The sequence below is a fragment of the Notolepis coatsorum genome (genome assembly GCF_963971535.1).
Source record: "Notolepis coatsorum genome assembly, chromosome: 4".
NCBI lineage: Eukaryota > Metazoa > Chordata > Actinopteri > Aulopiformes > Paralepididae > Notolepis > Notolepis coatsorum.
The window spans coordinates 75,990,769-76,567,484 of record NC_140168.1 but is presented as its reverse complement, the minus strand read 5'-3'; the positions used below and the strand labels follow the sequence as shown (position 1 = coordinate 76,567,484).

General features: G+C 44.7%; 5 protein-coding genes across 6 annotated transcripts; 3 read left to right on the top strand and 2 right to left on the bottom strand.

Moving 5' to 3' along the window:
- Positions 1-13,224: 13,224 nt before the first annotated feature.
- On the top strand, positions 13,225-97,699 carry LOC311226569 (sodium-dependent neutral amino acid transporter B(0)AT1-like; the record flags this gene model as incomplete). Its single annotated transcript, XM_084311989.1, has 12 exons — positions 13,225-13,372; positions 17,650-17,790; positions 19,947-20,084; positions 20,852-21,033; positions 26,283-26,393; positions 30,112-30,224; positions 31,209-31,337; positions 38,356-38,512; positions 41,926-42,130; positions 72,417-72,576; positions 77,567-77,729; positions 97,508-97,699. The coding sequence occupies 12 exons, from the start codon at positions 13,225-13,227 to the stop codon at positions 97,697-97,699; spliced, it is 1,839 nt and encodes a 612-aa protein (XP_084168115.1).
- A 40,910-nt stretch (positions 97,700-138,609) lies between these two features.
- LOC311227049 (catenin beta-1-like) lies at positions 138,610-188,591 on the bottom strand. The gene is made up of 17 exons (XM_084312566.1): positions 188,463-188,591; positions 186,561-186,609; positions 182,730-182,936; positions 181,756-182,006; positions 171,190-171,428; positions 170,447-170,648; positions 161,027-161,171; positions 157,262-157,365; positions 156,048-156,182; positions 149,298-149,501; positions 147,187-147,345; positions 145,895-146,014; positions 144,712-144,862; positions 143,811-143,932; positions 143,484-143,544; positions 141,878-142,073; positions 138,610-139,671 (listed from the first exon to the last, which is right to left on the bottom strand). Exons 2-16 carry the CDS (start codon positions 186,571-186,573, stop codon positions 141,883-141,885), a joined length of 2,304 nt encoding a protein of 767 aa, XP_084168692.1. The 5' UTR covers positions 186,574-186,609; positions 188,463-188,591; the 3' UTR covers positions 138,610-139,671; positions 141,878-141,882.
- Positions 188,592-192,137: 3,546 nt separating this feature from the next.
- dync1li1 (dynein, cytoplasmic 1, light intermediate chain 1) lies at positions 192,138-222,211 on the bottom strand. 2 transcript variants are annotated; one of them, XM_084312722.1, is made up of 13 exons: positions 222,087-222,211; positions 221,752-221,825; positions 219,133-219,249; positions 218,565-218,795; positions 217,709-217,860; positions 217,482-217,575; positions 216,501-216,636; positions 207,344-207,455; positions 207,090-207,149; positions 203,433-203,477; positions 203,044-203,131; positions 199,641-199,766; positions 192,138-193,747 (listed from the first exon to the last, which is right to left on the bottom strand). In XM_084312722.1, exons 1-13 carry the CDS (start codon positions 222,191-222,193, stop codon positions 193,623-193,625), a joined length of 1,467 nt encoding a protein of 488 aa, XP_084168848.1. In that variant the 5' UTR covers positions 222,194-222,211; the 3' UTR covers positions 192,138-193,622. The 2 variants fall into 2 exon arrangements, with proteins under 2 accessions (XP_084168848.1, XP_084168849.1); XM_084312723.1 differs by having other exon boundaries at positions 199,641-199,763.
- A 17,041-nt stretch (positions 222,212-239,252) lies between these two features.
- cpne4b (copine IVb) lies at positions 239,253-501,375 on the top strand. Its single transcript, XM_084312573.1, has 16 exons — positions 239,253-239,401; positions 298,200-298,406; positions 368,251-368,430; positions 385,922-385,993; positions 387,123-387,197; positions 403,788-403,871; positions 404,975-405,064; positions 453,295-453,393; positions 455,502-455,582; positions 459,514-459,573; positions 460,833-460,966; positions 485,154-485,208; positions 486,643-486,694; positions 489,804-489,937; positions 491,494-491,730; positions 500,429-501,375. The coding sequence occupies exons 2-16, from the start codon at positions 298,236-298,238 to the stop codon at positions 500,558-500,560; spliced, it is 1,656 nt and encodes a 551-aa protein (XP_084168699.1). The 5' UTR covers positions 239,253-239,401; positions 298,200-298,235; the 3' UTR covers positions 500,561-501,375.
- Positions 501,376-511,220: 9,845 nt separating this feature from the next.
- Positions 511,221-556,066, top strand: mrpl3 (mitochondrial ribosomal protein L3). The gene is made up of 10 exons (XM_084313508.1): positions 511,221-511,427; positions 522,292-522,473; positions 523,044-523,135; positions 527,432-527,530; positions 537,407-537,506; positions 537,982-538,042; positions 541,493-541,604; positions 542,368-542,445; positions 547,849-547,926; positions 554,811-556,066. The coding sequence occupies exons 1-10, from the start codon at positions 511,351-511,353 to the stop codon at positions 554,952-554,954; spliced, it is 1,023 nt and encodes a 340-aa protein (XP_084169634.1). The 5' UTR covers positions 511,221-511,350; the 3' UTR covers positions 554,955-556,066.
- The last annotated feature ends 20,650 nt before the right edge of the window (positions 556,067-576,716 follow it).

Sequence of the window (576,716 nt, the reverse complement as noted above, 5' to 3'; positions counted from 1 at the left end):
TAATTCGCTCGGGGCCGGGGATAACGGGTAATTGTATATTGTACATTATAATGGACTCTGCATTATGTAAAATGGTTGTATTAGGTATATTGTACATTCTGTGGGTTGTAAACAATGTTCTGGGAGTGGGTTTGGTGGTGTTACTACAAATTATATAGGTGTAAGCATGTGGTGGGATGATTTAAAATACATGCCCTTAACTTACTTGTAATAAATGGGCAGTAAATATGTTACACAGGGGGAGTCTTTTCCAAGGCATATCGCTTGCGTCATATTTTGATTAAAGCGTCTACATTATAGTCACATGTCATCTGTATACAGTGGTAGGCGTTCCCAGAATATCCTGTTTACAGTTATCAGACATAGCATGGTGGGAACTTAACTGATAAATAATGTGCTTTTTAGGATGTACAAATGTGATTTGATTATTTTAAGATGTTTGTATGAGGGAAATCTTTAGTACACTGTTATTATGTGGACACAGGTCTCAGATTTATGGGAGATTATAATTTGTTGGTGGGGCCTTGTTGTCTGTGTAAGAAAGCAGTTTTGTTAGTACATTGGCGATTTAATACAAGTGCACGGGCTAAGACACATAACATTGTTAGTGGTTGGTTTACGTACGCACATTTTGATACAGGAATATTTTTATCCAAGGGGGGAGAGGTGATGGTACAGCTCAATACACACAATTGTTAAGGGGATGCAGACCCAAGGAAGACTTTTGTCTTGTTTACATCAGGGTCCCCCATTTTCAATTCATCAGATAGTCAGTCACCCGTGTTAAGATACATCATAACTTTTATTGCATACATGATATAAACGGTAGTTTGAGAGTAGTTATAGGAAAATGGCTCTACACTAGAGTTACACAAGGCTTGCAGTAAAATCAATTTATCACATGTGTATGAAGAAAGGAGCATTTAGGACTAACCACTACAGAAGTTATGCTGAGATGGAGGATGCCTACATGTATGATAATTAGAGTTGATGGACATTTCCAGTTTTTTAAATTTGTGTAACATGTACAATTGTATGCTTGGAATAATGATGCTTTGTTTTATGTAGCTTGTATTAAGATGCTTGTATGGAATGCATTGATGTTGAAATGTCAGAGGTTGATACTTGTTATAGCTTTAATAACACTGGAGATTTAAATAGGATAATGTTTATATTATTTACTAAATGTTTTTGTAGTGGAATTTGATACAAGCCCGGTTGTGGAGCAGGATAATTTACTGATGCTTGTTATGCCTTGCACTATATAGTATTGTATATTAGTACACTGCACAGTATTGTATATTGTATGGTAACTACGTTTGGTTTATATGCTATTTTGATGACTGTATGATGGTGTACTACGTTTAGACTCTAGGGGACAGCTGCCCCTGGGGAATGAAAAGTGTGATTAACCGTTTAATGTTTACAGATGAAGGGTTGTATTACCCAGGGGGGTAGGAATCCTTTTGAGGCGGGCCAATAGGCCCAAGGGGGGTCAGGATGTACAGCGGTTGTTTACAATGGCTGTTTGTTCTTTTATGACAGGATGGAGTGAGATTAGATGCAGCAGGAGAGGGTCAGAGGTGAAGAGGAAGGAGACAGTTGTAGAGTGAGAGAACAGTTGGCAGTTATTTTTATGACGGGGGAAATGTTGAGACAGGAAGCGTGCTGATACAGGACACAGCTGGGTTAAGTGAGTGAGACAATCAAGAAAGTGGCATTCATTTGGGGTTATGACTTATGAAAGTTAACTGGTTGATAAGGGAATAATTTGAAACTGTCTGTGCACTGGACGGCAGGGATGGTTCTAAATTTAAGATGGGTCCAGTCCATCTTTGAAGTGAGGGTAGGAGTGTAGAAATTAAGTGTGAATTGTATTAGCCAGGGATGAGTGTAGCCAGATGAGAGAGTAGAAGAGATGAGCGCAGGGGAACTAACCCATTGTCGGTCTGTGGTTGATTAACGAGTGTATGAGAGAGATATATGTTTATAATATGAATGTTTTTATTTAAATTAAATTTTTGTATGTATGTGTGAGATTGAGATGTCCTTTAGTGAATGATTGAGCGGGGGATGGGGGCAAGGAGGCTTTGTCGACCCATTCACACACAGGCACACACACACACACCCATTCACATTCACACACACACACACACACACACACACAGACACGCACACACACACACACACACACACACACACAGACACACACACACACACACAGACACACACAGACACACATTCACACAATTTGGTCACACATGCATGCACACACGCCACTTAGCTTTCACTTAAGGTGGGACTAGTCTTAAAAATAACAAGATGTGTTTAGGTAAGGAGTGTATCGAACCACTTGGGTTATACCATTATCATTTGTTTCATATCATTTGTTTTACTGCATTTGATTTGATTTCTGTTGAATGTTTTGTAGGGATGAGGTATTGAATTTAAATTTTTAGATTTCTTTTCTATTTTTATCTATGATTGTGTGGCCTGAATGGGTGTGAATGGAGCCTGTAGAGGGTGACTGTGCTGGCTTGAAAGGTGTCAAGATCACAATGACAGATGTGATGAGGTTTGGATGTAGAGTTTTAGATTTCTTTTTCTTTTCTTTTTTAATAACCATTGAGGTGGTCTACATGTGACATCTGTTGGAATGTTTTTTTTGATTATTTGCGTTTTGTTTGTTGTTTCTCTATGATCTGGGGAGAGGACGGTTGGAGCGTGAGATACATTGGATCAGATCGATGGCAGTTAAGTGGTCCCATTACGTTTTGCATAATGATTAGCCATTTGGCGTCTCTTGAGAAATATTTGACATATTGTATAAGGAAAATTTGTTCTGTGTTTTTGTTCCCTTGCAGTTCGGTCGGAGAGGGGGGATGGACCATCACAAGTGGGGGACATCATGGGGAAAAGGTGTAGGAATACATTTCATTAGATTATGACACGATGGTGTGACCCGTTCAGTCAGTTCCTGTGGGAGATTGTTGGATTATGAAGAGAGGTCGCTTGGGACTCTACCCCTCCTTCAATATAAGCCCCGAATACAAAGGCCGGAGGTTGAGACATACCTCCAGACTGACGGAGTCGTTCGTCTGTAGATCCGTGGAAATACAGTCATGGGACAGAAAATGACGAGGTCCAGGCCTAAAAACAGTGGCTTCAGCTGAGGCTGGCCGACATGGGGTGGAGGGGGGGGGGGGGCGAAGACGGTCGGAGACTGTGCAACCAAAGCGTTGAACAAGGGCCTCTGTGTGATTGATTGGTGTGTTGGACGGGAAGTGACTGAACGGTAACGACTGATATAGATTATGACACAACGCAAGAGTACTAAACTAAACACATACACATAGATAGGGTAAAAAGTGAGGTGTAGGTTATGGCCGATATGGTGGAATTTTTTTTTCCCTTGCGTGATGCTCCTCCCTCCCTGTCCGTCTGGGCACAGAGGTGGTAAGGTTTATGTCCATAGGGATGTTCATAAAAGGGGGGAGAGGTGAGAAGACCAACTGAGTTGATTGTGCAAAATGTGATTGGGCGGACTTGGAAAAGGAATTAACAGGAGAGGAGAAGCAAAATGTATGAAAGAATGAAGAATAATCTCTGTGTCTCCACAGATCATGTCAACGGATACCATAATTTTAAAAAATTGTGTTTTACTTTAATGTGTAATGTTTAGATTACATTGTTTTAATTGTTTTCAACAAATAAGCCTCTGGCTGTGAGCCCAGAGGAACAGAGCCTGATGATAGTAGGTGGTAAACACTGTTTCATTAAAGGCAGAATAGTTTAATTGGGGATCTGGATGAAGGGGTCACCAGGATTCCCCGGGAGGGGGCCATAGTCAGGGGAATGTGGGGGAGAAAAGAAGAAGACAAGAAGAAACTAATTGATGATATGTACCAAAGAATAATGAAAAAGAAAAAATATGAGAAAAAAGAAAAATTGAGAAATTCGAAGAAAAAATGATTTTTATTATTATATTGTATGGTTAGTATGTATAGAAAATCAAGTCAATATACAGTATGAGACAATGAGAATTGTCAAAGTGGGGAAATGTGGTAATATTGCCTTGGAATTTCATAATTAATATGTGTGAATAAATTGGAGAACCATAAATATAAAGCCAGATGTACCTTTCAATAGCAGAGTGGACTTAGTGGCTAAACAGTCTCAACTGTCAGTTGAGACAGCTGCATCAGATAACAGCTGCAACAGTTACTTCAACCCCCACTCAAGCAATGACTAAATTAGAGAACTAACGACACCTTCTCGAACTGACTGTATGTAAATGCTGATCAGAGAGAGCTGGGTTGACCACAAGGCAGACCAGTTTAGACTTGTTGAAGCATGGACACTAACTCACAGACAAAGTAATCTATTAATCAACTGTTTAGTATCAAAAGGTATAATATGATGTCTGGTATCAGTCTTAGAAAGCACTGACTGTACTTGGATGATATTAGACATCTATAGCCATATAGAAGGAATGTTAAAGTTATATATTATTCATTTAAGAGGAGATTTCTGTAGGGACAGACCCAATCAGGAAGACACTGACGGGGGCCACTAGCGTCCCCCTCTGGGTATTGAGTCAAGATCCACACGGGAGATCAAAGGGGGGGGGCAGCCAGCCTCCCCCCAGAGAAACCCAGAGGGAGGGGCTGCCAGCGCCCACCGGACACCCCCACAAGAAGACGCCGCTGGATTGGACCAGCCATATGTATTATTGGCTAGAAATGATAGTATATAGGGCCCTACATAGGGTTATTCAGGAGCTCTCGGACCCAACCAGGGGTCTGGGGGCTCCCCCACCGCTTCGAAACCACCCAGAAACCACCGTGAGCTGATGCATTCTACGTGAGTAAAATCATGGGAAACACCAAATGGTTGTTTATAGATTAGAGTAATGTTGTACAGATCCCTGATCTGTAAACCAGATTTACTCATGTATAATGTGTACAGTAAACCATGTATGTTCAAATTATGTTAACCAAGTGACTGTTTGATGTGCAGTATTTAGGTTTGGGATGCAAACCTGATTGTGATATTTCTGTACAACAGACAGCTGTTAAGGTTATCTGATCATCTTTTGTATGTAGAAGTCAACCTTCTATTCACCTTGGACTCCTGGCTCTGATCAAATAAATCAGCTGAGTTGAACTACAATTCTGGTTTGTCTGGCGTACACGTTTTATTCTTCATCTGCATTAAGCCAGATGAGGAGACCAACCATTCTATCAAGTATGAATCTTTCCTCCTCCGTCCAGATAATCAATCTCATTGTATTGTACTACAATAACCACAAATTATTGTAGGAAGTCTGTGGGATTTTACTACAACCTCTTTGAGGAAGGGGGTGGGAATAGCATCCAATGAGCAGGATGATGACATTTGCGACATTTGCTACTCAACACTGTAGCACTCAAGTCTGAACACTTTGATGAACATTGTTACTCAGCTAATAGAGTTGTACCCTTCCTACTGACTTGTCGTACAAAACTTGTAAGTCGTTTTGGATAAAAGTGTCAGACAAAATGTAAATGTAAATGAAAGGGTGAATGTGAGGCATAAATTGTAAAGTGCATTGGATAAAAACGCTATATAGATGCAGTCCATTCACCATTGATACTGGTTAGTTTACCACAAACACTGAACTTTGCCTCTCAGGACTGATGGAACATTCCATATTTTTGGCTAACTCTGAAACAACTCTCTCTGTGCCGTTTGCGTTTGGGGTCGGTTTCAAACCTTAACACCAAGACTATAGCGATCTGTGTATTTAGAACAGAAGCAGCTGAAAAACAGCCTTAGACTCTGTATAGTAATATGGACATTTTCTGATTATGGATCACTATCTTAGACTAAAGAAATACAAATTCCTTCCATTGTATACCCTATATACTTATTAAGTACATATAATAACAATCACACTTCATCCATCACTGCCCTCTTCAGATATTGGCCACTTTAATGAGGGGATCACTGTTTACAACTACAAAATAGACATTAGTGATTCACAAGGACCTATGCGGTGAAGTGCAAACTTGGTTTCTCAGGCTTCATTAGAACATGAATGTTTATTATGCTTGATTTACTCTCAAAATACAGTATATAGTTTTGAAAATGATGCACACTATAGCTACACCCGATCTAATGTCATCAATTTAAATGTGTTTGTGTATTGATATAAGTCTATCGCAAAGAATTGTGGAATTAATTTGAAATGTATTTCATTTGTATTTTTGTAAATTTATTTCTATTGATATGTCATATACCAAAAGTCGCTGTTGTGGATTAACATTACACACTTTGATTAAAGATAACATTTGGTAGCTGCGTTACCTCATTATGTTTAGAATCTACAATTAAGCTATAGCGTTAGACACTTTGCATTGTGGGGTATAGACATGGGGCAGACATCTGCAGTTGCCAGTTACTAATTAGATAACGGTAACGTTATACAATATTTCAAATTCAAAGAAGAAAATGTTTCAATGTTAAATTATATGCATTGGGGATATCACATTTGAGATAAAAATCTAGTTTGAGTGAACCTTAGCCTGATATCAGTTGAACCAAAATCTGTGTGTTACTATGGTTTGGCCCACATTCCAGTGATTTTCACCCCATCTAAACTTCATTGTCTCAGATAAAATGTGTTGAATGATGAAGCTATTGGGGCTACATTTAGTTAACATGAGGGCAGGTGTGAATTACACATTTGCATTTAAAACTAGAGTATTGCTGTACAGGCCGTGCCCACATTCCAATGATTTTCACCTTGATCTAAACGTCATTGCCTCTGGTAAAATGGGCTGAATGATGAATCTATGACATTGAGTTCGGCAAGGACGGTATTTCACGGGACTATAACATTTGGAATCATAGCTTGACCTCATCCATATCCTCTGATAGGCTACTTGTTTTTGCAGAATGCGATAATGCCATTAAACTCCCTTGCAATATAATGCAATAGAGGCAGAAACAACTCTTCAAATTCAATTGGTTTAGCCAACATGTCTATTTTTTGCTGCGACTATCATCCGTCTGTCCTTCCCAAACTCCAGAGTTTTTGCACCACAGTCACTGGTAATACCTCAAATTGAGCAGTCTCATCAGGAATGATGTGCATAATTTTGTAAAAAGCATTATTAGACTTTTTCTCCCATACTGAAAAAAGATATGCAGTTATTTCATTGTAAAGCACTTCGAGTTATGCTTTCATTACATTCTCAGTAATACAGCCATCCATCTGTCAACATCATTCATAAATATATGATGTAATGTAATACAACAGTATATCATTACTACCGAAGAAACTAAGTAAAATGAAGCAGTTATTCTCCAGTGTTTCAGGTAAAAAATCTGTAAAAAGAAATCAAATAATTTTTTTTTTATTTCACTGTATTATTTTAGAGATTACGTTTGTTTTTCTACTTTAAGTATGTAAATACCATACAAATGCAGTACATTACCTTTTATCAAAATATTAACCATTATCAAAATATTGTAATCTGTAAATGTATTAGATTTTACTGTAATTTAACAGTAAGTATTTGGCAACCGTTGCTGCCAGACATTTACAGTTTTTTTGTACAGACTTCTTTTTCACAGTGTATAGGATTGCAATCATTAAAATTTCCGAGGAATGGATTGTTCATCATAATATATACAGTATATAAGAAAGGAAGATGTTTGTAAACTGTGTCTCAACAAATACAACTTCCAACTTATTGATTTTGAAGCAATATATGAAAAAAATAATAACTGTAGGCATTCAGGGATGTGTTTGATTTGAACAAGCATGTTTAGGAGCCTTTTGATAAAAGGTAATTTACTGTATTTGTATAGCATTTACATTTAAGTAGAAAAACAAAAGTAATCTGTAAAATAATACAGTTAATTTCCTGTGAAAAAACATTTATTTTTTACAGTGTAAGCATTCAGGGATGTGTTTGATTTGAACAAGCATGTTTAGGAGCCTGTATTTTCCCAATATATTAAACTAAGTATATTAGCAAAGATTAGCACCATCCATTGGTCCAGGAGTGGGCTGTTATCACAGCCATTGACCCCACCCACCTCATCCAGATGAAAAGGCCCTCATCAACCTGGAATGCACACCTTGTAATGTTCTATTGTTCTGGCAGGACTTATATCCAGAGGTCTGGGACTCCATCAGTCCAGGTCCACAGCTCCACTGAGTGAGGTTCTGATGCACTGTGTGACTTGACTCTACAACCAACAAGAAGCTGAACATGGCTGAGAACTTTGGAGCTCCCCTGCCTCTCCATGTGACATCCAACAGCACCCGGAAAATGATGTTTGAGAATTGTAGCACCTACACTGTAAACTTTTTCACCGTAAAGTTACAATAGCTTACAGGCAATATTTTGCATGACTTTTACAGTAAAATTCACAATAATTTACTGTGAATGGCTTCACAGCAATGTGTTGTAATTTCACAGTAATGGTAGTACAATACATTGTTGTAATTTCACAACTTCTTACTGTAAGAAATTACTGTGATATCACATTATTTTGTTGTATATATATTACAGCAATGTATTGTGACTTCACAACATCATATTGTACGAAATTACTGTGATATTACAATACGTACTGGCAATGTGTTGCATGACTTTTACAGTAAGATTCACAATAATTTACTGTGAATGGCTTCACAGCAATGTGTTGTAATTTCACAGTAATGGTAGTACAATACATTGTTGTAATTTCACAACTCCTTACAGTAAGAAATTACTGTGATATCACATTATTTTGTTGTATATATATTACAACAATGTATTGTGACTTCACAACATCAAATTGTAAGACATTTACTGTAATATCACATTATTTTGTTGTATATATATTACAGCAATGTATTGTGACCTCACAACATCATATTGTAAGAAATTACTGTGATATTACAATATTTTGTTGTATATATATTACAACAATGTATTGTGACTTCACAACATCAAATTGTAAGAAATTACTGTGATATCACATTATTTTGTTGTATATATATTACAACAATGTATTGTGTATTTACAATAGCCTACGTGTATTTTTGTAGTCCAGCTCCAGTACACTTCCTGAAGGTCACACTTTGGTTTCCTGTCGTGATTAATCACGTCATCCTATTGTATCTTGACATGAAACTATTGTATGAGCTTCCTCCAGAAGTATACTGGAGCTGGGGACTATAGAGTTATGCATGTCTATCATTGTAAATTGACTGTTATTTTGCCAAATTATATAATATAATAATTATTATTTTTCAATTATTTTGTTGGCAAGTCTTTTGCATTACTTTTCAGACTTGCCAACAAAATAATTGAATAATTATATTATATTATATAATTATAAATAATTTGGCAAAATAACTGTCAATTTACAATGGTATGCATAACTGTTTTTGGCCTGCCAAGTGGGAAGCTTCATCACCGGATTCCAAAAAAGTCTCAACTTTAAAGCCACACCTAATCCATGGAATAGGCTAATATATATTTGTGACAACACATTTGTACCGCATGCCTAAAACAGCATGGTATTGGCCCAAAACGGCAACACACTACCATAAATCAGCTGTGGAGTGGTTCAATTGAGCCTGTTTTCATTCATAATTATATCTTGAGGTGAGAGGTCAATGGTGTATGGAAGGTACATTACTGAGCCTGATACACATGTATTATACTTATACAGGATAATAATATTTTACAATATGTTATTAAATCAATTAAGTAATTCTGTAAAACTATTTTAATAGTTAGTTTTTCGTGATTATTCATACTTTTTGCACAATACTGCACAATTGTACAGCCCATATTCTATTGTACTTTTATTCTAATTTAGTTTATATATGACTGATGATTCTACTTTAATTGTCTGTTAATGTTGCAACAACCAATACAAATTTCTTGTATGTGTGCAAACTTACTTGGCAATAAAGATCTTTCTGATTCTGATTATGTTCAGTTATAAATTCTTCATCTCAGATCTGTATGCATACAAATAAATGATAGCAGTAAGTAACAATGTTTGTTTTTGTGTTTTATTGAAAAAGGTGCCAAGATAAGTAAGCAAATATAATGTACAAATAAGTGCAGAAGTGGCATGTACAAAAAAAACATTTTACATTTACATTTACATTTTACAATAACGTTTAACATCACAGGGATATGTTGGTAGAGGATAATTGACATAACCGTTCTGACGGCTGGTAAAATAAGGAGCAACACTGGGTCTTGTGTAGATCAGGGTTGAGGGCTCAGCACACATACGAATCCTCTTGACTGGCCTGTTTCCAGAACCACTGAGTCCATGGTCCACACTGCCCCCTGCTGGGTAGATGGCATAACTTCTACCTGCCGGTTGAAGAATGTGCATCTCCACTGGTGGAGCGTCCCAGCTGAACTTCCTCTTTGTTCCAACTCCTTTCTCTGAGCACCAAGGCTGCTGTTCTACTCTGACTGGCAGGCTGGAAATGCCCAACAGAGGAGAGGGTTTGGAGCCCAGGCCAGAGGGACTGTCTTTCTTCAGGAGGGATTCGATGGAGAAAGGACTGCTGAACTTCACCTCACATTTAATCTGAACATCTTTAGGCTGCAGGTTCAGGGGAGTGGAGAGTAGTGTAGTGCTCTGGTGGTCTGACTGCCTCCATAACTTTGGAGACCAACTCAGGGAACCAGTCCAGAATTCCCTTGAAGTGACGACGCACCATCTTCCCTGTAATTTGACTGTGGTCAAGCTTCCAGTAGTTTTTCTTACTGTTTGGTTTATCTGGATTTGATGGAATCTGGAAACAATTGAACACACAAGTTAGAATTAATCTTTAAGTAAGTCTACCCATGCAAGGTATTAATCGAACTTTAAAATAACAAAATGAAAAAAGGCATTCATTTGCCAGCGGTTATTAATAATGACACCAACGCCAAACAACAGTCTTTATTTAACATTTGTGCTTCACAGGCAGCAATCGTCCTCAGGGAGTCATTGAATTCGGACATCACCGTGCACAGGTCTGTCAGCTTGTCAGTTGTGTTGTGTCCTGTTGATTTGCCAGACCAGCTTCGGTCAAGACCCTTAATTGGCTCCCGGTTTCCCCCGAAGAGGGTTTGCTGGATGCGCCCTGCTCCTCCTGGGTGTCCACGGGACTGGGCAACTCAGCAGAGTTGTCTGTGGAATAGGCAATTTAAGTCGTATTATTTAATTATTTGCATATATATTATTTTAAACCATATGGTTAAATATTGTTTAAAGGTCCCCTATTGTAAAAATGGCATTTTCCAGTGTTTTGCATTGTTTTCAAGCAATGTGGGGTTGTACCAACACTGAGAAAATGTGAAATCTGTACTAAGTGCAGTTTATGCTGTTCAGCTGTGACAAGAACTCTCCCTACTGAAATAAGCCATTCAGAATTGACTGGATCTGTGACGTGTAAGGGGGGCTGACCAATCACTGTTAAGCTAATATCTGCATACCCCAGCCCCTACCGTGGTTGTAACCACCGTCCACAATCAACCAAGTGCAGGTGCAAGCAAGTGCAATTGAAGTTCAACAGTGATTCGAGTAAGTTAGCATAACGTTAAAATTATGAGCAAAACGGGTAAGACATGTGCTGTTCCTGGCTGCCAAGCAGCGAATACGTCCTTGCACTCATTTCCTAATGATATCGTGCTCCGCAAGCAATGGGCCAAGTTTGTTTTTGGAGACCCCCCAACTGCTGTCCCAACTTCTCATAGTCGGGTGTGTACCACACATTTTTGCAAAGACGACGACTTTATAATGCTGGGTGATTTCCAGGCTGTTGTTAAAGAAGGGAGCTGTACCAAGTCTTCGGGACCCGAAAGAAAGTATCGAATCAGTACAGGGAGAACACTAAAGGGCCAAGAATGGAGCATTGTGGGATACCAGAACAGATGTCGTGTTTGTCAGAATCATAATCCGCTAGATTGACAGAGTAGCTTCTGCCTGTTAAGTAGGAATAAAACCAGGACAAGGCCATGCCTGACAGACCTATCCAGTACTCGAGAAATTGTGTGATCAATTGTGTCAAACGCAGCCGTTAAATCTAGGAGTAGGAGAACTGATACCTCTTTATTGTCCGCAGACACCCTAAGGTCATTGATTACCTTTACAAGTGCTGTCTCAGTGCTATGGCCCCTCCTGAAGCCAGATTGGAATTTGTTATGGACCTTATTTTTCTGTAAAAACACAGTTGATGAAAGATAGTTTTTTCTAAGACCTTGCCCAGAAAAGGGAGATTAGAGATAGGTCTATAATTACTCAACACAGTAATCAATGATCAAGGTTGTGTTTCTTTAGTAAGGGCATAGAAACTACAGCCGTTTTTAGTGAGTCTGGAAAGACGCCTGGAGAGAGCTGTTTACAATTTTAAGGATATCTTCAATCGCACTGTCTAAAACCTCTTTGAGGAAGGGGGTGGGAATAGCATCCAATGAACAGGATGATGACATTTGCGACATTTGCTACTCAACACTGTAGCACTCAAGTCTGAACACTTTGATGAACATTGTTACTCAGCTAATAGAGTTGTACCCTTCCTACTGACTTGTCGTACAAAACTTGTAAGTCGTTTTGGATAAAAGTGTCAGACAAAATGTAAATGTAAATGAAAGGGTGAATGTGAGGCATAAATTGTAAAGTGCATTGGATAAAAACGCTATATAGATGCAGTCCATTCACCATTGATACTGGTTAGTTTACCACAAACACTGAACTTTGCCTCTCAGGACTGATGGAACATTCCATATAAAAAGCTCCTTTTATGATTCATAAAAAGAGACACTGCCTCTTTTAGCATCAAGTTAACCATTAATGCAAGGCTTGGCCCATGCAGTGCCATTCCAAACAAACTAAAATCATCACGCCTAATATATTCGACACTCCCTTCCCCCTGTGTGCCGTCTCCTTGCTAAACCTATAAAGAGACAGAGAGATGCCCTGGCCATCAAGTTATTCACTTGTTTTTCTCAACACAGGGGAAGCAGAGACCAAACCTAAACAGAGACAACCAGATTATAATCTAATCCCTAATTGACTCCCACGGAAGTATAGTTTATAGTATGTGGTAGATTTAGTTGAGTTAATTGATCAAATTCTAACGACTGACCTGGAGCCACAAAAAGCTCCATCCATCGGAGTGCGTCTTCCCTGGAACAGTGTGGTCCGTGCCGCTGCCCACGGAGGATGGGGAGGACGGAGGACAGAGACGAGGCGGAGGAAGAGAGGCCCAAATGGGACAACAAGGTCCAGTACCTGCTGACCTGTATTGGCTTTGCGGTAGGACTGGGCAACGTGTGGCGCTTCCCCTACCTCTGCCAGATCCACGGAGGAGGTGAGACGCCGGCGGCTGTGTTTCAGAACACTCGCATTATTACATTGTGACTTGTTGTCAAAAGAGAGGGTTTCAGTTGGAAATGTTAAATATTCTCTGAAAATGTAATTGAGTAAAAGTACAAGTATACAAACCTAATAATACTTGAGTAAAGTACAAATCCCCAAAAATAGTACTTAAGTATTGTAACAAAGTACTTTACACCCCTGATCAAATCCAATTTTACAAGATTACATTATTGCATTTTGAACCCATATATGGTTATTTGGTTTCAGTTCATGTGGCAACTATTCAACTGAAATGTATGCACTTTCATTTAGCAATACAATCTATTAGTTCCTGGTGATACCTCCCCACTACTGTATTTCCCCTCCGTATGTAGATATTATCCCTGATATGGATGACTGTTGTGTGGGTGAGGGAGGTGGTGTTACCCTTGATGCCTGGTTAAACAGTGGTCTCCTCATCCAACTCACCGAACCACAGTGCAGCTCTACTGGGCCAGACCCTCTGGTTCTTTTTTATTTGTTATTATTATTTTCTTTTGTAGTTTTGTGTTTTGTTTTCAAGTCTTCCTTTGGTGTGGCAGGCCTGCACCAATACTACTACTTACTACAGTACTTTTTTGTATTTTTTTTTTTTATTATTATTTTTTAAACAAACACATAAACAAACATGACAACACACGATAAGATATACAAGCATTAGTTGACAGTGCACATCCAATGAAATCACATTTTAGTTAATTGTCTTATATAGGATATACCCTTAATACCTGTTATCTAAAAACCTACACACATATGCTCCAGCTCGTACCCCCCCTCCCGGACCCCCCATTGGATAATCCATCCATTTTCCCTCGCTCCTAACCAGACATTACCATTATATGCTAGCTTTTATTTTCTCCACCACTTCTAACCACAATGTCATTTTGGATTAATTGAGACCCAAAATTCTTGCTGTAGATATTTCTTGATAGATCACATCGAGATATGTAATAATCCAGACCTTTCGGCACATTTTTTCCGGTTGGAACCATCGTGATGCTATCAGCTTTTTAGCCACTGTGATACCCGATAAAACCAATCTCTTTAACTGTGGATGTACTGCATACTCAAAAACATCATTCAGCAGTAATACAGAGGGGTGTACAGGTATATTCCAAGTTAAGAGATTTGATAATTGCTGGGTCACCTCTTTCCAGAATATCTTAACTGGTGGGCAGTCCCAGTACATGTGCATAAATGTCCCCTCGTCCCCATTTGTACATAAGGAGCATTTGGAGTCTTGTATAAGACCCATTTTTTTCAGTCTTATAGGAGTCAAGTATGTCCTGTGAATATAGTTAAGATTGATTTGTTGATGATCCGGGTTCCTTGATGTGAGTCGAACATTTGCCCAGGCTTCTTGCCAATCAAAATAACTTTCCAGGTCTGGTATATCCCTCCTCCAGACGGAGTCTAGGTGGAGGGTTTCATATGAAGACGTTAGTAATTGATGATAAAAATCTGAAACAAAACCTCTTGATGTCTCTCTTTCATAGAAGAATTTGTGGTATCTGTGGTGTTCAATTGGTTTCGTTAATGGAACACCTTGAGTCTTCAAACATAACAATAACTGTAAGTAAAAAAGATGTGTGGACTTGGTGAGATTACTTTTTTTTTGTATTTCTTCATAACTACAGAAACCCTGTTTGTTAAAAACATCCCCTAATGAGTGTATGCCTTGCTTTTCCCATATTTAATATATTTTTTCTTTTTACAGAGTAACATACTTTGAACTAGTTTTTAAAGACACTTTAGATAACCAAATATATTGATCTCCCAAGTACTAAGCTATACTTTCAGAGTAGGTTCCCCAAACCTTGCACCAATCTACTATTAATCATGTAACTTCTATCTACATTATATCAGTTTAAAAAAGGTGAGTTTATGAGGGCTTTTACACTCTACCACATCCCTGGATCAGTTGTGGTGCCAATCTAAAAAAAATATATATATATATATATAAATAACCATACTGTCATGCACTTGTGCTAATATACTAAACTACACTGTAGCACTCAACACTTTGATGAACATTGTTACTCAGCTGATAAAGTTGTGCCCTGCCTGATGACTTGTCGTACAGAACTTGCAAATCGCTTTGGATAAAAGCGTCAGCTAAATGACTAAATGTAAATGTAAATGGTGCCAATCCTGTTTAACAGTTAAAACCCTTGAAACTAACATGATAAACTAACAGTAACAACATATAAAGTTCATATTTTCATTTCTGTCATATATCATATGTACAATCAGTTCATCACATATACAACCATTTCCACCTTCAGATGACCACCACGGGATCCTATTTCAGAGAGAAATATGTACTTTTAGTCGTCAATCTGACATATGTAATTCATGGCACAATTTAAACAGGATAAAAAAATATATTTGTCTCTCTGCGTTGACTACTGTTCATATTTATTCCAGAATAGGGTCCCATGGTGGTCCAGTGGAAAGGGGACTGATTTTTCCTTGCTATTGTTTCAGTTTGTCAGCATTAGCTCAGCATTGTACACAAATAGCTTATCTGTCAAATGTTCTAAATACATTGGAAACTGATCGATCATACGATGGACAGATTGATGTTTTGAAATGTAAATATTAACTTAACATATTGTTTATCATGTTCTTTTCAACGAGGAAGTAGGATTGGAATGGACTTGGCATCACAATGGTAATCATTAAAAGAGTCTGATTCCCAATATGAAGCCTCTTCCTCATAGTCTATCTACATCTTGATCCCCCAGCTTATAAGAGAAAAGCCTGAGTTAACGGCCAATCCCAGGAATGTGAATGGGGTCTTTAATCTTTACCTAGTCACATCATCACTCTGAGGACACATACACAGCAGAGAAATCATTTTTACTGGCATCATAAAAATGGGAGGTCCAGATTACAGTACACAATTGTAAAGATTGGTGTGGTGTGGGGATGGCTGGTTTAAGCAGCCACTCCTGCTCTCAGGTCTAATCAGTGGCTCAGGAGGAAGAACGGTCATCTGGTAATTCGAAGGTTCCCGGTTCGATTATGGCTCCTCTTGGCAATGTGTCAAAGTGTCCTTGAGCAATACAGTTAGCCCCTAACTGCTCCTGCTGAGCAGGTTGGCACCTTGCATGGTTGCCCCCACTGTGAATGGGTGAATGTGAGGCTGAAGTTTTAAATCCCTATACAGTCCATTTAATTAGCTTGACCCAGGGCAACCAGCCATCCCCACACCACCAAATGTATTTCTTTGTTGTCTGACCTGAAGTGTTGTCTACTGGTGAGGACAAATATAAGTCTATGTTCAGTATTATGTAGTGTAGTTGGGAGTATACACATATACACAGGCACATACAACTATTTTTATTGTGGTATGTAATATTTACATCTAGCTGGGGACTCCCAGAAATGCTCAGAGGGACGCTTGCGGGTCTTGGACCCCATTTTGAAACCACCACTAACCCCCTCCATCCCTTCACATTCCCAGGCAGGCACGTGCACACATAGAGCCCAAGGGGTGCTCGAGCACCTGCCCTTTTGTGACTCATAAAAAAGTGCCAATAAAAAAAAAAATAAAAAAAAAATTTGTCAGGATAGAATAAAAATATTAGGTAAAGAGAGAGAGATGCCCCATATTCCATTGCAGTTTGCACGGCCTCCTCAGCGTGCCTCTCCGCGGACGTATATATTTTATGCATAGCATGGGTGGTGATGATGATGATGATGATGATGATGATGATGATGATGATGATGATGATGATGATGATAGAAACCGCTGTGGCGCATACAGTTGAATGCTGGTATTACACTCACTGAGGGACACGAAGAAGTCAAGTCCGATGGGATTTGGAAATCTCAAATACAAATCGGGATTGGAATAAAAAATGCATTTATATGAAACAATACAGAATATACAGCACTTCTTGGGGTCTGTATGGTAAGCACTTATTCCCTCCGCCCTGAACATTTATGGAGATGTATGGGCCTTTTAAGTCAGTGATAAAAGTATCTTTCAAGGATAAGTGAGCTCCTGCACTGATTATTATAATTCAATATTCAATATTTGATCACCAAAAACCCCCCAAAAAGGCAAAAGCATAAAAAGGCCTCCCCCCGCCCAAAAAGGCCCCCCAAAAATTGGACTTGCTCGCGCTACACTCGCTCACTTCGCACGCACACAGTCCTAGTTCCCTTTTCAGCCTTTGAGCACCTGCCCCTCTAAAGTCCTGTGCACGTCCCTGTTCCCAGGTGCGTTCCTCATCCCCTACCTGATAGCGTTGGTGTTCGAGGGGCTGCCTCTGCTCTACCTGGAGCTGGCTATAGGACAGAGGCTACGCAAGGGCAGCATGGGCGTCTGGACCTCCATCTCACCCCTTCTGGGAGGAGTCGGTAGGTTCATAGACATTATGAAATGACTTGTAGAGGATTTGTAGAGGTATTTACCATAAGTAAGGATGTATTCCAGTCAGATGTAGAACATTTATTTAGCTCAAACAGAGTATCAAGTGCAAATAGGTCGAGAGTTATTGCTGGATGACTCCAGGAGTGACAAGGCCTAGTATCCCTCCAAATAGCTCTAGAATCTAGTAAAACGTAGGTCTTTATAGTGGAGAGGAGAGGGGTTGTCTCCAGGTCAAAGGGGTTGATTGGGTTGGGGAAGTGAAGGAGGGAGGAGGGGTGAGTTAGGAGGGGTGTGGTCTGGTCTGCCCAGGTGGGAGTGAGAAGGGGGAGGGATGACGGGATGGAGTTCCGATGACGATGCAGCATCAGCATCGAAACAAACTGTTGTCGATCAGCTCCAGTGATTATTTCCATGGTGGTATGTACAGTATGTTTGTGTGATGTGAACGTATGGATGGCAGTATGTTTAAGTGAGGACTGATCAGTGTCTTGTTTGGAAATACGCCAAAACACTGACTTTTGCGACACATGTACAAAACCAAGTCACTTGCATTTCTAATTTATCATACAAACATTGGGTCTCATTCACCAACGGACTTAAGACAAAATATCTGAACAATTTTGGTCTTAGCGCCACTTAAGACATTTTCTGGACGATTTTGGTTTGTTTATTAGTTGTCACAATAAAATACATGTACGTAATCGCATGGATATATCTATAGTGGAACAGACTGTATTAATATTCCATATTTATATCATCTTGTTGCACGCTCCTGCCTGGCCACCTGTTCAGTGCGCACACACACACGCACGCGCATACTGTATAGTCTACGTGCGTAATGAATGAACAGTAGGCTTATATTATTCTAATTACTTGTTTTATTAGGAGATCACAGATACTGCGCTGCCCTATAGTAGTACAGTATGTACAGTACACATCTTAGTGTGACATCTCCACAGAGTCAGGCGTGAGCGGACCGGACTCTGCGCGGCATGTCCGCAATCGTTTGACGTTTCAGTCAAGCTTACCACCGCATACAAAACGAAAGGCGCAGCCGAGCTGGCACTGAGTAAAAATCGAACGGAGAACACGAAAATCAAAGGGCAACAAAACGGATTACTAACAACACACTTACTTAGCAGAACACAACAACAGGGCAAGGACGACATTGACAGGAACAGGGGTAACGGTGGTAATGACGCCACAAGGAAGTGAGGACAGACCCACACTTAAATACAAAGACTAATTATAATGAGCAACACCTGGCAAGGCCAGGCCAAAACACAGAATCAAATAAACACCAAACTAGACACAAAAAGCAATATCACACACAACAACCAGACAGGAGGACGACATCAAACAAGGGAAGGAAGAGCCCAGGACAACATGAACGAGGAAATCAAATCAATTACATTTAACCACAACAATATAATGTACTGCACCAACTGGCGGTGCCCGCTAGATGGTGGCAGGAGACCACTGTTCATTTTGTCCTCACTGCCCCAGACAGGGCTCAGTCTGGGACCATGACATTAGAATAATATAAGCCTACTGCGTTCATTCATTATGCACGTAGCGCACGCGTGTGTGTGTGCGCGCTGCGGCACGAGCGCCCAACAAGATGGTATACATATGGAATATAATTACAGTCTATTCCACTATAGGTATATAGTGTGCTGTGTGATGACAATACATTTGAATCTAATCTAATTTTGATCCGTCGCAAAGCGCTTCCACTGTTGAATATGGGGCAATTCCGAACCTCTATTTACACACGGCCCTCACATTATAATGAGCTGGACAGGCGTGTCTATATGCAAATGAAGTAAACGGGAACGCGCGTTCAAGTTTGTCAATGAGTGACGTATCTCATTCTGGGCATCGCAGCTGTGATCATTTTGGCGAGTTAAGACAGCCTCTCCACACGTTGGTGAATCCGGGTGTAATTGTCGTCGACTTTCTCTTATGACCTTCCAAGGTGGTTGTCGTAAGAGAAATCGTATGCCAATGTTGGTGAATGAGACCCATCTTCGTAACCTCTGACAAAATATGTGATTTTGGTCACAAATACAGTATACTGTACAAACAATACTTTATGCAACTTCCTGTGAGTGAATGTGTTGACATAATTTCCCGTTTGTAGGCATAGCCTCCATGATGGTGTCTTTCCTGGTGGGCGTGTTCTACAACACCATCATTGGCTGGGTTCTCTGGTACTTCTTCCATTCCTTCCAGAACCCCTTGCCCTGGAGCCAGTGTCCCCTCAATGAGAACCTGACAGGTAACAGAACTGGTCTCCCCTCAATGACAACCTGCCAGGTAACAGAACTGGTCTCCCCTCAATGACAACCTGCCAGGTAACAGAACTGGTCTCCCCTCAATGAGAACCTGACAGGTAACAGAACTGGTCTCCCCTCAATGAGAACCTGACAGGTAACAGAACTGGTCTCCCCTCAATGAGAACCTGACAGGTAACAGAACTGGTCTCCCCTCAATGAGAACCTGACAGCTAATAGAACTGGTCTCCCCTCAATGAGAACCTGACAGGTAACAGAACTGGTCTCCCCTCAATGAGAACCTGACAGGTAACAGAACTGGTCTCCCCTCAATGACAACCTGCCAGGTAACAGAATCAGTGTCAACTCAATGACAACCTGACAGCTACAAAAAAAACAATTTTGGTTTTTCACTGCACAGAAATTATCAAGCTATAATAAAAGTTTCACCATTAGAGATATCTAACATATTATTTCTAAAACTGTGGTTTTGCTTTGATTTCTGCCATCTCTGCCAGAGTCTCTTGACTCTTGGCATTGGATTAGTACTGGCGAAATTCTCTGATACTGATACCAATGTCCCATAGACATGAACTACTGTATAACAGCCATAGAGACAATAGTGGGAGGATTTTGATTGCTGATGACATCAGGTTACTTGTGCGAGTGCACTTTCAGTGTTACTATAATGTTGAATTCCAAACACTGAATACTGAAGAACAAAATGCCTGAAGAACATATATATATATGACATTACACGTCCATTTCACAGGATATAATGAAGAATGTGTGAAGGGCACGCCAGTCAACTACTTCTGGTACCGGCAGACCCTGAACATCACACCAAACATTGAGACCAGTGGCTCCTTGGTGTGGTGGATGGTCGTGTGCTTGGCCACGGCCTGGTGTGTGGTCTACATCTGCTTCATCAGGGGCATCGAGACCATCGGCAAGGTGGGTGGAACCACCAAGGGCTTCCCACTCTCCAGGACGTTTATAACAAGCATTGCAGGGCCAAGACTAAGAGAATAATCAAAGACTCTAGTCACCCAAACTACTGCCTCTTTGAACTGCTGCGGAGCCTCATGGCCAGCACAGAGAGACTCAGAAGGAGCTTCTATCCCCAGGCCATCAGGATGCTCAATGACAATGACAAGTATGTAACAACTAGGGCTGTCAGTTTATCGCGTTAATTAGATTAATTAATTACACAGCAAATTATCACGTTATGAAAATTAACTCAAAATTAATTAAAAAAAAGAAGATATATATTTTTTTTTAATATATGTTTAATCTCATTAATTCCATAAGAACGTAGAATAAACATTTAATTTTTTTTTTAAATGGTCCATTTGCATGTTCTTGGTATCTGATTCTAGGGACATCTATGGATCTCAGGGAATGTATTCCCAGTGTCAGAAATACTGTCTGCTACTAGGCTTGAGTAAATTGTAATGAACCAAATGAGAATATCAATTAATTTTTTTTTGTGACTGTGAATAACACCATGCTAAAATTGACCAGACATGAAAAATCTAAGCAAATGAATAAAGGGAAGATGATTAAACAGAAGGTTGTGTAGATACAGTACTGAATTCTGCCATCCGGACACATGCAATTTGAAATATGATTATAGAGGGGCGGCTGATTGGCGCAGTGGGCAAGGCGCTCACCTCTAACGCAGGAGACGCTGGGTTCGAGCCCAGCTCTCGGCGTTGCTACCGGCTGGTCGTTCATACTAACACAATTGGCAAGTGTTAGAGGGTGGGAAAGCCGGTGGGTGGGGATTTGACGTTGTGGACAGCAACTCCTACAGGTCGGTTTGGTGACGCCGGTGCTACGGAAGCAGGAAGTAGCGGGGGCAGCGTGAGCCTCCCACGCGTAACTCCTCGCCACTGAGAGTTCGAGCTGCTGCGGTGAAAAGATGCGACAGGCTGCCTCCTTGTGTACCGGAGGGGACACGTGATGCAAGGCTTCTGTCCTCACTACAACCGACCTGTGGGAGGCATAGTCTAGCAACGTTCAAGACAGGGGAGGGAAGAATTGGATAATACGAAATTGGGATGGGAGAAAAATTAAAACAGGGAGAAAAAGTTGATAAAAAAAAGAAATATGATTATAGAATATAAAATATCAGGCCTAAAATGGTTATGTGATTAAAATGCGATTAATTACATTAATTAATTACAAATCCTTTTTTTTTAACAAATTTTTTATTTTCTCTTTTTTTTCATGAAACAAGACAAACAATACAGTAACAGTAATAATCAAGAATAACTCACAGGACAATAACAGAAATAATAATAACAATAATGACAGTCCAGTAATTAAATCAGAATGAAAATAGTACCATGGACACTCGCTCGCTCCCCCCCACCCCCCTCAGGACCCCAACGTGGGCTATACATCCACTACTTCATTCAACACCAGAAAACTCCAAATTTATATGCGTTCCTTTATCTTATCCACCACAGCTATCCAGACTGCGATGCTGGCTTCATTAACACCTAAAATCCGCGCAGTAGATATCTCTAGATAAATCACATCGAGATAGGTGAGAATCCATACCTTCGGGCACATTTTATCCGGTTGAATCCAGCGTGACGCTATCAACTTTTTGGCAGCTGTAAGACCCGCCAAAATGAGTCTCTTTACATGTACAGAGGTTGATAACTGAGAAACATCATTCAACAACAGTACAGAAGGCTTGGTATGGTCAGAGATAAAATCTCTGATAATTGAGTGGTAACATTTTCCCAAAAAGTCTCAACAGGAGGGCATTCCCAATACATATGCATATATGTACCAATAGCACTGTTTGAACACAAGGAGCATCGAGAGTCAGGTTTGATTGATTGATTATAAACTTTATTAACAGATTGCAGAATGGGTAAAATACAGTACAGCTCAATACACACAATTGTTAAGGGGATGCAGACCAGAGAAAGACTTTCGTCTTGTTTACATCAGGGTCCCCCATTTTCAATTCATCAGGACATATATGACATACATGACATACAGATAGACAGTACTGCTACATCTATACATTTATGACATACCAGATTTGCAAATACAGTACTGTTTGTGATACAAAAAGAGTCCAGAAAATGGAGTATATACATTTGACGTAAAAACTGTACATTGGAGGAGGTTGGGTGGGGTTGGGTGGGGGGGTTGGGTAGGAGGGGTTGGGGGGTGGGGGGGAAACACTGTACAACTGTACAAGCAAAACTGTATATTGGAATATTGACAACCATACTAGGTCATTTACTGTACATTGGAGGGGGTTGGGGGGGGTAAACACTGTACAAACAAGCAAAACTGTACATTGGAATATTGACAAAACCATACTAGGTAATTTACTGTACATTGGAGGGGGTTGGGTTAGGACATTTACAGGGGCCAGTTTCGAATTGCAGTCTCCTGTAGGTGTTCTTTGAGAGTGGTTTTGAAAGTGGGTAGTGATTTACATTCCTTTACAGCTGTGGGTAGGGCGTTCCACATTGATGTGGCATAATTGCGAAATGTGTTTAGTCCCTTGTTTGAGCCGAATCTGGGTTTAACATGATTTGTGGAGCTCCCTCTGGTGTTGTGATCGTGGTATTCACTGACCTTTGGGAAGTATTTTGACATGTACATGGGTACCTTGGTCGTGTAGTGTATCTTGTAGACCAGGCCCATTGCAAGTTGCTGTACTCTGTCGTCTACTCTAAGCCATCCTAGGTTGTCAAAGTGGGCAGGGGTGAGGTGGGTTCTAGGAGTAAGGTCAAGCAGTAGTCTGACCAGTTTGTTTTGAGATGTTTGTAATTTTGTTTTTAGTGCCTTTGAGGTGCTTTGGTACCATGAGGTGCAAGCATAGTCGTAGTACCCTTGAATGAGTGCTCCTGCCAGAGTCTTCAGGGTATTCTTGTTTACCAGAGAGGAGATCTGGTACAAGAATCAAGTTCGTTGGTTGACTTTTTTTATTACATTGGATGTATGTGTTTACAACGGACTCTCATCAGGATCCTGGCAGCGCTGTTCTGGATGTATTGCAGCTTTTGGATGCTCTTGCCAGGAATCCCCATGAAGAGTCCGTTACAGTTGTCCAGTCTTGAGGAGATAAAGGCATGGACAAGCTTCTCTGCATCTGACAGGGTTAGAGTGGGACGGAGTTTTGATATATTTTTTAGGTGATAGAATGAGGTCTTGCAGAGGTGTTTTATGTGGATGTTGAAGGTCAGGTGGGGGTCAAATCGAACCCCCAGATTTGTGACTGAGGGGGAGAGGGGGATTACCTGGCCGTCAAAGGTGAGATGTGATATGGATGAAGACTGAACCTGGTGAGGGGTGCCAATTAGAAGTGCCTCGGTTTTTTGCTGTTTAGTTGGAGGAAGTTGCTGTTCATCCATGCCTTTATCTCCCCAAGACAGGTGGTGAGGCATGACAGAGCTGCAGAGGGGTTTGGGGCCGTTTTTATGTAGAGTTGTGTGTCATCGGCATAACAGTGGAAGGACATTCCATGTCTGCCGATGACACAACCGAGGGGGAGCATGTAGGTGATGAATAGGTGGGACCATGAACCGACCCCTGCGGAACACCACAGGTGACATCGAGCAGCCTGGACTTGTGTCCTCCCAGTGAGACATATTCAGTCCTGCCTACGAGGTAGGACTGGAACCACTGTATTGCATGGTCCGACAGTCCAACAGTGTTGTGGAGGCGCTCCAGGAGGATGGTGTGGTCCACAGTGTCAAACGCCGCTCTCAGATCGAGGAGGATGAGGAGTGATGGTGATCCTGGTTAGACCTCTACACTACCCAGCCCTGCCAGTGCTTAGACCTCTACACTACCCAGCCCTCCCAGTGCTTAGACCTCTACACTACCCTGCCCTCCCAGTGCTTAGACCTCTACACTACCCAGCCCTGCCAGTGCTTAGACCTCTACACTACCCAGCCCTCCCAGTGCTTAGACCTCTACACTACCCAGCCCTCCCAGTGCTTAGACCTCTACACTACCCAGCCCTCCCAGTGCTTAGACCTCTACACTACCCAGCCCTCCCAGTGCTTAGACCTCTACACTACCCAGCCCTCCCAGTGCTTAGACCTCTACACTACCCAGCCCTCCCAGTGCTTAGACCTCTACACTACCCAGCCCTCCCAGTGCTTAGACCTCTACACTACCCAGCCCTCCCAGTGCTTAGACCTCTACACTACCCAGCCCTCCCAGTGCTTAGACCTCTACACTACCCAGCCCTCCCAGTGCTTAGACCTCTACACTACCCAGCCCTCCCAGTGCTTAGACCTCTACACTACCCAGCCCTCCCAGTGCTTAGATCTCTACACTACCCAGCAGCTCCCAGTGCTTAGACCTCTACACTACCCAGCCCTCCCAGTGCTTAGACCTCTACACTACCCAGCAGCTCCCAGTGCTTAGACCTCTACACTACCCAGCCCTCCCAGTGCTTAGACCTCTACACTACCCAGCCCTCCCAGTGCTTAGACCTCTACACTACCCAGCCCTGCCAGTGCTTAGACCTCTACACTACCCAGCAGCTCCCAGTGCTTAGACCGCTACACTACCCAGCCCTCCCAGTGCTTAGACCTCTACACTACCCAGCCCTCCCAGTGCTTAGACCTCTACACTACCCAGCCCTCCCAGTGCTTAGACCTCTACACTACCCAGCCCTCCCAGTGCTTAGACCTCTACACTACCCAGCAGCTCCCAGTGCTTAGACCTCTACACTACCCAGCCCTCCCAGTGCTTAGACCTCTACACTACCCAGCAGCTCCCAGTGCTTAGACCTCTACACTACCCAGCCCTCCCAGTGCTTAGACCTCTACACTACCCAGCAGCTCCCAGTGCTTAGACCTCTACACTACCCAGCCCTCCCAGTGTTTAGACCTCTACACTACCCAGCCCTCTCAGTGCTTATACCTCTACACTACCCAGCCCTCCCAGTGCTTAGACCTCTACACTACCCAGCAGCTCCCAGTGCTTAGACCTCTACACTACCCAGCCCTCCCAGTGCTTAGACCTCTACACTACCCAGCCCTCCCAGTGCTTAGACCTCTACACTACCCAGCCCTCCCAGTGTTTAGACCTCTACACTACCCAGCCCTCTCAGTGCTTATACCTCTACACTACCCAGCCCTCCCAGTGCTTAGACCTCTACACTACCCAGCAGCTCCGATAAATAACATTTGAATGTTTTCATCTTTCAGGCTGTGTATGTGACCGCTACATTCCCCTACCTGGTGCTGACCATCTTCCTGATTCAAGGTCTGACTCTTCCTGGAGCAGCAGATGGGCTGGTCTACCTGTTTACCCCCAATGTGAGTTGAGACACACTCTAGCAACAAATCCTGAAATAATGTGCATACCTATTAAATATTTATATTAATCAAATGGAATTTAATCAAACATTGGTGAAAATGTACGATTTACATTATCTGGAATACAATACAATCATTGGAAGTAGATGTCGGTAAACACCATATACTCTGTAGGCTGTAAGGTGCTCCTGAATGGGTTAATACTGAATATGTAACATGGAGGAATTCTTCAGGCTGTGTTATGTAGAGTGACAACATATAAGCCGCTTTTCCACTGCATAGTACCTACTCGACCCGACTCTATACTCTACTCTGCCTTTTCGGTTTTCCATTGCAGAAATTTGCGTTTGGTACCTGGTACCGGGTACTTTTTTAGTACCTGCTATAGAGTTAAAAGCCCTTCATTGTTAGTTGATTGAATTGTAAAACCCTTGATAATAGAGCGCAACATTTCAGGGGAAAATACAGGAAGTGGATCCAGGAACAGTCTTGCCGTGGTAGATGCTAGATCACACATAATTTTGTATTTTACCTTTATTTAACCAGGTAAATCTATTAAGAACAAATTCTTATTTACAATGATGGCATGGCAAGAGACAACGCCTCTTGAAGGGAGGAAGGGGGGGGGGGGGGGGGCTGAAAAATTATTCAGATTAAGCATTTCTGACATACAATATATGTTATTACAATATATATACATACAACAAGCAATATAGCAGTGAGAGGGGCACCATGACAGACAGGGGGTTGGGGATGTTACTGGGTTGAGAAACAGTTGCAGGAATCAGTGAGAATGTTCATCAGAGAGTGCTTGAATGGTGACTTAGGCATAAAGGTGACCAGTTTGAGTGATTTATGTCGGTTGTTCCAGTCACTGGCATAAAATCCTTTTATTGGGGGGTTGTCTTTTTGGCCAAGTCGTACCTATGTATCCCTACCTCTAACCTTAACCATCCCCACTACCTACAAATTATAAATGAATGTAAACATTTTATACTGGGCCAAGGGATCTAGCGTCTACCTTTTGCCATAGACGTATTTAAAAATAAATCAAATGTAAGTGTTAGCTTGAAATGCAAACCATTTAAATTCCAAGTTTGTCATTGAGAATTATGAGTTTAAAATGCAGCAAATGTTCTTCTTAAAATATAAAATGGTATAAAATACTTGCCAGTAGTGTAATTGATTCATAGCCATTAGCTGATGTTACACCCAAGTTAGATTTTAATTGTGTTTCAGACCTTCTCGTAACGCTAGAATATAAACCTCATTTGGGTGTAGGAGCTCACTCAAATATTCTATGGCCTCACAAAGTAAGAGCCCCATTCATTGTCTATGGAGCAGTCCCAGATTTGACATAAATCAAATCAAATCAAATGTATTTGTAAGGCCCGACAACACACGTTAATGTCCCCATGGGCCGGACACGTCTTCTTTAAACAAGTCAAGAAGAAACATCACAATAAATCAAGAACAAAACAAAAACACCATAAAGTCCAAGACATTTTTAATTAACATTTAAAATAAATCAAATTAATTTATCCCAGTGACATCGCCGATTGGAGAATTCTCTCTCTGATTTCTAGCTTTAGGAGAGAGTGATGCGTTCACAAATACTGACTGAACTGTCCTGGGACACAGGAAGAACATAATAATTCTTTAAATGGGTGGCGTTCCCCTTTAAAATATACGCTTATGTATACTGTATATGTATTGTAAACATTTGAAATCACTGCACAAAATACCCTCGTCATTCTAAATGACAGGTGTACAACCATGAGTACAACCACCTTGGGATTTCAATTAGCATTTAAAGCTACTTTAGAAAGTAACTACTGGTAATTGTCAGATCCTGGCAGGTTTTTTGCTAATATAAGAATATCCATAAATGTACATTATTTATAAATCTACCATATCTATCCATATCTATCCATCTATAATTCTAAAATTCTAAAATTACGTAAACAGTGTCTACATGTACAGTACTGTTATTTACTGTGGTGAGCTATGTGTGCTCATACAGGGAATTCCATACAACGGCTCCCGTTAGGAGACAAGAGTCTGTGTTCTAAAAATGTTGTAATCCAAACCTAACCTCGTTCCCAGTTTTATCTCCTCCGTGAGATAAAGCCTGATAAAGAACTACGGCCAAAAGTGTGTAGCCTATATGGGGTAGAATTTCCGGTGTACTTCCCCTGGAAGCTGCCTCCGAACGGACCAAACTTTTCCCCGAATCCTGTCGGCAAACAAGCTAGAACTTCCCGGTCATGTAGTAAATTCTTCAGGCGAAGCCGTTGCAGTGGCTTAAACGAGGAAATATTGTGCACTTCAAACGTTTCTATAATTGTTTTGCCGAAACCGGAAAGCCTGTTGCCTGTACTTCCTGTACTTCCGTTTACACACTTTAGGAGGCATATCTTGTCCAGCCTAATCCAACCCTAACTAGCTGACCAATACCGATTCCTTTATTTGGTCTTGTGTCAGCCCTGTATTCTGCGTATATTCTGAAGAAGCATGTTCATTGGCTTAGTGACGACATGAAATAAGCTCAGTCTTTCTGATCCCATGGCTGAATCTAGAATATCTGCCCGTTGCAATGTTAATTTCCTTACGTCTCCTGTCTGTGTCACTTATGCTTGATTCACTTTGGAATAAACCATTGAAAGATGTCTTCTACCTTTCATTATTGGATAGTATTGATAACCTTGACAATTGGGATATTGAATATAGTCAGATATATACGTGTCAATTTGGTGACGTGATTATTTCACAATTTGTTGATGACGTGATTATTTCACATGATGTTACTTTAAATACATCCATCCGTTAAAGCGGGACTGTTCCTGGGTCATCTCTCTCTTCACGGTTTCCTCGAGTGCTCTATACCAGTGTTTCTCAACTGGTGGGTCACCACCCAAAAGTGGGTCGTGGGGCCATTTTGAGTGGATGTGTGTACAAAAAATTTAAAATAAAAAAAAAATTATACTTTTTTTTGCACTACCTATCTTTGTGAAAGTGGCTTCTCAGCTCTGGTCCAGCTGAAGACAAAGCAGAGGAACAGATTGGACATTGAGCATGACCTCAGAGTTGCTTTGTCTACCATCACCCCAGACTTTGAGACTCTTGTCAGGAGCAAACAACATCCCCAGTTATCCCATTAGTTCCCTGGGATGTTAAGCTAAGAAGTCTGCTAAGAAGGATATATTATTTATTATTATTATTTTATTTCATTGGGTTTTTAGCCCTAGCTGCACTTTTGTTGCAACCCCAGTTATCCCATTAGTTCCCCCAAACTTAGGCTTGTTATGTTAAGCTAAGAAATCTGCTAAGAAGCATATATTATTTATTATTATTTTATTTCATTGGGTTTTTAGCCCTAGTTGCACTTTTGTTGCACTTTTTTGTGTTTATTTCATGTTTTTAACAGTGCATGAAAGATTGTGTATTAGCCTACTGCAAAAAAAATATTGAAATAAATCATAGTGGTTAAAAAATTAGGGTCACGACTTAATGACTAAGGAAAATGTTGGGTCCCGAGGCTCGACCAGTTGAGAACCACTGCTCTATACTGTATGATGAGTTGTTGTTTGTCCCTCAGTGGGAGACCCTGAAGAACCACTGCTCTATACTGTATGATGAGTTGTTGTTTGTCCCTCAGTGGGAGACCCTGAAGAACCCCTGCTCTATACTGTATGATGAGTTGTTGTTTGTCCCTCAGTGGGAGACCCTGAAGAACCCCCAGGTGTGGCTGGACGCGTCCACACAGATCTTCTTCTCTCTGTCCTTGGCGTTCGGAGGTCTCATATCCTTCTCCAGCTACAACCCCGAGAAGTGAGCTCACCATCTGCTCTGATCTCTATCATCATCATCGAGCTGAGGCGACAGTGGCTCGGGAGGTAGAGCAGTCGTCTGGCAATACGGAGGTTCCCGGTTCGATTCCCGCTCCTCCCGGGCAGCGTGTCGATGTGTCCTTGACATTTAACCCCCTAATTGCTCCCGATGAGCAGGTCGGCACCTTGCATGGTCGCCTCCGCCGTCGGTGTGTGAATGTGTGAGTGAATGGGTAAAATGTGAGGAACAAATTGTTAAGCGCTTTGGATAAAAGCGCTATATAAAAAAGCAGCCATTTACCATTTGTTCATTAAAGCAGCTTCAAGCTGAGTTTTAACTTAGTGACATTTTACATCTACTGTATAATTGGCCCAAATATAAGACAGTGTTTTTTATAAGTATAGAACATGTCCAAAACGGATGTTAATAAGGTGTTGTAGATTCTCTGTAGATTCTTGTGTCTTCTTTGTCTTATGTTGAATGGTTTGTCGCTCCATCCCAGGGCACATTTCCCCACATGCCATGACCCGACCCCATCTACAGGCATTGTCACTTGTATTGATCCAGATCATTCAGATTTCGTACCACAACCACCTTGGCTTGCTCTGGTGGTCCGTTTAACTTTATAAAACGTTTCCATTTCTTGTCCTGGTTGCTTCAATCTTGCATTACTGTGCAACATTACTGTGCCATCACTGGCACCATATTTTGGTGATTTCTAAAGGATTGTAAAGTATTTCAGGGAGACACTGAACAGGGGAAATACAGTGGCATCCATCTTGGAATCCATCTTCCAATGATACTGTATTCAGGTCACCTCATTTGATAATGATATAGTGATATTGAAATATTCTATACATATAAGCTTTAAGTTATCAGTCAATTACAATGATTTCACTAATGTGTCTATAATGTGCTTATAATACCTCATAATGCACATCTTCCGGTAAAGTGTTACTGTCTAATCTGTTCTGCGTGTATCAGAAATAACTGTGAGAGGGATGCTGTTCTGGTCGGGGTTATAAACAGCGCCACGTCCATCTACGCTGCCATCCCAATATTCTCCATCTTGGGCTTCAAGGCTACCACCAACTTTAACTCCTGTGTTGGGAGGTACGTACAGACAGGCACATGGAGCATTACAATGTATATTCTTTATAAGACAGACCAATAAGAGCATTAGAATTTATATATATCTTTGTTTTGTTTTTGCATGTGTTTTTTTTATTTTTATTTTTATTCAATGTCTAATTTGTCTAAGCTGATTTAATTTTCTCTGTCTTTATTTTGTGTTTGTATCTGTTTTAAATATGCCTGTAAATCTCAACAGCATTGTAAACGAGGGAAACATCACACTGCATCCTTCAAGGATAAATAAAGAATTCAAATGTAATATTCTTTATAAGACAGACAGGCATAATATTAGAATGTATATTCTGTATATTCCAAGACATTTTATTATTCCAGAGGGACATTCTGTGCAGTTTGCATAGGTAGGCCAAAATTATACGTATAAAACAAATGATAAATTATATAAATTATACTCCTCTGCCTATTGCTACCAACCAAACCTGATAAAAACCCTTATCATTTGGGCTAGCCACCAGCCAAATGCTTATAAATAATTGTCTGTGATGTCCCAACCCACAATCCCAATGTAAACGAAAGGGCTCAACACAGGAAACCAACATATGGCATTGAGAAGAAAAAAATAAGTAATAAAAATGTTTAATGACTAAAGGAACACTTCACCGATTTTCAACCTCAATCTTGCTGTTGTGAGGAGGACGTGTGATAATCAGACATGTAACTCACGTGTTCTGTTGTGAGGAGGACATGTGATAATTAGACATGTAACTCACGTGTTCTGTTGTGAGGAGGACATGTGATAATCGGACATGTAACTCACCGACGTGTTTCGAGAGCTCAGCTGCATCTGCATGAGAGGAGAGCAGATCTCTAGTGAACTGTAGTAGAACTGTAGTAGAACTGTAGTAGAACTCAAGGCCAGATTAAGACTTCAGAGGCCCCTGGGCCAGATTCTTGTGGAGGCCCCCCCACACACACATACGCGTGCACGCACGCACAGTGGCGTTTTTATATGTCACTTAAAAGAATATATAGAATATTTAGAAGTGGTGGGCTCTGAGGGCCAAGCTAAAAGGACTTTGATCACCCTTGCCCACTTTGACAACCTAGGATGGCTTAGAGTAGACGACAGAGTACAGCAACTTGCAATGGGCCTGGTCTACAAGATACACTATGCGACCAAGGTACCCATGTACATGTCAAAATACTTCCCAAAGGTCAGTGAATACCACGATCACAACACCAGAGGGAGCTACACAAATCATGTTAAACCCAGATTCGGCTCAAACAAGCGACTAAACACGTTTCGCAATTATGCCACATCAATGTGGAACGCCCTACCCAAAGCTGTAAAGGAATGTGAATCACTACCCACTTTCAAAAACACTCTCAAAGAACACCTGACGGGGTAAAAAAAGTAGAGATAGTTGGTATGCTTTGCCGAAGTAACGCGCTCTTTCTGTCCCTTTCCTGTTTAGATTTTAACTTAGCAACTCCGCTTTCCCACCGTTTAACTTTTTTATCCATGTTTTTTGAGTGTCATATGATCATACAGTACTACTCGAGTCTTAGCCTACTTGATCAACTTGCAAGTGCAATTCTCGCGATCAGTGGTCACCTGACCTGACCTGACAGTGACCCCTGGACCTGGACGTCAGTGTCACATAGACTCAACGTCTCTCATCCCTCATTATAAAACAATCAATCATATTTTTATTTGCAATACAAAAAATGTAATAAAAATAGATAGAGAAGAGATGAGATGATACTAGTAGTCACTATAGATGCTGTGAAAGTAAACGCTGGATGAGGATCTGATTATATATATATTTTTTTCGTATCTCTTTTATTTTTTTTACTAGTGTGTAGTGGAGGCCCCTAGTCGTGTTATTTCTAAACCTAGCCGCATTTCTGGCAAGACTTTCTCTGATTGGCCGATGCCTGTTTCTACACTGGTTAAGCTTAGGCACTCTTTCGAAGTTGGTTAAGGTTAGAGTTTGTCTTAGAGCGTGACGGCAAGTTCTTTCGACGGTTAAGCTTAGGCACTCTTTCGAAGTTGGTTAAGGTTAGAGTTTGTCTTAGAGCATGGCGATAGAACGCCAGGTAATTTGCAGGCTGTTCGACGCGGAAATGTGCAAAGACACAGCTCGTCACGCGATTGGGCAAACATGTCAGTGGCCAATCAGAGAGCGTCAGTCAGTGCCAATCAGAGAGCGTCTGCCAGAAATGCGGCTAGGTTTAGAAATAACGCCCCCTAGTCACTAGGGGGAGCTCGATGATATCCGCTATCAGCACCGGCGGGTCTCTGCTGTCTGTCATGAATAATGATCCCAATCTGCCTTATTCGTGTCGGGCTGTGTCTATTATTTTACCAACGGATTTCCAGTTCCGCGTTCGCGTTCTGTGATCTGATTGGCCACTGACGTTTCTTAGGCGACTCTTTCGAAGTTGGTTAAGGTTAGAGTATGAAATCAGGGCTGGTGTTCTATCGCCCTGCTCTAAGACAAACTCTAACCTTAACCAACTTCGAAAGAGTGCCTAAGCTTAACCGGTGAAAGAAAGAGGCATCACACGATTGGCGCTACCAGAAACGTCAGTGGCCAATCAGAGCGCAGAACGCGAACGCGGAACTAGAAATCCGTTGGTAAAAGTATTCAGGCGTCGGGGCTGGGATGTGGAGATGCAAGTTTTGACTTTTTATTGCTGTTTTTACCTCGAACGGAAAACCTCAAACTCTTATGAAGAGGAGAAAAAATACTCAAGATTAGCCACTTGCAGACGGCAGGGTGTGACGTACTGTATATTTTAGTTGATGAAATATTTTTGTTGATTAAATATTTTAGTTGATGAAATATGTTTTCATTTCAGTGTCACAGTATGCCATCGATCTCCAAAATAAGAAAAAAATAAAAAAATAAAATGTGTGGCCTCTAGTGACGAGGGGCCTCCAAAAAAATAAAAATAAAAGTAAAAAAAATAATAATAATAATTTGGGGCCTCTAGTGACGAGGGGCCTCCAAAAAAAACGGACGGCCCGGTCGTTAATCCGGCCCTGGTAGAACTGTAGTACAACTGTAGTAGAACTCTGTAGTAGAACTGTAGTAGAACTGTAGTAGAGGCCCAACTCGAGGGAAGTCAAAGAAATAGTGTCTGCAGTTCGCTAGAGGTCTGCTCTCCTCTGTGAATATTTCAGGGTGCCGATGCAGCTGAGCTCTGGAGACACAGAAAACGTGAGTTATATGTCTGATTATCACATGTCCTCCTCACAACAGAACATGTGAGTTATATGTCAGATTATCACACGTCCTCCTCACAACAGAACATGTGAGTTACATGTCCGATTATCACATGTCCTCCTCACAACAGAACATGTGAGTTACATGTCCGATTATCACATGTCCTCCTCACAACAGAACACATGAGTTACATGTCTGATTATCACATGTCCTCCTCACAACAGAACACGTGGGTGAGTTATATGTCCAATTATCACATGTCCTCCTCACAACAGAACGAAAGGATTAAAGTTGAAAATTGGCAAAGTGCTCTCGATACAAGGACTGACCGTGTATGAGGGCTAAACATGAAAGTGCACTGCATTTTAAATTGCACTGTAAAAGCCTTGTTGATGTTGATGTGAAATGTTTGCAGTATAGCAGAGTAGAACAGACCTGCATTTTGAATTTTAATGGGATAAAAGAACACGCCAACATTTTGGGAAATTAGCTTATCGTCTTCTCCAGAGAGAGACAAGAAGATACATACCAGTTTCCTCTCTGTGCGTTCAGTAGAAAGCTATCTGGCTGCATGTTAGCCTTAGCACAATGAATGGAAGCGGACATGGCCGGTTAACCTAGGCATTCATTGTCCAACTAACACCTCTGCTGAAGGCTTACCGGCCATGTCCGCTTCCATTCATTGTGCTAAGCTAGGCTAACATGCAGCCAGATAGCTTTCTACTGAACGCACAGAGAGGAAACTGGTATTTATCTTCTTGTCTCTCTCTGGAAAAGACGGTAAGCTAATTTCCCAAAATGTTGGTGTGTTCCTTTAAGAAAATTCTATAAAAGCACATTTTCCATCTACAAGTCAAACCCTTAAAGGAAAACTCCAACATTTTGGGAAATTAGCTTATTTAACATCTTCCCTGGAGTTAGACAAGAAGATACATACCTTTTTTGTCTCTGTGCATGCATTAGGCTTAGGGAACAGCCGCTCCGTTAGCGTAGCTTAGCTTCATCACTGGAAGTGGGTCAGACTTGTACCCTGACGTTCCCTACAGTGCCCTACAGTTTGTTTGTTTGTTTGTTTGTTTATTTACACATATAAAAACAATTACATATATAATACAATATAATCCACAAGGGATGTGTAGGAGAATTGCCTAAAAACCCTCAAGGGGCTTGCATGTGGCATTCACCAGGAAGCAAAATTACATTATATCAAGATAAAATATAAAATCCCCCCCCCCCCCCCCCAAACAAACAAACACACACAAGCAGGCCTACATAGACACCGAAGCAGGCACCCATGCCATACGATTTCTGGTAGAGAAAACAATTAATGACAGGAAGAATATATAATAAAACGAAAATGCAATAACAAAATACAACAAGCCATCAGACCACAGTTTGTAAAGGAAGTCCATATGGGAAGTATTGGTGATCTAGGAGATGAGATTTCAGTGCTCTTTTGAATTTCAGAAAAGAAAATTCCAAAACATGTGGAGGCAAAGAGTTCCACCACTTTGACCCTCGGTAGAGCAAACAAAACTGAGATTGGGAAGTGCGGGAAAAGGGTGGTCTAAGCAAAGAGGAACTACGTGTGGGGTAATTATGAATTTGGTGATTGTGGGCAAACATGTCATGAAAAAAAGGGGGAAGGGCTCTGTTTAAAGAACTATGCACAAATAAACCAGTCTGAAGATGATTCACTTGATAAACACGGAGTATACCTAACTTATGGAATAGACAGAGGCTGAGAAGAATGACTTCGTTGAACACAGCTGATTATTTTTAGAGCTCGTTTCTGCAGATGGTATATGGGCTCAAGTTTGGTCTGATGAGTACTACCCCAAACTAAATTACAGTAATTGATATATGGGTAAACCATAGAGTAATATAACATTGTGGCAACCTCGGTGCTCAGCAAGTGACGTGTTTTTCCAAGAATACCAATACTCTTGGCCATTTTTGTATTTATGGCTGTGATATGAGGTTTCCATGATAGGGATTCATCAAGCAGAACACCAAGGAATCGTGTAGAACACACCCTAGCTATGGGGATGTCATTGATCACTACTTTATGAGGAGTTAAAAATCCCAGATTTGAGACACAAAAAAATGAAATTTGTTTTTTTAATGTTTAGTGATAATTTGTTGCATTTAAACCAAATTGATAGTTTGTTAAGTTCTTCATTTATGACCCTAATGATGGTATCAGGATCTTTATGTGAATAGAATACACTCGTGTCATCTGCAAATAAAATGTTCGACAGCCTGTCTGAGACGTTAGGGAGGTCATTGATATATAACAAAAATAACAAAGGCCCAATAATTGAACCTTGGGGCAGACCGCAAAGTAAAGGAAGAAAAGGAGAATTTATCCCATTATAGGATACAGACTGATGTCTATCTTTAAGGTAACTGGTGAACCATAGCAGTGCATTGTTTCAGTCACGAAATACACTCCAAATACAACTCCAAAACGTTCCTGTAAACATGTTGTGACCTGTGTATTTACCACGTGGAGAAATGAAAAATAATTGAATTAGACAATTACGTTTTCTAAGCAAATATACTCAGAACCATTTTTTTGCCGAACTACTCCTCTCGGGGCGCAGTCAGTGATTTCAACGTGACGCTGCTATAGACGTCGCTCTTTTATTTTGGAACCCCCCGACCGGAAGTTAGCCTAGTTATCTGCTTTAGTGTTCGCCCGGTTCTGTGTTTGTTGGTTAGCTCCGTTAGCTAGCAGTATATCAACACCAGCCATGGGAATACTGTTTTCTAAATTGGGGAGGCTTTTAATTGTCAAGGTAAGAGGATTTTAAGTCATGGTATCCATAAACTTCAATCGGTTCGGATCCTTTGAATGAATGAGAAATGAGAATGTAAACAAACACGGCGTCACGTTGAAATCACTGACTGCGCCCCGAGAGGAGTAGTTAGACAAAAAATAGTTCCGAGCATATTTGCTTAGAAAACGTAATTGTCGAATTCAATTATTTTTTATTTCTCCACGTGGTAAATACACAGGTCACAACATGTTTACAGGAACGTTTTGGAGTTGTATTTGGAGTGTATTTCGTGACTGTAGGGCACTGTAGGGAACGTCAGGGTACAAGTCTGACCCACTTCCAGTGATGAAGCTAAGCTACGCTAACGGAGCGGCTGTTCCCTAAGCCTAATGCATGCACAGAGACAAAAAAGGTATGTATCTTCTTGTCTAACTCCAGGGAAGATGTTAAATAAGCTAATTTCCCAAAATGTTGGAGTTTTCCAACATGTGTACATACAGTATACAGCCATCGTTTAGATGGTCCAAAGATTCTGCATTGGGGCTTTAAATGTAATAAGCTAACCAAACCACTTTTGGAGGTACCTAATCTGTATTAAATTTAATCTTTTCTATTCTAAAACATACTTTGGCAGCTTAAAAATTTGGTAAAGGCCACAATGTGTATGAGGCTCCCCCTTCTAACCTCAAAGGGAATTTGGTTGGAATAAGCAAGATATGTAGTGGTTAGTCTACATGGTCCTCATTACCAGACTGTGTTGAATGAGGACCGTGTAGACTCAACCACTAAAGGTGCTTGTCCAACTAAATCCCCTTTGAGCTTCTCTGATTGGTTATCTGTGATCTGTGACACTTTAGAATGGATTATCTGTGCTCTGCTGCTACACTGGCCAATGAAACTCACAGTAAAATGAGTCAGCATGGCCCTGTTTTGGTGCAGAATTCAAGAAGAATTCTCAAAATGTTACACATTGTAGCTTTAAGTTTCATGGCCTGGCCTGATTATCTTGTGTTCTGTTTGCAGCAACATCTTAGCTCTGACCAACCAGTTTGACATTGCAGACCAGGACATAACAGTGGAGAACTATGACCAGTGGTTTAATTATTATAACACAACGCACTATGAGGAAGTCTCCAAATTGAAGCTGAAATCCTGCATTTTGCAAAACTTCCTTGACAAGGTATGATGTTTTATAATCAGAGAACATAATGCAAAACACTAAACTTTCTGTGTGCCAACTCTGAAAAGCAATGCAACATTTCATTAACTGACCCTTTTCACAGACATGTCATAGCTGGGTATAAACACAGCTTCAGTGAATTGCATTAACACTTTCCGTGCCACGCCTCAGTGTCCTATTCACCCCGTTGAATGCCACCGCTCTATTCAATGACAGAGCACTCGCATTTGTGAACGCATAAACGATATCTTAAATTATGGCTATGTGTCTAATACGACCGGCGCTTATCAATGACTTGTTTGCAGTCAACATTGTTGAAACGGATTGTTTTTTAATCGGTTCATTTCCGTTTTATACCATTTTGAAAAACGCTATTTTTTTTAAAGTTTCAGAATTCTTTTTAGATTCTGCAGGAATCGCGCTTTACTGTAATACACAAAACACATCGTCATTTTTCGGCCTATTTATGAATCGTTTTCAAATAAACGCTAGATTATCGATAGTATATGTGTACTTATGCACGCTATAGAAGCGGGCTGAAAAATCCATTATCTTATTTCCTGATCAGCTACACACACTCACAGCCACATACACACATAGGGGACACATTGATATATAGGTGAAAACAGCTCTGATTATCCCAATACTGGTCAAATAGATTCCTTATCTCAGATCAGATGTTCTCCAAAAAGACGATAGGGGGCGGTATTTTCCCTGTTCGAGCGCAGACAGATCCCCACTGGTAACATGAGGCTAGATTGATGAAAAATGAATGGAAATCGATAATAAAAAAAATGTACAATTAAAAACGAGATTCCTTGTCGGCTGGCACTCAACGGTTGGCATGAACTAACGAGAAATCTCGTCGCTGGCACTCAAAGTGTTAATAATGTCCATAATATAATTTGACTCTCAAACGTCTGTGAAAAGGATTCCATTCCCTGCTGCTCTCTCCTTCATCTGCCCTGCTCTCCTTCAAATCTGATGATTAAAGCTTGTTCCTCAATATTCTCTCCCGTTCCTCTTCCTGGCCAGATTGGACCCATTTACTGCTGTGGCATTTCGTGTTTTATTATTTATTTTCTTGCCTCCTCGTCCTCCTCTGGAGAATTCTTGACCAGGTGCGGAATGACATGTAATAATTTGGAGCATTCGAATTTATATACATCTTCTTTTTGTATCTGTGTTTTTATCCTATTCATTCAATGTCTAAATTGTCTAAGCTGATTTTCTTTATTTTGTATTTATATCTGTTTCTAATAATATGCCTGCATTGTAAATGAGGGAATTGATTGATTGATTGATTGATTGGTTGATTGATTGATTGATTGATTGATTGATTGATTGATTGAAAACTTTATTAACAGATTGCGGAATGGGTACAATACAGTATGGCTCAATACAAACATTGGACATTTACCGGGGCCAGTTTCTAAGGGCCTTTTCTCACTCACCCTATTCGTTTCTATTTCGTTCCGTTCTGCCCGTTCCGAGATCTGATTCGAACTCCCCCCCCCCCCTCTCCCCCCTCTAGTTTGTGTACACACTTCAGTCTGGGTGCGCTCTGGGTTTTGTTTACGGTTTGCGTTTTGAGCTTGTAAGCTTGCCGTAGTCGATGATGTCACGCTCGAAATGTAAACACAGGAAGTGTTAACACGGAGACTGGAGAATGGATGTTGATATAAAGAAACAAATAACTAATAAATATGAAGTTATATTTGAACCTCTGTTGTCAAGCCTTGTCAATATAACCCACCCCCCTTTTCTCACGAATGGAACTCTGTTGTAGAGTCCGCTTTTGATCGTTTTGCAGGGTTAACAATAACGCTAAGCTAACGGCTACGGCTAGTTAGCTTTATAACCTTTTACTAGTAACATTGCTCGCATCGATTATATTGAATGTCATTGATCTACTGGTCGACCGAAAATGTAAACGGGAATGTCTTAACACGACTGCGGACTCTGGATGTTGATATAAAATGAACAAATTGCCAATAAATATGAAGTTATATTTGAACCTCTGTTGTCAAGCCTTGTCAATATAACCCACCCCATTTATCACGAATGGATGGTGTTGTAGAGTCCGCTTTTGAGCGTTTTGAGCGATCTACTGATCGACCACGGCCGACTGGTTGGGCACCACTGGTCTAATAGAAATAAATGCATTCGAACAAGAAAGTATAGTATACAGCAATGGCTAACGGCTAAACGCTAGTTAGCTAGCCTGTTCAGAAGCTAACATTATCCCATCGCTTGTGGCAATTATATTGCATGTCATTGATCTACTGGTCGACCACGGCCGACTGGTTGGGCACCACTGGTCTATAGAAATAAATGCATTGAACAATGTATAGACATAGCAATGGCAAACAAAATTGCCAGGCCTAACCGCCCCCACTCAGCGCGCACCTGAGACCACCTATTTCAGCGGTCCAGGTTCAGCGCCCCCGGGGACGAATCAGCGGGGGGCGGGGACGGGGGACAGCGTTCTCACTCAGACAGACACACAATTTTCTGATGCGAGCCGGCTCTGATTCGACACAGAGCAGTGAGTGTGAAACCACCCTAAGTGCTCTTTGAGAGCGGTTTTGAAGGAGGGTAGGGATTCACATAATTTTACGGCTGTTTGTAGGGCGTTCCACATTGTTGTGGCATAATTGCGAAATGTATAATACGTTTATGGCCCTTAACCGTTGGCACCCAATAACGTATATAAACGTTGTTGGCCGTGAAAGAGTTAACAGCAGCCTTTATCAGGATGCAGTAACATTATCATCTTATAATCATCTGACATAAAATCATAAATACTTGTATAAATCTAAATAAATAAATATTGTTATAAACAAATGTGCACAGGTAATCAAGAACTGAATGAAAAATAAATTACACTGAATAGAAGCATATTTCAGTAGCAGCATCTTCTTAGAACAACAACAAAAAGTAACTACTGCAGGCTGCAGCATGTCACCAAATAACAACGCATAGCGGCTTGGAGGTGAAATGCAGCCTATTCCACAACATTAATTACTCAGTTCTTTAAAAAACTGAAAAGAAAAATATTATTTATTAACAATTTATTTTGGTAACATAAATAATAAAAATGTGTACATTAAAAAAAAAAAAAAAAATATATATATATATATATATATATATATATATATATATATATATATATATATATATATATATATATATATATATATATATATATATATATATATATATATATATATATATATTTTTTTTTAGATACCCCCACAGGTGTTGTTGACTATGGGGGCCCAGACTCTATCTATGGGGGCCAAGCCCCCATTGGCCTCCCCATAACTCGAACTCTGCTCCTCCTCCTCCTCCTGTCAATTACAATGTGTCAATGTTAACATCCTCTCCCCTCTCCCCTCCTCCTCCCCCAGAGTGCCTCAGGTACCGGCCTGGCCTTCGTCGTGTTCACCGAGGCGGTCTTGGAGATGCCGGGCTCTCAGGTTTGGGCCGTGCTGTTCTTCGTCATGCTCTTCAGCTTGGGCCTCTCCTCCATGTTTGGCAACATAGAAGGGATCCTCACACCCCTCAGAGAACTCAAACTGCAGCCTAAGTGGATGGCCAATGAGCTCTTCACAGGTACAGTACCCCAGAACCCCAACGCCACACCAGAGCCCTTTCAAGTGTATAGGGAAGTGTAGTGTTCTCCCTAGGTAGAAAACTCCTTTAAAAAACAGCTAAAAACACGTTCAGACAGGCTTTTGGTCATATATAGGCATTCACTGGGGGCCTACAAATACATTCTTTCATGGGGCCCAGAATCTGGAGCTACACCCCTGTTTGTAAAACGAAAGCCTGCTTAGCCTGGATGCTAACGTTAGCTAACGTTAGCCAGCCGAATTGTTTAGAGACTTGATTAAGGGATTGAAACGTTGTTAACTTGGCTATGTCACATATAAACACAATGTAATGTATCACGTTGGCTGCTGGCTGCTAATGCAGCCTGCAGATAATATTTGCATGTGCACTGTGTTAGTGGTGAATGAATGAATGTTGCAGCTAGCTTGTGGCTAGGCTAGCGTACTTTGCTGATCATGGCGCACGGCTGATCTAGTGCCTCTGTGGCTCTGCTGATTTGTCACGGTGAGATTCATGTGGTGGAACTTTGGTGTGCTCTTATGAATGAGAACTGCTATCTTGTCCGTTGTGTGTGGGTTTGTGTCTGAAACGACCGGTGGCTTGTGTGTGTTGCGTGAGATGCAGAAGTAAACATTGCCAGGCATTGTAGTTCTCGGACCGCTTTCACCCACAGTTAAAGGAGACATGACATGCTGGTTTGATGAAATGTATAGTGTAAATGAAATGAATAGTTTATGTATATTCAATAGTAGTATTGATAGTATATTAGTATGTATATTGTTATTAATATTAATATAAATTAATTGATTGATTGGTGTTGGTATTAATATTAATATATAGTGTATATTAATATTATGTTTTCATCTGTGTCCACTGACCACTGACACACAGTGGGGGATGTTTTAAAAATATAATTTAATATATAATATAATATAATAATTTGTGCTTCACCTAAAAATTTGGTCACCAGCCTCCACTGGTGAGAACGCAGCAGAGCTGGGTCCAGCTGAGTCCCCGACTGTAGGCCAGGAATGTTGAAGTGGAGGTCGAACAGCGGGAGTGGATGGGGCCTAGGATTCACTAACCTAGGGAGGGAGGGTGCGCTGGTCCTTCTTGCCCTCCAGGGCGATCAGCAGTAGCTCCCCACACACCCACACTTCCCCCAATACTTCCTGGGCCCTCCCACACCCGATGGCAGTAAAGATGGATGATATATTCGCTCCCCAAAGCAGTACCATTCCTGAATGATGAGTAGAGACCTTTCCCAATGAACTATAGGCAGGGGGGTGGGGAAAGGGTTAAATTATAATGAACATTAACAGACACGCACACAGTGGTCCCATTAAACTCTCCTGTACTGGAAGTCTGATGCACGTTACAAATAATTACACAAGGATGAAAGTTATTTCCGCACTGGGCACCTAGTGCTCTCGCTCTATAACACAGACTAAAGTTCTTCCCACACTGGGCTAGACACAGTAATAACCCCTTCCCTTTAAGGGTTTATATACTGCTTCGCTTCTCCGTAAGTGGGGAAAGAGGGGAGGAAGTGGGATTTTTGTAAAAGAACACACATTATTATTAGATTCAACCAAAATGACAGTGGGCCCATGTTGCAAATAAAAGTCCTATCTATAGCCGGCTTTTCCCCAAAATAATAAAGGTTGGGCGTCCCTAAACACTGTTACCAGCGTCAGTTCAAAGCACTGCTTCTCTTCGCCCTTAAAGAGCCCGCGCCGCACAGAGAATGTCTACCGATAAAGTTTCAGCACTCGGAGCGCTAGCTGTACTTAACCAAGTGGCGGGCCTGCTCCCACCACCAACCGTCCGTGTGGTGAGATGGCCGTCGAGAGGTCGCGTGAAAGCAGGCAGCGGGGCTGGGTAGATGTTGGGCAGGGGACTGCTGGGGTAACGGCTCGGAGGGGCTGGAGGAGCGTGCAGTGTAGTGACGTCCGCTGCTGGGCTGAAGGGGTGGGGCGACACTCGGGCTAAATTGTGGTGCTAGCCTAACTGAAGCTAAGCTGTGGGTCGTGGTAAACCCCCTGTCATGACGCATATACTTCAGCTAAAACGCAATGTGGGCAATATCTACCACACTCTTCGGCAGTAGCTCGTCTGCTTCTTCGTTCATAATGTCTCTTCCGCATTAACTAAAAGTTAAGCTATCGCATACTCATTACTAACCCGCTTCGTAACTGGGTTTATATCTTGCATGCTTGATGTCCGGAGCTCCAGCTCCGTGCGTCCTCTTCCCTCTCTGGAAAATGATGAAGAGGGTGCTCCGCTGTCTGCACCGCACCTCCAGTCCATCCTTCTTCACCTGGTCTCCTCCCTTGCCCAACATCTCACCAGCTCCCCCTGGCGGCACTCCAGTGCATGCTCCACTATTAACTGTCAATGTTAGAATATGGAGGATCAAGAGGGGTCAGTGGGCACAGTAGAGTAAAAGGAATTAGGTTAGACACACTGAATTATTGTTAGACATATTCAGGTGTCTACATATCCCCCTACTTTAAACTTGCCAAGTCCCATTGCAAGTTACACAACTCCCTGTTTAGTGGAGTTACACCAGTGAAAAAACACATACATGTACACGGTCCTTAGACCCACAACTTTGCACAACTTGTCACGATTAGCAAACACTGTTCACAAAACACACTCTTGAGCACATAGTCGTGACGATACCGGGCAGGTAACTGACCTCTAGTACTCCTCCGTGGCCGGAGTGGTTCGACCCCCCCCTTTCAGACCCCGTGTCCGCCTTCTCGCCCTCCCGGGTAGCAACACGAGGGGACGTAGGAGGGGTGGAGTAACCAAGGGGGGAATCAGGAAAGATGTCCCTAGATACCAAGAACATGTAAATGGACCTTGTAGAAGTGGAGCAATCTTCCATTTACTTAGGTATGTCTTTTTGGCCGGATAAAAAAAAGGCTTAAGAGGTTAAAGGGGACCTGCATTGCTATTCCTAGCACTATTTGGGCAACTTTACACAATTCCTGTGAGTCTATGGAAGACATCTGTAAGTTTTTTTTTTTTTTTTAAATCATTGTTTTATATTTCTAATGGAGTACTCAAAAGCATCATTTTCCAGCCTCAAGATTTCAGCCTGTTATTGGCTGGGCTCCGGCCATAAGCACTTTCAGTGACAGTCATCCACACAGTCTGCGAGTGGCAGAGAGAGAAGAGAGAGAGAGAGAGAGAGAGAGAGAGAGAGAGAGAGAGAGAGAGAGAGAGAGAGAGAGAGAGAGAGAGAGAGAGAGAGAGAGAGAGAGCAGCTGCGAGCGAGATACGCAGGTCCCCTTCTCTTTCTCTCTCTCCCTCTCCCGTTTGAGGAAGTCTTCCACTGTGCCGTGCGCTATGCTCCCAAATCGAGAGAGAGAGAGAGAGAGAGATAGAGAGGGGGAGAGAGAGAGACAGACCGAGAGACGACAGCGTGACGTGCGTGTGTGTATGTGTGCTCTGTCGCGATGGTCTATCTGATTCTCCCTCTCTCTCTTGCTCGCTCTCTGTCAAATCCCGTTTGGTGCGCTACAACCACAGAGCCAATCGGATCACTATCCGCTCCATCCTCGCCACGTGACGTCACCATGCGAGTCAAATCAGAACGACCTGATTAAAATGGACCAGGAAATGAATGACCTGAATGACGGCAATCCGCCAATATGGTATTTAGATACACAAACACATTGATACTAACTCCTATTACTATAATACAATGCTAGACACTGAACAAATACATTTATAATGCATGTCACCTTTAAGCAGAAATAATACCAATGTTTTGGTCAACAAACCTTCAGAATAAGAGGTGCAGGAACAGAACCTTCCGTTCAACATGGGCACAGGTTGTTCCAGACAACAGTGTAGAACTAATTACCCAATATTTTCCTTTCAGGGATAGTAACATTTATTTTTATCACTTGGTGTCCTGTGTCATTTTATCAAAGGAACTAGATATATCAGTGCTTTTGCAACTGAGATATTGGAAGGAGGTCATAGCATTCGATAGTAATGAGACTGTAAATCACATGCAGTGCCTTCCAGATCGCCACATGTCCGAGTTTCACTATGTAATTAGTATACAAGAACTTAAAGGGATATTTAAACATTTAAAATGTTGGTTAGTTATATTTCTTTACCAGACACAATGGAGGAATTATTATTTCTTGAAGGCTTATAGTGAAAAAAAGATGAAATGCCTTTGTCATTGGCAAGTTCTTAGCATGCGCCGTCCCGCATATGGGACTTTTTTAGGACGATTTGCCCACCGGCACTTTGGTGACCCCTAGTGGCTCGCGTGTGCATATTTCGTAATACAATATATATATATCGAATTGAAGGCTTATTTGTTGCCTGTCGATTGGGACAAAATCCGTTCAGCGGTTCTCGAGTTACATGCCGGTATTTGAGGCTTGTGCAAAGTACACGCTATTGCGCAAAATACCACTCCCAACTCTTGGCGCAGTAGTTCCGTCAATTTAGAGCTGATCTCGAAAATTATTGTGGAGCGTTGTAGCCAATGAGTGTGGATTTACCATTTCTTGGTTTCATAGAACCATTTCTATGCCCGGTTCGACAGAGCAAACAGGGACCAAATAGTACAGCCCCTCCCCCCCAGCGGCACAGCCCCCGTCCTGAGCCACCATGAAGTCAGGTGTTGCCTCCGGAATACCAACCCAAGGAAGGCAGCAGGACCTGATGGAGTGGTGGGCCGCATACTGAAGGAGTGTGCGGACCAGTTGACGGAGGTCTTCACAGATATATTTAATCTTTCCCTGCTACTATCATATGTCCCAGCATGCTTCAAAACATCCACAATTATACCAGTACCCAAGCAGTCAGTTGTCACGTGCCTGAATGATTACAGACCCGTGGCACTCACCCCCCTCCCTGCTAAATGTCTAGAGAAACTGGTCAGGAAACACATTACATCCATCATTCCGGCCTCCTTTGACCAATACCAGTTTGCTTACAGGCAGAACAGATCAACTGAAGATGCTATAGCCATTGTGCTTCATACCGCCCTAGAACACCTAGAGAAGAAAAACACCTACGTAAGAATGCTCTTTGTCGACTATAGCTCTGCCTTCAACACCATACTCCCCCGTAAACTCATCAGTAAACTCCAAACCCTGGGTCTGTGTAATACACTGTGTAACTGGGTGCTGGACTTCCTCACAAACCGCACACAAGCCGTCAGACTGGGCAACTACACCTCGTCCACCCTGTCTCTCAGCACCGGCGCCCCGCAGGGTTGCGTACTCAGCCCACTACTGTACACCCTGCTCACACATGACTGTTCCCCCTCCTACCCCTCCAATTACATCATCAAGTTCGCAGACGATACCACAGTTGTGGGTCTCATAACAAACAACAATGAGTCTGCCTACAGGAGGGAGGTGGAGGACCTTATAGTCTGGTGTGATAATAACAACCTGGCGCTCAATATAAAGAAAACAAGAGAGATTATAGTGGATTTTAGAAGATCAAGGCCTGACCACTCCCCTCTGCTCATCAACAACGAAGTAGTGGAGAGGGTCACTGAGTTCAAGTTCCTGGGTCTCAGTGTGAGTGAGACCCTGTCTTGGAGCACCAACACCGCCTCAGTGATCGGAAAAGCTCAGCAACGCCTATACTACCTAAGGAAGCTGAAGCAGGCTGGCCTGCCACGAAATCTCCTTGTCAACTTTTACCATTGTGCGGTTGAGAGTGTGCTGACCTACGGTGTGTCTGTGTGGTTCTCCAGCTGCACAAAGGCAGAGCAAGAGGCTCTACAGAGGGTGGTGAAGGCGGCAGGCAGGATCATCGGGACTCCTCTACCAAACATCACCTCCGTCTTCACCTCCCGCTGCCTCCACCGCTCCAAATGTATCATCAAGGACCAGTCGCACCCAGCACATCACCTCTTTCAGCTCCTTCCCTCAGGGAGGAGATACCGGTCAATACATGCTAAGAGTACACGATTTAAGAACAGCTTTTTCCCCCAAGCAGTTAGACTGTTAAACACTCATTGACTGTCCCCTCACGTGCACCATGCACTTACCACTGCACTTGATAATCTCTGATTACCACCCATTATGCACTTTATTATTTAAAATATTCTGTTATGTACAGTGTTATGTGTTATGTGTTCATGTATGTATTATGTACTACGGTCTGTGGGAGCTCCCCTGAAATTTCGTTGTATACTGTGCAATGACAATTAAAAGTCTATTCTATATTCTATTCTAGGAAGAGAAAAACAGCTGAATGAATTGAAGTCTATGAGAAAACTGAGTTTTTCTTTTGTACACAGTTTACCAAAATCACTCCTAATCACACATTTCTGAATGGATCTTTATGAAATTTGGACATTGGTACTACATAAGGCTTCAGGCTATGGGTCCGTATGGATTTGTAAGCCATACCACCTTCTGGGGAAATATTACCTTTGGACTACTAACTACTACAGAAAAACTTGAGTAACAAGTTTTTCTACAACTCAAGTTCAGACCTATGTTACTCTATTACGTTAGCACTGAAAGTAATTTTTTTCTGGAATCAGAAACTTCAGAATGTCATCTTTCAAAAGAGACCAGGCTCATGCATGTGCTATAAGGATAAAGTATATTGTTTTGGTTTGCAAAAAAAGTATGCAGTCCTCAAAAACGAAAACTAAAATGGCCAGGAGACTCATTGCAGGTTAACCGGTTAAATACAGAACATGGTTAAAAAGTTAACTCTGTTTCGGCGTCTATCCTTCTTCTGGGATTTACAGCCAACGGAGTGGTGAAGCAAACTTAAAGAAAGAAAAGACGAGGAGTAAAACATGTGTAGTCATTTAGTATCATCCTCAACCAGTACTATTGGTCTACAATTAACCCTTCCCTTTAATATCATCTACTGGGGTCTGCTACTGCTATATATATATATACACACACACACACACACATATATATATATATATACATACACCTATATGCATAAACACATATACATACACACATGCATATACACATACACAACCACACACAGATAAAAACTAACTTTACAGGAAATTAGTCATATCTAGATCCTCATTTAGGCCAGGGTAATAGGTAGCTCGCTCTTCGCCATTATGAGATATCTCTTATCTCCTAGCACATAATGTGCTCACGAAACAACAAATGCACTCACAGGCCACGCCCCTGCGTCCCACTATATGCCGCCGGACATGGTCACACTCCACCTTCCTCAGAAAGATTTCCAACACTGAAAACCCATCCAAGGGACCTCAGGGCGCTAAGAGCAAGACTCTCAGCCAGTATTCATATAACTAGGTTATAGGATAACCTTTCGTTATATTATCATACTGGCCAATTGCGTCTCGCTCTTCGCCATTATGAGATATGGGGCAGAGCAGACGTGTGGCCCGACAAGTGTACCCCCTGAGGGCCCGCAAGCCACAACCAGGGAGGAGGGGAGTCCCGTCCACCCGCCCGTCCTAACGAAGGGGGGGAGGCAGTCAACTCAACCAAAGTGCAAAAAAGGGGGAACCAGACACCCCTGAAAACGCACAGCACAGGCGGGACCACGTGTGACACAGCACCCCGTGGCACACACCCACACACCCCTGCTAGCCCACCAAATGGTGGGACGCAGGAGAGGTACCAGACCTCAGAACCGCCTGGGAGACAGAACTCCTGGTCGTGTCCACAAGGTAAAACTTAACAAAGGGACCCGGGGAGGACCAGGAGGCCGCAGCACAGATTGTTGTAACTTAATAGGCCAGGTTAATGATTATGAGTTATATTTCATATATGTTAATATCGATTATTGTTTACCTTTGAAAGAAGAAGTGGAAGTGGAAGAGTGTTTGTTTATTCTAGTCAGAGATACTATTATTTACATTAGTCGCCACGTTAGTAGAAATACAAGTCCCAGGATGCATTGTACCTGCTAACAGTTGCGTCCTTTTAGGTGATTGAGTTGCCGACGGCAGAGAGCGTTTTTATGAATGAAACTGATGAGAACTCAACTGTAATGTAACATGCGCTGAAGGTTCTATATAAAGTACAGCCTATTGGAATCCGACGTATTGGACAATCTATTCTTTTGGAAAGTAGTTATTCTACAATTTTTGGTGCCGAAACCAAGGAACTTTGGATCATTTAGATCATTTGGATATAATAACAATAGAATGGATGAACGAGAAATAGAACGTCGGAGTGAAATAGAGAGACAGAAACGGAAGCGCAGTGCCATCAGAGGTGGTACTACACGTATTTTAAATCAGATTGACGCTGAGATTGGAAAGGAGGCTCCGAGTGTTGAAGACTTGACAACTATGTTGGATGTACTGGCATCGAAGGAGGACAGTTTGCTTGAAATAAATCGGGAAATAGAGCAGCTAACTTTGACTGATGATTTGGACGCGGAGATTGAATCAACAGAGACGTGCAAGGAGCGCATCATTATCCAACGGAGCCGCGCACAACGAGTAATAAGGAACCAAAAGGAACTGACAGCAGAGGCCCGGCGGGTGAGTGATACTGAAGCAAGATCACAGAGACAGTCAGTAAAGCTACCAAGATTGGTCATTGAGAAATATAATGGAGATGTCAGTAAATGGCAGGAATTCTGGAGCCAGTATGAAACTGCTATTCACAATAATGATGCACTGTGTAAAAGAGAGAAGTTTACTTACCTGAAAACCTATCTCACTGGACCAGCTGCAAAGGCAATAGCAGGACTGACATTAACAGATGATAACTATGACAATGCGGTCACTTTATTGCAAAATAGATTTGGAAGGAAAGATCTACTGATCAGTGCTCACATGTCAAAACTACTGAATCTTACTCTTGTGAAGAAAGCCTCTGACGTGAATGCATTGAGGCAGCTATATGATGAATGTGAAATTCAAATGAGGAGCTTGGAGTCACTGGGTGTAGTGTCAGAAACCTACAGAAGCCTGCTATGCCCAATTTTACTGCAGATGATTCCAGATAGCATAGCTCTTGAATATAGTCGTCAGAGGGGAGTAGATGATGAATGGAAAGTTTCTGAAATAGTCACATTCCTACAGAGGGAGGTTCAGAGCAGAGAAAGAGCACTGCAAATGACAACAACATCCAACCATCAGAAAGAAGAGAGCAAGCCATGGAAACAGGCCTACTCATTCAGTGAAGTGAGATCAAAAAGACCCAGCATGCAATCTACTGCTACACTGCATACAGCCAGCCAGGTGTACAACTGTTTGTTCTGTGACAGTGCTGATCACAAAGCAGAACATTGCCCAGACAACAACGTTATTGAACGTAAAGACAGACTAATGAGAATGGGAAGATGTTTTGTGTGTTTAGGACAGAAACACAGCCAAATTCTGTAAAAAGCAGGTCTCCTGTGCAACCTGTGGAAGAAGACATCACATTGCTGTGTGCACTGGCAAGAAAAGCGAGGAGCAGAAACCCCCTGTTTCGGAAGAGGCTGTTGTTTCCTCAGTCATTCCTCATTCAGTGAAGATGAAACCAGATGGACAGAACACTGTGCTGTTACAAACTGCCAAGGCATGGGTGGAAGGCCCAGGAGGCAGGGTAATAGCTCGTTGCTTACTAGATGGAGGGAGTCAGAGGAGCTTCATCCATGAAAACCTTGTGAAGAGCCTGAAGTTACCAGTAATGAGACAAGAGAAACTCACTCTTCACACGTTTGGATCTTCTGTCCCTACAATGTCACAGTACAACACAGTGAAGGTCACCTTGAGGAATGTCTGGGACACCCAGCAAAAAATCAAAATAGAGGCTATAGAGACCCCACAGGTGTGCTCAGCAGTGATGAAGGTGCCTGGTGACCAGGTTCAACATGAGCTCAAGAAAAAGGGTCTGAGACTGGCAGACTTCCCAGGAAATGAAAGTGATCCAGAGCTCTCCATCCTGATAGGAGCAGACTATTATTGGCAAATAGTATCAGGCAAAGTGGAGAGGCTGACAGAGACTTTGGTTGCAGTGGAGAGCACCTTTGGATGGTCTGTGCAGGGGCCGGCGTCCATGTCAAGTGTAGCTGAGGCAGCATGCATGTTCATCCCCATTGATGAAGACACACTTGTCTCCAATCAACTAAAGGCATTCTGGGAAATTGAGTCTCTGGGTATAACAGGTGAGAAAACACAGAACCCAGCAGAAGAAGAAGCTCAACAGATGTTTGAGAGAACAACAACCTTTAAAGATGGGCGATACCAAGTGGAGTTGCCATGGAAGGCAGAAAGAACAGAACTCAGACAATTACAGAATCGCTAAGAAAAGGTTTGATGGTCTGAAGAAAAGACTAAAGAAATATGTTACCTTTTACAGCAGGTATCATGAAGTAGTGGAGGACTATTTACAACAGAACATAGCAGAGGAGTGGAGAGAAGTGAAAACGGATTTAACGAGACCCACAGTGACTTCTACCTTCTCAATGGCTCTGAAAAGAAACATCTACACGTCGGAACGGCGGCTATACACACGCTACTAACAGCGAGCCCGGCACGTAAGAACTTACCCCCGAATGGCAGATTGGACCGTAGGACCATGATCATCCTGGTTCTACTACTTTCGGGAGACATTCATTTAAACCCAGGCCCGGTCTTGACCAGAACTCAGGCGAGAAGACTTGGTCTGGCAGCGCAAGAAGCGAAGGTGGTTTCCATCGCGACCAACAACAACATCAACAACTCGACCCGTGGCAACATCCACTGCGCGGACGGCAACTGTTCCCCAATGACGCCGCAGCAGACGAGCACACGTGAGGCAGAGACGAGAGGAGGTGAACCGAGGGTCGAAACCATGACGACCAACTCGACGCGGGATTTAAACATCTCGACGCCCGATAGCCGGCTAGCTAGCAGAGCTAACAACGGAAACATCCAGGAACGAGTCCTTTGTTGTTCCAACACGGCGCGGGACCCGACACCCCCCTCCCCCCTTCTTTGTTGTTCCAGCACGGAGCGGGACCCGACCACCCCCTCCCCCCTTCCCACCCTCAACAACAAAGCCCCCCAGCCCCACACAGAGGAACAGATCACAAACGAACAATACTTCGAACCTGCCAACATCAATGAAATAACCAACGCCAATGGACTGAACATTTTTCACATTAACATTAACAGCTTAAAAAACAAATTGGATGAAATCAAACAATTATTCATAAATGGTAAGGCAAACATACTGTGCTTCTCAGAAACTAAGCTTGACGATTCTGTAAAAGATCCAGAGATAGAGATTGAGAACTACTCAATAATTAGGAATGATAGGAACAAACATGGAGGTGGTGTCTGTATGTACATACACAAGGACACCAAATTCATCAACAGAAATGACCTGAATCATAAATCAATTGAAACTGTATGGGTGGAAATCCTATTCGAAAGGGCGAAATCCCTACTGGTTGGCACAGTCTACAGGCCGCCAGATCATAGTGACTTTTATGATACACTGGATGGGTGTTTAGCTGGAGTTGAGGATGTAGACAAAATTCTTATTGGAGACTGGAACACGGATATGCAACGAAAAGATGCACCCGTCTTCAGGTCATTCAGTAGGTTTTGTGATCTGCACGGCCTCAGCCAGCTAATCACCCAACCCACACGTGTATGTGAATCAACTCAGACTACCATTGACCTCATTCTGACCTCCGACAAGTCCAAGATCTCCAAGAAAGGGGTTATAGCATGCGGGTTAAGTGATCATTATATGATATTCTGTACCCGCAAAAAACTAAAACAAAAGGCTGGCTGCCACAAAACAGTCACATCTAGAGACCTCAAAACCTACTCTAGCGAGGCCTTTAACCTTGAACTGGAGAGCCTGGACTGGTCAGATGAACTCAATGGTACACTGGTTGAAGAAACATGGCTTGGTTTCAAAACCAAATTCTCAACAATACTAAACGACATGGCCCCCCTAAGAACCACCAGGGTAAAAAATCACGCTGAGCCGTGGATGCACTCCGAAATACTGGCCGCTATGAAAACCAGAGACAAAAAATGCTCTGAGTTTCGTAAAAGTCAGTCAAAGCTTACTAAAAGCACGAGCAGTGAACTCCAAGCCCACATGACTGAACTCAAACTAGAAAGAAACAGACTAAGAAACGACGTAAACTCCATGATCAAAACTGCAAAAAAGAATTTCATCACTGACAAAACTGAGGAAAACAAAAACAAACCACGTGAACTTTGGAAATTACTCAATAATCAACTAGGATGCAGTAAAAAACTTAAAACCAGATTCTCAAACATAAACATAAAAACGGACAACACGCTCATCACAGACAAGCTGGATGTAGCCAATTACTTAAACATTTTCTTCACAAACATAGCCACAACACTGGTAAACAAACTACCCTCCCACTCAGGGCTTTATGGGGTAGAACACATAGTAGCTTACTACAAAAACCTAGGGGTCCGCAAGGACGACTTCAAACTGGAAATGGTAACAACAGATGAGGTACTCAATAAACTGAGCGCCCTCCAACCTAACAAGGCCACTGGCCATGACAACATCCCCTCCAAATTCCTCAGAGACTCAGCAGCCGCCATCACCCCAATCATCACACACATAATAAACCTCTCCATAAAACAGGGACACGTCCCCAAGGACTTCAAAATTGCGAGGGTGACCCCTCTGCACAAAAAGGGCAGCAAATTAGACCCAGGCAACTACCGCCCTGTTTCTATTCTCACCTCCATCTCGAAAGTCATGGAAAAAATAGTCTACGAACAGGTCGAAAAGTACCTAGCGGAAAAAAATCTAATCTACGAATTCCAATCTGGCTTCAGAACATCCCACTCCACTGACACATGCCTTCTCTATTTGAATGACCACATCAAACAAGAGGTGGACGCAGGCAAATACTGCGGCATGGTCATGCTGGACCTACAAAAGGCCTTTGACACGGTCAATCACTCCATTCTGATTGACAAGCTAAAAGCAATTGGTTTTGATAGTCTATCAGTGAGCTGGATGCAATCCTACCTTGAGGGGAGGGAACAGATGGTGGAGGTAAACGGTACCCTATCCCCCCCCCTCACAGTGAGCTGTGGTGTTCCACAAGGAAGCATACTAGGACCGCTACTGTTCCTAATTTATGCAAATGACATGTCGTCAGCTTGTGACTGCAACTTGTTCCTGTTTGCGGACGACTCAGCCCTGCTGGTCTCTGACAAGAACAAGTTACAGGTTGAAAAAACCCTCAGCTCGGAACTAGGCAGAATCTGCATATGGCTCGCTGATAACAAACTATCATTACACATGGGCAAAACAGAGTCCATTCTCTTCGGTTCAAATAACAAACTCAGCAAGACCGACGGCTTCTCAGTTACAGTGGGTGACAATATTGTCACAAGGAAAGATGAAATTACCTACCTGGGTTCCATCCTAGAGGCTAATCTCTCCTGTGACAAAATGGCATCCAATGTAATAAAAAAATTCAACCAACGAACTCGATTCTTGTACCGGATCTCCTCTCTGGTAAACAAGAATACCCTGAAGACTCTGGCAGGAGCACTCATTCAGGGGTACTACGACTATGCTTGCACCTCATGGTACCAAAGCACCTCAAAGGCGCTAAAAACAAAATTACAAACATCTCAAAACAAACTGGTCAGACTACTGCTTGACCTTACTCCTAGAACCCACCTCACCCCTGCCCACTTTGACAACCTAGGATGGCTTAGAGTAGATGACAGAGTACAGCAACTTGCAATGGGCCTGGTCTACAAGATACACTACACGACCAAGGTACCCATGTACATGGCAAAATACTTCCCAAAGGTCAGTGAATACCACGATCACAACACCAGAGGGAGCTCCACAAATCATGTTAAACCCAGATTCGGCTCAAATAAGGGACTAAACACGTTTCGCAATTATGCCACATCAATGTGGAACGCCCTACCCAAAGCTGTAAAGGAATGTGGATCACTACCCACTTTCAAAACCTCTCTCAAGAGACACCTACGGGAGACTGCAATTCAACACTGGCCCCTGTAAATATCCTAACCCAACCCCCTCCAATGTACAGTCATTTACCTAGTATGGTTTTGTCAATAGTCCAATGTACAATTTTGTTTGTTTGTACAGAGTCTCCCCCCCCTCAATGTACAGTTTTGCTTGCTTATACAGTGTGCCCCCCCCCCCCCCCCAACCACCTCCAATGTAAATTACCCAGTATGGTTGTCAATATCCCAGTGTACCCAACCCCCCCCACCCAACCTCCTCCAATGTACAGTTTCTACGTCAAATGTATATACTCCCTTTTCTTGACTCCTTCTGTATCACAAACAGTACTGTATTTGCAAATCTGGTATGTCATAAATGTATAGATGTAGCAGTACTGACTATCTGTATGTCATGTATGTCATATATGTCCTGATGAATTGAAAATGGGGGACCCTGGTGGAAACAAGACGAAAGTCTTTCTCTGGTCTGCATCCCCTTAACAATTGTGTGTATTGAGCTGTACTGTATTGTACCCATTCTGCAATCTGTTAATAAAGTTTTCAATCAATTCAATCAATCAATCAAAGGACGTGCCGAAGGATGATGCAAGGACAGACAGTGTGAAATACTACTTACCTCACCACACAGTACTCAGAGAGGACAAGGTGATGACGAAACTGAGAGTAGTGTTTGATGCTTCATCTCATGAAAATGGCCATCCATCCCTCAATGATTGCTTATTCACAGGACCGAACCTGAACCCAGACCTCCTCAACGTCCTGATTAAGTTCAGGCAACATGCGATCGCCTTTATGGCAGACATCAAGAAGGCCTTCCTGCAAATAGTCCTTCACCGAGGCCCCCCCTAACAAGGCGGCAGAGGCCGCCACTCCACGAGGGGAGTGCGCCCTGACGCCCCCAGGGGGGACCTGTCCAGCCAACGTGTAGCAAAGGGCAATGCCCTCGCACAACCAATGTGACAGGTGCTGCTTGGACAGTGCCTTACCTGCGTGAGGGCCGCCGTAACAAACAAACAGTTGATCGGAAGCCCTGAGATCCTGCATCCGACTGAGGTAAACCCCCAGTGCACGGACAGGACACGACAGATGAAGGCTCGCCTCTAACTCACTAGCGTGAGGAGATGGATGAAACGCCTGAACCACAATATCCCTGGAGCGAAAAGAGCTCTGGATATTCTTTGGCACGAAGACTGGATTAGGCCTCAGAGTCGCACCGCTATTGGCCCGAATAGACAGGCACTCAGGCCGCACGAGAGAGCACACAGCTCACCCACGCGCTTAGCGGAGGTGATGGCCAGAAGGAACGCAGTCTTAAAAGACAGCTGCTCCAATGGCGCTTGCTCAAGAGGCTCAAACAAGGCATCCAACAACCAGCCCAGGACCAGTTGGAGGTCCCAACTCGGAGACAGAGAATGGCCCACAGGCTTGAGACGCCGAGCGCCAAGCAGGAAACGTTTCACAAGAGGGTGGCTGAACATCGTACCGCCCCCAAAACCCACATGACAAGAGGATATAGCTACGGCGTATACCCTCACTGTCGAGGCCAACAGTCTATTCAGGATAGACTGGAGGAAGGAAAGAACAACGTTCAGGGGACAGGACACCGGATCCAGGCCCCCAACCTTACACCACTCTTGAAAAGCACGCCACTTACCCGCGTAAACCGCGATAGTGGACGGAACACGCGCGTTCCGGATGGTGTCGACCCATCCCCTCCAGCCTCACCCTCTCAGCAGCCAAACCTTCAGCGGCTGCCCCAGAACAGGGAACAGACACAGAGATCCGTGTGCCAGAGAGAGGGCCCGCGGCGACCATGGATCAGGACCGGGAACCACACAGCCATGCCCCGGTCCGGCACGATCAGGATCAAATTCCTGCGCTCCCGACGTACCCGCTCCAACAGCTGAGCTATCAGGTGTATGGGGGGAACACGTACATAATCCCGGGCGGCCACGGATACATCGAGAAGGCATCCACCCCCAGGGGAGGATTGTCCCCCCGACTGACCGAGAACCACAAGGGGCACTGGTGAGACTGTCTGCTCGCAAACAGATCCACTGAGGCCTCCCCGAAGCGGTCCCAGACCTGTCTGACTATGTCTGGACGTAGTCCCCACTCGTTGGGATGAGGACCGCCCCGCGACATCACATCTGCGCCCACATTCTCCTTGCCAGGGATGTGGAGCGCCCACAGGCTGTGCAGATTGAGAGACGCCCATTGCCAGAGATATACGATGCTGTCGTCGTGTTGTCCATCCTGATCAACACATGCTCGCCCACCACCAGGTGGCTGAACTGCTTGAGGACCAGAAGGACCGCCTTCAATTCCAACACATTGATATGCAGTGCAGACCGGGCAGCATGGTACGTCCAGCTGCCCCCTACTGCGTTGGTCTGACACGTCCCCCCCCAACCTGTGAGGGAGGCGTCGGTGAAGACCGTGACGTGTGATAGCCTGCTGCCCATGGAGATCCCGCTGGTGAGGGTATCAGTCCTCCCACAGTGGTCGAGATCCCCCAGTCGCTTCCACCTCTCACCAGGTCTATTTTCATACTGGAAAACCACCTCTGTACCCTCCTCATAAATAGGAGGCCAAGAGGGACCACATAGTGAGGAGATGCCATCATACCGAGCAGGCGCATCACGGACAGCGCCGTAACCATCCTGCCAGGATGGAACCCCCTGAGCATGCAGAGAATATCCTCTCGCCGTCGCTCTGAGAGGGTTGCCCTCATGGGCCTTGAGCTTAGAATCAAGCCCAAGTACTCCACCTGTTGACTGGGAAGAGGAGTACTCTTCTTCCAGTTCACAGCAAAACCCAGATTGGTGAGGAATTCCACCACCAGCCTGGTATGAGACCTGGCGACCTCCTCCGACCGGCTGAGGAGCAGAATGTCGTCGAGATAGAAAATAACTTGTATCCCCTGATGACGTAGAGGCTCCAGCGCGGTCTCCACACACTTGGTGAATGTGCGAGGGGCCAGAGAATAGCCAAACGGCAGCCTCTGGTATTCGTACGCTACACCCTGAAAAAGGAAGCAAAGGAATTTCCTGTGAGGAGGGAAGATCGGGATGTGAAAGTACGCATCCTTCAGGTCTATGGAGGTGAACCAGTCTCCCACTCTGACAGAGTTTATCAGGTGTTTGACGTCAACATCCTGAACCGCCTCGCCACAATCAGTCGATGGAACGCAGACAGATCCAGAATAGGTATGACACCTCCCGATTTCTTGGGCACCAGAAAATACCGGGAGTAAACGCCACGCATCGCATCCTCCTTTGGGACCACGACGATGGCTTGCTTCGCCAACAGAGATTGGATCTCGTCGGCCAGAGCTGTCACCGCTGCTGACCCTGACAACAGGGTCTGTACCAAACCTGAAAACGGAGGGTGGGGTTGTGCAAACTGCAACACAAGCCCCCGCCTCAACGTTCTCTCCATCCACCTCGACATATGGCATTGTTGTAGCCATATGTGATGATAATCCCAAAGCGCACCCGCCGCCACTTGGCGCTGGTCCGCCAGGAACCGTAGATAGGAGGCCCGGTCCCACCCGCTGTGCGTTGCCAACCCTGGACTCGCCAACCACGCGAGCAGGGCGTCTCGTGGAGCCGGGATATCGCACCCTGACACTACCAACGAGGCAATCGCACCCAAGGGGGGACCCCGACAGAAAGGGCCAGTTTGATACGGGGGAAGCTGACATCACACTGGGTGACATACGCTCCCCCACTGAACATCTCCCCGGCATGTACTGCTGAGGAAAGCCTGCTCTGCAGCTGGACATGCAAGGCGTGTGGTCCCCACACTGCCCGATAGGGTGGGTTCCTACACACCGTAGCTTTGCAGTGATATTACTACCACCCAAACCACGCATGCCTGACTGACCACCGCCGGTCTTCCGGCCGTGGGAGGCACTAACGTGATACCCTGCCTGGCAAGGGCGGGGCTGGGGAAACTCACGCTGCGACCCCCTGGGCCTCGAGTTCCCCCGCTGACAACCTTCGTCGTTGACAGACACAACACCAGGCTCACCAAACACAGACGCAGAACGTGTGGCGTGGGAGCCGCTTGACAGCACAGCATTCTCATAGGCAGACCCAGGCCTAGCCAGCAACTGGGTGTCAGCCCCTGTCCCCATGAGAAGTGAAACGTGGGGCCGCTTGAGTTTCGCTGAAGGCATGCGGCCCGCAGCCAAAGGGGACAAATCAGAGCCTGTATCCCGCTGGTGTTGGGGGGGGGAGTGACCGGAGAGCGAGCTAGACACAGCTAGACGGCAACGTTTTTTTAGGGCGTGCTCATCTAATGTAGCCAATCCCTCGGCCGCCAAGGCTGTCGGCCTTGTGATCACCTGTTGTCTTTGTGTCCAGGGTACCTCAGGCGGGGGAAACATGGCCGCTGGTCGGGGGCCTCGCCAAAGTCCCTGGCGAGGCCGCGCCCTCACCTCTGGCTGCGTGGTGTGAGGCGGTGTGGGGCCTAGGTCAAATACCGCCCGCGCTCCTGCGGAAAGACCAAAGAGTCCCTCTGCGGAGAGGGGAGCCCTGAGGAGGAGAAGCCTTTTCTCCTCCTCAAAGGAAGACTGCTCCAACCAAAGATGTCTGTGAACAAGTGTTGACAGCATCCTAATCCTCTCTGCGGTTATAGCTTGCGACTGGGTTAAAAGCTGTATAACCTCAAAAACACGTGTGATGTTTTCGACGTCGGCTTGCCCTAAGGCCCCACTACCCGACACCATTGTGGACAGATAAGCAGCCAACTGAGCAATGACACTGGTCGCCGCTAAATTCCGTCCTGCGGCGGTATAAACTTGATCAGCCCATACAGCCACCTGCCGGGCCGACTCGCCCTCTAGCGTCGGCTTCCGGGTGGGACACCATTCAACCATGCCAGGGCAAAGGACCGATGCTACCTGGCCCTCTAGCCACGGCACACCTGCCTTGCGCCCTGTTGTCAGCCCATCCACCCGTATAAAGGGTAAATAAGCCTCAGCAAAACCCCCCACATTAGACACCGATTGACCTTCAGCAATGAAACGGTGAAGAGGAGGGAAGAGTGGCGACATCCTGCCCCTCGCGCCAATACATAACTCGGCTGTCCCACGGGACAATGAGCAGTATCACTCATGCTAGTATCAATGCCTGTTAGCGCAGGCCCTACCTGTGCACAACGTAGCTCGACTGCTAACCGTCGCGCGACGTCCCTCAATCCGCTGTCACGAGACGAGGAAAACCCAGGACAGGCCCGATGCACTGTTAGGATGTGCCGAGAAGATTCCAGGGGCTGGTGAACCTCTGGCGAAAACCCAACATTGTGTAATTTCTCCCTGCGTTTCATAACAACTAGTTCACAGAGTGCACTGCTACTTCCGTGTTGGAAACAAAAAGAGGAAGGTGGAGTGTGACCATGTCCGGCGTCATATAGTGGGACGCAGGGGTTTGGCCTGGTCACGTGCATGTGAGTGCATTTGTTGTTTCGTGAGCACATTATGTGCTAGGAGATAAGAGATATCTCATAATGGCGAAGAGCGAGACGCGATTGGCCAGTATGATAATGATATTATAACTAGGGTTAAAGCTCTTAATACAGGGTATGTATTACTATGTAGATATGGGGTATATATTCAAATACGTTTCAAAGAGTTTGACCTTTTTATGGAACTTTTCAGTCGGTCTGTTTTACTCCTTTGTTCAAATTCAAGTTTGAGTTTATTTTATTACCTCACAACCAGGCCGGTGGAATAGTTTTTTTTAGTACAGGTTTAAAAGAGCTCATTTCAATTCACCGCACATGCAATAGCATAAGTGCAAAAGAGGCCAGAGAAGGACAAGACAGTATGAAAACAGTGCAATGGTCACATACACATTTAAAGTCACAAGACAAAGTGCAAGCAGTGCACAACCTTGAGGCAGTAGTAGTCCAGAAAGAGGGGGGAGGAGGGATATAATTATAATAATGTTTCTAATGTTATCAAAGAGCTCAGTCAATCAAATAGAATGAAGACGAGTGTGAGGTTTTTGTCCTTTGCTCACTTACTCGCTCTGTTCCTTTAAGCCTACTCGCTCTTTTCCATTTGTTTTCTGTTAATCATTTCATTCCCCTATTCACACGCTTCTTCCCAGAGACGTCGTTGATTGGTTCTCCCCCGTCCACACGCTTATCAATCACATCCCTCAGCTGTCACTGCTTGTCAATTAAGCATTCCCGTATTATTTATACCCCGTTTCCCCATTCAAGTTTTGTTGGATCGTTTTGATATTTCAGTTGCATTCGCCGTTCCTGCTGCCTGCTGTTGTTTCCCTGTGCTTTGCCTCCAGGATATTCAAGAAGCATTCCTCTTGGACACCCTTTCCCAGAGGCGACGCGCTCGCTCCATTCTGTTCCAACGCTCTTTACGCTCTTTATGACTGTCTTTGATCCAATTCCGTTTTTCGTGTGTTTATATAACACTGAAGATTTCCAGCTTTTTATCAGACAGTCACTTACCCAGCGTTTAGCCTTTTTTGGATTGTTTCATTGGGATAATATTTTGGCCTAACATCTCCCACTGTGTGTTTACACACCGAAGATATTATCACATTGGATTTGTATTTTTGGGACTTTGCTCACAGTGTTTATTTTGCACCGAAGATATCTATCACTTGGGATTGTGTTTTGAACGTTACTCACAGTGTAGTGTGTATTAACACCGAATATTCAGTCACTTGGATAAACTCTGTTTTCGGGTACAAGTCACCTCTCCTGTTCACCTGCTCTGTTCCACCTGCACTCTGAGTTAACTCGCTCCCTCTCTCTCTCTCGGTCCCGCAACCACCTCGGAGATTCTGCCGAGAGAAGTCTGCAGAGCGGCTCTGACGTCAGCGTCTGCTTCCCCTGACTACCATCCCGGGAGAAGCTGCAGAGCAGCAACATTCATCCTTGCTTGTATTCCAGTCTTTGTTTGAACTCTTCCAAGTCTGTGCTGTTTATTTAGTCTTAATAAACAAGCCCTTGTTTTTGGCAACTCTGAATCCTACTCTCTTGTGTCGTTGCGTTTGGGGTCGGTGTCAAACCATAACATTACGATCCAACCAAAATGACGACCCCAGCCGACACAGAGAGGGTCAGAACCGCACTTGCTATTCAAGTCGAGTTGACCAAGGATCACAGCCACCAACTAGAGAGGGCTGCGGCTGCGGTGCAGGATCTCAGGGAACAGGTCCTGCCTATTCAAGGGTCACTGGCCGCTCTGGCGGGACAGCAATCTGGTATTCTCGTTCAGCTTCACTCGCTGAGCGACACCGTTAATGCTTTACTTCCCTCACATCCTTCAGGAGCATTCCCCGCAGCCCCAGCAGATCCCGCACCTCGGGAACCCCGTCTCTCCGTCCCACGGCTGTTCGACGGCAATCCCGAGGAGTGTGCCACATTCATCATGCAATGTGAGTTGGTTTTCCGTCATCAACCAAGCCGTTTTACTGCTAGAGGGTCCCAAGTGGCCTATATGACGAACTTGCTTTCAGGCCATGCTGCCCAGTGGGTCACTTCCTCCTGGGCAATGGATGCAGATTTTGTTTTCTCCTATCCAGACTTCGTGGCGGAGCTCCGCAGAGTGTTCCACCATCCAGCCCGAGGTCTGGACGCTGGAGCCCGGTTGGGGACCTTCCGACAGGGGAGCGGCAGGGTAATTGACTACGTCCTGGAGTTTCGACTGGCGGCGGTGGAGAGTGGATGGAACGACCCTGCACTTCGCCTAACCTTCTTGAGGGGGCTCAGTGACGCAGTCCGGGACCAGCTCGCTACCCGGGAGGTGCCCGACTCCCTCGAGGACCTGTTTAGCCTCGTCATCCGCATCGACGGACGCCTCCAGGAGAGAAGGCGCGAGAGGACCCGACTGTTACCTCCTGAGGTACCCCGGATTCCCCGGACGCATGACGTCACTCCTGGACGCCCTGTCCTCAACACAACTGGTGGTAGCGGGCCCTCCCGTTCGGTTCGCGAGGAGGAACCCATGCAGCTGGGACGCTCTCATCTGAGCCAGGCGGAGCGTGAGGCAAGGCTCAGGTCCGGTCTCTGCCTCTACTGCGGAAGGGAGGGACACCGAATCGCCGACTGCCCCACCCGGCCAAAAGATCAGGCTCGCCGAGACCCCGGGAAATCCTGGTGAGCCGTTTTTCCCATTCCCAGAGCCGCGCACCACCTGACCATCTGATGAGCGTCACCCTGGCCTGGGGGGACCAACGAGCCACGGTGGAGGCCCTCATCGACTCTGGGGCAGACGAGAATTTCCTCGACTTCGAGTTTGCTACCCGAGCCAACATTCCACTTGAGGACCTTGTGAGGCCCTTGGAGATCTTTTCGTTGGACCAACACCGCCTGGCCGACATCTCTCAACGCACCGGCCCAGTCGTGCTGACCATCGCTGGGAACCACGTCGAGAGAATCCAGTTCCTCATCACCCAATCCCCCCTTGTCCCGGTGGTCCTGGGTAGGCCCTGGCTCGCGCTGCACGAGCCCCACATCGCCTGGTCCTCCGGTACCATCAAGGGCTGGAGCTCCTCCTGTCACGCCCTGTGTCTGCAGGCGGCGTCCTGTCCCCCGCCCCGGAGGCCCGCTGGTGAGTCGCCTCCGGACCTCTCGTCCATACCTCCCGAGTACCACGACCTCTTGGAGGTTTTCAGTAAATCCAGGGCTCAGGCCCTTCCACCTCACCGCCCCTATGACTGCGCCATCGACCTCCGCCAAGGGGCTCCCCTTCCCGGCAGCCGCCTCTACAGTCTGACCGTTCCGGAGAAGAAGGCGATGGATCTCTACATCTCTGAGTCATTGGAAGCAGGACTCATTCGGCCTTCCTCCTCCCCGGTGGCGGCCGGTTTCTTCTTTGTTGGTAAGAAGGATGGGGACCTGCGACCCTGCATCGACTATCGCCAGCTCAACGAGATCACCATCAAGAACAAGTACCCTCTACCTCTCATGAACTCCACCTTCGAGCCACTGACCCAGGCCTCCGTCTTCACCAAGTTGGACCTCCGGAGTGCCTACCATCTTGTCCGTATCCGTGAGGGCGATGAATGGAAGACCGCCTTCAAGACCCCCAGGGGCCACTACGAGTACCTAGTGATGCCGTTCGGCCTCACCAACGCCCCGGCGGTATTCCAGGCACTCATGAACGACGTCCTTCGTGACATGCTGGAGGTGTTCGTGGTGGTGTACCTGGACGACATCCTCATCTTCTCCAGGACCCTCGAGGAACACATCCAGCATGTCCGCCGTGTGCTGGAGCGCCTCCTCCACAATCGGCTCTTCGTCAAGGCGGAGAAGTGCCGTTTCCACTCCGTCGACTACCTGGGCTTCATCGTTGAGAAGGGCTTGACCCGAGCGGATCCTCGCAAGATCCAAGCTGTGGAGGATTGGCCTGAACCCACCACTCGAAAGGAGTTACAGAGTTTCCTCGGGTTCGCCAACTTCTACCGAAGGTTCATCCGGAACTACAGTCAAGTGGCGGAGCCACTTACCAAGCTGACCTCCCCCGCTCTGCCGTTCGACTGGTCCCCAGCGGCATGTGCTGCGTTCCGCTCCCTCAAGAAGAGGTTCACTTCCGCCCCTATCCTGCTCCACCCTGACCCCAAGAGACAGTTCATTGTGGAGGTGGACGCCTCGGATACTGGACTGGGCGCTGTCCTATCCCAACGTTCTCTTTCGGACCAGAAGGTACATCCTTGCGCCTTCTACTCGCGTCGTTTCCTCCCTGCCGAGAGGAACTACGACACCGGCAATCGGGAGCTGCTGGCGATCGTGGCTGCGTTGGAGGAGTGGCGTCATTGGCTAGAGGGGGCCGAGGAGCCTTTTACCATCTGGACGGACCACAAGAACCTGACGTTCATCCGCGCTTCCAGGCGCCTCAACGGTCGGCAGGCGAGATGGGCCAGTTTCCTCAGTCGGTTCGACTTCTCGCTGACCTTCCGCCCCGGTTCCCGCAACACGAAGGCCGACTCCCTGTCCCGGTTACACTCCAAGGGGGCTCCACCCTCTGAGGACCCTACTCCCATCCTCCCGGAGGCCCGAGTGGTTGGAGCCATCACCTTGGGCATCGAGGGAGTGGTTAGACGTGCCCTACGCTTCCAGCGTGCTCCAAGCAACGTTCCTATTCATCGTCTCTTCGTCCCCGACTCTGTCCGGTCCCGGGTACTGCTTTGGGGCCATACCAGCCGGTTCGCCTGCCACTCTGGCGTCCATCGCACGTTCTCCTTCCTGGCTCGTCGTTTCTGGTGGCCCACCATGCGGAACGACGTCAAGGAGTTCGTATTGGCCTGCGCGGTCTGTGCCCGCAGCAAGGCCTCACACCAGGCACCCTCCGGGCTCTTACAGCCACTTCCCGTTCCAAGCCGTCCTTGGTCACATGTGGCGCTAGACTTTGTCACAGGTCTTCCCTCCTCCCAGGGGAACACTTGCCTTCTGACCGTGGTGGATCGATTCAGCAAGGGGGTTCACCTCGTGGCCCTTTCCAAGCTTCCCGCGGCGGCCGAGACGGCGGACCTCCTGACTCACCACGTGTTCCGCCTTCATGGGTTTCCCCAGGACATCGTCTCTGACCGGGGGCCCCAGTTCACCTCCCAGGTATGGCGGGCCTTTTGCAAGGGATTGGGGGCGACGGTCAGTCTTTCCTCTGGTTATCATCCCCAGACTAACGGACAGACGGAGAGGATGAACCAGAGCGTGGAGTCTGCTCTTCGGTATGTGGCAGCCGAGAGACCGGCATCCTGGAGCCGTTTCCTTCCCTGGGTTGAATACTCCATCAATTCAATGGTCAGTTCCGCCACCGGCCTCTCACCATTTGAGGTTTCCCTGGGCTACCAACCCCCTCTTTTCCCCGCACAGGAGGCGGAAGTGGCAGTTCTCTCCGTGCAGGACCACCTCGACCGCTGCCGACGAGTTTGGGAGATCACCAGGACCGCGCTGCTCCAGACATCTGAGCGCGCCTGTCGTGGTGCCGACCGGCGCCGGGTTCCTGCGCCGACTTACCTCCCTGGGCAGAGGGTGTGGCTCTCCGCAAAGGACCTCCCGCTTCGGTCCTTGGCCAAGAAGCTCAACCCCCGTTTCGTCGGACCTTTCGAGGTCCTGAAGGTACTCAGTCCGGCGGCCCTACGCCTGAAACTTCCTGCGTCCATGCACATTCACCCCGTGTTCCATGTCTCCCGGGTTAAGCCCGTCTCCCTCAGTCCCCTTATGCCTCCAGCTCCTGATCCTCCGCCTCCCGTGTTGGTGGATGGTCACCCCCAGTGGCAGGTCCGCCGGTTGATGGGCGTTCGTCGGCGGGGCCGGGGGTTCCAATACCTGGTGGACTGGGAGGGTTACGGCCCTGAGGAGCGTAGCTGGGTCTCCCGGCAGCTCATCGTGGATCCCGGCTTGGTCACTGACTTCCATCGTGCCCATCCTGACGAGCCGGGTCGGCCTGGTCGCCGGGTGGCTCCCGTGGAGGGGGGGTACTGTGAGGTTTTTGTCCTTTGCTCACTTACTCGCTCTGTTCCTTTAAGCCTACTCGCTCTTTTCCATTTGTTTTCTGTTAATCATTTCATTCCCCTATTCACACGCTTCTTCCCAGAGACGTCGTTGATTGGTTCTCCCCCGTCCACACGCTTATCAATCACATCCCTCAGCTGTCACTGCTTGTCAATTAAGCATTCCCGTATTATTTATACCCCGTTTCCCCATTCAAGTTTTGTTGGATCGTTTTGATATTTCAGTTGCATTCGCCGTTCCTGCTGCCTGCTGTTGTTTCCCTGTGCTTTGCCTCCAGGATATTCAAGAAGCATTCCTCTTGGACACCTTTTCCCCGAGGCGACGCGCTCGCTCCATTCTGTTCCAACGCTCTTTACGCACAACGCCTGGGTGAGTTTTTTATGACTGTCTTTGATCCAATTCCGTTTTTCGTGTGTTTATATAACACTGAAGATTTCCAGCTTTTTATCAGACAGTCACTCACCCAGCGTTTAGCCTTTTTTGGATTGTTTCATTGGGATAATATTTTGGCCTAACATCTCCCACTGTGTGTTTACACACCGAAGATATTATCACATTGGATTTTTATTTTTGGGACTTCGCTCACAGTGTTTATTTTGCACCGAAGATATCTATCACTTGGGATTGTGTTTTGAACGTTACTCACAGTGTGTATTTACACCAAAGATTCAGTCACTTGGATAAACTCTGTTTTCGGGTACAAGTCACCTCTCCTGTTCACCTGCTCTGTTCCACCTGCACTCTGAGTTAACTCGCTCCCTCTCTCTCTCTCGGTCCCGCAACCACCTCGGAGATTCTGCCGAGAGAAGTCTGCAGAGCGGCTCTGACGTCAGCGTTTGCTTCCCCTGACTACCATCCCGGAAGAAGCTGCAGAGCAGCAACATTCATCCTTGCTTGTATTCCAGTCTTTGTTTGAACTCTTCCAAGTCTGTGCTGTTTATTTAGTCTTAATAAACAAGCCCTTGTTTTTGGCAACTCTGAATCCTACTCTCTTGTGTCGTTGTGTTTGGGGTCGGTGTCAAACCATAACAACGAGTATCCATTGCTTTTTTTGTGGTGGTGGGGATATGAATGAATGAATGAATGAAAACTTTTTTAACAGATTGCAGAATGGGTACAATACAGTACGGCTCAATACACACAATTGTTAAGGGGATGCAGACCAGAGAAAGACGTTTGTCTTGTTTACATCAGGGTCCCCCATTTTCAATTCATATTGACATTTATGACATACTCAACATACATGACATTTATGGCATAGGGACATACAGGTATTTAGTACTGATACATTTGTGACATATACGGTATTCAAATATACAGTACTGTTACCCATAGATCCTGACAGAGTATATACATATGATGGGGAGGGGACTGTACATCAGGAGGGGGTGGGTGGGTGGGAGAGAAATATACATACGGTGGTGAGGAGACTGTACATTTGGAGGGGGTGGGTGGGTGGGAGAGAAATATACATACGGCGGGGAGAGAATATGTACATGCGGTGGGGAGGAGACTGTCTATTAGGAGGGGGTGGGGGTGGGGGGTTTGGACATTTACGGTGGCCAGTTTCGAATTGCAGCCTCCCGTAGGTGCTCTTTTTTTAAATACTTTATTTCTCAGATTACTAGACAAGAACAGACAAACAAAAAGGAGGAGACAGAACAAAAATAAACAGACATAACAAAACGGAAAAAAAAACGAAAAAGACTGCCAGACAGGAAAATAAAATAACAGTGTGACTTAACTCAAAGCATTAAAGTGTGTTGTATAGCCAGGTGTTACAAGGTGCAGGTCAAACATGATATACAGGGGTGAGTCTCTGCAGAGTGCAGTTATTTGTCCTTCAGATAGTCAATGAATGGGCTCCATATGTCCGAAAACCTGTTGTGCTCTTTGGATCTGTAATAGCGGATCCTCTCCATCTGTATGATTGTGATCATTTCATTGAGCCATTTCTGGAAACACAGGGGTGTAGGTGATTTCCAATCGGTTAGAATCATTTTGTTTGCAGTAGCAAAAACCGTAGGTGCTCTTTAAGAGCGGTTTTGAATGTGGGTAGGGATTCACATTCCTTTACAGCTTTGGGTAGGGCGTTCCACATTGATGTGGCATAATTGCGAAACAAGTTTAGTCCCTTGTTTGAACCGAATCTGGGTTTAACATGATTTGTTGAGCTTCCTCTGGTGTTGTGGTCATGGTATTCACTGACCTTTGGGAAGTATTTTGACATGTACATGGGTACCTTAGTCGTATAGTGTATCTTGTAGACCAGGCCCATTGCAAGTTGCTGTACTCTGTCGTCTACTCTAAGCCATCCTAGGTTGTCAAAGTGGGCAGGGGTGAGGTGGGTTCTAGGGGTAGGGTCAAGTAGTAGTCTGACCAGTTTGTTTTGTGATGTTTGTAATCTTGTTTTTAGCGCCTTTGAGGTGCTTTGGTACCATGAGGTGCAAGCATAGTCGTAGTATCCTTGAATGAGTGCTCCTGCCAGAGTCTTCAGGGTATTCTTGTTTACCAGAGAGGAGATCCGGTACAAGAATCTAATTCATTGGTTGACTTTTTTTATTACATTGGATGCCATTTTGTCACAGGAAAGATTTGCCTCTAGGATGGAACCCAGGTAGGTAATTTCATCTTTCCTTGTGACAATATTGTCACCCACTGTAACTGAGAAGCCGTCGGTCTTGCTGAGTTTGTTATTTGAACCGAAGAGAATGGACTCTGTTTTGCCCATGTGTAATGATAGTTTGTTATCAGCGAGCCATATGCAGATTTTGCCTAGTTCCGAGCTGAGGGTTTTTTCAACCTGCAACTTGTTCTTGTCAGAGACCAGCAGGGCTGAGTCGTCCGCAAACAGGAACAAGTTTCAGTCACAAGCTGATGACATGTAATTTGCATAAATTAGGAACAGTAGCGGTCCTAGTATACTGGAGTGGGATGTTCTGAAGCCAGATTGGAATTCGTAGATTAAAATTTTTTCCGCCAGGTACTTTTCGACCTGTTTGTAGACTATTTTCTCCATGACTTTCGAGATGGAGGTAAGAAGATACACCACTGGATTGCAGATTAGACCTTTAAGGTAGTGTAACCCAGGTTTCAGATTCATAACTATTTAAGTCATAGGAACATAAATAGTTAATGCCATTGAATAAGAACATAAATAGTTAATGCTATTATGTAAGAACATAAGTAGTTTATATTATTGGGTACCAAGTCCTTTGAATTACAGCACTGCCCTTTAATTTACGTCATGACGTGAGATAGATGTCACGACAGCCACGCCTTGCTTTACAGAGGTGAGTCTTGCGCACGCGCAGATGAGACACACATCCACGGAGAGAATCGACACGCAGCTGAACGTTGCTGGATAACGAGATGAAATAGCATGATAAAAACAGTTATCAAACAGTTATAAAAGATTCCCCCAGTTGCAAAATCGAAGAAGCGTTGCAGTTAAAGTAACCTGCGGTTTTGGTGAGTTCGTCAACATTGTGCTGTTCATTGTCGAATACGCAAAATGGTTAGCTCCATGCTACAAGCTAATAATGCTACAAACTAAATAACGTAGCTCATTCTCAAGATGGCGAGCCAACCCACTGAACCTCTGATATAGCTCAAGGCTAATGCCAGCCTGATTCGAATACCCCTGTTGCTCAACTCCTGTTGCCTCAACAGTCCGGTAGGATTGAACTGATTGAACTTGAATCATAAGAACTTCCACGGATTGAACTGACCTATACCCTTTTCATATACACAAACTGATTGAACCAGAATACAAGGACATTCCAAGGGCTTCGACCCTGTTCACCTTTTGTTATTTTGATATTGTATTTTGTATTTGATTTGATTTAATTTGATATATGGGTATTGATATTCTCCTATAAGAAGGGAGACTTAAAGGGTAATTACACCCAGTAAGATACTTGAACCACTGATAAGATACTTGAACCATTGATATTCTCCTATAAGAAGGGAGACTTAAAGGGTAAATACGCCCAGTAAGATACCTGAACTACTGATGTTCTCTTGTAAAGAGGACGAGTTAAAGGGTCAATGTACCCAATAAGATACTTGAATCCCATTGATGACATTGATTATAGTTGAATCACTGATGGTTCTCCTGTAAAGAAAGAAGGTTTAAAGGGTAATTTCACCTAATAAGGTATTTGCATTCCCATAACCTAGAATATTCCATTTGGTACTTTTGTTGTGTTACACCTTCAAAGGAAGAGTATAAAGGAGCATTTCACCTAATAAGGTATTTGCGTTCCCTGCACATTTAAAGGTTTAAATTAATATGTTTAAACATTTACATATTGAAATGATAAACTGATATAGTGTTTACTAATGATAAACTGATATAGAGTTTACTGACGATAAAAGGATACATCCAATATCCAACCTTGAACCTAGCTTTTAGCTAGAGATAACCTCAGAGACGTCTGAACCAAACCTAATGTGTTGATCCAATCAATCTAGGACTTGATATCGAACTAACCCTCCTGAGAGGGGAGGTTACTGAAATAACCTAAAAGGGATACTTCAAACACCTGAACTAGTACTGTATGTCTGTATGTCTAGCTAGCGCGCATTTAATGAATAAACCGTCATTGTTATAATTCTGTCTCTGGTCCACTATTCTTTTAATTGTGCATATTACTCCTCTCCTCATTCGAACCTAGAACTGTGCCCGTGGCGAACAGCTGTTACAGTTAGTGACACAAGTGCTACAGTAGCAGATCAGAACTGTGCCTTTGCTTATTAGAATCAGTCCCCCCCCCTCAGCGCTCGTCTGCTCGCTCTGTTATTATAATCAGTTCTCCCCCCCCCCCCCAGCGCTCGTGTGTTTGCTCTGCTTCCTCGTGGGCCTGGTCTTCACCCTGGGCTCAGGGAACTACTGGCTGGAGATCTTTAACGGCTATGTGGGCTCCATCCCGCTGCTCATCGTCGCCTTCTTTGAGATTGTCGCAGTGATCTACATCTATGGGATGAATAAGTAAGTATCTCCTCGCCTGATCTGGGGTCAGTGACCCGGAGCACTTATCTTTATGTTCCATGTAGCTCAGTGATCTTTATGTGTAGCTCAGTGATCTTTATGTGTAGCTCAGTGATCTTTATCTGTAGCTCAGTGATCTTTATGTGTAGCTCAGTGATCTTTATGTGTAGCTCTGTGATCTTTATCTGTAGCTCAGTGATCTTTATGAGCTCAGTGATCTTTATGTGTAGCTCAGTGATCTTTATATGTAGCTGAGTGATCTTTATGAGCTCAGTGATCTTTATATGTAGCTCAGTGATCTTTATCTGTAGCTCAGTGATCTTTATATGTAGCTCAGTGATCTTTATGAGCTCAGTGCTCTTTATATGTAGCTCAGTGATCTTTATGAGCTCAGTGATCTTTATATGTAGCTCAGTGATCTTTATGAGCTCAGTGATCTTTATGTGTAGCTCAGTGATCTTTATGCTCTTTATAAGCTCAGTGATCTTTATGTGTAGCTAAGTGATCTTTATGTTCCATGTAGCTCAGTGATCTTTATGAGCTCAGTGATCTTTATGAGCTCAGTGATCTTTATGAGCTCAGTGATATTTATGAGCTCAGTGATCTTTATGTTCCATGTAGCTCAGTGATCTTTATGTGTAGCTCAGTGATCTTTATGTGTAGCTCAGTGATCTTTATGAGTAGCTCAGTGATCTTTATGAGCTCAGTGATCTTTATGTTCCATGTAGCTCAGTGATCTTTATGTGTAGCTCAGTGATCTTTATGTGTAGCTCAGTGATCTTTATCTGTAGCTCAGTGATCTTTATGTGTAGCTCAGTGATCTTTATGTGTAGCTCTGTGATCTTTATCTGTAGCTCAGTGATCTTTATGAGCTCAGTGATCTTTATGTGTAGCTCAGTGATCTTTATATGTAGCTGAGTGATCTTTATGAGCTCAGTGATCTTTATATGTAGCTCAGTGATCTTTATCTGTAGCTCAGTGATCTTTATATGTAGCTCAGTGATCTTTATGAGCTCAGTGCTCTTTATATGTAGCTCAGTGATCTTTATGAGCTCAGTGATCTTTATATGTAGCTCAGTGATCTTTATGAGCTCAGTGATCTTTATGTGTAGCTCAGTGATCTTTATGCTCTTTATAAGCTCAGTGATCTTTATGTGTAGCTAAGTGATCTTTATGTTCCATGTAGCTCAGTGATCTTTATGAGCTCAGTGATCTTTATGAGCTCAGTGATCTTTATGAGCTCAGTGATATTTATGAGCTCAGTGATCTTTATGTTCCATGTAGCTCAGTGATCTTTATGTGTAGCTCAGTGATCTTTATGTGTAGCTCAGTGATCTTTATGAGTAGCTCAGTGATCTTTATGAGCTCAGTGATCTTTATGTTCCATGTAGCTCAGTGATCTTTATGTGTAGCTCAGTGATCTTTATGCTCTTTATAAGCTCAGTGATCTTTATGTGTAGCTAAGTGATCTTTATGTTCCATGTAGCTCAGTGATCTTTATGAGCTCAGTGATCTTTATGAGCTCAGTGATCTTTATGAGCTCAGTGATCTTTATGTTCCATGTAGCTCAGTGATCTTTATGTGTAGCTCAGTGATCTTTATGTGTAGCTCAGTGATCTTTATGTGTAGCTCAGTGATCTTTATGAGCGCAGTGATCTTTATGTGTAGCTCAGTGATCTTTATGTGTAGCTCAGTGATCTTTATGTGTAGCTCAGTGATCGTTATGTGTAGCTCAGTGATCTTTATGAGCTCAGTGATCTTTATGAGCTCAGTGATCTTTATGTTCCATGTAGCTCAGTGATCTTTATGAGCTCAGTGATCTTTATGTTCCATGTAGCTCAGTAATCTTTATGTGTAGCTCAGTGATCTTTATGTGTAGCTCAGTGATCTTTATGTTCCATGTAGCTCAGTAATCTTTATGTGTAGCTCAGTGATCTTTATGTGTAGCTCAGTGATCTTTATGAGCTCAGTGATCTTTATGAGCTCAGTGATCTTTATGTGTAGCTCTGTGATCTTTATGAGCTCAGTGATCTTTATGTTCCATGTAGCTCAGTTATATTTATGTTCCATGTAGCTCAGTGATCTTTATGAGCTCAGTTATCTTTATGAGCTCAGTGATCTTTATGTTCCATGTAGCTCAGTGATCTTTATGAGCTCAGTGATCTTTATGAGCTCAGTGATCTTTATGTTCCATGTAGCTCAGTGATCTTTATGAGCTCAGTGATCTTTATGAGCTCAGTGATCTTTATGAGCTCAGTGATCTTTATGTTCCATGTAGCTCAGTGATCTTTATGAGCTCAGTGATCTTTATGTGTAGCTCAGTGATCTTTATGTGTAGCTCAGTGATCTTTATGAGCTCAGTGATCTTTATGAGCTCAGTGATCTTTATGTGTAGCTCAGTGATCTTTATGAGCTCAGTGATCTTTATGTGTAGCTCAGTGATCTTTATGTGTAGCTCAGTGATATTTATGAGCTCAGTGATGTTTATGAGCTCAGTGATCTTTATGTGTAGCTCAGTGATCTTTATGAGCTCAGTGATCTTTATGTGTAGCTCAGTGATCTTTATGAGCTCAGTGATCTTTATGTGTAGCTCAGTGATCTTTATGTGTAGCTCAGTGATCTTTATGAGCTCAGTGATCTTTATGTGTAGCTCAGTGATATTTATGAGCTCAGTGATTTTTATGTGTAGCTCAGTGATCTTTATGAGCTCAGTGATCTTTATGTGTAGCTCAGTGATCTTTATGAGCTCAGTGATCTTTATGTGTAGCTCAGTGATCTTTATGTGTAGCTCAGTGATCTTTATGTGTAGCTCAGTGATCTTTATGAGCTCAGTGATCTGTATGTGTAGGTCAGTGATCTTTATGTGTAGCTCAGTGATCTTTATCTGTAGCTCAGTGATCTTTATGAGCTCAGTGATCTTTATGTGTAGCTCAGTGATCTTTATGAGCTCAGTGATATTTATGTGTAGCTCAGTGATCTTTATGAGCTCAGTGATCTTTGTGTGTAGCTCAGTGATCTTTATGTGTAGCTCAGTGATCTTTATGAGCTCAGTGATCTTTATGTGTAGCTCGGTGATCTTTATGAGCTCAGTGATCTTTATCTGTAGCTCTGTGATCTTTATGAGCTCAGTGATTTTTATGAGCTCAGTGATCTTTATGAGCTCAGTGATCTTTATGTGTAGCTCAGTGATCTTTATGAGCTCAGTGATCTTTATCTGTAGCTCAGTGATCTTTATGAGCTCAGTGATCTTTATGAGCTCAGTGATCTTTATGCTCTTTATGAGCTCAGTGATCTTTATGAGCTCAGTGATCTTTATGTGCTCTGATATTTATGAGCTCAGTGATCTTTATGTGTAGCTCAGTGATCTTTATGAGCTCAGTGATATTTATGAGCTCAGTGATCTTTATATGTAGCTCAGTGATCTTTATGTGTAGCTCAGTGATCTTTATGAGCTCAGTGATCTTTATGTGTAGCTCAGTGATCTTTATGAGCTCAGTGATCTTTATGGTCCCATGTAGCTCAGGCCTTGTCCAAACGACAACGATTTTGGGTGTATCCGCCAAAGCATTTTATCCGCATTCTGGGAGCCTGAATACGCTATTTTCTGAGAACGGGTCCCAGAGTAAACAAATCTGAAGACGCAATAAATCAATCAATCAACGCCACCTTTCCGTTTCCATCTTTACAAGCCAGTACACATCTTTCCTGAACCGATGACACGATATCCCACCTCTCCCTTAACCTGCATGCGCATTATTAACATAGCTACAACACACAGTAACGCTAATACAATTACGTACATGCATCATTGTTTACAATGAACGGGTGGCGCTAGTCTAAAGGACTGGACACAGGGACAAGTTAAACATCAATCAATTAATTTAATACAACAGGTAGTTCGAGCTGCGCTGTCCTGCCTACGACCGCACCATATTATATACGGCTTTGACGCGTTCTCTCTCTCCTGCCGATTAAAATCAGCAGCTCTTCCTCCTCATCATCGATTGCCTGTAGCTGCATTTGCACACGTGAGCCGCGGTGTCTCTCTCCTCTCCTTTGGAAACTAGCGTTAGCTCAAAAGCACAGAACCGGACGACACAAGCGAAAACAACAATAACACTTGATGGCACTGCCAGGGTTAGGGGTTTGATGATTCTCAGTGGGGCCTCACCCCATAAAGCGCTTTGAGTGGTATACTAATACTAGAAATGCAGTCATTCATTCATTCATGTCCGTGTCCAAACTAATTAAAGGAGAATATACCTGAATAGGTATAAACTCTTGCTGCACTATAATTGTATTAATCTTTTATGTGGCAGCCTTTATGTCCAAGACAAATCTCCTAAGGGCAAATAAAGTAATCTTGAACCGCTGACTCTAGATTCTTACTCCCACTTTGAGTAAGAAAATGTTTTTGTGAATATGGACCTGGTCATCCTTATCTTCTAGTAGTAGACAAACATATCACAGATATAGACCTGTTCGCTGTATACGTCAGACCCAGTGTGCGCGCGCATCACCGGAGCAGAAAGGAACGTAATCCTGGTCAGAGCAAAGGGGCAGACTACAATATACTGTATTTACATTTGTTAGCCATGCTAGCGATCTAAACAATCAATCCATGCCAAAGCTAGATATGTAAAAGGTGAAAGACTCACACTCAAAATGGCAAAATGACATCCAGTCGTTTTCGTTTGAAACTACTTTTAGTCAGGGGAGTGTCATTTTTACTCCATAGAGCCCTGTCGTATTATTTTAGCGCAGCAGCTCTTGCAGGTCTGAGGCAACCTAGTCACTAGCCTAGTCACGTATTGCTGATTGGCTCAAACACGGTATGTTTGTAAACAGCGTACAGGTCTACAGTAGGATGATGAGGTACAATGAGACGAAATGTGTCACTTGTTAGCATTCTGCCGACATATGTGAAATTAAAATGAAATAAAAATACTTTTAATTCCCAAGGTTTTACTCCCGGTGTCCTTTCATACAGGTTCGGTGATGACATCATGTTCATGACGGGGAGGAAGCCCAACATCTTCTGGAAGGCCTGCTGGATGGTCATCAGTCCTCTGATGCTGCTGGTGGTGTTCCTGGCCTACGTGGTCATCCAGGCTCAGCAGCACCCCACGTACCCTGCCTGGGACCCTGCGTTGGTAAGTGAACTAAATGTAGTATCCTGCGTCTGTAAGTGAACCAAATGTAGTATCCTGCATCTGTAAGTGAACTAAATGTAGTACCCTGCATCTGTAAGTGAACTAAATGTAGTATCCTGCCTGGGACCCTGCGTCAAAGAAACAGACTAAGAAATGACGTAAACACCATGATCAAAACCGCAAAAAGAAATTTCATCAACGACAAAACTGAGGAAAACAAAAACAAACCCCGCGAACTTTGGAAATTACTCAATAATCAACTAGGCTGCAGTAAAAAACTTAAAACCAGATTCTCAAACATAAACATAAAGACGGACAACACGCTCATCACAGACAAGCTGGATGTAGCCAATTACTTAAACATCTTCTTCACAAACATAGCCACAACACTGGTAAACAAACTACCCTCCCACTCAGGGCATTATGGGGTAGAACACAGTAGCATACTACAAAAACCTAGGGGTCCACAAAGACGACTTCAAACTTGAAATGGTAACAACCGATGAGGTACTCAAAAAATTGAGCGCCCTCCAACCTAACAAGGCCACTGGCCATGACAACATCCCCTCCAAATTCCTCAGAGACGCAGCAGCCGCCATCACCCCAGTCATCACTCACATAATAAACCTCTCTATAAAACAGGGACACGTCCCCAAGGACTTCAAAATTGCGAGAGTGACCCCTCTGCACAAAAAGGGCAGCAAATTAAACCCAGGCAACTACCGCCCTGTTTCTATTCTTACCTCCATCTCGAAAGTCATGGAGAAAATAGTCTTCGAACAGGTCGAAAAGTACCTGGCGGAAAGAAATCTAATCTACGAATTCCAATCTGGCTTCAGAACGTCCCACTCCACTGACACATGCCTCCTCTATTTGAACGACCACATCAAACAAGAGGTGGACGCGGGCAAATACTGCGGCATGGTCATGCTGGACCTACAAAAGGCCTTCGACACTGTCAATCACTCCATTCTGATTGACAAGCTAAAAGCAATTGGTTTTGATAGCTTATCAGTGAGCTGGATGCAATCCTACCTGGAGGGGAGAGAACAGATGGTAGAGGTAAACGGTACTCTATCCCCCCCCCCTCACAGTGAGCTGTGGTGTTCCACAAGGAAGCATACTAGGACCGCTACTCTTCCTAATTTATGCAAATGACATGTCGTCAGCCTGTGACTGCAACTTGTTCCTGTTTGCGGACGACTCAGCCCTGTTGGTCTCTGACAAGAACAAGTTGCAGGTTGAAAAAACCCTCAGCTCGGAACTAGGCAAAATCTGCATATGGCTCGCTGATAACAAACTATCATTACACATGGGCAAAACAGAGTCCATTCTCTTCGGTTCAAATAACAAACTCAGCAAGACCGACGGCTTCTCAGTTGCAGTGGGTGACAATATTGTCACAAGGAAAGACGAAATTACCTACCTGGGTTCCATCCTAGAGGCAAATCTTTCCTGTGACAAAATGGCATCCAATGTAATAAAAAAAAGTCAACCAACGAACTAGATTCTTGTACCGGATCTCCTCCCTGGTAAACAAGAATACCCTGAAGACTCTGGCAGGAGCACTCATTCAAGGGTACTACGACTATGCGTGCACCTCATGGTACCAAAGCACCTCAAAGGCGCTTAAAACAAAATTACAAACATCACAAAACAAACTGGTCAGACTACTACTTGACCTTACCCCCAGAACCCACCTCACCCCTACCCACTTTGACAACCTAGGATGGCTTAGAGTAGACGACAGAGTACAGCAACTTGCAATGGGCCTGGTCTACAAGATACACTATACGACTAAGGTACCCATGTACATGTCAAAATACTTCCCAAAGGTCAGTGAATACCACTACCACTACACCAGAGGAAGCTCAACAAATCATGTTAAACCCAGATTCGGCTCAAACAAGGGACTAAATACGTTTCGCAATTATGCCACATCAATGTGGAACGCCCTACCCAAAGCTGTAAAGGAATGTGAATCCCTACCCACATTCAAAACCGCTCTTAAAGAGCACCTACGGGAGGCTGCAATTCTAAACTGGCCACCGTAAATGCCCAAAACCCCCACCACCTCCTAATAGACAGTCTCCTCCCCACCGCATGTATATATTCCCTCCCCGCCGTATGTATATCTCTCTCCCACCCACCCACCCCCTCCTAATGTACAGTCCCCTCCCCATCATATGTATATACTCTGTCAGGATCTAGGGGTAACAGTACTGTATATTGGAATACCGTTTATGTCACAAATGTATCAGTACTAAATACCTATATGTCCCTATGCCATAAATGTCATGTATGTTGTGTATGTCATAAATGTCTATATGAATTGAAAATGGGGGACCCTGATGGAAACAAGACAAACGTCTTTCTCAGGTCTGCATCCCCTTAACAATTGTGTGTATTGAGCCGTACTGTATTGTACCCATTCTGCAATCTGTTAAATAAAGTTTTCATTCATTCATTCACTGTAAGTGAACTAAATGTAGTATCCTGCATCTGTACGTGAACTAAATGTAGTATCCTGCGTCTGTAAGTGAACTAAATGTAGTATCCTGCCTGGGACCCTGCGTCTGTAAGTGAACTAAATTTAGTATCCTGCATCTATCTGTAAGTGAACTAAATGTAGTATCCTGCATCTATCTGTAAGTGAACTAAATGTAGTATCCTGCATCTGTAAGTGAACTCTTGTCAGTACGCATGTTTGTATTGTATGCTGTCTTGTGTTATGTATTGTATTTTCTTGTGTTTAGGACCCCCTAGAAAACGAGATGGTTCATCTCAAGGGGTTTATCCTTTCAATAAATACATTTCAAATTTCAAATACTAAGTAAAGGCTGTGCTCAGTCATGTGGTATTCGGCTTACTGGATAGAAGCGTTTACCACTTAGAAACTGCTTTCTACCGCACTTCGTCACATTGGATTTAATGCTTCATTTTGACCTTCAAGTATAGTGGCACAATCTGTTATGGTTTGAAACCGACCCCAATAGCACAACACAAGACAGTTATTAGAGTAAGCCAAAACAGGGCAATATTTATTATATAACAAAAAGCGGCACAGTCCCTTTAAGGGAGAACACAAAAAACACTAGAGTCCATGAAATATGAAAACTGCGGCACTGTGCCTTTAACAGGCGAACAGGCTAAGGGACTAGGGGCACTGGAGAGGGGGACAGGGACAGAGGCCCGGAGAGGCGGGCTGGAGACAGGGACAGAGGCCCGGAGAGAGGGGCTGGGGACGGGGACAGGAATCCAATGGCAGAGGCCTGGCACGGGGACCGGGGGCCCGACAGCGGAGGCCGGGCACGGGGATCCTCTTCCGTCCCTACACCGAGTAGGGCTCTGCTGCTCAGAAAGGAATCCTCCTCCTCCTCCTCCTCCTCGGATGCTGCAGACGGGCAGCGCAGAACAAAGGGGGTCCCAGGGGACCGGGGCGAGAACACGCCATCCCCCCGTGGAATAGGGAGCGATGGAGAGCCGGGGTCCGAGGGAGAACACGCCATCCCCCCGTGGAATAGGGAGCGATGGCGAGCCGGGGTCCGAGGGAGAACACGCCATCCCCCCGTGGAATAGGGAGCGATGGCGAGCCGGGTTGACGTCTGGAGTGGGAACACTGGAGTCCTCCCGTAGAGAATTAGAGAGCGAAGGCGGTGTCCCACTCCAGGCACACGGCGACAGGTGGTGATGGCTGGCACGTCGTCTCATGCCGGAGACGCGGCAGGTGATGGTAACAACAAGATGGCACGACGTCTGGAGTGAGAACAAAGGGATCCTCCCGTGGAAGTATAGAGAGCGAAGACGATGTCCCACTGCAGGAAACGGCAGTAGATGGTAACGTACAGAACACAGAACGACCCGACAACGACTGGAGGGGAGTCTGCAACCTAAGTACTCTCCCGAGCTGATCGCAAACTCCCAACAGGTGCGTGAAGGTAGAGGAACAAGAATGTCCAAAGGTGGGGGCTGGTGAAGAGTAGGAGACAGGGAAAAGTCCTCGCAAGGGTGGGGGCTGGTGAAGAGTAGGAGACAGGGAAAAGTCCTCGCAAGGGTGGGGGCTGGTGAAGAGTAGGAGACAGGGAAAAGTCCTCGCAAGGGTGGGGGCTGTTGAGGAGAGTAGACAGGGAAAGAAGGTCCAGGGACAGGCGAATCCTCACACAATCTGGTTGATTGGGGTAATATTTGTTAATATTAGATTTTGCACATCAAATATCGATCATGTCTCAATCTCACAGCAAACACGTATCTTTTTATTAATCATTTGGGATAGATACAAAAAAAGACAAGCATTCCAATTTCATTCATAGACACAATTCAAAACTCACGCAGTTAACCTCAAATAACTTGATTCGACCTTGTGTCACCCATATTGTACAGTAGGTCTGTTTTATCCTTTAGCATAATCAATATTCAAATGAGGCCGTCGTCACTTTGGCGATTGGTCAAGCCATACACTGCCTTTGGCAAATCATCATCTACAGCAGTGGTTCTCAAACTACGGGTCGTGACCCAAATTGGGGTCGCGGGTAGGTGACAGTGCATTGCAAAGTAAAAAAAATTATAATAAAATTCAAAATATTTTATTTAATTTTTATGTTCTGGCAACATATTTTGCCTAAATATGCCTCGTTTTATAAATGTGTATTGATAACATAGTGCTGTAATTAAATGTTCTAATAAATATGCATGATCATGTTCAACGTGTGCTTTTATTTTGATATTCCTTAATTCCACGTTGAAATTATGCGATACATTAAGTGTGGGGTCCCCAAAAAAAATCCTAAATAAAATGGGGTTGTGGTATGAAAAACGTTGAGAACCCCTGACTACAGAGATCAGTCTTCGTCAGTTCCTCTAACCTTATGTAGCAGGGTGGATTATCCCTGCTTCGTGGGAACTGTGGTACACGGTCAATAGGTAGCGAGACACAGTAGAACTCTGGCTAGCTGCACCTCCGGCTTTGGGGTCAGGAGCGTCAACTGGAGGCTGGCAGTGGGGTGTGTGAGGCCCAGGATTTACAAACCTGGTCTGGTACTCTGGTCTTCCTCCCTCTCTCTTGGGCAGTCAGCAGTACTCCCCAACACGCCCTCACTCTCCCCGATTGTCCCCTAGCACCCCCCCACACCTAATGACCGAATGGTAAATAAATAACTTGGTTCCCCCCGCAAGCAGTACCCTCCCTCTGTAACACCAGAAACCATACAATGGGAAAAGGGAAGGTTGACCAGGAAGGGGTTAATAACAGATATATTACCCACATCAAGGATTAGAATCAGACTCAAGAAAAGACACACACACAGTGCTCCCGTTCCGTATGAGTGTTATTGTAACGTGGCCTAGTTACAACATAGCTACGTCTGGTGATTATTGCACCATGGGTATCAACACACAATGATTACACTGGCATAAATCAATTATATAATTACACCTAGGCACCAAGTGCTCTCACGGTACCCGGACTAAGTGCTGCCCACGTCTGGGCTGGACACAGTATCCACCTTCCCTAAGGGATTACATATACTGCTCCAGGTCGGTAATATGGGGAAGGAAGGGGGAACATAAGGGAGGAAAGAGAATTGTTCACCGAATGGGAAATATTAGGAAACACACATTTTATCACGCTCAAAGAAAAGGAACGAAAACAAAAGAGTGAGCCCACAAAATACCAGTCTTATCTTAATGGCGGCATATATTGTTCGGGGTACCCCTATGGAATGGTAGTAGCAACGTTACTTTCGCCCGCAGGCTGCACCACACTGTGTACTGTATAATAAATCGGGAGCATCAATGCTCATTTGTACTCATCCGAAATGGCCGCCTCGCCACTCCACTGTTGTCCGGGAGGCAAGATGTCATCGAACGCTCTCGGCGAGGATGTTAGCAGGCGGAGCTGGGCAGAGAGGCAGCGCCGGCTGAGAGCGTGTGCTGAGCGATGACGACCCCTGCTGGATGGGAGGAACTCCCGTAAGCTGCAGGCAGCCTGGTGCAGGTCTGATTGAAGTCAGCCGGAGCAGGCTGAATGCAGGCAGCCGGGTGCAGGTCTGGTCGAAGTCAGCCGGAGCAGACTGGTTGTTGGCCCACGCTCGTCCTGGTGCGCGCACTCTATACCGCACACAGTAACTACTATAACTCGATGGTTAAGGACTTGGATACTCGGTTAACCGCACGTTACTTATACCGCACACAGTAACTATTATAACCCGATTGCTAGTGCCTGACTCTGCACTAATTGTTCATATACTATCGCTGGTACTGCTAGGATATCGTGTCCACTAGCCAGTACTTGTTATCACCCGTTGCTATCTCACGGGGCCCTCTGGCATAACTTTAGCAACAGGGCTCTCCAGAGCCCCCGTTCGCTGCGACTGTTCGTTGTTCAAGTTCACTGCCGAAGAGAGCGTCTTCCGTTTCTCTCCTCCATTTATCTCCTCCCAACTCTCTCCGCCACTCTCTGCCTGCTACCGCCCCTGCTGGTGCCGCCTGCCAGTCACAAGGGGAAACGCATTGTAGAATATGATCCAGTACTGTCATTTATAATCCATATTCCAGTGCTCTTCGGAAGGGGACGCTTGTGTCATTGTTCGTGTGAATATCAATGATGTCTTTGTGTACAAAGGGAATATAAAACACCAGTCGGCAGTCTCGAATAATATACAATATTTTCAGACTGCTACATTTCCCCCCACTTTGAACTTGCTAAGTCCTCTGCAAGTTAACAACAACAACAAACGCATGAAAACGGTCCTGAGACCAACAGTTTCACACATCGATCGACACTTATGCTAACAGTTTCACACACTCCTGAGCACGTAGTCCTGGCGATACCGAACGGGTAGCCAACCTCTAGTGCTCCTCTGGGGCCGGATTGGTCCGACTCCCCCCTCTCGGATCCCGTGTCCGTCTTCTTGCCCTCCCGGGTAGCAACACGAGAGGAGGTAAGAGGGGTGGAGTCCCCAAGGGGGGGACTATCAGACTCGGAGGAGCTCTGTGCAGGTTTGTGCATCCTCCGGGGGATCCGTGCGTGCTCACGCCCGCCTCGGGCGGTCTCGTAGGTGCATGTTCCGGGGCCCAAGCCTTCGGGACCACGTCTCGAGCCGGGGCACACGGTATACACTGTTGCCTCCAGCCCTTCACCTCGGCCGCCATCTCTGTCCAGTAATAGCCCTGCCCCATTAACCCTAGTGTCCCGCGTTTGCCCAAATGTCCCCCAAGGACATGTTGAATCTCATATACGTGCCGCCGCAGCACCCCTGGCACCACCAACTGGAGTATTTCTTCTCCCCCTCGAGGGTCACTAACACGCCTGAATAGTACCCCATTCTGCAGACGGAACCGTTCCCACTGCCCGTAGAGCTTACGTATAAGCGGGTTCGCCTCTTGCAGTCGCACTCCGGCGGGGCAGCTCCCCTTCATCACCGCCTCTTGTACGGGCCCCACCTCCGGGTCCTCCCCTTGGAACCGCCGTATCTCGTCCCAGCTATAGCCACTGTCTCCCTTCTGAGCCGTTATCTGACTGGCGCCGACCACTGGGACCTCCGACGGATTGGTCTGCTTCTCGGGGCTCCGGCGAGCACGGACGGAGGCCGGCCGACCACGTGCAGCCCGGTGCAAGCGAGCCCAAACTTCTTCCGCCGAGATCGTCACATACCCTCCGCTGTTGACTTCCGGCGGCTCCCGTGGGCTCACCTCTTCGGTTGGCCTCGCGACCAGGGCGGGGCCCCGCGGCGGGCCGTTCTGCGCCTCGGGCCTCCGGCCACCAGCGCGTCCGTCGGGCCGGCCGCGTTGGTGGCGTATCCCGTCACTACACCTCTCTCTCCAGCCCATCGTCTGGCGGTCGCCAGGTCGGACGACCCGCCGGCTGCTGGGTGGGTGACGCCCTGTACTGGCGGGCGAGGAACCTCACCGCCCGGCGCTTCCTTCGGGCATGGTTCTCCCATCGCGCGGGGGCACTCGCGGCCGATATGGCCGGGCTGTTGGCAGGTGTAGCAGATCAGTCTCCCATCCTCGCTCCGGCGGGGTAGTCTGCGCGGGGTAGAGGGCACGTCTTCCCTCCGTCGGCTTCCGGCGAAGCCTCTCTGGGGCGTATCTCGCTCCTGTTGAAGCGCCTGGAATAGCTGCTCCATGCGCGCGCCCAACTGCTCCTGGCCGGCGAAGAGCTGTCGGATGGACTCCTGAAGTGCGGCTAGTTCCGGAGGTGGCTCGCATCTCTCCACGGCGACTCTGGTTACGACGGCGTCGACTGCCCTTCGTGGTCCGGGTCGGTACCCTGACGGGCCCGGAGCTTCGGGGTGGGGAGTAGAGTCGGGGCGTGGCTCGCCGGCCGAGCAGGGGCAGTCCCTGCTGATGTGGCCCGGCTGATTGCAGGCATAGCAGATCAGCCTGCCGTCTTCGTCTCGGCGGGGCTCTCGCGTGTCGGCGGTCGCGTCGTCTCGGCGTCGCCGTCCGGTGGCGCCTCTCTGGGGCGCGGCACGTTCCTGTTGGAAGGTCTGGACTAGTTGCTCCTGGCGCGCACCTAGCCGCTCCATTCCTGCCTGGAGCTGCCTAATTGTCTCCTGCAGCGTGTCGACGTTCGGTGGGGTCTGGTGATTATTGCACCATGGGTATCAACACACAATGATTACACTGGCATAAATCAATTATATAATTACACCTAGGCACCAAGTGCTCTCACGGTACCCGGACTAAGTGCTGCCCACGTCTGGGCTGGACACAGTATCCACCTTCCCTAAGGGATTACATATACTGCTCCAGGTCGGTAATATGGGGAAGGAAGGGGGAACATAAGGGAGGAAAGAGAATTGTTCACCGAATGGGAAATATTAGGAAACACACATTTTATCATGCTCAAAGAAAAGGAACGAAAACAAAAGAGTGAGCCCACAAAATACCAGTAAAGTCCTATCTTAATGCCGGCATATATTGTTCGGGGTACCCCTATGGAATGGTAGTAGCAACGTTACTTTCGCCCGCAGGCTGCACCACACTGTGTACTGTATAATAAATCGGGAGCATCAATGCTCATTTGTACTCATCCGAAATGGCCGCCTCGCCACTCCACTGTTGTCCGGGAGGAAAGATGGCGTCGAACGCTCTCGGCGAGGATGTTAGCAGGCGGAGCTGGGCAGAGAGGCAGCGCCGGCTGAGAGCGTGTGCTGAGCGATGACGACCCCTGCTGGATGGGAGGAACTCCCGTAAGCTGCAGGCAGCCTGGTGCAGGTCTGATTGAAGTCAGCCGGAGCAGGCTGAATGCAGGCAGCCGGGTGCAGGTCTGGTCGAAGTCAGCCGGAGCAGACTGGTTGTTGGCCCACGCTCGTCCTGGTGCGCGCACTCTATACCGCACACAGTAACTACTATAACTCGATGGTTAAGGACTTGGATACTCGGTTAACCGCACGTTACTTATACCGCACACAGTAACTATTATAACCCGATTGCTAGTGCCTGACTCTGCACTAATTGTTTATATACTATCGCTGGTACTGCTAGGATATCGTGTCCACTAGCCAGTACTTGTTATCACCCGTTGCTATCTCACGGGGCCCTCTGGCATAACTTTAGCAACAGGGCTCTCCAGAGCCCCCGTTCGCTGCGACTGTTCGTTGTTCAAGTTCACTGCCGAAGAGAGCGTCTTCCGTTTCTCTCCTCCATTTATCTCCTCCCAACTCTCTCCGCCACTCTCTGCCTGCTACCGCCCCCTGCTGGTCCCGCCTGCCAGTCACAAGGGGAAACGCATTGTAGAATATGATCCAGTACTGTCATTTATAATCCATATTCCAGTGCTCTTCGGAAGGGGACGCTTGTGTCATTGTTCGTGTGAATATCAATGATGTCTTTGTGTACAAAGGGAATATAAAACACCAGTCGGCAGTCTCGAATAATATACAATATTTTCAGACTGCTACACTTAGTTCCCTTTCATTGGTGAAAAGTCTCCCCCGTCTTTTGGAAATAATAGTGAGAGAGGCTCAGGCCCGAGTTTCCTTAACCCCTAATTGCTCCCGAGGTGCAGGTCGGCACCTTGCATGGTCGCCTCCGCCATCGGTGTGTGAATGTGCGAGTGAAGTATCAAGGGGTCTAAGTTCTGTTCTGATATACAGAACCAGCTACTCTGCGTTGTGTTTGTCCGTCCTAATTCCCTTGTACTTTCAAAATACCAGGAAACTGGCCTTGTTCGACGGCAGCTATGCAGGAGAATGAAAGAGGAGAATGTAGTTATTTCAAAAGTAGTGGTTTATTAAAATCCACAAAGTTATACAAAAATGATCTGTTTCAATCACAATGCTATAGTATTGATATACGAGACCCTATGCCGTCTGTAATCAAAACTAGACTAAGAAAGTAGATTAAAGAATGGTAGTTCTTCATTGTCTTTGTTCTCTGCTGACAACAAAGAAAGTCTTTTCTCCCTCCAAAAAGCTTCTTCTCCGTGTTCCTCTGCTCGCCGTCCTCCGTGTGAATCGGGAGGTGTGTCCCTGTGTCGGTTCCGTTTTTTGTGTGTCCTTCAACCTCCCGATTTTATCCATGAGCGAGAAACCCTGGGCGTGACGTCACCAAGTGACCTCACGCATAGGATTTCCACCCAATCGCGAGCATTCACAGTGTATTTGAAAATGAGGTGGCCCTTAAGCCCAACAGTTCTCGTTTCATTGTTTTAAAACTAGGTAAAAATAGTCCTAATATACTGGGGATTTAAGTCTTCAAAACAGTCTTTCTGGCTTAAATTAAATAGCTACAAACAGTTTATATTTAGCGTTCATTAATAATATGTTCCCACATGATTTATCAAGACTCTTTAACCTAGAGACCACATTGTTTCATCTCATTCTTAAACACAAACATATTACCTCTTTAACTAGTATAATCACAGCATATAATCACATCATTCTATTCAGCATCATCAGTCCAACATAGCAGTCATATATGCAGGTATTTCACATTGATGGTAAACATCCTAACTCAGTAAAAACACATTTAAGTTATTTAACTCAACTTTAAACAGTCTAGGTATTTCTTTAACCTCTTTATTATTTTCTATGTGGGATTAATTACTTTGAGACCAAATGGTGTTCTTCTGTGTTTAACTAGGGCTTATCTAAAACCCTTCCTGTCCCACACCCTGAAGAAACCAGGTGGCTCTTTTGTTCTAGAACCCCCGAAGGGCTTACTCAAACAGTTCTTTATCTTTTACAGCCGGCTGTTGAGTAGCCCAACTCACAACCTATTGTGGGTGTCTTGCTTTAGTAAACAACCCTATCTATTTAGAGAGACAGGGAAAAAGGGCAGAGTAATTTAATCGCCTTTTTACAACTCTGTGCAAATTAACAGGTGGTTTCAAACTGTGTCCTCTTCACCTCCCCTCTCCAGGGGGGGTGGAGACACAGCTTGAATCAGAACCTCTGACTATCTCCAGGGCATAATCTAAACAATATTACTTTACTTTTGGTCCACTCTTAGAGCCTATGTGTTGTGAAGGGCCAGATTAAACCGAATATATATATTTATTTGTATATATATATTTGGTTGTATTTGTATATTCTCTAATATTCCCTGATATCCCTTGTATATTCCTTGTACAATATGCATTGAATATCCATTCTAGCCTACTGAACATCCCATAATAGTCTCCATTCTACTATTGGTCGAGACCTTGGTGCCAGGCTGCCATACCCCCCAGACCCAGTTCAAACGTACCGCTCAACATGTACGAACAAGTCCTAGTTCCGCGTAGGAATCTGGCTACCGCACCACTAACGGTACTATTTGTTCATAGTGCGTATATATACTGCGCTACTAAAGTAGGACTTCCTTTTCAGTCCAGTTTCTTACCCTCCAATAGAGTGACAGACGTAAAGCCTCCCCGCGACGCCACGTGTGGGAGTAAGGCCAAGTTCGGCCTACCATCGGTATTGAGACATCGTGTATATTAATATTTGAATAGTCATATTTGGCACTATATCGTCGAGTTGGACGTAGTCTATTAAGCTAATAATAGTCTGTTAATATATAGTGCTTCGTACGGTGAGAATACTATCGTAGTCAGTACCCCATCGTTTCGGGCAGAGAACTGGCTGCTTATCCAGGATGGTCGACCCCATGTGAGACTGCATCCGAGGAGCCCCAGAGCCGACAAGCGAGTGGACCTGTATACCGGATTATTCTACCGACGACAGCCCGCCTTCCCAGGCACGGATTATGCTTTGTGTACAGTGATTATTCCATGGATAAAGACCCCCGACACTGCCGTGTGTTGGAACCCCCCCCCTGGAGAGGACGCAAGGTGAGGAGACGCTCTGCAAGACGAGGTCGCTTCACGTCTCTCCCCCGTGGACCGGAGAGAGCCGGCTCACAGAGAGTCCACCTGCTTTCATCTGTGGTCCAAGGATCGCTGGCGCACCGAGCTGCACTACTGTGGGTTCACCCAGGATACCCTTAGCCGGACGAGGCAGCCAGACTCTACCCCCCCCCCCCTCCTACTCCTGTTGTCTTACAAGCGACCGGATTAACCCCCCTAGTGTATCCAGTCTTATAATCATTAAAGTATCATTGCTGTTATTCCTTAACTATTCCAGGTCGTATATTTACCGCCTGCGCCATCAGAGATTGGACATTCTCTATTGATATACCGACGAATACTCTTTGCCATAAAAGTGCATACTATTTCAATTCATAAATGTAATTAAGTGATTAAGTGCTTGCTCTACACACCATTGCTGTGTAGGAATAAATACATACTTCGACTTCGTACATTTGTGTTGGATCCGTTTCATCTACGTGAGAGTGTTTATCATAATATATTTATGCCGAGTACTGGGTGGCCGAATATAAAGTACAAAGGTAGTGGTAGTAAGTATCATATCTAGTAATACAGTCAGGGAATTGTACCCCTCAGTTACAATTGGTCCTTCGAACCGGATGGTAATTAGTGTAATATTAATATAGTGTTATTAATATTGAAATGGCCTATGATGAACACTCCACGAAACGATCCTCCTAACCAACGCCCGCAGCGCGAACGACGGCTCCCTCAGTACTTAGAGGCTTACGCTGTCAGTCAACAACCTAGTCTTCTACCAACAGTAAACGCGGTAAAACTAGAAAGTAAAAGTATGTCTAACCCCAACGCCCAGACTACCCCGACCATAGAGGCCCCTACGGGTTCTAATGTAACTGACCAAGTTCACGGTGGGGACCAGTGGGAACCAGACATGACTTCACACCCCGCCAGTACTGAAGAAGTAGTCCCCGATGAGTCCCGGGAGGAATACAACGCTACCGAGAGAGAACTCGGCACGGAAGAAGACGGGGAGAGCACCGTGGAGATAGAGCCCCAAGGCTCCGCAAGGAGTACCCCGAGGGAAGGCTCCCCTATACAACCGCCTTCCCCCAGCGAGGCAGAGAGGACCCTACAGCAGGCCTTCCTCATCAGCCTGAACGCCGCTGCTGAACGCGACCGACTGCAGATCCAGCAGCGGAGCGAAGAAGAGCATATACGTCTAGAAATAAGACGCATTCAGAGGGAAGAGAATGTGGCCCGAGACCGAGCAGACAGCCAGCGAGCAGCTGCTGGTGCTCTACGGGACGCAGAGCGCGACAGACAGCAAGCGCAACTAATAGAACAGCTGATCAGACGGACAACACCCTCTCCCTCCGCCAGAGGCTCCAGGAACTCGTCTAGACACACCTCCAGGGCGGCATCCCCTAGCCGAGTAAACAACCCTGAACTTGACCAACAGACGAGGTCTATACCCCCCACAGACCACCTCCCCCCACCGGTCCAAGCGAGACCTAGCAACCGGGAAGGAGCAGCATATCCTGTGGAGAGGCTAAACCAGAGACTACAAGCACTGGATGACCTAACTGAAGACGAAGAGGAAGAGGAGGAGAACCACGCCCGACGACAGCACAGTACTCTACCGGACCAGGAGGTCCGGTACAGCCCAGGCTATACTCCCGCGGAGCTGCGCTACAGACCCCCGACTCTATACCCGGGTGAGCACGACGCACGACCCGCACCGAGGAACAGCACCTGGACAAGCGGGCCATGGTACACTGCCGGTACCAGCCCATACCAAGGAGCGGGAGGAGACTCGCCTAGGAGGCCTCTCCCCCAACGCTCGCCGATGTATCCACAGTCAGCGTCATACATTGGCACGCCTATGGTACCCGACTTCACCCAAGAGAACCGGGCCCAGTATACAGAACTCCGCATGTGTCTGGAGACCATGTTGGTGGATGTATTGGATGAACGCCATAAATACGCCATCCTACTGAAGCACTTAAAGGTACCCCGCGCACATAATATAGCGCTCGCCTACGCGACTTCCACCACCCCATACACAGCAGCGCTGGTAGCATTGGACCAAAGGTATGGGCGCATATGGGATTACGTGATCCAGGAGATCCGACACATCGACCGCTTACCCCCAGCAATAGACAATCGAGCACTGGACGACCTGTCCATCAGAGTGCAGTCCCTGGTAGGGATGTTGGGAGCGCAGAGAGAGAAGGGGAGGCATGAACTTTACGCCAACTCAAATGTGGAAAGGATCTTGGAGAAGCTGCCGCCCGCTCGACAGGAGCGTTTTAGGCGGCAGAGAGACCCCCGAGACCCGAATGGCCCCGAACCGAACCTCCTCGATCTAGCAGACTTCCTGGCGAGAGAAGTCAGCAGCCTACGGCTAGATACATTCGGACGGAGCACCCCTGGCTCCAGAGAAGGAACCAGACGACTAAATGATGGAAGAAGATCGGTGACTGTGATGCACCAATCGGAGTCAGTACCGAGCAGCAGGAGCCACAGTACCCCCTCCAGAACGGAGAAGTGGAAGATAGTGTGCCCCTACTGTGAGAAAGAACACTGGCTAGCGCAATGTGACTCCTTCCCCAAGCTGAACGCGGAGGAAGCAAGTCAATGGATAAAGTCCAACAAGCGCTGTTTTCGCTGTGCGCGCTCACACATGGCAGCCGAATGCCGCTTAAAGAAAAGGTGCACCAAGTGCGATGGAGCCCATCTGGACATACTTCACGACAGTAACAGACGGCGCCCTTCACCCGCACCATCCAGCAGCAAAGCGAGCGTCATGTACATCGATCCCGCCAGCAGCAGTGGAGCCCGAGTACTCCTAAAAGTAGTGCGTGTGACACTAAGCTACCAGAATAAAGTCCTGGACACTTACGCCGTCCTCGATGACGGGTCAGAGAAGACCCTTCTGCTCGCCTCCGCTGCGGCCCAGCTAGGGCTGCGGGGAAGCGAAACCCAAATGACAATTCGGACAATAAGACGAGATTTGAAGACGATAAAGGGCGAGAATGTCTCATTCTCTATCGCAGCAAGCGGCCAGCCTGAGCGACGGTACCAGATTACAGACGCTTTCACCAGCCAAGAAATAGGACTGTCGCGGTACACATACCCCGTCGCCAAGCTGATGGAGAAATATGCACATCTGCGCAAGTTACCGATCCCGCTCATAGACAATGCTATGCCGACCCTGTTGATAGGCTCCGACCATGCAGACCTCATTGTCCCGATAGACCGGGTTCATACCGGACCCCGAGGCTGTCCTGCAGCAGTCGAGACCCGTTTGGGATGGACTCTCCAAGGCCCGCTCGCCAAATCTCTCAACCGAAGTACAGCCACTAGATGTCTCCACTCCCGAGTCACAGAGGGAGAAACCGCACTCCTGCAACACGTAGAGCGGCTATGGACCTTGGAACAAATGCCCTTTAAGAACGGAAAGAAAGACATTCGCTCTAAAGATGACATTTACGCCATTCACCTCCTCGAGACAGGGACCAAGAGAGTCCCGGTCAACGGCGTGTTGAGATACGCCACGCCACTCCTGCGGCGAGAAGGAATGCCTACTTTCCACGCCAAGACAGACGCCACAGAACGGTACCTGCTGAACACGGAGCGGCGCTTAGCCAGGAACCCCGCCCAGGAGAGTGTATGCCGCGCTGAGATTGAGAAGCTCATCACAGCGGGACACGTCACAAGGATGGACATTAAAGAGGCTGACCAGACCACTGAATCGTGGTACGTGCCTCACCACAAGGTCCATCACAACGGTAAATACCGCATAGTATTTAACTGCAGCTACCAGATCGGATCCCAAAATCTGAATAAAGAGTTACTGCCCGGTCCCACACTCGGCCCCTCCCTACTCGGCGTTCTACTCCGCTTCCGCCAGGAAAAGGTGGCCATCAGCGGGGACATTAAAGGAATGTTCCTGCAGGTGAGATTAGTAGAGGAGGACAAGCCCCTGTTACGGTTCCTATGGAGAGAGAAGCCAGGAGATGAGCACCCAGCCATCTACCAATGGGAAGTCCTCCCCTTCGGAACGACGTGCAGCCCCTGCTGTGCTACATTTGCACTACAGAAACATGTAGCAGAGGACCCAGCAGCGGACGAAGAGGTCCGACACAGCGTAAAGAACAGCTTCTACGTAGACAACTGTCTACAAAGCCTTTCAACCCAGGAAGAAGCCGAGGCTCTCCTGATTAAACTCCGCGCCTCAATGATCAAAGGCGGCTTTGATCTCAGGCAGTGGGCCAGCAGCGATCCGCAAGTACTGCGCAGCCTCTCCTCCGAGGACAAGGCAGCCAGCAGCGAGACCTGGATGGCTACAATCCCGGGAGAAGCCCAGGAGATGACCCTGGGATTGGTGTGGCGATTCAAAACAGATTCGCTTCACTACAGACACAAGCCCCTGACTACGGAGCAGGGAAGGCCGGCGGCGGCGCCGACCACCAGACGGAGTGTGTACACAACACTCGCCCGACAATATGACCCGCTAGGATGTATTCTACCGTACACCACCAGGGCAAAAATGATTGTACGAGCATTGTGGGACAAGGACCAGGGCTGGGACGACCCCATTCCCGCACACCTTGCATCCACCTGGAGAGAGTGGGAGATGGAGCTCCACTCACTCCCAGGCGTTAATATGCGCCGAAGCTACTTCCCACCCACGGTGAGGCCAGAGACATGTAAAATGGACTTACACGTCTTCAGTGACGCCTCAGAGGTCGCATACGGATCAGTAGCCTACTTGCGGGCCCAAGAAGAGGGGGGAGAGATCTACACAGCATTTGTCCTCGCCCGCTCGAGAATAGCCCCACGCAAGCAACAATCTATCCCACGTCTAGAGCTCTGCGCAGCCCTAGCCGGAGCGCACCTAGCCACGCTCATCCAACGTGAGCTCACCATACCGGTGTCTAGAACAATCCTGTGGTCAGATTCCACGACAGTACTCGCCTGGATCAAATCGGACTCATGCAAGTACAAAGTCTTCGTGGGAGTCAGAGTCACCGAGATTCAAGACTTAACCGAAGAGTTAACCGGAGAAACAGAGTGGCGCTACGTTGATACAAAACAGAACCCAGCTGACGTCATCACCCGGGGAATGCCCCTAGATGACCTCACCCGTCGCAATGTCTACAGTGACGGCCCAGCATTCCTAAAGCTCCCGGAAGGAGAGTGGCCCACGCCTATCCCGAGGGAAGCCAGTCAGGAGGAGGCTGAGAATAAGAAGCCTGTGTTCTGTGGATTGAGCACTGTTATCTCCGCAGACCCCAACATAGATGATTGCACTACCATAGAGAGTGCACAACAAAGGACATTCCTACTGCACTACCTACCGTCTCTACAGACCCGCCAGAAGTGGGTAAAGGAGAGAGACAATTTGACAGAAGGAACAGTCGTCATGATTATTGATCAATCACTGCCCAGAGCTATGTGGCCGGCCGGCCGCGTAAGCAAAGTGATCACCGGTGCCGACGGCAAGGTCCGAGCAGCTGAAGTGCTTGTCCAGGGTCGCACTTACACCCGTCCCGTGGCGAGGCTCATAGAACTGCCCCGACTCCCAGACACAATCGATGATGACCATGACCCTATAACCCTATGACTTTGTGAAGTTGACTGACCCCTACAGCAAACCCTTATGTGTAAATAGACAACGCGATTAATCTGTCTCTGCTTAACTGATTAGGTCTGGGACCAATCAGGGGGTGGCTGTTGTGAAGGGCCAGATTAAACCGAATATATATATTTATTTGTATATATATATTTGGTTGTATTTGTATATTCTCTAATATTCCCTGATATCCCTTGTATATTCCTTGTACAATATGCATTGAATATCCATTCTAGCCTACTGAACATCCCATAATAGTCTCCATTCTACTATTGGTCGAGACCTTGGTGCCAGGCTGCCATACCCCCCAGACCCAGTTCAAACGTACCGCTCAACATGTACGAACAAGTCCTAGTTCCGCGTAGGAATCTGGCTACCGCACCACTAACGGTACTATTTGTTCATAGTGCGTATATATACTGCGCTACTAAAGTAGGACTTCCTTTTCAGTCCAGTTTCTTACCCTCCAATAGAGTGACAGACGTAAAGCCTCCCCGCGACGCCACGTGTGGGAGTAAGGCCAAGTTCGGCCTACCATCGGTATTGAGACATCGTGTATATTAATATTTGAATAGTCATATTTGGCACTATATCGTCGAGTTGGACGTAGTCTATTAAGCTAATAATAGTCTGTTAATATATAGTGCTTCGTACGGTGAGAATACTATCGTAGTCAGTACCCCATCGTTTCGGGCAGAGAACTGGCTGCTTATCCAGGATGGTCGACCCCATGTGAGACTGCATCCGAGGAGCCCCAGAGCCGACAAGCGAGTGGACCTGTATACCGGATTATTCTACCGACGACAGCCCGCCTTCCCAGGCACGGATTATGCTTTGTGTACAGTGATTATTCCATGGATAAAGACCCCCGACACTGCCGTGTGTTGGAACCCCCCCCCCTGGAGAGGACGCAAGGTGAGGAGACGCTCTGCAAGACGAGGTCGCTTCACGTCTCTCCCCCGTGGACCGGAGAGAGCCGGCTCACAGAGAGTCCACCTGCTTTCATCTGTGGTCCAAGGATCGCTGGCGCACCGAGCTGCACTACTGTGGGTTCACCCAGGATACCCTTAGCCGGACGAGGCAGCCAGACTCTACCCCCCCCCCCCTCCTACTCCTGTTGTCTTACAAGCGACCGGATTAACCCCCCTAGTGTATCCAGTCTTATAATCATTAAAGTATCATTGCTGTTATTCCTTAACTATTCCAGGTCGTATATTTACCGCCTGCGCCATCAGAGATTGGACATTCTCTATTGATATACCGACGAATACTCTTTGCCATAAAAGTGCATACTATTTCAATTCATAAATGTAATTAAGTGATTAAGTGCTTGCTTTACACACCATTGCTGTGTAGGAATAAATACATACTTCGACTTCGTACATTTGTGTTGGATCCGTTTCATCTACGTGAGAGTGTTTATCATAATATATTTATGCCGAGTACTGGGTGGCCGAATATAAAGTACAAAGGTAGTGGTAGTAAGTATCATATCTAGTAATACAGTCAGGGAATTGTACCCCTCAGTTACACTATGTATAAACACACACCTTAAACCTGTTCTTTGGCCGTTCTCAGTAGATCCCAGAAGAATGTAACTTCTCCCCCTAGTGTCCCAACTGCTTTGGCCCTTTGGTTGACTGAATAGGACAGCTGTTATGACTAAAGCTTACGTTTGCTTAAAACCTTTTCTATTAGGAACATTTCACAACATGTTTAGGATTTATGGTTTATCAAATAATACTACACGAGTGAATGGGTAAATGTGAGGAACAAATTGTGGATAAAAGCCGCTATAAATGCAGCCATTTACCAACATTTTCAGTCCACACCTCTGCCTGACCAGTCTCTCGTTCTCCCCAGGACATGTTCCCCGACACGAAGCAGACACCCTACCCAGACTGGGTCGTCGGCGTCATTGTCCTCCTCTCCGTCCTGCCGGTGATCTCCATCCCGCTGGTGGCTCTCTACAGACTCATCCGCTATGGGGTCCCCAGGAGGACCGTCAGTGGCCCCACGCCGTACGTCAACGACGCCTGCGAGGTTGATTTGTGAGAACAGAAGCCAGAGAGAGCGGAAGTGTTTTAACCCTTTCACTGCCACACTACATGGAACGCGTGTTCTTCATTCATCTGTAATTCAACATAATAATCTGCCACAATAGGGAGGTGTGGTTACGCCATTGCCGTTTTTTCGTGTTCCACCCTCTGTCCAATGCAACGTATTTCCCCATTGCCCATTTCTAAATCGTCTCGTTTAAAACAAATAAAGCATGAACATTTGCATGGTGTACCTTTCTGTGTGTATTCATCCACAATCAATAGCTCAACATGAAAATATTCGCAATTAATCATAAAAAAGAAATCGCTGAATTTTATTTCAACCAAAAATGCTTAAACAATAATGTTAGTGATAGAAGGGAACACATTTTAGGGCGGCTAGGTGGTGTAGTGGGCAAGGCACTCGCCACCAGTGTGGAGACGCTAGGATTCGTGTGTTCGAATCCAGCTCTCCACATTGTTTTTCAGTTTGGCTGGTCGTCCGCAGTAATACACATTGGCCGTATTACGGGGAGGGAAAACTGAAGGGTGGGGATCGAACGTTGTGAACAAGCGACTCCTACAAGTCGGTTGGTGCGCCTGCGCAGTAGAATCAGGAAGTGTCGGGGGCAGCGTGAGCCTCCCACGCGTTACTCCTCGACACTGAGAGATCGAGCTGCGCAGGTGAAAAGATGCAACTGCTGTTACCTCAAGTACCGGAGGGGACTTGTGCTATGTATGACTTAGTCCACATTGCAGCCGGCTTGTGGGAGGCAAGAAACAGCGTTCGTGACAGGGGAGGGTTGAATTGGATGATACGAAATTGGGATGGGAGAAAATATGGAAAAATGGGAGAAAAAAGTGGATAAAAAAAAAAGAAGGGAACACATTTTGTGCAAAAATGGAAGGCTTTTCAATTTCCATGCCGCAGAATTGTTACAATAGCCGATAATCTGTATAGCCGAGACTGTCTAGCACAGTCTCTGGAGCGTAACAGTAAGAAGCATTTTGTATGAAAGTATTCTGTACTTCTGTATGACAACTATTAAAGAAACTTGAGAAACTAATCCATTTTCCCAATGATAAATCCCTCGCGGGCGGTCCGCCTGAATACTTTCGACAACAAATGTTTGTTTCCGCGTCTCTGATTGGCCACACGCGTTTCTGGACATGTGCGGCAATCTTGGGACCGCAAGATTCTACACTGGTTAAGTGTAGGCGCTCTTTCGAAGTTGGTTAAGGTTAGAGTTTGTCTTAGAGCATGGCGATAGAGCGCCAGGTAGTTTGCACTGCAGGCTGTTAGACCCGTAAATAGGCGCAGAACTTGCTGTCCCACGATTGGCGCACATGTCACATGACCTGGCCAATCAGAGCGCAAAACTCGAACGCGGAAACAAACATTTGTTGTCGAAAGTATACACGCGATGTCAGACTACACCTCCGTTTGGACACAGATTTTAAGAATTTCCAGCCACTCTTAACCCATTCTCTGCCATCACTTTGATCATCCTAAACCATCCTCTGCCAGCGCTATTTGTCTATGGAGATGTTCACCTTCTTTGCAGGGCTATTGTTAAGGGGATGCAGACCAGAGAAAGACTTTCGTCTTGTTTACATCAGGGTCCCCCATTTTCAATTCATCATAACATATATGACATACATGACATACAGATAGACAGTACTGCTACATCTATACTTTTATGACATATCAGATTTGCAAATACAGTACTGTTTGTGATACAAAAGTGTCCAGAAAAAGAGTGTATATACATTTGACGTAGGGGGGGGGGGTTGGGTGGGTGGGTGGGGGCTGTACATTGGAGGTGGGGGGGGGGGGGGGTTGGGTAGGGGGGGACACACATTGTACACTGTACATTGGAATACTGACAAAGCCATACTTGGTCATTTACTGTACAACTAGGTTAGGACATTTGTAGGGGCCAGTTTTGAATTGCAGTCTCCCGTAGGTGTTTTTTGAGAGTGTTTTTGAAAGTGGGTAGTGATTCACATTCCTTTACAGCTTTGGGTAGGGCGTTCCACATTGATGTGGCATAATTGCGAAACGTGTTTAGTCCCTTGTTTGAGCTGAATCTGGGTTTAACATGATTTGTGGAGCTCCCTCTGGTGTTGTGATCGTGGTATTCACTGACCTTTGGGAAGTATTTTGACATGTACATGAAACATGTACGTGAAACACTGCAGACCACTGATTGGTCAGAAGAGAGAATCGTCACTACGTTATCATTGCGCTACACGGGAGACATCCTGCACAAAACACTAAACCCGCCATCTTTAAATAGCCTTGCTTGAACATGAACATTAGCATTCATTATTTGTTTGCAGCAAGAACAAAGTGCAATAAACAAAAAAGGATACATACAGTGTTCTGCCTTATTTGTTGATGAAACAAAACCAACATCAACACAATTTACCACCAAGAGCGGAGAGTTTAGTCTCACAAAAAGATAGCTGATTTTGTTAGCTTACGTGCTAATGTGATTGGGATTTACCATTATAATAGTTAGCATTGCGGCTAGCGTACATAGTGTACAAAGATCGCTGATTTTGTTGGCTTACGTGTGGTTAGCTGGTGAGCATGGCCGTAGCCAGCTATGAGGTCCGGACCTCGGTAACTATTTGTAAAAAAAAATATCACAATATAAATGTACACTCGGGAGTTGAAAATGTCCGGTAATGTCTTATGTTTGGCAAAGGTACTCCCCCCTGCATTGCTACAGCACTATTTGGTCGCTTCTGCCTAGGCAGGGGACATGCAGGTGGCTTTGCTTTCAAAGCATGCACGAGCAGAACAGCAGTGGGCTGTTTGGTCAACGACCGGCCCACTAGCCTGTCCCAGCGGCCCATTTGTACTGACTGACACTGGGCCGGCCCAATAATCACATCTCTGTTGTCAACGACCGGCCCACTAGCCTGTCCCAGCGGCCCATTATGCTGGCCCGCCTCCCAAGCGGCCCAATCACATCTCTTAATAAGCCCCCCCCCTCTCTCACCTGTTTCTCGTGAACAGATGCAGAAAAGAGAGAAATATGGAGAAACAGAAGAAGCGCAAAGGGTGCAGAGAAATTGCGGGCGAAAAAATTCAGAAATCTAGAGGTGGATGCTGAAAAATGTAATAAAATTACAGACATGGTTGCTGCTTCAACATCATCATCCACAATAATAGTGCAACGTTCAACAGCCTCAGATAGCCACTACCAGCCAGGCAGAGGCAGCAGGGCCGAGGAGGGACAGTGAGTTGGAGGAGGAACCTGAGGTAGTTTGTGTGTGCCATCTCTGCCATGGTGATGTGTGTCGATAATAATATGAATGATAACGTTATTTGGTCAGCATCGCGAGTGACCGTCACCTAAGCTGATCAGCTCAGCACTACTAATGAGACGCTGCCCCCTAGTGGCCGGCGGGTCAAACTACCCAAACAAACAAACATACCATTGATTTTAGATTGAGTTGTGTTTTGCTTTTGTTATTGTTTGTTTGTATTCATTGCATGTTCGAAATAAAGATTTCAAATCAAATCAAGTGGAGAAATATGTTAATACTTCAGTAAAATTATTTTTTACCAACAACAGGTGACTTGTTATTATAGATAATGCATTTTGAATGAATAGGTTGGGTTGTATAACTCATTTTGGTATGCATTTTGCCCATTCACCAAATTATAAATGCATAAGAGACCACAGGGCTTTGGTGCACTCTTTAGGCCACTCACCAGTAAGTGCCCCCACGTCCTGTAAATTACTTTGTGAGTGACTGACCTTAAGTTGATCTCTAGATAATAAAGTTTGTATACAAAAAAATGGACCTCCCTAATTTCTAAACCCTGGCTAGGTGGTGTCCGACCGATTATAGTGGGCCGGTCTGGGCCAAAAAAAATAAATGGACCTCCCTAATTTCTAAACCCTGGCTACGGCCCTGCTGGTGAGGCGCTGGTATCGTGGAATGGAGTGGAAATACTTTAATCATCCCGAGGGAAATTTGACACTACAAATCGGGATGATTGAAGTGTTTCTGTTTTGTGATACCAGTGCCTTGTTGGCTAACTACACGTAAGCTAACAAAGTTAGCGATATTTTTGTGAGACTGAACTCTTTGTTCTGGGTGTTGATGTTGGTTTTGTTTCATCAATAGATGACGCGGAATACACTGTGAAGCAGTGGAGGCTGCTGACCAAATTTTAGGTGAAGCACAAATTATTATATTATATATTAAATTATATTTTTTAAACATCCCCAACGCTGCAACACCCCCATTCCTCCCAGGTGTCAGGCTCCTCATTCGCTTCCATTCATTTTGGGGACCATGTTTAAATATAATCCTTCTGAAGTATAAACAAACTATACTGCTGTGACGATTTCAATAAAACAGACCATTCTGAGTCAATGGTATGCAGTGGCGTTGCGCAATATGTCGGGGCCCCCCCGCAGGGCAGACCACTCAAGCAGACCATGTACAGTATACAGTGGCTCGGCGGCCCGATCAAACCAAGCAGACCATGTACAGTATGGCTGGGGCCCATCAAAAAAATAACACAGTATGCTATGACTGGCCCCTGTAAATGTCCTAACACAACCCCCTCAATGTACAGTAAATGTATGGTTGTCAATATTCCAATGTACAGTTTTGTTTGTACAGTTGTACAGTGTCCCCCACCCACCCACCCCTCCTACCCAACCCATCCCCCCACTCCACCAACCACCTCCAATGTACAGCCCCCCCCCTACCCAACCTCCTCCAATGTACAGTTTCTTTTTTTTGTATTTTATTTTTTTATTATTTTTTAAACAGACACATAAACAAACATGACAACACACGATTAGATATACAAGCATTGTAAAACAGTGTACATCAGTTAACTCACCGTTTGGATAAATGTCTTATACAAGATATACCCCTAATACCTGCTATCTATTCCCCTACACACATATGCTCTTGCTCGCACCCCCTGCCCTGGACCCCCCAATGGATAATCCATCCATTATCCTTCGCTCCTAACCAGACACTACCATTAAATGCTAGCTTTTATTCTCTCCACCACTTCTAACCACATTGTCAATTTGGATTCATTGAGACCCAAAATTCTTGCTGTAGATATTTCTAGATAAATCACATCGAGATATGTAAGAATCCAGACCTTTCGGCACATTTTTTCCGGTTGAAACCATCGTGATGCTATCAGTTTTTTAGCCACTGTAATACCAGATAAAACCAATCTCTTTTGCTGTATAGGTACTGCATATTCAAAAACATCATTCAGCAGTAATATAGAGGGGTGTACAGGTATATTCAGAATTAAGAGATTTGATAATTGCTGGGTCACTTCTTCCCAGAATATCTTAACTGGTGGGCAGTCCCAATACATGTGCATAAATGTCCCCTCGTCCCCATTTGTACATAAGGAGCATTTGGAGCCTTGTTTAAGACCCATTCTGTTCAGTCTTATAGGAGTCAAGTATGTCCTATGAATATAGTTAAGATTGATTTGTTGATGGTCCAGGTTCCTTGATGCAAGTCGAACATTTGCCCAGGCTTCTTGCCAATCAAAATCTTTTTCTAGGTCTGGTATATCCCTCCTCCAAACAGAGTCTAGGTGGAGGGTTTCATACGAAGCCGTTAGTAATTGATGATAAAAATCTGATACAAAACCTCTCGATGTCTCTCTTTCATAGAAAAATGTGTGGTATCTGTGGTGTGCAATTGGTATCCTTAATGGAACACAGTGAGTCTTCAAACATAACAATAATTGTGCGTAAAAAAGATATGTGGAACCGGTGAGATTAAATTTTTTTCTATTTCATCATAGCTACAAATACCCTGTTTGTTGAAAACATCTCCTAATGTATGTATGCCTTGCTTTTCCCATCTAGGGAATCTTATAGGTCGTTTTCTAATCAGGAGTGCATTGTTATTGAATAAGGGAGTATGATTATGCCATTTATGTGGATTAGAATATTTTTTTTGTGTTTCACGCCATATCCGGATCACATGTGTAATTATGGGGCCAAATTTCAGTTCTCATTGCTTAATTGATATTTTGGTGTATACTATGTCCTGCAGTCTCTGTGGTGCTACTATATTTACTTCTAAATTTCTTCAGGACACTGATGCTTGGGGTTCAAACCAGGTTGTCAGTGGTCTTAAAGTGTATGCCTTAAAATAGTGGAACAAATTTGGGATTGCCATCCCTCCGTCGGCTTTGTTTCTCTGTGCGGTGGATCTTTTTATACATGGTGGTTTGTTATTCCAAATAAATGTATATGCGGAAGAGTGTAATTTTTTCCAGTAACCATCTGGAGGGGGTAACGGAAGCATTGAGCTGATGAAGTTGATTCTAGGTAAGACATCCATCTTAACTATTGAAACCCGTGCCTGTACTGAGTTTTTAAGTTTTGACCACCTGTCAAGGTCGTATTTGATTTTATTTTGGATTTCTATGTAATTGTGTTTCAACGTTTGGCTTATGGTAGTGTAGCAGGGTGGATTATCCCTGCTTTGTGGGAACGGCTGCTGACAGTCACAAGGTAGCTGGACACAGTAGAGCTCCGTCTGACTGCACCCTCATCTTTGGGCCTGGAGCGTCGACTGGAGGCTGGTAGTGTGAGTGGATGGGGCCCGGGATTTACCAACCTGGTCTGGTACTCTGGTCTTCCTTCCCTGCAGCAGGGCGGTCAGCAGTACTCCCCAACACGCTCCCCACTTCCCCAATTGCTCCTGAGACCCTCCCACACCTGGTGACTGAATTGTAAATAAATACCCTGGGTCCCCCCGCAAGCAGTACCCTCCCTTACGGACCCTAGAAACCTTACAATGAAAAGGGAAAGGTGGAATAGGAAGGAGTTAATTATGTCAACGTTACCCACACCAAAAGAGTTGTTAAACGGCTCATGGATCGACACGCACACAGAGCTCCCATCCAATACTTTAATGTTCTTTATACTGTCAGTACAATGACTTACTACTAGGGACCAATTGGACTGAAGTCCCACTATAGTTTCGTTGGTAACTCCATACCTCATAAACACGTATATTATACACCCACCTCTGGGTTAATATCAGGGATAATATACTTCAATATGTTTGACTCATCGCCCACGTCTGGGTCTTCACCCTGGATAATACCTTCAAAAAGGCTTTAATTATACGGCAGGAATAGTACCTCCAAAAGGCGTTATCTATACTACACCAGGTCTGTACCTTCCCCACAGGGAAAGGGTTAATGGGATGGGAAAATATTATTAAACACACATGTTATCACACTCAAAGAAAAGGAAAGAAAGCAACAAGTGGGCCCACAAAATACCAAACAGAAGTCCTATCTTAATGCCGGCATATATTGTTTGGGGTTCCCCTATTGAACGGTAGTACTAGCAACGTTAACTTCGCCCGCAGGCTGCACCACACTGTATACTGTATAATAGCTCTGGAGCATCAATGCCCATTTGTACTCATCCAAAATGGCCGCCTGGCCACGCCACTGTCGTCCGGAAGGCAAGATGGCGTCGAACGCTCTCGGTAGGGATACTAGCAGGCGGAGCTGGAGCAGAGAGGCAGTGCTGGCGGAGAGCGTGTGCTGGCCGATGACGACCTCTGCTGGTCGGGAAGAACTCCCGTGTACTGCAGGCAGCCAGGTGCAGGTCTGGTCGTAGGCTGGCGTAGCAGACTGGTTGCAGGCAGCCAGAGCAGACTGGTTGTAGGGCTGGTGCTGGGACGACACGCGGATCTAGCTTGCCTCACTCACACTGCAGCTAAACTCTGGGTCCCAAACAGCCCTTCTGCTAGACGAGATATATCATAACGCAGGGTGCTCCTAAGCACCGTTCCTCTTCGCGCCACGCTGGCGGGGACGCCTCGCTAGAGGGAATAACTTTAACTTAAGCCCAACTCGACTATACCGTTCGTATTCTAGGATAACTCGTGGTATATCACTAGGGATATTCAGGGAGAAACATGCAAGGCTCCACTACGAGTACATTCATAGGATAACCCGTAATATACTCCTGTTCAATACGGGGCTCTCCAGACATGACCGCTCCGGTCCAAGTTCAATGTCGAAGAGGCTGCTTCCTCGCACTTCCGTCCACTTCCTTCTCCGTCTCTCACGTACGCTCTCTGCCTTCCACCGCCCCCTGCTGGTTGCCTACTAGCTCCACAGGGAAAAGGATTGTAGAATAGAATCCAGTAATGCCGTTTATAATCCATATTTCGGCCGGTAGAAGAAGGAGGGACTCGCATCATTGTTCGTGAGAATATCAATGATGTCTTTGTGCACAAAGGGGAAGTAGAAGATTACGTTAGCACTTCTGAATAATAGAAGAATATTCAGGATGCTACAGTAGGGAATACTTCAACTCCCAAGCATCTAAAGTGTTTAACCATTGGTATTTCTTCTGGAAGACTTGTATTCTTTGCAGGGGCGTTCAGTGGAAGGAAAGCCGACTTTGGCCAGTTTATTTTAAATCCCGATAGGTCGCCAAAGTCATTAATCAACTTGAGAAGATGAGGCATTGCGGTGTTAGGGTTTTGCATGAACAGTATTACGTCATCCGCATATAGACTAATTTTGTGTTGTGTGCCCTTGATTACGATTGGTTCTATGAGTTGGGATTGTCTTATATATTGTGCTAAAGGTTCTAGTGATAAATCGAATTGTCCGGGACTAAGAGGGCAACCCTGTCTAGAAGAGCGTGATACCGGAAATATTCCGGAGGTGATTATACCTGTTGTAATCATGGCCGATGGGTCTTTGTATAATACTTTAATCATATCAATGAATCCTTTTCCTAACCCCATCCTTTCTAATACTGCCCATAGATATGACCATTCCAGCCTATCAAAAGCTTTCATTGCATCCAGGGACAGCATCGCCTTGGGTGTGGTGTCGTCCTTGCGGGCATCTAGTACGTATAGTAATCGTCTTATGTTGTCAGTGATCAAACGGTTTCTTATGAAGCCAGTTTGATCCGGATGAACTAAAGACGTCATATGCTTTTGAAGTCTGATGGCTAATACCTTAGAGAACAGTTTGATATCGGTTCCGAGGAGGCTTACGGGTCTATAACTACTGCACTCGGTGGGGTCTTTGTCTTTTTTAAGGAGGACTGTTATGAGTGCAATATTGTCGTTCTTATGAAAGTTCCCCTCCTTGACTGAGTATAAAATCATATTAAGTAATAGGGGTCCAATTATGTCCCAACATGAGAGGTACATTTCTGGTGGGATACCGTCTCTTCCAGGAGCCCTACCATTTTGCATTTCGGATATGGCCTTCCTGAGTTCCTCTAGTGTGATTGGTGTTTCTAACTGTTTAGCATCATCCTCTGAGAGTTTGGGGAGGTTAATTTGATTAAGATATGTGTCCATTTTGTTTTGATCGAAGGTCGTTTCTGATTTATACAAGTTGGAGTAGAATTCTTTGAATGTCGTGTTTATTTCTTTGGTGTCTGTTAGAAGTCCTTGTTGTGCTTTAATGGAGGTTATATCTGCACATTTTGCGTTAACTCTTAATCGCGTAGCTAGTAGGTGACTTGGTTTGGAACCTTGAGAGTAATGCTGTTGTCTTGTGCTACGTATTTGTACTTCAGATTGTTGTCTGTAAATGGCGTTAATCTCTATTTTTAGTAAATTAACTTGAGATTCCAGTCGAGCCGAGTCGTTATATTGTAAAGAAGTAAATAATATAGAGTAGAGCGTTTCTAATTCCGCCAGTTTTGAGCATCGATTCTTGCGTATTTTGGATGAAAAGCTATCCGTGAAATCCTTGATCATTCCCTTTACCGACATCCATAATATTCTAGGGTCCGGCACCGAGTTCACATTCTCTGGTAGGAATACTGAAAGAGCTTCTTTGAGTTGTGTAATGAATTCCTTGTTATTCAGCAGTGTTGTGTTAAAGCGCCATCTTGGGGCTCAGGATGATAGTACACCAAATGATCCTTTTAGGAGTAAATAACAGTGATCTGATAATGCATTGGGTACCATCTCCACTTCATAGTTATCAAATAGTCTCGGTGTTGCGAAAACATAATCTATTCTGGAGAGTGTTTTATGTCTTGCTGATCGACAAGAGTACTTCCGGGTCGTGGGGTTGAGTGATCGCCATAGATCATTTACACCTGTATTCTTTGCCCAATCCTTTAACGCATTAGATGACTTTTTTTGTTCGTTGGATAAGATTTATCCAACCCACGGTCCCAAATGGCATTAAAATACGCACCAATTATAAATGAGTATTCTGGAAGGTTTAACATTTCCCTAGTGAGTGCAGTGTAGAAATTATTTTCGTATAGATTTGGGGCATATACGGGCGGCTACGTGGCGTAGTGGGCAAGGCGCTCGCCACAAAATCTGGAGACGCTGGGCTTGCCTGTTCGAGCCCAGCGCTCCACATTTGCTTTCAGTTTAGCTGGTCGTCCGTACTAATACACATTGGCCGTATTAGGGGGTGGGAAACTGATGGGTGGGGATCGGGCGTTGTGGACAGCGACTCCTACAGGTCGGTTGGTGCGCCTGCGCAGTAGAATCAGGAAGTGTCGGGGGCAGCGTGAGCCTCCCACGCGTTACTCCTCGCCACTGAGAGATCGAGCTGCGCAGGTGAAAAGATGCGACTGCTGTTACCTCAAGTACCGGAGGGGACTTGTGCTATGTATGACTTAGTCCACATTGCAGCCGGCTTGTGGGAGGCAAGAAACAGCGTTCGTGACAGGGGAGGGTTGAATTGGATGATACGAAATTGGGATGGGAGAAAATATAGAAAAAATGGGAGAAAAAGTGGATAAAAAAAAATGGCACAGCCATACCCGTAATTCCAGAACATAGCATTAGCCGCTACAGAATAACTTATAACGTCATTAATTAATAGACAATTGTCATTTCCAACATAAGTTAATGCTTAATAACGTCTGTGTCTAGTTTTATGTCATGTCAAAAAAATAATAAAAAGATTTGTTCACAAAAAAGTTAATGCTTAATAACGTTACACATGGGGAGACTAGCTTGCTGGACACAAACATTGTTGATATAGCAGTCTGGTTAATGTTGTTATATCACTCGCTATTGATCGTTTGTACTAGTAACGTTAACGCTAGTAGAAGATACAAGATACAAGAGTTTTAGAATAGACACAAGAGGTAATCATCATCCATTTTAAACAGGTTATTAGCTAATGTTAACGTTAGTAGAATAGACACGAGAGGTAACGTTAACGCTAGTAGAATAGACACGAGAGGTAATGTTAACGTTAGTAGAATAGACACGAGAGGTAACGTTAACGTTAGCAGAATAGATTGATTGATTTTATTAACAGATTGCAGAATGGGTGCAATACAGTACGGCTCAATACAAACAATTGTTAAGGGGATGCAGACCAGAAAAAAACTTTCGTCTTGTTTACATCAGGGTCCCCCGATATCGCTCGCTATTGATTGTTTACTGATGATGGTGGCCAGGTCTAATATCTGGACGTTGTTACAATCATTTTCATATAACGCTACTTAGCTACCGAACGTTACAAGTAGATGTTATTTGTAACAAACTGATTGTTCATGCGTTGCTGATTAAATATATAAGCTAGCTACCATATTTTAGTTTAACAGCTTAATGTTAGCAACATCTTTGTGGACGTTTCATCAGGCACCTTTCATGTTATATGCTCCATTCCATTCCAACAGCAGCAAACCATTAATCTTTGTCAATAAAAGGAGTCCTTTTAAAAACAATTCAATTATTTTTATTCCTCCAGATCTCCACTTGTGTTTACTCTGGCTTGCTACAAGCCCTCACGGACATAGCTATGCTCACGGAGCTCTCATGCTGTACGCCAGCGGCCCCGCCTCCCCACGCGGAGACAAACTGGGTACTACGGGGTACACTACCTGCAGTGGAAAATGAACGTAGTTTCGAAAGTAATCACGAAAAACAAATTATTAAAATAGTTTTACAGAATTACTTAATTATTTTAATAACATATTGTAAAATAGTATCGGCCAATGTTATTATCCTGTATAAGTATAATACATGTGTATCAGGCTCAGTAATGTACAGTGGCGGCTCGTGGATTTTTCTCTTGGGGGGGGGGGGTCGATCATACCAAAAATGTACATGTACCAAGGCACAATGCCACACTGCACACAAACACGCGCGTGCGCACGCATCGCGAAACCACACACTACTGTGTGCGTCAGAGAGCGTCGGTGAAACCAAAAGCATACGGATATTTAAGTAGGTACAGTTACAGTACAACTATCACCATTGCCATCAGCGAGAGAGAGCGAGAGAGAGAGAGAGAGCGAGAGAGAGAGAGAGAGAGAGAGAGAGAGAGAGAGAGAGAGAGACCGAGAGAGAGAGAGAGAGAGAGAGAGAGACCGAATTAACTCACTGTTTACGTGGTCCACTGTTGTCCCCAGACTGTTGATGTATATCCAGTTATCCACTCTGTCCAGACTGCATCCAGATTAGCTTGTTAGCACAACACAACAGTACTGTGATGAATTCAATGAATGAGTGTCTTTGCCCATTTCCGCGTCGAACAGCCTGCAAACTACCTGGCGTTCTATCACCATGCTCTAAGACAAACTCTAACTGTAAGGGCAACCTAACAAGAAATGCTGCCAGTGAGGGAATACTGGGTGAAGCTCTTTCCTACGCGTGATGCTTGTTGATAATAAAATGATGTCTTCTCCTTGGTTACTGTTGAGAGTTTTTATTACTACTTGCAGTGTGGACAAATATAAGCATACAAAATAAACTCAAAAAGTGACTCAATATAACTGAAAACAAACAAACGGGCACGTTAAAAAGATAGTGTGGCTTCCCTGTGATAATTACCCAATTTCCCTGCCGCTGCACACCTGTGAACACATACATATAGACTGCACCTGAGCGCACATGAGCCCCGCCTCCTGTGCCCACTGCCAGCTAATTGGTCAACACTTTCATGGTGACACGGTGCCTTCATACAATAACATAACGTCAGAAAATCATTAAATTGGCTACAACACACCGGCCCCCAATTGATACTATATAAACATGTAACAATTCAATGCATGCAAGTGATTGTAGCCAAGTGCGTAGTCCGCGTTGATATTTAATTCGTAATGTCCAAAGTTCATGTAGTCCGAAGTAAAACAGATACTAATCTAATTAGCTTCCAAAAGAAGACAGATCTTGGCGATAGTTCAAAGTTCATGTAGTTCATAAAGTAATCCAGTAGGGTAGGTAACCCCAGTAATAGAAAATTGGCTTCAGTCCATTCAGCGTCCAATAGAAGATAGGTCTTTGCGATGGTTTGCTCCAGGACGTTGTACTTGATCCGGACATTCAAACTGCACAAGTCCATGTCTGACAGGATCCACAAGGCGCATTAGAGTCCGCTACCATGGAAACGTCTCCTATGAAAAGTTCATCTTGTTCTTTGGCCACCGTTGTCTTTGTCTTTTCCTCGCTGTCATCCCTCTTGTCCGACAGCTCCTGTTTCCTTTTCTTTTCCTAATTAGAGTCAACTGACATTGTCTTTACGTTCCTTGTGTTCCTTGTGTGTGTGTAGCATCCACAGAGTCTCTTGCCTTTGTTGTGTTTCTCCAGGGAGTCTTTCCTCTCTTTAGCCATGTCAAATATGCCCTTTTTCCTCCTTCTTCTCTTTATGGTCTTTCTCTTTTGTTTTTTCTGTTGGGAAGTGGTTCAGTTCATCCTGACCAGGTGTTGAGTCTTTCCTATGGGAGTCAGAGAGGCCTGGAGAATCACTTAACTTAGCTACACAGCGTTTGTGGGATTTGTATTCCTTGTACTCCTTCACAGGACCGTCCCAACTGTCGTTCCCGTAGAGGCAGGAATCAAAGAAGGGGTCTGAGGCCCACCTGTCGTGGTGGTCATCAGAGGCACTGAGCTTGGTATCTTCCATGTTCAGGAAACAGTTGTTGACGTCGTAACCTTTATGTTTCGGCTCCCCCTTTGGTGCCTTTTCATTTTTAGATTTCTCCTTCTCCTCCCTGGTGTTCTTCTCCTTGTCCATCTGCAGATGTTTCTCCTCGTTCTGTTCACTTTTCCTGTCAGCCTTTGAGGAGGACTTCTCCTTGGACCTTTTCTCCTCTTTGTGAGCCTTAGGTTTCTCCTCCTTGAGCTTGTCTCTCTCTTTGAGGGTCCTTTCCTTCTTGGCTGATTCTTTAACTTTCTTAATTTTCTCCTTCTTCGCCGTTCTCTGCAGCTCTTTCCCAGAAGACCAGTCCTCGTCCTCAGGTTCCATTTTTGAAAGCCGCTCCTTTGACTTATCTTTCTGAGAAATGGAGATGCGGTTGGCTGTGATTGTGGGGCAGCTAATCCCACTCTCATTGCCTCCTCTCAATGGTCCGTTGACAACCCATCCCAAAAGGGTTCTAACAGCGTAAGGTCCTCTACTCCTGCTGTTTATCACCTCCCATGGCTCCATTGCTTCTGGAGTGTTCGTTCCAATTAACAACTCCACATCAGCATTGATAGTAGGAATGTCTACAGTGTTCAAGTACGGCCAAGCCCACAAGTCTTCCTGTCGTGGGATGTTATTGCGAGTTACAGGCATCTTACGTTGTGTGTACACATCAGGCAACTCGATGTAGGCGTCACCATTTAGTGCAGCGACCTCTAGTCCTGAGATGACATGACTGTTGACAAAACTCTCTTTGTTCATTGTTTTCATTAGGAATCTAGTGTTCCTTCCTCTCACATTGAGCTTCCTCATCAGTTGTTCAGAGCAGAAAGTGGATGAACTGCCGGGATCTAAGAATGCATATGTTTCTAAGTGTTGCCTTTCTTTGCCTTGATCTTGACAGGCACAATAGACAAGACGCAATTCTGTGCTCCGGCCCCTATGTGGCCACAAGTTTTGGGAGTGGTGACTTGACTCATTCTGTTTTCATCTCGTGTGTCATCTTGTTGTGATCTTAGTTCTTTCCATTCCCTTTCATGAATATGGAGAATGGTAGGATGTCTTAGGTTACATATTTTACAAAACAGCCTACTATGGCACTGTGAACTTATGTGCCCGACATATAGACATCCAAAGCAAGCGCCCTTTCTTTTTAGAAAGTCTATTTTTTCACCATGCCGCTTCTTCTCCATTTTAGAACATGTTTCCAAACTGTGGCCCTCTTCACATAGCAGGCAGGATTCTCTTATTGGTTTGTCTCTCTCCTCTTGATTGTCAAACTCAACAGGTGCCACAAATGTAGCAAAACTGCTTCCTCTCTCCTGCAGGCGCCATTGTGAAGTTTTGTTTCCAATCTTTAACTTTGACATTGAGACAACAGTGTCTAGAATGTCCCCGTACAGTGGGTCAGATGCAATAGACACTTGTCTTTCAATGAAGGTGACAACTTCACTGAAAACTGCTTGACGATGGTGTCTCTCCTGGTATTCAAAAGCAATGTTTCTCCATCTGTCTCTGAGTTTGTAAGGTAGCTTCATGATTATTGCCTGTAGGTTTGATGGCATGTTCATCTCAGACATGTAGCTGATGTCTTCCATGGCATTACAGCAGATGCATAGAAATAACGAAAATGCTTGTAAGGCCTTGATATCCTCTGATTTTACAGGTACCCATCCAAACGCTCTCTCCATATATGCAGTGGCTATTTTCTGCTCATTTCCAAAACGTTCATGCAGAAGCGTTCTAGCCTTGTGATACCCCCTGTCGGATGGCATATGTTGACAGCTCTTTACCAGCTCTTTAGGTTGCCCTCTAGTGTACTGCTCCACGTAGTACAAGCAGTCCACACTGTTAGCAGCCTTTCCTTCCACGCCATGTTCAAAGGCTCTAATGAATGTGTTGTACTCAAAAGGGTTTCCATCAAAGATTGGTATATCCCTGGGGGGTAGTGATAAGGAAACTTGCTGTTGCACAAGTAATGCTGTAATGTCATTTTGCTTCTGCATGATCGTGAAGATATTGCCTTGATCCTCACTGCTTTGAATGGGTTGCTGCGGTGAATATACAGCATGGGGTAGGTGTTGAGATTGTTGTGGCATGCTTGCAGTGAGAGCACTTGGTTTTGTTTTGGTTCCTTGAGAAATGATTTCCTTGTGCCGGGTGGCTACAGTACTGAGCTGCTTGTATGGCTTTTGGTGTGATTGAGTTGGTCTTGCAGGTTTGCTGCCTCCTGTTGGTGGATAGTTGACATGACAGTCTGACATTGATGGAATGAATTGTACAGCAGAGGGGTTGAGAGCAGCCTTTTCTTTTGACGCATAAGAGTTCATTCCATCTGTAACTCTGCTTTCAATGTCAGACCCTCTGTTCCTGAGAACATTCACCTTAGCTGTCTGAGCAGCAATTTGACTTTGTATTTGAAGCAATTGTCTTTTTTTTCTTATTTGTGCCTCCTGTGCTCTTATTTGTGCCTCCTGGGCTTCCATTTCATGACTTTCCTTTAAAGTAATTTCCAATACCACGAGTGCCGCCACCTCGGCCTGTGCTGGATGGATGCAGAAATGTTTGATGACATTGAGTGTCGGGTAGAACTACCACGTGACACCCTTGATTTACCCGTATTGGAAACACTGTCGTCTGGCCCAATACTATTCACCTCCTCGTTTCCATTTGACACAAAGTTGAAATTTGAACCATCATTATCAAGACCCTCGTTTGTATATGACACAGCATTGTTATTTGAACCGTTGTTATTCAGAACCTCATTTGTACTCGACACAGCATTGTTCTTTGGGTCAACCACAACCTCAGTTGCATTGGGCACACCATTGAATTCATAACCATTGTCATCAACTTGTGTGGGCATGCACTGCTCCCTGTTAGCACACACCCATTTCTCCATTTTGTCAATGATTTGATTAACATTGTGCAGGTGACCTTGAAACCATTCTGTTTGTTTAGACATTTCGTCGTCGGGCAATAGAGGTTTTAGTGATTCATGTACCCGTGTAGTTTCACCAACCAACTTCCACAGTGTGTCGTGCTTAATTTGCATGACGGAAATATTTTCATTTGAGCACATCATTTGATCCAACTCTTTAGCCATTTTACACAATTGTTTCAGTCCAAAGTTCCTTTCTTTATGCAACAACATGATATTTGTTTCCAAAGCTTTAAATGTGGGCTTAGAAAGCCTTTTGCCAAGTTCATTGTCTGTTTCATCTTGATTGACATCCCCTCCAAATTCCTCAGAGACTCAGCAGCCGCCATCACCCCAATCATCACACACATAATAAACCTCTCCATAAAACAGGGACACGTCCCCAAGGACTTCAAAATTGCTAGGGTGACCCCTCTGCACAAAAAGGGCAGCAAATTAGACCCAGGCAACTACCGCCCTGTTTCTATTCTCACCTCCATCTCGAAAGTCATGGAAAAAATAGTCTACGAACAGGTCGAAAAGTACCTAGCGGAAAAAAATCTAATCTACGAATTCCAATCTGGCTTCAGAACATCCCACTCCACTGACACATGCCTTCTCTATTTGAATGACCACATCAAACAAGAGGTGGACGCAGGCAAATACTGCGGCATGGTCATGCTGGACCTACAAAAGGCCTTTGACACGGTCAATCACTCCATTCTGATTGACAAGCTAAAAGCAATTGGTTTTGATAGTCTATCAGTGAGCTGGATGCAATCCTACCTTGAGGGGAGGGAACAGATGGTGGAGGTAAACGGTACCCTATCCCCCCCTCTCACAGTGAGCTGTGGTGTTCCACAAGGAAGCATACTAGGACCGCTACTGTTCCTAATTTATGCAAATGACATGTCGTCAGCTTGTGACTGCAACTTGTTCCTGTTTGCGGACGACTCAGCCCTGCTGGTCTCTGACAAGAACAAGTTACAGGTTGAAAAAACCCTCAGCTCGGAACTAGGCAGAATCTGCATATGGCTCGCTGATAACAAACTATCATTACACATGGGCAAAACAGAGTCCATTCTCTTCGGTTCAAATAACAAACTCAGCAAGACCGACGGCTTCTCAGTTACAGTGGGTGACAATATTGTCACAAGGAAAGATGAAATTACCTACCTGGGTTCCATCCTAGAGGCTAATCTCTCCTGTGACAAAATGGCATCCAATGTAATAAAAAAAGTCAACCAACGAACTCGATTCTTGTACCGGATCTCCTCTCTGGTAAACAAGAATACCCTGAAGACTCTGGCAGGAGCACTCATTCAGGGGTACTACGACTATGCTTGCACCTCATGGTACCAAAGCACCTCAAAGGCGCTAAAAACAAAATTACAAACATCTCAAAACAAACTGGTCAGACTACTGCTTGACCTTACTCCTAGAACCCACCTCACCCCTGCCCACTTTGACAACCTAGGATGGCTTAGAGTAGATGACAGAGTACAGCAACTTGCAATGGGCCTGGTCTACAAGATACACTACACGACCAAGGTACCCATGTACATGGCAAAATACTTCCCAAAGGTCAGTGAATACCACGATCACAACACCAGAGGGAGCTCCACAAATCATGTTAAACCCAGATTCGGCTCAAATAAGGGACTAAACACGTTTCGCAATTATGCCACATCAATGTGGAACGCCCTACCCAAAGCTGTAAAGGAATGTGGATCACTACCCACTTTCAAAACCTCTCTCAAGAGACACCTACGGGAGACTGCAATTCAACACTGGCCCCTGTAAATATCCTAACCCAACCCCCTCCAATGTACAGTAATTTACCTAGTATGGTTTTGTCAATAGTCCAATGTACAATTTTGTTTGTTTGTACAGAGTCTCCCCCCCCTCAATGTACAGTTTTGCTTGTCTATACAGTGTGCCCCCCCCCCCCCCCCCCCAACCACCTCCAATGTAAATTACCCAGTATGGTTGTCAATATCCCAGTGTACCCAACCCCCCCCACCCAACCTCCTCCAATGTACAGTTTCTACGTCAAATGTATATACTCCCTTTTCTTGACTCCTTCTGTATCACAAACAGTACTGTATTTGCAAATCTGGTATGTCATAAATGTATAGATGTAGCAGTACTGACTATCTGTATGTCATGTATGTCATATATGTCCTGATGAATTGAAAATGGGGGACCCTGGTGGAAACAAGACGAAAGTCTTTCTCTGGTCTGCATCCCCTTAACAATTGTGTGTATTGAGCTGTACTGTATTGTACCCATTCTGCAATCTGTTAATAAAGTTTTCAATCAATCAATCAATCAATCCATTTCAACGTTAATTTCCTGATTCCCCACGCTACTCATGTCTACAATGTCAAGCAATAGGCGGAGGTTTTATTTAGAATTCTTGGTAGGATTTGCCTTTATCCATTTGCGCGAGGCCACTCCTTCCACAACTTTATTCCATTCATTCATGAATCCGTCTCACCGTAACTTATTTGATGTGTTGTTCCGCGTTGTGCTGCGTGCATGTTGATATCGTGGTTGAATCGGCAGAAACGTCAATGAAAGGGGCGCTGTTCCTTGACTCCTTCCGTATCTGTCTGTCTTCGAAAACAATCTTGTTTAGAAGCTTATCTTTTTACTTGTGTAAGGGCAACCTAACAAGAAATGCTGCCAGTGAGGGAATACTGGGTGAAGCTCTTTGCTACGCGTGATGCTTGTTGATAATAAAATTATGTCTTCTCCTTGGTTACTGTTGAGAGTTTTTATTACTACTTGCAGTGTGGACAAATATAAGCATACAAAATAAACTCAAAAAGTGACTCAATATAACTGAAAACAAACAAACGAGCACGGTAAAAAGATAGTGTGGCTTCCCTGTGATAATTACCCAATTTCCCTGCCGCTGCACACCTGTGAACACATACATATAGACTGCACCTGAGCGCACATGAGCCCCGCCTCCTGTGCCCACTGCCAGCTAATTGGTCAACACTTTCATGGTGACACGGTGCCTTCATACAATAACATAACGTCAGAAAATCATTAAATTGGCTACAACACTAACCTTAACCAACTTTGAAAGAGTGCCTAAGCTTAACCGTCGAAAGAACTTGCCGTCACGCTCTAAAACAAACTCTAACGTTGCCTAAGTTCGCCTGTGCATCCGACCAAGAACTACCTGGCGCATTCTATCACCCTGCTCTCTAAGCCAACCCGAGAAATGCGGCTACGGAAAAAGTACTGGCATCGCGTCGGCCAATCAAAGAGCGTCTCCGCGAAATGCGGCTACGGAAAAAAACTGACGTCGGCCAATCAGAGAGCGTCTCCGCGAAATGCGGCTACGGAAAAAACTAGATGCTGCTAAGGCTGCTTGCCTAGACCGCTTCGAATCGCGCCCGGCTTCCAACATAATACATCATATTTCAACGCACAGCGCGTTACGCACTGATTGGCTGCGACGGATACAGCGATGACGCACTCAGAGCGCTATTGCGTCTAGCCCGGGCGAGAAATACGGCTAGGGAGAAATGCGGCTATGCGCAGTGAGTCACTTCCTGTTCAGGAAAACGATTATTTTTTATTTGATATATTAACGTTATATTGTGCATTGGAAACACAAACTTAAAACGAGTAAATATTATTCATTTTAAACATGTTTATATTATTTATAGGGCTATAAAACAAAAAACTAAAAAAAAATGTTTCTTCTCTCTCTTTTAACAGGGGGGGGTCGGCGCCCGAGCGCCCCCAGTGGCCAGCCGCCACTGGTAATGTACCTTCCATACACCATTGACCTCTCACCTCAAGATATATGAATGAAAACAGGCTCAATTGAACCACTCCACAGCTGATTTATGGTAGTGTGTTGCCGTTTTGGGCCAACAGCATGCTGTTTTATGCATGCAGTACAAATGTGTTGTTACAAACATATATTAGCCTATTCCATGGATTAGGTGTGGCTTTAAAGTTGACACGTTTTTGGATCCAGTGATGAAGCTTCCCACTTGGCAGGCCAAAAACATCTGATGGTTATTGATGCATGGAGCTGTTGTTTGTCAATCAGTTTTGAATCTGATAATAAATTAGTTAGGGCTATATGCCTTAATCTGGTCAATGTAATGTTGCTTTGTGGTGGAATTTCCCTTTACAAATGGAATTACAGACACAGAATTTTTTCAGTGTAAGATTGTGAACCACTAAAATTAAAACTAAATGAACAAATAGTAGCCAGTAAGTATTATACTTTTACCACATATGATGTTGGTGGCCGACAGCAGGGTTCATCCCCAGAACATTTAAGGCCAGAAAACCAAATTCCACAACATAATCTAGTATTATTAATCAGAGTATTTTTATATATAATATTTACATATATCTACATTGATGCAGTTTACCTATTGAGAGTGAACAACTTGTTTCTATAATACAATACATGATAGCAAAACATAGTTTGGTTTAATATTTTATTGAAAAAAATATCTGCACAAGAAGGCAAGTATATCTATATAACATAGACAGACACTTAACACAGGGACATTTGAGACAGAATAATCGTCCTGGGTTGGAAAAATAAGGAGCAATTCTGAGTCTTCAGATCACATAGATCAGGAATGAGGGATCAGCACACATACGAATCCTCTTGACTGGTTTCCAGAACCACTGAGTACATGGTCCACACTGCCTCCTGCTGGGTAGAACTGGTCACTTCTACCTGCAGGTTGAAGAATGTGAATCTCCACAGATGGAGCGTCCTAGCTGAACTTCCTGTTTGTTCCAACTCCTTTCTCTGAGCACCAAGGCTGCTGTTCTGTCTGTCTGACTGGCAGGCTGGAAATACCCAACAAAGGAGAGGGTTTGGAACCCAGGCCAGAGGGACTGTCTTTCTTCAGGAGGGATTCGATGGAGAAAGGACTGCTGAACTTCACCTCACATTTAATCTGAACATCCAAAATGGAGACCAACTCTGGGAACCAGTCCAGAACTCCCTTGAAGTGACGACGCACCATACATACCGAACCGTGTTTTTTGTGTACCATTACACCCCTAGTTATCGATAATCAGAAAATTTCCATATTAACATGACTGAGCCCCAGTCTGGTACATATTAAGGCAATATAGTGTTGCTATAGAAACATATTTAAATAACGAAAATGGGTCTGTATTTCATCTGTTAAGACATCCAAAATCTCCCATGCATAACAAACTATTGAATGCAGCTCTACAGACTAGTGATATATAAGGAGCAACAGGGAGGCCATGGCATGTTTTCAGGATTCATTGTTTATTCATTGCTTCCTGTACTGACCAAACAGATTTTTTTAAGGTACATTTCACACAAGGTTTGGTTTTAGCAAGTCTATAGGAAAAAAATTACTTACTTACGCCTTTTACCCCATTTGGGGCATAGGCCATCAACAAGGGTTCTCCAAGCATCCCGATCCTGAGCCAACCTCTCAAGCTGGCCCCAGGTGTGTCCCATCTTCTTGGCATCATCTTCCAAGTCTCTGCTCTAGGTGTTTCGTGGTCGGCCTCTTTCTTTTCCTTTGGGGGGGGGGGGTTCCACCTGAGAGATTGTCTTGTGATGCTCAGGGATGGTTTACGGAGTGTATGGCCAATCCATCTCCAACGCTGTTGGAGAATCTCTCTCTCTGCTGGCTGTTGTGTTCGTTGCCACAGGTCTTTGTTGCTGATGGTGTTAGGCCAGCGAATCTGGAGGATTCGGCGCAGGCAGGTGTTTAGGAAAACTTGTAGTTTATTGGTTGTGGTGACAGTACTGTACTGACAGTACTGTACATTGGAATACTGACAAAGCCATACTTGGTCATTTACTGTACAACTGGGTTAGGACATTTGTAGGGGCCAGTTTCGAATTGCAGTTTCCCGTAGGTGTTCTTTGAGAGTGTTTTTGAAAGTGGGTAGTGATTCACATTCCTTTACAGCTTTGGGTAGGGCGTTCCACATTGATGTGGCATAGTTGCGAAACGTGTTTAGTCCCTTGTTTGAGCCGAATCTGGGTTTAACATGATTTGTGGAGCTCCCTCTGGTGTTGGGATCGTGGTATTCACTGACCTTTGGGAAGTATTTTGACATGTACATGGGTACCTTGGTCGCGTAGTGTATCTTGTAGACCAGGCCCATTGCAAGTTGCTGTACTCTGTCGTCTACTCTAAGCCATCCTAGGTAGTCAAAGTGGGCAGGGGTGAGGTGGGTTCTAGGAATAAGGTCAAGCAGTAGTCTGACCAGTTTGTTTTGAGATGTTTGTAATTTTGTTTTTAGCGCCTTTGAGGTGCTTTGGTACCATGAGGTGCACGCATAGTCGTAGTACCCTTGAATGAGTGCTCCTGCCAGAGTCTTCAGGGTATTCTTGTTTACCTGAGAGGAGATTCGGTACAAGAATCAAGTTCGTTGGTTGACTTTTTTTATTACATTGGATGCCATTTTGTCACAAGAAAGATTAGCCTCTAGGATGGAACCCAGGTAGGTAATTTAATCTTTCCTTGTGACAATATTGTTACCCACTGTAACCGAGAAGCCGCCGGTCTTGCTGAGTTTGTTATTTGAACCGAAGAGAATGGACTCTGTTTTGCCCATGTGTAATGATAGTTTGTTGTCGGCGAGCCATATGCAGATTTTGCCTAGTTCTGAGCTGAGGGCTTTTTCAACCTGTAACTTGTTCTTGTCAGAGACCAGCAGGGCTGAGTCTTCCGCAAACAGGAACAGGTTGCAGTCACAAGCTGACGACATGTCATTTGCATAAATTAGGAATAGTAGCAGTCCTAGTATGCTACCTTGTGGAACACCACAGTTCACTGTGAGGGGGGGGGGATAGGGTACCGTTTACCTCCACCATCTGTTCTCTCCCCTCCAGGTAGGATTGTATCCAGCTCACTGATAGACTATCAAAACCAATTGCTTTTAGCTTGTCAATCAGAATGGTGTGATTGACAGTGTCGAAGGCCTTTTGTAGGTCCAGCATGACCATGCCGCAGTATTTGCCCGCGTCCACCTCTTGTTTGATGTGGTCGTTCAAATAGAGAAGGCATGTGTCAGTGGAGTGGGATGTTCTGAAGCCAGATTGGAATTCGTAGATTAGATTTCTTTCCGCGAGGTACTTTTTGATCTGTTCGTATACTATTTTTTCCATGACTTTCGAGATGGATGTAAGGATAGAAACAGGGCGGTAGTTGCCTGGGTCTAATTTGCTGCCCTTTTTGTGCAGGGGTGTTACTCTCGCAATTTTGAAGTCCTTGGGGACGTGTCCCTGTTTTATGGAGAGGTTTATTATGTGTGTGATGACTGGGGTGATGGCGGCTGCTGAGTCTCTGAGGAATTTGGAGGGGATGTTGTCATGGCCAGTGGCCTTGTTCGGTTGGAGGGCGCTCAGTTTTTTTAGTACCTCATCTGTAGTTACCATTTCCAGTTTGAAGTCGTCTTTGTGGACGCCTAGGTTCTTGTAGTATGCTACTATGTGTTCTACCCCATACTGCCCTGAGTGGGAGGGTAGTTTGTTTACCAGTGTTGTGGCTATGTTTGTGAAGAAAGTGTTTAAGTAATTGGCTACATCCAGCTTGTCTGTGATGAGCGTGTTGTCCGTCTTTATGTTTATGTTTTTTTTTCCTCTTTTTCTTTTGATATTTTTATTGGTTTTTTAAAAGATTTTTCACATACAGTTACTTACATTACAAAACACACATTGGGACAGAAGGGGGGGGGGGGGGGGTTCCTCCAGTTCATCTATGCCGTCATGCCAGCAAAAACAGATCCAAAAGAAAAACAAGCAAAAAAAGGAAATCTAACCCAGACAGGCACTGCACAGTACTGCACTTGCCTCGAGCCCATTCACATGTAGGCATACATATATATACATATATTATTTTTTTCTATCCAAAGTCTGTCCATACAATGGGGCATTGGGCCTTTAGAAGGATCTGAGAAATTGTAGCAGGAAAGTAGTCCAATAGTGGGGCCCACACATCCTGAAAGGAAGCGTCGTTGCCTCTATGCATTGCACAGAGTCTTTCATGGGGTAGCACACCGAAGATCTCTCTGTACCACATCTGTATGGATGGAGGCCTATCCTTAATCCAGTTTATCAGAATGCATTTCCGGGCTGAAAGCAGAAGTTTATCAAATAGTTTGAATTGTAAGGGTGTCAAATTATTTTCCTTTGATGGGAGTCCCAGTAAAAAAGCTCCTGGATCCTTCTTTATTTTCACCTTGAAAATGTCGCTCAGCTCACGTGCCACTTGGCCCCAGAACCTGGATATACACTTACATTCCCAAAAGTAGTGATAGTAGGTGCCCAGATCTGTTTGACATTTCGAACATAATGGAGATATTGAACGGTCCATTTTGTTTAGTAACACAGGTGTGATGTGTAATCTGTGAAGAATTTTATATTGTGTTTCTCTTAGTCTGTTACAAGTATAAACCTTTTTAACTGGCCTCCTGCCAGTCGTCTTCAATATATTCACTGTTAAAATCTCTTTCCCATTTGCGGAGGGATGGTAACTCCTGTGAGTCCAGTGAGTACAGCAGTGAGTAAAACACCGAGATGAAATGTGATACCTTACTACAGTTGGATAAGAAGTTCTCTGTTTTACTGTAAAGGGAGCCCATTGGCGTTGGCAGCTGTAGTGAGTTAATAAAATGTCGTATTTGCAAGAAACCAAAAAGAATTTCTCTTGGGAGGTTAAATTGTGTTTGCAGTTGCTGAAACGACATCAACACACCATCCCTAAACAGATCCCCCAATACACGAAGCCCTAGTGAGTGCCAGGTCTTAAAGATGGCCGAACTGCGCCCAGGTCCAAATTCATGGTTGCTAGAGATTGGTATTAGCAATGATCTTAGGTCTCCTCTCCCTGTGTAGATGGTAATCTGTCGCCACACTCTGATAGAGTTATAGATAATTGGATTGCCTCATATCTCCCTATGAATCTTATCTTTATTACCGGTTACCAGTGCCCATAGTGAGTTTGGTGAGCAGCCCCACGAGTCCACACAGTTCTTATTGTGTAGATAGGCTTGTAACCATTCCCAGATGTAACGAGCGTGACAGGCCCAGTTATAGAAGAGTATATTTGGCATGGCAAGGCCCGCTTTACTGGTTGGTAGCTGCAAGATTTAAAATCTTTGCCTGGGTCTCTTTCCATGCCAAATTAACTTAGAAAAAGCCTTCTCCAGATCTTTAATATCATTTTTGGATACCCATATGGGAAGCATTTGTAAGGGATATAGAAGGCGGGGTAGAATGTTCATTTTTATTAGACTCGCCCGTCCCAAGACCGATAGTGGGAGGTCATGCCACCGTTCCAGATCTCTCTTAACCGCTGTGGTGACTGTGGCCAGATTCAGGCGTGCCATATCTTTTAAGTTGGGAGAGACTTTAATGCCAAGATATGTGAATCCTGACGTAGTCCATTTAAAAGGAAAATTATCTGGGATGTCTGATTGGGTCAGGGTTCCTAGTGGCATTGCCTCAGATTTACTTTGGTTAATTTTGTAGCATGAGATAGCGCCGAAGTCTTTAACAATTGACAGGACAGTAGGCACTGACCTCTTCGGGGAGGACAGAAACAGTATAATGTCATCTGCATGTAGAGCTATTTTGTGGGGGGTGCCCCCTGTCGTGAGTGAGACCCCCTCAATTTCATGATGACACCGGATAGCCTCTGCTAGCGGTTCGAGTGCTACGGCAAACAGTAATGGGCTTAGGGGGTCCACTTGCCTTGTGCCTCTTGCCAAGGGGAAAGGCTCAGAGCAGGTACCATTGGTAAGGACACAGGCCACGGGAGAGTGGTAGATGGTTTGAATCCACTTAAGGAAATCCCCTCCAAGTCCATATCTCTCCATGACGTCGAACAGGTACCGCAATTCTACTCTATCAAAAGCTTTCTGCGCGTCTAGTGACACTGCTAGCGCTTTGTGTTTCAGCTGATTAGAGTACTGTATAACATTCAGTAACCGGCATGGCCGCCTAGTTATAGTTGAAAGTGGGGGTGCATATTTTTTTTTTTTTTTTTTTTATTTAATTTAATTTTTTTTTTTTTTTTTTTTGACAGGCAAGGGGTGGTTTGGAGGGGGTCCGGCACGACCCCCTCTATGGCAGATATGTTTTTCATTTAATGAACCTGTACATGCAATTTCCTGCAATATAGAGCCTTCAATCTTGACCAATAAAGCTGCTCTTTTCACTATAAAACTCAGTTTATATTGCAGTATGATAGCCAATTACTATAATAATAATATATTAATATATATATATATATATATATATATATATATATATATATATATATATATATATATATATATATATATATATATATATATATATATATATATACTGTATATATACTGTATATTGATTTTTCGCTCTTTTATTTTTATTAAATCAATCTCCTTTCAAATAGGCCAAGTTTTTAATAAGAAAGAGAGAAAAAATACCAACAAGGAACAATAACAGGGTCTGCTGTAAATATAGCCTATTTTGTGTCTTAATTTGTTATGTTATCCTACACTTTAAGCTGTCTGATATTTCCATTACCTGTAACTCTTGGGTCTCTTTCTCTCCTTCTCTGCCTCCTCCCTGAGTCTGCACAGTCACCATATCATTCTACATTAAGGAGAGCAATACACTTATGAATACACTGAACATCATTATGAAACATTTCTATTGCACCCTTACTTACAATTCATTATGAATTGAAAATGGGGAACCCTGATGTAAACAAGACGAAAGTCTTTCTCTGGTCTGCATCCCCTTAACAATTGTGTGTATTGAGCTGTACTGTACTGTACCCATTCTGCAATCTGTTATTGATTGATTAAAAATGTTATTAACATATTGCAGAATGGGTACAATATAGTACGGCTCAATACACACAATTGTTAACAATTGTTTACATCAGGGTCCCCCATTTACAATTCATAATGAATTGTAAGTAAGGGTGCAATTAACACCGTGCAATCCATTATTTGTGGAGCCCGCCCTTTAAGTCTTTGAGCTATTAGGCTACTAGGGTTCTTACTTTGCGTTTTGGTGTACTGAAAAATGCTCCGATGTCTGTATTCTTTCTTTTTTCTGCCATGTTACCTGGTTGGCTGGACACACACACACACACACATTTTCATTTCAGGTATTGTACCTTAAGATAATTGAACATCTTGATTTACCGTAAATCCTCAAATATAGGACGGGTCTTCTATTTACCTCAGCTGCAAAGAGCACCAGCCAGGCCTTTATTAGAGAGGCTTATATAAGAGGCAGGCCTTAATTTCTAAAAATGACACTCATGGACATAATCCCTTAATTTTCTGACTTTTATTGCATTATTATTATTATATAAAAAAAATTAAAAAAAAAAAATGTGGGGGCCCTCATCACTAAAGGCCCACGGGCCGCGGCCGTCGTTAATCCGGCCCTGCTCGTCTGCCATAGCGAACGTTAAAATTTGCAAACGAAGTCAACGTTATCCAGCTGACGACACCACATATCTAGATATATGACAACGTTAGCTAGCGGCTAGCACTAAAGCTAACGCCAACCAGAGGGAAACTTTGTTATTATTATTATTATTATTATTGGTATGACCAGATGGCATTTCGGGACGTGAAACACTTTTATTGTATTGCGTGGTAGAACTTCTACCACTCAATAGAAGACATGTCTAACATAAATAATCTTAACAATCATAAACAACTTACTGGAAAATCCTGCCTGCCACCAAATGACACACTTCTGTGGCCTTTATTTACACTCAGCCTACCTGCAGCGCCAGCGCCGTGCGCCGTCTGCTCTGCTGGGGGTGGGAGAGGCACTGGATCAAACCATATGGGGGAGCAGGGGGGGGTGTCGCAATCTTTGGAAACTTAAAAACTGTGTCATTGCGTATTATTAATTTGATTGAAATTACGTAGTTATGGTTAGAAATATATATTGGGGGGGGATATATCAAATTTTTCATATGATCAAAAAGTGGTGGAGCAAGAGCATAGCTTTGCTCCCCCAAGTTCAATAGTGGGAGAGCATTTGCTCCGAGTGCTCTTATGGCCAGGCGTCTATGGTAACCGCCTCACGTTTGCAATGGAGTGTCGGCCTTGTACAAAACCTGTCTGGTCTGGGTTTATTATCAGAGGCAGCAGTCCCTGATTATTCGCCACGCTTCCGTGAGTCTGCCTCAGGGCAGCTCTGGCTGCAATTGTAGCTTACCACCACCGGTATGACTGTGTATGAACGAATAATGGACTCTGTGAAGCGCTCTGGGTCTCATGAAGAGCGCTATATAAATCCAAGTCATTATTATTATTATTATTATATCCTCCTTGCTAATAATTTGGAGAGTATTTTACTATCCACCGCTATCAAGCTAATGGGCCTATAAGAGCCACACACGTCGGCTGGTTTATCTTTTTTAAGGATGAGAGATATATTAGCCAAGTTCAGAGTTTGTGGAAGACTGACTCTTTGTAATGAGTCTGCATACATCTCTCTCAGAGGTCCGACTATAACCTTACTAATTTTTTTATAGAATTCTGGGCCATAACCGTCCGGGCCTGGGGCCTTACCCCCTTTAAGGGTTTTTATCGTTTTGAGTATTTCTTCCTCTGTTATATCTTTACAGAGAGACTCTCTGTGTTCTTCAGATAGTGATGGAAATGTTATTTTATCAAGAAAGTTTTTCCTCTGCAAGTCAGAGGTTCCACACTCTGAAGAGTATAACTTTTGATAAAAGGATTTCATAATTCTATTTATATCCTTAGAGGTGTGATGGCTAACTTCGTTGTCATCTTTGAGGGAGGTTATTGTGTTAGAATTCTGTTTACCTTTAGCCAGTCGAGACAAAAGTCGACCTGGTTTGTTTCCCGATTCATAGAACTGGTGCTTTGCAGCGTAGATGGTGGACTTAGCTTGTTTTGTCAGAAGTTGGTCTAGAGCTGAACGGGCGTCATCTAGTTGTTTTGCCAAATTTTTTGCCCAGGAACGTTTACATTCAGATTCCAATTTTAAGATACATTTTTCAAGTTCCAGTTGATTTTTGATGGCCTCTTTTCGTTGAGCCGAATTGTACGAGATAATACAGCCCCGGAGATATGCCTTTGCTGCCTCCCATAATGTGTAATCAAAGAAGGATTCAAACGCCATTGTCTACTGGCAGGGTCCCTATAGGGCATGTGGAGAGTCAGGCTAACTGGACAGTGATCCGAGAGCGTCTGTGTGCCTATTATACACTCCTTAGTCCTATCCAATATCATTCTAGACGTCAGAAAAAAATCGATTCTAGAGTACACCTGGTGAGGTCGAGAGAAAAAAGTGAAGTCTCTTGTTCTTGGGTTGAGTACTCTCCAAACATCAAATAGCTCCAAATCATTACATAGCTCTCCAAGTCTGACACTTTTACGAGACGGGGTAGGTCGTGGGGATGACTGGTCAACATTTGCATTGGGAGCGGAGTTAAAATCTCCCCCGATGATGGTGTAGTTAATTGAGAATGCGGATATTGCAGACAGTAATTTAGAGAAAAAGGAGGCCTCAAATACATTAGGAGCGTATACACAGCCCAGAAGGATATGTTCACCATAAAGGAAACCTGATAGCAAGACATATCTCCCTTCATCGTCAGACACCGCCTTTTCTAGGGTAAATGGGAGATTCTTATGTACAAGAATAGCTACTCCGCGGCTTTTTGTATTGTAAGAGGAGTGATATACCTGGCCTACCCAGTTACGCTGTAATTTCATATGTTCTATGTCAGACAGGTGAGTTTCCTGTAAAAAGGCTATTTGACATTTTTCCTTTTTCAGATAGGACAATATTTTTTGACGCTTGACCACATTATTTATACCCTTCACATTGAGGGTTATAATTTTAAGATCACTCATGTCAAAAACTAATATAATACATAATGTGTTGCATGAGTGCGTACTGGGAGCCTATTAGTGTTGTCACGATACTGGAATTTCGACTTCGATACGATACCTTGAAAAGTATCGATACTTCGATATTATTTCGATATCAAAAAGAAAATATATATATATATACTTTTTTTTTTTTTTTTTTTTTAAACAAATTTAGCTTCAAATTTAGCTTCTCTCTGGTACTATAAGAGAAGATAAATATAACAATTTAAAAACGCTTTGTTTATCTTTAGATCACACATTTAAAAATAACTGTTCATCTCACTTCAATCATTTTTATTGCAAATGCAGAACATGGTATTTTCTCAAGCAGACAGATGTAAACACTGTAATCTGTGTTGCATGTACCTGACAAACTGAACTGTTTGTATTACAGTTAGTAACAGTTTCGATTTTTATTTAAAGATAACGAGAGAGAGAGAGAGAGAGAGAGAGAGAGAGAGAGAGAGAGAGAGAGGAGAGAGAGAGAGAGAGAAAGAGAGAGAGAGAGAGAGAGAGAGAGAGAGAGAGAGAGAGAGAGAGAGAGAGAGAGAGAGAGAGAGAGAGAGAGAGAGGGAGAGGGAGGCTATGCTCGGAGCATTTTAGTAACGTTACATTTTCAACAAGATTGCTGCTATTTAAACACTTGATGGAAACGGGGTAACGTTAACCTTATGTCGACTGTAGTATTGTATGACCTCGACATAACGTTTAAACGTTAACGTTACTCCGTTTCCATGCAGTAGTTATAAAAGTGGCCAGCTAAGCTAACAGAGCTAATGGCTAGCAGTAGAGAGAGAGAGAGGCTATGTTCGGAGCATTTTAGTAACGTTACATTTTCAACAAGATTGCTGCTATTTAAACACTTGATGGAAACGGGGTAACGTTAACCTTATGTCGACTGTAGTATTGTATGACCTCGACATAACGTTTAAACGTTAACGTTACTCCGTTTCCATGCAGTAATTATAAAAGTAGCCAGCTAAGCTAACGGAGCTAGCAGTAGCTAACGTTAGCTGGTAGCTGTAACGTTACAACGAATCAGCTGTTGATATTATGCGCCATCAGTAGACAACGTATCATGTATTAAACTAGAGTTAATGGTTTAATGCTTCAGTCACAGTGACGTTGAAAGAGCAGCTGTCACGAACCTCTTTCATTTCTTTATGGAACTGCTCTAACACCGCTTGCAAATAGCATTGGGGCATTTGTAGCTTGTCCTTCGTTGTTTACTTGAAACCCGAAGTACCTCCAAACAGCACTTCTGCTGTTTTCTTTATCCACAAGCACAAGTTGCGGAGGCTCTGCATTTACCATCTTCAGCTAAAATGTTTACTAACTGAAGACGGCTCTCTGTGACTCTGTGAGGGGGAGGGCTGGACTCGGAGGAGCCGGGGGGGCAAGCGTGCTGAGCGCTCTGAACAGTGCGTCAACAACTTGCGGTAGAACACTCGCCAGCTGGTACCGATACTGCAGAAAGTATCGGTACTTCGGGAAATGAGTATCGAAGCCGTTTTAAATATTCAGTATCGATATGTATCGATACTTCGATATTTTTGACAACACTAGAGCCTATTGAAGCTAATGTGGGCAGGTCTCTAAATGGCTGGAATAAGGAGGAGGTGAACGGAGGGGGGAGGGGGTGAAGTACATAAAACAAAATAACCCTACCGTCTTGTACAGACGGGTTACACATAAAACACACATTTTTGTCCACATATTGTGGCCCTTATGGAGTTAAAGGAAAAATTGCAAATTGGGGGGGGGGGGGGGGGGGGGGGGGGGGATATGATCTCAAACCTACCGAAATCGGCCCATGTCACCCCACTTCTTAGGGACCTGCACTGGCTCCCCATTGCTGCACGTATCCGCTTCAAGGCCCTCAACCTAGCATACCGTGCGGCAAAGGGAACCGCTCCCGCCTACCTCCGGTCAATGGTCTCTAACTACACACCCTCAAGACCCCTACGCTCTGCATCTTCTGGCCGCCTCAGATCTACTCCTATCCAAGCTCCCGGAGGGTCATCAAAGAGAAGCCGCCTATTCTCAGTCCTTGCCCCACAATGGTGGAATGAACTACCCATCCCAGTTAGGACAGCCGAATCCCGTCCAATCTTTCGCTGTCGACTAAAGACTCACTTCTTCAACCATTATCTGAAATGATAAAAAATAAAAAAATTAAAATAAAAACTAACCCCGACTAACCTTACTGTCATGCACTTGTCCTAATAAACTAACCTACACTGTAACACGCAACACTTTGATGAGCATTGTTACTCAGCTGATAGAGTTATACCCTTCTTGCTGTCTTGTCGCACAGAACTTGTAAGTCGCTTTGGATAAAAGCGTCAGCTAAATGACTAAATGAAAATGTAAATGTATATATAATAATAATAATAATAATAATAATAATAATAATAATAATAATAATAATAATAATAATAATAATAATAATAATAATAATAATAATAATAATAATAATAATAATAATAATAATAATAATAATAATAATAATAATAATAATAATAATAATAATAATAATAATAATAATAATAATAATAATAATAATACTATGGGAATGAATCATATTTTTTTGTGTATATATTCAAATTGGAGTTACATTGGTCTGTTTGTTTGTCTGAATTGCATGAATACTGTGTAATAAATAATAATAATAATAATAATAATAATAATAATAATAATAATAATAATAATAATAATAATAATAATAATAATAATAATAATAATAATAATAATAATAATAATAATAATAATAATAATAATAATAATAATAATAATAATAATAATAATAATAATAATAATAATAATAATAAGACAAAGATAGTTGTACCACTGATCTATAATCATGATTTTGAATCCATTGTTTGATATCTGAAGGAGTTAAGAGTATTTAAACCATAAATCACGTGACTAAAGCATATCATGAAGCTGTATAGCCCATATCAGATAAAGTGATACAAATTAAATTAACAGAAAAGAAAAGAAAAAAAGAAGAAAGGCGGGGAGAGCCCGGGAGATTACGGTGACTATAAAAAAAATATCATCATAACCATGAACTACTGTAGCACTCCATAGGTTATAGATATGCTTGCCCTAGTTTTATCCAGACTACTCCATTCCAACTCATTGTGGGGGTTGGGGGAGCCCCAATATTTGTGTGTCTGAAATCAAAGCTGGACATTTCAATCATAAAAACTAGTCTTTTAATACATAATAACCTATACCAGTATAATGTGAAGTGTGCCAGTATAAAAAATGGGGAGGAAAAAAAGAAGAAAAAAAAAAAACAAGCAACAAAACTAGAGAGAGAGAGAGAGAGAGAGAGAGAGAGAGAGAGAGAGAGAGAGAGAGAGAGAGAGAGAGAGAGAGAGAGAGAGAGAGAGAGAGAGACAGAGACAGAGACAGAGACAGAGACAGAGAGAGAGAGAGGAGAGAGAGAGAGAGAGAGAGAGAGAGACCTCAGTCCGTTCTGCATGAGCGCATTCCATCAGTCCGATCCATGTGTTGGGTGGGCAGTACCTTTAATCCACGCCTTTCAGAAAGTCTTCCGCTTCTTGTGGGGTCTTGAAAGAGTGGTCCTCGCCGTTGTGTGTAATAGTTAGTCTCGAAGGGAAGCGCATTTTAAATCGTATCCCTTTTTTGATGAGCTGATCACACAAGTGTTGTATTTACGTCTTTCCATCCTGGTCTGATAGGAGATTGATTGATTGATTGAAAAGTTTATTAACAGATTGCAGTATGGGTACAGTACAGTACAGCTCAATACATACAATTGTTAAGAGGATGCAGACCTGAGAAAGACTTTCGTCTTGTTTCCATCAGGGTCCCCCATTTTCAATTCATCATATGACACACATGACATACAGATAGACAGTACTGCTACATCTATACATTTATGACATACCAGATTTTCAAATACAGTACTGTTTGTGATACTAAAAAAATCCAGAAGAAGAGTATATTTGACATAGAAACTGTGCATTGGGGGAGGTTGGGTAGGTGGGGTGGGGCTGTACATTGGAGGTGGGGGGGGGGGGGGGGGGGTTGGGTAGGGGGGGGCACTGTACATTGGAATACTGACATACATTTGACATGGAAACTGTACATTGGAGGAGGTTGGGTAGGTGGGGTGGGGTTGGGTGGGGCTGTACATTGGAATGCTGACAAAGCCATGCTTGGTCTTTATTGTACAACTGGGTTAGGACATTTGTAGGGGCCAGTTTTGAATTGCAGTCTCCCGTAGGTGTTCTTTGAGAGTGTTTTTGAAGGTGGGTAGTGATTTACATTCCTTTACAGCTTTGGGTAGGGCGTTCCACATTGTTGTGGCATAATTGCAAAATGTGTTTAGTCCCTTGTTTGAGCCGAATCTGGGTTTTACATGATTTGTGGAGTTCCCTCTGGTGTTGTGATCGTGGTATTCACTGACCTTTGGGAAGTATTTTGACATGTACATGGGTACCTTGGTCGTGTAGTGTATCTTGTAGACCAGGCCCATTGCAAGTTGCTGTACTCTGTCGTCTACTCTAAGCCATCCTAGGTTGGCAAAGTGTGCAGGGGTGAGGTGGGTTCTAGGAGTCAGGTCAAGCAGTAGTCTGACTAGTTTGTTTTGAGATGTTTGTAATTTGGTTTTTAGTGCCTTTGAGGTGCTTTGGTACCATGAGGTGCAAGCATAGTCGTAGTACCCTTGAATGAGTGCTCCTGCCAGAGTCTTCAGGGTATTCTTGTTTACCAGGGAGGAGATCCGGTACAAGAATCGAGTTCGTTGATTGACTTTTTTTATTACATTGGATGCCATTTTGTCACAGGAAAGATTAGCCTCTAGGATGGAACCCAGGTAGGTAATTTCATCTTTCCTTGTGACAATATTGTCACCCACTGTAACTGAGAAGCCGTCTGTTTTGCTGAGTTTGTTATTTGAACCGAAGAGAATGGACTCTGTTTTGCCCATGTGTAATGATAGTTTGTTGTCGGCGAGCCATATGCAGATTTTGCCTAGTTCCGAGCTGAGGGTTTTTTCAACCTGTAACTTGTTCTTGTCAGAGACCAGCAGGGCTGAGTCGTCCGCAAACAGAAACAAGTTGCAGTCACAAGCTGACGACATGTCATTTGCATAAATTAGGAACAGTAGTGGTCCTAGTAAGTATGCTTCCTTGTGGAACACCACAGTTCACTGTGAGGGGGGGGGATAGGGTACCGTTTACCTCCACCATCTGTTCTCTCCCCTCCAGGTAGGATTGTATCCAGCTCACTGATAAACTATCAAAACCAATTGCTTTTAGCTTGTCAATCAGAATGGTGTGATTGACAGTGTCGAAGGCCTTTTGTAGGTCTAGCATGACCATGCCGCAGTATTGTCTGGTCTGATCAGAAGTTTATTGCCCTCGTAGTTCAGTACGCCTTTCGCCCGTGCTGCTGTCGTAACTCGTTGTGCATCTCGCATAGTTTGAAATTTTATGACCACAGGTCTGGTTTTATCAGGCTGGATGTCTCCTGCAGCCCTGCGACACCTCTCAATCTTCACACTGCCTTTTTCTGTATCGATATTAAGCAGAGTTGGAAGCCAGGTCTTGAAGAATTTAACAGGTTGTGTGCCCTCTGTCCCCTCTTTCAAACCCATAATACAAACGCTTTCACGTCGGCTTTGATTGTCGGCATCTTCCGCCCGCTGTTGCAGAGTCTAATTGAAAATGGGGGACCCTGATGGAAACAAGACAAACGTCTTTCTCAGGTCTGCATCCCCTTAACAATTGTATGTATTGAGCCGTACTGTATTGTACCCATTCTGCAATCTGTTAAATAAAGTTTTCATTCATTCATTCATTCGTCACTGTTTTTTCCAGCTTTTTCAGTCTGTTTTCTATTATTGATGTGTTGTCCTTTTGAGATGCGGGATTCCGCCTCTGTAATGCGTTTGGTATTGTCTGACAGTCGGCTATTAAAGCCCTCCGGTGTTGCAGTCAGGGCAGTAAGCTTTAGGTCCATCAGGGGCCAGGGCACTTATCTTTTCAGTCACATCGCGAACCACACGGGCAGCGATGTTTTCCCATTGACTTTCCTCGCCGCGACCACCCGCAGCGCCAGGTTCAAGTTCAATTTCGGCGTCGTCCTGTTTGTTTGTCGCTGAGCGAGTTCCAATTGCAGCGCGTCCTTGTCCTTTCTTCTTCTTTTCCTCGTTGGTTGACATTATTAGGGTTACTTCAACTCTACCATGGATTAAAACTTTGTTGACTATAAGTAGTGTAGTGTTTAAACTAACATTTTCTCGGTGGGGTTTGGGGAGAACAGCAGAAGCGTCTCTCTCACACTGACATCATCACCGGATCCAGACTGCAGTCTATGTTTATGTTTGAGAACCTGGTTTTAAGTTTTTTACTGCAGCCTAGTTGATTGTTGAGTAATTTCCAAAGTTCACGTGGTTTATTTTTGTTTTCCTCAGTTTTGTCATTGATGAAATTTCTTTTAGCAGTTTTGATCATGGAGTTTACATCATTTCTTAGTCTGTTTCTTTCTAGTTTGAGTTCAGTCACGTGGTCTTGGAGTTCACTGCTCGTGCTTTTGGTAAGCTTTGACTGACTTTTACGAAACTCAGAGCATTTTTTGTCTCTGGCTTTCATAGTGGTCAGTATTTCAGTGTGCATCCATGGCTCAGCGCGATTTTTTACCCTGGTGGTTCTTAGGGGGGCCATGTTGTTTAGTATTGATGAAAATTTGGTTTTGAAGCCAAGCCAGGTTTCTTCAACCAGTGTACCATTGAGTTCATCTGACCAGTCCAGAATCTTCAGTTCAAGGTTAAAGGCCTCGCTAGAGTAGGTTTTCAGGTCTCTAGATGTGACTGTTTTGTGACAGCCAGCCTTTTGCTTTAGCTTTTTGCGGGTACAGAATATCATATAATGATCACTTAACCCGCATGCTATAACCCCTTTATTGGAGATCTTGGACTTGTCAGAGGTCAGGATGAGGTCAATGGTAGTCTGAGTTGGTTTGATCTGGCGGTCGGTAGATTGTGCCGACTAGAACAGATTTAGCCCTTTCAAGTGGTGACCACTAGAGGGTGGCATGACATCACCGGAAGGAGGTAGAGAATGTCCAGTGCCACCGTTCAGACCATTGAAAGGAGGCAGAGAGTGTCCAGTGTTACCGTTCTCCTTAAACCAGGCCCCACAGGACCTGGGACCGTTACAATAGAGTCTGCTTGTCGACCAACAAATGTTTTGTCAAGGTAAACGGAAAAACCTTTATATGTCAATGATCATGATCACTATTTTAGTTGAACCAACATAGTTTCTGGTAAAGATTCATTCTAACTTGTGTGTTCAATTGTTTCCAGATTCCATCAAATCCAGAAAAACCAAACAGTAAGAAAAACTACTGGAAGCTTGACCACAGTCAAATTACAGGGAAGATGGTGCGTCGTCACTTCAAGGGAATTCTGGACTGGTTCCCTGAGTTGGTCTCCAAAGTTATGGAGGCAGTCAGACCACCAGAGCACTACACTACTCTCCACTCCCCTGAACCTGCAGCCTACAGAGATGTTCAGATTAAATGTGAGGTGAAGTTCAGCAGTCCTTTCTCCATCGAATCCCTCCTGAAGACAGTCCCTCTGGCCTGGGCTCCAAACCCTCTCCTCTGTTGGGCATTTCCAGCCTGCCAGTCAGAGTAGAACAGCAGCCTTGGTGCTCAGAGAAAGGAGTTGGAACAAAGAGGAAGTTCAGCTGGGACGCTCCACCTGTGGAGATGCACATTCTTCAACCGGCAGGTAGAAGTTATGCCATCTACCCAGCAGGGGGCAGTGTGGACCATGGACTCAGTGGTTCTGGAAACAGGCCAGTCAAGAGGATTCGTATGCCCTCAACCCTGATCTACACAAGACCCAGTGTTGCTCCTTATTTTACCAGCCGTCAGAACGGTTATGTCAATTATCCTCTACCAACATATCCCTGTGATGTTAAACGTTATTGCTTGTAAAAAAAAAAAAGTTGTACATGCCTACTTCTGCACTTATTTGTACATTATATTTGCTTACTTATCTTGGCACCTTTTTCAATAAAACACAAAAACAAACATTGTTACTTACTGCTATCATTTATTTGTATACAGATCTGAGATGAAGAATTTATAACTGAACATAATCAGAATCAGAAAGATCTTTATTGCCAAGTAAGTTTGCACATAGGCCTACAAGGAATTTGTTTTGGTTGTTGCAACATTAACAGACAATTAAAGTTGAATCATCAGTCATAAACTAAATTAGAATAAAAGTACAATAGAATATAGGACAGGGATGTACAATTGTGCAGTATTGTGCAAAAAGTATGAATAATCACGAAAAACAAACTATTAAAATAGTTTTACAGAATTACTTAATTATTTTAATAACATATTGTAAAATAGTATCAGCCAATGTTATTATCCTGTATAAGTATAATACATGTGTATCACACTCATTAATGTACCTTCCATACACCATTGACCTCTCACCTCAAGATATATGAATGAAAACAGGCTCAATTGAACCACTCCACAGCTGATTTATGGTAGTGTGTTGCCGTTTTGGGCCAACACTATGCTGTTTTATGCAGTACAAATGTGTTGTTACAAATATATATTAGCCTATTCCATGAATTAGGTGTGGCTTTAAAATAGACTTTTTTGGAATCCGGTGATGAAGCTTCCCACTTGGCAGGCCAAAAACATCTGATTGGTTATTGATGCATGGAGCTGTTGTTTTGGTCAATCAGATTTGAATCTGATAATGAATTGGGGCTATATGCCTTAATCTGGTAAATGTAATGTTGCTCTGTGGTGGAATTTCCCTTTACAAATGGAATTATAGACAGAATTTTGTGAACCACTCAAATTAAAACTAAATTAACAAATAGTAGCCTACATGTAGGTGTAACAGGCTGTTGGGATTGTTATGGACAACAATGTCATCTGTATATTTTGAAGAAGGACATTGTTGCGTGTGTCTTCATTAGTGGAATTAATTTATTAACAATACAATAAATATATCAATAATTTAAATGTCATTATTGAATTTAAAATGTTTCGTTTTCTCATGTATGAATCTCAATCAAACACAAGGTAACAGTCATATTACCAGTATTATACTTTTACCACATTTGATGTTGGTGGCCGACAGCAGGGTTCATCACCGGAACATTTAGGGCCAGAAGACCAAATTCCACAACATAATCTAGTATTATTAATCAGAGTATTATTATATATTATATTTGGTCTACATTGATGCAGTTTACCTATTGAGAGTGAACAACTTGTTAACTATTAACAAGGTATACAATACAAATAAAAAATATACTGGGTGGTAATATTATTTTTTAAATATATATTGCTTCAAAATCAATAAGTTGGAAGTTGTTTACAAACATCTTCCTTTCTTATACATGATGCACCTTGGATTGTAATCGTATATGACCTGAAACACTGGATAATAGCTTCATTTGACTGTTTCTTCTGTAGTAATGATATACTGGTGTATAACATCAACTGCATATGTATTAATGATGTTGACTATATGGACAGATGGATGATTGTATTACTAGTGTAATGAAAGCACGACTCGAAGTGCTTTACAATGAAATAACTGCAATAACTAAAATGTTTCAGTATGGGAGAAAGTCGAATGCTTTTTACAAAAAATAATTGCACATCATTCCTCATGAGACGGATCAATTTGAGGTATTACTTGTGACTGTGGTGCAAAAACTCTGGAGTTTGGGAAGGACACTGATTATAGTAGCAGCTAAAAATAGACAAGTTGGCTAAACCATATTTACGTGTAGAAATTTGAAGAGTTGTTTCTGCCTCGATTGCATTTCATTGCAAGTTAGTTTAATGGCATTATCGCATTCTGCAAAAACAAGTAGCCTATCAGAGACTGTATGAGGTCAAGCTATGGACTCCAAACATTCCAATGATATAGTCCCGTGAAATAGTCATTACAGAACTCAATGGTACCATATTCATCATTCAGCCCATTTTTACAAGAGAGACTGACGTTTAGATCAAGGTGAAAATCATTGGAATGTGCACGGCCTGTGCAGCAATACTCTAGTTTTATTATTTTTGGTAAATTCAAATCCTATCATCTTATGCGATCACATCCATGCACAGAACAAACACGACGGAAACCGAGTGAAATAAAATGCCACTTTTATTGTTCCTCCGTGTCATCGTCTCCAGAACAAGCACTGCAGGACTACAACTCATTCCATCAACCCAGCTCCCGCTGATCACACATAAAACCTGGGTTTTATTAGACCACCGATGAAGCATAATGGACTTTTCTATAAGACATCCAAGGATAGCATACAAAATAGTTGTTAACCTACCAGTGATACTGTATATAAAACACTAGTCATAGATTCACCCCCCCCCCCTCCATTTCACCCCCTTTAGAACATTTTGTGACACTTGACATAATTTTGTTATGCTTTAACAAGCACATATTAAGAATGTATAATTCTCCATTTTTGAGATTATAAAAAAATAAAAAGAATGAAAAGAAAACTACACAATGTTACACTTTTAAAGTCTGAGTACGATTTCAACTGATTATTAGTGTTCTACACATTCGGTCATAAACCAAAAAAAAGAACATTGTATAATACCACTATAACTTAACACTACATAACATACGTATTAAAAAAAGAAAGAAAAAATAAAAATAGGAAAATGGGAAAGGTTACAAATGATTGGCAAATTAAGAGGAAATTAAAGACGGCGAGTGCCAAGGCAAGCTGGGTCAGTACCATAACAGACTAGAGTAATACAAATAAAATTTTTTTAAAAATAAGAGAAATAAAATACAAGAAAAAAAGAAAAAAGAAACAAAATATTATAAGAATACAGGCAAGGCTAAAACATATGTGATTCCATCTTTACCATCCATCGTATGTGCATTCTTCCATTCAGGCAACCCGCTCGAAAAACCTCCACTGTGCGTCTTCCATCCAAGCCTCTCACTGATGGCCCCCCCCACCCCCGCTCCCCATGCTCCGACTTGCTCCAACGTTCCCATGGTAACCATCTCCCCCGTATATCCTTGTGTCAGGCACTTTCCAAGATCCCCCCTCTTCTCTCTCTCTCTCTCTCTCTCTCTCTCTCTCTCAAGACCTTCAGCAACTCTTCCAGGCCAATCACAACGCAGCTTCAGACGATACAGGCCAATCACAATGCGGGTTCTATCGGAATACGGCTGCAGAAGAACAAAGAGAGGGTGGGAACATTATTTTAAAACCAACAACAATTCCTCACATGGTGTCAGTCAGTGTGAACTAAATATTAGTGATGCGTTCTTTCCCACCCTAAAGGTCAAGTTATCCTCACCTATCCTAAAGGTCAAGTTATCCTCACCTATCCTAAAGGTCATGTTATCCTCACCTACCCTAAAGGTCAGGTCATGTCGTCCTCACCTATCCTAAAGGTCATGTTATCCTCACCTATCCTAAAGGTCACGTCATGTCGTCCTCACCTATCCTAAAGGTCATGTTATCCTCACCTATCCTAAAGGTCATGTCATCCCCACCTATCCTAAAGGTCATGTCATCCTCACCTATCCTAAAGGTCATGTCATCCTCACCTATCCTAAAGGTCATGTCATCCTCACCTATCCTAAAGGTCATGTCATCCTCACCTATCCTAAAGGTCATGTCATCCTCACCTATCCTAAAGGTCATGTTATCCTCACCTATCCTAAAGGTCATGTTATCCTCACCTATCCTAAAGGTCAAGTTATCCTCACCTATCCTAAAGGTCATGTCATCCTCACCTATCCTTTTTTTTTTTTTTGAACTTTCTTTTATTTTGTGTCATATTGAACATCACATTGCATTAATCATACAGTATAATATACTTGATTCACATAGTCAATGACATTTGTTACTCAGGCTCTTCCCTCTTATTCAATTTGTTTAAGGTATTCAGCGTAATCAAAATAAGCTGTATAATCCGAGTACGCCTCTTAAACAACCCAGTGGGGAGGGATTTTTACAATATTTTTTTTTTATGATTTTTTGTAGGATAAGAAACGAAAAAATAAATAGAGAAATAAATTTAGCAAAAGGAAAAAAATATATACTTTAACAGAAAAAAAAGAACAACAAAAAAAGAAAAGAAAAAAAAAGAGAGAGGGCGTCAGGCTCATGCTAATGTATCTCCAGGTACAAGGTTACAAGTGACCATCTCTGCATAAACATATCTTTTTTCAGTTGCAATTGTGCAGTCATTTCTTCCATTGTATACATCTGTCTCAGTCTCTTGGTCCATTGTTTGATTGTCGTGGTTGATTTTGTAGCCATGCCATAGTTATCATTTTCCTTGCTATTAACAGTATCACTCTCAAGATATATAACGTATCTCCATAGTATGTGCCTTTCGGTATACATCCCAAGATATAGTACGATGGATTCAGAGGTAAGTCAAGATCTAGAATGGTTTTAATCTCATTTTTGATATTCATCCAAAATGTCTGCACCCTTGGACAGTCCCAGAAAATATGTGTATGATCTCCGATCATTCCACATCCTCTCCAACATAGTGGTGAGGACCCACCAGCAAATCCGGAGAGAACTTGAGGAGTCCTAAAGTACCTGACCTTGACCTTCCAGTCAAACTCCTTCCACATTGGGCTATTTGTGATTTTATGATTGCTTGAATGGCTGTCCTCCCATTCTTCATTTTCTATGATCACATTAGCTTCCAACTCCCATTTTTCTTTAATATAGGTGGTGTCTCCTGGATCGTCTAGTTGTAACATGTTGTAAATATTGGATATCTGCTTTCTTTCCATCAAGTTTTTTTCTATTGTGTTTATAAAGTACCGCTCCACATTTGTTGGTGGTCTCTTAATTGCTTCCCACTCACTGTGAGTCATTACATAGTGTCTTATTTGAAAGTATCTAAACATGTCTTTCGAAGGTAGATCAAAACATTGCTGTAGCTGTGCAAACGATTTAAAACAGTCTCCTTCCATTAATTGATTGATAGTAACCAGGCCCAAATCCGCCCATTTTTTAAAACCCCCATCCTCCATAGCTGGCCGGAATTCTGTATTGTCTGCTATTGGCATGGCCCTAGATATTGATCGTGGACCTCCCCCCTTTTTCCTTACACTTTCCCATACCTTTAATGTATTTGTAATCCATTTGTAATCCATTTGTAATCCATTTGTCCAATCCTCACCTATCCTAATGGTCAAGTTATCCTCACCTATCCTAAAGGTCAAGTTATCCTCACCTATCCTAAAGGTCATGTTATCCTCACCTATCCTAAAGGTCATGTTATCCTCACCTATCCTAAAGGTCATGTTATCCTTACCTATCCTAAAGGTCAAGTTATCCTCACCTACCCTAAAGGTCAGGTCATGTCGTCCTCACCTCTCCTAAAGGTCATGTTATCCTCACCTATCCTAAAGGTCGGTGTCAAACCAGGCCAGCTGGCTGCTGTCCATCAGGTCCTGAGTGTGTCCCAGGTCGGGCAGCGGGTCGGCGTGGTGTCCCAGGTCAGGCAGGGTGTCGGCATGGTAATCAGGCCCCTCCATCATGGGGTCCAGCAGAGAGTCCTGGCCGTAGGCAGATGGGTAGGCCCGGTAGGCTCCGTCTGAGGAGACAGACCAGACCATTTAAACTATGGTAAAATGAAAGACACTGGGAAGGTAAAAAAAGGAGATGTTTCACACTTTTGACTTTTTTTGAAAGAAAAAGCAGGAAAGCAGGGCTCTACAGTGAGACCATTTTACTCGCATTTGCCCCTAAGAATATGCGTGTGCGAAACGGAAAATTCAATTACTCGCACAGTGTGCGAGTGAAGATTACAACCTCAGTCGTGCTTTTTTTCTCACCACTGCTAATCGTTCAAAAACTACAAGTTCCACATTGCACTCAAGCCAACGGTCCAATCACAGTAGAGTGACGTGACTGGTTTCAAGGGAAATAAAAGGAAATGACCAATCGGAAGCTATCATTTGCTTTTTTACTTCCGGAAAGTCCGTCATTGCGCTATGCGAGGCTTTTCCGAGACAGTAACATTAAGTTTTATGTAACTTATTCTAGTCTTACCAATAGCAATAGAACACCTAGATGTATCGATAGCAATAGTAATATAACGTTAATGCAACAAAACGAATGCCATGCTTCGTTAATCATAACGTTGATGCAGTAGCGTATGTCGTTGTGTTGGCTGTAACGGACATGAGAAAAACAACACTGTGTACACATTAAAATTGCGATAATCGATTCTAACATTTTCAAATCGATGCAGTTGAATTTTCCCCTTAGGATCGATGCATTGCGATGCATTGTTACACCCCTACACCAAAGTCACTGGCCCACTGTGCGTGTGTGTATGTGTGTGTGCTAACATGGCTAGCGTTATCAACAGCAGAGATGGGTGCAAGCGGTGTGACGTCAATCGACTGTCAATCAATGGTCTACCTGACACGCAAACTCATAAACAATGTTTCTGTACTGGAGGTGTACAGTATTTCAATAGGCAACCCTGAAAGGATTCTTTTTCTAGAAGAGCAACACTAGCCAAAACATAGGCATTGTATGCATAAAAGGGGCAAAAGCTAAAGTTAAGTGACTGTTACTTTTGTAGCAGTAGTTCAATGTCACTGCCTTTTTTATTAGGCCTAGTTGTTGGCTACAACTTTGCCACAGTAGGCATTAATCACTTAGTAGTTCAAATGTCCCATTCCCGTTTGCACACGCAGATACACACACACAGTGGGCCAGTGACTTTGGTGGTATGTGCTATTGCACAGATGTGTGTCCCGTTCCCACATGCACGCACAGTACAAATATAAATTTTTTTTTTTTTTTTTTTTTTTTTTTTTAATCTTGTTACTTGAAATATTTTCACTGTGCTCCTAAATATTTTTGTGTGCTCCTAAATATTTTTGTGTGCTCCTAAATTTCTTTGTGTGCTCCTAAATTTTCTCATTTAGGAGCACATGTGCTCCTTGGGAAAAAGGTTAGCGTAGAGCCCTGGAAAGGTAGGCACACTCACCATCCTGTCTGTAGGCCAGAGGGTCTCCCTGAGCTCCCATATCCAGACCCAGGTCTCCAGTCTGTCCAAGACAATCAACACATCAGTAACAACAAACTAAATAACATGGGGGGGGGGGGGGGGTCATGCAGTCAGTGAGTATTAAGAGTTAAAGAGTATGAAGTGCCAGCGAGTGAGTTTGAGACAGTGTGACAGAGAGTGATAGTGAGACAGTGACAGACAGAGTGATAGTGAGACAGTGTGACAGACCGAGTGATAGTGAGACAGACAGTGATACAGAGTGACAGACAGAGTGATAGTGAGACAGAGTGATAGAGATGTGTGTACCTCATTCCAGGCCATGGGCTCGGTTCTGAACAAGGAGCTGGTCAGCTCTACTGACAGGCGTTTCTTGTAGTCCTGAGGCTTGTCCTCAGACATACGGAACAGGACGGCTGCTGCATACGTTGCTACAGGGAGGAACATGGAAATGGAAACTTACTTCCGACTTGCCAACTTGTATACCAATAACTTATCATGAGTAGTCTTATTTTAAGACAGGGTTTGATCAAATTGCTCCAATAACACTTAAAAATCAAATAGAATCAGTCATACTGAGCTTTAAAAAAATAAATAAAAGTGACATTTCACAAGCCTCCAACAGAAATAAACATACACCTTCTAGAACAGACTGCGTTAGATTTTCTGTCAGTTGTTGTTGATATTAGCAAACCCTGTGACAGATCAGACATGTGCAAGGATATCCGGTTAACCATTTTTAAATTAACTTATATTATTTACAGTTAATTTGCTTTTTATATATATATATATATATATATATATATATATATATATATATATATATATATATATATATATATATTATTATTTCCCATTAATTGTATAGGGTGTGTGTAAAACCTTTAAATAAAGTGAACACACGAGACAGAGGAAAAAGAAAACAGCTAACCGGGTTTCATCCGGTTAATGACAGCGTATAGCCGGCTATCAAAATAACCGCTACGCACATCCCTAGAGCAGACGTAAAATCAACTAGTGGTCCAAGCTGTTCCCTAGCAACGCAATTGACCCATCTCAATCTCTGCCCTCTTCTTCATTCTCCAGTCACAACCGTCGCTTGAAGAGAGCAGCAGTTGTGACCGGAGGGGGTCAAGAAAAGCAGGCGCTGCCGCTTGAGACGGGTCAATTCCACTGAAATGTCTTCCACGCCGCCACATCTCCTGCTCACCGACGCCCTCGTTGCGGGAGTGCAGCAGCTCTGTGAGCGGGGCGGTGGCCCCCTCTGCCTCGATGGCCTCGGCCGCCTCCTTGTCCTGGGCCAGTTCACACAGGACACCTGCCGCCACGCGCTGGATGTTCTCCACTGGAGAATACAGCAACTGGCGAGAAGAAGAGGACGCAAGATTATTATTATTCACCTCTTAAGCCTGAGCCCTATTTTCTGAAAATCCACCTAAAAATACATACCTAAGTAAATGGAAGACTGCTCCACTTCTACAAGGTCCATTTGCATGGTCTTGGAATCTAGGGACATATATGGACCTCAGGGAATGTATTCCCAGTGTCAGAAATAGTGTGTCTATTACTAGGCTTGCTTAAATTGTGATGAAACAAAGAAGAATATGAATTATGATTTTTCTTTGCATTTTTTACAGTGAATAACACCATGCTAAAAATGACCAGACATGAAAAACTGCCACTGAGCTCGTTCAGTACCTTCTTGAGATCACGTGTGCAAAAAATCTAAGGAAATTAATAAAGGGAAGATGATTAAACAGAAGGTTTTGTAGATAACAGTACTGAATTCTGCCATCCGGTCCCATGCCATTTCAAATGCACACTGTAGAGTCCTGGCTCTGGGCAGAATCACAGTGGTTTAAGAGAATTAATTTATATTTAGAATGAGACTCATTCATTGTGCACTAGTTAGATTAAACGTTGCATGTTATGACTTTGAAGGTCTGCCATTTCCACCGCCAAGACGGCACAGAAGTAACCATACGATGAGTCGGTCATGAATATGCAAAACAACTAAATTTGTTGACGTCAACTCATCGTTGCAGACCTACTACGTAGTTTTGAGAGATAATTGCAGAGCCTGCTGCTATGATGTAATTATTTGAATTATGAGTCTCATTTTAACTCAAATGGAAGCCTAGCAGATGCTTCTTTGAATAGTAAATAATAACAAAATGTCTGGCCCTGCAATTGAAAAGAACAGTAAAATGGTAACTTTTCAGTGTCCCAGGGACCAGGTTTCCCCTTGAGCACAGTTTATTGTAATGTATATTTTCATACATCATAGAATTTTCCCACAACTCTGAGCTGAAAACATATCCCACATAACGACATACCGGATACCAGTTAGACGTTTATATATATAAAATAAATCAAATAGGAATAATTTTTACCTGGACAAAGAGTGGAATGGTGTTGAGTCCCCGGATAACGATCCTGTTGTGGACGTCCCGGGCCAGGATGTGCAGAGCCCCCGTGCAGCCCTCCACAATCTCCTCCATGCGCACACCCTCCTGGAAGACACGGCAGTTCAGCAAACCATCAAACGCAAGTAGCAAATATTCCCACCAGAAAAAGACTGCTCAAAATCAGGGTGGAGTTTCATTACACTCACGTAGCAAGGGCAAGGGGGGTTGTAATCGCTTGTGTCCTCCAATCACAACTATTGCTTCCCTCTGACAAACTTTGTTGTGCCATTGTGATTGGAGGATCAAGAAAAGATGGTGTGGTTTGAGATAGGTCAATAACTATAGTATTTCCTTAGTACTATAGACACCAATTGCAAAAAGTTTTTTTTTCTTCTTTTTTTTTTATATATACAAAGGACCAAGATGGCAACAGAGCAAATTTCTAACAGAGGCGACATCATGGTTGCTGCGATACGTAAATGGTACATTTATATAGAGCTTTTATCCAAAGCGCTTTACAATTTGTTCCTCACATTTTACCCATTCACTCACACACCAATGGCAGAGGCGACCATGCAAGGTGCCAACCTGCTCATCGGGAGCAGTTAGGGGTTAAGTGTCTTGCTCAAGGACACTTCCAACACACTGCCAGGGGAATCGAACCGGGAACCTCCCGAGCCACTCCCAACAACTAGTCTCTTCAGTCTATATAGGGTATTCAACAACTACTCTCTTCAGTCTATAGGGTATTCAACAACAACTACACAACTAGTCTCTTCAGTCTATAGGGTATTCAACAACTACACAACTAGTCTCTTCAGTCTATAGGGTATTCTCCAACAACTACACAACAAGTCTATTCAGTCTATACGGTATTCTCCAACAACTACACAACAAGCCTCTTCAGTCTACATGGTATTCAACAACAAATACACAACAAGCCTCTTCAGTCTATAGGGTATTCAACAACAAATACACAACAAGCCTCTTCAGTCTATAGGGTATTCAACAACAAATACACAAGCCTCTTCAGTCTATAGGGTATTCAACAACAAATACACAAGCCTCTTCAGTCTATAGGGTATTCAACAACAAATACACAACAAGCCTCTTCAGTCTACATGGTATTCAACAACAACAAATACACAACAAGCCTCTTCAGTCTACATGGTATTCAACAACTACACAACATCACAATGAGTCTTCAGTCTACATGGTATTCAACAACAAATACACAACAAGCCTCTTCAGTCTACATCAGTGTTATCAGCCCGTACCACAAACTGTTGCTGGTTGCCTCCCATGCTAGTGCGCCTCTGGGTGTCCTGGTGGGCCCTGACCAGCAGCTGGACCAATCGGGGGATGGCTCCCTGCTCCCGCAGAGCGCTGTGATTGGCTGGGCAAAGGGCCAGGTTGCGGATCAGACCAACTGTAGCCTGGATGGGGGGGGGGTATTAATAGTCAAAATCATTATTTTTGAAGGCTTAAGAAAACAGTATTACGGTATGTCACAACATACTACTACTACTTTTTTTTTTTTTTTTTTATATACATTCAAAGCATGTAAAAAAATTTTATGTATTTTTTGAATGAAGCTTCGAATGTCTGTCGTCATATTTTATGACGTAATCATAAAAAAAAAATTTATATATAAAAAATATAAATAAAATCAATTTGATTTCTCAAAAAAGAAAATCTTCAATTTGAATAAAGTGATTAAATTAGTATATTTTTTTAATTAAATCAACTTATATTATAGCTATGGATCCAATGTCATTGTCAATTGACAGTATAAACCTTCCGTTCAATATCCCATAAAGAAATTTTTTTTCATCAATACGTTCCCGTTTTATACCGTGGTGAATATGAGTTGTTAAATCGGAATGGTCTGGGATCATTCCTGCAAAGCTATTTATGAGGCGCTAAGCTAATAATGTGAAATCGATGGAAATCGAGTCCAGGGTGGAGTTTTGCGAGCATCCCGGTTGCAGTGGTTGCGTGTGGACATAGTAACCGAGGTCATTTCCAGTGTTTACGGCAGAGCTGTCCCAAGTAGCTGCGGCTACCAACTAAGCTCATGTGTTGTCAAGTTATTGTTATAAGGAACCCAGTCCAAACTACAACAGCCTGCATCCCCTTAACAATTGTTTGTATTGAGCCGTATTGTACCCATTCTGTAATCTGTTAAATAACGTTTTCATCCATTCATTCTACTAGCGTTAACATTACTACGCTAGTGTACGCTAGCCGCAATGCTAACTATTATAATGGCAAATCCCAATCACATTAGCATGTAAGCTAACAACATCAGCGCTCTTTTTGTGAGCCTGAACTCTACGCTCTTGGTGGTAAATTGTGTTGATGTTGGTTGTTTCATCAACAAATGAGGCAGAACACAGTGAATGTATCCTTTTTTGTTTATTGCACTTTTTTCTTGCTGCAAACAAAGAATGAATGCTAATGTGCTAAGCGAGCAATTTAAAGATGGCGGGTTTCTGTTTTGTGAAGGACATTCCCTCATGTAACAGTGACGCGTTCAACCCTTCCGATTGGTTGAAATGGCCTGCATGTTTGAACTACATCGCCACCTATTGCTTTGGCATTGTACTACATGTATATTACATCAGTTTAAACCACCCGTGTATACAGAGTTTTTTTTTCTTTTTCTAAATTTTTTTTTTTAAACCCTTGTCAAAAATACCCGGTGATCTTGTGGACTGGGCCCAAGTCTGCAACAAGGATTACTGCATTCTCGAGACAGTGCCAATACCAGGATCTGGCCTGTACTGCACTTTCAGAGTCCCAATATGCCTTTTCCAGCCAAAATACAGCTCTGTGACATGGAATAGGATATTAAAATCGAATAAAAGAAAAAAACGAGTTAAAATCGTACACATGATTGGCCGTCAAGCGTCGGCTCGCAATCACGTATATATACATGATTGGCCGGGAATGTGTTAATGAATATAACTAGTCAGTTTCGTCAACATAAATAATCCAATAAGGGCACGGTTGGTAGGAAAGTGATTGTGACATAGGCTACATCATTTATGATAAATGTTTTATTTACATTTTTATGACGAGTTATACTATAATATTAGTGTAGCCTAATCTTTATCTGTAACTGTGAAGAAAAACCCCATTGGTTTAACAGAATGAATAGACAAATTTTCTTTTTACAATTAAAAATAATAATAAAGAAAATGTTAATGTTGATTTAGAATTCGAATAAAGCTTCGAACTATTCAGTACAGCCCTACTGATTTGTATGACAGATCTTATTGTAGTTACCTACAACTATCACCGTATGTATCAGAGCACACGTTATCTGGGTCATTATTCAGCAAGTATCTACCAGCAGCCAAACTTGGAGCATGCGTGTGTGTACCTTGATAAGGGGCCAGTGGGAGGGGGGGTGGAGCAGCTTGACCACCACAGGCAGACCGTAGTGCAGGCGCACAGCATTCTGGGCCATCTCTGCATCCTGGTGGCGGGAGGTCAGGTGACGCAGGGCGCATACCGCAGGCTCTGTGATGTCCTCCCTGTCGCCGGCCCTGAGCACAGTGCGCACTAGAGCCTCTATACCTCCCACCTGACACACAACAACCAATAGCAATAGTCTTTAGAATACAACCCACCTGATACACAACAACCAATCACAATACAGTCTTTAGACTAGGGCTGCAACGATTAGTCGACATAATCGACGACGTCGATTATAAAAAAATCGTCGACGAGAAATTGTTGCGTCGATTAGTCATTAAATATTAATAAAATTAAAAAATTAAAAAAAATAAAAACTTTATTTAATTTTTTTTTTTTTTTGTGCACTACCTATCTTTGTGAGAGTGGCTTCTCAGGGTTCCAGACAACATCATAACATGATGATCCCATAGCAAATTTTGGACATTGAAAACATTGTTCCCCTGCAGGAGATGATGATCAGACTAGACACACAATACATTACACACGCACTCCTCTCACTCACACACAGCGATCAGAGTAAGACACACACATACACACTCCTCTCACTCACACACAGCGATCAGAGTAAGACACACACACATACACACTCCTCTCACTCACACACAGCGATCAGAGTAAGACACACATACACACTCCTCTCACTCACACACAGCGATCAGAGTAAGGCTGAGGTTAGACTAGTGTATTCCTGGCGTTTTTTTATACGTTTTTGACGACGTATCATGTCCTATCTACACAGAAACGCGTTTTTTGGCGTTTTTTTGTGGATACGGCTGAAACGCAAAATTGTGTTTGCGTTTGGAGATACGCAAAAAAAACGCCAGGAATACAGCGTGTAGTCAGCACGGAGCAGTTGTTGCGAAAACGCCCATGCGCAGTAGATACCATCTGCGTGCCCTTCCGGTGACAACAGTGTGTGTGTTTGGGACAGAGCTCCGTGTCCCAAATAGCTTCAGCTACCATGTGTTGTCAAGTTATTGTTATAAGGACCCCAGTCCAAGCTACAACAGTCTGCATTCCCTTAACAATTGTTTGTATTGAGCCGTATTGTATTGTACCCATATGCAATATGTTAAATAAAGTTTACATCCATTCATTCTGCTAGCATTACCGATTGCATGAGCTGGCTAACGTGAGCTATCAGGATTCAGACCCTGTTAGCTCAGAGTTCCTCTTTCAACTTAACAAGCATTAAACAAAATGGCCCAGTCATCTATTCACCTTTGTTTAATACACACAGCGTTGTCTCTAATGTTATCTAACTACTGATAGCTCGCGATATCATCAGTTTTGTTGCTGGCTAAGTAGCGTGAGCTAACGTTAGCTTCTAGCCACAATGCTATATTGTTATAATGGCATACTCCATTGACGTTAGCATGCAGCTAACAATGCTACCGAGCGTTTTTTAGACTAAAACTATCCGCTCTTGGTGGTCACTTGTGTTGATGTTAGTTTTGTTTCATCAACAAATGACAAGCAGAACACACAGTGAATGTATCCGTTTTGTTTATTGCACTTTTATTAGGCTTTGCTGGAAAATTATTGCTGCATTGAGTAAACAAGATGGTGGCGCGGCATAGGCTGCCTTATTGACATTTCTTTTGGTGGAGCTTCCACCAGGAAGTGTATTGGCACATTCGTTCTGATTGGTTGAAATTGCCTTCATGTTTGCCACCTACTGCCACCTACTGCTTTGGCAGTGTACTACATCAGTGTGCTTGGCTGACAAAAACGAAAAAAAAAACGAAAGTGTGACTCGAGGCGCATGACGTCGCGGCGATACGCGGCGATGCGTATAAGAAAACAATACGAAGATGATACGAAAGGTGTAACCTCAGCCTAAGACACACACACATACACACTCCTCTCACTCACACAGCGATCAGAGTAAGACACACATAGGCCTGCCACGATAACAAATTTTGCTGGGCGATTAATTGCCCCCGAAAATATCGCGATAAGCGATATTATTGCGACCGGTTAGAGAATTTTTTTTTTAGAAATTTATTTCCCAAAACTTTTATTTTGAAGCCCACCGCTCCGTCTTTTCCGGTGTTTTAGACTTTTATTTTGAAGCCCACCGACCGGACCGTAAGTATTGTTGTGATTATCCTAGCTTGCTGATGCTGCTGGTAGATCGACATGCTGCTGGTGGACTGGGGCCAGCTAACGTTAGCTTGCTGATGCTACTACTACTTCGACATGCTGCTAATGGGCTGGGGCCAGCTAACGTTAGCTTGCTGATGCTGCTGGTAGATCGACATGCTGCTAGTGGACTGGGGCCAGCTAACGTTAGCTTGCTGATGCTACTAGTAGATCGACATGAGCTAATGATAAAACAAATGTTGAGATTGTTGGTGAACAACTAACTTTAAGTTAGTTTTAACGTTATCTACTAACGTTAAAACGCTAACGTTACACTACAAATAACGCTACTTGGTTAAAAGGAGCAACACTATTGAGAAATGTAGTTAAGCTATGTGGTGTTGCCCCACGGAGCTCCTGTGCTGTGCTCTCTGCTCTGTAGTAAAGCCAGCGGCCCGCCTCCCAACACGGACAGTGACTGACAAGGGGCACTGGTTCCGCCTCATTAAAACAAACGCGCAAATAGCAATTAATCGCGCCCGTCAAAATCATTGCATTAATTTTAATTATCGCGGCAATTAATCGATTTATTGCTTATCGCGGCAGGCCTAGACACACACATACACACTCCTCTCACTCACACACAGCGATCAGAGTAAGACACACACACATACACACTCCTCTCACTCACACACAGCGATCAGAGTAAGACACACACACATACTCCTCTCACTCACACACAGCGATCAGAGTAAGACACACACACACATTCACACTCCTCTCACTCACACACAGCGATCAGAGTAAGACACACACATACACAAATTACACAGTACACACCTCTCACTCACACAGCGATCAGAGTAAGACACACACACAAATTACACAGTACACACTCCTCTCACTCACACAGCGATCAGAGTAAGACACACACATACACACACGGACTCCTCTCACACACAGCAAACAAAAGTTATTTAAAGTACACTTCCACTTTAATTTGTATCATTTAATTTATTTATCTTGTTATGAGTGATTGCTGTATTGTTCTTCAAATACATTTTCATTTAAAGTGGCTTAAAGATCCAAATTCAAATGTTTCATGAGTCATTATTTTAATTTGCTATGGGATCATCATGTTATGATGTTGTTGTTTGGTCCTGACAAGAGTCTCAAAGTCTGGGGTGATGGTAGACAAGCAACTCTGAGGTCATGCTCAATGTCCAATCTGTTCCTCTGCTCTGTCTTCAGCTGGACCAGAGCTGAGAAGCCACTTTCACAAAGATAGGTAGTTTAAAAAAAAAAAAAATCCTCTTTTTTTTTTTGTTGTTGTTTACATTGGTTTTCGATTAGTCGACTAATCGAAAAAATTATCGGCAGATTAGTCGACTACCAAATTAGTCATTAGTTGCAGCCCTACTTTAGACTAGATCCCACCAGACACAACCAATCACAACAGTATTTAGTAGGCCTGGGCGGTATAATTTTTTTCACACCGTCATACCATGATGACCTAATACCCCGGTATACGGTATATGACGGTATGACTTTCATTTTCATCAGCGGGGGGGGGGGGGGGGGGGGGGCAGTTAACAATATACTCGTTATTATCACCATACATAACGCTTGCTTATATTGAAACACATTGAGATTAGGGCCGTTCTTTCAACCTGAAAGTGCACTTTCTTCAACCTTGAGGTAAACAAATCACAGAAGGGAGCCACTGCCGCCTGCCGGCACCATCCAGGTATTGACGTGAGCTAACGGTAGCTAGTTAGCCCGGCCGGCAGTCCGGCACCATCGTATCAACGTGAGCCAGTTGCATTAAGATTAAAAAATGTCAACACTCACTCACCCCGTTTTATATTACATTCCCAAAGAAGTGCCTCCGTCTCTCGTAGTCTCGTTGTGCTGGATGAAGTCACTGGCGAGTCGACTCGTGGCGCGAGGGTTTTGCTTAAATCCGAACAGACTCCAGTCCTTTAATTGTCCAAATGCGACAGTGTGTGCAAGTTTAGCTCTTGTTTGACAAAACGTTAGCCATCTGTGGTCAGGGAGCTCATCGTGGGCTGGAGTGACGGTGGTTAACTTCGACGCTTCATCGTTCAATGGTAACATATTATTATTATTGCTTAAGCTTTAGCAGCTGCTCAGAGATAGAGGAAATGCATACAGGTTAGTGTATGCTCAGCTCAGCTCTGTGCGGGGAAATACGGACCGCCTCCCCTGCCCTCTGCTAGCCGTGCTGCGTGTCTGTGTGCACGCACTTCAACCAACTCGAAAGTTAACTCCGTTTCACTAATGGAAACCGAAACCCAATGCCGTCCCTGTATAAACTCCGTTTCAGTGGAAATAGAAACTTAAAACCAACTGTGATTTTGACGGTATTGATTTTCAATACCGTTGGTATTTCTAAATACCCCGGTATACCGTAATACCGTCATACCGCCCAAGCCTAGTATTTAGACAACAACCAATCTCAATAGTCTTTAGACTAGATCGCACCTAACAACACCAATCACAACACAGTCTTTAGACTAGATCCCACCTAACACCAATCACAACACAGTCTTTAGACTAGATCCCACTTGACAACACCAATTGTGGAAATTGTAAATCCTTACTTTAAAGTAAGACGTTACTACACAACACTGCCCAGCAGCAGTGGGAGGTGCTATAGTTCCCACCTAACAGCTAGTGGGAGGTGCTATAGTTCCCACCTAACAGCTAGTGGGAGGTGCTGTAGTTCCTACCTAGCAGCAATGGGGGGTGCTATAGTTCCCACCTAGCAGCAGTGGGAGGTGCTATAGTTCCTACCTAGCAGCAGTGGGAGGTGCTATAGTTCCTACCTAGCAGCAGTGGGAGGTGCTATAGTTCCCACCTAACAGCTAGTGGGAGGTGCTGTAGTTCCAACCTAGCAGCTAGTGGGAGGTGCTATAGTTCCCACCTAGCAGCAGTGGGAGGTGCTATAGTTCCTACCTAGCAGCAGTGGGAGGTGCTATAGTTCCTACCTAGCAGCAGTGGGAGGTGCTATAGTTCCTACCTAACAGAAGTGGGAGGTGCTATAGTTCCCACCTAACAGCTAGTGGGCGGTGCTATAGTTCCCACCTAACAGCTAGTGGGCGGTGCTATAGTTCCCACCTAACAGCAGTGGGAGGTGCTATAGTTCCCACCTAACAGAAGTGGGAGGTGCTATAGTTCCCACCTAACAGCTAGTGGGCGGTGCTATAGTTCCCACCTAACAGCTAGTGGGCGGTGCTATAGTTCCCACCTAACAGCAGTGGGAGGTGCTATAGTTCCCACCTAGCAGCAGTGGGAGGTGCTATAGTTCCTACCTAGCAGCAGTGGGAGGTGCTATAGTTCCTACCTAGCAGCAGTGGGCGGTGCTATAGTTCCCACCTAACAGCAGTGGGAGGTGCTATAGTTCCTACCTAGCAGCAGTGGGAGGTGCTATAGTTCCTACCTAGCAGCAGTGGGAGGTGCTATAGTTCCTACCTAGCAGCAGTGGGAGGTGCTATAGTTCCTACCTAGCAGCAGTGGGAGGTGCTATAGTTCCTACCTAGCAGCAGTGGGAGGTGCTATAGTTCCTACCTAGCAGCTAGTGGGGGGTGCTATAGTTCCTACCTAGCAGCAGTGGGAGGTGCTATAGTTCCTACCTAGCAGCTAGTGGGAGGTGCTGTAGTTCCTACCTAGCAGCTAGTGGGAGGTGCTGTAGTTGATTTGATTTTTTTGATTTGAAGTCTTTATTTCGAACATGCAATGAATACAACAAACAATAACAAAAAAGAAAAACAACTCAATCTGCATGTTCGAAAAGGAGTAGGAAGAAGTATACACTTATTTAATCCTACCCCTTTTCCACTACTCAAATGAGTGTACTATTTTAAACATAAAAAAGAAAAGAAAAGAAAAGAAAAAAAAAATATATATATATATATGCAAAACAAAAAACAAAAACTATATATGTATAAAATAAAATAAAATAGAAACAAAATAAAAATGTAAACACCTGTGAATATCAAGTCCCTTCTTCATCCCTGTACCTTGTGAACATAATTTCCTTATACATCAGTTTGAATTGTCTCATGTTTGGACATTGCTTTAACACCACATTAAGACTGTTCCACAGTTTCACTCCACATATTGAGATGCAGTGTTTTCTCATGGTAGTGCGTACGTTTAGCACCTTTAAATTGTGTTCTCCCCTCAGATTATAACCCCCCTCCCTATCAAAGAACAATTCTTGAATGTTTCTTGGAAGTGCATGACTTTTTGCTTTATACATTAATTGTGCCTAGTAGTTCCTACCTAGCAGCTAGTGGGAGGCATATAAAGCACTTTAAAACTCAATACTTTAGTCTCCACTGGTCAGTTTAAATTAGCCAGCCATTTCACCTCAGTCTGTAGTCGTTTTAATTCATTTAGATTGTTTAATTGATCGACTTTTCCTTTTCTATATCGTTTCTGTATTCATTACGTGCCGTGCTTCTTGGCGTCATTGTAAATGAGAGCTTGCTCTCAGTGACACGTCGAGATGAAATAAAGATTGTATGAATGTAGTGCCTACCTGGCAAACCATCAGCTTGTTACTGTAGTTGTTGCAGGTGAGGTTGGACAGGATGCCTGCGGCACACGTCACCACGTTGATGTCATCACTGCCCAGCAGCTGCACCAGGGTTCCCAGAAGACCCTCCATACCCTCCTAGAGAGAGGGGGAGGATAAGAGAACGAGAGTGTAGAGAGAGAGGAGACGGAGAGAGGATAGGAGACATAGTGTAGAGAGAGAGGAGACGGAGAGAGAGCAGACGGAGAGAGGATAGGAGACGGAGTTTAGAGAGAGGAGACAGAGTGGATAGGAGACAGAGTGTAGAGAGGATAGGAGTAGAGAGGAGACGGAGAGAGGATAGGAGACGGAGTTTAGAGAGAGGAGACAGAGAGAGGATAGGAGACAGAGTGTAGAGAGACGAGACAGAGAGAGGATAGGAGACGGAGTTTAGAGAGAGGAGACAGAGAGAGGATAGGAGACAGAGTGTAGAGAGGATAGGAGTAGAGAGGAGACGGAGAGAGGATAGGAGACGGAGTTTAGAGAGAGAGAGGAGACGGACAGGGGATAGGAGACAGAGTTTAGAGAGAGGAGACGGAGAGAGGATAGGAGACGGAGTTTAGAGAGAGGAGACAGAGAGGATAGGAGACGGAGTTTAGAGAGAGGAGACAGAGAGAGGATAAGAGACAGAGTGTAGAGAGGATAGGAGTAGAGAGGAGACAGAGAGGATAGGAGACAAAGTTTAGAGAGGATAGGAGTAGAGAGGAGACGGAGAGAGGATAGGAGACGGAGTTTAGAGAGGATAGGAGTAGAGAGGAGACGGAGAGAGGATAGGAGACGGAGTTTAGAGAGAGGAGACAGAGAGAGGATAGGAGACAGAGTTTAGAGAGAGGAGACAGAGAGAGGATAGGAGACGGAGTGTAGAGAGGATAGGAGTAGAGAGGAGACGGAGAGAGGATAGGAGACGGAGTTTAGAGAGAGAGAGAGGAGACGGAGAGAGGATAGGAGACAGAGTGTAGAGAGAGGATAGGAGTAGAGAGGAGATAGAGAGATAAGAGAAACAGACAGAAACACAATAAGAGAGTGAGGAAGATGGATTGAGAGATGGGGAGAAAGATGGATTGATAAGATATACAGATAGATAGAAAGACAGAGGATGGTAAAAAAAAATAAGGATGAAGGTTGGATGCAGTCTTTCAGGACAGTGTGTGTGTGTGTGTGGGGGGGGGGGGGGTTACCTGTTTGGTGGCAGCGTCAGACAGATTCCTGAGGGTCCAGAGGCAGTTCTGCACCAGCCGCTGGCTGGGGTCTGTCAGGTGGAGCCCCAGAGCCTGCATGCCTCCTACACACACAGTTTAGAGGCAAGAACAGATTTAGCATGAAACACACACTGTCCGTCTGTCTGTGCATGTATGTGACTGAGTGAGTGGGTGAGTAAACACAACAGCCTTGTTACACGTGGCCACTAACATTGAATTATAATACTGTGGAGATTCTCCGACATCCTGTTTAGCCCAAAGAGCTGGAGTGTGGGTGGGGTATATATAGTAGTCAGGTCGATAATATTTGGACGTCACTGTTTTGGCTCTATACACCACCACAATGGATTTGAAATTAAACAATGTTAAAGATGTGCTTTAAGGCGAGACACTGCAGGTGAATAGTCAAATATACTTTTTTTGTTGATTTTGAGATTTTGTTATATTTTGCTTCCTAAACATGTCTTCTATGAAACTAGTGACAATTAAATGTCAATAACACACATTTAGTTGTTTATTTTACATCATTTTGCCTTATTGCATCCATAAATGTGCACATATTTAATGGGGAAGTGACTCATTTGCATATATAAACATACATTTCAGAAAACTTGCAATATATTTTTTCTTAGTTTATATGTACATAACAAATTGGGAAAGTTTCATAGTGATATCTATTCAAATATGTTTTGCCTATTAGGGGGTACTACACTGTACTACACCGTTTGTAGCCTGTGTGTAGTTCTGTTCAGTTCAATAACATCAATATTATTATTATTCAGTTATCAGGCATGTGTTTAGGTTGTCTATTACTAATGGTTTGATTAGGTATTGTGTTTGTAAATATCAGTTTAAAAAAAAAAGGGTTGGCATTTTACAATACAGAACTTTGAAGGCGTTTTCCCAAAAATGAGTTTTAAGAGTTTTAAGAGTTTTTCCTCATACTCTGAGCCAGAAATCTCCACTTCAGTAGCACGCACATACACCAAACCTTCAAGTTCTATTCATATCTATGTTCTGAAGGTATTTACAGAAGGGTTTGTTGATATCGCATTCATACCCTGATTTATATCACATTTTATTCCTAAAAACATGGCGAAATATGGAATTTTACCATAAAAATTGACTGAATGGAGTATTTTCTGATTTATGGAGTGATAAAAAGAGATATCCAAAATCCCCTCTGTAATAACCTTTGGCTCTAATATGTCAACAAAATGAAACTATAATTTTGAAAATGGCTTTATCCAATGTTCAGATTTCTGTCCTGGAATTATATGCAAATTAGTGCATATTTAAGTAGATCATGCCTCATTTGCATATTTAAACATACAATTTCAGAAAACTTGTAATACAAAAAAGTCTTGTCTTAATATAAGTAATCAACTGGGGAAGTTTCATTGTGATATCTATTAGTTAATTTGTTTACCCTATTCACCTGCAGTGTCTCCCCTTAAGTGCAGACTTTCAGCTTTAATTTGAGGGTATTTGGACAATTGGCTGCTCAGCTGTTCCATGGCCAGGTGTGTGTTATTCCTTCATTATTTAATTTACAAGGAGCAGATAAAAGGTCTAGAGTTAATTTCCAAGTGTGGCATTTGCATGTTGCCGCCAACTCTCAATATGATGTCCAAAGAGCCGTTACTATAAATGAAGCAAGCCATCATTAGGCTGAAAAATCTAAACACCAGAGCGATAGCAAAACCATTAGGTGTAGCCAAATCAACTGTTTGGTACATTCTTAAAAAGAAAGAATGCGCCGGTGAGCTCAGAAACACAGAAAGACCCGGAAGACCACGAAAAACAACTGTGGTGGATGGCATATCTGTGTTAAAGTCAACAATAAAGAGTAGACTTCAATACAGAGGGTTCACCACAAGATGTAAACCATTGGTGAGCCTCAAAAACACGAAGACTAGATTAGTTTGCCAAAAAACATCTAAAAAAGCCTGTACAGTTCTGGAACAACATCCTATGGACAGATGAGATAAATATCAATGTACCAGAATGATGGAAGAGAAGAGTATGGAGAAGGAAAGGAACTGCTCATGATCCAAAGCACACCACTTAATCAGTGAAGCATGATGGTGGTAGTGTTATGGCGTGGGCATGTATGGCTGCCAATGGAACTGGTTCCCTTGTATTTATTGATGATGCGACTGCTTACAAAAGCAGCAGGATGAATTCTGAAGTGGTTCAGGCAAAATCATCTGCTCCTATTCAGCCAAATGCTTAAGAATTCATTGGACGAGGCGGTTAGGTGGCCGAGCGGAGATTGCGTTCGTCACCAACCCCGGAGCTGTGAGCTGGATTCGCCTGTTCGAATCCAGCTCACAGCTCCGGGGTTGTCACCAGCTTGGCTGGCCGTCTGCACTAATACAATTGGCAGTATTAGAGGGTGGGAGAAGCTGGCGGGGTGGGTCCGGGTCGTTGTAAACAGCGACTCCTACAGTTCGGTCGGGGCGCCTGCTAAGCGCGGATAGGACTTGAGGGGGATAGTGTGATCCTCCCACCCACACGCTACGCCCTCTCGATGAGAATCCGCGCTGCCAGGTGAAAAGAAGCTGTGATTGGCTGGACGTGTGTCGGAGGAAGCACGTGGTAGCCTCCACTCTCCCAGATGATCTGACTGTGGGGGGTAAGTGCGCAGCGACCAGGAAGGGACTGGGAATTGGCATACGACTAACATTGGGATGGGAGAAAATCGGAGGAAAATGGAGGGGGAAAAATACCAATAAAAAAATAAAAATAAATTCATTGGACGGTGCTTCACATTGCAGATGGACAATGACCCGAATCATCACTTGGGAGCCAAAAAGTGTAGAGCCAAAATTGTGGAAATGGTGTCAATGTCCAAATATTCATGGACCGTCTGTAGGTTAATTTGCTCCCGATGAGCAGGTTGGCACCTTGCATGGTTGCCTCCGCCGTCTGTGTGTGAATGTGAGTGAATGGGTAAAACAAATTGTAAAGCGCTTTGGATAAAAGCACTATATAAATGCAGCCATTTAACATTTAATTTCCCAAGACAATAAGAATCTACAGACTATTTGTTCCCTTGATCATCTATACACTTGTGGATTACATCAGTTTAATTTATGCATGTTAATTTGCAATTCTTCAAATATTTAAGGACCCGACTGTATAAGCAGATACCAGCCTCTACAATGGCCTTGTTACGCATGGCCCCTAACCTCTTAAACACCGGATGGCCCAAATGCGCTCGTCTGCCAGCTCCGGTCTTCAATACATTGTTGGAAAGGTAAACTTCCCATTGTTCGATCGACACCCCTCTCAACCTATTGCGTGCTTTCAGTCTCGAGTTACAAGACAAAACATGCGACGAGCGTCATTTGACAAGCCATTCGGACAAGTGACCACGTCCGGTTGTGAATGGACCAGTCACCTCTGATGGCGAAAATGATTGACCACCTTTGTAAGCTCACATGCCGTCAAGCAACACTGTACTTTCTACATTGCACTACTTTTATTGTATTTTTATACCTATTCTTATGTCTGCACTTTATGCATTGCTTTTATTCTGTCAACTGTATAATAATAATAACTTGATTTGTGTATGTATGCTCATTTTATGCCATTTGCCGTGAAGCACTTTAAGCTGCAATCCATGTATGAAAGGTGCCATATAAATAGTTATTAATGTCTAGACCTTTTATTCTATAAGACCTCGTTTCAGCGAGTGAGCTGGAGTGTGGGTGTATGGGAATAAACATAAACACGTACCAGCCTCTACGATGGCAGGCTTGTTGCTGGAGCAGACTGAGAGCACCTTGAGCACTCTGCTGGTGGTCCACAGCAGCTTCTCGTAGGTGAAGGTCCTCATGATGTTGACCAGGGCCTGAGGACCGCCGCTGGCCAGGATGATCAGCTAACAAACACACACAAGAGGTTTACTTACTTGTAGAGAATGTTAGCAGTTGCGCTGATGTTAATAGTACAAAAATGTAAAACAAACCGCTAGGAACGAGACACATCAATTGAACTCGCAGACCACAATACGAAGATCACACATCAGTGATTCTAGAGTCCTGGGTTATACATTTAAAAACTGAAAACTTGTAGACTACTTGTAGTTTATCCTATTAAGGCGAGACACGGCAGGTGAAAAAGACCTTTTTTCTTTTTGTGTCAATTTTGAGATTTTGTGCTATTTTGCTTCCATAACATGTCTTTTTTCAGACTATTGGAAAGGAAACGTTCAAAATACACATTTAGATGTTTATTTTACTACACTTTGTCATGCTGCGCCTGTTGATTTTGCAGCATTCCGAATTCAGATCACCGGCATTATGAGGTACAGTTGTCGCGCGCGCTGAGGGCTGTCACAAGCACCGAGCTCTCATTGGGCTGGTGCAGATTTCTGATAGCGTGATTGGTTCAGGTGCATCACATGCTCTGACATCCTGTTGTCAGCCGCGGGAGATTCATTCTGTGGTAGATTCATTCCGCGGGAGACCTGATCTGTCAAAATGCCGAAACAGCGAGTGAGGAAACTCAGCCTAAAGAGTTCCCATAAAAGACAACAACAATTGTTGGTAGCAAGAGGGTGTAAACAAAAAGAAACTTCTACTGGAGTAGAAGATGAAATGCCTTCACAAAGCGCATCGATGCGCAAGCTGTCAATTGGAAAGCAGGACAACGGGGGTGATGAACAAACACCAAGCCTCGTCACACAGCAGTGGCTGATAGTTCATGTAGCGCGGTTGAATGAACTGATCGGCGTGTTGATATGTCCTAATTGCGCGGGGACAGGGCTTCAAATTATCATCGAGCCGCAGAATCGGGGGTTCTGTAGCAGTTTGATAATTGAGTGCAGTCTGTGCCAAACAGATCAGTACCGCAAAAGTGTCTATACATCCACACGTATCCACGACTCAACCAGGAACGATGTGGCGTTTGATGTGAATGTGCGCATGGTTCTCTTAGCACACGAATTAGGGTTGGGGTATGCAGCCCTCAGAAAGATCAGCAAAGTGTTGGGGATCCCTGGACTTCACGTCAAAACATACCAGAAACACAATAAAAGAGTGACAGGTATGGAAACAGCCTCTCTGAACTGAAGTCGGAGAGGGAGGGATGCGGAGCGTTTTGCGCGCGCTCCCGACTGCGCGTGTGTGTGTTGGGTGCTCCGTGTCCCTCTCTCTCTTTCTCTCTCTCCCCCTACCACTAAAGTAAAAAGAAAAGTTGATCAGATGTACAGTCCCTATATATTTACAAATATACCCATGGTAATTATATTGATGTGTAATATATTATTTGCATATTTTACAATATATTGTGATATGGTGGGGAAATATAATGTGCTCTAAAATAATGATTGAAAATATTTTTCATTTCTGTTAGGGGTAACTGATATGTTACATTTAAATTTCATTTTAGTGGCAGAAATTGAGAGAGGCCTGGAGTCACTGCACAGGACCAGGGAGCAGGTCAGGCAGGCGTATGCAGATGTTGACCCAGATGTGGCAGAGTTGCTGAGGAAGGATCCAGATGCAGTCATAAACATAAGTGTTTCTTTTGATGGCACCTGGCAAAAAAGAGGCTTTAGATCTGTGAATCGCCACCAGGTGCGGTACATTGAGATGCTATCAGATGGGGATAGTACAGCATTTAGGGAGGTAGTTGCACTGAACCCATACCCTGGGCAGGAAATCATTAAATTGGAGTGTACAAATCATGCCCACAAAAGAATGGGTACAGCACTAAGGAAGTGTAGTACAGAGGGTAAGTTAGGAGGGAAGGGTGTGGGGAAACTGACTGCGAAAAAATGCAAAACCTTGCAAAATTATTATAGGGGGGCAATTTTGGATAACCAGGGTTCAATCGATCAAATAAAGACCGCAATATGGGCAGGTCTCCTCCACTCCATGTCCACTGATGACAACCCTATGCACAAAAGGTGCAGTCTCTCGTGGTGCTGGTATAGGAAAGCAGAGGAGAATGGGAAAACACCGGAGAGCCACAAATGCCATGCTGGAAATTTTTTAACAAAAGAGGTGGGGAGGAAACTAATACCAGTTTATCACCGCATGTCAAGTGACAGTCTGCTGCAGCATGGAGGCACTCAAAATGCAAATGAGTGCCTCAACTCTGTTATATGGACGCGGTGTCCAAAAACAGTCTTTGTGGGGAAAAGCAGGGTTGAGGCAGCAGCCAGTATGGCCATCTCCACTTTCAACGAAGGTGCCTCTGCCATGCTGAGTGTTATGGAGAGGTTGTGGCTTCATAGCACTTATGTTACCGTGGATTCGATGATGGACACTGATATGCTCAGAATCGCAAAAGCTGAGGCCATCACAACCGCCAGTGCAAAACGTAGGCACAAGAGTCTGAGCACAGCCAGAAAAATTCAACGACACCAGCAGGAAACTAGTGAGGGCCCTACATATGGAGCGGGCATGGACATCTAGTCAAGAGTAATAGTAACAGTGTTACTATAGTAGTTACTGGTGGCAGTGTGTGGGTGATGTGTTACTGTGGTTGCCTGGTGTGGACCCAGGAAATGACTGGTTCTGTTTAGTTGAAGGCCTTTTTTATTTATTTTTATTTATTTATAGACAATGTGCATTTACATTCATCATTGTTACATGCAAATATGTTTGCACCAGATTTAGCAGAAGCTAATTTCCATCTGTAGTCTATCCAAAACACATGAAATACAAACAGATACAATATATATACATGTAAAATGCCAGACAAGATACACAGGACATACAGCCTAAAGAGTGCAAAATACATACACATGGAAATGCAAAATAACATGCACATAGCCAAACATAATGATCTATCTAAGAGTATCTTGTGTAATCATATACACAAGGAAGTCAGACAGCACCACCTAGTGTTGGAAACATTGGTGACTCAATAGCAATTTTTTTTGTGGCAGAGCAAAAGTAATCATAGTTTATATTATTTGTTTATGTTATAATTCAGTTATGAATTTTGATGTGTTGATGTATTAGTTTTAGATGATATTATATTGTTGTTGCTAAGTATTTTTATTAGATAGTGTCTGTAAATAGTGGTTTCCAATACAAATGTATGTAATTTTACAATACAAATCTTTAATACAAATCAATACAATATAAATCTGTTTTCTCAAAGTTTTTCCTCCTACTCTGAGCCAGACATCTCCACTTCAGTATGACTCACATACACCAAACCTTCCAGTTTTATGCATATCTATATTCTGAAGGTATTTGCAAAAGGGTTTGTTGATATCTCATTCATAGCCTGATTTATATCACATTTTATTCCTAAAAACATGGCGGAATATGGAATTTTACCATACAAATCTTTAAAGGCCGTTTTCTCAAAATGAGTTTTTCCTCATTGAGCCAGAAATCTCCACTTCAGTAGCACTCACAAACACCAAATCTTCCAGTTCTATTCATATCTATGTCCTGAAGGTATTTACAGAAGGGTTTGTTGATATCGCATTCATACCCTGATTTATATCACATTTTATTCCTAAAAACATGGCGAAATATGGAATTTTACCATAAAATTGGACTGTTGACAGTATTTTCTGATTTAAAAGTGATAAAAAGAGATATCCAAAATCCCCTCTGTAATAACCTTTGGCTCTAATATGTCAACAAAATGAAACTATAATTTTGAAAACGGCTTTATCCAATGTTCAGATTTCTGTCCTGGAATTATATGCAAATTAGCGCATATTTAAGTAGATAATACCTCATTTGCATATTTAAACATACAATTTCAGAAAACTTGTAATACAAAAAAGTGTTGTCTTAATATAAGTAATCAACTGGGGAAGTTTCATTGTGATATCTATTAGTTACATTTTTTACCCTATTCACCTGTAGTGTCTCGCCTTAAGAAAATAGTACTGAAGCCAGCAAAATCAGGTTTCTCCTCTTGAGGAAAGAATAAATAAAATATTTCTGGGAAATGTGAATCTCCTTAGGCAATGATCATTCCAACATCCCAAAACACTTTACCAGAGTGTAAACGTCTCGGTAGCTTTGCTGTGTGCAAAGTGTGGTGTTTCAGTCTGGTTTCTTTGTTGGTAAAGAACCGATAGACTTGCAGTTGTACAGCATTCCATGTCACCAGCTCGTCCAAATGTACAGCCTATAGCAGCAGTTCCCAAAGTGGGGTCGCGCATTGGCAACAAAAAAATAACTCGAGTTTTCCACCCGGCAGCTGTGTGTATTTGCCATGTCTCGCCCTTTCATCAATGGAGGCCGACACACGTATTCCAATACACATCTCACTACACCCTGCGCATTAACAAATTTATAATCGCGGGAGGGGAGGGGGGGGTCTGGTCTTTTGTGTGTAACCTGGACTCGCAATGGATAGGTTTGTTCTCAGAAGCGTTGCTGGTTGGCCGCGATGAAATGGGCTCTGCGCATAATCAGCTGCTATACCACACTGAAGTGAGGTGGCAGTCGCAGAGTATTCGCCTTTGTTAACTCGGAGAAGAAGCACGGATTTTCCTTGCAGACAAAAACACCATTGGCAGAGAAATGTGCTGATAATGAGCTGGAAACTCCGTTAGTGACACTCCAGGATAATCAGCGGAGTTTGGGGGTATTTACTCAGCTTAATAGGGATGGGATGGGCTAATTGGCCGATGCCTGGAACCGTGTGGCTCCCGTGACTTTCGATTCCCTTATCGCTGCCAGGTTTTTCCTACAGTTGCGCAATAAAGTTAGCGTTAGCATGTAGCCATGGCAGACTCCATTTGATTCCTTAAGGGCTCGAAATTGCCTGGGTTTTGGTAATATGCTCCCGAAATGCTCCCGCTGTTTGGCTACTTCTATGTGCAGTGAAAACTACTTGAATGCTTTAGAACCTAGTCATTGATTTAGTTCAGGGTGAGCTAAAATTTGCCGCGGAGCTAACGCTAGCTAACGTGAGCTAACGCTATTTAATCAAGCTCACAAAGAGAGATAAACAGCTGACAGCGGAGAGTACAGGTACAAATACAATAAAACAGCAGGTGGGGGCTGTTGTGTAAACATTGTACTCTTTAGTTCACATATAATAAGAGACAGAGTGTTTGTTTACTAGTCTCTGTAAGGCAGGAAGTACCATGGTGCAACATACAAATGTGTCCGTGTAGCAACACAAGCCAATACCTTATGCAGTGGTTCCCAAAGTCGGGGTCGCGACCCAAAGGTGGGCCGCGAGCAGCCACGGATGGGCCGCGAGATGATTTATTATAAAAAAAAAAAAAAAAAAAAAAAAAAAAAATTTAATTTTTTTTGTCAGGCCACTGAACTTAGAAGCAGGCCAGGACGCGTGAATATTAAAGGCAACCAACTTGTGTTCAGCTTTTCGTTCAGCGTTTCTCTGATTGGCCACACGGCCAATCAATCAATCCACTAGCACGCGGCCTTGCGGCAAGAGAGACAAGAGAGTCGCGGCAGAGAGCCGCGCATGCGCATGAGGCTCCCCCAGGTCCTTGTGTTTGAGACAGCCATATTAGACACATAGCCATAATTTAAGATAATAGTTTCCACAGCTCCAGTTAACCTAATTTATACCGTAATGAATCATTAAAAAATATACCGTTAACTGGAATATGTTGTTTCTTTACACATATGTTGGATTATGTAATTGGGTTGTCATGACAAAACAATAAAAATCGCTACTTTACATCAGGGTGAACGCTGAACCGAGTCAAGCCGCGGGCGGCGCACTGAAGCCGGTGAATGAACAACCGCATTGCCCCGCTGGCTCTAGTTAACCTAATTTATACCGTAATGAATAATTAAAAAATATTCCGTTAACTGGAATATGTTGTTTCTTTACACATATGTTGGATTATGTAATTGGGTTGTCATAACAAAACAATAAAAATCGCTACTTTACATCAGGGTGAACGCTGAACCGAGTCAAGCCGCGGGCGGCGCACTGAAGCCGGTGAATGAACAACCGCATTGCCCCGCTGGCTCTAGTTAACCTAATTTATACCGTAATGAATCATTAAAAAATATACCGTTAACTGGAATATGTTGTTTCTTTACACATATGTTGGATTATGTGATTGGGTTGTCATGACAAAACAATAAAAATCGCTACTTTACATCAGGGTGAACGCTGAACCGAGTCAAGCCGCGGGCGGCGCACTGAAGCCGGTGAATGAACAACCGCATTGCCCCGCTGGCTCTAGTTAACCTAATTTATACCGTAATGAATCATTAAAAAATATTCCGTTAACTGGAATATGTTGTTTCTTTACACATATGTTGGATTATGTAATTGGGTTGTCATGACAAAACAATAAAAATCGCTACTTTACATCAGGGTGAACGCTGAACCGAGTCAAGCCGCGGGCGGCGCACTGAAGCCGGTGAATGAACAACCGCATTGCCCCGCTGGCTCTAGTTAACCTAATTTATACCGTAATGAATCATTAAAAAATATTCCGTTAACTGGAATATGTTGTTTCTTTACACATATGTTGGATTATGTAATTGGGTTGTCATGACAAAACAATAAAAATCGCTACTTTACATCAGGGTGAACGTTGTTACACTGCCACCACCCACTTCAATGACAGAGCTCTCATATTTGCGAATACATAAACTATATCTTAAATTATGGCTATGTGTCTAGTCTAGTCTAGTATATATATAGTCGTAACAGTGTTTATTATTGCGAGTCCTAACAGTGTTTATTATTTCATAACTGTATGGGCTTTGTTTATACATGTACAGTGACGAGTGAATCTACCGTTGGTTGTTAAAAACGCGAAACATAATAATCAGTCAGCAGCGCTCCACGCTCCACTGCTACCACAGCCCAACACAAGTGCGTTGGAACAGCAGCCCAACACTACAGAAGTTGGTTGCCCGCGCTGCCGCGCTGCCGCGCTTGCTCTTTGGATTTCATTTGGGACGTGGGACGGCTGCGCTTGCTTGCGCGTGGGGGCGGGGGGGCGCGGCCAATCAGAGAAAAGCCGAACACAAGTTGGTTGCCTTTAATATTCACGCGGCCAGGACGCGTGTACCGGTTCCGCAACAGTAAGTGACTTCCGGGTAGGCCTGATTGGCCCCGACAGGCACGTGACGCGGCAAACTCAGGACGCGCAACGAGGCTGCTGAGAGCTGTCGCGCGGAAATAGGCTGTCTATTGCCATTCTCTAACACAAACTCTAACCTTAACCAGCTCCTTAACAGCGCCTAAACTTAACCGTTCTAACCTTAACCAACTCCGAAACAATGCCTAACCTTAACCTTAACCATGCCTAACCTTAACCATAGAAAGAATATTGCCATTCTCTAACACAAACTCTAACCTTAACCAGCTCCTTAACAGCGCCTAAACTTAACCGTTCTAACCTTAACCAACTCCGAAACAATGCCTAACCTTAACCATGCCTAACCTTAACCGGCGAAAGAATACACGTTAAAAAAAAAATCACGTTAAAAAAAATAAATTCGATGGGATTCGAACTCGTCAACAACGGACCGCAGGATCGCAGGACCGCTGCTCTGCGAGGTGAGCTAAAGCGCTGAATGAAAGTCATAGCGGATTTGGACGGTTACATCATTCCGCAAGCTCTGCCGCGCGGCAGAGAAAGTTGCGCGTCACGTGCCTGTCGGGGCCAATCAGGCCTACCCCGGAAGTCACTTACTGTTGCGGAACAGTTACACGCGGCCAGGACAGTGTTTCTAGTTGTATTCTAAAATTATTTTCTATTGTATTCTAAAATGTGACTATATGGTTTTATATTAACTTAAATAAATAAATTTTATAAACTTAAACTTAATAAATAAACAAAAACGAAAAATCTACTTATTTCAACGAACATTTCAAACTAAATAACAGATTATGCACATAAAACGCTGAAAACAACCGAAGCAACAATAGTATTTTAATGAGGCTATTATTATTATCATTATTATTTTGCAACAAGTTAGCCCTCTCATAAATAGCACATATAAATGAATAACTAACTTGAACTAACTTAATAGGATTGAAGTGATATTTGGCTTAAAAAACCGGTCGCCTGGCAAAAAAAAAAAAAAAAAAAGCCAGACGATGTGCATTGGGCCGCGGCTCTCTGACGCCTTATTTTCTGGGCCCCGGCCTGAAAAGTTTGGGAACCCCTGCCTTATAGGACAGGGGCCCGGGGAGGGAGCTCTGTGTGTGTGTGTGTGTGAATCACGTCCAATCTTTCGCCGTCGACTAAAGACGCACTTCTTCAACCATTATCTGAATAAAAAAAAATATATCTAACCCTAACTAACCGTACTGTCATGCACTTGTCCTAATAAACTAACCTACACTGTAGCACTCAACACTTTGATGAACATAGTTGCTCAGCTGATAGAGTTGTGCCCTTCCTGATGGCTTGTCGTACAGAACTTGTAAGTCGCTTTGGATAAAAGCGTCAGCTAAATGACTAAATGTAAATGTAGTTCTGTTGCATTTCCAATTTATTTATTTAAATTATAAATTGATCAGGTATCGATAAAGAATCGAATCGATAAGCAGAATCGATAATGGAATCGTATCGATAAAATCCTATCAATTCCCATCCCTACAGCTTAATGGCTTGTTGTAGGAACAGAATGCAGGAGGCGCTCAATGATCTTGTGTGACGAGCTACTGAAAGTAAAGTTCACTGGACCGGCCCTCGCAAAGTTCTGGATATCAGTCCGGAACGAGTACCCAGTGTTGTGTAATGCTGCGCTGATAAAGCGTGTCCCCTTCGCATCAACATATCTCTGTGAGGGCGGATTTTCAGAGTAGAGGCGGATCTCTAACAAAGCGCATTTTCTTTTCATGTTCTGGTAACATATTTTGGCTAAATATGCCTCGTTCTATAAATGTGTATACAGAAAGAATTCCACGTGTGCTTTTATTTTGATATTCCTTATTTCCACGTTGAAATTACGCGATACATTACGTGTGGGGTCGCCAAAAAAGATCCTAAATAAAATGGGGTCGTGGTATAAAAAAAGTTTGAGAACCCCTGGCCTATAGTATACTATCCTAAACTCTGAATGTACACAACACTACCGTCTTCAGATGAGGATGTTTGGAACAATCACTAATCCAGAAAACTAAAAACAGACATACATGGTTCTATTCTATGACTGAGTGCACTGAGAGAGGCACACAGAAAAACATGTGAATTGACGCGGGGTATTCTCCTACCTTGCTCTCCTGATTGCCGTACGCCAGGATCTGTAGGCAGTCGGTGGTGATTGCCAGGAACTTGACATTGGTGTTGGCCAACAGGGCCACCATTTTCTGCAGGCCTCCAGCCAGACGCACCGCCATCTTGGCCCCTTCCTGGTGCAGCAGCAGGTTGTGGAGGGTGGTGATGGCGTAGAACAGCACACTGTCCACTGGAGAGCTGGTAAAGCAGCAGAAAGCATCAAGTTAGAACCAGAGAGCCGCTGGTGCGTTCATTTGGCCTTCAAGTGCTCCTCAGAAAACATCGTATTTTACAGGTTAAATTTCTTACCCTAACCAGCCAAGGGGCGGAACTAACCATAACCAGACTAGTCAGCCAGAGGACTGTTCTAGTTCTATGTTCCGCTAGCTTCTCAGTAGTCATGTAGTTCTATGTTCCGCTAGCTTCCCAGTAGTCATGTAGTTCTATGTTCCGCTAGCTTCTCAGTAGTCATGTAGTTCTATGTTCCGTTAGCTTCCCAGTAGTCATGTAGTTCTATGTTCCGTTAGCTTCTCAGTAGTCATGTAGTTCTATGTTCCGTTAGCTTCCCAGTAGTCGTGTAGTTCTATGTTCCATTAGCTTCCCAGTAGTCATGTAGTTCTATGTTCCGTTAGCTTCCCAGTAGTCATGTAGTTCTATGTTCCGCTAGCTTCTCAGTAGTCGTGTAGTTCTATGTTCCGTTAGCTTCTCAGTAGTCATGTAGCTCTAACCCCCTTCTTACCCCAGCATCTTGACCAGGGCAGGAATGCCCCCAGACTTGAAGATGGCGAGGAGCCCCTCGCGGTGGTGGGAGAGGTTATGCAGCGTGCCGGCAGAGCAGCGAGCCGTCTCCACGTCACCAGTGTTCTGCATGGCGCGCACCACGGCGGACACCATCTGGGGCGAGCGCATCAGGGCGTGGCGAGACGCCTCCTTCTTGGACAGCTGGTGCACCATCACCGCCGCCTTGTTCACCACCACCTGAGAGAGAGAGACGGTTAGCATCAGGCATTTAACCTCTTCCGCCCGTGCAGTCCGGGGCCGGACCGCAAATGACATCACGTTAGGGCTGGGCGATATATCGAGTATACTCGATGTATCGCGGCTTGTTCTACGTGAGATGTAGTAAATTAATATATCGTGAACATCGAGTATATGTTGTCACGTCGCGGCTGATATGAGACTTGCTTTAGTGCAGAGCGTTCCTCTCATTTCATTATAGACAGACCAGCGCGGACCTTAAATGACATGCAATTATAATTTCATTACACAGACCAGCGCGGACCTTCAACGCGAGCAATGGGCTAACGTTAGCTGCTAAGTTAAACCATAAATAGGCTAACTAGCGTTAGCTCTTAGCTGCTAACCCTGGAAGCGCTCAAAGCGGACTCCACGACACTAGTTCCATTTGTGAGAAAAGGGGGTGGGTTATATTGACGACGCTTAAAGGCCAACCTCTAGGTTAAACCCTACTGATCAATTATGGGTAGTTTACATCATTGGTATATAATTTCATTATTTATTTATTTCCATTTGACACCGGAAATGCCACTCTGAAAAAGTTAAAAAGGTCCACGCACGAATAACATGCACGCGCGAATCAAAAAAGCTTATCAAAACGCCGACGTCACAACAGGTGTGGCTTGCATATTAATGAGCCGAATCTAATGTTGCTTTTCCACTAAAATAAAGTACTCAGTTTGTCTCCGTGTGGGGAGGCGGGGCTGCTGGTGATCAGCATGAGAGCTCCAGAAATGACACGTGAAAAACTGCAGACCACTGATTGGTCAGAAGAGAGACGCGTGACGTCACTGTTTGGGGAGTCTGAACGAAAACAGAATGTCCGCGCCGCCATCTTTAATGTCTCGCGTAGGATATCTTTTGTATGTTTGCAGCAAGAAACGAGTGCAATAAAAAAGGATACAGTCACTGTGTATTCTGCCTCATTTATTGATGAAACAAAACCGACATCAACACAATTTGCCACCGAGCGGAGAGTTTAGTCTGACAAAAAGATCGCTGATTAGTTACGCTTGTTGTTGGGGGTTAGGGACGTAACGTTAGTTAGCCTAATGCTAACGTTAGCAGATAGACACGAGAGGCTATCTGTGTAGAATAGACACAATGAGGTAACGTTAGCGTTAGCATAATAGACACAACGAGAGTCTGGTTAATGTTGTTATTGATTGATTGAATGAAAACTGTGTTTTACTCTGGCTTGCCAAGCTCATCATAGCCCCTTTTCGTGACTGATGCACCGAGTGAAGCTTGTGGACTCTACAACAGCGGCGGCCGCAGGGCGCCGGAGCCCGCAGCGCTAGTTAGCTCATAGCTATCGTGTAACACTAGCCTTTGCGGGCTCGGGCGCCCTGCGGCTGCCGCCGCCGTCGCGTCCATGGGCCCCCCGGCAGGGCACCCGTGGGGTCGGGTCGGGGTGTACAGAGAGGAGAGAACCATTTTGGGTCGGCCGTTCATGCCGGCCAGCGAGCCGGATGTCGGGATATGTTGTTAGCACAATAGCTACCAAGCTAAGCTATGTTATCTACTAACGTTATAAACACAATGTGTACAACGACACAATGATTTACATTATTACAAATATGGTAAAGTGGTTAGCTTTAGAGATGGATGGATGGCTATAATCACGGAGCAATAGTGAGGTGAAACAGATACATTTCCATTCGGCTAGTAGTAGCAAGCATATATCTATTGTAGCAAGGCTCTCTGCCTGCCACTAGCTGTGTGACTCTCAGCGCCCCCTGGTGATACCCCTGGTGACCAATACCTGTTGTGACGACATTACACGTGCACGTTATAAACCATTGATTAAAATATGCAAGTGCATGTTGATTGTGTTGGGCAGACAAAATGTTTTGATAAAAACGCTAAAACTGGGTCAATTTCAATACTTTTTTTTCCAATTCTTCATGAAAGTCACTGTTGGCCTAGTCCACATTGTTTATTGAACAAAAATACAACGTGGAGGTTGACCTTTAAGAGGTTTAAAGATAACTTCATATTTATTGGTTATTCGTTTCTTGTATCCAGTTTCAATCTCCGTGTGTTCAACTTCCTGTGTTTACATTCGAGTGCTCTCTCTCTCAATGATTTAAAGTAGCCAAACATTACAGTATAAATACTAACTGGATAGTTGATGATATGATTGATTGAAAACTTTATTAACAGTAGGGATGCACTGAAATTTCGGCCACCGAAAGTTTTCGGCTGAAAATGGCCTTTCGGCCGAAAGAGTTTTTTCACCGAAAATATATCACAGAAACAGCCTGTAACCTAACGCGTGTTGTTGTGATGATGTCATCAAAACACGGATTCAGTCATTACATGCGCAAACGTGAGCTCTTCAGTCCTGCGTTCTGCAGCCTGTGTGATAACTCCTCTTGGGACTCGGGAGGCGCGCTCTTTCTATGTAAACTCTGCGCGCAACGAGTCCAATAAATGCGTCTTTAACATGCTTTATAGTTTATAGCCTTATTTACTATAGTATATGCCCGTCGCGGTTAATCACAGAGTGATCTAATATGCATATTATTTAGAGCGAGAGGGGGAGGGATTGTGTCTCTCACATTGACGCTGTCTGTCGCGCGTCTACTGTGCCAAAGTCAAGAGAGCGCATTCATCTGGGGACTAGAAAGGTGCGCTCAGTAGAGCATGGATGTCTCTCTCTCTCTCTCGCTCTTTGATTGATTGATTGAAAACTTTATTAACAGATTGCAGAATGGGTACAATACAGTACAGCTCAATACACACAATTGTTAAGGGGATGCAGACCAGAGAAAGACTTTAGTCTTGTTTACATCAGGGTCCCCCATTTTCAATTAATCAGGAAATATATGACATACATGACATACAGATAGACAGTACTGCTACATCTATACATTTATGACATTATACATTTTATTCCTGACTTTTTTTTCAGGCCAAGTCATATTCTTATTTTAACCTCCACTGCATTTTAATAGCGTTAGCGTTTTAAGGGAGCCTACTTTTAGAGCTACTGTCCTGACTGTGACTATAGACCCTACTGTTGTGGTTGTTGTGCCAGGCAGGGAGGCTTGAATGCAAGTCTTGTGGCTAGCTTCTGATTGATGGCGAGCTAGCACCCCTTTCCCATTACTTTGAACCATGAACTAAATGGCTTGTTATCATGAACAAGGGACTAAACACATTTCGCAATTATGCCACAACAACAATCGACAGTCTCCTCCCCACCGTTTGTATATATTTCTTTCCACCCACCCACCCCCTCCTAATGTACAGTCTCCTCCTCATCATATGTATATATTTACTGTTAGGATCTCTGGGTAACAGTACTGTATATTTGCATATTGTATATGTGACAAATGTAACAGTACTATATACCTGTAAGTCATGTATGTCCCCATGTCATAAATGTCATGATGTCATGCATGTTGTGTATGTCATAAATGTCACTATTGAAAATTGGGGACCCTGATGATGTAAACAAGACAAACATCTTTCTCTGGTCTGCATCCCCTTAACAATTGTGTGTATTGCTACTGGATTTACCAGATCCAGAGTGAATGAATGAATACTTTATTTAATACACAAGACCCTCTTCTTGGGACCAAGTAAGGTTTCGTCGATAATCCAATGTACAGTTACCCCTCCCCCCCACCTCCAATGTACAGTCTCCCCACCCCACCTACCCAACATCCTCCAATGTACAGTTTCTTCGTCAAATGTATATACTCTCTTTTTTAGACTATTTTTGTATCACAAACAATACTGCATTTGTAAATCTGGTATGTCATAAATGTATCTGTAGCAGTACTGTCTATCTGTATGTCGTGTATGTTATGATGAATTGAAAATGGGGGACCCTGATGTAAACAAGATGAAAGTATTTCTCTGGTATGCATCCCCTTAACAATTGTGTGTATTGAGCTGTACTGTTTGTACCCATTCTGCAATCTGTTAATAAAATGTTCAATCAATCAATCAATATTTAACAGATTGCAGAATGGGTACAATACAGTACAGCTGAATACACACAATTGTTAAGGGGATGCACACCAGAGAAAGACTTTCGTCTTGTTTACATCATCAGGGTCCCCCATTTTCAATTCATAGTAACATTTATGACATTACACAACATTGACATCATGACATTTATGGCATAGTAGGGACATACTACAGGTATATAGTAATGTTACATTTGTGACATACCGGTATATGATATGCAAATATACAGTAATCAATGTTAGCCATAGATCCTAACAGAGATTATATACATTATGATGGGGAGGAGACTGTACATTAGGAGGAGGGGGTGGTAGAAAAAGATACATATGGTGGGGAGAGAATATACGGTGGAGAGGAGACTGACTACACAGATACACCTGTGTGATGTTGCTACGGAGTTAAGCTAATAAAAGGTGACTCACAACCACAACAGGGGACTCACGTATTTGTACTGTGAAGTAACTGTTAACACGACAATGACAAATGTGTTGTTTGTTATTTTTTTTTTTTACATACTTGCGGCACACGGAACAAGTTAACTCACCACTCTACAGCCCGCAGTAGCCTAGCCAGTCTCTTGAAACACCGCTATCTTCAAACTTCCACTCGAAACGTTCTTTTGTTGGGTGGTGCTGCTCATCATTTTCGGCTGAGAAAACCGCAGTGGTTTTTCTTTTTGGTTTTTCTGCTTGGCGCGATAGGAACAAAAAAATGCTATTTGGCGCCTCTGATTGGCTGAATTTTGTTTAAATCTGTATGCATCTACAAATCATATTATACCAAGGTAGCCAATTCCGTCAGACTACAAATCAAATGGACGGATCTCCCCAATCAAATTGACGGAAATCCGTCTGAGACGGAACGCTTTAATGCCTGGATATATGATATAATATATAAGCTAGGGGTGCACCGAAAATTCGGCCACCGAAAGTTTTCGGCCGAAAATGGCCTTTCGGCTTTCGGCCGAGAGTTTTTTCACCGAAAATATATCACCGAAACAGAAGCAACCTAACGCGTGTTGTTGTGATGATGTCATCAAAACGCGGATTCATTACATGCGCGCTGTGAGCTCTTCAGTCCTGCGTGATACTCCTCTTGGGACTCGGGAGCAATGCATCTCCTCGGGAGTCGCGCTGTTTCTACAGTATGTAAACTCTGCGCGCAACGAGTCCAATAAATGCGTCTTTAACATACTTTATCCTTATTTCAGGGTATCTGCAGGTTTAGCCCAGTCAGATTTAATGCTTTTTAAGACTTTTTAATGCCACTCAGAATTAAATTTAATACCAATTTCACAATAACAAAAATCATGCAACGACACCAATTAGTTTAAGTTTAGGTACACATTGGTCCAAAGATGTTTATTAAAACATAACTTGGAAACTTAAAAATCTTGAACTTAAAGGAGTAACTGGATTGGATGAATTTCAACAAAGGGGTGACCAAACATAAATAGCAAATATAGCTATACAAAATATACCAGGGGCCAAGCAGCAAGTGCAACAGCCACTGTCAGAACACATAACTATTACCACCCTCCCCAGGGTATCAAAAAAGTCAACCAACAAACAAGATTCTTGTGCCGGATCTCCTCTCTGGTAAACAAGAATACCCTGAAGACTCTAACAGGAGCACTCATTCAAGGGTACCACGACTATGCTTGCACCTCATGGTACCAAAGCACCTCAAAGGCCCTAAAAACAAGATTACAAACATCACAAAACAAACTGGTCAGACTACTGCTTAACCTCACTCCTAAAACCCACTTTACCCCTGCCCACATTCAAAACCACTCTTAAAGAGCACCTACGGGAGGCTGCAATTAGAAACTGGGCACCGTAAATTTCCAAACCCCCCCCATCCTAATGTACAGTCTCCTCCCCATCATATGTATATATTTTCTGTTAGGATCTCTGGGTAACAGTACTGTATATTTGCATATCGTATATGTCACAATTGTAACACTACAGTACTATATAGTATACCTGTATGTCATGTATGTCCCTATGCCATAAATGTCATGATGTCATGTATGTTGAGTATGTCATAAATGTCATGTCACTATAATTGAAAATGGGGGACCCTGATGTAAACAAGACACACGTCTTTCTCTGGTCTGCATCCCCTTAACAATTGTGTGTATTGAGCCGTACTGTATTGTACCCATTCTGCAATCTGTTAAATAAAGTTTTCATTCATTCATCCAGTTTTGTTTTTGTGGTTTTGGTTGAATGAATGAATACTTTGTTTAACAGATTGCAGAATGGGTACAATACAGTACGGCTCAATACACACAATTGTTAAGGGGATGCAGACCAGAGAAAGACGTTTGTCTTGTTTACATCAGGGTCCCCCATTTTCTATTAATAGTGACATTTATGACATACTCAACATACATGACATTTATGGCATAGGGACATACAGGTATATAGTACTGTACCGTTACATTTGTGACATATACGATATGCAAATATACAGTACTGTTACCCATAGATCCTAACATACATGGGAGGATACTGTACGTCATTAGGAGGGGGTGGGTGGGAGGAAAAAATACATAGTGGGTGAAGCTCTCATTGAACATAAACACAAACGTGTCCTTGTTTACATCCGTGAATAGATTATTTTCAAGTTAAGACCTCAGCTTCAAGCTTTGGCGTGGAGCCGAATGTTATCCGGACTTCTGTTGGTGCAGATGTTATAGTCCTACCTGAGATGGCGCAGCTGGTGTGGAGGGCATAGTAGTTTGCAGGCGGTTTTTGCAGAGCGCTCAGCATGTGCGACGCGACTGCTCTTTTTTTTTGTTGCAGCAGGGCTTGTAATGGTCTTTGACTGGGACCAACCATCGCGCAAACAGTGGATTGTCAAGCCAGTTCTCGTTAAATTGGCACTTTCCCATATTAACGAGTGCAAATGCTAAACTAAACTAAACGTAACGTTAGCGTTATCGCTTCGCCTTGCTTCCCCGGCCAACACATTACACAAGGAGTTGTGTTGGTTCCGCCACATTCCGGTCTGCGTGATTCTACAACACGGTCAATGAAAAGTCCCCTCCAAACTCATAGCCAAGCTCAGGGACCTGGGCTTGAACTATGACCTGTGCCAGTGGGTCCTGGACTTCCTGACGGGCAGACCCCAGGTGGTAAGAGCCGGCAACTGCACCTCCTCATCCATCACGCTCAACATAGGGGCCCCCCAGGGCTGTGTTCTGAGCCCCCTCCTCTACTCCCTGTACACACATGACTGCGTAGCACAGCGGAACAACAACACCATCATCAAATTTGCTGATGACACAGTAGTGGTGGGCCTGATCTCTGCCAACGACGAAAGGGCCTACCTGGAAGAGGTAGAGAACCTGTCACAGTGGTGTCAGGAGAACTGCCTCTCCCTGAACGTCAGCAAAACAAAAGAGATGATTGTGGACTTCAGGAGGTCGGGGGTCAAGGACTACAGCCCCCTCAGCATCGACGGGGCACCAGTTGAGAGAGTGAACAGTTTCAAGTACCTCGGAGCCCACATATCCGAGGACTTGACATGGACCACACACATTGACAGTGTTGTGAAGAAGGCACGACAACGCCTCTACTTCCTCAGGCGCCTAAGGAAGTTCCAAGTCAGTCAGAAGATCCTTAGGAACTTCTACTCATGTACAATAGAGAGCATCCTGACCGGCAACATCACCTCCTGGTTTGGGAATAGCACTGCACAAGACCGTAGCAGACTACAAAGAGTGACACGTTCAGCCGAACGCACAATTAGAGGGGGGCTTCCCACCCTCCAGAACATTTACAACAAGCGGTGCAAGGGGAAGGCTAAGAGAATTATTAAGGACTCGAGCCACCCGAACAACTGCCTCTTTGAACTGCTGCCGTCAGGCAAGCGATACCGGAGTCTTATGGCGAGCACAGAAAGACTCAGAAGGAGCTTCTATCCCCAGGCCATCAGGCTGCTAAACGAACAATAATCGCTAAACGAACAATAATCACTATGCAACAACCATCAAATGCACACAGCACACACACCCACACGCACACACTCACTCAAACAACAACACACTGCAGCACCCACTCTCCACACTTTAGATCACACAAACACACTTACACTTTATATTTATTGATAAAGGATTTGCACTACAACTCGTACACCTACTGTGAATTGTACCTAAACTGCACCTCGTCCATTTATGCCTTGCACTATATAGTATTGTATATTAGTACACTGCACAGTATTGTATATTGTATGGTAACTACGTCTACGAACATTGTACATATGTCTAAACTGAACACTGTGACCTCTTTTTTTTACTTCTAATTTTTACTATGTTTTTATTTCATACTTACCTTGTCATGCACAGTCTCTGGAGCGCAACAGTAAGAAGCATTTTGTACAAAAGTATTCTGTACTTCTGTATGACAACTATTAAAGAAACTTGAAACTTGAAGTCAAACTTTATCTCCCGTTAACGGTTTTCCCCCAGATTTCATAATAAAACATAAGATGACATGGCATTTTATCTTTCCTTTCTATGGCATTTTTAAGACCTCTGAAAATGGATTTAAGACATTTTAAGACAAACTAAGGCCTTAATTATTGATAAACAAATTTAAGACCTTTTAAGACTTTTTAAGGATCCGCGGACACCCTGTTATTTATTATATATACCACTTGAGTGATCTAATATGCATATTATTCAGAGCGAGAGGGGGAGGGATTGTTTCTCTCACATTGACGCTGTCTACTGTGCCAAAGTCATCTGGGGACTAGAAAGGTGTGCTCAGTAGAGCACAGATGTCCGCCTCTCTCTCTCTTTCTCTCTGATTGATTGATTGATTGAAAACTTTATTAACAGATTGCAGAATGGGTACAATACAGTACAGCTCAATACACACAATTGTTAAGGGGATGCAGACCAGAGAAAGACTTTCGTCTTGTTTACATCAGGGTCCCCCATTTTCAATTCATCAGGACATACATGACATACAGATAGACAGTACTGCTACATCTATACATTTATGACATACCAGATTTGCAAATACCGTACTGTTTGTGATACAAAAAGACCCATAATAGTGATTATTTAAGTTAAGTTTAGCCATAATCATATATTTTTCCATAATCAGGTAGCTGAACAACATTGGTAAAAAAAAATTCTATTCTATGAATCATTTTCGGCCTTTCGGCTTTCGGTTTTCGGCCAACTGTTTCCTATTTTCGGTATCGGTTTCGGCCAAGAATTTCCCATTCGGTGCATCCTTAATATAAGCCATTATCCATTTGTGTGTGATTATTATTTTCTCACAGTAGTGTGTATATGTGTGTGGGTTTGGCTAAAGTGGATAGAAAACACAGTACTGTGCAAAAGTCTTAGGCACCCAATAGTTTTTATATAAATTGTCTTAGATCTAAATATTTTTTTTTATTAGTGTGTCAGACTATTCCTAGTACATTTTAATTTAATGATTTTTTAAAGCATCTTCATGGTTTAATAATGCAAACATATTTTGCAGGGACTTATTATAATCATCATATTGGTGTGACTGTATGCATCAAAGGGTTAAATCAAGCATTTTTCCTTTAGAGGAAATGTCAAAATATTGCGATATATATCGTGTATCGTGATATGGCCAAAAAATATCGCGATATCATTTAGAGGCCATATCGCCCAGCCCTACATCACATCATAAATCAAGCTCTCTACACTGTCTGACATAATTATCGTTTTTTTCTCTCCAAACGTATTCAAGAATAAACATCATAACCATGTCACAATAGCAGTTATAATGTATATTTTCATCAATACGTTTGTTTACCAATAGGTTAAAGTGTTATTAGTGCAATTTTAGTTTTTTTTTTAAATGTGTTATCACGGTAATCGGCCATTTTGAATTACCGAGCGTTTATCCACAGTTGCATAATCATTTCACCACTCATTCTACCAGCAGCCAAATATAATTTTAAACCAGAAAAGTGCCTGGTCGTTTACCTGCCAAAGTATATAGTAGAGTAGAGACACGTACCAGCCAGAACTAAAGTATATAGTAGAGTAGAGACATGTACCAGCCAGACATAAACTATATAGTAGAGTAGAGAAATGTACTAGCCAGACATAATAAAGTATATAGTAGAGTAGACGTGTACCAGCCAGACATAATAAAGTATATAGTCGAGTAGAGACGTACTACCAGAATTGACCAGTATTAGGCTGGTATTTGAGGTTAAATTTCCCACCATGATTGACAGCCTGCCGTCAGCACTTTCATCCATTAGAGGCATTTTCAATGTATTGGCTCGTTGGCGAACGTACCTGGTCCTCGTCGTTGAGCAGCTTGGTGAGCTCGGGGATGGCGCGTGTGGCCAGCTCGGCGTCATCCTGGTAGTTGATGAGGTTGACCACGGCGTGCTTGAGCATCTGAGAGGGCTCCGCCAGGCGCTGCACCGCCGTGGGGTGAGCCGCGTCCAGCTGGGTGGGCGGGATCTGGATCCCCTCCTCCAGGGTTTCAGGAAACATGGCGGCGCGCACACGCTGGGCCCGGGTCATGGCATAACCCTCCATATCTGGTAGGAGGTTCATTAGATGGATGGATCCATCGGTAAATGGTTGGATATTTACCAATTTTTCCGAGACTACACTAAAACATGTGCATAGGTAAAAATGTGCCTTCAGTTATCAGGATGTGGCATCATAGGTCTGTTGCCATCTAATTGAATCCGATATAATCTAATTGATGTGCTCACAGCCTGTTGTTGACCAGATACTCAACGTCAGTTTGGTGTGTGTGTTTTCCAGGGTTGGGATCAACTTACTCTCAGAACTACTGAGCAGCTAATGACAACATAGACTACGGAGAAACTAATGACAGAGCTACAGGACTACGGAGAAGCTAACAACAACATAGAGCTACAGGACTACTGAGAAGCTAACAACAACATAGAGCTACAGGACTACTGAGAAGCTAACGACAACATAGAGCTACAGGACTACTGAGAAGCTAACGACAACATAGAGCTACAGGACTACTGAGAAGCTAATGACAACATAGAGCTACAGGACTACTGAGAAGCTAACGACAACATAGAGCTACAGATAAGCTAATGACAACACAGAGCTACAGGACTACTGAGAAGCTAATGACAACATAGAGCTACAAGACTAATGAATGACAGAACATAGAGCTACAGGTCTAATAGAAAAAATATTGAGGAAAATCTATTTCCTGGATTGACTGTAGTTAAAAGTGAACCCCCATTGCTGGTGTGACAACATGTGTGCATGTATACCTGGAGCCTCTGGGGTGAAGGGCTGGTTGAACTCCCAGTCGTAGAGGCCAGGGTCATCCTCCTCTGCATCAGGGTTTCCCTTCCCGCTCAGGGAGGGGGCTGAGGTGGTGACCCCAGACTGGATGCCCGAGTCCAGATAGGACTGCTGCCACTGGCTCACTGCAGCCTTACTGTCGCCGATCGCCATGTCCAGCTCCATCAAATCAGCTGCAGGGAGGGGAGGGGGGGTTGTAGATCAGATTGAAGAAGAGGACATCAGGACTAGGGTTCCTCAAATATCCCACCAAAGAGAGAGATGAGAGGTTGAGACCGGAGATATGAGAGGCAGAGGTTGAGCACAGAGAGATGAGGCAGAGGTTGAGCACAGAGAGATGAGGCAGAGGTTGAGCACAGAGAGATGAGGCAGAGGTTGAGCACAGAGAGATGAGGCAGAGGTTGAGCAGAGGTTGAGCAGAGATGAGAGGCAGAGGTTGAGCACAGAGCGATGAGAGGCAGAGGTTGAGCACAGAGAGATGAGGCAGAGGTTGAGCAGAGGTTGAGCAGAGATGAGAGGCAGAGGTTGAGCACAGAGAGATGAGAGGCAGAGGTTGAGCAGAGAGATGAGAGACAGAGGTTGAGCAGAGATGAGAGGCAGAGGTTGAGCAGAGAGATGAGAGGCAGAGGTTGAGCACAGAGAGATGAGAGGCAGAGGTTGAGCAGAGAGATGAGAGACAGAGGTTGAGCAGAGATGAGAGGCAGAGGTTGAGCAGAGATGAGAGGCAGAGGTTGAGCAGAGAGATGAGAGGCAGAGGTTGAGCAGAGATGAGAGGCAGAGGTTGAGCAGAGAGATGAGAGGCAGAGGTTGAGCAGAGAGATGAGAGGCAGAGGTTGAGCAGAGAGATGAGAGGCAGAGGTTGAGCAGAGAGATGAGAGGCAGAGGTTGAGCAGAGATGAGAGGCAGAGGTTGAGCAGAGAGATGAGAGGCAGAGGTTGAGCAGAGAGATGAGGCAGAGGTTGAGCAGAGAGATGAGAGGCAGAGGTTGAGCAGAGAGATGAGAGGCAGAGGTTGAGCAGAGAGATGAGAGGCAGAGGTTGAGCAGAGAGATGAGAGGCAGAGGTTGAGCAGAGATGAGAGGCAGAGGTTGAGCAGAGAGATGAGAGGCAGAGGTTGAGCAGAGATGAGGCAGAGGTTGAGCAGAGAGATGAGGCAGAGGTTGAGCAGAGAGATGAGAGGCAGAGGTTGAGCAGAGAGATGAGGCAGAGGTTGAGCAGAGATGAGAGGCAGAGGTTGAGCAGAGAGATGAGAGGCAGAGGTTGAGCAGAGATGAGAGGCAGAGGTTGAGCAGAGAGAGATGAGAGGCAGAGGTTGAGCAGAGAGAGATGAGAGGCAGAGGTTGAGCAGAGAGATGAGAGGCAGAGGTTGAGCAGAGAGAGATGAGAGGCAGAGGTTGAGCAGAGAGATGAGAGGCAGAGGTTGAGCAGAGAGAGATGAGAGGCAGAGGTTGAGCAGAGAGATGAGGCAGAGGGTGAGCAGAGAGATGAGGGGCAGAGGTTGAGCAGAGAGATGAGAGGCAGAGGTTGAGCAGAGAGAGATGAGGCAGAGGTTGAGCAGAGAGAGATGAGGCAGAGGTTGAGCAGAGAGAGATGAGGCAGAGGTTGAGCAGAGAGATGAGGCAGAGGTTGAGCAGAGAGATGAGGGGCAGAGGTTGAGCAGAGAGAGATGAGGCTGAGCAGAGATGAGGCAGAGGTTGAGCACAGAGAGATGAGAGGCAGAGCACAGATATAGGTTGAGCAGAGATGAGGCAGAGCACAGATATAGATTGAGCAGAGAGAAAAGCAGAGGTTGAGCACAGAGCAGGGTTTCCGCTATAAATAATTTTTGACCAGCCAACATGGCAGACAAGATTCAAATTTACCAGCAAAATGTAGAGAAATGCATGAATCCGTTTGTTAATTTCCCCCTAAATTAGAACCTAAGGGGGCTTTCTCACTAACCATTCGGGGTCGATTCACAGCCCAATCGCACCCAAATAGGGTGTGATCGTCCTACTGAGAACACTCCCCCCGTCACCGGGGACGCTGATTTGTTCCAAACCTGGACCGCTGGAATAGGTGGTTCCGGGTGTGCGCCAGTGGGAGCATGCTTGTACCAAAACAGTGAAGAGGCTTGCTGCATCAACTTTCGGACACACACGTCATTACTGTAATGCTTTCATGCTTGCTTGAATTTTGGGCAGATAAAAACATACAGCAACAACTGGTCAATACCCACAAAAACTATATTTATGGGCAATTGGACGAGTTCAGACCTCAACCAAACAAGCATGTTGAGCATCACGGCTCAGTGGATTAAAACATGAAGCCACGTTACAAGCACAAGACTTCCCTGGCTCGCATTAGGCCTGGCAATTTTTTTGCCATTGCTATGTCTACTATACATTGGTTTCTTGTTCGAATGCATTTATTTCTATAGACCAGTGGTGCCCAACCAGTCGGCCGTGATCGACCGGTAGATCAATGACATGCAATATAATTGACGCGAGCGATGGGCTAATGTTAGCTGCTAACTAGTAATAAATAGGCTAAGTTAACTAGCGTTAGCCGTTAGCTTAGCGTTAACCCTGGAAAACGCTCAAAGCGGACTCCAGGACACCAGTTCCATTCGTGAGAAAAGGGGGTGGGTTATATTGACGACGCTTGACAACAGAGGTTCAAATATAACTTCATATTTATTGGTTATTTGTTTCTTTATATCAGCATTCAGTTTCCACCACCGTGTGTTAAAACTCTTCCAGTGTTGACGTTAGAGCGTGACATCATCACTACGGCAGCTCACACGCTCAAAACGCAAACAAAACCTGGAGCGCACCAAGACTGCAGTGTGTACACAAACTAGAGGGGGAGAGGTTCGCACCCAAGGACGGAGCGGAGCCGATTCAACCCCGAATGGCAGTGAGAAAGCACCCCAACATAATTGCGCATTTACAGAAACCGCTTTGCGGATGGCAATGCGTCGGTCACTTCCAAAAGTTAGTCCCCTATGAACTTTGTGTGAAAACTGACGCAAATCTGGCAGAGATGGACACAGTGTCAACCCTGTCCATCAAACAGATAATCCTCATTGATGAATAAAAATCAGACAGAGGGAGAGGTTGAGCACAGAGAGTTGAGAAGGGAATGAAGGCATGAAGGTTGGTGGAAAACAGTAAGGAATGTGTGAAATATTGTTGAGTTGGTGCAGACATTGAATCCCATGACACCCAATAAAGCTGTATACCCTTCATGAAAAATCCAAAATGCCCACAATAAGCACAACATTAAATGAGGATGCCGAGGCAGTTACCTCATTCGAAAAACCCTGTTTTGAGCTCTATGGTGTCTGATTCTCAATATTCATTTGATTCATTCATATAAACTATGCCAGGATAAGAAATTAGCCTCTCTTTGAAGAAGTGGCTTCTTTCAGCTCACTGTAAAGTGCATATGAGGCTATTCAATTAGAACCCATAATCTTGTATAAACTGTATAATTAAGTAATCTCACATTAAAGTGTGAATGACAACATTCATTATGTATAGACTGGGTATACCCTTATGTCCCAATTTCAGGGTCCTTTTTTTCAATCCCTAATCCAAAAACCAGGTGTAATTGGATGGCCTTTCAGGCCTGTCATAGTTTCCTCCTCTAGTCTCTTTACACAGGACTACATAAATATGTTCACGAGTGACATCAAAGATGCATTACAAAAAAAACATATTCACTCTTCAAATGCAAAAAGTCACTCAGTGAATGCAAATAGAATGTGTACATTTTATGGCATAGGATTTTCTTTTTTAACTTCTTTATACTTACACTGAGTAGCCATTGTTCTTGCTCGCCTCAGCCCGCACTGCTTCAAAATCTGTGGAGAAAGAAATCGTTATGCAAAGTACAATAGAGACGCCCCTCACTCCAATCCTAACTTCTTGCTTGCAAGGCCAAGCAAGCTAACCCAAACCTAGTGTTATTGTACTTCTTCAGATCAATACGGTTTGACTGGATAATCCTAACGTTGCCTTACTGCCTGCCCCAACTGTATGTTTTTCTTGGTAAACGTTCAAAAGGAACACACACACATGGGAACTGCGCGTATCGTCTTCTCTAGTCAGACAAGAAGGTAGACACAAATGTCCTCTCTTGTGAGGAAGCCATCTAGCCTAGCTTAGCACAAATTAATGGAAGGGGATACGGATCACTAGCCTACCTAATAAGAAAACTTCCAAGAGTCGTTTTTGGCCAACAACAGCTAGGCTAGCTGGTCCGTATCCGCTTCCATTAATTTGTGCCAACTGCCAAGATAGGATAGCTTTCTACTGAACGCGCAGCAGAGGGGGAATCGGTATCTATCGTATTGTCCCGACTCTGAAGAAGAGCATCGATCATATCGGTGTGTACCTTTAAAGGAAAACTCCAACATTTTGGGAAATTAGCTTATTTGCCATCTACCCTGAAGGTAGACAAGAAGATACATACATGTTTTCTTCTCTGTGCATGCAGTAGGAGTAGGAAGACGCGCACAGTTAGCCTAGCTTAGCGTAAGTCACTGGAACGTCTTCCTACTCCTACTGCATGCAGAGAAGAAAAGGGTATGCTTCTTCTTGTCTAACTCCAGGGTAGATGGCAAATAAGCTAATTTCCCAAAATGTTGGGAGTTTTCCTTTAAGGGGAAAATGTCGAGCCTCCACCTCCACCAGTCGACGGAGCGGAGCGGCGGGTATTTCCAGGCCAGCAGCACGAACACAATTCACCATTCAGCGGCAGCCGACATCAAAGGCATATTTGTCCCCCTCTCCCTCCCCCTCCCTCCTCCACGGCCAAGTTCCGACCTCGAGGCTCGGGGTTCCAGGGAGAACACCCCCCCCCTCCCTCCGCCCGCAATCACTTCCACGACTCACCCTCTCTCTCATGTTAGATCGCAATGCTAATCATTCGGTTATTAGAAAAAATATATATATATATTATTAAACATATTTAAAGCATACAAAAAAAAACTCTTGAGACTATACAACGCAATATAAACATTTTCCAAATAAAAATCACGAAACGTGCAATGAAAATAAACAAAACAGAACACGGGGGGGGGATTTCTTATAGAAATGTATATAAGTAAACAGTCGTTTGTCAACCACTAGGCGAGTATAAGAAACAAATAAAAAAACAAAACAAAGAGCTTAGATTTTATTGGGGTTTATAGCGTGGAATATATCGAACCACCGTCACATCACAGGCCACCCGATTGTAAAAACACGACCGAGTGTTGTAGCGTCTGTAGCTCGACATCACAAAGCTAGCGACGTCGTAGCGGTGACGAGCTAGCTATGCTAACTAGCGTAACATAAACAAACACCACTCAGCCTCACATTCACAGTTGGGTTTTTTTAGACGCGTGTGCGGAAACGCTATCCGTATGAAAAAGTTGTTGTAGAAACAAATGAATATACGGACGAAATAAAGTCTTTCAATTCGATTATCGGGTTTTTTTTTAAAAAAATTTACGAGGCTCGTTTAGTTAGCTCGGCTATAGCGAGCTGGCGTGAAAAGTAGTTCCAACCGCCACCGTACAAACCCTGCTCCGCTGCCAACAGTCCCAAATAACACAACACCGGAGCCCCTTCCCCGGCGAAAAGATGCTTATTCTTCGGCGAGACTATCAAGTGTCGCGTTTTAATAAACACGCTGTACTATTCATACAGTTAATGCTATGATGATATTTACCAGAGTCGATGGGCTCCTCCGTATTTCTCGCCAGGTCGATGTTACTCCTTTCTCTCGGTGGAAACGGGAGAAGGACTGCTAGGTGAACCACCCGTAAAAGTCCGTACCACACCCGCCGCTCCGTCGAAGATTATGCCTCCGCCCTTTTTTTTTTTTTTACCTCGATCGAACACCAAGATGGCGAATGGAGAAAAAATATTCTGCCGCACTCAAGACATATAGGGCCGCTGTCGTGAAGTTATTGAAACTGGAATGAGCTATTTATCGTTTTACACAGAATACAACACCGTGGATATTTCCTTGTGAAGAACAGTGGAATTTCAACCCTGAATTGTATTAGTGACGTAAATGAAAAATTATAGTAGTAAGCTTCTTACAGTAGTGGTGGGAAGGGCGAGGTACATTCATTAGATTGGAATGCATGTGTGCCATGGGCTGCTATTTGATAAAGGATGAGCGGATTCGTCAACTCGGTGACATTATTCGTTACCTTGACCACTCAACCCTTAAGGTTAAGGATACGGTGTAAAGCTCTCTCTCTCTCACACAGATATAATCTATCTTTGCTGTCCCTTTGTGTATGTGTGTGGGACATAACAATGTATGCCTGTGTGTGTATATCGGAGGGAGAGCAGATTAATATAGACCAGAGAGGCAGCATCAAATTATTTATTTAAATTTCAAATGTATTTGGCCTCATAATCTGGCCCTCTCAGATGGTCAACCTCCAGGATGACAACAAACTTGCCACATGTGCCATGACCCCATCACAAAAGGTTGGCATAAATCATCCAAGACCTTCAATTTCTCATCACGAGAAAAGCATACACATTTTGCAATCTCTGCGTAATCAGGGAAATGTGATCTCGTTCAAGGCTCAGAACGTGCTTTTCTGGAAAAAAAATAAAAAATTAAAATAGGTGAAATTGACACACGGATGTGGCTATGTCTCCATTGAATCGTTGTTTTGATATTGGCATGGACATTATGAGGACCTTGTGTGTGCAATCCAGCTCTGAGGATGAGAAGGCAGAGCATAGACTTGTGTGTCACACTAACACACACAATGCTAGTAGCCTACCAGAGAGCTCAAACTACAGAGGGTCATTATCTCGAGGTGGAGGATATTACAGCTGGACAAGAGAATAGAGAATTGATTTGTCATTCATTAATACTACTGTGCCATCTTAATTGGATACAACACTGTTGGAGAACATGGCATACCGGTACTAATAAAGCAAATGTAAGTGCTAAAATCACATCTTTCAATAGTGTTTGAAGTTAATCTACTTAAGTCATTTTTAATTGAAAATAATTGATATATTTGTACTACAAGTCACAAAAACGAAGTTGGCTACTAACCGTAATGACGACTTCTGCACCTCAACCAATGGGTACACCACCTATAGGCCCTTTTTCGTCCTCAAGAGGTGAAATAAGCCAGTGTTGTAGTCGAGTCACTAAATCTCGAGTCTCAGTCGAGTCACAAGTCAGTCACCAAGGAAGAGCCAGAGTCGAGTCCCCATTACCCTAGTCTGAGTCAGAGTCCAAGTCATCAAGGTTGAGTCCTCTCCACAGATATCTGTTGAAGTTTGAGGTGGTCCCGGTCTTCTCTTCACTAGTTTGTTTGCATATGGAACATCTAGCAGTGCTCTTTCTGGAATTGAGTGTAAAATCCATGTAAGCAAAGTGATTCGGGGCGTCTCTTTAGGCATCTTAAGTACTGAACATGAGGGTATCAACGTGAATCCGCATTAAGGTGGAACACACGTGTCTGCCCTTGCAAATAAATAAATAAAAGAAATTCACGGTATTAATATAGCCATCAATAACTTATGCCAAATGACTAGGGCCTATTACAAAGAATATATATATTTATCAATTAACAAGTCAGAGTCCTCGTCTGCACCTTCCGAGTCCAAATGCAGTCAATGCTCGAGTCCAAGTCATCAATGCTCAAGTCCAAGTCGAGTCACGAGTCCTGGACTTGAGTACTACAACACTGAAATAAGCATTTTATTTAGTGTCATCTCTACACAGCTCTCATTCTCTGCTGCAGTGAGCATTAGAGCTGGGTCAGGATCGTTGGTGTTTAACCCTTTCACTACCACACTACAGAAGGTTAACCGTCTGTAGTGTGGTAGTGAAAGGGTTAACCTGTAGTGTGGTTGTGAAAGGGTTAACCTTCTGTAGTGTGGCTGTGAAAGGGTTAACCCGTTGTTGTGTGGCAGTGAAAGGGTTAACCTTCTGTATTGTCGCAGTGAAAGGGTTAACCATTAGGTAGTGTGGTAGTGAAAGGGTTAATGCCCTTAATTGTATACCTGGTTCAATTAGTATTGCCCTCAGCTGTCTTTCCGTGGGGGAAGGCTCCAGGGACATTCTTGATGAAAGCATTTTGACTACTAGGCGAAGGTAACCCAACACAGGGACTGGTCATCTGATGTAGCATGGTTTCATCCTGACCATCCCTGGAGAACTCCAGAGCCAAACAGTCAAATGGTCTGCATACCAACACAGACTGTGACCGAAACCATCTCCCACCCCCACCACTACTGTCCCACCTAACCACTCGTGTCTGATCACAATGGCTGGGAGGATAATAATAATAACTTTAATTTTATAGCACCTTTCATACATGGATTGCGGCTCAAAGTGCTTCACAGCAAATAACATACAATTAGCATACAGTTGACATACTATCTCTTGTCATCCCATGTCGTACATCTCCTCACCCCCATCAATTCTCCCCCAAACCCCTTTATTCTCCAGCGACAGTCCCATATGTAACCGTGACAAATGCTCTTCCCCCCAGCCATACCAGCCAGCCACACACAGGAAGAAAAGAGAGAGACAGACAGGGGGGCGAATGGATGGATAGGGCAGCATGCAAACAGACCAGGGAGATGTGCCAACGGGGCTGGGATCAGGGTCAGGCACAAATAGAAGAACACTGATGTCGATGAGGGCAGGGTGTTCTCTTGGGCACGGAGGAATAGAGAGGAGGGACCTTCTGTCATCACAGGAGTCTGATATATTAGTTCAACGTCGTTATAATATATCAGTTTGATATTGTGACCTCTTGCTGAGGACAGGTACAAAAACATTACTTTCTAACTGAGCATACATTTAAACAAATTAATTTGAAACTGTCAAAAATAAATATGAGAATAATAACATGGGTATTGGGTATACACATTTCCTTTAGAAATTGAAAAAAATCAATCAATAAGCCACAATACTGCCGATTTACATTGCCGCAACTATAATTCCTTAATTTAATTCTCAATTTGATCCGTTCTAGCAACGTTCTTTTCAATGTTACAAAAACAAGCCTTGTGGAACACAGTTGTTAAGATGTTTTGAGACGGAGGAAAAAGGCAAATACAACGGTGAAGGAACAGGACGACGAGACGGGTTGTTGAATCCGAATAAATACACCTTTTAATTAACTGATTATACAAACGCCAACACAGAGCTCTGAAATAACAGGACCAATCAGATTAGAGCGAGACAATGACTGTACATTCTTGACATGACCCCCGCACCCCCACCCCAACTATCCTGAGCCCTCCCAGCCGCACCCCCCCCCCCCCCCCCCCCGCAGTAACTATGGAGTTGAATCACTAACGCTCCTATCTGTACAAATAAAGCTCAACTACCCTCCCCCCACCCCCTTTCAGTGCACTGTTATCTACTGGTTTGAGCAGTTATATAGCATAGGGAGATATTGGCCTACTTCAGATCTGGACGCCATGTTTGACCCTGTGTGCCTTGCACGCGTGACTAGTGCTGCTTGTTTGTAAACGTTTAGTTCTGTAGTGTCGTTTGTCAATTCGATTTGGTGATGTACTTTGTGAATGCTACGCAAGAGGTGCAAACATGGCTGCTATATAACAATAGTGTACTATGTATGATGCTTGTAGTGTAAGCGCAATAATGTTTGTTAGTTTTTTGGTTGAAACCGGCCAATATCTCTAGATGTACATTTTTAGATCAAAGTAACTTTCTGGGTTCCTTTCAATCATTCATTCATCCATCCACTCACTCTCTTTCTTTCTCCCTCTTTCTCTCTCTCTCTCTCGCCCTCTCTCACACACATACAGTCACTCACACACACACACACACACACACACACACACACATTAATACTGCTATGTCTGTCATTCCCTTCAGCTAGCAAACAAGACCACAATGTTTTCGTTTCAGGCATATTTGTTTTGTTCATCTCTTTTTCATTTCAAAACTACTGGCCAAGTCTGCCTTGCTCCACATACATACTGTAAATCACTCGCTCGCACACACACACACACACACACACACACACACTCTCTCTCTCTCACACACATCCATACAGTACGAATGTATGTCTATATCCACACACAGCCTTCAGAAGCTCCTACAGTAAAAAGACTAACTGTACCATCATCACAATTGACATATCTCAATCCCGCCCCTTTTTCTTGATCAGGGCTCAAGATACAGTAAGTCAATAGATGGATGGGCAAAATACCTCTCCTCCTTTCCCTCTCTCATTTACCTTCGGTTCCCCCTCCTCTCTCCATCCCTTTTCCAATTCTCTCTCTCCATCATTCTCTATCCGTCTCCCTTTTCGTTTACTTTCTGAATTCATCTCCGTCTTCTTCCTCCCCCTTTCCTTCTTCACCCATCTCTTGTCATCCCATGCCATACGGTCTCCTCACCCCCATCAATTCCCCCCAAAACCCCTTTATGCTCCAGCGACAGTCCCATATGTAACAGTGACAAATTCTCTCGCCCCAGCCATAGCAGCCAGCCACACACAGGAAGAAAAGAGAGAGAGAGAGACAGGGGGACGGATGGATGGATGGGGCAGGAAGACGTGTGGGGGGGGGGGTGCAACGGGTGAGGGGCGAGGTAAAGGAGAAAGGAGGAGAGGGTGTGCTCTCCTCGTCAGGGCTCCAAGGGTGGGAGGTGGGGGAGTGGGGGTGAGAGTGAAGGACAACTGGGGGGCAAAGTAATGTCTTCTCCCTACGTCCCCTCCCCCTGTCGCCGTCTCTCTCTTTCTCTGTGACGGGCGGGAGTGTGGGAGGGAGGAATGGGGAGCACGGGGGGGGGGGGGGGGGGGGGGGGGGGGGGGGTTGAAGAGGAGGAGAGAGGGAGAGCGGGCGAGGTGTGGTCTCTTCATGTGTCCTGGCCGTCGGTGGCGGAGGTCTCACTGGCGTTGGCGTTGGTCGCGTCTGGGTCGGTGTCCCGGCTGGAGATGCGGTCCAGCTCCGCCTGCACGTCGCTCAGGCCCAGCTTTGAGCCTGCAACCCACACAGCACACAACACATCTTCATCACAGAACACCTGCACAGTCAAGGAGCATGCGATAGACCACTGCACTTCCGCATTACATTGAGCTCATGGAGGAGCGCGGGGGGGGGGGACTAATGCATATTGATGAGAGCCTTGACATAAGTGGTTGTAGCTACGGCTGTGGGGGTGCTGGAGACATGATCCAATATACTTTTTTATACGCCCGAGTCTCCTGAACAGTAACACGGATAGCCGCATGCGCAGATTGCCCCGGGAATCTCTCTGGATTGTCCAGAGATCTAGGTTTATCAATCTGCGCATGCAGAGTTTGGAGAGTAGGTGTGGAAAAGTGACTATAGCTCGGCCGAAAAAGTGTTGATCGACTTGGGGTTGGTCTCTCCGTGTTCAGGAGACTTGGGCAGCTGGGCTCATAAAAATGTATATTGGATCATGTCTCTCCAGCACCCCCACAGCCATAGCTACAACCACGACTTACCTCAAGGCTCCCATCAACATTCATTCATTTTCTCCCCTGCGCTCCTCCATGAGCTGAAAATACCGGAAGTGTTGCGGTGGTCTATATATACCCGACTTCCATTCTACTTCAGCAGATGCCGTAAACGGAGCGTTTCGGGGGCACGGAGCGTGGGTTAGGAACACATTACATGAGCATGAAGCAAAGGATGGGAGGGTCGTTCGAGATGACAGATGTGATGAGATGTAAATGCAGCAGCGTGCAAACAGACAGGGCTGGGATCAGGGTCAGGCACAGAGAGAAGAACACAGATGTCGATGAAGGCAGGGTGTTCTCACGGAGGAAGAGAGAGGAGGGACCTTCTGTCATCACAGGAGTCTGATGTATTAGTTCAAGGTCTATATAATATATAGATTATATATAATATAATATCTATACAACATCTGTATAAGGTTTGATGGGCCCAGGCCCTGGACTAATGACAGGGTGTTTGCAGGCTAGTCAAGACAAAGAAAAACTAAAAGTATTTTTAATGCTGGTCAGTAAGGCCAATCTCAGCAAAAATCTAGGTTCAGTAGACAATGGGTGTAGAGTGTTCAGTAGACAATGGGTGTAGAGTGTTCAGTAGACAATGGGTATAGAGTGTTCAATAGACAATGGGTGTATAGTGTTCAGTAGACAATGGGTGTATAGTGTTCAGTAGACAATGGGTGTAGATTGTTCAGTAGACAATGGGTGTATAGTGTTCAGTAGACAATGGGTGTAGAGTGTTCAGTAGACAATGGGTGTAGAGTGTTCAGTAGACAATGGGTGTAGATTGTTCAATAGACAATGGGTGTATAGTGTTCAGTAGACAATGGGTGTAGATTGTTCAGTAGACAATGGGTGTAGATTGTTCAGTAGACAATGGGTGTAGAGTGTTCAGTAGACAATGGGTGTAGAGTGTTCAGTAGACAATGGGTGTAGATTGTTCAGTAGACAATGGGTGTATAGTGTTCAGTAGACAATGGGTATAGAGTGCTCAGTAGACAATGGGTGTATAGTGTTCAGTAGACAATGGGTGTAGATTGTTCAGTAGACAATGGGTGTAGTGTTCAGTAGACAATGGGTGTAGATTGTTCAGTAGACAATGGGTGTAGAGTGTTCAATAGACAATGGGTGTATAGTGTTCAGTAGACAATGGGTATAGATTGTTCAGTAGACAATGGGTGTAGATTGTTCAGTAGACAATGGGTGTAGAGTGTTCAATAGACAATGGGTGTATAGTGTTCAGTAGACAATGGGTGTAGATTGTTCAGTAGACAATGGGTGTAGATTGTTCAGTAGACAATGGGTGTAGATTGTTCAGTAGACAATGGGTGTAGATTGTTCAATAGACAATGGGTGTATAGTGTTCAGTAGACAATGGGTATAGAGTGCTCAGTAGACAATGGGTGTAGATTGTTCAGTAGACAATGGGTGTAGAGTGTTCAGTAGACAATGGGTATAGAGTGCTCAGTAGACAATGGGTGTAGATTGTTCAGTAGACAATGGGTGTAGAGTGTTCAGTAGACAATGGGTGTAGATTGTTCAGTAGACAATGGGTGTAGAGTGTTCAATAGACAATGGGTGTAGAGTGTTCAGTAGACAATGGGTATAGTGCTCAGTAGACAATGGGTGTAGATTGTTCAGTAGACAATGGGTGTAGAGTGTTCAGTAGACAATGGGTGTAGATTGTTCAGTAGACAATGGGTGTAGATTGTTCAGTAGACAATGGGTGTAGAGTGTTCAGTAGACAATGGGTGTAGAGTGTTCAGTAGACAATGGGTGTAGATTGTTCAGTAGACAATGGGTGTAGAGTGTTCAATAGACAATGGGTGTAGAGTGTTCAGTAGACAATGGGTATAGAGTGCTCAGTAGACAATGGGTGTAGAGTGTTCAGTAGACAATGGGTGTAGAGTGTTCAGTAGACAATGGGTGTATAGTGTTCAGTAGACAATGGGTATAGAGTGCTCAGTAGACAATGGGTATAGAGTGCTCAGTAGACAATGGGTGTATAGTGTTCAGTAGACAATGGGTGTAGATTGTTCAGTAGACAATGGGTGTAGATTGTTCAGTAGACAATGGGTGTAGAGTGTTCAGTAGACAATGGGTATAGAGTGTTCAGTAGACAATGGGTGTATAGTGTTCAGTAGACAATGGGTATAGAGTGTTCAGTAGACAATGGGTATAGAGTGTTCCGCACAGAATTGAGGGAATATCACAGTGTCTGGAATTTCTATACTAAAAAAGACCTGTAGACACCCTGAAGAAAACATAATCACCTTACATGCATCATATCCATATAACAGACTCCTGTGATATAAATAAAGACTTTTCCTCGTAGAATGCTGGAGGAAGTAGCGTAAGGTTTAAGGGGTTGAGGATAGGGATGTCCCGACCAGATCGGACTCGAAGCCAGTAGGTTTTAATTGATCGTACTATTGAGCCGTACTGTATTGTACCCATTCTGCAATCTGTTAAATAAAGTTTTCATTCATTCATTCATTCATCGGTATCAGCTAAATTAAGCCAGATCAAATTCCGATCCTTTATTTGTTAAAGAATGAATGCAAATCATTAAAGGGAAAGCTGTGATGGAGGCTATTCTTTTCTTTAAGCAGAGCTATTCAATGACCAAGCATATCCTTCCTAAGCTGGATTGGTTTTTACTAACTTTAATATGCTTTAAGTGTGCAGCTGTATTATCTAGGAAAATACAAATATCGTATCGGGACTCGGTACAGGCAGAAACTTTATACCAAATGACTCGGATCAGAATCGGGGGCAAAAAAAAGTTGGATCGGAACATCCCTAGTTGAGGACGAGGGCTGATTAAAGTAAGAGAATCTCAGTTCAGGGATGAGTTCAAAGGAGGATGATGGGGGATGTTTCCAAGGAGGAATGATGCACGAGCAACGATGCAAACATCCTGTGCACACACCTTAACGTGGCCAGCATCCCCTGACTAGCGCGCACACACACACACACACACATATCATGAATGATGTTAAGAATGAAATTGTACACAGAACAATAGGGGTGTGTGGAGGGGAAACCGATACAGCAATATATTGCGATATTTTGCATGCCGATATTATATAGATACAGTGACCCCAAGTCTCGATTTCTTGACAATCCCATTTTACTGCAATAAAAAATATTGGAATGAGGTGAACAGACTGAAAACGTTATCTTATTAGATAAAACAGATGATGTATATATACACATTGGGGACATCATTAATAGTTAATTAATAATAATCAAAGTTGCAGTCAGTGTGTTTTAAAGAGGCACTATGCAAAAAAAAAACAGGGTTCCCACAGACATTGCAAAATGAAATTCAAGGACTTTAAAGTACTTTTCCAAGCAATATCTTTCATTTTAAAAGAACTTTTAAATGCAGTTTTCTTTATTAAAAAATAATTCTGATCAAATATTTATGGCTTAAAACAAATTTCCGACTATTAATTATACTTTAGATAAAAAAAATTATATTTCTTGATTTAGAACAATTTTATTATGGATGAACAAAACTTTCAATGCGAATGTTTGATTTCCATTTCAATAACTTTTTAAGCACCTTGTTAAAAAAAATTACTTTTTAAGCACCTTGTTAAAAAAAATTGCTATTTTCAAGGAATTCCAGGCCTTGACTTTTTTTGGTAAAAAATCAAGCACTTTAAGCACTTCAAAGACCTTGTGCGAACCCTGATACATAATCCCTGCTTTTTGCCTTTTTATGGGTATCCTTTCTTCTTCAGTTACATGTATTGTATTGTAGATTAAATGTCTTGCAATATATCGATTATCACAGATATCGTGTATCGTGACGTTATCGTTGTTGAGGGCCAAATGCCGCCACAGTATAGTCTTGTGAATTAATCGTTATCGTCCCACCCCTACAGAAGACTATGAGCTACTACTGTACGTTACGAATACACACTTTTCATGGCGGCCATTTTGACGCGTCGTGGCAGCATGTAACTAATACGATGAATTGTGGTTCTGTTCCGTTTAGGTTTGCCAGAGCCGACCCAGTGAGCCCGGCATGTACACTACCAGGACCCTGGCTCTCTGACGCACCTAAATGGAGCAGAACCGTCGTTTTATTAGTTACACCTGTGTTGTTCACCCTTCAAAATGGCTGCTGTAGAAAAGGGCCTACGAATTAGATGGATGTGTCACACACAGTAACAAACAGGCGTGGTATGTGCGAGAGAGAGAGAGAGAGAGAGAGAGAAAGAGAGAGAGAGAGAGAGAGAGAGAGAGAGAGAGAGAGAGACATGCAATCATCCACTGACATGAGTCTCTCGACCATGTGCCACTTTCAGAGGTCTGGAAAAACAGGACGGGTGTAAGAGGTATAGGGAGAGGAGAGGACGGAGGTAAAAATAGAGGGAGGGGAAGAAAGAAAGAACGAAGGAAGGACAGAAAGAACAAAGGAAGAAGAAAGGAGGGAATAAAGGATGAGAGGGGAAAAAGCACAGATGGGAATGACTGAGGAATGATGTGACAGACTAACATTAAACACTTTGATGACTAATGTAATAAATAAATAAATAAATGAATGAATGAATCCTCACACTCTCCCTCACACACACATACCTATCAAACCTATGTAGAACCGCAACACTAAAAGGCCCAATTCATGATTCCAGTATGGCCCACAGCTGGCCTTGTTAACATTAGTGATTTATTGGACTGAAGATACATTTTTCACTCTGAAATGTATTGTCTGTGTCTTTGATACAAGGACCGGCAGCCTGTGGCAGTTAAACGTGAGTTTTGCACGACTTCTCAGATAAACGTGCGTTTTGCACAACTTCTCAGATAAACACGAGTTGTGCACGACTTCTCAGATAAACGTGAGTTGTGCACGACTTCTCATATAAACGTGCGCTTTGCACGACTTCTCAGATAAACATGAGTTTTGCAAAATTTCTCATAAACATGAGTTTTACTTGACTTCTCAGATAAACACGAGTTTTACTAAAAAAAGAAAAAAAACGTCTAAAAATACATTTCCGTCTGCAAGTCAAAATCTTCAAAGACGTATGTGTATAAACCCAAAGTTTACATTTGTCAAATTAATCCCAGGTTGTAGATTTAAACCTACACTAATAGAAGATTGGCACCTTGTACTGTTTGACCTTGATCAAATGAATCCCAGCTTGTAGATTTAAACCTACAGTAATGAAAGACTACATTTGACGCTTTAGAAATGTAGTCTTTCATGGATTCCACGGCACTGGTCCAGCCCGACTAGAAGAGCTCATAAGGGCAGCATTGCTGTTAGGAGGACAACTCTGGTTCAACTCAACCCAACTCAATAATCTAGCTTGTACAACAAGTTGCAGGTCTAACCGTTTAAACAAAGTTGTGTGTGTGTGTGTCCGGCCCCTTACCTGACTTGCGTACTGTCCCTGGGGTGCTGTTGCCCCCGCCTGGCGTCCCGGGACTCCCTGCCCCGGCCTTTTTGGTCAGCAGACTGTTGAAGAAGTTAGCCAGCACCCCCTCACTGGTTTGACCTGCTACATACAGAGACAGGCCGGTTACATGGATTTTAATTGAATCCATGGAATACACCTCACTCACACACATACACACACACACTAGGGCTGGGCATTTATACACACACACAAACACACACACACACTAGGGCTGGGCATTTACACACACACACAAACACACACACTAGGGCTGGGCATTTAATCAACTTTTTTCTTCTTCTTGATTTTGGCTTCCAACAATTATGAAAACAAGCCTTTTGAGGCAGGGGTTAGACAGTGTTTTTGTGCTCGTTTTTATACGTTTTTGAATACGTTTGATGTCCCTATTACACAGAAATGCGTTTTTTGGCGTTTTTTTGGGGATACGGCTGAAACGCTAAATTGTGTTTGCGTTTTGGAGAACCCCTAAAAAACGTGCCGACAACAGCCGTGTAGTCTGCACGGAGCCGTTGTTGCGAAAACGCCCATGCGCAGTAGATACCATCTGCGTGCCCTTCCGGTGACAACAGAGTGTGTGTGTGTGTGTTTGGGACAGAGGCAGAGCTGTCCCAAATAGCTGCAGCAGCTACCATGTGTTGTCAAGTTATTGTTATAAGGACCCCAGTCCAAGCTACAACAGTCTGCATTCCCTTAACAATGGTTTGTATTGAGCCGTATTGTATTGTACCCATATGCAATATGTTAAATAAAGTTTACATCCATTCATTCTGCTAGCATTACCGATTGCATGAGCAGCTGGCTAACGTGAGCTATCAGACCATGTTAGCTCAAAGCTCCTCTTTCAACTTAACAAGCATTAAACAAAATGGCCCAGTCATCTATTCACCTTTGTTTAATACACACAGCGTTGTCTCTAATGTTATCTAACTACTGATAGCTCCCGATATCATCAGTTTGGTGCTGGCTAAGTAGCGTGAGCTAACGTTAGCTTCTAGCCACAATGCTATACTGTTATAATGGCAAATTCCATTGACGTTAGCATGCAGCTAACAATGCTACCGATCTTTTTTAGACTAAACTATCCGCTCTTGGTGGTCACTTGTGTTGATGTTAGTTTTGTTTCATCAACAAATGACAGGCAGAACACACAGTGAATGTATCCGTTTTGTTTATTGCACTTTTATTAGGCTTTGCTGAAAAATAATTGCTGCATTGAGTAAATAGGCAAGATGGTGGCGCGGCATAGGCGCCTGCCTTGTTGACATTTTCTTTGCTGGAGCTTCCAGGAAGTGTATTGGCACATTCAAGTTATGATTGGTTGAAAATGCCTTCATGTTTGCCACCTACTGCCACCTACTGCTTTGGCAGTGTACTACATCAGTGTGCTCAGGTGACAAAAACGAAAGTGTGACTCGAGGCTGCCACGTCGCGGCGAAACGCATATGACAATGAAACGAAAATTAAACGAAAGGTCTAACCACCGCCCGAGTCAGGTCATGTTTTTAAATCGAGTCATGTTTTTAAGTCAGGTCATGTTTTTAAGTCAGGTCATGTTTTTAAATCAGGTCAGGTTTTTAAGTCAGGTCATATTTTTAAATCAGGTCATGTTTTTAAGTCAGGTCATGTTTTTAAATCAGGTCATGTTTTTAAGCCAGGTCATGTTTTTAAATCGAGTCATGTTTTTAAGTCAGGCCATGTTTTTAAGTCAGGTCATGTTTTTAAATCAGGTCAGGTTTTTAAGTCAGGTCATATTTTTAAATCAGGTCAAGTTTTTAAGTCAGGTCATGTTTTTAAATCAGGTCATGTTTTGTTTTTAAGCCAGGTCATGTTTTTAAATCGAGTCATGTTTTTAAGTCAGGTCATGTTTTTAAGTCAGGTCATGTTTTTAAATCAGGTCATGTTTTGTTTTTAAGCCAGGTCATGTTTTTAAATCGAGTCATGTTTTTAAATCGAGTCATGTTTTTAAGTCGGGTCATGTTTTTAAGTCAGGTCATGTTTTTAAGTCGGGTCATGTTTTTAAAATCGGGTCATGTTTTTAAGTTAGGTCATAGAGGTGGGACCAAGTGAGGTTGGTAGTGGTACCTGACTGGGGCATGAGGTTAGAAGTGAGGTTGGTACCTGAGTGTAGCATGAGCATGCAGTATCATTGTACCACGTTGACTGGGGGGACTGGGAGTAGCGTGGATTATGTGTTTTGGACTCTAACGTTGGATCAATGGACGCGATCGATATTTGGAATGGCGATCAGGAATTGGATGAATCTTTTTGCAGAACATCTGATGTGAGGTAAGGACTCTATGTTACCAGTCTTGGGTTAATCAGATGTTTTTTTCATAGCGATCACAACGTGTCTGTGTGTGCGTGTGTGTGCGTGCCGGTGCTGAGCAAGGCACGGATAATAGATTTTTCAGCCCACTTTTGTATTGTGCACATATACTATCGATAATCTAGCGTTTATTTGAAAACGATTCATAAATCAGCCGAAAAATGACAACGTGTTTTGTGTATTCCACTAAAGGGCTATTATCGCGTCTTTCTCTGGAATTACTAGAAATCTCCAAAACTATACTCGTATTCAAAACGTTTCGTACATGTTGACTGCAAGCAAGTCATTGATAAGCGACGGGTGTATTAGACCCATAGCCATAATTTAAGATATATTTTAAGCACTCGCAAATTTCCCGGTCCTCCCATTGATTAAAGCAGTGGCGTGCTAGCCCTAATTTGGTCATATGGGCGTGGCGGTCAATGAGTTAATGATACTAATACTAATCTATACAATCACCTGTTGTTGAATAAATACCATTACTTTCTAGTTATTACTAAAAAACTGTATATACTGTATAAAACAGTAGCTGTAATATATATATATTTTTTTATAATTTATATAATATAATTGTTTTCCCCCTTTTAAAATGTATGCACTGTATCGGATCTGTATCGGTATCGGCCGATATCCAAAGCTTAGGTATCGTAATCAGATCGGGAAGGAATAAATGGTATCGGAACATCTCTAGTTAGAAGTGAGGTTGGTACCTGACGGGCAAGAGGTTAGAAGTGAGGTTGGTACCTGACTGGGGCATGAGGTTAGAAGTGAGGTTGGTACCTGACTGGGGCACAAGGTTGGAAGTGAGGTTGGTACCTGACTGGGGCAAGAGGTTAGAAATGAGGTTGGTACCTGACTGGGGCATGAGGTTAGAAGTGAGGTTGGTACCTGACTGGGGCATGAGGTTAGAAGTGGGGTTGGTACCTGACTGGGGCACAAGGCTGGAAGTGAGGTTGGTACCTGACTGGGGAATGAGGTTAGAAGTGAGGTTGGTACCTGACTGGGGCACAAGGTTGGAAGTGAGGTTGGTACCTGACTGGGGCATGGCGTTGGCTACGTTGACTGCTGCCGACCGATTACTTGTCCTGGGAGAACCACTGGGTGCTCTGCTAGTGGCGTCCTGGAAATGAAATAAAACACATTTAAATACAAAAAGGTTTATGAAATAAAACACATTTAAATACAAAAAGGTTTTATTTATTTAAAACACAAGATACATGTGCATAGATCATATATGTATGAATAGAGATATGAACTGATAAGAGGTATGGATGGACAGAGATGAACTGATAGAGGTATGGATGGACAGAGATGAACTGATAGAGGTATGGATGGACAGAGATGAACTGATAGAGGTATGGATGGACAGAGAGATGAACTGATAGAGGTATGGATGGACAGAGAGATAAATAGATTCTTACCACTGGTCGTCCTGCTGTCACAGGAGGCTGTTTGGCGAGCAATGACTGCAACCAGAGCAAACACACACAGAAATAAGGATATTATACACACCCAAATCTGAACACACAAAAATCACAAGAATGTACCCGACACACCCAGGGTTTCCAATCATCTTTGGCCGACAAGATTATAATTTCCCGGTCAAATGTAAAATTGAACATTCATATAATGTAATACACGTGCAGTCATAGAGAAATGCATGAAAACACAGTTAGTCTGCGGCTACATTGATCCGCCAATGAACGGATCGAAATTTGACGGAAGGTTTTTTAACCCAACATAATCACGCCTTTACAGAAACAACAGCTCTAGTGCGGACGGTAACGTATCAGTCACTTCCAAAAGTTCATCCTCTCTGAACCTTTCTGTTCGTCAAAACGAACACAAATCTGGCGGAGAAGGACACAGCGTCAACCCACTCCTCATTAATAATGAATTAAAAGACTTAGACAGACAACGTCCTTGATGTGGCTAACAGCATCGACTGCAGCGGCTATTCTTCCTCAAACCGGTTCCGACTACCACAGTCGCCATCAGTTGACCGACATCTAACCATGCCCGCTCTACTTCAACTGGATCCGAGCGGTTCTCCTACCCCCTGGGGAATATGACTGATACTTTGAGCTCCGAGCCTGGACTTTTAGCCGTTATCTTATTTTAATACCAGCGCTCGTTTTCCTATGCTTTTTTGTTGTTGTTCTTAGCTCTATTTATTTAAATAATTTTCTTTTATTATGTACCTTAGATACTATTGCTACCATGTATGTATATATATATATGTGTTTCATTACATGTATATATACATACATACATACCAATTATTCACCTGTTCTATTCTCCATCCATCCATCCATTATCTTATCTTATCTTATCTTATATTATCACCGACATCCTGATGGGGGATCCCCTTTGAACGGCCCATCTGAGGTTTCTCTCCTCCACGGTGGTGCTTTTCTTTCCTATTGCTAGGTTTTTAGTGAGTCGTTCCTTATCTTCATTGGGGAAAGTCTGGGAGTGTTGCATATTTGGATTTGATGGTGGTTTTTGTTCTTGCTCTATTGTGATGTCTTCTTGACTTGTACAGCCCATGGGGGCAATTCCATGTGATCTCGGGCTCTACAAATACATTTGATTTGATCAATGTAACGGGAGGTCGACGGGATGGGAAAAGTGCAGAGACACATTTCATCTGTGACTCAGTGCATGTGTGTGTGTGTTCCTGTGCGTCGCCCGTCTCGCATGTGTGTGTTAATCTGCATGACAAATAAAGACTTCTTAACACATCCAGCGCCAAAAACGCTGTACAGCGTTATTGCCTGCCATGCGTTGAACGCCAACAACGCTGCTTAGATCAATATTTCATTTTTTTCGCCATGGCATTCATAATTCATCCACCCAACCTCCGGTGCTGCAGCGGGACCCTGAATGGGACTGCAATGCCTCAATACCGCCGCCTGGTGGATGGTCGGGCGAGGTACACTCTCAAAACCGGATGGTGTGATCGGTGTGTAGAGGAAATTCCTCCGACAGTCACATCTTGTTACGTGGATCCAGACAAACACTATAGTGCATATGGATCGCTGCCATAATGCAATAATCGATATGATTTCGGCGTTTATTGCGCCATACAAACCGGAAATGGATGTAGGAGATCGGCGTCAAATAATTGGGATCTTTCTCATCCAGTCTCATCGGCGCACGGTAAGAGGACAGTAAAGTTATTTTCAACCCGATTGTTTATTCATTTCACTGCAAACCATCTGCTCAACATATCAAGGAATTATAAACGACCCCCCCCCCCCTTTCCTTCACGCATGATGAAGCATAATGTATACCGATCATATACATTTGAATTTTTTAATATAGCGTGTATGGGAAAGAAACGCCAATCGATAATCTATATATGCTTCAGGGCCTATAACTACTGTTTTTGGAATTACAGCAGAAAAGATTAAAAACACTTATATTCTCGACGCTAGTAACACAACAATGTATGAATAAAAAAATATAACGTTCCCACATCCTGAACGATAGATAATCGATGTTGAATGGGCCATAGTAATGTCAATATAGCAATACAATTTAAAAAGTTATAGCCCTGCAAAGAAGGTAAACATCTCCATAGGGTTATAGTGCTGGCAGACTGGCTATATTGATGGATATAACCTATGGCGGGGAATGTGTTAATCAGTAGTGTAGCTCATCCTGTGTACTTGTTGCCTCGCTGAAATTAGTGTGTCTGACTCCCACCTAAACGGACAACGTATAACGTATGACGAATATCACGGCATATGTACCTTATGCATACTGCACCTGTGTATACTGTATACTTACAGCATATATTTTGATTATAATCTATTGTAACTATATTTATTGTAATGCAAATATAACTGCACCTCATCTGCACCTTGATTTACACTGCCTACTTCCTCATATGCGAGTTCATTATATTGTTATATTGTTTACACTGCCTATTTATTTGTACTTTTCTACTGTACTATAATTTTATGACCTGTATTATGTCTTCTACTATTACCATGTACCTGTACCTCCCCTCCCCCCTCGCCCATGCTGCTATGATGCCTGAATTTCCCCAAGGGGATCAATAAAGGAATATCTTATCTTAAATATCGGTTCGTTTTCTTTCTTTGATTTTTTGCTGGTACGTTTTCCATGTGACCCTCTTCATTGTTAATGTTAGTAGTGAAGGAGTTTTGTATAAAGGGACCGCTGTTTACGGTCATCTACTTAACCATAGAACTATAGTTTTTGTTTGTAATCTGCTGCACTTTTCTTTCTTTTATCTTAATTCTTTATTTCTATCTGAACCCTTATACTTATTTGTATTTGCACTATTATGTTTTAGTATATGTACTGTATATGTTTTTTTGCTCCATGCTTTTATCTGTGAAGCACGTTCGTACAGCCACAACTGTTATAAATGTGCTATTTAATTAAGTTGATTATGATTATGTGTGTCGCCAGAAGGTGATGTCACTGCCAGAACTACTATTTTATCACACTTTTTACTTCTTACTGATGCACTGCTCTGTTGTATTAAATACCCTGTTGTATGTCCGTTCTATTTTATAATTTTTTGCCTATTTTTTAAACTGAATCCAACCGCACTTTGTTCTTACTCCGTCTATTCAATTTTTATTATTTGTTTATTACTGAATGAAACTGTAAACAGAAAGGCCTATTGGGATGCTAGATCCTAATGTGAAACACTGATTTACCTTACCTTGCTACCTCCATCTTTTTTTATGCTCGCTTATGCCTGTATTTTTTACTGTTGTGAAACACTTTGAACTGCAACTTCTGTATGAAAAGTGCTATACAAATAAAGTTTATTATTATTATTATTATTATTATTATTATTATTATTATTATTATTAGAACACGCACTCGCCCTCTCTCGTCACAGGACAGGGCAGTAGTCTGCATTCACTCGCCACAGACAATGTAATATATAGATTTTCTTCTTTTTACCGGCCACGGTGGCTGTCGAGATTTATATTAGCTGGCCGATTGAAATTAGAGATGCCCCTTGGCTGGTATTTACCGGCCAACGGGAACGCTGACACACATGGAGAAATACAGACAGTGTGACTCACCAGTAGTTTGACCAGAAACACCTGATCATCTTCAGCCTGGATCTCCTTTTCATGGACAAACTAAGGAGAGAGAGAGAGAGAGAGAGTTTATATTAAACTGGGAAATGGCCATAATATGGCCTCTTTGAAATAATACCATGGTATGATCCAATTTAAACCATGATGCTGGTCGTGACAAAAAAAATGGAAATAGTATGATCCTTTTTTTGGGAATGTTTGACTTGAGCCTGTATTACAGTCTGACCTGTACAGACCTTTCTGACTGGTGGTTTCATTATTACTTCTTCAAAGTTGTCGTCCGCTTTGAGCGTCTGGAAGTTCTCGTGAAGGATGGCGATCTTCTTTTCATTGTCCCATCCTGACGGACTGGCAGAGGAGAGAGAAAGGGAGAGAGAGAGCAAGGGGTTGAAAACAACAAGCTTGCATGTTCCCTGTATCCTAGAACAATCATGGTTCTGAATTAATTAATTATCATTGCATTTATATGGGGGTGGGTGGGTGGGGGGGGGGGGGGCCTGCTGTGGCATTCCCTGTTGGGGACATGGCGGCACGCAGGCTGTTTGTGTTTTCCTTCGGTCATGACATGCTTTATCGGGGGATGTGTCTTGGATGGGGATGTGGTGAGGATTGATGTGTCGGGTGTTTGGGGGGACTGGCTGTTCCGGGGGGAGGGGGGGGGTTCACATGCCTTCAAGCAACACTGTACTTATTTTATGCCTATTCTTATGTCTGCAACTTATGCATTGTTTTTGTTCTGTCAACTGTGTGCTGATTTTATGCCTATGTTCATTTTATACTAGTTGCTGTGGGGCACTTTGGGCTGCGGTCCATGTGTGAAAGGTGCTATATAGATAAGAATTATTCACATTTATCATTATTATATTGTAAACAATGTATGCATTGAAAAGTCTCGACGACATTGAAAATGAGAGTGACCTCAATTGTCCTTTCAAGAATAAATAAAGGTTTGAATGAATAGCGCTTTTCTAGACATTCAAAGTGCTTTACAATATAGGGTGGAAATGCCCTCCTTCACCACCACTGTGTAGCAGCCAACCTTGAGCTATGCAGGCTTTCGTCTCAGGGATAGAAGATATTTTCTTGTTGTTAAGAGATTTGAGTCCAGAATTTCATAGCTGTTGAGAACGTGCTATGATCAGAATAGTCACTATTATATTCTCTCATTGAACTTAACCCTTTCACTACCACACTGCAGAAGGCCCTTTACTATCACACTACAGACGGTTGTGATAGTAAAGGGTTAACCTTCTGTAGTGTGGTAGTGAAAGGGTTAACATGCTGTCGTGTGGCAGTGAAAAGGTTAACCTTTTGTATTGTCACAGTGAAAAGGGTTAACCGTTTCGTAGTGTGGCAGTGAAAGGGTTAACTCCATTCCCTGTTTTTTTTGGAACTCCCTCAAGGACCCTGGAACCCCAGAGAACCAAGCTGTCCTAGAACCAGTGGTTCTCGACCTTTTCAGTTTGTGACCACTGGATATCCCTAAGGGGATTAATACAAGGTACATCTTATCTTATCTTAACAGAGGGATACCTAATATTTGCAACATGATTGATTAATTTTATTCATGGCCCAAAGACACAACAAATCCAAGGGATGACATGCAAAAGTGACAACACTTATTTCCAGCATGGTCCCCGATGTTCGGACCAAAGGACATATACAAATAACATAAAACACATGAAGCAAAAGTCCAATACAACAAATCCATATTCTACATATCTAAAAACAAGTCAATATCATCCTGACCAAATACCATAAAATAGCACATTTCTTATACCATCATTAAAACAACAATACAAGCATGACCTGACAGCTATCCGGCCACTTTACCCCAGAGATATGAGCGAACCTGACCTTTAAATATTCCTCTAGATCCTGACAGTTTTATCCTAAGTGGAAGGCTGTTCCACATTGAGATACCGGTGTAGAAAAATGTGCTCTGAGCCATAGACTTGACACGCAGCACCAAGAGCGAACACTGGCCCTGGTATTGTGTCCATGCTACGTATGGACCATATTGATCCGATACTTCAGATAGCTTGGGGCTGTACCATTTACTATGTTTTTTTTTTGATCCACTTTTTCTCCCATTTTCTATATTTTCTCCCATCCCAATTTCGTATCATCCAATTCAACCCTCCCCTGTCACGAACGCCGTTTCTTGCCTCCCACAAGCCGGCTGCAATGTGGACTAAGTCATACATAGCACAAGTCCCCTCCGGTACTTGAGGTAACAGCAGTCGCATCTTTTCACCTGCGCAGCTCGATCTCTCAGTGGCGAGGAGTAACGCGTGGGAGGCTCACGCTGCCCCCGACACTTCCTGATTCTACTGCGCAGGCGCACCAACCGACCTGTAGGAGTCGCTGTTTACAACGCCCGATCCCCACCCATCAGTTTCCCACCCCCTAATACGGCCAATGTGTATTAGTATGAACGACCAGCTAAACTGAAAGCAATGTGGAGCGCTGGGCTCGAACAGGCAAGCCCAGCGTCTCCGTCATTCGCGGTGAGCGCCTTGCCCACTACGCCACGTAGCCACCCCTACCTTTTACTATGTTGAACATGTGGTTCAGTTTCACCTGTTCAACCCTGAGGTGCACTGGTAGCAGTCCCACCTTTATGAATTCGGCACTTCCTACATGCGTTCTGGGAGGCACACCTAGTATGTACCGAATAGTGTTGTTTTGCATCACCTGAAGTTTGTTTTTTAATTTAGTCGACAGACCACTGAACCATGCTGCGCTCGCATAGTCAAAATGACATTGAAGCAAGGAGGACACTAACAGCAAGTTCAAAAAGCCTGGTATTCCGATACAGGAACTTGAGTTTGCCTGCACACTTGGATAAAATGTTGGCAGCACTATTTTCACATGAGAGAGACTGCTCTAGTGTAAGTCCTAGGTACTTGACACTAGTTTTACCTGTGACTACTGCTCCGTTACAGGAGACTTCCATGCGATCGACTTTGCCCAATCTCCTTGTTGTGCCAAAAAGGATCGACTCAGTCTTGCCTAGGTGTATGGACATCTTATTATCTATGAGCCACTCTCTAGCACTTTCTAGCTCAGAAGTCAGAGCTCTCTCAATCTCCCGGACATCCCTACCTGGCACCATAAGTGCTGAATCAACTGCATACAATAGTAGTTTACATTTCACAGATGCTGGCATGTCATTGACATATATCAGAAATAATAGAGGACCTAAAATTGATCCTTGAGGCACCCCACATACAATGTCCAGAGGTTCTGATCCGACGCCTGAGTGGGCTGCTCTGAACCCTAACTGGTGTTCATACCAGCGTTTCCGTTATTTGACCGGCAAAATATGTTGAAGTCCGAATATTTAAATCTCTCCGGTCATAATGTCCGGTGAAAATAATTCCTCTAAGCACAATTTTATTATTTGAATTGTATTAAAATAGGCTAAAATTAAATAGCCTATGCGATGAACGAAACAATCATTACATTTGTTTCATTGTTGCTTCACTCTGATAAAGCGCGGATGGCGCCGCTCAGATGTGAATCTTTTTTTCTTTCTTTTTTTGAGCCTGTCTGGCCACCATAACGACAAACGGGTATACGAGCGAGAGAGAGAGATGGCCAAACAAGCTAAGTTTAACAAATATTGCATGAAACCAAGCACAAGCAGGTCTAATAATAATGACAACGAAGATGAGTCTTCTGAAGTCACAGAGACCGTTGATGCCGTGGTGGCTCCCGCGGAAAAGAAACAGAAATGTCGAGCGTTCAGGCCCGAGTGGAAAGTTTAATTCTCCTGGCTGAGGTGCGACATTATAGTCTAGTAGTCTAGCCTCTATGATGTACGAGAGATAACATTGATTGAACGTACACAAAGTACACTTTATTGATTGAACCACAAAGAGCATCCCCAGTCTGCTGCTACCGTTGCGAGCCTCGCAGACGTCCACCTGTTCCAATGGGGATATCAAAGTCGAACCAACCAGACGACCCCGCTGTTCTCGCAGGTACAAAACGGATAGGCACAACGAGAGACGGGGTGAGTGAGTGTTGACATTTTTTAATCATATGCAACGGTTGGTTGACTGCCGTGTCACATAGTAATGCATATTATTGATTGTAACTAAATGTAGGCTATAATGAAATCAACAAATGCGTTACGAGCATGTGGCTCGTCCTCTCTGCATGTGGCGACAAGCTAGCAAAAGAGGCAATGTGATGATCAACTACAGTTTGCTGTGTGTGAAGTTGAACATTATGATATGTGTGACGTGTCTGATACAACGAGGTGAAGCGATGTCGACTCGAGATTCATTTGGGGGTGCGTGTGACAGCTGCTGCAGCGGGAGCCTGCGGGCAGGAGCTTGATGCTGGATTAGCGTATCACACTAACTTGGGAGGCGAGAGATAGTAATTTGATTCTGCAAATCAATTTCTCATTCTTCGCTTGATGTAATTAATACAAATGTCCAATATAACGGAATTCGTTAGCTCATAAAAATTTGATTATAACAGACTTCTGTTTAAAACTCTGACCGGAATTTCTCGAATATGTCCGGGGATAGAAATCTTGCAGGACACCCAGACCGGCACGAATATGTTCTAACGGAAACGCTGGTTCATACAGCAACTTGTTATCTACAAGATACTCCTCAACCTGCTCATAAACTAGATCTCAACTACCTTAGACGTAACTGTCAAAATGGAAACCGGCCTATAGTTCCCAACGTCGGTCTTACAATTCTTCTTAAAAAGGGGGACAACCCTGGCCTTTTTTCTTTTAGTTCAGACGGAAATTTGCCTTGGTTAATCGACAGGTTAATAATATGTGGCCAAGAAGATTAGAGAGAATGGAGAACTCAACACCAGAGAGAGGATTATTTTAGTTTCTCCTTTCCGTCATGGTTTTTGCTTTGTTTCGTTTTCCTGTGATGGACAGCTGTCAATCACTGGACTCTGTGGTTAATTGCCTCATGGTAGGGCAGATGTGTGGGCTTGATTGCACCTGATTCAGTGCAGCTGTGCCTATGGCAGCTGAGTCTATTTAAGTTTGAGTCTCGCAGGTGTAACGGGGAAACCCGTGGGTATATCCACAGTCACGGAAACAGGTGTGTTGACGAGTGACTGTGGCAGTGCGGGCTGGTAAATTAAACTCACTTCCCCATAACAGGGTTAACAGACGCATAGGTACGGTAGTTAGGAGTGAATTCACTTCTTAGTGCAGCGGCCTGTGTCGTCGCCCGCGGACGCGGGAGCCCCCTGTTAGACTCCCCCTCGGGACATTATCATTTAACATCAAACACAACGCAGACCCAGTATGATCCGTCACACAGGGTTAGTAGCTTTCTCATTCCCTTCTGTGTTGGCTATCCTTCCGGTCAGGCTTTGTTATATTAAAGTGTAGTGCTGTTCTCTGTTCAGCATTTCTCTGTAGCCATTCTGGTTTTAGGCTACTGGCTTAATTAGCACTTCATTTTCTAGTAGCTGAGCCTTTTATGTGAGTGCCTGAGTGTGTTTCTTTTCATGACAGTTTTCTTTTGTTTCCTTTTGAACTGTCATTAGTCCACTACTACACATAAACTCCCTTAGTGGAGGTTTATTGTTATTTTAGGTTCTTTGTATGAACTATTATTAGGAGGTGCCTTTGTGGCTTGTTTCAGTTTTTCTATAATACCTCTTTATTGAGTGTTGTCCTGTTTTTTGGACTTGATTTATTTTCTTAAAATACTAATTTTGAGGCTTCCACCTGTAAAGGTTGTTTACGTTTCTCCTTCTCCTTAACACATTGGGTGCCACACCCCCTTCCGGGAAGTGCATAGGCCTTGCCGCCAATTAACCCCATGTAAACGCTCACCTTGTTTGTAGAGCTAAACCTATATTTTATATTATAGCTATGGATCTAATAACATTGTCGATTGTCAGTGGGTTTCTTCCGGTCAACGTGCAAAAAACTGATTATTTTTTCATCTATACATTTCCGTTTTATACCGTGGTGAATACGAGTATAGTGGTAGAGTGATCCTGTGTAATTCCAGGGAACTCCGTCAAAACAGCCCTTTAGTCAAATCCACTTATCACGTTGCCATTTTTCCACCTGATTATCTAATCATCCTGAAATCAACGCTAGATTATTGGTATTATGTTTCCTCGTGCATACATGAAAGGGGGCTTGCAGCGGGGCGCACCTCCGTGCTGTGATCACTGCCAATGGGACACAGCACACACATTTTTTTTGATCCACTTTTTCTCCCATTTTCTATATTTTCTCCCATCCCAATTTCGTATCATCCAATTCAACCCTCCCCGGTCACGAACGCCGTTTCTTGCCTCCCACAAGCTGGCTGCAATGTGGACTAAGTCATACATAGCACAAGTCCCCTCCAGTACTTGAGGTAACAGCAGTCGCATCTTTTCACCTGCGCAGCTCGATCTCTCAGTGGCGAGGAGTAACGCGTGGGAGGCTCACGCTGCCCCCGACACTTCCTGATTCTACTGCGCAGGCGCACCAACCGACCTGTAGGAGTCGCTGTCCACAACGCCCGATCCCCACCCATCAGTTTCCCACCCCCTAATACGGCCAATGTGTATTAGTACGGACGACCAGCTAACCTGAAAGCAAATGTGGAGCGCTGGGCTCGAACAGGCAAGGCCAGCGTCTCCAGATTTCATGGCGAGCGCCTTGCCCACTACGCCACGTAGCCGCCCCGGGACACAGCACACACATATACACAGAGCAATCGCGGGGGAAAAAAAATCAGATCAACGCAAGATCGGTAATATAGAGTCCTTACCTCGTCTCTGATGTAATGCAAAAAAAGTATCCAATTATCTGATCACCATTCCAGATATCCACAGTGATCCTGTCTCCGACGTTATCTGGCATTGCACATGAATGGGCGGGCGGGGTCAGTTGTCCAAGCCATCCCTACAAGCGCTTGTTTTGCCGGAGTGTTTAGGACCTGCCCCCACACCGCAGCTCGGTAGAGAAAAGAAACTACATAGTTTCAAATGGAGTGCAATAGCGGCCGCAAGGTGGTAGGCGGCGGTATTGACCGTCTGCGATCTCAGACACATTCAGTACAGCATGCACAGGCTTCCCCGATGAATTATGAATGGCAATAGCGAATAAAAGAAATACCGAAAAAGAAACGTAGATCTATGTTTCCGGCACTCAGCGGTCGGGCCACAGAAACGTAGAACTACGTGAATGGCACAGAAAGTGTTAAAGGGGACATGCATTATAAATGGCTTTTTTCTGTGTTTAGCATGGTTTTAGAGTAATAGTGGTTAGTATCAATGGGTCTGTGTCTCTAATTACTGTATTGACTCATCAGTCTAGTCTCGAGTTCACGAGATCTTCCCTCACTCAACTAAGCTGTTCTGATTTGACAGTTTTGCTGATGTGAATATAGCACTGATTTGCATAACTAAAGCCCCCTCTATGGTTGACAGCGACAGCAGAGCGAGTGGAAATATCTTCACCTCCTCAAACAGAGCGAGGCAGAGAGCGCATAGTGTAACCCGACACTTCCTCAAACAGGTTTTGACTGCGAGCAGGGAGTGGGCGAGCGAGAGGGGGAGAGAGAGGGACCAGTCTTCTCTCACACACACGCAGCGTTTACACAGTGCTCCGTGCCTCCGTGTGTCCCTCTCTCTCCCTCTCCATCTCTCCCTCGCAGTCAAGCACCAGCATATCACTGTAATATCTTTGCGCATGCTCCCACACGCACGCCCGTATTCCGATCCGTACAATAATAATCACAGGGGTATATATTGTCATGGCTTTTGAGTACTTGATTAGAAATATAAAACAATGATTTTTTTTAAATAAAAGCTTACAGATGTGTTCAATAGACTCACAGGAATTGTGTAAAGTTGCCCAAATAGTGCTAGGAATACCAATGCATGTCCCCTTTAATGTCCGCTTAGCAGTTTAGTGGTTATTCGTTATATGAATAACTCAAGAGTCCCTATTATCTGCTTGTGACCCAAACACCCACAGCACTCACACTTTCATGCTACATAACTTCATTAACAGTGTGAGGAGGGCTGTAGACGTCACATGGTCATTATTCCTCAACGCTAATGATGTATTTGCATTCCCCCCAAAATCATCTTGCAAGCCTCGTTGAGAGTCCTGACCCTCCAAGTTTGAAAACGTACCGTCCTAGAAAACTGGCATGTCTTACAGCAAAGGACAACGTGTTCTATAATAATGTTATTAAGACAATGTGTTCTATAAGAATGTTACTAAGACAATGTTCTATAAGAACGTTATTAACACTATGGGTGCCGGCCAGAAATCCGGAAAATGACTGTGGATTGCCAGCGCTATTTGTCTATGGAGAAATTCCCCTTCTTTGCAGGGCTATAACTTTTTAAATTCTATTGCTACATTGCCATTATTAGGGCCCATTCAAAGTCCTATATGTATTGTTCATTGTGTCCCGGGACATGTACCGAGTGCCCGGAAGCAATACGGCCGTCCAGCAAAACCTCTACTGCGCTTCCTGTTAAGCGATTGCGCCGATCGGCCACCAGATGGCGCTCCTGAACCGCCAGAGAGCTCAGTGGGTCCTCCTGGTGGATCTCAGGCCAGCGGAGGGGAAATATGAATCCGATCGCAGATTTTTGAAATATTGATATAAGGACGCTGTAAAGCGTCCTCCGGCAACTTGAGCATGGCCGGGAATGACGCTTTTAAGCGTTTTCCGGCAGTCAAAGTGTTAAGACTGTTCTATAAGAATGTTACTAAGACAATGTTCTATAAGAACGTTATTAAGACAATGTGTTCTATAAGAATGTTATTTCTATTCTTCATCATCTGTTGTCTTAAAGGAACACGCTAACATTATGGGAAATGTGCTTAAAGCTGCAAGCTAGCATAGCTTAGCACAACTGAATGGAAGTGGATATGGCCAAAAACACCTCTCCCGAAGTTACAAGCTAGGCTAGTGGTCCGTATCCGCTTCCATTAATTTGTGCTAAGCTAGTCTAGCTTGCAGCTGGATAGCTTTCTACTGAACGCAGAGAGGAAATTGGTATATATCTTCTTGTCCGACTCTGGAGAAGACGGTAAGCACATTTCCTATAATACTGCACTTGTACTACGACCTAACACACACTTTCTGTAAATAATTGACTTTTATTTTACCTCATTGTATATTTCATTTCATATTACTACTACTTACTTATTGTTACCATTCTTGTATTCATTGTCGTTTCTTAATTGTGCACTATTGAGTCTGAGCTCGAAACACAAAAATGTCATTACCTGCAATGCCCCTGTATTGTTGTTTATTTGACAAATAAAGAACTTGAACTTGTAATGTGTTAAATGTGGACCACACACAAAACACACACTCAAAGCCAGGCTTCCATGAACACAACTCTCTCCTAACAAACACTCACATGAAGACGGCGTCTCTCTCCACCACCTGCGCGGGACAGTGAAAGGGGAAGCCGTAGAGTCTGTGGACCAGGTATTTGTACAAAACGTCCAGGTTCTTCATCTCCTTCACAGACGTGTACAGCAGAGACGCCCCGTCTGACACAGACCCGTCAAGGACCCATGCTGCTGTTTTAGAGGCGGCGCCGATGTACACAGGAGTCAACGGAAAGACGCGTTACATGATCTGTGATGTCAGAGTGCCTCTTTTTTTTTTTTTAGCACCTCCAAAGACACTCGGACATCACAGGACGGGGGGGCAGAGTGTGCGGCAGGGTGAACACGTCGACCACTGGGGCAGCAAAAGGACTGCCTGCTGTGTGTAAGTTCAAACTCAGCCTAGTTAACAGTAAATGCTTACTAAGTTGTGATTTACGCATCACTAAAATAACAGCAGTTGCTCCACAGAGATAAGTTACGACATAACTAAGTAACAACTAAACAGTAGCGGCACGGTGGCACAGTGGTCAGCACCACTGCCTCACAGCACGAAGGTCCTGGGTTGGAACCCCGGCAGGGGGCCTTTCTGTGTGGAGTTTGCATGTTCTCCCTGTGTTAGTGTGGGTTTCCCCTGGGTACTCTGGTTTCCTCCCACACCATAAAGACATGCATGTTAGGCAGGGACTACGGATGAAAACTAGACCATTAGCTAACTCTGGCACATTTACATTGATGCAGAAACTGAAAGTGTTGATTAATGTGCATTGTCCCGGAGTAATAAATAAATAAACTTAAATAATAATAAGTAATCACGGTGCAACCAATTTTACTAGCCGATTTACAAACTATCTAGGAGTTACTAAGCTTCTAGTGTTGACGTTACACGCTAACTTAGGAGAGAACTTTGAAAAATTGTTTGCAACCCAATGCACCCGTTTAGTCACTCTTCAAGAAAACAGCCCCGGAAACAGAAGCACAGGGTGGGGGAGGGGTGTGAAGGATACACTGCAGACAGAAGCGTCTGATGTGGGACTGGATGAAGTCCAGGTGCTCGTCTCTGTAGTCGTGTTCCTTCTCCAAAGTGCTGATGGCATCACACTGAGGACAGACAGGGAAGACACACCGATAAGAGGACGGATGTGTGTGTGTGTGTGTGTGTGTCTGTTCTTGTACTTCTATCCTTGAGTACATAATGTCCCCGCAAGGATATATAAAAGTGAGGTGTGTGTACCTTGGTGCAGACCACCACCACCGGGACGCCCAGGTTGTGTGTGAGTGTGTTGTCTCCCAAGGGCAGCAGGACGCTCTCCTCCTCCTCACTCCTCCTCTGGGGGGCGCTCTCCTCACTGCCCGGCTCTGTGTACTCCTGGAACTGTTTCACCACTACACACAGACATTTCATTTTCAATCCATAATTGACCCTATCCTTAACCCTGACACTAAAATAGCATGTCAAACTAAATCAGGACATCAAACATATCCTCATTTGACTGCCAAATCAGGAAACCTCCTGATGTCGTGGTGTAACTATTCTTTAATGAAAAGAACCTCTGTTTGAACTTAGCATGCCCACACCATACGCATATGTACGTACACACACACACACACACACACACACACACACACACGGTCGGAGTCAATTCACTTTCAACACAACCTATTCACAATGTTAATTGAAAGTAGGGCTGCCCCCTCTCAGTCAATTGGCCCTATCTCAAGCCCCAATCATCCAATCACAACTGTTGCTTCCCTTGACAACCTGTTTGTCCCGAGGGAAGCAACGGTTGTGATTGGAGGATCATTCACACACCGACGCTAAAGGCAGCCACGCAAGGCGCCAACCAGCTCGTCGGGAGCAGTCAGGGGATAAATGTCTTGCTCAAGGACACCTCGACATGAAGCCGGGAGGACCGGGAATCGTGCCGGAAACCTTCAGATGACCTCCTGAGCCACTGTCACACCCAAAATAATAGAACCTCTCTGCTGAGTGCTATATTTTAAAGAGGTCTTTCTGCACGATCGCATGGGGGGGGGGGGGGGAGAGAAACACAATTTCAAACGTTTGTCGATCTTCCCGCGTGACTCACGTCTGTGTTCCAGCTCCCGCAGCGTTTCCGGGGCAACGCGGAGTTTGTCGATGTGTTCCCGGGCGACGGCGGCCCACTTCTGGAGGGAGTCCAGCGCATTCCACGGCCGAGACATGTCCACCGTCACCAGGAGCAACGAGTCGCCCACTGCGTCCACCGGCACGGCCACCCCCTGGAGACCCTTGTGGTAGAGGTCCCCGTCCAACACCCACGCGTTACATCTGGTCTGGTCTGGTAACGCACACACACACACACATATCAGAAATATAACCACAAGAACGCACACATGCATGCATTGCACACACATACAAAGACAGACTCATCAGAGAAATATACAGAGAGAAACATGCGCACACACACAATTCTGAAATATGCACAGCAGTATAAACACACACACATACATACACATTAGACGCATGCAGCGCACACACAAACACAAACTCTAGAGAGATATCATAAACATGATGCTTAGATTACTCCGACAACATATTCATACCGACAGGACAAGCTTACAGAGCAGCTACCAGTCAAGTTCAACACATTGACATTTGAGTTCTAGGGAGGTTACCATCAATGTCGTCGTCATGGACACTGAAGTAGAGGTATTCCAGGCCACGCCCTTTCATGTACTCTTCAACCCCCTGTAGCTTAGCAACGAGGGTGGTCTTCCCCGAGCCCACCTCACCTACACACACACACACACACACACACTTCAATAAACACTAACATTCCCTAAAAGCAAACCTGATAATAATACACAATTAATCATGATACAACCGTACATACAGGTCAATACACTTATTTACAGTGTAGAACATTGTACATCCTTTCAGGAAAATCAAAAAACAGATACAGGGCCAGTGTTTAGAATTGGGGCGCTTTGACACCTACGTTAAGTTTGTTGCAGTTTTTATCGGTTGGGTTATGTTTCACATTGACAACCAACAGATGAATCACACTCCGTAAAACAAAGCCATGTGATCCCGCAGGTCAGGCTTTTGGAATCCTAACGAACACGTGCAAACTAAAAATATTCTTGCAATCTCTACTTTGGCTTGCTTGCACAAGTGTTGTTGTGAAACATTATACGTTTTCCGATTCACTGCCTGTGATTAATTATGCACTACTGTCCAGGCTACTGGCACCTGAGTTATGCATGCAAGGTAATTGTTTAGTATCCTGCCGACTTGTCGTACAGAACTTGTAAGTCGCTTTGGATAAAAGTGTCAGCAAAATGTATCACATTATTATAATTTTTTTTAATTACCAGCAGCATATATAATCTTGTGTGATGATGAAAAAAAAATAATCACACATTTGGAATTGGAAATAATGAAGCTGCCCAATCAGCTTCATTGAATGCAAGATTTTGGTCAAACAGCGTGCAGTTGTTTGGTGCGAACCCAAGTTTGATTCCGGTGTTCACACCAATTCCAACGACATGCATACTGGGGGATAAACGCTCCAGGGTTCGGTTCCACCAGACAGGTGTGAAAGAGCCTTTAGACTTTACACTGCAGCATAGTATATAAGCTTGGATGCTGCAAGGTGATGTGGACACTGGACAGAGACCTGATCCAAATTCTGAAAACCGCTCCACCCACTGAAGCAAATACACACAGAGAAAGAGAGAGAGGCAGCTGACCCCATCAATGGCTCCTTTGTAAAGCACTAGTTGTCAGAGGTAGGTTAGCATCCGGATAGCCAATGGCATTACTTCATTGCCAGAGCTACTGGCTGGGTGAGGTGCATGATGGGAATGTGTAAAATCATGTAGCTATACCCATCACATCATCCTGTCAGCTGCACCATCCATACAGGGCTACGGGGACTTATCTCTCTCTCTCTCTCGCTCTCTCTCTCATCCATACAGGGTTAGGGATGGACTGGAGATATCTCTCTCTCTTATCCATACAGGGCTACGGGGACTGGATATCTCTCTCTCTCTCTCTCTCATCCATACAGGGCTACGGGGACTGGATATATCTCTCTCTCTCTCCCTCATCCATACAGGGCTACAGGGACTGGATATATCTCTCTCTCTCATCCATACAGGGCTAGGGATGTACTGGAGATCTCTCTCTCATCCATACAGGGCTAGGGGTGGACTGGAGATCTCTCTCTCATCCATACAGGGCTAGGGATGGACTGGAGATCTCTCTCTCATCCATACAGGGCTAGGGATGGACTGGAGATCTCTCTCTCATCCATACAGGGTTAGGGATGGACTGGAGATCTCTCTCTCATCCATACAGGGCTAGAGATGGACTGGAGATCTCTCTCTCTCTCTCAGCAGCAATATAGCACAACAAATCTAATGTTCTGAATTCTAATGTTTTGAAAGCATCAAAGCCATGGTGACTTGCTTGAGTTCAACTATGAATTATATATTCACAATATATTCTGGATCTGGCACATTTAGGACTTTTTTCTTAATTATTTTTACTTCAATGGCTATGCTTGGTATTAGGCCAGGGCTGCATCCTTCCTCCACCTCTTGCACCATGTCTGCGTTATTGCTGACGAGGGGGGAGATCAATGCATTAGTAACGCAAAAGTCTGCAATTGTTTTTAGACGGTCCGTTGACAGTGGCGAGAAAGCAAGTCCAGATCGATAATAATAGACTACACGCCAATGGTTAGTATGAATCCGTAGCGGCCTGCGGATCGTCCCCGGTGCGTCTTTACCAGGCGCCGGGTGTGAGAGCCGGTGGACAGCAGGGAGGCAGGCAGCCATGCAGTGAGTGTGTCCCACCCACACATCACATAACACTGGCCCGTTCAGAATACACACCCCGACTACCTCCTAAGTTCCAGCATCGTCTCAAAGCAAATTGTTAGAATGACTTGCACGTGTTTCTCACAAGAGAGGAGACAGGGTGTGGACCGATTTGCACGATCATAATAAAATACACCTGTCAATGATAAGCTGACAGCCCAGCGCTCATAAAACCACCGGCTGGCAGTGGCAGGTGACCTGGGTCTGAAAAACAACACGTTTCAAGACAGCAAGTTGAGATGTGAATTGGGCCAGTTAGCGCAATATAGCTGAGCTGAATACTGTAATAAACCCAGGGATGATGATGATGACACCCAGGCTAAGCTATTTAGCCATCAAGGCTAGTAGCGCGTTAGCTTAGCCGGGACACTGCAGGCAGGGAGGGGAGCAGGGGAGAGAGATACCCACCCATGACCAAGACATTTCTCCCAGAAGGTAGCTTTGATCTGGAGTGGGTCGATACTTCGCTCAGGATGGTCGACCTGTAAAAACAGAACAGCATCGTTTTGATTTCGATACGTTGACACAGACGTGGTGGAGTGAGGGATACAAAGACTGCTCGTCCATTCATTGACACAACGACTATGACAGTTGCTAAGCTAGTGCTGCTGCTTTGTCACCATACAGTCAACCTGCTGGACCGCTGCTAGCTAGCTTAGCTGTCAAACCATCCCCTCTGCTCTGCACAACAACAAGCCGCCCGCCATCCAAAACACACACACCTGCCTATTTTCTGTACCCACCATAGGTTCTGGCCATCGTCGTCCTCGGAGTTGGGGTTCTCCAGTGTGTTATTATTGTGTCCAGTTGACGTGGAGGATAATAATACACTCCTCCCTGAAGTCGCCATCTTCGCACAGGCTTGTAACCCGACTGGAAAGCGCCCGGATGTAGCTCACAGTGGCAGCAGCTCGACGGGGCGTGGTCCGCCTCCTTCACAACACTGCGGGGGTCGAGTCGGTGCCCCATAGAAACGGAATGATCTCATCACCAGTAGAGGAGGGGTTGAATCAAGCCAAGTCAAATAGTCTGTAACTGAGCATAATGAACAATACAATACATAATTACTACTATGAATTGAAAATGGGGGACCCTGATGTAAACAAGACAAGCGTCTTTCTCTGGTCTGCATTCCCTTAACAATTGTGTGTATTGAGCCGTACTGTATTGTGCCCATTCTGCAATCTGTTAAATAAAGTATTCATTCATTCATTCATTCATTCATTCATTCATTCATTCATTCATTCATTCATTCAGACAACAGTTTTCAAATGGCCTACACATATCCGTTTCAGATAGAATATAATACTGTCTGTGTCTGTACATATATATATTATATCTGTATATATCCCTTACCTACTCTTACCGCTGGCCAGTATGACTTACTACCATAGTGTCTGTTTATATCTGTATCACTGTACATAATAATACTATAACACTATGAATGAATGAATGAATGAATGAATGAATGAATGAATGAATGAATGAAAACTTTATTTAACAGATTGCAGAATGGGTACAATACAGTACGGCTCAATATACACAATTGTTAAGGGGATGCATGTTGACAGAATCTGGCTATAAGGCGACAATAATGTGGTCAAGAGGCATGGTTTCTATCTTTAGCCTTTGGCGTGGTTTATTCATTCACATGTTAAACAGCAGCAGTACTAGAGTTCTCTGAGAGGCAGGTGGGAAAGAGGTAGAGGGGGAGGAGACATCTCTTTAAATACTCGCCACCTGGTGGTATCATGAGTGGCTCCGCCTAGAGCGCCCTCTAGTGGAAACAGTTATATATGCAGTTAGACAGTTACTTGCAATCCTACATAGAACCTCTAACTTTAACACTCCCACTTAGGGTTGTTTAGCACACTGGATAACTTCTCCGAAAACATTTGACAAAGAAAATAATACAATCCAGAACATCAAAAAGAATATGGCAGTCAATATTTACACATCAAACATGACCTCTGCAAATCTCTTCAATTTCAATTTGGAAACAGGTTCTCTCATAGTGTCTGCTACCATGTCGTCCGTTGGACAATAAATCGATGTCATTCTTTCTTCTCTGATGACAGATCTGATGAAATGATATCCTATATCGACATGTTTACATTTATGTCGGCACACTGGGTTCCTAGCAATCACAATGGTTCCCTGGTTGCCCTCATAAACAACAGTCTTCATATATACATAGGTGTCCATCACTTCGAGCAGTTGTTCTAGATAAACACATTCCTGCATTCTCATAGCTAGAAACATACACTCTGCTTCACAAGTTGACAGTGTCACTGTGGGCTTTAAGCCCTAAACCCTTGCTGCCCTTTCTGAAACACAGCTGTTCGTCTGCTGTACCTTTGGGATAACGAAAAACATGTTTTTGACGTAGTTCAATGCTTCTCTGTGGGGTCAGCAAAATGATGTGACAATTTTTACTCACTACAAAACATAGGTCAGGGCGAGTACAAGTTGTCAAACAACTGAGGCTACCCACAGCTTCTCTATACATCTCTTACATCAGTCAAATCGTTTCAGGATCTTTTCCACATAATTAAATCATTTAGAACATGGTAAATCATCCACCTCTGTATTTAAACATGGGATCCATTTCTGTATTTAAACGTGGAATCCACTCAGGTATTTAAACCTGGATTCTACTCCTTCCGTCTTTAAACCTGGAGTATCCTCCTCCTGCATTTAAGCAGTGTAGCCACCCTCCTTCCGTATTTAAACATAGAGTACCCTCCTTCAGCATTTAAGCAATTAGCTACGAACCTTACTTTGTACTTGTCGTGGCCTTCAATACCCTCCTTGATTGAATACACCTATTCCCCTCCCACTGTCTGTCTGCCCTCTGGTAACTTGGTTAGAGTAAAGGTGTGGTTGTCCTCTAGGGACCTCATCTCCTCATCCATTGCTCTCTCCCATTTACTTGATTCAGGGGACACTATGGCCTCTTTAAAGGTATGAGGTACCCCACTGACTACCCTGTAGCAGTAATCAATGGTGGTGTACTGTCATCCTCGTCACTTTCTCTCTGGGCATAGTCTGTCAGCTACTTTGGGGGTTTGTGTTCCCTTGAGGGATACCTCCCACTGCTTGGGGCACTTGACGTCACCCTCGGGTGCCCCTCGTCATCGCCCTCTGGGGGTGGCTGACTGTCTGTCTGCTCGACCGTGCTAAGTACACTGGGCTGAGGTGTCTCTGTTTCTTCACACCTTACTCTGGAGTCCAGCTCTGGCTCCTCTGTCTGTGTCTCGCTCTCACATGTTGTCTTTGTGACAAACTTGACTAGCATGTGTTTCTGCACTCTCCCTTTACCGGGATGATAAACTAGGAAAGCGGGGCTTCCCTTGTCGTGCCCTACAAAGAGTCCTTTTTCACATCTGGACTCAAGCTTTCCCCTGTCCTGCAGGTAAGTATGACTGACACACTGATCCAAATTGGTGCATTCTAGCTAGATTACACTTCTTTCCTGTCAGTGCTGTATACAGGGTGTGGTGCCCGTGTGCTTATTAAAGCACCTGTTTCTGGTGTAAGCGGCTTCTTGCACCGCATAATGCCATAGGCTCTTAGGTAAGTTACTGTCTACTAGCTTACACCTAGCCATTTCGAAAAGGGTGCGCCATTTCCTCTCTGCCACTCCGTTCTGGTGTGGGGGATATGGACATGACGTCTTGTGTCTTATCTTGTACCTTCTCAACAGTGATTGGAACTCTGTTTGTGAACTCGGTTCCGTTGTCGGACCTCAAGCATCTTACGTTACCATAAGGGGCTACGTCTGCCAGGAATTTCTCCGTAGCCTGGAGTGTGTCACTCTTTGCTTTGAGAAAGTAACAAACACTGCTCCTGTGCACACATCTGTAAAATACTGTACATATCTAAAGCCTCCTATGGACTCGTTGCTCACTGGACCGGCTAGATCCGTGTTAACTAGCGCAAGTGGTACCTTTACTTTTTCTGTGGGATTTCTGTTTCTCGATTGAGTAAACTTCCCCGTTTTGCACACTACACATTCTTTGTCAGGTCTACGCTTTTCACCTTCAATGTGCATGCCTTCTGTCACTGCTTGCAGTTTCAGTAAATCCTCGTAATTACAATGACCCATAATCTCATGCCATGTCTGAATATCGTGACTGACCGTCACGCTACACATATCATTATTATCATTACACTTGTCCGCGCCCCGAAAGCGAAGTCTTCTTGTCCCGTTATTCTCCGGGCGTCGTCTCGATCCGTCTCACGTCGACCGTCGCCGCCATCTTGTCCGCTGCCGCCATCTTGTCCACAGCCGCCATCTTGTCCACAGCCGCCATCTTGTCCGTAGCCGCCGTCTCGTCCATGGCCGTCATCTTGTCCATGCGCGTATTGCGCGCTCTGGTCGTGTTTCTTCATGCATGCTCTGTCTGTGTGCCCCGTGGATTTGCAGAAGCTACACCAGACAGTCTTTGTGCAGTCGCCTCTCCGATGGCCTTTCTCTCCGCATCGCCAACACGCCTGGTCCTCTCCCTTGGCGTCGCTCCCTTCAGCACCCTCTCTCCCGCCTCCGTGGCGGCTGGGTGGGTATCTTCTGAGGCCTCAAAGTTTCTTAACTTGGCCTTGAACTTTCCCAGCGTCATGTCCGCTGAACCGTGTGTTACCAGGAGTGTGAACGGTTTGTACAGCTCCGGTAGTCGTCTCATCACCATCGCCATCATTAGCCCATCGCTTGGTGCTTCTCCTGCACTCTTCAATGCCGTCATGGCCTGCTCAGCTCTGATGACGTATTCGGTCACCGTCTCGGTGTGCCCCTTCCTCAGTCCTGTTAGTGTTATGTAGAGGGCCACGACTCGGGGTCTTCCTTGCCCGATATAATGTTCTCTCAACACCCCCAGGCTTTCTCGGCCTTTGTCTTTAGTGTCACGGAATATCAGCCCCAAGCTTGTGTCGTCGAGCAGTGGCGCTAACTCACAGTACGCGTCTGCGTTACGCTTGTCGTCCAGGGCTTGTTCTTCCGCCGTCAGGTCTCCCGTGGGGGCCGTCAAGATCGTCGTCTTCAGTCCCACACCGCGCATGCAGCATAACATGCGCTCTTCCCAGAACTCGTAGTCCTCTGCCTTTCCATTGAATGAGGGCCATTTGCTCCTTCCCTTGGTCGCCATCTTGTTGGTTGATGGTAGGCGTAGCTTTAGCTCTTGTTGGCCTAGCGTCTAGCCACGCGGTGCTCCCGGCGCTAACCTAGCCTATACTTCAGCTAAGCTTGCTACCCTTATTATTTCGCCCCGGCGTGATCTGGGCCCATAACCTGTTGACAGAATCTGGCTATGGGGCGACAATAATGTGGTCAAGAGGCATGGTTTCTATCTTTAGCCTTTGGCGTGGTTTATTCATTCACATGTTAAACAGCAGCAGTACTAGAGTTCTCCTCTCTCTGAGAGGCAGGTGGGAAAGAGGTAGAGGGGGAGGAGACATCTCTTTAAATACTCGTCACCTGGTGGTATCATGAGTGGCTCCGCCTAGAGCGCCCTCTAGTGGAAACAGTTATATATGCAGTTAGACAGTTACTTGCAATCCTACATAGAACCTCTAACTTTAACAATGCAGACCAGGGAAAGACGTTTGTCTTGTTTACATCAGGGTCCCCCATTTTCAATTCATAGTGACATTTATGACATACACAACATACATGACATCATGACATTTATGGCATAGGCCGGGACATACATGACATACAGGTATATAGTACTGTACATCAGATTAGTATTATTACTAAATAGTACTAATTTATACACTACAGTTGTACATTTTATATTGCATTTTACTGTTACATTTGTACTCGTTTGATGCCAAGTTATTTTCGTTGTGATTGATTGATTGATTGAACATTTTATAGATTGCAGAATGGGTATAGTACAGTACAGAGAAAGACTTTCGTCTTGTTTACATCAGGGTCCCCCATTTTCAATTCATAATGACATTTATGACATACACAACATACAGTTATAAAAATCTAATCATCTAATTTAATCTAATTAATAATGACATTTATGACATACATGACATACAGATATACAGTACTGTTACATTTGTGACATACAAGATATGCAAATATACAGTACTGATAAACAGAGATCCTAACAGTAAATATATACATACGAGGGGGAGGGAAATGTACATTAGGGGGGGGTGGGTGGGTGTTAGGGTGTTCAAACATTTACGGGGGCCAGTTTCGAAAGGCAGCCTCCCGTAGGTGCTCTTTGAGAGCGGTTTTGAAGGTGGGTAGGGATTCACATTTTTTTACGGCTGTGGGTAGGGCGTTCCACATTGATGTGGCATAATTGAGAAACGTGTTAAGTCCCTTGTTTGAGCCGAATCTGGGTTGCACATGATTTGTGGAACTCCCTCTGGTGTTGTGGTCGTGGTATTCACTGACCTTTGGGAAGTACCTCGACATGTACATGGGTACCTTAGTGGTGTATAGTGTATCTTGTAGACCAGGCCCATTGCAAGTTGTTGTACTCTGTCGTCTACTCTAAGCCATCCTAGTTTGTCAAAATGGGCAGGGGTGAGGTGTGTTTTAGGAGTAAGGTCAAGCAGTAGTCTGACCAGTTTGTTTTGTGATGTTTGTAGTCTTGTTTTTAGTGCCTTTGAGGTGCTTTGGTACCATGAGGTGCAAGCATAGTCGTAGTACCCTTGAATGAGTGCTCCTGCTAGAGTCTTCAGGGTATTCTTGTTTACCAAAGAGGAGATCCGGTACAAGAATCTTGTTCGTTGGTTGACTTTTTTGATTACATTGTTTGCCATTTTGTCACAGGAAAGATTTGCGTCTATGGACCCCAGGTATGTAATTTCATCTTTCTTTGTGACAATATTGGCACCCACTGTAACAGAGAAGCCGTTTGTCTTGCTGAGTTTGTTATTTGATCCGAAGAGAATGGACTCTGTTTTACCCAGGTGTAATGATAGTTTGTTATCAGCGAGCCAGGTGCAGATTCTGCCGAGTTCCGAGCTGAGGGCTTTTTCTACCTGCAACTTGTCCTTGTCAGAGACCAGCAGGGCTGAGTCATCCACGAACAGGAACAAGTTGCATTCACAAGCTGACAACATGTAATTTGCATAAATTAGGAACAGTAATGTAGTATGCTTCCTTGTGTAACACCACAGCGCACTGGGAGGGGGGGGGGGATAGTGTACCGTTTACCTCCACCATCTGTTCTCTCCCCTCCAGGATTGCATCCAGCTCACTGATAAACTATTAAAACCTATTGCTTTTAGCCTGTCAATCAAAATGGAGTGATTGACAGTGTCGAAGGCCTTTTGTAGGTCCAGCATGACATGCTGCAGTATTTGCCCGCATCCACCTCTTGATGTGGTCGTTCAAATAGAGAAGGCATGTGTCAGTGGAGTGGGATGTTCTGAAGCCAGATTGGAATTCGTAGATTAGATTTTCTTCCGCAAGGTACTTTTCGACCTGTTCGTAGACTATTTTTTCCATAACTTTCGAGATGGAGGTAAGAACAGAAATAGGGCGGTTGTAAGGTTTGGTTCTTTCCCCACCACGGGCTTCTTAAAGTACTGTGATGATTGGTCCGCTGCTCTGTTCCTTTAAGCCTACTCGCTCTGTTCCTTTTGTTTTCTGTTAATCAATTGCATTCCCCTATTCACACGCTTCTTCCCATAGACGCCGTTGATTGGTGCTCCCCCAACCACACGCTTGTCAATCACATCCCTCAGCTGTCACAGCTTGTCAATTAAGCATTCCCTTATTATTTATACCCCGTTTCCCCATTCAAGTTTTGTTGGATCGTTTTGATATTTCATTAGCATTCGCCGTTCCTTCCTTGCCTGCTGTTTTTCCCTGTGCTTCGCTTCCAGGATATTCAAGAAGTATTCCGCTTGGACAACCAGTTCCCCGTGGCGACGCGCTCGCCCCTTTGATCCTACTCTCTTTACGCACAGCGCCTGGGTGAGTTTTTATGACTGTCTTTGCTCCTATTCGTTTTTCGTGTGTTTAAAGACACTGAAGATATCCTGCTTTTTATCAGACTGTCACTCACCCAGTGTCAGCTTTTTTGGATTGTTCATTGGGATAATATTTGGCCTTAACATCGCCCACTGTGTGTATTCACACCGAAGACATTATCACTTGGAATTGTATTGGGACTTCGCTCACTGTGTGTATTTCACACCGAAGATATTGTCACTTGGATAATTATTGGGACTTCGCTCACTGTTTATTTGCACCGAAGATTCAATCACGCGGATTTGTGTTTGGGACGTTACTCACAGTGTGTATATACACCGAAGATTCTGTCACTTGGATAACTCTGTTTTTGGGACAAGTCACTACTCCTGTCACCTGCTCTGTTCCCCACTGTACTCTGGGCTAACCCGCTCCCTCTCTCCCTCTCGGTCCCGTTTACCACCTCGGAGATTCTGCCGAGAGAAGTCTGCAGAGCGGCTCTGACGTCACCATCTGCTTCCCCAGACGAACCATCCCGGGGGAAGCTGCAGAGCAGCAACCTTCATCTATGCTTGTATCCCAGTCTTTGTTTGTTCTCTACCAAGTTTTTGCTGTTTATTTAGTGTAAATAAACAAGCCCTTGTTTTTGGCAACTCTGAATCAACTCTCTTGTGTCGCTGCGTTTGGGGTCGGTGTCAAACCATAACATTACGATCCAACCAATGACGACCCCAGCCGACACAGAGAGAGTCGTCACCTTGGGCATCGAGGGGGTGGTAAGGCGTGCCCTACGCTTCCATCACGCTCCAGGCAATGTACCGGTTAATCGTCTCTTCGTCCCCGACTCAGTCCGGTCCCGGGTCCTCCAGTGGGGCCATACCAGCCGGTTCGCCTGCCACCCGGGCGTTCATCGCACGTTCTCCTTCCTGGCTCGTCGATTCTGGTGGCCCACCATGAGGAACGACGTCAAGAGGTTCGTACTGGCCTGCGCGGTCTGCGCCCGCAAGAGAGTCAGCACAGCCGTGGCAGTCCAGAGAGAGTCAACCAAGGAACACAGCCTACAGCTTGATGCGGCTGCAGCTGCTGTACTGGAACTCCGAGAGCAGGTCCTGCTTATTCAGGGGTCCCTGGGGGCTCTGGCTAGCCAGCAGGCAGGTATTCTCCTCCACTTACAAGCGCTGAGTGAGACCATTAACACCTTGCTTGTAACCCCACTTCCTTCAGGAGCCTCGGCCGGAGCATCACCCGCAGCCCTGGCAGGCCCCGCGCTTCCCGATCCCGCACCTCGGGAACCCCGTCTCTCCGAACCACGGCTGTTCGACGGCAATCCCGACGAGTGTGCCACATTCATCATGCAATGTGAGTTAGTTTTCCGTCATCAACCCAGTCGATTCACTTCAAGAGGAGCCCAAGTGGCCTATATGACAAACTTGCTCTCAGGCCGGGCAGCCCAGTGGGTCACTTCCTCCTGGGCAATGGATGCAGATTTTTGTTTCTCCTATCCAGACTTCGTGGCTGAGCTCCGCAGGGTGTTCCACCATCCAGCCCGTGGTCTGGACCCTGGAGCCCGGTTGGGTACCTTCCGACAGGGGAGCGGCGGGGTAACAGACTACGTCCTGGAGTTTCGACTGGCGGCGGTGGAGAGCGGTTGGAACGACCAGGCACTTCGTCTTACCTTCGTGAGGGGGCTCAGTGACGCAGTCAGGGACCAGCTCGCGACCCGGGAGGAACCTGATTCCCTCGAGGACCTGTTCAGCCTCGCCATTCGCATCGACGGACGCCTCCAGGAGAGGAGACGTGGGAGAACCCGACGGGGACCCCCAGACGTACCCCCCGAGGACCACGACCTCGAGGAGGTTTTCAGTACCCCAGACGTACCCCCCGAGGACCACGACCTCGAGGAGGTTTTCAGTACCCCAGACGTACCCCCCGAGTACCACGACCTCGAGGAGGTCTTCGTTGAGTCCAGGGCTCAGGTCTCTCCGCCTCACCGGCCTTACGACTGTGCCATCAACCTCCGCTCAGGGGCTCCCTTTCCCGGCGGCCGCCTCTACAGTGCTGACCGTCCTGCCCCCTCCGTGACTGGTGGGTTTGTTCCCTCCCGAGCCGTTACCAAGGAGGAACCCATGCAGCTGGGACGCAACCGCCTTAGCCCGGCCGAACGGGAGTCCAGGCTCAGGTCCGGCCGTTGCCTCTACTGTGGCCGGGATGGACACCGTGTCTCCAATTGCCCTACCCGGCCAAGAGGACCAGGCTCGCCGGGACCCCGGGAGATCCTGGTGAGCCGTTTTTCCTGTTCCTCCACCCGTGCACCACGTAACTGTCTGGCGGACATCACCCTAGCCTGGGCGGACCAGCGGGCGACGGTGGGTGCACTCATGGACTCTGGTGCTGATGTTAGTTTCATGGACGTTGGGTTTGCCACCCGGGCCAACATTCCACTTGAGGACCTCGAGAGGCCCTTGGAGGTCTTCGCGCTGGATCATCGCCGCCTGGCTGACGTCACTCAACGCACCTGTCCAGTCCTTCTCACCGTTGCTGGTGACCACGTTGAGAGGCTCCAGTTTTTCGTCACCAGCTCTCCCCTTGTCCCTGTGGTCCTGGGCAGGCCCTGGCTCGCGCTGCACGAGCCCCACATCGCCTGGTCCTCCGGTACCATCAAGGGGTGGAGCTCCTCCTGTCGTGCCCATTGTCTTCAGGTGCCGTCCAGCCCCCTCACCGGGTCCCAGTCCCCGTCTCCGGCCTCCCTCGCCGTTCCTCTGTCCCCGTGCCCGGCCTCCGCTGTCGGGCCCCAGTCCCCGTCTCCGGCCTCCCTCGCCGGTTCTCTGTCCCTGTGCCCGGCCTCCGCTGTCGGGCCCCAGTCCCCGTGCCCGGCCTCCGCTGTCGGCTCCCAGTCCCCGTCTCCGGCCTCCCTCGCCGGTCCTCTGTCCACGTCTCCGGTCCCCCTCTCCGGGCCTCTGTCTTTGTCCCCCTCTCCAGTGCCCCTGATCGCCGGCTTCCTTCGGTCCCGTCCGGGCAGGCCGGGGCCGAGTGGGTCGCCGGGTGGCTCCCGTGGAGGGGGGGGTACTGTAAGGTTTGGTTCTTTCCCCACCACGGGCTTCTTAAAGTACTGTGATGATTGGTCCGCTGCTCTGTTCCTTTAAGCCTACTCGCTCTGTTCCTTTTGTTTTCTGTTAATCAATTGCATTCCCCTATTCACACGCTTCTTCCCATAGACGCCCTTGATTGGTGCTCCCCCAACCACACGCTTGTCAATCACATCCCTCAGCTGTCACAGCTTGTCAATTAAGGCGAGACACCCCAGGTGAATAGTCAAATATACCTTTTTTGTTGATTTTGAGATTTTGTTATATTTTGCTTCCTAAACATGTCTTCTATGAAACTAGTGACAATAAAACGTCAATAACACACATTTAGTTGTTTATTTTACTTCATTTTGCCTTATTGCATCCATAAATGTGCACATATTTAATGGGGAAGTGCCTCATTTGCATATATAAACATACATTTCAGAAAACTTGCAATATATTTTTTCTTAGTTTATATGTACATAACAAATTGGGAAAGTTTCATAGTGATATCTATTCAAATATTTTTTGCATATTAGGGGGTACTACACTGTACTACACTGTTTGTAGCCTGTGTGTAGTTCTGTTCAGTTCAATAACATCATTATTATTATTATTCAGTTATCAGGCATGTGTTTAGGTTGTCTATTACTAATGGTTTGATTAGGTATTGTGTTTGTAAATATCTGTTTAAAAAAAAAAGTATGGAATGGATTGGATGGATTGAACATAAGAACAGGAAAATAGCGTTGATAGCGGTATACGCCCCAAATTTGTACGAAGAAGATTTCTTCACTACACTAACCAATGCAATGTTAGACATTCCCGATTACTCATTTATAATAGGAGCGGATTTTAATGCCATCTGGAACCCAAGGATAGACAAATCTTACCTCGCCTTTTCCAGCGAACAAAAGAATTCATCGAAGGCATTAAAGGATTGGTCAAAGATTACAGGTGTAAAGGACTTATGGCGGTTACTTAACCCCACGACCCGAAAGTACTCTTGTCGATCTGCGAGACATAAGACACTATCCAGAATAGATTATGTCTTTGCATCACAGAGACTATTTGATAATTATGAAGTGGAAATGATACCCAACGCACTATCAGATCACTGTTATTTACTCCTTAAAGGTACATTTGGTATACTATCCTCCCGAGCCCCAAGATGGCGATTTAACTCGTTGCTGCTTAACAACAAGGAATTCATTACACAACTCAAAGAAGCTCTTATAGTATTCCAACGGGAGAATGCAAACTCGGTGCAAGACCCCAGAATAATATGGATGTCGGTAAAGGGAATGATCAAAGACTTCACGGATAGCTTTTCCTCCAAAATGCGCAAGAATCAAAACACAAAACTGGATGAGCTGGAAACGCTTTACTCAACGTTATTTAATTCTCTGAAATACAACAACTCAACTCGACTAGAAAATCAAGTTAACGTACTAAAAATAGAGATCAATGACATATACAGACAACAATCGGAAATACAAATACGCAGCACAAGACAACAGCAGTACTCCCATGGTTCCAAACCCAGCCACCTATTAGCCATGCGATTAAGAATTAATGCAACATTTGCAGATATAACTACCATTAGAGCACAACAAGTACTTGTAACAGATCCGGTAAAAATAAACGATACATTCAAAGTATTCTACTCCGATTTATATAAATCAGAAATGACCTTCGATCAAAACAAAATGGACACATTTCTTAATCAAATTATTCTCCCTAAACTTTCAGAGGATGACGCTAAACAGTTAGAAATACCGATCACACTAGAGGAACTCAAGATGGCCATAACCGCAATGAAAAGTGGTAAGGCTCCAGGAAGAGACGGTTTCCCATCAGAAATGTACCTTTCTTGTTGGGACATAATTGGCCCCTTATTACTAAATATGATCTTATACTCAGTCAAGGAGGGGAACTTCCATAAAACCGACAATATTGCACTCATAACAGTCCTCCTTAAAAAAGACAAAGACCCCAACGAGTGCGGTAGTTATAGACCTGTAAGCCTCCTCGGAACAGATATCAAACTGTACTCTAAGGTATTAGCCATCAGATTACAAAAGCATATGACGTCTTTAGTTCACCCGGACCAAACTGGCTTCATAGGAGGCCGCCTGATCACTGAGAACATAAGACGTATACTGCACGTACTTGATGCCGACAAAGAGGATACCATACCTAAGGCGATACTGTCCCTGGATGCTATGAAGGCCTTTGACAGGCTGGAATGGTCGTATCTGTGGGCAGTGCTAGAAAGGATGGGGTTAGGAAAAGGATTCATCGATATGATTAAAGTATTATACAAAGACCCATCGGCCATGATTATAACAGGCACAATCATATCTGAAATATTTCCGGTATCACGCTCTGCCAGACAGGGTTGTCCTCTTAGTCCCGGTCTGTTCAATCTATCATTAGAGCCGTTAGCACAATATATAAGACAATCCCAATCCATAGAACCTATCGTAATCAAGGGCACACAACAAAAAATTTGTTTATATGCGGACGATGTAATATTGTTCATGAAAAACCCCAACACCACATTGCCTCATCTGCTCAAGTTGATTGAGGACTTTGGTGATTTATCGGGATTTAAGATAAATTGGCCGAAGTCGGCTTTCCTTCCACTTAACACCCCTGCAAAAAAAGATACAACCCTCCCAGGACAGATACCGATGGTAAAACATTTCAGATGCTTGGGAGTGGAAATATTCCCTACCATAAGACAAACGGTGAAGCACAACTACACAAAAATCCAAAACAAAATCAAAGACGACCTTGATAGATGGGTAAAACTTAAGAACACAGTACAAGCACGGATATCAATAGTTAAGATGGATGTACTACCTAAAATCAACTTCTTCTGTTCAATGCTACCGTTACCCCCTCCAGAGGGTTACTGGAAAAGATTACACTCCTCCACATACAAATTTATTTGGAATAACAAACCACCACGTATAAAAAGATCCACCGCACAGAGAAATAAAGCAGATGGTGGCATGGCATTTCCAGATTTTTTCCTATATTTTAAGGCGTACTCATTAAGTCCATTGACAACATGGTTTGACTCCCAAGCATTAGCATCTTGGAGGAAAATAGAAGAAAACATAGTAGCCCCACATAGACTGAAGGACATAGCATACACTAAACTACCAATCAAGCACTGTGAACGAAAATTTGGCCCCATAATTACTCATGCGATCCGGATATGGCGTGAATCACAAAAAAAAAATCCTAACCCACAAGAATGGCACAACCATACTCCCTTATTCAATAACAATGCTCTCTTAATTGGAAAACGACCTATAAGATTCCCTATATGGGAAGAGCAAGGCATACACTCATTAGGGGATATTTTTAACAAACAGGGTTTTTGTAGTGATAAAGAAATACGCAAAAAATTTAATCTCACCAAGTCCACATGGCTTTTTCACAAACAGTTAGAGCTATGTTTGAAGTCTCACGGTGTTCCATTAGACAGACCAATTGAACACCACAGATACCACAAATTCTTCTACTCAAGAGAGACATCGAGAGGTTTTGTTTCAGAATTTTATCATCAATTACTAACGTCCTCGTATGAAACCCTCCAACTTGACTCTGTCTGGAGGAGGGATATACCAGACCTGGAAAATGACTTTGATTGGCAAGGAGCCTGGGCAAATGTCCGACTTACATCAAGGAACCCGGATCATCAACAAATCAATCTTAACTATATTCACAGGACATACTTGACTCCTATAAGACTGTGCCGAATGGGGCTCAAACAAGATTCCAAATGCACCCAATGTACAAATGGGGACGAAGGGACATTTATGCACATGTATTGGGACTGCTCACCAGTTAAGGCATTCTGGAAAGATGTGACCCAACAAATATCAAAACTCGTATCTTGGAATATACCTGTACACCCCTCGGTATTGCTGTTGAATGATGTTTTTGAGTTTGCAGTGAATCCACAGCTAAAGAGATTGGTTTTATCGGGTATCACAGTAGCCAAAAAGCTGATCGCATCACGCTGGTTTCAACCGGAAAAAATGTGCCGTAAAGTTTGGTTTCTTACATATCTCGATGTAATTTACCATGAAATATCTACAGCAAGAATTCTGGGTCTCAATGAATCCAAAATGTCAATGTGGTTAGAAGTGGTGGAGAGAATAAAAGCTAGCTTATAATGGTAGTGTCTGGTTAGGTGCGAGGGATAGTGGAGGTACTTCTCAAGGTGGGGTCCGGGAGGGGGGGGTTCGAGCTGAGCATATGTATGTAGGGTTTTTTTTTTAGATAACAGGTATTATGGGTATATCTTATATAAAACAACTAACCAAAATGTGATCTCATTGGATGTGCCCTGACAATTAATGCTTGTATATCTTATCGTGTGTTGTCATGTTTGTTTATATGTTTGTTTTAAAAAAGAATAAAAAAATAAAATACAAAAAAAAAAGTATGGCATTTTACAATACAGAACTTTGAAGGCGTTTTCCCAAAAATTTGTTTTAAGAGTTTTTCCTCATACTCTGAGCCAGAAATCTCCACTTCAGTAGCACTCACATACACCAAACCTTCCAGTTCTATTCATATCTATGTTTTGAAGGTATTTACAGAAGGGTTTGTTGATATCGCATTCATACCCTGATTTATATCACATTTTATTCCTAAAAACATGGCGAAATATGGAATTTTACCATAAAAATTGACTGAATGGAGTATTTTCTGATTTATGGAGTGATAAAAATAGATATCCAAAATCCCCTCTGTAATAACCCTTGGCTCTAATATGTCAACAAAATGAAACTATAATTTTGAAAATGGCTTTATCCAATGTTCAGATTTCTGTCCTGGAATTATATGCAAATTAGCGCATATTTAAGTAGATCATGCCTCATTTGCATATTTAAACATACAATTTCAGAAAACTTGTAATACAAAAAAGTCTTGTCTTAATATAAGTAATCAACTGGGGAAGTTTCATTGTGATATCTATTAGTTAATTTTTTTACCCTATTCACCTGCAGTGTCTCCCCTTAAGCATTCCCTTATTATTTATACCCCGTTTCCCCATTCAAGTTTTGTTGGATCGTTTTGATATTTCATTAGCATTCGCCGTTCCTTCCTTGCCTGCTGTTTTTCCCTGTGCTTCGCTTCCAGGATATTCAAGAAGTATTCCGCTTGGACAACCAGTTCCCCGTGGCGACGCGCTCGCCCCTTTGATCCTACTCTCTTTACGCACAGCGCCTGGGTGAGTTTTTATGACTGTCTTTGCTCCTATTCGTTTTTCGTGTGTTTAAAGACACTGAAGATATCCTGCTTTTTATCAGACTGTCACTCACCCAGTGTCAGCTTTTTTGGATTGTTCATTGGGATAATATTTGGCCTTAACATCGCCCACTGTGTGTATTCACACCGAAGACATTATCACTTGGAATTGTATTGGGACTTCGCTCACTGTGTGTATTTCACACCGAAGATATTGTCACTTGGATAATTATTGGGACTTCGCTCACAGTGTTTATTTGCACGCGGATTTGTGTTTGGGACGTTACTCACAGTGTGTATATACACCGAAGATTCTGTCACTTGGATAACTCTGTTTTTGGGACAAGTCACTACTCCTGTCACCTGCTCTGTTCCCCACTGTACTCTGGGCTAACCCGCTCCCTCTCTCCCTCTCGGTCCCGTTTACCACCTCGGAGATTCTGCCGAGAGAAGTCTGCAGAGCGGCTCTGACGTCACCATCTGCTTCCCCAGACGAACCATCCCGGGGGAAGCTGCAGAGCAGCAACCTTCATCTATGCTTGTATCCCAGTCTTTGTTTGTTCTCTACCAAGTTTTTGCTGTTTATTTAGTGTAAATAAACAAGCCCTTGTTTTTGGCAACTCTGAATCAACTCTCTTGTGTCGCTGCGTTTGGGGTCGGTGTCAAACCATAACAGCGGTAGTTGCCTGGGTCTAATTTGCTACCTTTTTTGTGCAGGGGGGTCACTCTCGCAATTTTGAAGTCTTTGGGGACGTGTCCCTGTTTTATGGAGAGGTTTATTATGTGGGTGATGACTGGGGTGATGGCGGCTGCTGAGTCTCTAAGGAATTTGGATGGGATATTGTCATGGCCAGTGGCCTTGTTAGGTTGGAGGGTGCTCAGTTTTCTGAGTACATCAGCTGTTGTTACCATTTCAAGTTTGAAGTCGTCTTTGCGGACCCCTAGGTTTTTGTAGTAGGCTAGGATGTGTTCTACCCCAAAATGCCCTGAGTGGGAGGGTAGTTTATTAACCAGTGTTGTGGCTATGTTTGTGAAGAAAATGTTTAAGTATTTGGCCACATCCAGCTTGTCTGTGATGAGGGTGTTATCTGTTTTATGTTTATTTTTTTTTGTTTTTTGCTGCAGCCTAGTTGGTTGTTGAGTCATTTCCAAAGTACTGTAGGCCTACTGTACTTGTGCTCTATAATGACAATGCATTTGAATTTAGCTCCATAGTATATCCTCTCAAATGCATATCTCAGTCATAAATCAGAGCCTTGATGATTTTTTTTTTGCTCCACCAGCCCAATCCTATAGCCCAACGGGACGTGGAATCTAGAAATCGGACGCACCTCAATTTGACTTTGTTGCACGTTTATCAAAACAGCCACAAGGTGTCGTTATTGCCCCGCACACTGGTCACCGGCTACAGTGCGCTCCCGGCGCTCCCGGCGGCCCCCCAGGAACTCCTGCTAACTGCCTCCTCCGGCACTCCTCCTCTCCATCGTTTACTGGGGAAGGTAGACAGGCGCACGGATCACAGCTTTAGTGCGCTCACCTTTGGTAATTCGGGTTTGGTTGGACTCGGTTCTGTTGCTTTCAACGCCGAGGCAGCTGAGCTCTGCAGCAGGGGGGTCGAGACAGAGAGAGAGAGAGTGCGAGAGAGACAAGAGGGGTGTTTGTGTGAGAAAGAGAGGGATATGGGTCCAGAGGCAGTGAAACACCCGTGATTCTTCAGTCAACGACAGTGAAGTTCTCCGGCTCCGTTCGGTGCTTAATCCTGGTCGTTAAGGTGAGTTTCTGACTGGTTGATGCTAGATCGGCGTTTTTATCGGGGGTCGTCAGTTTTTCCGCAAGTCGTCATCATTTTAAAAGTTTTTTTTATAATTATTAGGCTTATATTATATTAGGCTTTATATTATAGGCTAACCCTATAACCTTAACCACTCCGACTATACCTAGTACCTATACACAATTTAAATAAATGTAAACACTTTCTTCCGGGCCATGTAGCCCATTGTTTTTCTACTATAAATTGGAGTATGACAAATATGCATATATAATGTACTGTTTTACAGGGCTTTTTAAATATATCTTTATATACAGTAGTATTCAAACAAATTTAAAAAAGAGAGAGGGGGGGTCATAATCTTGTTCAATGTAACAGTTAGAAATACAGTATATCTTCAATGGCATTTTGCCATAATAATCTCTATGTGACTTTAAGGTGAGGCTGTCATTAATTTACCAGAATAATGAAAAATGCAAAAATTCTTATCAGCAGCAATCGGTACCGCGGCAATTATGATTCTGAAGTGACCCCTTGTTCACAGATCAGTGTGCATTGTTATCTGGGATGGAACACGTATAGGCTAATAGAAAACAAATCTCCTCATTCCTACAAGGCTCAGGCTGTTGTTATATTGTTACATATTGTCATAGTCCAACTGGACACAAATAGCAACAGAGAAGAGTCTCCTGTTTGACCACAGAGAGAGGACACATAGGGGCGATCATGGGAAGCAGCCCAGCAGGGAAGGATAATAGACATGCTTTGTTGGAGCCCGAGATAGGATGAAAAGATAGTCTGTCTGTCTGTCTGTCTGTCTGTCTGTCTGTCTGTCTGTCTGTCTCTCTCTCTCTCTCTCTCTCTCTCTCTCTCTCTCTCTCTCTCTCTCTCTCTCTCTCTCTCTCACACACACGCACGCACGCACGCACACACACACACACACACACACACACACACACACACACACACACACACACACACACACACACACACACATATTGATTGATTGATTGATTGAAAACTTTATTAACAGATTGCAGAGTACAGTACAGCTCAATACATACAATTGTTAAGGGGATGCAGACCAGAGAAAGACTTTCGTCTTGTTTACATCAGGGTCCCCCATTTTCAATTCATCATATCACCATCTCTTCTTTTCCTGTCAATTTAAATGACATTGCAAGTTGTCAACACCAGGCGGATTAACTTCCAACACACGACTAGTATCCTCTTCTCAGTTCACTGCTTTGATTGATTGATTTTATTGTGGATTTAGAGACATCATCCAAGGGATAAAAAAAACATGATAAAATGCAAGCACTTATTTCCATCATGGTTCCACACATCAACATAAAACATTGAACATCATCATAAAACATTCAGAGACTATATGCATATAGAAGATAAAATAAAAATAAATATGCTATCCCTCCCTTACCTATACCGATAGCCATGTTCATACAGACTTTTTGAAGCCTGCAGTTAATAGGGGCCTGTTTAATGCTGCTGGGCAGGCTGTTCCACAGAACTGCAGCTGAGTAAAGGAAGGTCTGCTGGCCGTACGAAATAAGTTTGAATCTGAAAGGGACTATGTTTGTGTCTCTACACTCTACCTCTGGTTTTGTGGCTGTGATTATTTTTAACATATTGAAAGTAATTGTTCACATAACTTGGCACCTCCCCTTTAGAAATCTTATAAACTAGGCATCATTTCAGCATTGAGACTCTTTTGTCAACCCTGGCTGTTGAAGTGGGGCTGGTCTAAATGTACGAGTGCTTGTCTGTGTCCACTCTCTTGGCTCTGCTCAGTTTGCTGCTGTCACCCGCCACTACAAATATTCCATATCACATAACACATAGATAACATAACATAACATATGATTCTATATGTATATATGTTATGTGCCTGGCTGTGTCACCACCATGCCTGATAATCGATAGTTGCGATTTCTCAGCGTGCGCCTGCCATGGACCTTCCTGCTCTGTGAATCATTAATGGCACGTCTGTCACATCCACACACCTGCACACACACCTGCACACACACACACACACACACACACACACACACACACACACACACACACACACACACACACACACACACACACACACACACACACACACACACACACACACACACATAAGATCATAAGATGATATATGATATATATACTGTACCTCCCCCAATCCAATCCCAATTCTATCGAGCCCTTCCCCCACCCCTACATCCATTTTCATCCTCACACACACACACACACACACACACACACACACACACACACACACACACACACACACACACACACACACACACACACACACACACACACACACACACACACGCACACACACTCTCTCTCTCTCTGTTTATCTATCTATCTCTGTCCATGATAGCATGTGCAGACTGTAAGAGCTGACTTGACAGTGAAGAAAATCCTTTGAAGGCTTTTAAGGCAGCCAAGAACAGCCCCCGGCAAATCAATCAAAGCCATCCTGCCAACTGTTTATGGATTATCTTGATTTACTAACCAATTCCAAAGCACGCAAACCTGAACGTCAATTGAATGTCAGTTTTTTTTTTAATTTAATTCAACCTCTTGTTGGTCAATATTTACAAGCTTCTGTCTGTGGCAGGTTATCCCAATGGCAGTACAATACCATTCCATACAATCCAATGCAATATGACGGTATAATATCAAATGTGATATACGGTAATATGATAGATTATGACACAGTGCAGTACGATAACAGTGTGGGATGTCTGTCGTCCCCACAAGTCGCCCCGTTTAAACACACAAAGGAGGCGCACACACTACAGATCGCTACAGATCTACAGCACTACAGATCGCTACAGATCTACAGCACTACAGATCGCTACAGATCTACAGCACTACAGATCGCTACAGATCTACAGCACTACAGATCGCTACAGATCTACAGCACTACAGATCGCTCACAGTAATCGGTAAACATTTAGGGAGTCAAAAACAAAAGTCACGAATAAGAATAAAAATAGGAATAAAGAATAAAATACGGTCCGGGATATTCATTCTGATATGTATATACATTCTAAAATATACAGCCAAAATTATACAGAAATATATACAGTAAAATAGTCTCACACTGTCCCATATGTGACATGGGCCATGTCACAGCATTGATAATTGGTCATTTGCCATAAACCGCCAAATCAAGACCCACAGAGAACAGGCCCCATCAGTTCCTTTTCAGCAGTGGTGGAAGAAGTGCACAGTTCCTTTACTTAAGTAAAAGTAGAAATACCCAGATAAATAAGTACTCTGGTAAAAGTATAAGTCCTCCATTCAAATTCTACTTAAGTAAAAGTAGAGAAGTATTTGTTATTGAATTTACTTAAGTATCTAAAATAAAAGTATGCATTCTACATGACGTTTGTGTATTCCAGTGTTTGGGAGCATACAAGCCTCGATCCATTGACCTCTATGGGTTATGTTAAAGTGGTATGTGGTCCAGTTATGCTGCTCTGATCATGTGCTCTGTGAAAGTATATAATCTTCATACATTTGAACCCTTTCACTACTACACTACAGAAGGTTAACCAGGGGTGCGTTGGTCATGGGACGGGGTTGCACGCTGTGCAACCGGGTCTGTGAGCAGAAGCACGTGCATGCACGTGCACGGATGTGCACGTGCATGCACAAGAATGCGCTGCACTCGACTGATGCGCCAAGTACCCACCTGGCTACTTTGCATAACAATAGCTCAGGTCGTCAGGTGGGTTCAAATACGTCCTCAGATACATTCACACAAAACTTGTGAATGAAATGTGTTACATTCCATTCCTAGAGGCAATTAGGCATTGTCTTTATTCTGTGCGCACGTGAGGGAACATTTATGCGCATGTACGTGGCGTCATGCCCGGGAGCGCGCATGCACATGGCGTCATTAAAACACAGTGCAACCAGGTATGAAATCACCAACGCACCACTGAGGTTAACCTTTCGCTACCACACTACAGACGGTGTGTGTGGAGTGAAAGGGTTAACCCTTTGGTAGTGTGGTAGTGAAAGGGTTAACCATGTTTTCTATGCAAAATGTTTTACTTCAAAGTAACTAGTAACTGATGGGTTCAGATAAATGTAGTGGAGTAAAAAGTACAATATTTCCTTTGAAATGTAGTGGAGTAAAAGTATAAAGTTTCCTAAAATTAAAATTCTCACATAAAATACAAGTAGCTCGAAGTTGTCCTTAAGTACAGTACTTGAGTAAAAATACTTAGTTACTTTCCACCTGACCACTGCTTTTCAGTGGCCGAAAAATCTCCACTCCTTTCTCTTGTTCTGAGTTGTTTGAATCTCTTCAGCCAATCACAGTCATCTAGAGCGGCTCTGAACTGGATGGGGCAGCGGGACTCAGCAGCAATAGACCACTGCACTGCCGTGTTACATTGAGCTCATGGAGGAGAGAGCGGGGGGAGAAAATTAATGACTGTGGATGAGAGCCTTGACATTAAGTGGTTGTAGCTACGGCTGTGGGGGTGCGGGACACATGATCCAATAGACTTTTATACACAGAGTCTCCTGAACACGAGCACAATCTGCGCATGCAGAGTTGGGGAGTAGATGCGGAAAAGTGACTATAGCTCGGCCGAGAAAGGGCCGATCGACTTGTCAAGTCAAGTCAAGAGTTTTATTTGTCACGGCATACAAGCATACAGTGAAATGCGGGGGGTCTTGCCCGCAACGATTGTGCAATAATACAATAATAAAAATAAGACATAACAGGTGTGTACATAAAGTTTACAAAAAGCATGGTAAGACATGCTAAGGTCCTGCGATAGTGCAATACACTGTTAGCTACGGATGAGGCACTGGGTCTCATGTACACTACTATACAATGCTATACTATACAATCTACAGTTATACTATGTGTCCTTATGCTAGCTTGCTATATCCATCTGTTTACTATACAAGAACCACTCCCGTTCTTGTTTTTAAAGTGACCTTTCATTGTGTAAAGTGACCGTTGAGTGTGAGCGTGTGCAGCATGTGTGTGTGTGTGTGTGTGTTCATGCTAAAGTGACTGCTAGTGTGTGAGCGTATAGGGTCATTGACGGATAAGACTTTTCAATAGGCCAATTTTAAAATACAAAAAATAAGGATATATTTGGCCATTTTTCAAACATTTGGAATGTAGTGTATACATGCATTTATGAAAAAAAAACAAATTAAGAGATTTTAGTGTTTTTAAAGTTGAATTAATAGGACATGGCCTTAATAAAAGTCATTTGGGGCGACCGTAATTTATCTCAAAATTAATATATTTCCTTAACATTACTAATATTTTAACAGGTATCAGTAATTAAATATACATCTTAAGAAAGACAGGCTTGTGTGCCCTTTAATTTTTTGTAAACCATGATTTCACAAGTTTATTCTATAATGGCAGTGTCTCCCTCGTAATGCAGTTACAATACCCATATTTGCTCTAAAACCCATAAAACTGATTTAAAATGTGTACAGATAGTATCCACTTAAGCATAGTATACCAGTGATTAATATTTGAGCCAAAACTGATGGATATTCTATTTTGAATTTAGTACAGTTATTGACAATCATTGGTTACCCCGCATGACAAATGGTCGCCCCAAATGAAGAGAGTAGTTAAAAGTCTATTTAAAATGTTACACAATGCAGTTCAGACAAAAGAAAACTGAACAATGTTTTTATTACAATCTTTTCAAGTGGTCAACAAAAATATTCTTCAATTCATTCAAATATCACAAAAGTAAAACATGTTAACATGCGAGGGCCCACATGTGGGCCCTCTTGAGGAAGATTTTCCCACCTGCACTTTGGCGACCTCTACCGGCTCGGGTGTGCAGATATTTTAATACAATATATATATCGAATTAAAGCCCTATTTGTTGCCTGTCGATAGCCATTTCAGGTGACACAATCCGTTCAGCGGTTCTCGAGTTACATGCCGATATGTGAGGTGTGCGCCGAAGTACACAGTGTTGTACAAATACAACACCGACTCCCGGGGCTCTAGCTCCGTCAATCATTTGGCACGGTAGGTTACAAGCTTCGTAAGGAACATTCAAATATTACAAATGTTAAAAACATTAAACATTCAAAAAGTTAAAGTGCAATACACATTACATGCTTCAGGAACTTGAACATTTCACAAATGTCCATTTTCATGTCCTCATATCATCATTGGTTTTGTCAATGTATGAGAGCGAGAAGGTGGGTTAAGTAGCATCACTTTTGTGATGGTAGTCACATTGGACAGGGATTAACAATTTAAGTCAATAATAAAAGGTAAACAGAGTTGTATGTATGGAATAAAAATTAAACACCAACACAGTTCTATAGTCAATAAACAATAACCACCAACATAGTTGCATGGATGAAATCAACGCTAAACAACTACAACACAGTTGTATCAGTTCCTTTTAGGGATGGCACGATACCACTTATTCATGTCCGATACTGATATCACAGCCTTGAGTATCTGCCAATACCGATACCCATCCGATACTCCCTTAAAAAACAAAAACCTGTGTTTAACCTAGCCACCTATAAAACATCAAAAACTCCCCTAAAGGAAGAAATACATACCACACATGACTCAGTTATGCAATAGTGCTGCTGCTTTTTATTTTGTTCAAATTATTTAGTTAATACGTTAATAAGACTACAGCGATTTCATGACGGCTTCCTGTCCTCACGTCTAAAACGTCTGTTTACCGGTACAATGCGTGGAGAGTTTCCAACAAACATAGTGCTGAAAATATACACTTTGACTGCTGTTTTGATAGGGTTAGGGTCTTTACTCTTGGCTACATTTGAAAAAGAAACACAACATTGTACTTATTTGAGATAGCCGTGTCAGAGATAATGACGGTTTGGCAACATGAAGTGAGGCTAAGGCATGGAAACCTACATTTTCAACAACAGAAAGGGGCTGGTCGTCCAGCACAATAAATGTGGTTATTTTCTCGGTTTTCTTCAGCTTTGCTTTGTTACTGTCTGCAGAGTTTCTCTCGCTTCTGAATGGTTTCCAGCTATGTTAGCTGCTGCGACAAAACTTTTCCTCTTGGCATTTGTTGCACTGAACTCTGCATACTCCCTTTCCATGATTAATCTGCAACTGCAAGTGTTGTGTGGTGTTGAAGTTTCCAGTGTTGCTGCCACCCCTAGAAATACTTGCGTTGCAGATATTACACTTGGCTGTGTCGTGTTATTCCACAAGTATACCCTCTGTATTTGTTTGTGCGTGTCTTCATTCTGTTAGCTCCACCATACAGGTCCGTTATTATCCGCTCTTAGTCTACTCTGCCCTGCGTACCTGTCTGTGACCCCAGTACGGTGGCCTGTTACTCTGTGTCGTATTAATGCACACACATTAGCATAACACCACCGGCTGTTTTGCCTTTTTCTTCTTCGAGCTTAAAATAACTCCACACAGCTGACATGATCGCGGCGCGCTGCTAACAAGTTGACTTACGTTTAGCTAATGCTAACGTTGTTGTCACGCTACTACTGTTCACGTGATGGCATGCTTTACGGCCTGTATCGGATCGGCCGATATCCAATCCTGTGAATTTGGCCAGTATCGGACCAATACCGAGACTGAGTATCGGATTGGTGCAATCCCTAGTTCCTTTTATATTATCTCATGGTAAACTGCAGGCATTTCAAATTGAGGTACATGTGCATGTTTTAACAAATCAGGCAACCTGAACACCTAGAATAAGAAGCACACCAAAAAACAAAACACTGATATTTTTTACATTTAGTTAAATTATTAACGTTCGGTTATGACATCATACAGTGACATCATGAATGTTCCAGAACGTTCGATCATGACATCATACTGTGACATCAGAAATGTTCTAGAATGTTCGGTCATGACTAGGGATGGGTACCGAATTCGGTACTTTTGAGGTACCGAACCGAAACACGTCGGTACTACCGAGTATCGAATAGTTTTCTTTTCATGTCAACGTTCACACGCACAATATATGCTTACCTAGGATTTGACTTGATTCAACAACAAAGCAGTCGGAGCAATGACAAGCCGAAAACTGTAGAAATTGTAGTTATTTGAAGTTTGGATTTTTTTTTACGACTGAGGTAGGTAAATTAAATTTCTTGAGACTAAAGTACCGAAAAAAGGTACCGTTGGGTACCGGTATCGATTCACAGGTACCGGTACCGGTATCGGTTCAAATGTGAAAGGTACCCATCCCTAGTCATGACATCATACTGTGACATCACAAATGTTCCAGAACGTTCGATCATGACATCATACTGTGACATCACAAATGTTCTAGAACGTTCGGTCATGACATCATACTGTGACATCACAAATGTTCTAGAATGTTCTATTATGACAAATAAGCCGGTTCAATGACTTTATCTAAATCCAATCAATATTCCTAATGCCGTTTCAACTTTCAATGTAAGGTTATAAAAATAAACATAAACATTCATACAATACAATAATAGCTTTGGCTCCTACAGTCAACATTCCCCAAAGATATATCAAACCCGAAACAAACTTTGATCAGATTATAATGGAGATGTTGCACAGTGCAATCCACTGAACATTTATTGTTGAAATATGTCACTGTTGATCATGAGCTGGATATATAACCTATGGTTTCAAGGGATGTTAAACCTACTGTAGAATCAAAGTAAATGTTAGTGATTCAAATCCTCATTTAGAGGTAGGGGATCCACCACAGCTTGCCCTGCTGCTCTTCTCTACTTCTACACCAGCCAGAACTGGTGGAGTGTTCTCCATGGATGGTGGTGTCAGGTCCAGCATCGCCTTTTCCATCTTTTTCCTTCTCCCTGTAACCTCTGGATGCAGCCTTCTCCCTCTCCGATAGCTCATCTGACTTCACATGGAATCTTGCCCTGTTGTTTTCTTCTCGCTGAAACAATAGTGTATAATGTGATACTAATTCTGGTGGGCTAAATTACATACAAACTTAAGTTCAAGATATTACAGAAAAGATCATTCCTAATCCTACTAACATGACAGTTTGAAATACACCAGAGAAAGATATACTGCATGTTACCTATAGTTTTTTTTTACCTCTCTCTTTTCCTGGCAAGATAGTCTACATTGACCCGCTGTCTGTAGTGAGCAGTCTTCTGTTTGCTTGTTTGTGCCATCTAGAAAATAGGTTAAACTAGTTAAACATGACTAATACATGTACAATTACCTAAATGGAATGTCATGCTATACCGTTTTAAAAATGTTCTCATAAGATGGTACAATACTCAAAAAGAAACGTTAATTCCTAAATAGGAATGAAAAATGACAGAAATGTTGAAAAATATATGTTAAAGTATACAAAGAGTTATGCTAAAACAAAGAACTTTATGTATATAAAACATGAATAAAATATAAATATACAGAAACTACAAATACAGGACATATATCTATCATCTAAAACACTCAGCAGTGGTCGCCCCACATGATACTCGGTCGCCCAGATGATGTTTTTAATGTCAGTCAAATATTACAGGCTAACCATTAGCTACAGAAACCAAACTAGCTAGCTCTTACCACATGTCACTATCAAATTCATCATCAAAATATAGATTTTCAGATAAAACGTATTATTCACAGTTTTGGGGCGGTCGTCCCACAAGACATCCAAAAGTGGCAATTACATTACAGCAGTTAAAAAAGAGATTTATTTGCCAATATGAAAGAGACTTACTAACCTGCTAGTTGTTTCTCTGGGTCCCTCACATGTGACTGGCTGATGCAACATCCTGTCCTTGAGGTGGTTTCAAAATAAAAGTCCCACAATTGTGTTTTCTTGATGGTCGCCCCAGATGATATTTCATAAAATTAACATATGCGGACAACATTCGTTTGTATATTATGATGGAAGTATATGTGCAAATGCTTCATAATTTTGTCAATGAATGCAAAACATGTTTGAAATTATGCCAAATAGGGCAAGGGAAATATTTAAATAGATTTAAAGTGATTTTAATCCGGTTGTCCAAATAGAAGTCAATGCTGGACGGTCGCCCCACATGGACATTTGACACTTCAGATAGCAGAAAAATTACCAATAACTCAAATGTTTGGAGGACTTATAGTGGCTCTGTATATGGGGAAGGTATTAGAGATACATGTAATCTTTTTATGAATTTTAATGTTTTTTTTAAGGTAAGAAATTCAGTGGGACAGAAAAAATAGGCGTCACGTCATTGACCCTGCGTATACAGTGTGTGTGTTGTGTGTGTGCTTGTGTGTGGAGCGTTCAGTGTTCAAGACTCTGATGGCCTGGGGGAAGAAGCTGAGCCGAAGTCTCTCTGTCCTAGTTGCTGGTGTTCGCAGGCGTTTGCCTGACCGCAGCAGCTTGAACAGGCTGTTGTTGGGGTGGTGAGGGTCTTTCATTATTCTGCAGGCTCTGGATTTGCACCTCTTGTTATATAAGACCTGCAGGGGTGGTAGTGCAATACCCGTAGTACGATCAGCTGAGCGCACCACTCTCTGTAGACTTGGGATTGGTCTCTCCGTGTTCAGGAGACTCTGGTGTATAAAAATCTATTGGGTCATGTCTCCCGCACCCCCACAGCTGTAGCTACAACCACTTAATGTCAAGGCTCTCATCCATATTCATTCATTTTCTCCCCCTGCTCTCTCTCCCATGATTTCAGAATACCGGAAGTGTTGCAGTGGTCTATAGTAAAACTGTGCAGCAGAAGAGGAAAATATTTACATTTACATTTAGTCATTCAGCTGATTCTTTTATCCAAAGCGACTTACAAGTGTTGTATGACAAGTCAGCGGGAAGGGCACAACTCTATCAGCTGAGTAACAATGTTCATCAAACTTGAGTGCTACAGTGTCGAGTGTATGTTAGTATATTAGGAAGAGTGCATGACAGTAGAGGACAGTTTTCTTTTTTTTTCATTTCAAGAGAAGATGATTCCGACTGAGATAGAGAGTCATCCAATGGGAGAGTTATACCACCTTGCAACATCCTGTAGGTCAGGTTACCCCCTGCTACGCAAACAATGAATTGCACCTATATTTGCATCGACACCCGTCTTACGTAAAGGAACATCACCGGACTGGCATTACAATGCATTATCAATACCTGGTGGTGTAGGTGGTGCTTACCTATTGCAGATTCCCAAAACTGCACAGGAGTGCTATTGCCCGAAGTACAATATGGAAATCTATGGCCACAATGCAAAATGGAAGTTGTATCTAGAGCTGCCGCGGTATTGATGTTTTCCTTACCGCACGGATTTGCAAAATATTTCCTACCGCCGCGGTTATTACCGCACGCACACACAAAAAAAAAATAAGTTTGAATGTATTTTTTTTTTAGTAGTAGTAGTCTACTTTTTATAGCATATAGCCTGCCTCTAGTCTAAATGTCGATCTTTAGAGGATGACTTTGCAGCATGAATATTGTTTGGGATTCGGCAAGCACGCATTAGTTATTGAAAGTGAAACACGGATTCGAAGTTTCCCCTCTGGTCGTGCGCCGTTCACTCGGTGTCGCGGGCAGGGGTGGTTACCCCCCGACCCTTTCTTATTATTATTACTATAAAGTTACTACTTTATAATAAAGGCATTCGTTTTGTGGCATTACCATTATATAGTTATACGTTCAATAACATCAGCGTATTTACCGGACCATCTCAGTTCCTTTCTTTGCTCAGAGCGTGCTGAGTTGTCCCATTCTGCGGTCTGTTAATAAAGTTTTCAATCAGACAAGTGTATAGAACGAAGGGCTTTTATTATAACATTCGTTGCAGACAGTAAAATCATTATGTCTCGTTTAGTACTCCTGAGGAGCGATGGTAGTCCACTCCGGCGGGGAGCTAAAGCTAACGTTATTAGCCGTATTGTGATGAGCTCTGATCAATGGCTGACATTCAGGATGTAAAAAACTGCAGGACGCTCCCAACGTGTGACGCGTCTCTCTTCTGACCAATCAGTGGTCTGCAATGTTTCACGTGACTTTTCTGGTACCCAATAGGGTCGCTTGGAACATCGATAGAGGAGTAGGGTATATCTGCAGAGCCGCAAGCCCAACGAGAGGAGGGTACAACATTATTATTATTATAAAAAACAGCGGTGATGCGGTATTCAGCCGACTCTGCGGTGGCCGTGATGTAACAGCGATACTGCGGTAATGCGGTAATCGCGGCAGCTCTAGTTGTATCCCAAATTTTTGTCAATGTTCGACAGGATATTTGACAATATCATGCGTGTAGGGGTCAAAGGTCACATGTGTAAGGGTCAAAGGGGCTCAACTGACTGGCTGCATGCTATGACATATATCCTATCTACATAGATCTACACGTGAAGCGACCAGTGATAACTGACAGGAGATCAGTTGGCAAGAGGAGTTGAACTGTGGGACAGGGCCGTTTCACGATATGAAAATACATATATACAGTATATATAATATATATAAGAGATATCTGCCCACAGCCTGCCTATCAATGAAGTTCAGCCTGCGATGATGTCATCGGGCTGTGTTCCCTCCATACAAAAATCATTACTTTACATTAAAATATTGAAACATTTAGATATTTTCCTTTGCTCAGCATTGGGTCAATCTGGAGCATAATAATAAACTTTATTTGTATAGCACCTTTCATACAAGAATTGCAGCCCAACGTGCTTCGCAGGAGAAAGTACAGTATAATAGACATAAAACGAGCATAAAACAGACAGAATAAAAGCAATGCAGAACATAAGAAAAAGGGTACGAGCAATGCAGACAATAACAATACAACAAAATCATCAGAAATAGCATAAAATAGCAGTATAAACAGCAATTATATACCTCTCGTTTACGATACAATAATCCCCCAGTGTGGATGTAGTGAGGCAGTCTCTCTGACCTGGGAGACACACGTTTAGAAATACCTTCAGTGGGACTGTGAGGCAGAAGTGGGAGTAGGCGTGACCCATCTGTTGAAATCTCCTGTTTTTTTTTTTTAACAATATATTTATTGGGTTTTAGTTTGCAAATTACAACATGTATATCAGCAGAGCAGTATTCAGCAAACATTTTCACCCCGTTCTCCCTCCCCTAACCCCACCCCACAAAATAATAATTAACTTCAAAAACAGGTTCACATAGGAAGGATACAGATTTAAATAAAAAATAAACATAAATAAATAATAATACAACCAAAATGTTTTACACATTAAGTAAAGGGTGTTTCTTGTCGTTTTTACACAATGATAAGAGTTGTCCCACAGTACTCCCCCTAATCCCGTTCTTGTTGAAGCAAGTTCCCAACATTCGTATTATGCTTTAAGAAGTACACAAATGGTCCCCAGGCATTATCAAAAATGTTTTGTTTACGTCTAACAATATACACCATCTTTTCCATTGACATATTTGAAGCCATTTCTTTAATCCACATACCTGAAATCTCCTGTTAGACAAAACCCTGGATATGTTCGTAGGATGTTTGATCTTCTTGTACAGAGTTGTGCGTGTGAACTGTGAACAAGCCTTCCCACACCTCTGCAAGCTCACCAGAACTCACTATCACTGTCACTATCACTGTCATCTGCTGTCAACTGGAACAGACAGACATCTGCTACTGCCGCCCCACCCCCACCCCCACCCCCACCCCCACCCCCACCCCCACACACACACACACACACACACACACACACACACACACACACACACACGTCACACACTCACACTCAATGGCCATAGAATACACCTTACACAAGCACACACTCAAGCACACACTCTGACATTCAACACCAGATACATGCACCCACATACACACACAATATACACACACAGCATACACACTCAATATATTCACACACAACATACACACGCACACATCACCTACATGCAGGTCTGTTGTACTGTATGCCACCTGCCATGTGGCTTCCGCCGCTTCCTCTTGTCTGTATACAACCACTCAACCTGCTTAGCTAAAAATAATCACCACCCAACACACACATGGCACATGAATTATGGATTGAAAGAGGGGGGGAGATAGAGAGAGAGAGAGAGAGAGAGAGAGAGAGAGAGAGAGAGAGAGAGAGAGAGAGAGAGAGAGAGAGAGAGAGAGAGAGAGAGAGAGTGATGATGGGGGAGGCAGGCAAGGAGAGAGTGAGAGAGAGAGATAAGGAGCAAGAGAGAGAACGTGAGATATGGAGAGAGCAAGAGAGAGAGAGAGAGCGAGAAAGAGATATGGAGCGAGAGAGAAAGTGAGATATGGAGAGAGCGAGAGAGACATAGAGAAAGAGATATGGAGCGAGAGAGAGAGAGAAAGGGAGAGCGAGAGTCAGGGGGAAGTGAAAGGTGGGAGAAAGAAAGAGAGAGCGAGCGATAAAGAGACATTTAGGTCACACTCAGACCCAGTTCCGTGAGGTTCAGTTCCCCAGGGATGACACTGTACTAGACCAGTTGATTAATATTCCTTCTGGATGGTGCAGCCGACCAGCAGTAAGGCCCTCGCTCCGGTCTAGCAGGACGTGCCGTCACCTACGGAGGTTGCCCTGCAGACAGTGCACAATCTCTTGTCCAGAGGGAACAGTCGTACATTTAGATAGTAACTTTAAATATAGTTTTGCAGTATATACGTTGAGTGGTATCGTTCTACCTAAGAGGCTGACTTTAGGTGTGAAATATATATATATATATTTTGTATCTACTTTTTCTCCCCATTTTTCTATTTTTCTCCCTTCCCCAATTTCGTATTGTCCAATTCTACCCTCCCCTGTCTCGAACGTTGTTAGACCATGCCTCCCACAAGCCGGCTGCAATGTGGACGAAGCCTTGCATCCGTCGCATCTTTTCACCTGCACAGCGCGATCTCTCAGCGGCGAGGGTCTGCGTGGGAGGGACGTCGCTTCCTGATTCTACTGCACAGGCGCACCAACCGACCTGTAGGAGTCGCTGTCCACAACGTCCGATCCCCACCCACCAGCTTCCCACCCCTAACACTGCCAATTGTATTAGTATGAACGACCAGCCAAGCTGGTAGCAACGCAGAGAGCTGGGCTCCAACCCAGCATCTCCTGCGTTGGTGGCGATCGCCTTGCCCACTGCGCCACCTAGCCGCCAGGTGTGAAATATTCCACGATCAAATGAGTTCTAGGATGAGACCCTGTCTTACCCTCCTATCGGTTGTAACCGATTTACAAGCGTTTACAGGAGGGTTAAGTAGGGTTTATGGTATAATGATATGGTACTATTATTATTATTATTATTATTATTATTATTATTATTATTATTATTATTATTATTATTATTATTATTATTATTATTATTATTATTATTATTATTATTATTATTATTATTATTATTATTATTATTGTTAATGTTGATGTTAACCCTTTCACTGCCACACTACCAAACGGTTAACCCTTTCACTGCGACAATTCACAGAAGGTGTCATGGTCCCAGCCAGGGATCATGCCCGAACAATGTGAACAGTGCTTTTCTGCCGCCCTCTGGTGGCCAAACGCAGCAGCTCCAGATATTGGACCTTATCCCTTTAGTCCTAGGTCTTCTGGATATTGTTAATGGTGCTGTGTTTTATCTGTTCATGTTGTGTGGTGCGTTTTAGCTTGTGTTTTTAAAAGGTTTATCTTTTCATGTTCCTTTAAAGGTTCATCTCTTTTACATATGTTTTCTCTAAGTGTTAATACTTTACTTGTGTCCCTTTAAGGCTTATCCCTTTTCACATGTTTTTGTTAGTGTTAACTCTTTTACATATGTATTCTCTAAGTGTTAATAATTTACATGTGTCCTTTTAAGACTTATCCCTTTTCACATGTTTTTATTAGTGTTAACTCTTTTACATATGTATTCTCTAAGTGTTAATACTTTACATGCAGGGCACGAAATTAGAGCCCGCCATTGGCGGGCAGATTTTACGTTTGGCGAGTGAGACTGAGAGGTCTTTCCACCATGTGGCGGGCAACGAAATAGTCATGTGAAAACCGATCGAAAAACATGATCCAATTGTTAGCGGAGTTCTCACTCGCTGTCTCAAGCACACAGACATGCAGTGCACTGCACCTCCTCCTGCCCCTCCCAACCCTGTGTAAACACAGAGGCTAGAGTCGGGCAAACTGCTCTAACGTTAGTGTAACTGAGGGGTACAATTCCCTGACTGTATTGATAAGTATGGTATCATTAAACCACTACCGCTTTATGTACTTTAATTACTGGCCATACAGTACATGATATATAAATATGATGAACACTTCCCACAATGAATCGGTTCCACACAAAGGTGTAATCAAGTATTTATTGCAGCAAAAGGTACATAATATACTTCTCTGTATTTTACTTTGGATGCGCTTATAAGGCAAAGGAATGTGCGTAGGCAAATCAATAATGAATGTCCATTCTCTGGTTACGCAGGAGGTAATTATACAACCTGAATCTTAGGGAATTATATCTATGGTACACTAGTAATATATAGCGGGAGATACTGGAAGGGTCCCCCCGGTTGTAAGCCAGCAGGGGTAGAGGATCTGTCGGTAGTAGAGAGTCTGGTCAACGATGACTAAGGAGACTCCAAGTACAGGAGACGGTGCAATAGTCTCTTGATCCACAGACAAATACAGCTGTTCTCCGTAGACTGTAGCTCCACAGTGAAGAAAGCTAGCCGGCCTCAGGCTCTCTGAGGCGCAGACTCGACTGGTCTCCTCACAGGGTAAATCCAACACGTGTAGGCGTCGGCGATTCTCCGCTCCATAAATCACAGGACCAAAACAAATATAATCCAGCCGCAAAGGGCTATGTAGTCGTCGGGTAGATTAATCCAGTGTACATGTCCACACGGTTCTCGTCTAGGTCTCCTCGGGTGAGAGCGCCATGAAAGCAGCCCAGCCTGGATAAGCACTCTAGCTGGTACGAGGAAGCGTTGGTGATGCTGGTCACTGTAGAACTTTAGCCGCACGATACACTATACACAAATAGACTATTACTGACTTAATAGAAATATGTCGCACTCGACGGTATAGCGCCAAACTCTGACAATTCAGTTATTAATTCGCACGCGGTCTCAATGCTCTATTTTGGGGCCAAACAGGCCATACTTCACCGCACGGAGTATCGTGGGTGAGGCTTCAACTTATTGGGTAACTCTACTTCTGTATTCACCTGCGCCATATTTATATGCACGGCGAACAATCTAGTGCCAACCTCATTTCTGTCTCGTATCCCTGGGCAAGGCCGGGCATGTACAGACATGTCTTGACGGTGGCTTTGAACCTGACTCTGGAGGCACGGCCCCGGCGCCTGTGGACCGCTGTCCAATAGGAGAATGAAATATTATGGTCTGTAATAGGCTAAAGGGATATTCCGTGTATATGTACAAGGAATATACAAGGGATATCAAACGATATACAAATACTATGCAATATATATCAATCAATAAATATATATATTCGGTTTAATCTGATCCTTTGTAACAGCCGCCTCCTAATTAGTCCCACCTAATTAGCTAAGCAGAGACAGATTAACCGCACTGTCCACTACTCAATGTCTGTTGTGAGGGTCGGGCAGTTCACAAAGTCATGGGGTCATGGTCGTCATCGATAGTATCGGGGAGCCTTGGCAGTTCTATTAGCCTCGCCACGGGTCGGGTGTAGATCTGTCCTTGGACGAGCACTTCGGCTGCTCGGACCTTTCCGTCGGCACCGGTGATCACTTTGCTTACGCGGCCAGCCGGCCACATAGCTCGGGGTAGTGACTGGTCGATAATCATGACGACTGTTCCTTCTGTCAAATTGTCTCTCTCTTTCACCCATTTCTGGCGGGTCTGTAGAGACAGTAGATAGTGGAGTAGGAAGCTGTTCCAAAACTTGTCAGCCAATACTTGACTGTACCTCCACATTCTTCGGCCGTTCGCTTCTTCAGGCCTGTACATTGTCTGTGGTAGCGCGGGGTCCAGCCGCCCCATCAAGAGTGTGTTGGGGGTGACTGGGTCGACATCTGCTACATCACTTGAGATGTAACCGAGGGGCTTTGAGTTCAATACTCCCTCGATCTCCGTGAGGACTGTCATTAGGACTTCTTCCGCCACGGTCTGGGCCCCAAGCACGACGTACAGGGCTGTCTTTATTGAACGTACTTCTCGTTCCCAAGTTCCACCGAAGTGAGGTGCGTTCGGGGGATTAAACTGGAAGTCAATCTGGGATGGAGCGAGGTGGGTCTTAAGTTCTGGGCCCATAGCTTGGAAGCTCTCTCTCGGCTCTCTTTCTCCGCCTTTGAAGTTTGTCCCGTGATCAGACAATAATATAGACGGTTTGCCTTTCCGCGATGTGAATCTTCGGAAGGCCATAAGGAATGAGTCTGTGCTCATGGTTGGAAGGAGTTCTATATGCATCGCTCGGGTGGTCATGCATTTGAATACAATACCCCACCGCTTCTCGGTTCCTCTTCCTTTCTTTATATACAGCGGGCCGAAACAGTCCATACCGGTGGAGTGAAAAGGCTTGTCGCCGAGTCGGAGGCGACAGGGAGGTAGGTCAGCCATCCGGGGTATACTGGGCTGCGCTCGCCACTTACGACAGTCTAGACAGGTTCGCTGGAAGCGCCGCTCTGCTTCTCTCCCTTGCAGTATCCAATAACGACGTCTGATCTCCGCGAAGACTCTCTCTGCCCCGGCGTGATGCACATCCTCGTCGTATTTCTTTATGATCAGCTCTGTGACCTTGTGTCGGCTGTTTAAGACTTGACGTCATCCGGTAAGTCTGGAGCTCTCCGCAGACGACCACCCACTCTGATGAGACCATGGGCGTCGCTCTCGGGGGCTAGGTGGAGCAGTCTGCTGTCTGATGGGACGGGCTTTGCTCCCTGTAGACAGTCTAGCTCATCGGGGAACGAGTCTCTCTGGGCTCGTTGTAGTAGAAGAAGTTCTGCTTCTTCGTAGTCAGCTGCTGTAATGTCAGTAGTGAGCTGAACCTCTGGGTGGTGCCACAGGAATGTCTTTAGCTGCGCACTCTCTAGGGTGAGGCAATCGTCTATGTCGGGGTCTGTGGAGACGAGTGTGTTCAATCCACAGAACATAGATTTCTTGTTTTCGGCCTCCTCTTTACTCGCTTCCCGTGGGGTGGGTGTAGGGAGCTTGAGGAACTCTGGCCCGTCACTGTATAGGTTGTGACGGGTGAGGTCATCCAGGGACATTCCCCGGGTGATGACGTCAGCTGGGTTGTGTTTTGTGTCCACATACCTCCAGCTTGCTACTTCTGTTAAATCTTGAATCTCTGTGACTCTGACTCCCACGAAGACCTTGTATCTGCACGAATCAGACCGGATCCATGTGAGTACTGTCGTGGAGTCTGACCACAAGATTGTTCTTTGCACCGGAATGGTGAGTTCACGTTGGATTAACGTGGCGAGTTGCGCTCCTGCTAGGGCTGCGCAGAGCTCTAGACGCGGGATAGATTGTTGCTTTCGTGGGGCTATTCTTGAGCGAGCCAGGATGAAAGCAGTATGTATTTCTCCTCCCTCCTCTCGGGCACGCAAGTAGGCCACCGAACCGTAGGCTACTTCGGAGGCGTCGCTGAAGACGTGCAGGTCCATCTGGCACGTCTCCGGCCTCACTGTGGGTGGGAAGTAGCTGCGGCGTATGTTGACACCTGGGAGTGAGCTGAGTTCCGTCTCCCACTCTCTCCATGTGGATGCAAGGTGTTCGGGTATGGGGTCGTCCCAGCCCTGGTCCTTGTCCCATAACGCTCATACAATCATCTTTGCCCTGGTGGTGTAAGGTAGAATACATCCCAACGGGTCATATTGTCTGGCGAGTGTTCTGTATACACTCCATCTGGTGGTCGGTAGTGCAGTCGACCTTCCCTGCTCCTTGGTCAGGGGTGTGTGTTTATAATGGAGCGAGTCTGTTTTGAAGCGCCAGACTAGTCCTAATGTCATTTCTTGGGCTTCTCCTGGGATGGTCGCCATCCAGGTCTCGCTGCTTGCTGCCTTGTCCTCGGGGGAGAGGCTGCGCAATACTTGCGGGTCGCTGCTGGCCCACTGCCTGAGATCAAAGCCGCCTTTGATCAGGGAGGCGCGGAGCTTGAGTAGAAGGGCCTCGGCTTCTTCTGGCGTCGAGACGCTTTGCAGACAGTTGTCCACGTAGAAACTATTTCCTACACTTTGTCGGACCTCTTCATCAGCTGCTGGGTCCTCTGCGACGTGTTTTTGCAGTGCAAACGTAGCACAGCATGGGCTGCATGTGGTTCCGAAAGGGAGGACTTCCCATTGATAGATGGTTGGTTGCTCATCCCCGATCCTCTCTCTCCATAGGAACCGCAGCAGGGGCTTGTCCTCCTCCACTAGTCTCACCTGCAGGAACATCCCTTTGATGTCGCCGCTGATGGCCACCTTGTCTTGGCGGAAACGTAGTAACACGCCTAGTAGAGAGGGGCCGAGTGTTGAGCCGGGCAAGAGCTCTTTATTCAGATTTTGTGATCCGATCTGGTAGCTGCAGTTGAACACAATACGATCCTTGCCGTTGTGGTGGACTTTGTGGTGCGGCACGTACCATGATTCGGTCGTCTGATCGGCCTCTTTAATGTCAATTTTCTTTATGTGTCCCGCTGTGATTAGCTTGTTAATCTCAGCGCGGTACACAGTCTCTTGAGCGGGGTCTCTGGCTAGGCGCCGCTCTGTGTTCAATAGATACCGCTCCGTCGCTTCTTTTGGGGCGTGGAAGGTAGGCATACCCTCTCGCCTCAGGAGTGGAGTTGCGTATCTCATCACTCCGTTGACTTTGACTCTCTTTGTCCCCTGCTCGAGGAGGGCTATAGCGTAAATGTCTTCCTTTGAACAAATGTCTTTCTTTTCGTTCTTAAAGGGCATTGTCTCTAGTGTCCATAGCCTCTCGACATGCTGTAGGAGGGTGGTGTCTTCTTCTGTCACTCTGGAGTGGAGGCAGTTAGTGGCTGCTGTTCGGTTAAGAGACTTAGCGAGGGGGCCTTGTAATGTCCATCCTAGGCGGGTCTCGACTGCTGCAGGACAGCCTCTGGGCCCTGTGTGGACCCGGTCTATCGGGACGATGAGGTCTGCATGGTCGGAGCCTATCAGCAGGGTCGGGGTGGCACCGTCTATGAGCGGTATAGGTAGTTGACGCAGGTGCACATATTTATCCATCAGCTTGGCGATGGGGTAGGTGTACTGCGACAGGCCTATTTCTTGGCTGGTGAAAGCGTTAGTAATCCTATACCGTCTCTCTGGCTGCCCGCTTGCTGCGATAGTGAAGGAGACATTCTCGCCCTTTATCGTCTTTAGATCTCTTCTTATTGTCCGAATCGTCATCTGGTTTTCGCTCCCCCGCAGCCCCAGCTGGGCCGCAGCGGACGCGAGGAGAAGGGTCTTCTCTGACCCGTCGTCAAGGACGGCGTAAGTGTCCATGACCTTATCTTGGTAACTCAGTGTTACGCGGACCACCTTTAAGAGCACCCGGGCGCCCCCGCTGCTGGCGGGGTCAATGTACATAACACTTGCCTTTGTGCTGCTTGAGGGTGCAGGCTTTCTTCTGTTACTGTCGTGTAGGACATCTAGGTGGGCTCCGTCACACCGACTACACCTCTTCTTTAAGCGGCAATCGGCTGCCATGTGACTGCGCGCACATCGGTAACAGCGTCGGTTGGACTTTATCCATTGACTCACCTCGTCGGCGGTCATCTTCTTGAATGTGTCACATTGTGACAACCAGTGTTCCTTTTCGCAGTACGGGCACACCATCTTCCACTTCTCTTTCATCGAGGGGGTACTGTGGTTCTTGCTGCTCGGTACTGATTCTGATTGGTGCATGACGGTCGCCAATCTTCGGCCATCGTTTGCTCTCCTAGGTCCCTCTCTGGAGCTTGGGGTGCTCCGCATGAACGTATCCAACCGTAGGCTGTTGACTTCTCTCGCCAGGAAGTCGGCTAGGTCTAGGAGGGATGGCTCGGGACCGTTAGGATCACGGTGGTCTCTTTGCCGCCTGAAGCGCTCTTGTCGGGCGGGCGGAAGCTTCTCTAAAATCTTCTCGACATTAGAGTTCGCGTACAGTTCGTGCATACCCTTTTCTCTTTGCGCCCCCAGCATCCCTACCAGGGATTGTACCTTGATAGACAGGTCATCTAGTGAGCGATTGTCTGTGGCTGGGGGTAGGCGGTCAATATGCCTTATCTCTTGTATTACGTAGTCCCATATGCGTCCATATCTTTGGTCGAGTGCTGCTAGAGCCGCTGTGTATGGGGTAGTAGAGGTGGCATAGGCCAGCGCTATATTGTGCGCTCGGGGCACCTTGAGGTGCTTCAGTAGGATAGCATACTTGTACGGTTCATCAGCTACATCGGACATCATTGTCTCTAAGCACATTCGTAGCTCCGTGTACTGTGCTCTGTTCTCGTGGGTGAAGTCCGGAAATGTCGGTGTGCCAATGTATGATGCCATGGATGGCTGGCACATCGGTGAGCGTTGGAAGAGAGGCCTCCTAGGCGAGTCTCCTCTTACGCCTCTTGGTGGGCTGGTACCTGCTGGGTACCATGGCCCGCGTATCCAGGTGCTGTTCCTCGGGGCTGGTCGTGCGTCAAGCTCACCCGTGTATTGAGTCGGGGGTCTGTAGCGCAGAGCCGCGGGGGTAGAGCCTGGGCTGTACTGGACCTCCTGGTCCTGTGGAGTACTGTGCTGCTGTCGGGCTTGACTCTCCTCCTCTCCCTCTTCTTCTTCCTCTGGCAGGTCCTCTAGATCCTGTAGTCGTCTATTTAGCCTCTCCGCGGTGTAGACCGTTTCTTCCTTGTAGCTGGGTCTCACTTGGACCGGTCGGGGAAGGGGTTCGGAGGGGGGTATAGGCTCTCTCTGGTGGTCGGGCTCAGGGTCGCTTGATCGGGTAGGGGAGGGTGCCCTTGACCCTTGTCTTGACGAGGCCCTGGAACCCCGTGCGGAGGGAGGGGGTGTTGCCCTGGTGATCAGCTGCTCCATTATCTGCGCTTGTAATCGGTCGCGCTCGGCTTCGCGCTTGGTGAGAGCGAGGTCGCACTCTGCTTCTCTTTTGGCACCGGCAGCGGCGCGCTGGGCTTCGGCGGCGGCGCGCTGGGCTTCGGCCCGGTCCCTTACCATATTCTCTTCCGTCTGAAGGCGTCTAATCTCTAGACGTATACGATCTTCGTCGCTCCGTTGCTGCGCTTGAAGGCGTTCTCTTTCCATGGAAGAATGTTCGTGCTCACTAAGCGTCTGTGCTTGGAGTCGATCGCGCTCTGTTGAGGCTGCTAGGCTGGTGAGGAATGCCTGTGCCAGCATCTTGTCCGCCTCGCTGGGGGAAGACGCTGGTTGAGGTGATCCGCTCCTGGCAGTACTCGTTGGAGATCTGTTCTCCTGTGGCGAGTCCTGGAGATCCATCTCCGGGGTGCTCTCCTCTTCTTGTAGCGGGTAGAGTTCCATCCCTGGAGAGCTGTCTTTATCCTGGAGCTCTCCGGGGACTACTTCTTCGGTCTTGGCGGGGGGTAAAGTCATGTCGGGTCCCTCCTGGTCCCTACCGTGAGCTTGGTCAGTTACGTTAGAACCCACTAGGGCCTCTATTGGCGGGGTAGCCTGGTTGATAGGGTCGGACATAATTTTACTATCTACTTTTTCCGCGTTTACCGTCTGTAGAAAGCTAGGTAGTATATTGGCAACGTAATCCTCTAAGTACTGAGGTGTCTGCCGTCTACGCTGCGGGCGATCTACTTTAGGAGAACCGTTTTGTGGAGTGTTCATCATAGGCCATGTCAATATTAATACCACTATATTAATATTACACTAGTTACCCTCCGGCTCGAAGGACCAATTGTAACTGAGGGGTACAATTCCCTGACTGTATTGATAAGTATGGTATCATTAAACCACTACCGCTTTATGTACTTTAATTACTGGCCATACAGTACATCATATATAAATATGATGAACACTTCCCACAATGAATCGGTTCCACACAAAGGTGTAATCAAGTATTTATTGCAGCAAAAGGTACATAATATACTTCTCTGTATTTTACTTTGGATGCGCTTATAAGGCAAAGGAATGTGCGTAGGCAAATCAATAATGAATGTCCATTCTCTGGTTACGCAGGAGGTAATTATACAACCTGAATCTTAGGGAATTATATCTATGGTACACTAGTAATATATAGCGGGAGATACTGGAAGGGTCCCCCCGGTTGTAAGCCAGCAGGGGTAGAGGATCTGTCGGTAGTAGAGAGTCTGGTCAACGATGACTAAGGAGACTCCAAGTACAGGAGACGGTGCAATAGTCTCTTGATCCACAGACGAATACAGCTGTTCTCCGTAGACTGTAGCTCCACAGTGAAGAAAGCTAGTCGGCCTCAGGCTCTCTGAGGCGCAGACTCGACTGGTCTCCTCACAGGGTAAATCCAACACGTGTAGGCGTCGGCGATTCTCCGCTCCATAAATCACAGGACCAAAACAAATATAATCCAGCCGCAAAGGGCTATGTAGTCGTCGGGTAGATTAATCCAGTGTACATGTCCACACGGTTCTCGTCTAGGTCTCCTCGGGTGAGAGCGCCATGAAAGCAGCCCAGCCTGGATAAGCACTCTAGCTGGTACGAGGAAGCGTTGGTGATGCTGGTCACTGTAGAACTTTAGCCGCACGATACACTATACACAAATAGACTATTACTGACTTAATAGAAATATGTCGCACTCGACGGTATAGCGCCAAACTCTGACAATTCAGTTATTAATTCGCACGCGGTCTCAATGCTCTATTTTGGGGCCAAACAGGCCATACTTCACCGCACGGAGTATCGTGGGTGAGGCTTCAACTTATTGGGTAACTCTACTTCTGTATTCACCTGCGCCATATTTATATGCACGGCGAACAATCTAGTGCCAACCTCATTTCTGTCTCGTATCCCTGGGCAAGGCCGGGCATGTACAGACATGTCTTGACAGTGGCTTTGAACCTGACTCTGGAGGCACGGCCCCGGCGCCTGTGGACCGCTGTCCAATAGGAGAATGAAATATTATGGTCTGTAATAGGCTAAAGGGATATTCCGTGTATATGTACAAGGAATATACAAGGGATATCAAACGATATACAAATACTATGCAATATATATCAATCAATAAATATATATATTCGGTTTAATCTGATCCTTTGTAACAGTTAGTCTAGTGGGACCTCCGTGAGCTAACGTTAGCTACCGTTACAAAATTACCCAGTCAACTATTCACTTTTAGTTGAATACTGAGGCATTGTTTAACGTTATCTAGCCGGCTAGTTACTGATATCAACAAATGCTCCAGCAAGTCTAGTAGTGCATAATACCTCCGTTGGATAGGTAGCTCACGTTAGCTCACGTTAGCTCACGTTAGCTCACTACGAAATATCCCAGTAAACTAAATAGTTCACTGAGGCGTTGTCTTAACGTTATCTAGCCGGCTAGAAGTAGCTACAGATAACTCCTGATATCAATGTCTTATAACATTGATTCGATGTGTATTCAAGCCCCTGGCTTCCATCGCATGAGGGCATGCTGAATGTAGAGTATAGGGTCCAGCTGTAGCGCCGGAGAATCCATCGCATGAGGGCATGCTGAATGTAGAGTATAGGGCCCAGCTGCAGCGCCGGAGAATCCTTGCTGGAGCTGGAGGCTACTCGAGTATACACACAGACAGTGGAGCTGTTTGCAGATAGCGAGCATTTTTACTTGTTGCGTGGTGGCGATGTCTCGCAGATAATACAACTACAAGTATGATTATATAATATATATATTTTATTAAAAAAAAAAAAATTGGCTGGTAAGAAATATGCTTGGCGGGTAGATTTTTCCCATCTACCTGCCACTGGCCGGTGAGTCAAAAAGTTAATTTCGTGCCCTGTTTACATGTGTCCCTTTAAGGCTTTTCCCTTTTCACTTGTTTTTATTAGTGTTAACATCTTTACATATGTTCCTTTAAGGGTTGTTCCTTTTAGATATTCCTTTACACATGCTTTTATTAATGATGTGAGTTTTCTTTACTAACTACCTTGTGTCACCTGTCTTGGCCATGCCTGGCCTATACCAGCTGGCACTCATTAGTAATTATTAATCACGGGCACTATTTAGACCTGCCCGTTCCTCACATTCATTGTCGCACCATTGTATTGTCTCGTTGTTATCACAGTTGTGTTCGGTCACATACTCACCTTTGTCACCAATATTCCCCGTGAGTCCGTTCCTACTTAGTCCATATTTTTCCAGCTCTGCTGAGTATTCTTTTCGGGTTTTGCAGTTCGCTTTTGTTTGTAACAGTTTCAACTTGTATTCTTGTTTGCAACTGCTCAGTAAAAGCCTGTTCACTTCATTCCGTCGCCTCAGCCTCTTCTCGTGTTTCCTGCATGTGGGGTCTCCTCTCCTATCCCTGACCGAAACCCTCACAGAAGGTTAACCCTTTCACTGCCACACGACAGAAGGTTAACCCTTTACTATCACACAACCGACAGCGGAGGTTCCCGGTTCGATTCCTGCTCCTCCCGGGCAGCGTGTCGATGTGTCCTTGAGCAAGACACTTAACCCCTAATTGCTCCCGATGAGCAGGTTGGCACCTTGCATGGTTGCCTCCGCCGTCCGTGTGTGAATGTGTGAGTGAATGGGTCAAATGTGAGGAACAAATTGTAAAGCGCTTTGGATAAAAGCGCTATATAAAAAGCAGCCATTTATATAAAAAAGCAGCCATTTAGTAGTAGTAATAATAGTAGAATAAGTATTGCTATTGCTATTGTCATTATTATTCTTACTATTATTCTTACTACTACTATTGTTATCATTATTATTACTATTATTATTACATTGCTACTAGGGCTGCCCCATCCTAGTTGATTAATTGATTCATTGGTTGGTTTTGTCTTAGTCGACCAAGACTTTGTTAGATTAGTCAGTTGTTGTGTTTTTTCCTTACTCAGTGAGGTTTTTCCTGAGAACTGGTAAGCATGTCTCTGCTAAGCAGCACTAGACCTGGGGGCGACAGTGGCTCAGGAGGTAGAGCAGTCGTCTGGCAATCCAGAGGTTACCGGTTCGATTCCCGCTCCTCCCGGGCAGCGTGTCGATGTGTCCTTGAGCAAGACACTTAACCCCTAATTTCTCCTGATGAGCAGGTTGGCACCTTGCATGGTTGTGTCCGACGTGAATGTGTGAGTGAATGGGTAATGTGAGGAACAAATTGTAAAGTGCTTTGGATAAAAACGCTATATAAATGCAGCCATTTACCATTTAGACCTAAAGAGGCATTATTGCGTGTGGGAAACTCGGATTCTCACAAAAACTCACTTGACAGATTTGTCAATTAAATCAACTACCAGTAGTTCTAGTACCTGGGTGCTGCTTTCCATGGGCATATTTCATTACATGTACATATACATTTAGTCATATAGCTGATGCTTTTATCCAAAATGACTTGTAAATTGTGTACAACAAGTCAGCAGTAGGGCTACACCTTTGGCAGCTAAGGGTCAGTGGCATTGCTCGTCTAGCAGTGCTGAGCTTGAATGCTTCACTCTGAGTGCATTGTATAGACATATTAGCATATTAGAGTAGTATAGGCATTAGTGCACTGCAACCTTGCCCAGGCCCGACGGGGGCCCGGCCCGGCCCGGCGGGTTCGGGCTGGGTAGGGCTGGGTAGGGCTTTTTTTTTAATAAATAATTCGGGCTCGGCCGGGCCCGGGCACCGCCGCTTTTTTATTTTATTTTAATTTTAATTTTTAATTTTATTTTTCATATAACTAGGGTTATAGGATAACCTTCGTTTTCCTTAAGATTCGTTTTCTCTTTTGCGCCAGAGAAACATTTGGATGTAATTACCGCAGCGCGCAGGGAGAACTCAGGGGACAAGTTCAACTCGATTGGTTGTGTTGGAATATAGCCAGTTGGCGAACGTTTTAATTTGTTCTTGGGATGTATGTAGCCGGTTGGCGAAGTTTTGTTAACGGTGTTCAACGCTTTGCTGACGTTGTGGTGAGTGATGTTTATTATTTGCTGGGTCGCTACCTGTTTTGTTGTGCTTTTCATTATGTTGCTCTGCTCGATATCTGATTTCTGTTTTCTGTTTGTTGTGTGTGTGTGTGTGTGTGTGTGTGTGTCAAAGAAGATTCTATAGCCTTCAATACGTTTTACGAGGCTGATGTGTGAGTCAGTCTATAAGCGAGCACTGGGAGAGACGGCGTTCTAATAAGAGCGAAACAGGCTATGTAAATGCTTCTTAGTTTTGTTTATTTATTACGTTCATATAAAACCGTGTTTCGAATATTTAAAACAAATACAAAAAAATATATATATTTTAATAATAATAATAATAATTTCTTTCGGGTTTTCACGCGGGCTAGGGCTTAAAATATTATTTACAGTCGGGCTTATTTTCGGGCAGGGCCTGAAGTTCACGGGCTCGGGCAGGGCTCGGGCTTTATTTCAAGGCCCTTGCAGACCACTAATAGGCATAGTAGCATACATAGTAGTAGGGCTGGGCGATATGGCAAAAAATCATATCGCGATAACGATATGATAATGTTATCATATTTCTCGATATCGATAATTATCGAAATTGTTATAAGTATAAAAAAAATTTAAAAAATTTAAACAACAGATGTATGTTTATTTTGCAGCAATTCTTTGTCGTTGCCGTCATCTTTAGTGCCACACTAGCAGAACTAGACTCCAGTCACGAGTCACGGTCCACATGTGCACCATGACTCGTGACTGGAGTCTAGTTCTGCTAGCACACATAGCCTACTGTGTATTTTAAATTAGAAAGCAAACAAAATAAATGGACAAGAGAAAAATAAATCTCAATTTGGTCAGTATTGTCATTTGGACAAGCAAAGCCATTACTTTAAGTTGCAGGCAAGAAAGACAAGTCTGTCCACTGTCTCTGGTTTTAAAACTGCCGTGTTGCAGGTCACAAAAATATATATATATATATATATATAAACAAAAAAAAACAATTTTTCGATTTTTTTTTTTCCGATATTCGATATTGATTATTAAAATATATCGCGATATTTATCGTTATCGTTATATCGCCCAGCCCTACATAGTAAATAGTATTATAGACATAGTAACACAGTACTTAATAGTCCATAAACTATTATAAAATTATTTAAAAAAATCTGATATTGATTGTGAGTGTAGGGGTCTTGAGGGTGTGTAGTTAGAAGATGCAGAGCATAGGGGTCTTGAGGGTGTGTAGTTAGAAGATGCAGAGTAGGGGTCTTAAGGGTGTGTAGTTAGAAGATGCAGAGCCTAGGGGTCTTGAGGGTGTGTAGTTAGAAGATGCAGAGTGTAGGGGTCTTGAGGATGTGTTTGATTGATTGATTGATTGATTGAAAACTTTATTAACAGATTGCAGAATGGGTACAGTACAGTACAGCTCAATACATACAATTGTTAAGGGGATGCAGACCAGAGAAAGACTTTCGTCTTGTTTACATCATGTGTAGTTAGAGACCATCGACCGGAGGTAGGAGGGAGCTGTTCCCCTTGTTTTTTTCTTTTCCAGGCAATGGAGATGAGCTATATTGCCATTACTGTACTGTAATAATAATAATAATAATAATAATAATAATAATAATAATAATAATAATAATAATAATAATAACTTTATTTATATACCACCTTTCATGGATTGCAGCTCAAAGTGCTTCACAGCCAATAGCATAAAATGAACATAGGCATAATATGTGCATACAGTTGACAGAATAAAAGATAGATAGATAGATAGATAGATAGATAGATAGATAGATAGATAGATAGATAGATAGATAGATAGATAGATAGATAGATAGATAGATAGATAGATAGATAGATAGATAGATAGATAGATAGATAGATAGATAGATAGATAGATAGATAGATAGATAGATAGATAGATAGATAGATAGATAGATAGATAGATAGATAGATAATAGACTTGTAGTAAATGACTGTTGATGACATACTGTAGTTGACTTTAAAGGAGGCAGAGGTTGCCTGAAGGTCAGGGAGGCGTGTTCGTAACCGCTTCAACCCTCGGACTGGCAGGATGGGTGGGTGAAGTGAACCAATAACTTGCTCTCCTCCTCCTCCTCGACACTCACCATGGACCTCCTGGAGGAAGTCACGCTGAAAACCCAAACCGCTTCAGTGGAGCTGCTCACTGGCCTTAGTAAGAAGACTATGGTTGTACTCAGCAGTCCCCAGATGTGAGCGTGTGTAGCTGTTTGACTGTGAAGCAGGGTGTTGTTGCTGAGAGCCTAAGTGCCCAGCTGAATCTATCCTGGGTAAATAAAGGTTAAAACCAATATATGCACAAATACCATGAAGAAATATTGTTGTTAAAAATGATAAAAATGTGCTCTTCGTCAACGATTACTAACTCTACTCTAGTCTACTCTACCCGAGTAGTAAGAGGAGAGTCTGACCAGTTTGTTTTGTGATGTTTGTAGTCTTGTTTTAGTGCCTTTGAGGTGCTTTGGTACCATGAGGTGCAAGCATAGTCGTAGTACCCTTGAATGAGTGCTCCTGTTAGAGTCTTCAGGTTCAGGGTATTCTTGCTTACCAGAGAGGATGTCCGTTACAAGAATCTTGTTCGTTGGTTTACTTTTTTGATTACATTGGTTGCCATTTTGTCACAGGAAAGATTTGCCTCTATAGGATGGAGCCCAGGTATGTAATTCCATCTTTCCTTGTGACAATATTGTCACCCACTGTAACAGAGAAGCCGTTGGCCTTGCTGAGTTTGTTATTTGATCCAAAGAGAATGGACTCTGTTTTACCCAGGTGTAATGATAGTTTGTTATCAGCGAGCCAGGTGCAGATTCTGCCGAGTTCAGAGCTGAGGGCTTTTTCAACCTGCAACTTGTCCCTGTCAGAGACCAAGTTGCAGTCACAAGCTGATGACATGTCATTTGCATACATTAGGAACAGTAACAGTCCTAGTATGCTTCCTTGTGGAACACCGCAGCTCACTGGGAGGGGGGTAGTGTACCGTTTACCTCCACCATCTGTTCTCTCCCCTCCATGTAGGATTGCATCCAGCTCACTGATGAACTATCAAAACCAATTGCTTTTAGCTTGTCAATCAGAATGGAGTGATTGACAGTGTCGAAAGCCTTTTGGAGGTCCAGCATAACCATGCCGCAGTATTTGCCCGCGTCCACCTCTTGTTTGATGTGGTTGTTCAAATAGAGAAGGCATGTGTCAGTGGAGTGGGATGTTCTGAAGCCAGATTGGAATTCGTAGATTCGCTTTTTTTCCGCAAGGTACTTTTCGACCTGTTTGTAGAATTTTTTTTCCATGACTTTCGAGATGGAGGTAAGAATAGAAACAGGACGGTAGTTGCCTGGGTCTAATTTGCTACCTTTTTTATCCAGGGGGGTCACTCTTGCAATTTTGAAGTCTTTGGGGACGTATCCCTGTTTTATGGAGAGGTCTATTATGTGGGTGATGACTGGGGTGATGACGGCTGCTGAGTCTCTGAGGAATTTGGAGGGGATATGGTCATGGCCAGTGCAGTGGCCTTGTTAGGTTGAAGGGCGGTCAGTTTTTTGAGCACCTCATCTGTTACCATTTTGAGTTTGAAGTCGTCTTTGCAGACCCATAGGTTTTTGTAGAAGGCTAGGATGTGTTCTACCCCAAAATGCCCAGAGTGGGAGGGTAGTTTATTAACCAGTGTTGTGGCTATGTTTGTAAAGAAAATGTTTTAGTAATTGGCCACCTCCAGCTTGTCTGTGATGAGGGTGTTTTCTGTCTTTGTGATGTTTGAAATCTGGTTTTTAGTTTTTTACTGCAGCCTAATTGGTTGTTGAGTAATTTCCAAAGTTCACAGGGTTTGTTTTTGTTTTCCTCAGTTTGGTCATTGATGAAATATTTTTTTGCCGATTTGATCATGATGTTTACATAGTTTCTTAGTCTGTTCCTTTGTTGTTTTTTTAATTTTTAATTTTTTTTATCCACTTTTTCTCCCCATTTTCTATTTTTCTCCCATCCCAATTTCGTATTTCCAATTCTTCCCTCCCCTGTCTTGAACGTTGCTAGACTATGCCTCCCACTGGTCGGCTGTAGTGAGGATAGAAGCCTTGCATCACGTGTCCCCTCCAGTGCACGAGGAGGCAGCCTGTCGCATCTTTTCACCGCAGCAGCTCGAACTCTCAGTGGCGAGGAGTAACGCGTGGGAGGCTCACGCTGCCCCCGATACTTCCTGTTTCTGCCGCACCGGCGTCACCCAACCGACCTGTAGGAGTCGCTATCCACAATGTCCAATCCCCACCCACCGGCTTTCCCACCCTCTAACACTGCCAATTGTGTTAGTATGACGGCCGGCCAAGCCGGTAGCAACGCTGAGAGCTGGGCTCGATACCAGCATCTCCTGCGTTAGTGGCGAGCGCCTTGCCCACTGCGCCACTCAGCTGCCCCTTGTTCCTTTGTTGTTTGATTTCAACCACGTGGGCTTGGAGGTCACTGTTTGAGCTTTTGGCAAGCGTTGACTGACTTTTATGAAGTTCAGACATTTTTTTTCTCTGGTTTTCATAGCGGTCAGACTTTCTGAGTGCATCCATGGCTCAGCGCGGTTTTTAACCCTGGTGGTTCTTAGGGGGGCCATGTTGTTTAGTATTGTTGAGAATTTGGTTTTGAATCCAAGCCATGTTTCTTCAACTAGTGTACCACTGAGTTCATCTGACCAGTCTAGGCTCTCCAGTTCTTGGTTAAAGGCCTCACTAGAGTGACTGTTTTGTGACAGCCGGCCTTTTGTCCTAGCTTGGCTCTGCTAGCGATGTTAGCTAGCAGTCCAGCAGGCAATGTTATTGTCTCGTTGGTCGTGTCCCACGTCGTGCTGGGTGCCACGGTTGTAAACCCTGGTTCCTTCCTTCACGTTGAGGCCTATTGCACGTTATTTCGTTTCGGCGTCGGTGGAGGGATGTTACCGTTGGTTGTTTTGGTCACGTCGGTAGCCGCCGCTTCTTGCTTAAGCAGACCCAGTTGTCTCGCTTGATGTCGAGTGATGCCTGGGCCTGTGTTCAGTTGTATATCTCCAGATAGTAGCAAGTATAAGAAAATCATCGATCTTCGATCAAACCTGCCAGTCGGGGGTAATTTCTTTCGTTCCGGATTTGAGGTCAACATGGCGTGAATCGATGCTGTTCCAAAGGCTGGGTGTTTTCGCTCTGAGCCTTTTAGCAAGTAAATTTCTTTTGCGCTGTCGTGGCCGAGAGACATGCGACTGTTCATGTTGAAGCCGGAACTCTCTCATTAAAAACCTTGAGAACCACTGGGGTAAGGATTTGTTAAGTAAAGGACAGTATTACTACATTTATTTATTACCCTGGGACAATGCACATCAATCAACACTTTCAGTTTCCGCATCAATGTAAATGTGCCAGAGTTAGCTAATGAGCAAGTTTTCATCCATAGTCCCTGCCTAACATGCATGTCTTTTAGCCCCAAATGTCCCCTTCCGCTTTCAACCTTTTCAAAATCCCTGTCACCAGGATCAACAACAAGTCTCTGAGATGGCAGGCAACACTCTCATGATGGAAAGGACTTGGACAAAGAAACATTTCCCCCCGATGCTCTTTTGCAAGTTGCCTTTTCGCCTTAGCGCCACCCTATAGACGATTGTGACTGGCTGGAGAATAACAAACAACCTTCAGTCGATTCTTTGTCCTCAGAAGGCTTCCTGTAAGCTGTGTCCTCACTCTGGAAACCCGAGGAGAATCCAACTATTGGTTATAGTTACTCAGCACAGCAGAGAGAGAGAGAGAGAGAGAGAGAGAGAGAGAGAGAGAGAGAGAGAGAGAGAGAGAGAGAGAGAGAGAGAGTGTGTGTGTGTGTGTGTTTTTGTGTGCATGCTCACACCTGCGTGCATGTATCTATACTATATGTGTGTGTGTGTGTGTGTGTGTGTGTGTGTGTGTGTGTGTGTGTTGTGTGTGTTTGTGTCTGTATGTGTGAGGGTATGTGTGTGTGCGTGCGTGTGTTTGAGTGTGTAAGGTATGTGTGTGCGTGTGTGTGTGTGTGTGTGTGTGTGTGTGTGTGTGTGTGTGTGTGTGTGTGTGTGTGTGTGTGTGTGTGTGTGTGTGTGTGTGTGTGTGTGTGTGTGTGTGTGTGTGTGTGTGCGTGCGTGCGTGCGTGCGTGTGTGTGTGTATTGCAGCCTGTGTCTGGGTGTTTGTTCAGCACTGACCTTGAACACTTCAGTTGCTCCCTGCCTTATTCAGGAACACTGAGCTGCTGCTGGAGTGGAAACAAACAAGAGATGGACGGCAGGGTTTGATTTACACGGGATGAGGTCGAAATACCTCCAGAGTAGTACTCTGATATGGTATAAATACTCAATTAAAAAAATCTAAAAGTACTGAAGTCATTAAACCAGAGTAGTACTCTGATATGGTATAAATACTCAATTAAAACAATCTGAAAGTACTGAAGTCATTAAACCAGAGTAGTACTCTGATATGGTATACATACTCAATTCAAACAATCTAAAAGTACTCAAGTCATTAAACCAGAGCAGTATTCTAATATGGTAAAGAAAAATACTTAAAGGTGCTGTGGTATTTGTTTGTTAAAATAATATCTCTACATCCAACCAGGAAAGAGAACTCCACACTGAAAAGAATGGTCTGACAAAAATAAGAAATAAAAACTAGCTTTAAGAAAAGATGTGCTTTAAACAAGTAATCAGCAATACCAACTGAGTCACGTGACTAAGTTGCCCCCTACCTGCACGAGCTGCTGTGCTAAAAAAGTATGACGGGGCTCTATGGAGAAACCATGACACTCTCCTGACTAAAAGTTGTTTCAAATGAAAACGGCTGGATGTCATTTAGCCAAATCAGCATGGCTGTGAGTGTGAGTCTGTCACCTTTTACATATCTAGCTTTGGCATGGATTGATTGTTTAGATCGCTAGCATGGCTAACAAATGTAAATATATTGTAGTATGCCCTGTTGTTCTGACCATTACGTTCCTTTTGCCACCTTGATGCGCGCGCACACTGAGGAGGAGGGACTGGGAGACCCATGTTACTGACCAAGCACTCTATGAGTGATGTCTGTCAGAATGTAGAGCTATTTAACACTTTTAAAATATATTTTTTTTAAATAATATATACCTCTTACACAATCTAAAACAATCTAAAAGTACTGAAGTCATTAACCCCTTAAGCCCGAGCGGTCCGGTATCAGTACAAGATTAATTTCCCACCATAAATAGATCAATACAGTCTGTATTAATTAATGTTCAGCAGTCAAAGTGTTTACAATGATTTAAAAAGACGCAAAATACGCAGGCAGGCATGCAGAAATGGGGGACCCTGATGTAAACAAGACGAAAGTCTTTCTCTGGTCTGCATCCCCTTAACAATTGTCTGTATTGAGCTGTACTGTACTGTACCCATTCTGCAATCTGTTAATAAAGTTTTCAATCAATCAATCAATCAAGTATGTGAACAACGCACAACGCAGCTGCTTGTCTACTCGTATGCATGGTTAAAAGGTTAAAAAGTATACCGAGACCCTGGGACAAAGAACCATATACTGTACGTTTTGGACAGTTCATGTGTTTGCAGTTCAAATCACTTGGGAATGTGAATGTGATATATCACCAGAAAGTACTCAATGTCTACTGTCTTTTACCGTTAATGTAGGCTACAAAATATTCCAATTTACCACTGTGGAGGAATTTACCGTGAGTAAGGATGTTTAGTACTTATTTAGCTCAAACAGAGTATCAAGTACAAATAGATCAAGAGTTATTGCTGGATGACTCCAGGAGTGACAAGGCCTAGTATCCCTCCAAAGAGCCCAAAAGTCCAGTAAAACCTAGGTCTATAGTAGAGAGAAAGGGTTGTGGATATGTATTGGGTTGGAGGGGGGCCAGGAGGGGGGAGGGGTGAGTTAGAAGGAGGGTGGGGGGATGGTATCAGGGAGGCGTGAATACTTTGGGCAACCAACATGTCCTTCCGTGTTTCTCTGATTGGCCAGCGTTGGCCAGCGCTCTCCTTCGTGAATACCAGCGCTCTACGCTCGTTTACCCCCTCATGAGGCTCCCCCCAGGTGCTTGTTGCCGCGCATCCGCATGAGGCTCCCCCAGGTTAATACGCGACACGATAATCCCCCTGGTTAATTACCTTTTAAATATCTGTTATGTGGTTAGGGTATGTTTTTTAAATAAATGCCCAGTCTTGTAAATAATAATAACAATAATTGCATTGTGAAACCTGTGGTGCTCAAGTGCAACATCCCATGGGACACGTGAGCCTTCAGAGCTGCTCTTATTTGTAAATAGAAGATTGATTGATTGATTGAAACGTTTTTTTTTTTATCCACTTTTTCTCCCATTTTCTATTTTTCTCCCATCCCAATTTTCATATCGTCCAATTCAACCCTCCCACAAGCCGGCTGCAATGTGGACTAAGTCATACATAGCACGAGTCCCCTTCGATACTCGAGGTAACAGCCGTCGCATCTTTTCACCTGCGCGGCTCGATCTTTCAGCGTCGGGGGTCTGGGCTTTGGAGGGGCCCCGCCCCCGTCGCTTCTTGATTCTACTGCGCAGGCGCACCAACCGACCTGTAGGAGTCGCTGTCCACAACGCCCGATCCCCACCCTTCAGTTTCCCTCCCCGTAATACGGCCAATGTGTATTACTGTAGACGACCAGCTAAACTGAAAGCAATGTGTAGAGCGGGGCTCGAACAGGAGGCAACCTGTTCGAGCCTAGTCTCCAGCATTCGTTGCGAGCGCCTTGCCCACTGCGCCACGTAGCCGCCCGATTGATTGAAAAGTTTATTAACAGATTGCAGAATGGGTACAGTACAGTACAGCTCAATACATACAATTGTTAAGGGGATGCAGACCAGAGAAAGACTTTCGTCTTGTTTACATCAGGGTCCCCCATTTTCAATTCATCATATGACACACACGACATACAGATAGACAGTACTGCTACATCTATACATTTATGACATACCAGATTTGCAAATACAGTACTGTTTGTGATACAAAAAGTGTCCAGAAAAAGAGTGTATATACATTTGACATAGAAACTGTACATTGGAGGAGGTTGGGTAGGTGGGGTGGGGTTGGGTGGGTGGGGCTGTACATTGGAGGTGGGGGGGGGACGACGACGACGACACTGTACACTGTACATTGGAATACTGACAAAGCCATACTTGGTCTTTACTGTACAACTGGGTTAGGACATTTGTAGGGGCCAGTTTCGAATTGCAGTCTCCCGTAGGTGTTCTTTGAGAAGGTTTTTGAAAGTGGGTAGTGATTCACATTCCTTTACAGCAGGGGTCAGCAACCTTTTTGACATGGAGTGCCTGTTTGAAATATAGTTGTAACTAGTGTGCCTCAACAATATTCCATGCATCGTAAATATTCTTTCTCATAATCAGGTATTTTTAATGATAATTTTTACATTATTACATCATTATCGTTATTGTTATTATTAACAATATTATTATGATGGTTGTATCAACCCTAAATCTGAGTTGGGGGGGGGGGATGCAATGCAGACAAACAGCTGCATACAGTGCGACCATTTCACTCACATTTGCCCATTCATTTTTGGACACATCACACACCATCGGTGTGTGTACTGTACGTGGGCTGTCATAGCTCCACCTACAGGCCTAATGGAGAACACCAGGAGAACACCAGGATGTGAATGGAGGGTGAATGTGAGGTATATTGTGTAAATAAGTTTTGATTGATCGCAAGACTACACTGTAAAAAATATATAATAATAAGTTACCAGAACTTAAAAATATTGAGTTCAGTTACTGTGCATTAAGGTTTTCAATTTTCAATCCATAATAATCCAGAAAAATAAGTACACAACCACATTATTTCAACCTAATAAAACTATGTTTATTGTCATTGTTTTAAGAACACAAGTTGACTTGGTAATACTCACATTTTGAGTAAAAAATATGGCTTTTAACATGTGCAATGTTCAATGAAATAGAAAAATAAATAATAAAATTAGTTGATTAATCCCACTGGTCACAATGGTGACCGTAATAATGTTTTTGTTATAAGGCTCTGCAAATGTTACTGAATGATGTAGCAATGTATTTCCAGCTAAATTGAAATAATAAACAAATAGAGGGTCTCAATTAAATATGTGGTAGTAAAAAGAACCTGTGGGAGGATTTCAACAAGATAAATGCGACAACAGTGCAAAATATTTCACTATAATATTTCAATTTTTTTTTTTTTTTTTTTTTTACTGCTGCCCTCTGTGCCTATGCAAATGCCCCCACGTGCCTATGCAGGCACGCGTGCCTAAGGTTGCCTACCCCTGCTTTACAGCTTTGGGTAGGGCGTTCCACATTGATGTGGCATAATTGCGAGACGTGTTTAGTCCCTTGTTTGAGCCGAATCTGGGTTTAACATGATTTGTGGAGCTCCCTCTGGTGTTGTGATCGTGGTATTCACTGACCTTTGGGAAGTATTTTGACATGTACATGGGTACCTTGGTCGTGTAGTGTATCTTGTAGACCAGGCCCATTGCAAGTTGCTGTACTCTGTCGTCTACTCTAAGCCATCCTAGTTTGGCAAAGTGGGCAGGGGTGAGGTGGGTTCTAGGAGTCAGGTCAAGCAGTAGTCTGACTAGTTTGTTTTGAGATGTTTGTAATTTGGTTTTTAGTGCCTTTGAGGTGCTTTGGTACCATGAGGTGCAAGCATAGTCGTAGTACCCTTGAATGAGTGCTCCTGCCAGAGTCTTCAGGGTATTCTTGTTTACCAGAGAGGAGATCCGGTACAAGAATCGAGTTCGTTTGTTGACTTTTTTTATTACATTGGATGCCATTTTGTCACAGGAAAGATTAGCCTCTAGGATGGAACCCAGGTAGGTAATTTCATCTTTCCTTGTGACAATATTGTCACCCACTGTAACTGAGAAGCCGTCGGTCTTGCTGAGTTTGTTATTTGAACCGAAGAGAATGGACTCTGTTTTGCCCATGTGTAATGATAGTTTGTTGTCGGCGAGCCATATGCAGATTTTGCCTGGTTCCGAGCTGAGGGTTTTTTCAACCTGTTTTATGTTTATGTTTATTAAAGGATCCCCATTAGAGACTCATGAAAGAGCCTCTAGTCTTCCTGGGGTCCTAGACAAAACAAATACAATACAAATGTACAACAAAGAATACGAATAAAAATTAAAACAAAACACAAATAAAAAATGTATACAAATATACAAATTCACATTATAAAATCTAACATTCCAGTCAAACAAAAAAAAAGATAAAATACACAGATAACAGTTACATACTTGACAAAACACAAATTAAAATTAATACAAATATACAAATTCACATTATAAAATCTAACATTCCGTCAACAAAAAATATATATATATAATACACAGATAACAGTTAGTTTTTTTTTTTGATCCACTTTTTCTCCCATTTTCTATATTTTCTCCCATCCCAATTTCGTATCATCCAATTCAACCCTCCCCTGTCACGAACGCTGTTTCTTGCCTCCCACAAGCCGGCTGCAGTGAGGACTAAGTCATACATAGCACAAGTCCCCTCCGGTACTTGAGGTAACAGCAGTCGCATCTTTTCACCTGCGCAGCTCGACCTCTCAGTGTCGAGGAGTAACGCGTGGGAGGCTCACGCTGCCCCCGACACTTCCTGATTCTACTGCGCAGGCGCACCAACCGACTTGTAGGAGTCGCTTGTTCACAACGTTCGATCCCCACCCTTCAGTTTTTCCCTCCCCGTAATACGGCCAATGTGTATTACTGCGGACGACCAGCCAAACTGAAAAACAATGTGGAGAGCTGGATTCGAACACGCGAATCCTAGCGTCTCCACACTGGTGGCGAGTGCCTTAGACCACTACACCACCTAGCCGCCCACAGATAACAGTTAGTTAAGACAATTAACTAAATGGTGATTTCATTGGATGTGCACTGTCAACTAATGCTTGTATATCTTATCGTGTGTTGTCATGTTTGTTTATGTGTTTGTTTAAAAAATTATAAAAAAATAAAATACAAAAAAAAAAAGATAACAGTTACATACTTGACATGTTTGCAAGATATCTCTTAATATTTGTTTTGAAAGTAATTTTATTATGTATTGTGGATGAGATGTTTTTCGGCAGAGCATTCCAGAGTGCTATTGACCTATATATGCCAGTGAGTTTGAGAAAATTTGATTTTGGTGCTGATTTTGTTCTGATGTTACCAGAAGCGGCCCCTCTAGTGTTGTAACCATGCTCAGAAGTAATTTCTAACTGCTGAGCCAAGCTAGATGGCTTACCAGTGCTAATAATGTTCCGCAGCAGCATTAGAAGACTCATCGATACTTTATCTTCAACCATCAGCCATGCCAGATGTTCATGCACAGGGCCGGATTAACGACCGGGCCGTCCGGGCTGTGGCCCGTGGGCCTCTAGTGACAAGGGGCATCAAAAAAATAATGTTACTTTAATTTTTTATTTTTTGAGGCCCCTCGTCACTAGAGGCCTTTTGGAGGCCCCTCGTCACAAGAGGCCCCAAATTATTATTATTATTTTTTAACTTTTATTTTTTATTCTTTTGGAGGCCCCTCGTCACTTGAGGCCTTTTGGAGGCCCCTCGTCTCTAGAGGCCTTTTGGAGGCTCCTCGTCACTAGAGGCCACAAATTATTATTATTATTTTTTTTACTTTTATTAAATTCTTTTTGGAGGCCCCTCGTCACTAGAGGCCCCACATTTAATTTTAATTTTTTTTCTTATTTTGGAGATCGATGTCATACTGTAACACTGAAATGAAAACATATTTCATCAACTAAAATATTTAGTCAACAAAAATATTTCATCAACTAAAATATACAGTACGTCACACCCTGCCGTCTGCAAGTGGCTAATCTTGAGTATTTTTTCTCCTCTTCATAAGAGTTTGAGGTTTTCCGTTTGAGGTAAAAACAGCAATAAAAAGTCAAAACTTGCATCTCCACATCCCAGCCCCGACGCCTGAATACTTTTACCAACGGATTTCCAGTTCCGCGTTCGCGTTCTGCGCTCTGATTGGCCACTGACGTTTCTGGTACCGCCAATCGTGTGACGCCTCTTTCTTTCACCGGTTAAGTTTAGGCACTCTTTCGAAGTTGGTTAAGGTTAGAGTTTGTCTTAGAGCAGGGCGATAGAACACCAGCCCTGATTCCATACTCTAATTTCAACCAACTTCGAAAGAGTCGCCTAAGAAACGTCAGTGGCCAATCAGATCGCAGAACGCAAACGCGGAACTGGAAATCCGTTGGTAAAAGAATAGACACAGCCCCGACACGAATAAGGCAGATTGGGATCATTATTCATGACAGACAGCAGAGACCCGCCGGTGCTGATAGCGGATATCATCGAGCTCCCCCTAGTGACTAGGGGGCGTTATTTCTAAACCTAGCCGCATTTCTGGCAGACGCTCTCTGATTGGCACTGACTGGCGCTCTCTGATTGGCCACTGACGAGCTGTGTCTTTGCCCATTTCCGCGTCGAACAGCCTGCAAACTACCTGGCGTTCTATCGCCATGCTCTAAGTCAAACTCTTACCTTAACCAACTTCTGTACACTGTACAACTGTACAAGCAAAACTGTACATTGGAATATTGACAAAACCATACTTGGTCATTTACTGTACATTGGAGGGGGTTGTGTTAGGACATTTACAGGGGCCAGTTTCGAATTGCAGTCTCCCGTAGGTGTTCTTTGAGAGTGTTTTTGGGTAGTGGGTAGTGATTCACATTCCTTTACAGCTTTGGGTAGGGCGTTCCACATTGATGTGGCATAATTCCGAAACGTGTTTAGTCCCTTGTTTGAGCCGAATCTGGGTTTAACATGATTTGTGGAGCTCCCTCTGGTGTTGTGATCGTGGTATTCACTGACCTTTGGGAAGTATTTTGACATGTACATGGGTACCTTGGTCGTGTAGTGTATCTTGTAGACCAGGCCCATTGCAAGTTGCTGTACTCTGTCGTCTACTCTAAGCCATCCTAGGTTGTCAAAGTGGGCAGGGGTGATCAAAGTCCTTTTAGCTTGGCCCTCAGAGCCCACCACTTCTAAATATTCTATATATTTTTTAAAGTGACATAAAAACGCCACTGTGCGTGCGTGCACGTGTATGTGTGTGTGGTAGGGATGTGCATCTCCATCACTGAGGCCGATGCGAAGCGCATCTCGATACGGTGCCAACGATACGATACATTAACGATACATTTGAAGCACCGGGCGATGCGATACGATTCACCCCCTGTTGAGATACGATACGATTCGATACGATTTGATTCAACATAATGCGATTCGGGGCGATACGATGCGATTCAACACGATGCAAAATAATGATACAATTTTATGGTATGACAGATGATTTGGTTGTATTCCTTATATGCAGCTTATATTATTATTAAAAATAAAATAATCTACTGTAAGACAATTTATATAAAAACTCTTGGGTGCCTAAGAAGACTTTTGCATAGTACTGTCTTTTCTATCCACTTTAGCTAAAAACACACACACAATGTATAATTGTATATACACACTACTGTGAGACAATAATAATCATACACAAAGGGATAATGGCTTATAGCAGACTTAATGATTTTATAATATTTCAGATAATGAAATTAAATGTTTATCATCAACTATCCAATTAGTATTTATATTGTAACGTTTGGCCACTTTAAATCATTGAACAGAGAGAGAGAGAGAGAGAGAGAGAGAGAGAGAGAGCCCCTCCCCGTCTGAGTTGCCGTAGACAGGTGATGATGTCACACACACTAGACTAGGATGTCAACAACACACAGAGCCTGCCTGGATGCCCGATGCATGAAGCGATATAATTAAGAAACGAATAGCCAATAAATGTGAAGTTATCTTTGAACCCCTGTTGTCAAGCGTCTTCAATATACCCCCCCCTCCTCACTAATGGAACTGGTGTTGCAGAGTCACGTTAGTTAGTTAGTTAGACACTGTAGTTTAGCGTTAGCTGAACGGCTAACTGGCGTTAGCCATGTTCAATTCTATTCATGTCTCCTCCTCGACTTCCACTGTTTGTTGATAACTGTGACGTGGCTCTCGCCTTATGTAGTAGCGATGCGAAGCAAATGCAATAGTATCTGCTGTGTGTGCAGTCACAGTGCACTGCTGACAGAAGTGGATGAGAGGAAATTATATGAATGCATCGGTTTTGACAGATGCAAAGACGCTACAACAAGATGCATTGCGAGTTCAGCCTGAAATTTTGCCGATGCGGACTTATTCCACCGGTGCACTCGCATCGTGAATGTTTATGCCGGCGCACCGATGCAAATCGATGAATCGTCAAATCACTAGTGTGTGGGGGGGCCTCCACAAGAATCTGGCCCAGGGGCCTCTGAAGTCTTAATCTGGCCTTGTTCATGCATAAAACCAATACTTGTCCTGTATGAACAGCCTAGTACCAGGCGAGCCGCTTTATTCTGAGGAACCTGCAACTTTTTTAAATTCGATTTTGTAGCTGACGACCAGATAACAGGGCAGTATTCTAAATGAGACAAAACCAAAGAATGAATAACAGATTTCATTATGGAGGGAGTGATAAAAGCAGAACATTTCCTAGTCATAAAAATTTCTCTACCCATTTTAATGACAATATTATTTATATGTTTAGACCAAGATAAGGAGTTATCAATAGTAACTCTGAGAAGTTTTATTGTGTTCACTTGTTCAATTTGTGTGGTGCCAATTGACAGTTTTAATTGAGGATGCATGCCCAACATGTGTCTAGATCCAAGCACAATGGCCTTTGTCTTAGAGATATTTAACACCAACTTGTTGCACTCAATCCATTCATAAATGTCTGTTAAGGCCCTGTTTAAGGTGTCAGTTACATCTTGCTCAGCTGTAGCTGCACTGTATAATGTTGTGTCATCAGCATACACAATTGTTTTAACCTTTTTTACAGCCAACGGTAAATCATTGGTAAAGATGGAGTATAACAAGGGCCCTAGGCAGCTTCCTTGTGGAACCCCACAGTTAATGGGATTCCATTTTGAAAAGCTGCCATTAAAGAAGACTCTCTGTTGTCTCCCTGAGAGATAATAATGATAGTGCATTGGAGGTGAAACCGTAACACTGTAGCTTATCTACAAGCAAGGTATGATCAATTACATCAAATGCTGCACTGAAATCCAACATAACGGCACCTACTAATTTCTTGTCATCCATACTTGATAACCAGTCATCACTCATTTGCAAGAGTACAGTGCTCGTAGAATGACCTTCCCTGTATGCATGCTGAAAGGCTGAGAGCAGATTGTTATTGAAAAAGTAATCCATGACCTGTTTGAATACTATTTTTTCTATTATTTTGCTTAGCAATGGTAAAATACTGATCGGACGGCTATTTGGACCGTTAAATGTTTTATTTTTGTCTTTCGGAAGTGGGATGATTTTAGCTTCCTTCCATGCTGTAGGATGAACCCCACTGATTAAGCACTGGTTGAATATATGACATATAGGAGTAGCTACAGAGTTAACCACAAGTTTAAGTATTTTGCTGTCTAAGTTGTCTATACCGGAGGAAGTGGAATCAGCTTGAGACATAATTAATTTCAAAACTGTTGCTCTATCAATCTCATTAAAGCTAAAGCGACAGTTTTTGCTTTTCATTATTTCTTTCTTTATGTTATGGTTTGTAACCGACCCCAATCGCACAACACAAGACAGGTATGAGAGTAAGCCAAGAACTGGGCATTTATTGAAACACACAGAAAACGGCACTGTCCCTTTAAGGGAGAACACAAATTACTGGAAAACAAGAATGGGAAAAGGGCACAGTGCCTTTAGGAGGCAAGCTGGCTAAGGGGAAGGCTAAGGGAACAGGACCAGGGCAAGGGAAAAGGGCAGGAACAGGGAGGACTAGGAGGACCGGCCGGGATGACTAGGAGGACTAGGAGGACTGGACAGGGAGGGCTAGGAGGACTAGAGAGGGGAAACAGGGACAGAGGCTCGCGGAGGCGGGCTGGGGAGAGGGAGGACTGGAAGGACTAGACAGGGAGGACTAGGATGACTAGGAGGACTGGGAGGACTGGACAGGGAGGACTAGGATGACTAGATGGACTGGACGGACTGGACAGGGAGGACTAGAGAGGGGAAACAGGGACAGAGGCCCGCGGAGGCGGGCTGGGGACAGGGAGGACTAGGAGGGCTAGAAGGACTGGACAAGGAGGACTAGGAGGACTAGAGAGTGGAAAACAGACAAAGACTGGGATACAAGCATTAGAAGAATTGTGCTGCTCTGCAGCTTCTCCCGGGAAGGCTCGTCTGAGGAATCAGACAGTGACGTCAGAGCCGCTCTGCAGAATCCTCTCGGCAGCTCTCCGAGGTGGTAAACGGGACAGAGAGGGAGAGAGAGAGCGGGTTAGCTCAGAGTACAGTTGGGAACAGAGCAGGTGACAGGAGAAGTGACTTGTCCCAAAACAGAGTAATCCAAGTGACTGAATCTTCGGTGTAAATACACACTGTGAGTACTGTCCCAACACAAATCCACGTGATAGAATCTTCGGTGTGAATACACACAGTGAGCGAAGTCCCAATAATAATCCAAGTGATAATATCTTCGGTGTGAATACACACAGTGAGCGAAGTCCCAATAATAATCCAAGTGATAATATCTTCGGTGTGAATACACACAGTGAGCGATGTTCAAGCAAATATTATCCCAAATGAACAATCCAAAAAGCTGACACTGGGTGAGTGACAGTCTGACAAAAAGCAGGATCTCTTCAGTGTCAAAAACACACAAAAAACGAATAGGGTCAAAGACAGCTTTGCAAAACTCACCCAGGCGCTGTGCGTAAAGAGAGCAGGATCAAAACAGGGGGAGCGCGTCGCTACGGGGAACGGGTTGTCCAGCGTCGTTACCGGGAACGGGTTGTCCAAGCGGAGGTCTGAGTGGTGCGCGACTAGAGTGCGTCAGGATGCGCGTCTGGATGCGCGTCTGGAGTGAAGAGCGCGTCAGGCTCGGAGGTCTGGATGAGCGTCTGGAGTGCGTCTGGATGCGCGTCTGGATGCGCGTCAGGAGTGAAGAGCGCATCAGGCTCGGAGGTCTGGATGGTGTGCGTCTGCTTGGAGTACGCGCCGGTACGGAGAGCGCATCTGCTGCGCGGAGGTCTGGAGTGGAACACCGGAATACCTCCCGTAGAGGTTTAGAGAGCGCAGTACGGTGTCTCCTTCCAGGCAAACGGCGACAGGTGGCGGGAGGTCTGGATGCGCATCTGGGCGTCTGCTGCGCGGAGGTCTGGATGCGCGTCTGGACGTCTGCTGCGCGGAGGTCTGAAGTGGAACACTGGAATACCTCCCGTGGAAGTTTAGAGAGCGCAGTCCAGTGTCTCCTTCCAGGCAAACGGCGACAGGAGGCGAAGGCTTGAGCGCATCTCACGCCGGAGATGAAAACAGCATAACAGACAGAAACCGAAACTCCCGTAGGAGCCCTTAGACAGAGAACCTCCCGAAGGAGTCTTGGTGATAGAGATATGATACGGAACGACCCGACAAGGCCAGAGGGGAAGAGCGAGGTACTTAAAGCCCAAAGGGGAACTAATTAGAATACACGTCAGGTGCGTGAAGGTAATTGATACTTTAACTAGAAGTGTGTGTTCGGCACCAGACCAATCAAACACATCATGACAGGTAGTCCAAGGGTGTGGCTGCTGAAGAGCAAACGAGAGTAACGAACGCGAGGGTGGGGGCTAGTGAGGTGAGGAGAATGCAATTGATTAACAGAAAACTAAAGGAACAGAGCGAGTAGGCTTAAAGGAACAGAGCGAGTAGGTGAGCAACGGACAAAAACCTCACAGTACCCCCCCCTCCAAGGGAGCCACCCGGCGACCCAAAAACACAGACAGAGGGGCAGGGGGAAAAAAAACAAGGCAACAAACAAAAAGTACTGGGCCATGCTAGCAGGGGAAGCTACAACAAAAGTGGGGCTAGCCAAGGAACAGGGTAGCTGAGGGGTAACCAGGGTAGCAGTAAGGGTAACTGGAGGAGCTGAGGGGCAACTAGAGGAGCTGAGGGGTAACTAGAGGAGCTGAGGGGTAACTAGAGGAGCTGAGGGGTAACTAGAGGTGCACCGGGAAGGGGCTAGCAGAGGGAAAGGGTAGCTGCCAGGGCACAGATAGCTACAGGGCCTATGCTAGCTGTACTGCTACATTAACAAAGAGGCTGCGCTAGCTGCCGGAGCTAGGCTAGCAGACAGGGCTGGAACAGCATGAGAGAACAAGCTAGCTGGAAGGACAGTCCTAGCTGTGGGGAACTGACCTTGCTAGCTGAAGGGGCAGTCCTAGCAGTGAGAGAAAACTGACCTTGCTAGCTGAAGGGGCAGTCCTAGCAGTGGGAGCAACCTGACCTTGCTAGCTGAAGGGGCAGTCCTAGCAGAGGGAGCAACCTGACCTTGCTAGCTGAAGGGGCAGTCCTAGCAGTGGGAAAACTGACCTTGCTAGCTGAAAGGGCAGTCCTAGCAGTGGGAAAAACTGACCTTGCTAGCTGAAAGGGCAGTCCTAGCAGTGGGAAAACTGACCTTGCTAGCTGAAAGGGCAGTCCTAGCAGTGGGAAAACTGACCTTGCTAGCTGAAAGGGCAGTCCTAGCAGTGGGAGAAAACTGACCTTGCTAGCTGAAAGGGCAGTCCTAGCAGTGGGAAAAACTGACCTTGCTAGCTGAAAGGGCAGTCCTAGCAGTGGGAGAAAACTGACCTTGCTAGCTGAAAGGGCAGTCCTAGCAGTGGGAAAAACTGACCTTGCTAGCTGAAAGGGCAGTCCTAGCAGTGGGAAAACTGACCTTGCTAGCTGAAAGGGCAGTCCTAGCAGTGGGAGAAAACTGACCTTGCTAGCTGAAAGGGCAGTCCTAGCAGTGGGAAAAACTGACCTTGCTAGCTGAAAGGGCAGTCCTAGCAGTGGGAAAAACTGACCTTGCTAGCTGAAAGGGCAGTCCTAGCAGTGGGAAAAACTGACCTTGCTAGCTGAAAGGGCAGTCCTAGCAGTGGGAAAAAACTGACCTTGCTAGCTGAAAGGGCAGTCCTAGCAGTGGGAAAACTGACCTTGCTAGCTGAAAGGGCAGTCCTAGCAGTGGGAAAAAACTGACCTTGCTAGCTGAAAGGGCAGTCCTACACAAAAAGTGGAGGCCATGCAGAGGGACCGGGTTAGCTGCCTGGGCATGGCTAGCTACAGGGCCTATGCTAGCTGCAAGGGCTGCATTAACATAGAGGCTGTGCTAACAGCCGGGGCTAAGCTAGCAGACTGGGGCCATGCAGAGGGACTGGGTTAGCTGCCTGGGCATGGCTAGCTACAGGGCCTATGCCAGCAGCAAGGGCTGCATTAACATAGAGGCTGTGCTAGCAGCCGGGGCAAGGCTAGCAGACTGGGGCCATGCTGGTAGTAGAGGCCTAACAAGCTGCAGGGGAGCTAACGAGGCTAACAGGGAAGCAAACAGGGGAGTCAACAGGCTAACAGGGGAGACAAACAAGCTAACAGGGGAGCTAACAGGGCTACTAGAGGGAACAAAAAAAAAAAGGCAAACTCAACATACACCGTCTGTGCTGGCTGGGGTCGTCGATTGGTCGGGTCGTACTGTTATGGTTTGTAACCGACCCCAATCGCACAACACAAGACAGGTATGAGAGTAAGCCAAGAACTGGGCATTTATTGAAACACACAGAAAACGGCACTGTCCCTTTAAGGGAGAACACAAATTACTGGAAAACAAGAATGGGAAAAGGGCACAGTGCCTTTAGGAGGCAATCTGGCTAAGGGGAAGGCTAAGGGAACAGGACCAGGGCAAGGGAAAAGGGCAGGAACAGGGAGGACTAGGAGGACCGGCCGGGATGACTAGGAGGACTAGGAGGACTGGACAGGGAGGGCTAGGAGGACTAGAGAGGGGAAACAGGGACAGAGGCTCGCGGAGGCGGGCTGGGGAGAGGGAGGACTGGAAGGACTAGACAGGGAGGACTAGGATGACTAGGAGGACTGGGAGGACTGGACAGGGAGGACTAGGAGGACTAGACGGACTGGACGGACTGGACAGGGAGGACTAGAGAGGGGAAACAGGGACAGAGGCCCGCGGAGGCGGGCTGGGGACAGGGAGGACTAGGAGGGCTAGAAGGACTGGACAAGGAGGACTAGGAGGACTAGAGAGTGGAAAACAGACAAAGACTGGGATACAAGCATTAGAAGAATTGTGCTGCTCTGCAGCTTCTCCCGGGAAGGCTCGTCTGAGGAATCAGACAGTGACGTCAGAGCCGCTCTGCAGAATCCTCTCGGCAGCTCTCCGAGGTGGTAAACGGGACAGAGAGGGAGAGAGAGAGCGGGTTAGCTCAGAGTACAGTTGGGAACAGAGCAGGTGACAGGAGAAGTGACTTGTCCCAAAACAGAGTAATCCAAGTGACTGAATCTTCGGTGTAAATACACACTGTGAGTACTGTCCCAACACAAATCCACGTGATAGAATCTTCGGTGTGAATACACACAGTGAGCGAAGTCCCAATAATAATCCTGTAAGGTTTGGCTCTTTCCCCACCACGGGCTTCTTGAAGTACTGTGATGATTGGTCCGCTGCTCTCCCACTCGCTCTGTCCCTTTAAGTTTTCTGTTAATCATTTCATTCCCCTATTCACACGCTTCTTCCCAGAGACGTCGTTGATTGGTTCTCTCCCGTCCACACGCTTTTCAATCACATTCCCCAGCTGTCACTGCTTGTCAATCAATCAATCCCGCATTATTTATACCCCGTTTCCCCACTCAAGTTTGTTGGATCGTTTTGATATTCTTCTGTTTGCATTCTCCGTTCCTGCTGCTGCTGCTGTTGTTCTCTGTGCTTTACCTCCAGGATATTCCAAGAAGCCTTCCTCTTGGACACCTTTTCCCCGTGGCGACGCGCTCGCTCCGCTGCTGTTCCAGCACTCATTACGCACTACGTCTGGGTGAGTTTTTACTGACTGTCTTGATCAAATTCCGTTTTCGTGTGTTTCTTTAACACTGAAGATTACCACCTTTTTTATCAGACAGTCACTCACCCAGCGATCGCCTTTTTGTGTTTTCACTGGGATAATATTTTTGGACTTACATCTCCCACTGTGTGTTTGTTCACACCGAAGATATTATTCACATTGGATTGTTTTTTGGACTTCATTCTCAGTGTCTATTTTTTGCACCGAAGATATTTCACTTGGGATTGTGTTTTGGAACTTTGCTCACTGTGTGTATTTACACGAAGATTAGTTCACTTGGATAACTTTTGTATTTGGGTACAAGTCACCTCTCCCGTTCTCCTGCTCGTTCTACCTGCACCCTGTGTTGACTCGCTCCCTCTCTCTCTCTCTCGGTCCCGCAACACTTCGGAGATTCTGCCGAGAGAAGTCTGCAGAGCGGCTCAGACGTCAGCATCTGCTACCCCCTACTACCACCACGGGAGAAGCTGCAGAGCAGCAGAACATTTTCCCCCTTGCTTGTGTACCTGTCTTGTTTGACTTGCCTATTCTGTGCTCATTAATTAGTCTCAATAAACAAGCCCTTGTTTTTGGCAACTCTGAATTCCTACTCTCTTGTGTCGTGCGTTTGGGGTCGGTGTCAAACCATAACATTACGATCCAACAAAACTAGAGTGGAGAAACGGGGTATAAATAATACGGGATTGATTGATTGACAAGCAGTGACAGCTGGGGAATGTGATTGAAAAGCGTGCGGACGGGAGAGAACCAATCAACGACGTCTCTGGGAAGAAGCGTGTGAATAGGGGAATGAAATGATTAACAGAAAACTTAAAGGGACAGAGCGAGTGGGAGAGCAGCGGACCAATCATCACAGTACTTCAAGAAGCCCGTGGTGGGGAAAGAGCCAAACCTTACAGGGGTGGGATCAGTGACGCAGTCAGGGACCAGCTCGCGACCCGGGAGGAACCTGATTCCCTCGAGGACCTGTTCAGCCTCGCCATCCGCATCGACGGACGCCTCCAGGAGAGAAGACGTGAGAGAACCCGACGGGGACCCCCAGACGCACCCCCCGAGGACCACGACCTCGAGGAGGATTTCAGTACCCCAGACGTACCCCCCGAGGACCACGACCTCGAGGAGGTTTTCTGTACCCCAGACGTACCCCCCAAGGACCACGGCCTCGAGGGGTTTTTCTGTACCCCAGACGTGCCCCCCGAGTACCACGACCCCGAGGGGGTTTTCAGGGAGTCCAGGGCTCAGGTCTTTCCGCCTCGCCGGCCTTACGACTGTGCCATCGACCGCCGCTCAGGGGCTCCCTTTCCCGGCGGCCGCCTCTACAGTGCTGACCGCCCTGCCCCCTCCGTGACTGGTGGGTTTGTTCCCTCCCGAGCCGTGACCGAGGAGGAACCCATGCAGCTGGGACGCAACCGCCTTAGCCCGGCCGAACGGGAGTCCAGGCTCTTCTCCGGCCGTTGCCTCTACTGTGGCCGGGGTGGACACCGTGTCTCCAATTGCCGTGCCTGGCCAAGAGGACCAGGCTCGCCAAGACCCCGGGAGATCCTGGTGAGCCGTCTTTCCTGTTCCCCCACCCGTGCACCACCCAACCGTCTGGCGGACGTCACCCTAGCCTGGGCGGACCAGCGGGCGACGGTGGGTGCACTCATGGACTCTGGTGCTGAGGGGAGTTTCATGGACGTTGGGTTTGCCACCCGGGCCAACATTCCACTTGAGGACCTCGAGAGGCCCTTGGAGGTCTTCGCAATGGATCATCGCCGCCTGGCTGACGTCACTCAACGCACCTGTCCAGTCCTTCTCACCGTTGCTGGTGACCACGTTGAGAGGCTCCAGTTTTTCGTCACCAGCTCTCCTCTTGTCCCTGTGGTCCTGGGCAGGCCCTGGCTCGCGCTGCACGAGCCCCACATCGCCTGGTCCTCCGGTGCCATCAAGGGGTGGAGCTCCTCCTGTCGTGCCCGGTGTCTTCAGGTGCCGTCCAGCCCCCTCACCGGGTCCCAGTCCCCGTCTCCGGCCTCCCTCGCCGGTCCTCTGTCCCCGTGCCCGGCCTCCGCTGTCGGGCCCCAGTCCCCGTCTCCGGCCCTCCTCGCTGGTTCTCTGTCCCTGTGCCCGGCCTCCACTGTCGGGTCCCAGTCCCCGTCTCCGGCCTCCCTCGCCGGTCCTCTGTCCACGTCTCCGGCCCCCCCTCTCCAGTGCCCCTGATCGCCGGCTTCCTTGGGTCCCGTCCGGGCAGGCCGGGGCCGTGTGGGTCGCCGGGTGGCTCCCGTGGAGGGGGGGGTACTGTAAGGTTTGGCTCTTTCCCCACCACGGGCTTCTTGAAGTACTGTGATGATTGGTCCGCTGCTCTCCCACTCGCTCTGTCCCTTTAAGTTTTCTGTTAATCATTTCATTCCCCTATTCACACGCTTCTTCCCAGAGACGTCGTTGATTGGTTCTCTCCCGTCCACACGCTTTTCAATCACATTCCCCAGCTGTCACTGCTTGTCAATCAATCAATCCCGCATTATTTATACCCCGTTTCCCCACTCAAGTTTGTTGGATCGTTTTGATATTCTTCTGTTTGCATTCTCCGTTCCTGCTGCTGCTGCTGTTGTTCTCTGTGCTTTACCTCCAGGATATTCCAAGAAGCCTTCCTCTTGGACACCTTTTCCCCGTGGCGACGCGCTCGCTCCGCTGCTGTTCCAGCACTCATTACGCACTACGTCTGGGTGAGTTTTTACTGACTGTCTTGATCAAATTCCGTTTTCGTGTGTTTCTTTAACACTGAAGATTACCACCTTTTTTATCAGACAGTCACTCACCCAGCGATCGCCTTTTTGTGTTTTCACTGGGATAATATTTTTGGACTTACATCTCCCACTGTGTGTTTGTTCACACCGAAGATATTATTCACATTGGATTGTTTTTTGGACTTCATTCTCAGTGTCTATTTTTTGCACCGAAGATATTTCACTTGGGATTGTGTTTTGGAACTTTGCTCACTGTGTGTATTTACACGAAGATTAGTTCACTTGGATAACTTTTGTATTTGGGTACAAGTCACCTCTCCCGTTCTCCTGCTCGTTCTACCTGCACCCTGTGTTGACTCGCTCCCTCTCTCTCTCTCTCGGTCCCGCAACACTTCGGAGATTCTGCCGAGAGAAGTCTGCAGAGCGGCTCAGACGTCAGCATCTGCTACCCCCTACTACCACCACGGGAGAAGCTGCAGAGCAGCAGAACATTTTCCCCCTTGCTTGTGTACCTGTCTTGTTTGACTTGCCTATTCTGTGCTCATTAATTAGTCTCAATAAACAAGCCCTTGTTTTTGGCAACTCTGAATTCCTACTCTCTTGTGTCGTGCGTTTGGGGTCGGTGTCAAACCATAACAAATCCAAGTGATAATATCTTCGGTGTGAATACACACAGTGAGCGAAGTCCCAATAATAATCCAAGTGATAATATCTTCGGTGTGAATACACACAGTGAGCGATGTTCAAGCAAATATTATCCCAAATGAACAATCCAAAAAGCTGACACTGGGTGAGTGACAGTCTGACAAAAAGCAGGATCTCTTCAGTGTCAAAAACACACAAAAAACGAATAGGGTCAAAGACAGCTTTGCAAAACTCACCCAGGCGCTGTGCGTAAAGAGAGCAGGATCAAAACAGGGGGAGCGCGTCGCTACGGGGAACGGGTTGTCCAGCGTTGTTACCGGGAACGGGTTGTCCAAGCGGAGGTCTGAGTGGTGCGCGACTAGAGTGCGTCAGGATGCGCGTCTGGATGCGCGTCTGGAGTGAAGAGCGCGTCAGGCTCGGAGGTCTGGATGAGCGTCTGGAGTGCGTCTGGATGCGCGTCTGGATGCGCGTCAGGAGTGAAGAGCGCATCAGGCTCGGAGGTCTGGATGGTGCGCGTCTGCTTGGAGTACGCGCCGGTACGGAGAGCGCATCTGCTGCGCGGAGGTCTGGAGTGGAACACCGGAATACCTCCCGTAGAGGTTTAGAGAGCGCAGTACGGTGTCTCCTTCCAGGCAAACGGCGACAGGAGGCGAAGGCTTGAGCGCATCTCACGCCGGAGATGAAAACAGCATAACAGACAGAAACCGAAACTCCCGTAGGAGCCCTTAGACAGAGAACCTCCCGAAGGAGTCTTGGTGATAGAGATATGATACGGAACGACCCGACAAGGCCAGAGGGGAAGAGCGAGGTACTTAAAGCCCAAAGGGGAACTAATTAGAATACACGTCAGGTGCGTGAAGGTAATTGATACTTTAACTAGAAGTGTGTGTTCGGCACCAGACCAATCAAACACATCATGACAGGTAGTCCAAGGGTGTGGCTGCTGAAGAGCAAACGAGAGTAACGAACGCGAGGGTGGGGGCTAGTGAGGTGAGGAGAATGCAATTGATTAACAGAAAACTAAAGGAACAGAGCGAGTAGGCTTAAAGGAACAGAGCGAGTAGGTGAGCAACGGACAAAAACCTCACACTTTATTAGTGAATGAGATAGTGAACCATCACTACTTTGTAGACATCCTCTTAATTTATCAACTTTATTTTAAAAGAAATCATTGAAGTAGTTTGCCATGTCATGAGGTTTTGTTATGAATTTACCTTCAGATTGTATGAAGGAGATTGATGTATTTGATTTCCTGCCCATTATCTCATTCAGTGTTGACCATAGTTTTTTCCCATCATTTTTTGTTTCACTAATCCTATGTTTATAATACTCTTTCTTTTTCGTTTTATTTAGCCTTGTCACTCTGTTCCTTAATTGACAGTAGATTTGTCTATCTGACTTCAAGCCTAGTTTATGTGCTGTTTTCTTTGCATTATCCCTCAGAGTCATTAGGTCAAGGATTTCTTTATCCAGCCATGAAGCACCTTTCGACCGAACAGTAAATTTTCTAAATGGTGCATGCCTGTTCACAATTTCCATGAGCAGATTCATAAATACATTAACTGCTATTTCGGGGTTGTTCTCTTTGCACACTATAGACCAGTCTACCTTGTCTACCTCACCAACAAATACTTCCTTATTGTAGTGTTTGTAGGATCTTTTGTTGATAATTTTATTACCTCCTTTTGGGATTTTAGTACTCCTAGATAATGCAACCAAATTATGATCACTAAATCCCACTGCTATAGAGACTACTTTAGAACAGCGTTCTGGAAAGTTGGTAAATACAATGTTCAAACATGTAGAAGAAGTTCTACCGTGCTTATTGGTAAAAATTCGTGTTGGCTGCGATACCATTTGTGTCATATTGCATGTTTGAGCCATAGATAATAACTTGCTTTTCATATTACACTTATCAGAAAGCCAATCAATATTCATGTCACCCAAAAAGTATACTTCTCTGTTTCCATCAGAGGCTTTATCAACCATACTGAATACATCTGACAGATAATTCATGCCAGCATTAGGGGGTCTTTTCAACCTGTAACTTGTTCTTGTCAGAGACCAGTAGGGCTGAGTCGTCCGCAAACAGGAACAAGTTGCAGTCACAAGCTGATGACATGTCATTTGCATAAATTAGGAACAGTAGCGGTCCTAGTATGCTTCCTTGTGGAAGGAAGCATACTAGGATGGAGCATGGAAGGAGTTTTTCATTGTTCAAGAGTGGATATATGTTGCAGAACATGCCTGTTAATTACGTTTTAAATATCTGTTATGTGGTTAGGGTATGTTTTTTAAATAAATGCCCAGTCTTGTAAATAATAATAACAATAATTGCGTTGTGAAACCTGTGGTGCTCAAGTGCAACATCCCTATATACTATATACTCGTCATGTACCATGTTCTACAGTAAGTGGGGAGTGTAAACATTTATAGTTAAAGACAGTAGAGCTTGAGTACGTTCGATAGGGCTTTGATTCAAACCGGTGCATGAGATGAGGTTCTATATGTAGAACATGGTACAGTAAGTGGGGAGTGTAAACAGTGATTCAAACCCCCTCAATGTACAGTGATTCAAACCCCCTCAATGTACAGTTTCTGACAGCTGGGCTGTGTTGTCACGCGAAATAACGTTATGAATAAAACGCGAAATAACATTATATAACGCGTTCGATAGGGCTTTGATTCAAACCGGTGCATGAGATGAGGTTCTATATGTAGAACATGGTACAGTAAGTGGGGAGTGTAAACATTTATAGTTAAAGACAGTAGAGCTTGAGTACGTTCGATAGGGCTTTGATTCAAACCGGTGCATGAGATGAGGTTCTATATGTAGAACATGGTACATACAGTAAGTGGGGAGTGTAAACAGTGATTCAAACCCCCTCAATGTACAGTGATTCAAACCCCCTCAATGTACAGTTTCTGACAGCTGGGCTGTGTTGTCACGCAGAATAACGTTATGAATAAAACGCGAAATAACATTATATAACGCGTTCGATAGGGCTTTGATTCAAACCGGTGCATGAGATGAGGTTCTATATGTAGAACATGGTACAGTAAGTGGGGAGTGTAAACATTTATAGTTAAAGACAGTAGAGCTTGAGTACGTTCGATAGGGCTTTGATTCAAACCGGTGCATGAGATGAGGTTCTATATGTAGAACATGGTACAGTAAGTGGGGAGTGTAAACAGTGATTCAAACCCCCTCAATGTACAGTGATTCAAACCCCCTCAATGTACAGTTTCTGACAGCTGGGCTGTGTTGTCACGCGAAATAACGTTATGAATAAAACGCGAAATAACATTATATAACGTTATGTTATATAACGTCACAATGTACAGTTTCTGACAGCTGGGCTGTGTTGTCACGCGAAATAACGTTATGAGTGAATCTGGTAGTTGTTTTGATAAATATGTTGTTTTGATAAATATGTATTCTACGGATTCGAACATAACATTACATTTCCGCGATTAACCTCGCTTGGCGTTTGAGTGCCGTCAAAAAGAAAATGCGCATGCGCACGTTACCGGCGTAGGGGGAAAACGAGCGTAGAGGGCTGGCCGATCGATGGCCAATCAGAGAAACGCGGAAGGACATGTTGGTTGCCCAAAGTATTCACGCATCAGGGAGGATAGACAGATTGGAGAGGTGTGGGGGGAATAACAAGCATGGGTGGGGGGTTGGAACATGACTGGGAGATTGTTTGAGGGGGGAAGGGAATCATTATTCCACACTACCTTTACATAATAAAGTTTGAAAACACTGTTCCTCTGAAGAACAATTCAAGTTAAATATGCTCTCTAAGATCTGGAATGAGGGAGATTTGGAATGATTCCGCTTTAGAATGAGCATCATATAAGCACGTCATTTAGTGACTGCATCTACGTGGTTTTGATCGACACGGAATGAGAGTCTTGTAGACGAAACTACTGAATGACGCTCTTGTTGACCATGCCAGTAATTGCATGTGGTTGGGGCCTACACAGTCCTCCTTACCATGGGTGCAGTCGTAATATCAGAACTGCCTGGACGCCACATGCACGCGCGTGTACGCGTACGCGCATACATGTTCCCTTGCTTGCGCACAGAACAGATGATTATTATGCATAAATAGTAGGAAACATGTTTGTATAGGAAATTACTAGTTTTAGTTTAGTTTTTGTAAATATTGCCTTGAAATAGAGAAGCTGAAAAAGGTAGCAGGATGTAGCCTTCAATATATAAAGAAATTATATTGTCAACAGATATGGTTGAAAAACAAATGTAATGTAAATGTAGTTATAATTTCTTTAATTGAATTAACTTAAACTAGAAAAGTAAATACAAACTAAATTAACAATGTAACTTAGTTTACAGTTTCCTTCTGAAGCACAACTTAATGCCTCATCCTTCCAGTTGGGACCATTTGTCACATAGTGAGAGGTTCCACAGATCAAGCAGGGCTTGTATTTTGGTTTGGCTCTTCTCGTTCTTTGTTATGCTATCGGTATCCTATTATTATGCAAAGTCTAGGTGATAGATAAGTGCCGGGTACTTGGCGCATGGTGCGACGAGTCCAGTGAAAATTGTGAACGCATTTTTGTGTGCGCGCGTGCACATCCGTGCGCGTACTTCTGCTCAGAAAAAACTGCTAGCACGGCGTGGTACCGAGTGGGACCACCACTGCATCACTGCTCCTTCCAAACAACTGAGAATGTAACTTAATGCATCTTTAAAGGTATAATCTGTAATGCCGTCAACCTCTGGGCCCTCTTGGTGTTTACACTTTGTTAACTTGTTTTGTTTTGGTCTGATGCGTGGGTTGGAGTTGAGTGTGGATAGTGGCTATAGGGAGGTGTAGTGGTTACGTCATTGTTGTTTCCGGCGTGGTCCACCTCGCTTGAAATTGCAATGTGTGGGGTCTAAATCGTCTAGTTTAAAACAAATAAAGCATGAACATTGGCATGGTGTACCTTTCTGTGTGTATTCATCCACAATCTATAGCTCAACATGAAACAATTTGCAATTAATCGTAATATAATTACGTATAATTTTATTTCAACCAAAATGCTTAAACAATAATGTTAGTGATAGAAGGGAACTCATTTTGTGCAAAAATAGAAAGCTTGCCAATGTTCATGAGGCAGAATTATTACAATAGCCGATAATAAATTTGACCAATGATACATTTACCAACTATATATCTATATATATTCATAACATAATATATGGCTATATAGTAACCTATTATACTGTGAATCCTTCTTTGACTGCATTACAGATTCTACCTTTATTAAAATAGCAAAGGTAGAAGATTATGTTCAATGTAATGTCCTCATGTAAAATCTTTGTCTACTCTTCCAGCCATCTGTCTGTCCATCTATCTACCTACCGGTACATATCAACCTGTTCATAACCCACCTACCTAGTGCAAATAGCTCACCAAACTAATCACACATTCTCTCTTTCTCTCTCTCCCCTCTTGTAGTGTGTGTGTGTGTGTGTGTGTGCGTGTGTGTTCAGGATGAGTAATATCTATGAGTCTGCGGAGGCCACGCTGGGCTTCATCAGCTCGCCGTGTCTGGCCAAGGTGGAGCTGAGGGTGGCCTGCCGAGGCATCTCGGACCGCGACGCCCTCTCCAAGCCCGACCCTTGTGTCGTCCTCAAGATGCAGTCCCACGGGCAGTGGTTTGAGGTGAGGGGCTGGTGGTGGTGCTGGTGCTGGTGGTAGTAGTAGTGGTGGTGGTGGTGGTGGTGGTGGTGGTGGTGGTGATGGTGGTGGTAGTGGTGGTGGTATTGGTGGTGGTAGTAATCATAGTGGTGGTAGTGGTGGTGGTAGTGGTGGTGGTAGTGCTGGTGGTAGTGGTTGTGCTGGTGGTAGTGGTAGTGCTGGTGGTAGTGGTGGTGCTGAGTGGTGGTGGTGGTGGTAGTGGTGGTGGTGGTGGTGGTGGTGGTGGTGGTGGTAGTGGTGGTAGTGGTGGTAGTGGTGGTAGTGGTGGTGGTGGTGGTAGTGGTGGTAGTGGTGGTGGTAGTGGTGGTGGTGAGTGGTGGTGGTGGTGGTAGTGGTGGTGCTGAGTGGTGGTGGTGGTGGTAGTGGTGGTGGTGGTGGTGGTGGTGGTGGTAGTGGTGGTAGTGGTGGTAGTGGTGGTGGTGGTGGTGGTGGTAGTGGTGGTAGTGGTGGTGGTGGTGGTGGTGGTGGTGGTGGTTGATTTGATTTGATGTTTTTTATTTTCGTGTCTTACATACAGGTGTATGCCCAGCCCATAATGGGCTTACAACAAGACACATAAACAATAAGTATATAATAATATACTTGACAAATTACTTGACAAATGACATATAGACCAAGATGGCCACAAGAAAAATAAAATACAATAAAACGTAATATAACACAAGCTGTACGCAATGTATGTAAACAAAGAAACAAGAGGAATACATATACAATTATATATAGGGCTGGGCGATAAAATGATAACGATAACTATCGCGATAAATTATTTCCTCGAAATAAACATGAAACGTGGTCGCAAAGTTTCAATATATCGATTTTCCAAGCTTGGATATGAGCACACGCACTAACAACCAATCAGTGAAGGAGATGGCGACAGTGAAGGAGACCCGCGGTGCACCTCTGGGTAGTAAACAAGGCTGGCTAGGATCATTAGCTTGCACGCCGCTATTTTATAGTTTACGTGCCGAGTGGGTGTGTGGCGTGAATTCTGAGGCCACGGTTAGAGTAGTGTGGGGTATGCTGCGCCGCGGTGGACGTCGTTGCAATGTATTGGGGCGGAACGGAGTATTTTAGGGTGATAGTTAGTACATTGGAAACAAGGCTGGCTAGGATAATTAGCTTGCACGCCGCAATTTAATAGTTTACGTGCGGAGTGGGTGTGTGGCGTGAATTCTGAGGCCACGGTTAGAGTAGTGTGGGGTATGCGGTGGACGTCGTTGCAATGTATTGGGGCGGAACGGAGTATTTTAGGGTGATAGTTAGTACATTGTCATGGGATACACCGCTTGCTCTGGCTAACTGTTAGTTCCATTCTTATAATGCATAATGATCCAGTGGCGGTAGGTTGCCCCCTGGTGGAATATAATAATCTATGCACTGGTGCGCAGAAGAACGTGCGCGGACTAATGACGACATCAACTCGAGACATTCGCAGCAGCAAAACAAGTCTATTAATAGCCCGTCCATCGGCGCCGGGCATAAGAAGTTAATTAAACTTGACAGAAATTATATCGACGATAATTATCGATATCGAGTTATATGAAAATTAATTTCTTTTGTGATCAAATTTTTTTATTTTTCATTTTTCAAACATGAAACATCACAACTCACAACACAATAATAACAATAATACGTAAAAGACATCCAAAACATAAACTAACCCAAATGATTAGACAATAAATTAGACAGATTATACATTTGCATACATATCCAGTTCAAATAAGCTGTCACAAAGTATAAGGCTTCCTGAACCCCCTCCATCCCCAGGCCCGGCAGCCGCGAACCCCAACCCCGGAGGACCCGGAGTCCGGCGCCCCCACGGGCCAAAGCACCACGCCACTTTAATGCTTCAACCTGCAGAGACCCCCAACCACGGCCCCCCCCAGTCAGAGCCCATGGCCACCAGACCCACAGCCAAAGGGGGTCCCGAAAATATACATCATTAAAATTACAAGAGAAGAAAAAAAAAACACAAGTGGACAATGGCATATGAAAATAATTTTATAATTTTATCGCGATAACGTTTTTGGCCATATCGCCCAGCCCTAGGATATAGTGTGTTTTGTCTCAAGTGCCATGCTTTCTCCAAAAATCCTGGTGGTAGTGGTGGTAGTGGTGGTAGTGGTGGTGGTGGTGGTGGTGGTAGTGGTGGTGGTGGTAGTGGTAGTGGTGGTGGTGGTGGTGGTGGTAGTGGTGGTGGTGGCAGTGGTGGTGGTGGTGGTAGTGGTGGTGGTGGCAGTGGTGGTAGTAGTAGTGGTGGTGGTGGTGGTGGTGATAGTGGTGGTGGTGGTAGTGGTGGTGGTAGTGGTGGTGGTGATGGTACACACACACACACACACGCACGCACACACACACGCACACACACACGCACACACACACACACACACACGCACACACACACACACACACACACACACACACACACACACACACACACACACACACACACACACACACACACACACACACACACACACACACACACACACACACAGATGTATATGTAAACAGAGAAAAAGGCAGTCACCTTCAATCAGTGTCAGAGGGTTTTCATCCATGAGACGAAAGTGAAATTATACAATGGCATGCAAATGTCTTGATTCTGAAATGAAATGAAATGAAACCAAGATGGCGGACAATAATCTTTACGAATGGATGTGTTGATAGCGTCATAACGACTCATTCAAAAACGATTCTGTCACGTGGAATGTGTTAGTTGCTTACACAATGTTGGATTATGTAATTGGTTGGTCATGACCCATTGTGGAACAAAATATAAATCGCGGGAAGTATGTTGTTAGATGCCATTCGTCAAATGGACACTCATTTCACTGTTAATAATAAAAAAAAAATTACCAAATATTTTTTTATTTTCAATTTTCAAACACGAAACAACACAATAATAACAATCTCCTGGGCCTGATCTCTGCCACCGACGAAAGGGCCTACCTGGAAGAGGTAGAGAATCTGTCACAGTGGTGTCAGCAGAACTGCCTCTCCCTGAACGTCAGCAAAACAAAAGAGATGATTGTGGACTTAAGGAGGTCGGGGTCAAGGACTACAGCCCCCTCAGCATCGACGGGGCACCGGTTGAGAGAGTGAACAGTTTCAAGTACCTCGGAGCCCACATATCCGAGGATTTGACATGGACCACACACATTGACAGTGTTGTGAAGAAGGCACGACAACGCCTCTACTTCCTCAGGCGCCTAAGGAAGTTCCAAGTCAGTCAGAAGATCCTTAGGAACTTCTACTCATGTACAATAGAGAGCATCCTGACTGGCAACATCACCTCCTGGTTTGGGAATAGCACTGCACAAGACCGTAGCAGACTACAAAGAGTGACACGTTCAGCCGAACGCACAATTGGAGGGGGGCTTCCCACCCTCCAGAACATTTACAACAAGCGGTGCAAGGGGAAGGCTAAGAGAATTATTAAGGACTCGAGCCACCCGAACAACTGCCTCTTTGAACTGCTGCGGTCAGGCAAGCGATACCGGAGTCTTAAGGCGAGCACAGAAAGACTCAGAAGAAGCTTCTATCCCCAGGCCATCAGGCTGCTAAACGAACAATAAACACTATGCAACAACCATCAAATGCACACAGCACACACACCCACACACTCACTTAAACAAACAACACACTGCAGCACCCACTCTCCACACTTTAGATCACACAAACACACTTTATATTTATTGATAAAGGATTTGCACTACAACTCGTACACCTACTGTAAATTGTACCTAAATTGCACCTCATCCCATTTCTGCCTTGCACTATATAGTATTGTATATTAGTTCACTGCACAGTATTGTATATTATATGGTAACTCAGTTATGTCTATTCTGCATCGAACATTGTACATATGTCTATACTGAACACTTTTTACTTCTAATTTACATGCTATACTATGTTATTTTATTTCATACTTATCTTGTCTTGCACAGTCTCTGGAGCGTAACAGTAAGAAGCATTTTGTATAAAAGTATTCTGTACTTCTGTATGACAACTATTAAAGAAACTTGAACTTGAAACTTGAACAATAATACATAAAAGACATCCAAGAACATAAACTAACACAACAATGATTAGACAATAAAGTTGTCACAAACTAAAAGTATAATAAAATAAAATAAAATATATACTATAAAAAGTGCTTACCGAGCCCCCTCCACCTCCAGGCCCGGCAACCGCGAGCCACAATCCCGGAGGACCCACAGCCCGGCCCCCCCGCGAGCCAAAGCACCACGCCTTTTTAGTGCCTCGACCCGCAGAGACCCCGAACCGCGGCCCCCCCCAACCAGAGCCCACGATCACCAAACCCAGATCAGAAGGGGGTCAGAAAATATACATAGGATCAGCATTGAATGAAAAATAATAAATAAAACAAAAATACAAAAAACACCATTACCACCAACATACATGAATATTCGCTCGTTCTCCCCCCCCCCCCCTCTCGCCCCAGGACCCCAGCGTGAGACATCCACATAATACCCCATTCAGTACTCAATTTCCAGAGTCAAATGCGTTCTTTTAGTTTTTCCACCACAGCCAACCAGACCGCTATATTGGCTTCATTAACACCTATGACACGTGCAGTGAAAATCTCCAGATAAATAACATCAAGATAGGTGAGAATCCATACCTTCGGACATAGCTTATCTGGTTGTATCCAGCGTGAGGCAATCAGCTTTTTGGCAGCCGTCAGACCAGCCAAAATGAGTCTCTTTACATGTACAGAGGTCGGCAATTGAGAAACATCATTTAACAATAAAACAGAAGGCAAGGCCGGTATGGTTAAAGAGAAAATCTCTGATAACTGAGTGGTAACACTTTCCCAGAAGATCTCAACACGAGGGCACTCCCAGTACATGTGCATATATGTTCCAATGGCACCGTCTGGACACAAGGTAACCACATTAACCCTGAGCCTTAGACCCATTAGGTTCAATCGCCTGGGGGTCAAATAAGTCCTATGAACAAAATTTAGATGAATCTGTTGGTGATCTGGGTTGCGTGATGATAGTCTAATATTTTACCAGACTGCATCCCAATCAAAATCTATATCCAACTCAGGGATATCCTTTCTCCAAATCGTATCTTAAGGGTAAGTCTTATGAGGACGTAAGTAAGTGCCGATAAAAGTCAGAGACGAAGCCTCTCGATGTCTCCCTGTCATAAAATAAATTGTGAAACCGGTGTCGCTCTAGTGGAGCGTCCCATGGGACTCCATGAGCCTTCAGAGCTGCCCTCATTTGTAAATAAAATAAAAAGGAGCTTCTGGGGAGATCAAATCCGTTGGATAGGTCCTGAAAAGACCGGATACCCGAGTCATTGAAAATATCCCCCTTCCCATCTAGGATATCTAATGGATTGTTGTCCAATAAGGAGCTAATTGTTATTGAATAGTGGGGAATGCATGTGCCATTTATGGCGGTTAGTGCATGCTTTCTGGGTGTCACGCCAAATCTGGATCACATGTGTGATCAGAGGGCCAAATCGTAATTTGCATTGCTTAATTGAAATGTTGGTATACACGACATCTTGAAGTCTATGTGGGGACACCATATCCTCCTCCAATGGGCGCCAGGACACAGCCGCTTGAGTGTCAAACCAAGTGATAAGGGGTCTTAGAGAGTAAGCTTGAAAATAATACTTGAAGTCTGGAAATGCCAAACCCCAGTCTAGTTTACTCCTCTGTGCAGTGGATCTCTTTAAGCGTGGGCGTTTGTTATTCCAGACGAATTTATATGCAGCAGAGTGCAGTTTTTGCCAGTAACCAACAGGGGGAGACAACGGTAGCATGGAGCTGATAAAATTAATTCTGGGTAAAACATTCATCTTAATTATTGAGGCGCGGGCCTGTAGTGAGTTCTTTAATTTGGACCACCTGTCAAAATCCGTGGTAATCCTGTCACTCAAGCTGGAGTAGTTATACTTTACTGTCTGGTTAACAGTTGGGAATATTTCAATCCCAAGGCATTTAAAGTGCTCTACCATGAGTTTGTTTGCTGGAAGGATGGTTGCCTTCGCAGTCTCGTTGAGTGGAAGGAAAGCTGATTTTGGCCAGTTGATCTTAAATCCAGATAGACTGCCAAAGTCATCTATTACTTGGAGAAGATAGGGCAGAGAGACGGCTGGGTTCTGCATAAATAGCAGTACATCATCCGCGTATAAGCTGATATGGTGATGTGTGCCCTTAATTGATACAGGGGATATAACCCGGGATTGTCTTATGTACTGAGCCAGAGGTTCGAGTGAAAGAGCAAAGTGTTCTGGGCTAAGAGGACAACCCTGTCTAGAAGAGCGCGAAACAGCGAATAGTGGTGAGCAAAGCTTCCCTGTCAAGATCATGGCAGAGGGATCTGTGTAGAGGACTTTGATCATGTGAATGAAACCCTCGCCCAATCCCATCCTTCCCAGTACTGCTCATAAATACGACCACTCCAATCTGTCAAAGGCCTTCATCGCGTCTAAGGACATGACAGCCGTAGGGGCTGCAACATCCTTACTGGCATCAATCACGTGTAGTAACCGTCTGATATTATCCGTGACCAGTCGGCCTCTTATAAAGCCGGTCTGATCGGGGTTAACCAGAAATGTCATATGCTTTTGAAGTCGGATGTCTAGCACCTTAGCATATAGCTTGAGATTGGCTCCGAGGAGACTTAAGGGTCTATAGCTGCCACATTCGGTGGGACTAAGATAGTCCTCCAGCTTGGCGTGATCAAAGACCACTTCCGACTCGTACAGGTTGGAATAAAACGAGCGAAATTTATCGTTGATTTTGTTGGGGTTGGTGGTTATCTCGCCCTGTTGGTTCTTAATGGCAGGGATATCTGCAAATTGATCGCTGGCCCGTATTTTCATAGCCAGCAGGTGACTGGGTCTAGAGCCATGAAAGTAGTAGTGTTGTCTTGTTCTGTGCATTTGAAATTCAGATTGTTGTCTTAAAATGGAGTTAATCTCCTTTTCACCATTTTAATTTGGAGTTCCAGTCGGCTACTAGAGCGAATAGAGTGGTATTACTCCTAATAAACCCCTTAACCGCATTCCAGAAAGTTCTGGGGTCCTGTACCGATCCAGCATTAAACTGCAAGAATTCAATGAGCTTCTCCTTAAATTGTAAGTTAAATTCCTAGTTCTTCAGCAGCGTTGAGTTAAAGCGCCATCTAGGGGCGCGAGATGTCATTTTGCTGAGTGAACCCTTAAGGAGGATGTATTTGTGGTCTGACAGTGCAATGGGCTTCAAGTCAACGTCAAAGCTATCGAATAGCCTAGGGGAGGAGAAAACATAATCAATTCTGGAGAAAGTTTTATGTCTCACGGAGAAAAAATTGTAGTCTCGCGAGGTTGGGTTTAGTAAACGCCACATATCAATAACCCTGTGTCTTTAGACCAGCCACGTAGGGCCGCGGCAGCTTGCTTTTGATCGTGGGTTACAGCATCTCCAGATTTATCAATCAATGGATCCCACATGGCATTGAAATCAGCACCCACTATGAATGAGTACTCAGGTAGTTTCAGCATCTCCGTAGTGAGTGTAGTATAAAATTGCGCGTCATACACATTAGGGGCATTATGCAGCTATAAGAGCAATTTTCCTGTTAGTGTATTCCATCTTCGCTATAGTGATTCGTCCTTCCGCATCAGACCACACATCTAATAGTTTAATATTCAACTTCCGCTTAGCCACTATGGCTACTCCCCGGGATTTAGTGCTAAAAGAGGAGGAGCTTATATTATGATAATTTTTTTTTGCAAGTTTAGCACTGTCAGCCTTCAAAAGATGCGTTTCACTCAGCAAAGCCACATCAACCTCCTGTCTTTTCAACCATGTTAGCACACCTGAATTCCAGATCAATATGTTTAAATCAGCCATAGTCCAACCAGGTTGCATTATGACTGAACGTGATTCCCCCGAAGCAGAGCACCACAACATATACACATCCCCACGCTAAGGTCCTATTGGGCGAGAGCAGACATACAGTAGAACGAGCCAAAAGAAATAAAAAACTAAAATCCCTGTGTGTCCCCCCCCCCCCTCCCCCCCCCCCCCCCTCAAATATCTTGTCAGATGTCGATCAAACAGCAACCAGAACCACATTACGTAACTTTACCATTCTAACCAGAATTGTATATTGTAACGAATTAGGAATAGGGGGAACCCCCCCATCTCTCAACAGAGAGTATCAATCTATATATATATAGAGCTCAGTGCATAGAACATTATGCATACGATAAAGGCACATGAAACAAAGTTTGTCCGAACTGAACTTGATTAAAGTGAGGTAATCTTAACACATGTCGAAATAATACCATTGTGGAAACAAACCCCGATCATTACCGTGCTGCCAACGTTGAGGTAGTGCAGCGTCGGTGACGGTCTTGTATTCTGCTGTAATAAGAAAGAGAGTTAAATGCACAACATTGTCCGCAGCGGTAGGATAGCCTCGACCTGCCACCCGCATACAGTTCGTTGCAAAGGGGATCAACCCCCTCGGTCGGACGGATCATAAGCACATTCCGTCTGTTTGAGTGAAAATTGTGATCTTCATCCCGCTCGGTTAGAGCCGAATAAAGACAATAAACATACGTAACAAACCTCGCGCCGCTCAATGGATAGTTAGAGTGTTAGATGATAAAAAAGGCAAGAGATAAAGAATAAAGAAAAAACTGATAAGAGTACAGGGCGTCTGAATTACATTCAAATAGTCAGTAATCATGTTCGTGATTGAGACAGTACCGTATAGAGAAGTCAAGTATTACCGTCCTGAGGATTGAGAAAGCCACGGTCGAACGTGTTTCCATAGTGCTGGCCCGGATAGCTAGCCGGTGTGCTAATAGCTCACGTGCAGTGGAGTCGTTAGCTTGGTGTATGCTCCACCGTGGTCGGTCTGTTCCTCTCAGTCGGAGTGACTGTGTTGCTTTTTCGAATGAAGTCCTCCGCCTCGGATGGTGATTTGAATAGTCGGTTGCACGATACCTCTCCCCGTCCCGTCTTCACCTTCAGCGTTGCTGGGAATAGCAGATACACCTCCACCGCCCTCTCTCGTGCTAGATCCATGGCGCCGGCGAATGCTCTACGACGTTTAGCTGTGTAGTCGCTAAAGTCAGCGGCGAATCTCAAGGTACGGCCGTTCACCACCGGAGGTTTCAGTCTGGCCTCTCTCAATATATGCTGTCTCGTCTGGAATCTCAGGCAGCAGAATATGAATGTGCGAGGGTTTGCACGTTCGCCCTTCAACTGGGTAGCGGGTCTGAAGATCCTATGCGCTCTTTCGATCTCGGGGCGAGCCAGTTTCGGGAACCATTTTGGTATCATCTCCTCGAGGTATTTTATCGGTTCGTCCTCCTCCGTTTCATCCGGCAACCCGTATATTCTAACATTACATCTTCTACCACGGTCCTCCAGGTTCGCCGACTTCATCTCACAATCACGTAGTTTGTCCTCCAAGTATAATATTCCCGCGACGTTGGTCTCAGCTACCTCCACGACCGCGGACATACCTCCCTCCGCCATGGCTAATCGTGCATCTATGGCAGTCACTAGGGATGTCCCGATCAAATTTTTTTGCTCCCGATCCGATCCCGATCATGTGATTTTGAGTATCTACCGATACCGATCTTTCCCGATCCGTTCAAAAACTATATATATATATTTAAATTATATATATTTTTTTTTATCCCAATTTCACCCTGAATGTTGACGTTATCCAGGTGAAAAGTTAACTTCATTCAAGCGAGGCATTGCAATCCTTGACAAATCATTTGATGTATAATTAAATCAAAGGAAATGCGTTTGGGTCTGAGATTGTGGCTGGTCTGCCGTTCTGCAGCTGGATACTATTGGCTTGTTTTGGCAAAATTATTCTGCTCTGTGTGACAATAAATAAATGAATGATGATATGCAATTTAAAACCAAAACTAAGGCCTCAGTATGAGTTTAAGACGTGAACATGGTCATGTTTGTTGAATAAAAAAAAAAAAAAAATCCAGATTATTATAATTTTTTTGTCGATCCCGATCTTCGGAAAATCACGTGATCGGCCCCGATCACGTGATCGGATCGGGACATCCCTAGCAGTCACCGTCTCCTGTAGTGCATCTACCCTGCCAGCTAGCTTAGCCAAGATAGCGTCTGTTTCCTCACGGAATATCGACCTGATGAGTTCCTTATCCACGTCGTTCAGGGTTCCCAACTTGCTCTGCGTCTGTTTAGACATAATTCTAACTTCAAGAAAATCAAATGGTATAAAAAATAAAACATAATCAGGGTTAATGTGGTTTGGTTGCAGAGCTCCGTAAAATCAGCCAGCCATGCGCTGTGGAACGGAACCGGAAGCCACTGTTAATAAAATGTTCAAGCAATCAATCAATCAATCAATCAATCCAATAACACACGCTCACTTCATTCTTATCAATCAATCATTCCAATAACACACGCTCACTTCATTCTTAGATGCTTCTATAGAAAGTAGGTTCAAAAAAATTAATAAAGAGAAATTGCCTCCCTATTTTAACCTACTTTTTCTGCGGATGGTTTTGTGAATAAATCTCCATTATGCTTCAATTAATGTGTGTTTATTATATAGCAATAAGGTTGGATGAATTCGGCAATTGTATAAAGATGTAAGCACTGTCTATCTGTAATAAAATTTTCAATCAATCAATGAATCAAACCAACGCTCACTTCATTCTTGCCTTGATACAGCGCACCTCCGAGCTGCTTCCACACGGAGGCAACTTCTCTTTTTTTTCTTTTTTTTTTACTACTTTTTCTGCGGATGGTTTTGTCAATAAATCTTCAATTAATGTGTGTTTATTGTATAGCAATAAGGTTGGATGAATGCGCCAATTGTATAAAAGACATTACACCACGCGCAGTCGTGCGTTATGAGAATTAGAGCATGCCTAGGGGGGTCTAACAACCACCCCTAGGCATGCTCTAATTCTCATAACGCACTCCTGCGCGTGATGTAATGCTTAAACGCGTCAGCCTTTTTTGTATGGACCCCAATTTCACAGTGAAAAATCTATCTTGACAAAACCCAAACCCCTGATTTCTCTCCTTTTTTCATGTACTCCTCCAGTTAGTGCTAATAATCTGTTTGTATTTCAACCTTTGCTGAACAATCATGTAGTTCAATGCATTCCCCCTTCAGAATATACATTTACATTTACATTTAGTCATTTAGCTGACGCTTTTATCCAAAGCGACTTACAAGTTCTGTACGACAAGACAGCAAGAAGGGTACAACTCTATCAGCTGAATAACAATGTTCATCAAGTGTTGCGTGTTACAGTGTAGGTTAGTTTATTAGGACAAGTGCATGACAGTAAGGTTAGTCAGGGTTAGATTTTTTTTTTTTTTTTTTATAATCATTTCAGATAATGGTTGAAGAAGTGAGTCTTTAGTCGACGGCGAAAGATTGGACGGGATTCGGCTGTCCTAACTGGGATGGGTAGTTCATTCCACCATTGTGGGGCAAGGACTGAGAATAGGCGGCTTCTCTTTGATGACCCTCCGGGAGCTTGGATAGGAGTAGGTCTGAGGCGGCCAGAAGATGCAGAGCGTAGGGGTCTTGAGGGTGTGTAGTTAGAGACCATTGACCGGAGGTAGGCGGGAGCGGTTCCCTTTGCTGCACGGTATGCTAGGTCGAGGGCCTTGAAGCGGATACGTGCAGCAATGGGGAGCCAGTGCAGGTCCCTAAGAAGTGGGGTGACATGGGCCGACTTCGGTAGGTTTGATATCAGGCGGGCCGCTGCGTTTTGAATGAGTTGAAGAGGCTTGGTGGCAGTGGCCGGGAGGCCAGCTAGCAGTGCGTTGCAGTAGTCGAGGCGGGAGATGACTGTTGATTGGATGAGGAGTTGGGTGGCTTCTTTTGTCAGGAAGGGGCGTATCCTTCTGACGTTGCTCAGGAGGAATCTGCAGGTTCTGGTTGTCGCTGCGATGTGAGCAGAGAAGTTCAACTGGTCGTCGAGGACAACACCAAGGTTCTTGGTGGTCGGGGACGCGGTCACAGCTGCATTCTCGACTGTGATGGAGAGGTCGGTCAGGGGGGAGGATTTGGCCGGCAGGTGGAGCAATTCTGTTTTGCTTAGGTTCAGTTTGAGGTGGTTGGTCGTCATCCAGGCGGAGATGTCGGACAGACAGGCCGAGATCCGCTCAGAGACGTGGATATCTGAGGGAGGGAAGGAGAGTATATACAGCTGTAGACTGAACTCTGCGCCCATAGACTGTAGCTGTAGACTGAACTCTGCACCATGTGTGGACTGAACTCTGCACCCTGTCTCAGGCACCGTGTAGACTGCAAGTAAACAAGCATCTGAGGAACAAACCTCTGTGCTGCTGATACAGAGCCCCTCTCTCTTCTAAAGAAATAATAATGGTTTATTTTAGCAGCTGCCACTCTTGGCATATTTCCCCACAGAGTTTAAGAGGAGAGTTAGTTGAGGAAAACAACTGCTGATGTAAGGCCCGCCTTGGGAGAAGGACTCTTTATATCTGCCGCTTGATTGATGTGTGGTCGATCTTTTACTTATCTCCACTGTGGTCTAACGGGTTGTTCTTTTGACTTTCACGCAGACGACCGGGGTTCGAAACCCTAGTCTTTTCCTTCTTTTTGCAATATAGGAATAATTCAATTTGGTGCACGTTGAGAGCTATATAAAGAATGACATCCTCAATGCATGTAGATTTATAATATTTTAACTTAAAACCAGGCTACTTTGGCGTATAATCATTAATATTATATTCCAAAAATTTATATTGGAAACACGGGGTTTCGAACACCGGTCGCTGGGTTGGCAGGATTGAGCACTACCGTTGCGCCACTGTGCCAGATGGGATAAATTCATTGTTTATACATTAATGAACGAGAGACCCGTGTTTAGAATATTCTTTATTTTGAATGAAGTTTTATTTCTTTATCCTCATTCATTAATGTGACGTCAACGGCTCATTCAATTTCTCAAATCCGTCAAACAGCGCATCTCATCAGACATCTTAATCCCAGTTACAATTAAAATAACCACATAATGTGTACATCGCACCGAGCGAGCGCCACAGTATATATAACGTGCATTATTTAGGACAAAGTGAATTTAGTATCAGCATTTTGGGTCTATTTTACATTTCAAAAGCCCCCTCTGGAAGAATGGAGCACAAAAACGTAATTCAGAATGGTATAATGCAGATCGTAGACTGTGGGAATAATTTCAGGAAACGGGCTGTCACTTCTTTGCGGGGGCGTGGCGATGGTTGATCCGGCTAACTTGAACTTAAACCCTGCTTTCGACCAGGCTCAAACTTTTGGATCTGTTGTCATGGTGATTTGGATAATCCAGGTACGGGGAGCCGGAAAGTCCGGCTTAAGTCAGACTTCACCGAAAGTTATCCGGCTAACTCAGTTATCCAGGTACGGGGAACGGGGCCCAGGTCCTAAATTATTATTATTATTCGTTTAAAGTTGAAACTTTCTGAACTTTTCAGAGCGATGCGCTGAGCGCATTTTCAGACAACCAATCACAGCCGTGGTGCTTGTGACACATTCGTAACCTGAGACCGGAGTTGCCTGCCTGTAACCCACAAGGGACAGGAGCAGTATGAGGGCAAGCGTCTGCTGGTTGGTGGTCATTGCGATTTGCGACAAAGCACAAAATACACTAATAACTACACGAATACACTAATAAAAAGCTAATAAAAAGCAAAGGGTGAACTGTGGTGTCAGGCAATAACTATATATATAATTAATATACAATAAAGTGTATTAATATATGATATATGTGCAAAACCGCGGCAGTAAAATACGATAAAAAGATGGCTGTCGCTAGATTTCTTTTTCTCTGTCATCTTGCTACAAGATGTGCTTCATCCCAGCACTACCGGCGCACTGCCAGCGTTTTTCAGCTGGAAATATGCGCCAGGTGGACGCATGCCCTTAGTCGACTATTCGACTAATAGGGGTCAGCCCTAATCAGTACTAATCAGCTAGTGTGTGTGTGCATCATCGGCGTATTTAGACCACTATCAGTAGGGCACGTGCCCTACTGATGATCATCTGTGCCCCACTGATACATTTTTTTTTACAAATGTTTTTTATTTTCCCTTTTTTAACATGATCAAATGATCATTTAACATGATCAAATAATTATTATAATATTTTATAGTATAGTGAAATATTTTGCACTGCATTTATCTTGTTGAAATCCTCCAACAGGCTCTTTTTTGTAAGTTGACTGGTTTGCACACCAGTGCTACAGTACAATCAACAGCGGGGTGTATTAGAAGGCTATGGTGAAGAGGTACATTTTTAGCTTATTTCTGAAAATATTAAGAGATCTAGCTTCCCTAATGTCCATAGGTAGTGTGTTCCATAACTTTGGTGCATAGTTAGCAAAGGCTGCATCCCTGATTTTCTTTAGACTGTGGCTTGGAACCTTCAATAGACCAGTAGTAGATGATCGCAATGTTTATACTTTGTATATAAGGAGGAGGACCTTGAAATCAATTCTAAATGTTACCAGAAGCCAGTGTAGGTTACTTACTTGTAACTTCGGGTTTGATCCAAGGAGTAAGTTGCCCCATATTGCTCTGTAACATTTCTCTTTTTGTTATAGGACCGACTAGTAGGATTTCAGTTTTGCCCTCATTTAATTTTAGGAAGTTGTTCGTCATCCATTTGTTTATTGCTAAGAGACAGGCGGAAATGGAGTTTATAGCTGTGTGATCATTTGGTTCAGCGGAGATGTACAATTGTGTGTCATCTGCGTAACTATGGAAACATACATTGTGCTTTCTAATGATGTCTCCTCAATGTTCAATGTTCAATGCCATGTTCAATGCAAGTAAAGCACTTTAAACTTTAAGTATGACTAAATGCTTTCTTGACTATATATAGTAACTGTTCCAAAATGCATAGATTTCTATGTATTTTAGGGGTTTGGGTGGCTAGCTCTTTTTAATATAAATGTCAGATTGTTTTATTTATTTCATAGATTTCTATGCATTTCAGGAGTTTGGGGGGCTGGCTCCCCAAAATAATTAAATAACATAACCCTAACCTAACCCTAAAACCGAAATAAAGTTAAAAAAAAATAGTTACAAAATCCACCCATTTTCGCCCACAAACCGGCCAAAACCGGCCAAATTTTTGGTGCCCTTCTGTGCCCTACTGAAGTGCTGGGTCTAGATACGCCCCTGGTGTGCATGTGAGGTGGATGTGCCTAAATGCTGTGCAGGTGTGTTACATCAGTCCTAATCAGCTACCTAAGTGACGGATATATCTCCTTTCCTTCACGTATCCCAAGGAGGGGGGCGGAGATCTGTCACAATATATATATTTTTTGAGAAATCTCAAGGCACCACTGGCAGCTCTCTGAGGCACCCTAGTGGGCCGTGGCACCCCTCTTGAGAACCACTGTGTGTAGAGGTCTAAGCACTAGGTGTGACTGGGTAGTGTAGAGGTCTAAGCACTAGATGTGACTCGGTAGTGTACAGGTCTAAGAACTATGTACGGCTTCCCAGACACTGGGTAGTGTAGAGGTCTAAGCACTAGGAGTGGCTGGGTAGTGTACAGGTCTAAGCACTAGGTACGGCTGCCCAGACACTGGGTAGTGTAGAGGTCTAAGCACTATATGTGACTGGGTAGTGTAGAGGTCTAAGCACTAGGAGTGGCTGGGTAGTGTAGAGGTCTAAGCACTAGATGTGTCTCGGTAGTGTAGAGGTCTAAGCACTAGATGTGTCTGGGTAGTGTAGAGGTCTAAGCACTAGATGTGTCTGGGTAGTGTAGAGGTCTAAGCACTAGATGTGACTGGGTAGTGTAGAGGTCTAAGCACTAGATGTGACTGGGTAGTGTAGAGGTCTAAGCACTAGATGTGTCTGGGTAGTGTAGAGGTCTAAGCACTAGATGTGACTGGGTAGTGTAGAGGTCTAAGCACTAGATGTGACTGGGTAGTGTAGAGGTCTAAGCACTAGATGTGACTGGGTAGTGTAGAGGTCTAATCACTAGATGTGGCTGGGTAGTGTAGAGGTATAAGCACTAGATGTGGCTGGGTAGTGTAGAGGTATAAGCACTAGGGCTGTCAGTTTATCGCGTTAATTAGATTAATTAATTATACAGCAAATTATCGCGTTATGAAAATTTACTCAAAAAGAATTTTAATTATTATTTTTTTTAATCTCATTCATTCCATTAACACATTAACTGCCATGGAGTTTGCCCGTCTCATACCACTCTCTGCCACCACTCTAAGCCTATGGAGATGTTCACCTTCTTTGCAGGGCTATAACTTTTTAAATTGTATTGCTAAATTGACATTACTATGGCCCATTCAACATCGATTATCTATCGTTCAGGATGTAGGAACGTTATACTTTTTCATTCATAGATTCATACGAAAATACCGTCTAGAATATAAATATGTTTTTATCGTTTTCTGCAGTAATTCCTAGAACGTGAGTTATAGGCATAAACGCATATATAGATTATCAACTGCCGTTTGTTGCCGATACACTCTATATTAAATATTTCAACTGTACATGATCCTAAACGTTATGACTCATCATGCGCGGATGAACGGGGGTGCACAGAGATCACCAGAGATCCATTTCCGGTTGTAACTCGCCAATCATCCACCAGGCGGCAGTATTGAAGCGTTTCAGAGTTGTGCAGGCTCCCACTGTATCAGCCGAGGCTGGGTGAGGGAATTATGAATACCATGGCGAAAAAATTAAATATGATCTCAATAACGTCGTACGCTGTGGAATGGCAGAATTAGCATGAACTTGAAACACGTTGTATGACGTTATTGGCGCCCAATGTGTTAAAACGTAGAATAAACATTTACAGACTATTTTTTTTAATGGGCCATTTGCATGTTCTTGGTATCTGATTCTAGGGACATCTATGGATCTCAGATAATGTATTCCCAGTGTCAGAAATACTGTGTCTGTTACTAGGCTTGAGTAAATTGTAATGAACCAAATGAGAATATCAATAAAAAAAAATTTATTATTATTTTTTTTGGCTGTGAATAACACTACCCATGCTAAAATTGACCAGACCTGAAAAATCTAAGCAAATGAATAAAGGGAAGATGATTAAACAGATTTAGTAGATACCGTACTGGGTAACACTTTATAATAACACTCAGTTATAAGACCTTTATAAGGTATTTGTAGATAATGAACTAATCATGAACAAATCATTTATATACATTCGTAAATTATTCATCATTTATAACTATATTTGTATAACATTTACAAATTTGTTCTACATTATTTATAACTCATTATCAACATTGTTTGTACTTGATTTGTTCATCATTAAATAATGTTGTTTAATGTGTAGTAACACATTTGTAGATGCTTTGAAAAATGGATTTTTTTATACTGTACCTCAATTTTTTTTTAAATGTTTATTTTTTTAGCGTTTATCGCTTTTTGCTACTGGGCAGTCCAGTAGAGAGAGAGAGAGAGAGAGAGAGAGAGAGAGGAAGAGCGGGAGACAGAGTGGGGGGAAGACATTCGGCAAATGACGCCGGGTCCGGGAATCGAACCCGGGTCGGCCGTGCCGCGACGTAGCGCGTTACATGGTTCGCCACTTGGGCGCACCTACTGTACCTCCATTTATTTGTTCATGTTCAACAAATGATTTGTTAAGACATTCATAAAACATCTATAAATCATTTGCAGATGCTATTGTGTGCCCTAATCTGAAGTGAAGCCTATTCATCATTAACAAATGTCTAATACAGTTAATTATTTGTTTACTTTTTCATCACCTGTTACAAATGTTGTAGACAGCTTTCGGATACACCCTTCTTTGTGACATCAAACAGTGACAGAATTCGGACTATAGATAAATGCAATTTTATTAACATATAAAATACATGTGCATGACATAATAGTGTAACATGGGGGGGCACTAGGACCCAGGAGTACCCTGACCAGGTATTGAAGAGTATCTAGAGAGGAAGTCTCACGCGAGTGAGACTTGACGTCACGTGTGTTGCCGTCTGTTTGAATGGAAGCACGATACATTAGCAGAACCAAGTTGATCGTGCTGCGCCTGGCCCACGCTTTTAATAAGGTATGAGCAGGTTAAACACTTTTTTTGTTGGTAAATCTATTCCATCATTTCCGACCTACAAACAACTCTTATATGTTGTGTAGACGTACTTGATGTGGTGGGCGCTAACGTTACATTTGTTCCTAATGTGTGCTCAGTGCTCAGTATGTGATGATGACACGACACACAAGAGTAATTGTAGCAGGCCCTCGAATTAAGACAACGATTCTCAAACTGATGTTGACCATTTATTTCCGTTCCTTCATATGATCATTGACACCGTAAGAACTGTGGTACAGAAAGGAAGAAAGGGAGGTGCGATTAGGTCATTTTCTCCGTCACCTATATCTTACGTTAAGCTAACGTTGTTAGCTACCAGAAGCTATAAGCTAGGCTAACAACTATTAGTTTCAACACAGCGCCAAACATCAATCAGAAAAATAGGAATAACGTTATGTAAGGTTCACACCATATTAACACACCTTTTTGCTTCTTCGGGGGTTGCTATTAATAACAGAAGTGTCTTTATAGATATACTTTGTCTACTATCTCACGACACCACACCTTATACTTTGGCGCAACATTCTCCTACTGGCAAAGCCGGAACAATACCGGATATTAATTGTGGTAACCTCTAATAATAATAAAGCCACACGACACGCTTGTGATCCCTTTGGTTTAGTAGTTTAGTGGAAACGGGAGCAATGGAAGGTTGTACAATACAGGTGCGTCTTACACTCCGCACACTTTAGTCATACAGGTAAGAACTCAGGCACCGGATGCGGAGAATACCTCACGTATATATCTGTAGTCACAAAATAATATCCCTTGAGCGATAACTCCCTCTAGTGGGGAAACATAGATACTGCATCAATATTAATCCTAGATATATATAAGGCTGACATTATAACACCCCTCCCCCTTTAAATTTCAACATTACCAAATGTCCATGCAATACAAAAATAATAACAGTAGCGTCTTACCCTTGTACACTTTCCAAAAATATATATATACCAAAAAAATTACTTAGCAACACCTTACCAAATAAGGCACTTGAAAAACATATTACCAACAGTCATTACTCTCATAACTGTCTCGTTAAAGGTTCAGTTTGTCGGGAGGTCTGCGATCACGCTGTGACCTGCGCAAAACCGCTGGTGACCTCGGACACACCACAGGTGCCTGAGGTTTGGGTGGCTCTGGTGTTGAGAGCATGAGAGGGGTCTGAGTGTCAACTCTTCTTGGGGACACCGACACTTCTCCTGGTGAGTCTGACACTGGTACAGTAGTCACTGGCAAACAACATTCTCCCATAGTCTGTTCCCCACGGGTATCCACCGTGGTGCGATCCATCTCTGAACTTGTGTCGTGGCGTAGGCGTACATGGTCCTGGTGTCTACGGAAAACACATCCACCAGTCAGATGAATGACATAGGAAACTGGGCCACTCTGTTTCAGAATAACGCCAGGCAGCCACGGTTGCTTGTTGATAGTACTGAAATTCCTCACATAGACCTTGTCCTCAGGTTCTAATTGTCTCTCCTTTGTGTGCTGATCATGATGCTCCTTCTGCTTTTCCTGCTTCCTCTGTACTTTCGCCTTCATGTCTGGACGCAGCAAGTCCAATCTTGCCTTGGGCCTACGCCCCATCAGCATCTCTGCTGGCGTGCGCCCCGTTGTCGTTTGAGGCGTGAGGCGATAGGTAAACAGGAAACGTGAAAGTCTAGTGGTTAGAGAGTCTCCTGTCATCCTCTTCAACCCCTCTTTCACTGTCTGAACAGCCCGCTCAGCCAAACCATTTGAGACTGGGTGGAACGGCGCCGTCCTAATGTGATTAATGCCATTCAGGTGCATAAATTCACTGAATAGCTCACTGGTGAATGTTGGGCCATTATCAGAGACCAGGGTGTCTGGCAACCCATGGACTGCGAACACTTGTCTGAGTTGGTCTATGGTTGTGGGGGCTGTGATATTGTTCATGATATGGGCTTCTATCCATTTTGAGTGTGCGTCTACCATGATCAGAAACATCTGTCCCATAAAGGGTCCTGCAAAGTCTACATGCAGCCTAGACCAGGGGCGGTCTGGCCACTCCCATGGGTGCAACGGAGCAGGCGGTGGATTGTTCTGATTAGTCTGACACTGTGTGCATGATTTTACCTTGCTCTCCAGATCATCGTCCATTCTTGGCCACCAGACGTATGATCTCGCTAGGCTTTTCATCCGGGAGACTCCTGGATGAGTCTCATGTATCTCCTCCACAACTTGTGACCGTCCTGGGGGCGGTACGATGACCCTTGACCCCCAGAAGATGCAGCCGTCCTGCAGGCTCAGTTCTGTTTTGCGTTTAGCATACGGCCTCAGTTCCTCTCCCTCCACGACACTGGGCCAACCTTGCAACAGGAAGGTCTTGACTCGAGACAGGACCGGGTCCCTCTCTGTCCACTGTGTCGCTTTTATAGGTGTCTCTGCTAGCCTCTCCAATGAAAATACAGTCTCTGGAGGCACATATGTAGTGGCAGGTGTTATCCTTGCCCGCTTTGAACACTATAGTGTACTGGTAGGCTGAGAGTGTGAGAGCCCAGCGCTGTATCCTGGCTGAGGCCAGTGGTGGGATGCATTTTGTCTCACTGAACAAACTAATCAGAGGTTTATGGTCCGTTGTGATAGTGAATGCCCGTCCGTATAGGTATTGATGGAAACGCTTCACAGCAAAAACAACAGCTAGACCCTCTTTATCCAACTGAGAGTACCCCTTCTCCGCTGCTGTTAGGGTACGTGAAGCAAAAACAACAGGCTTCTCATCTCCATCCTCCATGATGTGTGAGAGCACTGCTCCGACTCCATAAGGCGAGGCATCACTCGAGACGATGATCTCTTTGTCTGGGTCGTAGTGAACGAGCAGCTTTGCAGACTGGAGCAGCTCTTTCACCTCCTTAAAAGCTCTCTGCTGCTCTCCACTCCACTCCCACTTAGTGTCAAGGTGCAGTAGCTTGTACAGCAGGGCCAAAACATTTGATAAATCCGGCAGAAATTTGCCATAATAATTCACCATGCCCAAAAACGATCTTAGTTCATGGACACTCTTTGGTCTAAGCACTAGATGTGTCTGGGTAGTGTAGAGGTCTAAGCACTAGATGTGACTGGGTAGTGTAGAGGTCTAAGCACTAGATGTGACTGGGTAGTGTAGAGGTCTAAGCACTAGATGTGACTGGGTAGTGTAGAGGTCTAAGCACTAGATGTGGCTGGGTAGTGTAGAGGCAGGGCCGCCTGGGAGAAATGCGAGGCCCTGTGCGAGATTTAACGCGAGCCCCCCCCCCCCCCCCCCAAAAAGGTTAAAAAAAAAAATATATATATATATATATATATATATATATATATATATATATATATATATATATATTTTTTTTTTTTTTTTTTTTTTTTTTATACAGTCAACATATTCTTAAATAATAGCGCTGCCCGAGGCGGGGCATGATACAGTCAACATATAGCAAAAGAGAGAGCGAGAGAGAGCTCCCGTTCTACAGTCAATATACAGTGTACAGAGAGAGAGAGAGAGAGAGACATTGGAAAGAAATTGAAATGCTATTTGGCCCTAAACAGAGAGTACACAGTGGCAGAATACCTGAGCACTGTGACTGAAGATCCTTGACTATACAGACTCAGCGAGCACAGCCTAGCCATCGAGAAAGGCCGCCATAGGCAGACTGTGTGTGTTAGAAAGAGAGAGAGAGAGAGAGAGCATGTGTGTTAGAGAGAGAGCATGTATGAGAGAGAGAGAGAGAGAGAGCATGTGTGTGTGTGTTAGAGAGAGAGCATGTATGAGAGATCCAAAAGGACAAAGATCAACACTTAAATCCAAGAGAGAGAGAGAGAGAGAGAGAGAGAGAGAGAGAGAGAGACACATTGGAAAGAAATTGAAATGCTATTTGGCCCTAAACAGAGAGTACACAGTGGCAGAATACCTGAGCACTGTGACTGAAGATCCTTGACTATACAGACTCAGCGAGCACAGCCTAGCCATCGAGAAAGGCCGCCATAGGCAGACTGTGTGTGTTAGAAAGAGAGAGAGAGAGAGAGAGAGCATGTGTGTTAGAGACAGAGCATGTATGAGAGAGAGAGAGAGAGAGAGAGAGAGAGAGAGCATGTGTGTGTGTGTTAGAGAGAGAGCATGTATGAGAGATCCAAAAGGACAAAGATCAACACTTAAATCCAAAGAGAAGAGGGTCTATACCAGAGAAACCAAAGCAGCAAGGAGCCAATGGCCGACATCAGCTAAATAGGCTAGCCAGGTACTGTGACACACACAGCTTTGGCCAACGGCCCAACGCTACCCAAGCTACACAAACGACCAAGACATTCACACACAGCACATGTCGTATCTCCAAATGTTGTGAAGTAGCATATGTTTTGCCTGGAAAAAAACATTGTTATTAACAAAACATTCGGGAGGGGAAGGAAGGAAGAGTGGGGTAATGTCATGACATTTTCATTAATCTTACCTGCACCAAGGAACGCAGGGCGAAAGGCCGTAACACAGGTCTCCACGTTGACGAAAGGCCTCTCGCTGTCGGGACAAAAATAAGCTGCTGCCAGAGCCTTGTCATGGTGCAGGCCCGACTACATCTTCTGTCAAAGATGATGTCGTAGTCAGAGTGCCAGAACCCCCTGCTATTCTCACGGCTAATGTCAATGGTCGTAGCACAAGCTAACAGCTAACTCAAGGCTAACTGATAGCATCAAACGAACGTTCCCAGCCGAGCGCAGCCGGCAGTTAACGTCGAAGCTAAACAGCTAACTGGCTAACAGTTAACTCAACCAGGCTATCGCTAACCATTAGCTAACGCAGAAGCAAGCTATGCGGCTACATACAGCCAGGTGCTGACACCAGGCACACACCGTTAGCTACTAGTAGTACTATTAGCTAGTCGGCCAGTTTAGCTCCAGAGAGTGAGAGAGAGAGAGAGAGAGAGAGAGCGATGTCCACGGCGGGAATAGAATAGAGTTAATAGAATAGGTTAAAAACTCACCAAACGTCCAAGAGGATGGAGACAACCGCGTGGAGTTGACGAAGTTCATCTGCCAAACGACCCTCTTCATCCTTGGCTGCAGGTTAGCTAACGCTAGATAGCCTTTAGCTAAGCTAGCTACTAGCCGACATCATCATGGGCCATGGCCTTTATCCCGACTGCATCATGACAAGGCTCCGGCCATTTGTCCCGCCTTTCGTCAACGTTCCTTGGTGACTGACCGACTGATAATGACCGACCTTGGCTGGCATAACTAAGCATAATAGTCAAAAGCTGCACGCGCGAAATATTCAAACGCAGCTGATTCTTCTTCTTCTTCTTCTTCGTTTAAGTTTCCGGCGGCGTACTTTAAAGTAACCACTCCCTTCGTTGAAACCAATGCCTGCTGCAGAGCTCCAATAGTGACCCAGGTGCAGACCCAGGAACAAGTCAGACACATTCTACAAACGTGTCTAATGTGAAATATATAAGCATATAAGCAAAACTAGATTTTAGGTATGTGATGAAAAAGGGCCTCGCGGGAAGGGGGGCCTCGCAAAAAAAAAATAAATAAAAAAAATAATAAATAAAAAATATTTTTTTTTTATTAATTTTTTTTTGTTATTTTGCGAGGCCCCCCTTCCCGCGAGGCCCTGTGCGACCGCACTTCTCGCACACCCCCTGAGGCGGCCCTGTGTAGAGGTATAAGCACTAGATGTGGCTGGGTAGTGTAGAGGTATAAGCACTAGGGCTGTCAGTTTATCGCGTTAATTAGATTAATTAATTATACAGCAAATTATCGCGTTATGAAAATGTACTCAAAAAGAATTTTAATTATAATTTTTTTTAATCTCATTCATTCCATTAACACATTAACTGCCATGGAGTTTGCCCGTCTCATACCACTCTCTGCCACCACTCTAAGCCTATGGAGATGTTCACCTTCTTTGCAGGGCTATAACTTTTTAAATTGTATTGCTAAATTGACATTACTATGGCCCATTCAACATCGATTATCTATCGTTCAGGATGTAGGAACGTTATACTTTTTCATTCATAGATTCATACGAAAATACCGTCTAGAATATAAATATGTTTTTATCGTTTTCTGCAGTAATTCCTAGAACGTGAGTTATAGGCATAAACGCATATATAGATTATCAACTGCCGTTTGTTGCCGATACACTCTATATTAAATATTTCAACTGTACATGATCCTAAACGTTATGACTCATCATGCGCGGATGAACGGGGGGGGGGGGGGGGTCGTTTATAATTCCGTGATCGTCAGTAAATGCTTTATGTAGTATGGGTGATATATTGATCAGAGCAGTTTGCATTAATAATAATAAACAATCACGCTGAAAATGACGTCAGCATCCTCTTACCGTTCGCCGATGAGACTGGAGGAAAAAGATCCCACTTATTTGACGTGGATCGACTAGATCCATTTCCGGTTTGTATAATAATAATAAACGCCCAAATCATATCGATTATTGAGTTATGGCAGCGATCCATATACACGGATGTGTGTCTAGAGTCCCGCAACAATATGTGAGTGCCGGACGCATTTCCCAGATGCACAGAGATCACCAGAGATCCATTTCCGGTTGTAACTCGCCAATCATCCACCAGGCGGCAGTATGGAAGCGTTGCAGAGTTGTGCAGGCTCCCACTGTATCAGCCGAGGCTGGGTGAGGGAATTATGAATACCATGGCGAAAAAATTAAATATGATCTCAATAACGTCGTACGCTGTGGAATGGCAGAATTAGCATGAACTTGAAACACGTTGTATGCCGTTATTGGCGCCCAATGTGTTAAAACGTAGAATAAACATTTACAGACTATTTTTTTTAATGGGCCATTTGCATGTTCTTGGTATCTGATTCTAGGGACATCTATGGATCTCAGATAATGTATTCCCAGTGTCAGAAATACTGTGTCTGTTACTAGGCTTGAGTAAATTGTAATGAACCAAATGAGAATATCAATAAAAAAAAATGTATTATAATTTTTTTTGGCTGTGAATAACACTACCCATGCTAAAATTGACCAGACCTGAAAAATCTAAGCAAATGAATAAAGGGAAGATGATTAAACAGATTTAGTAGATACCGTACTGGGTAACACTTTATAATAACACTCAGTTATAAGACCTTTATAAGGTATTTGTAGATAATGAACTAATCATGAACAAATCATTTATATACATTCGTAAATTATTCATAATTTATAACTATATTTGTATAACATTTACAAATTTGTTCTACATTATTTACAACTCATTATCAACATTGTTTGTACTTGATTTGTTCATCATTAAATAATGTTGTTTAATGTGTAGTAACACATTTGTAGATGCTTTGAAAAATGGATTTTTTTATACTGTACCTCCATTTTTTTTTAAATTTTTATTTTTTTAGCGTTTATCGCTTTTTGCTACTGGGCAGTCCAGTAGAGAGAGAGAGAGAGAGAGGAAGAGCGGGAGACAGAGTGGGGGGAAGACATTCGGCAAATGACGCCGGGTCCGGGAATCGAACCCGGGTCGGCCGTGCCGCGACGCAGCGCGTTACATGGTTTGCCACTTGGGCGCACCTACTGTACCTCCATTTATTTGTTCATGTTCAACAAATGATTTGTTAAGACATTCATAAAACATCTATAAATCATTTGCAGATGCTATTGTGTGCCCTAATCTGAAGTGAAGCCTATTCATCATTAACAAATGTCTAATACAGTTAATTATTTGTTTACTTTTTCATCACCTGTTACAAATGTTGTAGACAGCTTTCGGATACACCCTTCTTTGTGACATCAAACAGTGACAGAATTCGGACTATAGATAAATGCAATTTTATTAACATATAAAATACATGTGCATGACATAATAGTGTAACATGGGGGGGCACTAGGACCCAGGAGTACCCTGACCAGGTATTGAAGAGTATCTAGAGAGGAAGTCTCACGCGAGTGAGACTTGACGTCACGTGTGTTGCCGTCTGTTTGAATGGAAGCACGATACATTAGCAGAACCAAGTTGATCGTGCTGCGCCTGGCCCACGCTTTTAATAAGGTATGAGCAGGTTAAACACTTTTTTTGTTGGTAAATCTATTCCATCATTTCCGACCTACAAACAACTCTTATATGTTGTGTAGACGTACTTGATGTGGTGGGCGCTAACGTTACATTTGTTCCTAATGTGTGCTCAGTGCTCAGTATGTGATGATGACACGACACACAAGAGTAATTGTAGCAGGCCCTCGAATTAAGACAACGATTCTCAAACTGATGTTGACCATTTATTTCCGTTCCTTCATATGATCATTGACACCGTAAGAACTGTGGTACAGAAAGGAAGAAAGGGAGGTGCGATTAGGTCATTTTCTCCGTCACCTATATCTTACGTTAAGCTAACGTCGTTAGCTACCAGAAGCTATAAGCTAGGCTAACAACTATTAGTTTCAACACAGCGCCAAACATCAATCAGAAAAATAGGAATAACGTTATGTAAGGTTCACACCATATTAACACACCTTTTTGCTTCTTCGGGGGTTGCTATTAATAACAGAAGTGTCTTTATAGATATACTTTGTCTACTATCTCACGACACCACACCTTATACTTTGGCGCAACATTCTCCTACTGGCAAAGCCGGAACAATACCGGATATTAATTGTGGTAACCTCTAATAATAATAAAGCCACGCTTGTGATCCCTTTGGTTTAGTAGTTTAGTGGAAACGGGAGCAATGGAAGGTTGTACAATACAGGTGCGTCTTACACTCCGCACACTTTAGTCATACAGGTAAGAACTCAGGCACCGGATGCGGAGAATACCTCACGTATATATCTGTAGTCACAAAATAATATCCCTTGAGCGATAACTCCCTCTAGTGGGGAAACATAGATACTGCATCAATATTAATCCTAGATATATATAAGGCTGACATTATAACACCCCTCCCCCTTTAAATTTCAACATTACCAAATGTCCATGCAATACAAAAATAATAACAGTAGCGTCTTACCCTTGTACACTTTCCAAAAATATATATATACCAAAAAAATTACTTAGCAACACCTTACCAAATAAGGCACTTGAAAAACATATTACCAACAGTCATTACTCTCATAACTGTCTCGTTAAAGGTTCAGTTTGTCGGGAGGTCTGCGATCACGCTGTGACCTGCGCAAAACCGCTGGTGACCTCGGACACACCACAGGTGACTGAGGTTTGGGTGGCTCTGGTGTTGAGAGCATGAGAGGGGTCTGAGTGTCAACTCTTCTTGGAGACACCGACACTTCTCCTGGTGAGTCTGACACTGGTACAGTAGTCACTGGCAAACAACATTCTCCCATAGTCTGTTCCCCACAGGTATCCACCGTGGTGCGATCCATCTCTGAACTTGTGTCGTGGCGTAGGCGTACATGGTCCTGGTGTCTACGGAAAACACATCCACCAGTCAGTTGAATGACATAGGAAACTGTGCCACTCTGTTTCAGAATAACGCCAGGCAGCCACGGTTGCTTGTTGATAGTACTGAAATTCCTCACATAGACCTTGTCCTCAGGTTCTAATTGTCTCTCCTTTGTGTGCTGATCATGATGCTCCTTCTGCTTTTCCTGCTTCCTCTGTACTTTCGCCTTCATGTCTGGACGCAGCAAGTCCAATCTTGCCTTGGGCCTACGCCCCATCAGCATCTCTGCTGGCGTGCGCCCCGTTGTCGTTTGAGGCGTGAGGCGATAGGTAAACAGGAAACGTGAAAGTCTAGTGGTTAGAGAGTCTCCTGTCATCCTCTTCAACCCCTCTTTCACTGTCTGAACAGCCCGCTCAGCCAAACCATTTGAGACTGGGTGGAACGGCGCCGTCCGAATGTGATTAATGCCATTCTGGTGCATAAATTCACTGAATAGCTCACTGGTGAATGTTGGGCCATTATCAGAGACCAGGGTGTCTGGCAACCCATGGACTGCGAACACTTGTCTGAGTTGGTCTATGGTTGTGGGGGCTGTGATATTGTTCATGATATGGGCTTCTATCCATTTTGAGTGTGCGTCTACCATGATCAGAAACATCTGTCCCATAAAGGGTCCTGCAAAGTCTACATGCAGCCTAGACCAGGGGCGGTCTGGCCACTCCCATGGGTGCAACGGAGCAGGCGGTGGATTGTTCTGATTAGTCTGACACTGTGTGCATGATTTTACCTTGCTCTCCAGATCATCGTCCATTCTTGGCCACCAGACGTATGATCTCGCTAGGCTTTTCATCCGGGAGACTCCTGGATGAGTCTCATGTATCTCCTCCACAACTTGTGACCGTCCTGGGGGCGGTACGATGACCCTTGACCCCCAGAAGATGCAGCCGTCCTGCAGGCTCAGTTCTGTTTTGCATTTAGCATACGGCCTCAGTTCCTCTCCCTCCACGACACTGGGCCAACCTTGCAACAGGAAGGTCTTGACTCGAGACAGGACCGGGTCCCTCTCTGTCCACTGTGTCGCTTTTATAGGTGTCTCTGCTAGCCTCTCCAATGAAAATACAGTCTCTGGAGGCACATATGTAGTGGCGGGTGTTATCCTTGCCCGCTTTGAACACTATAGTGTACTGGTAGGCTGAGAGTGTGAGAGCCCAGTGCTGTATCCTGGCTGAGGCCAGTGGTGGGATGCATTTTGTCTCACTGAACAAACTAATCAGAGATTTATGGTCCGTTGTGATAGTGAATGCCCGTCCGTATAGGTATTGATGGAAACGCTTCACAGCAAAAACAACAGCTAGACCCTCTTTATCCAACTGAGAGTACCCCTTCTCCGCTGCTGTTAGGGTACGTGAAGCAAAAACAACAGGCTTCTCATCTCCATCCTCCATGATGTGTGAGAGCACTGCTCCGACTCCATAAGGCGAGGCATCACTCGAGACGATGATCTCTTTGTCTGGGTCGTAGTGAACGAGCAGCTTTGCAGACTGGAGCAGCTCTTTCACCTCCTTAAAAGCTCTCTGCTGCTCTCTACTCCACTCCCACTTAGTGTCAAGGTGCAGTAGCTTGTACAGCAGGGCCAAAACATTTGATAAATCCGGCAGAAATTTGCCATAATAATTCACCATGCCCAAAAACGATCTTAGTTCATGGACACTCTTTGGGCTTGGAGCCTCCTTTATGGCTCTCACCTTGTCTTCCAAAGGGCTGAGCCCCTGTGCTGTGATCCTGTGTCCCAGGTAGGTCATGCTCGGTGCCAGGAACACACACTTGGCATGCTTCAAACGCAGTCCTGCGTCTGAGAGTCGTTTCAACACCTGCGCTAGGTTAGCCAGATGCTCCGCCTCCGTGGCCCCCGTGATGAGGATATCATCCAGATATACCGCTACGTGCGGGATACCCTGTAACAGTGTAACAGCGTGTCCATTGTTCTTTGAAAAATGGCGGGGCTGGATGCCACTCCAAACACAAGACGATTGTATTTGAATAAGCCCTTGTGAGTGTTGATGGTGACATACTCTTTTGACCAGACCTGGGCATTGTACGACATTGATGATTCTGACCGGCCCGCGAAAGATTACATGATAATAAAAAAAAAAAAAAAAAAAAAATTATATATATATATTTTTTTTTTTGCTTTTTTCTTTTCATGTCAACGTTCACACGCACAACATACGCTTAGGAGACATGCTCAGAAGATGATCCACCTACATTCTCTTTGGATCCACCTACATATGTGATCAGACATTCTCAGTCATGACGTTTACCAAGTCCAGGTCCTCTCTCACTGATGAACATCTGGCAGCTGTGCTTCGCATCTCCACCTCAGACATGCAACCTGACTTTGATGGACTTGTTAAAGCTCAACAGAGACTGGATTTCTCACACTGAATGAAAAAAAAAGAACTGAAGAACACTAAAATGTGGAAATATAACAAGTGAAATGGGACACTTGATATTTTTTTTATTTTTTTTGCACAGTTCTGAAAACATTAAATGTTTAATATAGGCATGTAAAGTAAAAAAGGCTACAAAACTGGGACACTCCATGTTTCAATAGTATATGAAACTCAAAATGCCCTTTGTTATTAATGTTTCACATTTTGTTTATCATTTTGTAAATAAATTCTATTTGAATAAATGATATTTTTTAAAGCTAACCTCACTTTTTTTTTAATTTTTTATAACTTTCTTTTTATTGTTTTTCACAATAAGCAAACAATCACAAACAACAAGACATAACAAAAACACAATCCCGGGCTGCATTATTAGTGTCACTTTACAAAAATATACTTTTCACATGCTGAATTCTCAATTCTCTTACTTTCCCTATAGGTATGGCGAATATTCTTTGCAACTATACATCATCCACTGGTTGTCGTCATTAACATATAAAAGTCCCACTTTTCCCAGTACTTCAAACCTTTCTCTTCCTCTAATCTGAGAATAAAAGTAAGTATTTCCATTGTGTATATTTCGCCTATAATGGCCAACCATTTTTCTTTTGTTGGAGGTTCTTGTTGATACCAGAGACGCGTGATCGCTTTCTTACTTGCTGCTAAAAATATTTTCATCAAATATCTGTCTCCTCCTACCAATTCCTCAGGTAAGTTACCCAGGTACAAATAGGAGAAGGTCTCCGGTATGTTAAAATTCAATATAACCTGCATGGTGGAGTGAACATCTTGCCAATAACGTTGAATACCTGGACAATTCCAAAAGACATGAGAGTGGTTTGCCTCCCTCTGGCCGCACTGTCTCCAACATGGTTGCTCTATGCCTACTTGTCGGGATTTGATTTTGGGAGTTATGAAGAATCTAGTCAAGTTTTTCCAGCAGAATTCTCTCCATGTTTTTGAATTAGTCAAGCTACATTGAGTTCTGCACATGTTCTCCCATTCGTCTTCGGTTATTTCAATGTTTGATTCCTTTTCCCAATTTGTCTTAATGTAACTTGTGGAGTCAGTTCTGGCCTGAACAAAGCTATTATATAATGTTGACACAGTTTTACTCATCTTGTCTCTGTATGCCTGAATGAATATCTGAATAACACTGTCTATTGGGGTATTGGGCTCAGACACCTTTACCTCTTTTAGAAAGTACTGGCGTAGTTGGAGGTATCTGAAGAAGTCGTGTTTATCCAAACCGTATGTATCTTTCAAGGTTTGAAAGCTCACAAGTTCTCCATTCTCTACCATTGTGCTGAATGAGGTAATACCTCGGAGAGCCCATTCCTTAAATGTTTGATCATACATTCTTGGTTTAAATCCTAAATCGAAGGCAAACCACCTCAAGATCTTAATCCTTTTTTCTAACTTGAATTGTTTCACAATTTTGAACCATGTCTGTAGGGTGTGTACAATAAATGGGTTTAAGTTTCTATATAGGGTCTTGGCCTGCTGTCTATCACCAATTACTGTCTGGAGTGGTATATCAATTGATTTCACTTCAATGTCCTTCCACTTCGCTTCGTAGTCCCTTTCACACCAACAGACCAAAGGTCTTATTTGCGCTGCATAGTAATACTCCTTCAGATTTGGGAGGGACATGCCTCCCTTCTCTTTAGGGAGTTGGAGTGTCCGTAACCTAATTCTCGGTTTTTTCCCGCTCCATATGAATCTAGAAATCATCCTGTCCCACTCGTTAAACTGTTTAGCAGGGATTTCCACCGGCAAGGACTGGAAAAGATATAGTAGTCTAGGGACTACGTTCATTTTTACTGAGTCTATTCTGGAGGTGAAATCCAGGGGGGCTAATGACCATCTTTCTATATCTTTTTTAATTTGTGTGTTTAGGGGCTGGTAATTTGCTTCATACAATTTTGTTAAGTCCTTAGTCAGCCTTACTCCCAGATATTTTATGGACTTCATGTTCCAATTTAAATTGTAATTTTCTTTTATTTCTCTTGGGGGGGGGGTATAGTTATATGTAAGTATCTGTGTTTTTCCTATATTTAGTTTGTATCCCGAATGTTGACCATAGGTTTCAATAAGGTCCATTAGTCTAGGGAGGCTCAGACTAGGGTTTTTTAAGTAAATTAAGACATCATCCGCGTATAATGCTATCTTATGCTCCGTTTCTTTTATATTAATACCTGTTATATTGGGGTCTTCCCTAATTGCTTGGGCTAGCGGTTCAATGAAAATCGCGAACAGGGCGGGGCTACATGGACAACCTTGGCGTGTACCGCGTTCTAGGGCGATCGGATTTGTTAACCGACCGTTTACTTTTATTCTCGCTGTGGGTCTTGTATATAGTGTTTTAAAACACCTAATTGAATCTTCCTTGAATCCTAACCTTTCTAGTACCAAGAATAAATAGTCCCAGCTCACACAATCAAACGCTTTTTCTGCGTCCAGACTTAATAAGGCCGAATAAACGTTGGTTTGTTTAATCTGATTCATAATATGTAGTGTTCGTCTTAAGTTATCCTGGGTTTGGCGACCAGATATAAATCCAGTTTGGTCGGTGCTTATTAGGTCTGGCAAAAACTGTTCTAATCTTTTTGTGATAATGGAGGCGTACAGTTTATAATCCAAATTAAGGATCGATATTGGTCTAAACGAACTACATAATTCCTTATCTTTACCCTCCTTGGGAAGTACTGTTATAGTCGCCTCCCTCCAGGAGGGAGGGGGGATGCCCTCTCTAAGAGTGTAGTTAAATGAGGCCACCAGCAATGGCATGATCTCCTGGCGAAAAGCTTTGTACCATTCTGCTGGAAGGCCGTCACTACCTGGCGATTTGTTAGTTTTAAGATTAGATATTGTCCTGTCTAACTCCTCTATAGTGATTTCTGCAGTCATAATTTTGTTCTGCATTTTGCCAATTGAGGGCAGGTCAAGAGACCTCAGGAATGCAATAGTGGCTTCACTATCTATTTGTGCTGGTTGTGTATATAGGTTTTTGTAGTATGATTCAAAGGCCTTCTCTATATCTCCCAAATTACTGGACACTACTCCAGTTAAGGGATCTTTAATCTTATTAATTGTATTTTGTGTCTGTTGCTTTCGCAACCTTCTGGCCAATAATCTAGTAGCCTTTGGGCCTGATTCATAATATGTTTGACGTAAAAATCTAGATTTTTTCTCAATGTCATCTTTATAGACTTCGTCAATCAATTTTCTTGTTTCCCTAATTTGCTGTAGCAGCTGACTAGTTGGAGTATTTTTATGCTGTTGCTATATAGATGTCAATTTTTGGATTAGATCCTGATATTTGCGCTCTTTCATCTTCTTCAGTGTTGCTGTGATGGCAATCATTTTCCCCCTTAGCACAGCTTTTGCGGCATCCCAAACAATCACTGGATTAACCTCACCATTGTCATTAATCTCTATATATGTTTTTAATTCTGTCCTAATACTTTCAACAATTGTTTTGTTGTTCAATATTCCTGTGTTAAGCCTCCATAGTGTGTTCCTTGGCCTACTATCCAAGTGTAAAGTCATATAGACTGCAGAGTGGTCTGATATGTCAGTAGTTCCCAAAGTACAATTTGCATTTTATCATTACATAGCGTCCTTCCTTATCATTAGTTTCTGTCATAAGTTCAAAATTCAATGAGTTAGGAATTAGTATAGAAACACCTCGTTTATGACCCGATCTAAACGAGCTATAGAACGTATTCCTATATCCATATTTCTTGAGTTTCTCGTGCTCCATCTGAGAGAGATGAGTTTCTTGCAAAAAGATAATTTGAGCTTTTTCACGTTTCAATTTGGTTATGACTTTGCTCCGTTTAACTGGGTTAACCAGACCATTTACATTTATAGATACCACCTTAAAGTTTCTACTCATCTGTGCTTTAACAACTTAAACCTGACACTGTCAACCCGGAATTCACACATTACTAAACATGGACAGTTAGACATATACACATAGAGAACAGGTGTAACATTAACAAAAACATCATTCAATAGTAATACAGAGGGGTGTACTGGTATATTCCAAGATACGAGTTTTGATAATTGTTGGGTCACATCTTTCCAGAATGCCTTAACTGGTGGGCAGTCCCAATACATGTGCATAAATGTCCCTTCGTCTCCATTTGTACATTGGGAGCATTTGGAGTCTTGTTTAAGACCCATTCTGTTCAGTCTTATAGGAGTCAAGTATGTCCTGTGAATATAGTTAAGATTGATTTGTTGATGGTCCGGGTTCCTTGATGTAAGTCGGACATTTGCCCATGCTCCTTGCCAATCAAAGTCACTTTCCAGGTCTGGTATATCCCTCCTCCAGACAGAGTCTAGTTGGAGGGTTTCATACGAGTTTGAATTGATTGAATTGATTGATTGAATTGATTGATTGATTGATTGATTGAAAAGTTTATTAACAGATTGCAGAATGGGTACAGTACAGTACATCTCAATACATACAATTGTTAAGGGGATGCAGACCAGAGAAAGACTTTCGTCTTGTTTACATCAGGGTCCCCCATTTTCAATTCATCATAACATATATGACATACATGACATACAGATAGACAGTACTGCTACATCTATACATTTATGACATATCAGATTTGCAAATACAGTACTGTTTGTGATACAAAAGTGTCCAGAAAAGGAGTGTATATACATTTGGCGTAGAAACTGTACATTGGAGGAGGTTGGTGGGGTGGGGTTGGGTGGGTTGGGTGAGGGCTGTACATTGGAGGTGGGGGGGGGGGGGTTGGGTAGGGGACACACACACACACACACACGAGGACGTTAGTAATTGATAATAAAAACCTGAAACAAAACCTCTCGATGTCTCTCTTTCATAGAAGAATTTGTGGTATCTGTGGTGTTCAACTGGTATGTCTAATGGAACACCGTGAGACTTCAAACATAGCCGTAACTGTATGTAAAAAAGCCATGTGGACTCGGTGAGATTACATTTTGTGCATATTTCTCCATAACTACAAAAACCCTGGTTGTTAAAAACATCCCCTAATGAGTGTATGCCTTGCTCTTCCCATATAGGGAATCTTATAGGACGTTTTTCAATTAAGAGTGCATTGTTATTGAATAAGGGAGTGTGATTGTGCCATTTTTGTGGGTTAGTATATTTTTTTTGTGTTTCACGCCATATCCGGATCGCATGGGTAATTATGGGGCCAAATTTCCGCTCACAGTGCTTGATTGGTAGTTTAGTGTATGCTATATCCTTCAGTCTATGTGGGGCTACTATGTTTTCTTCCAATTTTCTCCAGGATACTAATGCTTGGGGATCAAACCATGTTGTCAATGGTCTTAATGTGTACGCCTTAAAATATTGGAAAAAATCTGGAAATGCCATGCCACCGTCTGCTTTATTTCTCTGTGCGGTGGATCTTTTTATACGTGGTGGTTTGTTATTCCAAATAAATTTGTATGTGGAGGAGTGTAATCTTTTCCAGTAACCCTCTGGAGGGGGTAACGGTAGCATTGAACTGAAGAAGTTGATTCTAGGTAGTACATCCATCTTAACTATTGATACCCTTGCCTGTACTGCGTTTTTAAGTTTTGCCTACCTGTCAAGGTCGTCTTTGATTTTGTTTTGTATTTTTGTGTAATTGTGCTTCACCGTTTGTCTTATGGTGGGAAATATTTCCACTCCCAAGCATCTAAAATGTTTTACCATAGGTATCTCACCTGGGAGGGTTATATCTTTTTTTGCAGGGGTGTTAAGTGGAAGGAAAGCCGACTTCGGCCAATTTATTTTAAATCCCGATAAATCACCAAAGTTCTCAATCAACTTGAGTAGATGAGGCAATGTGGTGTTGGGGCTTTGCATGAACAATATTACGTCGTCCGCATATAAACTAATTTTATGTTGTGTGCCCTTGATTACGATTGGTTCTATGGATTGGGATTGTCTTATATATTGTGCTAAAGGCTCTAATGATAGATCGAATAGTCCGGGACTAAGAGGGCAACCCTGTCTGGCTGAGCGTGATATCGGAAAGATTTTGGAGATGAATGTACCTGTTGTAATCATGGCCGATGGGTCTTTGTATAATACTTTAATCATATCAATGAATCCTTTTCCTAACCCCATCCTTTCTAATACTGCCCATGTTTTTGAGTTTGCAGTAAATCCACAGCTAAAGAGATTGGTTTTATCGGGTATCACAGTAGCTAAAAAGCTGATCGCATCACGCTGGTTTCAACCGGAAAAAATGTGCCGGAAGGTTTGGTTTCTTACATATCTCGATGTGATTTATCAAGAAATATCTACAGCAAGAATTCTGGGTCTCAATGAATCCAAAATGTCAATGTGGTTAGAAGTGGTGGAGAGAATAAAAGCTAGCTTATAATGGTAGTGTCTGGTTAGGAGCGAGGGATAATGGAGGTACTATCCAAGGAGGGGTCCGGGAGGGGGGGGTTCGAGCTGGAGCATATGTGTGTAGGGTTTTAGATAATAGGTATTAGGGGTATATCCTGTATAAGACATTGGTATAATTGGTCATTTCGTTGGATATACACTGTATACGGTATTATTATATATTTTTTTTGCTTTCTGTTTCTGTGCTTGCATGTCATTTTAGCCATCTTAATTGTTAGTTTCATTATGCATTGTGTGTTGAGTACTGACTTTTAATAATTTAGTTTTGCAATAAAAAAAAAAAAAAAGAAAGGTTGATTTAATAAAATAAAATACCAATTTAATCAAAAAAAAAAAAAACATTAACAAAAACAATACTTGGCTTCCAAAAACAGACGTTCGCTGGCCATCCCATGACTTAGGTCCCGTTGGGGTTGGGGGGATAGACTCCACTCAAGTGCAGGCCCCCGCGGAAAAAAAGGAGCTATAAAATAAAAGAGAAAGTGCATAGTCTACCTACAGCGTGCCTGAGTGACTCTCGTCGGTCTTTCAATAATCAAGTGGAGTCTGTTAAACTATAAAAAAGGGAGACTAATAGTCATCCAGTCATTTGGGTCAAGGGGCTATTCAGCGTTCACGTGAATAGCTTACAGCTAGTCCGCATTAGATCCAACAAAAACTCGGAACGTCTAACGTTAAGCGAGTCAAAACAACACAATACAGCCCATAGTCCGCGACATATTCGGGCAGTTTACTCACGTCACGTTGAATTAACTCACCAGTCTTATTATGCTATGTATTTCTCACCCTGAGATTTATTTGCTGGTGGTACATTGAAAGTCCTGCAGTCTGTTCTTTGCTCGTTGGGCTATTCCTCTCTCCCTCTCGCTCGCGTCTCCCGGGTGTCTCTCCTTCCTTCCAGCGCGCTGCCACGGTTGTCCTCGCTGTAGTCGCTCGTCCTGGTCTGTTCTAGCAGCGCGGGGGCTGGCTCCTCCACAGCGACTCCTCTCTTCTTCAGATCCTGTGCGGCTTCCTCGGCGCTGTCATATGTGCGTGTGCCGGAGTCCCAGTGGATTCGGATCTTAGCGAGGGGTGTCTGGAACCGAATCCCGTTTACTTTCAGTGCCCTTTTGATGCCGCCATATTCTCTTCTCCTCTGCATCACCGCCGTCGCGTAGTCATGGTCAAACGACAAGCGTTTGCCCTCGATCTCGATCTTCTTCTGCCAGGCTTTACTGATGACCATCTCTTTGGTAGTGAATTGGAGGAAGTTTATTATAATCGACCTAGGTGGTGCATTGGGTCCTGGCTTTTGAGCCAATGCTCTGTGGGCCCGCTGGATCTGCAGGTCGGTATCTGTCGGTAGTGAGAGCTCAGCTCTTAGCAGCTTATCAATAAACTCCGGGAGAGGGCAGTCTTTCTCCGTTCCCTCCGGTACGTTATAGATGCGCATATTTGTTCTTCTGGACCTCCCTTCCATGTCCGTTAGCGCTTCTTGCATGGCTCTCTGCTGTTCCAAAGACATGAGGAGTGTTTCCTTGACTGTCATATTCCATGTTTCTGTTTCTCCGATGCGCGCCTCTGCCTCGTGTATTCTGGTGCTTTGTGCTTTGGCCTGTAGTGCGTTAGCTCTCAGTTCTTGATTAATTTCCTTTTTAAAATCTTTGAGTTCTGTCATCAGTTCTGTCTTTAATTCTTCTTGTGTCGTTTTCAAGTCGTTCTTCAGTTCTGTCTTAAGGTCGCGTATATCTCTGCTAATGTTGGCAAGTCCCTCTTGAATTGTTTCAGTCGTGTTTTCACCGCCGCCATCTTCACCCATGTTAGTTGATCTTACTTTGTCCATCTCGCCGTTTTCGTCGTCTTTCTCCTGTTTTTTACAATTCCTTCGACTCCTTCGACTCATAGTTTATGTCCTCTCACTCATTTCAGAGTATTTCATTATTGTTTTAGCTTTTCTTTTGAATTTGGAGAGGTTATCTTAATCGACCGTCGAGAGCTACAACTTCAAGCAGCCATCTTGTGTGCCTCTCCCTACGGAAGCCTAACCTCACCTTTTAATTGCCAAATAATAACATACCCTCTTACCAGGGGTCAAAACAATGCCATTTACTGCTTTTTATATAGAAATAAAATGTATATTATGCATAATTGAGTTTGGAATTTTGGCCCGGCCCCCCAACATATTTTCAGTTGCTCATTCGGCCCCCTGGGAAAAATAATTGCCCACCCCTGCTTTTGACTCTTCGTCAAGTTGCAGTTGCTGGTAAGCATGGCTCAAGTTTCAAGTTCAAGTTTCTTTAATAGTTGTCATACAGAAGTACAGAATACTTTTGTACAAAATGCTTCTTACTGTTGCGCTCCAGAGACTGTGCATGACAAGATAAGTATGAAATAAAAACATAGTAAAAATTAGAAGTAAAAAAAGAGGTCACAGTGTTCAGTTTAGACATATGTACAATGTTCGTAGACGTAGTTACCATACAATATACAATACTGTGCAGTGTACTAATATACAATACTATATAGTGCAAGGCATAAATGGACGAGGTGCAGTTTAGGTACAATTCACAGTAGGTGTACGAGTTGTAGTGCAAATCCTTTATCAATAAATATAAAGTGTAAGTGTGTTTGTGTGATCTAAAGTGTGGAGAGTGGGTGCTGCAGTGTGTTGTTTGTTTGAGTGAGTGTGTGCGTGTGGGTGTGTGTGCTGTGTGCATTTGATGGTTGTTGCATAGTGATTATTGTTCGTTTAGCGATTATTGTTCGTTTAGCAGCCTGATGGCCTGGGGATAGAAGCTCCTTCTGAGTCTTTCTGTGCTCGCCATAAGACTCCGGTATCGCTTGCCTGACGGCAGCAGTTCAAAGAGGCAGTTGTTCGGGTGGCTCGAGTCCTTAATAATTCTCTTAGCCTTCCCCTTGCACCGCTTGTTGTAAATGTTCTGGAGGGTGGGAAGCCCCCCTCTAATTGTGTGTTCGGCTGAACGTGTCACTCTTTGTAGTCTGCTACGGTCTTGTGCAGTGCTATTCCCAAACCAGGAGGTGATGTTGCCGGTCAGGATGCTCTCCATTGTACATGAGTAGAAGTTCCTAAGGATCTTCTGACTGACTTGGAACTTCCTTAGGCGCCTGAGGAAGTAGAGGCGTTGTCGTGCCTTCTTCACAACACTGTCAATGTGTGTGGTCCATGTCAAGTCCTCGGATATGTGGGCTCCGAGGTACTTGAAACTGTTCACTCTCTCAACTGGTGCCCCGTCGATGCTGAGGGGGCTGTAGTCCTTGACCCCCGACCTCCTGAAGTCCACAATCATCTCTTTTGTTTTGCTGACGTTCAGGCTCATGTCTAGCTTTGTGAAAAGCCTCCCCCCTGACAAGGTTGCAAACAGGTCATCCACTCTTGGTAGTGGATACTCCTCCAGCTTAGAGACCTGATTTACCGTCACCTTGTAGTCTCCACATATGCGTGCTGTATTATCCTCTTTCAGGATTGGAACAATGGGAGCCGCCCACCTTGAAAATTGGACGGGTTCAATGATGCCTTGCTTCTGCAAACGTTCCAGCTCCTCCTCCACTTTGACCTTCATGGCATACGGGACCGACCTAGGCTTGAAAAACCTTGGGGCGTCCTCAGGGTCAACATGGAGTTTCACAGTCACCCCCTTCAGTGTGCCCAGCTTGTCCCTGAAAACATCACTGTACCGATGCAGGATGTCCTCTGTTGTGTCTGTCGTGTGCACATATTTAACATTATGCCAGTTTAGCTTAATTTTCCTTAGCCAATCACGGCCCAAAAAACTTGGCCCCCCCCCTTAGCTATAACCAGCCTGCCTTTGCCTTCTGATTCCCCGCTAAAATGTCCACATATAGCACCCCTATATGAGGTATGGGCTGACCTGTGTATCTCCTGAGCCTGAGCTTTGATGGGCTAATGGGTGGTAGGTTAGACCCCCATGTCTTCCTGTAGGTCTCCTCACTGATGACCGATGCAAACTTTACATCCTGTCCCCCGACAGTGATAGTGGCATAATAGGGTTCAGGTGGCTCCTCATCTGTTCCCACCCCGAACATGTTGTATGCACATGCTGCTTCCTCATCTGTTTCTTCCAGGTGGTGTGTGGAGGCTTGAGCTTGTCGCTGCTTTCCCTGCCAAGGCTTGCCCCTGCCCATTTTATTGTCTTTTGAACTCCTGCACTTATTTGCTAGGTGTCCCTTTTTATTACAATTATGGCAGACAGGGGGCGGTTAGGTGGCCGAGCGGAGATTGCGTTCGTCACCAACCCCGGAGCTGTGAGCTGGATTCGCCTGTTCGAATCCAGCTCACAGCTCCGGGGTTGTCACCAGCTTGGCTGGCCGTTCACACTAATACAATTGGCTGTATTAGAGGGTGGGAGAAGCTGGCGGGGTGGGTCCGGGTCGTTGTAAACAGCGACTCCTACAGTTCGGTCGGGGCGCCTGCTAAGCGCGGATAGGACCTGAGGGGGATAGTGTGATCCTCCCACACGCTACGCCCTCTCAATGAGAATCCGCGCTGCCAGGTGAAAAGAAACGGTGATTGGCTGGACGTGTGTCGGAGGAAGCACGTGGTAGCCTCCACTCTCCCAGATGATCCGACTGTGGGGGGTAAGTGCGCAGCGACCAGGAAGGGACTGTGAATTGGCATACAACTAACATTGGGATGGGAGAAAAAATCTGAGGAAAAATGGAGGGGGAAAAAGATCAATACAAAAAAAAAAATTATGGCAGACAGCCTCTTTGAATCTGCAGTCATTTGCATAATGCGACAACCCCCCACACCTAAAACATTCCACCCCTCTTTTAAACACTTTATTTTTACCAGTCTCTTTATAGGCATGATCCTTTCTGACTTGGTGCACTGTCGCTGTCTGTGACAACCCATTCCCCCTCTGTATGTCCCTAGCATTGTTTACAGCCATCTCCATACCTTGGGAAATCTCCAGGGCTTTTTTAAAAGTGAGTGGTGGGGCTTCCCCCAGCAGGCGGCGCTGTATGGGGTCATTATTAATGCCGCAAACTAATCTGTCACGGAGCATATCGTCCAACGGGAGCAATGGAAGGTTGTACAATACAGGTGCGTCTTACACTTTGTGCACGTTAGTCATACAGGTAAGAACTCAGGCACCGGATGCGGAGAATACCTCACGTATATATCTGTAGTCACAAAATAATATCCCTTGAGCGATAACTCCCTCTAGTGGGGAAACATAGATACTGCATCAATATTAATCCTAGATATATATAAGGCTGACATTATAACATTAATCTTGACGCACAGTGCGTATGTACTAAGCTTCCGCCTTTTTACAAAGTAAAAGTCCCCACAACCAAAACGCAGCGGAAGTAAGAAAACACGTCGTAGATAATTACATATTGTAAATTTAAGTCCCTTTTTTAAATTACCTCTAGGAAACTAAATTGAATCCCTTACACTCCCATCAAAATTATGAGAATTTCCCACAATGAAATAACAAAATAATTTTCACATCTGAATAGCAAGATACATTTCACATCTGGAATACAATATTTTTGACATCTGGAATAACAAGAACCCTTTATCTATGTGCTCAGGGAGCCTCTAACAGCAGAACTAACTTCTGCACAGGAAGTTTTAATATGGACAGTTCGTTAAGGCGTTCACCCTTCTTATTTAAACACTTATCTCCTACTGAGATCTTAACCCTTCTAATAAGTCCATCTTTGCCGCTGACAGTCTCTGCGACTCTTGCAAGTTTCCATTCACATCTGGGTGACAGGGCATCTGAGTCCATCACAACATCACCTACTTGTAGATTTCTGGTTGGCGTGTGCCAACGCTGCCTTGCGATAATGTTCATAAGATACTCTCGTTTCCAGCGACTCCAGAACTGTTCTGCCAGATACTGTACCCGGCGCAATCTCTTGGCTGCATACAAGTCTTCTCTCACGAAGGTGCCAGGTGGAGGCAGTGCAGTGCTGGACTTCATGTGGATCAGATGATTGGGGGTCAGCGGTTCCATGCTGTCTGGGCTGTTCAAGTTATCAGTAGTGAGGGGTCGACTGTTTACTATGGCCATGGCTTCATAGAGTAGAGTCCTTAGTGAGGCATCGTTGAGTCGGCCAGGGGTGAGTGACAAGGTGGAGTTCAGAACACTTCGGACAGTTCTAATTTAACGTTCCCACACGCCTCCTGCATGACTTGAGTGAGGTGCGTTCATAACGAAGTCACATTGTTTTTGTGACAGGAATGTACTTAGTCTCTGTGTGTCAAGCTCTTACAGAGCAGCTTTGAACTTGTTCTTTGCACCAACAAAGTTAGTGCCCTGGTCACACTGCATCTGTCGAACTGCGCCTCGGATAGAAATGAAGCAACGCAGGCCGTTGATGAAGGCGTCGGTGGACAGATCCTCCAACATCTCAATGTGTATGGCCCTTGAGCTGAAACAGGTAAAGAGCAGGCCATATCGTTTGTGCTGTTTCCTTCCCTCTGTAGTGAAGAATGGACCGAAGCAGTCCATGCCGCTGTATGTGAACGGCGGAGATGGTTCTACGCGTTCTTCAGGTAAGTCACTCATTCTTTGGTTCTCCGTGGGTCTTCTGTGCTTACGACAGATCACACACTGATGGATGTATGAAGCAACTGCTCTGCTCATACCAGGTATCCAGTAGCCACTGGATTGGATTTCGTTTGTGGTGAAGCCTTTTCCTTGATGGTTTGTCTTTTCATGGCTGTGAGCTATTATGAGTCTTGTCACATGATGCTCCTTGGGAATGACGATTGGACATTTGAATGAATCAGTAAGAGACGAGCGCTGGAGTCTTCCTCCCACCTTCAGGATGCCGTCTGTGTGTAAGAAGACATCGAGGTGGTCCAGTTTGTTGTTATGATGTAGCTGACTTCCCTTGCTCACAATCTTAATTTCCCTTTTGTATGCTTGTCTTTGCAGATCTTGTATTATGACAAGCTCCGTGCTTTCCTGCTCACTCACTGTAGATAGAGCAGATGATTTGCCTTCCTTCCCACCTCTTGCAGAGACAAGTCGCATTTCTTTCCTCTCTCCCTAGGCCTTCAAGGTCGTTCCTATCGCCGGCCTTCACTGCCTCCCTGCCTCCATGAAGCCTGTCGCTGCTGTGCTCTGTGCTTCGTGCCGGTTGTCGGACTATACTCAAATCAACTCGAAATGGATCTAATCAGTGGATTACATATTTTCGTCAAGGAAGCAGAATAAGGCTAACCCTCTCTGCCTCTTGGGACATTTCAATTCGGGCTACCAACTTAAAGTCGTGGACATTTGGATTATCGAAGCTTTTGGGATTGCAATAAGAAGATTTTGGATCTGTTTACCGCGCACAGGACCTACCAAAATGAACTGATTAAGACACTTGGACTAATGATTCAGTCATTTGGACGGAGTTGTTAAAACTCACTCCACTCAAATCAATAGTTTTAATTCACTCTACTCAAAATCAAACTTAAATTGACGTGGCTGGGAAAATGTTGCCAAAACAAATTTCTGGACGACTCCAAGGTCGAACCTGAGAGCTGCTCGAGTCGAAGGCCCTCTTAGAGATAGGAGATAAGGACGGTACATGGCGTTCCTTTCCCCAGCACCACTACCTCCCCCACCCAAGACTTGGCTTGTGCACTCCCCCCCCACCTCCCCCCCCCCCCCCCCCCCCCCCCTCCAGTCCCATCCCCCCCCCTTCCTCTGCATTGGCGCTGCACTGTCGGCTGCCTCGTGTGAGGGATCACCCCCACCCCCCCCCTACAGCCCTGTAACAACCCCAACCCACTCCCCCCTCCTTCCGTACATGGCGCTGCCTAGGACGGCTGCCAGTCTGTTTGCGGTGGTGAATACGCATATGTTTGTCTCAAGGCTCTGTACCGTTATTACTATCTAAAATGTAATAATTGTGGAATATTACTGTAATGAGCTGTATGTGTATGATCCAAGCGTCCTATGATCCTCATAGGAGCATAACAGAAAAAAGCATTCCATGTGAAGGTATTCTGTATTTTTGCATGTCAACTAATAAAGAAACTTGAACTTGATCTTCTTAGCTTGTCGGATGAGGTGGGCTACAGCCTTGACGACTTGCGACCAAGTTGAGAACTTGGATAATCGGTCAGCGAGACCCTTTGGTTCCTGTGTGGTCTCTGTTTGCAGGGTCTGTGCCTTCTTTACTTCTGGATCTCCTATGGACAGGTTCGATGTTATGTCCTGTTGAATTGGTATGTCCCTTTCCCAGAGAAACCTTGGTCCCTTGAACCAGTCCGATCTAAGAAGTTCGTTCACTGTTTTTCCACGAGATGCTCCATCCGCTGGGTTGTCATCCGTGTGAAAACGCCATGCGTCGTTGTTGATGTAGCCTAAGACCACCTTAGAGTCAGCGAAATGATGCAGTTCCGTTTCTACGACCTCTCCAAAGCTGGCAGGGACGTAAACTCGAGCGATGTTGATTTTATCTAGGTTGGTCAAGTCACGTCGCCAGCTTTTCCACCGTGGTTTCAGCACCTCAGGCAGAAGATCATCCCAGCCGGTGCCTTGGCGACACATTTCTTGAAGTATCCGTTTTCCATTGAGCACGTATGGTGCGAGGAAGCCAAGAGGATCAAATATGGAGGCTACCGTGGATAATATGCCTCTCCGTGTCTCTGGCTGTTCTTTCAGATCGTTATTATAATAATAATAATAATGGATTGGATTTATATAGCGCTCTTCATGACACCCCAGTGACCCCAGAGCGCTTACAGAGTCCATTATTCGTTCATACACAGTCATACCGGTGGTGGTAAGCTACAATTGCAGCCAGAGCTGCCCTGAGGCAGACTCATGGAAGCGTGGCGAATAATCATCGCCTCCGACCACCACCAACATTCATTCACATGCATACACATTCATACGAGGCAAGTAGGTTAAGTGTCTTGCTCAAGGACACAACGGCAGTGGGATGGACATGGGCTTGAGCCGGATTCGAACCACCAACCCTTCGATCATTGGACGAGCCGCTCTACCCCTGAGCCACGCCGCCCTCAGTTATTGAATCTGAAGCTGTCTTCTATGTTCCAGTGTATTCCTAGTGCTCGTTCCAGTGGCATGTCCTGGAAGGTGAGGTTCTTAAACCCAGTGTCTATTGCGCACTCTGCTGAAGGCATACTCTGTAGGACAGCAGGACTGTTAGATAAAAACTTGTGTAGGCGTAGACCGCCTTTAGCGCAAATCTCCTTTGCCTCTTGTGCCAACTGAATGGCCCTTTCCACTGTGTCCGCGCTTGTTACTCCGTCGTCCACATAGAAATCTCTGGCAATGAACTGGGATCCTGCTGGATATGATTGCCTGTTTTCATTTGCCAGGTATTTCAGTCCATAGTTAGCGCAGCCAGGGGATGACGCTAGAGCTGCCACGGTATTGATGTTTTCCTTACCGCACAAATTTGCAAAATATTTCCTACCGCCGCGGTTATTACTGCACGCACACAAAAAAATTAAAAAAAAAGTTTGAATGCATTTTTCTTTTTAGTAGTAGTCTACTCTTTATAGCATATAGCCTGCCTCTAGTCTAAATGTCTATCTTTAGAGGATGACTTTGCAGCATGAATATTGTTTGGGATTCGGCAAGCACGCATTAGTTATTGAAAGTGAAACACGGATTCGAAGTTTCCCCTCTGGTCGTGCGCCGTTCACTCGGTGTCGCGGGCAGGGGTGGTTACCCCCCCGACCCTTTCTTCTTATTATTACTATAAAGTTACTACTTTATAATAAAGGCATTCGTTTTGTGGCATTAACATTATATAGTTATACGTTCAATAACATCAGCGTATTTACCGGACCATCTCAGTTCCTTTCTTTGCTCAGAGCGTGCTGAGTTGTCCCATTCTGCGGTCTGTTAATAAAGTTTTCAATCAGACAAGTGTATAGAACGAAGGGCTTTTATTATAACATTCGTTGCAGACAGTAAAATCATTATGTCTCGTTTAGTACTCCTGAGGAGCGATGGTAGTCCACTCCGGCGGGGAGCTAAAGCTAACGTTATTAGCCGTATTGTGATGAGCTCTGATCAATGGCTGACATTCAGGACGTAAAAAACTGCAGGACGCTCCCAACGTGTGACGCGTCTCTCTTCTGACCAATCAGTGGTCTGCAATGTTTCACGTGACTTTTCTGGTACCCAATAGGGTCGCTTGGAACCTCGATAGAGGAGTAGGGTATATCTGCAGAGCCGCAAGCCCAACGAGAGGAGGGTACTTTATTATTATTATTATAAAAAACAGCGGTGATGCGGTATTCAGCCTACTCTGCGGTGGCCGTGATGTAACAGCGATACCACGGTAATGCGGTAATCGCGGCAGCTCTAGATGACGCCGCTCCGAATAGATGTACTTTCATCCGATAGTCTTGTGGTGGTGTGCTTGGATCTCCATTTTTCCACCAAAGGAAACGAAGATAATCACGGTCATCCTCTTGGACATGGAACTGGTGGAAAATGTTCTCGATGTCACACATAAGAGCGATAGGATGTTGTCTGAATCGTAAGAGGACGCCCGTCAGGTTGTTCATCATGTCGGGTCCTGTCAGGAGATGTTCATTCAGACTAGTGCCGCCGTACTTAGCGGAGCAATCAAACACTACACATAGTTTTCCAGACTTTTTGGGGTGGTAGATGCCATGATGTGGAATATACCATCGTTCACCGTGAGTACCATCTTCTCGTACCTCTTCTACATCACCTCTCTTTATTATGTCTGCCATGTATGCTGTGTAGTCGTTCTTGTACCTTTCATCTCTGTTGAGCTTCCGTTGTAGATGACTGAGCCTGATCTCGGCGAGTTTTCTATTATATGGTAGGAGTGGCCGTTGCTTAAAGGGGAGAGGCATCTCATAGTGTCCTTCGTCATTCTCCTTTATTCCTTCTTTGAGTTTGCTCAGGAACATGAGATCCTCTTGTGAGACCGTGTCCTCTCCTTTGGTGTCCTTGAAGTCAGACTCCAAGGCGCTTATCACATCCCTCTGAATTGCGGGAGGGAGTTCCTTGACCGTGACTCTGTGACATAGGCCACATTTTGTTTCACCGTGGGAGGCTGATGAGCCGCCAACTATGCTCCATCCTAGATCTGTGAGGATGGCGTAGGACTCGTCGTCTTTTCCAGTTAGTACCTTTCTTGGCATAAGCGCTCTAGAACAGTTGTATCCAATTAGGAGTCCTACGTCGCAGCTGAGAAGAGGTGGCATTTCATCGGCGATCGATTCCAGGTGAGACCATCGTTTTGCTGTCTCTTGAGTAGGTATGTGGTTACGGTTCACTGGGATGCAGTCCTTTGTGTATGCGGGAGGAAGATCAATGTGAGCGCCGGAACGATAACCTCTCACACGGAGTCCAGACACTCGTTCACTTTTCATAATAACGCTCTCTCCGAGCATGGTGGTAAGTTTCAGTTTTACAGGACATGTTTTAACTTGAAATTTGTTACTCACTTCGCTGTCGATGAAGGTGCTGTCGCTTTGAGTGTCTAATAATGCGTAAACAAGCTGTTCCCTTTCTGGATTTCTGGCAGAGGACACCCAGACAGGTACAATCATCGAAGTGCTGTCTGACTGGCCTCCTGTGGAGACCTTGTGTGAGATGGCTGTTGTGGTTTCATTGGCAGTGTCTGCTGCTGCAGCCGATTCCTCAGTAAACCTTCCTCGATGTTCACGCTTCCTGTAACCTTTGTCGTGGAGACAGGTAGGGTGCCTTCCCTTGCACGTGTCACAGGCATGGCGGTGACGGCAATCTTTAGCGCTGTGGCCCGGTTTCAGACAACCGTAACACAGCCTATTGTCTCTTATATATGCTCGCCACTCCTCCAGCGATTTGTCCTTGAAGCTTGAGCACTTTGGGAGTTGGTGTCTTTCCTCTTTACACCATATGCACAGGGGCTTTCCTGTTCCTTTCCCCTGTGCGTCGTTGTTTATGGCGGTCTGAGTGCTGAGGACGTTTACTTCACTTCCTTTCCTTTCCTTTGAGAATACTCTTTCATGAGTTGAAGTGTTTGACTGGAGAGCATATAGGGAGGTGACTGGGTTGCATGATATCTCTGCTTCAAATGACACAAAGCCAGTAAACTCCTTGAAAGTGGGAAAGTCTTTACCTTCCAAGAGGGCCTTTGTAACTTGACGGTTCCATCGGGATGCAAGCCAGTCAGGGATCTTTTGTATCAGTTTCTGGTTTTCTTCACAGTCACTTAGGATTTCTAGTACCTTTACGTGAGGCGTAGCTTGGAGGCAAGCATTGAGGAAGTCAGAGTATGCTCTTAAACCTTCAGCATCTTTAGGCTGTATTTTCAGCCAATTTGCTAGTTTATCCCTAAAGGCTCTCTGGACGATGAATGGTTGACCGTAGCGTTTGTTAAGCTTTTCCCATGCATCTCTGTATGCGTCGTCGTCGCTTCTATAGAATGTGCCTTCAAGAAATGTTTGTGCGGGGCCACTTATGTACTGTCTTAAATAAAACAATTTATCTGCGGAAGAGATTCCTTTATTATCTATTAGGGTCATGAAAGAAGCCTTCCATTCTAGGAAGAGCAGTGGATATCCACTGAACACTACTGGGTTAGGGGCTGGTAGTCTGTTTATGGCTATACTGTCTTGGATTGCTTTGGCCAGACACGACACGTCACTGGTGCTGAAGTAACAGCGTGTGCATTCTGTTGAGTTAGACTGGTGGGGAGAATGTGAGCTGATGTGGCAGCTTGTGGGTTCTGAAACAGACTTGGGGGGGGCTGAATGTAATTTCGTTCCACGAGCTGTTCATCATATTCCTGGACGTTCTGTTCTACGTACCGTTCATCGTCGCCGATCCGTTTGATGTCTCTGTCATAAGTCTGGAGTTTGACGCGAGCAGTCTCCAGGTTCCCCTTTACTTGTAGTCGCTGCAATTCAACCCTCTGCTGGCCTAGCTCCTTGTTGTGCTGCTCTTCCATTAGCCATATTTTTTCCTTTTGCTCTATTTCTTCTTCCATCAATTTGTATTGAACTTCCTTAGCGGCGAGCTCTGCAACTGCATCTGCTCTCTTAGCTGCTATACTCAGTGATGCTGAGTGACAACTTGAGTGTTGTGATTGAGAGGGAGTACTGTAAATGGAGTGGGCATAGTCGTGGGCATGTAGCTGACGGAGACGCTTCCTTTCACGCTCTGCATCAAAGTCACCAGCTATGCGCTCATAGATTATTTTCATCATGTCTTTAGTCATTGTCTAAATTGGCATGTGTCTACTTTGCATCTCATTTCAGTTGTTACTGTTGTACGTTCTCTTATTTCACCGTACACTTTCATAACATCTGCTGCTCCCCTTTCAATAAGGTCTGCCATGTTAGCCATGTCAGAGTCTGATATGTCTCTCTTTAAATCATCCTTGCTTGTTCTGATAGAATATTTCCAAAGGGCATATAATGTAAGCAATCCTTTTTCCCTTTTATCAAGTTCATCACTTTGGTAGGCTAGCATTTTTTCTGTCGGCACACTAATATGTTGAGAACGACATGGTAATGTCAATCCTGTCATGCTACTTTCCTTTATTTCCATTGTTTTTGTAACGTTACATTCCTTTATTTGGCTATCTGTCTCTTCCGTGACGTCGTCCATGTTGAATATGGCCGCTTCTTTACCTTGCTTCACTGTGGCGCCGTCCATTTTTAATGTGGCCGCTTCTTTACCTTGCTTCGCTGTATCACCGTTAGTCGCTGCAACTCACTGCTTTGATATTTGGCGTCCGTCCCTTAGCAGTTAGTTGTGGCAGGTGAAAGCAAAAAGTTCTTACTGTAGCAGGCCCTCGAATTAAGACAACGATTCTCAAACTGATGTTGACCATTTATTTCCGTTCCTTCATATGATCATTGACACCGTAAGAACTGTGGTACAGAAAGGAAGAAAGGGAGGGGCGATTAGGTCATTTTCTCCGTCACCTATATACATTTACATTTACATTTAGTCATTTAGCTGACGCTTTTATCCAAAGCGACTTACAAGTTCTGTACGACAAGTCATCAGGAAGGGTACAACTCTATCAGCTGAGTAACAATGTTCATCAAAGTGTTGCGTGTTACAGTGTAGGTTCGTTTATTAGGACAAGTGCATGACAGTAAGGTTAGTTAGGGTTAGATTATTATAATTTTTTATATATATATTTTTTATATTATTATTTCAGATAATGGTTGAAGAAATGCGTCTTAAGTCGACGGCGGAAGATTGGACGGGTTTCGGCTGTCCTAACTGGGGTGGGTAGTTCATTCCACCATTGTGGGGCAAGGACTGAGAATAGGCGGCATCTCTTTGATGACCCTCCCGGGGCTTGGATAGGAGTAGGTCTGAGGCGGCCAGAAGATGCAGAGCGTAGGGGTCTTGAGGGTGTGTAGTTAGAGACCATTGACTGGAGGTAGGCGGGAGCGGTTCCCTTTGCCACACGGTATGCTAGGTTGAGGGCCTTGAAGCGGATACGTGCAGCAATGGGGAGCCAGTGCAGGTCCCTAAGAAGTGGGGTGACATGGGCCGACTTCGGTAGGTTTGAGACCAGGCGGGCTGCTGTGTTCTGAATGAGTTGAAGAGGCTTGGTGGCAGTGGCCGGGAGGCCAGCGAGCAGTGCGTTGCAGCAGTCGAGGCGGGAGATGACTGTTGATTGGACGAGGAGTTGGGTGGCTTCTTTTGTCAGGAAGGGGGCGGATCCTTCTGACGTTGCTCAGGAGGAATCTGCAGGTTCTGGTTGTCGCTGCGATGTGAGCAGAGAAGTTCAACTGGTTGTCGAGGACAACACCAAGGTTCTTGGCGGTAGGGGACGCGGTCACAGCTGCATTCTCGACTGTGATGGAAAGGTCGGTCAGGGGAGAGGATTTGGCTGACAAGTGGAGTAATTCTGTTTTGCTTAGGTTCAGTTTGAGGTGGTTGGTCGTCATCCAGGCGGAGATGTCGGACAGACAGGCCGAGATCCGCTCAGAGACGCGGATATCTGAGGGAGGGAAGGAGAGGAAGAGTTGAGTATCATCGGCATAACAATGATACGAGAAGCCATGAGATGTGATAATGTTACCCAGTGATTTAGTGTAGAGGGAGAAGAGAAGGGGTCCTAGGACCGAGCCCTGGGGGACAACCGTCCGCAGGGGGCGGGTGGCCGACAGGGCATAGCTGTCAACCCTACCGTTTTTCTCGGGATTCTCCTGTTTTTTCGACCCTCTGCACGCCCTTTTCACGGTTCACGGATTGGCATGTTTTTGAAAAAAATATATATAAATAAATAAATAAAAATGATATTTTTTTTTTATATATAATTTTTTTTTAAACTCATAAAATATATGTGATCAAGTCCAGCGTTTGTGCCGACATGTCTCCATTTTAATTTTCCAGATTTTTCCAGGTTGTGAAAGTACAGGATGTAAGCTTTCAAATGATGTGTCATACTTTGAAATCTGAGAATGTTTTGAATATCATGTATTCATTTAAATCTTGTAACTCAGGCCCCGTCCACACGAACGCTGGTTTTAATATAACCATGATTGTATGTGCGCAGTTGCACTGTTCGGCCACACACAACCGGGGATTTGCTACACTGCAACCGCGGTCTTTGAAACCGGTGGCCAGGGTGAAGTTGTGCGGTTTTGCAGTTGCGTGTGGGCATAGCAACCGAGGTTATTCCCAGTGTTTACAGCAGAGCTGTCGCAATTATTCCCCATGTACACGGCAGACCGCGGGGTAGAGAGATTAGAGCAGAGCCAACTACACCAGTGTTTACAGCAGAGCTGTCCCAAGTAGCGTTATATGAAAATGATTGTAACAAACTTTTGTTCAAAACGTATCGTCTGTGTTGAAGAGTGTTGTGATCGACTGATGTCTGTTGACGCTCAGAGAAAACATGTAGCTGCAGCTAAACTAAACTCATGTGTTGTCAAGTTATTGTTATAAGGAACCCAGTCCAGACTGCATCCACTTAACAATTGTTTGTATTGAGCCGTATTGTATTGTACCCATTCTGCAATGTGTTAAATAACGTTTGCATCCATTTCATATCGGTAACGTTACCACATTACGTTAGCATTTAAGCTATATACTATACATGGATATAGCCATTCACATTAGCATGTAGCTAACAACACCGGCGGTCTTTTGTGAGACTAAACTATCCGCTCTTGGTGGTAAATTGTGTTGCTGATGGTTTTGTTTCATCAACAAAATGAGAGGCAGAACACACAGTGAATGTATCCGTTTGTTTATTGCAGTTTCTTTCTTTGCTGAAAATATATGTTCCGTTGGCAAAATTATCAATAGGGTCCAGCTATGTTTCTAAACAGGAAGTTCTTCTTCTTCTTCTTCTTCTTCTTCTTCTTCTTCTTCTTCTTCTTCTTCTTCTTCTTCTTCTTCTTCTTCTTCTTCTTCTTCTTCTTCTTCTTCTTCTTCTTCTTCTTCTTCTTCTTCTTCTTCTTCTTCTTCTTCTTCTTCAGTGAATTAATGGCAGATCGCAACCACAGGAAGTTTAGTGAGCGTTCAGCCTTTTCTGATTGGTTGAAATGGCCTTCATGTCTGAACAACATCGCCGCCTACTGTTTTGGCATTGTACTAAATGTATCGGTTGCTGGGTTCCCAGCTCTGCCGTGAGTACGCAGTTATACACGGTTGTTCACCTGTGTTCACCGTGTGGACGGAGTTTTATTTTTTCAAACTTCGGTCATATTAAATCCAAACGCTCGTGTGGACAGGGCCTCAGTCTGTTGTCTAGAACGCTCAAGGGGAGGAATTGCCTCTGATTTTCACACTTCAGCTAGTTTGGGGGGGGGGGGGGGCGTGGACAACTACCCTCACCTGAATGCGTCCATTGTTAACGTTAATGACTCTCTCTGTGTGAATGCCTTTACCTGGCTCAGTTAATCTGAATCCCAACGCGCATCTCTATTCAGATGCAAAAATCCCCCCACCCCCCCCACTCTCCTCTGTGGAGAGTACAAACTGTTTCAAAACAGTTTTAAACACAGAATTATTACAATTAGTTATTATATCTGTTCGCTGTTATACTAAATATGTTCTTCATGTTCTAAGTGGTTGCCTAGTGGAGATTTAGGATTCACTGACTGTACACTGTAAGAAAGCTAGATGTCTGGCATCAATGGTTTCCAAATACTGTCAAATTACAGTAAAATCAAATACATTTACAGATTTCAACCTTTATTTAGTGGTTAATATTTTGATACAAGGTAATTTACTGTATTTTTATAGCATTTACACTTAAAGTAGGAAAACAAAAGTAATCTGTAAAATAATACAGTGAATTTCCTTAATACAGGTTTTGACCAGCAGCAGATGGCAGCGACGAGGCAGCTCCATTGGAAGGGGGCGGGGCCGGGAGGGGGCGGGGCTCAAATGTGCACGTTTTTTCTCCTGCCAATGTTGACAGCTATGCGACAGGGTCCCTCTCCATGACACTTGGTAGGAGCGGTCATTGAGGTATGATGTCAGCCATGTCAGCGCAGAGCCAGCCACTCCCATATATCTTACGTTAAGCTAACGTCGTTAGCTACCAGAAGCTATAAGCTAGGCTAACAACCATTAGCTTCAACACAGCGGCAAACATCAATCAGAAAAATAGGAATAACGTTATGTAAGGTTCACACCATATTAACACACCTTTTTGCTTCTTCTGGGGTTGCTATTAATAACAGAAGTGTCTTTATAGATATACTTTGTCTACTATCTCACGACACCACACCTTATACTTTGGCGCAACATTCTCCTACTGGCAAAGCCAGTGCGTATGTACTAAGTTTCCGCCTTTTTACAAAGTAAAAGTCCCCACAACCAAAACGCAACGGAAGTAAGAAAACACATCGTAGATAATTACATATTGTAAATTTAAGTCCCTTTTTTAAATTACCTCTAGGAAACTAAATTGAATCCTTTACAGTAATAATTATTTGTATTTTCAGGCTGTATCGGCGCCTATACAGCCTGAAAATACAAATAATTATTACCCTTGTGTGTCGTGTCATCATCACATATACTGAGCACACATTAGGAACAAACACATAATTCAAATGTAGCGCCCACCACATCAAGTACGTCTACACAACATATAAGAGTTGTTTGTAGGTCGGAAATGATGGAATAGATTTACCAACAAAAGAGGTGTTTAACCTGCTCATACCTTATTAAAATCGTGGGGCAGGCGCAGCACGAATAACTTGGTTCTGCTAATGTATCGTGCTTCCATTCAAACAGACGGCAACACACGTGACGTCAAGTCTCACTCGCCTGAGACTTCCTCTCTAGATACTCTTCAATACCTGGTCAGGGTATCCTGGGTCCTAGTGCCCCCACGTTACACTATATGTTAATAAAATTGCATTTATCTATAGTCCTAATTCTGTCACTGTTTGATGTCACAAAGAAGAGTGTATCCGAAAGCTGTCTACAACATTTGTAACAGGTGATGAAAAAGTAAACAAATAATTAACGGTATTAGACATTTGTTAATGATGAATAGGCTTCACTTCAGATTAGGGCACACAATAGCATCTGCAAATGATTTATAGATGTTTTATGAATGTCTTAACAAATCATTTGTTGAACATGCACAAATAAATGGAGATACAGTATAGTCGTTTTTTCATATCTGTTGTGAAGGGCCAGATTAAACCGAATATATATATTTATATATATATATATATTTAATTGTATTTGTATATTCTCTAATATTCCCTGATATCCCTTGTATATTCCTTGTACAATATGCATTGAATATCCATTCTAGCCTACTGAACATCCCATAATAGTCTCCATTCTACTATTGGTCGAGACCTTGGTGCCAGGCTGCCATACCCCTCAGACCCAGTTCAAACGTACCGCTCGACATGTACGAACAAGTCCTAGTTCCGCGTAGGAATTTGGCTACCGCACCACTAATGGGACTATTTGTTCATAGTGCGTATATATACTGCGCTACTAAAGTAGGACTTTCTTTTCAGTCCAGTTTCTTACCCTCCAATAGAGTCACAGACGTAAAGCCTCCCCGTGATGCCACGTGTGGGAGTAAGGCCAAGTTCGGCCTACCATCGGTATTGAGACATCGTGTATATTAATATTTGAATAGTCATATTTGGCACTATATCGTCGAGTTGGACGTAGTCTATTAAGCTAATAATAGTCTGTTAATATATAGTGCTTCGTGCGGTGAGAATACTACCGTAGTCAGTACCCCATCGTTTCGGGCAGAGAACTGGCTGCTTACCCAGGGTGGTTGACCCTATGTGAAGCTGCACCCGAGGAGCCCCAGAGCCGACGAGCGAGTGGACCTGTATACCGGATTATTCTACCGACGACAGCCCGCCTTCCCAGGCACGGATTATGCTTTGGATACTTTGATTATTCTATGGATAAAGACCCCCGACACTACCGTGTGTTGGAACCCCCCCCCCTGGAGAGGACGCAAGGTGAGGAGACGCTCTGCAAGACGAGGTCTCTCCACATCTCTCCCCCGTGGACCGGAGAGAGCCGGCCCACAAAGAGTCCACCTGCTTTCATCTGTGGTCCAAGGATCGCCGGCGCATTGAACGGCACTACCGTGTGTTCACCTGGGATACCCTTGGCCGGACGAGGCAGCTGGATTCTACCCCCCCCCCCCTCCTACTCCTGTCGGCTTACAAGCGACCGGATTAACCCCCTCTAGTGTATCCAGCCTATAATCATTAAAGTATCATTGCTGTTATTCCTTAACTATTCCAGGTCGTATATTTACCACCTGCGCCTTCAGAGATTGGACATTATCTATTGATATACCGACGAATACTCCTTGCCATAAAAGTGCATACTATTTCAATTCATAAATGTAATTAAGTGATTAAGTGCTTATTCTACACACCATCGCTGTGTAGGAAATAAAGACCTGTTTCTAATTCGTACATTTGTGTTGGATCCGTTTCATCTACGTGAGAGTGTTCATGATAATATATTTATGCCGTGTACTGGGTGGCCGAATATTAAGTACAAAGGTAGTGGTAGTAAGTATCATATCTAGTAATACAGTCAGGGAATTGTACCCCTCAGTTACAATTGGTCCTTCGAGCCGGATGGTAATTAGTGTAATATTAATATAGTGTTATTAATATTGAAATGGCCTATGATGAACACTCCACGAAACGATCCTCCTAACCAACGCCCGCAGCGCGAACGACGGCTCCCTCAGTACTTAGAGGCTTACGCTGTCAGTCAACAACCTAGTCTTCTACTAACAGTAAACGCGGTAAAACTAGAAAGTAAAAGTATGTCTAACCCCAACGCCCAGACTACCCCGACCATAGAGGCCCCTACGGGCTCTAATGTAACTGACCAAGTTCACGGTGGGGACCAGTGGGAACCAGACATGACTTCACACCCCGCCAGTACTGAAGAAGTAGTCCCCGATGAGTCCCGGGAGGAATACAACGCTACCGAGAGAGAACTCGGCACGGAAGAAGACGGGGAGAGCACCGTGGAGATAGAGCTCCAAGGCTCCGCAAGGAGTACCCCGAGGGAAGGCTCCCCTATACAACCGCCTTCTCCCAGCGAGGCAGAGAGGACCCTACAGCAGGCATTCCTCGTCAGCCTGAAAGCCTCTACTGAACGCGATAGACTCCAGGGTGAACGCGATCGATTGCAGATACAGCAACGGAGCGAAGAAGAGCACATACGCCTGGAAATAAGACGCATTCAGATGGAAGAGAATGTGGCCCGAGACCGAGCAGACAGCCAGCGAGCAGCTGCTGGTGCTCTACGGGACGCAGAGCGCGACAGACAGCAAGCGCAACTAATAGAACAGCTGATCAGACGGACAACACCCTCTCCCTCCGCCAGAGGCTCCAGGAACTCGTCTAGACACACCTCCAGGGCGGCATCCCCTAGCCGAGTAAACAACCCTGAACTTGACCAACAGACGAGGTCTATACCCCCCACAGACCACCTCCCCCCACCGGTCCAAGCGAGACCTAGCAACCGGGAAGGAGCAGCATATCCTGTGGAGAGGCTAAACCAGAGACTACAAGCACTGGATGACCTAACTGAAGACGAAGAGGAAGAGGAGGAGAACCGCGCCCGAAGACAGCACAGTACTCTACCGGACCAGGAGGTCCGGTACAGCCCAGGCTATACTCCCGCGGAGCTGCGCTACAGACCCCCGACTCTATACACGGGTGAGCACGACGCACGACCCGCACCGAGGAACAGCACCTGGACAAGCGGACCATGGTACACTGCCGGTACCAGCCCATACCAAGGAGCGGGAGGAGACTCGCCTAGGAGGCCTCTCCCCCAACGCTCGCCGATGTATCCACAGTCAGCGTCATACATTGGCACGCCTATGGTACCCGACTTCACCCAAGAGAACCGGGCCCAGTATACAGAACTCCGCATGTGTCTGGAGACCATGTTGGTGGATGTATTGGATGAACGCCACAAATACGCCATCCTACTGCAGCACTTAAAGGTGCCCCGCGCACATAATATAGCGCTCGCCTACGCGACTTCCACCACCCCATACACAGCAGCGCTGGTAGCATTGGACCAGAGGTATGGGCGCATATGGGATTACGTGATCCAGGAGATCCGACACATCGACCGCTTACCCCCAGCAATAGACAATCGAGCACTGGACGACCTGTCCATCAGAGTGCAGTCCCTGGTAGGGATGTTGGGAGCGCAAAGAGAGAAGGGGAAGTATGAACTTTACGCCAACTCAAATGTGGAAAGGATCCTGGAGAAGCTGCCGCCCGCTCGTCAGGAGCGCTTTAGGCGGCAGAGGGACCACAGAGACCCGAATGGCCCCGAACCGAACCTCCTCGATCTAGCAGACTTCCTGGCGAGAGAAGTCAGCAGCCTACGGCTAGATACATTCGGACGGAGCACCCCTGGCTCCAGAGAAGGAACCAGACGACTAAATGATGGAAGAAGATCGGTGACTGTGATGCACCAATCGGAGTCAGTACCGAGCAGCAGGAGCCACAGTACCCCCTCCAGAACGGAGAAGTGGAAGATAGTGTGCCCCTACTGTGAGAAAGAACACTGGCTAGCGCAATGTGACTCCTTCCCCAAGCTGAACGCGGAGGAAGCAGGTCAATGGATAAAGTCCAACAAGCGCTGTTTTCGCTGTGCGCGCTCACACATGGCAGCCGAATGCCGCTTAAAGAAAAGGTGCACCAAGTGCGACGGAGCCCATCTGGACATACTTCACGACAGTAACAGACGGCGCCCTTCACCTGCACCATCCAGCCGCAAAGCGAGCGTCATGTACATCGATCCCGCCAGCAGCAGTGGAGCCCGAGTACTCCTAAAAGTAGTGCGTGTGACACTAAGCTACCAGAATAAAGTCCTGGACACTTACGCCGTCCTCGATGACGGGTCAGAGAAGACCCTGCTGCTCGCCTCCGCTGCGGCCCAGCTAGGGCTGCGGGGAAGCGAAACCCAAATGACAATTCGGACAATAAGACGAGATTTGAAGACGATAAAGGGCGAGAATGTCTCATTCTCTATCGCAGCAAGCGGCCAGCCTGAGCGACGGTACCAGATTGCAGACGCTTTCACCAGCCAAGAAATAGGACTGTCGCGGTACACATACCCCGTCGCCAAGCTGATGGAGAAATATGCACATCTGCGCAAGTTACCGATCCCGCTCATAGACAATGCTATGCCGACCCTGTTGATAGGCTCCGACCATGCAGACCTCATTGTCCCGATAGACCGGGTTCATACCGGACCCCGAGGCTGTCCTGCAGCAGTCGAGACCCGTTTGGGATGGACTCTCCAAGGCCCGCTCGCCAAATCTCTCAACCGAAGTACAGCCACTAGATGTCTCCACTCCCGAGTCACAGAGGGAGAAACCGCACTCCTGCAACACGTAGAGCGGCTATGGAGCTTGGAACAAATGCCCTTTAAGAATGGAAAGAAAGACATTCGCTCTAAAGATGACATTTACGCCATTCACCTCCTCGAGACAGGGACCAAGAGAGTCCCGGTCAACGGCGTGTTGAGATACGCCACGCCACTCCTGCGGCGAGAAGGAATGCCTACTTTCCACGCCAAGACAGACGCCATAGAACGGTACCTGCTGAACACGGAGCGGCGCTTAGCCAAGAACCCCGCCCAAGAGAGTGTATACCGCGCTGAGATTGAGAAGCTCATCACAGCGGGACACGTCACAAAGATGGACATTAAAGAGGCTGACCAGACCACTGAATCGTGGTACGTGCCCCACCACAAGGTCCATCACAACGGTAAAGACCGCATAGTATTTAACTGCAGCTACCAGATCGGATCCCAAAATCTGAATAAAGAGTTACTGCCCGGTCCCACACTCGGCCCCTCCCTACTCGGCGTTCTACTCCGCTTCCGCCAGGAAAAGGTGGCCATCAGCGGGGACATTAAAGGAATGTTCCTGCAGGTGAGATTAGTAGAGGCGGACAAGCCCCTGTTACGGTTCCTATGGAGAGAGAAGCCAGGAGATGAGCACCCAGCCATCTACCAATGGGAAGTCCTCCCCTTCGGAACGACGTGCAGCCCCTGCTGTGCGACATTTGCACTACAGAAACATGTAGCAGAGGACCCAGCAGCGGACGACGAGGTCCGACACAGCGTAAAGAACAGCTTCTACGTAGACAACTGTCTACAAAGCCTTTCAACCCAGGAAGAAGCCGAGGCTCTCCTGATTAAACTCCGCGCCTCATTGATCAAAGGCGGCTTTGATCTCAGGCAGTGGGCCAGCAGCGATCCGCAAGTACTGCGCAGCCTCTCCTCCGAGGACAAGGCAGCCAGCAGCGAGACCTGGATGGCTACAATCCCGGGAGAAGCCCAGGAGATGACCCTGGGATTGGTGTGGCGATTCAAAACAGATTCGCTTCACTACAGACACAAGCCCCTGACTACGGAGCAGGGAAGGCCGGCGGCGGCGCCGACCACCAGACGGAGTGTGTACACAACACTCGCCCGACAATATGACCCGCTAGGATGTATTCTACCGTACACCACCAGGGCAAAAATGATTGTACGAGCATTGTGGGACAAGGACCAGGGCTGGGACGACCCCATTCCCGCACACCTTGCATCCACCTGGAGAGAGTGGGAGATGGAGCTCCACTCACTCCCAGGCGTTAATATGCGCCGAAGCTACTTCCCACCCAAGGTGAGGCCAGAGACATGTAAAATGGACTTACACGTCTTCAGTGACGCCTCAGAGGTCGCATACGGATCAGTAGCCTACTTGCGGGCCCAAGACCAAGGGGGAGAGATCTACACAGCATTTGTCCTCGCCCGCTCGAGAATAGCCCCACGCAAGCAACAATCTATCCCACGTCTAGAGCTCTGCGCAGCCCTAGCCGGAGCGCACCTAGCCACGCTCATCCAACGTGAGCTCACCATACCGGTGTCTAGAACAATCCTGTGGTCAGATTCCACGACGGTACTCGCCTGGATCAAATCGGACTCATGCAAGTACAAAGTCTTCGTGGGAGTCAGAGTCACCGAGATTCAAGACTTAACCGAAGAGTTAACCGGAGAAACAGAGTGGCGCTACGTTGATACAAAACAGAACCCAGCTGACGTCATCACCCGGGGGATGCCCCTGGATGACCTCACCCGTCGCAATGTCTACAGTGACGGCCCCGCATTCCTAAGACTCCCGGAAGGACAGTGGCCCATGCCTATCCCGAGGGAAGCAAGTCCAGAGGAGGTGGAAATTAAGAAGTCTGTGTTCTGTGGATTGAGCACCGTAGCCTCCACCGACCCTAACATAAACGATTGCACGTCCATAGAGAGTGCACAACAAAGAACATTCCTGCGGTACCACCCGGAGTGCAAGTCCCCCGCTGATATGTCAGCGGCTAACTACGAGGAAGCAGAATTGCTTCTACTGCAGCGAGCCCAGAGAGACTCGTTCCCCGATGAATTGGCCTGTCTACAGGGAGGAAAGCCCGTCCCATCCGACAGCAGATTAATTCACCTGGCCCCCGAGAGCGACGCTCACACCCTCATCAGAGTGGGTGGTCGCCTACGCAGAGCCCCCAACACACTCCTGATGGGGCGGCTAGATCCTGCATTACCCCAGACAATGTACCGGCCTGAAGAAGCGAACGGCCGACGAATGTGGAGGTACAGCCAAGTATTAGCCGACAAGTTTTGGAACAGTTTCCTACTGCACTACCTACCGTCTCTACAGACCCGCCAGAAGTGGGTAAAGGAGAGAGACAATTTGACAGAAGGAACAGTCGTCATGATTATTGATCAATCACTGCCCAGAGCTATGTGGCCGGCCGGCCGCGTAAGCAAAGTGATCACCGGTGCCGACGGCAAGGTCCGAGCAGCTGAAGTGCTCGTCCAGGGTCGCACTTACACCCGTCCCGTGGCAAGGCTCATAGAACTGCCTCGACTCCCAGACACAATCGATGATGACCATGACCCTACAACCCTATGACTTTGTGAAGTTGACTGACCCCTACAGCAAACCCTTATGTGTAAATAGACAACGCGATTAATCTGTCTCCGTTTAACTGATTAGGTCTGGGACCTATTCAGGGGGTGGCTGTTGTGAAGGGCCAGATTAAACCGAATATATATATTTATTTATATATATATATTTAATTGTATTTGTATATTCTCTAATATTCCCTGATATCCCTTGTATATTCCTTGTACAATATGCATTGAATATCCATTCTAGCCTCCTGAACATCCCATAATAGTCTCCATTCTACTATTGGTCGAGACCTTGGTGCCAGGCTGCCATACCCCTCAGACCCAGTTCAAACGTACCGCTCGACATGTACGAACAAGTCCTAGTTCCGCGTAGGAATTTGGCTACCGCACCACTAATGGGACTATTTGTTCATAGTGCGTATATATACTGCGCTACTAAAGTAGGACTTTCTTTTCAGTCCAGTTTCTTACCCTCCAATAGAGTCACAGACGTAAAGCCTCCCCGCGATGCCACGTGTGGGAGTAAGGCCAAGTTCGGCCTACCATCGGTATTGAGACATCGTGTATATTAATATTTGAATAGTCATATTTGGCACTATATCGTCGAGTTGGACGTAGTCTATTAAGCTAATAATAGTCTGTTAATATATAGTGCTTCGTGCGGTGAGAATACTACCGTAGTCAGTACCCCATCGTTTCGGGCAGAGAACTGGCTGCTTACCCAGGGTGGTTGACCCTATGTGAAGCTGCACCCGAGGAGCCCCAGAGCCGACGAGCGAGTGGACCTGTATACCGGATTATTCTACCGACGACAGCCCGCCTTCCCAGGCACGGATTATGCTTTGGATACTTTGATTATTCTATGGATAAAGACCCCCGACACTACCGTGTGTTGGAACCCCCCCCCCTGGAGAGGACGCAAGGTGAGGAGACGCTCTGCAAGACGAGGTCTCTCCACATCTCTCCCCCGTGGACCGGAGATAGCCGGCCCACAAAGAGTCCACCTGCTTTCATCTGTGGTCCAAGGATCGCCGGCACATTGAACGGCACTACCGTGTGTTCACCTGGGATACCCTTGGCCGGACGAGGCAGCTGGATTCTACCCCCCCCCCCCCTCCTACTCCTGTCGGCTTACAAGCGACCGGATTAACCCCCTCTAGTGTATCCAGCCTATAATCATTAAAGTATCATTGCTGTTATTCCTTAACTATTCCAGGTCGTATATTTACCACCTGCGCCTTCAGAGATTGGACATTATCTATTGATATACCGACGAATACTCCTTGCCATAAAAGTGCATACTATTTCAATTCATAAATGTAATTAAGTGATTAAGTGCTTATTCTACACACCATCGCTGTGTAGGAAATAAAGACCTGTTTCTAATTCGTACATTTGTGTTGGATCCGTTTCATCTACGTGAGAGTGTTCATGATAATATATTTATGCCGTGTACTGGGTGGCCGAATATTAAGTACAAAGGTAGTGGTAGTAAGTATCATATCTAGTAATACAGTCAGGGAATTGTACCCCTCAGTTACAATATCCATTTTTCAAAGCATCTACAAATGTGTTACTACACATTAAACAACATTATTTAATGATGAACAAATCAAGTACAAACAATGTTGATAATGAGTTATAAATAATGTAGAACACATTTGTAAATGTTATACAAATATAGTTATAAATGACTTAATAATAATTTACGAATGTATATAAATTATTTGTTCATGATTAGTTCATTATCTACAAATACCTTATAAAGTATAACTGAGTGTTATTATAAAGTGTTACCCAGTACTGAATTCTGCCATCCGGACACATGCAATTTGAAATATGATTATATAAAATATCAGGCCTAAAATGGTTATGCGATTAAAATGCGATTAATTAGATTAATTAATTACAAATCCTGTAATTAATTAGATTTTTTTTTAATCGCCTGACAGCACTAATACGCACTAGATGTGGCTGGGTAGTGTAGAGGTATAAGCACTAGGAGTGGCTGGGTAGTGTAGAGGTCTAAGCACTAGGAGTGGCTGGGTAGTGTAGAGGTCTAAGCACTAGATGTGGCTGGGTAGTGTATAGTATAAGCACTAGGAGTGGCTGGGTAGTGTAGAGGTCTAAGAACTAGATGTGGCTGGGTAGTGTATAGTATAAGCACTAGGAGTGGCTGGGTAGTGTAGAAGTATAAGCACTAGGAGTGGCTGGGTAGTGTAGAGGTCTAAGCACTAGGAGTGGCTGGGTAGTGTAGAAGTATAAGCACTAGGAGTGGCTGGGTAGTGTAGAGGTCTAAGCACTAGGAGTGGCTGGGTAGTGTAGAGGTCTAAGCATAAGCATGCCTATTATCCAAAGCAGCTGTTGACCCTCTCCCACTACACAGTGTCGGTGGGCGATGGGCGCTTAGTCAGAGCAGATATTTAACCTCTGACCTCTGACCTAGAATGACTTGGTCATGTTTCAATGACATTTTAAAGATTTGATCATAAAGATCTTGGCCCATATACATGTACGTATGTATCATGGATCAGTGCTCTGGCCACACAACCATATAACTCACTATATGACTTATGAGACTATCTGGGTCTCAAGATCAGCAGCGTCTACTTAGAGACGCCTGGTAAATACAGGCCCAGATGGTGTGTGAGATGGCGTTGTGATGTGTGCCCACACTGAAAATACCTTATCCTGAGTCTCTTGTGGCTGGGTTGTGTCCGCATTACTTTATATATCCAAAACCTCTCCTCTCCATCTCTCAACATGGCTCACATGCGAATTGAGGCCAGATTGTGTCCAGACAATTAGAATTACGATCACGACGTGAGCCTAACCGCCCACGGGACGTGGCCTGGTTTATCCAATCACACAATGCCGGCAAAGATCTGATTTGGAACCATCCAGATCTGACAGGTAATTTGTCCTGGCATGATCAGATGATGAAAGTGACATTGAATCGATAAGTGTAACTAACTGCCATAGCCACAAAAACAGTGGAAATGAATTTAATCATGTTTTCATGATTTAACCCTTTCACTAGAACCACTCTACAGAATGGTTAACCCTTTCACTTCCACACGACAAAGGGTTAACCTTTTAACTACCAATGAATGAATGAATGAATGAAAACTTTATTTAACAGATTGCAGAATGGGTACAATACAGTACGGCTCAATACACACAATTGTTAAGGGGTTGCAGACCAGAGAAAGATGTTGAAATTTATGACATACTCAACATACATATAGGTATTTAGTACTGATACATTTGTGACATATACGGTATTCAAATATACAGTACTGTTACCCATAGATCCTGACAGAGTATATACATATGATGGGGAGGGGACTGTACTGTACATTAGGAGGGGGTGGGTGGGTGGGAGAGAAATATACATCCAGTGGTGAGGAGACTGTACATTTGGAGGGGGTGGGTGGGTGGGAGAAAAAAATACATATACGGCGGGGAGAGAATATATACATGCGGTGGGGAGGAGACTGTCTATTAGGAGGGGGTGGGGGGTTTGGACATTTACGGTGGCCAGTTTCGAATTGCAGCCTCCCGTAGGTGCTCTTTAAGAGCGGTTTTGAATGTGGGTAGGGATTCACATTCCTTTACAGCTTTGGGTAGGGCGTTCCACATTGATGTGGCATAATTGCGAAACGTGTTTAGTCCCTTGTTTGAGCCAAATCTGGGTGTAACATGATTTGTTGAGCTTCCTCTGGTGTTGTGGTCGTGGTATTCACTGACCTTTGGGAAGTATTTTGACATGTACATGGGTACCTTAGTCGTATAGTGTATCTTGTAGACCAGGCCCATTGCAAGTTGCTGTACTCTGTTGTCTACTCTAAGTCATCCTAGGTTGTCAAAGTGTGCAGGGGTGAGGTGGGTTCTAGCGGTAAGGTCAAGTAGTAGTCTGACCAGTTTGTTTTGTGATGTTTGTAATCTTGTTTTTAGCGCCTTTGAGGTGCTTTGGTACCATGAGGTGCAAGCATAGTCGTAGTACCCTTGAATGAGTGCTCCTGCCAGAGTCTTCAGGGTATTCTTGTTTACCAGAGAGGAGATCCGGTACAAGAATCTAGTTTGTTGGTTGACTTTTTTTATTACATTGGATGCCATTGTGTCACAGGAAAGATTTGCCTCTAGGATGGAATATTGTCACCCACTGTAACTGAGAAGCCGTCGGTCTTGCTGAGTTTGTTATTTGAACCAAAGAGAATGGACTCTGTTTTGCCCATGTGTAATGATAGTTTGTTATCAGCGAGCCATATGCAGATTTTGCCTAGTTCCGAGCTGAGGGTTTTTTCAACCTGCAACTTGTTCTTGTCAAAGACCAGCAGGGCTGAGTCATCCGCAAACAGGAACAAGTTGCAGTCACAAGCTGACGACATGTCATTTGCATAAATTAGGAACAGTAGCGGTCCTAGTATGCTTCCTTGTGGAACACCACACTACAGAAGGTTAACCCTTTCACTACCACACTACAGAAGGTTAACCTTTTGAGCTGATATGTAATGTGTGTGTGTGTGTGTGTGTGTGTCTGTGTGTGTGTGTGTGCGTGCGTGCGTGCGTGCGTGCGTGCGTGCGTGCGTGCCTGCGTGCGTGTGTGTGTGTCTGTGTACTGTATGAAACCGCTGTACTTCTGCCATTCTTGGCCAGGTCGCTGTTGGAAAAGAGATTTGAAATGAATGAATGAATGAATGAAAAAGTTAGTTCACTTCCCGGCAGAAACAGAGCGAGCTGTGCATCACTTTCCAAGCCCATGCAGCACAATGCAGGTTTTCCACAGACTTTCCATATTTCCCAGGCTCTGATCAACAGGTGATGCTATTTCTGCTGGGCAGGTAAACTCACTCTTGCTAATTTCCCAGAAGTTGCCTACCGCAGCTTTAATTAGGGTGTGGTTTGACGTTAATAATTTCAATGGGCCCAAGTGCTTTTGTCACCCCGAAAGGGGGTTATTTGTAAAAAGAAATAATGTTGCCATCTGCTTGTGTGAGACGGATGACAATATCCTCCAGTTGAACCCGTCCGTCAGGTGTTCCGCGACCTCACTGACGCCGTTCTCTACTCAACATCCATTACAAGGTAAGCAAAGGATCAGAATAAAAAGAAAAATCAAATATCTTTCACTCCAAATATTTTTAGAAGTGGCGACGGCAACATCCCAGAATAGCCGTGTTAAACCTAACAGACACACAGTGCTTCTGACAGAAGTCCCGTGTTGAAGACTGTCATGCTGTGAAGAAAATGATTCATTTTCAACGACATGGAATCTCTTATTCCTCTCTTGTTCCTGTTCCCCACTGGAGCGTCAGTAGATTTCCTGTAGAAGATTCTACACTAATGTAAGAAATGAACAGCGTGGGTGTGCTGAGATGTCTGACAGATGGGGGGGGGGGGGGGGGGGGGGTTACCAACACACTCTCTCTCTCTCTCTCTCTCTCTCTCTCTCTCTCTCTCTCTCTCTCTCTCTCTGTTTCTTCTCTCTCTCTCTCTCTTTCTCTCTCTCTCTTTCTAACACATGCACACACACACACACACACTCTCTCTCTCTCTCTTTATAACACATGCACAAACACACTCTCTCTCTGTCTCTCTCTTTCTAACACATGCACAAAGACACTATCTCTCTCTCTCCGTCTCTTACTAACACACACACGCACGCATAAGATCGCATACACATAGCCTTCAACTTGCACACACACACACACACACACAGCCTTCTCATAGTATCTCTTTCTAACACACACACATAGACACACACAGCATCCACACATATAATTCACATGATCACTGATATAGTCTAAACGTCATATATAATTCATATTATGTACGCTCCACTTAGTTTTGTCTACTCCCCTGTATAACTACTCTGTTAGCTTACTGTACAGATACCCGGGCTATAGAGCCCAATGCTGTAACCTGGGTCTCTCCCTGTTGCAACATGTCATTCTGTCAGTAAACGATATCCTTAATCAAATACTCTGTTGTCTGCCTCCATGAATAATCTGGTCAAATTATTCCACATCAGGGGGTTAGGAAGAGGTGTGGCTCCATCTATCTTCATCTCTCTCTCTATCTCTCTCCCTCTCTTGCTTTATCGCTCTCTTTCTGTCTCCTTTTTCTCTCTCTCTTTCTCCATCTCTCTCTTTCTCTCTTTCTCCATCTCTCTCTTTCCCTCTTTCTCTCTCTCTCTCCCTACTCTGACTCGGCTAAGAAAGAGAGCTATATGCTGACTGCATTGTTTTGAATATGTTTGTGTGCACACACACACGCTCGCACGCATGCGCACACACACATACACACAGACACACACACGCATATTCACACTGACACACATACACACACAGACACACACACACTCATACATGTTCACACACATGTATACACATGATGTATTTCTATTTTATTTTTTTATTCAGCTTAAAGCTGCTGGTGCCTCTGGGAGTCTGTGGAAAACCTGCATTGTGCTGCATGGGCTTGGAAAGTGATGCAGAGCTCGCTCTGTTTCTGCCGGGAAGTGAACTCACTTTTTCATTCATTCATTCATTCATTCATTCATTCATTCATTCATTCATTCATTCATTCATTCATTCATTCATTCATTCATTCATTCATTCATTCATTTCATTAACTTTTATTTAACCAGGTTAGACCCATTGAGATTAAAATCTCTTTTCCAACAGCGACCTGGCCAAGAATGGCAGCAGTACAGCGGTTTCATACAGTACAGTACAGTACAGTACACACACACACACACACACACACACACACACACACACACACACACACACACACACACACACACACACACACACACACACACACACACACACACACTCTCCCTCCCCCTCTCTCTCTTCCAAGGGGCTCATGTTTTCAGAAACTAGTGCAGCAGATCTTCTCCTCAGAGACTCTATGAAAAGCTTCTTATACAATATAAACTGTGTGTGTGTGTGTGAGAGAGAGCCTTATGATGAGCCCCTTTGCGATGACAGACAGATGTTATCACTCAAAATCAGATTCTGAGTTCACTGATTGGATACATCTGTGTGTGTGTGTGCAGATATTCATGCTACCTGTGGTTTCTGTTTGTTCTTAAGCTCAGGGGGTCTGCTGGGGGGCCGTCGCGCACGTCACAGCACATTTGCCCTCGTCTGTCGGCTTCAGGCTGTGTTATTGCCGGTCAACCTACATATCGTTTGATTGACACCCTACTCGACCTTTACGTGCTTCCAATCTAACAGTTTGTGTCTCAGTGCCTCGCAAAGACAAAGTTCTGCGATCAATGTGTTCAGCCACAGACTTCTGCTCATTTATAGTCAAATAAATGGCTTCCGTTATTTTGGCTCAGAAGAAAAATCCATATTTATAATTATAAAATTGACAGGTGTCAGCAATGTGGTAATGGCTGCTTGTGATTATTGAACTGAAACCCTTAGGTCCAAAATCAATCTCCATCGCAGGTAAAGGTTGTGCATCGTGATTGCACTCAGACATTTTCTTTTGGCAAGGGGACAGGGGGCTCGAGTGACAACAGGGCACCCGCCGCCCCTAAAGTCTGTGAGGAGAGGGGCGTAGCGGGAAATCATCTGTCCTCTGCAAAGGATCATCTTCAAAAAACACAACCTTCTATACATTTTTCATGTGAACATATACCAGCTTTGTGTATTCAATATTCATGTATAAATATGTACACCTAACTCATGAACTACCTAGCCCTTTCCAGAACCTCTTTAAGGTTTCCTCAGAGGTTCAGTCTCATTCCACAATCAGGGGGGTCTGGGCGTCCCCCCCAGGAAAGTTTGAGCGTCAAACACTTCATTTCCTGAATTCTGGTGTATTTTTATGCACCAATTTGTTCATTTTCTGCATAAATACATGGTGGAAATGTCTTTATTTATGTACTTGTTTGAGGGGGAAAAATTTACCTCTTCTCAATATTGAGGGGGACATGTCGCCTGCAACCCCCCCTAAACCTACGCCTATGTGTGTGTGTGTGTGTGTGTGTGTGTGCAGGTTGACCGTACGGAGGTGATCCGCAGCAGCATCAACCCGGTCTTCTCTAAGATCTTCCTGGTGGACTACTACTTCGAGGAGGTCCAGAGGCTCCGCTATGAGCTCCACGACATCAGCTCCGCCCACAACGGCCTCCGTGACGCCGACTTCCTCGGAGCCATGGAGTGTACCCTAGGACAGGTCAGTGTACTTCCTGCTTCCTGGGAGCCATGGAGTGTGTGTACCCTGGGACAGGTCAGTGTACTTCCTGGGAGCCATGGAGTGTGTGTACCCTGGGACAGGTCAGTGTACTTCCTGGGAGCCATGGAGTGTGTGTACCCTGGGACAGGTCAGTGTACTTCCTGGGAGCCATGGAGTGTGTGTACCCTGGGACAGGTCAGTGTACCATTGGACAGTAGGGTTTACAACCTTTTTCCACTGGTGACCTTAGGGCGGGGCGAAGAAAAACTGTGTTGCTTTCATTTAGTCTTGTGTTGTAAATGCAGCGCACCCTTCCTTCACAGCAGTGTGCCCCCCCCCCCCCCCAAGCCCAGTAGTTTCAGCTGGTGGTGAGAGGGAGGAGGGAGCCGCGGCACGTTTCTCCGGTTATTTAGAAACGTCTTTGGTAACTTGTAGAAGATGACAGAAAGGCAGCCTTTGGTAGCTTGTAGAAGACGACAAAAAGGCATCCTTTGGTAACTTGTAGAAGATGACAGAAAGGCAGCCTTTGGTAACTTGTAGAAGATGACAGAAAGGCAGCCTTTGGTAGCTTGTAGAAGATGACAAAAAGGCATCCTTTGGTAACTTGTAGAAGATGACAGAAAGGCAGCCTTTGGTAACTTGTAGAAGATGACAGAAAGGCAGCCTTTGGTAGCTTGTAGAAGACGACAAAAAGGCATCCTTTGGTAACTTGTAGAAGATGACAGAAAGGCAGCCTTTGGTAACTTGTAGAAGATGACAGAAAGGCAGCCTTTGGTAACTTGTAGAAGACAACAGAAAGGCATCCTTTGGTAGCTTTTAGAAGATGACAGAAAGGCAGCCTTTGGTAGCTTGTAGAAGACGACAGAAAGGCATCCTTTGGTAGCTTTTAGAAGATGACAGGAAGGCATCCTTTGGTAGCTTTTAGAAGATGACAGAAAGGCAGCCTTTGGTAATTTGTAGAAGACGACAGAAAGGCAGCCTTTGGTAACTTGTAGAAGACGACAGAAAGGCAGCCTTTGGTTGAGAAGAAAGGTAAAACAAATTCAGTTGTCATCATATGAAGTTTTCTTTGCAGCACATTCATTCCCACGTTGAGGGACCACTTCCTTTTAAAACCACTAAGAGAAGAGAACCTATTCATATAACAGTATAACTGGGGAGGTTCACCAGGCGGGGCAGTCAGGAGGTTCACCAGGTGGGAGGTTCACCAGTCAGGAGGTTCACCAGGCGGGGCAGTCAGGAGGTTCACCAGGTGGGAGGTTCACCAGGCAGGAGGTTCACCAGGCAGGAGGTTCACCAGTCAGGAGGTTCACCAGGCAGGAGGTTCACCAGGCAGGAGGTTCACCAGGCAGGAGGTTCACCAGGCAGGAGGTTCAGTCAGGAGGTTCAGTCAGGAGGTTCACCAGGCAGGAGGTTCACCAGGCAGGAGGTTCACCAGGCGGGGCAGTCAGGAGGTTCACCAGTCAGGAGGTTCACCAGGCAGGAGGTTCACCAGGCAGGAGGTTCAACAGGCAGGAGGTTCACCAGGCAGGAGGTTCAACAGGCGGGAGGTTCACCAGTCAGGAGGTTCACCAGTCAGGAGGTTCACCAGGTGGGAGGTTCACCAGTCAGGAGGTTCACCAGTCAGGAGGTTCACCAGTCAGGAGGTTCACCAGGCAGGAGGTTCACCAGGCGGGAGGTTCACCAGGCAGGAGGTTCACCAGGCAGGAGGTTCACCAGGCGGGAGGTTCACCAGTCAGGAGGTTCACCAGGCAGGAGGTTCACCAGGCAGGAGGTTCACCAGTCAGGAGGTTCACCAGGCAGGAGGTTCACCAGGCAGGTCAGTCAGGAGATTCACCAGGCAGGAGGTTCACCAGGCAGGAGGTTCACCAGGCAGGAGGTTCACCAGGCGGGGCAGTCAGGAGGTTCATCCGGCAGGAGGTTCACCAGGCAGGAGGTTCACCAGGCAGGGTAGTCAGGAGGTTCACCAGGCAGGAGGTTCACCAGGCGGGAGGTTCACCAGGCAGGAGGTTCACCAGGCAGGGTAGTCAGGAGGTTCACCAGGCAGGAGGTTCACCAGTCAGGAGGTTCACCAGGTGGGAGGTTCACCAGGCAGGAGGTTCACCAGGCAGGGTAGTCAGGAGGTTCACCAGGCAGGAGGTTCACCAGTCAGGAGGTTCACCAGGCGGGTCAGTCAGGAGGTTCACCAGGCGGGAGGTTCACCAGGCGGGAGGTTCACCAGGCGGGCAGTCAGGAGGTTCACCAGGCTGGAGGTTCACCAGGCAGGAGGTTCACCAGGCAGGAGGTTCACCAGGCGGGGCAGTCAGGAGGTTCACCAGTCAGGAGGCAGGAGGTTCACCAGGCAGGAGGTTCACCAGGCAGGAGGTTCACCAGGCAGGAGGTTCACCAGTCAGGAGGTTCACCAGTCAGGAGGTTCACCAGGCGGGAGGTTCACCAGGCAGGAGGTTCACCAGGCGGGAGGTTCACCAGGCGGGAGGTTCACCAGGCGGGAGGTTCATCAGGCAGGAGGTTCACCAGGCAGGAGGTTCACCAGTCAGGAGGTTCACCAGTCAGGAGGTTCACCAGGCAGGAGGTTCACCAGGCGGGAGGTTCACCAGGCAGGAGGTTCACCAGGCAGGAGGTTCACCAGGAGGGAGGTTCACCAGGCAGGAGGTTCACCAGGCAGGAGGTTCACCAGGCAGGAGGTTCACCAGGCAGGAGGTTCACCAGTCAGGAGGTTCACCAGGCAGGAGGTTCACCAGGCAGGAGGTTCACCAGGCAGGTCAGTCAGGAGATTCACCAGGCAGGAGGTTCACCAGGCAGGAGGTTCACCAGGCAGGAGGTTCACCAGGCGGGGCAGTCAGGAGGTTCATCCGGCAGGAGGTTCACCAGGCAGGAGGTTCACCAGGCAGGAGGTTCACCAGGCAGGAGGTTCACCAGGCAGGGTAGTCAGGAGGTTCACCAGGCAGGAGGTTCACCAGGCGGGAGGTTCACCAGGCAGGAGGTTCACCAGGCAGGGTAGTCAGGAGGTTCACCAGGCAAGAGGTTCACCAGTCAGGAGGTTCACCAGGCAGGAGGTTCACCAGGCAGGGTAGTCAGGAGGTTCACCAGGCAGGAGGTTCACCAGTCAGGAGGTTCACCAGGCGGGTCAGTCAGGAGGTTCACCAGGCGGGAGGTTCACCAGGCGGGAGGTTCACCAGGCGGGCAGTCAGGAGGTTCACCAGGCTGGAGGTTCACCAGGCAGGAGGTTCACCAGGCAGGAGGTTCACCAGGCGGGGCAGTCAGGAGGTTCACCAGTCAGGAGGCAGGAGGTTCACCAGGCAGGAGGTTCACCAGGCAGGAGGTTCACCAGGCAGGAGGTTCACCAGGCAGGAGGTTCACCAGTCAGGAGGTTCACCAGTCAGGAGGTTCACCAGGCGGGAGGTTCACCAGGCAGGAGGTTCACCAGGCGGGAGGTTCACCAGGCAGGAGGTTCACCAGGCGGGAGGTTCACCAGGCAGGAGGTTCACCAGGCGGGAGGTTCACCAGTCAGGAGGTTCACCAGTCAGGAGGTTCACCAGGCAGGAGGTTCACCAGGCGGGAGGTTCACCAGGCAGGAGGTTCACCAGGCAGGAGGTTCACCAGGCGGGAGGTTCACCAGGCAGGAGGTTCACCAGTCAGGAGGTTCACCAGGCAGGAGGTTCACCAGGCAGGAGGTTCACCAGGCAGGAGGTTCACCAGTCAGGAGGTTCACCAGGCAGGAGGTTCACCAGGCAGGAGGTTCACCAGGCAGGTCAGTCAGGAGATTCACCAGGCAGGAGGTTCACCAGGCAGGAGGTTCACCAGGCAGGAGGTTCACCAGGCGGGGCAGTCAGGAGGTTCATCCGGCAGGAGGTTCACCAGGCAGGAGGTTCACCAGGCAGGAGGTTCACCAGGCAGGGTAGTCAGGAGGTTCACCAGGCAGGAGGTTCACCAGGCGGGAGGTTCACCAGGCAGGAGGTTCACCAGGCAGGGTAGTCAGGAGGTTCACCAGGCAGGAGGTTCACCAGTCAGGAGGTTCACCAGGTGGGAGGTTCACCAGGCAGGAGGTTCACCAGGCAGGGTAGTCAGGAGGTTCACCAGGCAGGAGGTTCACCAGTCAGGAGGTTCACCAGGCGGGTCAGTCAGGAGGTTCACCAGGCGGGAGGTTCACCAGGCGGGAGGTTCACCAGGCGGGCAGTCAGGAGGTTCACCAGTCAGGAGGCAGGAGGTTCACCAGGCAGGAGGTTCACCAGGCAGGAGGTTCACCAGGCAGGAGGTTCACCAGTCAGGAGGTTCACCAGTCAGGAGGTTCACCAGGCGGGAGGTTCACCAGGCAGGAGGTTCACCAGGCGGGAGGTTCACCAGGCGGGAGGTTCACCAGGCGGGAGGTTCATCAGGCAGGAGGTTCACCAGGCAGGAGGTTCACCAGTCAGGAGGTTCACCAGTCAGGAGGTTCACCAGGCAGGAGGTTCACCAGGCGGGAGGTTCACCAGGCAGGAGGTTCACCAGGCAGGAGGTTCACCAGGAGGGAGGTTCACCAGGCAGGAGGTTCACCAGGCAGGAGGTTCACCAGGCAGGAGGTTCACCAGGCAGGAGGTTCACCAGTCAGGAGGTTCACCAGGCAGGAGGTTCACCAGGCAGGAGGTTCACCAGGCAGGTCAGTCAGGAGATTCACCAGGCAGGAGGTTCACCAGGCAGGAGGTTCACCAGGCAGGAGGTTCACCAGGCGGGGCAGTCAGGAGGTTCATCCGGCAGGAGGTTCACCAGGCAGGAGGTTCACCAGGCAGGAGGTTCACCAGGCAGGAGGTTCACCAGGCAGGGTAGTCAGGAGGTTCACCAGGCAGGAGGTTCACCAGGCGGGAGGTTCACCAGGCAGGAGGTTCACCAGGCAGGGTAGTCAGGAGGTTCACCAGGCAAGAGGTTCACCAGTCAGGAGGTTCACCAGGCAGGAGGTTCACCAGGCAGGGTAGTCAGGAGGTTCACCAGGCAGGAGGTTCACCAGTCAGGAGGTTCACCAGGCGGGTCAGTCAGGAGGTTCACCAGGCGGGAGGTTCACCAGGCGGGAGGTTCACCAGGCGGGCAGTCAGGAGGTTCACCAGGCTGGAGGTTCACCAGGCAGGAGGTTCACCAGGCAGGAGGTTCACCAGGCGGGGCAGTCAGGAGGTTCACCAGTCAGGAGGCAGGAGGTTCACCAGGCAGGAGGTTCACCAGGCAGGAGGTTCACCAGGCAGGAGGTTCACCAGGCAGGAGGTTCACCAGTCAGGAGGTTCACCAGTCAGGAGGTTCACCAGGCGGGAGGTTCACCAGGCAGGAGGTTCACCAGGCGGGAGGTTCACCAGGCAGGAGGTTCACCAGGCGGGAGGTTCACCAGGCAGGAGGTTCACCAGGCGGGAGGTTCACCAGTCAGGAGGTTCACCAGTCAGGAGGTTCACCAGGCAGGAGGTTCACCAGGCGGGAGGTTCACCAGGCAGGAGGTTCACCAGGCAGGAGGTTCACCAGGCGGGAGGTTCACCAGGCAGGAGGTTCACCAGTCAGGAGGTTCACCAGGCAGGAGGTTCACCAGGCAGGAGGTTCACCAGGCAGGAGGTTCACCAGTCAGGAGGTTCACCAGGCAGGAGGTTCACCAGGCAGGAGGTTCACCAGGCAGGTCAGTCAGGAGATTCACCAGGCAGGAGGTTCACCAGGCAGGAGGTTCACCAGGCAGGAGGTTCACCAGGCGGGGCAGTCAGGAGGTTCATCCGGCAGGAGGTTCACCAGGCAGGAGGTTCACCAGGCAGGAGGTTCACCAGGCAGGGTAGTCAGGAGGTTCACCAGGCAGGAGGTTCACCAGGCGGGAGGTTCACCAGGCAGGAGGTTCACCAGGCAGGGTAGTCAGGAGGTTCACCAGGCAGGAGGTTCACCAGTCAGGAGGTTCACCAGGTGGGAGGTTCACCAGGCAGGAGGTTCACCAGGCAGGGTAGTCAGGAGGTTCACCAGGCAGGAGGTTCACCAGTCAGGAGGTTCACCAGGCGGGTCAGTCAGGAGGTTCACCAGGCGGGAGGTTCACCAGGCGGGAGGTTCACCAGGCGGGCAGTCAGGAGGTTCACCAGGCTGGAGGTTCACCAGGCGGGCAGTCAGGAGGTTCACCAGGCGGGAGGTTCACCAGGCGGGGCAGTCAGGAGGTTCACCAGGCGGGAGGTTCACCAGGCAGGAGGTTCACCAGGCTGGGCAGTCAGGAGGTTCACCAGGCGGGAGGTTCACCAGGCAGGAGGTTCACCAGGCTGGGCAGTCAGGCCGAGACTGTGATACAAAGATGGAAAATAAAAGTTACTAAATCAAACAAGACAGAGTGTGGAACATCAATAGGCATCAAAATGAAAAGGCATAGGACTCGACTAAGTCTACGATCTGGCAAAGTGGAAGTGTAGTGAGTCTTTTATGGCAGGGTTGATCAAATTTGGAACAGCTGATCGTCTAACTCCCCAGACCTGGATCCAGGCTGTGGCTTGGAGGTGCATGACAAATGAGTACTTTATTTACATTATTATTTACTTTATTTGAAGCCAGATCAGGCTGATACGGGCTGTGTCATAGCAGCATGCAGACTGTACTCTGAGCCCTTTGACCTCTATTACGCAAATGCAAATCACTCTGTGAACTGACAATCTCAGCCAGCCGTTCAGAGTATAGATCAAGTAAGGTCTGATATAATTGGGATTGTAGCAGGACCTCAGGGTGAGGGAGGCCAGCTATCAAACACGGTGTGCAGAATCTAAATGGGATTTGATGACCTGAGGGTGTCTGGAATCACACATACAGGTTCGATGCCCTTGACCAGCACACTGGACACCGACCTCCTGCTTCTATCCTTTATTTAAATGTTGCAGATGCTGAGTTTACACAGTGTTTGTCAGTGTTCATGCTGAACAGGGCTGGGCACTGATGGACGATGGCCGACTGCCATATCGACCGCTGAGCCCAACATCGTGATTTCTTTTTATTTATTATTATTAAATTTTTTGTATTGTATATTGTGCAATTACATTAGATTTATCACCAGCGATCATAATCATAATCAACTTTATTTATATAGCACATTTACAACAGTTGTGACTGTATATACCTAAGTGCTTCACAGATAAAAGCACAGAGCAAAATACATATACAGTACATATAATAAACATAATAGTGCAAAAAATGCAAATACAAATAAGTGCAAGGGTTCAGATAGAAAGAAAAAATAAAGATAAAATAAAGAAAAAGTGCAGCAGATTACAAAATAAGGCATAACGGGACTAAAAGTAGCGACGGTTAGGGTACCATTGTGTCCTGTATAATAGGGTTGCATGGTTCTCCCTAGCAGAGGCGAGAGCTGCTTTGGCATCTGTTTCTATATACAGCTATGATTGGCCCAATTTATCTCACTTATCTGCTGTGAGTGGACATCTTGGACCCACATTCTAATAATTGGCTCTTACACTTAAAGCACAGAGAGTTTGTACTGAACTTGGGAAATCTGTTTTTAGCGTCTGTGCTCCTGACACGTGGAACACCATACAGCAAACTCTAAAACTCAATACTTTGGTATCCTGTGGTCAGTTTAAATCATTATATCACCAACCATTCCACCATAATCTGCAGTTGTTTTAATTGATTGTACAAACTCTATTATGATTGCACTTATTGTATATTGTATTGTTTATTGTATATTTGTGGTATTTATCATGTAGGTATTTTGTTTGTATGCTTGACATCACTGAAAAGGAGGGCTTGCCCTCTATGAATTTTCAAAAAGAAAGTATATTAAAAGAAAGTATATCAAATATTATAGTAACTTTTATAGGACCAGCCCATAAGACAATAGACATCGTCCAACCCTAATGCTAAGTTAAATTTGACGTATGTTCAATCAATCAATCAATCAATCAATCAATCAATCAATCAATCAATCAATCAACCAACCAATCAACCAATCAATAAATAAATCAAGGAACCAATCAATCAATCAGTCAATCAGTCAATTAAATATTTTTTATCAAATATCTAATTTATATAGCACATTTCATATAGAGCTGCAATGTAACACACTTTACAGACTTCATAATTAGGCATTTAAAAGATCAGTCATAACTATCACTATAACTATGTGAGATTATCAGAGGGAAATAAAAAGATACCATAAATGGGAAAAAATATTCAAGTGAGAAGGGACACTTCTGAAGGGAAAGCTACAGTATATTTATTATCCATGTAGAAATATGAGGATCCAAATTAAATGTCGTAAATAAAAGATAAAGCCCTGGTCAACAGCAGGAGAGCGGACCCATTGCCAGTAAATGCCAAATAGAAGTTTATTTGTATTTCTTTATGGAGCCAGAACTGTGGATAGAGACGGAGAGCTCCAGGTTGTGGATAGAGATGGAGACGGAGAGCTCCAGGTTGTAGATAGAGACGGAGATCGAGACGGAGAGCTCCAGGTTGAAGGAGCAGTAATTATGTAAGCCCCATGATTCAGGAGTCAACATGATTAATAAAATAAGAAAAGAAAAACATGCACATCCCACGATACTTGGCAGGTTCTATAGTCCCCAAAGATACGAGCAATAATTCTTAGGAGGCAATGGTTAAAAGCGTTGGATAAAGGACCACGGAGAGATTTGAAGGTGAAGAGGAGGATTATGAAGGTAGAGCCAGAGATAATTTAATACTTCAGATGAAAAACCCTATAACTAGGTTTTACGTTTCGTAAGTGTTGCTTCATTCATATTTAAAGACACTCGAGGTTGAGTAGTCACACTCAGAGTGATTTCTGCAAGTACACGGCTTTGATATGTGGCAAAATATTTCAAATGGAGTTATATGGTTCTTCAGTGCAAGGGTTCAATAAAAAATATACAGGGAGATACTTAAACAGCTGGGGGTTTTGCATGAAAATGGCAATAGTCATCCAAAGTTGCCAAGATACTCGCTAAAACCCCATTTTCTGCCGTGAACTAAAAACACACTTCTTCTAACAATATCTGAAATAAAGGGAAAACTATTATGCACTTTGCTACTAAGGAATCTACCTTGCCTATACTACTACCTACTATGCTACACAGTAAATTTCGCAGAGTACATTTTACTCAAACTGAGTACATTTCAAATTTTACTCAGTTTGAGTCAAATGTACTCAGTTTGAGTAAAATTTACTCTGCAAAATGTACTGTGTACTATGTCTATACTACTACCTACTATGCTAATATGTCTATACCTACTATGCTAATATGTCTATACTACTACCTACTATGCTAATATGTCTATACTACTACCTACTATGCTAATATGTCTATACTATGCACTCAAGACTGTAGCACTGAAGTTCGACACTGTTTGACGAACAATCTAACTGACACTGACCCTTAGCTGCCAGAGTTGTACCCTTCCTGCTGGATTGTACTTGTAACTTGTAAGTCACTTGTAAGTCACTTTGTAACTATGTAATGTAACATATTGCAGTGACATATTGTTATGTGATATATTGTTACATGTGGTATATTGTTACATGTGATATATTGTTACATGTGATATATTGTTACATGTGATATATTGTTATATGTGGAGGATGTTTATTATTTAGTAACAAGAAGAAAAATGAAGAAGATGGATTCTGAATTTCTGTTTGTTTTTGACCTGAAGGCTGCATCCCTGCTCTACCGGAACCCTGTGACCACACAAACATTACACTCCACTGCCATCGAAATTGCCGTTTTTACATCCGAAACCGCTGCAACATTGTTGCAAGATCACATATTGTGGAGAAGAAAAGGGACCAAGATGGATGCTGAATTTCTGTTTTTGAGATGTGAACAGCATCCTCAAACAAGTGCCCAATTGGAACCCATTTGTCTTTATTATTATTATTATTATTATTATTATTATTATTATTATTATTATTATTATTATTATTATTATTATTATTATTATTATTATTATTATTATTATTATTATTATTATTATTATTATTATTATTATTATTATTATAATACATTTTTTTTATTATTATTTTTGGAGCTGTGATGCTATCTCCCATCGTGAATTCCTGCCAATAGCCTACCCTCCGACGTTGTTACAGCCAATTCTAACAATTCGTAACTCTCTCCTTCCCGGTCTCTTGGGTAGAGCTCGGTGGGAAGTGTGTACCGGACCGCTACGGCACTTGGCAGGGACACGTTCAGGTCAGGACAGTCAGCCCTGTGGATCTGGACCCGCTGGGGTCTGTCCGGGCTGTCGGCAGATGGACATGATACACAGCAGTGGTCCAAACGAGAGGCGAGGATGGATCATTATGTACATGAGACTCAGCAGCCGAGAGAAGGCGTGGAAATTATGTCCTCTTGGCATCAATAGCGGGAAAAGAAATGCTTTGAAAAGATAGAAGGAAAGAAAAGAGAGGGAGAGAAATAGAATCTGTCTAAAGGATCTATTCCTCTGTGACGAATAAGAAACAAAATATAAAAAATCTAATAAAACATAGAAAAGAAGAATCTGATGGTTCCGCATGGCGGCGTGTTATTACAATAACGGCAGAGAAGAAGATGAAAACTAACCCGACTGGAAGTACATTTTACAGTCCAGGAGCTTCCCGAGAATATACTGTAGCCACGGTTACTGCCGTCATTTCAATGTGATTCGTTTGAGATCTGATGATAAAGCTCAACAGCTCAGTCTAGTGCGGGGGACCTTAACCTTTGACCTTCGACCTGTGGCTGTTGGTTGTTTGTTTCCTGTTCCCCACACCTGTTTTTATACACCTTTTTTTATACACCTGTCTTATACACCTGCTTTTATCTTATCACGTTTTTATTATTATTGGTAGATATGATGTACTTGAATTTGTATCATGTGCTTACTTTTTAATTCATGATGCAGACATAATTGTGAACGACTGACTGAGAAACTGTCATTGTCTGTATATGTCTTTTGTGTGAGATATGTGAGATACCCTGAATTTCCCCAAGGGGATGAATAAAGTATCTATCTATCTATTGTGGCAGATATCACCCCCCCTCATGGATATGTGAAGGACGGGAGATATTGCCACGGAAGGAGTAGAAACAATTAGGTAGCTGATTAGTACTGATAGAACACACCTGTGCATCATTAGTTCACCCACATCTCACGTGCACACACCCCAGACACACACACTACAAATACACTAGGTTAGTCAGAGGTAAGTTGAGCGGAGGTGAGGTTGGAGTTGTTGTATTGAGAGAGAGTGTTACGATTAGGCATTATAATAGTGGACAGAGACGAACCCAGGCGCAGACCAGCAGAGGAGAGACGAAGACAAAAGTTGGATCTTGAAAAGTGAGCAATGCTCCTTTAATGTTGGAACGAGTAGCTTAACAAACAAAGAGAGAGAGGGCAAGTCTCCAAGCGTGCTACTTGCCCTACAAAACATAAATACTTATAACTAATTATATCCTCCGTGACAAGGAGCAATAGATACTTTGACAAGACAGTTTAAGCTACTTACAAACAATGTTCAGTGAACGGTTAACAAGCAAACGAGCACAAAGACAGGAACCAGGAACATAGTGTAATGACGCGACAGGGAAGACAGGAACTCACAGGCATATATACAGACACTGATTGACACAGGAGGGTAATTGGGTGATTAGACTCAGCTGGGGAGAACAGAGTGACACAGAAAATTACAAGGTTGAAATCTGTATACACACAAAATAACAACACTAACCAGATCACAAAACCAACACAGATAGGAGAGACATTAGACCAGGGAGTGTAACATCACAGACAAGACAGACATCAAATGTACAGACAACAAATTGATAAGAATCGCATGGAACACATTAATAAATAAGGACATGAGCTGCACCACCTGAATTAGTCCACAGGATGGCGCAGCAACCTGGGGAACGTTACAGAGAGAGATTGTTATTGAACTGCTAATTCATTTCCTAGTGTTGGCTGTTATTTTGGTCACGCTCATTATATTGAAGTTTAGTCTGATCTAGGGCTGGGCGATAAAACGATAACGATAACTATCGCGATAAATTATTTCCTCGAAATAAACATGAAACGTGGTCGCAAAGTTTCGATATATCGATTTTCCAAGCTTGGCTCCGTTCAGCCTCGGCTCAGCTCACTCACTAACAACAACCAACGTTACGTGATGACGTGTTTACGCACAACAGCTAACAACCAATCAGTGAAGGAGATGGCCGAGAGCGAAATATACCCGGAAGGAGGTAGGACTCACTCAACAAGGCTTGCTAGGCTAATTAGCTTGCACGCCGATGTTTTATATATTTACGTGCCGAGTATGTGTGTGACGTGAATTCTGAGGCCACGTTTATAGTAGTGGGGATATACAGTGGACGTCGTTTCAATATATTGTGGCGGAAGAGAGTATTTTAGTGTAATATTTAGCACATTGTCATGGAATACAGCGCTTAGATACTACAGGCTTGCTAGGCTAATTAGCTTGCACGGCGACGTTTTATATATTTACGTGCCGAGTATGTGTGTGTTTTGAATTCTGAGGCCACGTTTATAGTAGTGTGGGGTATACAGTTCGTTTCAATATATTGTGGCGGAAGAGAGTATTTTAGTGTCATATTTATTGTCATGAGATACTCCGCTTGCTTAACGTGTAACGTGCGCGGACTGATGACGACATCAACTCGACTTGAGACATTCGCAGCAGCATAAGAAGTTAATTAAACTTGACGGACATTATATCGACGATAATTATCGATATCGAATTATATGAAAATAATTTTATAATTTTATCGCGATAACGTTTTTGGTCATATCGCCCAGCCCTAGTCTGATCTCTGATTCAGAGTTTAGCTTTATGGTAGTCATTCATAGTTTAGGCTACTCGCTTTATTCTATAAATAAACTCCCTAAGTGGAGGTTTATTGTTCCTGTATTTTGGACTTGATTTATTTTCTTAATTTCTCTCTTTGAGACTTCCACCTGTAAAGGATGTTTTGTGTTGTTTAATTTCACCCCTCCTAAAATATCTGCGTAAGCACTGCAGTCTAGTGGTTGTTCGTTTCACGGATAACTTTAAGAGTCCCTGTTATTGATAGGTTATGTATATAACGTAGTTATATGAGTACTGGCTGAGCGTCTCGCTCTTTCGCCATATCGAGATATACCTCATCTCCAGTACCTACTGTACTACATGAACGAAAACAAAGCACCCGTGCACTTGACCAGGCCCCGCCCCAGTGACCTCCTATAAGGCACCAGGTGTGGTCATACTCGCCCTTCCTCGGGAAAAGTTTTCCATCAGGAAAAAAAACCCTCAAGAGACCTCAGGGGAGACGCTCAGCCAGTACTCATAACCTATCATTATATGGTTGTACTGGCGAATCGCGTCTCGCTCTTTTGCCATATCTAGATATTGGGACAGAGCAGACGCGAGGACCGACAAATGTACCCCCCTGAGGACCCGCAAGCCCTACCACCAGGGGGGAGGGGAGTCCCGTCACCCCCCCTTTCTAGGGAAGAGGGGGCGGCAGTCAACTCCACCCAAGTGCGAAAAAGAGGGAACTAGAAACCCCTAAAACGCACAGCACAGACACACATCACCTCGTGGCACACACCCACACATCCCTGCTAACCCACCGAAGGGCGGGACGCAGGGGAGGTCCCAGACCTCAGAACCGCCTGCGAGACAGAACCCCCAGTCATGTCCATGAGATAAAACCTAACGAAGGGACCCGGGGAGGACCAGGAGGCCGCAGCACAGATGTCCTCCAACGAGGCCCCCCCTAACAAGGCGGCAGAGGCCGCCACTCCACGATAGACTGAATGAAGGAAAAGGACAGCGTCCAGGGGGCAGGACACCGGTTCCCAGCCCCCCACCTTACACCACTCTTGGAAAATACACCACCTACCCGCGTAACCCGCGATAGTGGAGGGAGCATGCGCGTTCCGGATGGTGTCGACCACAGAAGGCTCCATCCTCTCCAGACTCACCCTCTCACCAGCCAAACCATCAGAGGCTGGCCCAGCACAGGGAACTGACACAGAGACCCGTGCGCCTGAGAGAGGGCCCGCAACGACCAAGGAACAGGCCACGGCGGGGCTAACAAGAGCTGGATCAAGACCGGGAACCACACAGCTGTGCCCCAGTCCGGCGCGAACAGGACCAAGGTCCTGCGCTCCCGACGTATCCGCACCAACAACTGACCTATCAGATGTATGGGGGGAAAAACGTACAGAATCCCAGGCGGCCACGGCATCGGTCCCAGACCTGCCCGACTATGTCCGGACGTAATCCCCACTCGTCAGGGTGAGGACCGCCCCGCAACATCACACCTGTACCCACATTCACCCTGCCGGGGATGTGGAGAGCCCTCAGGCTGCGCAGATGGAGAACGCCCATAGCCAGCCACCACCTGCCTGGTATGAGACCTGACGATCCACCTTGACCGCCAAGGACCAGAACGTCATCAGGGCAGAATATACTTCGTAACCCCTGATGACGCAGAGGCCCCAGTGCGGCCTCCACGCACTTGGTGAAGATGCGGGGAGCCAGAGAAAAGCCGAACGGCAGCCTCTGGTACTCATACGCTAAACCCTGCAAAGGAAGCGTAGGTAAGCCCTAGGATGGAAGATCGGGGATGCGAATACGCATCCTACAGGTCTATGGAGGAGAACCAGGCCCCCACCTGACAGTGTTCAACAGGTAGGAGACGGTCCAAAATGCTGAACCTTCCCATGGGACAGGTCCAGCATGGGTCTGATACCCCCCCTCCCGATTTCTTGGGCACCAGAGAATACCGGGAGGAAAACGCCACGATGATGGCTTGCTTCGCCCACAGAGATTGGATCTCGTTGACCAGAGCTGTCACTGCTGGTGACCCTGACAATAGGGTCTGTACCAAACCTGAAAACGGGTGGGGTTGTGTAAACACAAGTCCCCGCCTCAGCGTTCTCTCCATCCACCTCGACATATGGTATTTTTAACTTCTCACCCCCTCAAAGGGAGACTAATCCAACCAAGATGTCTGTAAACAAGCGTTGACAGCATCCTAGCCCTCCCTGCGGTTATAGCTTGCGGCTAGGTCAAAGCTAATAACGTCAAAAACCTTGCGCAATGTTTCAACGTCGGCTGGCCCTCATGGCCCCGCCACCAGACACCATTTTTGACAGAAAAAAACAGCAATTCGAACAAAGTTACTAATCGCTGCTAATTCTATACCGTGGCGGTATAGGCTTAACAGCCCACCAGCCACCCGCCGGTCCGACTCACCTCATGCGTCGGCCGGGCGGGGCACTGTTTCAACATGCCAGAGGCAAAGGTCTGATGCCACCTGCTTCATAAACACGGAGCACCAGTGGTGGTTGCAACCAGCAACCTCCACTGTGGTGTGCACCCATGAAGGGGTTAATGAATAAATGAACTAAAACACCACCAATACACTGTAGAATGGGCTAGCCCATACACACAACGTTAAGGGGATGCGGACCAGAGAACACCAGTCCCGCATACCATTCATAATATTCACAAAAAGCACACCAGCCCTAGGCCTCAGCCCATTCACCCATGAAAAAGGTAAACAAGCCCCCGTTAATACTCCCAACAGTAGACACCGATTGACCGTCAGCATGAATGGTTAAGAGGAGGGAAGACCTTTTAGAAAGACAGCCCTCAGCGGGGAATCAAAAACAGAAACAGTAACCCAGCATATAGCATAGCGTTAGCCGCACGCTCCAGGATAACCGGGAAAACAACAACGTTTACCCAGATATCCTGCCCCTTGCGCCAATACACAACTCAGTTGTCTCCCGGGACAACTTGAGCAGCATCACCAACGCCAGCATTGTTATGCCTAGTGGCGCAGATCCTACCTGGACGCGAGTTAGAGGAAGGGCGAGTATGACCACGCCTGGTGCCTTATAGGAGGTCACTGGGGCGGGGCCTGGTCAAGTGCACGGGTGCTTTGTTTTCGTTCATGTAGTACAGTAGGTACTGGAGATGAGGTATATCTCGATATGGCGAAAGAGCGGGACGCGATTCGCCAGTACGACCATATAACTGCTCGTGACCCACACACACACACACACACCCACAGCCCTCACAGTTTATTGAAACTGGGACATCTACAGGACAAGTCAGTTGCCTTCACAAAGTGTTTCTATTATGCAATAACTATTCTGAACTTCTTAGATCTTTCCCCTGACAAATACCCCCTATATTACAAACATATTTTAAATAAATAAAACTAATACTGAAACGAATAAAAAAAAACTAAACTAAAACCAAAACATAAAAAAAACTAAACTGAAACTAGCTAACCCACTCTGGAAACTAACTGAAACTAAACTGAAAACAGAAATGATGTATGTATGCATGTGTACATGGCTGGATATTTATGACATCAAATAACCACTTTGGGTGAAGTTTCTCTCATCGGATCACAATGCGAGTAGAATCTAGTTTGGGACAGTCCACACCTGACACAGTTTGATTTTATTTGATCTTTATTTATCTCGAACAACCATAAACACACAAATTTGTAATAACAAACTAAATTAAAAAAGAATATATATAAATATATAAATACAAATAAAATAAGATATATCTTCCTAGACATGGAAGCTATAATTAACATAGCTCAAGACAAATGGTTTTGTTCGAGAACGGACAGAAATAAGCAAAGCTTATCTGGTCCTGCCCCTTCCTTACAATATCATATTAATATGTATTATTATCAATATCAACAAATAATATACCTATCCTCTACAGCAAAAGATAAATAAATAATTACAAAAAATTACCACAAGTGGAATTGGATTGACTATTTTATTGTTATCATTTTTATATTTTATTTATCGTACTACTTCTACTTATCGTTATTGGACACACACACACACACACAACCTGCACTGCACCTTATCATCGCACATACACTACATGCAAGACACTTTCTGTAAATAATTGACTATTTTATCTTACCTCTTTTATATTTTATTTGATGTTACTACTACTACCATGTTACCATTCTTGTATTCATTGATGTTTCTTAATTGTGCACTGTTGAGTCTGAGCTCCAAACACAATAAGTTCATTAGCTGCAATGCCCCCTGTATTGTTGTGTATTTGACAACTAAACAACTTGAACTTGAACTTACTAGTTCAAGTTGAACAGTAGCCTGTGTCTGTTATAATATTATGTGAAAAAACCCTGGTGTAACTAAAGAGTGGAATTGCTTTTTCACAAGATTGTTTCGTACGTGAAACGTCTGTTGCCTGTTGTCAGTGATTCAGTCGTGCTATCGTCATTTCTGTAACGTTGTGATGGTGTGTTACCTTGTCCGGGTCTCTCAAAAAATGCATTTAAGGGATTTACTGGTTAAATAAATAAAATTAAATAGTATTCTATATTGCATACAACAATAATGTGAGATGAGTGTATGTATGTGCGTGTGTGTGTGTGTGTGTATGTATGTATGTATGTGTGTGTGTGTGTGCGTGCGTGCGTGTTTGTGTGTGTGTGTGTCTCAGATCGTCTCCCAGAGGAAATTGACCAAAGCTTTACTCAAGCAGGGAAACACCGCCAGCAAGTCTTCCATTACGGTAGGAGATGGGTCGCGCACACTCACACACACACACACACACACACACACACACACACACACACACACACACACACACACACACACACACACACACACACACACACACACACACACACTCCATTCTCTGAATGGAGATAATAAAGATGATGTTGTATTCCTCATTTTATTCTCTCTCTCACTCTGTCTCTTTCTCTCCCTCTCTCTCACTATCTCTCCCCCTCTGTCTCTCTCCCTCTCTGTCTCTCTCCCTCTCTGTCTCTCTCTGTCTCTCTCTCCCTCTCTGTCTCTCTCTCTCTGTCTCTCTCCCTCTGTCTCTCTCTCCCTCTCTGTCTTTGTTTTTGTCTCTCTCCCTCTCCCTCTGTGTCTCTCTCTCCCCCCTCTCTCACTCTCTGCCTCCCTCCCTTTCTGTCTTTCTCTCCCTCTCTGTCTCTCTCTCTCTGTCTCTCTCCCCCTCTCTGTCTTGCTCTCTCCCTATCTGTATCTTCCTCACTCTCTCTGTCTCTCTCTCCCTTTCTGTCTCTCTGTCCCTCTCTCCCTTTCTGTCTCTCTATCCCTCTCTACCCCTCTATCCCTCTCTCTCCTTCTGGCTCTCTCTCCCTCCCTGTCTCTATCTCCCCCTCTCTGCCCCCCCTATCACCTCATTTCTCTCTCTATGTCTCTCTGATCTCTTTTATCATCTCTGTCTCATTCACTCTGTCTTCCCATTGCTCTTTTCTTTCTTCTCTCCCTTTCTTTCCCTCTCGCTCTCTGTCTGTCTCTGTCTCTCTCTTCCTCCCCCTCGTTTGATCTCTTTATCTCTCCATCTCTGTCTGTCTCTATCCCTCTCCTTTTTTCCATATATCTCTTTCTCTCTCTCCCACACTCTCTCTCCCACACTCTCACTCACTCACTCACTCACTCACTCACTCACTCACTCACTCACTCACTCACTCACTCACTCACTCACTCACTCACTCACTCACTCACTCACTCACTCACTCACTCACTCACCGACTGTGTGTATCTCTCCTTCCCTCTATCCCTCTCTCCCCCCTCTCCCTCTCTCTATCTCCGTATCTCCCTTCCTCTGTCCCTCTCTCTCCCCCCTCCCTCTCTCTCACCCCCTCTCTCTCTCTGTATCTCTCAAGGTAACAGCAGAGGAGTTGTCTGGTAACGATGATTATGTAGAACTCTGCTTCAGCGCTCGCAAGCTTGACGACAAGGTGTGTGTGTGTGTGTGTGTGTGTGTGTGTGTGTGTGTGTGTGTTTTAACCCTTTCACTACCACACTACAGACGGTTAACCCTTCACTACCACATTACATAAGGTTAACCCTTTCACTACTACACTACATAAGGTTAACCCTTTCACCACCACACTACAGAAGGTTAACCCTTTCCCTACCACACTACAGACAGTTGACCCTTTCACTACCACACTACAGATGGTTGACCCTTTCACTACCACACTACAGATGGTTATATTAGTCGTACTGGCGAATCGCGTCCTGCTCTTCGCCATCGAGATATACCTCATCTCCAGTACCTAGTGTACTCCATGAACGAATAAAAAACAATACACCCAGCACCTGCCAGGCCCCGCCCTAGTGCTACGTACTATATAGCACTAGGCGTGGTCACCACTCGCTCTTCCTCTGTTTTCGTTTCCATCCTATGCAACTAGTTGTCATGAAAAGTTTAGAGAAATTAGGTTGAGTGCTTACCGAAGATTTGCCTACCCCTGGAATCTTCGCGGCATGTTCTGACGGCGCTCGTATGGGTTCTGCGACTCTGCAGCGGGATGCATTTCGATGCATCTCAGCGTAGAGTCTGTAGTCCCCTCGTCTTGTTGACAGCAGACAGAGGGACGGCGTGTGAGGTGTAGCTATCGAGCTACCTCACACAAGGTAGGACTTGCGCCACTAGGCATTATCGCTGGTGTTAGTAAATGCTGCTTGTTGTTTTGTAGACAACCGAGTTGTATATCGGCGCCAGGGGCAGGATGTTTGGGTAAACGTCCCTCTGAGGTGGACGTTTCTCAGGCTGTCCTGGAGCTCGCTGCTAATACTAAATGCTATAATGCTGGGTCACTGTTCTACTGTTCCCCGCTGTGGGATGTCACTAGGCATGACAATGCTTGTGAGGTTTCTGTCCTTGCTCTCTCACTCGTTCTGTTCCCTTAACCACCTCGCTCTGTTTTCATTTGTTTTTTCTGTTAATTATTTCAATTCCCTCATTCACACGCTTCTCCCCAGTGACGTCATCAGAGACGTCGCTGATTGGTTCTCTCAGGTCCGCACGCTTTTCAATCACATTCCCCAGCTGTCACTGCTTGTCAATCAATCAATCCCTTATTATTTATACCCCGTTTCTCCACTCTAAGTTTGTTGGATCGTCTTGATTTTTCTCTGGTTGCATTCTCCGTTTTGCTGCTGCTGCTGCTTTTGCTCTATGTGCTATCTCCAGGATTTTTCCAAGAAGCCTTCCTCTTGGACACCTGTTCCCGTGGCGCGCGCTCGCTCCGCTGTTGTTCCAGCACCATTACGCATTACGTCTGGGTGAGTTTTTATTGACTGTCTTGATCTATTCCGTTTTTCGTGTGTAACTATTACACTGAAGATTACCACCTTTTTGTCAGACAGTCACTCACCCAGCGTTCCCTTTTGTTTGTTCCCTCTGGGATAATATTTTTGGGACTTTTCATCTCCCTCTGTGTGTTGCTCACACCGAAGATATTATTTCACATTTGGATTGTTTTTGGACTTCACTACTGTGTGTATATTACACGAAGATATTCACTTGGGACTGTGTTTGGAATTTTGCTCACTGTGTATATTACACGAAGATATTCACTTGGGACTGTGTTTGGAATTTTGCTCACTGTGTGTATTACACGAAGAGATTCACTTGGGATTTGTTTTTGGAATTGTGCTCACTGTGTTTAATTACACGAAGATTAGTTCACCCTGTTCTCCTGCTCGTTCAAACTGCACTGTTGTTGACTCGTTCCCTCTCTCCCTCTCTCGGTCTCGCAACACATCGGAGATTCTGCCGAGAGAATTCTGCAGAGCGGTTCTGACGTCAACATCTGCTATTCCCAAACTACCACCACGGGAGAAGCTGCAGAGCAGCAGAACTTTTGCCCCCTGGCCTATGTACCTGTCTTGTTGACTTGCCTATCCTGTACTCTTTATATTTAGTATTCAAATAAACAAGCCCTTGTATTTGGCAACTCTGAATTCCTACTCTCTTGTGTCGTGCGTTTGGGGTCGGTGTCAAACCATAACATTACGATCCAACCAAAATGACGACCCCAGCCGACACAGAGAGGGTCAGAACCGCACTTGCAAATCAAGTCGAGTTGACCAGGGATCACAGTCTCCAATTAGAGCGGGCTGCGGCTGCGGTGCAGAATCTCAGGGATCAGGTCCTGCCTATGCAGGGTTCAATGGCCGCTATGGCGGGACAACAGTCCGACATTCTCGCTCAGCTTCACTCGCTGGGCGACACCGTTAATACCTTTCATCTCTCACACCCTTCAGGAGCATTCCCCGCAGCCCCAGCAGATCTCGCATCTCGGGAACCCCGTCTCTCCGTCCCACGGCTGTTCGACGGTAATCCCGAGGAGTGTGCCACATTCATCATGCAATGTGAGTTGGTTTTCCGTCATCAACCAAGCCGTTTTTCTGCTCGTGGGTCCCAAGTGGCTTATATAACGAACTTACTTTCAGGCCATGCTGCCCAGTGGGTCACTTCCTCCTGGGCAATGGAAGCAGATTTTTTGTTTTCCTATCCAGACTTCGTGGCGGAGCTCCGCAGAGTGTTCCACCATCCAGCCCGAGGTCTGGACCCTGGAGCCCGGTTGGGGACCTTCCGTCAGGGGAGCGGCAGGGTGACGGACTATGTCATGGAGTTTCGACTGGCGGCGGTGGAGAGTGGATGGAACGAACCTGCTCTTCGCCTAACCTTCTTGAGGGGGCTCAGTGATGCAGTCCGGGACCAGCTCGCTACCCGGGAGTTGCCCGACTCCCTCGAGGATCTGTTTAGCCTCGTCATCCGTATTGAGGGACGCCTCCTGGAGAGAAGGCGCGAGAGGACCCGACTGTTACCTCCTGAAGCACCCCGGACTCCTGGACGCCCCGTCCCCAACACTACTGGTGGTAACAGGCTTCCCCGTTCGGTTCGCGAGGAGGAACCCATGCAGCTGGGACGCTCTCATCTGAGCCAGGCGGAGCGTGAGGCAAGGCTCAGGTCCGGTCTCTGCCTCTACTGCGGAGGTGCGGGACACCGTCTCGCCGACTGCCCCACCCGGCCAAAAGATCAGGCTCACCGAGACCCCGGGAAATCCTGGTGAGCCGTTTTTCCCATTCCCAGCGCCGCGCACCTCCTGACCATCTGATGAGCGTCACCCTGGCCTGGGGGGACCAACGTGCCACGGTGGAGGCCCTCATCGACTCTGGGGCAGACGAGAATTTCCTCGACTTCGAGTTTGCCACCCGAGCCAACATACCTCTTGAGGACCTTGTGAGGCCCTTGGAGATCTTTTCGTTGGACCAACACCGCCTGGCCGACATCTCTCAACGCACCGGCCCAGTCGTGCTGACCATCGCTGGGAACCACGTCGAGAGAATCCAGTTCCTCATTACCCAATCCCCCCTTGTCCCGGTGGTCCTGGGTAGGCCCTGGCTCGCGCTGCACGAGCCCCACATCGCCTGGTCCTCCGGTACCATCAGGGGCTGGAGCTCCTCCTGTCACGCCCGCTGTCTGCAGGCGGCGTCCTGTCCCCCGCCCCGGAGGCCCGCTGGTGAGTTGCCCCCGGACCCCTCGTCCATACCTCCCGAGTACCACGACCTCATGGAGGTATTCAGTAAGACCAGGGCTCAGGCCCTTCCACCTCACCGCCCCTATGACTGCGCCATCGACCTCCGCCAAGGGGCTCCCCTTCCCGGCAGCCGCCTCTACAGTCTGACTGTCCCGGAGAAGAAGGCGATGGATCTCTACATCTCTGAGTCATTGGAAGCAGGACTCATTCGGCCTTCCTCCTCCCCGGTGGCGGCCGGGTTCTTCTTTGTTGGTAAGAAGGATGGGGACCTGCGACCCTGCATCGACTATCGTCAGCTCAACGAGATCACCATCAAGAACAAATACCCCCTACCTCTCATGAGCTCCACCTTCGAGCCACTGACCCAGGCCTCGTTCTTCACCAAGCTGGACCTCCGAAGTGCCTACCATCTTGTCCGTATCCGTGAGGGCGATGAATGGAAGACCGCCTTCAAGACCCCCAGGGGCCACTACGAGTACCTTGTAATGCCGTTCGGCCTCACCAACGCCCCGGCGGTATTCCAGGCACTCATGAACGACGTCCTTCGTGACATGCTGGAGGTGTTCGTGGTGGTGTACCTGGACGACATTCTCATCTTTTCCAGGACCCTCGAGGAACACATCCTGCATGTCCGCCGTGTGCTGGAGCGCCTCCTCCACAATCGGCTCTTCGTCAAGGCGGAGAAGTGCCGTTTTCACTCCAACTCCGTCGACTACCTGGGCTTCATCGTTGAGAAGGGCTTGACCCGAGCGGATCCTCACAAGATCCAGGCTGTGGAGGATTGGCCAGAACCCACCACTCGGAAGGAGTTACAGAGTTTCCTCGGGTTCGCCAACTTCTACCGAAGGTTCATCCGAAACTACAGTCAAGTGGCGGAGCCACTTACCAAGCTAACCTCCCCCGCTCTGCCGTTCGACTGGTCCCCAGCGGCATGCGCTGCGTTCCGCTCCCTCAAGAGAAGGTTCACTTCTGCCCCTATCCTGCTCCACCCTGACCCCAAGAGACAGTTCATCGTGGAGGTGGACGCCTCGGATTCTGGCCTGGGCGCTGTCCTATCCCAGCGATCTCTTTCAGACCAGAAGGTGCATCCTTGCGCCTTCTACTCGCGTCGCTTCCTCCCCGCCGAGAGGAACTACAACACCGGCAATCGGGAGCTGCTGGCGGTCGTGGCTGCGCTGGAAGAGTGGCGTCATTGGCTAGAGGGTGCCGAGGAGCCTTTTACCATCTGGACGGACCACAAGAACCTGACGTTCATCCGCGCTTCCAGGCGCCTCAACGGTCGGCAGGCGAGATGGGCCAGTTTCCTCAGCCGGTTCGACTTCTCGCTGACCTTCCGCCCCGGTTCCCGCAACACGAAGGCCGACTCCCTGTCCCGGATGCACTCCAAGGGGGCTCCACCCTCTGAGGACCCTTCTCCCATCCTCCCGGAGGCCCGAGTGGTTGGAGCCATCACCTTGGGCATCGAGGGTGTGGTGAGGCGTGCCCTACGCTTCCAACGTGCTCCAAGCAACGTCCCTAGGAGTCGTCTCTTCGTCCCCGACTCTGTCCGGTCCCAGGTACTGCTGTGGGGCCATACCAGCCGGTTCGCCTGCCACCCTGGCGTCCATCGCACGTTCTCCTTCCTGGCTCGTCGTTTCTGGTGGCCCACCATGCGGAACGACGTCAAGGAGTTCGTATTGGCCTGCGCGGTCTGTGCCCGCAGCAAGGCCTCTCACCAGGCACCCTCCGGGCTCTTGCAGCCACTTCCCATTCCGAGCCGTCCGTGGTCACATGTGGCGCTCGACTTCGTCACTGGTCTGCCCTCCTCCCAGGGGAACACCTGCCTTCTGACCGTGGTGGATCGATTCAGCAAGGGGGTCCACCTCGTGGCCCTCTCCAAGCTTCCCTCGGCGGCCGAGACGGCGGACCTCCTGACGCACCACGTGTTCCGCCTTCATGGCTTTCCCCAGGACATCGTCTCTGACCGGGGGCCCCAGTTCACCTCCCAGGTATGGCGGGCCTTTTGCAAGGGATTGGGGGCAACGGTCAGTCTCTCCTCTGGTTATCATCCCCAGACTAACGGGCAGACGGAGAGGATGAACCAGAGCGTAGAGTCTGCTCTTCGGTGTGTGGCAGCCGAGAGACCAGCATCCTGGAGCCGTTTCCTTCCCTGGGTTGAATACTCCATCAATTCAATGGTCAGTTCCGCCACCGGCCTCTCCCCTTTTGAGGTCTCCCTGGGCTACCAGCCCCCTCTTTTCCCCGCACAGGAGACAGAAGTGGCAGTTCCCTCCGTGCAGGTCCACCTCGACCGCTGCCGACGAGTTTGGGAGATCACCAGGACCGCGCTGCTCCGGACATCTGAGCGCGCCTGTCGTGGTGCCGACCGGCGCCGGGTTCCTGCGCCGACTTACCGCCCTGGGCAGAGGGTGTGGCTCTCCGCGAAGGACCTCCCGCTACGGTCCTCGGCCAAGAAGCTCAACCCCCGTTTCGTCGGGCCTTTCGAGGTCCTGAAGGTACTCAGTCCGGCGGCCCTGCGCCTGAAGCTTCCTGCATCCATGCACATCCACCCCGTGTTCCATGTCTCCCGGGTTAAGCCCGTCTCCCTCAGTCCCCTTATGCCTCCAGCTCCTGATCCGCCGCCTCCCGTGTTGGTGGATGGTCACCCCCAGTGGCAGGTCCGCCGGTTGATGGGCGTTCGTCGGCGGGGCCGGGGGTTCCAATACCTGGTGGACTGGGAGGGTTACGGCCCTGAGGAGCGTAGCTGGGTCTCCCGGCAGCTCATCGTGGATCCCGGCTTGATCACCGACTTCCATCGAGCCCATCCTGACGAGCCGGGTCGGCCTGGTCGCCGGGTGGCTCCCGCGGAGGGGGGGAACTGTGAGGTTTCTGTCCTTGCTCTCTCACTCGTTCTGTTCCCTTAACCACCTCGCTCTGTTTTCATTTGTTTTTTCTGTTAATTATTTCAATTCCCTCATTCACACGCTTCTTCCCAGTGACGTCATCAGAGACGTCGCTGATTGGTTCTCTCAGGTCTGCACGCTTTTCAATCACATTCCCCAGCTGTCACTGCTTGTCAATCAATCAATCCCTTATTATTTATACCCCGTTTCTCCACTCTAAGTTTGTTGGATCGTCTTGATTTTTCTCTGGTTGCATTCTCCGTTTTGCTGCTGCTGCTGCTTTTGCTCTATGTGCTATCTCCAGGATTTTTCCAAGAAGCCTTCCTCTTGGACACCTGTTCCCGTGGCGCGCGCTCGCTCCGCTGTTGTTCCAGCACCATTACGCATTACGTCTGGGTGAGTTTTTATTGACTGTCTTGATCTATTCCGTTTTTCGTGTGTAACTATTACACTGAAGATTACCACCTTTTTGTCAGACAGTCACTCACCCAGCGTTCCCTTTTGTTTGTTCCCTCTGGGATAATATTTTTGGGACTTTTCATCTCCCTCTGTGTGTTGCTCACACCGAAGATATTATTTCACATTTGGATTGTTTTTGGACTTCACTACTGTGTGTATATTACACGAAGATATTCACTTGGGACTGTGTTTGGAATTTTGCTCACTGTGTATATTACACGAAGATATTCACTTGGGACTGTGTTTGGAATTTTGCTCACTGTGTGTATTACACAAAGAGATTCACTTGGGATTTGTTTTTGGAATTGTGCTCACTGTGTTTAATTACACGAAGATTAGTTCACCCTGTTCTCCTGCTCGTTCAAACTGCACTGTTGTTGACTCGTTCCCTCTCTCCCTCTCTCGGTCTCGCAACACATCGGAGATTCTGCAGAGAGAATTCTGCAGAGCGGTTCTGACGTCAACATCTGCTATTCCCAAACTACCACCACGGGAGAAGCTGCAGAGCAGCAGAACTTTTGCCCCCTGGCCTATGTACCTGTCTTGTTGACTTGCCTATCCTGTACTCTTTATATTTAGTATTCAAATAAACAAGCCCTTGTATTTGGCAACTCTGAATTCCTACTCTCTTGTGTCGTGCGTTTGGGGTCGGTGTCAAACCATAACAATGCTGGCGTTTGTGATGTGCTCGAGTTGTCCCGGGAGACAACTGAGTTGTGTATTGGCGCAAGCGGCGGGATATCTGTGTAAACGTTGTTGTTTTCCTCGTTATCCTGGAGCGCGCGGCTAACGCTATGCTATGTTGGGCTACTGTTTCTGTTTTGTCTCCCTGCTGTGGGAATGTCTGTCTACACTACAGTCTTCCCTCCTCTCAACCATTCATGCTGACGGTCAATCGGTGTCTACTGGGGGAGTATTGCGGGGGGGCTTTATTTACCTTTTCATGGGTAAATGGGCTGAGGTCTAGGGCTGGTGTGCTGTTTGTGAATATTATGAATGAATGCAGGACTGGTTCTCTCTGGTCCACATCCCCTTAACGTTGTGTGCATGGGATAGCCCATTCTACAGTATATTCGTGGTGTTAGATCATTTATTCATTAACCCCTTCATGGTGCACACCACAGTGGAGGTTGCTGGTTGCAACCACCACTGGTGCTCCGTGTTAGCATCAGTCCTTTGCTTTTGACATGTTGAAACAGTGCCCCGCCCGGCCGACGCCATGAGGTGGGTCGGCCCGGCGAGTGGCTGGTGGGCTGCTAAAGCCTGTACCGCCACGGTATTGAATTGGCAGCGATTAGTAACTGTGTTCGAATTGCTGTTTTTTCTATCAAAAATAGTGTCTGGTGGCGGGGCCTTGAGGGCCAGCCGACGTCGACACATTGCGCGAGGTTGTTGACGTTATTAGCTTTGACCTAGCCGCAAGCTATAACCGCTCAGGGCTCCCCTCTCCGCAGAGGATCTTGGTCTTCCGCTGGAGCGCGGGCGGTATTTGTCCTAGGCCCCACACCGCCTCACGCCACGCAGCCAGAGGTGAGAGCACGGCCTCGTCAGCGGCTATGGCGAGGCCCTAGACAGGCGGCCATGTTTTCCCCCGCCAGAGGTATCCTGGGCGTTGAATCGACAGGTGTCCACAAGGCCGACAGCCTTGGCGGCCGAGGGATCGGCCATGTTGGATGAGCTCGGCTTGGAATATACAAGCCGTCGCCGTCCTGCCGTGAGCAGCCCGCTCTCCGATCACTCTCTCCCCCAACATCAGCGGCAAAGGGGCTCTGATTTGTTTTCTTTGGCTGCGGGCCGCGAGCCTTCGTTGAAGCGCATGCGGCCCCACGTTTCGCTTCTCATGGGGACAGGGGCTGACACCCAGTTGATGGCTGAGCCTGGGTCTGTCCGTGAGAATGTTGTGCTGTCAAGCGGCTCCCACACCATAAGCTGTGTTTGGTTGAGCCTGGTGTTACGTCTGTCAACTACAAGTGTTGTCAGCAGGGGGGCTCGAAACCTTTTTGAGGCACACAGTGCGGGCTTCCCCGACCTCGCCTTCGCCAGGCCGGGTATCATGTTGGTGCCTCCCACACCTGAAAGATTGGCAGTGGTCTCGCAGGCGCGCGTGATTTGGGTGGTAGTAATATCACTGCAGGGCTACGGTGTGTAGGAACCCATGGGGGCCTCACACCTTGCATGTCCGGCTGCAGAACAACTCCTCAGCATGTTCTGGAGGGATGTTCAGTGGGGGAGCTTTTGTCACCTAGACTGATGTCAGCTTCCCCCGTATCAAACCGGCCCTTTCTGTCGGGGTCCCCCCTTGGGTGCGATTGCCTCGTGGGTAGTGTCAGGGTCAGATGTCCCGACTCTCTGCTCACACGGGTCCGGGGTTGGCTACGCACAGCGGGTGGGACCGGGCCGCCTATCTACAGTTCCTAGCGGACCTGCGCCACATGGCGGCGGGTGCGTTGGGAGTGTCATCACATATGGCTACAGCAGTACCATATGTCGAGGTGGATGGAGAGAACGCTGAGGCAGTGAGGCGGGGACTTGTATTTACACAACCCCACCCGTTTTCGGGTTTGGTACAGACCCTATTGTCAGGCTCACCAGCAGTGACAGCTCTGGTCAACGAGATCCAATCTCTGTGGACGAAGCAAGCCATCGTCGTGGCATTTTCCTCCCGGTGTTCTCTGGTGCCTGAGAAATCGGGAGGGGGGGGTGTCAGACCCATGCTGGACCTGTCCCATGGGAAGGTTCAGCATTTTTTGGATCGTCTCCTACCTGTTGAACACTGTCAGGTGGGGGTCTGGTTCTCCTCCATAGACCTGTAGGATGCGTGTTCGCATCCCCAATCTTCCATCCTAGGGCTTATCTATGCTTCCTTTGCAGGGTTAGCGTATGAGTACCAGGGGCTGCCGTTCGGCTTTTCTCTGGCTCCCCGCATCTTCACCAATACGCAATTCACATATGCTCTGTAAATAACTATGTACAGATACCGAGATGTCACACCATGTTACCTGTTACCTGTTTATTGCACAATGTTGTTTTTTATTGGATTCTATTATATGTTGTAACACTGTATTGCACATCGTTGCGGGCAAGACCACCCGCATTTCATTGTATACTTGTATGCCGTGACAATTAAAACTCTTGACTTGACTCTTGACTTGAAGTGCGTGGAGGCCGCACTGGGGCCTCTGCGTCGTCAGGGGTTACGAAGTGTATTCTGCCCTGACGACGTTCTGGTCCTTGGCGGTCAAGGTGGATCGTCAGGTCTTATACCAGGCAGGTTTCCTACCAGCCTGGGGTTGCTGTAGACTGGAAGTAGAGTACTCCTCTTCCCAGTCAACGGGTGGAGTGCTATGGGCATCCCTCTCAGAGCGTGTTGTGACACGCTCGGGAGGTTCCGTCCTAGGACGGTTACGGCGCTGTCCGTGATACGCCTGCTCGGTATGAGGGCATCTGCTCATTCCGTGGTCCCTCTTGGCCTCCTCTTCACCCCAGGAGGAGGTTACGGAGGTGGTTCTTTTCCAGTATGGAAATAGACCCGGTGAGAGGCAAGTGGAAGCGGCTAAGGTTCCCGTGTCAGTAGATTCAAGATTCAAGATTCAAGATTCAAGAGTTTTAATTGTCACGGCATACAGGTATACAATGAAATGCGGCTGGTCTTGCCCGCGACGATGTGCAATACAGTGGTACAACATATAATAGAATCCAATAAAAATACAGTGGTACAACATATTAATAGAATCCAATAAAACAGTGCAATAAACAGGTACATGGTGTGCCATCTCGGTATCTGTACATTAGTATTTACAGAGCATATAGGACATGCTAGTTAGCTTTAGTAGTGCAATACACTGTTCCTGATGTTATACTACTTTAAGTGGCCTTTCCTCTGGCCATAAGTGTGCGTGTGTGCGGCATGAGTGTTAAAGTGGCTGCTAGTGTGTGAGCGTGCTCAGCGTGCGTGTCGTGTATGTACTTGTGTGTGGATAGTTCAGTTTCTGTGTCTCTCAATGTTCATTGTTCAAGGCTCTGATGGCCTGGGGGAAGAAGCTTAGCCTAAGCCTCTCCGTCTTAGTCTCTAGAATTCGCAGGCGTCTGCCTGACCTCAGCAGCTGGAACAGGCTGTTATTGGGGTGGTGGGGGTCTTTCATTATCCTGCAGGCTCTGGATTTGCACCTCTTGTTGTATAGAGCCTGCAGGGGAGGTAGCGCAATACCCGTGGTACGCTCGGCTGAGCGCACCACACTCTGTAGGGCCTTCTTGTCCTGTGCCGTGCTGTTCCCATACCAGGCAGTGATGTTTCCGGTCAAGATGCTCTCTACAGCTCCTGAGTAGAAGGACTGGAGTATCTTCCCCGATACTCTGAACTTCCTTAACTGTCTCAGGTGGTAGAGGCGCTGCTTCGCTTTCTTTACTACTGTGCCTATGTGTGTTGACCATGTCAGGTCCTCTGAGATGTGGACCCCCAGGTACTTGAAGCTGCTCACCCTGTCCACGGTAGCCCCGTTAATCCTCAGTGGTGTGTGTGTCTCCCGCTGTCCTCTCCTATAATCCACGATCAGCTCCTTGGTTTTACCAATGTTCAGGAGCAGGCTGTTGTCCTGGCACCAACGTTCCAGTACCTCAACCTCCTCCCGGTAGGCCTTCTCGTCGTTGTCCGAGATCAGCCCCACCACCACCGTGTCGTCGGCGAACTTCACAATGGAGTTGGAGCTGAACTTGGCCACACAGTCGTGTGTGTAGAGTGAGTACAGCAGGGGGCTTAGAACACAGCCCTGGGGGGACCCGATGCTCAGGGTGATGGTGTTGGAGGTCTGACCCCCCACCCTGACCGCCTGGGGTCTTTCACTCAGAAAGTCCAGTACCCAGGCGCTCAGGGCGGAGCTCAGGCCTAGCTCGATCAGCTTGTCCACCAGTCTGGTGGGGACTATGGTGTTGAACGCTGAGCTGTAGTCAATGAACAACAGTCTCACATAGCCCCCCTTCTGACGGTCAAGGTGGGAGAGAGTGCTGTGCAGTACCTGGGAGACCGCGTCATCAGTGGACCTGTTTGTCCTGTATGCAAATTGCATAGGGTCCATATCACTGGGGAGAGAGGCACAAATGTGGTCCTTGACCAGCCTCTCGAAACATTTCATGACCACAGAGGTGAGTGCCACCGGTCTGTAATCATTTGGACATGTTGGGGAGGGTTTCTTCGGTACAGGGATGATGGTAGACATCTTGAAGCAGGCAGGGACTACTGACTCCGCCAGGGATTGATTAAATATGGCGGTGAACACCGGGGCAAGCTGGTTTGCACAGGACTTAAGTATGCGTCCTGTTATACCATCTGGGCCTGCAGCCTTCCTGGTGTTCACCTGCATAAATGCTCTTCTCACACTGTGTTCCGACAACGAGAGAGCGCCCCCGCCCCCCCGCGGTTGCCCCCCCCCCCTCCACAACAGCCGGTGCGCCAGTGACGTCACTAGCCAGAGGGCTAGCGGCGACACTGTCTACACCGAACCGAGCGTAGAAGGAGTTGAGTTTGTCCGCTAGAGAGGTGTCGTCGCTCCCCATTGAGGGGGCGCTGACTTTGTAGTCAGTTATTGTCTTCAGTCCCCTCCACAAGCCTCTTGTGTCGTTTTGTGCCATTTGTGTCTCCAGCTTCTCAGCATATGTCCTCTTAGCAAGTTTAACAGCCTTGCGCAGAGTGTAGACTGAAGCCTTGTATTCTTCCATATTTCCTGACTCTCTGCCCAGGTTATAAGCCGTGGTGCGTGAGTTTAGGGCTGTTCTTATAGTGCTGTCCACCCAAGGTTTCTGGTTTGGGAAAACCCGCGCCGTCTTTGTGAGGACAATGCCGTCTGCCACTGTAGTTATGTAGCTTACAACGGTGTCAGCATACTCGCTGACGTCACTGGCGCTTCCTTCAAACATGTCCCAGTCTGTATCCTTGAACGCGTCACGGAGCTCGGCCTCTGATTCGTCAGACCACTTTTTTGTCTCACGTGACACGACGACTTCGCGTGATCTCTGTTTGTATGCTGGGATTAAAAAGATGGAGTCGTGATCGCTCGCGCTTACAGAGCCCATCAGTGGCGGAGCCGCTACAGCCTTGTAGGCAGCTCTGAACGGGGTGTAGCAGTGGTCGAGTGTGTTCCCCCCTCTTGTGGAGCAGGCGATGTGCTGGAAAAAGGTCGGCATCACTTTTTTCAGGTTTGCCTGGTTGAAATCACCAGTCACTATCGTCGCGGCTTCCGGGTGCTTGATCTGCTGTTTGTTGATGTGGTCGTGTAATTCCCCCAGCGCTTTGCCGGTATTTGCCTGTGGATGAATATACACGACGGATAAAATGACCGCGGTAAACTCACGGGGTAGGTGATACGGGCGACACAGGATCTGGAGATGTTCCATATCTGGGTGTACTGGGGGTGACCTCGCCCCTGGGGAGGGCCTGGGGTCCTCACCAGGGGGGTCCCCATGGGCAGTAGGCTGTCACACGTCATGTTTTTCACCGACGCCTCCCTCGCTGGAGACGCGTCGAGCCAACGCAGTAGGGGGCAGCTGGCAAGCCATGCTGCCCGGTCTGCGCTACGTTCAATGTGTTGGTATTGAAAGCGGTCCTTCTGGTCCTCAAACGGTGTTTGATCAGGACGGACAATACGACGTCAGCGTCGTATATCAACAGACAGGGAGGAGTATGCTCCCCCCGTCTGCACCGGGCGGCGGGCGGCTGGCTATGGGCGTTCTCCATCTGCGCGGCCTGAGGGCTCTCCACATCCCCGGCAGGGTGAATGTGGGTACAGGTGTAATGTCGCGGGGCGGTCCTCACCCTGACGGGTGGGGATTACGTCCGGACATAGTCAGGCAGGTCTGGGACCGATGCCGTGCCGCCTGGGATTCTTTCCCCCATCTGTTAGGTCAGTTGTTGGGGCGGGTACGTTGAGGAGCGCAGGTCCTTGATCCTGATTGCGCCGGACCGGGGCGCAGCTGTGTGGTTCCCGGTCCTGATCCAGCTCTTGGTATCCCGTCATGGCCTGTTCCTTGGTCATCGCGGGCCCTCTCTCAAGCGCACGGGTCTCTGTGTTAGTTCCCTGTGCTGGGCCAGCTGCTGATGGTTTGGCTGGTGAGAGGGTGAGTCTGGAGAGGATGGATCCTTCTGTGGTTGGTACCATCCGGAACGCGCATGCTCCCTCCACTATCGCGGGGTACGCGGGTAGGTGGCGTATTTTCCAAGAGTGGTGTAAGGCCACCCTCTTGTGAAGCGTTTCCTGCTTGGCGTTCGACGCCTTAAGCCGGTGAAACGCTCTTTGGCTCCGAGCTGGGATCTTCAATTGGTCCTCGGTCGGTTGTCCTTGGCCCCGTTTGAGCCTCTTGAGCAAGCGCCGTTGGAACAGCTGTCGTTCAAGACTGCGTTCTTGCTGGCCATCACCTCCGCTAAGCGCGTGGGTGAGCTTTGTGCTCTCTCGGTGCGGCCCGAGTGTCTGTCTATTCGTTCCCATAGCGGTGCCACTCTGCGGCCTAATCCAGCCTTCGTGCCAAAAAATATCCGGAGTTCTTTCCGCTCCAGGGATATTATGGTTCAGGCGTTTCATCCGCCTCCTCACGCTAGTGAGTTGGAGGCGGGCCTTCACCTGTCATGTCCGGTCCGGGCTTTGGAGATTTACCTCAGCCGTTCTCAGGGCCTCAGGGCTACCGATCAGCTCTTTGTCTGTTACGGTGGCTCTCGTGCTGGTGAGGCACTGTCGAAAAAGGCGCCTGTCCCATTGGTTGTGCGAGGGCATTGCCCTTTGCTACACGTTGGCCGGGCTGGCTCCCCCTGGAGGCGTCAGGGCGCACTCCACTCGTGGAGTGGCGGCCTCTGCCGCCCTACTGGGTGGGGCCTCGGTGGAGGACATCTGTGCTGCGGCTTCATGGTCCTCACCGGGTCCCTTCGTAAGGTTTTACCTTATGGACATGACCGGGGGTTCTGTCTCCCAGGCGGTTCTGAGGTCTGGGACCTCTCCTGCTTCCCGTCCTTTGGTGGGGTAGAAGGAGTGTGTGGGTGTGGGCCACAATGTGTTGTGTCACATGTGGTTCCGCCTGTGCTGTGCGTTCAAGAGGTTTTAGTTCCCTCTTGTTCGCACTCGGGTGGAGTTGACTGCCGCCCCCTCTTCATTAGGAAGGATGGGGTGACGGGACTCCCCTCCCCCCTGATGTGGGCTTTCGGGTCCTCAGGGGGTGCATTTGTCGGTCCTCGCGTCTGCTCTGTCCCCATATCTCGATGGCGAAGAGCAGGACGCGATTTGCCAGTACGACTAATATAACGATAGGTTATGTATATAACCTAGTTATATGAGTACTGGCTGAGCGTCCTGCTGTTAGCTTGCCCTGAGGTCCCTTGGGGAAACTTTTCTTGGAAAACGGTTTTTCCGAGGAAGAGCGAGTGGTGACCACGCCTAGTGCTATATAGTACGTAGCACTAGGGCGGGGCCTGGCAGGTGCTGGGTGTATTGTTTTTTATTCGATGATGGAGTACACTAGGTACTGGAGATGAGGTATATCTCGATGGCGAAGAGCAGGACGCTCAGCCAGTACTCATATAACTATTATCGTTAACCCTTCACTACCACACTACAGAAGGTTAACTCTTTCACTACCACACTACAGAAGGTCAACCCTTTCACTACCACACTACAGACGGTTAACCCTTTCACTACCACACTACAGACGGTTAACCCTTTCACTACCACACTACAGACGGTTAACCCTTTCACTACCACACTACAGAAGGTTAACCCTTCACTACCACACTACAGAAGGTTAACTCTTTCATTACCACACTACAGAAGCTTAACCCTTTCACTACCACACTACAGAATGTTAACCTTTTCACTACCACACTACAGACGGTTAACCCTTTCACTACCACACTACAGAAGGTTAACCCTTCACTACCACACTACAGACGGTTAACTCTTTCACTACCACACTACAGAAGCTTAACCCTTTCACTACCACACTACATAATGTTAACCCTTTCACTACCCTACTACAGCCGGTTAACCCTTTCACTACCACACTACAGACGGTTAACCCTTTCACTACCACACACTACTACAGAAAGACGGTTAGGAGCAGGTGAAAATGAGTGCGTAACTGATATGAGAGGAGGTAATGTGTGGAGACAGGGTTTGACAGATATAGGAGCGAGAGAGTCTGTGTGTGTGTTTGTGTGTTTGTGTGTGTGTTGCGGGGGAGGTAAGTGGCTCAAGGAGTGGGCGGGAGGGAAAGTACAGTAAGAGTGTAGCAACCTAGTTTGAGGTAATCACACACATAACATACACATACACACATAAACACATACACAATGCATACACACATAAACACATACACACATAAACACATGCACAATGCATACACATAAACACATCCAGACATCCACATGTGAACACGTGAGGAGGGGCAGAGGAATGACAGAAGACAAGAGAGGGATGAGTGGAAGAGGGTAGAAAGAGAGGGAGAAAGTGAATCCGTTCGTGTATGAATGATTTAACAAGATCAAAGAAGAAGTGTGGCTCCCAGGACACTGCCTTTATGTGTGTGTGTGTGTGTGTGTGTGTGTGTGTGTGTGTGTGTGTGTGTGTGTGTGTGTGTGTGTGTGTGTGTGTGTGTGTGTGTGTGCTTCTCCCCCCTGCAGGACTTCTTCAGTAAGTCAGACCCCTTCCTGGAGATCTTCAGGATAAATGACGATGGGAGTGGATCACTTGTACACAGAACTGAGGTACGGATGAGCGCGCACACACACACACGCACACACACACATATTAGTAATTTATCCACAAAAAGAATTACTTAGGACACTTAGGGCTAGATCCACAAAGGATGGATTGCACGGAGCAAGTTGCACCCTTACTTACAATTCATTATGAATTGAGAATGGGGGACCCTGATGTAAACAAGACGAAAGTATTTCTCTGGTCTGCATCCCCTTAACAATTGTGTGTATTGAGCCGTACTGTATTGTACCCATTCTGAAATCTGTTAATACAATTTTCATTCATTCAATCAATTTGCACGGTGATTGATTGAATGAAAATTTTCATATTAGTATTCGACTGCATGTGATCTAATCTGTAAATAAAAAAAACATGCTTTCTTTGGTGTGTGTGAGTGTATGTATGTATGTATGTATGTATGTATGTATGTATGTATGTATGTATGTATGTATGTATGTATGTATGTATGTATGTATGTATGTATGTCTGTCTGTATGTATGTATGTATGTATGTATGTATGTATGTATGTATGTATGTATGTATGTATGTATGTATGTATGTATGTATGTATGTATGTATGTATGTATGTATGTATGTATGTATGTATGTATATATGTGTGTGTGTGTGTGTGTGAGTGTGTGTGTGTGTATGTATGTATGTATGTATGTATGTATGTATGTATGTATGTATGTATGTATGTATGTATGTATGTATGTATGTATGTATGTAGTATGTAGTATGTATGTATGTATGTATGTATGTATGTATGTATGTATGTATGTATGTATGTATGTATGTATGTATGTATATGTGTGTGTGTATATGTGTGTGTGTGTGTGTGTGTGAGAGTGTGTGTATGTATTTATGTATGTATATGTCTGTGTGTGTGAGTGCGTGTGTATGCATGTGTGTGTATGTATGTATGTATATGTGTGTGTATATGTATATTTATGTGTGTGTATATGTGTATGTATAATTATGTGTGTGTTTGTGTGTGTATTTATGAACGTGTGTGTGTGTGTGTGTGTGTGTGTGTGTGTGTGTGTGTGTGTGTGTGTGTGTGTGTGTGTGTGTGTGTGTGTGTGTGTGTGTGTGTGTGTGTGTAGACGGTGATGAACGACCTGAGTCCAGTCTGGAAGTCCTTCAAAGTTTCCCTGAACACACTCTGCAGTGGAGATCATGACCGGGAGCTGAAGGTGAAACCGCAACCCAACAATTCTAATCTACCTGGAAACCAAAGCATGAGCCAATCAAAACATCAGCCTGTGCAAGAGCCAATCAAAACATTACCCTGTTCACAAGCCAATCAAACCATTAACCCGTTTATTAATCCATGAATACCATTATTTTGTTCTGGTTCTTACTAATAAATGGTAGAAATTGGTTCTACAGTATATACCGTACTTTTCGCACTATAAGCCGCACCTGAATATAAGCCGCAGCAGCTAAATTGAATGATGTGTACATATATAAGCCGCACTGGACTATAAGCCGCAGGTGTTTTAATGTTTAATTACCATATGTAAGGGTTCGTGCACAGAGGGGATTGTCGGGAAAGAGATGGCTGTTTGAGGAAGCTCCCATTTATTAACATTTTTGTTTAAACAGGAACGATAGCCAGTTAGCAGCGCCGGGTACAGTAGGTAGCAACGTTAGCTCTCATAACGTTAGCCAGTTAGCAGCTCCGGATACAGTAGGTACCAACGTTAGCTCTCATAACGTTAGCCAGTTAGCAGTGCCGGGTACAGTAGGTAGCAACGTTAGCTCTCATAACGTTAGCCAGTTAGCAGCTCCCAGTTAGCAGCTCCGGGTACAGTAGGTAGCAACGTTAGCCAGTTAGCAGCTCCAGGTACAGTAGGTAGCAACGTTAGCTCTCATAACGTTAGCCAGTTAGCAGCGCCGGGTACAGTAGGTAGCAACGTTAGCTCTCATAACGTTAGCCAGTTAGCAGCTCCCAGTTTGCAGCTCCGGGTACAGTAGGTAGCAACGTTAGCTCTCATAACGTTAGCCAGTTAGCAGTGCTGGGTACAGTAGGTAGCAACGTTAGCTCTCATAACATTAGCCAGTTAGCAGCGCCGGGTACAGTAGGTAGCAATGTTAGCTCTCATAACGTTAGCCAGTTAGCAGCGCCAGGTACAGTAGGTAGCAACGTTAGCTCTCATAACGTTAGCCAGTTAGCAGCGCCGGGTACAGTAGGTAGCAACGTTAGCTCTCATAACGTTAGCCAGTTAGCAGCGCCGGGTACAGTAGGTAGCAACGTTAGCTCTCATAACGTTAGCCAGTTAGCAGCGCCGGGTACAGTAGGTAGGCAGCATGTTGAAAGAGGAGCCCTGAGCTGCTCATACACTAGACCAGGGGTAGGCAAACCTAGGCACGCGTGCCTGCATAGGCACATTTTCATAGGCACAAAAAAAAAAAAAAAAAAAAAAAAAAGTATATATATATTTTTTTCTTTTTTAAATATTATAGTGAAATATTTTGCACTGTTGTCGCATTTAGCTTGTTGAAATCCTCCCACAGGTTCTTTTTACTACCACATATTTAATTGAGACCCTTTATTTGTTTATTATTTCAATTTAGCTGGAAATACATTGCTACATCATTCAGTAACATTTGCAGAGCTTTATAACAAAAACATTATTACGGTCACCATTGTGACCAGTGGGATTATTCAACACATTTTATTATTTATTTTTCTATTTCATTGAACATTGCACATGTTAAAAGCCATTTTTTTTACTCAAAATGTGAGTATTACCAAGTCAACTTGTGTTCTTAAAACAATGACAATAAACATAGTTTTATTAGGTTGAAATAATGTGGTTGTGTACTTATTTTTCTGTTAACTTATTATGGATTGAAAACTGAAAACCTTAATGCACAGTAACTGAACTCAATATTTTTAAGTTCTGGTAACTTATTATTATTAATTTTTTTACAGTGTAGTCTTGCAATCAATCAAAACTTATTTACACGATATACCTCACATTCACCCTCCATTCACATCCTGGTGTTCTCCTGGTGTTCTCCATTAGGCCTGTAGGTGGAGCTATGACAGCACATAGCTCGATGGTGTGTGATGTGTCCAAAAATGAATGGGCAAATGTGAGTGAAATGGTCGCACTGTATGCAGCTGTTTGTCTACATTGCATTCCTCCCCCCCCCCCAACTCAGATTTAGGGTTGATACAACCATCATAATAATATTGTTAATAATAACAATAACAATAATGATGTAATAATGTAGAAATTATCATTAAAAAGACCCGATTATAAGAAAAATTACGATGCATGGAATATTGTTGAGGCACACTAGTTACAACTATATTTCAAACAGGCACTCCATGTCAAAAAGGTTGCTGACCCCTGCACTAGACTCTTGCCGTAATGGTTTGTTGACGTGAGGCGGAGGAGGAGGGGCAAGGCGTGCACTGCTGCAGCAGATTTAGGAGTCTGATCTGACGGTCACAGAGCTGAGGGAGTGCGCCCAGTTAGCTGTAAAAATCCATAGATTAGCCACACCGTTATATAAGCCGCAAGGTCGAAAAATGGGGGGAAAAGCCACGGCTTATAGTCCGAAAAGTACGGTAGACATTTTTTCACATGGTGCTCTCTGCTGATGTCACAGTGTTATTCATGGTCAGATGGTGCTCTCTGCTGATGTCACAGAGTATTATTCATGGTCAGATGGTGCTCTCTGCTGATGTCACAGAGTGTTATTCAGGGTCACATGGTGCTCTGCTGATGTCACAGTGTTATTCAGGGTCACATGGTGCTCTCTGCTGATGTCACAGTGTTATTCATGGTCACATGGTGCTCTCTGCTGATGTCACAGTGTTATTCAGGGTCACATGGTGCTCTCTGCTGATGTCACAGTGTTATTCATGGTCACATGGTGCTCTCTGCTGATGTCACAGTGTTATTCATGGTCACATGGTGCTCTCTGCTGATGTCACAGTGTTATTCAGGGTCACATGGTGCTCTCTGCTGATGTCACAGTGTTATTCAGGGTCACATGGTGCTCTCTGCTGATGTCACAGAGTGTTATTCAGGGTCACATGGTGCTCTCTGCTGATGTCACAGTGTTATTCAGGGTCACATGGTGCTCTCTGCTGATGTCACAGAGTGTTATTCAGGGTCACATGGTGCTCTCTGCTGATGTGTTATTCAGAGAGTGTGAAACAGCTCATATCAGCAGTGCGCCTAAACTCTCACCTTTAGCAGCAAGAATTGCGCTCTGTATGTGTGTGTGTATGTGCGCGCATGTGTGTGTGTGTGTGTGTGTGTGTGTGTGTATTGTGTGTGTGTGTGTGTGTGATGACCACACAGCGGCTCTCAGTTATTCTTTTCATGAATAAACATGAACTCACTCATTAAATATGCAGAAACGTCTTAATACAGCATGATTCCTGACAGCGGGGAAAAAGGGCTTGCACATACACACACACACACACACACACACACACACACACACACACACACACACACACACACACACACACACACACACACACACACACACACACACACACACATTCTCTCCTATCTCTCTCTCTCACATATATTCATACACACATGCACACACACACATACATACATACTAGGGGTGTAACGGTACGTGTATTCGTCCCGCGACTTTACGGTACGGACATCACGGTTCGGTACATCCAGCCATACGTCTCATACGACACTAGGTGAAACTAGTAGGGGTGGGGGGGAAATCGATACGTAGTAGTATCGCGATACTTTGCGTGGCGATACTGTATCGATACAGGGACGCCAAGTATCGATATTTAACTATGCATAAAAAGATTATTATTATTATTTTCTTTTGTATAAGGAAGTTGCATTGTTCATTTCAATACCTGTAATAGTACAGTAGTCCACACACACACACACATGTGCATTCAGTTAAGTTGGAATATGACTGTAATACAAACAGTTCAGTTTGTCAGGTACATGCAACACAGATTACAGTGTTTACATCTGTCTGCTTGAGAAAATACCATGTTCTGCAATAAAAATGATTGAAGTGAGATGAACAGACTGAACGATAGGTTATGTAGATAACCTAGTTATATTAGTATTGGCTGAGCGTCCCGCTCTGAGCCTTATGAGATACCCCTTATCTCCTATGATACCTACTGTATCCTCAACGAACAACTACATGCACCCACACCTGTATGGGGCCCCGCCCCTATGGAGGCGTAGCCCATATAACCATGACTCTGGTCACCAAACACCCTTCCTCGCCAAATCCCGTTCCAGGAAAAGATCCCTCAAGAGGGAACTCAGGGCCGCGCAGAGCGGGACGCTCAGCCAATACTAATATAACTATCGTTATATATCGTATTTGCTTATCGCGTCCCGCTCTGAGCCTTATGAGATATGGGGAAGAGCGGACGCGAGACCCGACAGATGTACCCCCTGAGGACCCGTAAGCCCACATCAAGGGGTGCGGGGAGCCCTGTCACCCCATCCTTCCTAATGAAGGGGGGGCGCAGTCAACTCCACCTGAATGTGAACAAGAGGGAACCAGAACCCCTTGAACACACCGTACAGGCGGAACCACGTGTGACTCAACACACTGTGGCCCATACCCATACACTCCTGCTACCCGACCAAGGACGGGAAGCAGGAAAGGCCACAGACCCCAGAACCGCCTGGGAGACAGAACCCCCGGTCATGTCCATGAGGTAAAACCTTACAAAGGGACCCGGGGAGGACCATGAAGCTGCAGCACAGATGTCCTCCACCGAGGCCCCACCCAGGAGAGCGGCAGAAGCAGCCACCCCACAAGAGGAGTGCGCCCTGACGCCCCCAGGGGGATCCTGCCCAGCCAACGTGTAGCAGAGGGTAATGCCCTCGCACAACCAATGGGACAGGCGCTGCTCCGACAGTGCCTTACCAGCACGAGCCCCACCGTAACAGACAAAAAGCTGGTCGGTAACCCTGAAGTCCTGAGTACGGCCGAGGTAAATCCCCAAGCACGGACTGGACATGACAGGTGAAGGCCCGCATCTAACTCACTAGTGTGAGGAGGAGGACGAAACGCCTGAACCACAATATCCCGGGAGCGGAAGGAACTCCGGATATTCTTAGGCACGAAAGCAAGATCAGGTCGCAGAGTGGCACCGCAATCGGTCCGAAAAGACAGGCACTCTGGACGTACCGAGAGAGCACAGAGCTCACCTACGCGTTTAGCGGAAGTGACAGCCAGTAGGAACGCGGTCTTGAAGGACAGCTGTCCCAACGGCGCCTGCTCGAGCGTCTCAAACGGGGCCAAGGACAACCGACCGAGGACCAATTGAAGATCCCAAGTCGGAGCCAAGGAGCGTTGCACCGGCTTAACACGTCGAGCGCCAAGCAGGAAACACTTCACAAGAGGGTGGCTGAACAAGACATCCCCTCAAACCCCTCATGATAGGAGGATATAGCTGCTGCATATACCCTCACCGTCGAAGCCGACAGTCTATCAAGGAGAGACTGGAGGTAACTAAGGACAGCATCCAGGGGGCAGGAGACTGAGTCCCGGCCCCCCGCCTTACACCACACTTGGAACATACGTAATCTGCCCGCGTAAGCGCGACAGTGGAGGGAGCATGCGCATTCCAGATGGTAACACCATCAGGATCAAGAACCTGCGCCCCTCAACGTACCCGTCCCAACAACTGACCTAACAGATGTATGGGGAAGAATCCCTGGCGGCACGGCATCGGTCCCAGACCCGCCTGGCCATGTCCAGACGTAATCCTCACCCGTCAGGATGAGGACCGCCCCGCGACAGTACACCTGCACCCACATTCTCCCAGCCGGGGATGTGGGGAGCCCTCAGGCCGCTCAGATGGAGGACGCCCATAGCCAGCCGCCCGCCGCCTGGTGCAGACAGGGGAAGCGTACTCCTCCCTGTCTGTCGATACACGACACTGACGTCGTATCGTCCGTCCTGATCAACACCATTTGTGGACCAGAAGGACCGCTTTCAACACCAACACATTGAACGTAGCGCAGACCGGGCAGCATGGTTTGCCAGCTGCCCCCTACTGCGTTGGCCCGACGCGTCAACAGCGAGGGAGGCGTCGGTGAAAACGCGACGTGAGACAGCGCCGTAACCGTCCTAGGATGGAACCTCCCGAGCGTGTTGACAACACGCTCTGAGATGGATGCCCATAGCCCTCCAACCGTTGACTGGGAAGAGGAGTACTCTACATCCAGTCTACAGCAACCCCAGGCTGGTAGAGACCTGCCTGGTACGAGACCTGACGATCCACCTTGACCGCGAAGGACCAGAACGTCATCAGGGCAGAACACTCCGTAACCCCTGACGACGCAGAGGCCCCAGTGCGGCCTCCACGCACTTGGTGAAGATGCGGGGAGCCAGAGAAAACCGAACGGCAGCCTCTGGTACTCATACGCTAACCCTGCAAAGGAAGCATAGATAAGCCCTAGGATGGAAGATCGGAGATACGCATACGCATCCTACAGGTCTATGGAGGAGAACCAGACCCTCACCTGACAGTGTTCAACAGGTAGGAGACGATCCAAAAAATGCTGAACCTTCCCATGGGACAGGTCCAGCCTGGGTCTTACACCCCTCCCTCCCGACTTCTCAGGCAGAGAACACCGGGAGGAGAACGCCACGACGATGGCTTGCTTTGTCCACAGAGATTGGATCTCGTTGACCAGAGCTGTCACTGCTGGAGACCCTGACAATAGGGTCTGTACCAAACCTGAAAACGGGTGGGGTTGTGTAAACACAAGTCCCCGCCTCAGCGTTCTCTCCATCCACCTCGACATATGGTACTGCCGTAGTCATATGTGACGACACTCCCAACGCACCTGCCGTCACGTGGCGCAGGTCCGCCAGGAACTGTAGATAGTTGGCCCGGTCCCCCCGCTGTGCGTAGCCAACCCTGGAACCGTGCGAGCAGCGCGTTCCGTGTCGGAACATCTGACCCTGACACTACCCACGAGGCAATCGCACCCAAGGGGGAACCCCGACAGAAAGGGCCGGTCTGATACGGGGGGCTTCCGATGAAAAAAGCCCCCCCACTGAACACCCCTCCAGAACATGCTGAGGAGTTGTTCTGCAGCCGGACATGCAAGGTGTAAGGCCCCCATGGGTTCCTACACACCGTAGCCCTGCAGTGATATTACTACCACCCCAAATCATGTGAGCTGCGACCACTTGCCAATATTTCAGGAGTGGGAGGCACCAACATGATACCTGGCCTGGCGAAGGCGAGGCCGGGGAAGCCCGCACTGTGTGCCTCAAAAGCTTTCGAGCCCCCCTGCTGACAACACTTAAGTTGACAGACGTAACACCAGGCTCAACCAACACAGCTCAAGGTGTGGGAGCCGCTTGACAGCACAACATTCTCACGGACAGACCCAGGCTCAGCCATCAACTGGGTGTCAGCCCCTGTCCCCATGAGAAGCGAAAGGGGGGCCGCCCGCGCATCAACGAAGGCACGCGGCCCGCAGCCAAAGGAAACAATCAGAGCCCACTTTTTCCGCTGGTGTTGGGGAAGGGAGTGATCGGAGAGCGGGCTGCTCGCGGCAGGACGGTGACGGCTTGTTTGTTCAAGCCGAACCCATCCTACATGGCCGATCCCTCGGCCGCCAAGGCTGTCGGCCTTGTGGACACCTGTCGAATCAACGCCCAGGATACCTCCGGCGGGGGAAAACATGGCCGCCTGTCGAGGGCCTCGTCATCGCCGCTGACGAGGCCGTGCTCTCTCTTCTTCTGGCTGCGCGGTGTGAGGCGGTGTAGGGCCTAGGACAATACCACCCGCGCTCCAGCAGAAGACCAAAATCCCCTGCGGAGAGGGGAACCCTGAGCGGTTATAGCTTGCGGCTGGGTCAAAGCTAATAACGTCAACAACCTTGCGCGATGTGTCGACGTCGGCTGGCCCTCAAGGCCCCGCCACCAGACACAATTTTTTTAATAGAAAAAAAACAGCAATTCGAACACAGTTCTAATCGTTGCCAATTCCATACCGTGGCGGTACAAGCTTTAACAGCCCACCAGCCACTCGCCAGGCCGACCCACCCATGGCGTCGGCCGGGCGGGGCACTCTTTCAATATGTCAAAAACAAAGGACTGATGTTAACACGGAGCACCAGTGGTGGTTGCAAACAGCAACCTCCACTGTGGTGTGCACCATGAAAGGGTTAAATGAATAAAAGAACTAAACCACAAAATACTGTAGAATGAGCAAACCCATACACACAACGTTAAGGGGAGGCGGACCAGAGCGAACTAGTCCCGCCTTCATTCAAAATATTCACAACAGCACACCAGCCCTAGCTTAGCCCATTTACCAAAAAAGGTAAACAAAGCCCCCCCCGCACTACTCCCCCAGTATACCGATTGACCGTCAGTATGAATGGTTGAGAGGAGAGAAAACTGTAGCAAGACAGACCTTCTCATAGCAGAGTGACAGAACGAAACAATAGCCCACTACACAGGGCCGCCTCAGGGGGTGGGGGGCCTCGCGTTTAAATTCGCCCAGGGCCTCACATTTCTCCCAGGCGGCCCTGCCCCTATACTACTACAGCCTAGCGTGAGGCGATGTGGGACCCAGATCAACAACGCCTGCGCACAGACACGCAACATGTTTACCATGTCGGCTGGACCCATAGCCCCACTACCCAACGCCAATGTGGATAGGAACTAGCCAGCTGAGCCATAACCCGCCGTTAAGTCCCATCCTGCAGTAATATAGCTCTACTGCTACACCGCCGAGCTCACGCATCGCCCCAGATGGGGACACCGTTCCATAGACCCCGCCGGAACACAAGGTAACATACCTGGCTAGGATACCTAGCCACGGCCTACCCTGTTGTCAACCCATTTACCCGAAAAAAGGTAAATAGGACTCAGCAAAAAAAACCACAACAGCTACCGACTGACCTTCATTGATCAAATCAAATCAAATCAAATTTATTTATAAGGCCCGACAACACACGTTAATGTCCCCATGGGCCGTACAGGTCTTCTTTAAACAAGTCAAGAAGAAAACATAACAATAAGTCAAGAACAGAACAAGAACACCATAAGGTCCAAACATTTTTAGATGAATGCAAAAAATTAAAATAAAAAATTTAAGAATGCAAGCACTCCCAGACATACCCCACGCGAAGGTAAGGAAAAACTCACTAAAACCTAACAATAGGGAAAAAAGCTCCACAGGCAGTGTGGAGGAGAGAAACCTTAGAAGGGCCATTCAAGGGGGGATCTCCATTCTTAGATGTTGGTGATAGTAGTGTTGCAGACGGACAGTTGGTAAGCATGCACTCATGTGTGTAGTGAAACACAGATGAGTGCATGCAATAGCAACTAAACATTTTGAAAGATTAAAGATAAAGCAAATAGCGATAGCAACTGAACATTTTGAAAGATTAAAGATAGAGCTGATAGCGGATCTATTTGAGGCACAGGGGCGGCGCAAAGAGGGTCACGTCCTCCCCGTCTTAGTCACGGGACATTCAACACTCCGGTCATTGCTCAGGGACAGCCGGAGACAGGGAGAAAGGGGGCGGTGCAGAGAGGGTCGCGAACTCCCCGACATCATCGTGGGACGTCCGGCACTCTGGTCACCACTACGAGACCTCCGGAGACAGGGGGGCACGCAGAGGGGGTCGCAACCTCCCGGCCTTCATCACGGGATGTCCGACACTCCGGTCAGCACTCCAGGACAGCAAGTTATAGGGGGACAGGGAGACGGGACAGGCGTTAGACAGCTCATGTGATTGTAGTGGGCGGACATAGCAATAGATACAAGTGGTAAGCATATATGTGAATGGAGTAGATATATGAAGTAAGCATATTATGTGAATAGAATAGAAGTACTTAACCCAGCAATGAAACCGCGTTGACTGTTAATCTGTTAACAGTCTGTTAATGCTGTTAATCAGTTGACAGGACCACGGACAGACGACGGTAAATAACTGATCCAAGGCCTCGGAGGTGCATGTAGAGCAGTCACTATGACTATTGATGAACCGGGCAAGAGGAGGGAGAAGTGACAACATCTCACGGCGGAGACATTAGAACAGCGTAGCAGTTAGCAGTAGTGATAGCATGTGGCATTAGCGATAGCATGTAGCATAGCATTAGATGTTTAGTAGCACGCCCAAGACAGCTTGGAAACCGTTCCCTGCAGTGAACGTTCACCAAACCATCCTGCCCCCGGCGCCAACACACAACATGGTTGTGTAACAAAACAAACCAGCATTACTAACACTAATACCCATGCCTGAAGACACAGGGCCTACCTGGGTACAAACCGGCCCGACAGCCAATCTTGTACAGCTGAACCTCGATCTGCTGTCATCAGACGAGGAACATCAACATAGGCCCGTTGTGTCGCCGAAAACATGCGTCGAAGATGCCAGGGGCCAGCAACCTCCGGTAAGCTTTCAACATTATGACTCTGATCTTTTTCATCCTGCTAGTTACGTATGGTGCACGCAGCCAGTACGCTGGAACGAAAATAGAGGAAGGGTGTTTGGTGACCAGAGTCATGGTTATATGGGCTACGCCTCCATAGGGGCGGGGCCCCATACAGGTGTGGGTGCATGTAGTTGTTCGTTGAGGATACAGTAGGTATCATAGGAGATAAGGGGTATCTCATAAGGCTCAGAGCGGGACACGATAAGCAAATACGATATATAACTTAATTTTATTAGATAAAACATGTTGACAAAGCTTTACTTTGCAGTTGAAAAAAGGTAATAAATAAAATTTGATAAAAAAAAGAAATTATAATAATAATGTCCCCGCAATACTCAGTGTATCACGATATATTTAGGACGCAAGTATCGCGATAGTATCGTATAGTGAGGTCTCTGGCGATTCCCACCCCTAGAAACTAGGGTTGTACATTTGACAAATTTATGCTCAATATCTTTACTTTACTTTACACTGGCTTACTTTGATCTTTAACGATGAATATAAAGCTTGTATTGCCAAATTTAGATGATGAATAAAACGTTGAAGCTTGTAAAGGTATGATGACAAGCGGACAGAACAAATTAACAACCGCACACTGCGTACTGGGCTGTTTCCTCCCTCCTCACCAACAAAACATGAATGAATGATATGATGACTGAAAAGTGCTATACAAATAAAGTTATTATTATTATTATATGTTTGTAACACAGCAGGGTCATTATAATAGGCTGAAAATGTTCAGCCCAATAATGTTAACCAGTGGAAAGACACACACACATGCACACAAACACCCACACCAACTTTCTCCTGCAGACTTTTAGTCACAGCTGATCCGAGAAAGAAAAGACTAATGCACTACATACTTTTCCTGGACTGATCATCTGAGCTCCTCTCTGTTAGGATAGGGGTTGGCGGAGCCCAATTGCAGAACACAGGAGGAGAGAGAATGGATCGGTTTAGGTTGGTTTTAATTATGACCTTCCAAGCAGACAGTTTTACAAGTTAGGAATGTGCGACAGGTACAAGCATGTTCTTGAGATGAGGAATGATGCATTCCATGTGCCGCACGGGGCGTCCGGGTGAGCGGAGTACCGGAGCGGTGGTCCTGTGGCACAGAGAACAGGATTGGGACAGGGTAATTCAACAAGGCTTGAGTAGCAAGGCTAGGGTTAGTTGTCGTACCTAGGAAGTAAGGTTAACACTCCAACGAGGGTAGAGCAGGATCCGTGGGCTGAAGTACCATCTTGCTGATGAGGGGATCCCTCTCAGCCGTGTCAATTAGTATACTGGCAGCGTGGGAATCCGGGGATCGGATGCTGCCCATATAAGGGTGTGAGAGGATGAGGGGTGAGGAAGGCTTCCGCCGTGATGGTGATGGTGAGGAAGGCAGAGGGGTGAAGAAGGCTCTCGCCGTGATTACAACAGGACCCCCCCCTCTACGGGCGCCTCCTGGCGACCCTCCAGGCTTGCCAGGGTTGGCTCGATGGAAGTCCCGGATGAGGTCAGGACACAGGACCATCTGGCGGGAGACCCAGCTGCGCTCCTCCGGACCGTAGCCGTCCCAGTCAACCAGGTATTGGAAGCCGTGGCCGCAGCGATGCACGTCCAGCAGCTGCCGGACGATGTAGGCCGGATGGTCGTCGATGACCAGCGGAGGGGGAGGCTCCGGAGCTGGGGGAGACAGGGGACTGGAGACCACCGGCTTCAGCTGGGAAACATGAAATGAGGGGTGAATGCGCATGTTGGAGGGAAGCTGGAGTCTGACGACTGAGGGGTTAATGACGGATCGAATTTTATAAGGACCAACAAAACGGGGGGTGAGTTTGCGGGAAACCGACTTGAGAGGAAGGTCCCGAGACGAGAGCCAAACCATCTGACCTGGTTGATAGTCGGGGGCCGGGGTCCAGTGGCGGTCGGCAAAGCGGCGGTTCTGGTCAGCGGAGCAGCGCGGCCCTGGTGTCCTCCCATATCCTCCTGCAGCGGTGAAGGTGCGCCTGCACAGAGGGGATTGAGATCTCCTCCTCCTGGGTAGGGAACAGTGGAGGCTGGTAACCCAGATACGACTCGAAGGGAGACTGACCTGTGGCAGCGGAGGACAAGGAGTTGTGGGCGTACTCGATCCATGGCAGGAAGGCGCTCCAGCCAGAGGGGTCCCGGGTCGTGACGAAGCGGAGGCCGGACCCCAGGTCTTGGTTAGCTCGCTCCGACTGGCCGTTGGTCTGCGGGTGGTATCCGGAGGAGAGGCTGACCGTGGCCCCCAGAGCCCGGCAGAAGGCTTTCCAGACCTGGGAGATGAATTGAGGGCCTCTGTCGGAGACGATGTACACCGGGATTCCGTGGAGGCAGAAGACGTGGAGCACCATCCGGTCCGTGGTCTCTGAAGCAGAGGGAAGTTTGGGGAGAGCAACAAAGTGCACGGCCTTCGAAAATCGGTCAACAATGGTGAGAATGACTGTGTTACCGTGTGAGGGGGGCAGACCGGTGACGAAGTCCAAGGCGACGTGTGACCAGGGCCGGCCAGGAACAGGCAGGAGCCCGGCAGGTGGTCGGTGGGAAGCCTTCCCACGAGCACAGACGGTGCAGGCAAGGACGAAGGCGCGGGGTGTCCCTCATGGAGACCCACCAGAAGTGCCGCTTCAGTAGGGACAGGGTACGGTCGATCCCAGGATGACAGGCGAACCGGGAGGCGTGGATCCACTGGAGTACCTGGGAGTGGACAAGGTCGGGGAAAAAAAGCCGGTTAGGTGGGCCGTTACCTGGATCAGGCTGGACGCGCTGAGCCTCCCGGACGACGGACTGGATCTCCCAGGTGACGGAGGCCACCAAGCAAAAGGAGGAGAGGATGGTGTCAGGGTGTGAGGGACCCCCTTCGGGGACAAACTGCCGGGAGAGGGCATCCGGCTTAATGTTCTTGGAGCCTGGCCTGTAGGTCAGGGTGAAATTGAACCGGCCGAAGAACAGCGCCCAGCGGGCCTGGCGGGAGTTCAGGCGCTTGGCCGTCTGGACGTAGGTGAGGTTCTTATGGTCTGTCCAGACCAGGAAGGGGATCTCGGAGCCCTCCAGCCAGTGCCTCCATTCCTCCAGGGCCAGCTTGACTGCCAGGAGCTCCAGGTTTACAATATCATAGTTGACCTCCGCCGGGGTCAGGCGGCGAGAGAAGAAGGCGCAGGGGTGTAGTCTCTGGTCGAGAGCGGAGTGTTGGGAGAGGACCGCCCCCACCCCGGTACTTGAGGCGTCCACCTCCACCACGAACTGGCGGGACGTGTCCGGCTGGACGAGGATGGGCGCGGAGGTGAAGCGCCTACGCAGCTCGGAGAAGGCGGAGTCCACCTTATTGGACCAGAGGAAGGGCAGGGAGGGCGAAGTGAGTTGGGTAAGGGGTGCAGCGATGCGGTTGTAGTCCCTGATGAAACGCAGATAGAAGTTAGCAAACCCCAGGAAGCGTTGGAGCTGCTTGACGTTGGTGGGCCGGGGCCAGTCTGACACTGCCTTGATCTTCTCAGGGTCCACCCGGATCCGGCCGCCCTCTATTATGTAGTCGAGGAATCCGATGGAGGAGACGTGGAACTCACACTTCTCCGCCTTGACGAACAACTTGTTCTCCAGCAGGCGTTGGAGGACCCGGCGGACATGCTGGACGTGCTCTTCCATAGAACGGGAACAAATCTGAATGTCATCCAAATAAACTAAAACAGAGCGGTTAAGGACATCACGGAGAACGTCATTGACAAGGGCCTGGAAGAAAGCAGGGGCATTGGTCAGCCCAAAGGGCATTACCTTGTACTCGAAGTGACCGAGCGGGGTCTTAAAGGCTGTCTTCCATTCGTCCCCCTCCCGGACACGGACGAGGTGATAGGCATTCCTGAGATCCAGCTTTGTGAAAATGGTAGCACCTTGCAGGGGCTCAAAAGCAGAGTTAATTAATGGCAGGGGGTACTTGTTCTTGATCGTGATGTTGTTGAGACCCCGGTAGTCAATACAGGGGCGAAGGGAGCCATCTTTTTTGGAAACGAAAAAAAGAAACCCGCGCCGACAGGAGAGGAGGAGGGGGTAATAATGCCTGAGGCCAGGGACTCGTGGACGTATTTCTCCATGGACTCCCTCTCCGGGCGCGAGAGATTGAACAGGCGACTAGCGGGGAGCGGGGCCCCCGGGAGCAGGTCAATAGCACAGTCGTACAGGCGATGGGGTGGCAAGGAGAGAGCATGCTGTTTACTAAAAACAGCCTCTAAATCATGATAAATTGGAGGGATAGCAGAAAGGTCAATGGGTTCGTTGGGAACATGAGAACCAGCGGCCTCCAGTGGCGGCCGATCTGACTGTAGACAAGAGGCGTAGCAGTGAGCGCTCCAGCTTACGACCGAGCCTGTGGGCCAGTTTATCACAGGGTTCTGCAGTTTCAGCCAGGGCATGCCGAGAACAATGGGATTATGCGGGGAATTGGTGACGTGGAAGCGGATAACCTCGCTATGATTCCCTGAGAGCAGCAGGCGGAGGGGTCTGGTGTGGCGAGTTATCCGCGAGAGAAGCCTCCCGTTTAGACCATGAGCATCGCGGGGAATAGGCAAAATGTCAGTAGCAATACGGAAGTGAGACACTACCCCAGCGTCGATGAGATTTTCGTCTGCGCCTGAATCGACCAGCGCGGACTGGGGGAGCAATTGGCCGTTGTAACACAGCGTGCCACTGAATTGCATGTTTGGACCGGAACTGGGAGCATAATTTGGGCTCGAACATGCACCCAGTATTACTGTCGAGCCGGAACGTTGGGGAAAATCGAGCATGAAGCGAGGGAGTGGCCAAGTTGACCGCAGTACAGGCATGCCCCCGTCTGGAGTCTGTGACGGCGTTCGCTGGGAGGGAGGTGAGAGCGGTCGAGCTCCATAGGCTCAGAGAGGCTGTGCTCGGCGCGGACGGCGCCCCCGGAGGGAGGAGAGCGAGGAGAGCTGGGCAATGGAGGACGAGCGCCGCTAGCCTTTTCACGGCGGCGTTCGCGAAGGCGCGTGTCCAGTTCTCTGGCTAAATTAATTAGCTCGTCCAGGGAAGACGGTTTCTCCTTAGACGCCAATTCATCCTTTAGGACGTCGCTGAGGCCTTGACGAAAAGCCCCTCGTAACGGTGTGTCATTCCACTCGGAACCCGCTGCTAGGATACGTAATTCAATTGCATATTCGCCCACGCTGCGATTTCCCTGACGGATTGTGAACAAGCCGGCAGTACTATCCGAGCCCCCAGGAGGATGGTCGAAGACTTTGCGCATGTCGCCGATATATGCAGAGTATGAATCGCAGAGGGGGGACCGACTGAAGTGAAGAGCGGTTGCCCATTCTAACGCGGGACCTTTGAGCAGACCCGACAGGTAAGAGACTCTAGAGTCTAGACTTATCACTTAGGAAGGTTTGTGGCTGAATACTAATGAACATTAGAAAATAAAGGCACGACACTTAGAGACGTCTCCGTCATAACGTTCTGGTGCGGGGACATGGGGTTCTCTGTGCGGGGACACAACAGGTGGGTCGTCTAGCTGGGCAGAGACGTAAGCGTCAAAACGGTCACATTGTCTGTCTCGCTCTGCGGAGCTGAGCGTGAGAGCGCGGAGTTGGGCAATGGTTTCGTCCAGTAATTGTGAGTGTTGGTTTACCAGAACGGCGTGCCCGTTGAGGACGGTCTGGAACTCCCTCCATTCTCCGGGCTCCTGTGATGCTGGATTCGACATCTGGTCGGAGTGTTCTGTTAGGATAGGGGTTGGCGGAGCCCAATTGCAGAACACAGGAGAGAGAATGGAGCGGTTTAGGTTGGTTTTAATTATGACCTTCGAAGCAGACAGTTTTACAAGTTAGGAATGTTCGACAGGTACAAGCATGTTCTTGAGATGAGGAATGATGCGTTCCATGTGCCGCACGGGGCGTCCGGGTGAGCGGAGTACCGGAGCGGTGGTCCTGGGGCACAGAGAGAACAGGATTAGGACAGGGTAATTCAACAAGGCTTGAGTAGCAAGGCTAGGGTTAGTTGTCGTACCTAGGAAGTAAGGTTAACACTCCGACGAGGGTAGAGCAGGATCCGTGGGCTGAAGTACCATCTTGCTGATGAGGGGATCCCTCTCAGCCGTGTCAATTAGTATACTGGCAGCGTGGGAATCCGGGGATTGGATGCTGCCCATATAAGGGTGTGAGAGGATGAGGGGTGAGGAAGGCTTATTGATAAATCCTCTGCCATTGTTGTGTAACATGTCATATATTCTCTAGAGTATTCTTTCCCTGCTTCACATGAAGTTAAATCTACTCTAGAAGTGAAACTGAGGACTTCCGGTTCCAATCCGCAGCGCATGGCTGGCTGATTTTACGGAGCTCGGCTACCAAACCACATTAACCCTGATTACGTTTAATTTTTTATACCATTTGATTTTCTTGAAGTTCGAATTATGTCTAAACAGACGCAGAACAAGATAGGAACCCTGAACGACGTGGATAAGGAACTCATCAGGTCGATATTCCGTGAAGAAACAGGCGCTATCATGGCTAAGCTAGCCGGCAGGGTAGATGCACTACAGGAGACGGTGACCGCCATAGACGCACGATTAGCCATGGCGGAGGGAGGTATGTCCGCAGTCGTGGAGGTAGCTGAGACCAACGTCGCGGGAATATTATACTTGGAGGACAAACTACGTGATTGTGAGATGAAGTCGGCGGACCTGGAGGACCGTGGTAGAAGATGTAATGTTAGAATATACGGGTTACCGGATGAAACGGAGGAGGACGAACCGATAAAATACCTCAAGGAGATGATACCAAAATGGTTTCCGAAACTGGCTCGCCCCGAGATCGAAAGATCGCATAGGATCTTCAGACCCGCTACCCAGTTGAAGGGCGAGCGTGCAAACCCTCGCACATTCATATTCTGCTGCCTGAGATTCCAGACGAGACAGCATATATTGAGAGAGGCCAGACTGAAACCTCCGGTGGTGAACGGCCGTACCTTGAGATTCGCCGCTGACTTTAGCGATTACACAGCTAAACGTCGCAGAGCATTCGCCGGCGCCATGGATCTAGCACGAGAGAGGGCGGTGGAGGTATATCTACTATTCCCAGCAACGCTGAAGGTGAAGACGGGACGGGGAGAGGTATCGTGCAACCGTCTATTCAAGTCACCATCCGAGGCGGAGGACTTCATTCGAAAAAGCAACACAGTCACTCCGACTGGGAGGAACAGACCGGCCACGGTGGAGCATACACCGAGCGACGGGCAATGAGGGGCCGGGGCGGGTACCTGAGGCTGGCTTCACGCGTGGCCTGCTAACATGCTAGCTATCCAGGCTAGCGGCCCTGTAGGAGTGGAGCTGGTTCCACACGTGGGCTGCTAGCATACAAGCTAACCAAGCTAACGACTCCACTGCACGTGAGCTATTAGCACACCGGCTAGCTATCCAGGCCAGCACTATGGTAAACACGTTCGACCGTGGCTTTCTCAATCCTCAGGACGGTAATACTTGACTTCTCTATACGGTACTGTCTCAATCACGACCATGATTACTGACTATTTGAATGTAATTCAGACGCCCTGTACTCTTATCAGTTTTTTCTTTATTCTTTATCTCTTGCCTTTTTTATCATCTAACACTCGAACTATCCATTGAATGGCGCAAGGTTTGTTACGTATGTTTGTTGTCTTTATTCGGCTCTAACCGAGCGGGATGAAGATCACAATTTTCACTCAAACAGACTGAATGTGCTTATGATCCGTCCGACCGAGGGGGTTGATCCCCTTTGCAACGAACTGTATGCGGGTGGCAGATCGAGGCTATCCTACCGCTGTGGACAATGCGTGCATTTAACTATTTTTCTTATCACAGCAGAACACAAGACCGTCACCGACGCTGCAATACCTCAACGATTGCAGCACAGTAATGATCAGGGTTTATTTCCACAGTGGTATTATTTCGACATGTGTTAAGAGTACCTCACTTTAATCAAGTTCAGTTCGGACGAACTATGTTTCATGTGCCTTTATCGTCTGCATAATGTTCTATGCACTGAGCTCTATATAGATATAGATTGATTCTCTCTGTTGAGAGATGGGGCGTTCCCCTATTCCTAATTTGTTACAATATACAATTCTGGTTAGAATGGTTAAGTTATGTAATGTGGTTTTGGTTGCTGTGACCCGGTCACAGTGCCAAATGATGTTTGATCGACATCGGACAAGATATTTGAGGGGGGGGGGTGGGGGGAGGGGGGGATACGGGGATTCTTGTTTTTTATTTCTTTTGGCTCGCTCTACTGTATGTCTGCTCTCGCCCAACAGGACCTTAGCGTGGGGATGTGTATATGTTGTGGTGCTCTACTTCGGGGGAATCACGTTCAGTCATACTGCAACCTGGTTGGACTATTTAAACATCTTGATCTGGCATTCAGGGGGGCTTAATATTCAACATAAACGCACAAGTGTACTAACATGGTTGAAAAGACAGGAGGTTGATGTGGCTTTGCTGAGTGAAACGCATATTTTGAAGGCTGACAGTGCTAAACTTGCAAACAAATTTTATCATAATATAAGCTCCTCCTCTTTTAGCACTAAATCCCGGGGAGTAGCCATAGTGGCTAAGCGGAAGTTGAATATTAAACTATTAGATGTGTGGTCTGATGCGGAAGGACGAATCACTATAGCGAAGATGGAATACACTAACAGGAAAATTGCTCTTATAGCTGCATATGCCCCTAATGTGTATGACGCGCAATTTTATACTGCACTCACTACAGAGATGCTGAAACTACCTGAGTACTCATTCATAGTGGGTGCTGATTTCAATGCCATGTGGGATCCATTGATTGATAAATCCGGAGATGCTGTAACCCACGATCAAAAGCAAGCTGCCGCGGCCCTACGTGGCTGGTCTAAAGACACGGGGGTTATTGATATGTGGCGGTTACTAAACCCAACCTCGCGAGACTACTCTTTTTTCTCCGCGAGACATAAAACTTTCTCCAGAATTGATTATGTTTTTTCCTCCCCTAGGCTATTCGATAGCTTTGACGTTGACTTGAAGCCCATTGTACTGTCAGACCACAAATACATCCTCCTTAAGGGTTCGCTCAGCAAAATGACGTCTCGTGCCCTAGATGGCGCTTTAACTCAACACTGCTGAAGAACGAGGAATTTATCCTACAATTTAAGGAGAAGCTCATTGAATTCTTGCAGTTTAATGCTGGATCGGTACAGTACTATATACTATACTAATAACTTTGTGGAATGCGGTTAAGGGGTTTATTAAGAGTAATACCACTATTCGCTTCCAATCTCCGCAAGGGGCGTCTCTCCAAGTTAGTAGAATTGGAAGAGCTGCATAAAACAATGATGTCTTCTATGCAGCAAAGATACTCTAGCCGACTGGAACTCCAAATTAAAGTGGTGAAAAAGGAGATTAACTCCATTTTAAGACAACAATCTGAATTTCAAATGCACAGAACAAGACAACACTACTACTTTCATGGCTCTAGACCCAGTCACCTACTGGCTATGAAGATACGGGCCAGCGATCAATTTGCAGATATCCCTGCCATTAAGAACCAACAGGGTGAGATAACCACCAACCCCAACAAAATCAACGATACATTTCGCTCGTTTTATTCCAATTTCCAACCTGTACGAGTCGGAAGTGGTCTTTGATCATGCCAAGCTGGAGGACTATCTTAGTCAAATTAACCTACCACAAATCTCAGAGGAGGACACTAAACGGTTAGCTGAACCTATCACACTAGATGAGCTCAGGGAAGCAATTGCTGATATGCAGCGGGGCAAGGCTCCTGGTTGGGACGGCATTCCACCGGAACTCTATACTGCGTTTTGGGATATACTTGGTCCCTTATTACTTTCAATGATTTAACACTCAGTCGAGGAGGGCAACTTTTCCAGGGATGTCAATATGGCACTTATATCTGTTCTACTCAAGAAAGATAAGGACCCCACCGAATGTGGCAGCTATAGACCCTTAAGTCTCCTCGGAGCCGATCTCAAGCTATATGCTAAGGTGCTAGACATCCGACTTCAAAAGCATATGACATTTCTGGTTAACCCCGATCAGACCAGCTTTATAAGAGGCCGACTGGTCACGGATAATATCAGACGGTTACTACACGTGATTGATGCCAGTAAGGATGTTGCAGCCCCTACGGCTGTCATGTCCTTAGATGCGATGAAGGCCTTTGACAGATTGGAGTGGTCGTATTTATGGGCAGTACTAGGAAGGATGGGATTGGGCGAGGGTTTCATTCACATGATCAAAGTCCTCTACACAGATCCCTCTGCCATGATCTTGACAGGGAAGCTTTGCTCACCACTATTCGCTGTTTCACGCTCTTCTAGACAGGGTTGTCCTCTTAGCCCAGGACTCTTTGCTCTTTCACTCGAACCTCTAGCTCAGTACATAAGACAATCCCGGGTTATATCCCTTGTGTCAATTAAGGGCACACATCACCATATCAGCTTATACGCGGATGATGTACTCCTATTTATGCAGAACCCAGCCGTCTCTCTGCCCTATCTTCTCCAAGTAATAGATGACTTTGGCAGTCTATCTGGATTTAAGATCAACTGGCCAAAATCAGCTTTCCTTCCACTCAACGAGACTGTGAAGGCAACCATCCTTCCAGCAAACATACTCATGGTAGAGCACTTTAAATGCCTTGGGATTGAAATATTCCCAACTGTTAACCAGACAGTAAAGTATAACTACTCCAGCTTGGGTGACAGGATTACGAAGGATTTTGACAGGTGGTCCAAATTAAAGAACTCACTACAGGCCTGCGCCTCAATAATTAAGATGAATGTTTTACCCAAAATGTATTTTATCAGCTCCATGCTACCGTTGTCTCCCCCTGTTGGTTACTGGCAAAAACTGCACTCTGCTGCATATAAATTTGTCTGGAATAACAAGCGCCCACGCTTAAAGCCCAACCTCCAGGTTAAACCCTACTGATCAATTATGGGTAGTTTACATCATTGGTATATAATTTCATTATTTATTTTTTTCCATTTGACACCGGAAATGCCACTCTGAAAGAGTTAAAAAGGTCCACGCGCGAATAACATGCACGCGCGAATCAAAAAAGCTTATCAAACGCCGACGTCACAACAGGACAACAGGTGCATATTAATGAGCCGAATCTAAAAGCTTATCAGACGCTAGCACCTAGCACGGCCGTGACGTCACTTCAGGAAACGTATGCCTTATGTCCGTCCGGGTCATAGTACTAGATCAATGGTGGCTCACTCGGTGCATCACAGTTAGCCTATATCTCCGCCGTCCCTGCTACAGTTGGGACTACTACACTCACTGACGTTAGCCTATAGCCCGCCGTCCCTGCGGGTGGTTCTCTCCTCTTTGTGTGCCCCCGTCCCCGCGGAGGAGCTTGTGGACTCGACAACAGCGGCGGCCGCAGGGCGCCGGAGCCCGCAGCGCTAGTTAGCTCATAGCTATCGTGTAACACTAGCCTTTACGGGCTCGAGCACCCTACGGCTGCCGCCGCCGTCGCGTCCATGGGCCCCCCGGCAGGGCACCCGTGGGGACGGGGTGTACAGAGAGGAGAGAACCATTTTGGGTCGGCCGTTCATGCCGGCCAGCGAGCCGGATGTCGGGATATGTTGTTAGCACAATAGCTACTAAGCTAAGCTATGTTATCTACTAACGTTATAAACACAATATGTGTACAACGACACAATGATTTACATTATTACAAATATGGTAACGTGGTTGTGGCTTTTACAAATAGTGGTTAGCTTTAGAGATGGATGGATGGCTATAGTCACGGAGCAATAGTGAGGTGAAACAGATACATTTTAATTCGGCTAGTAGTAGCAAGCATATATCTATGGTAGCAAGGCTCTCTGCCTGCCACTAGCTGTGTGACTCTCAGCGCCCCCTGGTGCCCTGCACCTGTTGTGACGATCATTTCGATTACACACGCACGTTATGAACCATTGATTAAAATATGCACGTGCGTGGTGATTGTGTTGGGCAGACAAAATGTTTGATAAAAACGCTAAAACTGGGTCAATTTCAATACTTTTTTTCTCCCTTCTTCATGAAAGCCACTGTTGGCCTAGTCCACATTGTTTATTGAACAAAAATACAACGTGGAGGTTGACCTTTAAAGAGATCCACTGCACAGAGGAGTAAACTAGACGGGGGTTTAGCATTTCCAGACTTCAAGTATTATTTTCAAGCTTACTCTTTGAGACCTTATCACTTGGTTTGACGCTCAAGCGGCTGTGTCCTGGCATCCATTGGAGGAGGAGATGGTGTCCCCACATAGACTTCAAGATGTCGTGTATACCAACATTTCAATTAAGCAATGCAAATTACGATTTGGCCCTCTGATCACACATGTGATCCAGATTTAGCGTGACACCCAGAAAGCATGCACTAACCGCCATAAATGGCACACGCATTCCCCACTATTCAATAACAATTTGCTCCTTATTGGACAACAACCCATTAGATATCCTAGATGGGAAGGGAAAGGCATCCATACATTGGGGGATATTTTCAATGACTCGGGTATCCGGTCTTTTCAGGACCTATCCAACGGATTTGATCTTCCCAGAAACTCCTTTTTCTTTTATTTACAAATGAGGGCAGCTCTGAAGGCTCATGTAGTCCCATGGGACGCTCCACTAGAGCGACACCGGTTTCACAAATTATTTTATGGCAGAGAGACATCGAGAGGCTTCGTCTCTGACTTTTATCGGCACTTACTTACGTCCTCATATAAAGACCTACCCTTAGATACGATTTGGAGAAAGGATATCCCTGAGTTGGATATAGATTTTGATTGGGATGCAGTCTGGGAAAATATTAGGCTATCATCACGCAACCCAGATCACCAACAGATTCATCTAAATTTTGTTCATAGGACTTATTTGACCCCCAGGCGATTGAACCTAATGGGTCTCAGGCCTGACTCTCGATGTACCTTGTGTCCAGACGGTGCCATTGGAACATATATGCATATGTACTGGGAGTGCCCTCCTGTTGAGATCTTCTGGGTAAATGTTACCACTCAGTTATCAGAGATTTTCTCTCTAACCATACCGGCCGTGCCTTCTGTTTTATTGTTAAATGATGTTTCTCAATTGCCGGCCTCTGTACATGTAAAGAGACTCATTTTGGCTGGTCTGATGGCTGCCAAAAAGCTGATTGCCTCACACTGGATACAACCAGATAAGCTATGTCCGAAGGTATGGATTCTCACCTATCTTGATGTTATTTATTTGGAGATTTCCACTGCACGTGTCATAGGTGTTAATGAAGCCAATATCGCGGTCTGGTTGGCTGTGGTGGAAAAACTAAAAGAACGCATATGACTCTGGAAGTTGAGTACTGAATGGGGTATTATGTGGATATCTCACGTTGGGGTCCTGGGGCGAGAGGGGGGGGGGGGGGGGGGGGGGGGGGAACGAGCGAATATTCATGTATGTTGGTGGTTATGGTGTTTTTTGTATTTTTGTTTTATTTATTATTTTTCATTCAATGTTGATCCTATGTATATTTTCTGACCCCCTTCTGATCTGGGTCTGGTGATCGTGGGCTCTGGCTGGGGGGGGGGGGGGGGGGCGCGGTTCGGGGTCTCTGCGGGTCGGGGCACTAAAGAGGCGTGGTGCTTTGGCTCGCGGGGGGCCGGGCTGTGGGTCCTCCGGGATTGTGGCTTGCTGTTGCCGGGCCTGGAGGTGGAGGGGGCTCGGTAAGCACTTTTTTATAGTATATATATTTTTTTATTATCCTTTTACTTTGTGACAACTTTATTGTCTAATCATTGTTGTGTTAGTTTATGTTCTTGGATGTCTTTTATGTATTATTGTTATTATTGTGTTGTGAGTTGTGTTGTTTCGTGTTTGAAAATTGAAAAAAGAAAAAAAAATTATAAAAAAAAAAAAAGTGAAACTGAAACTTACACCGTGGGGGGTGGGGTGGTAGGCAATTAATTTACTCAGTGGATGCCTGAACACAGAATGACACCGGTATCACTGACTACCGCGGCAAGCCTATGTGGAACTAAGTATAATAGAAAATAATTATATTTTATAATAATAATTATAATAATAATTATAAATATATAATAATAATTATAAATATTCTTTCCTGTTGTACCCAACTCGTACCGAACCGTGACGCCAAAACCGAAGTAAGTACCGAACCGTGGCTTCTGTGTACCGTTACACCCCTAATCCATACACATATTTTCTCCCTCTCTCACTCACACACACACACACACACACACACACACACACACACACACACACACACACACACACACACACACACACACACACACACACACACACACACACACACACACACACCATCAGGTGAGTTTTCAAAGCTACCTTCCATACCTTGCATTTAAAATTAATACAAAAGTTGATCCCGCTTAAAAGTTAAATGTCTCCCTGTCTAAAGCAGTCAGGTGTCTGAGTTATATAATTGTGAGATGAGTGACGGCAGGGCAGAGATTTCTCATTCCAGGAATCTCTCTGTATTCAGCAGGCTCCTTCCTCCTGACCAAATTATACAGGAATAATCTGCTACTGCAGTATCAATCTACAGCCACCTGCTCTCTCTCTGTCTCTCTATCCCTCTGCTGGCCTGCCTGTCTCTCTGTCTGTCTGTCTGGCTGACTGTCTCTCTTTCTGCCTGTCTGTCTCTCTCTCTCTCCCTGTCTTGCTGTTTGTGTCTCTATTTTTCATTGTATCTCTTTCTCTCTCTCTCCCCTATATGTCCTTGTCTGTTTCTTTCTCTACAGTATATTGTCTTTCTGTCTGATTATATTTCCAATTTTCTGTCTCTTTGCCTGTCTGCCTGCTTGTCTGTCTGTCTGAATGCCTGTCTGTCTGTCTGCCTGCATGTCTGTCTGGTCCATCTGCCGGTCTGTCTGTCTGTCTGTCTGTATGTCTGTACAGTATATATATCTGTCTGTCTATCGGTCTCTCTGATTATTTATATTCTCTCTCTCTCTCTCTCTCTCTCTCTCTCTCTCTCTCTCTCTCTCTCTCTCTCTCTCTCTCTCTCTCTCTCTCTCTCTCTCTTACCTCTCTGTCTCTGATTATCTGTTCTCTCTCTCTCTCAAGATCCAAGTCCATTCATGCAGACAATAATAGAAACGTGTCTTTCGCTGGTGTCACATACAGGGCTTGACATTAACACCCGCCATGCGCCAAATGCGGGTAGAATTCGGCAGTGGCGTCACTTTTACCAGACACTTTGGCGGATGACCTTTTGGTAGCATTTTCTATAAAAAAAATCTCATGGGATCGTCACCCCACTCAACCTATTGCGTGCTTCGAGTCTCAAGTTACAAGACTAAACATCCGACGAGCGTAATTTGACAAGCCATTCGGTTTGGCCGAGTCACGAAATAACAATGAGGGCCAACTACCTTTTTTATGGTACAGTTAAAAGTGTGTCGGGCGGCATTTCTTGCTTGTGTAAAGAGCCACAGGGATTTATGTGGACGTGTTTCTTTAACAAACGTAAACCCTGAATTCATGATTGGTGACTAGCTATTGTGTTTTTGCTTTTCAAAGCAATGTACATCAGCACATGGACACTCCTCCTCTTTCACCTCGTATATGTTTTGGCTTTACGTGGTAAGGTAAAATATGGCGGGCGGCAAGTTTTGCTTATGAAACGGAGCCGTAGGGACTCGGGTGGACGCGTTTTTTAAACAAGCATAGTCCCAGAGCCCACGGTTTGGTGGTTAGCTGTCTTGTTTGGCTTTTTCAAAGCAATGAAGCGGGCATGTGTATGTATTTTATCTTGTAAAATTGACACACGGCTAGTAACACTGCTCCTTGTTTTCGCCTCATATGTTTTTCGCTTTACGTGAGCTTGATTGGAGGGGGGGGGGGGGGGGAGCACTGCTCGTGAAAATGAATCTGCCAGCTCGAGGGCTCGCATGCATTTCCAGGGGGAAATGGCGGGGCAGATCAAGTGTCAACAGGGGGGCTTCACGCCCGATAGGTGGGTCACTGTGAGCTGTGCTTTTACAGACCGTTTCTGTGGCGCCTCCTGTGGTGTTTTGTAACGTTCTGGGTTCTTGGCTTAGGAACCCAGCTGTCATTCTGGAGTTATGTCACCTGGTGGTTGCAGAGCAAGTGGAACAGAGCAAGTGGAGCAGAGCAAGTGGAGCAGAGCAAGTGGAGCAGAGCAAGTGGAACAGAGCAAGTGGAACAGAGCAAGTGGAACAGAGCAAGTGGAGCAGAGCAAGTGGAGCAGAGCAAGTGGAGCAGAGCAAGTGGAGCAGAGCAAGTGGAAGCAGAGCAAGTGGAGCAGAGCAAGTGGAGCAGAGCAAGTGGAACAGAGCAAGTGGAAGCAGAGCAAGTGGAACAGAGCAAGTGAAGCAGAGCAAGTGGAACAGAGCAAGTGAAGCAGAGCAAGTGGAACAGAGCAAGTGAAGAAGAGCAAGTGGAACAGAGCCAGGAAGCAGAGCAAGTGGAACAGAGCCAGGAAGCAGAGCATATATAGAATATTTACAATAGCGGTTTCCGCCTTACTTACGGTTGAGCTGTGTGATGGCAGTGGAGATAAAGGATGTTTTAAAACACGGGCGACTCTGAAGCTCCGCCCAGACGGCCTCATCTTAACCTTCTGTAGTGTGGCAGTGAAAGGGTTAAAGGAAAACACCAACATTTTGGGAAATTAGCTTATTTAACATCTTCCCTGGAGTTAGACAAGAAGATACATACCTTTTTTGTCTCTGTGCATGCATTTAGCTTTGGGAACAGTCGCTCCATTAGTTTCAAGTTTCAAGTTTCTTTAATAGTTGTCATACAGAAGTACAGAATACTTTTATACAAAATGCTTCTTACTGTTACGCTCCAGAGACTGTGCAAGACAAGATAAGTATGAAATAAAATAACATAGTATAGCATGTAAATTAGAAGTAAAAAAAATGAGGTCACAGTGTTCAGTATAGACATATGTACAATGTTCGATGCAGAATAGACGTAACTGAGTTACCATATAATATACAATACTATGCAGTGTACTAATATACAATACTAAATAGTGCAAGGCAGAAATGGGATGAGGTGCAATTTAGGTACAATTTACAGTAGGTGTACGAGTTGTAGTGCAAATCCTTTATCAATAAATATAAAGTGTGTTTGTGTGATCTAAAGTGTGGAGAGTGGGTGCTGCAGTGTGTTGTTTGTTTAAGTGAGTGTGTGCGTGTGGGTGTGTGTGCTGTGTGCATTTGATGGTTGTTGCATAGTGTTTATTGTTCGTTTAGCAGCCTGATGGCCTGGGGATAGAAGCTTCTTCTGAGTCTTTCTGTGCTCGCCTTAAGACTCCGGTATCGCTTGCCTGACCGCAGCAGTTCAAAGAGGCAGTTGTTCGGGTGGCTCGAGTCCTTAATAATTCTCTTAGCCTTCCCCCTGCACCGCTTGTTGTAAATGTTCTGGAGGGTGGGAAGCCCCCCTCCAATTGTGCGTTCGGCTGAACGTGTCACTATTTGTAGTCTGCTACGGTCTTGTGCAGTGCTATTCCCAAACCAGGAGGTGATGTTGCCAGTCAGGATGCTCTCTATTGTACATGAGTAGAAGTTCCTAAGGATCTTCTGACTGACTTGGAACTTCCTTAGGCGCCTGAGGAAGTAGAGGCGTTGTCGTGCCTTCTTCACAACACTGTCAATGTGTGTGGTCCATGTCAAGTCCTCGGATATGTGGGCTCCGAGGTACTTGAAACTGTTCACTCTCTCAACCGGTGCCCCGTCGATGCTGAGGGGGCTGTAGTCCTTGGCGTAGCTTAGCTTCATCACTGGAAGTGGAGGAGGACAATAGCCTGACGTTCCCTTACAGTGTATACAGTCACCAAATACACTCCAAATACAACTCCAAAATGTTCATGTAAACATGTTGTGACCTGTGTATTTACCACGTGGAGAAATAAAAAATTATTGAATTAGACAATTACGTTTTCTAAGCAAATATACTCGGAACTATTTTTTGCCTAAGCACTCGTCTCTGCGCGCAGTCAGTGATTTCTACGTGAAGCCGTGTTTGTGGACATTCTCATTAATTCAAAGGATCCGAACCGATTGAAGTTTATGGATACCATGACTTAAAATCCTCTTACCTTGACGATTAAAAGCCTCCCCAATTTAGAAAACAGTAATCCAATGGCTGGTATTGATAATATAATACTAACTACTGCACGTAGTTAAAGGGTTAACCTGCTGTAGTGTGGTAGTGAAAGGGTTAACCGTCTGTAGTATGGTAGTGAAAGGGTTAACCTTCTGTAGTGTGGTAGTGAAAGGGTTAAAGGCATTTGAAGGGGGTGGGATTTGTCGTGGAAGATTCTGAGAACTGCGCCTGTGTGCAGCCTGTGGTGTTAGTTCCCTGGTTGACCACTCTGGAGAGTTTGGCTTTACTCCTCATAGACAAGTGACCAGACACAATGAATTACTACTAGGGGTGTAACGATTCGATTTCACAACGATTAGATTCGATTACGATTCTTCAGGCAACGATTCAATGCATCATGAAATCTCTTCATTTGACCACGATTCGATTCGATAAATGTTCTATCAGTTAATTCCCCAAAAAATTTGAATACACAAATGTGGCTGGGGGAACTGATTCACTCAGCATGAATGGACTATAGGTCAATATGTGTTCCGCGACACAGATAACATTCATGTCTACACGGAGACAGTGCTGGACTATGTTCGTACTATGGTGGAAGAAACAATCCCCACTACCAAAATGAGAGTTTACCCAAATCAAAAACCCTGGGTAGACAAATCCGTCCGTGAAGCTCTGAGAGCGCGCACCAAAGCATACAACGACGGCCTAGTGGCAGGCAACATGAATGACCACAAGGTGGCGCGATACAACGTAAGGAGGACAGTGACAGAGGCCAAACGACGCTACAAGGATAAAATTGAACTCCAGTTTGAACAGGCTGACTCTAGAGCTATGTGGCAGGGGCTCAAAACGATGACAGACTACAAAGGCGACTCCCTCAAACAGACATCTCCTTAGCAAATGACCTCAATACCTTCTATGCGAGGTTTGATGCTGGTAATAACAACACCAGCCCACAAGCCACGGCAATGGGGGGGGGGGGGTCGGCTGCTGATGGAGACGCACTGTTCAGGGTAACAGAGCATGAGGTGAGGCGGACCTTTAAAAAAGTGAATATCAGGAAGGCAGCAGGTCCGGACGGCATCCCCGGCCGCGTCCTAAAAGTCTGTGCCGACCAACTGGCCCCCACTGACATATTTAACCTGTCCTTAGAACAGGCTGTCATCCCCACCTGCCTGAAGAAGTCCACTATTATCCCTGTACCCAAAAGATCCAAGCCTGCTTGCCTCAACGACTACCGCCCTGTAGCTCTCACCTCCATAGCCATGAAGTGCTTTGAGAAGCTAGTAAAGGGCTACATCTGCTCCTCCCTCCCCATCAACATGGACCCCCTGCAATTTGCATACCGCCCCAACAGGTCCACGGAGGACGCCATAGCCCATGTGCTGCACACAGCAGCATCACACCTGGACAAGAGGCAGGGGAACTATGTGAGAATGCTATTCATCGACTACAGCTCGGCATTCAATACCATAGTCCCCTCCATACTCATAGCCAAGCTCAGGGACCTGGGCTTGAACTATGACCTCTGCCAGTGGGTCTTGGACTTCCTGACTGGCAGACCCCAGGTGGTGAGAGCAGGCAACTGCACCTCCTCATCCATCACCCTCAACATAGGGGCCCCCCAGGGCTGTGTTCTGAGTCCCCTCCTCTACTCCCTGTACACACACGACTGTGTGGCTCAGCGGAGTAGCAATACAATCATCAAATTTGCTGACGACACAGTGGTGGTGGGCCTGATCTCTGCCAACGACGAGAGGGCCTACCTGGAAGAGGTCAAGGTCCTGGCGGGATGGTGCCAGGAAAACAGCCTCTCCCTGAACGTCAGCAAAACAAAGGAGATGATTGTGGACTTCAGGAGGTCGGGGGTCAAGGACTACAGCCCCCTCAGCATCGACGGGGCACCGGTTGAGAGAGTCAACAGCTTTAAGTACCTCGGAGCCTACATATCCGAGGACTTGACATGGACCACACACATTGACAGTGTTGTGAAGAAGGCACGACAACGCCTCTACTTCCTCAGGCGCCTAAGGAAGTTCCAAGTCAGTCAGAAGATCCTTAAGAACTTCTACTCATGTACAATAGAGAGCATCTTGACTGGCAACATCACCTCCTGGTTTGGGAATAGCACTGCACAAGACCGAAGCAGACTACAAAGAGTGACACGTTCAGCCGAACGCACAATTGGAGGGGGGCTCCCCACCCTCCAGAACATTTACAACAAGCGTTGCAAGGGCAAGGCTAAGAGAATCATTAAAGACTCCAGTCACCCGAACAACTGCCTCTTTGAACTGCTGCGGTCAGGCAAGCGATACCGGAGTCTCAAGGCGAGCACAGAAAGACTCAGAAGAAGCTTCTATCCCCAGGCCATCAGGCTGCTAAACGAACAATGAACACTACACAACAACAACCACCAAACGCACATAGCACACACATCCACACGCACACACTCACTTTAAACAAACACACTGTAGCACCCACTCCACACACTTTATAGCACACACCCACTTTAAACAAACACACTGTAGCACCCACTCCCCACACTTTATATTTATTGATGAAGGATTGCACTACAACTCGTACACCTTACTGTAAATTGTACCTAAATTGTACCTCACCCCATTTCTGCTTTGCACTATATAGTACTGTACATTAGTACACTGCATAGTATTGTATATTATATGGTAACTCAGAACATTGTACATATGTCTATACCGAACACTGTGACCTCATTTTCTTCTTCTAAATTACATGCTATACTATGTTATTTGATACTATCTTGTCTAGCACAGTCTCTGGAGCGTAACAGTAAGAAGCATTTTGTATGAAAGTATGCTGTACTTCTGTATGACAACTATTAAAGAAACTTGAATAAAAACAATACACCAATTTTTTTTTATAAAAATAAAAATAAAAAAGATTCAAATAGATTCTAACATTTTCAAATCGATGCAGTTGAATCGTCACATTAGGATCGATGCATTTCGATGCATCGATGCATCGTTACACCCCTACTTACTACCGTAGTGTCTTTATACCTGTATCACTGTACATATTAATACTACAACTCTGTACATACATCCGATTAGCACAGTACTCAGTAGTACTAATTTATATATTTTGTACCCAGTTTAATCATCTGTACATTGTATATTATTCTACCTTTCTGCTGCTGGGCCTCCTTATATACAGCCTCCCCATGCCCTAAGAAAGAGAGGCTCTGGTCAGTGCCAAGGAAACAGGGTACTCTTGGTCATTATCCGCAGCTGCTTTTACAGTAGGTCGGGCATGATGATCTTGTTGCACAGTGTATGAAGGAGTGGAAACAAAAGCAGTGTTTCTTGCCACCAACCTAATTGGGGAGAGAACAACAAACTGTGTGCCAAACTTATTTCAGCACCCTGGACAGCATCATAGCCAAACCTGTTTCAGCGCCATGGACAGCACCGTAGCCAAATCATCAAATCAAATCAAATCCATCAAATCAAGGTGGGGTGACAGAAACTCACAGAGACTGTTAATAAGTGTATTTCGATGCACTTAACACTAGCACAGCCGACAAGGGGTCACATGACCCCTAGGCATTTTCAATCAATGTATCCTCGTCACTCGGTCGAGCTCCAGCTCTGTCACTAGAACGTTATTTCAGCTACCTCCCTCCCTCCTTGACCCTCCCTCCCTTTCACTCTCTCCCTCCCTTTCTCTCTCTCCCTTTCTCCCCCCCTCCCTTTCTCTCCATCCCTCTCTCTCCCTCCCTCTCTCCTTCTCCCTCTCTCTCCCTCCCTCTCTCTCTCTCCCTCTCTCTTTCTCCCTCTCTTTCCCTCTCTCTATACCTCCCTCTCCCTCCTTCTCACTTCCCCTCCCTCCCTCCCTCCCTCCCTCCCTCCCTCCCTCCCTCCCTCCCTCCCTCCCTCCCTCCCTCCCTCCCTCCCTCACTTCCTCTCTCCCTCCCTCCCTCTCTCTCTCTCCCTCCCTCCCTTTCTCCTTCTCCCTCCCTCCCTCCCTCATTGACCCTCCCTCCCTTCTCTCCCTCCCATCTCCATTCTAAAGGCTGTCGGGTCATCTGACCCGTTCCCGGCGGGAATTAGTGTAATTTTCTCCATGGCTGTGCTAGTGTTAAAAGCTCATTAAATCCATGAATAAAAAAGCATATGCCCCCACCTAGTCTATGTGTTTAGATACAGCATGAACTCTATTCCCCTTTTTAGCCTCGTAGGCAACCTGCAACGGGTCCATTCGGTCGCTCAATGATGCTGCATAATATCCTTTCCCATGCATCTATTGAGAACGGGGGTAAATAAGGGCTATATAATAGGCCCAATGTTTTTGTCCCTGGGCTTCTCGGCAACAGGTATGATTAGAGATGTTTTCCAAGTGAGTGTGACGGAGTTGGTGTCAAGCAACAACTGGGAAGTTGTTGGAAAACTGTCTGGAAAACACAGCGCCTAGTTAATCAGCACAGCACCTAGTTAATCAGCACAGCACCTAGTTAATCAGCACAGCACCTAGTTAATCAGCACAGCACCTAGTTAATCAGCACAGCACCTGGTTGATCAGCACAGCACCTAGTTAATCAGCACAACACCTAGTTAATCAGCACAGCACCTAGTTAATCAGCACAGCACCTAGTTAATCAGCACAGCACCTAGTTAATCAGCACAGCACCTAGTTAATCAGCACAACACCTAGTTGATCAGCACAGCACCTAGTTGATCAGTATAGTCCTTTAGGATCCTCCCGTTAAGGACATCAGGCCCAGTTTATGAATTATAGTTACAACCTCCCTACAGCCTGAGTTTTCAACAGATGCAGTGCCTCTGGCGTGCCTCTGGCACAGCTGGTTTTAAGTGTTGAAAGACAACTACTTGTTGTAGGAGGATAGCATGTCTGTGCTGTTGTAGGATAGCATGTTTCTCAAGATATTTGAGGTGGTATTTGAGGGGCTCCTCTCTCACTCCAAAATGATGAAACAGCTCTGATGATTTACTCCGAAACTTGAATTTTAACAGTAGTTCTATGTCGTTATGGCTTGCTCAGCACCTGTCTGCATATATCTCGCTTCAGCGTATATACACTGAATAAAAAACTTCCACCATGTACCTTTACATGCCAGCATTCATCTGGCCACACCCCCATCCACTACCTACATAAGCAGGGGTGGGGCCACACACTCATCTCCTTCGCAAATTTCATCCACAAGCTAAGTGCTGCTCACATGCCCACTTGACGTGAAGAAAAATATTTAGTCTGAGGAAAGGAAAACAGAAGAACAAGGAGATACGTTGACATCATATCTTTATTTTCTCTCTCACTATTTCCAAGAAAATACGGCGATATTGTCTTTGTTACTGGAGTGTCTGGATCATTCCGACCTTCAACGTTTTTTTTGTATTAGGAGCTCACGCCGCTGACATGCTTCCCAACTACAATCCTCCTTGCTGCGGCTGGATGGGGTTACCCTCCAGCAACACAGCTGGACTGTAGGACGCACCGACTGTTGTGAGAAGCGGTTGTTTCCAGGTTGGGTACGTACTGTTTTGCTTGCGAGCTCTGGTTGTTGTTGATGCTATGGGGGTTAGCTAACAATTTACGAAACGCCGACTCCAGGCTAGGGTTCTCTGCTCGGCTTAAACGGCGGTCGGGGGATCTTGGTCTGACGCCCGTGATGGCTAATCTAGTGGGCCATGCTAGGTCCTGGTGATCCCAGGATTCTAGAGCGGATGCTTCTCTGTCCCGTGCAGGCCCCATCTTTCATATACAAATGAAAGTACACCCTAACGAGGAAATGTGGGCATAGGATCTTCTTTATCGGAAGTTCCATGCTCAAAGGGCCCCGTGTATGTCTGGATCACCGTTGACAACTGTGTTCTGACATTTCTTTTTCTTTTCCCTGTTAGGGGAGGGATTGGGACAGCGGCCTGTCTGAAGTGTGGCTTGTTATGTCATTGTATACAGTTCAGGTGATAGCTGCTTAGCTTGCGTGCTAGTTTGTGGACTACTGTGTTAGCCAGTCAGCTGTTAGCTGCGCAGCTGTTAGCTGCGGAGTTAGCTTGCTGTGTTTACCAGGCTGGTATACGTTAGCTTGTTGCTATCAGCCGAACGGCTGTTAGCTTAATGCTACACTGTTGAACGTTTTCTGTGACTATAACATGCCTTAAACACTCTGACTACGACGTCATCTTTGACAGAGGATGTTAGTCGAACCTACCGGGAGCCTGGCCGGCGATGACTGCGTCAACACGGAGAACCGTAGCGGCTGGGTGGCACAGCGACGCTGCCCTCGTCGTCAACACAGGAATGCTGTGTTTAACGTCGGTGCCCCGTTAGCCAGATTGCAGTTCGCTTGGCCTGCGCTCACGGTAGGAAGGTCCCGACCGGACCTTAAACACTTCTTCTTCCTTCCCTTCTAAATGTTTTGTAATAACGATGTTTTCCAAAACGGGTGTTGCTGCAATACATTTAGGATACGACGTGTGTTGTGTGTGAATTGTCTTGTCACTGGTATAGCTTCTCTCTCCATACAAATCGGGTTGTTGTTTTACATGTGTAAAAATTATCTGGTTAGTTGTGTTGAGAACATCATGTGTGTTCAGGTACCATGAACTCACAACTAAGGGGGTTAATTAACCTATAAAGCTATGCTTAGTGACATATGAGTGAAGAATGAATTCTTTTCTCAGCCTGTAATGACAATGAACAGTGTGTTCACATATTAACAGGGTTACCTGTTCAACTGGGCCGTATCAAGGGTAGGGTAGGAGGGGTGATCCCCCCGGTTCCCTGGGGCTTCCCCACCCTCCTCTCAGACATGTTGTTTACAATATATTGTGTCACTGTGTTTGTGGGGATACGATGTAACCCTTAGCTTAATTGCTGGGGTTGTGCTAACCGCTTGAGGAACAATATTTTCCTAAAAGAAAAGATTGTTTGGTCGCTTATCGTGTGTGCTTAGCAAGGCCTGTGGCCGATGCATAATCGAGGATTCTGTATTCTCTCGTTATGAAAAACGGCATTCCTCTGTAGCAAGAGTGTACTTGCCATTCTTTGTTGTGATAAAGGGTTGTATGTGTTTTGTGATCTACAACTGGGTTAGGTTGGCCACAGAAGCACATGTGTAAGTCTGGTACCGGGGATCTTAAAGGGGCCCTCTCTATTCTGTGTTTTTTTCCTTAGTAAAAATCAGATAGCAGGTTAGCACATGAGCTGTGTGAAGCTGTTAGACACTTCATGTAGCTGACTATGACTGTGTCATGTTCTTTTTTGTCATTACATCGTATCATGAGTGTGGGGTCGTAAAGGGGTGAATCCTTTCCTCCCCTCTCCTTTCCTCCCCTTTTTTGATTGGTCAGGGGTTAAAACCTCCTGTCCTTCAAGGTTCCTGTCACGTTGCTGTTCGGCACGTTACAGGGTAAGAGGGGGGGGGGAGGGGGGGAGTTTCCTGGTCCCACGCCCTGGAAGGTTGGGCGTGTGCACCGCAGAAATTCCCCCGCCATAGAGTACGTCACTGTGCGCGTCTCTGTTGGTAAGACTTCCGTGAGCTGTTCAGGTCCATATGATGGATCTGTTTCAGGGAGTTGTCAGAGCTCCTCCTCACGAAGCTCCTCCTCTGGCCTTCTGTGAGTTAGGACTCTCCTTCCCTGTGAGGGAGCCTCCTCAGAGTTCAGAGCCTCCTCCTCGGATTGTCATGGTGAGTAGAACTTCAAAAAGGAGTTCTGCTCTATTGTGTGTGTATTCGATTCAATTCGATTATTGAGTGTGTATTGGTTCAGTGCCTCCTCCTCGGAGAGCCCTAACCCAAGTATTACATAGCTCAATGTTGCAATATATTCTTTTCAATCTATACAGCTCGCGTGGGAAGTCTCTCTGGGGATTTCCGTCTCCTCCCTATGGGAGGGTGGTGGGATGTAAAAATGTAAAAAGAAATTACCCTCAGCTGCGTCATGAGGGATTCATGTCAGTCTGTGTTCTTTCTTTTTTGAATAAAAAGAGGAAGGTACATGAAGCACGACGGCTCCGTGTCGTTCTCCCAGGCGACTTGGAGGAACAATGTTTGGTGTCTTGCTAGACTATCCATTGATGTGTTTGGGTCTCGATGCATACATAGTGCTGGCTCGGTGTGTTTCTGTTAAAGAATCACACAGGGGCTAAGTGCGCCTTGGTTGCTTGTTAAAACAGCGTTTTTATAGGGCAACTGGGATGGAGTTTTGTCTCTTCCGAGCGCCAGTTTACTAGGTTGTCTTGATGAATTATCGTTCATATCTGGGGGATGTTAACGGAATAGATCTGAACATAGGTAGAGGGGTCTCACACCCTTGGGGTGGGCCGCTGAGCACGGTCAAAATGTCCCTGTCTGGGTGGCGCCCTCTTTTCATGTTTTAGATCGACACGCATACCTACCCCCTCTCCTGGAGTGGGCATGTCGGCGTGGTTAGGACACGGGACTGGTCTGGTCACGCTGGTCCAGGTCAGTTAACCCGTTGTCCGCCGGAGATGCAGATCTGCTGTTCTGGTACCCTGAGGGACTTGTGCTTTTTTCGGGGGGGAAAATGCCGGGTCGGTCCGGGTGTCACAGGGTTAGGCGCTATGGAGACCCTTTGTTGGGTACATATTGTACTCTGCACTATCGTAATGGCTTACGGCCATGCCAACCTGTACACGCCCGATCTCGTCCGATCTCGGACGCTACGCAGGTTCGGTCCTGGTTAGTACTTGGTTGGGAGACCACCTGGGAATACCAAGTGCGGTGTGCTTAGGGCTGGTTCTCCATTCTTTTCGCTCCTCTCTCACGCGTGGCGAAGAGGGGGCTGTTGGGGTGGTCTTAGACCTCCTCTGGTAACCCTGTGCTTCCCGTGCCGCCGGGCCCGGTCCGAAGTAAAGTTTCGTTGATACCGTAGGCCTGGGATAACCCTTTTTGAAAACTGAAACACTTGTACTGCGGTATAGCCAGTGTATGCCCGCAGGTGTGTTTTGGAGTTTTTTCTTGAGGGGTTATAGGAACAACCACGTCGGTACCAAGAGGGTGGTTGATTCCCTGGTGTGTTGGAGCAGTGTCAACTCCCGGGTTACCCGGTTGAGTGTGCCCCTGCACGTTCATGATGTCTGCCAATCATGTCAGCCTTCTCTGCCTCGACCCCTCTGGGTGTTTTTTTTTTAATGGAGGCTTTGTCATGCAACAACGCCAGCATACGCCCCTTCCGCCGGGGGGGCTGTTTTCAGCTGACTCCTTTGGCGCCTGTCTCGTCCGCAGTGCTCCAGGCTCAGGTTACAGCCTGTTGCCTGGTTTCCCCGGTGCGCTACCTGCTTCCGTTGGTTAACCTTTTTTGTGTGCTTACGGCCATGCTGTTCTGCAGGGTCAGTGTGCCAGGCGGTGTGCTATTGGGGGGAAAGGGCCCGCTCTTGGAGGGGCCTTATCCGAATACGCTGGCGATGTGGGGGGCGGTGTCACTAAGTGACCACCTGGTGGGGCTCTTAACCCCGTGATTTCTGGGGGCAGTAACGAGGTTGTTCCTTCCGTTCGTTCCCGGGTGGCATGCGGGTTGTGCGTGTGTGTAGTCGTGGGGTCAAGCCACGGTCTGCTCACCCTGTGCGTTGAGTTGCTTGAGTGCCTCTTCGCACGGTCGGATCCGTCGCCCTCCCATGAACCTCCAATAGGGGGGGTATCCTCCATTAGGGAGGGTCGGGGGGCTCGGTCCTCCCCGGTCTGATGGTTGTGGGGGGCCTCAGCGGGGTACATTTGTCGGGCTATGGCTCCGCTCAGCCCCTGTTATGCAGACAGGTGCTGAGCAAGCCATAACGACATAGAACGAAGGGTTATGTATATAACCCAGTTCTATGAGTTATGGTGCGCTCAGCACCTGGATGCCGCTGCAGCCCTTGATTTTTCATTGTGGTGAAATTTGTTGGGAAGGAGATGAGCGTGTGGCCCCACCCCTGCTTATGTAGGTAAGCGGATGGGGGTGTGGCCAGATGAATGCTGGCATGTAAAGGTACATGGTGGAAGTTTTTTATTCAGTGTATATACGCTGAAGCGAGATATATGCAGACAGGTGCTGAGCGCACCATAACTCATAGAACTGGGTTATATACATAACCCTTCGTTCTACCATGAAATACATACTGTAGCCTAAGTGAAGAAGACACATCAGCACTGTTTCAGAGTGCGAGAGTCCCCACTTTTTGATGTTGGATTATTTTACATTATTTTATGGACACCTAAGCCTTGAGCACAGTTTGAATAGATTATAGGTCAACAATGATGTTTTTGTCACCTTTAGTCTTGACAAAATCAAAGTAATGGAGTAACAAGTTGTTTTTTTATTTTGTAACTGTAACATTATTATTGAAATTGAGGTAGTAATTACTAATTAGTTATACTACTGGGGGAAAAGTAATATTATTACTGTAATGCGTTGCCACCCAACACTGGCTGTCAGCCTGTGGCAAGAGCAGCTCCTCATTGGGTTGTTGTCAAATCGTGCATAAAATATATTCTGTTTATTTGCAAACTGTGTGGGCTCAAGACATCGGATGCTCCTTTCACATTTTCTCATTTCTATCTGTTCCTCTCTGTGACCTTTCATCCTCTATCTGTTTTCCTCTCTCTCTCTCTCTCTCTCTCTCTCTCTCTCTCTCTCTCTCTCTCTCTCTCTCTCTCTCTCTCTCTCTCTCTCCCCCTCTCTCCATCCCCCAGTTAGTATTCAGTGAATGGAGGAGACCTCTTCATGTTCTCATTACTCTGTCAACCAGAGCTCTCAGCACTCAAGTGGAAGCAAGGCAGCACACACACACACACACACATGCACGCGCACAAACACACACACACACACACACACACACACACACACACACACACACACACACACACACACACACACACACACACACACACACACACACACACACACTCAGGGATATGTAACTAGATTCGCAGGGGGGCCACTTTAAAAAATATATTGTACTTTGGAAGCATGGTGAAGGGGTGGGGGGTCTGTGTTTGCATGCTTGGAGCTGCATATTTTCTTTCTGGTGATTCTGTGGTTCAGTTTATGTTGTGGCACAGCGGTAGTAAGACGTTTACTTAAAGAACACCTCTTAAAACCACAAATAACAAACTATTATATAATTCATTGCAATAGAGATGAGGTGGCAGTCCTGTCAAATTCACCATGGAGAGCAGCATGTCCATTTTATCTTCCTCCATAGCTGCAAATATCTCTGATAAACTGGATCTTGAGAAAATCATCAGGCAATTCTTTTGTTTGGACAATGAAAGAAGAATGCAGTAGTGGACAGCAGCCTCTGAAATAAGGCTATGATACTGTCCATGGTGCTGAAATAGGTTTGGCTATGATACTGTCCATGGTACTGAAATAGGTTTGGCTATAATGCTGTTCATGGTACTAGGTTTGGCTATGATGCTGTCCATGGCACTGAAATAGGGTTGGCTATTACTAACTAACTCCATAGTGAAGTTTGCGGACGACACAGTGGTGGTGGAGCTGATCTCTAACAATGACGAGAAGGCCTATCGGGAGGAGGTTGATGAACTGGCACGCTGGTGCCGGGATAACAGCCTACTCCTGAACATTGGTAAAACCAAAGAGCTGATCGTGGATTTTAGGAGAATACAGCAGGGGACACACACGCCACTGTGGATAAACGCGGCTATCGTGGACAGGGTGAGCAGTTTCAAGTCAAGTCAAGTCAAGCCAAGAGTTTTATTTGTCACGGCATACAGGGCATACAGTGAAATGCGGGTGGTCATGCCCGCAGCGATTGTGCAATAATACAAGTAATAAGAATAAGACATAACAGGTATAATGTACATAAAGTTTAAAATGCATGGTAAAAGACATGCTAAGGTCCTGTGATAGTGCAATACAGTGTTAAACTACAGGTGAGGCACTGGGTCTTATATACACTACTATACAATACTATACTATACAATATACAGTTATACTATATATCCTTATGCTATCTTGCTATATCCATCTATTGCTATACAAGAACCACTCCCGTTTTTTATTTTATTTTTTATTTTTTTATAAAGTAAAGTGACCTTTTCATTTTGTAAAGTGACCGTTTGGTGTGAGCGTGTGCAGCATGTGTGTGTGTGTGTGCTCATGTTAAAGTGGCTGTACAGTGTGTGTGTTGTGTGTGTGCTCATGTGTGCTTGTGCGTGGAGAGTTCAGTGTTCAAGGCTCTGATGGCCTGGGGGAAGAAGCTGAGCCGAAGTCTCTCTGTCCTCGTTACTGGTGTTCGCAGGCGTTTGCCTGACCGCAGCAGCTTGAACAGGCTGTTGTTGGGGTGGTGAGGGTCTTTCATTATTCTGCAAGCTCTGGATTTGCACCTCTTGTTATATAAGTCCTGCAGGGGTGGTAGTGCAATACCCGTAGTACTTCCCCGATACTCTGAACTTCCTTAACTGTCTCAGGTGGTAGAGGCGCTGCTTCGCCTTTTTTACGACTGAGTCTATGTGTGTTGTCCATGTCAGATCCTCTGAGATGTGGACCCCCAGGTACTTAAAGTTGCTCACCCTGTCCACGGTAGCCCTGTTTATCCACAGTGGTGTGTGTGTGTCCCCTGCTGTGTTCTCCTAAAATCCACAATCAGCTCTTTGGTTTTACCAATGTTCAGGAGCAGGCTGTTGTCCTGACACCAGCGTGCCAGTACATCAACCTCCTCCCGGTAGGCCTTCTCGTCGTTGTCAGAGATCAGCCCCACCACCACTGTGTCGTCCACAAACTTCACTATGGAGTTGGAGCTGAACCTGGCCACACAATCATGCGTGTAGAGTGAATACAGCAGGGGGCTCAGGACACAGTCCTGGGGGGACCCGATACTCAGGGTGATGGTGTTGGAGGTCTGACCCCCCACCCTGACCGCCTAAGGCCTTTCACTCAGAAAGTCCAGTATCCAGGCGCTCAGAGCGGAGCTCAGACCCAGCTCGATCAGCTTGTCCACCAGTCTGGTGGGGACTATGGTGTTGAATGCTGAGCTATAGTCAATGAACAACAGTCTCACATAGCCCCCCTTCTGGCTGTCTATAGGTGAGAGAGGGTGTTGTGAAGTACCTGAGAGACCGCATCATCAGTGGACCTGTTTGACCTGTATGCAAATTGCAAAGGGTCCATATCACTGGGGAGGGAGGCACAAATGTAATCCTTAACCATCCTCTCATCCCTCGACGCAGTAGCACATACTCAAGTGCTTATGGGCGGAGCCAGGCCAACACAGCCTGAAATCCAAAGTGAGAAAATGTGGCTTTTGAGTACTTGATTAGACAAAACAATGCATTTTTTTAAATAAAAGCTTACAGATGTGTTCAATAGACTCACAGGAATTGTGTAAAGTTGCCCAAATAGTGCTAGGAATAGCAATGCATGTCCCCTTTAAGGTAAAAGTTGCGTTTGACTTCTCACGTTGCATGTTCTTTTAATCAGACGTAAAGCGTATTATTATTATTATTATTATTATTATTATTATTATTATTATTATTATTATTATTATTATTATTATTATTATTATTATTATTATTATTATATAATGTGGTCAGTTGGGTTGGTGGTGCGGGGATAGTGACACAGGGCAGCGCTCCACTTATGAAATTAAATGTGTTTCTGATATTACCTACAAGCTACATCAAGGCCTATAGACCTGTTCGCTGTATACAAACATACCGTGTTCGAGCCAATCAACAATACTAACTGAGTCACGTCACTAAGTTAACCCCCACCTGCGCCAGCTGCTGCGCTAAAAAAGTATAAGGGACTCTATGGAGAAACCATGACACTCCCCTGACTAAAAGTTGTTTCAAAACAAAAACAGCTGGATGTCATTTTGCCAAATCAGTATGGCTGTGATAGTGAGTCTGTCACTTTTTACATATCTAGCTTTGGCATGGATTAATTGTTTAGATCGCTAGCATGGCTAACAAATGCAAATATATTGTAGTCTGCCCTGTTGTTCTGACCAGGATTGCGTTCCTTTTTCTCCCTTGATGCGCGCACACACTGAGTCAGACGTCTACAGCGAACATGTCTATAACCCCCTGTCCCAGCATGCTGGCAGTCCCATTTACACAGACGCCACCCATCCAGCCACTGTGAGTACGGCTGGTGCCGACTTGATGCCGGAACATTGATGCCTCCCAGTTCTGTCTTCATACCTTTTATACAGAACAGCCAGGCAAAATAACAGGCTGCTCTCTCTCTCTCTCTCTCTCTCTCTCTCTCTCTCTCTCTCTCTCTCTCTCTCTCTCTCTCTCTCTCTCTCTCTCTCTCTCTCTCTCTCTCTCTCTCTCTCTCTCTCTCAACGAAGGGAGGGGTTACATCATGTGTACGCTGGCGTGCGTCAGCTGCGTTTGACTATTTCGCGCGTGCAGCTTTGGAGGTTATGCTTAGTTATGCCAGCCAAAACGAAGAGGACGGTCATTCGGCAGATGGACTGAAGATGAAAGTTGTTGCATGTTAGACAGTTCAGTCAGGCTTAGCTGAAGGCAGGGACAGCTAGTTAGCTTTAGCTACGTTATAATATCGAGTGCTAACGTGTGGTTCAGTCGGGATAGCCATGATGATGTCGGCTAGTAGCTAGCTTAGCTAAAGGCTAACTAGCGTTAGCTAACCTAGAGAGAGCGCGTGCAGCATTGTTATGCCAAGATGAAGAGGACGGTCATTCGGCAGATGAACTTCGTCAACTCCACGCGGTTGTCTCCATCCTCTTGGACGTTTGGTGAGTTTTTAATGCACTCTATTCTATTCCCGCCGTGGATATATCTCTCTCTCTCTCTCGGGAGCCAAACGGGCCGGCTAGCTGTTGTAGTAGCTAACGGTGTGTGGCCTGGTGTCAGTACCTGGCTACTCTATTTGCAGTTAGCCTATTTAGCTGATGTCGGCCATTGGCTCCTTGCTACTTTGTTTTCTCTGGTATAGACCCTCTTCTCTTTGGATTTAAGTGTTGATCTTTGTCCTTTTGGATCTATGTATATTCATGTTGCCTTTGTGAAGTTATCTTTTCCTTCCGTTTTGTTCTTCCATTAAAAGTTGAATATCCTTTAGGGGCTCATCTTTGCTTATCTCTCTCATACATGCTCTCTCTCTAACACACACACACACAGACATGCTCTCTCTCTCTAACACACAAACACACATGCTCTCTCTCTCTCTTTCTAACACACACAGACATGCTCTATATCTCTCTCTAACACACAAAATGACACTGCCAGAAAAACTACAAAATCTTTTTCATTTAGAAAGTGAGTTTAGTAGGAGAAAATACAATTTTAAACATCAGTTTGCACGTACCACACTTAAACAGATGTGTCCTTCAGTTATTGGTGTAAAGTTATGGAATTCTCTCCATAGCGAGCTTAAGGGATGTAACAGTGTTTATCAATTCAAAAAAATTTATAAAAAAAAAAAGTCAGTATGAAAATCAAAATGTGATCTGAATAGTGAGATCTTTTTTTTTTCTCTTCTCTTTCTTTTCTTTTTTATTCTTTATCATTATTATTATTATTTAAATTTTTCTTGTTTAACTGTGGATTGTGTTTCTTTTATAATGGTATAAATGATTATTTGTGTAAATAAGGTTATACGCCGACCATTAAGAAAATACATGTTAGTTTAGGAATAAGGGGCAGGTAATTATAAGATTTATTCTTCTTCCTGCTCCTTTTGTCCATGGAATGGCTATTTATGATTTTTTAATGAAGAAACTATGATTGTATTATTCCATGTGGCAAATAAAAAACTCTGAACTGAACTGAACTGATCTATATTTCTCTCTCTTTCTAACACACATATACATGCTCTCTCTCTAACACACACACAAACAGACATGCTCTCTCTCTATCTCTCTCTCTCTTTCTAACACACACAGACATGCTCTATCTATCTCTCTCTCTTCAATTCAAATGGGCTTTATTTCACATTCTTGTATTTCTCCCAGTAGGTATGGGAGTTTTGAGTTATTGTCGATGTTTTCAAAGTCTCTTTGGGTGTTTGCAATTTGTGGGAAGTATGTCTTGGTATAGTGGGCAGGTTGTTTCCACCTCATCTTGTGTGCAGTGGGTCTGTCTTCGCTTGGGAGCCAGGTCTGCCTATAGCGGCCTTTCTCGATGGCTAGGCTGTGCTCGCTGAGTCTGTACTTAGTCAAGGATCTTCTTAGTATTGAGTCAGTCACAGTGCTCAGGTATTCTGCCACTGTGTACTCTCTGTTTAGGGCCAAATAGCATTTCAATTTGCTCTGGTTTTGGGTTGTTTCTTTCCAATGTGTCTCTCTCTCTCTCTCTGGCCTTGCTCTGGTGGAGGGTCAGGGGCATTGCCGGGTCTGTGCAGCGATAACACTGTATATTGACTGTAGAACGGGAGCTCTCTCTCTCGCTCTCTCTCTTGCTATATGTTGACTGTATCATGCCCAGCCTCAGGCAGCGCTATTATTTAAGAATATGTTGACTGTATGAAAAAAAAAAAATGATATATATATTTTTTTACCTTTTAGGGGGGGGGCCTCGCGTTTAAATCTCGCACAGGGCCTCGCATTTCTCCCAGGCGGCCCTGTACACACACACACACACACATGTGTACGTACATACACAGAATTACACACGCACACACACACACACACACACACACACACACACACACACACACAACACACACACACACACACACACACACACACACACACACACACACACACACACACTCACACACTTAAGGTGGGCAAGGTTACATAGCAGTTAAGCAGAGAACAAGAAATATGGAGGATTACTGCTCTTGACCTTAATCAGTGTTTGTTTGACTGAATGTGCAGAATCACACACAGCTTGTTTAACATCACAATACAACACACACACTAGGGATGCATCTATCCACCCTTTAGCACTGATTTAAAGGGGCACTTCACCAAGAAAAACAATGCAGATTTATTTTGCACATAATCTCACACACATCCAAAAACACATTAATTTAGACAGTTATTGGGAGTAAATGAGATGAATATGGCCACCCGTGATGTCATTGGGGGACACTGAATCCTTGTGTTGTGTTAATTACAGGACCATGAGATTATGTAGATGAAACACCATATAGGGACTGCTACCTTATCGTTTCACTGAGCTGTAATTAACACAACACAAGGATTGACATCACTGATTTTATACAACTCATTCGCTCTCAATAGCTGTCAAACTAAATTAATGTGTGCACAACTGTTTTTGGATGTGTGTGAGATTAAGTGCAAAATAAATCACCATTGCTTTTTGATGAAGTACCCCTTTAAGCTGAGACAATGTGTGATATTTTGCAGTGTAGAGGAGTAGATCGGTTTAATGCTGAGGCTTAACCTATTAACTCAGTGGCCAATGAGACCATTTATCTTGTGTTGGAGAATCCTTCAAAGGACCAGCCCCACTCTCTGTGCACTCTGCGCACACGTATAGTACACACAAAGGCACACATACATGCGCACGGCATGCACAAACTCACACGCAACACCACCACCATCCATCACACATTCCTTCTTTTGTTATGGATTTATATAAATATAGTTTCCTATATGTAAATATAGTAAATAAGCCTTTCACTCCCCCCCCCCCCTCTACATGTATGGACCCACTATCATCACCCCCATCATCTAGAAGGTTGCCTCATCCGCTCCAGAAGAGGGGATAGAGAGAGAGAGAGAGATAGAGAGAGAGAGAGAATACATACAGTATACTGTATATTATAGAGAGAGTATGTTACCCCTTCTATTGTAACAGATTCAAATAGATACTGCAATTATTCCCTCTTTATTGGTACCAAAAAAAATCCCCCACACTTACCCCTGCCTGTCTCACAAGTGCTGACATTGAAAGTGCTGAAGTTGAAAGTGTGGAAGTTGAAAGTGTTGAAGTTGAAAGTGTTGAAGTTGAAAGTGCTGAAGTTGAAAGTGTGGAAGTTGAAAGTGTTGAAGTTGAAAGTGTTGAAGTTGAAAGTGCTGAAGTTGAAAGTGCTGAAGTTGAAAGTGTGGAAGTTGAAAGTGCTGAAGTTAAAAGTGTTGAAGTGGAAAGTGCTGAAGTTAAAAGTGTTGAAGTTGAAAGTGTTGAAGTTGAAAGTGCTGAAGTTAAAAGTGTTGAAGTTGAAAGTGTTGAAGTTGAAAGTGTTGAAGTTGAAAGTGCTGAAGTTGAAAGTGCGGAAGTTGAAAGTGTTGAAGACAAGTTGAAAGTGCTGAAGTTGAAAGTGCTGAAGTTGAAAGTGTTGAAGTTGAAAGTGTGGAAGTTGAAAGTGCTGAAGTTGAAAGTGCTGAAGTTAAAAGTGTTGAAGTTGAAAGTGTTGAAGTTGAAAGTGCTGAAGTTGAAAGAGTTGAAGTTGAAAGTGCTGAAGTTGAAAGTGTTGAAGTTGAAAGTGTTGAAGTTGAAAGTGTTGAAGTTGAAAGTGCTGAAGTTGAAAGTGCGGAAGTTGAAAGTGTTGAAGACAAGTTGAAAGTGCTGAAGTTGAAAGTGCTGAAGTTGAAAGTGTTGAAGTTGAAAGTGTGGAAGTTGAAAGTGCTGAAGTTGAAAGTGCTGAAGTTAAAAGTGTTGAAGTTGAAAGTGTTGAAGTTGAAAGTGCTGAAGTTGAAAGAGTTGAAGTTGAAAGTGCTGAAGTTGAAAGTGTTGAAGTTGAAAGTGTTGAAGTTGAAAGTGTTGAAGTTGAAAGTGTTGAAGTTGAAAGTGTTGAAGTTGAAAGTGCTTAAGTTAAAAGTGCTGAAGTTGAAAGTGTTGAAGTTGAAAGTGTTGAAGTTGAAAGTGTTGAAGTTGAAAGTGTTGAAGTTGAAAGTGTTGAAGTGGAAAGTGTGGAAGTTGAAAGTGTTGAAGTTGAAAGTGCTGAAGTTGAAAGTGCTGAAGCTGAAAGTGCGGAAGTTGAAAGTGCATTTGTAAAGTAATGTTACTTTTTCGAGTCACACATTATCACATTATGCACCCCACACATACACACACACACGCACGCACGCACGCACGCACACACACACACACACACACACACACACCACACACACACACGCACACACACACACCCTAAGATAATATTTCACCGCTCCATCGCCCCCCAACTGACGGCTGCTTAGCAATCATTCAACATGGCATTTCCCTGCATCCCTGTCTGCGTACGTGCGTGTGTACAGCACGTGTGTGAGTGTGTGTGTGTGTGTGTTTAGCTGGTCGTCCACAGTAATACACATTGGCCGTATTACGGGGAGGGAAACTGAAGGGTGGGGATCGGGCGTTGTGGACAGCGACTCCTACAGGTCGGTTGGCGGGGGCGGGGCCCCTCCAAAGCCCAGACCCCCGACGCTGAAAGATCGAGCCGCGCAGGTGAAAAGATGCGACGGCTGTTACCTCGAGTATCGGAGGGGACTCGTGCTATGTATGACTTAGTCCACATTGCAGCCGGCTTGTGGGAGGCAAGAAACAACGTTCGAAGACAGGGGAGGGTTGAATTGGACGATATGAAAATTGGGATGGGAGGAAAATAGAAAAATGGGAGAAAAAGTGGATAAAAAAAAAAAGTATAATTTCTGGGTACTTTTTACACCCCTGCTAATGAGGTTGAGACTTCCTATAGGCTGAGAATACCAGCTAGGCACATTCAAAGGCTGCACACATAACCTCCCTTTAAAATTGTATTCTTGTACAATGAAAGGTCTCAGCAGTAATATTCAGTAATATTCAACAGTGAATTTAAATTTCATGCAAACAATACGTTTTAAGAGATATGTGTGTGCGTGTGTGTGTGTGTGTGTGTGTGTGTGTGTGTGTGTGTGTGTGTGTGTGTGTGTGTGTGTGTGTGTGTGTGTGTGTGTGTTACAGTGCACAGTATATGATTGGGACTCCAATGGAAAACACGACTTCATCGGAGAGTATCAGACCACATTTAAAGAGATGAGGACAGACCAGGAAGGAAAACAGGTGCGTGCACCCGTGTGCCCATGCACACACACACACACACACACATACACACATGCATGCACGCACGCACGCACACACACACACGCATGCACACACAAACACACACACGCGCACAAACACACACACGCGCACGCACACGCACACACACACACACACACACACACACACACACACACACACACACACACACACACACACACAATTTGATTTGTGTGAATTTGATTTGATTGAAAAATAAACAGTGTAAACTGTGCAGGTGAGGGTCTGTATGCCCTATCGGTTATATTATACGTTACAATAAATATAGCCTACAAAAAATGGAGTAGGGACCGCACTCGGGGAAAATCGTTGTTTTTATTTTTATATGCACAAGTTGTATAACGCGAAATGTGTTCACTCCGAAAGTGAAAATATGTTGGGAAGATTTGATGAAAAGGGCTACCCAAAGCAGTGTCTTAACTCTGCCATGGCCACTGTAAATCAAATTGAAAGAAAAGATCTATTCCGGAAGAAAGAAAGAAACAGAACATCAGGCACCATTAATTATGTCCTTACTTATGATCCATTTAGTTCTGTTATTAAGTCCACAGTCATGAAACACTGGCACATCCTATCATCAGATAGAACCTTAAATGACCGCTTCCAACACCCTCCACGCTTTACACATAAAAGGGCTACCAACCTGAAGGACCGCCTTGTTAGAGCGGACTCGTATTCAAGGCCAGAGCCTTTTATTTATGGAAGCTTCCCATGTAGAGCATGTACATCTTGTAGCCACATGATCAAAACAAACACATTTCACGACTCCCACACCGGGAAGAATTACAAGATCAGATCGCTAATAACATGTAATTCCACACACATAATATATTTATTATTCTGCCCATGTAAAAAATACTATATCGGACAGACATCCCGTAAATTAAAAATCAGATTGAACGAACACAGAAGCAATATAAAGCGGACCGACATTAATTCCCCTGTGGCACGACATTTTAACTAAATGGATCATAAAATCAATGACCTCAAGTGCATAGGTCTAGAGATGGTTTTTCTTAATAGAAGGGGTGGTAACCATGAACAACTTATTTTACAACGGGAATGTGTATGGATTCATCGGCTCAAATCTATGTATCCATCTGGGATGAATGAAGAGTTCAATTTGGCTCCATTCCTTTAGGTGAAAGCTATCCTAAGTTGTCTACTGTATAAACAAAAAACTAGTACACTGATTAATGAACGGTCTAACAACCTGATACCCCCAATGTACTGTCTTTTTTGTTCCATACAGATTTGTAAATATTGTATTGTAATATGTATTAATTTGTTGTTTCATACATAGCCATCATACGCATTCATGTGATACTGTGATGATATCTACCTGTCAATCTAGCCCTGCTACTGATCATGACGTCAACCTAGCCTGTTGGCTGATTGCCGATTGTTCCCACCTGTATGTTGTCAAGTACAGCCTAGTTAAGGTTTGTTTGTCACAATTGTCATTGCACACTGATGAAGGTCGGATGTGCATATAAAAATAAAAACAACGATTTTCCCCGAGTGCGGTCCCTACTCCATTTTTTGCAACTTAATTAATGTTGGACTACGCACCTGTCTGAGCGCAGTGGTTACCCTTTTTCTACTAATAAATATAGGCTATACCATTTTTTTTTGAATATACTGTATAGTATGAGTAAGAGTAAAAGTATACACAAGCTACTGGTGGTTAAGAGTCACACTTAATGGTCAGACATTCCTAATAGTTCTCGAGTTCTGCAACTGTCGGTTGCAGTCAACCAGTACCTAACAGGCCGGACTCTTTAGCTCAGCTGGTTATTGAGGCCGCCTGTGGATCCTATGGTCCCGGGTTCAAATCCACTCAGTTACAGTAGGATAATTGTTCTGATATTTCCATGTAGAATAACAGTTCTGATATTTGGCTGTAGGATAACGGCTTCTGAAATCTGGAAGCCTTGGACATGCCCTTGCAGTTATTGGCTTATAAAAAACGGGCCAAACAGCTAACACGATTCTGTTTGTGTGTGTGTGTGTGTGTGTGTGTGTGTGTGCACGTGCACATGCGTGTGTGTGTGTGTGTGTGGTTGCAGTGGGAGTGTATAAACCCTAAGTATCAGGTAAAGAAAAAGAACTACAGGAACTCCGGTGTCGTCATCCTCAACCATTGTAAGGTGAGGACACATCATCACTATCATAACCTTCTTTCTCTCCTCTCTTTCTCGCTGTCTCTCCCTCTCTCTCTTTTCGTCTCTTTCTCTGCCCCCCTCTCTCTCTGTCTCCCTTTCTCTCCGCTTTCTCTCTTTTTTGTCTCTTTCTCCCCCCCCCTCTCTCGGTCTCCATTTCCCTCCTCTCTTTCTCTCTCTCTCTCTCTCTCTCTCTCTCTCTCTCTCTCTCTCTCTCTCTCTCTCTCTCTCTCTCTCTCTCTCTCTCTCTCTCTCTCTCTCTCCCCCTCTCTCTCTGTCTCCTTTTCTCTCCTCTGTTTCTCTCTTTCTCTCTCCCCCTTCTCTCTCCTCCCTTTCTCTTCTCTCTTTCTCTCTCTCTCTCTCTCTCTTTCTCTTTCTGTCGCTCTCTGTCTTGATTATCTTGTATACAGTATATTAGTCTTGGTATAAAAATAGGAAGTTAAAATGAGTTATGGAAGTACTGAAATATTGGAGGGGTGCAATTGTTGCAATTTCCATGTTTGTATATATAACAAAGCGTTTCAAATCCAAATTAGGCACGTACTGTATAATTCATAATTGAACTGCATTTTCATTCCACTCAATCCCACGGTTGTTCTTAACAAGGCTTTAATGTACCCATTGTGATTGTTCTTTGATTCTGTGTCTTGTAAAGTATGGAATAAAAATAGTGCAGAACATATCTGAATGTGTGAAAAGATTTTGTGTGAATACAGTCAAATGTGTCAATGTGTTAAAAATACATATTTGAACAAATTACATTTTTGAATGCGTAAGGAGATCTGTAGCTGTGATTCTGTGAACAAATAACAAAAAAAACAGCCAATCAATGGAAAATGAACCCGCCCATACCCATGCTGATTGGTCCTTGTGCAAGACTAAAGCGGGGATCTTTGATTAAACACCTGCTATCAGAAGAATAGACAGTCAGAGTGACAAGCTAAAGAAGATGGCCACAAACGATAGTACGAGTGATGAAGAGGACGAAACGGTCGGCGTGGACGGACAAGACGCCTGGTCAATCACTTGCAATAAAAAAGGTTTTTACTTTAACTTTTTAGTACTTAAGTACATTTAAAAGTAGAATGTTTTTTTTTACTTTTACTCAAGTGTGTTTTTAGCCAGATACTCTGACTTTTACTTGAGTACGATTTTGAGACGGTACCCATACTTTCACTTAAGTATAAGCTCTGGGTACTTTTGGGGGCGGCTACGTGGCGCAGTGGGCAAGGCGCTCGCAACGAATGCTGGAGACTAGGCTTGAACAGGATGCCTCCTGTTCGAGCCCCGCTCTCCACATTGCTTTCAGTTTAGCTGGTCGTCCACAGTAATACACATTGGCCGTATTACGGGGAGGGAAACTGAAGGGTGGGGATCGGGCGTTGTGGACAGCGACTCCTACAGGTCGGTTGGTGCGCCTGCGCAGTAGAATCAAGAAGCGACGGGGGCGGGGCCCCTCCAAAGCCCAGACCCCCGACGCTGAAAGATCGAGCCGCGCAGGTGAAAAGATGCGACGGCTGTTACCTCGAGTATCGGAGGGGACTCGTGCTATGTATGACTTAGTCCACATTGCAGCCGGCTTGTGGGAGGCAAGAAACAACGTTCGAAGACAGGGGAGGGTTGAATTGGACGATATGAAAATTGGGATGGGAGGAAAATAGAAAAATGGGAGAAAAAGTGGATAAAAAAAAAAGTATAATTTCTGGGTACTTTTTACACCCCTGCTAATGAGGTTGAGACTTCCTATAGGCTGAGAATACCAGCTAGGCACATTCAAAGGCTGCACACATACCTCATGCTGTGTTACACTAAGGTCATCAAAGACGTTGGCACTTTGACCCAGTTCATCTTCAGCCTCTGCTGCTTGACTGGAAGGTGTCACTCAAACGTCCCATCCTCCCCTAGGGACGTGTTGGGGGCACGCTGAGCTTCTGTGAGTGATTCACCTGCAAAACAACAGCAGAAAATTAGAGAACCAAAATTATTAGCTATAGTCTAGCTTGATAAATGAGGTATATGATTGATTGATTGATTGATTATTTTATTTCCGTGTCATACACACAAAGTGCCGAACCCTCATGCGTTCATAAGACACCAAAATATTGTTACAGTGTTCCATTATTTATTACTTTACATTTCATTTCATTACCTAAATAAATACAGATTATATATAAGATTACAACTCAGTCCTAAACAGTATTCTGCCTTCTCTCCCAGGCTTGGCAAATAAAATCTGCTACAAAAAAAGTTTCCTTCTTGAAGCACAACTACAAGCTGCTGGCGGGACAAAACCTCATAACTCCAAAAACCCAACTTTTCAGCAGATGAAAAAAAACGAACACAGATTTGAGGGCGAATAGAGTTAGGAGGTTTAGACAGATGATCGGTTTAATGCTTTCCCATTGTTTAAATTAAACTACGGAGTTGATTTATATAAAAAAAGAAAAAAATGGAGTTATGAGGTTTTGTCCCGCCAGCAGCGTAATATGCTAAGTACTTGTAGATGGGACAGTAATTTTAACAAAAAATTTACCTCATTCCCAATGTCACCTACTGTAGCTCACACACCAAACAAAGTCTGTCCTCCTCTGGGGGGGCACTGAGCACACATCATTAAACCACGCTGGACACTGCTGCATCTGGCAAGCTCCAGACCAGATCAAAAGGCTAGGCACAATCAGTGCATCCACTTAAGTCCACTTAGACCCTTTGGTGAGGGATCTCACCAGATTAGCCCAGATCAAATAATTCAACTCATTGTCACAAATGCCACAAATCGCTAAATATACGACCACCCAAAGGATTATAAAAATACACGACCGGCCGGTTGTACCAACTTGATTTCAATTGTACCTTGCTTATTCACTTTTTATAATAAATACCCTCAAAAGTGTTTAATCTCTTTTATCTTTAGATATCCTATTACAACTTTCACATATCCGAGTCTAAAAAACGTGACAGTAGACTCAGCTGTTTTGGACTCGCATAGCCTTATTTCTGCTCTTATCTGTTTGAGCAAAATGTAGCTCCTGGAACACACAGTGTTAATGTTAAGCTAAGTTATCTAGCTGCCACAGTGTTAATGTTAGCTAAGTTAGCTAGCTGCCACAGTGTTAATGTTAGCTAGGTTAGCTAGCTGCCGCAGTGTTAATGTTAGCTAAGTTAGCTAGCTGCCACAGTATTAATGTTAGCTAAGTTAGCTAGCTGCCACAGTGTTAATGTTAGCTAAGTTAGCTAGCTGTGACAGTGTTAATGTTAGCTAAGTTAGCTAGCTGCCGCAGTGTTAATGGTAGCTAAGATAGCTAGCTGCCACAATGATAACATTAGCAGAGAATGCTGGCAATTTTAATATCTAAAGTTAACCCACAAAGAGGTCTTATTGGTATAATAATGTATTACCATTCACATACCCTTCTCGTAATTAGCTTACATTAGGAGCATACATTTATTCTCCAGATAGAAACCTTTGGGGTCGTTAACCCATCTTACTCTGACATAGCAATAATGTTAGGTCTCGACACACCAGTCCAGATTCAGTGTGGGAGTCGAGAGCGGCCATTTCCAACAAGATACAGGAAGACTATCACATGTATGCAATTCACACAAACCAAAACAGCTAAAAATATGAGCTGGCAACAGTGTTTGATCCTAAAGTGTATATATATATATATAAATTAAAATGTATTTATGGACATTATTTATTTTTAATTTGTTCACAAAATGTCACATACAGCTACAGATCTCCTTACACATTCAAAAACCGAATCCATTTGTTCAGATATTTTTTTTCATATTTGAATGTATTCATATATTCAGATATGGTGACACATACTGTAGCTAGGATTATGGCCCTATTTTGGTTCCATAATAAAGCCTGTTAGCAATGATTAATGATGGACTTTGTTGTTTCTAACTATAGATAATAAAGATGTATTCCTTCTTGGATTATATTATGGGAGGCTGCCAAATTCAGTTCACAGTAAGTGTGTGTGTGTGTTTGCGTGTGTGTGTGTGTGTGTGTGTGTGTGTGTGTGTGTGTGTGTGTGTGTGTGTGTGTGTGTGTGTGTGTGTGTGTATGTGTGTGTGTTCACGTGTTTGCACTGATAATATAATGTAATCATGGTTGTGATGGGATGGGTGACAGCATGCAGAGGCAGAGAAAGCTTTAATGACCAACATGGTCCTTTATTAAACAGAAAACAGAAAGTACTTACAAATGCAAAACATGGTATTTTCTCTGACCAAATCATGGCCAAACTGAAACAAACCAAAAACCCTTTTTAGAGAAACCCTCGAGCCAATGGAGCACACCTGGGACACCCCGTCTTAGATCAGATGTGAAGAAAGCCTTGTTATCACTTGGCATTGAGAGCCACTTGTCTCACCAACTAGCTGTTTCTTACTCAGTAGACTCAGCTGTTTTGGACTCACATAGCCTTATTTCTGCTCTTATCTGTTTGAGAAAAATGTAGCTCCTGGGACACACAGTGTTAATGTTAAGCTAAGTTAGCTAGCTGCCACAGTGTTAATGTTAGCTAAGTTAGCTAGCTAAAACAGTGTTAATTTTAGCTAAGTTAGCTAGCTAAAACAGTGTTAACTTTAGCTATGTTAGCTAGCTAAAACAGTGTTAATGTTAGCTAAGTTAGCTAGCTAAAACAGTGTTAATGTTAGCTATGTTAGTTAGCTAAAACAGTGTTAATGTTAGCTAAGTTAGCTAGCTGCCACAGTGGTAATGTTAGCTAAGTTAGCTAGCTGCCACAGTATTAAGTTGACTGCCAGTTGACGGGACAAGTGGCTCTCAATTGGCTCTCTCCCAATGGCACTTCAATTATTGAAAGTCTGAGCTAACTGTGTGTGTGTGTGTATGTGGTGTGGCGTGCACATATGTTTGCACATTGCAATAAGGTAATCTTGACCTTTTAATTAATAAGTCTAAACAAATAAGTCAGTGTGTGTCTCTGTGAGTGTACATGTGCTTTTTGTGTGCGTGCAGGTGTGTGTTTGTGCATGTCTGTGTGTGTGTGTTTGCATGTGTCTGTGTGATTGTGTGTGTGTGTGTGTGTGTGTGAGAGTGGTTGCCTGGTTATAAGAGTGTGTGTTTGAACGTGTGTCTTTGTGTGCACAGTGTGATAGTGTAATCATGATATTTCAATTATTGAAAACCTGAGCTGAAATATGTATTGTGTGTGCGTGTGTATGTGTATGCCTGCATTTTATTTGTGTGTGTGTGTGTGTCAGGTGGCTATAGACTTCACAGCATCCAACGGCGACCCCAGGAACAGCTGTTCCCTCCACTACATCCACCCGTATCAGCCCAATGAGTACCTGAAGGCCCTGGTTGCCGTGGGTGAGATCTGTCAGGACTATGACAGGTAGGAACCAAAGTCTGTCAGGACTATGACAGTTAGGAACCAAAGTCTGTCAGAACTGTGACAGGTAGGAACCAAAGTCTGTCAGAACTGTCACAGGTAGGAACCAAAGTATGTTAGGACTGTGACAAGTAGGAATCAAAGTATGTCAGGACTATGACAGGTAGGAACCAAAGTATGTTAGGACTGTGACAAGTAGGAATCAAAGTATGTCAGGACTATGACAGGTATAGAAACCAAAGTCTGTTACAGTAGGACTATGACAGGTAGGAACCAAAGTCTGTCAGAACTGTGACAGGTAGGAACCAAAGTCTGTTAAGGCTATGACTGGTAGAAACAAAAGTCTGTCAGAATTATGACAGGTGGGAACCAAAGTCTGTCAGAACTGTGACAGGTAGGAACCAAAGTCTGTCAGAATTGTGACAGGTACAGTAGGAACCAAAGTATGTTAGGACTGTGACAAATAGGAACCAAAGTCTGTCAGAACAATGACAGGTAGGAACCAAAGTATGTCAGAACTGTGACAGGTAGGAACCAAAGTATGTTACAGTAAGACTATGACTGGTAGGAACCCAAGTCTGTCAGAACAATGACAGGTAGGAACCAAAGTCTGTCAGAACAATGACAGGTAGGAAAGAAAGTCTGTCAGAACAATGACATGTAGGAACCAAAGTGTCAGAACTGTGACAGATAGGAACCAAATTCTGCCAGAACTGTGACAGGTAGGACCAAAGTCTGTTACAGTAGGACTATGACAGGTAGGAACCAAAGTATGTCAGAACAATGACAGGTAGGAACCAAAGTATGTCAGAACTGTGACAGGTAGGAACCAAAGTCTGTCAGAACTGTGACAGGTAGGAACCAAAGTATGTTAGGACTATGACAGGTAGGCACCAAAGTCTGTCAGAACAATGACAGGTAGGAGCCGAAGGCTATCAGAACTGTGACAGGTGGGAAACAAAGTCTGTCAGGACTATGACAGGTAGGAGGTTGCTTCACACTGTCATATTAGGCAACCCTGTTAGACAATTGCAAGTTGCTCTTTGAATAGGGAGCAGAGTTGTCCCTGGACATTTGGGGGCCTTATGAACTTTTTTTATATAAAATATAAAAAATATAATATAATAGTTTTGACCTTAAAAGAACACGCCAACATTTTGTGAAAATTTGCTTATCGTCTTCTCCAGAGAGAGACAAGAAGATAGATACCAGTTTCCTCTTTGTGCGTTCAGTAGAAATATATCTGGCTGCACGTTAGCCTAGCTTAGCACAATGAATGGAAGCGGACAGTGACGGGTAGCCTAGGCATTGTCCAACTAACACCTCTCCCGAAGGCTACCCGTCACTGTCCGCTTCCATTCATTGTGCTAAGCTAGGCTAACATGCAGCCAGATAGCCAAAATGTTGGCATGTTCCTGGGACCCTCTGATTGGCTGACTGACCTCTCTACGACCAATTAAATAACTAAGAGGGTTTTTATTAAATAATTCAACAACTAATTCAGCAGTTACTCTGATATTTTATTTTGAAATCTATCTTTTGATTAAAGATCCCCTCCATACATGTTGTATGAATATCAATTTGTTTGGTATTTTTAACAAGAATGTCCAATAAACGACTGAAAATGGTTCAGCAGCATCTCTACATCTACTGTATGCCTTCATTGAGAATGCAAGGACCTATGAACGCACCACCCCCTTCCCCCCTCATGTCTTCCCATTTCCCTTTTTCCACCTAAACGGTTCACCAAAAATGTGTTTCACCCAACACTTATTAGCGTACACAATCTTGTTATAATTAAGAGATTCGCAGGGGGAAAAAAATTTATCACTAGATGTATAAACGTATAATATGAGTGTCATGTTAGCATTGCACGATGGCAGTTAGCAGGGACGTGCACAGGCATTTGGAGGGGCTATTGCTCTAACCTGGAAAAAGGGCACCCCCCCTTATATATAAAAGTATATAAGTAAAAATAAAAATAAATCGCAACTCAAAAGGGCACTTTAGCGTGATATTTTTCAACTGTGGGGGCTCATGGTCAAGTTTAGACCATTGGAAGCGCACCACTCGCCACTCAAAAGGGCATTTTAGTGTGATGTTTTTTAACCGTTTTGCTGCGCCTTCTTGCCCCATTTTTTATGTAAACAAAAGAAAAGAAAAAAAGGTTCTCCAGAGGGGAAACTCAGCCAATCAGAGTAAACGGGCTGTTGCCCGGGCAACAATAGCCCGCACCTGGGCACATCTCTGGCAGCACAAATAACCACCTGTATAGTAAAAGGAATGACTCCAAGAGGAAAACTGACTCCAAGAGGAAAACTGTTTTTTTTTACTGGAGGGGACCTTTAACCCCTTGGGTGCCGTTCACGAGAATTCTCGTGTCTGTGGCCCAGCGATTGAGTGCCGGAAATGAAGATTCTCGTTTCTGGGTAGTTTTTCCTTTTTTTCGATTTTAATATCCTATTCAATGTCACAGAGCTGTATTTTGCCTGGAAAAGGCATATTGGGACTCCGAAGGTGCAGTACAGGCCAGATCCTGGAAGTGGCGCTGTCTCGAGAATGCAGTAACCCCTGTTGCAGACCAGGTGTCACACTGAAAACGCTCCGGGCGGACTTTTCTGTTAGCCTGAACCGAGGGCTTCACCCGATCGCATGGAATACTTTTTGGGACGCCGGATTCATTATGCTGTAGAGGGTTATGGCGTGGGCCAAATCGTATGATCTACCAGATGGCGATCAAATAATTGGAAAATTGTTTTTGGAATCCAACCGGCCAAAGGTAAGAGCAATTTGACGTAAATTTCATCTTGATTGTGCAAGGATTTCATAGCCATCCCACAGATCAGCCTATGTTGTAGTAATAACGAATGCCGTTATTGGCAATCAATTAATCAGAAACGCCCCCCCCCCCCCCCCCTGCCCCCCCTTTCATGCATTCATGATGGAACATAATACCGATCATATGCATTTGGATTTTTAACTGTATCGTGTGTAGGGACGAAACACCAATGGATTTAACGTTATTAGCGTTGCGCCTTATAAATAGCCTCACAGGAATTATCCCAGATCATTCTGATATAACACTCATATTCACCACGGTATAAAACGGGAACGTATCGATGGAATTTTTTTTTATTTTTTGCATCTTGAATGGAAGGTTCTTACTGTCAATTGACAATTATATTGGATCCATAGCTATAATATAAAATATAGGTTTAGCTCTACAAACAACGTGACACACAGTGAGAGTTTGTAATGGAAAGCTGGCCTGACTACAGCGGGCCCCGTCTAATGGCTGGCACCCAATGTGTTAAAGAAGGCGGGGCCCTAGGCACAGTGTCAGATCTGCCTAGTGGGCAGGGCGGCCCTGGCAGGGAGTCATCTTGTACATATCATTCTTTCTCATTCATATTTGAGGTCATTGGTGAATTATTTATAACAGAATGGTTGATGTTGGAAAGGACAACACTGAGGGAAAAAAGCCATTTGGCCCCTCTTAGTAGCCTAGTGCTTCTGCACATGCCATCCAGAGATTTCTGCCATGGAGTCTGTGGTTACCATGGCAAATCAAATCAAATCAAATTAATTTGTAAGGCCCGACAACACACGTTAATGTCCACATGGGCCGGACACGTCTTCTCAAGTCAAGAAGAAACATCACAATAAATCAAGAACAAAACAAAAACACCATGAAGTCCAAATATTTTTAAATAAATAAAATAAATTAATGCAACATATATGTGAATAGAATAGATATATGTAGTAAGCATATTATGTGAATAGAATAGAAGTACTTGACCCAGCAATGAACTCAACGTCTAAACCACGTTGACAGACCACGGACAGAAGACAGTAAAGGTGCTCCCATAGTCGAGCAGACTGTACACAGAGCAGACTCCGCGGAGGTCCGCGCGGCTCTTTGAGCTTTCATAGTCGAGCAGATCTCAGCGGACGTCCGCGGTCTATTTCCTACATTTCTCGCACCAGTTTTACTACATTTCCCACAAAAAAAGTTTTACGCACTTGAATAACAGGTATATAGGCAGCGAGATGCAATGTACCGTATAGGCTTGAGGTGGACAGCGCGTGGTGCTGAAATGAAACACACATTGCATGAAATAAAAGCACCAGTTTTATTTAAAAATATTGGAAATGGAGATAACATTCTATGTTATCTCCGTTTCCAATATTTCGAAATAAAACTGGCAATTTTACACACTTCATTTAGAAAAGCCATTCAAACATCTCTCTTGGCACGGAGCGAGTGGTCAGAGTAAAATGCAGATCGGCGTCACATTAAATGCAGTTCGATGTCAACCAAAACGCCGAGCAGCGTTTTGTGTGACACCAAGTCAGCGGCGCGGATGTCCGCGCGTCAGAAAATAGTAGCTTCGCACCTGTGGGTCTGCTGTCCGCTGAGATCAAAGCTCAAAGAGCCGCGCGGACCTCCGCGGAGTCTGCTCTGTGTACAGTCTGCTCGACTATGGGAGCGCCTTAAGAAGCTGATCCATGGCCTCTGTGGTGCACGTAGAACAGTCACTGCAATCTTGGCCAAGACCCCGAAACATCCACCACCTTGGTCAGCACTACGAGACAACCACTCAGAGAGATGGGGAGATGGGGGGGGGGGGGGGGGGGGGGGATTGGGGGGGGGGGGGGTTAGAGAGTTCCCATGTTTGTAGTGGGCGGAGATGGAGCAATAAATACATGTAGTGAGCATATGCATACATGGTGACAGTAGAATCAAAGTATATAAGAAAATTATGAAATTGAGTAATAGATGGAACTAAGAACTACTGCAAGCGTATATGTATACAGGATGATATACAAGACAATGGCTCATGGCCATATGCCCCAGGGGGCAAGAGGAACCACTCAGAATTGGTCAGGGCAGAGCAGGTAAGGTTCAGCGCTGCAGGCCAGACAGAGGGGGGTATGAAGCTGTTCCATGGGACCGGTTGAGACAGAGACAGAGGTTAAAAAGGTTCTCCCACTGCGGAGGGTAGTGTGATCCTCCCACGCGTTACACCTCCCCAGTGAGAGTCCTCGCTGTCAGGTGAAAAGAAGCGGCTGGCTGTCTCCACATGTGTCGGAGGAAGCATGTGATAGACTTCAGGGCTCCCTAGACCGGCAAGTGGGGGGCAAATGCGCGCAATGACCAGGAAGGGGAGGGGGGAATTGGCATAACGACTAAATTGGGATGGGAGAAAAATACCGAAAAAAGGGAGGAGAAAAAGTTGATTAAAAAATAAACAAAAATTTAAACGCACAATATTCCCTTTGGAACCAAATGTACCTAAAGGTTCAAAAGATTTTTTTTTATTTAATTTTTTTTCATACAGTCAACATATTCTTAAATAATAGCGCTGCCCGAGGCTGGGCATGATACAGTCAACATATAGCAAGAGAGAGAGAGAGAGAGAGAGAGAGAGAGAGAGAGAGAGAGAGAGAGAGAGAGAGCGAGAGCGAGAGAGAGCTCCCGTTCTACAGTCAATATACAGTGTTATCGCTTTGTAACACTGTACAAATTTCTCCACAACACACATGTACAAGTGGCAGTAATGCAGAAAATCCAGCAAGGGATGAAGCAGTGTAGAAAACAGGTGGAGTTTTTGCCTAGCAATGGGAATGCTTTGGCTGTACTGTGTAGATAGAAGTACACACTCTAGTGTTGATGTCTTTGTTTACAAGGCTTCAGGTATGGTTGCTCTGCTACAAACACAGTAGAGCAGCTGTGTGCGCATCCAACCTGTTTTAGGCCAGGTGCAGGATAAAACGAAATGTGACTGAAGGAAAAATTGCAATGGACTGACACAATTGACAACTATAAGCAATGCAATGCTCAGAGAGAGAGAGAGAGAGAGAGAGAGAGAGAGAGAGAGAGAGAGAGAGAGAGAGAGAGAGAGTCTGTGATGATCCAGACAGAGAGAGTCTGTGGTCCAGAGAGAGAGAGAGAGATGAGTCTGTGGTCCAGACAGAGAGAGAGAGAGAGAGAGAGAGAGAGAGAGAGAGAGAGAGAGAGAGAGAGAGAGGATAGATGGGTCTGTGGTCCAGACAGAGAGAGAGAGAGAGAGATAAGCAAGACAGCTAAGATGAGCCCCTAAAGGATATTCAACTTTTAATGGAAGAACAAAACAGAAGGAAAAGATAACTTCACAAAGGCAACATGAATATACATAGATCGAAAAGGACAAAGATCAACACTTAAATCCAAAGAGAAGAGGGTCTATACCAGAGAAAACAAAGTAGCAAGGAGCCAACGGCCGACATCAGCTAAATAGGCTAACTGCAAATAGAGTGGCCAGGTACTGACACTAGCTCGACAGAACGTTAGCTACGACAGCTAGCCGGCCCGCTTGGCTCAATATAACGTTAGCTACGACAGCTAGCCGACCCGCTTGGCTCAATATAACGTTAGCTACGACAGCTAGCCGACCCGCTTGGCTCAATATAATGTTAGCTACGATAGCTAGCCGGCCCGCTTGGCTCAACATAACGTCTACGACAGCTAGCCGGCCCGCTAGCTCAACATAACGTTGGCTACGATAGTTAGCCGGCCCGCTAGCTCAACATAACATTAGCTACGATAGCTAGCCGGCCCGCTAGCTCAACATAACATTAGCTACGATAGCTAGCCGGCCCGCTAGCTCAACATAAGGTTAGCTATGATAGCTAGCAAGCCCGCTGGTCCAACAGAACGTCAGCTACGATAGCTAGCCGGCCCGCTGGCTCCACATAACGTTAGCCAACATAACGTTAGCCACGATAGCTAGCCGGCCCGAGAGAGAGAGAGAGAGAGATATCTCCACGGCGGGAATAGAATAGAGTGCATTAAAAACTCACCAAACGTCCAAGAGGATGGAGACAACCGCGTGGAGTTGATGAAGTTCATCTGCCGAACGACCGTCCTCTTCATCTTGGAATAACAATGCTGCACGCGCTCTCTCTAGGTTAGCTAACGCTAGTTAGCCTTTAGCTAAGCTACTAGCCGACATGGCTATCCCGACTGAACCACACGTTAGCACTCGATATTATAACGTAGCTAAAGCTAACTAGCTGTCCCTGCCTTTAGCTAAGCCGACATGGCTAGCCTGACTGAACTTTCTAACATGCAACAACTTTCATCTTCAGTCCATCTGCCGAACGACCGTCCTCTTCGTCTTGGCTGGCATAACTTCCAATGCTGCACGCGCGAAATAGTCAGACGCAGCTGACGCACGCCGGCTGACTGTACACATGTAACCCCTCCCTTCGTTGAAACCAATAGTATGTCTGCTGCAGAGCCCCAGAGCTCCAATAGTGTATCTGCAGAGCCGCAGAGCCAGGAACAAGTCAGACACATTCTACAAACGTGTCTAATGTGAAATATATAAGCATATAAGCAAAACTAGATTTTAGGTCTGTGATGAAAAAGGGCCTCTCGGGAAGGGGGGCCTCGCATAAAAAAATTAAAATTAAAATAATAATAATAATTTTTTTTTTTTTTTAAATAAAAAAAAATTGCGAGGCCCCCCTTCCCGCTCGCACACCCCCTGAGGCGGCCCTGATTGTACCCATCATTATACCCAGTCTGCCACCGTTGAAAGCCTATGGAGATGTTTACCTTCTTTGCAGGGCTATAACTTTTTTAATTGTATTGTTATATTGACATTACTATGGCCCATTCAACATCGATTATCTATCGTTCCGGATGTGGGAACGTTATATTTTTTCATTCATACATTGTTGTGTTAATACCGTCTAGAATATAAGTATGTTTTTAAGCTTTTCTGCTGTAATTCCAAAAACGCTAGTTATAGGCCCAAACGCAATATGATAGATTATCGATTGCCGTTTCTTTCCTATACACGCTATATTAAAAAATTCCAATGTATATGATCGGTATACATTATGCTTCATCATGCGTGAAGGAAAGGGGGGACGGGGGTCGTCTATAATTCCTTGATCGTCAGTAACGGCTTTATTTAGTATGGGTTGATATATTGATCAGACTGTTTGCAAACAAAGAAATGCACAATCCAAACAAGGCCAAATATAATAATAATAATAATAATAATAATAATAATAATAATAATAATAATAATAATAATAATAATAATAATAATAATAATAATAATAATAATAATAATAATAATAATAATAATAACAATGATAATAATAATTCATTTTATTTACTGTATATAGCGTTTTTCAAGAACCCAAAGACGCTGTCAATAAGTGTAGCACTTGTGTCACTAACAGTAACAGCTGTTCGCCACGGACCAGTTCTAGATTCGAATGAGGAGAGGAGTAATATACCCAGTTAAAGGAATAGTAGACCAGAGACAAGGTTATAACAGTGACCGGTATTTTATTCTTAACAGCAGTGCTAGCTAGACAATTTCAATACATACAGTGAGTAACGTGAAGTAGTGTGAAATATCCCTTTTTAGGTTATTTCTCGAACCACTCCTTCTTTCAGGAGGGTTAGTTCGATATCATGTTATAGGTTGATTGGATCAACACATTCGGTTCGGTTCGACTCCTTCTCTCAAGAAGGTTAGTTCGGTATCAGGTTCTAGGTTTAAGGTTGGACATTAGATGTATCCCCTTTTCGTTAGTAACTCGTTATCTTTTCTTCTGCAATTACAGATCAGTAAACTCTATATCAGTTTATCATTTCAGTTCGGTAGGTAAGTGTTTAAACATTAATTTAAACCTTTAAGTGTGCAGGGAATGCAAGTACCTTATTAGGTGAGATGACCCTTCAAACTCTTCCTTTGCAGGTGTAATACCAACAAAGTACCAATGGAAATATTCAAGGTTATAGGAATGCAAATACCTTATTAGGTGAAATTACCCTTTAAACTATCTTTCTTTACAGGAGAACCATCAGCGATTCAACTATAATCAATATGTTATCAATGAGATTCAAGTATCTTACTGGGTGCATTGACCCTTTAACTCTTCCTCTTTACAGGAGAACATCAGTGGTTCAGGTATCTTATTGGGTGAATTTACCCTTTAACTCTCCCTTTTTACAGGAGAAATATCAGTAGTTCAAGTATCTTACTGGGTGCATTGACCCTTTAACTCTCCATTTTTACAGGAGAAACATCAGTAGTTCAAGTATCTTATTGGGTGCATTGACCCTTTAACTCTCCCTTTTTACAGGAGAAATATCAGTACCCATATATACAATGTGCATCAATCAAATACAAAATACAATATCAAAATACAAAAGGTGAAACGGGGTCAAAAGCCCTTGGAAGTCCTTGTGTTCAAGTTCAATCAGTTCGTATCATAGAAAAGGATATGAAGGTCCTTGGAAGTTCTTGTGATTCAAGTTCAATTAGTTCGTTAATTCCTGATCCACTTCCACACTGGGAATGAGGAAGGTAATTCACAATCCTACCAGATTTTTGAGGCAACAGGGGGTAACAGATCAGGCTCCTGGGTATAGCCCTGATCTAGATCTGAGGTTCTTAGGATTGGCTCGCCATCTTGTGTCGGTCCGGCACACTGCCTCGTCCCGCGTGGGCACACGTGATGAGTGGTGGTCGGTCGGGACTCCTGGGAACTCTTCCCGGGGGTGGGAACGGGGTGGTAGAAAACCTGGCCTGCATAACAGGCATTCAGAAAATAAAAGCTATTTACCATCTTTCATTGCTTTATCATATTTTCATTGCTTTTAGAATGAATAATCAATCAGGCTACTTTTGGCTATGCTAAGCTAAAGTAGGCTACAATATCACAGCACATGGGAACGTCCATTTGACTTATGCTAAATTAGGCTAAGGTGCACTTGCACAGTCTCTGGAGCGTAACAGTAAGAAGCATTTTGTATAAAAGTATTCTGTACTTCTGTATGACAACTATTAAAGAAACTTGAAACTTGAAACTTGAGCACATGGGAACATTCCTCACATTCCATATTAAACTCCCAAAAGCAGTCGAAATGTATATAGACCATTTTCTTATCATACAGCATATCAATACAATTATAAGTACTTCTGAAATGGTTTCTTTCTAGTTTTAATTTAACCAAATTGAGCTTGGAGCTTCGCTAGCATGACTCAGGATGAAGCTACATTATTAGCTAGCATACAGTTCGCCGACGTGCTCGTGTCATGCGGATATCGTTGTTAGCCGATTAGCATTGAGCTAGCGATTTTTTACATTCGACAATGAAACAGCACAATATTGATGAAACCCACCAAAACTGCCTCTGGAAGTGGTATGTTCTTTAACAGCAACAACCTCTTCGGTTTTGTAACTGGGGGAATCTTTTATGACTGTTTGATAACTATTTCGTGGTGCTAGTTCATTTCGGTTCTATCAGCATTCAGTATCTGGTCATTCTCCGTCAATCTCTAATCTCCTAACTCACGTTCTGAGGTAACTTAAAGGGGCAGTGAGGCAATTCAAAGGATTTGGTCAAAAGCGTTGTTAACCTCACATGAATATACATATAACCCAATAACATTAACTATTTATGTTCTTATTCAATGGCATTAACTATTTATGTTCCTATAACTAAATAGTTATGAATCTGAAACCTGGGTTACATCCTCCCCTTCTTTCCTAATGCACGTCCCTGTGCATGATATCCCAGGACTACATTATCTCAGTCCTATGGGGTTCTTGGGAGTTAGGGTCATCTAAAGAGTCTGCGATTACTGAGTTTAGACTCTGGAATAATGACTGGATTATCGTTACTAGTGGGTTCCCTAGTCTCGGATAAATCAGAACTTTTGGTCTTGTCGACTTTCTTGGGTGTTCATCTCTGACATCTCTTTCCTCTTCTTTTTCCACATCGTCTTGGACATCCTCCTGTCCATCTGGTTCGGTTTCCGGTTCATCCATGTTAGTATTGTTCTCCTCTGAACTCATAACTGGTAAGGTCTCTTCAGGTAAGTTGTTCTCGTCTGTGTCTCTTCCTAGTAGGGTTTCCTCTTCCTGATCCATGTCAGGTAAGTCTTTTTCCCAATCCGCTGTATCTGGGTCAGGTAAACTGCCTTCAGGTCTCACTGCGGATGGGATATTCTTGTTCAGTGTCGTTGGGTCAGCAGTTGTCCCTGGAGCTCCCTCAGGAAGAATGACTGCATCTGAGGGGTCTTGTTCGACAGTGGACACTGGGAGGGGTTGTGTTTCTGTGTTTCTTGTGTCAGATTTGATGGTTTCAGGATTTGATTGTACCCCTGGGGTTTCCACCACTAGACCTCCATGGTCATAGTGATAAGTGAGATCAAGATAGTCATCATCTGGGTCTTCTCCCTCTGATTCATTCAAGCTTTCTTCTCTTGGGCTCTGTCGAGTTCTTGGTCGCTTAGGTTTGTCTTTTACAGTAGGTCCATCATCCACAGGGGTCATAGGAAGGAATCCGCAAGGTAGCAGTAGATCTCAGTGGAGCGTTCGTAGTGGACCATCTCTGGTTTCAGGTCTCACTACATAGACTGGGACATTTCCAGTTTGTTTCACTACAATGTAGATATCTGCTTCCCACCGGTCTGCTAGCTTGTGCTTGCCTCTGATGCAGACGTTTCTGACGAGAACCCTGTCACCTTCCTGCAGGGTAGACTCAACAACTCATTTGTCGAATCTTGCTTTGTTACGGTCCGCCATCTTCTTTGCATTTTCTGTAGCTACTCTGTAACTTGCTTCAAGGTGGGATCTCAGACTGCGGACGTACTGCGAGTGTGAGCCTGGCTGGTAGTTGACAGGTAAGTTGAAGGCTATGTCCACAGGCAATCTTGGCTGTCGCCCAAACATCAGCTCATATGGGGTAAATCCAGTAGTGTCGTTCTTAGTACAGTTGTAGGCATGCACTAGAGGTTTGACGTAGTCTCGCCAATGGCTTTTCTTTTGATTCTCCAGGGTGCCCAGCATATTAAGCAGGGTCCTGTTGAAGCGTTCAACTGGGTTTCCCCTTGGATGGTATGGGGTGGTTCGTATCTTTTTGATCCCGGCTAGCTCACACAGCTCTTTAATTGTGCGGGACTGGAAATCTGCACCTTGGTCGCTGTGGAGCTTCTCCGGGATACCATAGTGGACAATGAAGTGGTCCCATAGGCATTTAGCGACCGTCCGCGCTTTTTGATTTGCGGTAGGGATCGCTATTGCATATTTCGTAAAGTGGTCCGTAATGACCAAGATGTCTTTTGTGTTGCCTGAGTCTGGTTCCAGGCTGAGAAAGTCCATGCACAGCAACTCGAGTGGTCGTGTGGCTGTGATGTTCACCAACGGGGCAGCTTTCTCTTGTGGAACTTTACGCCGTACACATCGGTTGCAGGTCCTGATGTTTCTACTTCAGCTGACATTTTGGGCCAATAGAATCGCTTTTGGACAAGGTCTAGGGTTCGGTCCACGCCCATGTGGCCCATGTCATCGTGAAGGCTCTTTAAGACCATGGGTCTCAGGTCTTCAGGCAGCACAAGTTGATGGTGGGTCTGTGCGCCTTCTTCTCTCTTCCGGTACAGGACTCTGTCCAATACTTCTAACCGGTTCCACTCTCTTAGTAGAAGGTAAAGTTAGGGTGTGTCGGTGGAGGTTTCTCCCCTGACTCCACAAGCTGTAGTACTTGATGGATACAGGTGTCGGCTCTTTGCTTTTCTTTCATTTCGGCTGGAGTTGAACTTGGGTGGATCTTCTCCTTGGAAGCTGTCTGGGATTGCACTTGGGTGGAGGGCAAGTGATACCACCGATGCAATGCTGGATGGTGTCTCTTTAGAGCCGTTGTCGATCACTTCGCGAACTAAGTGTCTTTCACAGATGGCTCTAATGATGTCTTCATTCATGCTTGCGTGCTCTGGTTCGGAGAGGTGTCCTTTCGCAAACTGTTGTATTCTTTCTATCTCTTTTCTCGATATTGGGTCATCAGCTGGTCTGCTGTGTGGTCGTCTGGACAGCCCATCAGCATCTTGATTCTGTTTTCTAGCTCTGTATTGCAGCTGGAAATTGAAGGTTGATAGATCGGATAACCATCTGTAGCTTGCGGCATCAAGCTTAGCAGTGGTATGGACGTATGTCAGTGGGTTGCTATCTGTGACAGCGAGAAATGGTCTTCCGTAGAGGTAATCCTGGAACTTCTCAGTTACCGACCATTTTAAGGCAAGGAACTCCAATTTATGGGCAGGATACCTGGTTTCACATCTTGACAATCCGCGGCTTGCATAAGCGATGACACGCTTCTGTCCTTGCTGCTCCTGGTAGTGTGCTTGCATCTGTGTGCAATATGTAGGACTGCTTGGGGTTGGCAAAACCGAGAACAGGGGCAGTTGTCAGCCTTTCTATGATAGCGTCGAAAGCTGTCTGGCAAGCGGGGGTCCATCTGTCATCGAAGGGATCTTTAGGGTCGTGATACTTCTCGGTGTTCACTGTAGCTTTTCTGTGCTTCTTCGTTGGAGGGTATCCGGCGGTAAGTGCATTGAGTGGTTTCACTATCTTTGAATAGTCTTTGACGAATCTACGGTAGTAACCGCAGAATCCTAGAAATGCTCTCAGTTCTTTCAGTTTGGTTGGCTTTGGCCAGGTTTTGAGTGCGGTTGTCTTTTCTGGGTCCGTTTCGACTCCTTTCACAGACACTATGTGGCCTAGATACCTTACAGAGGTCTTGAAGAATTTGCACTTTTCGGGTGATAGTTTTAGCCCATACTCTTTCAGATGGCTCAGGACTCGCATGAGCCTCTCCTTGTGTACTTCTAGTGTTGAAGAGAAGACGATTAGATCGTCCAGGAAGACGAGGGCTTGCTTCAAGTTCAGTTCTCCCACGCACGCTCCATAAGCCTCTGGAACGTGCTTAGGGCATTTGTTACTCCTTGAGGAATCCTATTGAACTCAAAGAATCCCAGCGGGCAGACAAATGCTGTCTTGTGCTTGTCCTTCTCTTCCATTTCGATCTGGTAAAAACCAGATTTGAGATCCAGCACTGAGAACCATTTGGATCCAGTGAGTGCTGAAAAGGAATCCTCCAGGTTGGGTAGGGCGTATGAGTCCTTTACTGTTTGGAGGTTCAGTTTCCTATAGTCTATGCATAGTCTGACATCGCCGTTCTTCTTCCTGACGACTACAATTGGCAACGAGAATGGTGATTCAGATTCTCGGATGACTTCAGCATCGAGGAGCTGTTGAATGTGGTTGTGCACAGCTTCTATATCTTGAGGGTGTATAGGTCTCGCCCGATGTTTGAATGGCGTCTTGTCATTGAGATTTATGTGATGCTTTATCTTGTCAGTGCATCCGAAGTCGAGATCATGGTGTGCGAAAACTTCTTGCATGGAGTTCAGCCGTTCAGTTATCCTCTCTTTCCACTCTTGGGGTACTGGAGAGTCCAAAGTCAAACTTGAGCTTTGATTTTTGGTTAGGGTCTGTCGATAGTTCTGCGTCAAGTGTCTTGAGGGACTGGACACTCATGACTGCATGTATCTCGGCTATCACAACCTTCGGGGACAGGGTGATATCATGGTCGGACTTGGTCTTGAGGATGACTGGTATACAATGTGGCAGTTTTTGTGGTAGCTCTGCTAAGCCATCTGATACCAGTATTCCACCCGGCAAGGCCGTTGACCTTGGGGACTCTATCAAGTTTCAAGTTTCCCAACTTCCTGCATTGGTTGCTCTGCAACTCACTAATCTCTCAAGGACTTTGGTCTGACCTGGAGTGATAGTTTCAGGGTCTTTGCTATGTAGTTTCACTTCGCCCATGCTGGAGTCCACATACTGTTTATGCCTGGCTCCAAGGGTTTTCAAGACTACCTTGTAGCCGTATGGCAGGGATTAGTAGTTCTGAGATGTGGTCTGCATACTGCTTGTACAGGATATCTAGGGCGTTTGTGCCTATCAGCGCTGATGACAGAGGGGAGCGCATATCAGGCACAATCAGCACTAGGGTGGGCGCTTCGATGTCTACTCCGAACATGCTCTTGGGAAACTTGATTGTAGTTTCGACGTAGCCGAGGTAAAGAATTTCCTGACCGTTGGCCCCTTCCACTTCAAGCAGGTCGTATAAGGAGTGGATGGGTAGATGAGACATGTTCTCTTGATAGAAGAAATTCGGGATCGTTGTCACTTGGGAGCCTGTATAGAGTAAGCAGCTGCACTCCTTACCTTCTATGGTTACTTGTGCAGTGCACTTAGCTCCAACCAGTCCTTTTGGTAGGGCTACTTCTTTGGTATGAGAGGCCGAGCACATATTGGACGGTTCGCCACTTCCATCTGGGACATCTCTCTCGTAACTCAGTTCCCGCCTGTCCCTCAGCAGAAACTGTCTTTAGTTTAAATCGGGCTTGGAGGCTTTGTTTTCAGCGTCCCATGCATGCTGTTTCTCCTCTAGTAATTTCTTTTTCGAGACCACCAGAGAGGGGTTTGGTTCACTCTCGCAGTGGGGTCTTATGTGTCCATCTTCTCCACATCTGAAGCAATACCAGGGTCTTGGTCTATTGCCTGTGTTGCTCTTTGAGTTTGGAGTCTCTGACTTTTGGGACTTGGGGGTACCTCTGTCAGTCGTCGGCTTCGGTTTAACTGATGTCGGGGCTTCTTGCTTGGGAGCTGGCCTCGCTTGTCTTTTCCTGCTGTCGTTCGGTATCATTCTTGTGAGCTGTGTCTGTAAATCTGCAACTAGAGCCTTTAAACTTTGGACTTCGGAGCTGGTGTCCGGGATCGGCTGTGAAGTGCATTCCTCCTCACACTGGTTCCAGATGCCTTGGTAGTTTTGAAACGTTGAGGTAATGTCTCATGCGGGATTCTTTGGAAGAGCGCTTGTCTTCTGCTGTGCGGAGTAACAGGAGGAACTCTGCAAAGGTAGGTGGATTTCTCTTTCTCTGTTCTAGCTGCAGCTTGGTTATCATGGTGTTGTCCCAGCAGCCTCTGATGAATTGTCTTAGAAGTTGCTGATCAAGATCGGTTGCAGCTACGCCTCCTCTTCTGTAGGTGGTATTCACCATCACCTGTAGTCGTGGAAGGTAAGCTGAAGGTTTCTCTCCATTGTTTTGCATTGTATGGAGGTACTTTGCAAAAAGGTCATCTCCATCTTCGACGGTTCCGAAGGCAGAGTCGAGGATCTCCAGGTACACTTCTGGAGGACATTCAGGTGTCAGGTGCTTTATGATGTCAATGGCGGGTGCCATGAGGACTTGTGTAGTTCAGACAATTTTGTGTCTTTGAGAAGAAGCCCCACATTGGAACGCCATGTCTCGTAGTCTACTTCTCTGTCGGGTCGAGGACTTCGCCCAGAGAAGAGTCTGAGTCTCAGTGATGCTTGGCTGTGCATGGCTGAGTCTTCGCATCGCACTATGTGCTCCACAATCATCTTCTGCGCCTCAGGTGGGTTGGCATCGGAGAGTTTCAGAGCAGGTTGTGCATTCTCTTGAGAGCGTGCTGGTGAAGGAGGCCGGCTGCGCTCTGGTCGGACTTGCTGCTCTGGGACTGTTCTGGGTGGAAAGCTAGCTTGTGTTGCAGCCTCCGGGACATGTTGGTGTGCTATTTAGAATAAATCCCCACCTGTTTCTTCGTCAGTTTGAGGGGTGAGGACGTCGCCGATGGTGGAGAGTTCTCTCTTGAGGACTTCCGCAAGGTCTTCGACACTCGTTTCGCTATCTCCTTTAGGTCTGAGAGGTAAGTCTGTGTAGCCGTGTTGCTGACTACAGGTACGTAAACGCTGGCTAATTCTCTAATGAGGTAACTGCCGTTGGTCGTGTCTAGTCGGTAATAGGAAAGTACCTGCGCGGCTTCGCCACTTTCGTATTCTATAATAACACGTGGATCTGGCTCTAAGTCGGAAGGGTCTACAGGGATTTTTCTCCGAATGGAGCTGTGTCTTATCAGGAAGTCATACAATTCACCGTCAGCGGCAGTATCGGTTATACCACTAACTATGACTGATTTTCACGCTGCTAGTTTGAACTACGTCCATCACTACACGATATTTAAGGCTTCTGGCCTCTAAGACTAGTCCAGTTACTGAGATATACTCCTCCTGGCTAGCTCGCCAAACTCTTCCTTTGCAGGTGTAATACCAACAAAGTACCAATGGAAATATTCAAGGTTATAGGAATGCAAATACCTTATTAGGTGAAATGACCCTTTAAACTATCTTTCTTTACAGGAGAACCATCAGCGATTCAACTATAATCAATATGTTATCAATGAGATTCAAGTATCTTACTGGGTGCATTGACCCTTTAACTCTTCCTCTTTACAGGAGAACATCAGTGGTTCAGGTATCTTATTGGGTGAATTTACCCTTTAACTCTCCCTTTTTACAGGAGAAATATCAGTAGTTCAAGTATCTTATTGGGTGCATTGACCCTTTAACTCTCCCTTTTTACAGGAGAAATATCAGTACCCATATATACAATGTGCATCAATCAAATACAAAATACAATATCAAAATACAAAAGGTGAAACGGGGTCAAAAGCTCTTGGAAGTCCTTGTGTTCAAGTTCAATCAGTTCGTATCATAGAAAAGGATATGAAGGTCCTTGGAAGTTCTTGTGATTCAAGTTCAATTAGTTCGTTAATTCCTGATCCACTTCCTCACTGGGAATGAGGAAGGTAATTCACAATCCTACCAGATTTTTGAGGCAACAGGGGGTAACAGATCAGGCTCCTGGGTATAGCCCTGATCTAGATCTGAGGTTCTTAGGGTTGGCTCGCCATCTTGTGTCGGTCCGGCACACTGCCTCGTCCCGCGTGGGCACACGTGATGAGTGGTGGTCGGTCGGGACTCCTGGGAACTCTTCCCGGGGGTGGGAACGGGGTGGTAGAAAACCTGGCCTGCATTTCAGGCATTCAGTAAATAAAAGCTATTTAACATCTTTCATTGCTTTATCATCTTTTCATTGCTTTTAGAATGAATAATCAATCAGGCTACTTTTGGCTATGCTAAGCTAAAGTAGGCTACAATATCACAGCACATGGGAATGTCCATTTGACTTATGCTAAATTAGGCTAAAGTGCACTAGCACATGGGAACATTCCTCACATTCCATATTAAACTCTCACCCAGGCAAGCAAGTAGGAACAAATTATTATTTTATTTATTGTCAAAGTATGCATAATGTTGTGTTAATTACACGACAAGAGATATGTAAGGGATAATGTATAGCTATGAGGTCATTGTCGCAAAATAATTGACCGACACGGAGTTTAGAACACAGAGGCGCCTCGCCGAGGTGTTTTAAACATCAGTGAAGGTCAATTATTTTGCGACAATGACCGAGTATAGCTATACATTATCCCGCTTATTACATGGCTAACTTACTAACAATATACCTAATTCATTTTACACCATCGACAAGATGAGATCAAATGCAGACGCAGTTGTTCTGTGGCTCTGTCAGCCCAAATAAAGTGATTATTATTATTGCCGGCAGCCGGCAGGTGTGTCTGATTGCACTGAAACAGTGTGTGTCAGTGGGCTTGATTGCTCCAGCTGCGAAAAAAACAATAATCACCGGTGGTTATCGAAAAACAATTCACCGCTGTCAGGGGCTATTGACCAATCACAATCAAGCATTTCGGCGAATGTGAAAACGCCATGTAATAAGTAATGTTAATTACCTGAAATTATTCCGTTTTGGGGGGGGGGGGGACCCTGCATATATCGGTATCGGTTGATACCGGTTGATATCGGTATCGGAAATTAAGAGTTGGACAATATCGGTATATCGGTATCGGTAAAAAAGCCAATATCGAGCATATAACCCAATAACATTAACTATTTATGTTCTTATTCAATGGCATTAACTATTTATGTTCCTATAACTAAATAGTTATGAATCTGAAACCTGGGTTACATAAGCAATACAAAGAACAGAGAAACATCGAACCACAGGGAACAAGCAACATTATGATACACAACTAACACAAGACATAAAACCACAAGTAACAAGCAACAAATATAGAAGCCAGTAGGGGAACAATCAGGGAAGTAAGGAAACCGAGGAGAGGGAGGGGGGGGGGGGGGGGGGGGGGGGCAGGAGACGGAATGAAAGTAGGGAAGGGGAAAGGAAGGTGGTAGGTTGGAGGAGGGTGGTTATGGGTAGGGAAGGTTGTATGCTTGGGAGAACAGGTAGGTTTTGAGTCGGGATTTAAAGTTGGAGAGTGAGGGAGAGTCTCTGATGGTCTGAGGGAGGGTGTTCCAAAGTCGGGGTGCAGCTCGTGAAAATGCTCAGTCTCCAAAACTTTTTATGTCAAGTATGTCAAGTACTGATTTGTATGTACCATAAATGTCTCCTTGAAGAGCCAGGAAGTTTCCTAAGTGTGAGGATTGGTCCGATTCCGCACGCTTCAAGGTACCAATTACCTTTGCACACCTGAAGTGAGTTCTAATCAGCTCGGTGGAGCCCTTATATACTCTGGTGTTCCTAACGTTCTGTGACGGGTCGTTTTGGATTACCACTGGCTGCTGCTTGTTTCCTCCCGTGTTGTACCTCGTCTGTTTCTCTCCAGGACGGCTATTGGAAGTCGCCGCTGTTGCTTTGCTCTGCCATCCGTTGGATCTCTGCCTCATAGACCGCTTTGCGCAATTGCGCCTTGGTGAGTTTTGGAACGCACTTTTTTTGGATACTCTGTTTTTCTCGCATTTTCCTGGACTCGGGACCTTTCTGTTTTTTGTGTGTTTGGGTAACACTGAAGAGGAGCCGCTTGTTGTTGTTACTGACTCAGCTAAACAATACTGGACTGCCTGTTATTCCGTTCGCTCGTCTTGTTGACATTATCTCTCTCTCTGTTTTCCCGAGTGGATCGTCAAGTAGCTGCAGAGCCGCAGAATCAGAGGCGCAACGCCACAGTGCCGTCTCTGCTCTGAAGACGAGCTGCAGAGCCGCAGACAACTCTGCCAAGAACATTTCTCCCCTTGTGCTTTTTGTTGTTTTCGCTCATTTCTGTTTTGTAAATAAATACGCCCTGGTTTTTGGCTAACTCTGAACTACCTGTCTGTGCCGTGCTATTGGGGTTGTTGACAAACCATAACACTAAGAAAGACCATAGAGACTCAAATATCTAGTGTCAAAATCTTTGGGGAGTGTTTTGTTACAAGGGATTGTTTTAAAGTATCAGAAGGAGATGCCCCGGGGCCTCTTGTTTTTAAAGGAACACGGCAACAATATGGGAAATTCGCTTACCGTTTTCATTCAACTTCTGCTTCCATTCATTGTGCTAAGCTAGGCTAGCATGGTAGCTTTCTACTGAATGCACAGAGAGGAAATTGGTACCTGAGCCTTCCTCTATCACTGGATGGATGAAGAACTACGCAAGTCCAATTTGGGTTTTTAGATGATTCCTGTTTTTTTATCTGGTTACCCTGAAATGGTGGGTTGTTGAACGGTAGTTTAGGACAGCAAAGGTTAAGTTCTGTTGGACGGTATGTCGTATTCACCTTCTAAATGGCTTCAAGGGGCAGTTCACCCAAATCATTATTTTTCCTCTTACCCTGAGTACTCTCTGTCCATCCAGATAGTTTTGGTGTGATCTGCCTAGTTCCTAGTTTTGGTGATAGATTGAAAGAGATCTACCATAGAGACGTTCTCCGTACCTCCAATACAATTGAGCTGAATGGCACTCGGTTTGTGGCAATCGACGCAGCAAAAAAAATATATATAGAAACATTTAAAACCAATGTCTCTTTCCGGAAATTATGCTCAAGATAATCCACACATCTTCTTGTGAGCAGTCTGCTTTAGGAACTATTTTCTATCAAAGTACACCCACCACACATTATCATGGGGTGTACGGTAGGAAATAGTTCAAAGTTTAAAGTAGTAATCTGCAAGTTGCTTGTTTTTTTGTTTGTTTTGGCGATCTATTGGTGATAAACAAACATTGCTGTGGGGTTTTTGCACTGTATTGAATCGTTTTCCATCTCGAGAATTCATGCTAACTACCAAGTTAGTATTCTATTCGTTACAAATAAGCTGCTGTTGGTGATGCCGGATGATTTTGGGTATGTCCTACCAGACACCAGCGTTTAGAACAGCCAAGAACAGCAAATGTTAAAACATTATTGAACTGGGTATAGACCTATTCGCTGTATACAAACACACCGTGTTCGAGCCAATCAGCAATAGCAACTGAGTCATGTGACTAAGTTGCCCCCTACCTGCATGAGCTGCTGGGCTAAAAAAGTATGACGGGGCTCTATGGAGAAACCATGACACTCCCCTGACTAAAAGTTGCTTCAAACGAAAACATCAGGATGTCATTTTGCCAAATCAGCATGGGTGTGAGTGTGAGTCTTTCACCTTTTACATAATCTAGCTTTGGCATGGATTGATTGTTTCCTTTTGCCCCCTTGATGCTCGCGCACAGGTAGAATCACTATTGTGTTTTATTAATTGGCAATAGAGAGTATAGAACTTATTGAATAATGAATTTATCATTTAAAAAGTGGTGGCAGGTCCAAAATTTATGTATTTTTTTTACATATTGCTTGCATGTTTCTCCTCCTCGGCCAAGTCCGTGTATAGTGCAGTGGTGCAGTCGTGGTCACCAGGGGCGGAGCTAGGGGGTGGCTACCTGGGCTCAAGCCCCGGATGTATTCTGAAAAGCCCCGAATCTATTTAAAAAAAAAATAAAGATTTTTTTTTTTTTTTTTTTACAATTCATCATTGTTACATGAAAATATGTTTGCACCAGATTTAGCAGAAGCTAATTTCCATCTGTGGTCTATCCAGCTGCTAACTGTATTTGAGTGAGTTAAGTCTTGGTGTTATGGTAGACTCAGACCTAAGCTTTAAATCACAATCAACAAGTTGACAAAAACTTAATTCTTCCACCTTAGAAACATAGCTAAAGTACGGCCATTTATAAATCAAAAGGACGCTGAAAACCAGATCCATGCCTTTATCTCAAGCCAACTCGACTACTGTAATGTACTCCTTACCGGCCTCCCGGAAAAATACGATGATAACTATTTTATTGCAATGCACTATTGCATTATTTTATTATATTTTACTAACTATTTTATTGCACTGCACTATTTTACTTTGTATCAGTGAATCATAGACGCCTGGCCATAAGAGCATTCGGAGCATCTCTGCTCTCCCACTATTGAACTTGGGGGAGCAAAGGTATGATCTTGCTCCACCACTTTTTGATTATATGAAAAATATGATATATCCCCCCCAATATATAAATCTAACCATAACTACGTTATGGTTAACTGAGTTTTATAGTGAAAAGAGCAGCTTTATTGGTCAAGATTGAAGGCTCTATATTGCAGGAAATTGCACGTACAGGTTCATTAAATTCAAAAGAAATCTGTCGTGGAGGGGGTCGTGCCGGACCCCCTCCAAACCACCCCTTGCCTGTCAAAAAAAATAAAAAATAAAAGGAAAAAAAATAAAATAAAAAAGGATAAAAAAGGGGCCCATCTGGGCTAAGCCCCGGATCTCCTACAATCCTAAATCCGCCCCTGGTGGTCACACGCGGTTACACGCCGTGTTACCAGCTCACTGAGGCAGAAGTACGCGCGATCGCGCACGGATGTGTACTCGCGTGTACGCACACACAAAAATGCGCTGTATCCATTCGTTGTGACTAAGTACCCGGCCACCGTTTTATATAACAAAAAGCGCAGGTAGACTAAGGCCATGGTTAGACTAGTGTATTTGTGGCGTTTTTTTATACGTTTTTGAATACGTTTCATGTCCCTATTACACAGAAATGCGTTTTTTGGCGTTTTTTTGTGGATACGGCTGAAACGCTAAATTGTGTTTGCGTTTTGGAGAAACGCTAAAATACGCGCCGACAACAGCCGTGTAGTCTGCATGAGCCGCTGTTGCGAAAACGCCCATACCATCTGCGTGCCCTTCCGGTGACACTGTCCCAAACCAAATAGCTGCAGCTACTATGTGTTGTCAAGTTATTGTTATAAGGACCCCAGTCCAAGCTACAACAGTCTGCATTCCCTTAACAATTGTTTGTATTGAGCCGTATTGTATTGTACCCATATGCAATATGTTAAATAAAGTTTACATCCATTCATTCTGCTAGCATTACCGATTGGCACTGCCACTGGATAACATGAGCTAGTGTTAGCCATCAAACCCTGTTAGCTCAGAGCTCCTCTTTCAACTTAACAAGCATTAAACAAAATGGCCCAGTCATCTATTCACCTTTGTTTAATACACACAGCGTTGTCTCTAATGTTATCTAACTACTGATAGCTCGCGATATCATCAGTTTGGTGCTGGCTAAGTAGCGTGAGCTAACGTTAGCTTCTAGCCACAATGCTATATTGTTATAATGGCATACTCCATTGACGTTAGCATGCAGCTAACAATGCTACCGATCTTTATTTAGACTAAACTATCCGCTCTTGGTGGTCACTTGTGTTGATAGTTTTGTTTCATCAACAAATGACAGGCAGAACACACAGTGAATGTATCCGTTTTGTTTATTGCACTTTTATTAGGCTTTGCTGAAAAAGAATTGCTGCATTGGGTAACTAGGCAAAAGATGGTGGCCGCCTTGTTGACATTTGCTTTGCAGGCACATTCAAGTTCTGATTGGTTGAAATTGCCTTCATGTTTGCCACCTACTGCCACCTACTGCTTTGGCAGTGTACTACATCAGTGTGCTCGGGTGACAAAAACGGAAAAAAAAACGAAAGTGTGACTCGAGGCGCACGACGTCGCGGCGAAACGCATATGACAACAATACGAAGATGAAACGAAAGGTGTAACCGCACCCTAAGTGTCTGGGTGTTGGCTATCTGAATGCATCTCCCCCTTCATTCTGTGTGACACAGGCAGTGGAGGTGAATACTAATGTGGCTCGGAATTCGTGATGGGGGTCTACCTGCTTATGATATTGAATCAAGCGTCTGTGCTGCGCGCCAGCTTTCCACGCGCACATTCACACAAATAGAGAGCAAGAAGAGCTTGTATGATAGAAAGATTGCACTTGCGTTTATGCGCTTGTGTGTGTGTGTGTGTGCGTGTGTGTGTGCGTGCGTGTGTGTGTGTGTATAAATCAGTTCTGTGCGCATGCACGTACCCGCGTGCGCGTGCACGTGGCGTGGCGTGTTACCAGTTCCCATATTACGACTGCACCACTGGATGGGAGGGGTTGTCCATGATGGCGTGGAACCCTCCTGCTATGATGGTTGTTACAAAGTTTTAATGACACAGTTAACATGGCTAAGAACAAAAGCAGGATATTTCTCTTCAGTCTTTGAATGTGACTTCCTCCCTCTGCTGTGATCCTCCAGTGATAAGATGTTTCCAGCGTTTGGTTTTGGTGCTCAGATCCCGCCTGACTTCAAGGTAAGATACTCCTCGGGAATGTCTTAATGTGAGTTATGGCGGTGTGAGTGGCACGCAGGCTGTTTGTGTTTTCCTTCGGTCATGACGTGCTTCATCAGGGGGTGTGTCTTGGATGGGGATGTGGTGGGGATTGATGTGTGGGGTGTTTGGGGGACTGGCTGTTCCAGGGGGGTTCACATGCCTTTGAGCAACACTGTACTTATTGTACTTATTTCATGCCTATTCTTATGTCTGCATGTTCTACGTTGCACTACTTTTATTGTCTTTTATACCTATTCTTATGTCTGCATTTTATACATTGTTTTTATTCTGTTGACTGAATGCTGACTGTGGGGCACTTTGGGCTGCGGTCCATGTGTGAAAGGTGCTATATAGATAGAGTTGTTATTATTTATTATTATTATATTATAAAAAATGTATGCATTTAAATGTCTAAGTCTCGACGACATTGAAAATGAGGGTGACCTCAATTGTCTTAATTTCAAAAAGATAAATTGTACTGAAAGGCAACTGAGGTTTCCCTCATTTACAGTTGCGTGGAGTTTACATACAGAGATGAGTTATCATAAATACAGCATAGAAATTACAGCATATGGATTCACAACAATAAGACAACACGACGAGGGTAGACAAAAACAAGGACAACAAATAATTTAAAACATTGTACAAAAGGATCAACAATGATTAGTGATCAGGTTCTTAAACTCTGCAATAGAGGGACTGTAGGGATTGCTGGAGTTCATTCCATGAGCTAGAGGCATCATAATAAAATGCAAATGTACCCTTTTCCAAGCAAACTCAGGGGACCTCAAAGACCAGCCATCACTAGAACAAGCTCCATAGCTCCCAACAATCCATTACAATAATTATGTGGAGGTATAAGGAGGTAGCTTACCAGTAAGGGCCTTAAAAATGAACAAATATATGTGTTTTTATATGTGTGTGTGCATGTGTGCGTGTGTGTGTGTGTGTGTTTGTGCCCGCTCGTTCGTGTATCTGTACATGGGTGTGTTTGCGTATAGTATATCTCTGTGTGTGTGTGTGTGTGTGTGTGTGTGTGTGTGTGTGTGTGTGTGTGTGTGTGTGTGTGTGTGTGTGTGTGTAGGTGTGTGTGTGTGTGTGTGTGTAGGTGTGTGTGTGTGTGTGTGTGTGTGTGTGTGTGTGTGTGTGTGTGTGTGTGTGTGTGTGTGTAGGTGTGTGTGTGTGTAGGTGTGTGTGTGTGTGTGTGTGTGTGTGTGTGTGTGTGTGTGTGTGTGTGTGTGTGTGTGTGTGTGTGTGTGTGTGTGTGTGTGTGTGAGTAGCTTTGGTTCAGCTGTTGTGGAGGCTCTGTTTGTTTTGATCAAATATCAAAGGCAAATGCAGATATGAGAGCTTGTAAATTGCATAGAAAAGTGGGTCTCAGTTAATGGAGCTGCCTGTTCTCTCTGCTGGCAGGTCTCTCATGACTTCGCTGTGAACTTTGATGAAGACAATCCTGAATGCGCCGGTAAGTTATTTTACACCCGTACAGCTGATAAGATTGTAAAATAGCACACACACACACACACACACACACACACACACACACACACACACACACACACACACACACACACACACACACACACACAAGGGGCGTAATTTTGTTTTCAATGGTGGAGGAGACACATTTGGGGGCGTGGTCAGTGGTGCGTTGGTAGGGGTGTAAAGGTACACGTATCCATACCGAACCGAACCGTTTCAGTGTGTACCGTACCATACCGAACGGCTGTGTAGTGTACCAAACGAATACAGCGGTATGTTAACCACTAACGACCGCCCACCAGGGGGCTGTTTTTTTTCACAATCTAATATAATTATTATTATTTTTTTTTTTTTACAAGTCGATTATTAATTTCAATATAGAATATTCGTTGACAGCCCTACAAGTACAATTAGTTACTGCACACTACATCACCCCTGAGTCGAACATGGAAAGCCAAACTTTCCCCCACTGTACCGAAAACCCGTACTGAACCTTGACTTCAAAACCGAGGTACGTACCGTACCATGGTTTTTGTGTACTGTTACACCCCTATGCATTGGTGATTTCATACCTAGTTGCACTGTGTTTTAATGGGCGTGGTCCGGCGAAAATGTTGAACATTTAGAATTTTAAATGTATCAATCTGGTGCACTTTGAGGGTCAAGTAGACAACATACTGTATGTATAAAACAACAGCCTAGAGGCTTTTAAATACAACAAGGTCATAGACAGATATTTCACAGCAATCACTTTTAATCAAATTTAATTACAGGTACAAAACGTTAATATAACTCAAACTCTTATGCACTGGTACATAAGTTATATAACAAACACGTTTAATAAAACTCGAACTCTTATGGTCATGCCCGCATCGATTGTGCAATAATTCAATAATAAAATAGACATTAAAATCATTCCTTTAAAGGGGAACTATCTTATAAATGGCATTTTTCAGTGTTTAGCATTGTTTCCTAGCTATGTGGACTTATATTAATATGATCTATGTGTCTAATTCTCATATTGGCGCATTCTTACAATTCTCCTCTCACAATATTCACCCTCACTGAACTGAGTCATCTGAAAATGTGCTGATTTGTGATGTCAGAGAGACTCCGCTGCATGATAATCATCAGGCCCCACCGTGGTTTAGGTGCCAGGCTCAAAACGGCTTAAGATCTTGAGGTAGAAAAATGCTGTTTTTGAGTACTTGATTAGAAATACAAAACAATGAATAAAAAAAAAGAAAATTACAGAGGTGTTCCATAGACTCACAGGAATTGTGTAAAAGTGCCCAAATAGTGAAATAAATAGTAAAATAGTTCCCCTTTAAAGTGATAGAGGTCAAACACAAGATAATACAGACGCTGCCTAACTGCCTCTAGGGATGGAATGCATTTCATGGCAATCACACAGACCATCGTTCACACCAAACTTTGAGGGGAGGGGGCAGGGAGCTCCATGTGTTCCGTCCTGTGTATTTGAACACACCTGACGACCTGAGCTATTGTTATGCAAAGACAAGTAGCCAGGTGGGTACATGGCGCGTGTACACAAAAATGCGACTCGTCCCTCGCCAAGTACACACCTGGCTACTTGTCTTTGCATAACAGTAGCTCAGGTCGTCAGAGACCTGAGCTCAGAGAGGGAACTAGCAGCCGTTTTCCGTGTGGTCCTAGTGCCGCGTCACGTATATTATCCGTTTATTATCGTGTAACATTGTTTTGGATGGTAAAAAAGTGCAGGGGACAATAACTGACTTCTGAAAACGTGCAGGGGACAGTGTGTCCCCCGTTAATTACGCCCCTGCACACACACACACACACACACACACACACACACACACACACACACACACACACACACACACACACACACACACACACACACACACACACACACACACACACACACAAACAAACATACACACACACACACACATGCACGCACATACGCATGCATGCATGCACACAAACACACACACATACATGCACGACGCACGCACGTACAGTATGCATGCACACACAAAAAAAAAAAAAAACACACACACAGAGAGAGAGAGAGAGAGAGAGAGAGAGAGAGAGAGAGAGAGAGAGAGAGCTGGCATATCTGTCCTTACGCTGCACTATTTTTGGCTGGAAAACAGAGAAACAACAACACTAATCTGTATGTGTGAAATCGGACAGTCCGCACACACAGCTGCCACCGAGGCGTGTGTGTCTGTGGGAGACAGATTATGTCTGTATGTGTCAGTGTGTGTCTGTGTAGGGAGAGTGTCAGTGTCTGTGTGTCAGTGTGTGTGTGCGTATGTGTGTGGAGAGGCAGTGAGATAAAGAGTGTGTGTATTGTGTGTGTCTGTGTGTGTGTGTGTGTGTGTGGAGAGGCAGTGAGATAAAGAAAGTGTGTGTATTTGTGTGTGTGCGTGTGTGTGTGTGTGTGTGTGTGTGTGTGTGTGCGTGTGTGTGTGTGTGTGCGTGTGTGTGTGTGTGTGTGTGTGTGTGTGTGTGTGTGTGTATGTGTGTGTGACAGAAAGAGAGTGATTTTCTGTGCAATCTGGCAGTGTTCAGTAAGTGGTTGTGCCTGTTGTTTTCCTGCTAAAGTGTCCTGTGTCCTTGAGAAAAGTACTTCACTATAGAATCACATATAATATTAAGACTTACCATATGTGTGTGTGTGTGCATGCAAGTCCATGTGGATGTGTTTTGGAGTACTTATTTGTGTGTGTCTGAAATGTATAAATATGTGTGAGTGTGCATGTTTGCATAATGTGTGTGTGTATGTGTGTCTGCATGCGTGTATGTGTGTGTGTATGTGTGTGCATGCATGTTTGCATAATGTGTGAATGAATGAATGAATGAATGAAAACTTTATTTAACAGATTGCAGAATGGGTACAATACAGTACGGCTCAATACATACAATTGTTAAGGGGATGCAGACCTGAGAAAGACGTTTGTCTTGTTTCCATCAGGGTCCCCTGTGTGTGTATGTGTGTCTGCATGCGTGTATGTGTATGTGTGTGTGTGTGTGTGTGCATGCATGTTTGCATAATACGTGTGTGTGTGTGTCTGCATGTGTGTGTGTGTGTGTTGCAGGGATTCAAGGCGTGGTGGAGGCCTATCAGAATTGCCTTCCAAAGATCCAGCTGTATGGACCCACCAACATCGCCCCCATCATCCAGAAGGTTGCCTCTTCTGCTTCAGAGGAGATGCACACTAAAGAGGCCATGGTGAGAGAGAGGGAGAGAGAGAGAGAGCGAGGGTTAGAAGAAGGATGGAAGAGAAAGAGATTGGGGGATGGGGAGAAAAAGAGAGAGAGGGAATATATAGAAAGAGAAAAAGGGAGAGAGTGTGTCAGACCTTATGTCATGCTGTTATACTATATGTGTTAGAGGTGAGACATAGTGCAGTCATATTATAACATCCAGGACACCTTTGTTCCAGTGAGATTCACTTTGAGATAAATTGTGTATTTGTTGTTGCACCTTTCCTCTTTCCCCTCATCCATCCATCCCTGTGTTCATCCATCCATCCATCCATCCATGTGTTCATCCATCCATCCATCCCTGTGTTCATTCATCCATCTATCCATCCATCCATCCATTCATCCATCCCTGTGTTCATCCATTCATCCATCCATCCACCCCTCTGCTCATCCATCCATCCTTTCATCCATCCATCCCTGTGTTCATCCATCCATCCATCCATCATCCATCCATCCACCCCTCTGCTCATCCATCATCTATCCATCCATCCCTGTGTTCTGTTACGGTGCAGGTAGGACATTTGAGTTCCAATAGTAGAGGAAGGAATGAGACGGAGATGTGGTTTGCTCTTCTTCAGTAGTGTGTCTTTTAATAGTAGATCACAAGAGCAATGCAAGTAATGCATAAGAAAGACGCCGGGCGTCAACTGAGAAAACAGACCTTAGGACAAAAATACAAAATATAAATAACAGCAACGAGAAGGTCAGCACTCGTTCTGACTCCGTCTGCACGGAGGACTGTCTGAAGATCCGACAAGGAGAAAGGAAACAACAGGTCAATATAAAGCCACATTCCTGTGGCGGCTACGTGGCGTAGTGGGCAAGGCGCTCGCCACGAAATCTGGAGACGCTGGGCTCGCCTGTTCGAGCCCAGCGCTCCACATTTGCTTTCAGTTTAGCTGGTCGTCCACAGTAATACACATTGGCCGTATTACAGGGAGGGAAACTGAAGGGTGGGGATCGGGCGTTGTGGACAGCGACTCCTACAGGTCGGTTGGTGCGCCTGCGCAGTAGAATCAGGAAGTGTCGGGGGCAGCGTGAGCCTCCCACACGTTACTCCTCGCCACTGAGAGATCGAGCTGCGCAGGTGAAAAGATGCGACTGCTGTTACCTCAAGTACCGGAGGGGACTTGTGCTATGTATGACTTAGTCCACATTGCAGCCGGCTTGTGGGAGGCAAGAAACAGCGTTCGTGAAAGGGGAGGGTTGAATTGGATGATACGAAATTGGGATGGGAGAAAATATAGAAAAGTGGGAGAAAAAGTGGATAAAAAAAATAAAAATAAAGCCACATTCCTGACATTCCACAGGCATCAATTAGTGATGGCATAGTGACAGCCAGTGACAGCAACCAGTGGTGACAGTCAATCAGTGTAGTGACAGCGAACCAGAGGTGACCAATAAGTGCAAATACCAACCACCAGGTGAAGTACTCCAGAAAGACAGTAGGGTTCCTAGTCCTAGAAACCCAGAACGTTACAGTGTTCATTCATCCCTGTGTTCATCCCTCCCTCCCTCCAGGAGTACTTCATCCTCCTGATCCTGACGGACGGGGTGATCACAGACATGGCCGACACGCGCGAGGCCATCGTGCATGCATCCCACCTGCCCATGTCCGTCATCATCGTGGGCGTTGGCAACGCCGACTTCACCGACATGCAGATGCTGGACGGAGACGACGGGATCCTCCGCTCGCCCAAGGGAGAGCCGGTGCTGCGAGACATCGTCCAGTTCGTCCCCTTCAAGGACTTCAAGCACGTAGGTTGAAAAGGCTCTGCAAAGATCACAGCAGTGATCGACTTGGACTTGGACTTGGACTCGAGCATTGGCTGCATTCGGACTCGGAAGGTGCAGACGAGGACTCTGACTTGATAAATCCAGTTATTTATATATTAAAAATAAATTGTAATAGGCCCTAATTATTTGGCATAAGATATTGATGGCTAGTGCATTTGTTTGGCTATTGTGTCACAAAGTAAATAAACTCCCTTTGAAATAGTGACCGCTGTGTCATTTATTTATATTTAATGTAGACCTTTTTTTATTTGTACGTCAGCTCTTTGTCTGCCAGAGTGGAGTGGACTCAACCTTGAGGACTTGGACTCGGACTCGGACTAGGGTAATGGGGACTCGACTCGGACTCGACCCGGGCTCTTCTTTGGTGACTCGGACTTGGACTCGAACACTGGGGACTCGAGACTCGATTCGGACTCGATATTTAGTGACTCGACTACAACACTGGATCACAGTGTATATTTTCACACTATGAGAATATATTTAAAACCTGGGACCCAAATACACATCCAGCTGGTGTTAACCCTTTTGGGGGTAGTTTCTTTTTATAAATAATGTTCAGTGAATTATAGAACCCTATCGTTTTTAATTGCCATTAGCCAATGTGACATGTGACACGTGACAGCCAATGGGACACCATTCAAATGCTCAGTTCTCAAAACACCTCACACGAATATCTTATCTTATCTTACGTGAGAAATGTCCTCTCATAGAGTCAATTAGACTCTGTGATTTAACTAAATGAAATGTACCCTCAGAGTCAATTATACACTGTGATGTAACCAAATGAAATGTACTGTGGTATATTCTTTTTTTTTTATCCACTTTTTCTCCCATTTTTCTATATTTTCTCCCATCCCAATTTCGTATCATCCAATTCAACCCTCCCCTGTCACGAACGCTGTTTCTTGCTTCCCACAAGCCGGCTGCAATGTGGACTAAGTCATACATAGCACAAGTCCCCTCCGGTACTTGAGGTAACAGCAGTCGCATCTTTTCACCTGCGCAGCTCGATCTCTCAGTGGCGAGGAGTAACGCGTGGGAGGCTCACGCTGCCCCCGACACTTCCTGATTCTACTGCGCAGGCGCACCAACCGACCTGTAGGAGTCGCTGTCCACAACGCCCGATCCCCACCCATCAGTTTCCCACCCCCTAATACGGCCAATGTGTATTAGTACGGACGACCAGCTAAACTGAAAGCAAATGTGGAGCGCTGGGCTCGAACAGGCAAGCCCAGCGTCTCCAGATTTCGTGGCGAGCGCCTTGCCCACTACGCCACGTAGCCGCCCTGTACTGTGGTATATTCTAAGCACATACCTAAGGTTATTTACAGTACAATGAGGTTGCTATCTGGAAGGAGGAAAGATCATAAGTGATAGAATGGTCTCCTCATCTGACTTCAAATATAGCCAGCAAGGAATAAACGTGCAGTCAAGACCACAGAGTTCTAATTCAAACTCATATATTTATTGCCGAGAGGCCCAAAAGTGAAAATGCATCAGTTACATACAGGGATTATTCATCATTTTACATAAGACATGATGTACAAAAGGATTGATGAGGTTTACATAATTATAGCCCATTCACGGTGGCTCTCACATCAAAACAAGTCTGCACATAAAAGTAGTCATGTTTATCAATGGAATAGACTACTCCTTTTGCCACCACATAGTTAAACCTGGTCTAAGATAGGCATCTTACTCTATATCACAACAAACAGTGATTATTCCATACAGTTTACTTACGTCATGGCAAGAGTACAGTCTGTGGAGCTGGTGGAGGCCAGAAAACCCCTGGGGTTGGGTATATCTGTCTGGCCTGTCTCTGTAACCATGCGTTTCCTATTATATACCCTGATATCCACCAATAATAGCACATTCTAATAATACGTTTGGTCCAATTAGATTTCTTGATTCTATATATGGAGTCTCCTCTGTTCCAATTGGTTCTGGATTCTAAAAACAGGCGTTCTTCTGTTTCTTGGGTCCCAATCAGATGATCTTCTGGGGGGGGGGGGGGGGGGGGGGGGGGGGGGCGGTCCGCCCCCCACCAATCTCCTCGTCGTGTGGGCTGTGGTTTCTTGATGAGCACAGAGTCTTAACCCTAAAACCTTTTCTATATTTGTAGCTTTAATGTAATGAGTTACATATATATTCAGCATTAAACCAATGTGGCGTTGTCTATATTTTAATACCAGATTCCCTATATAAAGTATACTGAATTAATAGTTCTAAGGTTTTAGATTCTAGCAAGCTTTACAACCAGAGTGAAATAGCATTATTACTTAAATAACCAGTTTGACATTCTAAATGATATTCAAATACCTTTTATCTACTAAGTCAGTTACCTTTTAAATTGATATGGTTTAGTTTCCTACAGATCTCCACTCTTGAGCGTGGGAAGCTCTACTCCTCTTAGTCATATTTGTACTTAAGGCATTATTTGAACCGTGTGTTTTTATCTCTAATCTATTATTGTATGGATTCAAACAGTTCTCAAGTGGGGGGTTTTGCTCCTACAGTTACCCAACTGTCTTCAAGACTCCTTGAATGTGTCACAAACAGTTTAGCATAAGGGGGCTTTTATGACCTGCCCCTGTGTCTCCAACTGTCTTCCAGTTTGGTTTCTTTTGTTCTAGTGTTGAGCAGTTGGCTAGTGGGGGTTTGGTTGAAACCACTTTGCTTTTAAAAAAGCCTTACACTATGTCCCTGCATATGGTCACTTCACATAGATCCATTAGTTATGAAATGCACAGTTTCCAAGTCAATGTTACCACAGTACCTTCAGAGTAAATTAGACACTGTGATGTAATCAAATTAAATGTACCCTCGGAGTAAATTATACACTGTGATGTAACTCAATTAAATGTACCCTCAGAGTAAATTAGACTCTGTGATTTAACTAAATGAAATGTACCCTCAGAGTCAATTAGACACTGATGTAACTAAATGAAATGTACCCTCAGAGTAAATTAGACACTGTGATTTGACTAATTGAAATGTACCCTCAGAGTAAATTAGACACCGATTTAACTAAATGAAATATACTCTCAGAGTAAATTAGACACCGTGATTTGACTAAATGAAATGTAGGCTACTCTTAGAGTAAATTAGACACTGTGACGTAACTAAATGAAATGTACCCTCAGAGTAAATTAGACACTGTGATTTGACTAAATGAAATGTACCCTCAGAGTAAATTAGACACTGTGATTTGACTAAATGAAATATACTCTCAGAGTAAATTAGACACTGTGATCTGACAACATTGTAGCAATGTGGCTTTGGGTGTTTTGGGGAGTGGATTTGATCGGTATAAATGGTATTCATGGCATGAAATGGGCATCACTCAAACTACCCAAAGTGTAGGCAACACACTGATGGAGGGCTAAAACATATACAACTTTATATACAATAATAAAGTGGAATTAAACCTAAAGTATCCCTGTAACCTGGTACAGTGGTAACTGTTATAGACGTCCCGCATTCACCCCACAACCATCCTGCATTAGTGCTAACGTTACACTATTTTCCAAACTATTCCTCTTGGGCGGGTGAGGTGTGGGGTAGAGTTTACAGTATGTATTTACTTTTTATTTTTTTATTTTTTTTACGTTTGGTCTGGTGTAGGCCTATGGGTGGGAGTTGAGGGATGGGTCTTACTATTGCTAGCCACACCTCAGGCTCTGCCAAGAGAGGTATGGAGAAATTCACAGTATAATAAATGTCTATATTATAATCTAGCACAGCCTGGCACAATGGTGGATGGGTGGGTAGGGGGGGGTGTTGGATGGGTAGGTGGGAGGTTGGATGGGTGTGTGGGAGGTTGGATGGTCAGGGAGTAGGAGGTGTTGAGTGTGTGGGCGTAATGTGCTCGTTGCGCCAGTCAGAACACATCAGCAGCTGTATCTGCTGGCTGTTGATGGCCTTTATGTGTGTGTGTGTGTGTGTGTGTGTGTGTGTGTGTGTGTGTGTGTGTGTGTGTGTGTGTGTGTGTGTGTGTGTGTGTGTGTGTGTGTGTGTGTGTGTGTGTGTGTGTGTCTGTGTGTTCACGTACATGGATGCCTGGATGTGTGTATGTGTCCATGGAGGTGTTAATTGTGTCTGACTTTGACACTGTCTGGCTGGGTTATGGTGTATTAGTTCTGTGACAGGTTGAGAAATCAACCAATTACATCCCAGCTAAACTGAGAGAGGGGGGGGGTTGGGGAATTGAAAGAGGAAAGAAAGGAGAGAAACAGATATATACTAAAAGAGACAAAGAGAGAGGGGGGGGAAGAGAGAGACAAAGAGGGAGGAGAGCAAAAACAAAGGAGAAAGTTCTGATGAAAAGAAATGGAGACAGAAGTGAGAGAGAGAGAGAGTGAGAGAGAGACAGAAGTAGAGGAGAGAGGGGGAAAGAGAGAGAAAAATAGCTTGTGGGTGGTAAAAAAAAAAGAGGGAGAGGAGAGAGAGACAAAGAGGGAGGAGAGCAAAAACAAAGGAGAAAGTTCTGATGAAAAGAAATTGAGACAGAAGTGAGAGAGAGAGTGAGAGAGAGTGAGAGAGAGAGAGAGAGAGGGGGATGGAGACAGAAGTAGAGGAGAGAGAGGGAAAGAGAGAGAGAAAAATAGCTTGTGGGTGGTAAAATCAGAGCAGGAGAGGAGAGAGAGAGAGCGTGTGACGGAGGTGGAGAGGTGATTTTCTGCTCCGACGTTTCCTTTCAGAAGGGATTAACAGAACAAAGATACTGGGTGACAGGAAGAATGGAGAACAGGTAGGAGGAGGGAGGGAGCCGGATGGAGGAGGGAGGGGGAGGGAGAAGAGAGGGGAGGAGGGGGAGGGAGGAGGGAGAGGAGGGAGGGAGGGAGGAGAGAGGGAGGAGGGGGGAGGGAGGAGATGAGAGGAGAAGAAGGAGGGGGTGAGATAGGGAGATAGGGAGGAGGAGAAGAGGGGAGGGAGGGAGGAGAAGGAAGGAGGGGTTGAGAGGAGGAGAAGGTTCAAGCGAGTGTGACAGGGGGGGAAACAGGAAGATAAGAGAGAAAGACATATGGGAGGAGGAAGGAGAGGAAGGGAGGGAGGAGATGAGAGAGTGGGAGATAACAAGTAGACAAGAAAGGGAGGAGAGGAAGGAAAGAGAGAGAGAGGAAGGAGAACAAGTAGATATAGAAGAGGGAGGAGGGGGAGATGTTTTGAAAGACGATCACCTCACTTTTAAAATGTAACCGTGAGGTCACGGGATAGCCACTACATTTAATACCATCAAACATTGAGTAAGCTTTAATTACAACTAGAGTACAAGAGGGAGAGGAGGTGTCATTGTGTTTCAGGCAGTCAAACGGTGGATACCTCCTATCCGAGCTCCGGGGGGGTCATCGAAGAGAAGCCGCCTATTCTCGGTCCTCACTCCACAATGGTGGAACGAACTTCCCACCAGTTAGGACAGCTGAAACACGACCAATCATTCGCTGTTGACTAAAAACACACTTCAATCAATATCTGAAATGAAAATAAAAATTTAAAACACTTCTTACTGTCCTATACCATCATGCATTCTTCCTAATATAATATAATGTAAGATTTGTACCCTTGTGGCTGACTTGTCGTACAGAACTTGTAAGTCGCTTTGGATAAATCACAAAATGTTAAATGTAAAAGCACCTAATTTGGATATGAAACTCTCCATCCATCATTCACGCTGCAGTATTTTAATTAACCTGGATTTGCATACAAATCTGCTAATGACTTTTCCCACGTTCTGACCTGCTGATTCTTAAAAGAAAGCAACCAGAATAGTCATTAGCTTAACAAGGTTAATGCTTTGGATGAGTAACATCGTGTGTGTACAAAACCTGCTGGTCCATCTAGGAGTCTGGAAAACCTTTGTTTGTTTGTGCATGTGCTTGAAAAGTGATGCAGAGCTCGCTCTAATTCTGCCAGGCAGGTAAACTCACTCTTGCTAATTTCTCTGACGTTATCTACTGCAGCTTTAAGTATGTTTAATGTAGGCTACTGTATATATGTATGTATTAAATTCAAACCTCTATTTATTATCGAAAAGGACAATTGAGGTTACCCTCATTTTCAATGCATACATGTTTTACAATATTATAATAATAATAATAATAAATATGAATCTACTGTATATCGCACTTTTCACACATGGACCACAGTCCAGAGTGCCCCACAGCAACTAGTATAAAATTAACATAGACAGAATTGACAGAATAAAAACAATGCGTAAATTGCAGACATAAGAATAGGTATAAAAGACAATACAAGTAGTGCAGACATAAGAATAGGCATACAATGATAAAAATGATATGATATGATATGATATTTGCATTTATAATGCGCCCCCCAGCCAATTTTTACATCGGTCCGGGGCGCAGCCTGGGGGAAAACGAATACATGGACAGGACAAAGAAAACGGAACCAGGCAGACGGACAGACAGAGAACATAAGAACACCTCAGACACACAACACAACAGCAAAGTAACTCAGTGATCATCCAGAGCGAAAAGGTGGGTTTTAAGCAAGGTCTTGAATGTCTGTACGGTGTTGGCAGACTTGATCTTGAGAGGGAGCTTATTCCACAGTGTCGGCGCCATCACTGCAAAGGCCCGGAAACCCTTTGTCACCAGTTTGGCCCGCGGGTCCCTCAGACACAGTTGGTCATTTGATCTGAGGGACCTGGAGCTGATGGGTTGGACCAAGAGTTCCTCAATGTAGGCCGGAGCGAGACCATTGAGGGCTTTGTAGGTGAATAGCAGAATTTTAAAGTTGATTATCTTCCTCACTGGGAGCCAGTGGAGAGAGACAAGGACTGGGGCGATGTGGTCCCTCATTCTGGTGCCTGAGACCAGCCTGGCAGCAACATTTTGAACGCGCTGAAGGGGGAGGATGGTTTTGTCCGGGAGACCAGAGTAGAGGGAATTGCAGTAGTCCAGTCGTGAGAAAATGAGCATGATGATGACTTTATGAAGGTCGCTGGGGGAGAGGAAAGGACTTGATTTGTGAAATGATGCGCAGTACACAATAAGTACAATGTTGCTCGAAGGCATGTGAACCCCCCCCCTGGAACAGCCAGTCCCCCAAACACCCCACACATCAATCCCCACCACTTCCCCACATCATGCATCTTGCATGTGAGCAGCACCAGTTACAGTAAAGTACAGACGACTAGGATAGCCAATAACTTTAACACTATTCAATAGTGAGTTTTAATTACATGCAGACTATACTTTTTACGAGAGAAGGTGTCATTTTCCAAACGGTGGATACCTCATTTGGGAACAAAAGTCTTCATGTATAATTCATCCCGCAGTACCGAATTTGCATACATGCTTCATGTTAATTAAATGAATGACTTTTTCAACTTTATTATATTTCCGGCTATTTTGGAAAGCAATCAGAACAGCCATTAGTTTAACCTCTAAAGGTTAATGCTTCATAGAAGAAACGACTGCTAGCACTGAAATACAAGGACATTTTATTGGTCATCTACTGACTTTTGATATTTTAAGTATGTTTAATACCAGCGGTGTACTGCATGTGGGCATATGTGTGCATGCATCATGCATATGTGCAATGTCAGCTAGCTAGTGTGTGTGTGTGTGTGTGTGTGTGTGTGTGTGTACATACACGTTTATTTGCACATGTTGTACATGCTTGTACATTAATGCTTGTTTGCATTAATTAGGCCACTAATAGTGTGTCAGTATAACGTCTCTCTCTCTGTCTCTCTCCAGGCATCTAATAGTGTGTCAGTATAACGTCTCTCTCTCTGTCTCTCTCCAGGCATCTAATAGTGTGTCAGTATAACGTCTCTCTCTCTGTCTCTCTCCAGGCCTCTAACAGTGTGTCAGTATAACGTCTCTCTCTCTGTTATTAACAGATTGCAGAATGGGTACAATACAGTATGGCTCAATACACACAATTGTTAAGGGGATGCAGACCAGAGAAAGGCTTTCGTCTTGTTTACATCAGGGTCCCCCATTTTCAATTCATAGTGATATTTATGACACACGACATACAAATATACAGTACTGTTTATTTACAGACAGAGTTTCTAAAATAGAATATATACATTTGAGGGGGAGGAAACTGTACATTGGGGGGGGGTTGGGGGGGGGGGGGGGGGTTTGGACATTTACCGGGGCCAGTTTCAAATTGCGGCCTCCCGTAGGTGCTTTTTTAGAGCAGTTTTGAAGGTGGGTAGGGATTCACATTATTTTACGGCTGTGGGTAGGGCGTTCCACATTGATGTGGCATAATTGCTAAACGTGTTTAGTCCCTTGTTTGAGCCGAATCTGGGTTGAACATGATTTGTGGAACTCCCTCTGTTGTTGTGGTCGTGGAATTCACTGTGTCAGTATAACGTCTCTCTCTCTGTCTCTCTCCAGGCCTCTAACAGTGTGTCAGTATAACGTCTCTCTCTCTGTCTCTCTGCAGGCCTCTACCACTGTGTCAGTATAACGTCTCTCTCTCTGTCTCTCTCCAGGCCTCTAACAGTGTGTCAATATAACGTCTCTCTCTCTGTCTCTCTGCAGGCCTCTACCACTGTGTCAGTATAACGTCTCTCTCTCTGTCTCTCTGCAGGCCTCTACCACTGTGTCAGTATAACGTCTCTCTCTCTGTCTCTCTGCAGGCCTCTAACGTCTCTCTCTCTGTCTCTCTGCAGGCCTCTCCTGCTGCCCTGGCTAAGAGCGTGTTAGCGGAGGTGCCTAACCAGGTGGTGGATTACTACAACGCTAAAGGCATCAAGCCCAAGTGTATGTCTGACTATGAGTCTACCAGGGCCTACAGTCCCTGACGATGGATGTGCGCACGCACGCACACGCACGCACACACACACACACACACACACACACACACACACACACACACACACACACACACACACACACACACACACACACACACACACACACACACACACACACACACACACACACACACACACACACACACACACGTATTCAGATTGACTGTACATGCATGCCCAATGCATACACATGCAAAGGTGCAGGTGCACACACATTCAGAATTACTATACATGCACAATGCATATACTAACTGTGCACATGCAAAGGTGCAGGTGCACACACACACATATATACACATACACACACACACACGCAAGCACACACACACACACATAGTTTTCCCATACTCTCTGTACTTACTGTAGCCTAGCTCAGAGATTTAGCTCGTCCTGGTGGATTTGAACTATTCCATTGATGACTTATTGCATGTTTGACCATGACGGCATCATCTGGGAATTATGTATTGACTATATCTGAGATATGTTTATATAGAGATAAAAGCATGCAGACTCGATTCCTAGTCATCCCAAAATAAATGACATTCCTACCTTATTTAGATAACTAGCAAGACATATAGACGCAGTGGTTCTGTGAACAGGCAAGCAAACGTAGGCGAGTGCTTAACCCTTAAACGCTTAGCTTCAGCATTCCAATTGTAAACGGGTGGGATTTGGTAGCACCCCTGCTAGTCTACTCAAAAGAATAATGATAAATAGATAGATATGCATGCCTAAGTGGAGTAGGAGAGTAGTCTCAGTCAGAATGTGTCCCTTGCTAGTTAAGAAATAAAGTACCTTTGTCATTGGAGTGGTGTCTGCAGGGTCTGTGTTCTTTTCTACAGGCTTGTTGAGATTTTGCTAAATGAATAAATGAATAATTGTAATAATTTCTTAACCTTCTTACCATTGTAAAGAGTATTTCTTTTGGGGGGTGGGTGGGTGGGGGTGTAGCTAAGCGTGTGTGGTAGATAATCGGCTTTGGGCTGAGAGCAGACCATATTTTCTGTATTCTGCATGTTGATTATAATAAAGAGACTGATTTTCTCCCTCTGTTGTGGTATTTTGTGTGTGTCTCAGCAGTGTGTGTGTGTGTGTGTGTGTGTGTGTGTGTGTGTGTGTGTGTGTGTGTGTGTGTGTGTGTGTGTGTGTAGCAGTCAGCGAGCATGTTTGTGTGTGTGTGTGTGTGTGTGTGTGTGTGTGTGTCTGTGTGTGTGTTAGCAGTCAAAGAGTTTGTGTGTGAGTGTGCATGCGTATGTGTGTGTGTGCATGTGTATGTGTGTGTGTGCATGCGTATGTGTGTGTGTATGTGCAGATTGGGTACATTATTGTATTACATGGTGGATCACATCACAATATATTTGACCACTGTTCCCTGGATGTCCTTGATTGACTGTGAAAAGGAAAAAATACAAAGAAAAGAAAGAAAAACTATGAAAATAGAGAATTAAAGGAAGGAACAATCCATGAAAGAAAAGTTATTTAAAGAAAGAAAGAATTAAAGAAAGAAAGAAATCAAGAAGGAATATGAACGAAAAATAAATATACTGCAGGAGGAATTAATGACTCACCACACTCCTACACAGAGCTCTCTACACCTGTACGTCACAGCCTGCTAAACACCTCTGTCTCTAGGCCTGTCACAGCTTGCTAAACACCTGTACGTCACAGTCTGCTAAACACCTCTGTCTCTAGGCCTGTCACAGCCTGCTAAACACCTCTGTCTCTACACCTGTACGTCACAGCCTGATAAACACCTCTGTCTTTAGGCCTGTACGTCACAGCCTGCTAAATACCTCTGTCTCTACACCTGTACGTCACAGCCTGCTAAACACCTCTGTCTCTACACCTGTACGTCACAGCCTGATAAACACCTCTGTCTTTAGGCCTGTACGTCACAGCCTGCTAAATACCTCTGTCTCTACACCTGTACGTCACAGCCTGCTAAACACCGCTGTCTCTACACCTGTACGTCACAGCCTGCTAAACACCTCTGTCTCTAGGCCTGTACGTCACAGCTTGCTAAACACCTCTGTCTTTAGGCCTGTACGTCACAGCCTGCTAAATACCTCTGTCTCTACACCTGTACGTCACAGCCTGCTAAACACCTCTGTCTCTACACCTGTACGTCACAGCCTGTTAAACACCTCTGTCTCTAGGCCTGTACGTCACAGCCTGCTAAACACCTCTGTCTCTAGGCCTGTACGTCACAGCTTGCTAAACACTTCTGTCTTTAGGCCTGTACTCACAGCCTGTTAAACACCTCTGTCTCTACACCTGTACGTCACAGCCTGCTAAACACCTCTGTCTCTAGGCCTGTACGTCACAGCCTGCTAAACACCTCTGTCTCTACACCTGTACTCACAGCCTGTTAAACACCTCTGTCTCTACACCTGTACATCACAGCCTGCTAAACACCTCTGTCTCTACACCCAGGGTGCGATCCACGGGGTGAGCTCGGTCCGCTATAGCTCCCCTAGATCAGACATCAGCTCCCTTGGGGGTCTCTAAAGCTCCCCTGGGGGTCTCTAAATTACTGAAAATAAATGCTACTTTTGCCATGCATTTCTCATTTTTCTGTAATTTTCTGTATCATCATCGTGTATAATAATAAACGTATGCTATTTTGGATGTATGATTAATGATTTGTGCACTAATTCACACGTAATATGGCAACATGCATGCTATTCTTGCAATTACCATTCGGAGCACGGCGGCGCTGCAGCCTACTGCGACTATTATTAGTATTACAACGCCCGGTGACCGTGCCGGCGCCTGCGGTCGGACTTGTATCAGAACACAGGATAGGATTAGATACTGTAGACAGTGTTGGATGATGATCTATCATCTAATTAAATGGATACTTTTTTTTTTATCATGGAATGTGCTGTGGAAGCCCAGACCGTCCAGACGGCCGGACCTCAACAAGTGAGTTGTCTAGTATTATGTGTTCTGTAGAACTGAAACTGATTGAATATGTGACAGGATTCAAGAGGTTTATTTGTCACATACATACATACACAAGGTCTACAGGCTACATTAACGTCTGCGATCACAGTATCCTCCAACAGTCTGACTCCTCCCTGAGAGGCGCGCCGCGCGCCGCGCACCCCCCCCCCACCCCCCCCCCCCCACCCCCACCCCCGGCGCAAAAAATATTATTTGGCTCACCCAAAGACCATGCTATGGATCGCACACTGTCTACACCTGTACGTCACAGCCTGCTAAACACCTCTGTCTCTACACCTGTACTCACAGCCTGTTAAACACCTCTGTCTCTAGTACACCTGTACGTCACAGCCTGCTAAACACCTCTGTCTCTAGGCCTGTACGTCACAGCCTGCTAAACACCTCTGTCTCTAGGCCTGTACGTCACAGCCTGCTAAACACCTCTGTCTCTAGGCCTGTACGTCACAGCCTGCTAAACACCTCTGTCTCTAGGCCTGTACGTCACAGCCTGCTAAACACCTCTGTCTCTAGGCCTGTAGCAAATTATTTTACCAAATCCGGACATCCTGCGACCAAATTAGTTTGAAAGAAAATGCTGCGATAGCGTTAAATTGGGTGCATACAGAGTATCACTAATAACCAAAGATTAAGCTTGTCTGAACATTTATGAGTCATACAGAGATCATCAGAAAAGTAAACGGACTATAGTTCTATGTCTTTTATTCTTAAGGAAACCATTCCTTTATGGCTGCGTTCATTGTCTCCATGGACACAGTGAATAAAGGCTGCACACAGAGACGCTGTGAAATAAAATAATTTCAAAAAGAATTTGGTTCTTATTTATAAAAGTAATTTAATTTAATATAATTGTATTCAATATGTTAAGGGTAAATAATAAGAGTCAAGGTAGTAAAGTAAAGGTAGCGCCGGTTGGTTTACTTCCTCTCTGGGGCAGAGAGGTTTGACAGTGGAACGCAAAGTGGAACGTCGCCCAACTCTCTGCGTAGGAGGATGCAGTCTCACCAGGCAGTAGAGGCACTTTTATTTAGGAAATAATCCTACACATCACTCACACTCCCTAACAGACAGGCCCACATCACAGTCAGAGACATCGCTGCGGCGTGCACGCACACGTACACAGTACACACAATAAACATTTATGTTTGTAGGTACACACTCTCTCACACACATAAATAATAATACTCTGTTTATCTCATACACACAGTTTATAGATAAGCATGCACTTATCTCTCTCTCCACACACACACACACACACACACACACATTTTCGTTTATTTGAAACCACAGATTGCATCAGACACATAGGACTCAAATATTAAACAGCGTCATGCTTTCCTTGTGCACACATGAATAAATTACCACACTCGTTGCCAAAAGACTTTGAAGGGCAAACCAAAGTTACACTATATGCTGTACTGTATAATCATCATTATATAGGGAAATCAGCATTCCAGACATGGACACACACACTGATTCAGCGATTCCCCCGCTGTCACACACACTCCCCTGGAGCGCAGGTTTGGGAGGATGGGAGTTGCACATGTGGTGGCAGTGAAACGTCTTGTCTGTTGCATCTAACAGGGAATAGAGTAGGTGTTCTATTCTATAAGCATAGTAGCTATAGATACATGTAGTAGTATAGGCATAGTAGCATAGTACATAGTAGATACATGTAGTAGTATAGGCATAGTAGCATAGTACATAGTAGATACATGTAGTAGTATAGGCATAGTACATAGTAGATACATGTACAGTAGTAGTATAGACATAGTAGCATAGTAGATAGTGGTATAGGCATAGTAGATACATGTAGTAGTATAGACATAGTAGCATACTAGTACATGGTAGATAGTGGTATAGACATAGTACCACTGGTATAGACATAGGCTTCCCTGTACCTTTCTCTTCCCGAGTCAAAAGCCTCTGTGTCATTCTGGACGGCTCACTCTCATTTGCACCACACATCAAAAACATCACCCGGTCTGCTTTCTTTCACTTCCGTAATATCTCCAGACTCCGTCCATCTCTGTCCCAATCAAACACTGAAACCCTGGTCCACTCATTTGTCACATCCCGGATCAATTACTGTAATGCTCTCCTAACTGGCCTTCCCACCAAACTCCTCAACAGACTCCAAATTATCCAGAACTCTGCTGCCAGGATCATCACCTGCACCAATTCATCTGACCACATCACCCCCGTTCTCATTCAACTATAGGCCTACTGGCTCCCTGTGCACTACCGGATTGACTCATCTTCAAAGCCCTCCATAATCTAGCCCCCATCTACATCATTGACCTCCTCCAGGAGTACACCCCCTCCTGCACCCTCCGCTCATCCTCTGTTGGACTTCTGACCATCCCCAGCTCACGCCTCAGCACCATGGGTGCTCGAGCTTTCAGCTGCTCGGCTCCCAGACTTTGGAACTCCCTGCCTCCACATAAATAAAAACTCATATAATCACTGTGTCATAATGGGAAAATACAGTTTTCTTAGTTTTGCTAATTTCAAGTCGTTCAAACAGGTCTGTATAATTTACAAAACATTACATGGACTCTGTCCTCCCCCCTGGGATAATTCATTAAAAAGAAGTCTGATAGGGCGGTTAGGTGGCGTAGCGGAGATTGCGTTCGTCACCAACCCCGGAGCTGTGAGCTGGATTCGCCTGTTCGAATCCAGCTCACAGCTCCGGGGTTGTCACCAGCTTGGCTGGCTGTTCACACTAATACAATTGGCTGTATTAGAGGGTGGGAGAAGCTGGCGGGGTGGGTCCGGGTCGTTGTAATCAGCGACTCCTACAGTTCGGTCGGGGCGCCTGCTAAGCGCGGATAGGACCTGAGTGGGATAGTGTGATCCTTCCACACGCTACGCCCTCTCAGGGAGGATCCGCGCTGCCAGGTGAAAAGAAGCGGTTGATTGGCTGGACGTGTGTCGGAGGAAGCACGTGATAGCCTCCACTCTCCCAGATGATCTGACTGTGGGGGGTAAGTGCGCAGCGACCAGGAAGGGGATGGGGGAATTGGCATACGACTAACATTGGGATGGGAGAAAATCTGAGGAAAATGGAGGGGGGAAAAGATCAATAAAAAAAAAATAAAAAAAGTCTGATAGTGGTGGTCATAGGACTCGGTCGACCTCTAGAGAGGATTGCGAGGTCCAGCGCCGACGCACCGCGGTCAGAATATCTTGTCAGTGCAGGGAACTATGTTGTGGAACAGTTTACCATTTGAGAATGTCTATTACTTTTAAACTCAAAGTAAAACAAAAAAAGGTTTCTAGAACATCAAGCATGTGACCATAGGACCTTTATGGTCTTGGTCCTTTTAGCTTTGTAGCCATGTTTTTGTAAATTATTGTTCTTTTGTATTAACATGTTTTTGTATTGCTCTATTTTTGCATTTTATTTGTTTAATGTTTGGGGACTGGGGATGAAAATGTGCATCTCTTACAAAATCCTCTGTATTTACAGTGCATTATATGTATTGTCCATTAATACATGTTGTTCCTTCCAAATAAACTAATAAATGAAATAAAACATGTCCGACAGTGTGACTCCATAACATCATTCAAATCCCAACTCAAAACCCAACTGTTCAAACTGGCATAGGCTACTGTTGTTTGTTTTGTCTTTAACTTCACTTGCCATGACCACTGTTTTGAATTTAGACTTTTCTTATGCCCTGTAAGGTGACCTTGGGTGTTTTGAAATGGGCCTCCAAATAAAATGTATTATTATGTATTATTATTAGATAATAGTATAGGCATAGTAGCATAGTACAGTAGATAGTAGTATAGGCATAGCAACATATAATCCGTCCGCAAACAAGACGAGCACAAGACGGCGCGCTACAACCTACGGAGAACACGTTGAGTGACAGAGGCAAAGGGGCATTACAGGCAGTATAATAATAATAATGCAGGACCTGTTCAGAGGTCTTTAATTGGCATGCAATTATCCTCAATGTTAGCGGTTAGCACACACAGTTAGCACACACACACCGGAACACACACGCATGCATTGTTTTTTGTAGGATCGCCGATGCGATTCGTCTCTGCGCTTAACCCATCCCGTCGTCCTTCCCCCCTTGGGCAGCCGGGAGCAGACAGGCGTCGGCGAGGACCGCGCCCGGGGACCAATCCAAGTGCTCCTGCCCGTCTTCGTCAAGGACGCCACAGCGTTAGCGATCTGTTGTTGTTGTTTTTCCATTGGGTTTATCTTATCGGGGGGGAAACCCTTGCGAGCACGGGGAGAACACGCAAACTCCACACAGAAAGGCCTGGGAGACACCCCACCTGGGTACCTGGCATCATGGAAACCTGGTCCCCAAGCGGGAATCGAACCCTGGACCTTCTTGCTGTGAGGCGACAGTGTTAACCACTACACCACCGTGCCGCTTACTCGAGTTGTGAAAGCGAAACAGGGGGGATGGTCAGGGCTGCAGATCTCATGACAAGTTTGGGGGGGACGCAGAGTAGAGGGGTCCAGGTGGCGTGTATGCCTTCTACAACGCTGTTCCGTTTCCGCATTGCCGTTTTGCGCTCTGATTGGCCGCTGAAGCATGCCCCCGAGTGACGCGCGAACAGCCAGCAGCACTGCCCTGCAGCCTTCGCCGAACTCTAGTTCTAACCAACTGTGAAAAGCCCCAACTTGAAACATGGAGTGGAGCGCGATGGAGATCAATCCCGAGGTTGGAAAATCACTTAGATTTCGTAAATATTTACCCGTTTCTCATACGGTTAACGATTCAGAAACAATCATTGCTCATCTCCGTGTGTTTATGTTGTTGCAGATGCTCAACAAGGTGGGTTTGATGCTCAGTCATGGCGGCGAAAGTGTCTTTATTATTTTGATTAGTTAACGTTATCATTAGCAGGTAAGTTATGAAGTCATTGTTTATCATAAAACCAACAGCATGACTGGCTCGTCTATTCTGTGCTAGATCAAGACACTATTTCAATAATGGATGACGGTGAAAGCATACACGCCACCGAGAACAGTTAGTACTCTGTAGATATAACGTTAGCTAGCGAGGTTGCACACCTATATCTTCTACTTTTTTTTTTTTTTGGATCCACTTTTTCTCCCATTTTCTATATATTTTCTCCCATCCCAATTTCGTATCATCCAATTCAACCCTCCCCTGTCACGAACGCTGTTTCTTGCCTCCCACAAGCCTGCTGCAATGTGGACTAAGTCATACATATCACAAGTCCCCTCCGGCGAGGAGTAACGCGTGGGAGGCTCACGCTGCCCCCGACACTTCCTGATTCTACTGCGCAGGCGCACCAACCGACCTGTAGGAGTCGCTGTCCACAACGCCCGATCCCCACCCATCAGTTTCCCACCCCCTAATACGGCCAATGTGTATTAGTATGAACGACCAGCTAAACTGAAAGCAATGTGGAGCGCTGGGCTCGAACAGGCAAGCCCAGCGTCTCCGTCATTCGTGGCGAGCGCCTTGCCCACTACGCCACGTAGCCGCCCTCACACCTATATCTTCTACTTTCATGAATTGTTTTCTACTCCTACTCTGCTTTAAAAAGATAATTCCGCACCGTCATCCATTATTGAAATAGTGTCTTGATCTAGCACAGAATAGACGAGCCAGTCATGCTGTTGGTTTTATGATAAACAATGACTTCATAACTTCACCATAGTAACATAGTACATAGTAGATAGTAGTATAAGCATAGTAACATAGTACATAGTAGATAGTAGTATAGACATAGTAGATAGTAGTATAAGCATAGTAACATGGACACACACACACACACACACCGCACGCACGCACGCACGCACGCACGCACGCACGCACGCACGCACGCACGCACGCACGCACGCACGCCCGCCCGCCCGCCCGCACGCCCGCTCGCCCGCCCGCCCGCCCGCCCGCCCGCACGCACGCACGCACGCACGCACGCACGCATATTTATCTATTGGTTGATTAGTACTTTATTTACATATTTTAAGCGCAATATATATAGAGGTCGGTGGTGCTTTGGTGAGAGCAACTTGTTTGATGTCAAAAGAAGAAATTTAGTCTTGCCTCTGGGTCTGTCAAACGTTTATTTGATTTGTAAAATAATAAATTAGATTAGATTAGATTCAAATGTATTGTCATTATACATCACAAGTACAGTACAATTAAAAGAAGTTTGGCCTCCATCCAGAATGCAAATGTCACAGTAAAGTAGTAAACTGTAACAACAATAGTAATATACAATGTACAGGTGATTTAAACTGGGTTATAGATTAGTACTACTGAGTAATAGTGCTAATCAGATGTACGTACAGTGTTATAGTATTATTATGTACAGTGATACAGGCAGGGGCGTAGCTGGGGGGGGGGGGGGTAGTTTAGGATGATTCCAAGGGCCTAGTAAACTTTTTTTACTAGACATCTCTCAGGTGTATTATTGATGCTCTCATTGATACTATGTTTGTTTCTGAAGTGTGTGTGTGTGTGTGTGTGTGTGTGTGTGTGTGAGATATATAGAGAGAGAGGGGGGGCTTTGGTAGACTATTGCATTGGTCCATTCATTGAAGATGAACGCAATGCGACATCCTTTACTAGGCTCACCCACCAACAGTGCAGGTGCTCTACCGCTGATCCGAATGTATAGGTAAAAACCATATTATGCGTTTTCATCAATAAAAAAATTGCCAACATTTTTTTCGCTCGCACGCTTAAAGGATAACTCCACTATTTTGGGAAATTAGCTTATTTAACATCTTCCCTGGAGTTAGACAAGAAGATGCATACCTTTTTTGTCTCTGTGCGTGCATTTTAGCTTTGGGAATAGATGCTCCGTTAGCATAGCTTAGCTTCATCACTGGAAGTGAGGCAGGACAGTAGCCTTACAGTGTATTGCAAGGTCTGACATTGACCAAACTTGATATGCATGACCTTGGTGGGCTCTAGGTCAACTCCTGAAAAGGGGGTCAATGTCAGACTTTGCAATCAAAAGTTAGGGGGCTAATAACCCTTGCCATAATTTCAGTGCGCCCCTAACTTTTGATTGCAAGGTCTGACATTGACCCCCTTTTCAGGAGTTGACCTAGAGCCCACCAAGGTCATGCATATCAAGTTTGGTCAATGTCAGACCTTGCAATACACTGTAAGGCACTGTAAGGCTACTGTCCTGCCTCACTTCCAGTGATGAAGCTAAGCTATGCTAACGGAGCATCTATTCCCAAAGCTAAAATGCACGCACAGAGACAAAAAAGGTATGCATCTTCTTGTCTAACTCCAGGGAAGATGTTAAATAAGCTAATTTCCCAAAATAGTGGAGTTATCCTTTAAGCGCGCTCGCATTCACTGGGGGCCTACAAATACATTCTTTCATGGGGCCCAGAATCTGGAGCTACACCCCTGGATACAGGTATAAAGACACTATGGTAGTAGTCATACTGGCCAGCAGCGTAACTAGAGTAGGTAAAGGATATTATGTACAGATGTAGATATAGTATACAGATATACAAATTATATAATAATGTAAACACGATATATGACTATATTGTAATACATAAGCTGAAAATGCGTAGCGTTATGTGCAGAGTTAACAAAATTGGCTCCTGGTTGGGGTTGGGGGCATGCTTCCTGGTTGGTTAATGCGGAACCTTTGTCATATAAGCACTACCGGAATTATTTTCTTCACGCACCGGAAGTCCTCAGGGTGACTTTCCACAACAGGACAAGTATGATGATGACGGCGAGGCGTGGGACTGCTGTAGATGCGATATAATGATATTTATAGACGTGTCATATTTATGTTTTTATACCTATTAGTCTGTGTACATAGATAACGATATGGCGGCGTGGACGTGTCGGTTTGTTTTTCATCGATGCGCCTCTATCGCTGCTCGAACTGGAGCAGCAGCTGACAGGTGAGTTAGTTTGGTAGCTAGGTTAGCTGGCGTTACAGTAGCTGCTACAGTCACCTACTTCCGCCGTGTATTTGGATACTGCACTGATTGATGAATGAATGAATGAATGATTGATTGATTGAACACTTTATTAATTACGGCTCAATACATACAATTGTTAAGGGGATCATGCAGACCAGAGAAAGGCTTTCGTCTTGTTTACATCAGGGTCCCCCATTTTCAATTCATCACAACATATGACATACACGACTTACAGATAGACAGTACTGCTACATCTATACATTTATGACATACCAGATTTACAAATACAGTACTGTTTGTGATACAAAAAGAGTCCAGAAAAGAGAGTATATACATTTGACGTGCTGCAAAAATGCAACTAACTCGACATTTCAGTTAGTTGACTGAGAAAAAAAATTGTTGTTTTTGTCTGTGGATAAAACTCTTAACATCTCTAATCTCTTGACAATAACACGTATGAGCTTGTATTCACAGCATTTAATCGCAGACATTATTAGTAGGAAAACAACAGGTGATTCACGATTGTCATTAAATAACGGGCGATTGTTATTGAATTAACTGTGGCCGGCCGGTCAGCTGTGCCACTGTGCCGTACTGGCACTGCAGGCATGGCATGATCTCTTACCGGCAGTGTTGGGCAAGTTACTTTAAAAAAGTAACTAGTTACAGTTACTAGTTACTTCTTCCAAAAATTAACTAAATTACTTACTCAGTTACAAATTATAAAAGTAACTAGTTACTTCAGAAAGTAACTATTGCGTTACTTTCAAGTTTTTTTTTTTACATAAACAACATACACAAATCTAAACTATTTTAATGTTGCTGTGGGACAAAGTGAGACTAGCCTCCAATCAAATGCCATGTGTAGGCTATGTAGATATAATAATTACTATGTTTATATAGTGGATCATACAAATACAAACAGAATAGATGTTTAGGAACTTTTGATATGTATTGCCCCTCAACAGGCCACAACTGTGCAACATTAAATTATGCTTGTTAAGCACTATACCAAAAATAAATAACAAATATATACTGATTGATTGAACATTTTAATTAACAGATTTCAGAATGGGTACAATACAGTACGGCTCAATACACACAATTGTTAAGGGGATGCAGACCAGAGAGAGTTTCGTCTTGTTTACATCAGGGTCCCCCATTTTCAATTCATGACATTTATGACGAAAGTCTTTCTCTGGTCTGCATCCCCTTAACAATTGTATGTATTGAGCTGTACTGTACTGTACCCATTCTGCAATCTGTTAATAAACTTTTCAATCAATCAATCAATGACATACACAACATACAGATATAAGAATCTAATCGAATCATCTAAACTAATCTAATCATTACATTTAAGACATGCATGACATACAGGCAAACCATGACGACCATCCCGACGCAGGATTTAAACATCACGACGCCCGATAGCCGGCTAGCCAGCGGAGCTAACGGCGAAAACATCCAGGAACAAAGGACTCTGGACCGAGTCCTTTGTTGTACCAGCACGGCGCGGGTCCCGACCCCCCCCTCCCCCCTTCCCACCCACGTCAACAAAGCCCCCCCAACCGGCAACCCCACGGACAAATCGCCTGATAAACTAGCCAACCTAGCCAGGCTGGCTATGTTTACCAGCCCAGGAGAACAAAAGGTTGCCGCCAGAAAAGAAAGGACAAAGGACTCCCCCTCCCCACACACCAACACACAGTCCTCACGGAGACAACAACAAAGCCCCCCCCCTCCCTCCCCCACAGCAGCACCAGAAGACCATTACCTGGAACTCGAAGACATCAATAACACAGCTAATAAAAACGGACTACACATCTTTCACCTTAATGTAAACAGCATTAAGCATAAGCTGGACGAATTAAGAAACCTGTTTATGAGCGGTAAGGTAGACATAATTTGCTTTACTGAAACTAAACTTGATCCATCTGTAACAGACCCTGAAATAGAAATAGAGAACTATACTATAGTCCGTAATGACAGAAACCAGTATGGAGGTGGTGTTTGTATGTACATACATAAGGACACCAAATTCATTACCCGTACTGACCTTCATCATGAGGCAATTGAAACCGTATGGGTGGAAATTTTATTTGAAAGGGCAAAATCTGTTCTAGTCGGCACAATATACAGACCGCCAGATCAAACTGGCTTTTATGATACTTTGGATGTGTGCTTAGCTGGAGCTGAGGATGCGGAAAAAATTCTTATTGGGGATTGGAACACGGATATGCAACAAAAAAATGCACCCGTCTTCAAATCCTTCAATAGGTTTTGTGATCTGCACGGCCTCAGCCAACTAATCACCCAACCCACAAGGATATGTGAATCAACTCAGACTACCATTGACCTCATACTGACCTCTGACAAGTCCAAGATCTCCAGTAAAGGGGTTATAGCATGCGGGTTAAGTGATCATTACATGATATTCTGTACCCGCAAAAAGCTAAAACTAAAGGCTGGCTGTCACAAAACAGTCACATCTAGAGACCTCAAAACCTACTCTAGCGAGGCCTTTAACCTTGAACTGGAGAGTCTGGACTGGTCAGATGAACTCAATGGTACACTGGTTGAAGAAACTTGGCTTGGCTTCAAAACCAAATTTTCATCAATACTAAACAAAATGGCCCCCCTAAGAACCACCAGGGTAAAAAATCGCGCTGAGCCATGGATGCACACTGAAATACTGACCGCTATGAAAGCCAGAGACAAAAAATGCTCTGAGTTTCGTAAAAGTCAGTCAAAGCTTACCAAAAGCACGAGCAGTGAACTCCAAGACCACGTGACTGAACTCAAACTAGAAAGAAACAGACTAAGAAATGACGTAAACTCCATGATCAAAACTGCTAAAAAAAATTTCATCAATGACAAAACCGAGGAAAACAAAAATAAACCACGTGAACTTTGGAAATTACTCAACAATCAACTAGGCTGCAGTAAAAAACTCAAAACCAGGTTCTCAAACATAAACATAAAGACGGACAACACGCTCATCACAGACAAGCTGGATGTAGCCAATTACTTAAACACTTTCTTCACAAACATAGCCACAACACTGGTAAACAAACTACCCTCCCACTCAGGGCAGTATGGGGTAGAACACATAGTAGCATACTACATGAACCTAGGCGTCCACAAAGACTACTTCAAACTGGAAATAGTAACTACAGATGAGGTACTCAAAAAACTGAGCGCCCTCCAACCAAACAAGGCCACTGGCCATGACAACATCCCCTCCAAATTCCTCAGAGACTCAGCAGCAGCCATCACCCCAGTCATCACACACATAATAAACCTCTCCATAAAACAGGGACACGTCCCCAAGGACTTCAAAATTGCGAGAGTAACACCCCTGCACAAAAAGGGCAGCAAATTAGACCCGGGTAACTACCGCCCTGTTTCTATCCTTACATCCATCTCGAAAGTCATGGAAAAAATAGTATACGAACAGATCGAAAAGTACCTCGCGGAAAAAAATCTAATCTACGAATTCCAATCTGGCTTCAGAACATCCCACTCCACTGACACATGCCTTCTCTACTTGAACGACCACATCAAACAAGAGGTGGACGCGGGCAAATACTGCGGCATGGTCATGCTGGACCTACAAAAGGCCTTCGACACTGTCAATCACACCATTCTGATTGACAAGCTAAAAGCAATTGGTTTTGATAGTTTATCAGTGAGCTGGATACAATCCTACCTGGAGGGGAGGGAACAGATGGTGGAAGTAAACGGTACCCTATCCCCCCCCCTCACAGTGAGCTGTGGTGTTCCACAAGGAAGCATACTAGGACCGCTACTATTCCTAATTTATGCAAATGACATGTCGTCAGCTTGTGACTGCAACTTGTTCCTGTTTGCGGACGACTCAGCCCTGCTGGTCTCTGACAAGAACAAGTTACAGGTTGAAAAAGCCCTCAGCTCGGAACTAGGCAAAATCTGCATATGGCTCGCCGACAACAAACTATCATTACACATGGGCAAAACAGAGTCCATTCTCTTCGGCTCAAATAACAAACTCAGCAAGACCGACGGCTTCTCGGTTACAGTGGGTGACAATATTATCACAAGGAAAGATGAAATTACCTACCTGGGTTCCATCCTAGAGGCTAATCTTTCCTGTGACAAAATGGCATCCAATGTAATAAAAAAAGTCAACCAACGAACGCGATTCTTGTACCGGATCTCCTCTCTGGTAAACAAGAATACCCTGAAGACTCTAGCAGGAGCACTCATTCAAGGGTACTACGACTATGCTTGCACCTCATGGTACCAAAGCACCTCAAAGGCACTAAAAAACAAATTACAAACATCTCAAAACAAGCTAGTCAGACTACTACTTGACCTGACTCCTAGAACCCACCTCACCCCTGCCCACTTTGACAACCTAGGATGGCTTAGAGTAGACGACAGAGTACAGCAACTTGCAATGGGCCTGGTCTACAAGATACACTACGCGACCAAGGTACCCATGTACATGTCAAAATACTTCCCAAAGGTCAGTGAATACCACGATCACAACACCAGAGGGAGCTCCACAAATCATGTAAAACCCAGATTCGGCTCAAACAAGGGACTAAACACGTTTCGCAATTATGCCACATCAATGTGGAACGCCCTGCCTAAAGCTGTAAAGGAATGTGAATCACTACCCACCTTCAAAAACACTCTCAAAAAACACCTACGTGAGACTGCAATTCGAAACTGGCCCCTACAAATGTCCTAACCTAGTTGTACAGTAAATGACCAAGTAAGGCTTTGTCAATATTCCAATGTACAGTGTAAAATGTGTGTGTGTCCCCTACCCAACCCCCCCCCCCCCCCCCACCTCCAATGTACAGCCCTCACCCAACCCACCCAACCCCACCCCACCAACCTCCTCCAATGTACAGTTTCTACGCCAAATGTATATACACTCCTTTTCTGGACACTTTTGTATCACAAACAGTACTGTATTTGCAAATCTGATATGTCATAAATGTATAGATGTAGCAGTACTGTCTATCTGTATGTCATGTATGTCATATATGTTATGATGAATTGAAAATGGGGGACCCTGGTGGAAACAAGACGAAAGTCTTTCTCTGGTCTGCATCCCCTTAACAATTGTATGTATTGAGATGTACTGTACTGTACCCATTCTGCAATCTGTTAATAAACTTTTCAATCAATTCAATCAATCAATCAATCAGATATATATATATCTCTGAGCAGCTGAAGCCTGTGCTATTAAACCAGGAAGTGCAGCACTGTTGATAAGGCTGTCAGCACTGCAGTATAGCCACTCAGTGCCCTGCGCTGCAAAGAGTGAACACTGAACACAAAACGCTCAAGGACCCGCGGTCTCATGTTGACATTGTGTTGTTCGTTGGATTCGTTTTTGAGCTCAAAACGTACACTACACGGACCGCGGTCTCATGCTGACTGATCAGTGATCGCTTGTCTTGTCGCGCTGTGTGTCAGACTCTGGATGCTTTAGACACCCGCCCACCTCCACCTCTGATTGGCTTACCATGACATTGTATTCAACCTCAGCCAATCGTCAGCATGTATGCTTGGCTCGCGCACTGTCCACTAAACAAGGAAGAACATTATTATTGCCTCTCGGCGCAGAGATATGTCTGATGAAAGAAACAGGTTCATTCATAGTAACGCGCCGCATTTTTTTGTAGTAACGGTAACGACGTTATTAAGATTGGAAGAGTAATCCGTTAGATTACTCGTTACTGAAAAAACGAACGCCGTTAGTAACGAAGTTACTTATAGTGCCGTTATTCCCATCACTGCTTACCGGTAATAATAAAATAATTATAATAATAATAATAAATAATAATCACCTTTCATACATGAATTGTAGCTCAAGGTGCGTTACAGCAAATATTCACACAGTTTAAAACCTGACAGTCTTTCTTCCCTGTTTGATATACCTAGAGCCATATGAAATCCGTTTTATTATTTTCCAAATTCCATTTTATTTTTTCCCAAATTCCGTTTTTTCCGTTTTAATATTTCAGAATTCTGTATTTTGCTTTTTATGCTCATTTTACCATCAGAAATAGTGTCTAATAAGTGGGAATGAATAAATGTCTACAATTGAATATGATATAACAGTCCATTTAATGTTTTTAAGTGCTGCAACTCAGAAATACAGTTACATTTTACACAATACTTTTCAAATAATATTGTGACAAAATAAAAATACACATTTCAAGTGTAAACAATAGATACAGCTAGCTACTACTGACATTATCACAATGTCAGTAGCCTAGCTATATCTATTTTATTGTGATGAAATATAGTAATGCATAATTTAGGCACCTTTAGTTTAGTTTATTTCGTTTATAAAGGACAGTGTATAATGACAATCGTTTGCATTAAACAAATGGATTGCAACAGATTTAGCAAGAAGCTATCATTTCCATCTATAGTCCTATGTACTGTAAAACGTTTCATAGCTATTTAAGTTTATTTCGATTATAAAGGGCAGTGTATAATGACTCGTTTGCATTAAACAAATGGATGAGTGCACTAGATTTAGCAAGAAGCTATCATTTCCATCTATAGTCCTATGTACTGTAACGTTTCATAGCTATTTAAGTTTATTTAGATTATAAAAGGCAGTGTATAATGACTCGTTTGCATTAAACAAATGGATGGGTGTACTAGATTTAGCAAGAAGCGATCATGTCCTAACGTTATAGCTATTTAAACCACAAAATAGTGTCGCAAGTGTTTTTGTGGCTCCAGTCCACGGAACGTTGACAGAATTAGCAAAACACCTTATCGCCGGAGGCATAAAAGTCATTAGGATACTGCTCTGCTCTGAATTGAGGGCTTATTGGGGAATTTATTAGCTTCTTGACTATGTTAACACAAGCAGCCAGACGCTTGAGCACCGCGGCTGTGTTGTGTGTAACCCGCTCTAGCGTCCGCCTCCCCGGTCGCGTGTGCACCAAGCGTTCCACCCAAAAACGGAATTTCAGTCCAGATTAGGCCAAATTCTGCAATATTCCACGTTTTGCAGTTGATTCCATTTTTATTGGTCAATTCCGCGATTCCGTCCGCGATTCCGTGAACGCGGATTTCATATGGCTCTAGATATACCCACACACAGTTTAAAACCTAGACAGTCTTCAAGATTGGAGCAGAAATAGCATAAGAATAGCAACATAAACAATCAAATAGTTCTCAATTACAATACACTAATCACAGTGTGGATGCATGTCAAAGTGACAATGCATTAAAAGGCTACAGTGAAGAGATACGATTTTATCTTCTATCTGATCTTATTAAAAAATATTTAGTGAGCTAGCCTCCCTAATGTCAATAGGTAAAGTTCCATAGTTTTGGTGCGTAATTAGCAAAGACTGCATCCATGACTTTCTCTTGGCTGTTGCCAGGAACCTTCAATAAACCAGTAGATGATCATAGTGTTCTTGGGGGCACATAGTTGACAAGAGAATTGGCAATGTAGCTTGGTCCTGTTCCATTTAGGGCTTTGTATATGAGTAGGACCTTAAAATCAATTCTAAATGTTACCGGAAGCCAGTGCAGAGTAGCTTTGATTGATTGATTGAAAATTGTATTACAGAATGGGTACAATACAGTACGACTCAACTCAACTTCGGGGCGACAGTGGCTCAGGAGGTAGAGCAGTCGTCTGGCAATCCGGAGGTTCCCGGTTCGATTCCCGCTCCTCCCGGGCAGCGTGTCGATGTGTCCTTGAGCAAGACACTTAACCCCTAATTGCTCCCGATGAGCAGGTTGGCACCTTGCATGGTTGCCTCCACCATCGGTGTGTGAATGTGTGAGTGAATGCGTGAGTGAACGGGTAAAATGTGAGTAACAAATTGTAAAGCGCTTTGGATAAAAGCGCTATATAAAAAAGCAGCCATTTACCATTCAATACACACAATTGTTAAGGGGATGCAGACCAGAGAAAGACTTTCGTCTTGTTTACATCATGGTCCCCCAGCTAACTAAGGCTAAGAGAATAATCAAAGACTCTAGTCACCCAAACAACTGCCTCTTTGAACTGCTGCGGTCAGGCAAGCGATACCGGAGTCTCATGGCCAGTACAGAGAGACTCAGAAGGAGCTTCTATCCCAAGGCCATTAGGATGCTCAATGACAGCCCACTCCCAGGAGCTCATACAGAAAAAAGCATTTCATGGAAAAGAATTCTGTATTTTACTATGACAACTAATAAACATACTTGAACTTGAACTAACACTAGGGGTGTAACGATGCGACCTCACAACAATTAATTTTCGATTACGATTATTCAGGCAACGATTCAATGCATCATGAAATCTCTTCATTTGACTTCGATTTGATAAATTTTCGATCAGTTAATTCCCCAAAATAATTTGAATACACAAATGTGGCTGGGGGAACTGATTCACTCAGCATTAATGGACTATAGGTCAATAAAAACAATAATAAAAAAAATAAAAAAAAAATATTTTAGATTATAATCGAACATTTTCAAATCGATGCAGTTGAATCGTCACATTATTTTCAAATCGATGCAGTTGAATCGTCACATTAGAATCGATGCATTTCGATTAATCGATGCATCGTTACACCCCTGAACTAATGTGCTCTCTCCTCTTGGTTCTATTTAATAGCCTAGCTGCAGAGTTTTGAATGAGCTGAAGTATTTGCATTACAGTAGTCAAATCGGCTTGAAATCAAGGCATGGATCAGTTTTTCAGCGTTCTTTTGATTTATAAATGGTCGTACTTTAGCTATGTTTCTAAGGTGGAAGAATGATATTTTTCTCACCTTGTTGATGTGGGGACTATGGTTAGGGTCTATGATAACACCCAAGACTTTTAGGTTTAATCCAAGGAGCAAGTTTCCCCATATTATTCAGTAGCATTTCTCTTTTTCTTATAGGGCCGACTAGTAGGATTTCAGTTTTGTCCTACTTTTTAATTTTAAATAATTGCTCATCCATTTGTTTATTGCTAAAAGACGGGCAGTAATGGCGTTAATAGCTGCAGCATCATATAGTTAGCAGAGATGTACAGGTGGACTGAGGACCCTTGTACTTCATTATATAGCGTTGACGTCATTACAAACCTCCCTTTGATGTTCAGTAGAAAGAAAGGAGTGTCTGAGGCACTTTTGTGGGGCCTCTAGGCAAAAGATGACAAGATGGTAATGCGCTTTGTGCGGTGGCTTTCAGTGGGCAGGGCTTTCCCTAAACAACGTGCAGTGCGATGACACGCCAGCGCCTCCATGTGGTTTTAAAAAATAAAATACAGTTGGGGCCAGAATACGTGATTGCTCAGTCCTCTGTTCCTTTTGTAAATGCTAAATGGCTGCTTTTTTATATATCACTTTTATCTAAAGCGCTTTACAATTTGTTACTCACATTTTACCCATTCACTCACACATTCATTCACACACCGACGGCGGAGGCAACCATGCAAGGTGCCAACCTGCTCATCGGGAGCAATTGGGGGTTAAGTGTCTTGCTCAAGGACACATCGACACGCTGCCCGGGAGGAGCGGGAATCGAACCGGGAACCTCCGGATTGCCAGACGACTGCTCTACCTCCCAAGCCACTGTCGCCCCTTTGTTCCACTGTGTGTGTGTGTGTGTTCAAGTTCAAGTTTGTTTTTATTTGTCAGAACAAAATACAGGATACTTTATAATGAAATGCTTGTTTCTTATGAGCCCCTGAGAGTGTGCTACATACAGTAAAGAGAAAGTAAGAAAAAATTAAGCAGTAAAAAGTAGGTAAACTCAATATACATGTACAATAACAATATACAATACTGAGTAACAGTGAGGTATAATGCAGAGGTACAAAACTTGGGGTAGGACGTAGGGTGCAAATGAGGTATGAATGTTGTGCAAATCTCTTTAATAATAGTGTAATAAAGTGAGTGGTAAGGTGAGTGTTTGTTTAAAGTGAGTGTGTACATGTGGATGTGTGTGCAGTGTATGATGTGTTGTTACATAGTGTCATTGTCATTGAGCATCCTGATGGCCTGGGGATAGAAGCTCCTTCTGAGTCTCTCTGTACTGGCCATGAGACTCCGGTAGCGCTTGCCTGACCGCAGCAGTTCAAAGAGGCAGTTGGTTGGGTGACTAGAGTCTTTGATTATTCTCTTAGCCTTGGCCCTGCAACGCTTGTTATAAACGTCCTGGAGAGTGGGAAGCCCACCTCCAATTGTGCACTCAGCTGAACGGGCCACTCTCTGTAGTCTGTGTGTGCGTGCGTGCGTGCGTGCGTGCATGCATAGAAGCAAGTGATGTGTGTTTTCATATTCAACGTTAAATGGCTTTCTTTATTGTAAAAACGTTCCCTTCCGGACCACCCCTCAGTTGCGAGTCAGTGCCATCTTGTTTGAAAATCCCTGGTGGGGGAGAGAGGGGTTGCTACTGCTGGCCACACTTAAGGCTTTTACCAAGAGAGGCTGGGAGAAATTCATAGTATAATATGTTACTAAACTTCAACCCACACCTCGGGCTTTACCAAGAGAGGCCGGGAGAAATTCATAGTATAATATGTTACTAAACTTCAACCCACACGTCAGACCAAAACAAAAAAGTGCAGTACCAAGTGGGGCTCTTTTGCCTAGAGACCGCTGTTTGACGGCATATAGATTCTACTTGGTTAGGGATGAAGGTCCAGTGCTTCTCACAGTAAGACTGGAGAATCGAAGAGGAGAGCAGGTTACCGGAGCGCACGGATCATCTTTTAGTTTTCTTCATTGGGTACAAGAATGACTAAAGTTTTAACACAAAACAGCGTCTTCTTCAGAGCGATAAAACCCATATTTAGACGAGTGTGATCCTCTCTCTCCGTCTGCAGTCCCGTCCAGGCGCTGGGTCGTGTTCGAACGGTGAAGACGTCCACCGGGTATGATGAACACCTCACGGAGGAGAACAAGGAGTTCATGAACAGGAGCCTGACTGGGGAGTACAAGGCACTGATGGACAGCAAGCTAAACCCACTGAAAGATGAGCCCTGGCCCAGACATGACTGGACAGAAGGTAGGGGTGCATGCGTGTGAGAGATTCAAATTGGGGACACATGTCAGGCTAAAGACTAGCAGATTGGGGACCGCTTGTAGTATTGGGGACAAAAGCACTGCCTCCGAAAGCGCTGGTTAGTCAGTGGTTAAGGTTAGGTTAGGGTTAGTCTTGTGTAGCCAGACCTCTCTCCACACTACCTTACACTTCATTAGCGCTGTTCCAGCACTGGAGAGAGGTCTGGCTGAACCTATTATCATTCCGCTATATGGGAAGAAAACACTCTGGCTTATTTTGTATTTCTTTTAAACCAATTGCAATCCTCCTGGGCGGCGCTAAGCCCAGGATCCAGCCAAAATAGTGTTGCAGATAGCGGAAGGGGAGGAGAATTCTGACTGAAATAGTCAGCCTATGGTGTGCTTGTACCCACCGTCTATATCCTGTGATTCAGACTAGGTTTGGGACTAGGGAATGAATGTCAGTCAATGCAATATCTGCAAATGTGGCCTGTGTGGTGTGTGTGCTTGCATGCATTATGAGTAAAATGTTCTCTCTGTTGACTCTTTCTCGCTCTCTCTCTCCCTCTTCCAGGTAGTCGTAGAGTAGGGTTGATCGCGGTGAAGTTGGGGATGGCTCCTGTCTGGACGAAAGCAGGGGAGAGACATGTTGTGACAATGCTACAGGTAATAAAGAGAGCGACACACACACACACACACACAAGTCCCTCTCATTAGACTCGTAATTCCCTCATCTCATCTCTCATTTGACTTGTGCGTTTCATTTAGTCTCGTAAATAATTATGCTTTGCTGCAGTGTCAAGGCTATAAAACCTCAAGAGCAATGAAGCTCATAAGCGGTCTGTAAAAAAAAAGATTATAAAAAAAATTAAGAAAAAATAAAGTAATGACTGACTGATCAAAGCGCTAATCGAATAAATTGGAATGTTCCGGGGCGAGTGCGAAAAGGATGGAAATTGATGATATGGAGCAGGGTTGATTTTCACCAGCAGGCTTATGATTCACTATCGAGAGAGGCTCTGATGTGTTTTCAGTCAGAACTCCCCTCACAGCAAACGTCTGGCGAGGAGGGATTCAATCTGTAATTGAATCATTGAGCTCCGTGACTAACGCTGCATGCAGACGGGCAGCGGCTCCATCATTCAGTCACACAGAGTCCATCGGTTCCCTATAGGTCAGCAGCTCCAGTAACTGCTGGTGTTGACCAATAATAATAATTCATTACATTTATATAGCGCCTTTCTCAGACTCAAAGCGCTCCCCACAATGTAAGGTGGAAATGGCCTCCTTCACCACCACTGGTAGCACTCAACCTTGGGCTATGCAGGCTCAATGGCTGCCATACACTGACACCCGGCACACATCACACTACACAATGGTTGAACGGCTCAGGAGACAGGGATTGATATAAGCCAATTAAGGGGAAGGGATCATTAGGTGGCCTTGATGTCAGAGACCTGATTGGGAATTTGGTCAGGAACATTGAGGAACCCCCTACTCCTTACGATAAGCGTCCTGCGTTCTTTAACGACCAAATTCAGTCAGGACTTCGGTTTTAGCGTCTCATCCGAAGGACGGACCACAGTCAGTTGACTAGTTTTGTCACCCACACAAGGTTAACCACTCCTGGACTTTTGTCAGTCATTGTTCATTAACAGCCCATGTAGTGTTTAGTATTAAGTTATTCGTAGTCATAATAATAGTAATGATAATCATAATAATAATATCAACAACACAAAAAGATAATGTATTTTATTTAAGAAGCGTTTTTCAAGACTTTATATAAAAAAAGAAGAATTAAGAATACAGTACATTGAAAAACAAAAGCACAGGAAAAAAGACATTTGAAACAATAAAAAACAAATAAGATAAGTTGAATAACACTTGAAAAGGTGTGTTTGCATGCTTTCTTTTGAAGGAGGGGAGTTAATCTGAGTTCCTGATGTGAGTAGGGAGAGAGTTCCAGAGGTCAAGCATTGTTTTGTGTGGATTTAACTGGTTTTACACAGTGCCAACACTGACTGACTGACTGACTGACTGACTGACTGACTGACTGACTGACATGAATGAATGAATGAGTGACACTGCTGGTGTTGCACATCTTTTAAGTGATGTTCTGTTTTGGCACAGTTATTCAAATATTCAACTATTCAAAATGATAGAATAGAAGTACTTTCAGCACTACAGATCACTCACAATAAATATTTAGGTACCGGTAGTTAAAATCACAAATACGAATAAAAATACAGTCTGGGATATACATTCTAAAATGTGTATATACATTCTAAAATATACAGCCACAAATATACAGTAATGTACAGTAATAAATGTAGGAACATCTTTTTAACACATTAATTGTTATTGGCCGCCATGCGCTGAGTGCCAACAACGAGTAAACTTGTTGTTATGATCGTTATTTCTTTTATTTGCTATTGGCATTCATACTTCATCCAGGAAGCCTCCGGGAGCCAGCTGGACCCTGTCTGATATTGCAACGCCTCAATACCGCCGCCTGGTGGATTTTGGGCGAGTTACACTCTACTCTAAATCGGAAGTGGCGCTCGGTGCATCGGGGAAAAAGCTCCGCCAGAGATATCTTGTTACGTGGATCAATATACACCCCTCGAGTGCATTGGATCGCTTTCAAGACGCAATAATCAATATGCTTTCGCCGTTTATTGCGTCATACAAACGGAAAATGGATCTAGCAGATCGACGTCAAATTATTGGAAACTTTTTTCTCCAGACGCATCGGCCAGAGGTAAGAGGAATCTAACGTTATTTCCAGCTCGATTGTCCATTTATTTCATTGCAATCTGTCCGATCAACGTATGGTGTCTTACTAAAGAAAGCCGTTAGTGACAATCAAGGAATCATAAACGACCCCCCCCCCCTTTCCTTCATGCATGATGGAGCATAATGTATAGCGATCATATGCATTTCACATTTTTAATATAGCGTGTATAGGGACGAAACAGCAATCGATAATGTATAATGCGCGTCGGGGCCTATAGCGTGCGTTCTAGGAATTACTGCTATACAGTCTAAAAACATACTTATATTCTCGACGGTACTAACACGACAATGTATGAATGGAAAAATATAACGTTCCCACATCCGGAACGATGGATACCCGATGTTGAATGGGCCATAGTAATGTCGATATAGCTATAATATTTAAAAAGTTATAGCCCTGCAAAGAAGGTGAGCCACTCCATAGGCTTACAGACAGCACTAGCAGAGAGTGGTAAAGATGGGCATACTGCATGGCACCCAATGTGTTAAGTGTCGATGTAACAGTAAAAAGTCCAGGAAGATTACCAGAGTTTGTACTGTCACTGTGTGCTCAGTGAGGCACAGTGATGCATTGTATAGTCTGATGGCTGTTGGAATGAAGGACTTCCTGTGCTGTTCAGTGTTGTAGGTATTCAGCAATTTTTTTTAAAACTTTTATTCTTTTTCACGCTTTTATTTTGTAGACAAAATTGCCATACCGGAAGTGAAACTGCTTCTGCACGCTGTGCTGCTGCCCGACAGAGATTTGTGATTACTGCAAGGCCGCTGTTTATTAGACTATTGATGGTGACATCTTCTCTATATAAGGGCTCCCGTAGGTGAAGACAGTGAAGCTAACTGTTTCTCTATAAAAGCTCCTGGAGGTGAAGACAGTTAAGCGAACATCTTCTCTATAAGAGCTCCTGGAGGTGACGCACCTGTTTACACAGACCTCTCTCTGTCCTCCAGGTCCAGGACTGCCATGTGTTGAAGCACCTCTTTACACAGACCTCTCTCTGTCCTCCAGGTCCAGGACTGCCATGTGTTGAAGCACCTGTTTACACAGACCTCTCTCTGTCCTCCAGGTCCAGGACTGCCATGTGTTGAAGCACCTGTTTACACAGACCTCTCTCTGTCCTCCAGGTCCAGGACTGCCATGTGTTGAAGCACCTGTTTACACAGACCTCTCTCTGTCCTCCAGGTCCAGGACTGCCATGTGTTGAAGCACCTGTTTACACAGACCTCTCTCTGTCCTCCAGGTCCAGGACTGCCATGTGTTGAAGCACCTGTTTACACAGACCTCTCTCTGTCCTCCAGGTCCAGGACTGCCATGTGTTGAAGCACCTGTTTACACAGACCTCTCTCTGTCCTCCAGGTCCAGGACTGCCATGTGTTGAAGCACCTGTTTACACGGACCTCTCTCTGTCCTGCAGGTCCAGGACTGCCATGTGTTGAAGCACCTGTTTACACAGACCTCTCTCTGTCCTCCAGGTCCAGGACTGCCATGTGTTGAAGCACCTGTTTACACAGACCTCTCTCTGTCCTCCAGGTCCAGGACTGCCATGTGTTGAAGCACCTGTTTACACAGACCTCTCTCTGTCCTGCAGGTCCAGGACTGCCATGTGTTGAAGCACCTGTTTACACAGACCTCTCTCTGTCCTGCAGGTCCAGGACTGCCATGTGTTGAAGCACCTGTTTACACAGACCTCTCTCTGTCCTGCAGGTCCAGGACTGCCATGTGTTTAAGCACCTGTTTACACGGACCTCTCTCTGTCCTCCAGGTCCAGGACTGCCATGTGTTGAAGCACCTGTTTACACGGACCTCTCTCTGTCCTCCAGGTCCAGGACTGCCATGTGTTGAAGCACCTGTTTACACGGACCTCTCTCTGTCCTCCAGGTCCAGGACTGCCATGTGTTGAAGCACCTGTTTACACAGACCTCTCTCTGTCCTCCAGGTCCAGGACTGCCATGTGTTGAAGCACCTGTTTACACGGACCTCTCTCTGTCCTCTAGGTCCAGGACTGCCATGTGTTGAAGCACCTGTTTACACAGACCTCTCTCTGTCCTGCAGGTCCAGGACTGCCATGTGTTGAAGCACCTGTTTACACGGACCTCTCTCTGTCCTGCAGGTCCAGGACTGCCATGTGTTGAAGCACCTGTTTACACAGACCTCTCTCTGTCCTCCAGGTCCAGGACTGCCATGTGTTGAAGCACCTGTCCAAAGAGGACCACGACGGCAACACCGCTGCCCTGATCGTCGGAGGGAAAAACTCATCCGCCTTCTATGTAAGAATCGTTCTCTACGATACGCGTGTACAATCCCAACAGTAGCCTGTAGAACCCGTTTCATGCCTTCATTTGCTGCTGTTCTCAGGCTTGATGCACTGCAAAAGGAAATCCCTTCCACTAAGATGGTAACTGGAAGGCTACTGGCTTATTGTCAAATGCATGAAATACTGAACACTAGAATGCAGCTCAATCTGTAACATGCAAGTGGCAATAGCCTCTTAACAGGCGGCCCCAAATTGGCCATTTTAGTTTTCATTTTTGAGGACTGCATACTTTTTTTGCAAACCAAAATACGTACTATACTTTATACTTTTACCACGTGCATGAGCCTGGTCTCTTTTGAAAACTCACCTTTAGTGCTAATGAAATAGAGTAACATAGGTCTGAACTTGAGTTGTAGAAAAACCTTTTTTGTGGTTAGTAGTATACCAGAAGTAGTATTTTCCCAGAATGGCTCGATGCTTAAACAACTCCCGAGATCCATAGCCTGAAGTCTTATGTAGTACATGTCCAAATTTCATAAATGTCCGTTCAGAAATTAGTGATTAGGAGTGATTTTGGCAATGGTATATTCCTTAGGGTTTATCTCTAAATGAACATCACCGATCCACACCAAGAGGGAATGTGGGAAATTGATTGATTGAATCACGTTGTGATCGGAGGAATCGAGAAAAGAAGGCTGGGTTTGAGATTCAATTCTCGTCATTTGAACACACGCATGCGTGCATGACACGTAGGCCTGAACAAACAAACCTACCAATGAATGAACGGAACACCGTGATCATAGAGGAGCCTCTAATAAATATATTGTGTTGGAATAACAATCTGTCATGTGGCTGGACCAGTAACTATAAAAACCAGTATTCTTTAGATGCCTCATGAATATGGGTCTATATTAATTAGCACAGTTGAAATGTACATTTTTAGCAACATTTATGGACACACATGAAACAAGTCCAGATGCTGCTCAGACTCATGGCATTTCCTCTCACTTCGTGGTAATAGTTACACTGCTGGCTAGTATGACTACTACCAGAGTGTCTTTATACCTGTATCACTGTACATATTAATATTACAACTCGTACATCTGATTAGCACTATTACTCAGTAGTACTAATTTATATATTTTATACCCAGTTGAATCACCTGTACATTATATATTACTATTGCATAGGGATGCTCGATATTGGCTTTTTTACCGATACCGATATTCCGATATTGTCCAACTCTTAATTTCGATACCGATACCGATACCGATATCAACCGATACCGATATATGCAGGGTTTCCCCCCAAAAAAACGGAATAATTTCAGGTAACTAATAATTTCACTGGATGCATTCAAAAGGCTTTCTAAATGTAAGCATTATCTGTGCAAAATATGATAATTAAAAAAGTAAAAATTAACATTACATATCTCTTGTTGTTGAATTAAACCAAAATGCATACTTTTGACAATAAATAAAATAAGAATTGGTTTTTACTTGCTTGCCTGGGTAAATAAAGGTTAAAAAAAAAAAAAAAAAAAGAGATTTTTTTTTTTTTTTTTTTTTTACCGATACCGATATTTTCCGATATCACATTTTACTGCCGATATCGGCCGATAATATCGGTCGGCCGATAATATCGGACATCCCTACTATTGCACTTTACTGTTACATTTGCACCTACTGTACTCGTGCTGTATGATAACAATACATTTGACTCTAAGCTAATCTAATTCTTCATGCTTGTGGCAATTTATGACGGGCCTAGACACTTTGAAAGTAGTAGTAGTAGTAGTTTATTGTCACGAATAAAGTACAGGCACATTACAGTGAGATGCTTGGTATAACACATACAGCTCATTATAGTAATATTCCACAATTATTATTACAGTTGATAGTAATAATGGCACACATACATTTCAGACCGACATGCGCATTTGATGATACATGCAGGACTAAGTCTTGAGACGACGTATGTGTATCAAACAAAGCAGCAGTAAAGTTAAAAGAGAATCAGAAAAGGTGAACCCAGAGTTGGCTCACCGCGCAGGGTCTTCCTTTTGGTCTTTACCACTTTAAATCGTCACGTCAAACAATATCTCTGACCATTTAGCACTACATGAGGCTCAAACTAGTCTATTTCCATGGTCCTGCAGTCGTTATGAAGAATAGGCCTATATTAATGACAACAACAACACAACCTTGTTATACGATTTATAAAACAATATTAAACAACAGGGACAGGAGGTGTAGTTGAAGGTGTGGGACAGTGGGCTTCTTAACACTTTCAGTGCCAACGACAAGATTTCTCATTAGTTCATGCCAACCGTTTGCCAGCCGACGAGAGATCTCGTTTTTAATCGTTATTTTTTTTATTATCGATTTCCATTTCCATTCATTTTTCATCAATCTAGCCTCACGTTACCAGTGGGGATCTGTCTGAACTCGAACAGGGAAAATACCGCCCCCTATCGTCTCTCCGGATGGTACTGCACCCCATTGGATTGAATGAAACGCATGGAGAAAAAAAAGTCCTGCTTCCACATTTTACTTGTCAGACAAGTAACCGGAGACGATCGAAGTCATTGCCCACCACCAGAACAGTGGAGAATGTGTGTTTCAAAATGGTATAAAACGGAAATGAACAGATTATTATTATTTTTTTAAATCCGTTTCGACAATGTTGACTGCAAACAAGTCATTGATAAGCGACGGCCATATTAGACACATATAGTTTATGCGTTCGCAAATATGAGAGCTCTGTCATTGAAGTGGGTGGTGGCACGCAACAGGGTTCCGGGGCACCGCATGGCTGGCACTGAAAGTGTTAACATGGACTACAGCGCTTCCTCTTCCAGTGTGCTGATGGTCCTGATTCTATCTACTGCACTGCACTGTGCTGCTGCAGCAGGACCTTACTCATGATTATCTACTGCACTGCACTGTGCTGCTGCAGCATGGCCTTACTCATGATTATCTACTGCACTGCACTCTGCTGCTGCAGCATGGCCTTAAGGCCCTCCCATAGTCGAGCAGACTGTACACAGAGCAACTCCGCGGAGGTCCGCGCGGACTCAAAGGGAGTCAAAGCAGACCCACAGCAGAGTGCAAAGTGCGAAGCTCCTATTTTCTGACGCGCGGACGTCCGCTGAGATCAAAAGCTCAAAGAGTCCGCACGGACCTCCGCGGAGTCTGCTCTGTGTACAGTCTGCTCGACTATGGGAGGGCCTTTACTCATGATTATCTACTGCACTGCACTCTGCTGCTGCAGCATGACCTTACTCATGATTATCTACTGCACTGCACTCTGCAGCTGCAGCATGACCTTACTCATGATTATCTACTGCACTGCACTCTGCTGCTGCAGCATGGCCTTACTCATGATTATCTACTGCACTCTGCTGCTGCAGCATGGCCTTACTCATGATTATCTACTGCACTCTGCTGCTGCAGCATGACCTTACTCATGATTATCTACTGCTCTGCACTCTGCAGCTGCAGCATGGCCTTACTCATGATTATCTACTGCAATCTGCTGCTGCAGCATGACCTTACTCATGATTATCTACTTCACTGCACTCTGCTGCTGCAGCATGGCCTTACTCATGATTATCTACTGCACTCTGCTGCTGCAGCATGGCCTTACTCATGATTATCTACTGCACTCTGCTGCTGCAGCATGGCCTTACTCATGATTATCTACTGCACTCTGCTGCTGCAGCATGGCCTTACTCATGATTATCTACTGCACTCTGCTGCTGCAGCATGGCCTTACTCATGATTATCTACTGCACTCTGCTGCTGCAGCATGGCCTTACTCATGATTATCTACTGCACTGCACTCTGCTGCTGCAGCATGGCCTTACTCATGATTATCTACTGCTCTGCACTCTGCTGCTGCAGCATGGCCTTACTCATGATTATCTACTGCTCTGCACTCTGCTGCTGCAGCATGGCCTTACTCATGATTATCTACTGCTCTGCGCTCTGCTGCTGCAGCATGGCCTTACTCATGATTATCTACTGCACTCTGCTGCTGCAGCATGGCCTTACTCATGATTATCTACTGCACTCTGCAGCTGCAGCATGGCCTTACTCATGATTATCTACTGCACTCTGCAGCTGCAGCATGGCCTTACTCATGATTATCTACTGCACTCTGCTGCTGCAGCATGGCCTTACTCATGATTATCTACTGCACTCTGCAGCTGCAGCATGGCCTTACTCATGATTATCTACTGCACTCTGCAGCTGCAGCATGGCCTTACTCATGATTATCTACTGCACTCTGCAGCTGCAGCATGACCTTACTCATGATTATCTACTGCACTCTGCTGCTGCAGCATGACCTTACTCATGATTATCTACTGCACTCTGCACTCTGCAGCATGGCGTTAGTTATGATTATCTATTGCACTGCACTCTGCTGCTGCAGCATGGCGTTAGTAAAACTCCCTCCACCACCCCAGCCTCTAATCCGCCCCATCATGTAGATATGCTCATGATCTATGCTCAGGAGGTGATGTTACATGCCAGGATGCTCTCTATAGGTAGCACCATATAGGTAGCACCATGGGTCTGCGCAGTAGCGTGCTTGTTATACGTAAGAATGGCACTAATCTGCAGTTGTATACCCGTGGCTGCAAAAAGAGGATGCTCTGTCTGTGTTATCGTGGGAACAATATTATTAAGAGAGAACCTAGAAAACGAAGCTCCGTGAAGGCTGCCCGAGGAAGAACACTAGTTAAAAGCCACGTTGGCTACAACTGTATCTACAGCCATCTGTGTTCCTGGCTTTTCGGGAAGCTTCCTAGCTCCATATCTGGTCATTATTTTGAGCCTGCTTGGAAGCCCCCCCCCCCCCCCCCCCCAAAACCATTAAAGAAGAATCTGGGAGTCTAGCACTGCAGATCATTAGATATTTATGGAGTAAATTTTACAATTTGGTTGTCTTTCATTTTGTATTTGATGGAATAGAATAGAAGTACTTTATTGATCCTGAGGAAAATTCAGCACCACAGATCACTCGCAGTAAACATTTAGGTAGTCAAAAATCTAAAATCACAAATAAGAATAAAAATATAATAATAATAAAAAGATATGTATATACATTCTAAAATATACAGCCAAAAATATACAGTAATATACAGTCAAATGTACAGTAATATTGTAAAATGTCGATTTAAAAAGTAAAATTCCAGGAAGATTATACCACAGTTGTACTGATTGCATTTAATACTATATGGGTCTCTCGTCAAAAACATACAGTATTTATCAATGTAAAATATCTGCAGTCTGAAATGTCTGCTCTCTAAAGATACAGTCATCCGCACTCATTGCCTGCCAAGTTTCTCTGTTGTACTTTCCTCTTCAGAATATAGGCTTACAGACCTGACAGGTGCTGTCATAGTTTGTGTATTGATGTGACTTTGACAGTGAAATGTTTTCATTTCCATCATGAACCATTCATACTCATCATTGCTTCCATATTTTATATTTAATTAAAAAAATAATGAATACAATAAATTATATATTTTTATTATTATATTTTTTGTTGTATTTTACAGACTGGACATTTAACACATATTCCAAACATGCATAGTACTATACAAACGCATAACGCAAAAGAACATTTGTGCACAAAAGCAAACTGAGGAAAATGGGGAAGGAGGGGCATCAATAAATACTTTTTGTTATCATATTATTCTACACAAGCAGGACACGGAATGAATGCTGGGAACATAATGCAGGTGGCTCACAGGTTTGATCCACTCACTAAAGGCAATGTACTGTAGGGCTGACCTTCAAAGCTTTTTTTGGCAATCGAAGCTTCGGGGCCGAGCTTCGATTTTAATTCGAAGCTTCGAGAAAAGAAAAAAAAAATTTATTTTTTTTTCTTTTTTTTTATCTTATGTTGTGGGACTTGTACAGCACTTTCGTAAACTTTGTTGTTTTTAAATGTGCTCTATAAATAAAGTGGGTTGGATTAATTAATTAAGTAGCCCCTTTCGTGACTGTGACGCATCCAACAAGGTTTCACTCGGCTGTGTGATTTAATTCAAGGTGGATCGCTGTTGTCGTTTGAACAACTTCAGATTTCATGGGAACTACCAATCCCCCAAATCAAGAATGTTTAAGATGAATGAAGTAAGATTTTGATTATTTGAAATATGACCTGTGTAGACTAAACTATGCACAGAATTATGTCAGTCTACAAGGTCCGGATTCTACATGGTCCGGCAATGTAGACCTTGTAGACTCCACTACAGACCAATTATCAGTGAATGTTCATGCATTTTTAAGAAGGGCAACTTCCACAAAAAAACAAAGAACTCACCAAAACATCTCAGTAGCACCTTATCTAAATGTTATATTTCATATATGGAGATTCATATTTATTTATGTATTGCATGCATTTCTACATTTTATTTCCTATTTTGTTTATTCATCCCAGTATCTTTCTTTCTTATGTGTGGAATTCTACAAGGCGCGCGCACACACACACACACACACACACACACACACACACACTTACATTTAGTCATTTAGCTGACGCTTTTATCCAAAGCGACTTACAAGTTCTGTACGACAAGACAGCAAGAAGGGTACAACTCTATCAGCTGAGTAACAATGTTCATCAAAGTGTATATCGATCTATTATCAATAATCAAATAGGATCGATGCAACGTAAAAAGATCGATTCATATTGCGATACTCTTATTTTGAAAATCCGGCGATTCGTATCCGCCCTAACATCGTTCCCAGCTTTATTTATATCCGCCCGCGCCCAGTAGTGTGAAACTCCGTGTAGACATTACAGCAGAACAGCGCTAAGCTAAGCAGCTAACCGTGAGAGAACAGGAGAGAGGAGAGGGGAAGGAGAAGGGGCGGGGGCAGTCTACCTTTCTGTGTGTGGGGACTGGGGGAGGGGCATTCTGTGTGTGTGTGTGTGTTACTGAGGATGGACGGATAATGTTGATATTTAATTTAAACATGAATACATAATAAATATAAGAAAAACTAACCAAAAACGGTGAACAGGAAGTCTATTTGTATTAAAAACAATAGATTGTTTTTCATTTAAATGTCTGGAAGAGCTAAAAAATAAAAACGTCAATTGATATTTCCGTAGCCTTTTTTGTTGTTGATCTAAATGTGACTGATTGTGTTAAATGGGCACATAATATCGTCTCATATCGATCGCAGGCACCTGAATCGAATTGTATCGTATCGTGGCAGACTTTGTGATATCGGCAAATATCGTATCGTTGTCCAAAGAATCAATATCGTATTGTATCGTGATGAAACTGGTGATTCCCACCCCTAGTAAATACCCAAAAATCTCTGCTGATTATCCTGGAGTGCCACTAACGGAGTTTCTTAATCCAGCTCTCCATTTTAGCTGCAAGTCCAAACAGGTCTCTGTCCCGACCTTGTAGTCCCAGATTCGACGCATTGAGGCGGGCTGAGTTGGGCTTGTTAAGTTTTTCTTTTTCTAAAGAAAACAGCATTCCACTGTCAAAGTTACACCAATATTGTATTATATATATAATATAATATAGTCAAGACATTTGATAAAAAAAAATAATATAATATAGTCAAGTAATGTCAATTGAATTAAATGTATAGAAGCTGTTGCGTGGCTGTGATTGAATTAGGCTCTGTGACCAAACTTTTTACAAAATTCACTTAGGCACACAGGGATGAGTTGAATGGAATTATGGTGTTTTAATTAGTTTCCTGCCGTGACAAGGAGGTCAGATTTACATACGTGTCTCAATGGGCTTCACAGGCCCACAGCCCCTGGCTGATCCCTGAGTAAAGATGAGGGGAAAACTCCCACAGAAAAACAACCTTAACACAATGTCTGCCACGCAGTTTGACCATCTTATACCTCTCACTGCCAGCACTGTAAGCCTATGGAGTCGCTCACCTTCTTTGCAGGGCTATAACTTTTAAAATATTATAGCTATATCGACATTACTATGACCCATTCAACATCGGGTATCTTATCGTTCCCGATGTGGGAACGTTATATTTTTCCATTCATAGATTGCGTGTTAATACCGTCGTGAATATAAGTATGTTTTTAGAGTGGTCTGCAGTAATTCCTAGAACGCGAGTTATAGGCCCTGATGCATATTATACATAATCGATTGGCGTTTCGTTCCTATACACACTATATTAAAAAATTCAAATGCATATGATCGGTATACATTATGCTCCATCATGCGTGAAGGAAAGGGGGGGGGGGTTGTTTATGATTCCTTGATTGTCAGTAACGGCTTTCTTTAGTACGACATCATACGTTGATCAGATGGATTGCAATGAAATAAATGGACAATCAAGCTGGAATTAACGTTAGCTTCATCTTACCTGTGGCCGATGAGTCTGGAGAAAAAATATTCCAATTATTTGATTTCCATCTGCTAGATCCGTTTTCCGTTTGTACGACACAATAAACGCCGAAAGCATATTGATTCTTGCGTCTCGAAAGCGATCCAATGCAGAGTGTTTGTCTGGATCCACATAACAAGAGAGCTCTGCCCAGAACATTTTCACCGATGCACAGAACGCACCATCCGGTTGAGAGTGGAGTGCAACTCGCCCAAAATCCACCAGGCGGCGGTATTGAGCCGTTGCAATATCCGACAGAGTCCAGAGTCTCCCGGAGCCTTGTTGGATGAATTATGAATGGCAATAGCGAATAAAGGAAATAACGATCATAAAAATGAGTAAACTCGTTATTGGCGTTATTCGATTGGCGGGCCAATAACGAGTATACTCGCTATTGGCGCAGAAACGGTTAATACGAAGAAAAGGGAAGTAACCTTAGATGGGCATTTCAATGAGAGACCCCCCCCCCCCCCCCAACTGGCATGGCCCGACGTGCAGTAGGTGTTCGAAGTGGGCAATCATTTAGAAATGAAATGCAATGAGGGAATAATAATAATACTACTAATAATAATAATAATAATAATACAAATAATAGTGATAATAAACAATACAAGGAAAACCATATAAAGGTATAACGGGTAAACGGAGACGAACAGGGCATAACGACGTCCATAGAGATTTATGTCAGAATTACAGTGATATGGAGTGTGGACTGGGACTGTAGTACTCACTCACTCACTCACTCACAAGTACACACATGCACACATGCACACACATACAACCACCACACAGAACCACACTCTCTTACATACGTCACAGCGAGAGACTGTCAAGACTGTGGAAGCATCAGGGTGACTTTTAGGAGAGAGAGAGAGAGAGAGGGAGGGATGGATGGATGGAGGGAGGGAAAGAGAGGGATGGAGGGAGGAGAGAGAGAGAGAGGGAGAAAGGGACGCAAGAGAAGCGAGAGAGCAAGAGGGAAAAAGATGGAGAGAGCAAGAGAGGGAGGGAGAGAGCGGGGGTGAAGGGAGAGAAAGAAGGAGAGGGTCAGGAGTAGAGTGACTGGAGGGGATGAGGGATCAGAATGGAAGGAAATGTCAGCCACTCGTGTGTGTGGCTGCTTCACGACCATGGAAGGTCCTTCATTTTTAAATGCCAAAATTCTACTGCTTCACACACTCTGCTCAGCCGCCTTTCTCTCTCTCTCTCTCACCCGCGCGCTTTCTTTTTCTTGCTATCAGTCTCTCTCTTTCTGCCTCTGTCCGTCTCCTCTCTCTCTCTCTCTCTCTCTCTCTCTCTCTCTCTCTCTATCAGCCTAATTCATTAAAATTCACATGAGCTTTATAGGCACAAGATACCAATGTTGAGACAATCAGTCTGAACAGTAGAGACTAAACATTAACAAGAACAAGAGTTAATAGATGAACGATAGTCGATCACTATCAACTGAGTCTCTCTTTCTATTCTCTCCCACCTCCCTCCCTCTCCAGAAAGAGGAACATGATTTGGAGATATTCAGGCTTGCCGGAGTCCCTCCCAAACAGAAAATGTCCACGTTCAACGTCTCGGACAATGCAGTCATCAAACCAGGTATGCGTACACCCCCCCCCCCCCCCCCCCCCCCTCTGGATTTGTTGATTTGGATCTCGTGCCATACAATGTCATAAATAACAGACAGCAACAACAACAACAACATCAGTAACGGAGACAACACAACATCATAGATGGATCAAGTGCAACATCCACACATATAAGGGTTCAGCCATCCTGTTTCAACGTTGATTCAGCAGTGCTGCAACCTGGCAGGATCTTATGTCATGCTCAGGTTGGGTTCCTTTCCCCCCTGTTCCCACCTGGGGAGGTATAAGAGATAATAACTGCCCAAGCTAAAAAAAGAAAAAATAATAATCATTGATTCACTTTCCCACTATCTGTCTTTTGCTAACGATGTCCAAGGGGGGGACTTTGAATGCTTTTTAATTGGCCATTAAATGGTCTGTTAGAATAGCTTTTAATTAGAACAAACAAGTGTCTCGTTATGTAACCTTGGCTTCTCTGTGTCCAGGCACGCCGCTCTACGCTGCACACTTCCGCCCAGGCCAGTATGTGGACGTCACAGCCAAGACGTAAGCTCTTCTCTTCTCTTCTGTTCTGTTCTCCTTTCCTCTTCTCTTCTCTTCTCTTCTCTTCTCTTCTGTTCTCCTCTATTCTCTTTTCTCCTTTCCTCTTATCTTCTCTTCTTTTCTGTTCTTCTCTCCTATTTTATCTGCTTCTCCTCTCTTGCTTCATTCACTTCTCTCCTCTCTCCTCTCCTCTCATATTTTATGACACACCACTCAATGGTCGTGTTTCCATCAACATATTTTACGTGCATTTTTAAGTATCGCATTAGAAAAGATTGATGGAAATGGCAAAATACGATAAAACCTAATCAAATCGCACCCAAAAAGTTTTTACACTCGCTTGAGGTGGATTTGGAAATGTCGATAAACGGTATATGTGCTAAATAGGCGTTGGAAAGACATTTGTCAAATAAATAATGACATAAAGAATAAAGGCTTCCATGACAGCTGTTTGGTCTGATTTACATTCAGCACAAAAACTCAACTGCAGTTAAACATTCTGAAATAATGCAGCAAAAGGCTATTTGTAAATGATCTTCATCATAGCTTCCCCAGAACTGTTGGATGTGCTTCTGCGCTAGAGAGAACTGTCAGAATCAGAAAGGTCTTTATTGCCAAGTAGTTTTCACATACAAGGAATTTGCTTTGGTCGTTTTCGGTGCGACATTAACGGACAGATAATGAAATAAAAAGGTGGAATAAAATTAAATGGAATGAACTAAATTAAGATTGAAGCACACTAGAATAGAATTATGAAAATAAATATAGTCCAGGGCCCTCATTCATCAACGTGTTCTACGCACAGATCTGTGCTTACCCTGTGCGTACGATCATTTCTAAGCAAAGAGTGGGATTCATCAATTTCAACTTGAACTTGACTTCGTGCGTACATCTACGCACAGGTCAGACCTGGCGTACCTAGCTCCCAGTGGTAGAATATCGTTACTACGCATAAGCACTCCTCAGTCCTGCATTAGTTCCAAGGCGGAAATAAGCTTCCGTGCATTAGTGTTCAACTTCTGTATGACCCGTAATTCATTATAGTTCATTGCAAAATAGCGACAGTAGTGTAATTATAACGGGCTCACACGCGAACAAGAGGTTGGCCTGCTTGTTTGGCACGGGGGGGCAGACGCAAAACACCAACCTCCAAACGCGATTAGATATTGTTTCAAATAAAAAGCAAATTATTTTGTGTGTCATGTTTCCAAATAAGATTGGTCACGAAATGCTTTCTACTTCAATTTGTTGGTTAGAATAGATGACATCTGTTGAAACTTCACTGAGACTAACAGTCTATTTGTGAGCTCCCGCACAGATGTGATGATAATAATAATAATAATAATAATAATAATAATAATAGCTTCATTTTATATAGCGCCTTTCAAGAGACCCAAGGTCGCTTTACATAGATAGGGGGGGGGGGAATAACAAAGTAACAAACATAGTGGACAGACACACAACATATATATATATGATGATGGAATTCATTCAAGATCCTCTCCACCCTCGGGTACGTCTTTGCCACCGCGGCACGGTCCATCGTGATATTGGAGATGGATCGACCAATAGACTGTTACTGTAGCTGTCAAAGCTCCATCACAAATGCAGTTATGTGAATAGAAAGGGATTCCACTCAGTCAATGTTGCGATGCGCATTTGCCTGATACATGTTATTGCTGGATGCCGGGAGGAAGGCGATGCTGAATGTTTTCAATTCATTAAATAAAACGGATACTTTTTGCAAGGGTTTACTGACTGTCATACAAATGATCAACCAACTACATACTGTAACTTTTCAGTGCACGTTCTTATTTACATTGTGACAACAGCCTGTGAGTTCCCGCAGTGACCCGCACACAGACATGATGGAATTCAAGTTCATGTTTGTATTGATCACATATAGGCAGGCTACACATGGCGTATCGGCTACATCATACATGGCAGTAAGATTCATTGTTCTTGTATAGCTCGTATTATTGTTTATGTAGGCTACCCAATACTGACATCAAAATGGATTGTAGTATGCCTCTAGAAATCATATGCAGCAGGTAGAATATTGACGGGAGATCCATCGCGATTTGGAATCAAATTGAGGAGAACTTTAATCCCTGGTATTAATCAAACAACACGGGGAAAGGCAGTCATATTCCAGCGCGGTCTTTATTAGCCGACAACAAAATAGATGCCTCTAGAAATCATATAGCCAATCGAACACAACTAATAAAGGCATTCATATTACAGCACGGTTATAATGACACACAACCAACGCCAAACAGTGGTCAACGAACGGTCTTTATTAGTATTTTGAGCTGTCCAGGCAGAATTGCAGCAATGGTCTTAGGGAGCCGTTGATATCTGACATCACCGTTTACGAGTCCGCCTTTTATTTATCCCACAATACGCGATAGTGTCTTCTTGGTTCGACAGCAGTGAACAATCTTCGTGGAGTTTCTCAGGGTTCCGCTCGGGTCCGTCCATTATTTCACATCCCATGGGGGGTGTTTCCTCATTTTCATGACCATATATGGATAATCATGCACGAGCATTGACGGTAGAACAAAGTGGTATTCATCAACACGGAGGACCATAGAGCCTGCGTACGCACGTGTGATGAATGCCGACTTCCCTGTGCGTACGCTAGTTCTACATTCCGTGCTTACGTGTGGAAGTAGGTCAAGTTCTACGTCCACGTTGATGAATGAGGGCCCAGGTCTGTACAACTGTAAAATAAAATGGGATATAAACTAAATAAAATAGGCCAGGGCTATACACTGTGGTCAAGTATATACACTAATTATAATAAAATAACAATACAGTGGGATGGGATATTTAGTTGTGCAATTGTGTGGCTGCTATTGTAACACATAATGGAGCAAATGTAATATGTTGATTATAATATTGTTATAGCCCTATAACCCACAGGGATGTAACTTATCATGTCTATCTCATATCATGGCATAGTACCTTCAGGAAGCCTAATAATATGTATACATTAAACCTTATAAAAATGTCATCACCCCTGTTACAATTGCTCCCATCACTCTTATGAAAGAAAAAAAAATAGTATTTCTATTCTATGAATATTTCAAACACACGTTGGTTTGTGCATCAGAATATTGGCCTGCGCTTCTGTCTTCATCTTGCTTTGGAAAGTAAGAAACATGGTCTTACATGAGCTAACATGAAATAACCTGCCGGATAGTAGTCAATTCTAGACAGCCAAGTTTAGCTTTATTTCCCCAATGGATGGTTTTTCTGACGTTGCTACGTTTCGTGTTCAGGTAGAATGTTTATTCACCTCAACCCAACTGATGGAAGCGCACCTACAATTCACATTTTGTGACATTTCAAATGTTTGCTTAAAATTAGCTTTACAATTGGATGGAAACACAGCTGTTGTAAAATATAACCTTTATAATTGCCTAACTATGGTCTTGTGTGTGTCTGTAGGATCGGTAAGGGTTTCCAGGGCGTTATGAAGCGCTGGGGGTTCAAAGGTCAGCCAGCCTCCCACGGCCATACCAAAACACACCGCAGGCCTGGAGCCTCAGGACCTGGAGGGGTGAGAGACGCACAGACTGCACTAACACACTGAGAGAGACCCCCTCACTGTCGAGGGGGAGACACAGGCTGCACTAACACACTAAAGATTGGTCCCCAGTAGGGCTGTCCCCGACTAAGGATTTGGATGGTCGACTATGATTGGCCAAAATTTGCCGTTAGTCGACTATTGGTCGACAAAAAAAAAAGACAAAAAAAATAGTATAATATATATATTTCTTCATTCCATTTGGGCTGTGGGGGTGCTTAATGTCTGAAGGAGTCGACTGAAGGCTTCTTGTCCTCTGCAAAAGCATGCAATTGGTCCACTGATGGATACATCTTGATATTTGTCTAGTCTAGTGTGTTCATTAGATGGGTGAAATCCTCTTTCAGTGCCTCTGTGCCGGTTTTCTTAGGCAGTTAGCCTCTGGTATGCGTGCCATTAGCGCTACCTACGCTTATATGCCTCTTTTCTTTTGGAAAGAATGATGTAAAAAATTAAAATAATTTTTTTTACATTTTTTTTGTATTCGACTAAGAGGGTGGCTAGTCGACTACGGCTCCTTTCGACCGATTAGTCGACTAATCGACCAATAGGGGTCAGCCCTAGTCCCCAAGACGCGTTATCCATTCCTCCCCCCTATGGGCAGGCCTGCATACATACATGCATACATACATACTACATACACACTTACCCCGCATGCACCCTTTGTATACTACTGTATGTGGGCTCATTATTTGTGGTTTGTGTTTGTGACAGTTTGACTCTCATCCTCATGTAGGATCCAGCCAAAGTCTGGAAAGGAAAGAAGATGCCTGGAATGATGGGAAACATCTATGACACAGCCTGTGGCCTGAAGGTACACACACACACACACACACACACACACACACACACACACAGCCTATGGCAGGGCTATTCAACTGGCGGCCCGCGGGATGATTCTGACCGGCCCGCCAAAGATTACATGATAATACAAAAAAAACATTTTTTTTTAATATTTATTTTTATTTTTATTTTTTTACTTTTTTATTTTCATGTCAACGTTAACACGCACAATTGAGCCAAAAGTCACTCAATTAATGACAGATTTCATTGATAAATTGAGGGAAAACTTTGCAAGTCGATTTGATGAATTTGACATGTCCAGAGAATTGATGCATTTTGTGAGCAACCCATTTGCCAATGTAGCTGCTATTTCCACAAATGGACAAGAGTTCCTTGCATCACTTCACATTGATGAAGGTCTCCTGCAACTTGAAATAATTGACATGCAAGCATCATCTGCTCTGAAGCAGGCACTTGAGAATTAATCCACCACAACATTTTGGATAAAGTGTATTCATGTCAAGACTTTCCCAAAATAAAAACGCTGGCAATATCTGTGCTAACAATGTTTGGCTCAACATACACCTGTGAATCCAGTTTCTCTCACATGAATGCCATTAAAACAAGCAACGTGCCTCCTTGACAAATGAGCATTTGCATCACTGTTTGCGGGTAGCCCTCACTTCCTATGAACCCTCTTTCTCTGCCATTGCCCAGTCAAAGAAGTGCAATCGCTCTCATTAGATGTGTGTATGTAGGCTAGGCCTGTCTGCCCCCCACCCCCCTGATGTTTGAGAGTTAAGAGTGGACAATAAGTGCTAATAAGATGCTATGATTTGCTGTTGTTGCACAGACATGAAGCACTTTTTCATAAGCTCAGCTGCACTATAAATGTGTTTTTTTGTTCAAGTGTTGATGTTAGAATGTTCAGATGCACATCATGCACTTGTTTGTTTTTTATTTTATTTTTATATTGAAATGTTGAAGAGGAGATGTTGCAATTGTTGCACAGTCATAAATGAAGCACTTTCTGCAGGAGATGTTGCAGATGTGGCACATAAATGAAGCACTTTTTTTGAAAAGTATACTACTTTTGCAATGTAGTTAAATAAAAGTTGTGAAAATGTGGTTGCGTGTTGTGTCAAGTGTACATATATTCATAGCACGGGGAGGCGCCGTGGCAGTGACAATGTGGCCCCCTGAACAATTTAGTTGAATAGCCCTGGCCTATGGCATGAAGGTACACACACACACACACACACACACACACACACACACACACACAGCCTATGGCCTGAAGGTACACACACGCACACAGACACTAGAGCTGTCCCCAAGCCTGTTTTTGGGATTCGAACATTCGCCAGGGTTTTTCTAACGGACGTTCGAACCATCGTTTTTAATCATGCAAAAAATTTGCTCCTACTTATACTTTTTATTTCAGTACTGTCGAGTCTTGACTTTAGGCACATAGCGCACATTGCTGCGGTTTAGTAGTACCTACTTACTGGTCACAGGAGGCTTCAATAACGTTTGGATGTTAATCGATTTTGTGAATACATTTGTTGAAACAACATCTTTGTTGGCCAACGGCTCCTGCTATCTTAACGTTATCAAGCTAAAGGGCTGCGCTCTGGCTGCTTAGCTTAATTAACGTGCATAACATACCTGCGTAACGTTAAGTAACTTGTGGTCTGCTGGGAAAGCATCAGCATCACTGCATACACTTTGTTTAATCCAAATGTCCATTCGGAAACGTTGTATTATGAAATAAGGGTGAGTGTGAGTCACTCAACTATTTTTTTCATGATTGATTCATTTCCTGATAATGTATGACGGTGACCCCTCCTCATCATGACTTGTGGTGTTGTGACCTGTGTTCGCGCGAGCCTTTTGAATTATTGTAAACACAACATAGTACTGTGATATTCTGATATATATAACATTCTGATATATATTTTTTCATGTCAAATAAATGCAAAAATTAAAAACGAAATTAATTAAGAATCGAATGCCAACTTAACGAACGAAGGTTCAAACGTACACGTACACACACACACCAGAGCATGTGAGCGGTGCGGAGCGGCAGAGAAATCCGCTCTTCGATCTGGACGGCTTAGTTCCGCGCTCATTCACTCATGTTGGCCCCCCCCCCCAAGCTGCTCTCCGCTTGCTCAGCGCTCAGCTTCATTTGCGCATCAAGCGCTCGGCGCTCCGGCCCGCTCAGCAGATTTTTTTTTTTTTTTTGAGCATGATGTAAATTAGCTTGATTTGACCAAACTACAACAGTCTGCACCCCCTGGGCCCCTTAACACTATGGCGTCCGTTCACGAGTACATACGTGTTTCGATTCCATGCGTTGTGGTCCAGAGCCACGAGTATACTCGTGACGAGTTGTTATTGTTTTATTCCATATTTATAACTCTTATTAGGTCCCCGATCCACTTGCAGGATCTTTCCACATATTTGATTTTCGAAACATGCAGTACCGGCCAGATCCGCTTAGGGGCGTCATCGCTCCACTGCAGTATCATTGAGGGGATTTTAAAGAAAATTTCTTTTACAGTCTGTGGGCGGATCATATGAGCCTCGGTTCCAAACGAAGACCCTCCATCTTTGATCAGCTTGCCGAACGTATTTTTCAGCATGGAATAATGGGATTTATGATTAGCCAATGTACATATCGATCTACCAGAATCCGATGACTGGTGAGGAAATGCTGCCGGCGATCACATGGCCTGACGGTAGGATAATATTACCCCAAATTACAGCTGGATTGGACATTGTTTTATAACCTAACGTGATAGACTACTGACATTGGCTACCTGAATGCACACTCTATTGCTAATCAATAATACTGATCGGCGTTCCCCGCCGCCCCCATTTCATCCATAGATGCTCTGTAATAGTCCGGATGCTACGCAGTTTGTTTTATTTCATTCGTATATATACAGCAGAAATGGCGTTTGATATAACGGCGCCAACGTTTAGCCTTTTTTGCAGCCTCCTGAAGAAAAGCCTAGACGAAAAGCGCGATAAACCTTATATTCACGACGCTATAAAATGACAACCAACCGATGGATTTTTATTTTCTTTAAGCCATTATGAAGGCACGGTTTATGCACTCAAGTGACAATGAGAATGGACAGATGGCAATACTATAAATTATATATATAGCTCTTAGAAAGTACATCGGTTTGTTTACAATCCTCTGTCCTCTGAGGCCTAAATCGCTGCAAGACTGCGGTCGCTATAGTGTTAACAATTGTTTGTATTGAGCCGTATTGTATTGTACCCATTCTGCAATCTGTTAAATATAACGTTTTCAACCATTCTACTAGCTTTACTATGCTAATGTACGCTAGCCTAGCCGCAATGCTAAGTGTTTATACTGGCAGATCCCATTCACGTTAGCATGTAAGCTAACAACACCAGCGCTCTTTTTGTGAGACTAAACTCTCCGCTCTTGGTGGTACATTGTGTTGATGTTGGTTTCGTTTCATCAATAAATGAGGCAGAACACAGTGAATGTATCCTTTTTTTTATTGCACTTTGTTTGTTTCTTGCTGAAAATAAATTGCTAAATAGTTCCCGAGGTGATTTAAAGATGCCGGATTTATGTTTTGACTTAGCAGGACTAGTGACGTGTTTCAACCTTCTGATTGGTTGAAAATGGCCTTCATGTTTGAACTACATCGCCACCTATTGGCCCGCGGGATTATTCTGACCGGCCTGCGAAAGATTACATGATGATGATTTTTTTTATTTTTAATTTTTTTTTACATTTTTTTTTACATAACGTTCACACGCACAATATACGCTTACCTAGGATTTGACTTGATTCAACAACAAAGCAGTCGGGGCAATGGCAAGCCGAAAACGGTCGAAAGTGTGTTTTTTTCACAACTGAGGTAGGTAGATTACATTTTTTTTATTTGCAATTAATTTCAAGGCAACTAGGCAGCAACAATCTCGAACACATGAAAACCCTGAAAGAAGTCAAACCATCAGCTGATCACCGGCACAGGTACTCATCCATGTTAGGAGCACTGCGTGATGAATTTTCAAGGCGTTTTCAAGATTTGAAAAAGGTTGAGGATGAAATGCAGCTGGTTTCCTCTCCCTTTACCTGCAGTGTTGATAGTGCACCCACTGATGTTCAGCTTGAACTCATTGACCTGCAGTCTGATTCACTACTGAAAGAGCACTTTAAGTCATCATCACTGCTAGAGTTCTACTCTGCTCTCAAGGAGGAGAACTTTCCAAACATGAGGAGACATGCTCAGAAGATGTTGGTTCTCTTTGGATCCACCTATATGTGAACAGACATTCTCAGTCATGACGTTTACCAAGTCCAGGTGGTACAGATCCTCTCTCACTGATGAACATCTGTCAGCTGTGCTTCGCATCTCCACCTCAGACATGCAACCTGACTTTGATGGACTTGTTAAAGCTCAACAGAGACTGGATTTATCACACTGAATGAAAAAAAAAGAGCTGAAGAACACTAAAATGTGGAAATATAACAAGTGAAATGGGACACTTGATATTTTTTTTCTTTTTTTTGCACATTTCTGAAAACATTAAATGTTTAATATAGGCATGTAAAGTAAAAAAGGCTACAAAACCGGGACACTTTTCTTTACACAGTTCAGTGACATGTCTTGTTTATTTTGGCTATAAGATGATGTGATGTCTTTAGAAAGCTAAGAAAATTGTATTTGTATAGCACTTTTTCATACATGCCCTTTGTTATTAATGTTTCACATTTTGTTTATCATTTTGGAAATAAATTCTATTTGAATAAATGATTGAATGATGAAAGCTAACTTCACCTTTTAATTGCCAAATAATAACATACACTCTTACCAGGGGTCAAAACAATGCCATTTACTGCTTTTTATATAGAAATAAAATGTATATTATGCATAATTGAGTTTGGCATTTTGGCCCGGCCCGCCAATATATTTTCAGTTGCTCATTCGGTCCCCCGGGAAAAATAATTGCCCACCCCTGGTCTAGAGGTACACACACAACCTACAGTCTGGAGGTACACACACAACCTACAGTCTGGAGGTACACACACAGACCTACAGTCTGGAGGTACACACACAACCTACAGTCTGGAGGTACACACACAGACCTACAGTCTGGAGGTACACACACAGACCTACAGTCTGGAGGTACACACACAGACCAATCTAATGTTGAACTTGTTTGTCCTTGATGGCTCTTGGTCTTTCCTCCACCGCATCTCTCTCCTCTCTCTCTATCTCTCTCTCTGTCTCTCTCTGTCTCTCTCTCTCTCTTTGTATCTCTATCTATCTCTCTTTGTCTCTCACTGATTCTCTCTCCTCTCTCTCTTTGTCTCTATCTCTCTTTGTCTCTCACTGTCTTTCTCTCTCCTCTCTCTCTTTGTCTCTCTCTCTCTCAGATATGGAGAGTCAACACAAGGTATAATGTGCTGTTTGTTCATGGCTCGATCCCTGGACACAAGAACTGCTTAGTGAAGGTAAAACGCAGACACACACACAACCATATGCTCAACATTGCACTTGTACACATTTGGAATGCTTAATTTAATCTGCAGATCAATACATAGGGCTAGATCCACAAAGAATGGATTGCACGGAGCAAGTTGCACCCTTACTTAAAATTCATTATGAATTGAAAATGGGGGACCCTGATGTAAACAAGATGAAAGTCTTTCTCTGGTCTGCATCCCCTTAACAATTGTGTGTATTGAGCCGTACTGTATTGTACCCATTCTGCAATCTTTTAATAAAGTTTTCATTCAATGAATCAATCTGCACGGTGATTGATTGAATGAAAATTTTATTAACAGATTGCAGAATGGGTACAATACAGTACGGCTCAATACACACAATTGTTAAGGGGATGCAGACCAGAGAGAGACTTTCATCTTGTTTACATCAGGGTCCCCCATTTTCAATTCATACTGAATTTTAAGTAAGGGTGCAACTTGCTCCGTGCAATCCATTCTTTGTGGATCTAGCCCATAGGGTTCCAATAGTACAGAGCATCATTAATCTTTTAGGACATTGATGGATACAGAAGCATCTTCTCTGACGCACTGTCTGGATACCTAATACAACAGAGATAGAGACACTGTCTGGATACCTATTACAACAGAGATGGAGACACTGTCTGGATGCTTCTATACTTTAAGCAAGTGGCTTGTCCTTCCGCGTTCCCGTTTTGCGCTCTGATTGGCCACACACGTTTCTGGTCATGTGACATGTGCGCCAATCGTGGGACGGCAAGTTTTTGGACGGTTAAGCTTAGGCGCTCTTTCGAAGTTGGTTATGGTTAGAGTTTGTCTTGGAGCATGGCGATAGAACGCCTGCCCTGATTCCAAACTCTAACCTTAACCAACTGCGAAAGAGTCGCCTAAGCTTAACCAGTGACAGTGCGTGAGCGGCGCGGGGAGCGGAGCGGGCGGTTTTGACGTGAGCGAGGAGTGGGTTTTAAAATGGGTCGGCGCGACGTCCGGAGCGAGAGTTCTCCTCCGCTCCAATCCACTCCGGGCCGCTCACAGTGGTTTAACACTGATGTAATATACATGTAGTACAATGCCAAAGCAACAGATGGCGATGTACAAACATGAAGGCCATTTTCAACCAATGAGAAGGGTGAACCGTCACTCACATCCTGTTAGAAAAAGTATATGACGCCATTGTTGTTGTCGTTAGCTTACATGCTAACGTTAATGGCAGCGACCATAGCATTGTGGCTAGGCTAGCTATCATCGCTTAAGTAGAGCTAGTGAATGGATAAACAACGTTATTTAACATTGCAGAATGGGTACAATTACAATACGGCTCAATACAAACAATTGTTAAGTGGCCCAGGGGGTGTAGACTGTTGTAGTTTGAGCTAATTTACACCATGCTCCAAAAAAATATCTGCCGAGCGATGTGGAGCGGGGAGCGCTCTATTCAAGGTGAGCGGTGAGCGAGCGGAGAGCGACTTGGGGGCGGGGTCAACATGAGCGATTAGCGGAGCGGAACAAGCCGTCTAGAGCGAAGAGCGGATTTCACGCCCGCGCCGATCCGCTCATGTGGCCTGACCAGTGATAAACTAGGCGTTAGGTAGTTTGCAGGCTGTTGGACCCGGAAATAGGCGCAGAACTTGCCGTCCCACGATTGGCGCACATGTCACATGACCAGAAACGTGCGTGGCCAATCAGAGCGCAAAACGGGAACGCGGAAGGACAAGCCACTTGCTTAAAGTATAGACGCTGTCTGGATACCTATTACAACAGAGATAGACACACTGTTTGGCTACCTATCACAACTAGGGCTGCAACGATTAGTTGACTATGTCGACATCATCGACCATGACATTTTGTCGATATTCATGATCGACGCATTGTATTGCCAGGACTCAACAGCGTGTTTCACGCGCATTTGATAACTTCCATGTTCCACGTAAACTCCAGCTGGAAGGGAGGGGCTGAGCCCGATAACTCCACCTTCTACAGATCTGTAACGACTCCTCTTGCGAGTCGCGCTGTTTCTATGTACAATGGAAACTCTGCGAGCAACGGCTCTAATGCGTCTAACATGCTTTACATCCTCGCCGTTCCTGTATGCCCACGTCATGGTAACAACCTTAACTAACGTTAGCTGCTAACGCTAACTAAGCTAAGCTAAAAGTTCCAATAGTGAGGAGGGGGGGGTGGGGGGCTGAGCCCTTCTCTCTCTCTCTCTCTCTGTACGTTCAATGATTTGAATTAGTGTTACAATATAAAAACTAACTGGATAGTGGATGATGATAATAAATATTTCACTTCATTAGCAAAAATATTGTAAAATCATTAAGTCTGCTATAAGCTATTCTCCCTCCTGTGTTTTGTGTGTATATATTTACTAGTATAGGCTACTCTTTTTTTTTTACATAGATTAGGCTAATTAGCTTTAACAATCCTGATTCCTGAGCCTATTTTATTCAAAAGGAAGATATTTATTTAAATATGTATATATAAAAAATACATTGTAATCGTATCTCTTGTGCTGGCACAAGCACTACCATAGCGTGGAGTGGAGAGATAACATGCAATGCATATAATAATTCATGGAGATATACTAAAAAGCTATTTATAATTTTTGTCCGGTAAAAAAAAAACCTCTGGCTGCAGTGGCTGGTAGTTTTTTAAATCTAAAACATTTAATTTTGTTCCGTTTTTCATTATTTAGCTACAGGCATGGATACATTATATGTAATGATAAACAATGTCATATATGTAATGATAAACAATGTCATAGTACTAACAGACGGGTGTTATATTATTTCAAGATAATAAAGTAGCTATAATGAGTCAATAGATAAAAAGCAGTAATGGCATGTATGTTACTCACCCTACTCATGTACAGTAGGCATCCACACTACACAGCATTTATAGACATTAATAAACGTCATGGCTCATCTCCTACTCTGGGTATTCAGTAGGTGGTGTCAAAAAGGCAACTACCCATGTGACCTGAGGATACTAGTACAACACCAGCCTACAAACCACGGCAATGGGGGGGGGGGGGGGGGGGGTCTGCTGATGGAGACTCAGTGTTCAGGGTAACAGAGCATGAGGTGAGACGGATCTTTAAAAAAGTGAATATCAGGAAGGCAGCAGGACCGGACGGCATCCCCGGCCGCGTCCTAAAAGTCTGTGCCGACCAACTGGCCCCGGTATTCACTGACATCTTCAACCTGTCCTTGGAACAGGCTGTCATCCCCACCTGTCTGAAGAAGTCCACCATCATCCCTGTACCCAAAAAATCTACGCCCGCTTGCCTCAACGACTACCGCCCTGTAGCCCTCACCTCTATAGCCATGAAGTGCTTTGAGAAGCTAGTGAAGGGCTACATCTGTTCCTCCCTCCCCATCAACCTGGACCCTCTGCAATTTGCATATCGCCCCAACAGGTCCACGGAGGACGCCATAGCCCATGTGCTGCACACAGCAGCATCACACCTGGACAAGAGGCAGGGGAACTATGTGAGAATGCTGTTCATCGACTACAGCTCAGCATTCAATACCATAGTCCCCTCCAAACTCATAGCCAAGCTCAGGGACCTGGGCTTGAACTATGACCTCTGCCAGTGGGTCTTGGACTTCCTGACGGGCAGACCCCAGGTGGTAAGAGCCGGCAACTGCACCTCCTCATCCATCACGCTCAACATAGGGGCCCCCCAGGGCTGTGTTCTGAGCCCCCTCCTCTACTCCCTGTACACACATGACTGCGTAGCACAGCGGAACAACAACACCATCATCAAATTTGCTGATGACACAGTAGTGGTGGGCCTGATCTCTGCCAACGACGAAAGGGCCTACCTGGAAGAGGTAGAGAACCTGTCACAGTGGTGTCAGGAGAACTGCCTCTCCCTGAACGTCAGCAAAACAAAAGAGATGATTGTGGACTTCAGGAGGTCGGGGGTCAAGGACTACAGCCCCATCAGCATCGACGGGGCACCGGTTGAGAGAGTGAACAGTTTCAAGTACCTCGGAGCCCACATATCCGAGGACTTGACATGGACCACACACATTGACAGTGTTGTGAAGAAGGCACGACAACGCCTCTACTTCCTCAGGCGCCTAAGGAAGTTCCAAGTCAGTCAGAAGATCCTTAGGAACTTCTACTCATGTACAATAGAGAGCATCCTGACCGGCAACATCACCTCCTGGTTTGGGAATAGCACTGCACAAGACCGTAGCAGACTACAAAGAGTGACACGTTCAGCCGAATGCACAATTGGAGGGGGGCTTCCCACCCTCCAGAACATTTACAACAAGCGGTGCAAGGGGAAGGCTAAGAGAATTATTAAGGACTCGAGCCACCCGAACAACTGCCTCTTTGAACTGCTGCGGTCAGGCAAGCGATACCGGAGTCTTAAGGCGAGCACAGAAAGACTCAGAAGAAGCTTCTATCCCCAGGCCATCAGGCTGCTAAACGAACAATAAACACTATGCAACAACCATCAAATGCACACAGCACACACACCCACACGCACACACTCACTCAAACAAACAACACACTGCAGCACCCACTCTCCACACTTTAGATCACACAAACACACTTTACACTTTATATTTATTGATAAAGGATTTGCACTACAACTCGTACACCTACTGTGAATTGTACCTAAATTGCACCTCGTCCCATTTCTGCCTTGCACTATATAGTATTGTATATTAGTACACTGCACAGTATTGTATATTGTATGGTAACTACGTCTATTCTGCATCGAACATTGTACATATGTCTAAACTGAACACTGTGACCTCATTTTTTACTTCTAATTTTACTATGTTATTTTATTTCATACTTATCTTGTCTTGCACAGTCTCTGGAGCGTAACAGTAAGAAGCATTTTGTATAAAAGTATTCTGTACTTCTGTATGACAAATATTAAAGAAACTTGAACTTGAACATTTTAGAAATATTAAATTGCAAATAGAATAAATTGTTGTTGATTAATTGTTTAGATGAATAGACTAATCTGTAAAATAATCGACAGATTAATCGATAACAAAATAATCGTTAGTTGAAACCCTAATCACAACAGAGATATAACTAGGGATGGGTATCGTTAGGATTTTATCGATACTACTACTCTTATCCATACTGCTTAACGGTTCGGTACTTTATCGACTGTTATCGGTTCTTTTTTATTTTGCAAAAAGAAAAAAAATTATTAAGAACAGAATCTACATTGCTTTATTATTCTTTTATATAACTATTACTGCACATGGCAACTTTTTTTATCAATTAATACAAGCAGTCAGATAAATTAACTATTTTGGGACTTTCTATTTTATTTAGAAAGTTCTTAAATCGGAATGTCCCACCCAATACCCAGCTGTTAAAAACATTTCAATACTCCATTTTATTAGTAGAGGCTGTGACACTGTTATCCTTCCTCTAGCTGCTAGGGTGAAGGAACTTTGGGCTTGCTGGGACCGGTGGTGGTAGAGGGAGGAGGGGTGGGCTGGGACATGGTGGCTGCAGCCTCAGCCTGACGATCTATAAAAAGTTGTCATCTTTCTAATCTATTTGTAGCTAAAGAATTAGCTAAGCAATTATATTTTATTTATTAGCCTATTCATAATAATTCGTTATTAGCCTAGCTAACTCCGTATCTTGACTTACCTGCAGTGGACGTGGATGGAGATGGAACACTGCGAGCAAAGCAGTTGAAAACGGCGCATTTCTTCAGACTAATGTTATGTTGTTTGCAGATGTTTTGACAAATTGCTTGTATTGCCACCCTTACTGGTAAATGTTTTATTGCACTTGTGGCAACGTGCGTCGTCGGCATCGACTTTCGTAATGTGTACCCAGACTTTCGAGCGCTTCGCTCTCTCCGCCATGACGAGTGCAGAGCTCGGTCTGTGTGTGCTGAGCTTTAGCAGCACAGAGCCACAGACTGGCACCTCCCTTAAGTACCCGTATGTGTGAGTGTGAGCGGATCGCGACGAGTGTGTGTAATAATGGCTCGCTGCGGCGCGCTTCTCGTGCAGAGACAGAGAGAGGAGAGATAGTTAGCAACATTTAAATTCCTCGAAAAAAAAACTCATAATAATAATTTCTAGAGTATCGAAAGCAGTACCGATAACATCGGTAGTACCGGTTCCCGTTTAGAACCGGGGTCCGGGGGGCATCCCTAGATATAACGTGCTCGTTCTCTCTATTTCTCTCTCTCTCTCTCTCTCTCTCTCTCTCTCTCTCTCTCTCTCTCTCAGGTGAATCTCACACTTTGTTGAGTGTCGTGACAAGGACAAGCAACCTTGAACTTACACACACACACACCCACACCTAAAACACACAACTAAAAGACAGTGTGATCAATCTTCATTGATACTCTGCTGTATCAGCTTTGTGTGTGTGTGTGTGTGTGTGTGTGTGTGTGTGTGTGTGTGTGTGTGTGTGTGTGTGTGTGTGTGTGTGTGTGTGTGTGTGTGTGTGTGTGTGTGTGTGTGTGTGTGTGTGTGTGTGTGTGTGTGTGTGTGTGTGTGTGTGTGTGTGTGTGTGTGTGTGTGTGTGTGTGTGTGTGTGTGTGTGTGTGTGTGTGTGTGTGTGTGTGTGTGTGTGTGTGTGTGTGTGCACGAGGGAGAGTGATCGTAATGATGCTGGTGATTTATCGCAGGCATACATCCTCTTACTCTGCATGCTTGGCCTCTCTGTTTGTTTGCCTATTATCTGTTTGACGATAATGAATACAAATGTGCGTTGTGTTTTGCACTTAGCTTTCTGTCACACAAAGAATTCAAGTAATCTGTTCTAATTAGTAGACATTGCTAATGTGTGTGTGGCTGTGTTCTTCTGTATCGTTTCTGCGTGTGTGTGTGTGTGTGTGTGTGTGTGTGTGTGTGTTACAGGTGAGAGACACCAACCTGCCCAATAGGAGTCCCTTCCTCCTCAACCCTCCATTCCCAACCTACTTCACAGAGGAAGAGCTGCCTGAAGACCTGTACGATGACAACATGTTCATCCACTCAGACCCCTCGCTCAGCCTGGACTAACAAATGCACGAACACACGCACACGCACACACACACACGCACGCGCACACACACACACACACGGTGTATAGTATCCAGATCATTTAAGCAATAAACATTCATTCCTAGTAAGCCCTTGGGTCCCACTCATTATTCTGTGTGTGTGTTTCAAGTTTCTTTATTAGTTAAAAAATAAAAGTTGAGATCCAAGGCAGCTCTACAATTTAAAAATGCTGTTATTAATTGGCTTACATTATTTAGACATTTTTAAAATACCGACATGTTTCGGCCTACACATGGCCTTCTTCAGGGTGTTGTAACTGTGACAAAACAATACTGTGACTAAATAAAGAAAAAAGGAAAAAACAGAACTCTGGGAGAGACTAATTACAATGGGGGACAGCTGGTGCCAAATGAATGAAGGCACAGCACATTCTCAACTTGACATAGTTGGAAGACAATCCACTTATAAGCTATGTCTACGTTGAAGGAATATACAATAATACTAAATAGAAATAAGAAATTAGTATATTATATATGTATGTATATAATATATATACACACACACTCAAAATATTGTAACAACATAAGGAAATGAGTCAAAACAAACATAGAATAGATCAATAATAATATAAAGAATCAAAAACAACAATGTAAGAGCATTGAGTAATGAAAGACAAAAAATACTACTATATAATGTAACCTACTTGGCCTATAGAAGTGACAACATGTCCATAGTCATTTAAACCTGCAAAGAGGTGGCCTGTAGTCTATCAAAATACAATAAATAACAATGTATAAATACAATAAATAAATAAAGTGTTCTACTGGCCTATAAAAATGATACCATGTCTATAGAATAATTTAAACCTGGGAGTGAGGTGGCCTGTAGTCTATCGATCCAGCGACTTTCTTTCTGGTTTAGAATTTTGTCTATTTCCTCCCCTAGACGTTAGTGGAACACTGTCAATTCCGATAGCTGTAAATAAAACAGAGGTACTTTGGTGAACTTCATGAATATGTTTAGCCATTGCATAATCCATGTTGTTTGTTTTGATAGCATATTTATGATCTGCCAGTCGATCAAGTAGGCAACGTTTCGTACGACCAACATAAAAAGAGTCACATTTGTATATAAATAACATGTGTCGTTTGACAATTAATGAAAAAATCCTTTTGATCTTACCACCACATCGCATTGTTTGCAGTGACCACATCTATACGTTCCTATAGGAGGCTTTGGTAACCATGTAGATTTAACATCTGCCGGTAGATGGCTTCGTACTAATTTATCTCCGAGATTGGGGGCTCTCCTAAATGTACAGAGGGGCGGGTCAGGGAATATGTTAGACAGGGCCTCATTACATTGGATCAGGCTCCAATTCTTTTTAATTATATTGCGAACAGCAAGGGCCTTAGTACTATAAGTGGTAGAGAAAAACACCCTATCGGTGTTCTCTTTTAGTGTCTTTCTTTTTAAGAGAGAGTCGCGTTCTACAGTAGCGGCTTCAGATATAGCTGTTTTAAGAGTTATGTGTATAGCAACGTTCTCTCAAGCGATCATATATTTCTCCGCTCTTTTCTCTAAAATCAGCTTCACTGTCACAGATTCTACGTACTCTTTTAAATTGGCCGTAGGGAACATTGTTGATCAGATAGAGGGATGGAACCTCTCTGCATGTAAAATAGTATTTTTATGCGTTAACTTCCTGTACAACGACGTATGTAGGTCACCATTCAAATCTTTAGTGATTTCTAAGTCCAGAAAATGGATCTTATCAGGACTAAAATCTAGAGACAGTTTTATATTTGGGTTAGTGTTGTTCAAATAACTATGAAATGCTTTCAATTCATCAATAGTGCCTTTCCACCACATAATGATGTCATCTATATATCTGGCCCACCAGATGATCTTATCTTTAAATACGTTTTGAGTGTTGAACACATAGTCCTCCTCCCATTTCCCCATAAACAAGTCTGCATATGAAGGGCTAAAACATGCACCCATAGCACAGCCTTTTACCTGTCGATACATTTTGTCCTGAAATAAAAACACATTGTAAAGTAAATTTAGTTAGTTCGACCAAAAAATCTGTAGGGGGGTCCTGTGAGTCAGTGCGAGTATCTAAAAAGTGTCTCATGGCTGTCATGCCTTGGTCATGGGCAATACTGGTGTAAAGGGCTTCTACATCCATTGTCACCAAGTAAGTGCCTGGTCCAATATTACCTTGCTCTTTGATTTTATTGAGAACATCTGTAGTGTCCTGCAAATAAGCTGGAAGCGTTGGAAGTAGTGGCTTAATAAAAAAATTACGTATTTAGATATAGGTTCAGTTAGGCTATCGTTCCCTGAAATCACTGGTCTCCCTGGTGGTTCAGTAAGGCTCATGTATCTTGGACAATAAATAGAAGGAAGCCATACGAGGGTTATAATTGTTGTATAAGAACTTAAATTCTTGGTCAGAGATAAGGTTATCATCTTTCGACCTAACTAGGAAGTCTTTAAGTTCTTCTGCTAATATAGTTGACGGGTTAGAAGTAAGAGGGATATAAAAAGTAGTGTCCTGAAGTTGTCGGGACGCCTCCTTAACGTATTGTTCTACACCCCAAACCACTATGGCTCCTCCCTTGTCAGCTCTCTTAATGACAATATTTCTGTTATCTGAAAGTTCTTTGAGGGCATCTCGTTTGTTTTTAGTCCAATTATGGTGGACGTGTCTTGCTATTAGTTAATTTCTTTACTTCATAATTTACTTTTTTCTCTAATGTGCTCAACGTAGTATTATGTACTACTGGACAAAAATATGATTTAGGCTTAAAAGGAGTTTGTATACTATTTTGACTAACGGGTAAACACACTGTGGATTCTGCTTATACCATGCCTTAATGTATATAATAACGAAACAAGTCTGTTTTTTTATTCAAAGTCATTGGGGAGATTGGTAGGGGAGAAGGAGAGACACTTGGATAATACCTTGTTCTGCGCATCAGTAAGCTGTACGTCTGACAAGTTGATCACTACCTCTGTTGGCTCCGTGTGTGATATTTGCGATGCAGGTTTCTTTCTCCCCCTCCTCTTCCTCTGTTTTCCTTGTGGGGTGTCCGTGTATCCTTGTCTTTGCTCGTTAGAGATTGGTCTTACTCTTCTCCTAAAAAATCCACTCCGGGGTTCCTTCGTGGGGCATCAGAGTCTTCTTCTTCACTGGTGAAGTTGAAAGAGACAGTGCAGGGACGTGTGCGCTTGGGTTCGTGGAAGTGTTGAGCCTTGCGTCTATGCCATGGGTTGGCAGCCCCTGGTCTGTGCCATGAGTAAACATTGTTCTCTTTCAAATCTTTTTCATCCCGCTGGAATTTCCGGAGCTTATCTTGTTTGAGTGTCATTGCGAATTTGTTCAAATGTTCTGTCAATTTGATTTCAAGTGGAGCCTTTTCCAGGTCATTGTTCAGTGTATCCACCTTGTTCATTTCCTCAATTTCATGCTGAACAATCTGTCGATCTTTGGTAGCTTCTTCTATCAGTAGGAGCATTAAATCGGACAAGCATTTATTAAGAATAGCTTCCCATTTCTTTTTTAAATCAGTATTGTCCTTTGATCCAAATGAAGCGAATTTCTTGATTCTTAGGCCCCGTGGAATGTATCCTTTTCTCCATTAATCGGATAACGTGATAGAATTAAGGTCCAATTTAATGTCTTTCTCCTTGAGATATTTCAAGTCGGTAAAGATATCTTTAAGATCAGAGTTCATTGAGGTGTCAGCTTGTGCTCCATCAAGTAATGATGAGCTTATGATGATCCGTTTAACATCCTCATTAGAATAAGAAAATCTATTGGGTTCCATAGTTGAATCCAAGAGTTAAGTTTGTAAAAGATATAAAAATTACGCACTACACCCACCTCTCAAAGTTTACCCTGTGTGCTTGAATTTGATAAAAAAAAAAAAAGGGAGGATATGGAGAGGGCTTCAGCGTTCTTGTTTTGTTTCTGTAGGTGCTCTTTGGATTAAATCCGGGGTAGGATTCGTTATAGAAGAAAAGTGGAGATCCAAGGCAGCTCTACAATTTTAAAATGCCTTTATTAATTGGCTTACATTATTTAGAAATTTTTTAAATACCGTCATGTTTCGGCCTACACATGGCCTTTCTTCTATAACGAATCCTACCCCGGATTTAATCCAAAGAGCACCTACCGAAACAAAACAAGAACGCTGAAGCCCTCTCCATATCCTCTTTTTTTCTTTATTAGTTGTCATACAAAAATACAGAATACTTTTATATGAAATGCTTTTTCCTGTTCTGCTCCTGAGAGTGTGCTAGATACAAATAAAATGTGTGTGTGAGGGGGGGGGGGGGGGACGACGGACGGCATCAAGGTATCCCTGGGATGATCCCTTTTCATCCCTTCAATCCCTGAAACCATGGTAACCGCAAGCGATGACTATGATGTCACCAGAGGATCCTCCGGGGCGAACGAACGCCAGGAGGGAACAAGGGAGAGCGACGGATAAGAGGACGGAGTGATGGATGAAGGAAATTACTTAAAGTGGTGTAGGAGAGATGAGGCAGATAGAGGAAAAGACTGAGTACAGAGAGTAGATCGAGTGATTGAATACAGAGAGTAGATACTGTAGGTGTGGAGTTATAGAACACAGATACTGTAGGTGTGGAGTTATAGAATATAGATACTGTAGGTGTGGAGTGATAGAATATAGATACTGTAGGTGTGGAGTGATAGAGTAGATACTGTAGGTATGGAGTGATAGAACACAGAGTATATACTGTAGGTATGGAGTGATAGAACACAGAGTATATACTGTAGGTGTGGAGTGATAGAACACAGAGTAGATACTGTAGGTGTGGAGTGATAGAACACAGAGTATATACTGTAGGTGTGGAGTGATAGAACACAGAGTAGATACTGTAGGTGTGGAGTGATAGAACACAGAGTAGATACTGTAGGTATGGAGTGATAGAACACAGAGTATATACTGTAGGTGTGGAGTGATAGAATATAGAGTAGATACTGTAGGTGTGGAGTGATAGAATATAGAGTAGATACTGTAGGTGTGGAGTGATAGAATATAGAGTAGATACTGTAGGTATGGAGTGATAGAATATAGATACTGTAGGTGTGGAGTGATAGAATATAGAGTAGATACTGTAGGTGTGGAGTTATAGAACACAGATACTGTAGGTGTGGAGTTATAGAATATAGATACTGTAGGTGTGGAGTGATAGAATATAGAGTACTGTAGGTGTGGAGTGATAGAACACAGATAGTAGATACTGTAGGTGTGGAGTTATAGAACACAGAGAGTAGATACTGTAGGTATGGAGTGATAGAATATAGAGTAGATACTGTAGGTATGGAGTGATGGAATATAGAGTAGATACTGTAGGTATGGAGTGATATAATATAGAGTAGATACTGTAGGTATGGAGTGATGGAATATAGAGTAGATACTGTAGGTATGGAGTGATATAATATAGAGTAGATACTGTAGGTATGGAGTGATGGAATATAGAGTAGATACTGTAGGTATGGAGTGATATAATATAGAGTAGATACTGTAGGTATGGAGTGATGGAATATAGAGTAGATACTGTAGGTATGGAGTGATGGAATATAGAGTAGATACTGTAGGTATGGAGTGATAGAATATAGAGTAGATACTGTAGGTGTGGAGTTATAGAATATAGATACTGTAGGTGTGGAGTTATAGAATATAGATACTGTAGGTGTGGAGTGATAGAGTAGATACTGTAGGTATGGAGTGATAGAACACAGAGTATATACTGTAGGTATGGAGTGATAGAACACAGAGTATATACTGTAGGTATGGAGTGATAGAACACAGAGTATATACTGTAGGTGTGGAGTGATAGAACAGAGAGTAGATACTGTAGGTGTGGAGTGATAGAATATAGAGTAGATACTGTAGGTGTGGAGTTATAGAACACAGATACTGTAGGTGTGGAGTTATAGAATATAGATACTGTAGGTGTGGAGTTATAGAATATAGATACTGTAGGTGTGGAGTTATAGAACACAGAGTAGATACTGTAGGTGTGGAGTTATAGAACACAGAGTAGATACTGTAGGTGTGGAGTGATAGAATATAGAGTAGATACTGTAGGTGTGGAGTGATAGAATATAGAGTAGATACTGTAGGTGTGGAGTGATAGAATATAGAGTAGATACTGTAGGTGTGGAGTTATAGAACACAGATACTGTAGGTGTGGAGTGATAGAATATAGAGTAGATACTGTAGGTGTGGAGTGATGGAACACAGATACTGTAGGTATGGAGTGATAGAACACAGAGTAGATACTGTAGGTGTGGAGTGATAGAACACAGATACTGTAGGTGTGGAGTGATAGAATATAGAGTAGATACTGTAGGTGTGGAGTGATGGAACACAGATACTGTAGGTATGGAGTGATAGAACACAGAGTAGATACTGTAGGTATGGAGTGATAGAATACAGAGTAGATGCTGTAGGTGTGGAGTGATAGAACAGAGAGTAGATACTGTAGGTATGGAGTGATAGAATACAGAGTAGATACTGTAGGTGTGGAGTGATAGAACAGAGAGTAGATACTGTAGGTATGGAGTGATATAATATAGAGTAGGTATGAAGTGATAGAACACAGAGTAGATACTGTAGGTATGGAGTGATAGAACAGAGTAGATACTGTAGGTATGAAGTGATAGAACAGAGTAGATACTGTAGGTATGGAGTGATATAATATAGAGTAGGTATGAAGTGATAGAACACAGAGTAGATACTGTAGGTATGGAGTGATAGAACAGAGTAGATACTGTAGGTATGAAGTGATAGAACACAGAGTAGATACTGTAGGTATGGAGTGATAGAATACAGAGTAGATGCTGTAGGTGTGGAGTGATAGAACAGAGAGTAGATACTGTAGGTATGGAGTGATAGAATACAGAGTAGATACTGTAGGTGTGGAGTGATAGAACAGAGAGTAGATACTGTAGGTATGGAGTGATAGAACAGAGTAGATACTGTAGGTATGGAGTGATATAATATAGAGTAGGTATGAAGTGATAGAACACAGAGTAGATACTGTAGGTATGGAGTGATAGAATACAGAGTAGATACTGTAGGTGTGGAGTGATAGAACAGAGAGTAGATAATGTAGGTGTGGAGTGATAGAATATAGAGTAGATACTGTAGGTATGGAGTGATAGAACAGAGAGTAGATACTGTAGGTGTGGAGTGATTGAACGCACAGAGACGAGGCAGGTCTGTATGGAGTGATGGAGGGAGAGAAAGGAATGTTGTGGAGAGTGGATGGTTGGGAGAAGGCAGATCAATTCAAGTAAGTTCGAGTGAAGGAAAAGATGGATTGTATACAAACGGGAAGGACGGATCACACGCCGACGGAGTGATGTGAGGAGGACGAACGCTGAACACAGTGCAGGCAGACTGGAATGGGGCAGACAGGATGAACAGGAAGGGTGGGATGCAGGGGAGTGAGAGGACGCACAGAAGAAAAGGATGAAGAGAGGGAGGGAGGAAGAGATGTGGGCTGACAAAGGTTGACATTTGTGTATAAGAGGATAAATGAGGACATTAATGTTGCAACAGGAACCGCTGTGCGATTAACTGGGAGAGAGAGGGAGGGGTTTTAAAGGCCCACTCCACAATTCAAACGTAAGCAAATCGCTGCTGTCGGGACAAAACCTCATAACTCCATTTTTTTATTTTTTTTATTATTATATAAATCAACTCCGTAGATCATCCTCCATATGTGTGTGTGGGTTTTACAACGTTTAAACAATGGGAAAGCATTAAACCGATCATCTGTCTAAACCTCCTAACTCTATTCACCCTCAAATCTGTGTTAGTTTTTTTTCATCTGCTGAAAAGTTGGGTTTTTGGAGTTATGAGGTTTTGTCCCGACAGCAGCGAAATGTGCATGTAGCCCCACTGCCACAAGTAGAAAATGGGTATGGTGGACACATTTTCATCCTCTAGCTGACTAAGTAGTAAAATATATATCCTGATATATGATGTGTTGGATTGGGGCTTTAAAGAGAAAGAAAACTCTGTGGGAGATGTCATAATTGTATGTTTTATGTTGTAACTATAAAACAACCTTGCACATGCACACACACACACGCATACATAACCATGTTTTCATACCTTATGGTGACATTCCATTGGCTTACATTAATTCCATAACTATAACCAAGTCATGCCTAACCATAGCCTTACCCTAACTATCTAACCTATAGCCAAAACCCCTAACCCTAGAATAGCCCCTTGTTATTGTGGGGGCCGACCAACGTTCCCACAAGGACAGAACAATATATATCATATATATTGTTTTCCTTTCTTGTGGGGACATACGCTCCCCACAATGATATGAAAACAAGGACACACGCACGCACGCACACACACACATACACACACACGCACGCAAACAAACAAACAAACAAGAAACTTCCTGAACCGCATCCGCTCATGGTTTAGAAACAGAGCAAATTGCACCCAACATCAATGGTCTCCCCTAATTAGGCACACAACAACACAAGCTCCTCACACAGGAAACAACGACGCAGAGGAAGACCGATGCGGGAGGAGGAGGAGATAGTTGCTCTGTCATTAAATGGAGATATGTGGGAGTCATGTTGGTGCAGTTTGTGACAAACGACGCCCTGCTCCCAGCTCTCCGCGGCTCAGCGCTCCAGTGCGCGGCAGCAGGGCCCTTTGAAATGCTAATGAGACCGCTTGAAACTGGTGCTCTGTTGTCTGTGGAGGCTGCAGTGCATCATGTGGGCCCCCTGTGGGGGTGCAGGATGGAGAGAGGGAGAATAGATGGAGAGGGATAGAGGGAGTTTAGATGGAGAGGGGAGGAGGGAGAGAGTAGATGGAGAGGGATGGAGGGAGAGATTGAGTGTACATGTGGAGGTAGAGGAGAGAGTATAGAGGATGGAGAGGAGGGAGAGGGAGTGTAGATGGAGAAGGAGAGGGAGTGTATAGGGAGGGAGAGGGAGTGTAGATGGAGAAGGAGAGGGAGTGTATAGAGCAGGGGTGTCAAACTCATTTTCACAGAGGGCCACATCAGCATTATGGTTGCCCTCAAAGGGCCAAAGACCGTATAAATGTTAATGTAATGTAAAAATAATTGTAGCTACACATTTACATATTGTTAAACATGGTGTTTCTGTATTTATTACTTATTCAAGTTATACATATTGCATATTCATTTGCATAAATGTAAAAATATATGTTAGCTTATGTTATTTTAACAAATAATTTTAGTTTATCAGAACCCCATATTACTCCACCAATCAATGATCAAACCATTCAAGTAAATAACAAAGAAGAATATCATCAAATACAAGCTATGACATTAAGTTTGTTCAAAACCTTTTTGTCACAGTCAAGAGGGGCAGAACTAACAACTGTGAGCTGCAAAGAACACGTGGGACAGATGTAGCAGATGTTACAAAAACAAATGGCTGCACACAACCTTGCAGAGGCCATACATCCAACTAATGGAAGATAGTTTAATTAACTTTAATTAACAGATTGCAGAATGGGTACAGTACAGTACAGCTCAATACACACAATTGTTAAGGGGATGCAGACCAGAGAAAGACTTTCGACTTGTTTACATCAGGGTCCCCCATTTTCAATTCGTAATGAAATTGCTATTATGTGTCTGCATGAACACACAACTGTAACTGTACTCAAAAATAACAAAATAAGGGTTGTCTCAGTTCACAACTATATTGGTCAAGTTTTGGGTGCATGGGACTTGTTTGCGTCCCTACAGCTTCTTATTCAATTGAGCGAGATGCTCGGTTATGTCACAGCCAGTTTGCATCTGACAGTTCAGACAATATTTCTTCAACCCTTTGTTACCTATTCCGCCTGGATCTTTTTTGTATTTTGGGCTGTAAAATTGTCAAAGAATGTCTGAGGAGTAAGTGCTTTTGGCTTTTTTCCTTTGTTACCTCAGATGTTCAACATACATGTATGTGTAAGAATGTGTAATAACTAAGGCTGTCAAAGTTAAAGCTTTATTAACGCATTAACCCACAATTATTTTAACACTGCTAAAAAAGATTTTTTTTTATTTTTTTTTTACCTGAGCTCTTGGGGGGCCACATCAAATGACGTGGCGGGCCGGATTTGGCCCGCGGGCCGTGAGTTTGACACCTATGGTATAGAGTATAGAGAGGGAGGGAGACTGGGAGAGGGAGTGTAGATGGAGAGGGGAGTGTAGATGGAGAGGGGATTGTAGATGGAGAGAAGGGAGAGAGTGGATGGGGGAGAGGGAAGGGGTGGAGAAGATGGGATGAATGGAGGGAGAGGGTTTGGAAGAGGAGGAGATGGATTATTTTTTCTTACCTCATGTTTTTATCCACATCTGTCTGTACATATCTGTATATAATCCTTTTTACATTTCTGTAATAATAATAATAATAATAATAATAATAATAGATTGGATTTGTAATGCACTTTTTGTTCGCTGGGATCCCAAAGTGCTACACTACAGGGTTAAAACATAGTTAAAACAAATTGAAATAAAATAGTTATTAGTAAAACAAATAAAATAAAATACAGAATAAAAGTAAGATAAAAATAGAACATAGTTAATTAAAAACATAGTATAAACAGACAATTTAATAACAACAGCGCAATAAAATTAAAATAAAAAGCTAACAGTCAAAGGCCTTTTTGAATAGGTAGGTTTTCAGGCCTGCTTTAAAAGAGTCCAGGCTCTGTGGTGCCCTCAGCTGGATGGGGAGGCTGTTCCACAGGCGTGGTGCAGCCATGCAGAAGGCTCGGTCACCCATGGTGCAGAGCCGGGTATTGGGGACGTGTAGATACTATATTATCTATATCTGTACATATCCCTTACCTAATATTACTATTATGCGGCCAATCAGTATGACTACAACCATAGTGTCTTTATACCAGTATCACTCACTATACATATGAATACTACAACACTGTACATACCGGTACATCTGATTAGCACTATACTCAGTAGTACTAATTTATATATTTTATACCCACTTTTATTTTGCACTCTGGTTGGATGCCAAACTTCTTTTCGTTGTACTGTACTTGTGCTGTATGATGCCAATACATTTTAAGTATTTTTACTCAAGTACTGTACTTAAGTAAAATGTTCAGCTACTTGTACTTTACGTGACTATTTGCATATTTAATATTGTACTTTTTACTCCACTACATGTATCTGAACCCATCAGTTACTAGATACTTTGAAGACATTTGAAAATATTTGAAGCCTGTCAATTTCAAGGGGATGTAATCAGAGCAGCATAACTGGACCACATACCACTTTAACACAACCTTTAATCAAAGCAGCATAAGTGAACCACATACCACTTTAACACAACCTTTAATCAAAGCAGCATAAGTGGACCACATACCACTTTAACATAACATATAGAGGTCAATGGATCGAGAATTGAATGCTCCCAAGCACTGGAAGACACAAACGTCATGTAGAATGCATACTTTGAATGGATGACTTTGACTTTTACCAGAGTACTCGTTTATCTGGGTATTTCTACTTTTACTTAAGTAAAGGAACTGTGTACTTCTTCCACCACTGGCCACATCATAAAAAATTGCCCTCTGTTTAAAATATGTCATAAGAGGCCAGCAATATCCTGCACAGGAAACCTTTTGAACTTTTAAAACAACCCTTTTACCCTCTGAGGGCCCTCCCCCAGCTAGGAGAAGGAGGGGGGGATGGATGGATGGAGAGAGAGGATGGTGTACAGTAGGAGAGGAGGGGAGGGAAAGAGGGGTGGGGGAGATGAGAGAGAGAGAGGTGCTTGTCAAAACAGGAGGAAACAGAAAAGAAGAAGAAGCCTTTAGCCTAGTTTTGTAGCGTGATGGTCTTTCCCGCATGAGCCTCGAGGCTCTCGCTCTCTCCAAGTACGGATTGAAAGTTAAGATGTTATTAACGGACACTAGAACAAAAGTGGATCAGAAAAGGCTTCCTGTTGTGTAGCACTTCCTGTCCATCCCCGGGGCGCTTCCTTCATCTAAGCGCAGATAGAAAGAGATGGATGAAGCGCGAGAACAGAGCTCTGGTTATGTAACCTAATGTTCATCTTTGTCCACAGCGCTCACGCTCGACCAAGCACACTTCCAGCCAGGGTCATTTTGTGGACACGGTTTTAGGCCCAAGCCATTGCATCGGTAGGTTTGTCAAAAAGAGCAGCTGAACCCCTGACAGACTCTTGAGTCGGGGTCAGCTCCTGGCCAGTGAGTCAGAGAGCAGGAATGTAGTACGATCACCTCTTTGACCTGGCAATCGATACAAGGAATACTTTCACAAATGTTGGCAAATGGCTGCATTTATATAGCGCTTTTATCCAAAGTGCTTTACAATTTGTTCCTCACATTTTACCCATTCACACACCAACGGCAGAGCCAACCATGCAAGGTGCCAACCTACTCATCGGGAGCAGTTAGGGGTCAAGTGTCTTGCTCAAGGACACTTCGACACGCTGCCCCGGGAGGAGCTGGAATCGAACTGAGAACCTTCAAATTACCAGACGACTGCTCTACCTCCCAAGCTACTGTCGCCTCTCCCCAGCTAATCTTCAAAATGTGGTGACGGGTAATGTATCTTCTCAATGATTCTATGTTATAGCTATATGCTCGTTCTCTAATGTATAGTGGAATAGCTTACTCTGCTCGTTGTATTTCCCGTTAAAGTAACAGTTCATTCAAATATGGTCCGTTGGAAATCACGTGGAGGCGGAGACAGCGCTGCGGGTGAAAACGGTTCTGACCGTTGTTTTATTGGAATATCCAACAGCTTAAATTATCTGGTTCACAGCATCAATTATTTTCTATCTCTAATCAGCTTTTCCCGGAGGGCTTCTTAGTGGCGTCTCTTATTCTCGAACTGGTGGGGTGGATTCTCCGTCTCTGCTTCTCCGTTCTCTCTGCGTCTCGGTGTCTCCGTGTCTCTGTCTCACCTCCATCATTCAACCTGTAGGTTTTATAGAGAAGAGAGAACCCCCCCCCGCCCTTGCGCCATCCAGTGCCGTCACCCCAGAGAGCCTGCTTTCCTATTGGCTAGAAGGTCTCCCCTCTCAGTGATTTGGGTCTTGCGAAACAGCGTTACAAGGTGACCTTACAGAGGGGATATGAACTAGTTTCCTTTTAGAATGATTTACCCAAGTGTCCCTGAATGCGACCCTCATACAGATGGAAATATAGTACCCACTCAACCTAACAGTGGGTATCACAGAATGGCCTGTTTGGTCTGCTTAGCTAAAGTAAACAGAACTCGGGTGTTGGCCTTCAGGCCGTCACTTCTTGACTTAAAAGTTAGTTATTGGGCGCACCATCCCTGTTCGTTGTGGAGGAAGATGTGTCATCTGTTTGCCATTTGATCTGTTCTTATTTTTATGGCACTCTGGGCTTTTTCCTATAGCTGCTAGGTGAAGGGTGAAGGGTTGCACTATTAGCTTTTGACTGAATTCTCCTGTGGCCTTTTCCAGAAACCGCTAGATGATTTTGATCCCTCCTGTAATGCTTATACGGGTCATTTTGATCAATTTAATTTACGACAATCCCTTCTCTGAGGGGTCTACCCTCATTATGTAACCAGTAAATTTCAAAATCAAAATGATATAATATTTCCATAAAATATAAACAATTTTTTTTTTTTTTAAATCCAAAAATCCAAAAAATTCCAAAATTCCACTTACCTCTTCTTCTTGCACAGTTATACACATTATCAGTTATTATTATGACATCCAGTCTAGGTCCGTCTCTTTATACAAAAAGATGATCGTACCATTCTCAGCTTATTTCGTTTAAGACTATACATTATCCATGTAATTACCAAATATGTCTATTTTGTGTAATGGACTCTGCAAGAAAAGATTTACCTCACACCAATATAAGACTAACAGTTCTAATAAAACACGAAGGAGACTTAAACCATAAACATATAAACACTGAATTTCTCCTTCGCAAAAGATTTTCTGAGGTCTATTTCCTCTTAGCTGCAATTCTACCAGTTATCCTCACTGAAACCTCTGAGGTCTATTGATAACCCTTTTTGGCCGTGTCTCTTCCGTTGCATTTGCGCTAATCGCTCTCTCCTCCAGCGTCCTTGGTTCCGCTGTTGGTACTCCGCCAAAATCCACAGAGGAAAAATCATCATTTTCCAATTCCAATTCATGATCTCCTCTGTCTGGCTCCTGCAAAAATCCTTCATTTCCCCTAGAGGGACCATCATGTTCGCCTCTGTCTGGTTCCCCATAATCGTCTTCATTTTCCCCTTCGTCGTGCCTTTCCTCCTGTTCTTGATCAATGAACAGGGGTTCGGATTCCAATTCTTGCCCATCTTGCAGGGCTTTTACGCAATGCGAAAGGTGAAACCACATTGAAGATCCTTTTACCTGTAGAGCTCTTTCCGTAGCTCTTACGACCTCGTACGGTCCTTCCCGCCGTGCGCCATACCACTTGCGTCTGAACACTTTGACATAAACGTAGTCCCCTGGTACTATCTGGGGAACATTCCGCCTATCCTCCTCCTCCTCTGTCTCTCGTTTACTAGAGACATAATCATAGATTGCCCCGTGGAGCTTTGACATGTACTTCACGTACTCACGCATCTCGTGGTCTAGAATATCCAAACTCGGACCTTTTCCTGCTGCGCGCAATCCGGGCACAACCATACATCGGCCAAACAACATTTCGTGCGGAGTTAAACGCAGGCCCCGGATCTCGCTAGATCTACAAGCCATCAATGCTAACGGTAACGCGCTCAGCCAGCTTAGACCGGTGTGTTGACAGATCTTAACCAATTTGTTCTTAAGTACCCCGTTCATGCGTTCCACAGCCCCCTGGCTCTGAGGGTGGTAAACGGACCCGAAACGCTGTTTTATCCCCATCTGTTGGAGTACTAAACGTACAGTTTTGTCTACAAACTCTTTTCCATTTTCTGACGCGATTCTATCGGGAATTCCGTAACGGCTTACTATCTCACGGCATAAGAACTTAGCCACTGAGGCAGCATCCTTATGTTTAGTCGCGCAAGCCTCCACCCACTTTGAAAATCGACACACCACGACAAGAATGTACCTTTTTTGGTTAATCGGTTTTATCATGTCTACATAGTCAATCACAAGTTCTCTCATTGGGCCATTTGGGGTGGGGATGTGTCCCGGAGACACAACGATCCCTCTGCATGCATTGTTCTTCAAGCAAATTGCACATCTACTTATTACACAATCAATCTGCCGTAGCAGGTTTGGCGCCCAAAACCCATACTCTTCTATTTTTCTACTCACCTCTCTCCGGTGTGCATGACAGAACTCATGCGCAGTTTGGATCAGCAGTCCGACCAGGCCCGTTGGTGCAACCACAAGTCCTTCATGGTTCCGCCACAAACCTGCCCCATCCCGACTAGCCCCTCTTGCTGACCAGAGATTTCTCTCCACCTGACTCGCCTCTTCCTGAAAGGTCAAAACATCTTTGTAAGTAATCTTATCTTCCAACTCGACCTCATGTGTGATAACCAATACCTTACCTGCTCTGTCCGCACCTGTCACTTGCTTGGCAGCGACATCTGCCATGTTGTTACCTCTGGTCACCTTAGACTCATCAGACTGATGGGCAGCACATTTGATAATCGCAATTCGTTTGGGTTTCATTATTGCTTCCAACAAATTGGTTATCTGACTACAGTGTCTTATGGCGGTACCATCTGCTCTCTTAAAACCTCGCCCTTTCCACACCGCTCCGTAGAGAAAACTGATATTTTGTGCGTAGCTGCTATCAGTAAAGATATTAACCGTCTTGCCTTCTGCCATTTTGCACGCTTCAGTCAGAGCGACTAGTTCCGCCAGCTGAGCTGAACAGGGTTGTGTCAAGGCTTCGGCCTTTGCTACGACAAACCCATCACCTTGTGATTTTACTACAGAGTAACCTGCTTTTAGGTCCTCTCCAACTCTGTAACATGAGCCGTCTGTCCATAGTTCCAAATCAGGACTGCTAAACGGGAAAGCCTGCAAGTCAGCTCTAAGTCTGGAGTACCTCTCAGCTGCCGCCACACAGTCGTGAGGTTCTCCATCCTCAGGCTTAGGAAGGGTCTGCGCTGGGTTCACTATGGAACACCTAGTCAAAGTAACATCTTCCTGTTCCAAAATCCTGTAATAATATTTCAGACGGGGTATCGTTAGTGCAGATTTACCAGATTCCAACAAATTTTGGATCGCATGTCCTACCATAATATTGACTGGATACCCCATCATGATACTTGCAGCTTTCTCGTACATCAGGAAGACTCCGGCGCAATCTCGGTAGCACGGAGGCATTCCCATTTCCACCTCTGACTAGGCGATGGAGTAGTATCCTATTGGTTGTGGATGGATCCCCACTCCGGTGTTTTGTGCCAGTACTGCGCATGCATACCTCTGATCTGAAGAGGAAGAGACATACAGTATGAACTGCTTGGTATAATCAGGCAAAGTCAAGGCCGGGGCAGCTAACATACGGGTCTTTATGGTCTCAAATGCCCTCAGGCCCTCCTCAGTCCAGGTTACTTTAGCACTCAATTTATCATTTCCGCAAACTTTTATCATAGCTCTTAAAGGCCCTACTAGTTCTGTCGTAGTACTCCGGCTTCTAGAAGTCCTTTGATTTGTGGCTCGATTCCGGCCACCGCTTTTTCCTTCAGTGGGTACTGACTTTTCCAGGGCAGGGTTGCTCCTGGTCTAAGCTCCACCCTCACTGGTTGAGCAGATTTGATCAGTCCAATGTCGGTGCTATGTTTCGACCACAGCACTTCTGGTATGGCCCCCATCATCTCCTCCTGGAGGCTCAATTTCTGGGGGGTGTCTTCTACTGTCTCCTGTGACAGCTGCACCGTCTGGGGACGTCCCATCCCTGTGCCTTGAATCATTATCTTGACGAACCGCTTGTCCGGGCTTATCCATATGAGTCGGTTTTCCTTCATCTGTTCGAACTTTATTTCTTCTGCCTCTTTCATCATCATTCCGATGTGTTGTTGGTCGCACGAGTCGGTCACTTTCAGAGTCACGTGGGGAACGCTGTCTGTGATCTCGTGTTCCTTTTGCAGATAGTTGCTCCGTGCAAGCCGTATTGCTGCTCCTTGGGGACCCATCACTATGCTGGTGGCGTTGAGCTGCACCTCCTCTGGTTGATTTCTCAGCCACTCCTCGGCTTGTCTTTCATCCGCATCTCTGTAGTACTGTAGAGTGCAATGGTATGGTGTCTCTGGGTTCTTTGCAGCTGGCATATTGGCGGTGATGAATGTCTCCCATTCCAACGCTGGTCCGAGCAATTCCTGGCTTAGGTTCCCCAACCAGTATACTTCCGGTGGTCGGGGGTCCGTCCTTTGCATCATTTGATAGTATTGGTCTTCTGGGACGTCGATTACACAACCATCAGGCGTGCATAGAATGTTCATCCCCAGCATACCAAGGCCGTCCCTGCCCAGTAAGCCGATGGGTGCGGTGTCGGAGACCAAGATGGAAACAGTCGCCTCTTTGCCTCTGTACTTCAGGGTGACAGGTTCTGTCACTGGAATCAGCTTTTTTATTCCCTCAAATCCAATGGTCCGTACATATCGACCGGACATGGGCAGGTGTGTCGCATCTTTAAGTTGGACCACAGTGTACGCCGCCCCGGTGTCTGCCATCATCCTGACAGATTTATTATTCACCGCTACGTGCACTATTGGTTCCTCCCTTAAGTGTGACAATGACAGCTGGCACCCCCCCATTGAACTATCTGGGCCTCGTCAGAACATCTGTTCCGGCCCCCTGGATGGATTTACTGGGCCCATGTTCTGTTGCTGGTTCTGGTCTTGGGTCTGGCCTTGGTCTTGGGTCTGGTATTGGTTTTGGGTCTGGTATTGGTTCGGTCCGTACCACTGATCCTGGAGTCGGCCGTTTCCTCCTCGGCCACCTCCTCTGTTATTTCCTCGACCCCTGGGGCTGGCTCGCCACCCTTTGTCACAGTATCGGGCAAGATGGCCGAGTTCTCCACAAGTCCAGCACTCAACCGATGCCGGCCATCCAGACGATCCTCCTCTTGGACGTCCATTCCCTCCTCGGGGCTGCCAGTTCGATCCCCGCTGATTCTGTTGTTGTATGGGTGCCGGTGCTTCCTGTTTTGTGGGCTGTGCTGTTTCCTGGTTGTTCAGTTGTCCGCTATTCCCCGTTTCGGCTCTGGGCTGTGTGGATTGTACCATGGCTTGGAGGTACTCTACCACCTTGATTGCCTCGACAGGCTGTTGATACATGAGCTTTCGCTGACTTGCCGTTTCTTTGTCTTTGGCCTGTTGCTCCTTCTTCCTGTGCAGCTCCACTTGATGGCTCACGTTCTCCATGTATGCATCTAAAGGAAGGCTTCCCAGGCATACCACTTCGTTCAGTTTTTGTCTCACCTCGCTGGAGAGGCCCTTCTGTATTTTTTCTCTTAGCATCGCCTCTCCCATTGGATTTTGTGCGGGGTCTTGGCCAGTCATGTCTCTCCAGGTGGCGTAGGCCTTTGCCACATACTCTCTGGGGGGGTATCAGGTCCCAACGCACCAATGTGGATCTTGTCTGGATGCATCAGGGTTTGATAGGTCTCCCGCAGGACCCGCCACAGTGCTCCTCGGTGAGCGGCGAAGAGGTCCTGGTCGTGGGCTCCAGACACTACATACCGCACCATGGCAGCCTTGGTTAGTAGTTCTTCCATGCCAGCGACTCCTACTTTGTGAGAGAGTAGTCGCTTGACATCGCCGATAGCCAGCTGTTGGCCTACCATTATTTCCTCCAGCTTGGCAATCCATGGAAAAGCCCCATTCTGGAGGGAGGGCAACTTCTCCGATATTTGGGACATGTCTGAAGCATTCCATGGCTGGTACTCCAATCCCTGATGTCTTATCATCAAGGGTTGTATGTTGACCGTAGGCTCTCGGGTACTGGATCTGGTCACTCTTTTTTCTTCCGACCTTTTCAACGCTTTGATTTCATCCTTTGCTTTTGTTATTTGTTCTTCCAATTCTTGTCGTGCTGTGGTGCCCCTTCTCCAGCGTTCGGCGCTTGCTCGGTATCCCTCGGACTCAGTGTCTTGGTCATCGTGGTAGGACTGTATCTGTGCTTCCATCTCTCGGTTTTCCTTACTCATTCCATGATGTCGTTGCTTTAATTCCTCCATGGTAGCCGTCAGTTTCAGCAGCTGGTCTCTTTCTTCGAGGGTAGGTGCGGGCACGGAGAGTGGTGTAGTGAATTTTGGAGCAGGTAACCTCTTCGGCGTCACTTCTCTGAGGGGTCTCTTTCTTCTCTCCTCTTCCTCTCGTTCTCTGTCTTTCTCCTGGTACCTGTTCGGGGGCTCCCATGTCTGTTCCTCGTCCTCTGTGTCTTCCCAGTATTTGTGGGTTGCGGGGGGAGAGGGCCGGCGACGGCTGGGAGCTTGTCTTGACTTCTCCTGGGGATAGTCTCTTCTGTGGCTGAGACTCCTGTCGTATAGACTATCTATTTGGTCGTCTAACTCCCTAATGTCGTCGCTTCGGCGTCCCTCTCCTTCCGCCCAGAGAATTTCTTTCTTTGCGGCAGTGAGCGGTTCATGTTTGCATCGATGTCTCTCTTCGTCTCGATATCTCTCCGCCGCCCTGGGATAAGGAATACTGTGGGACTGAACGTCTCGCTCCCTTCTTCTCTCCCCCTCTGTTTCGTCTGCTTCAGGCGTTAGGGTGATTGTTGTCACTGCCCGTCCCATCTCTGTTCTACGGCCACTATTGTTGGTTATCTCGTATTGGCTATCCATGTCTATCATAGGCAGGATAGGGTAGATTGGTTCCTTATTCCTGCTGGCATAAGGTGGAGGTGCTATATTTACCTCAGTTGCTCTTTGGGAGGTGACTATTGTCCTTTTAGGGGCCTGGGGAGTGATCAGGATGGGAGCTAGCTCCTCTGTCGGCAGGGCCTCCTTATTGACAGTTGAACTGTCCTCAACCATACTCTTCCTTCTCTCAGCTTCCCGAGCGAATTTTGATAAGGCGTCCATTTCTTGCATGCGTTTTTTCCCTCTGATTGTCATCTTTCCCACTTTTTCCTCCCCCCTTCTATATGTCCTAATTAGAGCATGCAGATCTGATATTATTTCTAAATCAAAAGAGCCCTCAATAGGCCAGGGTTTGGTGATGTGTGGCCATCTTTTATTCCATTTCTTTGATAATTCAATAAGTCTTTCCACATAGTAAGGATTGTCCTCTGTGTAAGGATTATTTTTAGCAAGCACTTGTATCGGGTTATCCTCCATCCAACCAATTGGTGTACTCACATCTTTATTTGCCTCCGTTGTCATTTTTCTATATGCGTTTCTTCTTCTCATGTACTAGAGGTTTTTAATTCCTCTTTCTGTGTCCTATTTTATTTTTAAAAATGGTAGCAGGCAAGAGTGATCTTTGTATTCCCTGTCTAAGTGTAGGTGTCTATGCTTTTTGTGACTATCTCCTACTCGAACAACCGCTAACGGTACTTGTAGCCCTGTCTATTCTCTTCTTTCCCTTTTCACTGGTGATCTGTAGTCTTACCTGACTTGCGGTGCCCTCGTTGCCTGGCAGAACTGCTGAAAAATAGAGCACAAAATACAACAGTTCTTTTTAATTTTTCAACTGGAATTTCACTTTACTCCGTTTTTTCAGTATGAATATATCTTCTATCTAATATTCATACCACATCTAATTTTTGAGAGATTTTTTATCAACAGTATGAATAATCCTTTACTTAATTCATACAATCTTTTCAAATTTTTGAGAGATGTTGTGATTGACAGTGGTGTTTGCGTTTCCGGTGTCTACTCCCTTATTTCCGCTTCTATGTTGATCCCTCCTTCGTTGAATTTCCGCTTTCCGATGTTTTCCCCGTGGTCCCGCTCCAATATTCTGTTTCACCTCGAAAATCACAAATTTTTTGATTAGTGTCACCATCTTGATTACACATTTCATTCAATCATCATGTTTCCATTTTTCAATACTACTTCCCCCCAGTGGACACTTGTCCTCCTCAGACACGTGTCCACTAACATTTGTTTTTACGCACCTTCCGACATCACTCCCTGCACGCCGCGAGGCCCCACCCTCCGTTTTCCGAAGCGTCCATTACAGACTCCCCACAGAGGACAGGATAACCTCACCACAGGTACAAGGTAGTTAACGCCCAGGCACCCCACCTTGTCACTAACCCCAGGAAGCCCAGTGCCCTGCTAAACGGTCATGCATAACCGTACAGACTCAGCACCAGACCCCAGGGACCTAACAACTCTCAACCCATTCCTTCTCCGTGTACCTACTATGGAAACAAAAACTCATTCACAAAAACAACATTACCTTTATAATATCCCCAGGCACGTCCCCCCAGCACCATACCCCCCTGCACACCCCATCCCCCACCCATCGACCCAGACTGTCCAGCAGTCCAGATAAAAAAATGACAGACAGGGCGTACTCATGGTACCTCGGCACCAACGGAACGCCCACCTCCGCTCGGCCCCCTTCGTCATCCTCCTCTACCGCCATTATCTTAGTCATAACAGGTGCAGCCGAGCGGAGTGACTTCTCCACCGCCGGACCGGCTGCGCAGAGAGTCCTAATCAGACACCCAAAGCATGCTCTAATCACCGACACACACACAACCAATACCACAAATATCACCACTGCATAGAGAACATATTTAACTATCACCCAACCTATATACCCCAACTGCTCCTGACCCCAATC

Coding starts and splice junctions, on each gene's coding strand:
- cpne4b (XM_084312573.1), top strand. CDS start 298,236: ATGAGTAATATCTATGAGTCTGCGGAGGCCACGCTGGGCTTCATCAGC. Junction 368,431..385,921: donor TGGAGTGTACCCTAGGACAG/GTCAGTGTACTT, acceptor TGTGTGTCTCAG/ATCGTCTCCCAGAGGAAATT. Junction 387,198..403,787: donor CTCGCAAGCTTGACGACAAG/GTGTGTGTGTGT, acceptor TCCCCCCTGCAG/GACTTCTTCAGTAAGTCAGA.
- dync1li1 (XM_084312722.1), bottom strand. CDS start 222,193: ATGGCGACTTCAGGGAGGAGTGTATTATTATCCTCCACGTCAACTGGA. Junction 216,637..217,481: donor CAGACGCTTCTGTCTGCAGT/GTATCCTTCACA, acceptor GGTCTGTGTCAG/ACGGGGCGTCTCTGCTGTAC. Junction 203,132..203,432: donor TGACAGCAGGACGACCAGTG/GTAAGAATCTAT, acceptor TTTCATTTCCAG/GACGCCACTAGCAGAGCACC.
- LOC311227049 (XM_084312566.1), bottom strand. Junction 156,183..157,261: donor CTGACGCTGCCACCAAACAG/GTAACCCCCCCC, acceptor CCCTCTCTCTAG/GAGGGTATGGAGGGTCTTCT. Junction 143,545..143,810: donor AGCCCATGGCCTGGAATGAG/GTACACACATCT, acceptor TGTCTTGGACAG/ACTGGAGACCTGGGTCTGGA.
- mrpl3 (XM_084313508.1), top strand. CDS start 511,351: ATGGCGGCGTGGACGTGTCGGTTTGTTTTTCATCGATGCGCCTCTATC. Junction 523,136..527,431: donor ATGTTGTGACAATGCTACAG/GTAATAAAGAGA, acceptor TCTGTCCTCCAG/GTCCAGGACTGCCATGTGTT. Junction 537,507..537,981: donor CAATGCAGTCATCAAACCAG/GTATGCGTACAC, acceptor CTCTGTGTCCAG/GCACGCCGCTCTACGCTGCA.